The sequence below is a fragment of the Mus musculus genome, chromosome X (genome assembly GCF_000001635.26).
Source record: "Mus musculus strain C57BL/6J chromosome X, GRCm38.p6 C57BL/6J".
Classification (NCBI taxonomy): domain Eukaryota; kingdom Metazoa; phylum Chordata; class Mammalia; order Rodentia; family Muridae; genus Mus; species Mus musculus.
The window spans coordinates 161,783,426-162,360,141 of NC_000086.7; the positions used below are offsets into that span (position 1 = coordinate 161,783,426).

Genomic DNA, 576,716 nt, shown 5'->3' on the forward strand with positions numbered 1-576,716 from the left:
CAATTTAAAGGAGGCGAACCACGGAGGATTACCATATTAATTTAACTGGTAGGCTATTTCTCAGTCAATTCTATTCATTACATGCAGATAAAACTCCCTCTACTGACAAAGATTGTGAAAGTCACCTAAAAACCGTCCCTCCTGTGCGAAATACTTTTTAAAGCTAAGATTTACTAGCCCAGGCAATTAATAATGTAATATATCCTTATTATATTAATAACATCATGGGGGTTTCCTTATGGTCACTTCAAATACATTCCTTGATTTTCTCTAGGACAGATTTCAGGGCATATGAAAAAGTACCACAATGGGCAGACTGAAGATCTAGGGAGCAGGAACTGCCGTTATTAGATTTCTCGACTTCAGCACTGTTGACAGTCAGGACTTAAGGTCTCTCTGTTGTTGAGGAAACAGGAGGAATGAGGAGGGGCAGCTTACAGGATACCCAGCAGTGTTTTTGACCTCTTCCCACAAGATTACAAAAAAAAAAAAAAAACCTCTCCTCCAGACATTGCCAAATGTTCCCTGGAGGATAAAGTCACCCCCAATCTAGAACCTCTGCTTTTTCTCTAGAGCAGTGGTTCTCAGCCGTCCTAAAGCTGTGACCCTTTAATACAGTTCCTCATGTTGTGGTCACCCCCCACCATAAAATGATTTTTGTTGCTTCTTCATAACTGTAATTTTTTGACTTGTTATGAATCTTAATGTAAATCTCTGATACATAGGTTATCTGGTATGTGACCCCCGTGAAAAGGTTGTTAGACCCTCCTTATAGGGTTGTGACCTACAAGCTGAGAACCACTGCTCTGCAATCTGACAACTGACCCATAGAGGAAGCTCAAAACACCCTTACTGAATGAATGTATTCAACCAGTCAGGAGGCCGGGGATGAGCTATGGCCTCTAATGTCCCATTTCTTCTTTCTGGTTCCTACTATGAGGCTGATGTAAACAGGAAACTATCACTTGGTATAATTGTTTTCCTATCCAATGAATTGTTACTCACCCATCATAGCTTCTCTGCCACAAAGAAGGCTTAGCAGGAATACTCCACTTGGCAGAACAGACTGCCAATCCTCAAGGGAAACCTTATCATCTTACTCTCACCTTGGACCTAGACGGGCCCCCTTTTCAAAAACTCACCCTGTGTTTTCATCAGTCTTATTACTAATGATAGTGTGGTGCAAGAACTCACAAACATTGCCAGGAAGTTGTTTGTTTGTTTGTTTGCTTGCTTGCTTTAATTTCCCTAAGTCCTTTTTTTGCTGTAATGGAGCCCAGTGAGCTGTCTTTAACGGAAACAAAAACCAAATAACCCTTCTTTTTTGTAGACCTTTAAGCACCAGATAGTTTGTAGCCTTTTTTCTTAGATACAAGGGTCCCCACATTCTCTCCTTTCCTTGGAGTTTATACCTTATAACACCATCCAAATTGCCCTGACCCCAATTCCTCCAGCTACTATGTAGAGTCAAGTAGCCCAGGTAGGTGATGAAATGTTCTGAAGTTGATTGTAGTGATGGTTGTATAACTCAGTGAAAATACTTTTTAAATCTTTAAATTGTACACATTTAAATGGGTAAAATGTATGGGATGTAAAGTATATCTCAATAAAGTTATTATTTTAAAAATTAATAAAATAACCCCAGACAGAAATGGGGAACTAATTATGGATTTCAGCAAAGCCTCCTGGAACTGCATAGTTACTCTCTGTCTTTGGTCAGTTGAAAACATGCTAACAGCCCCTCATTTTCCATGGGGTTAATTAAAATAGTTACACATTTTTTCACTTCTCGGACTCCACACATATGAATTTGGCTTGGCATATCCTCCCCCCTTATCTTATTTCTTAGAATCTGGAATCATCTTGTTTAGGTGGTTTGCCCTAAACAGACCTTTATAGAATTTCAGCGTGGCCCCACCATGTGTCTCTTTGGATTAAAATTGCATGTGGCCACAGGTTTTCCAATTGAAACAAAACATCATGAAGAATACTGTATTCATTTGTGAAGCAGCAGACACTCTACTATAGAGTCTCCCCTGCCTGCTCCTCATTTTCTAAGTCCTGAACATATGTTTACAAAAAGTTACCGCATGATAGTGCCATTATACTTACCCTGACAATGAAGTTTTAAGCTACCTTCAAGGCAATGTCTCTTTTTACTAATTTGTCTCATCTTTTACCCAGTGATAAAAGAACCATTTGGAGCATGTGAGTCCTAATGACTTAAGACTCACAATTAGCAAAGAGGGTCCCTGCTTATCATTTCCTCTGCTTGAATGTATTTGGGGACCTGGAATAACAACCAAAGGTCAAGTACTGCCCCCCCCCCAAACAAAGAACCCTGTCTTTACCACATACTCGCCAATTACAGCTGTCAGTCTAAGTCTAGTAGGTAGTCACAATAGTAATGCAGGACGTTGTGCTCGGGAATTCAGTGCTTGGGTTGCCAGGGCCAGCATACAAGGTTAACAATTTCTTGTTAGCAAGTGATTTAAAAAAAAAAAAAAACAACCCACATCTTTATGATTTCAAGTACTGATGGAAACCAGCTAACAAGGTCTTGGCTGACCGAAGTCCTTGGGGATTTGTATTAACAGAGAGATACCATTATTTGGGAAGAAGGTATCCACTATTCTTGAAGACTACTCCTGAGGTACTTGACAGTGGGGTAAGAATAGTCTATTTTCTTTGTGTGGCTGGGAAATGGTACTCACTAAGCAGTGGGAAAGCTAGAGAAAACCGAGGGCTAATTCTTTAAGCTCCAAAACCTTTTATTGCAACTGCTTTCAATGGGAATCTTTTCAGAAATGCATTAAGTGTTTTGGCATGGGGAACCTTTCTTTGACTCAGCCATTATTATGGACATTGGAAACTGGCTTGGGCTGAGAGGCCATGATGCCCTCCAGGCTGCATGGAGGGGGGTGGTGTCTTCTCCAGGTGGTTCTGGCTCTTTGATCCCAGTGCCCACTCCTTGCTAGTGCTTCTCTTCTTATTTCTTTGCATTTGTGTGTGAGAGTGTGTGTGTGTGTGTGTGTGTGTGTGTGTGTGTGTGTGTGTGTGTCTGTGTGTCTGTGTGTGTCTGTGCTGTTTTTAAGCTCACAGCTTTATAGCTTACCCTTTCTCAGCTTCAATGACAGCCATCACTAAGCAACTGGCTCTTATCCAGAAATTGACCCACAGCATGAAATGGCCCTTGTTCCCTTGTTAGTACCTCCTCTTCACTCTGCATCTGGGAGGTCTGTTTAGGCTGAGGGTCTCTTCCCCCCAGGCTTCTCTGAGATGGGCACAGCAAATGGCAGCATCTCCCATTTTACTGAACCAGTGTCTGTCCCTTAGGTGGCAAGCTCCTGACAGTAAGACTGCGCTCTGTGTCTTCAACTTTTGATCCACAAGGCACAGTAGCTAGTTAAGCCTCCAGAATTGCTGACCACAGCCCCTTCTCTACTTTCAAAGATGTCACTTAGATGTATTGGCTCTGCCCCAGGCTCTGCCTGACCTTTCTAATTTGGGCTTCTTCTGAAACCAGGTCAAAAGTGTCTGTGCTTTGCTTTAGACGTTTCATTCATATCTCATCCATGGTATTTTCACTGCTGAGGACATGAAGATTAAGGAAGATTAAAAATCAATCCCTGAAATCCAAATTATTGTTTTCATTAGTGGATGATTGAATAAAATCTGTCTCTCTCTCTCTCTCTCTCTCTCTCTCTCTCTCCTTCCCTCCCTTTTCCCTTTTCTTTTCATTCTTTCCCCATTTATTGCTGGAATGCCCACTTGCAACACTCCTGCCACTTAATTTTAAAAATGACAATAGTTACCTAGGGAGCCATGAATGGCTCTCAGGCAGGTAGTACCTTTCTGACCACTTCTCTCATCTCATCCCTTTTGCCCTCCTCAAATGTGATGCTGATGTTGTAGCTCTTCCTCCATTTCCCTTTTATGTTTCCATTGTAGTCTCTATCCTAGATCCATAGTCATTGTCATGCCACGTGCTCCCTACGGGAACTCCCAGAGCTGCTCTCAACATCTTTATTGTGTTTGCTCATGTCTAGCTTCTGTCCCATCTGCCTTTCCACCTTTTATCTCCATAGGTGGAACATCATATGCATCATACCTAAAGCTACCTTCCCTCCCCTCCCACTCCCTCCCTTCCTCTTCCCTTCACTGATCCAACATTTATATACAGGTTTCCTGCGGACACCTTCTTCCTGGTTGCTCATGGGGAAACCTGGACCTGTTTGCCATGATTTCTCTTTCATCTACAGTACTCAGACTCTCAATTGCCTTACTCAGACTCTTCAATTTTTCTCAAATCTGTAATTTCTTTTTTTTTCATACTGTTCTTGACCCAGCCCATACCGTTCCTTGCCAAGACTGGTAAATTAACCTCAGAACTGAATGAAGGCAATGCCTCCAGTCTTCCTGCGTCGTTCCTCTATACTGACACCAGAACCATTGTGGTAATTGGTAATTCTATATACACAGAAAATAAAACAAGCATGTGGTTGCAGTTGACTCTTACCCATCCTCTGGCCTCACGTGTGGGCAGGCGTTCTGAGGTCTGCCCCAGCCCATCTTTGTGTTCACAAGTCACTTCTTCCGTCATGTGTAAACTCCAGGTATACAGAAGGGGCAGGTGCTCCCAGCACATGTCTCTCACTCAGGGGTGTCCTCTTCTCAACACTCTTTCCCACCTTCTTAATTTGGCCACTTCCTCAAGATGTAGTTCAAAATAATTCCTCCCCTAGAAAGCTTCCGTGAGTGTTCTGGCAGGAGCTATGAGTCCCCTCACCCATAGTAACGTGAACACAATGATATCACCCTTCCCAATTCATTCCATCAAAAGCACGGCACTCTTTAGGGTGAAAGTCACAATTGCTGTATCCTACACGTCTAGCAGAGTGCTGGGATTTAGGGGACCTTTGTCAAACGTGTATGTGCTCAACTGAATCCATGAAGAAGGGACAGATATGCCCTTTGTAGCCAAACAATACAGTACATGGAAATCTATCCATACAAAAGTGATCCATCACAGTACCTTCTAAACAAAAGACATTGTTCAAAAAGGTCTCCTGCATCTTTATTGACTTCTTGGAAAAGCCTCTCCTGCAGTCCAGGCTGACTTTGAGCACACTGTCGTAGCCATAGAAGGCTCCTTAAACTCTTGATCCTGCTATCTCCATTTCACATGGGCTGGAATTACAAGTGTGTATCACAATAGCCAGACTATTTTTTTTTACTCTTAGACAGGAATATAATGTAGAAAATAAAACAAGCAATAGTGCCAAATCTCGTCACTGGAATACAAAAAATATTTGAACATTTGCCTTTCTAGAGTTTGTGAAATTTTTTTGAAATAAATTACATGCATGGGCTCTTGAACAAATATGTACATTATAAAATATGTGCAAAACTCAAAAGGTTGAAAGGGTGGACCCAGTATTAAATTGGTTCAATGTTTTCCTTCTGTACTCCAGTTCATCATCATATGCATCCCATGGGGTAATAACAAAATGGGAGTATTCTAAATCCTTCAACCAGCTGAATGGAAATTTAAATCCTCATATAGAGGCAGGCATTCTTTTGTTTTGAAATACTGACAGTACTGAAGCACAAGACAGTTGTGCATCAAAACCCATTTTTTCCTGCTGCACCTGACAAAAGTTGTGGCTGGAAGACCCTAAGTAGGAATTAAGAGTACTGGTGTTACAGGAAACTGGAATTAATTGTCACCTTCGCTCCTTTCTAATTGGGTTACTTCATGCCAATCATATAACATCTCTGCATCCATTTCCTCATCTATATACAACAGAAGCAATAAAGTAACATTAAGATCATGGGTTAATTTATCTGGGGTACCAGAAACAGAAGATGCAGAATATAAGTACATGATGTATGTTCAACAAATTTGTCCATACTATATTATACTTTGTTTATAGAAAGTAATAGGGAGCAAGGCCAAGATAGGTCAGTCAAATCTATGATTTTCAAAAGGTTTTCATTCCAGCTTGTAGACTGTTGCATTGCTCTTGGCTCTACAGAGGTGAGTTTCCAGCCTGGCCCTTTCATACCTACCTTCAGACTACTAATAGTTGATCCCAAGGAAATGTCATTCTACTATTTTCCCGGTTGGCCTGACAGATGGGTTGATGATCACTGGGCCTTCAAAATGAAAAGGAGCTAATTAGACAAGAGGGGGGGAAAGCATGGTCTGGAAGAAAGAAGCTCCGAGACAATATTGGTCATGCATGGTATCAAAGCTCACCGTGATCTTCCTCACTGATCTTCCTCACTGTTGAGAGAACCATGTGGTCCAGGACTGGAAGTAGGTATGTTCCAGCCAGTGGCACTTCGTTCACAGTGGGTAGGCACCAATCAGGGATGGTGCTGCCCTCCAGCCTCCAAATCCAGGCACAAATCCTTGGCCACAGTCTGCTGAATACCTCAGGGCTTGTTTCAGGCTCCCACCCCTCTCTAAAGACAGCACTCTCGAGACATTGGGGTGCTCTGCATTCTCAGAAGCTTGGAGCCTAGTAAGTAAAGGTCCAGGAGCTTCCATGGAAGTTTATTACACAGAACTCACTCCCTTACATCTTACACCAAACTTTCCTTGGAAGGTCTGATAGCTTAACACATAAAAAGGTCTTTGAACTAGACATATAAAATTAGGTTTACAAGGGTGACGTTCTCCCCCACCCCAAGTGAGGGAGACTTTTCACATGTAGTCTTAATACAACTCTAGCCTAGAGCACATGTGCTCTGTAAAGGGGATGAGACTGTATTTGAAATAGTTACAAAAATGTTTGTGAAGTGAGCCTTGCTCATCCTGTTTAAGAGCTGCCAACCTTTCCACCACGGAAAGAGGAGGCCTCTTTGCAGCAAAGGAATCCTCCAAAAGTCAGAAGAACTCTTCCACACGGAAGTCAGGGAGAAACCATTCTGTCAGTTTCATCTATGCTGGCAGACACTGCCCCACTCTGGTTGAACTCAGCAACAACCACCGGAAACTTTTCAGTTCAGTGGTCCTGACACACGGATACCTGCCCAATGACTTTGATCGCCTGAAGGGAACTAATTTGTGTCTTAGGACAACCGGTCCAGACAGAAAATCCCAGAGTTCAGCAAAGAAGACCTTCATCCATTATTAAAGTAAAGCCAGGCTGACTACGCTTTGGAGGCAGGCTTGCTGGCTTATGACCGCAGTGTCTTCTCCCCTCTGCTTGAAATAAAAGCACACACACAGTGGTATGTAGTGTGCCTGGCAGGGCCTCTAGGTTTCTGAGTCCAGGGAAATAGGGCTGGGAATCTTGGAGTCTGCTGATGAATGGAGGGGCATGAGAGTCTTGGAGGAGCTGGAGGAGCAAGGGTAAAATGTGGGAGTACTAGCCCAGACTGGAATTATTGCCCTTGCATAGGGTAGTAGACTAGGGGCTCCTCTTACCACAATTGGCAGTAGTTATTGTCTGATAACTCCTTTTCCACACTGGCTGCACCGGGGCCACTGGGGCAGCAGTGAAAACCTGCTATGTCAGACTTGGGCCATGCTTCTCCTGCAGGCATGGGCATGGTAGCTAAGCATCAGCACTGAAAAGCTTCAGGGACACTCCCAGACAGAACAAGAGTTGTTGCTTTCTGCTCCATGCCCATAGTAGCCAGGCAAGTCCAGACTAACCAGGTTCCCTGATGCCGAGGTGTGCACAGGCCAGAAGAGGGTGCAGCGTCTTTGAAATGTGTGGGCAGCCTCACTAGCCACATTTTGCACCAGCACTGTGTGTCCATAGAGCCCTGTTCCTTCCAACCACAGGTTCAGGGCTACCACCACTTCTGTCCCCTAAGCCAAAAATATCATAGCAGACCTGAGCTATGGTAGCACAGACTTTTTAATACCAATTGTCAAGGCAAGAGGCAGGGTGATCTTGGAGGAGTTTGGGACCAACAATGGGCCACACAGAAAAACCATGGTGTAAAACCACCCAAACATACCAACTACAACACTGGGGGCCAAGGGTTGATTGTGCTAGGCACTAAGAGTCAACACTTGCAATGTAGTCCTAGACCTGACACTGTGAAGGCCACAGGTTCTCTGTATTTTGCTGCTAGTACAGTTTGAGGAGTTTGGGATTTAGGATTTTAGTTTTGTTTTTGTTGTTGAGATTTTTGTTTTATTTTGCTTTAGATTTGTTGTTGTTGTTTTGATGGTGGGTTTTGAGGATTTTTCTGGGTGTTTGAGGGAATGGGATGGATCAATGGGCCTACGGAGACCTCTATTTGAGATAGAGAGGGAATAGGGGACAGGGTAACCAGAGGGAACAACTTGAACAAGCTCACCTCTAGGGCTTCAAGGGAAAGGCCTAAAAGAGACCAAAGTACAGCATGAAGCTGTGTCCTAGGATTTCTGAAACTGAATCACATTGCTTCATAGAGATTAAGGGCGTGGGGGGCCTGAAGGAGCAATGGAGTTGTGATAAGGCTGGGTTCACACCTCCCTGTCTTTTGTAGCTTCTGTTAGAGAACAATTTGCCTGTAAGCTGCAATTTTTCTTGGGTTTAAAAAAAAAAGTACTGAACACACTATAGAGAAAGTACTACATGTGGCCCTAGGAGACAGGATCAGAGGAGATTTGAGGATCAAACGTGACTGTTATCACCTTCTGTATACTTTCAGACAATATTGATGGCTCCTAGGCACATATCTCCTAAACCAGCTTCTCACCTGCTCTCTTCCTGGAAGTGAAGCATATTATACTTGGCTTCCCAACTGTGTATACAACATCCTCAGGAGCCTAGGGGGCAGTCTTCACCATCCTCACACCCCAAATGCAAGCTTCATGGCACTCTGGCCTCTTGCCAGGCTAAGAATATTCTGATCCCTAACCAGGTATTCTGGAGCCCCCAATCCAGATAGCAGAAGTACCAATTTCTAGTGCCCTTGTAGGTCCTTAACCTTGATATTTCTGTCCTGAGAAAGAAAATAAGAAAGGTAGACATTAAGAAGCTCTGCCCAGGCATGGAAGAGGGGGTAGAGACTGAATGGCCAACCAATAACTGGCTCAACTTGAGACCCATACAATGGGCAAGCACCAATCACTAACACTGTTAATGATACTCTACTATGCTTGCAGACAGAAGCATGTTGTCCTCTAAGAGGTTCCACTCAGCAACTGACTCAGACATATACAGACAGCCACAGTCAAACACTGGATGGAGGTTGGGGACCCTTATGGACGAATAGGAGGAAGGATTTAGGGCCCGAGGGGAATAGGAACTCCTCAGAAAGACCAACAGAGTCAACATGGATCCTTGGGGGCTCTCAAAGGCTGAACCACCAGCCAAAGAGCATACATGGGCTGGACCTAGAGCCCCCAGCACCCCACCATATGTAGCAGATGTGCAGCTTGGCCTTCATGCAGGTCCAAACAAACTGGGGGCTATCTCAAAAGCTGTTGCCTGTCTATGGGATAGGTTCTTCTAGCTGGGCTGCCTTGTTTGGCCTCAGTGGGAGAAGAAGCACTAATATCAAATATATATAAAGAGCTCAAGAAGCTGAACTCCAGAAATTCAAATAACCCCATTAAAAATGGGGTACAGAGCTAAACAAAGAATTCTCAACTGAGGAATACTGAAGGGCTGAGAAGTACTTGAAAAAAATGCTCAACATCCTTAATCATCAGGAAAATGCAAATCAAAACAACCCTGAGATTCCACCTCACACCAGTCAGAATGGCTAGGATTAAAAATTCAGGTGACAGCAGATTCTGGCGAGGATGTGGAGAAAGAGGAACACTCCTCCATTGCTGGTGTGATTGCAAACTGGTACAACTACTCTGGAAATCAGTCTGGTGGTTCCTCAGAAAACTGAACATAGTAATATTGGTAGATCCAGAAATACCTCTCCTGGGCATATATCCAGAAGATGTTCCAACTGGTAATAAGGATACATGCTCCACTATGTTCACAGCAGCCTTATTTATAATAGCCAGAAGCTGGAAAGAACCCAGATGTCCCTCAACAGAGGAATGGATACAGAAAATGTGGTACATTTACACAATGGAGTACTACTTAGCTATTAAAAACAACGAATTTATGAAATTCTTGGGCAAATGGATGTATCTGGAGGATATCATCCTTAGTGAGGTAACCCAGTCACAAAAGAAGTCACTTGATATGCACTCACTGATAAGTGGATATTAGCCCAGAAACCTAGAATACCCAAGATACATTTTCCAAAACACAAGAAAATCATGAAGGAAGACCAATGAGTGGATACTTCATTCCTCCCTAGAATAGGGAATAAAATAGCCATGGAAGGAGTTGCAGAGACAAAGTTTGGAGGTAAGATGAAAGGATGGACAATCCAGAGACTGCCCCACACGGGGGTCCACCCCATAATCAGCCACCAAATGAAGACACTATTGCATATGCCAGCAAGATTTTGCTGAAAGGACCCTGATATAGCTGTCTCCTGTGAGGCTATGACAGTGCCTAAAAAATACAGAAGTGGATGCTCACAGTCATCTATAGGATGGAACACAGGGTCCCCAATGGAGGAGTTAGAGAAAGTACCCAAGGAGCTGAAGGGGTCTGCAACCCTATAGGTGGAACAACAAAAGAACTAATCAGTATTCCCAGAGCTTGTGTCTCTAGCTGCATATGTAGCAGAAGATGACCTAGTCAGCCATCATTGGGAAGAGAGGCCCCCTTGGTCTAGCAAACTTTATATGCACCAGTACAGGGGAATGCCAGGGCCAAGAAGTGGGAGTGAGTGGGTAGGGGAGCAGGGTGGGGGAGGGTATAGGGGACTTTTGGGATAGCATTTGAAATGTAAATGAAGAAAATATCTAATAATTTTTTTAAAAAAAGAACATGGCAGAAAAATCATAATTACCTTGTTTTAGTTATATATTACTATGTAGCATAAACACTTACATGTCATAAGTCTAATTCAGCCAGATTATTCTAGTTCAGGAACTCTCACAATTTTGCAGTGGATGATAGAGTGGGTATCAACTTCCAAGAATAATCTAGATGTTTTAGGATGATCAGTGGTCTTTCATAGGCTGCATTGACATGGCAGCTGGCTTCTCCCCAAGCAAACAACTTGAAAGAATGTTCAAGACAGATATAAAGCTTTTGAAGCTTAATGATAGAATTTCCCTCTCATTACATTGGTCATGAAAGAGAATCAGTAAGTTCAGCTCACACTCAATGGAGTGAATAATGCAAGAGTGTGGATATCAGGGAGAAGAGATCACTGGGAGAATCTTTTCAACGGGAGAAACGAGTTTTTGTATTTTTAATTGAGAGGAAGAGTTGAGTTCAGAAAATGGAACAATCTCTTGTTTTCAGTTGGGTAGCACAGACTACATGGACTGTCATAGCAGGAAATGGAGAGAAATCAGGGTCATCTTAGGAACTAAAATGTCATGTTAGAGTACCAAGTGTTGTGATTAAAGCTATGTGTTCAGATGACATAAAGGTTTTAAGCTTATAATGAATAATGTCTTAGAGAAGACTATAAACAATGAAGACAAATGGCTGCTTCCTGGAGAACAAAGTACCAGAACCTAACAACTCACAAGAAAGTGCTCACAAGAAGGGGCTTGGCATTTCTGAAATTTACCTGGTTTCAAGCTCCAGTAAGAACTAATCAAACGAGATGGAAGCCAGGAAGAATCCATGACAGGAGGGATGCCTATAACTTGGTAACTTTAGTACTATGGAATGGTAGCTGTCCATAGTACCTTTTGGTTGGGGAGACTGGATATATGAGTGGTTGAGGGTTCTGTGCTGTTAATTAACAGAGCTAGAACTGGTAAAAGGATGGGCTGGCAAAGTGAGGACAGGTAGGAACTGAATGATGATCTCTAAGAAGGCATTAGGAGTAGGTATGTGAGTCAGTGGGTAAATAAGTCTAAGACAGATTCAGGAAAGAATCTGAGGCTAGAAAGGTAATAGTGGTTACTTGCTATTAGAATTTTTAAAATTTACTTTTTACTTATTTACTTTACATCCTGATCATTGCTCCCATCCCAGTCACTCCCTCTACAATCCTTACCTCCTCTCCTTGTTCTCTGAGCATGTGGGGCTCCCTCTGGGTATACCCCCACTCTAGCACTTCAAGTCTCTTCCAGGCTAGGCAGCCTTTCTCTCCCACTGAGGCTAGACAGGGCAGCCTAGATAGAAGAACATATCCCACAGACGGGCAACAGCTTTTGGGATAGCCCTCCATTTCACCTCTTTGGGACCTGCATGAAGGCCAAGCTGCACATCTGCTACATATGTGTGAGAGCCTAGGTCCAGCCTGTGTATGCTCTTTGGTTGGTGGTTTAGTCTCTGAGAGCCCCCAAGGGTTCTCAGTTTAGTTGACTCTGTTGGTTTCTTGTGGAGTTCCTATCCCCCTTGGGGCCCTCAATCCTTCCTCCTATTCTTCCACACGAGTCCTCAACCTCCATCCAGTGTTTGGCTGTGGGTGTCTGCATCTGTCTGAGTCAGCTGCTGGGGCCTCTTTGAGGACAACATGCTTCTGTCTGCAAGCACAGCAGAGTATCATTAGTAGTGTTAAGGATTGGTGCTTGCCTATGGGATGGGTCTCAATTTTGGCTGGTTATTGATTGGCCTTTCCCTAAGTCTCTGCTTGTATTTCTTGTAGATAGGCTAAGTTTTGGGTCAAAATTTTTGTGGGTGGGTTGGTGTCCCTATCACATCACTGGGGTTCCTGCCTGGCCACAGGAGGCAGCCTCCCCAGGCTCCATATCCTCAATGTTGTGAGTCACAGCTAAGGACACCCTCATTGATTCTTGGGTGCCTCCCATCTCAGGTTTTTGTCCCTTCCTGGAGATGTCCCCTACCTCCCACTTTCATTTGCAGATTTCCATTCATTCTCATGGCCATCTGACCATCCCCTTGTCCCTCCCCACACCTGTCCCCAAAACTTTCCCACTCTTTTCCTGATTCTCCTCTCCCATCCAGTTCACTTCTTCCATCTGCCTTCCACAACAATTCCATTCCCCCTTCAAAGTAAGACTCAAGCATCTTTGCTTGTGCCCTCCTTCCTGTCAAGACTACTTTGGGTCTGGGAAGTACAGCATAGGCATCCTGTATTTTGTGGCTAATATCCACTTATAAGTGAATACATACCGTGCATGTCTTTTTGGGACTTGGTTACCTAATGCAGGATGGCATTCTCAAGTTCCATCCATTTCCCTGCAAAAATTCATGATGTCTTTACTTTTTATAGCTGAATAGTATTCCACTGTGTAGAAGTATAACATTTTCTTTATCCGTTCTTTAGTTGAGGGACATCCAGGTTGTTTCTGTTTTTTTTACTATTATGGATAAAGCTGCTATGAACATAGTTGAGCCAGTGTCTTTGTGGGATGTTGGACCATCTTTGGGGTATATGCCCAGGAGTATAGCTGGGTCTTGAGGTAGAAATATTCCAAGTTTTCTGAAAAGAATATGCCAAATTGATTTCCAAAGTGGTTGTAACAAGTTTGCACACTCATCAGCAGTGGAGGAGTGTTCCCCTTGATCCACATCTTGGCCAACATTTGCTATCTCTTGAGATTTTTATCTTGGCCATTCAGGTGGGTGTAAGATGACATCACAGAGTTGTTTTGATTTCCATTTCCCTGACAATTAAGGACTTTGAACATTTTAAAAGTGATTCTTGGTCATTTGGCATTCCTCTGTTGAGAAGTCTCTTTTTAGCTCTGTGCTCCACTTTTTAATAGATATTTTCTTTATTTACATTTCAAATTTTATCCCCTTTCCTCATTTCCCCACAGAAAACCCACTAACTCTTTCCCCTCCCACTGGCTCACTAACCCACCCACTCCTGCTTCCCTGTCCTGGCATTCTCCTACACTGGGGTATTGAGCCTTCATAAGACCAAGGGCCTCTCCTCTCATTGATGTCCCATAAGGCCATCCTCTGCTACATATGCAGCTAGAGCCTTGAGTCCCACCATGTGTACTCTTTGGATGGTAGGCCCTGCAAGCTCTGGTGGTACTGGTTATTTCATATTGTTGTTCCTTCTATGGGGCTGCAAACACCTTCAGCTCCTTGGGTCCTTTCTCTGGCTCCTCCATTGGAGACCCTGTGCTCAGTTCAGTGGATGGCTGTCAGTATCCACTTCTGTATTTGTCAGGCACTGGCAGAGCCTCTCAGGAGACAGCTATATCAGGCTCCTGTCAGCAAGCTCTTGTTGGCATCCACAATAATGTCTGGGTTTGATAACTGTATATGGGATGGATCCTAGGTAGGATAGTCATTGGATGGCCTTTCCTTTGGTCTCTGCTCCAAACTTGTCTCTGTATCTCCTCCCATGAGTATTTTGATTCTCCTTCTAAGAAGGACCAAAGTATCCACACTGTGGTCTTCCTTCTTCTTAGCTTCATGTTGTCTGTGGATTGTATGTTGGGTATTCTGAACTTCTGAACTAATATCCACTTATCAGTGAGTGTATACCATGTGTGTTCTTTTGTGATTGTGTTACCTCACTCATGATGATATCTTCTAGTTCCATCCATTTGCCAAAGAACTTCATGAATTCATTGTTTTTAAATAGCTGAGTAGGACTCTATTATGTAAATGTACCACACTTTCCATATCCATTCTTCTGTTGAAGGACATCTGGGTTCTTTCCAGCTTATGGTTATTAGGCCTCTATTAGATAAAGGATTGGTAAAGATCTTTCCCCAGTCTGTTGGTTGCCTTTTTGTTCTATTGATAGTGTCTGCATGACATCTGCCCAGGATCTTCTGACTTTCATAGTCTGTCGAGACGTCTGGTGTAATTCTGATAGGCCTGCCTTTATATGTTACTTGACCCTTTTCCCTTACTGCTTTTAATATTTTCTTTGTTTTGTGCATTTGATGTTTTGATTACTATGTGACAAGAGGAATTTTTTTTCTGGTCTAATGTATTTGGAATTCTGTAGGCTTCTTGTATGCTCATGGGAATAAGTTTTAGGTTGGGGAAGTTTTCTTCTATAATTTTGTTGAAGATATTTACTGGCCCTTTAAGTTGAAAATCTTCATTCTCATCTACTCCTATTATCCTTAGGTTTGGTCTTCTCATTGTGTCCTGGATTTCCTGGATGTTTTGGGTTAGGAGCTCTTTGCATTTTGCATTTTCTTTTACTGTTGTGTCTATGTTTTCTATCTTCTGCATCTGAGATTCTCTCTTCTATCTTGTATTCTGTTGTTGATGTTCGCATCTATAACTCCTGACTTCTTTCCTAGGTTTTCTTTCTCCAGAGTTGTCTCCCTTTGGGTTTTCTTTATTGTTTCTACTTCCATTTTTAGATCCTGGATGGTTTTGTTCAATTCTATCACCTGTTTGGTAGTGTTTTCCTGTAGCTCTCTAAGGGATTTTTGTGTTTCCTCTTTAAAGGTTTCTAGCTGTTTACCTGTGTTTTCTTGTATTTCCTTCTTAAAGTCCTCCATCATCATCATGAGAGGTGATTTTAGATCCATGTCTTGCTTTTCTGGTGTGATGGTGTATCCAGGTCTTGCTACAGTGGGAGAGCTTGGTTCTGATAATGCCAAGTAACCTTGGTTTCTGTTGCTTCTGTTCTTGTGCTTGCCTCCTGCCACTTGATTATCTCAAGTGCTTGCTGCCCTCAATATATCTGATTGGAGTCTGTCCTTCCTTTTTTCCCCATATTTTTTATTGGGTATTTATTTCAATTACATTTCCAATGCTATCCCAAAAGTCCCCCACACGCTCCCCGACCCACTCCCCTACCCACCCACTCCTACTTCTTGGCCCTGGCGTTCCCCTGTACTAAGGCATATAAAGTCTGCACGACCAATGGGCCTCTCTTTCCACTGATGGCCGACTAGGCCATCTTCTGATTCATATGCAGCTAGAGACACGAGCTCCAGCGGGGGTACTGGTTAGTTCATATTGTTGTTCCACCTATAGGATTGCAGATCCTTTCAGCTCCTTGAGTACTTTCCCTAGCTCCTCCATTGGGGGCCCTGTGATCCATCCAATAGCTGACTGTGAGCATCCACTTCTGTGTTTGCCAAGCCACAGCATAGTCTCACAAGAGACAGCCATATCTGGGTCCTTTTAGCAAAATCTTGCTAGTGTATGCAATGGTGTCAGCATTTGGAAGCTGATTATGGGATGGATCCCCGGATATGGCAGTTTCTAGATGGTCCATCTTTTCATCTCAGCTCCAAACTTTGTCTCTGTAACTTCTTCCATGGGTGTTTTGTTCCCAATTCTAAGAAGGGGCAAAGTGTCCACACTTTGGTCTTCATTTTTCTTGAGTTTCATGCGTTTAGCAAATTGTATCTTATATCTTGGGTATTCTAAATTTCTGGGCTATTATCCACTTATCAGTAAGTACATATTGTGTGAATTCTTTTGTGATTGGGTTACCTCACTCAGGACGGAGTCTGTCCTTCCTATAATCCCATTTGATTCAGGACTCCTCAGAGTCCAGCTTTCTCTGTGATCCTTTGATTGTGGGCTCCTGTGAACCTGAGATTCTAGATGTGTCAGAATTTTTGGCAGTCAAGCTTCCTCTGAGACCCTGAAATACTGATGTGACCCAGCTCCTGTTATCCTGTTGTCCTAAGATCCTGGGCGTGTTACAGTGCCTGGAAGTAGTGTCCCCTTTGAGGACCATAAAGCTGTCTGGTCAGTGATCCTAAGATCACATGGAAAGTCCTCTGGGAACTGTGGGGATGTCTGCTTACTCCTAGGTGACCCGGTGCTGGAGTGGACCGGAAGGGACTTGTGCCCCTGGTCAGGCCGGTTTTCTGCTTCCCTTCTGCTGTCTCAGGTCCCGCTCGATTAGATTGGAACAGATGTTGTGTTCCACTCGCCAGTGATCCTAAGATCGCTTGGAGAGTCCTCTGGGGACCGTGGAAGTGTACGCCGATTCTGGGCCCTAGGTGACTGGGTGCTGGGGCCGACTGGAAGGGCCTATTTTTCTTTTTTAATTAAGCCATGATTTTATCTTGTAGTCTAGACAGACTCAGAACTAATACCACCCCAACCTTGCTGCAGCCTTGTGGAGGCTATTTTGTTGACTTTTCAGTTTATTAATAATTCCCTTTCATTTATATCAACATCTATTGTTTTGCTACAACCAAATGCTGAAAGATAAAAATCTTCCATGTACTCTTATATTTCTATTCATTTCTCTATTTGTTCTCCTTGATTTTGCGTTTTTGCTTTCTGATTCTATGTGTTCACTCATGCACAACTTTACAATATGTACTTGAGCTTTTTACCATGGAATAAGTTCTGATATACTGAGTGGGTCTTTTTTGGCCTGAAGTTTTACCCTGCTTAGATCAATATTATTAGTATGGTCTAATTTTTGTTTGCTTGCTGACCAATTTTAATGGATTTTTTGGGTTCAGACAAATGACAAAATATATAAAAAATGATTGTTTTAAAAAATTGAACTTGAAATTGTTTTCATGTAGATAATATCTAATCATCACATTTATCTTCTGATATATGCTATATTGTTTTCCTCGTTTCTTCTCGTTCTGCTGCTTGCTAATTGGCCATGTAAATGATGTAGATTAAGCATAGGAAAATCAAGATATTTTTAATAAAGTAATAACTACATGTACTTATGATACCTTAAAAATAAACCCAAGTTTCTTGTAGAGAAGATTCAATGTGTACCAACAGAAACACACACTGTTGCTCACCACTGTTCAGCATACACACCTCCTTTACCTCTAGATCTTAGTGGAAACACTTCTGCAGGTAAGCCTAATGCAATTCTCTCTCCAGGCAAATACTTTGTAGTGTGTCTTTCAGGATCACTTCACTTTTGCCTTATTTTGTATGCTTACAAATGAATAGGTGTCTGTTTTTTATTGTTGTCTTCTCAGGCTGACTAGAAGCTTCCAAAACTAGGAGCTTCCATAACTTCTTTACTCCTGTGTGTTGACTGTATGTGACTGTTTTTATGAGACATTTTTTTTAGATCCTGCTGTAGTTCTTTGACATCAGTTAAAAAAAAAAAGTACACAGTGCAGCCACTACTTCTATTAGGGATTTCTTCCTTTAGCTTCTCATTGCCTGCCTATGGGGTAAATGCATATGCTCCATCACCAAGAACTGTCATGCATTCTGAAATTGGGCATTTGTTCTGTGTATCTAGTACTCCACAGTGTTCCTTGTTGCCTGTATCAACTTTGCAGGACATTGTAAGAAAGCAATAATATTGGGCTGTAGAAAGACACCCCCCAAAATTTAAACCTGTTTTATTTCCTCAGAAAGTCTTGCCCTTTTAAGAGCATGAAAATACAGTGGTTGTCTTCCAAAGAACACATCTATTAACCACAGTGGGAGCATTTTGTGGTTTGATTTTAATTTTGAATATTCCAGAAGATCATGATATTCTTATACTTACAAGGGGAGGCCTGAATTTAAAAGCTGCAAGTAAAAAAGACCAAGTAACATACAAAGGCAGACCCATTAGAATAACATCCAACTTCTCAATGTTGGGTGTCAATGAGACTCTAAAACTCAGAAGGGCCTGGGCAGATGTTCTATTGACTCTAAGAGAGCAAGGGTGTCATCCCAGAACACTATACTATACTACTATAGTGCAAAATGTAAATTACAATAGACAGAGAAAAAAATTCCAAAAAAAAATTTAAAGTGTCTATCTACAAATTCATATCTACAGAAAGTGCCAGAAGAGTAACTGGAATCTGAGGAGGTGAACCAAATCCAAGCAAACATAAGAAATAAATAATCCCAAACCAGTAAAGCAAAAGAAGGAGGAGATTCTATAGTATGAAAACAAAATTCCCTAGCCTACTCTTTGGCCATTATTGAGGCCATTGTTCTCTTTTTGCTTAATTTGTGTGGCTTTTGGCAATAGCATGCATCACTTCATTTGGAGGGCCTCAGCAAGATTCCCCATGCCTAGTGGGACTCAGCCTTGCTCTGGGCCTTCCAGCTAGGCAGAGGCTTCAGGGGAGGTACCCGCTGAGAAGTGGTCCAGGGCCCCAGTCCTCTTACTGAATCCAGAGAGGCCAGGTTCCTGGCCATCAAAACAGAATCCTTCTGATACTCATAAGGGGGGAAGTCTGTATACGCAATTCAGTTCTGGTTCTGCTTGAGAAAAGCTCCTAAAGTGTTCATTTTATTTACTTTTTTTAATTTTTAATTTTATGGGACATTTCTATTTACATTTCAAATGTTATTCCCTTTCCCAGTTTTCCCCCTCCCAGAACCCCTCCTATCCCATCCTCCCTCCCCCTGCTTCTATAGGGGTGTTCCTCCACCGAGCCACCCACTCCCACCTTTCTGCCCTCAATTCCCCTACACTGGGGCACCTATGGAGCCTTCATAGGACCAAGGACCTCCCCTTCCACTAATGCCTGACAAGGCCATCCTCTGCTACATATGCAGCTGGAGCCATGTGTTCTCCTTGGTTGATGGCTTAGTAGTCCCTGAGAGCTCTGGGGGGTCTGAATTGTTGATATTAGTTTAGTGGTTCCTCAGAAAACTGGACATAGTACTACCTGAGGACTCAGCTATACCTCTCCAGGGTATATATCCAGAAGATGCTCCAACATGTAATAAGGACACATGATCCACTGTGTTCATAGCAGCCTTATTTATGATAGCCAGAAGCTGGAAATAACCCAGATGTCCCTCAACAGAGGAATGGATATAGAAAATGTGATACATTTATACAATGGAGTACTACTCAGCTATTAAAAAACGATGAATTCATGAAGTTCTTAGGCAAATGAATGGAACTAGAAACTATCATCCTGAGTGAGGTAACCCAGTCACAAAAGAACACATATGGTATGCACTCCTAAAGCTTTCTAATTAAGATTGATAGACCCTTTCTGGAGAGCCTTATAAATAAGAGGGGTAAAACATTTATTTTGGGGGGAGCCATTTTCTGAATGAAGGATTTTCCAGGTGCAGATCTTTCCCCAATGTTTCCACTCAAAGTTGGGACTCCAATAGCAAAGGATCCAGTTTTCGGGTTCTTCCCACTTTGAGAGATCTGGTTTCAGTTTTGTTTGTATGAATGGCCAGCCAACTGTATGAGTGATTGAAAGCATATTGAACAAGTTTGGCCCAGGTGCTATTTAATTGAGTTTTTTTTTTAAATTGCTATTGGTGTTTCTATTTTGTCTTTTCTGTCACCCCTTTTCTTTTGTTGGTCCTGAGAAGAAGGGAGCTGGGATGCTCCCCGAATTCACTCTGATTTAATGAGAAAACTCTCCAAGGGGTTTCTGAAAGCTTCTCCATCTTCCCCCACTTGGCAGCACCCTTTGTATGCCTTTGTTTACTTGGTCTTTTTGTCTGAAAACTCCCCTAATTTTCCCCTTTCCCCTTCAGTCATATTAAACTGCTCCTGGAATTGCCCCCTGGACTAGGCTTCTTACTTGCTCCCACAACATGGGGCCTCTAGCAAGTCTTGCATGTGTTTGTCTTCTCTTTATTGCTTCTGGGTTGGTCCTGTGAAAATTTCTACTTCACTCATTTACTTAAATTTTCTGCTAACATGGGGAGTCTATCTAAACTCTCACCCCTTTGAAGTATCCTAAAGAATTTCTCCCAAGTATTTGGGGGAAGACCATAAGGGTTAACTGTCAAGAGAAAAGCACCATACTTTTTGTGATATTGACTGGCCTTCCTATGAAGTGAGATGGCCATTGATCAGTCCATAGACCCAGCCATTGTGAAATCAGTCTGACTCAAGGTCACAGGATCCCTAGGGTACCATGGTCTGTATTGATCAATGTTTGGCACTTGTTCAAAATCCACCCCCTTATCTTAAGGTTGCACTTTAGGGATTATCATATTATTTTGGTTTCTAAAATAGTCTCCCAACCTCAGGCTACTCTATTTTATCCCACCCTATTCTATCAATCTCTTCCCTCTACTCCATCCCTACTTCCTGCCCCCTTTTCCATCTGTACTCATCACAATGTCTCCTGATGGAGACATCCAGTTTTCCCACTCCCCTGCATGTACTTTGCTGCCTTCAGAATCTTGCTTGAGAGCCTTCCATGCTCCAGATTTGAATTAATTAAACCCATGTTTTTATCTTTCCCTTGCTAGAGGCCCACTCTCTCCTGGAGGTGGGGGCAGAAGCTTAGGGGAAGGGCAACATTCTTTCCCAGTCTGTGTCCCTTTCTCTACTTAAGATTTGTATGACTAGAAAATCTCTCCCCTCTTTTCTGACAAAATCCAAGCCCTAACTGCCTCCTGGAATCTGTCCTCCACAGCCATCACCCACTGTGGAATGATTGCCATCAATTTCTTATTCTGTTGACTTCAAAGGAAAAGGAACATATTGAGGTAAAGAAAGCCTTTTTCCCCCTCAGCTACTGGTAACACTTGCTGAGACAGCTTTGCCATGTAAGTGCCCTGCTTGGGACCCCAATTTGTTCCCCAGTTCCCAAGCCCGGGAAAATCTTTATCAGTACCTGGAATTCAGGGCACAGCTTGAAAACCCACTAATTTGTTTAAGACTACTGAAGTTCTCCAGGGCCCACAAGAGTCCCAAGGCATTTCTTGAGTGATTATATGATAGATGGATAAAAGAATTCCCCTTTATACTAGGCATCCATCCTGGTACCCACTAGCCATTTGTCTCTGACTCCAGTCCCTGGAAGATAAGTTCCCAGTAATGCTGACAGTGCGACCCTCACCCAAAAATGTACATCTGTGACTATCTACTCGTTATGATATGACTAACTGCTTTTTGGCTTCTGTAGCTTGTTTATGCAGACATTCAAGGACTATTTTGAGGTTGCCCTGACTAGCTAATTATGGCAGAGCAGAACAGCTCTTGACTTGCTTGTTCAGATACAAAGGTCTTCTTGTGGGTTTTGCCTTTTAAAATGTTGTCTACTCCCCTTGTTTTGCACAGCAATGTCAAGTTTGGCTCAGAGATTGTTGTCTTTCTAGCAGCTTTAATAAATGTAACTAATTATAATCTGAATTGTCTATGGTCTTTTTCCCAGGGGTCACAAACTCTATAAACAAAAATTTACCACTTTTGACCCACTGGCTCTGAAAAAGGCTAGGGCACTAAATTTGCTTTTTGTCACTAAATAAGATAAATAAAAGGTAGAGGCTTTTGCTTGGAATGGCTGCATTCCATATCACTCAAGTGGCTCAAAGGTTTTCAATAACATATACTGAAAAAGAAAGAAAGCTGAATTGACTGCTGATTGAGCTAGGGGAAGAAAATATTATGATGGCTGCTTTCTAGTCAACCAAGCCCAAGTTCTCTACTGCTTATGTCCAGAGGATAGGTGCCCCAAAACAAAAATGGAAAGGATGAAGAAGGCCCCACTGGAAAGGGATCAATGTACTTACTGTAAGGAAAAGGGACATAGAAAGAATGAGGGCCTGAGCCATCACAAACCCAAGACAGCAGTGGCATGACCCTCCTGACCACAAGGAAGTTGATAGTGAATCAGAATGAAGGACCCCAAGGCTCTATAGCCTTAGGCCTCCAATACTCCCTTGGTCACTGTGTTAATAGAACATCAAATTAAGACACTGTGACGTGTGTGTGTGTGTGTGTGTGTGTGTGTGTGTGTGTGTGTGTGTGTTTTAAACTCCAATGGGCTGGTTGCAAATAAAAAGAAGTCAGTACTGGAAGACATGGGCATGATTAAGGACAATCACCTTACATCTGAAAGGATGATTATCCTGGGCCATAGACAGATGACTTATTCCTTCAGGTCATTCAAGATTGCCCTTTTCCTCCTCCTAGACATGGACAATCTTTCAAAATAAAGCACCACCATGACCTTTACCCCTCAAAGGGCTAACATTCCCATTGCAGCTGCATACCAACTAAGCTTAGCTACCCCTCTATCTGAAGAATGTCTTCTAGCTCTTCCAGACTCTACAGAGGAAACAAATCCAGAACCAGGGATAGTGCTCATGAGCTGAAACAGGATCTTCAGCTTTGTAGCACACTGGTGACATACCAGTCCTGCTAAGTCTCTTGGCTGCAGCCACAAAGATAAGTGTCCAGCAATATCCTGTGAACCAAAAGACTGGACTTGGAATTGTTCTCATATTAAAAGGCTATTGGAAGCTAACATCCTTACCCCATGCTAGTTGGCTAGGAATATGTCTTTCTTGCTGTCTATAAACACAGACTTCAGATAATTGGCCAGTCTGGAATCGCTGTGAAGTTAATAAGCAGACAAATCATTCACTCTACTGTTCCAAATCCATATACTCTGTTCAGTTCTCCCTGGCTGACTATAGGTCTATATGATCCTAGACACTAAGGATGCTTTCTTTTTCATTCCCCTGGCACCAGCGAGACAGCACATATTTGACTGATCCAATGTCAAATGACATAAGTCAGCCAGCTGGGCAAGACTACCCTAAGGATTCAAAAATTCTCCTTACCCCCTGTTATGGAAGCATTATAAAAAGACTGACCAGGATTTTGGGTGCCATACCCTGACTCCATTTTGCTCCGATATGTAGACAATCTCTTACTGACAACATTTACACAGACACAAGGACTTTCTTCAGCCACTCCAGACAGATGTCTCCTCTCTGAGATAAAGGCTTGCTCAAGGTAGAACTCTTAATGTTGTCCAGAATGAAGCCATCCTCTGGATTCCCACTCCCCAAACTAAGAAGTAGGTATGTGACTTCCTAGAGGTGGCAAGATATTTCAGGCTCTGGATTCCTGAGCTTGATGACATAGCCCAAACCCTTTATTTGTCCACTGTGGGAGACCAACCTTTAAATTAGACTGAAACAGAAGAACAAGCTTTCTAAGAACTAAAGCAGGCTCTAATCAGAGCTCCAGCTTTAGCTCTACCAAGTGTTACCAAACTGTTCTACCTTTTCATCCATGAAATTTGGGGTATTGCAAAGGAAATTTTAACTTAGACTCTGGGATTTTGGCAGATAACTGTAGCATAGCTGTTCAAGTATGGACTCCTGTTTGTACACAATACCCACAATCCCTATACTAGACCAGGATCTGACTCTAATGGCTCTCACCTTCCTATGAAAGCAAGTGGCCAATGGATGTAAAATGTCCTTATTAGTTAATTTCAAGAGTCTGTTACTTTAGCAGTACTGTCTTAATTTTATACAGAATAGTCAGTCCCAGTTCTGTGACACTGATACCTGATGATGGTCCTAGGGTCCTGCTCATGACTATAAGACAAGCTGGACATTTCTCAGGCCAGACTTCCATGACACACTGCACTGCCTGAGGCAGACACTGAATTGTTTACCTATGTGTAGGGGGCGTTTTCCTAATTCTTTGATTGGCTAAATCAAGATGGCAGAAGCCAATTGCTGGGCAAAGATATGGAGGCAGGTTTTCCGGGTCTCAGAGAGGAAGAGGAGGACACAATAGAAAGGTGGCCTTTTGGGCCAGGCTGTGGAGCAGAGATGACAGACACTGTGTAGGCTTGGGGGCTATTACATCCTGTGGCAGCCTCAGACATTAGAAGAATTCCAATATAGAATAGCTGATGAGTATAGGACAATAGATTCTGAGCCAAGTGGTTGTGATATCTGGCTGATTTTAAATATTAAGAGTGTCTGGTGTTTTCTAATCACGATGATTCAGGTGGGCAAGAGAGAGGGTAGAGGCAAGTGGCAATCATTGGTGGTTGGCAGAGCCAGACATGAGGATGGATAGTCAGTGTAGAGTGATCGCAGCTCCCAGTGTTTATGGGAAAAATGTAAGCTAGCTAAGGGAGCTGGGTGAGACAGCTGTTGGAACAGAGTCAAGGAACAGAGAGCGGACCAGTTTGCTAAAGCTAGCTGTGGGAGCTGAGTGAGGTTGGGGCAGTCCTTAGAAGCTAGTGGAGCTAGCCATGAGAAGTTGAGAGAGCTCAGGCAGAGCTCTCTAGAAGGAGCAAGGAAGCCTTTATTAAAATTATTTGCAACAGATGACATCCAATGTGGTAGGAGAGAATGCACTAATAATTTGGGATTCTAGGATTGATTCAGACACAGAGAAGCAGGTCTGGAAGGAGGGGAGAGGGGTATCTCAGTGAGCAGATAGAAGTCAGGTGGCTCCAGTGGGGTTGGGGGAGAAACACAGGGGCAGCCTCAGATCACAGACTCTGAGGTCTCCTGCTGTGAAAAGAGATAAGTTGGCTGTTCGGAGACAGAGACCCAGATAGTAAAAGCCGCCTGCTTCCTACAGGCAGGTAATCATAGGGTAGAACTCTAAGTTTAGTTTAATTGTTTTTAAAGATAAAAGAGTATACAGATTTTTGCCTGAGCCATGTGGGGAATTCTTCCTGCAGTTTGGAACTAGTGCAAGGAGTTGGGCCTAGAGGTTCTGGGAGCCCCTACTGTGCAAGAACAAGCTGAGATAGAGGTAGGCAGAGAGAAAGGGCTGTTGCCTCCAACAAAAGATAGTGGGGAGATTATATGAAAACAGAAATGTTTTAGAAAAGTCTTGAAGTCTTGCAGGATAACTAATATTCTTCAAACTGGGACTCCACAGGAATTTTGGGTTAAATATCCTGATATGACTGGTTAGAAAAAGGCTAAAATAAGGCTCATATAGTATTTGCTTAGGTTGCTTCATTTGTTTTGAACTGTTTTAATTATCAAAATGGGTGTGGTTTTGAGTTTTGTGGTTATTTTATTATTCCTCTGGGAGAAAGGTCAAGCTAATGTTTTTCCTAGTTACTGTCTAAAGAACATGCTAATCTGGGAGAAAGACTTTGTGTATATAAAAAAGGTGCAGTTAGGCTCTGGACCCCTCCCAGAATTATATGGATCAGATAGGATAGATGGAGACCCCCCTGAAGAACTAGAAAAATTCAAAAGAACCAAACAGGAAAGGTAAAGATTCTTTGTGTCTTTCTTCACCTGGCATGAATGAAGACTAATGATCAGTTATTGTTAAAATTAGCTCATAAAAAATACTGTCTTTCACATGCTCAAACAAGGAGCAGAAATTCTTTCTTAACTAGTCTGTACACTACATAGACTAACATAATCCATGCAGATATCATGATGGTACATAAATTCTGTTTTGAGAATTGTATATTGCAAAGTATACAGCTTTGGAAAAATTCATCCTCAGTTTATGCTGAACTAACCTGTTTGGACTCCCAATGTCATGGATTCCAGGTCATGTTGCTTCATTCAACCTTTCAGACGGATCCAGTCAGAATTTAGGCATCAGAGACTGAATAGCAATTGTTGGCTTGGCTTTCTTAAGGCCCAACCAACTCTTCTATTTTCTCTACCCTTCCCCTCACCTTCAAAGATATTTCATCACCTCCATTCAACAGGAAGAAGTTGTGGAGATCTTCCTCCAAGTCCCTTATGTTGGGGTAAATGGTCCTGGTTACTTTATGAATTATAGTTAGGTTGTCATTTTAAGGGATGATTTGGAAATGGTCTTAATTTGAACAGTGAGGAAATAGGTAGAATTGGTTGTGTAGCCATTATCTTTCTTTTTTTCACTTTGAATTTTTTATTGGATATTTTCTTTATTTACATCCCCTTTCCTGTTTTCCCCTCTGAAAAACACCCTCCCCCATCTCCTCCCCCTTCCCCCTGCTCACCAACCTACCTACTCCCACTTCCTGGCCCTGGCATTCCTCCACACTGGGGCATACTGCCTTCAAAGGACAAAGGGCTTCTACCCCCATTGATGTCTAACTAGGCCATCCTCTGCTAAATATGTAGCTGGAGCCACGAGTCCCACTATGTGTGCTCTTTGGTTGGTGGTTTAGACCACAGTGTGGATACTTCGATCCATCTTAGAAGGGGGGAACAAAACACCCATGGAAGAAGTTATAGAGACAAAGTGTGGAGTAGAGACTGAAGAAATGACCATCCAGAGACTGACTCACCTGGGGATCCATCCCATATACAATCATCAAAACCAGACACTATTGTGGATGCCAATAAGTACTTGCTGATATAGCTCTCTCCTGAGAGGATCTGCCAGTGCCTGAAAAATACAGAAGTGGATGCTCACAGTCATCCATTGGACTGAGAACAGGGTTCCCAATGGAGCTAGAGAAAGTACCCAAGGAGCTGAAGGGGTTTGCAGCCTCATAGGCTGAACAACAATATGAACTAGCCAATAAACCCAGAGCTCCCAGGGTGCAGCCATTATCTTAATTGGTAGAAATCTTTATAAGTGATGCAAAGTTGCAGTTATAATTTCTTACATTGGTACAGAATTTATTTTTGATACAGAATAAGGTTTTCATTGGTATGAATATCTTATACTGATTCAAAAATTGAGATTAGTATTGTTACTCTTAGACAGGCATTGTGCCTATGCAACTCTTTCAAGAAAAACAAATTTAGGGTCTGATAGCAAATTCATGATTCTGAGTTTAATAAAAAGGTGTTTTTGAGGTATTTCAATTAGAAATAGCTGAAAATAGTTAAGGGACAACAGTTCTTATATACTTTACATAGATAGATGTCTTCAAAAGCATCAGAAGTCTACAGAATACAACATTTATGGTCATTCCATTATTAAAAATTATTTGTCTAGAGACAAGCCTGCTCCTGGTAGTACCCCCTTCACAGTTCAGAATGCTGAGCATTTTTACCTCCAGAAGTTGCTTTCATGTCAGGGCGCCACTGGGCAGAAGTTACCCCTTTCATCTACTGACAATTCATTCCAGAGAACACATGTTGCAGAATTCTGTCCAGAGAGGGACACATGTAGACTACTGGCTTTGTCAAAACAAGGACAGCAGCCCTTCAATTCTCTGCATAATAAGTCTGTCAGATAGATGATTCTTGGCCAGAAAGCAGGAAGGATGCTCTTGGATTCTAAAAAATTGGGGGATTGTCCAGATAGTCAGTTGTCTCTACATTGTCTTAGTTTTGGAAGCTATGTTAGTGCTTCCTATATTTTTCAGGTAATATTTAAGTCATTCTTGGATTTCTGGTGGGGTTGAACACTGGTCATGGTCTCATAGCCAACCCAAGCTCTTTAGCATTGAGAGAGATGATATAGATTTGAGAGGATGGTTTTCAGATCATATACAAACTAAAACCAAGACATAACTCAAGTGTAGAATTGAAAACCTTTAAGTTAAGACAGATGGTGGAGTACTTTATCTAAATTGATAAATTAATGGACTGGATACTGTTTGTGCCTCATACTATGTAATTTACTTGTCATGATTTTTTTTTCAATTTATGTCTGGGAGAAGAGGTTTGGTTTTTTGTTGTTGTCTTTTTTTTTTTTTTTAACAGAAAAGGTGAGATGTTGGGGGAGTTTCCCTGATTGTTTTATTAGCTAACTAAAGACGGCAGAAGCTAATCCTTGAGCAAAGGATATGGAGGCAGGTTTTCCGGGTCCCAGAGAGTTAGAGGAGATCACAATATAGCAAAGGCCTTTTGGGCCAGGCTGTGGAGCAGAGAAGACAGACACTGTGTAGGCCTCGGAGCTAGATCCTGTGGTGGCTTCAGGCACCAGAAGAATTCCAACACAGAACAGCTGATGAGTTTAAGACAATGGATTCTGAGCCCAGTGGTTGTGACATATGGCTGATTTTAAATATTAAGATTGTCTGCTGTTCTACATGTGTAAAGATTCAGGTGGGCAAGAGAGAGAGTGGAGCTGAGTGGCAGTCATTGATGGTTGGCAGAGCCAGCCACAGGGGTAGATGATTGGTGAGAGTGACCACAGCTCCCAGCATTTATGGGAAAAGTGTGAGCTAGCCATGGGAGCTGATTGAGACTGCAGTTGCACAAGGCAAGGATTGAACAGAGACCAGAGCGGCTTGGTGAAATGACCCATGTGGGCTTGGTGAGACAGGCATTTCTGGCATCTAGCTGGAGTAAGCATGATTTATAAAAAAAAAAATTATACACAACACCTATGGAAGCAGACTTTTCATCAACCAAGTCAGGAAAGCCAGGGCAACAGTAACTACCTAATGGGTTATCACGTAGGCACAAGCCTCACCACAGGGCACATGGGCCTAAAAGACTTATTATTGCTCTTATTCAAGCCCTATAATGGGGAAAGGACAAATGAATAAATACTGATACAGACACCAAGTATGTCTTTTCCACTTTTCATGTCCATGTCAGGATTCGTAAGGAAAGAGGTTTATTAACTGCTGAAGGAAAACTATTAAAAACAAAAAATGAAATTATTTCCTTGAAGTGGTCTGGTTCCCCAAGGAGGTAGATGTTATCTGTTGCAGGATTTTCCCTGTCCAATCACTGTAGGTCAGCAAGAGACCTGTGATTGCACAGGGGAAGTGGAAGCGGAGCGAAGAGTGGGGGAAATTGGGAGCATAGAGGAGAGAGGGAGAAAGGAAGATGGCAGCAGACATGAATCAGCATGGCTATGACCAGCCATAGGTTGTTATGATATCATAAAGGTTAGAATATTGCGATATTGGGATAATTTGTCTAATCTAGGTAGGCAGCTTTTAACATTATTAGTTGGTTCTGAAATTATTGTATTGGCATCTTGTATATTGAGAATTTATTGATATTATTGGAATGGGGGATGGGATAGAGCTGACAGGACCCTACCAGGACACAGTGTTGTTGACCTCTGGTGCCAGTATAAGCGTGGGAATGTGCCAGTTCTTCTTCTTTTTTTTTAATAGTTTCTGCAACAGTTATCCACCAAGGGATACCAAACAGCCAAAACACCTAAAGCCAAAGGAAACTGTATGGAAGATCAGGTGGCCTGACAAGCAGTAGAGTTATCTGGTGAACACTTTTCTTCCTTTCCTGATTCATATCTCCCTCCAACCCCTTGTCAATTTATCTACTCACAAGAAGAGGGTAAATCCCACTCTCAAGATGTGAAACAAGACGATAGTAGATAGTGGATGGTAGATCCTACCAGCCTCAAGAACTATCCTCCCTGCAGCCATAAGACAGTTTTGATATACCAGCTACACCAGATCTTAGTACCCATCTTAGTACCACTAGACCGACTGAGTTATTGTCTTTTCCATGTTCCAAATCTCTGATATGGCTACCTAGGCTGCCTTTCAATGTCTCTCTCACACACAGGTCAACACAAGGCAAGGAGCAAAAGTAGTCCCCATCATTCATCTGAGGGAACTAGGTCTTGAGGAGAAATGGGAAGCTGACTTGTTTTTTACTTAGTTTGTTCACTTTATTTGCCTGAATATTTTCAAAAGAGAGAAAAAAACCATGGATTTGGATGGGTGGGTAAAGGGAGGATCTGGAAGGAGATGGGGGGAATGATCAGAATATATTTTATAAATTCTTAATTAAAAATGAGAGATTGGTGTCAATTGTTACAGTTATTTGACTTTATTATATCTTGAAATCTGAAAAGAATGATGTTTTTCAAGCATCTGAATCATATTCAACTGTGCATAGCATCTTTATATGATTTGAAAAGTATGAAGTTAGAACATCTTATCACACATGCATTAATACAAATAAATCAATCCTTTCAACTACTATAACTAGTAGAGTTCTTTTTCAAAAGAGAGAACCTAAATTCTTATTCCTGGTGAACATTTCATTACTATTTTCAATAAGTAATCAATATTATTAGCACCAATTTTCACCTTATATTTTTACCTTATATCAAAAGTTATACAATGTGATTAGCAATTACAAAACAGTAATGATCCATGTTTCTACTAAAAGTTTTAAATTATAAAATAAAGTTCCAAATATGTCAGACTAGTGTATCTTTCAACAGTGAATGTCCTAGCTACTTGAAAACATGGTACAAGACAGAGAACTTCCATATGTAGAAACTAGCTTCTGTACTGTTTCTGACTCTGAAGGCTAAACTGAGAAGGGCTAGTAGGGGAAAGTGCAAGCAGAGTAAGAGCATCTTGTTTATAAACAACTTCTCATTGCCCTTGTATCAATGTAAAGTACCATTTTAAATTCAAAATAAAATATTTATTTCTGCATATTTTTGGTACAAAATATGTAATACCTCCAAAAACTATAAAGACAAAAATAATATATACTATGATATTATATATTTAAATTTTGAATATAGGTATCTTTGAAAAGACATTTGAATAATGAATTCTTAGCTAAATGTCCAAAGTTGATAAAAATATAAAGACTCTAAATATAGTAAGTATGAATCTTCAAAATATAGTCAGAATTCTTCCAAACTACTCATTAGGTACACTTTTTAGATAAAATGAATGATCACTCTATATATCCAAAAATTTATCTAAACACTTGTAAAAAATATTTAGTTGTCTGAAGCTCATTAGATATTTTATAAACTTCATTTTCTCTTTTAAATCTGAATAGAGGAAAATAAATTATATGGCTACTGCTTTTTTCCCCCTGAAAAGTGGTAGAACATGAAAAGTATACTCCAGTAATATACAGAAAACATATCCAATAAGGGTAACTATATATCCTTTAATTTCTCTTCTGTAAAAAATTTCACCACTTTAATTATGGGAGTTATTAGTTTCTTATATTTCCTCTTTAGTTGCTTTAAAAATATTCATAAAGATAAAGCCAAATCAAAGGTAGCTTTTTCTGTTTCTTTCATGAAGCATGTTTATAAACTATAAAATGAAAACATTTTAAAGACAGAATAAACTACCAGTCTGTATATGCTAATATTAATGTTAAATGTATCTTGAAACAGACTTTGACTATAATGTTAAAATTCTAGTTATAACATATGTTATAAGAATCTTCTTCAAAACAAAAACTAATGAGCATAGGGACTCATCTGTGCATTAAGGAAGAATTTATGAGAACATTTAAAGTTATACAAACATTTTTTTTTTACTGGCCACAGTTTACTTTTTCTTTAAGCGTTCTAATGTAGTTTTCGAACTTCATGGCTACTCCAACCTTTACCCCCATATATTTTATCATTGTATCACTACTGATCAGCAGCATAGCTTTCCCATCGATATCCTATAGAAAGAAGAATTTTGAAATGATTAACAGTAATGTTAGACGAGGAGTTGTTTTTTTGTATATAAGAACATGTAAAACTAAATCATCTCCTTACGGTTATAAAATCTTTGAATATGTATCTCCTATATAAAACTATCAAAAATATCATTGAATAGCAATAGATAATTTTGGAGCTTGTATATTCATATAAATTTTAAGAAAAAGCAAATTTAACTTAATTTAAATTAACTATAACAATTGATATAATTTTAAATACTGTATAAAGAATAAAATATTGTGTATCTATGACAAAAGTAAAAAGAAAAAAAATTGGCAGAAAATAATTTCATGGCTATGAACTTTCAGACACGGGCTGGGAATATATAAACATCAATGCAAACAGTAAATGCATTCAACACTGTTGTCTTTTTATGAAAGTGAGTTATTTGTCTGAAGCTAATTAGATTTGAAGAATAATTATTGGTATTCTTTTTATACTGAAAATAGTACATGCAGTATGTTGACAACTCTACTTGATAACTACAAGACACCTCTACAAAAATTTTTTGCCTTAATTTACTGTCACCTTATGCTACTAAAGCATATTATTTGTTCTTTTTAAGTTCCAACATAAAATAGAACTGTATTTAATTACATAGTCTTGTCTAAGAAGACCCAAAATCTTTTACAATAGTAAGTAAAATTGGAAAGGAAAGAAAATATAACTTATTAAAATCCAGCTCATGTCAACAAGAGAAAAGAAAGAACTAAAAAGGAATACAAATAGGAAAGGAGAGGTCAAATTATCTCTATTTTCTAGTCATATGACTATATTTAATAGACCCTGGAGATAGCAGAAGAAAATGCTTAGATATGATAAATAAATACTTCCAATAATCATAGTATACATAATAGGTATACAAAACCCAGAGGCTTTCTAACTGGGTCACTTCACCCTTTAGGTAACTGGTGATTCCCTGCTCCCAGGAGGTCATTATATTGATGACCAACTTACTGTAGACACCCAATGGGCGGAACACATCAGTCCAGAATTCCTGGAGTCAAGTGGTCCTCCTACCTCTTCCTCCCATATAAGTATGTTTGGCATAAATGTTATGGGAGTAGCCAACCACTTTCTGGTTGGATTTAATGCCTGGTCCAAAAGACAGAATAAATTCTGTGGCTAGATAGATCATATGCCCTAGGGGAGGCTTACTATTCTTCTTCTTCTAAATGAACATAGCAATAAACTACCCCCTAAGGTATTACTTTTATACATATTTTAGTGCATTTCTTGGCCCTCAACAGAAAACTTTCTTTTTCTAGGACATGGTGATTAATACAGAGACCCACAACTGGTTGTGTAGAGATTCCCCCATGCTGCCATCCTGCCACTCAAGGTTCAGAAATCATCTTGGAAGAAGTCAGAAAAAGATTCTTGGCCTAGTAGGCTATCAATGGGAGGAGAGGCCCTTAGTCATATGCCCCAGTACAGAGGAATGCCAGGGGCAGGAAGTGGGAGTGGGTGGGTTGGGGAGCAGGGTGGAGGGAGGGTATAAGGGACTTTCGGGATAGTATTTGAAATGTAAATGAAGAAAATATCTAATAAGAATGATTTTTTAAAAAAACCAAAATAACAGGAAAAAATCAGAAGTTGTGGGAATCTGTAGGGAAATTCTCAAATCAGAATAGAAATAGCCTGGATTCTCATTTTTAAAGAAGTTGTTGTTTTTCTCTACATACAAGAACAAAACAAAACAAACAAAAGCAAGCAAACAACAACAAAAAACTTGCCAAGAAAGGATTTAGAAGAAAAAAATATCTGGTTCCCAATAAGTTTTAAAGGTACCCGGGAATAAACAATGCCAAGTATGTCAAAGACCTCTACAATCAAAAATTTATGCCTTTAAATAAAGAAACTTAAGAGAATACTAGGAAAAAAGAAAATAAATAAAATTTAACCATGATGTTGCTTTGCTAATAGTCATCAGCATCACAAATCCTCCAGAGTCACATAAGGTAAGCAGAACTGACCGGCTAAAACATAACACGAGGGCTATTCTGTTATGTATTACGGGCAACCCTCACCTTGGTTATGGTCCTAGAGTGGAAAGGCTGGGTTAGTTTGGAGAGGGTTTGTATATTTGTCCTCGCAGGGAAGGAGGACTTCCTCAAACTTGTAATCCTGAACCACCATTTTCTGAGATTTGAGGATGCTTAGTTTATTAGATACTTAGATGCCCATGTGAATAACATACAGTCAGACAGTTAACCAACCATTTAAGCATATAATGATGAACAATCTAACCTTTTTCACAAACAAAAATCAAATCCCATAATAGGATTCCCCTGGCCTACATGTAACTCAGTATCCAAATGAAAGTGCACAAAGGTCACTCAATAGCATTAGGGTAAGCAGAGAAACTAGATTTAAAAAAATACATTACATGTTTTTTGATGGTAGGGTAGAGTTGGTCAGCCAAAGGAGGATCTAAACGGTTCAGAAATGTTATTACATCATTCACAGACCAGTTTACAGGGTAACCAAGGTGTCTCACAACAGTACGGGTACACTCGGAGGATGAACCTGCAGTTACAGTGAAACAAAGAAAAAAATTAAAACAAAACAAAGCAAAACCCGATTAGCATCTTGAAAATAAAGAGATGTTAGGTAGAAAGTAATAGTATCATTCCTGGAACCTTCTCTTAAACACCTAACTAGGGACTCAAGATTCCAACTATAAAAATTCTGGATAAAAATGATCTGAGGAGTGTGCGTGCAATATGAATATGCCAATGGACCTCCTCCAAAGAGGGGGAGCAACTTAAAGCTTCCTTGATGATCATGAAACAAATGTAGCAATCCAAGGGCTCTTTGGTCATGAGCAAGTGAAAGAAATGGTGCTACTTGGACTAAATTAGGACAATCTGAGTTAATTTAGTATCCTTTCTTACTTAAAAGCTTTCAATGAATTTCCTGAATAGCTCTCAAATGTCTCTTTCCCTAAATTAGGTTTATTGTACTAAATACAATAGAAATTCCTCAAGTTCACACTTTATACTTGCTTATTTTTTAGTTATATCAACAAATTTTAATAGCCACAATTATCTCAGGTAACACGATTAGTTCTTTGAAGCAAATCTCTCCATTATATTCAATATTGTTGTTTTTAGATTCACCTTTACTCTTTAAATTCACATCATTTGTGGTTTACATGTTAATCGGAATTAAAAAAATACTTTCTTATGAGTCTAATCAGTAGTTTTGACATTTAAAGCAATCATTCTTTTATGTTTAACTGAATAGCAATAAATGTTTTGGTTGAAAAATATTTAATAAAGAAATAATGGTACATAAAACATGAGTGCTCACATCTCAGCAAGTTTTAGCTCTACTATTCATTAAATTGTACAGAAACTTTTTTGTATTCAAGTATTACCTTAAGCAAAATGCCTGACTCCCTATGGCTAATGTATGATTACAAATGAAGAAGGCTTGGTAATTGACTAGGAAAATCTTTTTTCTAACCAAAGAAAGTCAATAGAAATTTGATTTTGTGTGTGTGTGTGTGAGTGTGAATTATTCAAAAGCATATCCTTTTTTTCCTATCACCTTATGATCACTCTGATTATTTACTATAGAGAACAGCAAAGAAAATAGATTTTAATATCACAATGGTGTCATTATGAAAATCACCAGAGATGAGACATTTTAGTTGATTAGAATGTCTTACCCATAATACCTACTCAATAACTAGTAGTAGCCATTGTGCATAGAACTACAAATAAACCATCAAATAGGAAACAAGAAGCTTCTACAAGCTTGTTTAGAGGATGTTAATCATTGATGCCATTGAAAACTCACCAAAAGTGTTAGGATCAATCACAGGTGTGAGCAGAGCCTCCAAGAAGGCCCTTCGCCTCATTTCAGGATTTCGTATGGGGATGAGTTCCCCTGGAGGGAGTGTACTTGCTTCCCTTGATGTTGAAGGGGCAGAAGTGATGGTGTCCATATTGGGAATTTCTATGTCACTGTAGAAGGGCATCGTAGAAGAGCCAGGTACATTTCTGAGTCTGTAATATTGCTCATAGCTTTCGGTAGTATATGTAGGACTTGGTGGAGTTTCTTGATAGTCCCTCTCTAGTGAAGATCTGACTAATACTGCTTCCTGGGAATTCTCTGAATGGAAAACATCATTGTTCTCAGTGTTTTGGATACCCACGGTGTTGTTGACAGTATTGGTGTACTGGAACGGCTGGGCATTATTGACAGTATCAGTGTTCTGGAGAGTCTGGCTGAGGTCGACTGTATCGGTGTTCTGGAGAGTCTGGCTGAGGTCGACTGTATCAGTGTTCTGGACAGTCTGGTTGAGGTCGACAGTATCGGTGTACTGGACAGTCTGGTTGAGGTCGACAGTATCGGTGTACTGGACAGTCTGGCTGAGGTCGACTGTATCGGTGTTCTGGAGAGTCTGGCTGAGGTCGACAGTATCGGTATACTGGACAGTCTGGTTGAGGTCGACAGTATCGGTGTACTGGACAGTCTGGTTGAGGTCGACAGTATCGGTGTACTGGACAGTCTGGCTGAGGTCGACAGTATCAGTGTACTGGAAAGTCTGGCTGTTGTCAATAGTATCGGTGTACTGGAAAGTCTGGCTGTTGTCAATAGTATCAGTGTACTGGAAAGGCAGAGTGCAGTCCATGGGCTCGATGTTTTCCATATCCTGGTTATATCCTTCCCTCCTGCGGACTGGTGAAGTTGGACTGTAACTTTGAGGATAGGCAAAGGGATCATCATCAACTACTTCTCTCACTTTCTGCACTTTACGTCTTTTTTTAGGCGTCAAGTAATTGTACTTTCTGGTTGCAGATTTCAAAGGCTTCATAATCAAAAGAGAAATAAAAATAATAATCAAGACATGGTTCCTATACATTATTTTACATTAGAAACATGGTGTTCTATTTTGATCATGTGATTTTGTTCCTCTTCTAACCTATATTTAATTTGTTGCATACTTTATAGGTACAAATATAAAAACACTCCTCAACAAAGCAAGCTCTACTGTGCTTCCCAGTTGAGAAGTATTGTGTGTGTGTGTGGGGGGGGGGTCTCTACTGAGAGCTGTAGCCTGAGGCATAGGGCCAGCTGTCCTGCTCACATGACCTTGTGGTTAGGCCAGCACTCCTGAGCTCACACACTTGGGGGCAACTCACCACTGCCCCTGCCACCAGGGACATGGGATAGGTGAGTCAGCCCTAAGGGCATGAGCACTAGAGACATGACATGATGGATGCAGCATTGGATGAGCTAGCTGGGGCAGTGCTGGAAAGCTTACTACAGGTAGTGTGGGTATGGGAAAGCTGACAGACTGACCAACCCAGGTCAAGATCCAGAGCTTTGAGTTGTCCCATGCCAAAATCTATGTCATCTATAAACTGCTGGAATGTGTGAAAGTGCTGGTCCAAATACACAAGATTTCCATGACACAGGGCAACAACAGAAAAACCAAAAGGAGTCTTGGTAAGGATACAAAATTGATGGCGTAGCAGAAGCTAGAGGCATTGAACCAGACCAGTGACTCATTGCAATGAACATTTGAACGTAGAGATGTATGGACAAAAGGGTATGCACTACACCTTCCAGGATGAGATATTTTTGTGCTTTGTTTTGGTTTCTTTTTGTTTGTTTGTTTGTTTGTTTTCTTTGTGAGGATAGTTGTAAGGGCAGAGAGTGGATATGAAGGGATGTGGAGATAAGTGGAACTGGGGTACATGATGCGAAACTCACAAAAAATAAATAAAAAGTAAAGAAAAAACCCTTATTGTCCTACATTCATTAATCCTAAACATAAGCATTCTTTACAAAAGAGATATGTCCTCATCCATTCTTCCAGCAAATATAGATAAGCCTTGCTAATTCCTCATTTACTAGTTTTCTATCACTTCTGAACTGATTGGCACCTTTAGACAGAAAACATTTATCAAAGATAATGTATTTGTATACTTACAGGATAATTCCAGAAGGATCTGGAACGAGCATAATAAACTTTTGTTAGTTTTTCATCAATTTCATTAAACCTTTTTTCCATTCGTTGAACAGTTTTAAATATAATCTGTTGTAATAAAAGGTATTAGTAGTTACTGTTTCAAAAGAAAAGTAACACATGTGAAAATACACGAAGCCAAGGTTAATTGCTAGGCACAATGGAAATTCTCCAGTAGTCAGAAACATCACATTTTCTATTTGAGGCCCAGTATTTAAGGGACAGAGGACAATGGCTGAGATGCTGAGCCTCAACCTGCCACTGCACTAGCCAACTCATGGACACACATGGAAGGGTGTTCAGTGCCAGAAGGAGGTGAGTGCATCACAGCTTCTGACAAACTCCCACCCATATGTGCTGCAGCCAGTTCCCATTGAAAAGGGTATTAACTTAGGAGAGAAGCATTCAGAAACTGTTAAGAAAAAGAGCTACCTTCCATACCACTGCTTGTAAAAAAAAAAAAAAGTAGAAAGTGTTCCACTTTCTACTATAAAGCCAAACAACATGTATGTGGTGTTGGACTCCAAACTATTCTAGATATTAAGCAGCTAGAAAGGATCACACAGTGCTATTGAATACATCTTACATGTTATATAAATGAGGAACATCATTGATAATATGATGAGACTTTTTTTGAAATACTCAGAAATTTCAGAGAGCATACTTATAAAAGAACAGAAACATTTTCTTATTCAATTATGAATGCCTTCCTCCTGTCAGAACTAATTTGCTAGGTGCTGGGACCATGAACCTTAAAAACCAGAAAAGAAGCAAACAAACGTGTGTGTGTGTTATTTTGTTTTGTTTTTTATAAAACCTACAAAAGAAAAACTTCTGTCCTGGAGAAATGCCTATCTCAGCCTGGAGAGAGCTACAAGCAGTGACCATTTTAAGAGGGCAAATAACAAGCATCCTGGGACAGTGGTTCTCAAAATGTGCCCTGTGGAGCCCAGTTCCAATGGAAACTGTACCTGTTCCTGTACCAAAGGCTCTCGGAACATTGTGAAAATTGAGGTAGAAAGAGTTTAAGAGCCAGAGAACCAGGGAGTTTACTGTGATACTGTGTCTCCTAGTAATGCTAGAAGCTACACCCACCATAAAGTCTCACCTACATAACTAAACATCAGCTGAATAAAAAGGACACCATAGACATACCAACGTGGATGAGAGAAAGCTTGTGATGGCTCAACCCTGCACAAAGTACTACAGACAACTAAAAAATGCTGAGAGTGAGAGAACTCATCTTCCTCAGGGAAGAGCACACCAATTGCTTGTCTAGTGCCAAATAGTCAGCACTGAAAACATGCATAGAAGTAACATTATGCAGGCTAAATAGTTTGTATTTAGGGATATGTGCGTGTGCTTGAATGTGTGTGTGTGTGTGTGTGTGTGTGTGTGTGTGTGTGTGTGTATGCATAAACATATCCATGCAATACCAACTGATGAAAAAGAGGCCATAAATGTATGTATGTATGTATGTGTATGTATGTATGTATATGTGTATGTGTATTTATGTACATATACATGCAATAGTAATTCATGAAAAAAAGGCAAAAAATTTGAAAGAGAGCAAGGAAAAGTATATGGGAGGGTTTAGAGGGAAGAAATGAAAGGGGGAAATATTCTAATTATATCATAATCCCATCCAAGAAAGTGAACAATATATACTTTCACAAAAGTATATATATTTTTACAATAGTAAGAGATTCCTTTGTTTCTCTGTTTTCATTTTTTAGACCAGCTCTCACTAACTATAACTAACTGGCCTTAAACTAACGATATAGATGGAGTTGGCTATGAACTTGTGGCAATATGTGGAACAGTGGCCCATGCCAGGAGACTTAGTAAGGTTGAGGAGGTTGGAAGCCCTGGAACCCAAAGAGGACCATAGGAGCTTTACCTGGTTTTGACCAGGCCCCTATCATGTAACCACACTCCCTACATTGGAACATGTAGATCACAACAGAGTTTTCTATGCTGATGAGGTATCTAGAGGTCATGAGGGTTTAGCCAATATGCTTCTCTTTGTGGACATTCCTTTCTGCAAAAGATATGTAATCTCTAGTCCAGCCTGAGGAAGTGATATGTATCCATTTTCCACATGAACAATCAATAAACAGTTTGGAACCAAGGACTCTGTCTTTCATCATAGGGAACATGGAGAAAGCCTTCATTTACAGAGCTGAGCCCTCTTAAGTCTCCAGCAGAAGGCCCCTCTGCACTCCCAGACAACTACCACTAACCTAAAAACAATTGCTGATGAGTTAAGCTGGAGTTCCTCTCCCCCACCGGCACCCTCATGCCCTGGGCTTGTCCTCAACCAGAGAGCCTCCTCCATTCTCAGCTCCTCCGTGAATTCCACAGCAGTGTCTGGACTTCCAAGAGTCTAAGAACCCTTGGCCCAGGGCTTCTCATCTCAGGCTGGTAGAACCCCAACCCTCCCTTCCTGACTACTCTGCGAGGTTTTCAGTGGCTACTGGAAGCCCAGGAGTCGGGGAACCCCAACTTTGACCTACCACATGGTGGGCTGTGTTTTCTCACCCCCCATCAGTGTATCAGTGTTTCCATCCAGCCCAGCACCCAAGGGCAGTGGAGGGTAAACGCAGTCTAGCATCTCTGTGCTTTGCCTGCCCAGCAGCATTCCCACACCACAGTCATCCTCCTGCCTCTGCCTTCAAAAGTATTAAGATTACATATTGTACTTTTATCATCTATCATATAGCATGTCAACAACACTCAGCAAAGTGAAGTGAGGAGATTCTCAAGGGCCCCTTAGGAATCTAGCTTGGGAACCTAGGCTCTGCTCATCTGCAATGCCATATCTCATTCAACTTGCATAATTCCTGGTCCCCTGGCTGAACACTATGTCCTAGGCTTCAGGGTTGCCAATATTTGGGCATTATAAGTCAGGCAGCTTTGTTAGTCAACCTTCCCCTGTTTCTGCACATTTTTAAAAATTAGATATTTTCTTTATATACATTTCAAATGCTATCCCGAAAGTCCCCTATACCCTCCCCCTGCCCTGCTCCCCTACCAACCCACTCCCACTTCTTGGCACTGGCATTCCCCTGTACTGGGGCATATAAAGTTTGCAATACCAAGGGGCCTCTCTTCTCAATGATGGCCGACTAGGCCATCTTCTGCTACATATGCAGCTAGAGACACGAGTTCTGGGGGTACTGGTTAATTCATATTGTTTGTTCCACCTATAGGGTTGCAGACCCCTTCAGCTCCTTGGGTGCTTTCTCTAGCTGTTTCTGCACAATTTTAAGACCAAGACTTATCAGAATGGCTTCTGTCCTCACTAGTGTTAGCCGAAAAGACCTTTCTCTCTCTTCTCTTCTCTTCTCTCTCTCTCTCTCTCTCTCTCTCTCGCACACACACACACACACACACACAAATTTACTTTTCAAACTATGTCAGTTCAGTCTATTCTGCAAACCTTATGAAATAAAAACCATTTTTATGAACTTCAATTGCCTCTGGAGTATACAGCTCATAAAACGACAATAATTATTGTCAGTTCCTAACCACAAGTTTATTTTTATGATTTTCCCTCAAAATTACATAAGATAAATTCCTTGTAAAATATGAGCAAGCTATCTTAGGTATAATTATATGTAATTAAGTAGGCACATACTAAAACTGTATTCAATTCTTCCAATTTCCTTTAAAAGTTTTATAGAAGAAGTTAATATTAGGCAATATAGATAGAAAATACATAAATACAGTACTTGTTAAGTATTATTTTAATATTCTCAAATACACCTATTTAGATTTCAAATTTTCACCTGAAAACACTATTCTAAGTAGAAATTGTCAAAACAATTGCAATGAGGCGAATAATCACAAGTAATATGATATGGAAAATCTTCAGTTAACTACGCAATTTCCCCTTACATATGAAATGTTTACAGTTTAATGTTCTAGGAAAACACTGAAAAAGAGAGAAATACCATACCTGACAATAGTTCAGGAGAGTTTCAATTGCTTGTGGTCCTTCAATTTCTTGAATTTCATGAATTTCAGGTGGATGAAGTATGTTCTAGAATAGTTTTCATACCACAAGTAGTTAATGCTTTATTTCAGTAAGAGTCACATTGATTAGTAAGCATACCTTATACTAGTTATCTATTTAAATTTTTATTTAAATCTTTCAAAAGTCTTAATTAAAACAGAATGAAATAAAAATTCGAGTTATAAAGAAAGGAAATAATTGCCAGTCAAGTAAAGGAGAAAGGAAAGACTTTACCAGAAGAGTTTAAGCTTAGAATTCCAGTAAAAAGTTGCTCAGAATGTCCTAGTACAAAAGAAAAGGGAAGCTGTAAAATGGCTAAGATCTGTCTAAAGAGATTCAGGATTAAGTATTTCCTTGAGTATAAGTTAAGAGGAATTCCATAAGGCATTAGGAATTTAAACTTTTCTCTTTAAAATGGTAAACAGTGATATACTGGGCAACTTGTTATTTTATATCACTTATATTACTGAAATGTGTCTTTGGTGAAGTCATAAAGCATCTTATCATTACTATCCTAAGGAGATATTCATATTTATGTAGGAGAAATATTTCTTAGGAAATTAAAAGAAAAGACAAAATAACACAAAGAAAAGCTGAGGACTTTAAATTCACTTCTCAGGAGTTTTGAAAACCTGTTCTATTATCAAAGGACCTTTCCCTGTTTTTAATAACATGCCTATGTGAAAAATTATATGTGATTCAGGCATGATAACACATTCCTGTGATATAAAAAACTCAAGAAGCTAAGGCAGGAGGCTGGTAAATTCAAGGACATCCTAGGTAGGGCAAAGACTGACTCAATAAACAAGAGAAAACATCTGGATTAGTGAGAACTATGGTTTCATGAATCCAGATATACCAGAAACTCCCCGCCCCTCTTTCCATCGAGCTTAACAGCTTCTGTACTTCAGGGCAGAGACATTAGTCTCCAATGTTGAAATTAATTTTAAAGCCAAAACAAACAAACAAACAAAAAACAACAGTAACACCAAAACTAACCATGACCAGAGCATCACACCAGTTTTGACCCTAAACAATCCAACAGTGCCACCATGTGGCCATATTATGAACTGAAAGAAAGATGAAATTTCAAGACCTATAAGTCATATAAAGTACTCAGAAATTGCTGGTTGGTTGTGAGCCTAGAGGCTGCCTGGGGCTGAGAATAAAGAAAAACAAACCTGGGTATGCCCCATAGTTAAAACATTCCTGGGAACATCTTGACCATAAGATAAAGGAGAATGTGAAGACATAACAGGGCTATCTGAACTGAGTCAACAACTCACAGAACTCTGACACCCTGCACGGACATGTAATTTTTCTGCTGATGTTTGAATAAGCCAATAGTGTGTCACTATGCTGAATTCCACACCCCTAAGCCCCTTACCCCAAAAAAACCCCTAGCTTTTGAGCCTCGTGGCCGACATCCGTTATCTCCTGTGTGGGATGCATGTCCTGAGCTCCGTCATTAAACGACCTCATGTAATTACATTAAGATGGTCCTTCATGATTTTTTGGGTGCACGCCGAATCGGGAATTGAGTGGGGGGTTCCCTGCTAGGTTCTATCAGAACCACCTTGGCACTTCTGATTCTTGATAAATTAATTTCTAAAACATCTTAAAACATTGTTGAAATAAGATGGTATTAATAAGTTACCGTAAACAGACTTGATAGCTTTGTATGTTTTTGCTTTAAAATACATGACACATTGCCTAAATTAGCCACCGCTGAATAGATTACTAAAATAACATGCAATTGGGCTATATAATATCCTTACAAAAATACAGTAGTTTACCTTCACATGGTAGTTTTTGTTTTTAAGTAAATATTCCCTAAAATGTCTTTAAATAATGGACAGTAACAGTAAGCATTATCTCCAATGGAAACATCACAGTTGATAGAAGTTGAAAGTTGTCTATATGTAAACTATATACATACTTTAATAATTTACATTTGTGTTCAACTTCAGATATTAAGAAACTCAGCAAAATACAACATAATTCTCAAAAAACAGTTTATCAGATTCTCATAAAATTGAATTTCATATCAACCCTACAAGTTTGCAATTTAATTTCAAAGTCCACGGGAGAAGTGTTAAGTGTGTGTTCTTAGATTTATACACAAATGCTCATAGAAACTTTATAGGGCATTATCAAAATTACACTTATTGCCTGTATCTTTCACTTTGAGTAATTTAACTCAGTTTACCAAACACTGTAGCATAACGAAAAGAACAGAGATGATCAATTTAAAATACAAACCCCATCCTCTTCACCAGTGGCAGACATAATTTTTGTGCAATAGGAGAGACTCCACTTCCTCTGAGTTGAGCCTATTACTGTTAGACTTGCTGGAAGGTTTACTGATTAGTCCTCCACGAGGCAAATCTTCTACTCCTGAAAAGAAGTGCATAAAAATATTACTTCATGAACCTAATCTCTAAATCAACTTAACATGGATGAATTTATGAGGCTGATATCAGAACCTAGGATCTTATCCATGCTAGGCAAGGGCCCTACCACTAGGCTACATTCCCAGCACTAGAAGAGCTATCATACCCATGACTGGGAACTCTACCTATGGTGCCTATATTACTGCTGCTGCTGCTGGTGATGCTGCTGCCGCTAGTGATGCTGCTGCTGGGCTCGTGATGCTGCTGGTGATGCTGCTGCCGCTAGTGATGCTGCTGCTGGGCTCGTGATGCTGCTGGTGATGCTGCTGCCGCTAGTGATGCTGCTGCTGGGCTCGTGATGCTGCTGGTGATGCTGCTGCCGCTGAGCTGTTGCTGCTGGTGGTGGGTATGCTGCCACTGGGCTGTTGCTGGGCTGCTGATGTCTGTGCAATATGGGCAGAGCAACCACAGAAACTCTGCCTCCTACCTGCCCTATAAATCCTTCTGAGGTCCTATCTCTAGGGTCCACTGAAGCCCCAAAATCATGATCGCCTTATTAGTTTCATTTAACATCAAACCTAAACAAACCGCCTGTGAAATATAAGCTGATAACTTGAGAATTCTCAAGGCTAGATTATGGTTCTGAGTCATTTAATATGGAACTAGAACCAGGTATGTCTGCAGTGCTACGATCCTCTAGAGTGTGTCAGAGGTCTGTCTTGAATTTCTGCCACAGAAGGGACTGAAGTGACTGTTACAAGGGACACTCTAGTGCAAAATTTAATTAATTGTATCCACCCTGAGACAGAGCAGCAGGGAGAGACACAATAAAGGGATCAGGGTTCTATCTCTTTCCTAATCTAGTGGAGAGACTAGTGAGCAGAGTCCCTAAGGACAAAATCCTAAGGGAGATTAAGAAGATGGGAGAGTTAACTCTCAAGTAAAACAAATGCAGACCAGTGTTGTATAAAATCTTCAAATTGTAATATACCTCGTATAAATTCCACCACTAACTACTTGGGGTTTCCTGACTATAATATTGACATGAATTGTGAATATTTAACCTGTAGGTGTGGCCATACAAAGGAAAATTGATAATGAAAATAAACTACTTACTTCGGTTACAAGGATGAACCTCACAATTGCAACCTTGGGTAAAAGAAGTCGGACATGAAAGAAAACATAGCATACAATTCAATTAAAAGACAGCTCAAAATCAGGCCTGAGAAACCTTTGGCAGGAGAGGTCTTTTTAACCTATGGTCACTTTAACAACCTTTTAGTGTCCTATCTTGTGAATATATCATGAAATTACTTCTAAAGTTTTACTCTTACAATGAACAATGTAGTACACTGTTACAAGTAGTTCCAGAAGAAAAGTTCCTTAAAAAGAAACTATGGGTACTTTTAAAGTAGGACTTACAAATTTGAAAATCTTTCACTACTTCTAAATAGATCAACTAAAAGGGCTGTTAGAATCAGTCAATTGTTTAACAACATAACACAAGTTGATTCTACCTATGTTCTTTATCAGAACAAAAAAGTATCAGATATTACCAAATGACTTTGACAGTAAGGCTGCTTAACAACACACAAGGTAAACCAGGATCACTTCAACTCCAATTCAAGCTATAAAACAAAAACAACGCAAACTAGGAGAGTCAACTGCCATCAGCATATCTCACAATGATTAACAAACATGGCTCAAAACAACCCTTTACATTAATGATTCATAAAGACACAAAAGCCAAATCACAGCGCCAGAATTTTCTACGATATGAAACTCCAAAAAAGGCCAAATTAGAATAGTAACCTGCATGAACATATCCCATAAAGTATAGCGGACAATTATAAGGATGGTTAGAGTCTACCTTTTACCTAAGACTTCTTAAAGACACCAAATCACAAAAGCAAGATCATCCTAAATAATAATAATAACAATAAATACCAAAATAATCCAAATCCATACAATTACCCGCCATCAACTTTTCCCATAAGGAAAACTCAAAGTGATTAGGATGGCTAAAAAATACTTTTTTACTCTAAGACTTCTTAAGAACCTACAAGCCAATCACAAAAGCCAAATCGGTCCATTTCAAGTTATAAAAGTTCCAAAGAGAGCAGAATGGAAAGGTAAAGGCCACCATTTTATCCCATAAGGCATAGATCACAATAGGAAGGATGGCTGAACACTACTCAGTGACTTCTTAAAGATACCCCAAGCAAGCCACAACAGTAACTCCAAGTATAAGACATCCAAACCAAGCAAACTCGGAGAGTCACCTACCATCAACTTATCCCCAAGTCACCTACCATCAACTTATCCCCAAGGCTACAGTGACTAGGATAGCTGAAAACTACCTTTTATGCTAAAACTTAAAAGTACAAAATACAATTCACAATAGTTATATCTTTCTAAGTTATAAAATCCTAAAGTAGGCCAAATCCAGAGTCACCTGCAAAACTTTTCTCATAAAAGATAGCTTTAGGATGGGCTGAAAATGATGTGTGACCTTATGAGTTTATAAAGAAACCTAGGGAAAATTATAATCGCCAGACTGATCCGCTTTGTGTAATAAAATATGCTAAATAACCCTATGTGTTATTAACTTATCCTATAAGGTCTAGCTCACAATTACTAGGATGACTAAAAAGTACATTTTACCCCAATAATTCTTAAAAACACAAAAGATAAATCAAGGTAGTGAGATCTTTCTAACTTATAAACCTCCACACAGCCCAACTAAAGAGTCACTTGCTATCCCCTTATGCCATAAGAATAGATCACAATGAATAAGATGGCTGAAAACTACCTTTTATCCTAAAGCTTCTTCAAAACACAAAATACAATTTACAAGATCTTGGCCTTTCAATGTTATAAAACTCCATAGCATCCTAGACTGAGAAAATCATGCCCCATCAATTTATTCCATTAAATATAGGTCATGCTGGCTGACAAAGGGCTGAAATCAGCCTTCCATTCTTCCTTAACAACATACATGACAAATTACAACAAGCAACCTGAATTCAGCGAAACTCGGGAGAGGACAGAGGATGCGCCAAAGGAGTCCTAAGAGATTAGAGCTTAGGTTTTTTGTTTGTTTTGTTTTTTTAATCAAGGAGCACAAAGCCTTCCCCACAAGCATATCCCTAAGCTGCCCAACCTTACAGGGATCCGGACAGTTTACAGTTGTTTGGGATGGCATATCTGCCCCCAGAAAGTAAACAAGACTCTGGAAGGCCTCATCAATATCTTTCTACATCTTTTTCTTCATCAGCATCAAGGCCAGTAACATTCACAATGATTCAGCAAGACTGTAATCTCTTCAACCAAAATATGGCTAATGACCAAGGCCTTCCAAACTCAAGCTCAGTCTCAAAATTTGGTCCCACAACTCTAGAGTTTTTAGGCCCTTTAAACTCAGAACTCAGAGTTCTTAATTTTGTTCACCTATCTCCATCAAGAAAGAGAGGATGAACTCCTTCCAGGAAGTCCAACAAACAATTACTAATTTATAACATTTTATATATAAGTAAAAACTTCAATTATAGATAAATATATTATGTTATTTATATATCTTATATTTATTTTAATATATTATTATATTATACATGTTTTTGATATGTTTAAATATATAAATACATATTTTACATATAAACAATATGTTAAAATATCCATATTTTAATATTTACATGTATTTGTTATATATATTTGTTTGGTTTGGTTTGGTTTTTTTGAGACAGGGTTTCTCTGTATAGCTCTGGGTGTCCTGGAACTTTGTAGACCAGACTGGCCTCGAACTCAGAAATCTGCCTGCCTCTGCCTCCTGAGTGCTGGGATTAAAGGCATGCGCCACTACCCCGGCAATATTATATATTTTAATACATGTATATTTCCCTAAATGTTATATATAAATAATACATAAAATACAAATAAATACATATATATTTATACATAATATATACATATAATGTACTTACATGTTATATATAAATATAAACATATCTAATTTATAACAATTTCAGTGGCCAAATCACAAAAGCTCACATGTGTTGGATGCTCTGAGACCTAAAAATTATTGGAGCCACCCAATTACAGAGCTTTTGAAATTCAAGGCCACAAGGCACAGATTCGCTGTTCCTGTCGAACGTCTTTACTCACCTCAACGGGCCCCAGCCAGTAGGCCAAATAACTTATGATGGCTATTTTCTATATTAATACACTCACATACCCTCAACTGTGACAAAAAAATTAAAAGGGGGGCTAAGATATCCATAACTTACGTATTTAGATGAAGAATCGACCACACAAGCTTCTGGAAGTTTCCGGAAATCTACCAGCTAGCGTCAGGCATCCATGTAGACGTTCTAGGTGACCGTTAGAGGCAAGAGAAGTTAGTCGACGCCTCTTAACGGTCCACTTGCTGGAAACCGTGCACTTCTGCCGCAATGAGTGTCGTAAAGCTCGGGCATGTGACGTGCCTGGCCGTAAAACGGTGGGCGCTTGTGGCCTACAAGACCGAGCAAGAGATTCTGCTAACTAATCAGTGTTCCCTTGTACACATAACCCGACCGTTGCCGGCCAATCCCATTGGGAGATCAAAAGCCTGTATAGAATGAGTTATTTTTCACACTTCAGATGTAGAAAGAGCATAGAAAAGGAAGACTTCCAGTAGAAAGGGCCTTCCTGTCTACTGTGAGGCAGGGCCACCGGCATCTAAGCAGACAGAAGTTTTTGTGGAGACACTGGAGCCCAGGCTGGCCCCAAAAGTGATTTAAAGGGCCAGCTTCCCAGGCATATGGCACGTGCTTTCATTTGGTTATTTAAAGCTTGCTACTATTTACATACAATCACATACTCTTTTCCTCTTCCTGTAATTCACTAGAGATGTCCATGATGACGGGGCTCCAGGGGTAGACTTCGGTAGTAAAACTTGAATGGGGAGTGGTGCAGGGTCTTAGAAATGTCTTTTCTTAGTAGTCTAGGAACACTAGTAACGTTATTTCCAGTCTCCAATAAGAGTACAAAACTAACATATTTCAGTGTCCTGATTTTTGGATTGGATCATGACCAACAGTTATGTATTCTAGAGTAATGCACAAGGTAAATCATAATCTTGTTCAGTTTTCTCCAGTTTAAAATGGGCATTCCTTGGGAAGTACACAGGTTAATTTGTGCAAAGCACTGCTTGAGACAGAAGCTTTGCTATGCAATAGAGCCGATGTAACATTACCTAGTGGCAATTTGGCATACATATATAAATTGTTTTCTCGGCAAGGATGTGCAAGTATAAGAAACTCTGAAACAAAGTAATCAATTGCTTCAAACTAAAGGCACAAATCTTAGCCTGATGTGGAAAAGAGCCATCAAGTAGCTTGAGAATTGAGAATATACCATTCCTTCTCAAAAATGAAACTAAATTAGTTTCCTTAATAGATACCATGCTTTCCAGCTAACAACCCTCGCCCCTTTATATCGGTTGCCGAGACAATACTCCCTCCTTGTGGAACCTCCAAACTCCAATTAAGTAACAATAAAGAGAAAAGCTTGGTCTTTAATTGCAGTCACGTTTATTTGCAGTCTCTATACACACTTTCTAGGTAATCAAACTTTTCTGATACATTTTTTTGAGAGGGGTTCACAATGAAACTGTCACCGTTTTTACTAAAAATAAATACAAGACTTAAAGTGTTGCACAGCTCTAAAATATACAAAGGCTTGGATTGAATGTAAACGTTGAAAACATCTTACAAAAGAAACCATCTTTGCAACAATTTAAAAAGTTTGTATTTACAAATGTTACAAAAATACAAAATGGATGCAAGTCCAAAAACCATTGTCTTTTTGGCCAGCATGAACTGGTTCTAGTACCAAAATAGTCACACCATAACCGTCATAGTTTAAGCTTTGTTTTCATCTCATCCTCTAATTACCACTACTACAGAGAATGTACTTACTGGTAAGAGCAAACAGGGTGTTTTGTTTGCTACAACTAGTCCATGTCCTCTACTTAGCCAAAAACAAAACAAGAAAATCAAACCAGGATCACCAGAAAAGCAAGAAAATAAAACAGAATTTCCCCCACACAATATAAACATGTTGGATAAACACAGAAGAAAAGATAGCATCAGTGCAAACAACAGAAGAAAAGTTTGGATTGGTTTTGGTTTTTTGGTTGTTTTTTTTTTTCTTTTTTTAAACAATACCTAATGTGTGTACTCTGCCTTGGGCTGACAACGATGTTAAAGACAGTCCCACATCTTAGTATATTCTAAAGCCGTGTAGACTATTCCAGATTATTAAGGATTAGCTTGCTTTTTAAACTTTCTTATTCAATATTCTTGTCCACAGTGAATCTAAAATCCATCTTTATTTGGGATTTCTTTAAATCTATGAAATACAAAATAGAGAAACTCTGCTATAGATTTTTAGAGTAAACAAAATAAGTAAAACTATAAGGGTTGGTTCTGTGATCATCACATATCTTATTGCCTCACAATTCAAGTCAGACATGTATTTTAAAAATATATGGTATGATTACTTAAATTAATGTCAATAATAAAAGGTGACATTTTTATTAAAGCCAATTTATGTGATTTTTCTATTCAAGATTTAAAATCACTTTTAAAGCCCACATACCTTTCTTCACACTAAAAAACCCCTAGCTACACAAAAGCCATACTGCAAACGAACTGCTTTTATGAAAATTACAAACGATCACCTATTGAGACTGGAAATGATGGTTCCTTATCACATTTGTCTAAAAACTTTTACTTTTAAAATTTTGCTGAGTGTACTTTTCAAAGCATGAGACAGATTTGTTCATGACCCCACATGATGTCAAACCATGCTGGTTTTTCTTTTTTTTTTTTCTTTTTTTCTTTTTTCTTGTAATGAGTTATGTGTTCCAATGAGGAATGATGGTCCATTTTTTCAAACCCCAACATTTTTCTTTTAATAAAATTATAACACTTTGTTTATGTTCAAACCCTTTACCAGGTAGTTTATCTATCCCCAGCATCCATCCTCTCTCTCTCTCTCTCTCTCTCTCTCTCTCTCTCTCTCATTCTTTCTCCCAGTTCTCAATCTCCTCCTCTACCCCTCCACCCCCAACACCCATGTTACATACAAGAATGACAAGAAATTAACTAACACAATTTGGTAATAAAAACAAATATTAGAAGTCAGACTTTCCCCCAAACAAACAAAACACCAAAAACAGATTTTTTAATTCTTAATCTGTAAATCTTACAACAAATTTCTATTGAAAGACGGTATCTTCTTAGACCAGACTTTCTCCTTCATTTAGCATGAGTTAATTCTTTCAAACATCTTACTTTCTCAAATACTATTTGCATAGGCGTAAAGCCAGCTGCTCATCGATTTCTTGGTGATCCTAGTGTGTTCTGTCATTGTCATCACGTTCTAGTCTTTCACAGGTCATACCCTTTCTTAGTTCTTTCTAATTTCTAGTGTTCCCATTCAAAAACCTATTCTAAGTACATAGGTGCTTATATTTCTCACATATGATTTCAAACTTTAGTCTCAGTTCACGTTAAAACCAGAGGTGTGAGAACCACTTGCAGATTTCAACTTGTTACACTTTTTTTTTCAGTTTTAAGACAAGAAAATTCAAGTAATTTCAAGTAATTCAGCTTGTTTCCCTGCCTTCATTTTATCAGAGCGCTTGCCCTGATATTTCCTTTCCCACCCACCACCCTCCCCTTTTACCATCAAGCAGATCTAGTAAAACCAGACAAAAATCCGCTGTGTGTAGCTATGTGAACCAGAGCTGCTCCCCATGCCCAATTGAAGAGTGAATATAAATAATGCATATACACATATCTACTTCCCAACTACATTGTTCACAGTGTCATTTCTGTTAAGTTTTAGGTAGCATGAATCTCATCAGCACAGAGAGGAAGCGTGGCTGAAAACTCATCACAGGTACTTGCTGAGAAGTCAATAGCTCTGTGGCATGCTTAGCTTTTATTTCTGTTAGTTTATGAACCTGGAGCTAATTAAGAAGCTTAAAGAGTATAGTCATTAGATTATGACTGTTTGTTCCCAGTAGCCTTATATAAAACATGGTCTAAAATTAACTACTGGTTTCTCTACTCATTCTCCTTAAAGCAATCCACTGAAAAATTAAATTCTAAAGGACACTGCTTAAAGCTATTGGGGGTGGGGGTGGGGTGGGAACTTTGCATTGAGAATGATGATTTCTTTCATTGGTTAAAAAAAAATCAAAAGCATGCTTTTCATTCTGTTCAAATTGTCACATGGCAAATCACAGCCACAAGTTGCTATTAGCTTGTTTCTGTTATAGTCACGACAATGATTAGGTCTAAATTCATTACTTTAAATTAATCACATTTCAGTACATGACCTCAATATTTCCATTATTTCACCAATTTTAAAATCATATTTGAGGTTTATCACTCAGAAATCATGTTGGTGGACATTTAAATATGGTATTTGATATGAAAATGGTATTCACAGAATACAGTTATTATAGTTTATTTGTGTGTGTCCTATAAATAGTTGGTGTGTGGTAGATAATTGGCCACTTGTCCACTCATCATTGATAAATCTATTTACACATTTTATCAAAAATATGGTATTTACATATGTGTAGTTCTTTCTTCTAAATTTTGCTTTAGTTCATTTTAATGTAAAAAAATACCAAACCTCCAGAGTAATTTCATCTTCTTATAGAATCATGACAGTGAGGGCTTTATTTTCGGAATAGGCAGCTCTGGGAAAACCTTGTCTAAGTTTCAAGAAAGTTATATACTTTTGTATTCTCTATTATCACAAGGAATGAGATCGAACAAATCAAACTGTGCTAAAGAAAACCACAAGAGACAGAACTGCTACTTAAAACATGAAAATTAATTTAAAAAATGACTCATTCACTTTCTGCTTCTTCAACACATATTTAGAAGCTCATTGCCAAGCAACAATGCAACCCCCACACCCTGTTGCCTTTTCTCCAGTTCCTCTATGATGTCTCAAAATCCTTTCATTAATAAGGGGCTGGACATCTGAGGTCAGCTTGGCTCAGGCAAACTAGGTGGAGCTCTGGGAGGATCGGTCATCATGTGGGCTCCCATCAGAGTTTTCAGTCTCTCCCTCAGAGATGGCCTGCATTGGAGTATTGTACAGCCGGCAGCGGACACTGTAGCGGCTGCTGCTGGCCACAGGTGGGACCCGGGAGCGTCCAACCCGTGCTGATGCTGAGGTTGCAAAGTTCTTCGAGGAGAACCCTTCCGCATTGACTCGTGGTGAGCACGGCGACAGAGGAGACAGTGCTTCAGTCCCAGGTGTGCCCTGATGGGTATCATCGGGGCTTTGTGGGGACTCTGCAGTAAACTCCCCAGGAGGCTTGGGCAGGACCGGGCTCTTCAGGATTTCAGTAGCAGACATGCGGTAACTAGAATCTGAACGACTGCCTTTCTTGAGGAGCAGCAGCTTAAACTCTTCATTGGATGTGTTGGACTTTTTGGCATTTCTGTAGATGAGACCAGGAGACCTCTGGCTAGTCCCAGCTGTCACATTGCTGCTGGGTGAAGTGACAGAATTGGCACTGCTGCTACTGCTACCAAGGGGAACTCTTGATTTGCTTCTGACAGACATATCCCCAGAATCTTTTCTTCCAAGTACTTTCCTCTTGGATCTTTTAAGAAAAGAGAAAATGGGGTAAAAAATCTGAGTCCACAGACAATTTTATGAATCAAGAAGTGTTCCATCTCATCCCCATATCTATCATATTTAAAGAGCATCTTATATGGTAGAATATAAGGAAGGTTGCGAGTCATTACTTTCCCTCCTAGATTTTAAGGCTGCTGACGGCTGTTTACAGCATGGGGAAACACTGCTGTTTTTTCTCAGGAAATCTGTCTGTGCAATACAAAGAAAAATACTCTCACAACAAGCAGAGAATGGCTTCAGTGGGTCAAGACTGACCTTAGTTTGATACCTGATGGGGCTTGGTGATAGAGAGACATACTAACCTACATTTTAATTTACTGCACATGAAAGTTACTAAGTGACTTTTAATAATAGCCTACTGTTTTAATACAAATACCATGAGTCTTAGGTATTCAGAGGCATCAACAACATGTCTAGCAGTAAACCAACTCTTTGTGAGGAACTGAAAATTTAAACCATCTCTGGAGCATTTAAAATATAAAATTTAAGCTCTCAAGACAGCAAAAATAACTCTTGTCACTGGGGTGTAAATAAACAGGCAAATGCTACACAAATACAGATCTAAGATTACCAAACTCCTTAAATCTATATAACCTCTATAGCCATGAAATTGCTGCTTTTTTTTTGAAAATTAAGTATTCATAAACTCAGTGACTCTTCAGCATTAACTCAGTCATTCCTGACTCTGGTGGCATGTTCTTTACTAATTTAAAAACATGTGTGGTGAAGAAAGTGTGAGCTTTGCCTTTCCACATTCCAGAAGAGAATGATTTTACTCAGAGAAACCTCTGTGTTTGCTATCTTTGCATATCAGTGCTTGGTACCACCAGAAGGCAGTATTCTAGACAGAAAATATTGGTTTATCATCAGAGTCAAATCTGTGAGGTGTACGTATTTCTACTTATATTAAGTTCGGATACTTAATTTATTCAAGACAAGCACAGAAAGTGGTATCCTATTCCAATCTGATTATCTTTTTGATTCTACAACTCATATACTGCCCACTATTCCAGATATACCATGTGGTTCTTTGAGGGTTCATTAACTTACATAGCAAATTAATAATCTGCACTGAGCTTGGAGATAAAATGTGAGGGTTAAAGAATATAATTGAATGTTAAACATCTGTGGTGAAGAATGTATTAGTGATTCTTGCGTTGTTTGTGAGGAAGCTTGCCTGCTAAGGTACACACAGAAGGTGCTACTAGTAGAATCCTTAGGAGAATGCAGTTGCTAAAGAGTAGTGTTCCTGCTTTAAGGAAAAACAAAAAACAAACAAACAAACAACACAGAACCAACAGAAAACAGAAACCCTTTAAAAAGCAGAAGTCCAAAGGATGAGAGGAGAGATTATAAACTGCTTGCAAAGAATTTGCTTCCAAAATCGTTAAGTCTGTGAAAAAGGAAAGATAATCTTTAGGTTCTTTCCTTTGGGAATTCAATCTAGGTCCCCAAGGCAAGGGTTAAAAAGGAGCTTATGTTTGTGGAGAGAACACGTAGCATCATTCCGTTCAATGGCTATGAGTTTGCTTTCAAGGATGGGTTTTTTTGGCTCTGCTTTCCTGGTCAGCAGCTGTAATGAATTGTTGCAAATATGGGCCAATGATAACAAGTTACACAGGTACAAAAGAGCTGTGTGCATGAGCAGCAAAGGCCCAACCATGTTCCAGGAAAGCAACCCAGATCTGACCTTTCAATTGAGAGAGATAAAAGTCAGTGCCATGAAAGAAATTTAACTTTTAAAAAGAAAAGAAAAGCTGAGATGATCTCAGATTGTTTTAGCAAATCAACATATGTTTAGGTCAGCTAGTGTGAGATTACAGATTTGACAATATTTTGTAGACTCAAGAGATGACTTAAAAGCCAGGATTTAAGAGTATAAGTCAATGGCAGTGTGTTTGTATAGCATGTGTGAGATATTGAGATATTGGAGTTGATGCCTAGTACTGCAAAAATAAAAATAAATACAAAACACAATATATACAACAGAGATTACACTTGAGTTTAACTCCAAGTAATTTAACTATAATTGTTTTCACATGTGAATTTCTTCCAGAATGTCTTTCCTCAGGAAATCATTCAGTCTCCCCTTCAAAGCTTCTCACAGAACTCTCTTAATTGAACTGTCTCTCTCTATCTAGACTAATATTTTTAAACATGCATACACAGCCTATGAATTTGATTGAGAAAGATAATTCTTTCCTTCTTGCTTTTTTGTTGTTGCTGTCATTGAGTGTAGTACAGGTTCAAAATGCTTCCCCATATTTACATTCAGTGAGAGGCACTTCAAAAGCAAACCCTTTTGTGTGCCTGTTTCTGGAGACATGGTCCCACTCTCTCACCTGTGAATGACTGCAAATAGGTCCTCAGTGGTTCGAGGTTTGTTTGGAGACACAAACACACCCTCAGCTCCAGCTTGAGAGTCCTCACTGAGTGGTGAAGTGATGGAGTCATCACTTGGTGAGGATTCTAAAAAACAAGAAGAGAAGTATCCTTAAAGGGCAGGAAAACCTCTCACTACCCCGTTCTCCTGACTCGGGGATCAAACAAACATAAGGTACCTTACCATGATTTTTGAAATGAAAGAGATAGCTGTCAAATCTTAGTTCCTAAATAACAGTAGCTTTTTTCTCAATTGTTTTAATAGGTGAAAAGAAATGGCGGAGGGAAACCAACACCCAGGGCTCCAGAGAAAGAACCTTCACCACAGGACACACTCCCACCCTAACATAGGTATCATTAACTGACCTTTCAATGAAGTCTCGTCCATACTTCCTTGGGTCTCCTCTGCTCTGCTGTTATCAGAGGCACTTTGGGGTGAAATACCTGAAGCAATATTTTCCTGTTCAGAACATTTTTCAGGGAATGAATTTACAGTTGACATCTCTGACTCATGGCGGATAGTCACAGGCACTTTGTCATGGTGGCGGCTTATAACACGCTGATGCTTATATTGACTGCTTATGTCTGTTACTCTAGTTGATGAATTGGCTTGAAGTGTGATTCCATCCACAGATTCTGGTTTTCCACCTTCTTCCCTGACTCCAGAGGGTGCCTTCTGTCCTTGCTGTACAGTGCCATCTGGACTAGCTCCATACTGTATCATTTTACTACCCAAATCACTGGGGCGGGAAGCAGACACCCTCTGAAATCCTGTTGAAAATCCACAGTTCTTACTTAGTATGTTTTCTGAGATAAGCTCGCTTTCCATCTGTATTTGTTCTTTCATCACATTTGAATCTGGAAGATTGCTGCTAGCTGAGGTTGCAGTTTCTGGATCACCATGACTCTTTCCATCAAAATTAGGGTTCTTTTCCAAATGCTTCTCTGGTCCCATCTCAGCTACAGAGGAATCTAAAAAGGGCAGGAGGGTATCTTCAGCAGAATACTGGCGTGATATTGATTTCTTTGCTGTGTGTGGCCTTGCCTTACTTGGAGATAAGGAGGCCACAGAAGCCGCTGTGGCAGCATTCTCTTCTAAGTAGGGGAGATCTGTATTATTGCCCTCCTTTTGCCTAACTTCTTCAGACTTACTGATGGACCTCAGGTTGACAGACTTGAGAACTGTTGGTGTAATTGCAAGAGACGGTGCAGGATTTGATCTCGGCATATCTCCGACTGTGTTTTGCTTATGAGTAAAAACATGCAGTGGGTGACGGTGGTGGAATGGTTTATTCAAAACATGAAGAGCACTTAGGTCAAGATGAGAAGGAGGTATAATTGGTAGTTCAAAATCTTTACTCAGTGATAGGGCACCATCTTTTAAAGATGGCTGCTGTAGTGAGGATTTCCTTTCTGGGACTTTAGGCTTTCTTTTGCTACCTCCAGGAGACAATGGTCCTGAAAAGAAAGCTGTAGGGAAAGAGGAGGTTGGCGTTTCTGACTGGCTTGAGTAGCCACTTGATGGAGATGCTAAGCCAGCCAGCTTTTCTGGTGAAGCCAGTTTATATTCATTGTCAACTGAAGGAAGAGATGGAGTGGTTGCTCTTGATTCTGATTGGGATGTTTGGGATTCAGAACTCTCTGGAGATTTGATGCATTCAATCACTGTGGTACCCGTAGCAGTGCTAGAATTAGATAAGGATCTGTAAGGATCATTCGTTTTCAAGTCATTCAGAAGCCAGAGGTCTGCATAGTGTGTTGATTCAGCACCTTCATCTTTGAATGGTGAAATGTCTGGAGTGTCCAACTGAGGTTCCTTAATAGCATGTTCACTCTGGTTTATCCAAGAAGAGTCCAGCTTTGCAGGCAGATTGGCATTTTCCACACGAGAAGGCGTGTTGGAGAAATCAAGAGGCAGCTTCATTTCCCTGGAACTGTGAGGCAGGTGCTGACCACTGCTTATCTTTGGTTCTTTCTTCTCAGAAATGTCTGCATTTCCATCAGATTTTCTCAATGATGAGCTACGTTTAGGTGGAGTTGGCTTTGCCTTTGGTTTCCTGAAAGAGATGCTTGGTCTCCCCTGCCTCCTGTGGTCTAAGTATTCTTGCCAGGCACAGTCCGGAAGAGCAGGAGGAACCCCGACACCCTGACCATTCTCTGGGCCTAGGCCTGCATAGTGACAGACATAGGTCTTATTACCTTTGAGACCACAGTCAAAGTGCATCGAGGTATAGTATCCTTCAGTGTCCACTGAGAAATGAGAGCTAGTATCTGCTTTGTCTGAAGGAGACTTTTCCAGAAAGCTGTCATAGGTGCCCATGCTTGTAAAACTTGGGCATCCCAAGCTATCTGCCTTCGGACGCTCAGGACTAAAATCTTGGCGGCAAGATGCATCATGATGGTGGTGTAGATAATTCCACTCACTGTCACTTGTATTGCTGTTGTTGGGGTCATCCAGCAGATCTGCAACAGTGGAAGTAAAGGAGTTTGTCCGGTGGCCTCTTACTTTATCCAAGTGGTCATTGTACTGTTCTGTCACAAAGACACTGGCATCTTCATTAGCATTAGGAGCAGTGTTCAGTGACAATTCTGAGTCACAGTGAGAAGAGCCCGTGAGGGGAGGAGAAGCTGCAGGAGGGATTGTCTCTGAGGTCTGTGACGGGCATGTAGAGCTGCTCCCACTCCAGTTACCACTGGATGACTGGTGGTCTTCTTTCTGGTCCATGTGGCTGCTAAGGAGGACACTAGCTGTGGAAATGCAATGGACGGGGCTTCCAAAGGTGTCCGAGTTGGAAGAGATGTCACAGCTTCCAGAGTCAGCCGCCATTCGGGACAGACGTGATCTCCCTCTCTCACTTAACTTTTGCTGAGGGCTGTGAAGATGTTGAGAACATGCTAGGCCCAAAGCAGGCTGGTGTTCCTGTGTACTTGGGCTGCTTGGAGCTTCGCTACAGTCATTAGGGGTTCTTTCATGGTCACCCACGAAACGTTCTCCTTCTTCAAATGCTGAGGGTTTAGCACCTACTTTGGGTTCAGCATCTCCACCTCTATTTCCCTCCCGAGGAAGGCTCCGAGATCTTGTACGGCTGCTCACGACAGGAGTAAACATGGTATCGCCTTTGTCTGCCAGGGCAGAGATGTTGCCAGCTGAATGAGAAAGGGAAGCTGCGATGCTTTGACCCCTTTGAGCTCTAATTCTCCTTCTGGATGGGGCAGCAATCAGAATATCTTCAGTTTGACATTCAGAGTCCCTGGTTCCGGACCTCCTATTGACAGTGTTGGAGGGGTCTGGGTTTGTGTGCACAATCACATTCCTTTCCCTGGCCACTGGTGATTCATCAGAATCTAGGGCACATGGAAAACATGGTAGGATATTACATCTCAACAGACTAACAGGCATTTTGAGGGTTATTTATAAATCTGTGTGCTACCATGTTAGAACTTTCTCTTACAGAAAAAAAATCATTATATAAAATTAGGAGAAAATGAAAATGCTTTATGTTCCTGAGTTTGTCTCTGTTTTCTTCTATTTGTATGTGTTGTACACTCACTCTCTCTCCCACACACACACACAGACACACGTCATGAATACTCATTGAGAGAAGATATGCTTTTTGTTTTTTATGAACCACGTCTCTTCACATTAATTTACCCTAATAACTGACTGCTTTCGTGAAAGAAAGATGATTTAAAAATATCAAAAACAAAACAAAACAAAAATCCCTTAAGTACAAAACCTAAAGTACTGGCCACTATTTTTCATTTGTGTTTTTGTAATACAAGCATAATAGAATACAATTCATAGATTTCATTATAAAAATTAAAGTCTTGTTTAAATATTTTGAAATTGGTACAAATATTATAAACACATTGAACAGAAAAAATCTTTAAATGTCCCCAAAGATTTTAAAGTTTTAAAATTTCCTATTTGAATATGTTTAAAATTTATTTTAAAAACAATCACATAAAAGCACAATTTCTCTTCAAATGAAGTTACAGTTTAAAAAAAACCAAACCTTCTTGCATTGAACGTTTATTCATATTTCCTATCTTAATGAAATGTTTAAGTAGGCAAAATATTATATATCACCTGGAAGGCTTGAATGTATATGCCTTGGTCTATAAGGTTAAGCCTTTGTGTTCAAAAACAAAGTTAAAAAAATAATGCCAAATGAATACAATACTCTGAATACAAATAAATATACAGTACTTTAAAAGTACTAAAATTAAAACATTCAATATTTCTAAGGAATGTTAGAGTTGAAAGTAGTACTCTATCTCATCTCCTTATAACCCCCACTAGACAGAAACCATGAACATTTTTATACCACACCTATTTCTTGTTGAACTCTTCTGGGAATCCCAGAGATTGTTTTCCTTCTCCTCAGTTTTCGTCTCCTCTGTAGCACAGATTGTGAATGAACAAGAGAACAGCGTATACTTGCTTCTCTGTCAAAACCAACACCTGCAACCCACAAATAATTCTCATTAGCCTTTAAGTGGCCGGCAAATTTTCAGTTGCCTGGAACACAGCGATAATTATCGATTGGAAGTCAGGGAAGGCTTTGCATTAAGCTTGTGAATGACTGTAAGGGAGCCCTTCTATAGTCCTTATTTAAATGCTGCAGTACATTAGACTTTACTTCTACATACAGCCTCCCACAGCAGCTTGCGCTGCCCAAAGCAACAAGCAAAAGAAGAAAACCAGAAGAAATAGGAAGAAGAGAAAAGGATGTCAGCAAAGCTCTCTCAGGCTGAACTGGTTATAACCTTTAGACACTATTATTTACTGGTCTATTTCTGGGCTCCCTGAAACTGATACTTTTGTATAGTAGATCTGTGCCCAAGATGTGAACCTAACATATCCTGACCCATTTCTTCACTAAAGGCGTCTTTGTGAGTTTTTCTCCTTCCATCTCCCATGTCCAAACTTCCTCTCCAAGTAATTATACACACACACACACACACACACACACACACACACACACACACACACACACACTGCTGTGAGGAAACATAATAGCTTCAGGCTTTCTTCTTTTCACTAATTATATAAATCAACTTTCTTCTTGCGACTAAATTGGATGCTTTTTGGTTTAGAAATAAACATACTAAGGAGTTCTTGTTCCTGTCCTTAAATGGAACTACCTTCTGTACAAACCAGCTAATAAGATAAACTCTCTAGTTTTTAAAGCATTGTTTGCTAGTATGCATGTAGGGGCCATCCATGATGCTTATTAGTTCTCTATGGTCACATAAGCTGCACTATTGCGGTTTTATTAAATTGTGCAGAAGAAGGTAAGGAATTCAAACTGTGTATGGCACAAGCATACACTGTAGACTTTTCAGTGAAAGCAGTGGTTCAGAAAGCTGAAATGCTGGGCTTTGAGATTTGATCACCTAATTATTTTTTTCTCCTGTTAAGCATGGGGCTGGATGGGTTGTTAAACCTTGGGTCAGCTGTATAACATCACAATGTCAACAGTTTCTAGGCTCATTTTGAATTATCTGTATCATGGGACGAATTATTACAATGCTCTCAGAGAATTCATATAAATGAGACTTTCCTTTCTTGGTTCCAATCAAAAACTAAAATCCTTCATTTGAATCCTAATGACTATTGAATACATGATATACAGACACTGTGTGTTATATGGACACCATTAACAATGTTCTCATTAAAGCTCTTGAAATCAACATCTAATCTGGGCTTTCATCTTGAGAGTTCCTGAAATAAAACTGAAAGAAAAATCTTCTCCTCTTCCTAATCACAAGATGATGGCCTATAATCACAGTACTACATTTAAAACAAGATTTTTACTTACAGTACCAGAAAAGAAGCAGTGACTGCTAATAGTCAGATGTTCCCAGACTGAAAATTAGTTTAAAAGGGTGCCAGAATGATCCATGGCACACGAACTCCTCAAACACATCTTATTTAGATTATAGAGGCCACACAAGTGCACATCCTTAGAATAATTTATCCTATAAGTCAAATAGGTCACCAGGAAAATTAAGTCCTAGCTCACGACACAACTGGCCAGTGCATTAGAGTACCTCTTATGCAAGAGGAAAAGAATATCTGTCCCAGATACCTGGTCCATCTGCTCCCCACTCTAGGTGAGAGAAATCTGAGTGGAGTTGATAATAGCAAAGTCCAAAATGCTTTCTCAGGGGACATGCAGTCTTTAGTTACAGGAAATCAATACTAAGGCAGTCAAAGTATGCTTTTTAAAATTTTTTCATTATATAAATAAGATAAAGGGAAACTAGAAGAGGTGTTTAAAAATACCAATGGGAGATCTTTTAATTTGAGGGAGAATGGTTGAGAATAAAGTATAGTTCTCTGATTTTCTCTCTCCCTCCTTCTCTCTGTCTCTGTCTCTCTCTGCCTCTCTCTGTCTACCTGTCTCTGTCTCTGTCTCTCTCTCTCTCTCACACACACACACACACACACACACACACACACACACACACACCCCACTATTAAATCTATCATGTTGTATACTAATCTATAGCTCCCTTTAAAAAGTAAAACATCATCTGATTTACAACTAAAATTCCCAGCTCCAGCTCCTGAATTCACTACTTCTGCTAATAGACTTTGAAGAAAAGTCCAGCCAGGCTATCATCCTATGTAGACAAATTATGCAGACTTTCAACAGATACAACAGCAGAAATGGAAAGGAAGCCAGGCTTGCCAATTTAAAAATACAGTTCACCTTTCATCTCTACATATTTTCAGGTCAAAAATGTCTGAAATCAATACACTAGTCTAATGGTCTTTTAGAAAAAGCCCACCTTCATCTAGGGAAGCATGAAAACAGATTTTCTATTTGGGAACCTTACTTGCAGTTTTAAAAACCTGGGTTTTGCTGCTTTCTTTAGCATGGTGCCACACACAATTATCATATGATTAATCACTGCCAAAGTGCTATTTGGTGATTTTTTTTCAGAAAGAAACTGTCATTTACATAACAAGCAGTCCAGCAGAATATATGCAAATTGGCGTTCAAAACCGGATAAAAGCTTACTGAATATCTCCTGGATTGGATGTTGACAGAAGATTTCTTGCTCACAACAAAATGGTATTCTTAGCTGATAAGGGAGGCTAACAGCACAGTTTTGGACAAGTTTAATACATAGACCCAACTGCCCCTAAAGGAAAAAAAGGAAACGATACCGGTGACATTGATGGGAATGATGCAAGAAGAAATCACTTGGGCATCTTGTTTCATCTTCTCCTCAGGAGTTGGGAGAGGTAGTGCTTTGTTCCAGTTGGTCTGCTTATCCAGTGTAGAGGGAACATTGTGGATTGGGTTTTTCGGCCTCTGCCCTAGCATGGCATCTGTGTCTTCATCCTCTGGAGAGTGGGACTGTGAACAAAATACATTCAGATTCAGCTCCCATGGCTTACATACGTAAGGGATTTTATAGTTCCATTAAAAAAATAAGGATAGAAATAAACATATAGGACAAAGAAAACAGTTCTAGAAAACAGTAAGTACAACTAATTAAAAGTTTTGTTTCAACAGTGAAGAGAGACAGAAGGGGGAAAAATGGGCTCACAAAGCATGGTTCTCAGTGAAATAGAGTTAAGAGATAGGACCTAGACCTTCAAACTGAAGAAAACTGCTTGTCCTTAAGCCAGTGGAAGGGAGATCTACTTTCTGTATCTTTATATTGCTGCCAGTTCCTGTCAAAAATCTTGAGACCTCTAGACCATGGTGATCAAGGAGTCAGATGAACCACATGGCTATAAAAATGCTCAGAAACTATGCAGGGAAATTCAAGACATGAAAAAGTCTGGCTCATACCACCTGGAAGATAAGCCAGCCTACTCCAAGAGGCCATCAAAACTCCAGGGGTTAATTTCACTGCAAGAAGACAGCTTTGGTGAATTACATTTTTAAAATTCAGTTTAACTGACATTAGATGGCCATGGAAAAGCCAAATAAAGCCCAGTACCCAACTACAGTGGAACAGACACATCTGGAGGGAGCAGACAATCTCTGGAGGGAAAGATTCGAGTGGTTTTTTCTTTCGAATTTGGATGGGTAGCAGAGTTCTAGTTTATTTTCTTTTGGCTTTGTGGTACAAAACTTTCCTTCCAGCTGTGTAAGTTAGAGGCTTTGAGTTCTATATGACATTTGAAAATTGTCTATCCAAGCCTTTGATAAATATTAATGTTGCCTAACTTTTATTTCAACCTTGGGCTCCAGGCCCAGATTATTCAAAAGGCTCCATTCCACTTTTGGTTGCAGGGTTGGGTTTCTAAACCAGTATAATAAAAGACCCAATTTCCACCACTGAACCTGGTTTTCTTTATACAGTTTAGAGAAAGATAGGTAACTGTATAAAATAAGTAATTTTTAAATTTCAATAAGGTTTTAATAATCCTCTGTGCTAAAACCAGGATCACTTAAAAAAAAAAAAACTATCTAGACTTCACATTGGAAACTGTCCTATTGGCTCAGGATTGCATATGTTGTCAAATGAACTGTCTTCAAGTCTCCTTAAAGTATAAAGTCCAGAGCCCCTTGCTTAAAGGAAAGTCCAGCATTTACTTACCTTATCAGAGGTTTCTGCAAAGCCCCCCAACACACCCAACGGTATATAATTTCCCCCCACCATGGGAAATTTGTGTTCACCACGAATGGTTTAAGTAAAATATTGCACCTTCTTTTCGCTCTTCAGCTTTTGTGCAGATTCCCAGGGAAGTGAAGAGCTCAAATAAAGTTGGAACACAAAAGACTTTGTTTCCTAGGTAACTTTCAAAAAGAAAAAAAAAGTTTGGTGCATGCAGAGAGGGAGAGAGTGGGGGGGGGATGGAGGTGGGAGGAGGGAGGAAGAGAGACAGAGACAGAGACAGAGACAGAGAGAGAGAGAGAGAGAGAGAGAGAGAGAGAGAGAGAGAGAGAGATCAGGGAACACAGGAAAGCAGAGCGCGGGAGAACCCAGCAGAAGAGAAAACCCCACCACCAGAGGCCTCATTTTGCTGCGATTCCTTCCTTGAATAACAATGGACTGGAAAGGGCTAAAGGATAGTGACCTGACTCCAGGCTCTGACTAGCAGCCAAAGGACTTTTTATTTAAAGGTGACAGGGACAATTGGCTGCCAGAGAATCCTCTTGTCTTGTTAGGCCTTTCTTTCTTTCTTTCTTTCTTTCTTTCTTTCTTTCTTTCTTTCTTTCTTTCTTTCTTTCTTTCTTTCTTTCTCTCTCTCTCTCTCTCTCTCTTTCTTTTTTCTTCTTTCTTTCTTTCTCTCTCTCTTTCTTTTTTCTTCTTTCTTTCTTTCTTTCTTTCTTTCTTTAAATTTGAGAAGGCAAAACTTTACAGTTCTGATAAATACAGGGAAAACTAATTTCTTTTCCTCAAACTACAAATTCCAGAAGTGGTGATAGAGGGTGCCTATGTTTAGTACAACTGCAAATTGCAACTCCAAGGGGGATGTTAATGGGGAACGAAACCATAACAGGGTTGTCTTTAATTCAAGTTAGGAGAATACCACTCTTCAACTTCATTCTAAAACTATTAGTTTAAAACAGGGTTGCAATAAAGCTAAAGAGAGAAGAAAGGGAGAGTGTCTGAAAAGAGCAGGATAAGGCTGCAAAGAAATGTTCTCAGAACCAATACCTTTCTACTCCATGGGGCCATGTGGCAACATTCAGTGGGGGAGGGCGAACGGGTGCTGTTAAACTATGAAGATGAAATGCAAAAAGAAAAAAAATTAAAAAAATGTACACAACAGTATGCCCAAGTTAGGCCAAATCTATGAGAGTAACAAACAACATTCTGGCAGGACTCCTCTCCTTCTAAGTGATTCTGTTTTGGTTAGGAGGACAGACCGACTCTGGACCTAGAGTTCTTCAATTCATATCCTGGCTACCTGGCTCCTACATGATCAGACACAATTCTTTATCATCTGTAGTAAGATAGGTGAATAACAACATCTCCCCTCCAGGGAAATTCTGAGAATTACATGTAGTGTGTTTAGAAAAAACTTGGCACTTAAAGTGTTCTATATGCTACTTTTACAACTGTGGCTAATTTTATCTTTACCTTAGCTGTGAAAATGTCTCTGAAACTCATAACTTTCCCAACTTTTGTGTGTGTGTGTGTGTGTGTATATATATATATATATATATATATATATATATATATATATATATATGCTTATGTGTATGTTTGAATGTATGCAGATGCGTGTGTTATTATGTATGCGTGTATGTGCACGTGTACCTGGAAGTCAGAGGCTAATCTCAGGTATCATAATTTCTCATGAGCCGTTTATCATGTGGTTTTTGTTTGCTTTTGTTTTCATATCTGTGAAGGTCTTTAATTGATCTAGAGCTTACCAAATAGGCTAGGATGTCTGGTCAGTGAGTCCCGGGGATCTGCCTGTCTCTGCCTCTCCAGCCCTGAGATTATTAGTGTGTACCATCATACATATTTTCAAATCTAGGTCTTCATGTGTTCAAGGTCAGCACTTTACCTACTGAGGCATCTCTTCAAATTCACAACTTACCCATCTTTCCCATACAAGTCTTGATAATTTGGAAAGACCAATTTATTTTCTTTCCTTAGAATGACTATTTTCCCATAAAAATGCCCAATCTGTATCACCTTCTCTAGACTGCTCAAATTTCTTTCTCTCTTATTAAGCTTATTTTAAGACCACTGGCTTCATGAGTGTTTCTCTTTCATACAGACCCCACATATGGTTTAATGGTTGACTGCCAACATCTTACAATACTTAAATTGAGGAAGAGGCCCTGTATTTTATTTTGTATTAGATGAAACAAGTCATATTGCCAATTTTGCTTGGATATTAATTTGGCAATCAGCATTCTCTCTTCAGGATCTATTAAGAAAAACATTGAAATTCCTCTTGCTTGCTTGCTTTGAGAAAGACTCACTATCCAGTTTGTGTTGATCTCTAACACACAGTGAGGAAAGTGCCTAAGCCCTTCAGGTACTTGGATTACAGGCATGTACTACCAGAAACTCTTTAGCTTCTAGCAAGTGAGAAGACACGCAGGCTGCATATAGCCCAGGATAGCTATGAATGTAGGGCAATATACAATTTTAAACTTACCCAAAACATTGTGATTTCTTAATTATGTTTTTTTTTCAGTAATATGATTTCTATGTAAGGGCTTTGTAGATAGCATTGTTGTTGCAATACAAAAGGCTAGAAATAGCTGTGAATCTAATCTATACCAGCTTTGGATTCAGTTGTGCATATATTATTGTACTTACCTTATAGCAGGGCCTTAATATAATACAAAGTATCCTAGAAAACACACACACACATACACACACACACACACACACACACACACACACACACACCACATTTACCTAGTAGATTGTAAATAAATTCCTGTATTTAACTTCTTCTTTTAGTCTTTCATAATACTAGTTGTGCGCCCTCATAAGAACCTACCAAAATATTTGCTCACTCAAATGATACCAGAGATCTGTGTGTTTTAGCAGTTATGAGAAAACCAAATAAAATTAGAGGCATAGCCAAGGTCTCAGGAGGGAATCTCTGTCTTACTAGAGTAAATGCATAAAACCAGACAGGAAACCACCTGAAATCTTGGTTCTGTAAGTGAATTGGTATGGGTGGATATTGAACCTAACTATTCTATAGGTTTTGAGAACCATTCAAGATCTAGTTCTAATTTAAGTTTGTGAGTTTTAACTGACAGGGTTGTTCATTAATTTTTATAGAGAGCAAATGTCATTTCCTCATGCCCAGTTTTTAAGATCTAGTCTAAGGCTCCTTCACTTAAAGAAATGTATTAGAACTCAGATTTGACTGCAGTTCTATACTGAGCCATAGATGATGTAGAATTCTCATATAAGAGAGTGGAATATGTAAACTAGAGGAACAATTCATAGAAGCAATTGAAAGGGAGCCTCAATATGTCAAGTTGATATGGGAAAGAAAATTGCTACAAAAATTCAAGGCTTTGTATCTCATAAAGAAATTTTCAAAAAAATAAGAGACTGCAGTTCAGGCAACATGAATGAAATTTATATTGACAAATGAATTTTGTAGTTCATCATAAATCTCTCAAGTCAGCTCTTCTGCTGAGTATTTTTTAGGAGTGAGAGATGAGGAGTGGGTTTTATTTTTTATTTTTTAGTCTGTTTGCAGAATCTACCTACATAACAAACAAGTAGGAGATAAAAGCCAGCAGTGACTGAGGGAGGCCTTGACTGAATCCAGACAATGCAGACCATTGGTTTAGGCCACTATAATCAAATCAAGGTCTCCTTGGATTATACTCCCTCTCTCATTTTTGGTAGCAGCTCCAACCTACAGCATACAAATGCTGAAACTGAATAGCCTTGAGCTTTGGAATGGAGAGATGGTGCTCTTTGACTTCTCCACCTACTTCTAGTTATGATACCTGTATATTTATAGTATCTGTGAATGTCATATTAAGTGAGTTATGGTTTTATATCTGTCATGAGTTATGAACTGTCTAAGTCTTATGTTTGAAAGTGTTCACTTGCCTGGGTGTTAGTCAAAGGAAACAAATGATTCTGATTGATTTGGATTATATTTTTATATGATGAATGTAAAAATCAGTTCATATATTTTTTCTCTAAATTATCTAAGAAACAAGATTGCAATCTACTGCTACCTCAGGGCATCTCTACTTGGATCAGAGTGCCACTCCTTAATAGGTACTGATGGATACGTTGAGGAAAAGCTGGGCATTGATCAAATTTATATAAACTAAATTATTCTTTAATAGCTTTATGTAAATGTACCCCATTGCTCATTCAAAGAAATGTTAGCCATTATTTATTCATAACTGTATTACAACTGATTCAATAGTATTCTATAAATATTTGTTGTGTTGCTAGAACCTCACTGTGCCCAATATAAAGAAACAAAAATTCCTGTTAAATAAAATTCCTTCTAAAGAAATGACATCAAATTATCCCCACCTACACATCATTTTTCAGTACAGCTCCTAATGCACGTTAAAAATGAGACAGCATAGGAGAAAATAAGACAACATCAGTAAGATGCATACAAAACAACAGGTAATGGACGACTACCCATAGGGATCCCTGCTTTTGGAAATATTACTTAGTGTAGAAATGTTTCTTTAGAATAACTGTGTGGGAAGAGTGTTCTGAGACCACCATTTCATTCATTCAAGGGCATTTCTTAGAGGAAGGTAAAAATCAGTTCCTATGCAAACTGTCAGACTCAAAATAAAAAAAAAGAGTTTCTCTCTCATCTACAGTGTACTCGCTATATAATTCCTTTTAACTTATCTATATTATTGATATTTTCATCAAACATGCTGAAGAAAAAATGAAAAATCCATTTCCTTCTCTTTTCCTAGGCTTTCATTTTGGCCCCTCTGCCATTGATTTTGAGAGGCCTCAGACAAAATTACTACATTGTTGACTAATCCAGGATCAATCATGCCCATCTTGCTGCTAACAATAGATTTTTTTTCTTTGATGTCTCCCCTCCATTTTGGTACCTGTGGGCCCCATTGTATTTTCAAGTCATTTCCCCTCACGTCTCATAAGATTGCCTCAACCAAACCCAGAGTTATGATCAGTGCTCAGAAGAAGAAATAACAAATATTATACTCAAAAGTAGCCAAGGAAATTTCTCTACTGAACCTTGAAAGGATATTTTCAAAACTCGGTCTTTTCTGTGGTGTGTGTGAGAGAGAGAAAAGTCCATCCCTTGACTTTTTTTGGCTGTGAGCTTGTTTTTCTCCAAAGAGTTCAAGATTTCCTCAAATCTATCTCTTAATGCCAGAAGAAGAGGAAAAAAAAATCACTCTCCTCCACATTTGACTTTCTGTTGGGCTTTATTTCATATGCTGATAGGGGATTATTTTGCTTCAAAACTTGCCAAAAGACATCTGTTAAAATGTTGTGGGTATTCCAGCAGGAAATGTTTTGAAAAATTGGCTCTGGTTTGTGATCTAACTGATACCACATGGCATTTATAGCTGTCGAATTTCAGAGCTGATTTACGACTATCATGCTGTCTTAAACCTGAGAAGTATTTACTGGCAAGGAAGTGTTACCATATATTAGAATACAGGAGTAAAACCTTAGAGTGAATATGTCCTTTACAATCCATACCAGATTTCTAGTGAGGCGATGTGGGCTTTTAATATCACTCTGCCACAGGGCTTGTTTGTCCTTAGACTAGTCTCAGCACTAATGTACATACTATGGCCATCTGTGAGATGGAGGAGCCCCATCTGCCTCAGATTCTTCTGTGCAGAAGTGTATGTGGATGTGTTGCACATAAATATGAACCACTTTGATCTTTCTCCAAAGCTTAAAGAAATTTGGCAATGCCTTCCTTACATGTCACTCTATTGCTGCCACCATAACAGAGCACAGTCTTTCCCTTGAGACTATCTCAAAGTCTCCCACTGGCTGGTGCTGTGATCGTCTTTCCAAACATGTTCAATAATATAATTTTTGATTCATCCTTTCTTTCAATGTCTTCAACTCCTACACTCACCAAGCTGACTAAGCAATGGCAAGCAAAATAATGAATGAGGAAGAGGCTTAGGAGATATCCTCTTCTTTTCATCGGTTGAGCCTCATCCTCAACCTTCAGGCTCCTCAAAGGCATTTATAGCTATCAAATTTCATTACCTCTACTTAGCTTGCCACCCTGAACTCCAAATTTCCAATCCTATCACTACATACTCCAACAAGCTTTGAAGCCCAAAGAAAACCAAACTGGCAAATATGCACTTATTAAGGTGCTAAGAACTCCCCATGAAAAATGCCAAGCGAATGGCACTGAAGCAGAATTCAGGACAGACACAATGGTCTGGGGTCAGGAAGGGAAATGTCTGGGAACAGATATTTATCAAGTTCTTCTTTAGCTACTTTATGCATTCAGATCTGCTTAACGTGCTAAACATTGTGATTACTCAAACCTGGGGAACATTCGCTTATCATTGATAAACCCGCCGTTCATACCTTTACTAGTTTACCCAAATGAACGTACTCTTTACTCCCTCCTCAATTCTCCTGCAGCATTTTGGCAAAAGAAAACATACAAAAGATAAACAAGTGTTTACAAATGGGCTTTCTATCATCATTCACTCGGCAGTTTAAATGTAAACCATAAGGAATTACATGCAACAGAGGGTCTGCACTGCAAATGATTTCCAAGTAACATCTACTGTTGGCAAAGATGTGGAGCAACCGGAATGCTTTGAAATTGATGAGAGTTGTTTAAAGGTACAACCCCATTTGAATATTAGTAAGGTTAAACATATATTTTAATTTCCTGATGGGTCTATGGAAGAAAGGAAAATAAGTATATCCACAAGAAACCTTGCATACATTTTTTTACAGAAGTTATATTTGTAAAAGCCAAATAAATATAACCATGCTATTAGAAACAGCTAACTCAAATGCCTGCCAACAGCAGAATGATAAACAGATTGTGGAGTCCTGCATTCATAAAACTGTAATACCACACTATAGTCTTAAAAGTACACATGGGCTAAAGAGATGGCTTAGCAGGTAAAGGCATCTGCTTCAAAGCCCGATGACTTTGGTTTAGTCCCCATTGTCCATCTGGTAGGAGGGGAAAACTGACTTCTGCAGGGTTAACCTGCATATGCATTCTATGGCATGTGTACCTATATATACATATAGGCAAAATAAATAAAATATAAAAGCACACGCTATTGATAATTCAAGTTTGGTTTTAGAAAATGTGTGAAACAAGCTAGGCCCATATCAATGACAGAGCAGTGGTCTTTCATATGCATAATACCCTGGGTTCAATCCTTAATGTTTCAGGGAAAAAAAATTAAGAATGTTGAGGAAAAGAAACCACACACACACACACACACACACACACACACACACACACACACACATACACCATGTAGTCACTCTGTTTTTAATTACATTCTGTTGGTAGTCATTTGGGATGTGAAATCTACCCACAGTGAGAAAAGTTTGAATGACAAGGGTAATGGTGCAAGTTTTATCCAAAAATTGGCTCTCTGAAAGCAACCATTCAACCATAAACATTTTGCCTTAGCTGAAACAGAACAGCAATTTCTGGGGTAACAGAGTACTAAAAATATTTTAAAGTTCGGGAACACTTTGTTTAATCACGGGTTATTAATGAAATATTTAAAACACACAGAGCTTAACAAAATCATATTTGGAAGCACTTGTGGAAAGTAGGCCCACATAATGGAAGAGAGGTCTGCAGGGAGAACAGAGTGGAGAACACTCTGTACCTACTGCTTAGCTCAGTCATTCACTCTCAGGAATTGCTCTGGACTGTCAAGGAGAACACAAAACAAGGCTCACTTGACACACTGACTGAGAGTTCTGTGCCAGTAAGTTTCTTATCCATTCCCTGTGGCCAATTCTGCCAGAGATGGGAATCCGTGCCAAGGGTCACTCAGCTCCATCAATCTTCAAGTGATGTTAACAGAAAATAAAAGATACAGGTGAGGAAAAGGCCGGTCCTGCTTTGAAGCACAAGGAGGAAAAAGTCTTTGAACTGCTACAAACACCACAACCCTTTCACTAGAATCAGAAGGGCCAGCAAGGGGAGTCAGCAGAAGAAGCCAGAAGTGGGAAGATGTTGCCCCATTTGGGTCCCATTCCCATTGAAGTTTTACACAGGTAATTTAGGGCAGATGGACAAAAGCTTAACAAGTCATCCTTAGCCTCACCACAGCGAAATCTGAAAGAGCATAAGCCCTTCTCTCACTCACACCATGTAGCTCCTGCCTATGCTCATTTGACTCCTTCATGGATATTGTCACATGTACATACTCCAGATGCACTGCCAGTATTGGGGCACAGATCTGCTCTATGACCTTCACAACTTTCCCTGTGCTATCACTTTATTGTCACAATGTCCCCCACTACTAACAACTGGCAACCACTAATCTGTTCTCCATCACCATGGTTTTGTCCTTTTGAGAATGTTACATGAATAAAATTGTAGAGTATCTAACCTTTGAAGGCTAGATTCTTTCACCCAGAATAATGCCTTTGACATCTTTCCAAGCTACTATGTATATCAATAATTCAAATTTTTATTGTGAAGACACAATATTCCATTGTTTGACTATATTTTGAATAGTATGAAAGTCTCAGGTCTGCAAGAGAATTCAACCTGATTCTAATTTGTAAAATGATGTATGCAGACAAGTAATTTTATTGACAGTTCCACAGCCAGGCTAATATTTTTAAAAGATTTTCAAAACTAAATTCTGAAACAAAGCATTTTCTTTCTTTTTCACAATATTTAATGTGAACCAGGCTCCCTGGTTAAAGCTTTCTTTCATCAGCTATTGTGCTGCTGATCAAGTGATTGTCTGTTGCTCTAAATCTGTTCTCCTGCATTCTGCTCTGTGATGCTGGGGTTCTACAAATACTTCTGTCTTCTTATCTGTTCTCCATTAGTTTCTGCCACTATAAAGAGACTAGAAAGCCAGAAAAGGAAGAAGAGGCTTTCTACTCAGTCTTGTAGCATCATCCTAGCTATGGTCCCTCACCCCAAGCTGGCAATTGGATTCAGCTATAGTCTGTATCTACATGCCAGGCACTATGCTGATTTCTTTCTAGTCAAACACTACATCAGAATAGACCCTAACAATGACAGTCACCAGCAAGATCCATCTAATGTCTGAGACAGCAGGACAGGCAAGCTAATGTGAAGTGTGCTAAGTATCTGGCTCTGAAGTGCTATATTGAACTAATAGCAAGCTCTTCTTTTCCAGTGTATCACCTTTTTATCACTGTGACAGTTAGCTGAGCAAACCAATGTAAAGGAAGAAAGATTCTGGCTCATAGTTTCATCCTTATGGGGCTGGCTTGACAGACCCATGAGTAGAATGTTCATGTTATATCATGACAAGAAGGAGAGAGAGAGAGACAGAGAGACACAGACAGACATATGTGAATATCCTCATGTATGCATGCTTTCCTAATAAAAGTATAAAAAATAAAAGAGAAAAATAGGTGGGGGAATTTTCCCTCTATTTTGTTAACATATAATATAACATCAATTGAAATAATATAGGTGGTTAAGTGTTGTGAATCTATATTATCATATAAAATTATGAGAGACTAAAAAAAATGAAGCATTCCTCCAGGTATTTTGCTAGGGATTCTAAAAAGAATATATAATGCATTATTGGTTGTATGTGGCATAGTTATATTGTGTTAAGCAGAATTATGTCTTTGTTATTGTTTTCACTTAGAAATTAAACATGATGTGAAGAGACATGATTGGGTATTAAGTTGATGAGGGATAGACTTATGATAGCAGATATTGGTTGTTGCCTTGATGGTATCTCAAATCAACTAAAAGACAAGCTGCTGGGCATTCTTTGGAGGGATTTTCTTGATCAGACTGCTTAAAGTGGTAAGACCCACACTATATATGGGTGGTATCTTGTGGTGTTGGTTCAGATAAAAGTACATGAGAGAAGGAAACTGGTTTTTTGCACGCTTGTTTCACACTTGCTGGCAAGTTCATCTATCTTGTTGCTTCCATGGCTACATTCCTTTGCTAATATTAAAGTCAGAGTCTTCAGGCTTCCAACATAGCCTGCTGAAGCCTAGCAGCTCTCCAAGAATCCTACATGTCTCTGAAGCCAGATTCAGATTGCAGAGACATATAGCATCATGGACTGAACAACTACTGCATTCTTTACCTCTCCAATGTGAGACAGCCATGGGTGAACTACCCAGAGCATATCATGCTAGCCAATCTAGCAAAATTTATTTTGGAGATATATACATACATATATACGTGTGTGTGTGTGTGTGTGTGTGTGTGTGTGTATTCATTCTATCAGTTCTGTTCTCCTAGAACAGTGGTTCTCAACCCATGGGTCGACACCCTCAACAGGGATCACATATCAGATGTCTTGCACATCAGATATTTACATTATGATTAATAACAGTAGCAAATTTATGGTTATGAAGTAGCAATGAAATAATGTTATGGTTTGGGGTCACCACAACATGAGGGGCTGAATTAAAAGGTTGCAGCATTGGGAAGGCCGAGAGCCACTCCGCTAAATAATCTTATCAAATCTGGCCAGTTTTCTCATTCATACCCACTCTCTCACTTGGGATCCAAATCCAGAATCGTACTTTGCATTTAGTTCTCAAATTTCCTTAATCCCCTTCAATTTGTAGTAGTTCCCTAGCCTTTTGTCTCTCATGGTCTTGACATGCTTGAACAATAGTAATCAATTATTTTATACAATTGACTTAAATTTAGATCAGTCCTCTGTTTTTGCTGAGGTGACTTTGTTTGGCAAGAGTCCCTTGTAACTGGACTCTCGATACATCTTATCAGGAGGTCATATACAGGTATGTCTCATTACTGGCCATATTGCCTTTCACCACTTGGTTAAAATTGTGTTTATCAGGCTTCTGAGTTAATATCACCATTTCTTTGTAACAAAAATCATGTGGGTGATAAATTTGCCACTACACAACTATCCTGTTTTTCAATGTTTTTCACCCAACTAACTTTCATCTATTGCCTCTTGACTATTGCCTGCAATTTTTTTTTTTTTGGTCACAGTATTTGTCTAATTGATGATCTTTTTTCAATATTACCTTTACACTCATTAATTAGAATTATTTTGTAAGAAAGAATGTCTATCCTTCATATGTTAACATATTTATCTTTTTAATCCATTCAGTAGGGCTTCTGGGGATATGACTTAGTGAGAAAATTGTCTGCTGTGGGAATATAGGGACCTGAGTTTGGAAATCCAGATCTCACATTAGAAAGCCTTGCATGGTGTACTTGCCTGTAACCCCAGTGGAAGCAGAGACAGATCTCAAGGGAACTAACTCACTGGCCATCCAGTTTATCTAAAACAGTGAGTTTCATATGCAATTGGAGAAACAATTTAGGAATCTATCTCAGTGTCAAATCTCTCACCTCTGAATGTGCTTGCATAGGCGAACACACACACACACGACTCATAGCGTTTATCTTTTTATATTATATGTAATTACTACCATTGCTTATTTTACTGCTCAAAGTATACCAAGTTGTCCAGTGACAGCTCCTTCAGGTTGTTTACTATGATCTCTTACATGCTTCCCTACTATTTTGTGAGCAATCTCATATTTTGTGATACTACAAGATAATCCAAACTTATCTTATATTTTCCTAACCCAGTCTCAGATAAACCTTTTCTTTAAGGAGTCCTTTTATTATATATTGCTATTTCAAAGACAAGATCTAGTCACTAGATATGCTCAGTGTCACCAGAGTTCTTTAATCCTACAAGGTTTCTGAGATAAGCTAGGCAATACATAGCTATATATTGATACAAGCATGCATATATTTACTTTCTGTCTACATATATACATAACTGCATAAATATGGATATATATTTATACTTCAGATTCCAATCCTATACTTCAGGGCTCATTCTTGACTTCTCACTTAGCTTATTTGTACCTCCTTTCTCCAGTGGTAGCACTGTATCAGAATCATTCAACAGGGTAATTAACAATCTCCACTCTGGACTGCAACTATACGATCTAGATAAAGATACAAACCTATCCCACAGTGAGCTATTTCAGGTGGTACACATGTTGAGATGAGCATCTCAGTGAGCAACTGGGCACCACTGCAAATTGGACCATCCAGAAGGCTGAGTGGATAGACAGTGCTAGATCCACAGAGTTTCAAGGTTTTCGAGAAGGTGGACCTAGAGCAGAATAGGACATCTAATTTATTTTGTTAAGATTTTATTTTTATTTTTAAATTACCTGTTTAGGAATGTATGAGTTTGCACATGTGAGTGCAGTGCTCAGTGTGGCCAGAAGAGAGTGCAGAATCCCCTGAAGCTGGAGTTAAAGGTGGTTGGGGACATCGAATATGTTGGATCCTGGGAAATGAGTTTGAGTCCTCCAGAAGAACAGCAAGTGTCCTCAACTGCTGAGCCATGCCTCAAGCCCCTGGGCATCTAACTGTTTGGCCAAAGGACTGAGACTAACTTGTTCTTTGGGAATAGTATTTAAGAAACAGAACATGAGAGTTGTCCTGTCCAACTATTATTCCCTTCCTCTTCATACTATTGCTGCTTGACGTTAGCTCCAGAAATGCTTTGTGAACACAAAGCCACTTTTTGTGTAAATAGAGTATAATGAAATGGTGTCCCTGGTCTTTTTTTTTTCCTCTTCTATATCTATTTCCTGGCTCTTTATTTACAAATGGTATCGTAAAGATTTATTTGTTTATTTTATGTATGTGAGTACACTGTAGCTGTCTTCAAACACCCAAGAAGAGGGCATCAGATCTTATTACAGATGGTTGTGAGCCACCATGTGGTTGCTGAAAATTGAACTCAGGACCTCTAGAAGAGCAGTCAGTGCTCTTAACCACTGAGCCCTCTCTCCAGCCCCTACAAATGGTATTTGAACTGTTCTGCTGATGAATGCCACTTATCAACCTGATTTGAGAAAAGAAAAAAAGAGGGAATCTTGCCAGGAACCATCCAGCTAAAGTCTGTCACTAGATAGATGTTATAATCATGCTGCCTTCCCTGTCCTGAGTAGTAGCTCCTTCAGACTTTTCCATACATCTTTTGCTTCCTGCTTCTCTGTTATCCACTCGACCCGTCTCCTTGGTCATTTAGACTGCCAGATGCATATTACTCCTTAAAATTCACCTGTTCTGTTTGGTACCCCAAACTATTCTGTAGTCTACAAGTTTATATTTTCCTTTCCCCTGTGATGTCTCCCCAGAAGCTTTTCAGGAACCAACACACCTCTGGGAAGAATGTGACTGTGTTTTGGTTCATTCTCCTTCTCCCCACCCTCTCCCTCCCCCCTCCCCTCCCCTTCCCCCTCTCTTCTCCTTCTCTCTCTTATCAAATGACTGCTGCTTTTTGGAGATGTTCTTCCTGGCAAGTGAGAGGTAGAGAGGCCCATGTTCAGGTGGCTTGTCCATTGTTCCATGTTCCCCAGGCCTCTGAGTTCCACCCACGCATCAGTGTGGCACACCTTAACATTGTACTGTTATCAGTAAGCAGCCATGTGCCTTCAGGTTTGCTAAGTTTTGGGGCACCACCACCACCAGAATGGCTGCTCTGACAATTTGCTTGGGGACCTTCAAATCCCCCTGAGCCCATTCCTCTGCTGCATCATTTATGCCTTAATGTTATGTTCATTACAATGCTTTTTCCTTCATGTTCCTAAATAAAAAGATTGCTGCTTAGGGAGTACTTAATTTCCCCTGGTCAAGATTTAAAGATGGCTTTCAGAGTTTTTAAGATTTTTATACTTGGCAAATGACTATGCTTCCTGTGGTCAGCTCCTAACAAAAATAGTACAATAGTAGCATTAGTTACCTAGTTACACTGGCTTTCTCCCTCCTATGTAGACCACTGCTAATCCCTTAGAAACATGGAGTCTGGCACTGATGACACAACCAGTGTTGGAATGAGCAGACGTTTGAGCAAGCCAAAATAGCTTCTTTGCCAAAGTCAGTTAGATTTAAACCTCACTGGATAAGGCTGTTGACATCCAAAAGTCTGTCTGCATAGTCTCTTCATTCATATATCTGTCTTCAGCTGTCATTCTCTGACTCACTGTTTACTTACTTCTTTCCTTGCTTATGAAGGAAAATATATATACAGTTCTTAAAGGAATGGCTGATAATACCACTACAAAAAGATAGAGAATGGATAGCAAGTGGGGAGCAGGCAGGATGACAGAAGTATCACTCCATGAGATATTCACTATGAATACAGGGGTTGCCTAAGAGTCATGTGTTAATCAACGGAGGCTTTTCAATGTGCGTAAAGTCCTAAGTTTATGGCTTTTCCTCTCTTAGGTGTATAATAATCCATTTTAATCTCTGCCTGGGCTTGATTGTTCCATTTCAAATTAGAATTATAGATGCACAAATAAATATGTTTAATTATAATGAAAGGAGGCCAAACCAAAATATTTTTTCCCCAAAGTTATCAAGGTTAAGCGTTTTCTTTCCCTTTCTCTAGGGTGGGTTTATCATTCATTTGTGATACAGTTAGGCTGGTTTATTATTGCTTGCTTTCCACTTGGGGTTCTCCTCACATTCTAGTTGATGTTATTTATTTATGAGTTGAGGATGCATGAAATATCACCTGGGTTCAAAGATGACAAGGTATGCATAAACAAAAGCAACAACAACAGCAGCAGCAGCAGCAACATAAGCTCTAAGAAATGCCGCTCTTCTCCAGCCCCACTGCTTCCATTCTATTCCTTCATTCTTATCTTCACCCACCCCACTGTAGGTAAACCAACCTCATTTGTTCTGATTTATCTTTCCCCTACAGCCAGTGCTGTTATGCTCATTCTGAAAACTTGCATTAGTTCCAAAGCAATTGGTATCTTAGGAGCATGATTTGAACATAATGTAAATGTTGTGTTTGCTTATGCACGATTTCATACATGAAAAACTCTTAAGTGAATGCAGGGATTGGCACCTAGCTGAACTGAGCTGTAGAAGAATGCAAAACATAATTCAGAAATCCAGCAGCTACCACGTTCACCTTGTGGATGGGAAGCCTATTCACACTGTGTTACAGCCTTGCCTCTAATTTTTTATCAGCCTCCTTCTATCCTTTCCCAGGAACTCACAAACTGCAAACCTTGTGATGCTCCTTTTCACAAGCAAACAACAAGGATTTTTGTTTTTCAGGATGGATATCAGTTTATTGTAGTATTTGTGTATTTCTCAACCATTTAATATGGCTCCTGGTCAGGCTTTGTGGGATAGGCCTATAATCACAACAATTTGGGGTACGGAGGCAAGACAATTTCAAGTTTAAGAATTCAAGACCATCTTGGACTACAGAGTAAGTTAAAGGTCAGAATGAGCAATTTAGAAAGACCATATCTCAGAATGAAAAGTAAACAGATGAATTGGGATGTAGTTCTGTGGTAGAGAACTTGACTGGGCTCACTCCCTAGTAACACACACACACACACACACACACACACACACCTACACCTATACACACACACACACACACACACACACACACACACACACACACACCTACTCACATACACTGTGGATTTCCTTCTTATGTGTGTCATAGGAATCTATGAATGCTAAGTTCCTAACCTCATTTTATCTATAATTTTCCCCAAATACAGGGAATATCTTTTAATTTCATAAGTCTTATATTTTTAGGAAGTTTACTGAAATTTTTCTCATACAGATATTATATATTTCTGGAGGATTAGTTCCTAGATATAATTACCCTCATTATTGCCACAGATGATAATCTAGCACTATTTGCTCTAATTGGCTGTCATTTGTATAAATAAAAGCACTGACCTTTGTGTGTTGACAGTCTGCTTCCTTCCCAAATGTGTTGATGGTTTGAATTATTTTCCCCCTTTAGTTATTAAGAAACTATCTACCATACTGTTCAGACAGACGCAGGGTTACTTCTTTTTCAACTCTTATCTGTTTATTTGATCTATCTTATTAAACTTCACTTCTTAATAATCTAATCCAATATTAATCAATAAAAGAGATGGTGAGCTTTTGTGTGTCCTCTTCCAGACTTTAGTGGAAATGCCTCTCATGATTTACCATTAAGTAAGGTACTAGCTTTTGAGCTAGAGCATATGTATATTTTGTCATGCCAATGAATTCAATTCTTATTTTCTTGAGATTTGAAAGCTTAGAATAAGTAGATTGTAAAAGATTTCAAGCATTTCCCAAGGATATATTCATATTGTGTTTTCCCTCTTAGATCTACCAATATAACATATGATGCTAATAAACATCTTATTATTGAATGAAGGACTTTTCTGGTTCTTTGCCGCTCAGTAATCTAAAGCTTTCCTGCACCATGACTATCAAATGTTGTTTATAATATTCTTACTTTAGGAAACATTGACATTTTGAATCTAAGTCATAATTTTTACAAGTGCTCTATAGGTATGTTTGATAATAATATCACCAGGGCTTGAAGCTTTATTGGTAATTTTTTTTAAGTTTTCTGTCTCCTATCTAATTTTTGTCTGTTTGCTCTATCTTGTACTGAGAGAAATGTATTAATGCTGTCTAGTGGTACAATCTACCTATCTCTATATAGAGATATATAGACAAATATCTACCCTATAGCTTTCGCACTTCATAAATGTAACTGTTTTGTTTATCAAATTAATATAATAAGTGTTATATTTTAAGTCACACTGTTTTCTTATTTTAATTATTTGTTATATCGTTGTTCTGTCCTTTATGGAATCTTCTAGAACATTTCATTTTAGGTGTGTTTCTTGTATACTGTGTATAGTATGATGTGGCTTGCATAAGACAAATTGAAAGGGCTTCTTTTAATGTGCACATTAAGCTCACATTAATCGACATGACATTCAGATATAATGTGAAATTGTGTGTAATTTGCTGTATTTGTTCATTTCTTTCTCTTTAAAAATGTGCCAACTTTATCAAACCATTTTTCAGAATTTGTCCCTTTTCTATCATTTGAACCAATAGTAAAACCTATTGCTTTTTCAGTTGTTGCTGGCATCCTTGGTGGACTATTCGTTGCCTAGACAAAAACCAATGAGGCAATTTTATTGCCTTATTTACTGCTCTATTGTCTCATGTTTTAGTTATATCATTTCTGTTATCACATTTAATACTGTACATTATTAGTTCAGCACCCTTATCTTCTCCATCTTCATAGTTCTGGATCTGTATTTCCATGTGTTAATATGCACAATAACCATCACTTTGTTGACCTTCTCTCATCTTTTCCCTAGTTGGATGACATTTGCCCGTTGGGGGATTCCTCACAGAGAGGAGTCTTTGTCCCATGAGATTCCTCATGAGTACAAACTTCTCTAAGTATCTCTGTTTGAAAACTCCTCTTTTAAGTCCCAGGAGTTAAAGAATGTTTGTTGGTTATTAAAATCCTTACCTCCTGTGTTCTTTCACTGATATTTCCAATTACTTACGTAACTTAGCTAATCTATTTTTTTTTGTTTGTATGACATCTGTGTGTTTCCCAAAATCTCTGCTTTGATGGCACCATCTTTTTTTTTTTTTTTTACTGTCAAAAATCCAGGTATTTTAGCATACTGGTTTCTGCTGTTAGCAGGGCAGCAGTTACATGTCTTGCTAATCTGAGGTTTTATTTTGGTTTCTTCGCCTCTAGCTGCTAAAGGACACATATGCCTTCCTTTCTGCCTTCTCAATTTCAAATCTCCACATATCTGTTTCCTGTAGATTTGTCTATTTGAACAAATTTTTAAAAGTATTTTCAGGCATAGGCTAGAACAACCTCGAGATGCACTCTAGTAACTTGCTTCCACCTAGTTGTTGATTTTTAAAATTTGCCCTCCATGCCCTTGTGACAAGAGGAGATATATAAAGACTTGGTTTTTTTTCCTCTATACCTCATATTAATTTGGTGTTTCAGACATTCTCTGGCCTCAAATAATTTTGATATTAGGTACATTTTTGGTGTTGCAGCTTCATTTTTCACCCTTGCTATTCTGTACCAGTTTTGAAGGAAATCCAGGGAGACAAGGACTACTTTATCACCACTGTCTTCAGCTGCATGCATTTGATACACACACTGGCACACAGGTACACAAACACAAAGACATGCATGCACTTTTCAGCTTTCTCAAACAAAAAGTTTTCCAATCCACAGCACTGGACCTTTAAAAATCTTGCTTCTTACCAAACACTTCTGCAAGGTCTATCTTGAATTTCTATCTCTGGAATGACTTTGACCAATATTGCCAGCCCACATTTGCACTTGCAGGCAAGAGGCTACCTGTTGTGGCTCTGACAAATGTTCCATGTTCTCATACCCACTTGATATTCCTAATTTGACTATAATCTAAGCAAAGAAAAAATTACTCAAGAATTCTACCTGAAGATAAATGAGTTTCAGTAACTGAGTTTTTGTTCTGTATGCAAACACACACTTTGATGACAACTTCTTTCCTTATGTCTCTTGCCCATAATAAATAGTCAGTATTCTGCCATCTATCAAATGCATCTGCAGATACCAGCCCAGTCATGTGGAGAAAAAGATGCTCTTAGGTCATCTCTCTGGCTCATGGCTCTCTCTATATCAATATCGATACAGATACAGATACAGATATATAAACTTCTAAAGCTGTATTTTCCATAATGGTGTAATCAGGGTCTTGAGATGCCATTTGAGGCTGGCTGTGCACTTAGAGAGGGTTATTTTTTTATTCTTGTCTTGAAGCTCAAGTCCACACTCACCTTAGATTCCAAAGAGATGTCCTAAAATTAATTTCCTAGATCCTGCTTTATTTTCATATCATATAAGTCTTTTGCCCTTTATTAAAACTGATATCCTAAAGTTGAACTCATCGATAGGGCTGCTGTCTCTTATAATAAGAAAGAAATACACAGTTACTAGTGGTAGAACTTCAGAATCCAAGAGCAGTTTGGAAAAGATAATCTTATTAGTGACTCTTTCACTGAAACCACTTCCTTTGTCACCCTGATGCCAGGAGATGCTTGTATTTAGGGGCACTCCTTAAATTCTCACCTAATAACAGGTTTTAAACTAAATTTAAACAGTTTTTCCCTGTGAATTCCTCATATAAAACCTTTTAGGTAAAGTATATTGATAAGAAACCATGCATCTCTTCTTACTTGTAGGAATTGTGGAGTTACTATGGAGTCCCTACCAGATGTCCCCGGGGTGATGATACTGTGTCCCTTGAACATTTTTAATATCCCACAGCCTCTGTATAAGCTCACAGCACTGTCATAGGACATCTCAACTAATGGTTTGGGAAACACAGCTATATAGATTTCCAGTCATTTATCCACAGATACTCGCTCCTGAACATATTTTGGGATGATACTCTGTATAAAATGTTATAGACTGTTTAAAAATCCTCAGTGATGAAATATATATTTTTTATGTTATGAAATATTCTTCTATAATACTATAATATTGTATTATATTCTATAGAATATGCTATAATAGATATCAAATCTTATTAAATTAAGCTCATTTTTTGGAGACTTGGAATATATATATAATTATTTTTTCCATTAAAAAGGTGCTTTGATGAACGTATTAGTGAATGAATTTTAACATAGACTGATCTATTACCTTGGAGTTAATTCCCAGATATATAATTGCTGGATGAAATGGCATGAATATTTAGAGTTTTTCTTCTCTTCTGGAAAGGGTGTAGTGATTTATACTTCCTCTAATTTTATGAGGGCATAAATATTTGAGGGCTTTCATCTGATAAGAGCTTTATTATAATTGATTATGAATACAAGTTCTGATATTTAAATATTTTGGGACTGTACTAGAGGCTTGCATACACATAATTTAATCCTATGTATATACTATATATAATAATCTTATATAGTATAGTATATTCATATAGTATCATATGAAATATACTTAATGACCTTGCAAAGTTGAAATGATTGGTCTTATCTTTCAAAGAAACTGGGATTCAATTATAAAAAAAGAAATAAATTAGGATTCAGAAAGATATACCAACATTTTCCAAATCATACCACTGAAAGAATTTGACAGCTGGAGTTTAAAGCCTCAGCCTTGTCATTATAAGGCAGACACATCAAGGACATGACAAACCACCACCACCACCACCACCACTACCACCACCACCATCATCATCATTAGGCCTAATATTTATGGAATGCTTACCATGTGTTAAGCACTATTCACAAACAAGTTCGACTTTTAGTGCCAAACATATGTGGTACTATCTATTCTTAAGACAACAATAATGACTGAAAGGATGTACTAGTTTAGAACTGCACAGGTTATATGGTAGAATTAGTATAGACCATGCTAGCGTTGAGCATATTATACTGGCCCATAGAGTAGTGAAAAAAACATATACCAGACTCTTATTATGAATGATTTTTAAAGGGAAGAAAAACAGTTTAACTAAGTCTTATAGATTAAAAGGAGAAAGTTAATGTCTAATAAAATATCGATCCAATTGTTCTCTAAGAAAATGTGTATCCAGGGTTTTGTCTGCAAAGTTCCTATCCTTATTTCTGTAACCTTTACTCTTTAAGCAACATATGGTCTCTTAAGCTGAATACACAGAACCATTTTCTAGCCAACTGTGTGAGGAATAACTTGAATGAAAAAATCTTCTAAAGAAATTGGTGACCCAAACTCAATTGAAAACTAAATCCCCCCCAAGTGACTTGGAAATGTCAAGATTTAAGAAATTCGAGATAGGCAAACTTGAAGACATTTACAGAGGTATAATCTAGGATCCTCTCCTTGCTATTTGAAGGGTTAATGAAGCACCTTCATTGCTAGTCACTACTTTAAGGCTTTCCCTAGCATCTTATTTAGGTATTTAGACATCATTAAAAATTATGCAGATTATAAAAAGGATTATATTTTCTTGTCACCTCTGTAAACACTCAAATTTTTTCTGTCTCACCTCCTCCCCGAGAAAAACCAACCTAATGAGCCACAAAACACATTACAGTGAATGGGAAAATATTTTCAGCATTTTTATGCAGAAAATACCTCATTAGAGCAAACGCTTTAGCAAGCAGATTTAAACTTAATAAGAACTTGTACTGAGTAGGGACTTTTATAACAAATCACTAGCATGTGTAAGCACTCTGTCTGATGAATCTGAGCGTCATAAGCTTCCTTTTCTTATCCTTGGGTTGCTTCACAACCATGAGCTGAATATGGCATAGTGTACTCAACCGAGGGACTTAGTGCTCACTAGATGGCTGCAAACCAGAGAACTACCTGCAGATCATCTCATCTCCCTCAAGCGTTTATCTGGATATGTTAGAATATGCAAGTTCATTTAGAACAGTGGTACTCAACCCTCCTGATGCTGTGACCCTCTAATACAGTTCCTCATGTTATGGTGACCCCCAACTACAAAATTATTTGTGCTGCTACTTTATAGCTATAATATTGCTACTGCTACAAATTGTGGCATGGATATCAAATATGCAGGATAGATGATATACAATCCCAAAGGGGGGGGGGTCATGGCCCACAGGTTGAGAACCATGTCTCTAGATCATCTAGTCTCACTCGGGGCCATTATCTGGATATGTTATAACATGTAGATTCATTTAGATGAAGTATGTTTCCACCTGAATGTTTCTCATCATAGAACCTAGACATTTTACACTATTTTGCATATTGCATGGGCCATATTGGTATAGGATTTAGTCATGAATTTAATTTCAAACAAAAATATGAATTCATGCACATACTGCTATAACTTTAGACTTTGGGCCTCAAGCCAGAATAAGAGAGTAGTAGTACTGGCAAGCTTCAGGACAATCTGGACTAGCTTTGCTGCGAAATCATATTTCTTAACTCGAATGATACAAGTCCACAGGAGCACAAATGGTTACTTATCCCCCACTGTCTTAGTCAGGGTTTCTATTCCTGCACAAACATCATGACCAAGAAACAAGTTGGGGAGGAAAGGGTTTATTCGGCTTACACTTCCATACTGCTGTTCATCACCAAGGAAGTCAGGACTGGAACTCAAGCAGGTCAGAAAGCAGGAGCTGATGCAGGGGCCATGGAGGAATGTTCTTTACTGGCTTGCTTCCCCTGGATTGCTCAGCCTGCTCTCTTATAGAACCAAGACTACCAGCCCAGAGATGGTCCAACCCACAAGAGGCCTTTCCCCCTTGATCACTAATTGAGAAAATGCCTTACAGTTGTATCTCATGGAGGCATTTCCTCAACTGAAGCTCCTTTTTCTGTGATAACTCCAGCTGTGTCAAGTTGACACAAAACTAGCCAGTACACCCCAGAAGGGACATGTGGAGCGAAGTGTTTGTAGCAGCTGCTGGCTGAGCTTGCAGCTGTTTCCACTCAAGTCCAACTCTTCATCATCTATGGTCCAAGAGTTGAGAACTTGGTCTCAGCTACAGCCACATCCACCCAAATTAGGTTGAAACCACCCACAGTGATGATGTCACTGAAGTAATAGGTTACCCTAGGGAAGTAGCCTCTTTCATTGAGTGGGAAAGTGCAAACTTATGATTGATTCTAGTGGTAAATTTTGCATCATGTAAGTTCTTTTCCAGCATCTCCCATGGAGTCACACTAGTAATAATGGTAGTAGTGATGGTGGTTAACATTGTCTTACTCTGGGTCTGTCAGTCCCTGCACTAAGCTTTGTGCATCCTCAAGGCCCTAAGTTAATACCATTAATATCTCTGTATTACAAAGACAAGAACGGAGAGAAAAGAAAAACGAATTCAATCCTAAACACATATGCAGAGCTGTGATTCAAAGGGAAATTGTCATCTGATTTTACAGTCCTCAACTATTGTTGGTTTACTGTATTCTCTCTCTCTCTCTCTCTCTCTCTCTCTCTCTCTCTCTCTCTCTCTCTCTCTCTCTCTGTCTCTCTGTCTCTCACTCTCTCTCTCTGTGTGTGTGTGTGTACTCCAAAAAGAAGAGAAAGGAGTTCCTACATGCCTATGACCTGCCCTCTGAGCCAGCCCAGTTTCCTTCACTTGATGCTCAAGAAGAGCAAACACAGATCAAACATCATCTGCCATGCTTACCGTTAGGAAGTGGCGGTCCTTGGCCTCGCGCCTCCTCTGGCTGTGAGCTGGAGGGTAGGCTGGTAGTGGTGGAGCAGCTATGGGGAGGGGAGCAGCAGCTCTTTGCTCTCTGCGATCACTCCGGCTCCGGTGTTCTGAGGGTGCAGAACAGACAAACATAATGAAAAAGACTTGGTATTTTCAATTGTTTTTCCCCTCTTGAGAATGTTAGCAAAAAGCTGTTAGAAAAAAAAAGAGCTCTCCTTAATCTAGCTAATCTATATACCATATTAACTCTTTAAAATGGTTCTTAACTGAATATTCACTTGCTGCAAATACAAGGACAGATGCATCCATCTCTATGGTCCCATCTTATAATGTTGGAACAAGGTAGGCTCACTAATAAGTACAACACACCTCATATCAAAGTATCAGAAGTTAAAAAAAGAAAGCAAATGTTGAGAATAATGGTGGAAGGCTTGCTGCCATAAGGACTCAAATATAGAATAGATGCAGACATAGCCCAGCTTCCTGGACTTAGATGTCACTAACTCCAGGAAAGAACTATGTGGAGTCAGAAATTATTTTGACAGGAATTATATATATCACAGAAAAAAAAAAGAAATTGGCAAATGTTATGCACTGTCTATTTTATTTATCTTCTATTTTCCTCCAGAGAACTGGGTAATGAGCATCCATCTAAAAGCCTTTCCTTCCTGATAGCCACAAAAACGTTGAGGGATTTACAATCTTGTGCTCCCACAGATACTAAAGGAATCCCTGTGACGACTGCTTTCTCATTCCAGTGTAAAGCTGTCTTTGGGGGAAGACTCAGAAATATCTGGGAGTAGGGGATAAGGTAGTCCTGACTTCATAATAAGAATCACTAAGCAGGAACCTCGGTGGAGTAATAGAAACAGCAACCCACCCACAAAACTTTCAACCCAAAATGTATCCTGGCAACAGGAAATGTAAGCACAGGAGATAGAGCAGAGACTGAGGGAATGGCCAACCAATAACAGGCCAAACCTGAGACCATCCCATGGGAAAGCACCAATCCCTGACACTGCCTTCCTTTGCTTGGGATTCTTAAAAACAAAACAAAACAAAACAAACAACAACAACAAAAAAAACCCAACATTCCATGCACAAGCAGAGAAAGGTCTTCTAAAGCACATCATATAGGTGGTCTTTGCTATACTGCTCCTAAAATCAATGCTTGTCAAGAAATTTTGAGCTAAATGCCCTTCTTGATCAAGTTCCCGACTCTAATGTCACCATCATTTTTCTCTAAAAGCAAACATTTAGGTTTTTTTCTAACAGATAGGCCAAAGAAAAGCTTTTACATTCTTAAATTCGCTAGGCATAGCAGATGTGTGCTACTGGGTGGAAAGAAGTGAAGAGAGAGTGGAATGAGATAGGGGATATTAGCCCAATTCTCCTTTCAACCATTTCTCTCCTGTCCTATCTTAAATACATCTTCTGCTCTACCCAGGCCAAGAGTAGGCAGCTTAAAGTAATCCCTCACTAATAAGACTTTTGCCAGTGGTGAGCTAGAGACAATATCAGTCCACCAGGGCCTGCAACTGCAGTCAAATCTTCATCCTTATTTCTTTAGACCAATGGAACATAGATACCAGCCAGAAACTTGAAAGGAAAGGAAATATAAAATATAATTCTCTCTTTATAGCCATGTATTACTCTCTCTGTGTGTTTTATGAACATAAAAGATGGCATAACTTAAAGTTATTACTGGCACTGAGCATTAAAGAATTGCTAAGAGAGGGAAAAAGCGATAATTGATAATTATATTCTAAACAACTTGAAATCCATTTAGATGTCACTTCCCTGAGGCTCCATGACATGACAGGCACATTTCTATTTACTCCCCATAGCACTGAACTGACCCTATCTGCTTACTTGGTCATCCTCCTCACTATACCATGTATTTTTAAAGACAGAGACTATACTTGATTGCTCTTTCAATGCTATGCTGTAGCATAATGCCTGACCTTCAGTACAGTTTGTTATGGGTAGGGGGATGATATTAAGGCAGCCAATTTCAAGTTTAATCTCAGTTCCCAAATGAGCACAAATCTGCAGGCACACAGTTTTACTTACCCATGTTTCATCATTCCCTCTCTCCCCATGAAAGCAAGGAGATTCCAGCTGTCCAGAGACTCCCCACAGAGAAGCTCACTGCCACATTTGGGGAGCCAAGCCCTTGGCTGCAAGTTTGGTATTAGTCCCAACCACCAGGTGGCAGATGTGGGTTATGCTGATGAATATATATATATATATATATATATATATATATATATATATATGGCTGTTTGCTAATTTTAATTTTACACCACTGCATGTTTGTAATTCTATGATGCCTGTAATTCCCATTTATGGCTCTCTGCCATGCTATTAAAACTACTACCCCCAAGATTTGCTGTTGAGCCAACCACAAAACAAGCCAGTCTGAATAGGGCAAAATGAGCCTCCATAGTCTTCCATGGAAAGCCCGGAAGGCTGTCTATCTATCTCTTATGCCCTAGGAGGAACTGCAGAGAAAATTGATATTGGCACTTGCTGTTCTTCAGTTCTGCTCTTAAGTCCAAACCTGATGAAGCAGTGAAATATGATAGCTTATGAGTAGCTCACTGTTATCTGGTTAGATCTGTAAAACTCTAATCAGGGAGGGCTGATTAATAATAATAAAATGATAAGAAAGAATGATGTCTACAGGGCTAATGTTACTCAAGCTCTCTAATGATGTGATGTGTGAAGGCATTTAGTGAGAATGATAAAATTCCTCAGTACTCATCTTGTGCTTTCAATGCTCAATCAGCTTTGTGCAGAATTTCATTCCCTTATACTTATTCATACTGAGGATGTGCCATATGCTGGTTTTGTGCTATATGCTTTGAATAGAATAAATTAATAAGACGCTATCCTTACCTGTGTGAAGGTAGACATAGTGGTCAGTTATGAGAGTGATATGTGGCATATTGGGAGGATGCATAGATTATAGAAAAGGTGCCTGTATGATCCTGAACAGTTTCCCCCACATTTCAGCCCTCCTTGCACCTCCGTGTAGAATGAAGGCATTGGATCAGCTCAGAGATTCTCAACAGAAACAGAAGTGCACTTGAGGGCCTTATTGAGGTTTTTAGAATGATTGGGCAGAAGCCAGGCATAACAGCCATCCTGTAATGCACTGAATGGTCAGTGAAAAGGTTCCAGGTCTCATACAAATTCCAAATGCCCCATCTAAATCTCCTATCAAAAGAATCATAGAATCTATTTCTGAGTCAAACCTAATTCCCTTTTAATTAAGCCAAAGTATTACTTTGCTTATATCAAATAACTGTTAACTATAACAATTTTCATGGCTCTTCTCCTGCCCCTACCTCTAGGGCTCCTTCATTTCCCCATACTTTTTGTTTGGAATGGCTTCTGTCTTTACGTAATTCAAATGTATTTTTGAGAGGTACAGACATCTAACTCCTCTTATTATGTCATCTAATATAATTGTGAATTGGCACTTGAACATTGAGACAGTGCTATTAATACCTTTCCTTTTGGAATTCTCTTTGTGATCATATTAAGGCCATAATGGTAACTTTAATCAGTATAGACCTGTAGCTCATATTATGCGTGGATTGCATTCAGGGTAGACATGGGAGTATTTCAAAGCACTTGCTTCAGCTAAGGAGGTAATAGGACTAATGGGACAGAAAATCCTTGATGGCACAACCTCTGATGTTCTCCCAGAAATCCCCCCTGCCTGGGATCAGTTACCTCTACGAAGGGCTTGCAGACTCTGTCTGGCATGGCGGTGCAGCTCTTCTACACAGGGTGGCCTGGTCGCTGGGAGGAAGATGTTTCGCTGTTGGTGCCATGGTGCACGGTAGTATACACTCAACTTGCTCTCGATGTCCAAGTTGGAGACAGCTGCAAGACAAAGAGCAAACAGTGCAATGTACATCAGGAGCTTGGATTGTGCATTTAGAGGGCACTGGGGCAGGGGAGGGGACAGGGAGCTAGGAAGGAATGTATAGGTAAAATCCAGACTACTAAATGAACTCAAGGCTGGAAAAACTTTGAAATTTATAATACAGATGGGGACGGCTATGCCCTTGGACCAAGACATGGGAGGCTACAGGATGCTTTTTCACATTGTTCCTGGGGTCTACATGAACTTTAGTCTTTATGATGTTTCTTGACCCTTGTGGCTTCTGGCTGCAGGTTCCTGATCCTGCCTTCCACCTCCCGATGCCATTCCTTGACGTTTATTCTGGTTTCACCAAAGGTTAGCACAAACACTAAAGGGCTTATGACAGGTGTGCTAAACGTGTAGATATCATAGTTCTTACAACTCATCTGAGAAAACAAGGAAGACTATCTTTCTGCTAAACATAGCATTTAATTCACTATTGTCGCCTTCATTACATTCATTACAAATACAGCCCAGAACAGAACAAACTCCTTAAGGATAGAGGATGCATATCTATAGGAACTAGGGGACTATGAATAAGAAATAGCCACCCAGAGAAACTCATGAGCACTTGGTAGCTTATTAGTCTCAAGATGGATGAGATCAGGTACAGTTGGCTTCATCCTTCAGACCCATGATCCAGAGCCAGGCTTTTGGCCCAGGAGCATTCTGCTCTTTTCAGTTTCAGCCTTTCTTTCTGCTGTTTGCTTGTTTCCCAGCACAAGGTTTGGAGACACTGGTTCATTGTTTATCCCTATGCCACACGCAAACTTTTGGTTTCAATCTGAGCATTTTCTCTTAGAAGATTGGTCTACCATTCCACTTTGAGAATTCTAACCTAGAACAAGAAAGTGTATAGGAAATGTAGAAAGAAAAGGAATAATTTGTGGAAAAGAATAGAAGAATGAAAACTGGGGGAAAATAGAGCCAGTATTTTTGATAGTTAATTTCTGTCCTCTATCACCATGAACTACAGTTAATGTAAATATAGTATTTAATAGCATTTAGGAGCATTTAAAGTACTTACTAGTCTAGAATAAAGTTTGCATCACTACAAGCATAGCTAACAGAGGGCTAAGGACATAGTTCAATGGCAGAACACTTGCCTAGCTCATGTTCAACACTGGGTTTGATCCTTAGCAGTATACAAAAATTAGAAGGAAACACATCAAATGATGTGTTGAAACATGAGAAGAATAAAGAGGAATATACCATGTCTCTAAATTATCTAATAGAATGTTCCATGATGAGAAAATTTCATATATCTGTACTACATAATATAGTATTCACTTTGCCCTTGGCTCAAGAGATGGGAGAGCATAGTGGTTATTAAATACTTCAAAAGTGAGTAGTTAGTAAGTGGACAACTAAATTTTTAATTTTTACTATTAATTAAAATAGCTATATGTGACTGACATATTTAACACTGTAATTCTAGGATGACCATAAATAGTTTAGCATATGTTCTCACCCTTGGCCACAGAGATGAGTCTCTTCTTCCTCTTTATTTTTCCTGGATGTTTAATCTTTAAGAATTTGAACCAGAGGACTATTTCGCTGAGTAGGGGCAGCACTCTTTTGGAGGGAGGAGGAGGACCAAAGGAACCATAAAAGAAAGGAGTTATTTTCTTTCTCAGGCCATCCTATAGCCTCAAGTTTGTCCTTATGGAAACAGGAGGATTCATGAAGGGACAAGCTGATTTTTTCAGGCCTGAGAGAATGTGAGAGAGGCCTTGGTATAGAAGGGAGGGAGGGCCAAGTCTCCATCAGGGCTCTCCTCTCCTGTGGGCAGTGGGCGGAGCTCTGAAGACAGAACTCTCATTCAGTTACCCTCAGGGGAAATACTCTGGTGCAGTGATGAGACTGCCTAGAAAACCAGCCTGTCTCTGGACACAGAGGTCAACTCCTGCTCAACAGGCTGAGGTCATTGCTAAACTCAACAAAGGTGGCTGTGACTCATGTGCTGGTGACAGCTGGAAGAAGGGAAAGAACAGAAAGTCTAATTGTGGAATTAAAAAAAAAGCAAACTCCATAGGCAATTCTGGAACTCTTTCTCTCTCTCTCTCTCTCTCTCTGTGGGTGGGTGGGTGGGTGGGTGTGAGTGACCCTCCATCAGGCTTGTCTCTTCAGGGAGGTTGGAGTCATAATTTGGGGTTGGGCCCAGGTGAGTAGAGGTAGGCCAGAAAACTTAATCTCCCTCATACCATCTTCACTGTTGACTAGACCTCTGCAGCCCCTCAATAAACAAACAAACAAATAGAACGTCAACTGTCAACTGTCTATGGCTTTTTAATCATTGCGCCAGAAGAAGCTGAGCTCCTGCTTTTCACCTTAGTCTTGGATTAAGGAAACAACTCATCAGATGTGCTTGAAAAACTGCAGCTCACTGAGCCTTTTTGACCAGGGTTTCCAACACTGAGTTGATAACCTGCATATATTAAGAGTGCTCCAACATTATTTATCATCAGGAAAGTTTGACGAATGAAAAATGTTTTCTGATGATGCCCTAACATCTTGTAGGAGGGAGAGGGACTGGGTGACATGGGAGAAGAGAGGAGAATGCTGATAATGGAAATACCTATTCACCCATGAACATTATACAACAGCTATTAGTGTCGGGCACAATGCTAGACAGAGCATCACACACAGGAATCCCTATCATCGTGAGGCACATGTTTTGTGGTTTTGTATGAATGTTGATGTGATTCTTTCCTAAAGCAACAGATTAAGAGAAATGCTGTCTGGTGCATCCTTCCTGCTGCAGAGTCCTAGGAGTGACCTAACACCATCAGATTCTAGGGGTCCTCCATACCCCCAAAAATACAGGTTAATTCCAATTTCAGAAATTGTCACATAACATAAAATATGAAGTAAATTGGCAATTTTCTTCATTGCTAAATATAAATTCCACATTATTTAAAAGGAAGTATTATTTGTAGTGACCCTCTTTTGCTAATGCCCTAAAAACATTCCTACTGTGGTCAGTGGACAAACCAGTCCTAAGGGTTTCGACTGCTAAACTGCATGATACTAAAGAACAGAGTCCAGCTTCAGTGACTAATTTCTGAATTCCAGTATGGGTGCCCTCCTCTTGGTTCCTTGGAAAAGTCAGCAGTCGGTAAAAGCAGTGCATGCTTTTACAGCCAAGGATGCACACTTCCCCTACCCTTTCTCGTCTGAGAAGCTAGAATGGGTGTATTCTACACATTAGCAGGTGACCATTTCACCTATTTGTTGCCATGGTGATGTCTATCACTGCTCTACTATGTCCTTTAGTCACAGAGTATTAGGTGGATGGTGCATCTACTTAAGGCAGAAAGAGGCACTAATGAAACACTCATGGAATTTAACCCATTTTCCTAACAAAAAGGACATTTCTGGGCCTGAGGAAGATAGCTCAGTTGGTAAAGATTTTTTTTTTTCTTTCTTTCCATTTTTTATTAGGTATTTAGCTCATTTACATTTCCAATGCTATACCAAAAGTCCCCCATACCCACCCACCCCCACTCCCCTACCCGCCCACTCCCCCTTTTTGGCCCTGGCGTTCCCCTGTTCTGGGGCATATAAAGTTTGTGTGTCCAATGGGCCTCTCTTTCCAGTGATGGCCGACTAGGCCATCTTTTGATACATATGCAGCTAGAGTCAAGAGCTCCGGGGTACTGGTTAGTTCATAATGTTGATCCACCTATAGGGTTGCAGATCCCTTTAGCTCCTTGGGTACTTTCTCTAGCTCCTCCATTGGGAGCCCTGTGATCCATCCATTAGTTGACTGTGGGCATCCACTTCTGTGTTTGCTAGGCCCCGGCATAGTCTCACAAGAGACAGCTACATCTGGGTCCTTTCGATAAAATCTTGCTAGTGTATGCAATGGTGTCAGCGTTTGGATGCTGATTATGGGGTGGATCCCTGGATAAGGCAGTCTCTACATGGTCCACCCTTTAATCTCAGCTCCAAACTTTGTCTCTGTAACTCCTTCCAAGGGTGTTTTGTTCCCACTTCTAAGGAGGGGCATAGTGTCCACACTTCAGTCTTCATTTTTCTTGAGTTTCATGTGTTTAGGAAATTGTATCTTATATCTTGGGTATCCTAGGTTTTGGGCTAATATCCACTTATCAGTGAGTACATATTGTGTGAGTTCCTTTGTGAATGTGTTACCTCACTCAGGATGATGCCCTCCAGGTCCATCCATTTGGCTAGGAATTTCGGATTGCAGGCTTGTACAACCACTCTGGAAATCCGTCTGGCGGTTCCTCAGAAAATTGGACATAGTACTACCGGAGGATCCAGCAATACCTCTCCTGGGCATATATCCAGAGGTAAAGATTTTTTAAAGCAAGCATGACGATTTGAGTTGAGATTCCCAGCCCATCATTGCACACCCATAGTCTCAGCACTGGGAAAACAGTAACAGTGGGATCCTCAGACTTTGCTAGCCATATCTGTGAACTCCAGATCCAGTGAGAAACTGTCCCCCTAAATAAGGTGGAAATTATTGAGGACACATGACATTGACCTCCAAATGCACCCCCATGTGTACATGCAAACATATGAACATGCACACTCATACACTAGACTAAAGTTAACTTGTTTGGAATGTTGCTATGCCACTACCTTGCAAAGCTGTCCTGCACCTTCAGATACTCTCTGTCTGATTTTCTTCCGTTATTAGCAATTTCATCTATGGCTGAATCATGAATGATAAGTCTAGTTACCTCTGTAATATATATTCTTATAGAAATAAAAAGTAGAAGTAATCTTAGTCTGACTATTTTATTTTAATAGAACTAAGGACTACCTCTGTCAGAATCCTAGGATGTCCTCCAAGATATCTGTGCTCCCAATAGATAACCTATGTGATCTTCTTGAGTATGCAAAGAACTTGTGCCTTATGCTACATCAGTTTTCAAAAGGAATTTTTATGGCCTCTGTGCATTTGACTTTTGAGTCTATCACAAGGGAACGTATTCCATTGGGTGGCTCATGGTCTTATCATGTAGGTCTCTAGGAGCCTGGCAGTAACACAGACATTTGCTTTTACACTTGAAGATGCAAAATGCCTCATTGAAGAGAAGACCTGATGATGGGAGATAATGGACAACCCGTAGATACTGAGAACCCCAGTTCTGTGTCCTCAAAAGCTGGATTCTGCCGAACACTAATAGGCTTGAAAGAGAAACCTGGGCCTCAGATGGCAGCACAGCCCTAGGCAACACCTTGATTTTAGCCTATTGGGACTCTTAACAAAGGACATGGATTCAGACTCTCAACTCAGAGTATTGCAAAATAATATTGGAGGGGTTCTTGGTTTTGTTTCTGTGGTATTGAACATCAAACATAGGGCTTTACACTTGCTAAACAAATTTTCTGTCACTGAAATGAATCACAAGTCCACTTTTCATTTTTTTATTTTGAGTTAGAGTCTTACTAAGTTGCCTAGGTTGGCCTCCAACTTGTGATCTTCCTGGTCCAACTTCCCAGGTCACTAATGTTACATACCTGCACCACTAGGTTTTCTTAACAACATTGATTTGAGTTGCTAAGTTTTTTGGTAGTTTATATGGAATAATAACATATTAATAGAAAAATAATATATCCCCCATTAATGTGTTTGCCTTCTTAAAATCATTCACTCACTTGCCTTGTCATAGTATCCCCTCTGTTGCTATTCTCTAAGGATGGGCAGAAGAGGGCAAGCAATAAAATTGGAGCTAGGGCTAGATACTTCATTTTTATCCTTTACAACAGAAAAAAAAATGTTTGTGTGCCTATAACTCCTATCTAAGACTGAAATGTCTTAAGAGGAACTCCAAGTCCATGCTATTTTCCAAGGCATATGCATTGTCTTCATAAATACCATGGCCTCATTACTCAACTCACAGAGGGTAGCATTGACCCATTTTATAGATAATCTCAGAAAAGGGACGTTTACAGTCATATACCTTGTAAGTAGAATATCTGGGGTCAGAGGCCACCTCTGGCTTCACAGCTGCTTCTTTTTATCAAATCAATAGAGAAATAAATTTGTAGAAGCTAAAGGTGATTTGAGTAGGGAGAGGGAAAGAGAGTTAGCTGCATATAAAATGTATCTAGCATAGGATTCAACACTTCTACCTTCTATATCTTCCACAGAATTATAACCAAGAACTGAGAGAATGTTCTAGAAAGTGACTACTAGAGGAAGTTGGGAGAAATTTCTTACATTCCAGAAAGACAAATAGCACTACAAACAGACAGTAGAAAACTGAACTGCTAAAAGAAAGAAAAAAATCATTATGTCTGTAGGGCAGTGGAGTCTTTATAGACTCATCTGAGCTCATTTCTCTCTCACACCCCAGAGGTAAGAAGATTGTCTACATATTGATTCATAGTGATGATTGCATGAATTGCACATGTGCATGTGTGTGCGTGTGCGTGTGTGTGTGTGTGTGTGTGTGTGTGTGTGTGTGTGTGTGTATGCAATACATCACATATATCATCACCCACTAGGCTGAGGCAGAAAGATTGCTGTGAGTTTTAGGCTAGCCTGCCTATATAATGAGTTCCAGGTGATCCTAGACTATCATATGAGAACCTTTCTCAAATACCAGAGGTGGTGAGAATAGATGAAGGGGTGCAAGGAGCTCTTAGACTTCTTCTTAGGTGGTTTGCTTTTAGGAACTATAGAAAGGAATGAAGGTGGAAGGCACACTTAACCTTGCCCAAATTCTCTGTAACTGCCAGTATCCAGTTTTCCTGGATGACCTTATGAGGTTCTTGTTACCTTAAATTATAGTCTATGGGCAGAGAATGAAACACTTATTCTTGGGGCTGGAGGAATGGATCGGCAGTTGAAAGCACTGAGTGTTCTTCCAGAGGACTAGGGTTTGATTTCCAGCACCCCCAATCATGGTGGCTTACAGTCATCTATAACTCCAGTGTTAGAAAATCTGATGCCCTTTTCTGACCTTCATGGGAACTAAACATGCAAATGGTGCTCAGATGAACATTTAGGAAAAGAACTCAATGCATTAAAAAAAACGTTCATGCTTTAACCTCCTGTGTTGAGATTTGGTCCTTTGCTATTTTTCTTAGTCAGGGTTTCTGTTGCTGCACAAACATCGTGACCAAGAAACAAGTTGGGGAGGAAAGGGTTTATTCAGCTTACACTTCCATACTGCTGTTCGTCACCAAGGAAGTCAGGACTGGAACTCAAGCAGGTCAGAAAGCAGGAGCTGATGCAGAGGCCATGGAGGGATGTTCTTTACTGGCTTGCTTCCCCTGGCTTGCTCAGCCTGCTCTCTTATAGAACCAAGACTACCAGCCCAGAGATAGCACCACCCACAAGGGGACCTCCCCCCCTTGATCACTAATTGAGAAAATGCCTTACAGTTATATCACATGGAGGCATTTCCCCAACTGAAGCTCCTTTCTCTGTGATAACTCCAGCCTGTGTCAAGTTGACACAAAACTAGCCAGTACACTATGTATTGTAATGCTAAATACTGGCTCCTAAGGTCTGGTTACTCCTGGAGACATGGAGGTCCTCATATACACCAAGTGATGCTATGTAATCTTGTTCCTTAATTGAAAACTATCAGTTGAATAAAGATGCCTACAGCCTCTAGCTGGGCAGAAGAGAGGTAGAGGCAGAGTTTTAGTTCCTGGGCTTGGGGTCTGAGGCAGGACCATGAGGGGGGAGGAGGAAGAAAAGGAGAGTGGAGAGAGAGGGAAAGATACAAAGGGGTAAGTGATCTTGAGAACTGGCCATGAGGGCAAGAGTGGCCCAGGTAGAACATGGCAAATCATATTTTAGGGTTATTGATAGAAAAGTAGATACTAATAGCTTAGAGGGTAGACATCTGCCCATCTCTAGTGCTGATTAAGGTTTATTACAAATATAAAAGTTTTCGGTCTTTTATCTGAGAACAAAATGATCCATGGTGGAGTAGAAACTCGATTAATATTAAATATTTATCACAACACTCCTGTCCTAGAAAGATTTTATACTCTACCACAGGCTAATCCCAGCTTTTCCCTCTTCCTCTGCCAGGTTCTTCAAAATTAAATGAGAAATGGGGGAAGAAGACCGCTGAAATTAAAGTTTGAATTCTGTGTGTGATTGAAAAAAAAAAAACAGCAAAATTTGCTAAGTTACTTGGAAAAGGAATTTTTACCCCTTCAAGATAGGGAGGGAAAAATTTTTAAGAACACATTCTTAGAGTGTCTACAGGAAACATTCACCTACAAACACCTTTGTTAATTTCCTTCCTGCCCCTCTGCTGACTATCCCTACCCCCACCACATAATAACTTTTCAGCCAGAAACTGGTGCCCACACAAACTGTTCATTCTGACAGCCTGTGATAGAAAGCAGTGAGGAGCATCACACATTAGTATATTAGGAAGCATCTGAAATAGTTGGTGTGGCAGATACACAGCCAGATTGCTCCTACTTCCCTGCTATGCTGAAGCCATTCGACAGCCGCCAACAGCTTGGTGAGCAAAATGGAAATGTAGTCAGTCTGGAGCTGCCTCTAGCTTCATCAGAGTGGCTGGGAAAACAGAGTGGGGAGTTCACCAAGAAATACCATTTATTCCCACCTGCTTTTCTTTCTTTGAAACCAACCGGTTGTCCATTCTGCTTGTCAACTTGGAAAAGAGAGGAGGGCAGCATACAGGAAAATCAAGAACTACAAGGGCCTGCCAACCAGAGTCAGGTTTCTTGAAACTGTCCTATTGGGATTTTTCCCCCTGTAGATCCATAGTGATTTAGACCTGCTCCCAATCTGGACAAATTATCTAATGTAGCCATCACAGCATCAGAATGATGGGTGGTTTTGTAACAAGTTCCAGCTCTTCAAAATACCCCAACTTCTACAGAATAGAACGCTGAAAGAACATAACATTTTTTTTCTCAATTTCTATATCAAAATGAAGCTTCATGGCAGAAAGACTAGTTAGTCATTACTGTAACTGCTGATTTTTTTTTTTGATGTGAGATATCCTTTGGAAAGACCACTAGGGCTCTGCATTGTGGTTGTAGTTCTGCAACTACATGGCTTTGTGGAAGTCATTGAGCATTCCTAATATCCAGATCCCTATCTTTCCATCTGAATGATTAAGGAGTTTCCATCTCTGGGCTTAGTCCTGCTCTGTCTGATACCTTTGTTTTCTACCTAACTTGACTAATTCTGTAGTAAGGTGATGGTAGAGGGGGCTGGTGGAGAGAACTTGGTTCCTCTGTGATAAAAATGGGGCTTGACCACACACGAGTGAGATCCAGAGAAAACCCTGGAACTATTTGATCTTGGTCCCATAATCCAGAAAAATGGGATCATAGAACACTCACAGCGTGGTTCTGAGGCTCCAACAAAATGTTGCTGCATTGACCTATCACTGGTTAATCAAAACTTTATTTCTTTTCCTATGATGGGAACAAAGACCAAAAGTCTAAGGTCTAAGTTTAAAAAAAAAGAAAGAATAGAGATGTCTAAGTTTCTTGAGAAGTCTCATATGTAAAAGCACTTCCATGGGAGTGTAAGAACCTGAGTTCAAATCACAGTGGAGAAAAATAGAGACATTGTCTCAAAGAAGTTGGAAGGTGAACAGTCACACCAGAAGTTATTCTCTGATTTCCAAACACACAACATGGCATGAAAGTGATCTTACTCACACACAGGAATGTGTACATGCACACACTTCCATACACATCATAAATTCACACACACACACACACACACACACACACACACACACACACACACACACATAAAAGAAAACCAACTTCTGTATTCTTAGTAGAGGAAATACAAATGAAGATGATGGCAATTCAGATCTTACATGCTAGGAACAGAAGTATGCCTATAACCAAGGAGTCTGGCACCTCTCTAACAGGTCTGACACCCCTATCTCTTATGTCTGTTGACCATGTCAGCACTTAGATATAACTTGGAGACCCTCTCATAGTTGTTCTGAGAGGTGCTGTACTCCATTATCCTCAGGAGTGGCTCATAATGACTTCAAGTTATTTGCCTGCCTTATTCCACACCATACACTTCCTCCAAGATATCAGCATATTGTCATCTTCCACAGACTGGCTATTGTTTTCAGAAATTTCCTGTAAGCATGGAACAGAGTCGTTGGATTCTACTTCTGGAAGGGGCATCGGAAATTACAGTGTTCTGGTTTTTTTTTTTTTCAAATTACAGGGCATGACCCATTAGTGGATTGCAAAACCCATTCAGCAGGTCAAGACTAGCATTTTTGAAAACAATGAAATAGAATGGAGTAGAATAGAATATGCCCAAGTGTACTGTATTGTTCTGTGGAGCTATTGTTTGTGTTTCTGCTGGGCATGCATGCACAGATTTGCTTGGTTGTGATCTAAAAACACATCTTAGCCTGAGCAGCAGTCAATACACTATAAAAACCATGCTTTAGGTCACTCCTTTCAAATGTTGATAAGGAAACCAAAGGCCAAATATATTACTCAAATTCATAGACCTGAGTTGGGGCAGAGGCAAAATAATAATAATGATGATGATACTAAAGTACAAATCTCCTGATCTTGGACTCATGGACTTTCCTAGCCAACTTCTATGTCCACTACTTTTAGTCATTATTTGCAAGCTGTCACTTTTCTTTGTCTCATAGAGAAAAATGCTCTATTGCCTCGCTTGTCTATGAAATTGGCTCTTTTTATTTTAGGGTTCCAGAAGCATTTCAACCTAGGCTGCATTCCCTGAGATAAACAGGCCCAGAAACCAAACTTCTACCCTGTTGCCTTATAGATCCTAGGGTAACCTCAAGGGTACCCATGCCAAGAACTCTAGAAGGATACCCAGGGTACCAGAGATAGCCCCGTGACCTTACCAGAAATAAGAGCTATGTTGAAGCTTAGAGTGTACATGCAACAATAGAGTGGTGATATTAGTGATAAACATTGGAACAGCAACAGAAAAATACAAACTCCTCTGGAAGGTACAAATCTGGATTCCATGCAAGTGCTCAGGGTGTGAACTATCTGAACACTTTTTATTTCTTGTTTTGTGCTCTTTCTGCATTCTGCTTTCATATCAAACAACCCAGAAGAGGATTATCCAGGGTAGCAGATGGACTTAGTTTGGTTACTCTGCTTTGTTTGTGGAGGTACAATGCTTTTCTCACATAGACTCTAGCCATCCTATAAGGCTCATCACCAAAAATAACCCCCTCACCCCAGGCTGCTTTGCTTCTAGCCATTCATTATTGTCTCCCTCCCTTCCATATTCCTCACAGACTTCCTTAGCCACCTAGCCACGTTCACATACCTTAAACAACACCTCTCAATATCGCTGGCAATGTCACATGTTATCCCAAGCAAATGTTTAGTGGAAATATGTGTGATTGTTGTTGTTGCTTGTTAATGACTCCCTGAGGAGTTTGGCAGTGAAATGAAACAGACACAAAAAGCTCAAATGGTGTTTTGTACCAGCTATGGGTTTTATTCATCTACAAAACTACAGTGGAAGAAATTTAGATAGATACAAAAGAGGAATTCACATCCGTGGGATTCTAGAGAAGGGACAGGCTACATGACAATAAGAGGTTTGATAAAATGGGTAGAGGGGGAGTTTCCCAGAAGGAAAGAAAGAAAATGAAGAGATGGGGTAAATTGACCTAAATGTGTTTTAGACTCTATAGATAGAACTAGCTCAGATGTAGTAGTATAACTAGGATTTCAAAGAGGAAAATTTGCCATACAAAATTGACATATCTAGTAACCTGAGGAGTCTAACCATTTATGCATACCCACATGTTTATATCTAGCAACTATTTTGCACATTTCTGGGTCAAGAACCAGGGAACACAGAGATGGTGCTTTGGTTACTGCTTTGCCCCTGTGCCCCAACTACCTGACAGCAGTGATTTTATGGAGGAAAGATTTATTTTAGCCCAGATTTCCAGAGATTCAAGTCTGACATGACATAGAAGGTCCAACAGCAGGAGCATGTGATGATGCAAGCTGCTCACATTATCCTAGGCTAGGAAGCAGAGCATCGCTAGAACTATAACCTTGGAGGAGACGCCCCTAATGCCCTGCTTCCTCTAGACACACACTACCTCCTAAAGGCTCCATAGCCTTCCAAAATCTACTGGGGAACAAGCATTCAAAGCAGGAGCCTGTGGGGGACATTTCAGATGTTCAACATAGGGTCCTTGTGGTCTTTTTTTTTTAAGATTTTTTATTAGGTATTTTCTTCATTTACATTTCCAATTCTATCCCAAAAGTCCCCCATATCCTCCCCTACCCACCCACTCCCACTTCTTGACCCTGGCATTCCCCTGTACTGGGGCTTATAAAGTTTGCAAGACCAATGGGCCTCTCTTCCCAATGATGGCCGACTAGGCCATCTTCTGATACATATGCAGCTAGAGACACAAGCTCCGGGGGGTACTGGTTAGTTCATATTGTTGTTCCACCTATAGGGTCAATCCTTCTACAAAAGGCTATACTCAACAAAACTGGAAAACCTGGATGAAATGGACAAATTTCTAGACAGATACCAGGTGCTAAAGTTAAATCAGGATCAGGTTAATGATCTAAACAGTCCGATATCCCCTAAAGAAATAGAAGCAGTCATTAATAGTCTCCCAACCAAAAAAAGCCCAGGACCAGATGGGTTTAGTGCAGAGTTCTATCAGACCTTCAAAGAAGATCTAATCCCAGTTCTTCACAAACTATTCCACAAAATAGAAGCAGAAGGTACTCTACCCAACTCATTCTATGAAGCCACAATTACTCTGATACCTTGTGGTCTTATATTCATTCTCTCAATCTGCATTCCCTTGCTTCAAGGATTTATTATTTAGCTATTATAAAGTAAGGAAATAGCTAAAGTTATATGTTTCTCTTACAAAATCACTCAATGAAATGAAATTTTAAAACACCCCCTACCTCATCCCACTAGAAAAGATAACACATACTGTGGTGGTTTGAATGACTACAGCCCCTATAGGCTCATAGACTTGAATGCTTAGTCATCAGGAAGTGGCACTGTTTCAAAGGATTAGAAAGATTGGGACGTGGTATATTGTTTGAGTAGGTGTGGCCTTGTTGGAGGAAGTGTGTCACTATAGGTAAGCTTTGAGTTTTCAAAAGCCCATGCTTGGCCTAGTCTGTCTGTCTGTCTGTCTGTCTGTCTGTCTGTCTGACTCTCTCTCTCTCTCTCTCTCTCTCTCTCTATCTATCTATCTCTCCCTATGAATCAGATGTAACTCTCAGCTATTGCTCCAATGCCATGCTTGCTGCCATGTTCCCTGCTGTGATGATAATGAACTAGCCTTCTGAAACTGTTTGTCTTTAAGAATTGCCTTAGTCATGGTTTCTCTTCACAATAACACAGTAACTAAAATATATACTTTATGGGAAGTTCAAAATATTAACAGACTATGAGGCAAAAAATCCACTCAAAATCGTATCACCCAAGGCCACTGTTATCTCACAAGTATGTTTCAAAGTAGTTTTATGCGTGCTTTTAATAATTGAAAAATAACATATATGCTTCCTCCAATACTTCTTGTAAGAAATTTCCCTTGTAATATGTAAGTCTTTACATATATATATATATACATATATATATATATATATACCCCAAACCAATATTTGTCAACAGCTACATTGTGTTCTGCCGTATGAATATACCATAGTTTGTGTTCTCAGCACTGAACACGAGATTAGTTCCAATACATAAAACATATTTCAATGAACACTTCTTAAAAAGTTTTATCTGGACCCTATTCTCCATTGATTGTTGAATGTGCCTTGCACTGGACTGGACATCTTATTGTCTTTAGTATGAACAATGTTCTCCTTTAACCACACAGACTGCAATGGAGGCTGTCAAAGTATAGTTTACTCTAGGGTTCAACTCCCTAATCATGGGGTAGAGAGAAGACAGGAACCTTAGAATTGCATATTAAAGAGAAGATGGATGGATAGATAGATAGATAGATAGATAGATAGATAGATAGATAGATAGATAGATAGATAGATAGAATAAAGCTGTATCCTTTTTTAAACATCAGAAACAGAAAACAGTTTAAACTATCATACACACAGACTGTATACAATAGGTGAGGATTCTTATTTGTTCTTGTCAACATGTACCATTTGGGGCTCAACAATACTAGTGGAAATAATTTGTTTTTCACAAGGCACCATCACTGTAAGAGAGGCCATTTGGATGTAAGCCATACTTTTAAGGAGCTGAAAATGTCAGAGTAATGGAATAAGATAGGCTGAAATGGGGGAAATTATGAAAATCATCTTCCTATTTAGAAAGTACTGTATACATGAAAAGGCCCCTGTTTTCCAATATGGTACATAGACAGTCCTTTTGGACAGTTTAGCTAGGCTGTGAAGCAGTAAGGTAGTTGGGACACAATTGAGTCTCATTTATATATTCTAATAAATCTCTTTTACTATATATAGGTTAGTTTATTAAAATTTAGAGATCATCATTGATGGTAGAAAAATTTAAATACAAAAGGCCTCATATGCCACATTCACTATACTTAATTAGAATTATTACTTACTAAGTGGTATCTTTATAGATAGAAAAGAATTAGCGCTTTTTGTTGGGGCAACAAAGAAACTATGACTACATGAGTGTGCAGGCCAAATGATAGATTTTCAGAGGAGCTTAGATGTTTGTAATAGTTCGGTCATGGCCTGATGAATGGGAATTACTGAATCCATGTTCAACCCAGTGTCAGAGAAGATGGGTTCTTTTGTGAATTGGTTTGTGTCTTGCTAAATCTGCAGAGATAGCAAGAGAGGAGTCCTCAATTCATCTTACACATTTGTTGCCCCAGACCTGCACTTAGACCTGGCTCCTCTGAGATGCACTCCACAGGTATTGTCTTTTGTGGTATTTCAAATTCCAGGCCTCTTTAGTAAAGCAGAATTGGAAAACACACATTTTCAGAAGGTGAAAGTAAGTCAAATTTAAACTGCCACTTCCAATTGAAATGTAAGATTATAGGTTTTAATTTAACTTCCTTGATTTTTATAATTGATCTCTTTTTCTCTTATGCTGAAAATCTTGATTCCTAATGACAATGCCATAATTACTTACTTCAAAGGCTACAAAATGACTGCAGTAAGAGAACTGAATTAGGTTTTACATTTCTTCCTCCACGGTTTGTCTTTGGGATGTTTTCTACTAGGATTACCGAGTAAAAGACACTCTATTTGAAAGACACAGGAAATGGCTGAAGGTGCTCAGTACAATAACACTAAGGTCTTCTGTATTTCTTTGGGTCATAAATGGGAAAATTCTGAGAGACTCCCAGCTACCCATTCAGGTGTATCTGGTTCATAAATAACTAAAAATACATTGAAAGTTCCTGCATTTTTAATTCACAATTCACTTGAGGGAAACCTACCAGGCTTTCCCCTTCATACTCATCTCCTCTACACGTTGGCAATTTAGGAGAGCTCCTGTGTCTCCGTTCTCATCTCCTGTGAACTCTGAATACTGGCCCTCAAAGGAGCTGGGCAGGCTTTGTTGAGAAACAGTACAGAGAAACCTCTGTGGTGGTGAGGAGAGCTTTTGATCTCCAGAAATTTGAAAACTCAAGCCTGGATGTCTTGGCATTTATCCCAGAGATCAAACACATATGTTGGCACCTGTAGGGAAAGGGGAAATGAACCAGCCTTCTTTGAATCCAGAGCTTCTGATGAAAACTCCACAAACTATTGCAGAATCTACCAAAGGCCACAGGCTCATCAGAAGCTACAAGGAGCATCCATGGGAACTGCATGACCATGGACTCAGTGAGTGGATCACACACAGGGATCAGACAACTTGTAACTGTGCATGAATCAAAATAGTAAGAGTCTCGTTTGAATGATGTGAAATTGCCCCTTCTATAGGTCAAAAGAGATAGATATTGGCAAATTCATGTTTCAACTTTATTGCTCTTGAGTAAGCAAATGAAGACTCCAAACTTCAGCAATCTTTCAAAATAAATAAATGATACCCTATATTTCCTTCTCAGGTTCAAGATATTTCAATTGTGTTTCTTTTATCGGATAATTTGCAATGGAGATGGGTCAAGATGAAGGAAGGAGAGAAATAAATTAGAGTTGAAAACTGACTGAAGCATCTACCATACTCGGATCTAGGAAAGAAAACACTTTACCCATTATAACATTCAAAGGACTACAGAAGTGCTTTGAAAGGAAAAGGACACCAGCAGTGCTCTTGAGGAGTTCATAGCCTGGTAGTCAGATTAGACAAATTAGATGATTATCCAAGGTAGGATCAAGTGTTCACATTGTAGAGACACTGAGTTCCACACTGGTTCAAGATAAATGCTTTCTGATTCCAGGAGTACAGGGAGGAAGTACCATTGTGGCTTGGGGAGAGGATGGTGGAGAGATAGGATCAGCAGAGTTGAGAACAAATGCTGAGAGAGAGCAGAATATGCTAAGGCATTAAGTTAAACTACATGAAATTTCTATTTTCAGGTAAAAAGAAGTATTTAAATATGGACAGTTTCTTGAGCTGAATTAATATGAAATGTAAGGAGAATCTGTTGGTAAGAGTACTGGGGCCATTCCACTGTAAATAGCCCAGTAGTCATACGAAGCACAGAGAGGATGATTACAATTCTGCTTAGAAGAGAGATAAATACCACTTGGTAAATAAATGAATAAACCCCACATTGTGTTAGGCTCTCACTGTCAGTTATCCTTCTGCCAGACTTTGATATACAATAAACAAATTCAGTAATGCAACAGGAATAAAACAAAACAAACAAACCCCCAGCATTTTAATATGCTAATAGTGAACCCACTAAAAAAGAAATCAGGAAATAGTCCCATTCACAATAGTTTCAAAATAGTAAAACACCTGAAAATACTCCCTACCCAAGCAGGTAAAACATCTCTGCAGTGAAATCTGTAAAACACTAAAGAAAGAAACCAAAGACATCAGAAGATGAAGAGATTTCCTGTTTTCATGAATCACAATGTTAATATTGTTAAACTAGCAGTAGTACAAAAATAATTGACAGATTGAGCAGTCTTTATCAAAATGACATCTTACATAGAACTAGAAAGGAACTTTAAAGTCCCCATGAAAGCAAAGAAGACCCTGAGTAACCAAAGAAATCCTGAACAAAAAGAACAATACTAGATGGATAAAAATCCCTGATTTCTAGCTACACTACAGTTTCAGATATTTGTACATAACAAACAGAAACATATTTGCACAAAACCAGAAACATACACCAGTAGACTAGAATACAGTAATAAGAAACAAACCTGTGCACCTCTAACTATCTGACTCTTGACAAAGGTGTCAAAAACATCCATTTGAGAGAAGACAACCTTTTTTTAACAAGGTGATTCTAGGGAAACTGGATCTCAATAAATAGAAGACTGAAACTAGATTTGCATCTCTCACCTTACACCAAATCAACATAAAATGTGCAAAAGACATTAATGTAAAACCTTAAGTTTGGAAACTACCACAGGGGGACATTTTCAACATATAGACATAAGCAATGATTTTTCTGAACAGGATTCTAGTAAGCTGAGAAGTAATAGCATGAACTGACTAATGTAGCTCAGTTGATAGAGTGCTCTCTTAGCATATAGTAAAGTCCTAGGTTCAATCTCCAGTATGGCATAAATCAGAACTTGTGAGGCAGGAAGATTAGATGTTCAAAGTTGTCTTATGGGCCACTAAAGAGGACCTACATGGGAACATGGGAGTGTATGTGGTCATGTTGAACAACTTGCCCAGAATTCTCAGAGCAAATTGCCCAAACCTTATCCACTAATGCCACCTCAATACCTTCTAGCTCTGGATACTGACTTTCTCTGCAGAGCTTCTCCAACTCAGAGACATCAAAGCCAGGCCAATGTGGGAAAATACCAGAATTAGAAAAGGAATGGATTACAGTTAGCCCTGGTGAAGAAGATAGTACTCTTTTGCTTATTTGTTTTTGTAGTCTCTGGCCCATGTATCATTAGTAATAAAGATTAGAAATAAAGGCAAAGTGGCCCAACAAGCAAAAATGCTTGCCACCAAGATAGATTTCCTGATGTCAGTCCTCAGGACCCAAATGAAGAAAGTAAATAAAGAATCGATAGCCAGAAGGTCCTCTCTGACCTACACATGTATATAGTGGCATGTTCACACACATGTTAAATAAATAGATAAACAATCAAACAAACAAGTCAAGATAGATACATATGCCAATCTGAAAACCAAATCAAATGAGTCAGGAATATGAACTCGAAACTCAGTTTTAAGATCATACAATGGTCCAAGACACCTGTAGGGTCATATTACTTGTTCTAACAACAGATCAACCTAAGCAATAAGCATTTTTGATAGAATTTCAATTTTTCGTGTTGAAAAACAGCTATGTAATATAGTAAGTCCAGTTAAAATTGAGAACCATTATTTCAACATTCACACAAACTATACAACACCACTCTAACTGTCCGTTTCGGATTGTTACCAGTGAATTACATTTAAGACAACAATTGAATCTTGTATAGACATGAGACAGACTGTTAGGGAGACTTCTGTTAATTCTTCAGGGAATTAAGTATCAGCTCAAGAATGTTTACACGGAGAGATAAGGATATTGGCAAGATGACATCTGGGACCTAATATAACTTGGAAATTTTATTTACTTAAGAATGAATTTTGACTATATTTCTGGATTTTTAAGCTTTCTTTTCAAGACTGTTAAGCCAGTAGATTTGGTGAGTAGAACTTTCCTTTTGTTCATTCAGAGGAAGGTCTGTGCTTTTTAGAACAAAAGTCACCCGCAACAAGTGGCACACAGATGTGTCCAGGTTCCCAATCCCTCACTATTGTGTCACCTTACCATAATATCCTCTCAAGTCTTGATGAGGTGAGATTTTTTTTTGAAAGCCTACACACCAGTGATTCTCAACCTTCCGAATGCTGTGACCCTATAATATAGTTCCTCATTTTGTGGAGAGCCCTAACCATAGTTATTTTTTGTTGCTACTTCATAGCTGTAGCTCTACTAGTTAGGAATTGTGATGTAAATAGCTGATAAGCAATGATATCTGATATGTGACCCCGTGGAGGTGGTGACCCACAGGTTGAGAACCACTGTTTGTAGAAAGTAGGCACCACTGAGGTGGTCTAAGGAAGTTTGCCTGTTTAGGGACTTCCTGAACTTCAGAACTTCCTTCCTCTTGGTTTAATTTCAAACCAGTGGCCTGGAGCACACATCTCAAGGCCTGAATCAGCAGAGCCTTATGATTTACAAGTAAAGCTCTAAGTCAGATACATTTAGTTGCTCAATCTCCAAAAGCTCATCTCAAAAAAAAAAATTAACACTTCAATGGCATATTCAATTCTTTGAGTCCGTGAGGCCTTCCCTTGGCATCTTGCCTCCTCGACCTGCATGCTGTCTCCCCTTCCTTTCTCTGTCCTTTGCACATTTCTTGCCTTCCAGTCTTTGGCTTTGCTATCACATTTCCCAATCTGTGAAGACACTCCTGCTGTGTTGTTGCTGTTTCCATTTGGTAGATGGAGCAAAAGTAATAGCTATTATGTCCACAGCAAAAAACAAAATCCCTGAGTCCCCAGAAAAATTAGAGCAAGAAACTGCAGTGACCTGCTATTCTCTTTATCTACTCACGTTCAAGCGGCAGCCATGCCCTCTCATTGTGCCACACTTATCTTTGTCCCTGCAACTTATTTATGTCCTCATCTCCTACTGCTACACATGCTTAGGATAAAAGTGATGGTAACACATCCCCATCTTTCTCTGAATATTAATTTGTAGATGTAATCCTTCCTGAACATTGACCACACTGTCTGAGGCGCTGAAGGGTATATGAGATTCTCTCTCCCTGGAGCTTTCCGTAGAGCACAAGAGACAGATGGTGACAAACATACAGATGTTGTCCATGGCAAAAGTTCTGTTGAGTGAGCGGAGAGTGGGAAGAGAGGAGCAAGGGTGACAGGGCTGCTATTTTGGAGAGGGTGGCATAGCAGATGTTCAGCATCTTGCTGACAACCCCTCCACATTCACTTCAATATTCCAAAGCCTTCTGTAACTTTGTGAAACATTCTACCTGAAAGTAATTTTATCCCTGCTGTGACAATGGAAGAATGCTTGGCCTCTAAGCAGAGTAAACCAGATACATCTACTGCCCCAGGAAGAATTCTTCCAGCAGATAGCAATGTCCTCAGAAGTTACAACTAACTCTGAAGCATGTGCTACACTGTCTCCTAAGATCTTTGGTATGCCTGAACACCAGTTGCCTACGTGGTGATTGCTGGAGAGCATGCCTCCCTATCAGATTCCTTTTCCCTCAGCCTTACTCCTCCTGCCCCTTACTTTGCTCCCCAGGTATACCTTGCAAAGGAACTACTGGATTTTGAGGAATTGTCTTGGAAGACTACATCTAAAGAACCCAATCTAGGTAGATGTATGATAAGGTGACACTTGAGCAGGTTTCTGACCTAGAGAAGGGCTGAGCTGGGGAGAATTAGATATAAGAAAATTATAATCTAAGAGACCTGACAGGCCATAGCCTCTAAGTAGGATCAAGCTTTGAAGAGCAGCAAAACCCTACTTCAGGAACAGGGTTAGAAGAGGCATTAGGAAGGGTTCCCCTCTCACTTCAGAGTGCTACTCTCTCCCTTTATTTTTCTTCTCACTGCTTCCTCTAGCCCATTCAATTTTCATTTCCTCCACAGCAAATTTTCTGAAAATTTGGCCACTTTATTTCTATTCTTGATTTTACTCTAACTGTACCTTTAGGATGCAGGGGCTTTGTTTGTTTGGAGGAGGAGGAGGAGGAGGAGGAGGAGGAGGAGGAGGAGGAGGAGGAGGAGGAAGAGGAGGAGGAAGGGTTGGCAAATATTCTTACTAAGTTTTCCATGCTAGCCTTAAACTTGTTTTATGGTCTGGGATGATACAGAACTCTCCTCTTGCCTTCCTCTCACAAGTGCTGAAATTATGAGTGTGTGCCACTACACCTGGCTTTAAGGGTGCATTTAAAGATTAAAAAATGGGAGAAATCTCAAACCTAACCACTGATTGATGCTAAGGAGCTAGAAGACTAGACTAGCCAACTCCTTGCTGGGGGAGGTAGCCTCCAAGGGAAAAAAGTAGGCTTTCTCTATTGTCTCCCCAAACTTAAAAATGATTAGAAGTACCATTTTGTCCAGTTCCATGGTCATTACATCTAACACCTCTGAGAACTCACTGTGTTTCCAGCTTCATCCCACAAGCTTGGCCTTCATTATCTTTAATCCTTACCCTGCTCTAAAATCCAGAATGTACCTATAGCCTGGCTGCTTTGCTTGCTTTGACACCCTGGGATATACATGAGATGCCCAGCAGCATTTTCTGAGGCCACTGAGCTCTCACTGTGCAGTTGTGGGCCCTGCAGAGGCAGCCACTTTGATCCTGAACAGGAGACTCCAGATCACAGAGACTGTGGAGCTGTCTTTCAGCAGCTGGCAGGAGCTTAGTGCAGATGCCTCCCAGAGCAGGGCTGCTTTGCTGACTCCTGGGAGGTTCATCATCAAAACTTCCTGCCCTGACCCACATTGTGCCTCTCTTCATTTGTGCTTCTGGCTGGAGCTAGCAGGGAACTGCTGGCAGAGTCTATTAGTGCTCTGTTATGCTCTCAGTTTCTTCTGGAGAAGATGGCTTCTAAGAGTTCATTAGCAAGAAGTGAACCTCAGAGGGATAGATAGCAAGGTCTGAAAGGCAAGCCAAAGAGATCAAGCTCTAGTGGCAAAGAGATCAGTAGTAGGAATAGGAGTGGGACAGCGTCATCTGTGACACCTCTAAGGTCTTCAAGGCTAAGGTTTGTTTCTCCCAGTAACAGTTTGGGGGGCTCCATTTACCCCTTTCTAATTGTCCATAGTTCTTACTAGATGCCCATGGGTTGATTGGTTTTGTGACTTCAGCTGGACCAGAACTGTGTTCTAGATTATGGTTTGAACATCAGAGATGTACACCACTTCTGGGCTTCACCATTCAAAACCTCCCAGGAGCGTTGGTCCTCTTTTCTACTATGCTTAGAGGCTGAGCATTTCAGGCTTACACCAAAGAAGAAACAGAATTTTTATTGTATTAAAACGTTCTTATTTATATATATGTTATCAACTCTAGTGTTGCCTAGTTTAATCCATGCCATTTTTCATTCTGCCTGCTCATTCATTCATTCATTCATTCATTCATGTATTTGCTTAATAAAATTTTTAGCTGTCTTTCATTCATGCCCTGTCTAGCACATGCTTAGCACTGAACTTCAGTATGAATGAATGTTGCGATCTTCCCCTGAAATAACTTGAAATCTAGGTCAAGTGATGGATATAAAACAGAGAAAATAATAAGTATGTGTCAGAAGTACATACTAGGTACATAAGACCATGTGGTCTACAGATAATCAAATGCTCAGAGGCCTTTCTCCTTAGAAAACTTGAAGTTCTGTTCTGTTTTAGTGCCAGTCTTTTTCAGACTTCTTTCAGGTAGTGTTTACCATTATTATACTTCACCATGGCTGAAAAAAGTATTAGTTTTACTCTCTCCCTTCAATCAGCCCATCACTCTAAATCATTTCCATCACAACCAGTTGTGCAGGAGAAACCACTTGCAAGCCTTTTCTTAATCTGTGCATCCCCCCATCCCCCACGCCCCGCCAACCAGGACTCCCTTCCTTATTTACCCAAGTCTCCTCTCAGCACTGCTCCTCTTCAAGTGATAACTTTGGTCTGTGTATACACTGATCTATAGCATTAATGCATTCAATAACTTTTATGAGAATCCTGTCAGAACTGAGCAAGGACACAGGAGAAATAGAAAATATAAATAGTCCTATATTTTATAAAGAGATTGGATTATTGATCAAAAGTCCTTCTATAAAGAAATTTCAAAGTCCAGATGGCAGGACACAGGAAACAGTATCCAAATATTTAAGGAAGCAATAATATCAACTCATAGTAACTCTTTTGGTGACTAGAAGAAGAACAAATGTTTCCCAACAAAATAAACAAAAGCTCTATAACTCTAATATCAAAACCCAATGAAGGTCATCTCCAAAATTACTGCAGTTAATATATTATACTTGATGGCAAAACACTGAGTGTTTTTTCTCTAAGCTGAAGAAGAATTCAAAACATCTACTCTCACCAGTGTAAGAAAACATGAAACAAAAACAGAAAAGAAAGGCATTATTATTTAGACACTACAAGTAAAAATCCCCATAAAATCTACAGAATATTGATACAATTAAATAATGAATTCAGAAATGTATCTCCTTGTATGAGGCATAAGATCAATAATATAAGAATTAAATAGATAGATGTAGAGGTGATGCATACCTAAAATAGCATTTGAAAGTAAAAGCAGGGAAATCACTGCAAATTCAAGGCCAATATGTTCTACATTGCAAGTTCTAGACCTGGTTTCCCAGCTAAAAGAATGTGTGTCTGTGTGTGTCTGTGTGTGTGTGTCTGTACGCATGCATAATTAAAAATTAGAAAATGACATGAAGGAGAATATAATTTATAATAACAGAATAATCAAATTTATAGAGATAAAGGTTAAAAATGTGTATGAGTTTTCTAAACTAAAAACTACCATCATTGATAAGAGAAACTAAAGAACTAATATAATAAAGACTATACCCTTTTTAAGTATTGAAAGGATAACATTGTTAAAGATATTCATCTATCCCAACTCAATGCATTTGAGTTACTCAGGACAGTGCCAGTCAAAAATTCCATCATGGTTTTTTAAGATATATTTTTATTAATTTTTTGAGAATTTCATAATCACCATTCCCTAACTGCTCCCAGGTCCCCACATCTACCTAATCACCCAACTTTGTGTACTCTTAAAAATTCAAGTCCAATTTGCACTATGTAAATACTTTTTAGTGTGAAGTCTACCCTGGAGCATAGTTGACCTACCAGGGACCATACCCTTAAAGAAAATTGAAGCTCCCTCTCCAAACAGCTATTAATTGCTAGTAGCTCCTTAGCTGGCAGTGGAACTTTCTTGACTGCCTCTCCTCCTGAGCCAGAATTTTGTCTAGCTTGAGTTTATGCAGGTCTTGTGCCAGCATGCTTTTAGTTATTTATTTTTAAAGAAGTTGACAAGCTGACTCTAAACAGCTTATGGAAATGCATAGGTTATAGAACAACTAGAATAATTTTGCAAGAAAACTAAATTGATGGATCTATACTATTTGATTTCAAGACCTATTATGAATCTTCACAAGTTAAGAGAATTTGGTTCTGGTGAAGGACAGACATATAGCTCAATTGAGAGTCCAGGTGCAGAGCCATACATAGGTGAATTTGGGGAAAAGGCAGTAAGTCAATTTAACAGAGGGAAAAACTTTTGGAACAAATACACAGAGATGTAAGGAAAAAAATTTCATGCCCCTTCCCCCACTCACTTCATATATAAGAATTAGAGGGCAATAGACCAAAGTATAAAAGCTAGAACCACAAAATCTCTAGAAAAAAATGCCTGAGAAAGCCTGTGTGAACGTAAAAGAAGCATATTTTTCTGATGGGGGTTAGTAGGATCTAGCCATAAAAATAAAATACTGGTGAACTGGACTCTGTCAGATTACAATTTTCTGTTCATCAAGAGATGATTAGGGTTCGGGATGTAGCAAAGCAGTTGAAAATGTGCCAATCCTGCCTCTTTTTTTTTTTTAACCTTACAGGTACTAAGCAATTTCACTCATAGGTATTGACACAAGAAAAATTAGAAATCAATAAAATAGATGTATGCAAGACTATTCTTATGAATTTTATGAATAGTCTCACATTTGAAACACCACAAATGAAAAGAAAAAATAAAGTGGGATATTCGTATTTTTGTTGCAGTCAGTGGATGGGGGAAGACAGGGAGACAGGTTTTACCTGTTGCCTAGGCTGGTCTGGTACTTTCTACATAGTCAAGACTGACCTCAAACTCTTTGACATTTTGCTTCAGCTTCTCAAGTGCTGGGATTGTAAGATTGGACCACTACACCTGGCAGAATGGTGTTATCAGCTTACAGTGAATTATTGCTTTGCAATGGAAAACCAAATTACTGCTATATTCTGTAATGTGGGTTAATTTTTAAAATACTATCATGAATCAAAGATGCCAGATCTTTCCTTAAAAATCATTCTAGTGATTCAACTTAGAAAACTTTGAAGAGGAAAATCTAATCTACATGACAAAAGTCTCAATAATGGGTTGGCAAAGGCAGTGAGAGACTGACTGAAAAGGAGTACTGAGATTTCAGAGTAATAGAAATGTGTACATCAAATTTCATGCAGCATATAAAACTTGTTTATGACTCAAATCATATTATCATCTTTTCCTTTAATAAATGTTATACTGAGAACTACAATACTGTATTTTCATTTATTATTTTCATAAACTGTCATCCATTTTAAACTTTCTCGGGCACCTCAAGTGCAAATTGAGGACCCTAATATTTGTTGATTGATTATCAGAGTATTACTTGTTCAGTAATACTCAGACAATAAAATGGAAAAGAAAATTATCATATAACATCAGAAAATGTCCACGGTTTCTAGTTTTCTGGGAGTCAATCCCATTACAAATATGGATCCCTATTCCCAATGAAAATCGAAGCCATCTGTTTTATTTACAATAAAGAAAGAGTCAAGAAAATAAGAATAAGCTTTCCCTCCTAGATTTTAAAGTAATGTCACATAATTATTACTGTATTTCTTAACTCCGGTGAGGCAGACCAAGAGACATTTGATGAATCATCTTTTCATTCATAAAACTCTGCTCATATCTTTTCATCACTTTTACCATCCTAGAATAATAGAAAAGAAATAGTACTTGATGGGCCTGCATTATCAGATGCTATTGGAAAGGTCTAGATAAGAGTGCCAAACCACCGATTAATATTCTGCATGCAAACCCCTCTCTATAACCCAGAGTCATCTGTATCCTGGCAACCCTCAAAATTTCATTCTCATTGAATTGATAGATCTTTATCAAAATATAATTATGGCCTTAATTTGAAAGATAAATTTCGATTGCCAGTGCCATGCCCAAAGGAAGAAATAATCAGGTGGAAGTGCTTAGGCACAATTGTTAACCATGCAATGGATGTCATGAATCATCCATTCCTTACACACCACCGCCACCATCATCATCATCACCACCACCACCACCACTACCAACAACAAGAACACAACTTTGGGAGAAGTTGTGAGGCACAGGGTAATTAGGAAGAAAACCCTTGAGGCACCAAACTTAACCTTCGCTCATCTTCTCATGTTGTCACCCAAGTGCCAGTCATCTGTCCCTACATGGAGGCATTTGGTGAAGTGCCAAGCCACATGCTTTCCTTCTATACATGACCACAGTGACCCAATCTTGATCAGGCAATGGTTTTAGCTTACACATTATAATAAGTCAAGTTCCCTGATGTAGACATTAGTATGAGGGAAATTTGCTAGGAAATGCTCTCTGGGTCAACACCTGTAAAGACACTTGACAGGATTGGACACAAAAAGAAATTGGGTTGTGATATAGCCATAATAAAATCTTGGACCAGTCAGTGTTCCAGGAAGCATGGAAGTGAGACAGCTCTGCAGAGTTGACCTGAACTGAGACAAAGTGACCAGGCCTCTATAGATTTGTACTGAGAAGTCATCATCGGGGAAAGGGCATGATCCTGACTGAGGTGACTTTCTTCAGCACAGGAAAATTCTTAGAAAAGGACTCAACTGTGACCCATCAGCTACGTGGATCCACACATGGTGAATGAGTGACCGGGGTGTAGGTGCTTGAGTCTTAGTGAAGAGAGGGTAACTGGATGGTAGGCCTTGCACCTCCACTGACTGTACTAACTCTGGATTCTGGGGAAAATAATCTGAATTGGATCACATGAATTAAACCACAAAAGCAGCTCTATGCCCTGAGGTAGCAGGGACTTCGAACATGCATTCTAAGTTCCCTCACACAATATGTGATTTGCTCTAAAAGATCAAAAATAGTCCTACCTTCTCACTCAACTGGTGTACTCTCAACTTTCAAAAACTGTAATTTACTGGAAAGTGGGTACTGTTATCTCTTTCACTACAAAAGTGGCTGATAACCTGAGACAAGATAGGTGATGGGTCTAGGAGAACACCTACAACTACTATTTTGTAAAGTAACGTAGCAATAAAATGACTCCTAATGACATATTGCTATGCCCACAGTTTAGAGCATCATTCAACCCTCATCAGAGATGCTTCTTCTTGCTGTATGTGGGAATTAGCATCAAACCTCTCCCATAGAGGCTCAGGGATGTATGAAGAAGAGGAGGTAGGAAAACTGAGAGCCAACGGTGTTTCCCAGACACAATAGGACTGATACACATATGAGCTCACAGAAACTGTAACAGCATGCAAATAACCTGTACAAGTTCAAAACAGACAAAAATCCCAGCATGAAGAAGGTGAAGTGTATAGAAAAATCCCATCCCAAACCAAGAAATTACTTGCAATCAGTACCTTTCAGGAAAAGGAAAATCAGTTTTCTTCAATAGAGTGTCACCACATATATCAACCACAGTCTAGGGCAGGGCCCATGCCTAGGAGTAGTTGTTCAACACAAAATTGACTCCATGCTTTTAGTTTTTTGGTTTGGTTTTTTAAATTTATTTATTTATTTATTTATTTATTTATTTATTTATTTATTTATTTATTTTTGTGTGCACTTTTTGTTTTGTCTTACTGTTTTTTTTGCTTGTTTTAATTTCATTTATTTTTGTTTTTGTTTCTTGCTTTTGAAAGAAAATTAACAAAAATGAAATTGGGTGTGTAGAGAGGTGTGGAAGATCTGGGAAGAGATGGGAGAAGGGAAAAGAATATGATCAAAATACACTGAAAAAAAGGAATAAAAATTTCTGAGTGTATATGTGTGCACTCTGTTTGTGCAGGTGCCTGAAAAGCCAGAGGAGGGCATTGGGCCCTCTGGAGCTGAAGGTACTGTTGGCTATGAGTCTTTCTATATATGAGTGCTGGGAACTGAACCTAGGTCCTCTACAAGATCAGCAAGTGCTCTTAATCTCCAAGCCACCTCTCTAGGCTCCTGCTGTGTCTTTTAAGATAGATACCTTTGAGACACTATAAGAGAGGAGGCAAGAGAGCAGAAGTCACACACCAGTTCCTTACTTCAGGCTTCTGTGTTCCTTTAGGGTATAAATGGTTCATTAGTTTGGGACTGGAGAAAGAACCAAGCATGTATAATAGTCTTGCTTCATTGAGTAGAAGGGATGGATTTTATTTTACATATTTTGCAATATAGAGTAAACTCTTCCTGAGACCTTTGGGAAGCCTTGCATTTGTAAATTCAAGTTTCACCCCTGTGGCAATCTGTTTCCATGTTCCTGGTATTTATGATCTCAGTTAATTTCTTCTCCTAGATCTGGGACTTGCTTCTTTCTGATGGCAAAACTAAGCTTGGGCTTAATCAGATGGCCTGGCAGCTTCTACTACTATGTTCTCAGGGACCCTGAGCTGCCAAGGAAGTCATCCAACTACCCTGAAGGAGAGGAAAAAAAATCCCTAAAAATGTATAGAAAAAGGGACAGAAGCACAGTCAACTGGGCAAATCTCATGTGAATCTAGTCCTCAGGTGACATGATAGCTGACCTACCATAAGAAAGTCTAGCCAGAACAGCTAGCTAAGTTTATCCCAGACTACAGAATTCAACAAAAAATGAACAACTAGCGCTTAAACCAGTAAAGCTTGGGGTGGTTTCTCACGCAATGGTGGAAAGAAGAATCCCAAATAGTAGCAGTCTCAAGATCAAGTGCTCACCCCACCACGTCCACTCATTACCTTCCAACCTCACAGCAGTCTTTCTCATCCAATAGCCCTTCTCACATATAAACAAACTTTGAGTTCTTTCACAAGTTACATCCTACACAATAATGACGAAAACGGGTGAAAAGGAAAGGAGGGAGATAGGGACCAAGGAAGGGAGGGAGGGAGGGAGGGAGGGAGGGAGGGAGGGAGGAAGGCCTCATGGGGTTGTGCTTCTTCCATAGCTCAGTAGCTCAATACTTAGTATTAATTTCATAGGCTTGGAGCCCGAAGCCCCGGTTCAGCAAGTTTACAAATGACTCCCTGCCACCCACGTTCAATGTCTGTCAACTAAAAGATGAGACAAGGAATGTTAAATCTTGAGTATCATGGTCTGTGACAATTATATACCCCCAGAATGGAGTGGACAACAAATCCAACAGATTAGAGAAGACACAGTAAAATAAGCCAGAGCTGTCCTGCTCAGAATCAAGCTTCCAGTCTGTCACTTATTAACCAGGAAACCTCTGGCAAGTCGCTCTTTAATGCCTCCATTTCCTCACCTGTAAATGGGAGTGATAACATTTCCTGATTCTAAGATTATTGTGAGGATTGAATGAACTAATATATGTGTAGAGCATATATTAATGCCTGGTTATTCTTTGCCTGACTGTAAATGATTATACTGTAGGAACTGGGAAGAATTGTACATGGATTTTAAATCATATAAATAGCTCTTTTAGTGACTACACACTAGGAAAGGATGCCAGCTTTCAGAGACTATATCCTATATAATTGCTCTCTTAAGAGGGCAGGGTCAGTATGGCATGGTGGAAGGAATGTGAGCCAAGAAATGTGGATCTAGATTCATACTCCAGCCCTGTTTTAAATCAGCTGTGCAGTGCAGGAAAAGTTATCTAGAAGATGGGACTAATGATACGGACTTTGCCTAGAGAGGCTGAACCAGATCATCCTTCTGAGAGCCTTATGCTTCTGCACCTTTCCAAATCTCTTTGAGGTGGGGAGGGGAGAATGGAATTGCCATCAATTTTAAGATGGAGATCTGCATTGAATTTGGTCAAACTCAACACTCCAAAGGAGAGGTAGAGGGGGTGAGGGGGTTCCTTAAAGCAAGAGAATACATTAGTCATACACAGACTGCACCCAGACTAGAGGCCCTTGGCAGTTAGATGTGGCCATGTGATTGAGTTCTAGCCACGGATGTGGATAAGGAGTGCTCATTCAAGGGCAATCTTCTACAATCTCAATTTCTTCTGTTGCCCCCTTGGGCAGAGGACCAAGCAGGGTGTCCAAGTCTCCAAAGAAAGGGAAAGCCACAAGAATGGATGAGATCAGGCTGCTTATCACAGCGAAACCAACAGCTGATTAGACTTTATTTACACAAGGATGCTGGGTTATCTGTCTGAGATTTGGGGTTTGTATGTTGCGTTCCTTGAATGAGATGCTCTTTATAGGCTCCTAGTTAATTGCTAATTCAGGTCTTGATTTCAAGAGGAAACTGACCTTCAACCTAAGACCAAGAGATCATTGACATCTTATTTGTTACAGGTTGAGCCAATCCAATGGGATGGACTTGGGAAATCTGAATTCCAACTCTTGGTCTTCTGAGCTTCTACATGTAAACCTTTACTTTTCTAAGCTGGCCAAAGAAGGCTGCCCATCCTCTGAGCCACTGGGCTGCATTTAATCATTCATCCATCCTATGTGTTCCTTCAGAGACTTGAAAACATGAGAGTAGTGTTTAAGAAGTACCAGTGGTTATTTGCAAGGCTCTACCAGGAGACCAGAAGGATGCATTTCTTGGGTGTTCTGTTGTCTGGTCTCATTCTCTAGATCAAGATTGATATCTTAATATTTCCCAAGGATTACAGGTATGACCTACAGAAAATAAAGGTAAAGTTTCAAAATCAACATTCACTTTAAAAGAAAAGAGAGAAATCACCCGGAGGGGTTCAGCCTCCAAGCCAGAGACAGTGCTGGGAATTCACACCTTTGCTCTTTCATTTGTTTCTTTTGCTGTACATAAACTGATATTTAAAAAAATTTTCAGCAACCACCAGCAAATTCTTGCAAAATAATCCCCATTATTCAACCAAACTGGGAATACAGAGTCCATTTTATTTAAAGCTAGAATCTGTCATCCTTGCACCAAAGATAATTGAAAATGGGAGAAATGGAGCCTTTGAAAATAAATAATGGGAGAGGCCCAGCAGGGTCACAAGATCTAGGAATCCTAGAAGAGGGGCTGGACTTCCTATTATCTGCTGCCATTACTGAAAATTCTTCAGCCCTTTCCTGAATCCATTCCATGTGGCCCCTGCCCTATTAGCTAAAGGCAGCCACCCTCAGAAAGGCCAACTACCTCTGGAACACCAGAAAAGAAAGGAGTGGTACCCTGGCTACACTAAGAAGCTGGCAAGATTTAAGTGTTGCCTGTACCCGTTGGTCCCCCTGCATTCAAAGCCCAACTCCTTTAAGGTGGGGGGAGTGGCCTGCTGGCTCCTGAAACACAGAGTAGGAAGCCCCATGTATAGTTCTGGGTGTTACTCAGAGGGAATCTAAAGCCCAAATGTCCACGATGGGGGCAGGGAAGGGATCCCTTTCCAGGTTCCCATCCTCCAATCCTGCAGCCAAGTTGCTCTGGGTCTCCCACGGGAAGAGATGAGGCTCGGCAGATATCCTGCCTTTTCACACAGACCAGCACTCCAGTCACCCAGCCTTGACCTCAGCCTGGAGCCTGCGTGGCTCCACTCTCAGGTTATCTGGCAGTTCAAGTTTGGCTCCCACCAGGTAACTAGGAAGGGAGACCCCAGCCCTGAAATGGTGGGGTCAAAGCAAGCCTGCATCTCCAGCCGCAGGGCTATTTTTAGATGCTGTTATCTTTGCCTTGCTCACATGCAGCTGTGAAAAACAAACTGGTGACCGAGGGGCACACAACTGCAAAACAAAAAACCCATAAAACAAGAGCTTCCAAACTCAAGAGCATACCATGCTATGACAGAACACTATTTCACAATGGCCAGGTCTGCCCAGCCTTCCCCTGAGGGAAGCCAGTAGGGCTTTGCTCTTTTACTGCAAACACATTCCTGTCTTGGTCCAGCTTTGGCTCACCAGTCAGCAAAGCTAATCAGCCAGGCAGCCATATATGTATGGTCACGGATGGTGACCTCCTGGAACAGGTATGCCAAGGGAACAGAATCGATGGGGTTAACACTGCCACAAACTGAAAAGCTCTAGCTCCCTCAATTCTGTTCTCCAGCCCATCCTAACAGTTCCTCTGCCTCCCAGCGTCACAGCTCCATGACAGTGAAACCCCTGCACAGGCAAAATGTCACCCAATATTAAGTAGCAAGGCAGGAAAACAGGAGTGAACCCCAAGCGGGATCCCCGACTTCTCACAACGGTTAGAGCACCCTCACCCAAGGCCAGACCTCGGGGCACTCTTCCGCTCACAGAGCCCTCAAGTCCCCATGTCCGTTTCAGGCAGCCCAACACCAAACAAGGCAGCCTTTGCAGACCCCTCCACCCAGCTGCTAAGGGTCTGGACAGCAGCTTGGAAAAGTGGCGCCCCGCCCCAAAACCTGAGAAGGGGGTAGGGGGTGGGGAGGAGGCGGCAAACTTCAAAGCTGCAGCTGCAATATGCTTTTTAAATAATAATAATAATAATAATAAATGTCCCTGAACACCAACACTGTTCCATTTGTCCCTCCAAGCTATGCGCGGTCCACCTTGACCGCCTGCTCACCCTCACTCAGCTTTGCCAAGGGGATCAGGCTCTCTCAGACCTCAGCCACGGGGATTTCCTCTCCGCTAGCGCACGGCTGGGCTGCGGTCCATGCTTCCTCCACCCCCAAGTTCACCCACAACCCAGAGGTGCGGAAAAATTAGTTTAAAATTATGTCAATTGCCCATACCCCTTCCCCCCCAAGCTGGTCCCCTCTCACACACACCCGCGTGGCCTGGACTGCGAGTCGTGGAGCATCCCGTGGGGTTGCGGTGGGGTGCAGCGCCGAGGCTAGCCTCCCCGGGTGTCCGTTCGGGTTCAGGCTCGGCCCTGGGCAAGCAGCCCGTGCTTCTTTCGCCAGGTGCAGAAATCCTACCGCCCGTGCGCCCTGGGCGCGCCGCCGGGCCCCGTACCGGCTCCCCGGGAATGCGGCCGTCAGGTGAGGTAGGCATGCGTGCCGGCTCCGCAGCAGCTGGCTGGGGCGCTGGGCTGGGGATCTGCCTCTTCTCTCCCCGCAAAGGAGAGGCCTCTCGGGTAGGGAGGGGGCTTTCCAGAGCCTCGGTGCGTTATGACCGCATTCCCCCTTCCCTTTTTCTTTTATCTTAGTTTCTCCTTCAGATGCAAGAAGGGAGATCACAGGAATCCATGCCCGACTCCAGTCTAACTCCGTCCACAGGCAGAGAGAGAATTATGAATGGATGCTGCCTTCTGATGAGGAAGTCGACTGGGGAGGTCTCTGCGCACGGCGCGCTCCATCAAAGCAGGGGCATTGGCCCCTCCACTGCTTCAATGCTGCAGGCTGAGCCACCTAATTGACCACTGGGAAATCAGGTGCCCGGAGACCTGGGCGGGACGTAGCCCCGGGGCCACGCTGGGATCGAGTGCCTGGCCCGCGTAGACAGCTTCGATTTACAGCCCAGTGAATGGGACAGACTGCGGCAGCCAAACCTCCCGGGCAGCAGGCAAGGCTGCACCAACGCTCCGCAGACAGCCGCCTGGCTCCGCGAACATCTCCGGTTTCCGCTGGGGTAGAGAGAACCAGGATAGAAAGAATCTGTCCCCTGCTGCCAGCCGCAGTGATCTGCAGGTCTCAGCCCCCAGCCCGAAACTCGGCGGCGCGCGGGAGCCGGCCTGTGCGCTTCCACGAGCTGGGGGTTGCGGAGGATCCCGGATCCGGATTTCTTGTACCTGTGCGATAGCGCGACCGCTGGGTCTGCGCGATACCCATACCCAGAGTGGTGGCAGACTCTGCACATCACCAACAGGCTGGACCCATCGCGGCTGCTCAGCACCGCACCCCCGTGGCTCCCCTCTCACATTCCATTCCCCAGCCTCTGGACATAGCAGAAGAATTGGAGAAGCCAACCATGGCAAGCCTTCCTTCTGGCGCAAAAGGACTGAGATAAGCTATGGCACATGCTGGCATGTAATAGGGGTAGAGGGGCAGAAAAAAAAATGTGACATTGCATCCCCTCCCCCCATTCATCTCTGAACTCTGAAGCCTCACATTTAGACATAAGTCACTCTTCTCTGGCTTAAACACACTGCAAGGACAATGCTTTTGCAGCCGTGTATTAATCTCCAGGGAAGGATGACTTACTAGACCAGCTCCGAGGTTGAATCAGGATTAAAAACCATGACACTGTGTGCCTATGCCTTAGGCAGGCAGGTTCTATATATAACAAGCCAGTGCAGAAGGCAGAGTCATTTAGGGCCACTTAAAACAACGCTTATGAGATGCAATCTAATATATAGCAAGGAGGAAACCAGTGAATGAAATTATCCAAAGATGCCTTGTGGAATCCCCAGTTTTGCTCATTTGTCTTGAGGCTTTTGAAACTCATTTAGGGGAAACTTGGCTATTTTCTGACTGGGCATCTATCTGTAAATGGGGAACTTGGTGCCCTGGGCAGATTTGCATATAAGAGCAAGCTTCTGTCCATGAGACCTTTAACTCCTGCATAAATCACAGTTGTGGTGAGGCAAGGTCACAAGAAATCACGGGGTATGCAGGAGCACTGAGTTAAAAAATATTTCCTAATTGGCATTACTATGAATTAATGATTGTGGTCACATGAAGAATCATATTGAACCTAAGTTAGTCTGCACTGGCAGCATTCCTCCTGTTCATGCCAACCGACTTGGAGGGCCTCCAGCAGCCAGCAAGGACAGGGGATCTGGCTGGAGTTCCCACGGGAGACAGTGTGTCCAGGCCCAGAAAGATGGGCAGAGAAAATGTGTAGCTGTTTTCCCAGTGAGCCAGGAACCCCAAATTTTAAATAAGTAGGCAAAGGGAGAGGCGGTTAGAGAGGAAGAGATAGATGAGTCATAGAAGCAGGTCAGGATGGGGATGGGTCCCACATCAGAAGCTAGGGAATGACAGAATTGCAGGATCACAGTGTGGTGAAAAATGCCAATGGCACATGCCACAGAGGTATTAGTGTTTGTCTGGGTAGACCTGGATCTGGGAAGCTTTGGGAAAGTCTGGGGGATTAGCCACTCATGGGAGGGTTACGATGGCTAGAAGAAAGGTGAGGATAATTATTTTCATTGGTTGGTGCTAACCAACCTTCTACTTGAAGGACTTTCAACATTAGCAGAATCAATGAGGAGGGCATCATATATAAAAGCCCCCATCCAAACTTGCTGCATCACACTGAGGGCTAGGTTCAGTGGCCATTTGTCTTAATGGTAGCTAGCTCTCAGACCTTCAATGGCAGGGAGGCTCTATCATGTGTGAGTTCCAACTTCCTGGGTGTTGAGATGAAAATTTATATGAGGGTGAACAAAATGGCTGCCTTCCATAGCAATCCTGGGCAAGACTGCAGGTAGCTGATAGCCCAAAGTCACTTATCACACCGTGCAAGCAGATGAACTAATTGCTCTAGGTTTTTGGAAGAATCTTGACAATGAAGAGAGCAGAACTGCAACTGGTGATGAAAACAGCCAATTCGTTGTTCCTTCATATTGAAATGTCCAATACTTGGGTGGTTTCTTAATAGTGGTAGTGGAATCAATATGAGTAGATTATTTAAATTTGAACAGGGTTTTAGCAAGTCCTACAGAGTAAAGAAATCAAATATGAGCTTTGAACTCAGAAAGACCTGTGCCTGAATCCTAGCTTCTATATCTATTAGCAAGTGTGACTTTGGGAACATTCTTTGACTTTTTCAACACTTGGCTTATTTACTTGTGAAGTGAATGTAAGAATAATTGAGAGATGCTAAGAGATTAAATAATACAACCATAACAAAATATGATATTGGTGCCTGACATGATAAAAGCTCAGTTGAGGTGGGTCCTTCCTACCTGTTTCAGGTCATCACACAGAGTTCATACTGTATAGTTTTCCCTGGGGCTTCTCTACCATGTCCTACAGCTAGGATACCTGAAGTTTCCAATCCTACAAAGGTTCAAATAGAAGCATTTACTAAGTATTGCTAGTAGACACAGAACATAGACTGATCCCCTTTGGAGCTAACATTCTAAGAACTTAGTTTATATACAAGTCCATGTGGGTACCACACTTATTTTTATTGGAAGCCAAGGACACTAGGTCTCAGAAGTAAGAACTGTAAATGTTTCTTCTCTTAGGCCAATGAAGATCTACAGCAAGGACCCACAATTGCATTGCAAGTCATGTGGTCTATGCTAAAACCACTCTTTTCTGCCATGGTAGCTCAAAGGCAGCCATAAAATGCATATGTGTCCAATAGATGTTTGTGCTATTCACAAAAACAAGGGAGTAGGTGGGACTTTAGCCATGGGCCCTAGTGTGCAAATCTCTGACGAACACAGTGGCTCAAACACAATTCTTCCTTTTCACTAGTCTGATACTGCTAATCCCAGGTGAGGTTATAATTCTTTTTCCAGCATAAAACTCCTACCCATTCCCAACTATATTCTTCTCTGACGGCTGAATAGAGGCTGCAGGGAGAGGGTCAATGGAGCCCCAAGATGGATACACAAATGGCTATACAATGACCTGCATTAGACTTAGCTAAGTAAGAAATAAGCCACTAAAATGTTAGAGATTTCATTGCAGAATTTGCCTACCTTGAGTAATTCATTTTCCTATCTCTTTAATCAGGCGATAGAAAACACAATTTAATGCTTTCCTGATTACTTAGGGTCTTTATTAAGAAGGCTTATTATTGGTCTCTATGGTAACACACTTCTAAGACACTTTTTGGATTTCTGAGCTCATTCTTTGATATTTAGTTCTCAGCTGTCGCTCCTCTCAGCCTCCTTCTAGCTCTTTCCCTATAGTTGGAATCCATAGTTGGGCCCAGTTCATGTCTCTTACCATCAAACATACTCCCTCCTTATATTTACCTGGAGCTACTTTCTGGCTTCAATCTCTTTGGCTCCAAAACATACCCATAGCTGGATGACATCTGTCCACTAAAAAACTAATCATCTGAGCAAGAGCCTTCAGGATGAAATGCATGGGCTCGCTGACAACTATTTACAGCCTTGAAAAAACATCCTTGCAAGTAAGTGTTCACTTATTTCCAGGCTTAGGGCTGTGTTCCAGAAAGCTAGAGTCATTGGAAGCTCAGAGGAGAACAGGCAATTGTATTGTCTAACCTATGCATTTTCAAAGCTTTATTTCTTCTACCAGCCATGCTGGGGGATTGCATAGTGCAGGTTCTCCTTCTATTCCTTGACATTCATGGACTCTTTGATTTCTAAAATAACTGCCTTTCCCTACATGCTGAAATATCAATCTTTTAAAAATCTACCTTTTCTGCTTAATTGAATATTTCATTGCTGCCAACAGACCTTATTTGGCACCTATTTTGTAGGAACTGGGAAAATGGATTGTAAAATGCTACATAATTTCATCTCCTTTCAGAGGTGGTATTTTATCCTTGTATTGACAGAGAATTTACCAAGAAAACTCAGCCATGTGTTAGACCTGGAGTCTGAATTATACTAAATGTCAAGAATATGGTCTTCTCCCTGCATGTAATGGATAGCTAAAGAGAAACCGGTGAGGCCAGACCAAAGAGAGGGAAAGTAGAGGGGGTCTACAAGGAAGTCTAAGTACCTGGGTAGTCTAATGTTCAGGGTAAGGTTGTTGTTAAAAGACAAAATATGAGTCAACTTAGCCATCCTCTGCTTTTTCCCCTAAAGAGGGGGTGGGGATAAGCAAGTATCTACAAGATTTTCTCTAGGAAGGTCTTTCATTTAGTTTATTATTCTATGATACCTGGAACCCAAAGGACCTTCCAAAGGAATTTCCACTTGCCAATATTTACTTCTCCCCATGTCTTGTGTGTGTTTATAACTGACAACTATATAGCCATAAACATCAATATCTCTAAGGGCAGAAATATGGTCAGATCTAGGTAAACATTTTATCCCAAGCTGATCTTGTTGGTGACCATGGGGATCCCAATTCCAGCTCTGCTCCTTTCCCACCATATCCACCCACTCTTTGTGTTTGCCTCGAGCTATTTCCTAGCCTTATTCTCTTTGTCTAAAATGTACTAAGACCCAATGATGGCTACTCAGTTTTGCCTCCAAGGCTCACTTTCCTGAAGCTACTGGATGTCTCCACCATGGATAGATGTCAATGTGGCTACACTTTACTTCTCATCTCTTCTAGTAGCAGCCATTAAAATGACTGCAACCCTACCTCTGCACATGAGAGATCACCAAAATAGAAAAACAGATCACTCATTCATGAAGAATTGTTTATTCATACATGGTTTATACAACAACAAATGTTTTGTTTTGTTTTGCAGAGCTGGGGATTGAACCTCAGGCTGTACACATGCTAGTCAAGTGCTCTACCACTGATCTCTCTCCTCAGCTCTTATCACAACAAATGCAAACTAATTTCAGAGCATGAATACCTAAGTTAATATCTATATGGCTGCCTGAATAAATTTTTTCTCTCCAAATTCTCCAAACCATCTGGCATAAACTACTGTACTGTGACCTGTTAAAATAAGTAACAGCTGTGATAATCCCTTTGGATTTATAGCAAGCTATAAAAGTTTGCATATACTGGCAATGCATATAAAATAATAAATAAAACCATTATCATTCTGTGCTGTTTTGGTGGGAATTATGATGATTTAGCCAAAATGGAGCCCTATAGACTGCATCAGAGCAGAAGTATAAAATAGAGGTTTTGTCTGACCTGGCTTCCTCTAGCCCCAAAAGACTTAAACTTGCTTGCTACTTGGAACTCCTGGTTATTTTCAAAAACTTTCTCCAGCTCAAATGCAATACACCCTTTCTGAAAGAACATGACTTCCAGAGGCTTTCCTCCAAATACTATTATTTCAAAGGTTTTTTTTTATAATGACAGTGGGTTCCCCAAATATTCCACAGTATATCCATTCAGAGCATGTAGAAAAAAAAAGCTATGCACAACTCAAAAATATAATATAATTTATAGCACAAAATCTAAGGGTTTTTTTTTTTTTGGTAATTGCTAACTGTTACTTATATTTGCAAACACTGCCAAGATTCCAGGTTAAAAATATTTTATCAAAGTCACCTCTCAAAGATACATAATACATGGGTAAAAGGACAGGCTGGTATCTGGCCAAGCTGCTTTGATTCTAAGCAAAGGATCGTCACCATGCCCACTGCACTTGGATTCACAAATCTAAGGAGACAAGGAAAGAAACCAGCATGAAATGGCATGGCTACTGTGAGATGACTTTTATTAGGTTCTGGACAGGAGTACACCAGCATCTCAGTTAGCCCTCCCAGCAGCCCTATGCCTTAAGAATTATCATTCTTGTTTTATGGTTTTGGCTACTGATGCTCAAAGATATTAAGTAATTTCTCCCAAAGGCATCCAGAAAAGGTGGCAATGTAGCATCTGAATTCAGTTCTATTTGATTCCTCAGTTCATATTCTTTCCTCTTTACTCCAAGTTTTTGGATTGCTGTCCATTCTGCTATGACTCGTGGAAATTTCATTGGCAGTAGTCCATTGTCATGGCCATGAGAAATTTCTACATCTTTCTTCCCCCATTTGAATGCAAGCAGGGGATGTTATTATTGGAAGTCATTTTGATGTACATGTATAAAAACATGCAGACAAATTACTTGGTTCTTACGGTAGATTTCAGAAACAGTCACAGTTCTTTTTTAGCTCTTCCCATCAATATGTGGGGTCTATTTCTGAGTAAATGAAGCTTCTGGCTTCATTTCACCAGTAGAGTACAGTAGAGATGATGCTGCACACATTCTGAGCCTAGATCACACACATCTTAGAATTTCTGCGAACTATAGTTGCTAACCATGATTGCTGCATCTCTACAAAGAGGAGTCAGGACAAGTCTGCTGGATGATGAGACACTTAGAGCCCAGCACCTCCCCACCCATTTGTCTTGGCTCACAGCCTGCTAGCCACCAGGCATATGCAGGAGTCGATCCTATGTTCCAAACCTTAACTGACCAACTCCAGTTGCATAGGCTTGTATTATAGACCTTAAATTGAGCCAAGTCATCCCTAAAGGGAAAACCTACCTGACAAGTCCCAAAGAAACTCAAGACAAATGGCTAACTGTGGTGCCTATTAACACACCAAAGTGTTTGCTTGATCTCTAGGCTCACTCATTACCTGAAACCCCTCTGAGCACTTCTCACCCTTCTCAAACCCCTACCCTAAATCTCTCTGGCCCTGGGGCTTCCTTCTCTTCCCCCAGTTTCTCTTTTTGGTATAACCCAACCAAAAAGGCCATGCACTCCCTTGGTTCTTCTCTTCTCTTGGCTCCTATCTTGGTTTCCTTGGTTCTCTCTTGGTCTTCTCTCCTGTCTCTTCTCTTCCTTTCCCACTCTCCCCACCTCTCTCTCCTCTCATGTCCTGGTTCAAGTCTACTGGCTATGTACAGTCCACTACTTTCTCTCTCTGCTCTGGCCCCTTCCAGATGCCTCTGGCTGCACTTTCCCTTTATAGCCACAACAAAAACATTCTTCTCACCCATACCCTGAAGCAGTCATGTCCTTTACTACCTATTGTCCTTTACTACCTAGTAAGTATTGGGGTGATAAAGCTATGTAGAAAAAAAAAGCTAACTGGTACAATTTTTCAAAAATAAATTTCTGGTCATATGTTTAAACAGACACTAATGTTGAAATTATTGGTTTGAATATGACAATGATAAAGAAATACCTTTTAAAGCAAAAAGCAAATCTCTCTGAAGACTAGAACATAGACTAGTCATAGCTCAAAACCTTCACCACACCTCCAAGTGACACAGTAACGTGTGAGTTCAGACACGGTTCTAGAAGTTGACCTCCCTCCTCTGATTCTGGGCTTGTCAGCATGATGTGGAATTACGTAGTTTGAGGTAAAGAATCAGCAAGATGAGGGTCCAGAACCATTCTCAAGAAATAATTGGGGAATGGTAGGAGGGGGAAGAGATGATATGTTTAAAGGACACAAATATCGAAGCATAACCCAGAGAACTACAAGAAAAACTATGATTTTTTTTCAACAATTTGAAGGAGCTAAAGGGGTTTGCAACCCCATAGGAAGAGCAACAATATTATCTAGGCAGACCCTCCAGAGTTCCCAGGGATTAAACCACCAACCAAAGAGTACACAAGGGGGGAAGTCCATGGCTCCAGCTGTATATATAGTGGAAGATTGTTTTATCTGGAATTATTGGGGGTGGGAAGGGCCTTGGTTCTGTGAAGGCTAGATGTCCCAGTGTAGGGGAATGCTAGGGCGCTGAGGCAGGAGTCCCTTGAGTAGGTGAAGGAGCACCCTCATAGAAGCTGGGGGAAAGGGGGAGGGGGTGGGGGTTATAGAGGGGAATCTGGGAAGGAGGATAACATTTGAAATGTAAATAAATTAAATAACCAATAAAAAAAGAACTTGATGTCAGCTTTGTATTCAGCAACCATAGCCCCAGCTGTCTTTTTAAAGAGATAAGGTACCCAGAAACACAGGTGAGAGAGAGGGAAAGAGATGTCCACCCTCCCCTTTCACACACACTTTGGAAACTTACAGATGGAGATGCTTGAAAGGAAGAAAAGAATAATTACAAACTAAATTAGGGCCAAATTGAATTATCTCAGAAAGGGAGAAATAATGGCTACAACTAAGTCCCTCAAGCCGCGATCCTCAGCCTTAGTCGCATGCTAGAATTTCAACATAGTGAAAGCAACTCCCAAGTCTAAACTCTTAATCATGATGTTAATTACCAACTTTATTTAAGAGGAAAAATGTTCAGCATTTGAAGCTCCCATCAGTTTCAGGAAAAGCTATTTCTTCTGAAGAAAATGCTAGTAGGTAATGTATTAGTTCACTACTCGATTATCTCAACATGTGGGTGGTTGGGCTTCTTTTTTTTTTTTTTTTACCAAATATGGGAGCCTTTGAACTTTGAATGATTTCATTTGTCTCTATCTAAGTGCCCTCTAGTTAAACAAACACACAAATAATTATTCAGGCGGTATTTTCATCTGTACATCGAAGGCGGTTTTCATTTGGCATTTACAATACTGCAGGAATTAATTAATTTAGTTCATTTTTCTTCTTGGGGAAAGGGTAAAAAAATGAAAAGGGAGAGTCTCAGTTAGCTCTGGCATAGTTTTATAAGGAGTGCAAAAAAGAAAATCAGAGAAAAGGCTTTTGAGTTGTACCCCCACAAACAGTTTTTCTGCATCTGCAACTAAATGAGTATTCTGTTTCCCCCAAAAGAAGGCATTTTACCAAGAGACTTCCTGAATTTTCAAAAGCCTGACTCCAGCAGCATTTGCAGCCTTTCTTAGTTCGAGCCCTAAGCTTGCTCCCTGACTGTCAAGGAGCTAGCTAGATGGATTGTGTCTTAAAATATTCTGGAGTGGAAACAGAGTCGTGGATAGAAAGGTGTTGAAGAGGGCATGACATGTTTGGGAAATGCAAGCAAAGTTACCTGGCTGAAAAATATAGAGGATGCATAGAGCTTCCATGGTGCATGCATTAACATTCTGCAATGCAAAAAAAAAGAAGAAGAAAGAAAAAAGAAAAAAAGAAAAAAGAAAGAAAGAGAGAGAGAAAGAGATGTTAAGGGGAAAAATATTGAGTCCAAGATTTCTTCCAGCCAGCAACAACGGGTGCTGTTAGTTCAGGACAGCTTCACGGCTACCCAGACACAGAAGGCTCCTGTTTAATTTTAGGAGGCAGGTGGTGGTATAAAGAGGACTGATTGCAGAAAGGAGATACAATTTTTTGTAGTTGTAAGAACTGCGAGAATAGCTGCAATCATGCCATCTACTTTTTTTTCCCTTTTGCTCAGAGACATTATAGTCCCTCCCAGCATCTTCCCCAGAGTGCTGAAGTTAAAATATGAGAGAACAAGCTGTCTTCCTTCTTATCACTGAAAACACCATTTCTTTATGCTAACCTGCCAGCCTGTCCAAGGAACTGTGTGGGAAACCCTGCATTGTAACTTCTTGACCTGCCACAACCTCCAGTGCTTGTTAATCTATCACCTTTTATGATTCTGCAAGACATTTACAACCTTCTCCTAGGAAATGAATATTTGAACAATATGTCATTGATAAACAATGCTGAGTCACAAATATATCAGTTGCATTTAGTCAAGTTTATTAGCAAAAAGTTCTGGAGTTGTTAAAGAAATTGAAGAATGTAACGGGCCTTACCTAGCCTCTTTGCTTTTTCCAATACACAGGGACACTACGCCACATTGGTTCTGTCTTTATCCAAGAGATCCCCTTTTTAGCGCACAGTCTGACATTGAGTAGAGGCCATCTCTCCTGCCCAGTTTGTAATTCTTACAAATGAGTCTAAGGTTTTTCTACTTGAGATGCTCTTCATGGATATTACATAGTATAGACCACAGCACATCTCTGAACTCTTAATTGTATTGAGTATTTTCACTTATGTGCCACTGCCCCCACATTTAGTTTGGGGCTGTTATTTTCAGATCTCTACTTGGCAGTATGTGAAAAGCAAAGTTTTGGGGGGGTGGTTCTACATTCTGGCTCTGCAACATCTTAACCATATTCTTGAGTGAGTTATGTAAACACTCTGAACTTCCTTTTCTGACCTATGGAACAACAATAGTAATTGCACCTGCATTAGAGGGCTGTGATGAAGATCACCTAAGGTGGCAATTAGAGTAATCCTGCTGAGTACATAGTAAATGGTCACTAAATGACTTTTAATACTAATGTCCTAGTTTTTTCCCAACCATTGGATCCCCCAAAAGTTCAGCCCCTAACATCGTTGAACAACTCTGGGCCACAGTGCCTAATCACTTCTGTTGCAAAACAAAATGAAAGGAACCTTAGCCTCTATTTTAACTAGGGTTTCGATCACTATGATAAAAGCAACTTGGGGAGGAGAGAGCTTATTTTATTTTACAGTTTGTATCCAGGGAAGTCAGGGCAGGGACTCAAAGCATGAATCTGGAGGCAAGAACTGACACAGAGGCCATGAAGCGGTGCTGCTGACTGCTTTCTTAGAGTAGCACCCAGGACCATCATCAGCCCAGGGGTGGTCCCAGCCATAGTGACTTGAGTGCTTCCATATCAGTCTTTAATTTTTAAAATGCCCTACAGGTCTGCCTATAGGCCAACCCTATGGAAGAAGCATTTTTTCAATTAAGATTCCTTCTTCCCAGATGACCCTAGCTGGTGCCCAGCCTCCCACCTTAGCAGACAAACACACAGACAAACAAAAAGTTTCATTGTTTCTTCCCCAAAACACTTCTCCTTTGTGACTTAAATCAAATCATTAGAGGATACACAGATTAAAAGAAACTAATAACTGGAGTGAATGTGGTTTTAAATTGCTGAAATAAATTGTGAAAAGAAAAACCTGGGAGAAATGATAGCACACGTTATGTTATTGGCTTCATAGCTGCACCTTAATCCCATACCCATCCACAAGTGACATTGCAAGCCAGTATATGAGATGTTGCATTGAGAAATAGAGTGAATTTTAAAAAAAAATCGTCTGATATGTGGTTAGGTCTGCTTTCATTTTGCCAGAGGTATGCTGATAATAACCAAAGTGTGCCAAGATGTAAAACATGAGAAAGAGCCTCAGAAAAGAATAGGATAATATTAGAGGCAAGGAAATCAGAGGAAAATAAAGCTTTAATTACCCATAATGATAACACCATTTCTCCATGAAGGACCCTGAAGGCTTTGTTCTTATGCTTCTAACAGCACCTCCCCGTTTTACAAAAGCCAACCATCCCAACCATGACCATTCACTCAATCTTTATCATGTTCCAGCACTGTGCTATATGTTTTATTTTCATTACTTCACTCTATGTTCACAACTCTGTAAAAAAAAAAAATTGGAAGAAAGCAAAGCCTAGGGGTAATAATAGTGGATGATCTTTCCTGCCTACAAAGTCCTACTAATATATACTAGTTAAAATCTCACATCCTTCTGGAAGTTTCTTTTTCTTTTTACCTCCTCTATTCTATATTGACATTTTTCTTTCCCCAATTGATTTGAAATATAGACATTGATTTTTGTCTACTTCGTTTTTAGAAGTAGATATTCCTGATGTTACATACCAGTTTGGTCCTACTATTTCTTCATACAGTTTTGGATGAGTTGGGTTCTTCAGCTTTACCTGCAATACTGGGTAAGATGTTGGGAAAATTCTGTACCCAGAGAACATTATTTAGGCTTAGACATCTATTAAATTACAATGAATTAGATACTTTGTCCCTCACCAAGTTTCAAATTTTATAGCTACTTTTTGCTTTATATGTTGGACCAAGGGCAAATATCATTGCCCTAAAGAGCGCTGCAGCCACGAGAATGTTGTACAATAGAAAAGGAAGTCAGTGGGGTTTTGTTGTTATTGTCTTATTTTTTATTATTGAATTCAAACACTTCCTCTTGTATATGAATCAAGGCTGTACCTTATCTACCAGATATTTCTTCTGAGTCCATCAGCAGCTGGGCCTGCCACCCTCCTATAAAAGCAGAATAGACAAAGAGTGGCAGAAGGCAATTTGGCAGCAAAGAACATTTTTCCCAGGCAGAAAATGGAGTGACTTTTAGCTTATCTGCTGTCACCTTGTTAATGTGATCATTGTTCTTCAAAATAAAATCTCTTCTTCTTACCCATGATGTCTTTCGTGTGAAAAAAAAGGAAAAGAAAAGAAAAGGAGCAACTAAAAACCCAGAGAGAAGGTACCAAAAACGGGAAAAAAAAAAATAAAGCCTTAATCAATCAACACTGCAAATCAACATATTTCCAAGGAAATAAACACTCAGCACACAATTATCTTAATTCTCCCTAGTGGCCATTTTGCTTGCTTTCTGAGATAGGCATGAAAAGCACTAGAAACTCATGGCCCCTGTCATCACCCTTGACTTTCAGAACAGGAGCCACAAAGCAGCATTAGTTGTGATGCAGAATTCTTCAACCATTCAAGCTAAGGACGTTGTGGCTACTGATGTGTGCTCCTGGCCTATTTTCAAGTACTTCTTTATTTCAAAATTAGTCATTCAAGTCTAATTCAACACTGACTGTTTCCAGAAAGGGAAAAAATCCATGTAGATAAGGAGGTAGACATATCATAGCTCTTAATGGTTAGATTCCATTCATGGCAAACACAAGAGAGACAAGGTGGTGAGAGGAGTGATTTACTACAGTTTGAGGAATAAATCAAAACTTCCTTCTAGCTCAATTATAGGGAGAAAGCCAAAAAGCAAAGATAACATTCCTGGGAGGCCTAAGTTCCCCAAAACTGAGGCAACACATGTAGCTCTGCCCTGCTTGGAGTCATCTGGCTTTCAACATCTGACTTTCAGCATCTGGCTACTGGAGCACTAGCATCTGACTCAGACTGATTGGCTTCTGCATCTCTGGCCTGTACTTTTGGGAGCCTGAGGCTTTAGACACACATAAAATCTAATAATCAAGCTCACTAGCAAGGACACCAGAATCAGCACCCATCAGAAAAGTGGACCTCTTGGTATGCCCACTGAACACGAGAGAGAGAGAGAGAGAGAGAGAGAGAGAGAGAGAGAGAGAGAGAGAGAGAGAGAGAGAGAGAGGCTATCGGGAATATAAGCACTTCTACCTTGACTAGAGGTGGGAAATTCTTCCACTTCAGTTTGTATTTATGCACAGAGAACTGCAATAGCACAAAAAGGTGTGGCCAGAAGATTAGAGCTGTCTTTAGCATCCTGGAGCTTTATCCTTCTCCCCTAAATCTTATTATTATGGCCTCTACAATCCACCCTCCAACAAGTGCAGAGAGTAAGCAAGGAACAACTAAAATCAAACATGCAAAAGTCAAAAACAACTCATCATACCTTAAAACCCATCCAAAACTTGATGAACCATAACCCATTTATCCCAAGAGTCAGTTCAGAAGTTCCCTCCTCCATCAGCTGCACTTGGTTTCTCGTGCCACTTCATAAGGGGCAGGTGATCCCTCTACTCTGAGGATAGACTGCAGGATACTATATATGGTCTTTTGACTACTCATGGGTCAGTATCTTCTTGACTTTGAAGTCCTCAAGTGCAGAAGCATACCTTAACCATGCCTGATGCCCAGACTCAAGCCCAGTACCCAGGAAGGAAATGTTGCTACTCCATAAAGTTTTGCTCCCCTAACGATCTCTTCCTTTGAGGTGCTGACCATGGGATACCCTCATTATAGAGCTAAGAAAGGCAACGACTAGGACTCAGCAGCTCAAATATTTTATCAAGTAACAATAGCAGGTGGAGGAGGCAGGATTTCTCAATGGTGAATGCTTATACTGAGTTTTCTAGTTCATCTGGACATTCCCAATCCAATGTAACATTTGGCTTCATTCTCTCCTCTAGGCATACTGTTGTTGTTTTCATGTCCCATCTGCCAATGCCTCCGGTAGACATTAGGCTAAGAGGGTTGATCCAGAAAGGACACCTACTGTCCTGGCCTTCTGCCTAAGACATGCAAATGGAGAACAGCTTTCCAGACACAAAGTTCTTGTTTGGGCCAATGATACATTATGTTAAATATTCTTATTTTCTATATTTACCATGTGTTGAGCATCTACAGGTGCATCATGTTTTCCTTTAGCTATATTCTTTCTTTTAATTCTCCTTTAAGGATACACAAGGCAAATAATAAGATGGCCATTTGAGAATTAAGGCAACTGTGGGCCTGTATCTTGCCCTACACCTACAACTAGTAAATAGCAGGGTAAGGATTCAGACCCAGATCTGTCACATATCAAAGCTCAGTTTCCCTTACACCACATCATCTCTGCAAAATCTACAGAGGATAGAAACAACAATTGGCATCATGATAGAAATATAGAAGCTACCAAAGCTGCACTCTAAGAAGAATTTATAGCTTTCAATATCTATTTAGTTTGTTTGTTTATTTATTTACTTATTTATTTATGGACAGTGCCTCACTCTGTAGCTTTGGGTGACCCTGAATGTTGTTTATAGCCCATGCTGGCCTTGAACTCATGATCCATCTGCCTCTGCCTCCTGACCTCTGGAAGTTTCATGCTTACTTTTTAAAAACCAAGCATCCCCTTTAATAAGCATTTTGTAGTTTAAAAACTCCCGATAATGAATACAAAAATCAGATAAACCAACTCGAGAATCAGAACTGTCAATACAAAATGATCTTTGCCACAAGACGGTAACAATCAATGTATGAGTGCAGAGTTCTCAGGAATAAACTAAGGGCTGAGCTGACATCGGGGCTGATTTAAAAGCCTTGCTTCTGGAAAATATGAATGACTAGGTATCTTGGTATAACTAGTTACAGTGACTATGGTTTGCACAAGTGTCAGTCCTTGCCTGACATTTGCCTAAGTGGTTATCATACACATGTTCAAAGCCCTAAAACACCCTTCTAAGCCAGAAGCAATAGGAGTCTGGAACTTCAGTCACGTGTCCCACTTTTCCTGAAGCCCATCCTTCTATCCCCTGCAAGTCTTGCCCAAATACAGTTTATCAGTTCCAAGATCTGGCATTGTTCTAGGTGGCTGTACCACTCTTCAGATTGGGGAAATTCAGCAGGGGTTAAAGAGGAAAGAAAACAGAGAGTTGATTTTCCTTGAATTATCCCTGTGCTTATAAGGCAATCATACAAAACAATTGTTCCACAGCTTTAAATCTAGTAAATAAAACTCCCTTTGAGACTCCAGTTTGAAAGATGTTGAAGATCACTATAACTACATTGTTTCTGTAATAAACACACTCCCCAAACCTCTAACATTTTTATAATGAAATCTGGTATAATAAAATTTGGGTTGATACAAAAAGCAGTCATTTTCCCTTCAGCTGTTTACTGTGCTGAGTACAGTATCTGCCAAAGGTTGGAGTCACCTTTGAGTTAAGGGTCTGGTCTTCCTCCATATGAGCCATCCAGTGTCAGCTGAGGTGCCCTGTTTTTGCTGAGACTAATGCTCAAAGACAATCAAAATAATAGCATGCTAAAAGCCACAAGGTATTGAACCCTCTGCCCAGTAGTCCTATAGTGGGTCTCCTTTCCACCCTAGCTTGTCAGCCACTTTCACATGTGCACCACCATGCCCAATTTCTTAACCTCTTGCCAGTATGCTGGGTCAAGTCGCTCAGATGGACCTTCTCCTCATCTTTCTACTTGGTCTTAAGCCAGTACCATCTAGCCGGGACCTTGAAGAACATTCTTGCTTTTGTACTCTCTTCTGTCTCTTAGCCCTTCTAGCTCAATGAATAAAGGCTGCCTGGCTATTGAGCACTCCTCCTGGATCTGCTGATCTGTATGAAAATGTATGAACTTAGGTTTTTAATGGTCTTACTTGGTTTTGGGAGGGAAACTGAAGATTGTGGTGATAGCGGGGTCGATCTTTCTTTTTCTGATCAGTGATTCTTTAACCCAGCTACATACTGATAACACCTGCAGAGAGTTTCAACAAGAAAACATACTGATACCTGGACCCATTCCTGGAAACTTCTGATTTAATTGGTCTGGAGCGGGCCCATGAAATTACGATTGGTTACTATACATGTGTATGACATCAGAGATTTGAAAATCCACTACAAAGTCTGCAATATCTTGGCACATTGCCCCAACCTCAGTGGCACCCATCAGACTCTGTCTTCCTTTCTCCTCTTTAGTAATAAAGATGCACAAACCAGTGCTTTCCCATCCCCATCCCTGCAAATGCAAGTCAGAGGGAATCTTCTTGGGTGGCAGGGTGGTACACACACTGAGGAGAGCACACTCAGCACCACTGGTTAGACTAATGGGAGACTCATCAGGGAGTGGGCCTGCATCAGTCTCCATAGAGGCAGTCAATGGTGGCAAACATTCAATACAGTGCTTTCATCCAGGCAGAGAGAATAGGCAGCTTCGACTCTCAAGCTGCCTAGCTCCAGTGGACAACCTAAGCAAGTATCTGGGGTTATAAGGATGAACACTGTTCAATACTTCCCAAAAAGGGTTCTGTGTGTGGCCAATCCTATGAAATCAAGAAAGAAAGTAAAGAACAATACAAAAGTAAAACTATGAATTAAGATAAAATAGATGAAAGAAAAAGAAAAAATGAAGAAGAAGTAATTCCAAGTATCTGAAGAACAACTGGTTAAGTGAATGGATTGCTTTCTTTTCAAAGTGGTCGAAAACACTTAGCAGGAGGCCATTGAAGATGGGGGAAAAAAGAATAGAGGAGTGAACTTGAACTCAGTTCAAGGTTGCTTAAGGAGCCACACACAGGGCCATACATCTCTACGTTCAATCTTAGAGTGGGAGAGTGATCCCGGAATTCCTAGAAGATGGGGGTTTGAAGTGGGGTGTGGGGTGTGGAGTGGAAATGATGAAGGAGAAGGGGTGAGGAGGCCTAGGATGATCCCATGCAAGGTGAAGTCACTTTCCCCAAAACCCTGAGCCAGAGCCCTAGGACCCTACCCAGGAAGAATCTTCCTTAGACCATCCCTGCTCCCTCCTTCAAACAGGGAAAAGACTGAACTCCCTCTCGGGCTGTGGAAGTCCCACCGTCTCAGAAAGAGCACAAAATGTAGGGCATGCAGCATGAACAGCACAAGGAACCAACCGGAAGCTTAGGAGGCAGACTGTAAATGTCAAAGTCAGTTCTGAATGAGGGCCAGGCGCGCTTTCCTTCCTCACATCTGTCCCTGTGAAAGGGCTCACTTTTTTTTCCCTCAGGAAACACAGTGCTGTTTCACCCAAGAATAGGAAGCAGTTACAGACAGAAGGGCAAGTTCCTCTCCAGGGGCCCGGCCTCCCCAGCACCCCTCCCTCTTTGTCTTGCCAGGAAATGCTGCAAACCCCAAATACCTTCATTCTTGGGCATGCAGCAGGCAAGAGCCATGCTTGGATTCCAGCTCTGCTTCTTAAGGAAGGGCCTTTTCTTTTCTGCAAAGCTTCTCGGAATGCCAGAGAACTGAAAGCTGATCTGCTTAAGTCAGCACACAGGGTAGGGGGGTGGGGAGGGTGAGAAGGGGCAACCTTCAGCAAGGAGGATTGCAGATTTTCACACAACCTCTGCATTGCCTCTGGGACACCCCCCTGGAGGGGTAGATGGTCTCACCCAATTGCTGGGCCAGCTGCTAATCCCTTTGGGGTTCACTTGAATGGCAAATCAGGACTGGGACAGCCTCAGACACACCCTGTCTCCAAAGGAGGGGCTTAGCACTATTCCATTCCCAGTTCTGCACAGCTCGGAACACAGTGGTACTTCTTTACAGCCTTGGAATTCCAAGTGCAGTTGGCTAAGGTATCCTTAGCATCAGCATCACCTGGGAGCCTGTTAGAACTGCAGAACCTCAGGCCTGACCCATTTAAGAACCTCTGCCAGGTGCCCTGTGGCTATGGAAACCATTAGCACACTGAGAGAGACAGGAAGCTGAACAAATACTAAAAGCCAGAGAGCCACAGGAGCTGGGCCCCTATGTCTGCTGCCCAATCACAAGAAGGGATTCTTTCCATCCCATCACTCCACAACTGCCCCAGCATACTCCCATTTTTCTCATCAGGATGGCAATGGTATGCTTGGCTGTGAAATTTGTGCTTGCTGTGAGGGCTGAGCAGCAGGTCTGCAAATATTTGCAAACCTATCCAAGTGACAAAGAGAGTGACAGGGGCAGATATGATTAGAATTTGCTCTTTGCAGGTTGCAAATGATTTTCTGATCCCCTCCCACTCTTCACACACACACACGACCACCACCACCACCACCACCACCACCACCACACCACCATCACCATCACCACCTCCACCTGTATCAACATGCTCAACAACTGAATACAGATTAACAGTAATAGGACAAGACAAAGCTCATGAAGTCACTTCACAAACATGGACTCTAGTCAAGCTTTCTCCATTTTTAGTCATAAAGGGAATCCTTTCTCTAGTAGCTATATATTGTCATGGCATCTGCTTCACCTCCCATTTTAGCCCAGCAAGTAAAACTATGAATTAAGATAAAATAGATGAAAGAAAAAGAAAAAAATGAAGAAGTAATTCCAAGTATCTGAAGAACAACTGGTTAAGTGAATGGATTGCTTTCTTCTCAGAGAGTCATCAGAGCTTTGCACGGTCATAACTCCCCGCCCCCCCAAGGTACCTTACTGCCATGCAGGAAGAAACTGAATGGTGATGATGTCCTGGGATGTCCCAAAACAGCCCAAATCAGATCTGAGATGGTGCATACCTGCAATCTGTGTACCATGAAGGCTGAGGCAGGGATTTCTGGGAGTTTGAGGACAACTTGGTCTACACATTAAATTTCTGACCAGTCAGCCCTCCATGGTAAGACTCTGTCTCAGAGCAACAAACCTTCCTCGAGGAAAAGCACACCAATAAGTTATTTAACACTAGTCAGCCCTGAAAACATGTGTACAAAGTAATATTATACATACTGAGCAGGTTCTAGTTAGGCATACATGTGTACATATACATGGGCATGTGATAACAATTGATTTCAAAAAAGAAGCTATAAATTTGAAAGAGAGCAATGAGGAGTATATGGGAGGGTTTGGAGGGAGAAAGGAAGAGGAAAATGATAGACGCATTATAATCCTTAAAAAATATTTAAAACAACAACAACAAGCTTAAGTCAAAAGCAAGTTTGGCCTAAACCTTGTATAAGTGACCCAGACTAAATCTTCAGCCTTCTCAGTGACACCAGTGGATAGAAGAGCTGTTGCCAAAAATTCTGCTAATTGCACTGTGCCCCACCCATTAGTAAAGTGTCTGGGTATTACAGAAAGGAAGAAAGGCAAAGGCAGGAGTAAATCGAGAGGAAAAGTCAGTGAGAGGCGAAACAGAGAGGATAACCTTTTGGGTTCTTGAAAGCCATTGTGTGCCACGGACCGGGCCTAGTCGCCCCCCCCCCCCCAATCCATGGGAATCAGTGGTTCTGGCAGATGGGCATAGAGTTGGCAGGAATTGACAGACAGACACAGTCATGTGGGGTGGGTTTTTGCAAGGAAAGGTGAATGAAAGTGGTATTTCAAACTCTTCTGCAGAGCCACAGTCTTGCCTTGAACAACACTCATTCAGAAATGGGCCCTCACAAATGAAAGAACATGCTGCCATCGTTTTATTTTCTCTGGGTTAATCTCTCTCAGCTCCGTTTTTTCCCCCTTCCAGTGACCCCAAGCTGAAAAGGGAAAATATTTGCAGTTGGTGTTTTAAAAACCACAGTGAATTAGCTTTTGTTATTCATTGCAAAGACATTATTTAGCTGCCCAGAATCAAACCAGATGTCAAGGGGAAAAGAGTGCCCTGTATCCTGTGAACTTGCCTTTCACCTTAACAGAAGGACCAAGAGGAAAGCTCTGATGAGATGACAGAATGTGTGTGTGTGTGTGTGGGTGGGTGGTCATCTAAAGGCATGCAAGTCTGATGCAAAGTTCTGATATAAGTACTGCTTACTTCTGGGTAGGCTATTATCTGTGATACCAGAATGGACCACTTATTGAACCCAAGTTGCATAATGTCCATGAATTCCCAGGCTTCTTTCTGTGTACTCTAGGCCAGAAGCACTATTCCCAAGGGTGATAAAGACCGAGGACAATGCTACAGAAAGATGGAGAAGAGAATTAATAGACAGAAGGAAAGTCAAAAAGAGTTCAGCTGGACTTGGTAGAACACTCTGCTTATCAAAATAGGGAGCTCTGCTGCTCCCCTGGATTCAAGAGTGTTGGTGGTACAATTCTCTAGAGAAGGAGGAGCTCTAGACTTTAGCAGCTCACACTTGCAGCAGCTAAGAGAGAAGTACACCTGAAGAAAACATAGTTGGAACATCAATGATTTGGGCTACCAATGATCATTTAGTTTATGATGGAACCAGCCTTAGTATTTTGTGGCTTTGGGATCTTAGTGTCTCTGTATTATTTGGTTCAAACTTCCCTCTTACAGAATGAATGTAGAAGAGTTTAAATGTGGTTTCAGGTATATATCTGAATCTGATATAGCCATTTAAGTGATCAGGACCACAAGTTAGCATCTGCTGGGGTTATCATTTGCATGATAAGTTGTGCCAGCAGTTGGCTCAAAATCAATTTCCCAGAGTTCTTCTCGTGAGTTCCAGCCATATCCACTCATATGATCTACAACCTGTGACTTGGGGATTACAGCTGTCCAACTGACTGCTCTCTCTCATCCCCCTTGAGAAATCTAGATGTAGGCCACTGAACTTCCTTTGCCTTATTCTGGATGACTCCAAAACAAGTCAAATTCTTTTGGGGCTGTAGCCATAAGGGTATTTTGTATTCACCACTGACCCATTTTTAAGTTTTCTGGCATTTCAGGAAAAAGCTAGGTAAATACCTTTTCTGCCTGTACACCTAAGTCCCTGATCCCTGAAGGCAAACTTGCTATCCAGATCAATGTGATTTATTCAGAGTTCCTGCTCCTTGTCAGTAGATTGCTGCCTACCTTCTTGCAGCCCATCTGCTGGATTCCCATGCATACATAAACATGCACACAAAATTAAAGAGCCAGCTAGCCACAGCCTTGAGTTATGTTGCCCTGCAACTGCCCCAATCTCCACCAGGCCCGAGGCCAGGATCCATTAAAGCAGATATATCACATGGTAAAGGGATAGGAAGTGGGCTGCGCATGTGGTTCAGTGGTAGAGTATCTAGCATATGCAAGGCCCTGGGTTCAGTCTCCACGAATATTAAAATATGAGATGTGATAATGCGTGTCACAGCCCCCAAGTCTGCCAGTTGGTTGCCATCAGATTCGCCAAATAGAGTTTAGGCAACACTCTATGTCCCTATAAAGAACCCACACCAGGATACTCTGTTTCTGCTCTCACCAAGGAAGTGCTGCCATTTTGGTTTCTTATGTCAGAGCAGAGGTCCAGACAGAAAACTAAGAAGGGAGCAAAGACTGTGAAGTGCTGGAAAAAAGTCAACCAGCTTCACTTTTATGCTTCATTCAAACCTAGAAGGGAGCTCCATACTTCTAACCAAAGCCTAGAGCTAGAAATACACACACACACACACACACACACACACACACACACACACACACACACACACATCAAGATGTAAGTTGACTATCTCTCCAAGAGAAGTTCTGTAGCAAGGCCTGTATTTCATCACAAGAAATCTATCCTCTCTGCTTCGCATCCCAGATTTCATCATTTGTTTGGTTTTGAGGCATTCAGCTGTTGGGTTCTTTTTCCTCCTTCTTCATACATGAAAAGAGAGATGTAGATGAGCCTGCAAAGCTTATTATAAGAACAGAAGTCAAAATTCTCACTTTCCTCACTAAATCTAAAGCCACCATGCAACCAGTTTCCTTGCCGTAATAATATAATAATGACAGTATTTAGGAAATACCTATTGCATATGAGACAATGATTTAAGAATTTGTATGTGCTATATCAATCAATTCTCACAGAAAATTATGCATTAAATACAAGTATTATCTCCATTTTGCAAGTTTTTTAAACAGATGTGGAGTGACTAAATAATTTGCTAAAGACATTGAAAGTATTGCTGGCAGAACTTGCTGCACTGCTGGCCGCTATGCTGGGTTATCCCAGTGACAGATATTAGGGAACAAATTTTCCTATTTGAAAAAGTGCAGATTTATTATCACTCATCACTCATATCTCAACCTAAGGCCAACAGACAACAAGCAATACCAAACCTGAACTCCTGTTACTTGCTTTGCTGAGTAGTATTTCAGGAAGAACATTTATATGCACTGTGTGTGTGTGTGTGTGTGCGCGCGAGCGCGCGCGCGTGTGTGCGCATGTGTGCTCACGTGTATGCTCATGCATACTCACATGTGTACCTACACATGTGCACCATTGTTTGGGGGAGGTTATGATGTGGAAAATATCTATAAAAGTAGGTAGGCTGTTGGTGGACTTCAAGCATTATCCTCTTTGGTTCTTGCCTGAGGTCTCACTTTTTCCTGGTTGGCACCATGTAACAAGTCACACTGACAGCTCTAGCTGTGATACCATTCCCATCCAATGGATGGAAAAGCCGTGAGCCAAAATAAATTCCTCCCTTAAGTTGCTTCTATCTTAAGTTGTATTCTGTCATAATAACAAGAAAAGTAACAAATCGACATACCCTTTATACAATACATTCTCATGACCCTGAGTATGAAGTTCCTATTATACGTGAAGTTGAAAATACAACCTTTGTCACCACTACCTTACCTTGATCTCCACTGATGTTCATATAAACTCTTTAAAAAAGACTGGGAACTCTTTTTGGCTCTTAGCTGCCCCTCAGTATTGGAGTTATTTACATGCCGAGGCTTTAGTTTGTTAGGAACAATTATAGAGTAGCTACATCACGCAGGAGGACAAAGATAAACACATCCAAATTAAGACATTTAGAGAGGAGTGGGTGTCTTTTGAGGGACCAAATGAGCTTTTTACCTTCTTCTTTTAGAGCTTTCTGTTCTTCAGGCTGTAACTCCTCCTTCCTCTCTCTCTGGCCTCTGGTCTGACCAATACAGAAATTGCATTCTACCACACATTAACCTTTCCATTCAAGGATATTCACAGTTTAGTGTAACTGTCCTAATGCTAGAAGAATAAACCAGGAATGGTAGAAATAGAGGCATCAATTCACCAATGGAAAAGGGTTTCAGCATAAAGAGAACTATAGGCTTTTCTATGGTTCTAGAGCCAGTAAATACTTGGATTTCATGAGGATCTTAGGAAAAGAAAAACACTGTTTTACACAGAAAGAGAAAGAACAATTTACTCATCTTCAGAGCAAGCCCATTTGTGGACAGAGATATAACATTAGGTATTATCCAAGATACTCCATCATTCTACTGCACTGTCTAACTTTGGTTCATTTTTGGATGGCATTGATACTATGAGCATGAGTATGAGTACTAAAGAGAAAGCTCCACTTGCTCATACCCGATGGTTTTATTGTGTACCACTGCTGTAAGTCTTAGATGTAATTCCTGACTCTAAGAGGTGAATGTACTATATATAAAATAATAAATAACAATTTATTATTTTATATATAATAAAATAATAAATAACAATTTATTATTTTATATATAATAAAATAATATTATATTATTTTATATACCAGGGAAGGGTATGTGAGATAGTTTCAAAGGAGGGAAGGAATAGAGAAATGTAATTATATTATAATGTCAAAGGTAAAAGAAAAAAACCTTACAGCTTAAAAAATAGAGTTGAATACATTAATAGAAAGACATTTGGGGTTGTCTTAGGTTTTTCATTGCTGTGAAGAGACATCATGACCAAGGCAACTTTTATAAAGTAATGTGGTGGCTTGAATATGCCTGGCCCATAGGGAGTGGTACTGTTAGGAGGTGTAGCCTTGTTGGAGGAAGTGTGTCACTGTAGGGGTTGGCTTTGAAGCTCCACCCAGGGTGTAAAAGTGAGTCTGCTCTTGGCTTCCTTTGGATGAAGACATAGAGCTCTCAGCAACAAAGACTTACATATCTCTACTAAGATTGCCCATTAAGCCCAACGTAAAGCATTCTACTGCTTTCCAAATCCAAAGTCCCCAAATCCATATTTTTCCAAACAAAAGCATGGTCAGGCCTGTCACAACAATACCCCAGGCCCTATTACCAGCTTCTGTTTTAGGGTTTCCATTGCTGTAAAGACCAAGGCAACCATGAAAAAGGATAGCATTTAACTGGGGCTGGATTATAGGTTCTGAGGTTCAGTCCAGTATCATAATGGTGGGAAGCATGGTAGTGTTCAGGCAGGCATGGCGCTAGAGGAGCTGAAAGTTCTATGTCTTCATCTAAAGGAAGCCAGGAGCAGATTTACTCTTCTGCACTGGGCAGAACTTCAAAGCACACCCCCACAGTGACACACTTCCTCCAACAAGGCCACACCTCCTAACAGTACCACTCTCTGTGGGCCAAGCATGTTCAAAACACCACTGGGGCCTAGTCATCATATCGTCATGGGTCCTCTGACATGTTGTACCACAGGGTAGACACAGAAAAGTTAAAATATCTGCTTTAACAAAACCCCCAAGAAAACTTCAGTCTTGGCATGTCATTTAGCAAGAAATTATTTCAGCTATAATAGCACTAGCATTCACAGAGCTCCTGGTGGATACAAATTAAGTTTACTTACTTTGGCTTCTTCAAATAAAGAAATTCCAGAAACTTCCCAGTTTCTTTTAGATTCATTTGAAATGACATCATACATTCATGTGCAGTATCCTGACAGAAGTCCAACACTAAGAGAATGGATGGAAGCAAGTGATAAGATCATATGAAAACGTAAGCAGTCAATTTGGAGAAAGCAGAATATTGGAAGGAGATAAAACATTTTTCCCCACTTGTCCACCCAATGACAAATGATTGGTCAGCTACAAAAACTAGCATCAAGGGGATCAAATAGAGGAATGCAGAATTTCAGTCTGTTTATGCAGAATATAAGAAAGAGATTCCCCCGAAGTATAAAACAGGGAAGCCTTTTTATTTGGCTCTATTTGAAATGATTGATTGGGAGATGATGCGATTCACAAAGAAAATGGAATCTTTAATGCTGTACAGGCTTTCTCTGGCTTTCTCTTTTAAAACTTGTTAAATTACTTTTGCTGCCTGTGAGTTACAAGATGCTAAACTCAGTACTGTGTTTTTGCCCTGAGTATTTTTAGCCTGGAATTTCATTCCCCTGTTTGCCTTTTCCTTTGGGGGAACACACCATTAAATGGAAGCAGGGCAACAAAAAGCAAGAAAAACTGTCTCATCTTTCTGTCAGTGGTGTGGATGAAGTTCATTTATAAGAGTTTAGCAAACTACCCACAGTCATAGCAGCCTACTCAGTGTCACCCCACTGAAGTTCTTACCATTTCTATCCAGTCAGGGGCACCCATCCTAGGGTTAACTGGGGACAGCAGTACATTTTACAGATATATATATATAAATAAAACAGGCAAAATTATGGTAGGTATGTGAAAATATCAATTGAGAAAGTCTAAGCTGAAAGTCAATCTGCTAATATTAAGTGTGACTTCAGAGTGATCCTACCTTCCCACAAATTAGTTTTTTTTTTTAACATCCTAACTTGCCTGGGAAGCTATGAAGAAATTGACCATGGGGTACTGGTGTCTTATGAAAATAAGGAAAAATAACAAGTCTTCCTAACCAGGCTTCTAAGCACTAAAGGTCCTGGTCTGGAAGTGAGAGGATTTCTGTTCTACAGAGATTTGGTAGCAGCTGCTCTTGATACCTACCTCTTCCCAAAGCTCCTCACTCTACCTGTGTATCTAAACATTACTGGAGGGGCAGTTGTATATGCACTGACTACGTCCCATGTCAGACACCAAGTCTTTCTCTTCTGCCAAAAGACAATTCATTGCAATCTAAAATTAGAAACCCCTAAATGTTAATTAACAGTAGAACAGATACATAAATCCTGGCATTTTCACACCATGCCAGAATCCACTGCTGCACCCAACAACATCTGGGATGAATCTCCCAGATACAACATTGAGTAAAAGAAGCCAGACACAGAACGAGTGCATGTTTTATGATTCTATTTTCTTATAAATCTAACATGTGGTGTTAAAAATAAAAATAGTAGCTTCCTCTGGTGAGGAAGAAGAGCCTTTGAAGGTCTCCGAGGTGGCAGTAATATTTTAGGTCTTGACTTGGCAGGTCAGTGCTAGGGTGTATTCTTCTGTTTATCCACTGAGCTGTATGATTTGGACTGTTTTCTGTATGTATGTTAAGAAATCACTCAGCATAAAAAACATCCTAATTATTGTTTTTGTTAATCAGGCTGTGTAGGAACAGAAGAGGCTAGAAAAGAATTTTCAGACATGGCTTGTGGTTTTTGCCCTTTCCTGCATCCCTGTGAGAAATGAATAATAGCAAAAGGCTTTATTTGGGGGTGGCACTTTGGTGTGGGTTGTCTTTGCTTAAATGGCACAATGACTTTTTCAGTGCTGGAGACGGAACCCAGGGTCTCGTGCATGCTACATGCTAGCCAAGTGCTCTTCAGCTGAGCTCTCTAAGTGGCTCTTCAAGCCAACCCCACAATGACTTATTTTTAAATGGACCTTCAATGCTTTCATTTTCTTAGACTGCACAGTTTCCAGGTCCCCACCATTTCTTCTTATGCTATGCCAGCGCTGAACCACATTTAATCTACCTGCCTGGCTTTGAAGGCACTTGTGTGTTAAGACCAGCAACTCAAGTATCCTTTCAGAGGTGACATGAAGAGCTATTGTGCCAGGATACCAGCACACAACAGTGTCAGTGATGGCCAAGCATGCAGCTGGAGAGGAGCAAAAAATAGCATGGAGAGCCAGGATAAGCTAGGTTGTGTTTTGTGTTCCTATGCTGCCCTCTGAGAGACTGCCTTAGCTCAGCCTGTATTTCTATTCTAGAATGCTTGAGACTGTATAATTTATAAGAAAAAAATGGCTCAAGGGTCTGGGTGAGAGGAAATATAAATGAGTGGTATTGCATCTGTTTGGTTTCTGGTGAGGAGCTTGCACTACTTCAGTTCATGACAGGCAGACAAGCCAATATATTTGAAAGAGAAGAGATGGGCCAAACTCTTGCAATAATTAACTCATTCCTATTAGAAAAGCATTCATTTGTCCATGAGGGATCTTGCTCCTGGGTTAAACACTTTTCTCCCAGTCTTACCTTTTCAATGCTGTATATTGGGAAATTAAATTAATACAACATATGCTTTCTGGAGAAATCCTCAAAGCATACCAAGAATACAGGAGACAGATGGAGAGGCAAGCATTTGAGATGAGCATATCCATGTCTAGGAAACATGAATATGATAGTGGAACAGTTTTGCAGTCAGGAAGTCACAATTTGCCTTCCCTACCAGTTCTAATACTCTACTCTTCTATTAATCGGGACTCATATCTGAATGCAGACGTTTACAGCCATCTCTGGGGAGATTGTGAATACCAGTCAGAAGATTCAGTATCCTAGCCCTGACCTTAATCAAAACTATGCTTCAACTTCTAGCTTAGCCACAGCTCTCCCTCCTCCACAGATGAACAAAAACCTGTGCACATGAAAGAAGAAAAGCAAAAACAAAACAAAACAAAGAAAGCCCAGGCTTCATATTCCAGCAAGACTCCACCACAGGGAAGGTTTTGAAATGTAAGCAGGCCATGTAATAAGGTGAAGAGGATAGCATGATATTGGTGATGGAGTGGCTGTTTCTTCTCCATTTTAATGGTCTCTTCCTTGCCTGGAGGGCCAACAGCAATGCTTGTCAGGAAGCATAAAAGAAGCCACTGAGAAACTCCCACTTTGCTCTAGCAATACACATTGCCTCTCATGGTACTACTTGACCTCTCAAAGCACCCATGGGTGCAGAATTGAAAATGCTTGGCCATCTGGTTTTCAGCATCGCCTTCCTCTGGGCCCTGTTCACTATGTAGTGCAATCGCAGTCCAGCTCCGGTTATGATTGCCTAGATATTATAATTTCATTTCTTCCCTGGGAAGTGATTGATGGAGGCTGTCTTGGAACAATGACTTGTGTACATACCCAGCCTTGAGTGAAAGAGCATCTTTTTCAAAGTTGCAGAACGTAAATTTGTTCAGAGGTCTAGAACCTGCCTCTTCTGGAGGAAGGGACACTGCTTCAGGGTCACTGTGTCTCCATAACTGACAGACCCATTTCTTCTCTTAAGGCACTCAGCAATTCCTCCCCAAGCAGGCCTTCCCAGCACATGTTAGGATTTAGATAACTGATGAAGGAATGTTTAGTAGAACATTGGGACCTGCCTGTCAATGCTTTGATAGCCACTGTTCTCTAGTTTTATGTCCCAGGTATAGGTCTCTCTAATCTTCAAGAAATAAAATTTGGGAAGCAAGAAGCTTCTAGAGCAGTACATCGGCAGACCTCCACTATGAATTCAGATATGTTCTTTCACATGGTCAAGGTTGGTAACCAAGGTAAAGCAAGAGATTTAAGTGTGTTTCTTTCTTTGAAGGTGAACAGCTGCAGCCCACCCACCATACATAGAGCTTTATAGAAAAAAATCATTAAATTAAAAGGGAGATATAGATATAGATATAGATATAGATATAGATATAGATATAGATATAGATATAGATATAGATATAGATAGATATAGATATAGATATAATCTTTATAGGTCCAACTAACAATTCAACAAAAGGCCACTCATTTTACCCTGAAAGCTGAAAAAACTCAGGATCAAAAAACACCAAAACCCAAAGAACTCTTCAGGTCAAGCCTCTAGTTTTATGGATGAACCCTCTTCTACTCAGGGATCCATATGGGGCTTAAGTTAAGCCAATTGCTCAAAAGAGCAAAACAAACATTAGGTCATCTCTTTACTCTTCTTAAACTCTTCCTCATGGCTCTCCACTGCTCTCAGACAGTTTCATACCACCATCCTTCTGTTTCATACCACCATCCTTCCCAGAGTCCTCCCTACTACTACCCTCAATACTCTCTGCTCCTACCATGTAAGGCACCTTCTCATTCTTTGGTACACCACCTTCTCTCATCTCTACACTAGATAAATCCTTAGCTGCTGTTTTGACCAGGATCCAGGATCCTTCCAATTTTCATATGATTGATGACTTCCTGTCCTTCAAGCTTCAGTTTACATGTTATAGAAATACCCTTCTCTAGAGACTATTTTAACAATGGAATTTTCCTGGACCAGACAATTTCCATCACATTACTTCTCTTAAAAAATTTTCCTGGAGCTTCATTCTCACTAGCTATCTCTTGGCTTATGTTTTATCATCATTTGTTGTAATATCCTCAAAAGCAGGAACATTTTATGTCTTATGCTCCACCGTGTCCCAGGATGGTGGAACAAGATTCTACCATAGAGGAGGCTTGATAAACATTGAACAAGTGAATATGCAATTCAAAATAAAGCATCAATAACTATACTGGGCCATCATAAAGGCAATTGGCTTTAACTTCTCATATTGTTGCAATCAAATGTCTTCATGAAATGACTGGAATCACTAATTAGTTGAGCTCTAACTCTTAAAGACTCACAGCAGCTAGTAAATCAGAGCCTGAAAATGGATCCTGCCTTTGTTTTAAATTCTGGTTTGTGATTTATCTGTTGAGAAAGCCAAAGGCAAGGAACTGCCTTGGGTTTCTTACTTTTAGCAGGAAATTAAAATCCAGCCTGCTTCATTTAAGTGCTCTAAAGATTTGTTTCATTATTTAAAAAAATATTTACTCTATTTTATGTGTCTGAGTATTTTGTTCATGTATGTATGTATGTTTGTGTGTATATTATGTGCATGTCTAGTGCCCAAGGAGGTCAGAAGAAAGTATCAGATCTTCTGTAATTGGAATTGCAGATGCTTGCAGGCTACCACGTGGGTGCTAGAAACTGAATTCAGATTCTCTGCAAAAGCAGGAAGTGCTCTTACCTGCTGAGCCTTCTTTATGTACCCTATTGTTCATTCATGATTATCAAAATACAATTATCATTCCTGTCATTCATATTCACTCAACAACATGTCCATGTGTATATGTGCATATGTCTGACACATCAGACACTGAATGGGATGCTGGGGATAAAATGAGTCAAATCAAAATAATTCTTGTTATCTAAAATATATAGTCTATAAGAGAAGCCTGTCTGGACCAAGAGCTAGAAATTACCTGCCAGTAAGGTGGGAAGTTAGTTTAGGCCTATGAGCAATGACAAGAATCTACAATGGGAAACAAATGATGCAGACATGGATGCAGGGTAAGAAGGATGCAGATAAGAAGAAGACAGCTACAGTGTCTTACATATAACAATAAATAAATCTTAAAAAAAGTAGGATGCAGAAAGGAAAAAAAAACAATGAATCTATAGCCTGAAATCCTCAATAACTCATATGGATATTTGCATATTCTCCTCCTTCCTCCAGGGAAGCCACTTACTGATATGATCAGTTTTTACTACACGGAAGTGTTCTTGGTTGCATCTGCCCCAGATAAAAGGCCGACTAAAACCAGAAAATCACATAACCATGTGGCTTAATTGGACATGGTGATCAAAGAACCACATGGCTCATTGGACACACATTTCCACGACCTACTGTTCAACACCAGTAATGTGCTCTGTGTACCCCCCGCCCCGAAACTTGTAGAATGTGTGTGGAAATGTGGACTGATTCTCTAAAAGAATATTAGGGTAGGCTAACTGGCGTTACAGACAACTCCCAAATCTCATTGGCTTCAGACAGACAACAGAGATCAATTTCTTGCTGTGTCACACTCAAGGCAGCTCAATTGAGGTGTTCTGCCACATGGAGTCATCCAGGGAACCAGCATCCTTTCCATCTAATAGTCGTGCTATTCCTCAGAATTAACTGCATCTAGATATAAAGGAAAGGAGGCTAGAAAGGAAGATTTTAATGTCAAAGTTGAAAGTGGAGTCTACTGCCCACTGGAATTATAATTCAGTTCACAATTCTCCTAACTCCAAAGGGTGCTGGGAAGTGTAGTCAGTGCAATCAGAAAGAAAAGAAAACAAACCCAGTTGAATATTTACTGTTTCCTATCCCACAAATGCATGAAATCATGTAACAAAGTCCAGAATGTGTCAATTTAGTGAAAAAAGATTGGTAGTAACATATAAAAACAACCAACCATCAGACCACCTAACCTGACTGCAATTAAATCATAAGCTAAGTCTTAAATAACTGTGCTTTTTCAATTGGTGAATTAATCTGCTTACTTAATCAAAACACTTCCTCTTCCAGGTGACAATCAGGATCAGTTAATAATTAATAAAAACAAATTTTCCGTCAAATGCACCAGACATAATTCTGAAAATGTTAAGTACACAAAATCAGTAGAAGAAAACAATGCTTGTCCACAGTCTTCAAAGCCTTTAGGACTCTGTATCTAATCACTTACTCAAAGAATACTTACTAAATAATGTCAGGAAAAATTAAGCTGGCACATTACATGTCTATATTGCAAAGTGGATACATAGAAATTCAGCCATATGTTTTTTGCCCATGGGGGTGGGAGGAAGTCCCTGGACAAATAAAAATATTTAAATATGCATGTCCCTCCAGAGACATTTATTTGTACTAAAGGAATAAAAGTTTGTAGAGGACCATGGAATTTTCTGACGAAAGTTACCCTATAAGCACAGAGTATCATTTGATTTGTCTGAATAAAATAATGGAGCAAGGTGAAATACTGGGAACTCTGGGAAGAAGCCAAGAATTAATGATGTGGATTTGGCTGTAACCGTGCCCAAGAATGTTTCATAATGGTGGGACTGTGCTCACTTCAAAAGTAATAATGATTAAATATCCTGAGTCCTTATATATCATCAACCTCTAAACAAAGCCAAAAAACAGTGAGCTCCAAGGGCCAGAAATATGTCAGCACCACACTGTCACAGATCACAAATCCAGACCACCCTCAGGATGGTTATTTGGATATGTAATGAAATAATTGACAAAAGCCATTCTGAGGGCTCCGACCCAAATGTGTCAGCAGATCTGAATGTCTAAAGTTCATGTAGCTTGGTAGCACAGAGGCCTGCACACATTTTTCACATTAGGGAACAGATGGAAGCTGTAATTCCCGCCATAGCTGAGGGATGCCTTGCACCCAACTGCAGCAGATAATCAGCTCATTTGGGGAGGAAATTTGCCATTTTCATCCAAGAGCTCAGAGAACTGCTGCTGAAGCACTCATCCAACTGCGGACAGCATGCTTCCCAGAGGGACAGAAGAGAGACTGCACCTGTTTGAAAACCCTTAAGGCTCTAGAGCCATTTCAGTTTCCCTTTAGGTCTCCATCCTCACATCCCAGCTAGCCCTGGGGCCAAGAATCCCCCTCTCTGCCTTTTGGGGAAACAGATTGCTCACGCAAGTTTCCTATTCTAACTCAGCAAATAGTGAATGCTTTAGCAATCTTACATGAGACATACAGGCCAGACCCTGGCCTAGGTGACACACTTAATTTTCATTTGTTCCAGAATATATTTTGCCTAAACCTTTTAAGCTTTAAATTGCTCTGAGGGGTACCATAGGATGGGAAACTTGGAGAAAAAAGAAGTGTGTGTGTGTGTGTGTGTGTGTGTGTGTGCGCTATATATAACTATTTTGGATTCAGAAATGGTGTTCTTTTTGCTGTGAAAGATGTTTTCTATGTATTTGGTCACTCCAAAGTAGTTGAGTGCTGAAATTTCAACTAACTTCTAATCTGATCAAAGATGTGAGCATCTGAACACAGGGCACCCTGGTGCTGAAGATGATAAAACCTACAGTTGACTTATATGGTGTGAGATAGGACTGTAGGTCTCTTGGTTTTAGAAGGGAAGTGCAGATTAATGCGAGTTTGTAGGGGAAGCTGTAAGCACCCCAACCTAGCAAAGATTTTGAAGTGCTTTGTCAACAGAATGTTATATTTGGGGTACATCCAGGAAGCCAACAGCAAGCCACACATTCATGAAGTTGGTGGCAAGGCTGGGAATACGGATAGACCCAGTCAACTTACAAAAATAACAAATTGCCACCAACAACCCAGTGCAGGATCTCTGAGGAAGTGGCATCATCCAGCCAACCAAGAACAGTGACAGAAGCAATAGTGACCACAACTTGACTTGCTCTTCAATGGATCTTAGACAAATGAATCTGTCCTTACAGCAGCAAGTGCTTACCTGTCTTTACCTCCAACCTAGGTATATCATTCACTTACTTACCTCATTTATTAGCTTAACTGTTAGGGCCAGGATGCTTGTTAGGTGCCGCAGTGTGAGGCAGAAACAAATTAGAGCATCCCTTAGCTCAAAGGAACTTACAGTCCAGTGGTTCCAAGCATACCACTAATGTACAAATGGAAATAAAGGCTTAAAATTGTCCCTCAATAAATTGTTATAGGAACACAGGATGAAGAGTGAAGAATGCTTTCTGGTGAGATCAGAAGGGATTCCCACGCAGTAGTATAAGGGTGAACCTTGATAGACCAGTGGGATATTGACAGTGGGACAGCAAACAAATGGATAGGTGCCATTGGGCAGATAGAATATGCAGAGAGTGAGAAGGTGGTAAGGACCAGGCACACCAAGTAAATCAGTCAAAATCAGTGTGGTTATAGAAGTTGGAGCAAGAGATTTTTGAAGGCCATGGCAACATTCTAAGCAGGACATGATGAGAGTCTATCATGGGACACAGAGAAAATGGAGAAAAAAAAAGAGCAAACAATAAAACAAAACAAAAGACAGTGAACAAATAGTAGGCCTTTAGAGCCGGAAGGAAAGAGGGTCAAAAGGTAATCATGTCATGATTATGTGCTGAGGGGAACACAGAAAGGAAAACACCCAATATGATGATATAACGTTGGGGAAAAAGCAACACTGACAACTCTTTGGAACAAAGCCTGGATTAACACAAGATTCTTGAAGACCCACAGAGCCATAGATCCACTGTGTACCTACCTGTTGCTAAACCTGGCTGTTGTCCCAAACCTTTGTTACCCACCAAGGAAGGTGGAAAATTGCCAAGTATGTGTGTGCAGTGGATGGGTGTGGGTGGATCTCCATTTGGGAATTTCCTGAGTGAATTGAAACATGAGGTAGCATAGTTATAGATATTACATAAAATATTGAAAATGGAGCAAGCACATATTAAGTATGGGTGCTAGAATCTTAACAGTACACTTATAGCTAGCAGAAAATCAAAGCTATGCCCATGGAAAGAAACCTCCTGCAATGAAAGGGTTATATAATCTTTCCTTTTTCTTCCCAAGGTCAAGATTATGCAAGGGTTTGCTTGTACAAGTGGAACATACATCAACATCCCATCCCCACCCCCCATCATCATAGCAACACAAGCTCGGATTTCAAAAACAAGCTCTCTGCCTAGCCCTAGCCCTCAGGCTGAAGTTCTGTGGTCTCAGATTGGTTTTAACTTCAAGGGAAGGCAAGGTATCCCTTCTGCTCTCTGAACAAACTCCAGCATTTATGGCTAAGTCTTGTGGCCCCTTGTCTGCTGACCATGTGGGGAGCTTCAAAGTCTTTTCGATGTGATTATTTGTTCTGTCAACAGCTCCATGCCTCTGGAGGGAGAGGATCACTGCTTATAGCTATCATTCATCCACCCCCTCTCGCCCCCCGCCCCCCATCACTTCTCAACAATGCAGACCTTCTTTTGGAGGCTCTCAGCATTTTAAAGCTGCCTCCCCAACCCAATCAGTACTAAGTGATACCAGGTGTCTCTTTTAATCCTGCAAGAACAGACCAAACACTATGCTCTTGTTCCCACCTCCAAAAGCAAGCACAGACAGGGCAAAACAGAAGCATCACTAGACAAGTAACCATAAACCCATTCATTCATTCATTCATTCATTCATTCATTCATTCGATTTCATGGCAAATGTAGCTTCTTTATATTTTTTATCCATCAATTGTAGTGGTCTTTAGGAGAGCCATCTGTCAAAAATGGTCTGGCTAGTGATTATCCAAAGTGCAAGTTCCTTCATATTTACCTGTTCTCTTCAGTATATGTCCTAGTGATGTAGATAATAAAAGATAATGAAAAGATAGTCTTAAGTGGAATGGAAGGGAAGGGATGTAGTGAGGAGGAGAACAGCATTTATAAAATCAGAAGTGAGGCGCATGTTCTAAACACTGACCTGGGTTGAAGTCAGATGCAAGGAGTCAAAACCTTTAAACTGAGTCGCTTTCATCATGGATAAAGTAGAACAAAAGAGCTCTTGTTCAAAATGTTATGACAGTGAGATCAAGGGGGACTAAAGGAAATGAAGCCAGTCCCTTACACACACACACACACACCTAAATAAAATGGGGATATTATTGCCTTTAGTACAAATGATTATTTGGATCTTGACCCCTAAATTTGGGAGCTACTAGATGGGCAGACAGTCCTCACTTTCTGTTTAGCAGCATTCCTATTTGTTCGCTATCATTACTATCAGATGTGATGAAGTCTGATGGAAATGGAAATAGCGCTGGCTAACAGAAAGCAATTGACACAGCATAGGCCTATTGTACACAAGCATATAAGGGGATGAAGTCTACTTTAAGAGGATAAGGCAAGCACTTGAGCTGGTACCTGATGAGGCTATATGTAATGATAACCTAGGAAGTGGAACAAGCCATGAGAGAAGCAACTTTAAAAAAAGGCTTTGGTAGCAAGAGTGAGACCAGAAAAGCTGAGAAGAATTTGCGCAAGTAGAAAGATGAAAGTACAGAAAGCATAAATGGTAGCCCGGAAACGTGAAGATCCAAGGCATTTCCAGAGTGGAGTGGAGTGTGGAGCAGAATTTGGAGAAAAACTATCTTTCTATTTTTCCATCTGTGGAATGGGCATGATAATTGCTTTCTTCAAAGAATCACTATGAGAACCAAGTGTGATTAAAGTGGAGACAATGCTTTGCATGCTGTCTGGCATGAAAGAAAATACTTGTCAAATTTGGTGCTCAATACTGCTGTAGCAACTAAAAGGAACTAGGAAAGGAACACAGAGCTACTGCTAAGGGGAACCCCTCAGGGCGAGAAGCAAAAGACAAAGAGAAAGGATACCATGAGATTTAGAGTCAAAAACTGGGGGCAGAATGGGGAAGACAGGGGGGTATGGTTGATGAACTCATGGGAAGGAGACAGGGAAGAAGACATGCATAGTTTCAAATGTGTGCTACTCAAAGTCCACAGGGCAATGCTTCCCTATTTTAAAAAGATGGACACTTATTTTTCTACAATAATAAAATGCATGCAGAAGCAATGGGGGAATGTGACTGAATGTACCTGATTAATATTCCTACTACTTATACCAGTTAAAGGAGTTTTTAAATTAATATTATTATGAAAAGCTACATTGTTTGAAAATGTTTATAATAAAATGCTGGGGGAAATCTGAGGAGAACCGGTTGTTGTACTAGAGTGGGTAATGAATTTTATTAGTGACTCTCATTGACCTACTACGTATGCATCTATACTTAACTACAGTTGAATGCTAGCTAACTTCAAATGAGGTTTCCATCCTTGGCTTCCCTGGCAGTTCCCTTACAACCTGCATCTGTCTTCTCATAAGACTCCACTCATTCCTGCTTGATGATAGTTGATTGAAGCCCAGGCTTTTAGTCCCAATGATACACAGTTTATTTTTTTTTCATTACATCATATTGATTCTTAAAGGTCATTAAGTGTCATTGTAACTATTGCATTTATGCATATTTCGTCCATCTATCCCCCAATCGTCTGTCTCTTCTCCCATTCTACTTTGAGTCCACTTTTCCCTTTCTCTTTAGGTTGCACACGTAAGAACAAACATGTGACACTTAACTTTATGAGTCTGCCCTATTTTGATTAACATAGTATTTTCCAGTTCATCTATCTTCCTGAAAATGGCATAATTTTGTTTGCCTTGATAGCTGAGTGAAATGTTACTGTGTATGTATGCACCATCTTATCTTGCTCTGTTAATCGATACCTAGGCTGACTCTAAATCTTATCAGTGATGAATAGCATAATAATCTACAGTCATTCAGGTATTTTCATAGTATTTTGGTTTAGAATCCTTCCAGTATAAAGAGAAGTATAGCTGTATCATATGGTAGTTCCAGTCTTAGATTTTTTAAAAGAACTTCCACACTTCAGTCAGAGATGATGCACCTAACCCTCAAGAGACTGGAGGTCCCAGGGAGTTTAGAGGTCAGGTGGGGTGGGGGTGGGGGCATCCACGTGGAGATGGAGTGGGGTGGGGAGAAGGTGTGGAATGTGGAACAGTCGAAGGGTGGATGGAGGAGGAATAAAATATGGGGTGTAAATAAAAACATAAATAAATAAATTTATATATTAAAAAGAAAAGAGCTTCCACACTGATTCCCATACCAAATAGTTAAACAGATAGCCCATTTGTTAACTGGATTGCTTTTTCTCTGTTTAATGTTTTGAGTTCTTTATACATTCTAGACATGTATCCTCTGCTGGAAGAGTAGCTAGCAAAGATTTTCTTCCATACTGTAGGAAAAAAAAAGATCGTTTTTACAGTCAGATGGAAGCAAGAAGTGCTTTCTGCTGGTAGAAACAAGAGTTAATAGACACTCATCTCTTTAAGTACCTGGGTATGGTTAATTCGGCCTTAAATTGTTGGTGAAAACACTGAAGTCTAAAGATTTTGCCCTATAGTCTTTCCTAAACTCCAAGTGGATGAGAATTTAAATGTAAAAAACATTTCTAGAACAAGTTTATTATGAAAAAGCTAGGGCCATGAAACAGTTCAGCAGGTAAAAGGACTTGCCATATAAAGGACAGGAGTTAAAGCTGATTACTGCAAATTGTCTATCCTCTGACTACCAGACCAGCACCATGTCACACATCACACACACACACACACACACACACACACACACACACCACACACACACACACACACACACACACACACACACACCACACACACACACACACACACACACACACACACACACACACACACACACACACCAATGTTAAAGGGCCAGGCAAGTATTTTGTGGGTTTTTGTTTTTTGTTTGTTTGTTTGCTTGCTTGCTTGCTTGTTTAAGATGGAGGTGGGTGGGTACTATATAGTCTAGTCTGGCTTGGAATTTGAACACTTCCTGCCTTAGTTCTCTTAATTCAGACATGTGCCACTCTGCCCAAGTTTCTATTTAAAAAGAAAAACCTTTTTGACAACTTTCCTCTCCTTTTGTTAATTCTTCTCAATGCTGTTTATATTTTCAGAGCCTGCATCAGTGTTACAGCACATTTGTCCACTGACATAGGCCTGAATATGTTGGCATAGCCTTGGGCCAAAATATAGGAAAAGGTGCCCTTAAATCTAGAGATAAAATGAAGGATAGACTCAATTGCAAGGAAGTGGATAGGATTTTCTCCTTGCCTATGATTTCATTCTCTGCCTCACCACCCCCCACCCCATATAAATGGAAGTCTGGAATTAGCTCTTAAATCTGACAATGTGCCTAATGACAGGATATGGGTCAAGATCAAATAACCAACCAAAACAAGGGGTCTGTTTCACCTCAGCCACTCCACAGTTTGTTTTTATCTGCCTATTTATTTCATGATAACTTTCAAAGGAGTTGGTTGATTCTGATCAAATGTGGGGCATGGCTGAAAGGTTTCAGGATACATCTTAAGCTTAATTTGTGGTCCTGCCAGCCATCCTGAAACAAAACAGTAGCCAGTAAAACTTTTTGAAATGGGCACGTCTGCTCTAATCTTTAGCAAACTTCACCCAAGTTCATACATGAGTAGTGGCCACAGATCTATGAGATTACATGGAGTGAAGTTTGCAGAGCACAGACCCATGAAGGTATCCAAATTCACTGTATACAATTGCTTCTCACAGCCTTCAGAGGCAGGAATTATCTCTAATTGGGCAAGGGGGAATAAAAGCTTTAGTGGGGGGGGGGGCAAAGCTACACTGCTTTAGCCATATCTTGTGAAGGATTCATGAGAGAACCAGTTTGATAGATGTAGAATCCAATCCAATAAGAACAACCAAAATTTACATAGTTAAATCTTTGGTTGAACCTGTATTTTTCAAGAATAAATCTGGTTACAAGGTGATAGATACAGATGCTAGAAGAGAAACTACTCTGTATCATATACTGGAATTCAGTCTTAATGACAGTAGCATCAAAGCATTGCTTTGGAGGAGTAAGCTCGCTCAGTCTCCATTTTAACCACCTAAGACCAACTCAAACGCATAAATAATTAGTCTGCCTCAAAAAACACACTGAAACTAGAGCAGGGTATGAGGTAGCTAGTATGGGTAACTATTGGTAAAGAGTACACTTATCATAGACAACTCCCAGAGTTTTATTCCTTGCACTAAAAACCAAACATATAAATCAATCAATCAATAAATGTATTCTCTTTTTTTTCCATTTTTTATTAGGTATTTAGCTCATTTACATTTCCAATGCTATACCAAAAGTCCCCCTTACCCACCCACCCCCACTCCCCTACCCACCCACTCCCCCCCTTTGGCCCTGGCGTTCCCCTGTACCGGGGCACACAAAGTCTGCGTGTCCAATGGGCCTCTCTTTCCAGTGATGGCCGACTAGGCCATCTTTTGATACATATGCAGCTAGAGTCAAGAGCTCAGGGGTACTGGTTAGTTCATAATGTTGTTCCACCTATAGGGTTGAAGATCCCTTTAGCTCCTTGGGTACTTTCTCTAGCTCCTCCATTGGGAGCCCTGTGATCCATCCATTAGCTGACTGTGAGCATCCACTTCTGTGTTTGCTAGGCCCCGGCATAGTCTCACAAGAGACAGCTACTGGAGAGCATCATCCTGAGTGAGGTAACACAATCACAAAGGAACTCACACAATATGTACTCACTGATAAGTGGATACTAGCCCAAAACCTAGGATACCCACGATATAAGATACAATTTCCTAAACACATGAAACTCAAGAAAAATGAAGACTGAAGTGTGGACACTATGCCCCTCCTTAGAAGTGGGAACAAAACACCCATGGAAGGAGTTACAGAAACAAAGTATGGAGCTGAGATGAAAGGATGGACCATGTAGAGACTGCCATATCCAGGGATCCACCCCATAATCAGCTTCCAAATGCTGACACCATTGCATACACTAGCAAGATTTTACTGAAAGGACCCAATAAATGTATTCTTAAAGCCTATTTTTTTCCAGGGCTGTGGGCTTCAACCTTTAAAATCATCTCTTTTCTATCTTCCAAATCCAATAACCAAGTGCTGTTGATTTTGTCTCGGTGGCTCTCAATTCCATTCGTATCATTCTTCCCAGCCCTTCAGTTACTGCCGTAGACCAATGGTCTCCTGAACTCTCGTGCAAGCTGCCATTTTCTTGACAGTTCCACTAACAGTAGTCCATTTCTCCCTTCTGGTCACAACACCACATGCCTGCAATAGTTATCTTTCTCCAAATCAAGCACCATTGTCTGTGAAACAAATGTATCGATGCCCAGTCCTTTACAGAATTAAATACATTTCTACCATGGAATTTGAAGCACTTCAGAATAGGGCAGTAACAAAGATTCCCCCACTTTAGCTCCTGTCTTCACAATGACTATTATCACTCAAATTCTATTTTCCAAAGCACATGGTACTTGTTCCCTCTGCTTCATGTCCTGGTGAGCTCCTACTTCAAGACCATTAAGACCCAGATCAAGTGTCACTTTTCCCTTCAAACCTCCCTGGCATCCCAGTGTCAAAGGACTGTCTTCCTCTTTTGGCCTTTCATGGCTTTAAAAAAAAAAAAACACTTACTTCCACTTTAACCTTGCCTCAAGTTTTACCATAAGGTGGTTATTTATTTATTTGCATACCTGTCTCCTTCAGTGTCTGTCTTAACTTGTTATTAAATAAATCACTGACAGGGTGACTAGGTTTCTTCTCACCGAAGTAAGTTTATACCTTGGAAGTTGGACATAGTCTTCATATTCAGAAGTGATATTCAAAGTATTTGACAGTCATATGGCATGGCATTGACTATTAAATGGATACATGCCTACACTTATAAGTCCCAACTAAAATTCAACTTTGGCCTTAGCCCAACAGTCAGGGTTTCAGTGAAGGGTGGTGTTCCATATCTGATTCAGTCTAAAAGACTGTCCATGTTTCAAGTTCATCAGATCAGCCAGGGTCTGGGGCTTTAAAGGTTGTTTGTTAAATCTTTCAGGATCCACACAATTGCCCTCAGTATAGATAGCAGGTGGGTGGGTTTTTTTTAAAAGTCACTATCGTAATTATTTTTAGAAGACTGAAGCCAAGGTGAACAGCAGTTAATTGTGAGGTTGTTTTGTAGCAACAAGGGCTTCAACACCCCCCCACCGACACACACACACACACACACACACACACACACACACACACACTTAAAAGAATAAACTCTAGGTCATTATCTCTGAAGTCATATAGCCACACAAAGCAGGCTTTCATTGATGGCTCCCTCTCTCTGGGAAGTCAGACCTGAGAGTAAAGGATATCTTAATGTTCCCTTTCAAGGTTGCTGAGAATCAGAAGCAGATTGGTAGATGATACCCCCTGTCAGTCACCACCCCTCCGGTCCTGCATTTTCTCTTAGCTCCTACTTGCCTTTTTGGAGATGATCTTTAAGTAGCTCCTGTTTTACTTAGTTACCTGGAAATGTGTTTTTCAAGTGGGCAGCAATGAGAAGAAGTTCAACTCTGACAAGGAGGGCTAGCGCTAGCTACAGCTCAGGTTTGCAAATATGAAGGATTTACTCCAATGATGTCAATGTGAAAGCTGCATCTCTGTTCACCTACTCAACTTTTTTCCAATGAAATGGAGCAATATAGTTAATATCATCTGGGTTAGTAGGTTCAGTCCCTGAAACCGAACAAAATCATGTTTTCATTATGAGACCCAGAGGTCTAAGATACCCTTCTAGCTACAACACTCCAGTTCTGAAATGGGACTCTATGGAGATGGTCTCTGTTACTTGCAAAGCAATGTGGCCTTGGGTAAGTCACGACTTGCTGTGTACCTTGGTTATCTCGTGCTTTGGATGAGGATGGTATGTAGTAGTTTCTACTATGTATGGTTATTTACATCTTTACACACATGGAGTACTTAGTGCAGTTTTTGGTAAATAGAAAGTACCCCGCAAGTGGTAGCTCTGGAATCCCACCCCTGACTCCACTCAGATCAGCCTGTGAAGGGAGTCTCAGTATAATTATTACTAATAAGCACACAAATAGCAACAGAACTTAACATGCTTAATAAAATACAACACTAAAAACATGCTCCAGTCATCTGAAACATGCTGGGAGAGTCAGCTATATGAGAAATTAAAAGAGTCTGAACTACCCCATAAATAGGAGATGGAAAAACTTTTTAAAAAAATCTTTGAGTGGGAATGCATTTCAGACCTTCCAACTCTCCACTCCTCTTCAACAATAAATTAACAAGGTCATTTCTCATGGAAATGGGCTCTGAAAAAACCTTAAAATGACAGAGAGACATCTCCTTGCAAACTGTTATTGAAAGGATTATACCAGCATGAGCTAGAAAGCAGGAAGACCACACCCCATGTCAACCCCAGTGAATACAGAGAACATAGCCATTCTCTCGTGATTCTTGTCCACTAAGACTCATGGATTCAGCAAAATTTTGCAACTCACAGGCTATCATTTGTGTGAATCTGCCCAGCAGAAAAAAGAGTCAGAAACCACCCTGATCAGCAGGGCAGCTCCAGGCATGTGTCCTCTAAGAGGGTCTTTCTAGGAGACCACATCCATCCATGGATTCATCTCTGGATCCCCAGGTAGCAGCTCAGAAGAGAACAACAACAACAACAAAGTAGAAGGTCTATCTTGGCTTAGAATTCCCAGATCCCACAGGATGGTATATTTTGTAAACAACTGCAGTTTCCTGGGGTCATGTATTCCACAGTCAGGGAAGCCCAAAGCTATGGCTCCCTGACAGGTATTTAGATTCATTTACAATCCAGCAGCACCAGAAGCAATTTAACAATTGGGTCATTTTTACTATAAGCAATATTGCCTGGTAACACAGTTGACATTCCACCTTCACCACGTTTCCAGGGCAACAGAGCTGGTAAGTTAACACAAGGACAGATTTCCATGAGAAGGGGAAAAGGCTGTATTAACCCTTTGCCCACAGTGATAAACTCTTTCGTTGACAGAAGTTTGTTGCTTCCTGCTAATGGGAATGGATTGGAATGCAGAGAAACTGGACCTCAATCTAGACCTGAGGGCAGAGAGCAGTCATGGAAACTCCTAGGCAGGATACTGTTTCCCAGATAAAGGATGCTTAGGATTAGTCATAGGACTGGCTATTCCTGTGAGATAAAGACCCCAAGAAATGGCCTGAGGGGGCTGACCTATTATGTGGAAACATCATGATTCTACCTAGGAAAACATTCTCTGCTTCAAAGGAGAAGAGAATGTAAGTTAACTACAGGACTCACTGACCTCCAGTGAAGGCTCATAGGAGTTGTTTGATTTGGTTTGGTTTACCTAGTTTCTGGCTTAGAATTTGCATAGGAACTGCACTTTCTTAGCTTTTCTTACAACACCCTCATCATTTCTGTTCCAATAAGATACATATGTCTGATGGTGCTAGCATGTGTGATTCCTGGCAAGCAAGCTGTTTTCTCTCTCACTTATGAAAGCCTATCAAACTGGGAGTCAAAGTGAAGTTAGCTGCAGTTTTAAATGTGCTCTCATTTATATTTGGAAGTAAAACATTCCCAAGTGCCTGCCATTAATAACACAGTACTTGAGGCTCAGCTTCCAGGTGACACACTGCTATATCAAAACATGTGCCTGAAGATGATGGCCCTTTGTAGCAGTACAAGAGCATAGTTTATCCCATGTGCTCAAGGGAAAGCGCACATCAGGCCATAGCCAGATGTGTCTTTGCTTCTTTTCATATCAAACAGGGAAGCTACCAGGTACCTCATATCCTAAGCTGATTGTTCTGGAGTATTTTGTTTTCTGGGACACGGGGTACATCAGATCCTTCTTCACAGATTTGATTAGTTTTTTACTATGAGGGGCCCCAAATAATCAGGGAAATGTATTTTACATTATTGAAAAAAACATTGGTCAAAGGATAATTAGGATCAACTGGTTCTGGATCACTCAAGCTTAGAGAAAGCATTTATTTGTTCATTCGTTCATTCACTCACTCGTTCAGCAATCAAGTATGGAATACTAATGCTACACACTGATGACAGTGACCTTAAAGATTCAAAATCTTGATTATTCAGGTAAATGATCACTCGCCGTCATTAGCTCTTTTCTTCCCTTCTCTCACTGAACCTTCCCAGAAGTCCTTTCTTCCTTGAGGCATGACTTGCCCATCAGGTAAAGGACCATCCTTGAAGAGTTGTTGTCTAAAACCAGCATCTCTCAAAATGTGCTCTTTGGTCCAGCTTCTTACACTATGGATCTCAAACCCATACAAAGGAACCAAACAAAAGAGGCTGTGACATTTTTTGAAATAATGAAAGGTTTCTGAGTGCATAGCCACCAACAATTAGTATATCAAAGCTTAATGGATCTAAAGTGTTCCCGGTGGCACCTGCCCTTGCTACATCCCAGAGTTGCAGCATGGCCTCAGTACTGCATATACAACAACGTGCACTTTGCACTGCACATGTCATCATGACATGCAACACCAGGGGATATTACTAAAAACACCTTGGCTCAGATTTGAGATTATTCTATGTCAAACTGCTGTGTTTACTATATGTCCAAAGATTTTTGCTCTCATAGAAATGTAGTTGTTTAATTACAGAATGAGAAGACCATCAGCGTTTTTTTCTACTGTCATTCATGGAAGTATTGCATTGCTCTATCTCGCAATGTATTCATTTTGGATATTTGATGTAAAATCTTCTAGGTTACTGATTTGAATCTCATTTTTTTTAAAAAAAAAAGCCATTTGGTGAATTTCAGTTTGGCTTTAGGACAGAATTTCTAGCAACTTCTGAAATGGTCCCAAACACACTTCTGCCATTTTGTACTATGTATTTTTGCAAAGCTTCATTCTCAGCATTGATGATTGATTTTTAAATCAAAATATTAGTCAATTCTGAAAGATGTTGATAACACTCTATCAACCATTCAGCCAAGATTTAATTCTTTATGTAAAGTAAGTATGTCTGTCCATTAATATGTGAATTTATTTTCACTTTTAGAAAATTATAAGTATACCAAAGAATGGTTTTAAAATATATTTCCCCAGAGACAAAGTATGGAGCTGAGACAAAAGGATGGACCATGTAGAGACTGCCATATCTGGGGATCCATCCCATAATCAGCCTCCAAACACTGACACCATTGCATACACTAGCAAGATTTTGCTGAAAGGACCCTGATATAGCTGTCTCTTGTGAGACTATGCCAGGGCCTAGCAAACACTTAAGTGGATGCTCACAGTCAGCTATTGGATGGATCACAGGGCTCCCAATGGAGGAGCTAGAGAAAGTACCCAAGGAGCTAAAGGGATCTGCAACCCTATAGGTGGAACAACATTATGAACTAACCAGTACCCTGGAGCTCTTGACTCTAGCTGCATATGTATCAAAAGATGGCCTACTAGGCCATCACTGAAAAGAGAGGCCCATTGGACATGCAAATTTTATATGCCCCAGTACAGGGGAATGCCAGGGCCAAAAAGTAGGAGTGGGTGGGTAGGGGAGTGGGGGGGGAGAGTATGGGGGACTTTTGGGATAGCATTGGAAATGTAAATGAGGAAAATACCTAATAAAAATATAAAAATAAAATAAAATATATTTCCCTATAATTCATTATCCCTAAAACTTTAATTTTTGTACCACCTTTATATGCCTATATACCCAAAGTTGCATTAAAACCTCATCAGGCAGGCTGGTGAGATGGCTCAGCGGGTAAGAGCACTGACTGCTCTTCCAAAGGTCCTGAGTTCAAATCCCAGCAACCACATGGTGGCTCACAACCACCCGTAATGAGACCTGATGCCCTCTTCTGGTGTCTGAAGACAGAAACAGTGTACTTATTTATAATAATAAAATAAACCTTAAAAAAAATAAACCTCATCAGACAAAAAGGGGTTGGGGCTGGAAAGTTTAAGAAATCTAGCTGTGTGGAACCTGGGTCCTAAATGTGATAATAGAGAGCTCTGATCTAATAAGTTTAGGATACTCCTCACTTTTAGAGAGGTGTTTATGTACTTCAGGATACAACAAACCTTGACATCTCTTAACCCATCCAATTTTATCACTCTTGACTATAGAAATGTGTGTGGAGACTGTGCAACCTAATAATATGCTAAGGAATGCACATACTTGAAGAGTTTTATTAGAACTGCACACCCTTTAGCTTATCTCCTACTTGATAGAGCTATTGCATTCCTACAGATATATAATATATATATTATATATATGGATATATTATTTATACTATATAAACATATTTATGAACTATTGACTATTTTAACACCACTATTAAAAAATAAGAGCAATAAGGGTCAGAGTGGTGCTCAGCAGGTAAATATACTCGCTGCCCAAGCATGACAATATGAATTTGACCCTCCGAAACTCTCTAAAGGTTCACAAAGCTAGTCCCTGTCCTTGGCAGATGAGTGTGTGTGCGTGCGCGCGCGCACACACACACACACACACACACACTCACACAGCGACATTCTTAAGTTTCTGAAGTAGAACCATTTGCAGGAAAGATAAGATGCCATTTGAGGCTCTCAAGCAGATCACAGCCTTCCATTCAACAGTTCTGAGAGATCACTAGAATCAAGTTGATCTCCTTTGCTTGGCTTATGCCAGAGACCACGCCCAGGTGCTTATTGCAATAGATGTTCTTCTTTCCTTGTCCCTCTGGTTTGGGGTGCCAATCAAAGTTAAAGCTCAAGAGGTTTCATGACTTTGGCCTGGGAAAGAGTGACATTGTGTTGTACTATGATATGAAGCCACGGGAATATCCCTTAGTACTTAGGTTTTATCATGCTGTTTGTTGGAATCATTAGTGTGGGGAATGGGAAAGAGTAGATAAATGTCCAAACTGTATAGTAGGCTTGGCAGGAGTGGATGAGAAACTGTAGACTCTGGAAAGATAGAAAAGAATGTAACTTCCTTTTGTTGTGTTTTCCAGGCTCTGAGATATCATAGAGAGAAGTTTGATATGGTTACAAGTATCAATTCACTGTCTCTAAATGAAATCAGTATGTTTTGTCCAGGACTGTTCTGGCTCTTGGCCTGTAGATTTCTTGAATTTTACTCTTCAGAAGGAAAGAGAGCAGTTTATCTTCATTTAAATGTCCAACCCTGCAATCACTGTTGGTAAATTCCAAAGGGAAGAAATGCAAACGTATGTTTAAATGTATATGAAAATGGAAATGAAAAGCTTTACAGATTTATCATGCTGACTGCAGCTGGGCTGTTGCCAGGTAGTCTCATGCCCTAAGGCTTCCCCCACCCACCACACAGGGAGAAGAGACTCCATTTGAAGAAATGAAAAAGATACGGTGCCATCCTTGGACTTTTTATCTTTCTGAAACAGTGTTCTCAGAGACAGCAAGGTCAAAGTTCAAGATGTAGGGAACTTCTTGATATAGAAGTATCCAGGCTAGGCTGCTCCACACTGGTTTCCATACAAGGTAATCTATATGCCAGAAAGATGTGTCCTCTGAAATGTACATCAAGCCACCACCTTTCTCCACTGCTGTCTCAGTGGCACCTGCCTTCTTGTGAATGTACTGGGCTATCTCCAGTTGAGCAATCTCCCCTGTCTTCCTCAGAAACTCCTGTCATACTTCATTTTGAGACAGAATAGGAGGCACCTTCATGGTCTACCATAGACCAGAGCCCCATATGAAAGCGAAGTCTGACCCTACATCCCTTTAGTACCTCTTTACAAATCCTAAATCTCCCACTAAGGAATGTCCTAAAGTCATAAACTTGGGCATTCTTTCCTCTCCTTTCTCCTACCCTCCCCCTACCTTCCCCTCCCCCCTTTTCTCACCCCTGCCCCAGGCATGCACATACACTCACAAGCAAGTTAAGTTCTTACCAATCCTCTCTTCTTCCTAGCATGTGCTCAAACATCATATTTATGCATTCACGTCCAGTTTATAAGAGAACATGGTGGAAGGCCACTCTCAAAGTCAAAGAACAGTAGTTGGGAGCTTGATCTGGGTTTTTAATAAGCTTTGTGACTTTAGAGGGTGACTCAACACCTCTGAGTTTAAATATCCTTTTATGTAAAAGAGGCTGATCTCTCTCATAGCACTTCCCAGAAAACTGACAGTGAGATCAAAGGAAGCGGCAGCTAAGAGAAAATGCTTAAAAAATAACTACTAGTTCAGTTCCTCCCTGACCAAAAGATTTGTATAAATCATTGTTTGGGGACTATGTTCCTTAAGCCACTTGAATTTTTTTTCCTGAGATGGCAGTTATTCAAGACAATTTGAGTAAATTTTCAAGCAAAATTTCCTAAGATACCAGAAAAACAGTTTTTTAAGCTCCTGACATAATGTTCTTCTTCATCATCTAATAATTATGTAATCTTGGAGGACAACTGCTCCTTTCCATCAAGTGCATTAGCTTGATTTAAGATGTGGAAGCTGCCCATCATAATCAATTCTCCCATGCCCAAATCTTTGAGCACTTTTCTTCTGTGTTTACTTCTGTATTTTGATAATGAAATAATATCCATTGTCTGTTCCGGGATTGGCTAGACAGTGCTTCCCTCCCAATGGACACTCTTGCAATTGTCGTTCCACTGGAAAGCCATCCTGCTACTCTGACATTTCAGAATGTGATCTACCTCACCAAGAGACTCACCTATAGATCTGTTAAGTTCACATGTTTGAGTTTTCCAAACAGCTGCAAAAATAATAATGAATCTCATACTTGTCTTCTCTTTGGTGACCTGTCTCCACCCACAACCCCCTCCCGGGGGGCCACCTTCATCTATGGCTTAACCACGTTTTAATTAGTCTCAACACTAGCACCCATAATGGCTTCCCAGCTGTTTCCATGAGAATTTGTCAGTGACCTACTTTCTCTCTGATTTCTTTATGCTTCCTTGTACCCTGAACACAGTTTGACAAATTGCTTGTTTTAGAGTCCTCTTCTATTTGTTGCTGGAAATTTGATCTTGGCATTTATTACTATGGCACTGACACCTTGCCTTGGGATCCATTGTGCCGGTTAATATTACCAGAGTGAAAAAACTTGTAACTTCCTACTCACATCCCACTTGCTCTTCCCTCATCTGCCTCCTTCCTCCCTCTTTTCCTCCCCCATCCCCTTTCCTTCCATTAATACCAGCTCCCTTCCCCATCCATTGAATTAACTCACTCTAAATTCCCCCTCTCCATGAATAGAACCTGACAATACCAGACAGCTGAGATCTACTGGAAAATACTAAAAATAATTGCCTTTTGTTATTAAAGTCCCATTTGGGGCTGCCATTATTCCCTCCCAGGAGTCTGTAGTTTCCGGCATGGATTCAGAAGTCTGTACCCCCATGCTTTTTTTAGAATGGAAAGGGTTATTTCAACAAACATGCTGCTAAATTGACGGTCTTAAATTAATGTGTATTGTCTATTGTCCCCTTTAGCCCTGACTGCCACTTCTCTGGAATTTGCCTTTGGAATATTTTACTCATTGATTTCTTCCTGCTGTCCTCCACGCCCTATTTAACATTAGAGTTCCTATGGAGATCTCAAGGTAGCTAAAGACTCCCAGCTCCCAGTGTCTGCTTCCGTACTCACCGAGGGCCAGCTGCATCACTGAAGATTTCCATTGTAACCTTTCCCCACCAAGGTCTTGGGAAAGCTAACACTAGAGACCTTAGAAGTATGGTTTTGACAGGCTTCCTTTTTATGCACATATCCTTTTATTATTCAAACAAGAACCAAGATACTTTGTTAGCTCACAGTAGGTAATACATTGGTCTCATTCAAAAAAGAAAAGAAAAGAAAAATAAACCAAAACAAACAAACAAACAAACAAAAACAAAAAAAGCCAAAGAATGAAATGAATGAACTGAATGTGTTTGTCTTAACCACCAACCCACTCTCCTAAATGACACACCCACTGTACTTTATATGCCTTGGGTATTGTTTCCTAATCTGGCCTTTTAATGTCTAAGAAAACACAGCTTATCAGTTTACGGGGTATATTAGATTCACCTGAGGTTATTTTTTTTTTCCAAAGGGTACGTTCATGGCCTGCATCCCAAGAGGAAATCCAAACATTGACATTTTACAGGAATCCCATATTCTTCTAAGGTTTACCTTTGGAGACTCTCTGACCCACAATGATCATCATAAAGTTTATGCTGCAGCCATCTGCTTACATCAGCTGAGTTCCTTAGACAGATAATTGTACTGAAAGTATCAATCTACCTTGGACCGCTTGAATAATGAAAGGGAGACATCCCTAGTAGTCTTTCACTTGGCAAAGGTAGAAGACATTATTAACACTATCATTCAGCTCATGTCTTTGACATTTAAAAATACGAATGATAGCATATTAATATTGCTTCGTGGATTGTATAGGATGTACCATTCTAACATAAGATACCTGTCTTAGGGTTTTCCTGCTGTGAACAGACACCGTGACCAAGGCAACTCTTACAAGGAAAACATTCAATTGGGTCTGGCTTACAGGTTCAAAGGCTCTGTCCATTATCATCAAGGCAGGAGCATGGCAGCGTCCAAGAAGGCATGGTGCAGGAGGAGCTGAGACTTCTACATTGTGATTAGAAGGCAAACAGGAGAAGACTGTCTTCTAGGCAGCTAGGAGAAGGGTCTCAAAGACCACCCTGACAGTGACACACTTCCTCTAACAAGGCCATGCCACCAAAGAGTGCCACTCTCTGAGCCAGACATATTTAAATCACCACAATGATATAATAAGAAAAAAAATGGATCAGGGCACATGGAGCTCTTTGTAGTATCTGTTCAATGGTTGTGTAAATCTAAGACTCTTCTAAAAACTTACTTATCTTTTAGAACTATAAAACATGCCCACCAGAATGGATGAAAATAAAAGACAAGAAATGTTAAGTGTTAGCAAGAGTGTGGGACAACTGGAAATTATAGACATCACAGAGTAGTTGTTAACTACTGTACCCACATTGGAAAACTGTACAGTAGTATCAACTAAAGATGAATATTTGAATACCCTACAGTATATACTCAATTTAAATATATCAATTTGGTCACCAAAATACATATAAACTAGCATTTCTAGTCTCAAACTAGAAAATTAGGAAATTGTCTATCACGACTAGAATTGATAAACCAATTATTATATAATCCAAAATGAAATACTATACAATAACAAAATCCAATCAATTTGAACTCGACACAAAACAATATGATGAAAGGAAAGAAAGTAGACACAAAAGAAGGATAGATATATAGATATAGATATAGATATAGATATAGATATAGTGTGTGTGTGTGTGTGTGTGTGTGTGTGTGTGTGTGTGTGTGTATTTTAACTAGTTCAAACTAACCCATGATGGGAAAGTCAGAATAAGGACTTTGCCTTAAATGTGGAGGTGAAGGTGCGCCTCTGAGGGGCTGATATTCTGACTTCTCTCAGAAGCATAATATCAGGTACCCAACTGTTCAACTTGTGAAAATCCACTGGACTATATACATTTAGGATTTGTGCAGTTTTCTATTTGTATTTATGCCAATTTACAAAGAAAATCCACACTTTCTTTAGGGAAAGAATAAATATCCAAATTTTCTTGAGGTAGAGAACACAGAGTCAGCACAGCAAATAGACTGAAGTTGGATGGCTTTGGTTCAAAGCCCAGCTTTAGTCCTAAACTCTTTGGCCCTGGGTTACATAAACCTTTAAGGCTCTCTCACCCTATGTCCTTATCTCTAAAGTATGGATAAAAGCTGTACTATGTCTCTGGGTTTTTTGTTTTTTGGGTTTTTTTTTTTGGCAAGGATTGAATGAGCTAATATTTGTTCAACACAGAATATTATAAAGATTGATGGTGTATAGGCACTATACACACATTTGTTAAAAAAAAATAAAACCATTTTCTAAGGAGGGGAGGATCCGCTTAAGTGTCTTTTGACAGGGTTTCTTTGTGTAGCCCTGGCTGTCTTGGAGCTCACTTTGTAGACCAGGCTGGCCTCGAACTCAGAAATCCGCCTGCCTCTGCCTCCCAAGTGCTGGGATTAAAGGCGTGCGCCACCACGCCCAGCACTTAAGTGTCTTTTAACAGTCACTTCTTTTAAGGAGACTGGTGATGAGATAAGAGAGTAAGGGACTTAAACTTATTTCCTAGGCAGCGTTCTCACTCGGGAAGGAAAATATCATCTTGGCAGCTGGCCAGTTAATTCTGCTCTTCTTGACTTGGAGTCTGGACTTCCAACAGGCTCCTGGGCACTGATCCAGAACCATATTTGGGACTGCCAGAAATTGCCACAAAAGACTCTGCCCCAGAGGGCCTGTCAGAATCACTGGGGCAGGAGAGTGTGATCCAGCAGGATTCTGGCCAGGCCAGATGCCCCTGACGCTACCTGCTGGGTAGGGCAGGCCCCAAAGCCCTGCCTTCCTCTGGCTCCCTGCCACAACCTTTCCTTCCATCTCTGATCTCTTCCAAAGAGAGCTAGACACGATTGGGCTCACAAGCAGAAGGGAGAAAAAAAAAAAACAGGTAATAAAAGACAGAGATTTACTAGGAGGTAGTATCTTTCCCTCTCAGAATGCAGCCTGGGGGCATCCTGGCACCCTTTGTTAGGTGGCTTTGTTATTTTCAGCACACCCGGAGTGAAGGAAGAGTCTGAGGAGAAATGTTCGGTTCACCGCCAACCTCCAGAGGCCACCACAATCAGGTACCTGTGGCGGAGCCTGACCTCTTCCACTTCTCCCTGTTCCTTTTGGACACAGCTGGCTTCCTCAGTCAAAGCCGAGTAGCCTCTTATCTACTCTTTTGCTTTAGCAACTTTCAGTCAACCCTCTAAAGCCTTTGCCCCGGGAGGGGGTGTGTGTGGGGAGGGCGAAATACAGCTGAATGAGAACAATTTTGCTCTCCCTTTAGGAGTGCAAGTGAATCTACTGTAACTTGGCAGTGCTCCAGGAGCCATCAGCTAACTTTGGAGGCCAGTGCTTGCCTGCCCTCTCTTCCTTTCCTCTTTCTTTTCCAAACACTAGGAAAGAAACTCCATTTCTTCTCCATCCCCTTCCCCTGCCACCAGCTTTGCCCATCTCTCTGGTCTTCTGTTCCTTGGAAGAAATAGTCTCGTGTTCTTGAAGCCACGTGTGGCAGTGACTGGCTAGTTCTATGCCCAGCCATTTCTTTTTCTGTCTGGGACACACTGATGACACTATTCACCCAGTCTCTCTCATGTATAATAGGTGATCGTCTGCAAGTGTAGCTAGTGGCTATGCGGGCCCACAAAACCCCCATTCCTTCCTTCACTTTTCCTCATCTGTTGTCTAAACGTGGTAGCTCAAGTGGGAAATTGCAAGGATCTAGGCACAAAAGTGAAGGGGTTTGGGTTTCCTGATGCCTACATTCCCCATATGAAGAAAACACAAAAACAAAACAACAAACAACAAACAGCTTCCTTTGTATGAAGCACCTGGAATTTAAAGGTCAGGCAGTTACCCTGGCTTGATCAATCTAGTTTAAATTCTCCAACTTATTTCTACAAGCCAAGGCCACCCTGGCCTTTCTTTCACTAGTGGCTTATGCAGGGCATCTTTGACCTCAGTAGGGGAGGCCACACCTGGAGTATTAGCACTCAACTTTCAAGGCCCAGCCCTTAGCCTCTGACCTTGGTGCATGTTTCAATGTTTAAATTCGTTTCCTGCCTGTTGATTAAAATTGACTTCTTGAAAGTAAACTGAAAGTCTGGGAAATGGTACCCTATAGTCCCCTGACTTCCTAGGCCATTTGTTCAGTGTGTCCATATGGACACATCAGGGATATTTGAACTCAGTGTAGGCAAACAAGAAATGAGATTGGAAGCTGCTAATTCCTTCCAGGCTAGACAAGTTCACCCAAGTTAGCCTCCGACTCTAAGGAAGAATAATTATAAGCACATTACAAAGGACAAGTTGGTCAACATCATGGCCTTGCTTCTGCCCTGACTTGAATCCATAATGGCATAATGGTAAATAGTGTCTGACACAAGACTGCAGACTGAGAAATGGAGTTGTTTGTTACTATTGACTTTGTGAGTGTTCCAGTTACCAAATTCCAAATCTAGAGAAGTGAATACAACAAATATTAGCTTTTTTGTTAAAGGAAGGAGTAGTATCTTTAATTTAAGCCTAATTTAGGGCTCTGAAAAGCTCATCTACATATGTTTTGGATCAAAATTGGAAATATCACTTTTCCATTATTAAAGAATGAACACAAATAGTTATTTGACTCAGGCTGACATTCACTCTTTGGAATAGATGAATAAATATTTACCCTCTGGCATGACTGTTGAGTAATTGTCCATTAAAAAGTTAAATGTTAATCACTTGTTTTTTAGGATTGAATAATTTGAACATGATCCTATGACTAATCCTTCAGGTCTAAAGGCAAGGAGGGTGGGAGTAAAAGAAGCCTCCATCCATTGGTTTACTTTTGTCCTCACCATACAGGAAAGGTGTACTCTTAGGAACTTCTCAAATTCAACAGGCAATCAGTCCTCACTTCCTCTGGACTCACAGCTAGCTAGTTAATGGCCTTTTCATTGTTCTTTACCCAAATAAATCCTGAGGCTCTCTCCACCCAGTTAAATAGTAACAGGATTTGAAAAGGAAAGGTTAGATAGAAGCTTAGAGGGAACATGGGGGGGGGGGCATCTAAATTAAGAGGAGAAATAAAACCGGGCAAAGTCATAGCCTAGATGTCATGAAAGAGGCTGTCCTACATTAAAGGGAATTATGTATGCTAAATGCCATTGAAGTTAGATTTCACCACAAGTATTTAGTTTCAGCTAGCACAGACAGGTACCCCAGAAGGGCCAGAAAATGGGGACAGCTCATGGGAAGAGTCCTGCTTAGTACCCTTCCCTTTTAGGCCCAAAGAATGAACTTCTGCATGAACTATCTATACTTGGTAAGGTGTTCTACATCTGAAAAGTCAAAACGTCTGAAGAAGTTGTATATACATCCCATGCTAACAAGAAACTATGTGTCAACATGATGGGTGTAGGAGATTCTGTTGATGCTCCAACCCAATTCTTTATAAACTGGGCTGGCATCCTTTTCTTCAACAGCTATGAAGGTTGGTTGCCAATGGCAGCTTACAGCTTAACCTATCTCAAGATAACTGACCCTGCCAATGAGAATCACCTAGCCCAAAAGGTATGCCTCCTTCTCCATGGGCAGCCCATTAGCTAATGAATGCCAAAAAAGTCAGTCACCTTTCCTCAATGTGGAGCCACCTCTAAGGTAGTTCCTGCTCCAGCGAGATTATGCCAAAAAACTAGTTTCTAGCTGAGAGTATCAACTTGCCTAGATCTTCTTTCCTTGCTCCAGTCTGCTTCATTTTTGTCCCATTGTCCTGAGAGCTCTCTGTTAATGAAGCATACAAGAAAGTATCCACATCTCTAGTTCTCCTGCTTTGCTTCCAACTCGAGACCCTGGACAAGCCAGTGGTGCAGGCTTGACTGTGTCCCACCCCCACACCGCCCCTGCTGCCTCCAAGGTTACCTGAGTCTTTGCCGATGAACCTTGCTCCTTCCTGCCTGTAAAGCAACCCGATCCCGGAGGTATTCCAGGAGGGAAAAGAAAAGAGTAGCCCACCTTAGTGATGTCTCAAATCAGACACCAGTTTTCAGCCCCTCAGTACTCACAGTTCTCTAGATAAATCGAATTTTCATTGGTCTTGAGCCAGTGCCTGAATTCCACTGGAAGGAAGCTAAGGAGCATAGTACTACCAGGCATTTCTTTACTCCTTCATTGGCCCATGGCTTCCTTTCACTTGTTGCTCTCTCTCATAACATCTAGTAAACTTCCCTTATATTCCATTGTTTTTTTTTTCTTTCTAGTAACCACATGTCTCTTAGAAATGTCTTTGAGGTAGTAAGCCTTTTCCTCATTTCTACACTGGAATGAGCATTTTTGCTATGGGTGTTTCCACACAGCATAGTACTCAAGAAGATTTACAGAATGTCTGCACATGGGCTAGCTCTTCAACCTTTTTAAGCTTGGATGTCTTCATCCGTGTAGTGGTACTAGCAAATAAGACCTACAGCTAGAGGTGTTGACAGGATTGAATGGCATAAACTTGATGCCACTGTCACCCTACCGGCTACACAATACGTTCTTAGTGGTGTGTTAACTGTCAGACAGGAAACTCTTTTTAATAGGTTTTTCTCTGTTTTTTTCTTTTCTTTTCTTTTTTTGGGGGGTGGGGGTGGTTACTTTCTGAGACAGGGCTTTTCTGTGTAGACCTTGCTGTCCTGGAACTCACTGTGTAGACCAGGCAGGCTATCTGCTTCTGCCTTCCAAGTTCTGGGATTAAAGGTGTGTACCACCACCACCACCATAAATAAATAAATAAATAAATAAATAAATAAATAAAATAAAAAAGAGGCCTGGCAGTTTCTTCTTAAAAAAATGAGTATGCAAATAGAAACTGAAAAAGAATACTCTATTTGGATACAGAGACACATATGCATTCTTTCTTAAGTTAATTTCCTCCCTCCATCAGTATGTCCAACCACGAATCTATTTAAACAAAACTCCTGTCTCCCTTGTGAACCATGAGTTGTATATACAGAAGCAAATTAGATTGAGTCTCCATGTAAGAGGGTTACAGCTCATTGCTAATAGAAGTTGCACACATCTTCCACTGGGAATCCAGGAGCACTTGGATACAGAAGAAAGCAGAGAACTTGGGATTCAGTTCTATATTTAAAAAATTATTTAGAGAGCTGGAGAAATGGCTCAGCACTTAAGAGTGCTTGCTACTTTTTCAGAGGACCTGTGACTCAAAACTACCTATAACTACAGCTTTATAGGTTATCATTCTCCTCTCACCTTCTTGACATTCACATATACATGCACGCATACACATACATACACAACAGGCATAAATAATTAATAACTTAAACAATTTTTTGAAAAGTCATTTTGCTAGGTGTGGTGATACCCACTTGTGATCTCTGCACTTGGGAAGTAGAAGCAGTAGGATTAGGAGTTTGAGCTCATCCTTGGCTATACAGTGAGTTCAAGGTCAACCGTGAAATAGGTGATACCCTCTTTCAAGAAAGCCAAAGTCAAAAATAAAGAAGCCACTTAATTTTGAATTCTTATGTGAGTATTAAACTTCCTAAGGCTATTTTAATTGATATCTTGTGAATGTTTTCTTTTTCAAAGCTTACTGTCAGGGCTATAAGGATGGGTCAGCATTTAAGAGCACTGACTGCTCTGGCAGAAGACCCAGGTTTGGTTCCCAGTACCTGTAATGTGGCTGACAATCATCTGTAACTCCAGTTTTAGGGGATCCTATGTCCCTTTGGACACCTGGTTGGTATTCACATGATGCACAGACATATGTGCAGGCAAAAACACTCATACACAGAAAAATAAATCTAAGAAAAGGCATTTTAAGACATCATCAACATGAATAAATTTGATAGAATATGCAAATTTGGCTTTGGAGAACATTTCAGAGCGTGAGTGTATCCTCAGAACCCTATTTACTAGTTCTCTGATGCCATAAAGTACCTTTGCAACTGGTGAAACATGGCAGAAGGAATACATTTCTAAGTACATTAGTTCCAACAAAAGTAAAAATAACCAAACCACTGGCATTTCTTCTGGGGAGTGTAATTTAGTTCTTTTCTTCCCCTTAATTACCTCTAAATGGGACACTCTGCAATATCCACAGGGTAAATTTCCACTAATCCTCAGGCCTCTTCAAATGTCAGTGCGTCCACAAAGGTTAAAAGTAGAGCAATATTCTATAAACAAAGCCCTGAGTCTAGGGCCCCCAAATAATTCTGGTATTATTTGCTTTTGTGGATGACCAACAAAACAACAAACAAACAAACAAAAAGGTCATTTGAATAGTGCCTATGTTTACAACACCTCTAGGTAGGTAGCATTTTCTCAAGACTTCAAAAGCCATGCAAGATTATTTTCAAGGAATTTAGAATATGGTTGTGGGTAGGGACTATACCTAAATGAAAAGTTAGAGATTCCCGTATAGCCAGGTGGGTGATTGCATACTATTACAAACACATGACATACATGTCCCCCACACACATACTGGCTGAGCACCCTATCAGATGTGCTAAAGCCACAGTGTGATGCAAACATAGAAACATAGGCGATTACCCAGAGGCAATGAGAGTCTGAAACTTAGGTTGGATTTCAAGTTGTCTATCCCCGAAAAAGACAGCCCAAGGGAAATGGAAGGGGCCTTCTGCACTAAATTCTGAAGACTGGGGTGCTTTTCCCTGTTGGTTCAGCAAATAATCATTTCTTTCAGCAAGCAGCTATCTGAAAGCTTCCCTGGAGCTTATGCTCCTTGTTACTAGGGCTTTTGTATTTTATTTTTAATTCTATGGGGCTATGACAACCCACTGGGTATAAACCTAAAGGCGTCTTGCATCCATGGTGGTGGACTTGTGGAACAGGTGTGTGATTGGGAGTTCCATGTTAGTTGGCAGACATCAAGAAATTTATTGCCGTGTCATTACAAAACCAAGCACAGACTGGTGACTTTGACACGGCATGATGTCTGAGAGAGTGCCTATTCTATCAGTAATTTAAAGGGTAGAGTGGAGGATTCTGTCTCACACAAACTACTTATACGGATAATGGAGACAGATGTTTACCTACCAGTTATGAGGTAGAAATGTAATCTATAAGTAAGTAGTGGTCTTTGAATGTGCTGGTTTGGCTCCTGGATCTTGGGTTTAGTTTGGGAAGTGCAGAAATTACTGCGTTGACATCTCTTGGCCACCAGAGAGCTCCATGCATCCAACCAGAGGAGCCTATTGGATCAGCAGTTTACAAAAGAAGAGTCTGCCCTCCTGCAACCCAGAGCACAGGTTCCACTGCAGATTTTCTGTACTGCTGAAATTCACTCATTTGCCCCATTAACAGCAACTCCGACTGTGTCCCTATGTCTTTCAGGGGAGCAAGGAATAACTTCGAGCATCAATATCCATACAGGTCAAATGATTCCCCAGCTAAGGCACAAAAATCTGAGGCCCTCAGACTTAATGTTTTGTTGACATCTATGAGAGCCAGGGATCATGTGTGGCACATATTCAAGAATTTTTTTTCTATGGGTTTTAGTTGATGGTCATTTTCTTTTTGTGCTCATAAAAAATAATATAAGCTAGTCATAGCAAAGTTGAAAAATACAACGTAGTATAAAGAAGAAAATGACAGTAATCTATCATGTCGCCATCCAGAGAAAATTACTGACACGATTTGGAAGAGCTGAAGAATTGGCTCAGTGGTAGAGCACTTGCCTAGCATGCATAATGTGCTGGGTTCCATTTCAAGTTCTGCAAAAAGAATGTTTTGTAAAAAAAGATTTGGAAAGAATTCCTTTCAGCCTCTTTTTTTTTTTTCCTCTTGGGATGCATGTGTATTCTTACACAGTTGAAACCAATTTGTATTCTGTTTTGGTAATTTTTCTCACCTGATATTGTCTCTTAATTTTATAAGCATCTTCCATGTCATTACATGTGCAGCACAGACAGCTGGGAAAATTCAGAGCAGCACAGAGGAAAATAAAAACTGCTTTTCTTGTATGATAATACAAGAGATAATAACTGTCTCATTTTATTGTTTTACTTTCCAGGCTCTTTTTTAAGTATGATATTTATTTTTGCACAAAACTAGACCTATGCTGTGCATATTGCCTTATAGATTATATAATGTCATACAACAAACATCAGTGAACATATTTCAGACACTTTTTCATGTTTAAACACATGGACTTAATAAATACTCTATTATTGGCCATTTGTGCTGATTCCAACAATTTTTTTCGTAATGGCATCACAATAAACAACCTTATACTAATTATAGTCTATGTAATCATCAGCCATTAACAACCTAGCACACCTAGTACAAAATGCATTCTTGGATTTTGAATTACCGAATTAAGGGTTTTTTAAAGAGGACATTGTTACACTGTGCACAATTAATATTGTATCAGTTTATATTCTCATTAACCGCCTGTGAGCACACCCACATCAAGGATCATTAATTTTAAAATATGATTTTGCGTATTTGATACACATTTATACACACAAGACTATTTCTCTGTTGTGACTAGAAAAACAGATTCCTTGGAGTCACCTCTGATTCACCTCTGATTCTTACAATCGCTTCATCTTCTTTTCCAAGAAGGTCCCTGAGCCTTGGGAGGGCTGAGTACCTCCCAGTCTCTGATTCTCTACACACTGAACATCAGAATGTCTCCATGTTAACTGCAGTCTAAGTGCAAGAAGAAGCTTCTCTGATAAAGGTTTCGAGATCCACTAAACTATGGATATAGCACTAAATCATTGGAGTCATTTTAATATTATGCCTACTTAACAGAGTAGGAGGTTCCCCTCTAGAGCCCATTACCCATACAGTCACAGGTTCATGGACCCCATTAACAATGGGTTCCATCTCACGGAGTTGGTCTACGATAAGGAAGTGGTTAGTTACTTTCATAACATCTATGTCAATACTGTACCAGTAAACATATCTTGACTGGCCAAGTGATAGTTGTAACTCTTGGAGGTCAAAGCTGGATGATTATTCTTCTCCCCCAGTAGTATTCATAGCAACTATTAACACTGAAAATCTGGAAATCCTGAAGAGTTAAATGACTCACTATTTACAGAGGCTTGACCAAAAGATGAGAAAAGCTAAGAAAAGAGAGAACACCATACTCTGACATAGTGGGTTTCCTGTTTGCATTTTCTCCTCTGTCCACTTGGTTGATGCAGCTAAAAACTCAGGTCCTCTTCAAAATTTTCCATCATTTTTCAAGAACTAATGTACAGTCTCTGCCTTCTGAATGCACCTGTAACAAAACACTTACATGTATCCCATATGTATACTATATGGCACAGACACCTAACTCACACATTTGTTTTTTAAAAAAGTTACTTGCATAGTGTTAAGTGATGATGGAAAAATGGCTGCCAAGACAGATTGGATTTTCAGTCATGACAGACTGGCACTCTCGTCACCTATGTGTGCTTGTTTGGATGAAGGTGATCTTCTACCATACTGCCCCACTTGCTTCCTTTCTCACTCACTGCTTTTGGGGTCTGCCATCTGAAAACATGCTTAGAGCAAGGCAGCTATATTGTAATTGGAGGCAAGAAGCCTAAGGACAAAAAGCCAAGACTCTAAGAATGACAACATAAAACAACAGGAAGAGTAGATCTTAGAATTGTCTGCTTTCAGGCATGTTATTTGGTAACACAATTAGATATATTTACCATTTAAGCTACTATGACTAGGACATCTGCCCTTGTAGTCAAAAGGCACTTGTTGACTTTGATTACCTGGCATGGACTTTTGTGACATTATTAACTTTCAACATTATCCCTTGGACTGGATAGCCAGCTCAGCAGTTAAGAACACCCGTACTTGCAGAAGACAGGAGTTTCATTCCTAGCACGCACATGGCATGTCACAGGTGCCAGTGACTCCAATTTTAAAGGATCTGACACCCTCTTCTGACCTCTGCTGGTACTGCATGCACATGGTGCACAACCATACATGCAGGCAAAACATTCATACACATAAAATAAACATAGATTAATCTTCAAAACGATCCTTTAGTCTAAATTTATCTTTGTATTCCTTGTATCCTCAGGCCTGCCATGGTGCCACTCAAGATTTCAAACAATGTTCTGCTTAATCAAGTACACTAATAGTCAGCAATTTGGGTACAAAATGACCAAATAATTCTTGATTTTTTTATTTTTATTTTTTGGTTTGGCCAGTTGCTATAGGTAAGGCAACTATTTATTTAAAGCCAAACTCTTCCAACTGTGGCTCCAGGAAGCATTCAACCTGCTATTCACACAGCCTGGTACAGAACTTGCTAAGCAAGGATCCATTTACTGCTTGTTAATTAGTCAAGTACTGAGCACACCACAGGATTCATTTTTACATTATTCGCACAATCGCACAATTAGCATTTTAAAAGGTTTTCTAGGAGACTGGCTCAAGTAAGTTTATCTTGAAAAATGTCACAAAAGGAAAGGAATAATTAACAAATCAGTCCCCAAGCAGAGTTAGTGGACCCTTGGCTTCAGCCTGAAAAGCCTTGAGTACAGAAGTTGCTTCTAGTACCTCCTAGTGTATGCTCTGAAAACTGATTTTTGTTGGACTGAATCCTTGGGAGCCCTCCCTTGTAGGGCAGCAATCCTCTCTGGATGGAAGGGAAAGGACTGCACTCTGCTGGCCAGGGTGACATATGGGGTGGGTTTAGACTGCTCAGTTCAACAAAGAACTGAGGGCACTGTTCAGTTTGCTTCAAGTCCAGTTAATTAGCCCCCGCCCTGGGTTTAAAGCTAAAGAAGCATATGAGAGGCATTTCATCCTTATTAAACAACTATATTCTTAAGCATCTTTTATATGTTCACAGGGCTGGGAGTTTTATATTTGAGGGATTGGGAACTGAATGGAGGACCTTGCAGATGCTAGATGCATGTTCTGCCATTGAGCTATAACTCCAACCTCCAAACTACATGCTAGTTGCTTCACATATTAATAAATAAGCTAATATATATCAGTATACTTGTATTTTCTAAAAACTTCAACTTATGAAATCAACAATATTTGGGACATTGGAAAAATCCAGTGTTTAGGTCCCTTGTCTGCCCCTAGAATCTAGTAACAACCAATGAGGTGACTATAGGCAGGTTATCTGAGAGCTATTTAATTGTTTATTTATTTATATAGCATCTCGTGTATCCTAGACTAGTCTTGAACTTATTATATAGCCAATAATCTTTAACTTCTGATGCTTCTGCCTCTACCTCTCAGTTGCACTGATGAAGCCTGGTAGGCCCAGGTTAAAGTAGTCACATATTTCTGAGAGTGTTTAGCAATACTATCAACCCGGAGACCAAATATCAGTTTTTGCTCACTCACAAATGGTAAATAGTACAAGGTGTAGGTGGGGGTGTGGCTAAACTGGAGAACCTGATCTTTTTTACTGAAAAAGCATCTGACTTGGTGTCCTATCATCTTGTCAACTTAGTGTAAACTCCAAGTGCACCCTTCTCTGGTACCTTATTATCAAATGCTGTCAGTGAATTTGTTTATCTTTCTCTATACAAAGTCAAGCACCTCTTGGATACATGTTTCGGGTTCTTTATCTTCTGATGCTTTTTGTAGCTGCTCTCACTCGGTGCCTTCAGAAAAGGGAGTCTGTGGCACCAAATGGAGAGATATGCTCACACTCTCTGAACCAACAGCACCCTGTTGTCTCTTCACTCCCTGAAGTGGTTTTAGAGGGCAGGAGCTTTTCAGTTCATTTTCCAAGTAGATGAGGTGTGTCTGGGGTCCAGGGAGTTTAAGTAACTTGTTGTAAGCCACACATTGTTTGGTTGCAAAAGCACAGCAGGCAGACAAGTACTCTGACTCCTTCAATGAGCTATTTAAATTTATCTGATAATAAATGTCCTTGTTTTTTGTTTTGTTTTGTTTTCAAGACAGGGTTTCTCTGTACAGCCCTGGCTGTCCTGGAACTCACTCTGTAGGCCAGGCTGGCCTCAAATTCAGAAATCCACCTGCCTCTGCCTCCCAAGTGCTGGGATTAAAGATGTGTGCCACCACCACCTGACTCATGCCCTAGGTTTTTAAAAGAGTTCCAATTTGTGTCTCCTTTGGCCAGGTGGCTTGAAGGTTCTTATTTCTTCCCTGTTTAGTGTAAAAACAACCACAGAAAAATGTGTGCCTACACACTCATATATGTAAGAAAAAAGTGTGTTAACTGACAATAAGAATGAGTCATTATCATTGCTCAAGCTGTATGCCCCATAGGCAGGTCTCCTAATCTCTCTGCCTGTTTCCTCCTCTATGGGGTGGGGGTGGGGTGGTAATCTTAACACTTAGTTCATGTATATAATTTACTTTGGGGTCTGGAAGGAAGAGAGGCTAGTTTCTAGTTCTTAAAAATTGCATAAGTTACTGGTGATCTTAATTGTATCTTGTTGCAAGTTAATAATTTTACTATTTTTATAATTACAAAGATTATAGACAAGCTATCAAATAAACCTAATTGAGACATAATTTAAAATAAGTAATAAATTCCTGTATTAATGATAAATGCATACTATCCAAGATTATTTTTTAGGTATATCTTCCCATCTTTAAACCTTTGAGCCAAGGCAACCAAGAACCACCAGGAGTAAATCTCCCAAGGGCATTGGGGCTGAGGTTTGTTTGTGAGAAGTATATAGAAAGCACACACTCCAAGTGAAAGACAAGTCAAGCCTTCCCTTGCTTACTCTTTTTCTTATTTTTGAAGAATCAACATCTCCAATTCCCCACTAGTGGCCTCTGGTCTAAAAAGTTTTGTTCATGTTACAAGGACAGAGTGGGTGAATAAAATTGACAAAAGACTGCCTGCCAAACCTAACATTTGTGGCTAGTGCCACCTCCTTTGCTAAACAGAACGTTGTGTGGCAGCTGCCTTGTAGAAATTGATGGGGAACCAAGACCAATGAGGGGCCCACAGAAGCATCTGGTAAGAGGAAAAGGAGAAACAAGATACCTGGCTGCTCTGGCCAGGAAGCCAGAGTCACAGGCCCTGAGCAGAGCTCTCTGCAGGCTGGGGCTGGGGCGGCTGCCCCAGGCTGCACACTTGCTTCCTCCCTCCCCAGGGGAGGGATGGCTTTAGTCTTTGTCTCCCCTCCTCAGAGCCTCTGAGGAGTGAAAGTCGAAACCCAGAGGAAGTTCAAGGGTGTCAGGATGCAATTACTCAGGAAGGATAGACTTCCTTTGAGTCTGTAGTTTCCCAATCAGAGAATCTAGAAAAGTCAGCAGCTCCACCAGTCCTCAGTGCCCATCGGACCCCCAAAGGAAGGCTTCCTGTCTTCTTACAGAGAGACAGTGCTGCCTGTCTCAGGGACAAACTTATCTGTTTTATCAGGGCTTCCTGTATGCTAACTTCCAACCCTCTGGGTTGGTGGGGGTGGGGAGAAGGAGAGATGAGGGGAAAACACACAGGGAGGGAGGGAGAGAAGGAGGAGAGGGAGAAGAGGGAGAGGGAGGCACATATGTGGGGATATTTTATTATCACATACATGCCTATAGCTACATAGTTGCATCAATGATTACTATTTTGGAAATGGCCTTAATATACTTTTGTTTTGAGACACTGTCTGACTATGGCAGACCAGGCTGATCTTGAACTCCTGAGTTCAAGGGATTAAAGGCATACACTCCCATACCTAAATATATTTGACATAAATATTGTTCTGAAAACTCATTAGAATTCAATTTATAGTCCATCAAATAGGAGAAAAATCATCATTAGAGATCTATTAACCTCAATCAAATACAACAAAGGAAAGTATTCAGGAAAATCCTACACTAATTTGTGGCTCTCTCGGGCTTGAAATGGGACGTGATGGGACACAATGGGGCCATGTAAAGACTATGGACCCCTCGTTTCCTTTACAAATCCTTTATTTGCTAGAAATTCTTCCCCTTTAGCCATCAGATCAGCTCCCATAAAATTCATCCCTGTAAATCTTTGCTAGACATTGTTTGGGTGGGCCTCTCTAGCAGACATGGAAACACTGTATGATCTGGAGAACAAAATGAACTAGCTCAAAACATTCCTTACACACAAAGTGCCTTCTTCTTATAGGAAGGGGCCAATTCACATAAAGACCTGGAGATCAGAAAGCTCTTTACAACATCACAAGCTCCATCAGTGACCGCCACGTAAATGGACAGATAGATTTGGAGGCATTACCTATTGAGAGATAGGTTTGTCATTTCTATTCCATAGCACATATCACCACTCTTCACTGTCTCTCTTGCTTCCTAGAATAGAAGATCTACGAGGCCCCGGGGTTTTATCAGATCTGCATTTTACTCCTGTTTCTAGCACCCAGAATTGTGTAGTCTTACCCAATATATATTTGCTGTCTATTAATTATGAATGACTTATTTAAGGTCTATCATTGGAGGATGGCACTTCAAACAACATGTAGAAAGAACCTGGTAAAATAATCTACTTCAAGCACAGTGAGATTCTTTGTAGCTCAATCAGGTCTGACTCAGTCAGTACATTGCCATGGGATACCAATGAGAGCCAAGTTACTGGCCCCAAATTCATAAGATCTTGATCATGCCATGGTTGGCTATAGCCTCTCCTAACCTGGCAGCCAGTACATATGCAGCCATGTACAGAATTCATTTCTATCCATAGGCACATACTTTAATAACCCGATTTTATTATCTTCATTTACTATGGAAGAAACTAAAGCACATGGAAACTAACTTGACCTGGGCCATACAAAAAACTACAGAGTCCTGATTTGCCTCTGAGCACTTAGCCATCTGGACAGAGGCAAAATACACAGTGCTCCCAAGAGGCCTTAGTGTAAAGCTCTATTGTGTACCAGTAAACCAAAGACTATGATGTGATCCATGTCTAAACAGCCCTGGCACATCCAGGAAGTGGGTGAAGATCTTTCTGTTCTTCAAGTTACCATCAGCCTTTCCCCTACCCCTCAGCTGGACATCCCACCAGGCTTGGATAGTCCTGAACGAACATAACCACAGAACTGCATTTTCATACTCTATAGTATTTTGGCTTCTCTTAAAAAAGAAATGTACCAATTCTTTTCTTCTCTTCTAACAGAAAAGACACAAGGACAGGCCCAGACTTGTTGGAAACCCCTCTTTTTGCACCAAATAGTTCTTCTGGAAATAGCCCCAAGCAGCCCAAGAAATGGAAGACACACATTTCTCTCTTTTTTCCCCTTCCTTTGTGTGTGTGTGTGTGTGTGTGTGTGTGTGCATGAATGTTTGTGTGTGGAGGGGTAATTTCATTTTTTTTTTACCTCATTACTGCCATGGTACGTTTAAGAAGTGGTGAATGGCTTAAAGAGCAAGCAATGGAAGAAAAGGGGGAGGTAAAGGTGAGAACAGAACGAAAGTGAGGCCTGTCAGATCCTCTCTGCTTTCTACCATAAGAAATTCAGTGTCCACAAAGCAGAAAGTGAGACCTCACCAGACACTGGATCTGCTACCATCTTGATTTGGACTTCCCCGCCTGAAGGAGGATGAGAAATAAAAGCTTATTTTTAAAACAAGTTTCTTACTGCCATTCCTGAAATCCCAACTGAATTATTGATCTTCACATGTGTGGGCCTCACTGAGCCAGCTCAGTAGCCACATCAAGAAAGGGAGTGTGAAGGCAGGGCCCTTGACAAGCTTCCAGCAGGGAATGCAATTCGGTCTCCTCACTCTGTAGTTCTGGAATCTTTCCTTGTCTTTTTGGGAAATAAGATTAATGCCACTAAATAATAGAAGGCCTACATTCTTGAAAATTTAATGACTGTCCCACATCAAGCAGCTGTCAAATGTATTTGCTTGTTGTCTTGACAAAGTGTTTCATTCCCAGCATCCACAGGGGGTCCTGCCTTCATCGCTTATGAGGGGAAAGTGAGAGGCAACCCTAGATGGCAGAAATCCCAACTTCCCAATTAATCTGTGAATCCCCAAGGTCTGAATCAGCCTGCGTTTTCCTAAACAAGTCCACAGAAAGCAGAGAGCAAAGGATAAACCACCTACAGGCATCTCATTTCAATGTGTTGGACTTATTCACCAATTCCAAGGAGATGTGTGTGTAGCTTTGAGTTGTATACCTTTATAGGGTTTGTTTTATGGTTGGCTGTCCCAATGCCCAGAAAACCTTTCAAAGTGGATTCCCATCTTTTTCAGTTGCCTTTTAAAGACCCTCTCTCCCACATTGAGTCTCTCTTCCGGTCTCCAGGAATGCCTGTTGTCCATTTAGTGCTAGAGTTTAATTCCTTCTCTAAGAACCAGTTCCCTACCTTCCTCACTGACATTTAACTAGATCCAGGTCTCTTCCTAGGCTTTTACTCTTCCTCAGGAAGAATGCCACGTGTAAGTACTGCCAAGGATATCCTGAACTCTGCCCTTAAATACTCTAAAGAGGTTGTGTGGATCGAGATATCATAATTGTACCCTGCTTCCTATCTCCCTGGAAACTTCAGCCACAGTTGCACCCTAGGGACCTATCCTTTGTTCTAGTATCACATCTGCACAGTCCTGGGAGGAAAGAGAAGGTGAATCTCAAATTTCCTATGCCCTTGAAATTAATTACTAGCCTTATTTTTAATTACAGGGGGATTTGAACAAGGCATGCCTTCCAATTTCCTCACTGCTTTCTCCACTCCAGTGGTCCTGGCTACAAGGTTGTCCATTAAAATTCAACTGAATCTCTAAGAGAGTGGTAGTCCTGCCATGCGTGCTTCTTTCATTGAACATTTATGTCTCAAAGTCCACTGTGAGCCAAGCCCCAGTCATGAGTAAAGAAGTCAATGGGAACAAAGAATTCTGTCTGGAGAGAAGACAGACATTTGTTTCCTGCCCTGGTGACTATTTATAGCAATGGCTTCTCTCAGGAGACCAACTGGGGCGATGAGGCAGACAGCTCTCTGGCAGGAGCAGTATATCTACACTCTGTCCCCTACAAAGAAAGCTGGTGACAACTTTAGCTAAAATGGCAGCTGGCTTCCCACACCACCCACCAGTGAGCTCTCTTGCTCGGGTGGATTTCCTCAGTCCTCAGCACTGAGCAACTTCAGACCCACTATCTATGTATAAATTTATTACACGTACTGTTTGATGTTTGTCCACTCCCACTAGACTGCCATGACCCACAAGGGCATGGGTTTGTCTGCTTTGTTCACTGACACAATTCCACCACCTAGAATATTATGCATAGGTGCTCAATAAGTATCCGGGGGTAGCAGGACTTCCCTGAAATTGTGGCATGTTTGAAGCTGAGAGAGTATGATTGTGAATTCAAAGCCAAGCTGGGCTCCAGAGTGAAAGCCTGTCACAAGCAGAATAAAACAACAATAAAAACACAGCTAGGTGGCACATGCTTATAATTCTGTATTAGCACTATGTAGGCAAAGGCAAAGGCAAAGGGCTAATGGGTTCAAGACCAGCCTAAGCTACATAGAAAACTCGTGTCTCCCTCTCCAAAAATTTGTCATTGTTGTTGAATTATCTAATAAAAGCTACCAGCTGAAGAAATCTTATCATCAAGAACCTAAAAACAAAAACTAGACACATCAAGTTAGGGTATGGCATTAAAAATGCTCAACTGAAGGTTTTCATCATAGCTGTACAAATCATTTTTCCCTTCTGCTTGCTGACATCAACAGAGAATAAGGCAGAGGCAGGGATAATGACCAAAATTCAGGAAATATTTTGAGGTGCCTGCCTTATTTGAGGTCCTTTCAAATAGCAGAATCTGAAAGGCTAATTTGGATGTAAGAGCTTTTTCTTTGAAAAGCCAGTAAAAGGGAGGTGAGACAGAGTAGGTTTAAAATAACAGCAATTTCCCTGGGCAACAGGCAGGGCTCAGTGCTGCTGGATACCCTCCGAGGGAGTGTGCAGAACACATGTCACCAAGGGAGGGAGATGTAGTTTATCCTTTCACCAAATCTCCACCCTCAGTTGAGTTGCAGGGGTGGGGAGAGGGTTGACAGAAAGCCTCAAAGATTGCAGTGATGGAGGCATGAAGCTGGAAGTGCTTGACCGATTGCTAACTGACCTACAGGTGACCTGTTGGGCTAAGGGCAGGAACACTGAGAGCACCTGCTACAGATCTCCGCTGTTTCCTATAGACCTCTACACCTGTGTTAGGAACAGTAATTGGATTTGCTCTTTGTTAGTTGTCACGTCAGCCTGTCTCTCATTAGTCTGGTTGCCTAGGGTTTAGATTTTTTTCCCTCTCTCCATCAATAAAAGCAAGAACTGCTTCCCCTGGGAGAAAGAGGGAGCAGGAGCAGGAGTGGGAGAGGAAAAGGAGGGAGAGACAGAAGACTGTTGAATAGAATCCTATAGTGTTTAAAAACGACAGAAGCAAGACTGCTTTCAAATCAAAACAGCATAAAGGAAAAAAAAACAACAACAACAGGAAAATGCCTACAGGAAAGTTCTCATTCATTGTTAACAGTCTAAAATAAAGCATTTGAGAAATACAAGGCACTGGGATGCTCTCCAAACATCAACCTACTCAAGTTTAAAACATGACACACATTTCTTAGGAGCTAACTGTAACTGTTGTCGCATAGTAAGGGTTATTTTTTTTCTCACTTTTTGCATGCTCTTAAAATGCAAGACTTCCAGGCCCAACGAATCTGATCAGGGGAAATGTTTCTTACCTAGAAGTGGCAGTACATGTTTATAAAGGGGATTTGAAGTTCACCCTGCTTCCATGGCTGAATTTGACTTCCCGCAACTGAACTTTCTGCTGAGATAACATACTGAGTGAGGTATTTGCTTTTCCTCCCAAACACACCATTTCCCTGGCTTGTGTGCACATGCATGTACACACAAGTGCACACATATATATGCATATACAGAGTAAGGGGAGAAGCATCACCTCCAGGTTATAACACAGCTGTTATAGCCTGTGGATGTGGCTCGGTGGCAGAGCATTTGCCTACTATGTGCAGAGCCTTGGGTCCCATCCCTCCATCAAAAAGTGCTGCTAAAACAAGATCTCCAATGTTGCAGGAAATGGAGGAAGTTCAGTCAAATAACAACCTGCATTTACTGAACCCTTCCTATATGCCAAGAACAATTAATTGTAAATAGCTTTAAAAAATTCATGGAAATACAATCTACTTAAGAAATATCCTAAACAGCCAGATCTATTGTTGATTACATCCGAGTGTCAGTGGATTTTCTGGTATGAGAAAACATTGCACATGTTATTGACTTCTATTATATATGAGGCTATATTGTTTATGTTCTGCATATGTTGATGTGTGGGAACTCACTTAATCCAGACACTCCATACAACCTGTTATTGTTCCAGTCCCATTTTTGCAGAGGCAAAAAAACTAAGACAGAGTTAATGACTTGCTCAAGGTCATTTAACTTGTTAATATCAGAAACTGACTTTGGACCTAGACAACTTGGGCTCTGAGCATACTTTCTTAACTATTAACTAACCCAAACCTGGCATGCAAAATGCCCCCAGGCTCTACCTTTGTCCACATGGAACCTTAACAAAGTCTATACCCTTCAGGGACTTAGAGACCTGAACTAAAATCCCATAGTATTTTTTCTTATTATGGACTGCATATACTTTTTCTGATCCTTTCTGACAGCTGAAAAATGCTGAGTCTTTAGCATGAGATATTGAATGTTGGCATAATTAAATAAATCATTCACTACAGAACTGTTCAGGAAAGTTATTCTAGCCATTGGTTTGTATATCCTTTGACAGCATTTAAAAAGTGCCTATTGCCTAAGTTAGCAGATATATTTTGTATTATTTTAGGTTATATCTCTCATGGTTGGCACAATAGCAGAATAGCTAGCACAGAAGGTTTGTTGAATGAATAAATGATCAAAAGCTTTAGAAGAGAACGTACCATGCTTTACTTTGCAGAGCTGTAGTAGTGGGAGAGTCCTTAGGAAGACTGTAGTCTCCAATCCCTTTCTGAAGATGATGATAACGTTCAGGAAGTGGGGCAGTGAGGGAAAGAGATGGAATGAGGAAACCAGGCAGGTTTCTAGCTCTACTTGAGTCTGTTTTCATCTTTCTCCACTACTGTATTTTGACTATAATTTAAAACCAATTTTAACATGTTAACTAATAAACCAGGAACATGTTCCAAAGTCAACTGTCAAGGACTTCTAAGTTGCTAATAATTGGGGGGGGGGGGGCACACTCTGCTAGCAAGAAAAAAAGATGAGCTTGAGATTTAATTTAGCAAAGAACAAGTTATGAAATTCAGGTGCCTGGGGGTGTGTAGATGTTCAAATTTCAATCTGGTTTAATATATTCATCACATTTCATTCTTTGGTTTAGACAATAATGTCAGGAACATTTGGTCTAATGAAAATGGAGATGATATGAGATTTAAATAGTCATTTACTGGCAACCCCAAGAATATGTGTGGAGGTTCCAAATGCTTGCCATCTCCTTAGAAAATCATCTTTATTTTTTTGTGTATCTGAACCTTTCCTCAAATTAAGTCTACCAAGATTTCAACAGATACATGCTATTCCCCAAGTTCCTACATATCTTTGGTGAATTCTAATTGTGGCTTATAGAATTTATACAGTTACTCGTTGAACACCCAGGAAGTTGATAACCCTAGGAATTTGGGGTATGGTAGGAGGGGCTAAAACACTGGCCATGCATTAACAGCTAGAAGATTCATGTCAGTTCAATTTGACCTCATTGCCTGGGGAATTTTTTTTTTAAAAGAGGCAAACTCAAGCAAGATGTCAAGCTCCAATACCCAATCTCGAGCAACTGGGGTCCACCAAGTAACATCGAAGGCATCTGTTCTCTTTCCATGTTCACTCTCCTGTCTGTTAGCATAGATGAGAACGAATCTACTGTTTGTTTTCTTTGAAGATTGCGTCTGATGAGAGATTTGAGGAATGAATCAAGGCTGGCTGAATGCCCATCCCTCAACTTTAAGATGCTCTCAGTGGAATAGACCTGGATAAGGTCCATGAAGTTGCCTCTCCCCACCACTGTTCTTTGGGAAAGGGAAGCAAAAACAGTCATCTGTTTATCTTCCTCACTGACAGTGTACAGATGTGTTTTCTTAATGGCACTTGCGACACGTTTGTATTTTTTTTTCCTTTGGTGTTTAGAGCCAGAGCTTTTCCCATCGTTCCCAAATGCACAGGGCAAGACTGATGGTAACCTCTTGTTTTTTCAAACTAATTCTATCACTCTGGTTGTTTGTTTTGTTATTTAAGTAATCTAAACCACACACATAGCCCATGGGAGAAATAAATAAAGGGTTATTTAATCAAGGGAAAGTTATTGAACCAGGGGAAGATCTTCCTATAGTTCATCCTCTGGCTGAGACAAAGGTACAGGAATGAGGAAAAGATGGAGTTGGTATTATAGCAACCCTTCTGAGAAAAATTCAAGGAATCTGAGAAAGATAGCCACCTCTTTACCTTTGTTGGAAAATGTTTCTGGTAACATAAAGAAGAAGCTACTTTCAATGGTCCAAAGACACATTCTTAAATGCACACTGAATTGACTTATTGGTTCACATTCCACAATATTAAATTATTTAAAGGTGAACATTTACATTGATTATGCTGTGAGTCACAGATCCAACTATGGATGGCTGAGGGTAGCAAAGGAATTACATGCTAGGTACTTTCAAATGCTGTTTAAGGAATGACATTTTCCAGATACTCTGGATAACAAGAGAACTACTGAACTAATTGTCCTCCACCTTTCATTTTGTGCCCTGACTCAAGGCCTAGAAAACAAATTGTAATAGATACCATCTTCTTTCTTATGCACTGGATCTGTAGCCATATTGTGTTGTGTTGTGTTGACATTCTAATGGAGATTTGACTGGAGTAAGAGACAAACCCTACTTAAATCATGAGATATCAGGCAGTGAAGTATGAGTAAGACTTTGAGATGCATACAATACAGCCTGGCCATAGTTTCCCATCCACAACTTTTTAGGACCCCCAGCCTCTCCTCCCTCCCTGATTCACATCATCAGTTTTTAACGTATTTGTTGGAAATTTGACCTGGGGTCCTCATGTTTGCACAGTTAATACTGTTACCAATGAGTCACTGCCCTTCATCAGCAAATCATTTTTCACTTAGATTATTGTATGCTTATTAATATTTTCTGCACATGCATGTTTGTGCACCATACATGCTCACATGGAGGGTGCTGGGATTCTGACTTAGGTCCTCTGCAAAAAAAAAAAAAAAAAAAAAAAAAAAAAAAAGACTTTGAGATGGATGTGGTGGCACATGTCTTTAATGCCAGCACTCAGGAGGCAGAGGCGAGCAAATATCTGTGAGTTCAAGACCAGTCTGATCTAAATAGTGAGTTCCAGGACAACCAGAGCTACATAGTGAGAGCTTGCCAAAAAAAAAGAGAAAGAAAGAAAGAAAGAAAGAAAGAAAGAAAGAAAGAAAGAAAGGAAGAAAGAAAGGAAGGAAGGAAGGAAGGAGAAAGAAAGGAAAAGAAACAAAGAAGGAAAAGAAAAGAGAAGAAGAGAAAAGAAAAGAAAAAAGAAGAGAAGAGAAGAGACAAGACTTTGAGGAGTGAGAAATGTTATATGATCTGACCTATAATCATATCTTGTCATGCTTCCAAAAACATATCCCAGATGTTGAAGATACAACAACCTTGTATACCAACAAATATTTACCATCCCTGTGCCATGTGCTAGAAATACATAGGGTCCTTGCGCTCCCAGGACTTATAGGTTGGGGCGGAGGGTGGAGGGAGTAAAGGGAAATGGTCCAGGCAAAGAACTGAAAATGTTCCTTAAGTGCTGAGAAGATAGGTCACAAACAGTATCTGGGGTACAATACAATGGGAGCGAGAACTCAAATATGCAAAAGGCAATGTTAAGTTCAGAGGGCTAAAGAAATGGAGGAAAGAGCAGAGGAAACAGTGTACATGTACTCTGTGAGGAAAGGAAAGATCATGTTTACAGAAACACAACAACAACAAAACCTTGTGGTGAGCCACTATGGTGAGGGAATGTTGAGCTGATGTGTGTGATGTGTTGTGGGGGGCGGGGGGATATTGCCACAGCATGAACCTGGAGAGGTGGGGAGACCTATCTGGGTGTTCAGGGCCCTGAATTTAATGAAGACAAAGTTTTATCCATGAGGTAAAAGATTATTTAAGCTCCCTGACTACCTGGAGAATGGACTGTCAGAAACAGGGCTAACAGGAAGGAGAAAGATGCAGTGCTTCAGGCAAAAGGAAGTGGTGTTACTGGAGACTGGGGGGACTTCATAAATGCCACATCCCTGCCCCTTCTCTGCTCCATGCTCACTCTCTGAAAGACAGACACCATATTAAAACAGACTTTCAAATAATTTGTCTGGTTATCAGGGCCAGTCTATTCATCAGTCCTACCAACTGTGAATGGTGAATGAAAACAGTACCTAACTCTTAAAGCCATTTTAAGATCTGCTTAGAATTGCATGCTAAAAGTGCTAACAAAAACAAAGATTGCGGGGTACTATTGTTGCATCACATGAAAGCAACTGATATTTTTCTGATAGTTTACCATGCTTCATATGCTAGATATCACTTAGTTTTTACGTTAAAACGAAGGTAATACATATTGGCAAACCATGTGGTTTTTCTCTGTCACATGCTAATAGGAACACTGCATCCAGTTCTCATGGAAGATGAAAGGCCTCTCTAGGGCTGTTTTCTAAGTGGGATAGCGCACCTAGATGCTACCATGGAGTTGAGAGAACTGGGCTATGCACTGTTTGCACTGACATGTCCACGGTTTTCTTGGGAACTGAAGCAAGCAAGACATTTAGGAAGGTAAGGACTGGTCTTTGTGTTGTTCCTATCAGCATGCTTAAATGACTGATGCTGGGGATCAGTTACCACAGACTATGGAGTTGGGTGAAGGGACTAAGGGAGGAGAGTAGTTACCCCTGTATTTGGAAAGAGAAGGGAAATTTGGCAAGGAAAGGATATTCCACATAGCTTTATTCTGATTACTCTTTAATCTAGTCCCTTTTGTTTTCTCTTTTTTCTTATCTTTCTATCACCTTCTTTCCTCCCTCTTCTTCCTTTTTCCATACAATTTTTTCTCCTTGCTTTTCTTTCATCCTGTATTTCTCCCTTCCTCCCTCCCTCCCTCCCTCCCTCCCCTTTCCTTTCACCTTTCCTTTCCCTCCTAGAAAACAGCTTCTTTTCTTCACTTCTGGATGCTTTTCTCCAGGACTATGGGGCATGGGTACCGTGTACAGGAGGTAAAAGCCACAGGAAACCATCTATCTCCTTCTAGACAAAGAGTAGGGGTCGACATTGCTTGTTTATTTATTTATTTTTCTTTCCAAGTTATAGATCATTCTCCAGTGAAGGAGACAGCACATAAACTCAGTACAAGCTAGCAGGGATGCAGCCTGTGTATCTGCACGGGGGACTGGACTGAGGGGCAAAGGAAACCAACTGTCATTTTCATTTAGGTCATCATAGAAAATGGACTAAGCGGGTAGCAGGCAGTGGGCTTAACTAACTACGTCTAACCACAGTGACTGTAGAGTGTGCCCATCCCAGCTTCCCCTCCTGTCCGGGGCTTCAAATGCATTTGCCACACACTCACTCTTTCAAGCACCCAGCACACAGCTGGTTACTAAGAAACACAGGATCGGACCACTTTGGGCCCTGGTTGAGATGAATCATTTACAGTTCTGTAATTATTTTTAAAATAAATGAATTAACTATGAGCCTCACCCTAGAGGCCAAATCTTCAGTTCAGTGTTAAGTAGAATCAAGATGAGAAGTGTTATTAGCTTTACATGGGAAAAGGAGGGTTTACATTTTGCTTTCACATTCTGAAGCACAGAAAAGGGTCCAGTTTCACAGGCAGAACAACAACAACAACTACTACAAGAATAAATAATGTAACTCAGAGACAAGCTTGGTACCCACTCAGGGTCCATGTTGGTTTAGAAGCCCCACAGGGCTAAGCAGGGTGGGCAGAAGCCTGATCTCAGTAGCGTGAGCCCAATGTGCAGAGTATTTATGGCACCATGTCCAGAGTATTCCATAGACACTGAGAGGGAAAAAATTTCGTTCATGTTTCCTCTCTTTCATAGTCACAAGCTATAAAAGATCAAATAATGAGGTATGTCAATTAGCTTTTTAAAAGGGAAAATTGCGTAAATAAAAATGTGCTAATATAATTAGAATCTCAGTGTCCTAGGTCATCAAGCAGGGCAGAAGATGGAAGATAAAGAATTTTTAAGGTCTCTTTTAACTCGTTGCTTCCACGAATCATTCACTGACCCAGTTAATTCATTCTACAACAGATTTGTTGAGGAACTAAACCCAGAGCTTTATGCTGTGAGCTGTTGTGGGCAAAGAAACAGATAAGATTTCTCTTCTCATAAGTGTGAGGATGTGAACTGCAACTCAGCCTTCATGCCCCTCCCGCAAAGGACCCCTGGGGCATCTGCTGTAGGTCAGAAGAAGTGGTCAGTGAAAACTAAGGTAGAAAGTCAATTATTTTTGAGGAGATGCTTGGCTTTCTTCCAAACTACTAATGTAGGAAACGTAGGGTAATGATGCCTAGGAATTCTGTCACAGTTGCTCTGAGTGTAAAATGGATGCACATGTGTATGTACATGAGGTGAACATAGGCGGTACCCACTGCATACAACTGCTCTATAGGTAATGAAAACGTTATGTGGCTGCCCTGACCTTTGTAACTTTTACTCCTAAGTTGTCTTCATTTTTCATGCTCTCCAAATGTAGAAATCAGCAGTTTTCCTGAAGATATGACTTGCTAGCACCCACTTCAAGGCTGGTATAAGGAATATGAGAGTCAGCTAGTGAGAGATGTTAACCCACAGTTCAGCATCACAAGAGAGCTTGGCTTCACTGTTCTTTATTTGAAGTTGTACCATATAGTAAATAACTGATACCTGGAAAGCTGCCACAGGGTGTGTACACTGCTATCCAGTACAGATACCAAACAATCTTCAAACCCAGGGACTTTAGGCAATACTGATGTTATTTCTCATGATTATGTGGATATGCTGGATGGCTCCTCTGTTGATGCTGCCTGGATCACTCTGATGGGCTGTAGCTGTAGGGTCAGCAGACATGAAGGTCTAAGATGAACCTGCTTAAGTTTTAGTTGGTGGTGCTGGCTGTGAATGGGCCGCTTGGACTCCCTTCTACACAGCCACTCATTGGTCAGAAAGCAAGAGCAGCTTCCTTCCAAGGCAGTATCTGGAGAGTGTTTAGGGCACACAAAGAAGACACTGCAAGTCCTCTTAAAGATTCAAATTGTGGACCATGAACAGCACTTCATCTGTCAACTTTTGTTTGGATTCAATGTGGTAGAGATACAGATTCCATCTCTTAGTGGGAGTTACTGTGGAAAAAAATCATGGCTGCATTTAATTTGCCACGGGGATGAGAAAAAAATCTTAAGGGGAATTTTGCAATTTGGTTAGCTTGAGGCACCAGGCTCTGCATGGAAAACATTGGCCTTACTTTACCGTTGTGGCTGAGAAGAGTTATGAGCCTAAATAAACATTTCCACACTCAAGAATCTGGGGGGCGGAGGGGTGTTGGAAGGTGCACAGGATCTCTCTCTCTCTCTTAACATCTGTGTGTTTAGGTTAGACCTATGAGATTGCTGATATTCAACCATTTGGGCTAAGAAGAGAAGTAATTTCACAGATTCTAATGTGACACATGCTGAAAAAGAGACCTCTGGCTTACAGCTGTTAGAGGAAGGAGGGTCCCAGGAAGACAAACATGCTGGCTGACCGTCGCCAGTTCTACCACACATACCACACACATTTAAATGTTTGTACAAAATTCTGAAGCCATAGAAGGTTTGCATTTGAAATCTTCAAATAGCACAGGATGATGTAGCAAGTTCAGGATTCTGGGGCCCAACGGTCCTCTATCTGAGCCAATGGTTTCCAATCAGACATGATTGTGCCTCTTCTGGATACTTGGCAACATCTGAAAAATATTTTTGGTTGCCACAAGTGGAGGTAGACATGACTGGCATCTACTAAGGCAATATGATGAAGTTGCACATTCTTAAGCATCCTACAATATGCATTGCCAAAGTGTCCGGCCCTGAGTGTAATGAATGCAAAGATTCTGAAAACAGGTCTAAGGGGACAAGAGGTCATTCTACCTCCAAGCCTGCACTGTCTCGACTTCTGCATGAAATGGCACTATTGCTTTTCACAGCTCTATGGAGCTATGGTATGACTTCTCTGATTTTTCTGATTATTTTAATTTTACATGAGTGTGCATCTAAATGACCAAATAGTACCTAGCAATATACATAAATTAGAGTATAGAAACACACTGAGTCTGGAAGAACATAACCTTTTGGGAGACACAGTCATGAAGAGTGAATTCTGACTCCCATCTATATACCACCAGCCCTGCTTGTATAGATTTCCTCTTTTGCTACCTTCTCCATCCCATTGTACATGCTTGCCACCCACAGAAACCACACATAGCCCTTTCTTCTTGGCTTTCCTTTCAACCTCTCATCATACACCAATCCCATAGAACGACAAAAATCTCCTTTCGTGACTGTTTGGCCCCTTGTGGCTTTTGTGGTTATGATATAAAGTTCCCTCCCAAATTTGAACGGGAATGAAGTGATACCAACCCTTTTCATTCCCACTGCCTTTCATCTGTTTTCAACTTCTGGCACTCTCTCCAGCAGTATCAAGATAATCAAGAGTCATTAGAAAGCCTTTCTGCTACAAATGTCAGTTCATAAACGTCAGACTGTGTGAGGCAACAGGACTATCAACAGGGTTTACTATATGTCAGGCGCTAAGGTCAATCCTGACCTAACATCTACCTTAAGACACCACCTTATTCTCCTTTCCCTAGTCAGCTATGGCAGGTGAATCTGGCTATTTTGACCAAACAGGCTGTGAGAGGGAAGCTTTTTCTCTCTCAGTCCCTTCTGCATCACAAATGCTTATCTTATGGTAGCGGACATAAAGTCCCTAGTCATTTCTCACAGAAAACAACGTACATGCCACAGTCATAAGGAGAACCTAACAAGAGCACAAACCAATTATGGCGCTCAAGGTGAGGGAGATTGCTTTCTTTCTTGGGAAGTCATTACCTAGACTGTAATGGCTTGACCTGCCAGTGGACTAAGTCAACAGGTTTTGCCTAAAGATCTACAAGAAAAGTTTCAATTGTGGGTCCACGACACAGACAGAATTATAGGTATTCAGCCAAGTACATCTTAAATATATTGGAATGTCAGATTCTACCAAAAACTACTACAATCTGAAATGTCATACCTGCTTGTTCTAAAAATTTAAGTGTGACTTTCATTCAGTAAAATAAACAGATTTTTAAAAAATGAATAAAAATGGTTAAGTTTGATAAACGCATGTACCATGGGCTTCATACCACTATCTTCTGGGTTTTGTAAAACCATTTACAAAAATTCACCATTCTTTTAAATGTCCCATTTGGTTTTCTTAACAGGTTAAAATATTTAGGGACTATAACAATTCCCTGCTTTAGCAATCTATGTACATATATACTCATTTTTGTTGCCTTTTTAAGGATCCACCATGATCACCCTCCCTGTTGATAGTCCTGTTGCCTCACGCAGTCTTTTTGTTTATTTTGTTGTTTTTTTGTTTTGTTTTGTTTTTTGTTTTTGATATTTTGAGACAGGGTTTCTCTGTATAGTCCTGGCTGTCCTGGAACTCACTTTGTAGACCAGGTTGGCCTCAAAATCAAAAATCCGCCTGCCTCTGCTTCCAGAGTGCTGGGATTAAAGGCGTGTGCCACCACCTGGCGCCTCGTACAGTCTTGATTCACGACGGCACATTCCTTCCAAAGGCCACAAGCTGCATCTTTATGTCTGGCTTTTCCCCATAACTGAGGATATCTCCTCCACCTACAGGCTTGGCTAACCATGCTCTGGAATTAGAACTCCCCAGGAGCCTCTGTCCACAAACAGCTCTTGGGAGTTGGAGTGCAAGTACGTCAGCACTCTGCCACCTCAGGTAGGACCCTGAGTAATCTATCTACACCATGTTCACGAAGCTTCCATGGGCACCCAGCTCCAGTTGCTCACAGTGGCGGTCTGTGCCTTCATTGCCATTTCCAGCTCTGTTCTCTATTTTTCCAACCAGTCTTGCTTTTGCCTTATGGACTGCTTGCACTTGGCCCTGCCTTAGGGTTTGCTTCCAAGAAACTCAAGCTAAAAGGGCCAACACTGTCCCTGAAGATGTCACCTCTAGATGGTTTTTTTTTGGGGGGGGTGCTATTCAACCATGTGTACATATGAAGGATAAAATCAGGTATCAAGAAAAAAATAGAAGCCAGAAACTCCAAACTCTAGTTCATCCAGACTAAGAATCTGCTCTTGACCAAGCTACACATTTAGAGCACTCATATCATCTAAGATGAGACGAATGTGCCCTGATGCCTTAATCTTCTTTCTCACAACCCTTTAAGACCTTTCCCTATTTTTATTGCCCTATTTGGGAAGATTAGCATCATACTTTCTGTTCCCAGAGAAAGAGTATCTTCCCTGAACTGCTTCAGTGACTCTTAATTATTAGAACTTTGCCCATGCGCCAGCTTAGATCTTTTTTTTTTTCCTTTTTTTTTTTTTCCTAAAAGTGGTCACTAGGCAGTGGGCAGCTCTCCAAACCCAATCCAGCAGCCCTGCCAAGACAAGCTAGTGCTTTTTGGAGGGCAAGGTGGTGTGTGTGTGTGTGTGTGTGTGTGTGTGTGTGTGTGTGTGTGTGTGAGTGAGTGAGTGTGCTTTCTTGCTTGCTTGCAAACTCACACCCATTTGCATACCTGTAGTCTTCAGAGTGACTCTGCCCACCAACTTGAGAAGTCAGAGATGGGAACACAGGAAAGAAAACAGTTCTTTCCGTTCCTCCCTTGGAGTTCTTAAAGGAGGGACATTTGTTTCTATACAAATTGGATACTTGTGTGCATCCTAGTCTCCTTCTTAGACAATGAAGTAGAGATAGCACCTTGTAAGTAGCCTGCCTTCCACATGGAGACTTTCTGATCCAGCCTCCCCTCATTTCCTCCCACAGGCTGCTCTGGCCTTCAATCCTAGGAGAAACATTCTGGCCTCAGATAAGACTCCTTAATCATTCTGCTATAGATTAGACAAGAAAAACCTCAACACCCCAGGAATAGCCTTTCCTGCAGTCCAGATGTTTTTATCATTCCCAGTCCAAATCTAGAAAGTATTTTCAAAAGCAAGGAAAAATTAAAAATAAAACCTAGACTTGATTCTTCTCCATGGGTTAACCCCAAACCCCTTCAAATGCAAGTCTGGAAATGGAGGCCAGGTTCAACAGAACGTGTATTTCCTCCAAATTTGTCTGCTCTTCTCTCTTGCCAGCAACACATTTTTAAAAATCTAATCTCTGTTTTCTTTACATGAATCTAGACCAAATGTGATTTCTCCCCTGCATGTGAAAATAAATGATTTCAAATGTAATTTTCTCCTCCTGTTTGTTCCTGCTGTTCCAGAGACCATTGAAGGGTGTAACTCCGGATGCAAACTGCCTGCTACTGCAGAACTAGCAGAGGATTTCCCAAGCCCTCCATGTCTTCTGGGCTATAGGTGGAGGAAAGAATGTTGGGGTGGCCAAGGTAATCATGTGACACCTAGGATTCTTGCTTCACACTCCAAGATGTTATCTTCACACTCCCCATGAACCAGAGTTGAGGGAGTGGACATTAGAAGCTAAGTTCAAAGGGGAAAATATGAATCACATCGAGTTCCTCTGATCTGAACCCCTGCTACTCAAAGTGTGGACCCCAGACCAGCAGTCACACTGTACTTGTGTACTTACCAAAAATGACAATTATTGGGCCCCATTCCAAACCTGTTGAATTTGAATGTCTAAGGAAGGCATGAAGTAACTTAGCTATGCTTTCCATGTGATTTTAAGCATGTCCCAGTATAAAAAGTTCTTGGTTTCCTACACACACACACACACACACACACACACACACACACTCACACACACACAGTCTTGGAACTTCAAGTTTCATGGTAGTCTAATTAGGGAACAGATGTCATCTTCAGTATGATACATATATAAACTAAGGTTTGGAAAATTACCATCCACTGTTAAATCTCACCAAGCTCCTTCAGTTATCTTCTAGCCCCACAAAACATCATCTCAAAAAAAAAAAAAAAAAAGTCCCTAAGAGAAAGGATCTTCTGATTATAAAACAATTAAGCATCACAGCAGTTGTCAATATAGCCACTGTCTGTTAGGCAAAAGACACTCACTAGAGTACCACAAATATAAACATGACTCTTCTAGTTGGGTCTCATATTCTTGGCTACAAATACAAGGAAGACATTTGGTCTAGACAGCTGTGCATCTCAGCATACATAGGTTGGCAAGCAGTGGCTTCTGCAAGAATGGTTTTGTTGGGTCAACCATGCTGTGGTTCATCAACATCCACATGATTTTGTTGAAAACCACAGCTGTGGGAGGGATTGTCTCTAATATACTTGGCTCAGAAAGCTTTCACTGTAAGAGAAACCAGAAAGATGCTGTTTTGATTTTTCTATTCAGAGTAGATGATGATGGTTCCATTAGGACCACTCAAGATGATCCCAACAGGTCATTTTCCATTCAGCCTGTCATTCCTGCCATCTCTTCCTCACTGCCTATGCCCCCAGACACCTCTGCTTATGTGGATTCTTTAAAAGGGATCTGTGGAAAGGCACTGGGAAAAAACCCAATAACTAAAGATGGAGATGAGGCTCTCCTTATAGATTTCGAAAATGTCTAAATTAGCTCAGAAAAAAAAAATCTATGGCATGGTTCCTAGGTTGACCATATCTTCAAACACACAACATCTCTCATACAAAAGAACAGTGGTTAGGGGGAACGATATGGATACATTGGGCTACAGAGAGTTGCCAAAAGGCCTTTGGGGAAGGTCTTATCTCCCCATGGGCAAGTTTTCTGAAACACTCAAGAGCTACCTGACTCACAATCAAAGAAGCCAAACTGAAGGACTAAATGGAATATTTATATCTCAATATAGTATTTGCTGCAGCTGCTCAATATCTTCCTCCCTTGCTTATAGGGAGCATAAAGCAATTTCAGCCTGCTGGACTTTTCTATTTGTCACGTGACTTGAGTGACTGGGGTCTGTCTGTCTTTTCTTTCCCACTCCAGGGAGCTCATAGCAAGCATTTGTTACTGGAACATGAGGCCTAAGAAATCAATTGTCTCACAGCCTCTGCACACAAGGATTTCAGGACAGCCATGTGGGCGGTCCAGGACATGAAGAAGAATAAAAGGGACTCGGGAGGCTGGGGAGAGTCTGGGAGCAGATTACAGGTTAGGAAAAGAGTATCTTCTCATTATTGTTGTTTTCACTAATAAATCAGATCACTCCAGCTCTTTCCTGCTTCAGGCTGGCAGGGCTAAAACATAGCTCTGAGTCATCAAGGCTACACAAGGCAATTGCTTCTTCCTGTGTGGGATTTGGGCATTTTTTCCTCTACTTTCTTGGCACAAAGAAGAAAGCAACATGCAGGTATGAAAGAAAGAAATGAGAGAAGAGTTAATCTGCTTTGTTATCAGATTCCTAATCCAAAGCCCATTCATGTTGTCTGTTAATATATTATTAAGGCCAGGAATGATGCTTCAGAGGCACCTGGACAAAAAGCCCCCAGGGGCTTTTAACTATCTCCTTACTCACTTTCTACACCCCCCACTGGGAGCAGGGAGGAGCTGGCCATGTTCTTGTTTGGTGAGCCCTGGCTCAGCTCTTGTATCATGGATACTGTATCTCTGGGGAAAGAGGCTGTTAATGTACCTGGTTCTGTGGGTAGCAGAAGTAGTATTATTGCAGACCCTCCAGACCCAGAGCTCTCTTCCCACACTCTGTGCCTTATCAACTTCCAGTTTAAAGCTTTTAAATGTAACATTTAAAAGGTCTATGAGAAAATGCTGGCAAGTTTTAGCTTTTTTGATTTAAAAAAGGAGGTAGAGGAAGCTGATATGATAAATGTCTAGTTTTCCCACCTTTTTTTCTTCTCAAACACAGACATAATGTTTTGAGTTATGGCAGCTACCTTGGGCCACAAGGAAAGGACACACAAGTTTCTGACACACAAAACTCAGCATTGTTGACCTACACCAGTCCCTATAGCCACGTACTTTCAGACTTTTCTTTTGTCCTAAAAGAAAACTGGAACCTCATTTCATTTAATTTCCTGACCTGGAGTTCAGATTATCTATTCTCTGCAGTGGAATTCATCCCTAACTGAGACCATTGCTCTCCCTAAGGAAAATACTATTCCCAGCAGATGGCCTGAGTGGCTATGGGTAGCCATGTAGATCAGAGGCATCAGTCACAATATGTTTGGATATGTGCAGTACAAAACCTGCATTTCCAGGCACAGCATCCATGACAGTAGTTTGGTACATGTTCACTGGACACCAACTTGGTAATACCTAGTTCTACTGCTGACCTTGGCCCTAGATCAGTCATGTGACTTCTTTGAGTCTCAATTTCCCCCTCTTCACAGAGGAACAACAATATTTCTCTGGTGGGAGTCTCATAAAGCTTCAAGATACATATAAAACATCTGGCACACAGAATATAATCTATAAATAGTGGCCAAATACTATAACAGAAACTACTCTTTGAATTTGGCTGGCAGCTGTTTGGAGCATCCTACAGGGAAGGACTTCAGTGATCCTGAGAGTCCCCTTCTCCCACAGCTGCAGGGAATCTCAGAGTGGAGGAATGACAAGAAGAGGAGCAACATGAAAGAGCAATGACTATCCTGAAGAGTCACTCTCTCTCCTTTTGGGACTTGATCCTCTGTATCTGCTGTATGGTACCATTATGGGATAAGTGGTTTCAGCATGAACTTTACCAAGGTGAAACTACAAATACAGGCAGTACTAGACCAGAAGTCTCCCATTCCCTGGAAACAGGTTACTCTCTTTGCCTCAAGCCGTGTGTCCCTGAAGGAACATCAGACTAGGTGCAAGTGTTGACATTGAGCAATCTGGGCAAAGGGGCAGTCTCCAGAGACCTTAACACACTCCTTCTGTTTGTCAAGGCAGAAAAAGGCTGTGCCTCTATAGATCAGTTTGAGGCACTAAGATTTAAATGATGGTTTGGGTGTCACACTGAAAGCATTCTGTAGTCAGGATCCATTTGTTCTTTTCATGGATAACAATTGAGCGTTTACTGTGTGCCAGTGGCTGACTGTTTTGGTACACTATTGAAAAACAACAAGTTTCTGTGTCCTTAAAAAGGCTATAATCTCCTGAGTGGGTAGGGTGGGCATATAATAAATAAAACAGAGAGGAAACCAGCATAGAGCGGTAGATGGTGACAAATATGGAGAAAGTACAGATGGAGGATTCCAAGACCCTACAAGGTAGCCATTTTAGATGGGCTGTTTGAGAACAATGAATTTTAAAGGTGATGGGGAAAGAGCCAGGTATGTATCTGGAGGGAGTGCTCCAAGCAGAGGAAAGGTGGGAGTAAACAAGGAGACAGCTGGATGGGTGTTGTGCCTGGAGCAGAGGAGTGGGATGGGTCAGGTCATGCAGGCCCTTAAGGGCTACTCTAAGACCAGGGCTTTGCCTTTTACCCAGAGTAAGGGAGATGACCTTTAGATGGATTTGATAGAAGAGAGACATGAATTGGCCTCTTTTCAAAGGCCTTTCCTAATAGTTGTATGTGGAACAGACCAGAAAAGGATTTTAGTAGAAGCATGGAGACTATGAAGAGGCGGTTAGAGTGGATAGATAATTGTGGCTTGAGTGATTTCTTTTTTCTAATAACCAGATACTCAATGTGAGTCTGGAAAAGAAATGAGACCTTGGGGGCAGCCAGCCAGATTGCCTCCATACCTTTAGGCTGCACCTATGTGGATCAGGCACAGGCCAGAAGGACACCAGACCCAGACTTCAGTGTCCAAAGGCTGCCTGACAGCTAAGTGGTGACAAAATGTATGTGCTTGCCACCACATCTTGCCTGACTATTCATAGTGGTGCTACCCAAGACCAGTATCTTCCTGCCTCATCTTTACCTCTGCAATTTTGATTGGTACGAAAACTACACCTCATTCATTTCCCCAGGATGTGTCTCTGACAAGCCATACCATGTCCATGAGGGCTGAAAATGTTCAAAAAGGAAGGGTTAAGTGTGTGGTCAGAAATAATCTCAGATTGTCCTATGATGTGTGTGTGTGTGTGTATAATGTACAATGTTTGGAGTATCAAGAAATTAGTGCCCTATCTTTTTCATTATTTTTTTCTTTTTTAAAACCTTTTGTTGTTCTTGTTGTTTGAGAATCTCAAGCATGTATATAATGTTCTGACCAAATCCATTTCCCATCCCCTTCCTTCCTATTCATTCCCTATTCTCCCATCACCCCCCCCCTCCAGTTCCCTGTGTTTTAAACCCACTGGGTCCACTTAATGCTACTAGTATGTGCATGGGTAGAGAAGCATCTACTAGAGCATGGGTGGTCTTTCCAAACACCCCTGAAGAATAGTTCTCCTCCCTCCTCCAGCAGCCATAATTGCCATGACTCACCCTCTCTCCATGCTGGAATTTTGTCTGGCTTGACCTTGTGTGTGCAGTCACATCCACGGTGAGTTTATGTGTGCCACAGCCCTGTCATGTCCAGCAAACACTATTTTGATGTACTTATCCACTACTTCTTGCTCTTACAATGTTTCCACCCCTTCTTCTGCAGTGGCCACTGAGACTTAGTGTGAGGAGATGAGGTATAGATACTACATTGCAAGATGGGATCTCCAGGCTCTTGGTCTCTACATGTTGAACAGTTGTGTGTTGTGATAGTAATCACCGTCTACTGCAAAAACAAATCTCACTGATGAGGGTTAGGAGATGCACTAATCAATGGATATAAAGATAAGGATTTAGGGGACAGTTTAATAATATATTCATTAAGCAGAATAATAGTACTAGGCTCTCTCCTGGGGCCTATGACTTGGTCAGTCCTGGGTTTGGTGATCGAGTGATGGTACCAGGCACGAGTTCTGTCTTGTGGAGCAGGCTTTAAATCCAATCAGAAAGTGGTTGGTTGCTCCCATATTATGCCACTATTTCACTATTTCATAACATGGAAGTGAACAAGCACTGTCCTCCCCTTGCTGTTTGGGGGCGGGGGAGGGTTGAAGTTTTCCTGTAAGTCCTGTTTTGGTCCTGGCCACCCATTGTTACCAACTCTCTCTATCATATCCATGATATGAGCATGTCTTGCTAGGCCAGTTATTACTGAAGCTTGCAAGGGTCACAGTGTCAGCTACATGAGACCTTTTCAAGAAAGAAAAAACAAGGAATGGAAGGAAGACTGGAAGAAAGAAAGGAAAGAAGGGGAAAATGAAAGAAGCAGAAGTAAAATTAATAGCCATCACTACGGTTGGTTAGCAGTGCAAATAATCTGCATTTGAACTTAATTCCCTATCAGAAATAATGAATTCAGTCTTTCTTCCTAATCTTTTGTGGTTTTCAAAAAGACATCCTTTTCTGACCCAGGGATCCTGTTCAAGTCTGATTCTCTAGACCAAACATGTGGCTGCATTCAAAGACATTTGTTCTTTTGCAGGGGTTAGAGACCTTGTAAGGTCTTGCCCTATCCCTCCTCCTGTTCTCTGGCCTCCCATGCCCTAGCTGTTTTCTTGGAGCTACTATCAGCTGTCCTTTCACCTTAGAGAAAAATCACTCCGGCTTCTTGTTGTAGAATACAAAAGCAATGCTTGCTTCTGGGAAGGCCAGGGAAGCAGCTGCCACCCTTCCCCCTCCGGCTTCTGCCCAACTTGAAGGGTTTTTTTTTCCCCCTGCCTTACACATTCTCACACTCACTGCTGTAAAAAGCTGCCTGTAATGCCATTGAGAGCTGGGATGGAAGCTGCCACTCCCATCAACTGAAAACCTCTAAACATAAACAAGAGGAAAGCTGAGCTGTGGGGAGGGGCTGCCAGCCTGGGTTGCTTGCTCATTCACTCAGAGGAGGCCCACATTTTTGCAAAAGCTGAGTGCCAGGGATAGAGAGAGCTGCTAACAATGGGTGGTCAGGACCAAAACAGGGCTTACAGGAAAAATTCAAACCTCCAAACAGCAAAGCAAGGACAGTGCTCGTTCGTTCACTTCCATGTTATCCAAAAGACGCTATTAATTCACAGCCACTACAGGAACTGGCCTCTAATGTGGCAGGCCCCAAGCCTTGCTGAAATGGGCTGCTTTTCTGATGCTAATGTACAGCCTCTCTTTTTTATTGTATTTCTTTTAATGAGGGGCCTACTCATCTTGCAATTTTCAAAAATAGATCTCCCCTTTTTCCAGCCTTACCACTCCCCACTCAATTCTGATTTTAGCAGGAAACCGGATTTCCCCAAATGCGTCCACAGAGATGAAAAAATAATTCAAATAACCATGTGTCAACCTTGTTTTTATTTTTTAAACAGGACAAATATGATTTCTGAACTTGCATTTCAGAAATCATGTAGAACAGCACAGTGGCATCTTGCATCAATGGTCATCTTAGATGGACCGAGGGAAGCATTCTTCCACCCAAAGCCTCTAATCAGCTTTTTACTCTTGCTGCTTGTCAAGACTAGTTAACATTCTGTAATCCTCAGCCCTTGAGGCAGGCTTCTTGGAGTCCTCTGAGATTGTTTGTAAGATCACACGTGCAGTATGTGCAAGCATGTGGTTGTATGAACACGTGTGTTGGCATGAGTGGATGCAAACAGGCACACATGGGGGCATACTGCATGTACCTACACGTGTAGGTGTATGTAAGATCTATGTGCATGGAGGAAATGTTCATCCATGGGGTCTCTCAACTCCACCCCTTTCAGGAGGCTCATCTTTTCTCTGATCATGTCCATGTCAAGAACTCCTCCATTTTTCTTATGTGCTTAGCACACCATCACCCTAGCTTCTGTGTCCTCTGGGGACTTGCAGAATTGGCCAATAGATGGAGTTCAGAAAACCGAGTTAAATGACTTCCAAGAGGTTTTGTAAGACAGCACTGAGGTGTGACATCTCAGCACCCAAATCCACACAGGGATAAAAATATTTATTTATATTTATATATTTATTTACATCCTGAACTCTGCTCCCACTCCCAGTTCCCTCCACACAGATAACCTCCTCCCCCCCATTTCTCTTCTGAAAGAGTGCTCCCCCAGGTATCCCCTCCACCCTGGCACATCAAGTTTTGGTTAGAGTAGGTGCAAGGGACAAAAATCTTAATCATCAAATCTGGTCTTTCTTCATACTTCCTGGTTCTCAGTGGCCTCTCCGTTCCTCTCACCAGTCTCTAACCTCCAGCCTCACAGCTGACCTCCCTCCAGCTGCTCGACACGTGAGGAAGACATTTCTGCCAATGTCACCTTGGGCCATCCCCACCTTTGCTGATTCTGGCTGATCTCTGTAACTCTCTTTGGCCTTCTGGAGCTTGGAAAATAACAACCAAAATGAAGGCCTCAGAAATTAAAACAAAATTCCTCCCTGACCTTCCCTTCTGTCTTGCATTCCTCTTTCTTGCCCCAGGTGAATGATAGAAATATCAATTTATTCCCTGCCACCTCCCCCCAAGGCAGGCCATAGCAACCAGAACCCACATCCCCAAAGCAAACCATAAAGCCTAAAAATATTGCTCTAATCTCCTTTCTGCCTTGGAGCCAGCCTTTGAGAAAGTATCTGACTTTCCTTGTCCGATAGTAGATTATAAGACTCTGTCCATTGGGAAAAGGATCCCATTCCAGGCCCCAGGAGGAAAGGACAGAGCACAGAGAAGACGAAGGACAGAAGAATCTGAACAGACAGGACTGCCAGGTTTCCTCCTTCAGTCTGGTTTTAGCAGTTTAGACTCGTAGCACCTTGTCATCTTTCCACATGGCGTTGTATGTTTTGTTGAATGCAAATATGAAAATAGGCTAATTTCCCTTCTACTCTATCTCTATTCTGAAGGCTCCTGCACATATAAAACTGGTGAAAGAAGTTTTTTCTTGTTGACCCATCTTTTGTTGTGAGGGTTTCCACATGTGACCCTTGATGTTGGTCAGGAAAGAGATTTCTCCCCATTTAACCCCTACAGTTAAGTTTAACTCAAGCAGAGACAAGAAGCATCAATACTTCCCTGATTCATCTTTCAGGCTACTAGGGTCCACCCACCTTCACATGAACAAGCCCAGGCTAGCCTACTGGACAATGAGAGGCCTCACAAGTAGAGGATATAGACAACACAGCTGCTGGAGCTGAGACCCCCCTCCCAATCCCAGCCATGAAAGTGAGGCCACCTAGACCTTTCACCCTGATGGATTTCAATCAGACCAGATGGTCTGCCCAACTGACCAACAAGATTACGACAAAGAATAATTGTATGCGGCTGTAAGCCACTAAATTACAACAAAAGATAACGGATACACCTCCATTACACTCCCACAGCCGCTACCTTTAACACTTGACCTCATTTTCCTGACTCAGATAAAAAGCCTAAAGAAAGAAGACGTTGAATTAAACTTGGTTATATAATTGAGAAGGATCAAACTGCAGGCAGTCCTCAACAATGGTTTGACTTAAGTTTTCAACTTTACGATGGTGGGAAAGCAAGATGCATTCAATAGAAACTTCCCTTTGAATTGTGAATTTGGATCTTTTCCCAGGCTAAGGCTGTGTGGTATAATATTCTCTCATGAGACTGGACAACTCATAGTCAGCCACGTAATCACAAGGGGAAACTACCAGTAAACAGTTTGTCAAGCAAAGATGCTGGGTAGGTTAGTTGCACTAAAGGGTTTCTTAAGACATAAAAACACCATAAGTGCATATAAAACCAGGAATGACCAGGAAGCTAAGTTAAAAGGACAACCATTGTGTCCTTTAAAATCTTAGAGAGCCTAGAACTTGGGACCAAGAAAGATCTTGGGAAATATTAGCTAGATTGCTAACCTAATACAATCTGACTTTCCATTTTACAGATAAGAAAACAGAGACCCATGGGGCTTCCCTCAGGCATATAACTAGTTGTAGGCCTACCCTGGGACATGATTGCTCACTGTGTGAAAAGGAGGGTGTCAGGATGACTCACAACCTCCTGCACTGTTGTGTCCGGCCAGCAGATCACAACCTGGGTTCTAGCCTGGAAACCTGGAAGAGAAGAGGGGCTAGGCGGTGAGAGAAAGAAATGCAGCTAAGACAGGCTTTCTGATCAAAGCTCAATTAGGGGAAGGGGCCCGATTCCCGCCAATTAATCTTGGGGTCCAATAGCAGGGTGACCACGTGCACGGCTCCGAACAGCAAAGCGGCAGGTTCTAGCAGTGGGCATGGCAGAACGATTGAGCCGGCAAGCTCTCTCTCTCTCTCTCTCTCTCTCTCTCTCTCTCTCTCTCTCTCTCTCTCTCTCTCTCTCTCACACACACACACACACACACACACACACACCACAAGCCTTAGGGGAGAAATTTGGGACTCTCCAAGAAACCACTGGACAGGAACTATGCTTTTATTTTATACTTTTCTCATCTCATTCAGTTAAGGTGAACCTCTCCTGGATCCCAGTGGAGAAGGCTGCTTGCTGGCAGAGCAAATCCAGATAGCAAAACAATCAATGATCTCACCATGCCTTGCCAAGAACCTGCAAAATGCCAGTGTCTACTTCTTTCGTTTTGTCCATCAAGAAGAACTAAAGTCATTTCCATCCAGAAAGAAACAGCTCCCTGCCCTTACACGCAGATGCTAGGCCATGTATCCCTGTTCCTTTTGAGGCAATGTTCATGTGCACACCTGCATGTTGTCTGTGCACGTCAATGGTGCAAGCCCCTTGTAGACAAGAACTACTTTCTTCAAAGTTCTGCCTCCAATATTTACCAAGCACATGTCCGGACATCTAAGATGTGTGTGTCAGTGAACATATCTTATTCAGAGTTCTCTGATCAACTCCTTGCCTTAGGACTTCAATGTGGCTGTGCCAAATAACCAAAACTCTATAAACTCTTTTCTTCTTTACCAGTGATACCCTGGCATCTCTGCCAATTAGATGAAGTTGAAGAGAGAATAACAGGCGGCAGAAGAAGGTCGCTTCCTATTCTTCTGAGAATCCCTTAGTAATAGCCATTCTTTAGCTGTGCCAGTCAGTCCTTGCTTTTAGCCCTACCTACCTCATCTCTTCTTTCTTCAAAGATACAAGGTTCTCTGGCTTATTATAGCCAAACTTGTAATGCTTCGAAACCCCAACCCCTTCCCTTTGCTACCTCAGTCTTAACAGTGTTCACTTCCTTCTTTAATTCCTGTCTCTTTTCCCATTCTGCTTTTTCAGTCTTCTACTCTCTGCATAACCAGTGTCTTCTGTTAAATACTCGGGGAAAATAGTATTTCTCTTCTGCTGACTGAACTCTGGCTAGTATAGAAACTATGGCATTTGGAGAGACAGCAGGGCCTTGTCTGTTCTCTCTTAGTCAAACAAGCATAGGGACAACTTAACAACTCTGGACCCCATTTGTCTTGAATTATACACACTCCCTTTTCCCAACAAAGCATTTAGTAAAGTAGGACCTTCAACCAGCAGCTGCAAACACACCCATCTTCAAACAAAGCAGTTCATCACTCCAACCTATAGCACATAAGTCAACCCTCATTTCCTGTATTTTTGTAGCTAAACACATCTTGAGGCACATCCTGAAGCTAAAGGCAAGTGGCCAATCCAGCCTGGACTAGTTTGGGGTTCATGCATAGTCAGACAAACTGTGTCCTCTATGTGAACCTTTAGGAAAAAAAAATCCCTATTTACCACCCTATGCAAATGCTTGATAGAGCATGCATATAATTAAAATCAGAGGTATTATGAGAAATGACATGTGCAGTGAACCAAGCCTTACATAACCCAAGCCTATCAATCAAAACAAAAAAAAACACCCACACTCCATCTCTAACAACTCTAACAACTTCTCCTCCTTTTCCTGGACCTACAAAAAGAAAGCCCAGAACATTTTCCTTGGCTCTACTACTCTCTTCCATTGTATCTGCTCTGTACCCCCACTTTACTTTTGTTGGAATTCTTTGCTTCTTTGCTATTTGTATGTGCTTCTTTACATTAATTCTTTGAATAAGATGCTCTCTTAGTGTTTCTTCTATTGCTGCCATGAAACACTACAATAAGAAAGCAAATTGGGGAGAAAAGGGTTTAATTAACTTATACTTCCATGTCATAGTTCATCATTGAAGGAAGTCAGGACAGAAACTCAAGCAGGGCAGGAACCTGGAGGCAGGGGCTGATTCAGACACCAGGGGAGAGTGGTGCTTACTGGGTTATTTCTCATGGTTTGCTCAATTTGCTTTCCTCTAGAACCCAGGACCAGCAGCTCAGGGGTGACACCACCCACAATGGGCTGCGCCCTCCTTCATAAATCACTAATTAAGAAAACGCCCTACAGGCTTGCCTACAGCCCCATTATATGGGAGCATTTTCTTAATTGGGGTTCCCTGCTCTCAGATGACTTTAGCTTGTGTCAAGTTGACATAAAACTATCCAGCACAGATGCTAAGAACTGGAAAATACTCAACACAGACAGAGATGGCCAGTAATACTCCTAAGGGTTATGGATCAACCTCTATTTAGTCTTTGAGCAGGACCCTTCCAAATATTGTTTTGTCCTAGAGAAAGGACAAATGCCTCTTACTCATAGCAAATAGGATACAAACAATGTCTATGGGCCTAGCGCACAAAAGATAATCCAAAACTATGCATTGAGTAAACGAATGAACCTGTGCCAAGGACAGTTTCCTGGGCAGGACCTCTTTACTTTTCTGTAGCAAAATGTTGTTAAAAACATTGGCCAGTCTGCTTTTCAGATAAATTCCACCATGAGATTGCATTCTAGTTAATGAAATGTTCTACTGTGATGTGTGCAACCTCCAAACCTAGCCCATAGACATTTTCCAAGTACAACACTCCTCTGTAGGGTGGGTAGATTTAGAAGATAAAATTCAATACTATAGCAGGACCGCAAGGTAAGGGAACTTGGTTTATGAACAACTACATAGAAGACTTCCTGCCAAATGATAAAATAGAAAATGTTGAAACAGAACTGTTAGCTGAGCAAACAAATAATGCCTATTGTGTTACTCTGCTGAGATTTGAGGGCTACTTGCTTCAAAGTTTTCCACCACTGATCAACAAAGAGGCCAAGGGCAAAAACTCTATCTCTAGTCCACCCAATCAAATTCTCCAAGGTAGTCTTTGGGTCATGGATGTGGCTGTGCAGGAATGTGGATGATCAGCACAAGCTCATTCCAACTAGAGAAACAGTTCAAAGGGCAAAGCCTCCTGATCTTCACAACAAGTCTCTGTCCACAGAGAGCTCATGACTACAAGGAGTCCTTTGGTCCAGATAATGGCATCAGCCACTTTAGGGGGCCTCCTGCAGGCAACTATACAATAATGATTAACTAAATTGAGAAGCTCATGCAGAGTTTGTGCCCATGGAACGATTCACAGAAAAACAAACAGCAGAAGAACATCTGCCTAGGATGACTTTAGACATTGTACTTGGAAGACAGATCCTGAGCCAAGCGATTTCTGTAGTCAACAAAGTATTTTTGTGAGTGCACATATGTGTGTTTGTGTGTGCATGTATGTGTGTTTGTGTGTATATTAGTGTATGTGAATATTCATGTATGTGCTGGTGCTAAGGACAACCTCTAATGTCACTCCTGAGGCAGAGTTGATTTTTTATTTATTTTTGAGGTGGAGTCTCTCATTGGCCCACAACTCTCCAAGTTGACCAGCATCAGGAATTTGCCTGTCTCTTCTTCATGAGACCTAGGATTACAAATGTGGGTCACAACACTTGGATTTCCTAAAGGAAGTTTGGGTCCACATGCTTGCCAGACAAGTACTTTACTGAGTTATCTTCTCAGCCCCAAAGTATCTTGTTGTAAAATTGACATAGAGTTATTAGGCATGTAATTAGAACAGAATAAAATATCTAAGGTTTTTTGTTTGTTTGTTTACTCTTTGCTTTTTGAGACAGGGTCTCTCTCCATAGCCCCATGGTTGGCCTGGAACTTACTATGTAGAGCAGGGCAGCCTCACAGAAATCCACCTGTCTATGCCATCCAACTGCTGGTATTGAGGGAGAAAAATCTGGAACTCTGAAAAAAGACACTGACATATGAAGATAGAAGAGGAACTTGAAAGGTTTCACAGAAAACAATAAAGCTCCTTATTTTAATATCAGTCACATTTGATGTCATGCCTTATACCTATGAAAATATCAAGGACTGCCTAGGGAGTCTTCTTAGGCACCCTTATTTTCTTCTTTGTAGAAGCTTCATTCTATGGAAGAACAACACAATCAGTACAGTTCTCTTCCACCAGCTCCAGCTGCTTCCTGGCAAAAAAGGAACCTCCACTTTTCTGTGTCTGGAAGATGCTCTGACTCCTAAGGAGCATTCAGGGTACTTAAACTTCAAGTCCTATGCACGTCTGCGGCATGTTTGTATTTCTAGACAATAGCGTCTCCATTCTTGTCATATCCATGATTAGGCTGATATCGCGCATTAATTCTGAAATGAATGGAGCAGTGCTGCAGGCAGGTAAAAGTCACATGACTTTCCATGGAACCTATGGCATGAGCTAAAATGAACTGCCATGGACTCATCCCTCAAAATATATCCGAAGAGCTGCTGCAGAAAAACGTTGTTGGCCTATAGCTTATAGCACCACTACCAAAAGAGGGAGCCATGAACAACATCATCAGGGTGTTTATTAGAAATAAAGACCTTCTGAATTGGTTGTGTCATGTAGGTGGGTGGATACCTGTAATTCTAGGCAGAAGCATGCAAATCTCTGTGAGTTCAAGGACAGCCTGCTCTACACAATGAGTTAGCAGCAAGCTACTAAGACCCTGTCTCAAAAGAAGAGAGAAAGGTAGACTTTATGAATCAGAAATGCTAAGGGTGAAACTCAGAAAATTAGTTTGACCAGCTCCCTGATAATTGTTATATACACTAAAGTTTGAGAAACACTGATTTATACTACTTTTTCAGAGTGTCCAAGGACACATGATAATGTTGCTCAAGACACTGCAAAGAACATCTAACGTTAATTGGATATATACTACATGCCTGAAAAATGCTTATATTCCTATGTCCTTTATTCATAACCATCAAACAACTGTGTTATATTTCATAGCAAGGAAACTGAGGTTTAGAATAATTACAGAACTTATCTAAGATTACCTAGCCTGGAAAGGATGTAACCCGACTTTGAACACAGGTTTGAAGCAAAATATATACATGTCCAGTCCCCACCCCATCCCTCTTCTCTATAGTAACTCTCCCTCTCTAGATTCAGACATGTGAATAATGAATACTTCTGAGGCAGATCCAGCAAGCCACAACTGCTCAGAGGAAGGAAACTGTAAGGAAATGGCCAACATCCTCCAGCATCTTAGGCATTACTAGTAATGATACACAGGCAGGTTCAAACATCCTCAGGCCAGCACTGCAGGGGAACTAGTTGGCACAGCCACAGCAGCATGTTTGGAACTCTCATTGTCCCTGCTGGCAGGGGTCATTGCCAGGGAGCAGTGAACACCAGAGTCTGGCAATGTTGCCCATCTAGGCTAGTGGGATGCTTTGCCACAATAGAGCAGAGGAATAGAAAAGAACATTTAAAACCATTTCTCATGACCTAGGATCAGGTATGTAAGCACATAGAATCCTGTCTACTGGATGCTTTGGAAAGGAATATTAGCAGAAGTTGTGGTACAGGCAATTTGCAGGAAGCTCAACTTCATAACGGACATCAAGAATCTCAGACAATGCCTGTTCCAGCCGCTAAGACGAAGTCCTCTTTGCCAGGCCTCTTTAAAGGCTTTAGGTGCCCCTACATGTTTGCTTTGAAATGCTTCCTCTTCTCCACCTTTCCAAATGAAGCTGGGATTAGAAGCTATGGGGTAGAGGTTTTGCAATTCTTGCTATTTAGTGAAGAGAGTTATGAAAAAGAGATCCATCTGGAAGAGAGAGTAAGCAAAGCTAGGAAAGGCTCAGGGTGGGATCTCAGGCAAATTAGCCTGTGGTTATAGGGGAGCTCTACATGGTGAGTGACAATCTCAGAGTTGCCTCAGTTTGAAGTAAGGGAGTTGGCTCTTCTATCTACTCATTAATCTTTGAATAAAGAGAGGGAGGGAAAGGAGGAGGGAGGGAAGACAGGAGAGAGGGAAGGATCAGGGTGGGAAGGGAGGGAGAGAGGGAAAGATTCATTCTTGCATATGCAGTCCAGCTATTTGGACTCCTGCAGAGCATGAACAGAGCAAATCCAACAGCACAAAGGCAGTTCTGAAAAGATGAGCTTCAAGCTCTGGTCACTGAACATCCATAAAGATGGAATAGGGAAGAGATCATAAAAGAATTCTAAGGGCTCTGAGCAAAACACTTACTTTCTTTATACCACACAGTCCCTACTTTATATTCTATTAATTTGCAATAAATGCTATCTGTGATTGGGTCATCATTACCATTATCAGTATCTCTGGCCATGAGCATCCAACTGTGTAACGGACAATATGCCACTTCTCCTATTCTCACTAAACTGGGCATCTTCACAGAATATCTCTGAGGAATGTGAAAGATGCAATTAACCCTCCTAGAGAAGGAGGACTGGAGTCATGTCACTAAATCATTTCGTACTTCTAGAAAATCTTACAACAGGAACTAGTTATTTTTCAAATCTAGTTCTGAAGTCTGATTTCTGGCTATGAATCCCAGTACTGCCACTTGACTCCTCATAAGTCATTTAACATCCCTGTGCCTCCATTCCCTCATCGATGAAGTAGGAATAATAGCAGTCACCATCTCGCATGCAGCAATGTGGAGAAGGTTATCTGCATCCTAAGGGCACAAAGTCAACATCAATCAGTGTAAGCTCTTAGAACAGGGGTGATGATCATTATCTATGGCTTTTTGGAAAATGCCTAACCAGGGTTCAGAGAAATGACATTAATTTTCCAAAGCTCTTCAGAAAGCCACAGGCAAGGATCTGGATTTCAACATTGTCATTTTCCTGTGCCAACTCTCTTGCCACCTGAAAATCTGGTGCCCGACAGTTCTGGTCTGATTGGGTTTTCTTCTCCTTCAGCCAGGCATGCCACCTTCTGAAGTACTGAAGTCACTTGCTATTCAGACTCAGAGTTCACATCTAATTCTCCTGACCCTACCTATTAAGCTGTACTTCCATGATCGCCCACAATTCTGTCTGCCCTTTCCAGGTGGTAAATGTCTTCATTCAAAAAGCATGAATCTAAGGCCTGAACTTGCCAAGAACCCCTTAAGAATCCTTGTTGCAGAATTAACTTCCCTACCTGACTGTAACAGCAGCATTCTGTGTCTAGCTGACTGAGGTATTGCATCTGAGAGAGACTGGGTTATGAGCGACTCTTCATAAGGCTTGTATGGAAGTCAGAAGTGGGAATAATCATGTACATGTGAGCACATGTATACTCTACATTGAACATATGCCCTATGATACAAATACTGTTAATGAATGATAGAACAATGGGCTCAAGGAAGGGGTTACGCATATCAGTATGTCTAGTCCTTCATTGTATTAATTAGGATAGACAGCTCTGCTGCAGTAACAAAAATCCTTAAATCAGGAGCTTATCAAATGTCCAAAGCAGAACAGAAAGAAAGTCAGGGTGAGGTAATGATAATGGTAATGATGACTCTATATCACAAAAGAAGAGTCTGCTGTGATCTAAGGCCTCTGTACTATCTATAGAACAAGGAGAAACCTTCCTGGGATGTTTCACTTTTACAGCAGAAAGGTCTTACTAATCTTCCAGAGGTTGTTCCAGGAACTAGAGAAGGGAGAAAAAATAAACACTGTCTTAATGCAGATGATCTCCACTAATTAGTTAATTGAGTTGTTCATTCAACAGCATATGCCAGACACAGTTCTAGGACTGGGGTATGACAGTGAATGAACGAGACACAGGTTCCTTTCCTCGTGAAGCTTACATTCTAGAGAAGCCAAGCAGACATGCAGGTATGTGGCATTCAAGTAAGCAAATGTGATGTTCCCCAGATCATTTAGGATTACAGAGTATCACCAGACAGGGAAAGGGGATTGTGATGTTTTAGAGTTCCAGGAAGAGTCTAGTTGATAAATACGTTAAAATGGGAGTAGAGACCTAAAGCATAGAAAATCAGAGCCCTTTGAATACCCGGGAGAAATATTGCAGGCAGCTGAAACAAGAAGAGCAAAGGCATACAGATCTTCCAGCATGGCCCTGAAAATGGTATGTTTAAAGACCAAGGAGGCAGTGGAGATGGGGTACGAAGAGAAAGAGAGGGGTTAGAAAAGGTGTGATAAGAAAAAGGGGCTTTCAGTTCGAGGACATGTGACCAATCGGAGGTCCCTGGAAGCTGGTTTTTACTTGGAATGAAGTGTGAGGGTGCACATTTTGGCTGAAAGAGAAGGGCCTTAGCTGGACAGGGTGAGCAGGGGAGAGGGAAGGTCGGTGTCTCTACCATTTGTGTATCTCATGCTCCCTGGACAGAGAGCATATAGAGCCAAAAATGGGGGGGGGTTATCCTTGTTATGGAGCACCAGGAGAAATACTTGCCTGGTGTCTGAACCATCAGCCTTCCCACAAAGACAGAGAGTTGACAAGATTTTAAACAGAAATTCCTGGCTAAGCCCGTCCTATTCTGCACATGCCCTTGACTTTCAACTCCATGCACCTGTGAGCCTCCACCTGCAGGGGAATTTTCGAGCCTACTTGGGGCACAGACGCTGCAAACTTCACATTTCTAGATGCATTCCTCAACCAGCAAGATACAGATTATGAATGAGCACACATCTTCTAGACTCTCTGGGAAAGAAATCACAAATGTGTGTTCTACTCAGCAGGGACCTCAGCAAGACTGTGAGGCCCAGGTGCCCATGCTGGGAATGTACTCAGTTTTTTCTGAAACCTTGAAAAGAGGGTGTCAGAGTAGATGGCTCTAGGAAGCTTCCCTGGCCTGCAAACGAGGTAATAACACAAATCTCCTGAAATCGGAGCTTGAGGGACAAGTTCATGATCTTAACCTGCCTCCAGCTCTATCTTTCCTTCCTTGTTGTGAAATGGGCTAAGCCCCAGATGGCCCAGGGATGGCTGGTCTTCTACAGGAGTCAGGCACCAGAGGCCTCAGGAGCCAGGCTGAGCAAGAAGCCCTCCCAACTGCAGCTGGCTCTGCAGTTCTCCCTTCCTGTGGATGTGCTGGGAACAGCTTCCCTTTTGTTTTCCCCTCTGATCCCCATCTGCTCAGCAACTGCCCAAATTCAATTCAGGCGTTGGGTGCCCCCAGCCTCTTGTCAGGCATTGTCTCTTAGGAATCACTCCAATCCCCCAAAACAAAGGCTCTCCGATCTGAATAAACCCTCTGACATCAGCCTGGCAGGTCAGGAAGCTGAGCAGGGCAGTCCCCTAGCCGCCTCTTTTAAACCCTTTGCTTTGCTTTTGCTGGCCTTTGTTGAACTCTCCTATGCAGCACCCCTCCCAACCCCCATCTTCATCACCACACAAGTTGGTTCAGCAGAGTGGCTGAAGCTACCTCCATTTCCAAGGTCCCTGTAACCTTTCTTTCTTAAAGTTCATCTGCATCCTTTGAAAGAAATTACTGCGTCAAAGGGGTCTGGCTTTTGCTAAGTGAATCCCATCAAGGGGAACATCAGACAAGACTCTTTTTGTTATTTGTCTGAAATAGACTGGGAAGGGTGGTACTGAGTATTCTTCAGCCGTATTATTTCTAATTCACTTAGTTTTTTCTTCACGCAAGGAGATCTTGTCTTCTTCTAGGTGTAGATTTGCCCTTGTTAAAGCCTGTAATTACAGCCATTGCGCTGTTCTTTGTTCATAGAATCAAATGTAAAGATAAAGGCCCCCTCTCCTTATGCTGTATCTCATGGTGGTAAACTAGCCAGTTTTTTTTTTTTTTTTTTTTTTTTTTGGTTCCAAAGCTTGAAGAGAACAGGCAAAATGGCTCCTGAAAACTCCACTTCAAAGTCAATGCCACAAGCATGCTTGAGAGAAGAGACAAACACATCCCGTTTCTTCTTGTTGTGGGTCTTTCTTGGACATGACAAATTCTCTGCTTTGCTTTCTACCTGGCAAGTCCTCGATGCTATTTCAAGAAATTTATGACTCACAATTAGGTTTGTCTTATCATTTGATCACCTTCTGGAAAACCAGGCTCAAAGGTCACGTAAACTTTCCTTCCTGGAAAACATAAGCTCATCAAGCACCAAAGAAGCTACCATGATCTCCAAGTATCTTTTGGTAATAATAAGAAAAACAGTTTACAAAGGAACATTGTGCAAGGTTTTCTGCATTGAGTGTGTTGCTTGGAGCACACACTCACGTGAAGTTTGCTACTTGCAAGACAGCCATTCAGTGGGTGGCAAGAATGAGACAAACCTTTCTCACATGGAAACATACTTCCTAGTCTCCTTTTCCTCTTCAAGAGAGAGAGAGAGAGAGAGAGAGAGAGAGAGAGAGAGAGAGAGAAGCAAATTATCAAATTCTTTGAACCTTACCACAAGAAACAGAAGGAAAATTGTGGTTGCCCCAAGTTAGCCCATTATCGGAACAATATAAAGAGCTCAGAAATAACTCACAAATCTGATGCTGTTTAAGACAAAACAAATCTTCCAGAACTTTTCCTTTCACTGTATATACAATGCTGACATAGTGAAGATGACCAGGAACATTATTACTGAGGAATAAGCTTGCTCAAGGAAAGAATACTTTCAAAGCATACATATATCTGAATGCAAACTTCTAAACCTCATTATTAGATGCAGAGGAGCCCTGCCAAAAGAATGAAGGGCAAACTTGACCAAGTAAAGTAGAAGAATGACGTTAAATGTACTTTCCCCCTATGTTTTAGAAAAAGGAAACAAGTCAGTAGTTGCTTCTGACATTATACAATCAAGAGTCACCACTCAACAGTGTCCCTAAAACTAAATAAGTGTTGCTCCACATCTGAAGCTCTCGATCAATAAACTAATCTTGAAATGTCAAGATTAGAATGGACCTCACAAGCACCTTGTTAGGAATTATCAATCAAGGAGGGTTGCCTCTTGAATATATTGGAGATAATCAATAATCTCTGGTATGGAGATTTTTCTAGTCATTACCATTATGAGGGAAGGGCATCTTCAACTGGTGTAGTGGGTATATCTACAAGTGCCATATGGCCTGGACCAAATCCCATGGACCAAATCACTGTCCAACCCATAGTATTCATAATATTCTACCAGAAAGAGATCATGAGCCTTGCTTTTATAGGAAAAGGGAGATCACAAGGAATCAATAGAATTTCCCAAGATCAAAGACAATGGTAACTCAACCTTTATCCTGTATTTCTATGAATCACATTATTGATTCTTTAAGGTACACTGGAATGTTGTCTTAGGAGGAATTTGCTTCAAAGTTAATCCTGGTGTGAAGAGTCAATGCAACTAGTTTCCAGCATGGGCATCTGAGGCTCAATCCTACCAGGGAATCCAGTAAGACAATAACACAAGACAAAGCCATTCTACCTGAGGACCAAGGAATCTAAGGTACTGATATTCTAACTTAGGTCCTTCAGTGTGTAAAAATGGTTCCTAAAAACACTAACTTCAAATGCTTTTAGCCTACTCTGCTTGCAGACTAGGATAAAGCCTTTAGACAGAAAACTTGGCTACTTGAAGTATTGAGCACTGTCTAAGTATGTTCTGGGAGGTCCAACAAGGTAGATAAACACCCCTTGCTTTTTTTTCTCCTCAAGCTCCAAAGCTCTCAAAATGAATCGTGTCTAGGTAGTTATTTAGTTCACGAATCAAAACAAAAACAAAAAACTGGAGCTTGTGGAAATTGTTGGAAATAATTTTCTAAACAGTTGCCTTTATGTTTATAATGTTCATTCAACTGAATTCTAGGCCTCCAAACAGCTTTGGCCAACTGTCTCTCATGAAGCCACTGGTCCTGGAGAGTTGCCCATTATGGAGCTGCTAGCACCATATCTATGCTTAGTATTTCTCCCTTTGAAGTGATTGTTGATTTACCAGATCTGGTCCTTCTCCAAAAAGGGCAGATGGAGCGTCTCAAAAAATCCACCAAAGTCCTCTATTTATGCTGGATATTGAGGTGCAGGGCGAATAAGAATTACCACGGGATTCCCAGAAGAGAAAGACAATGTCACCTTCTAGAAGTTGATATCTCAAGAACAACTAGGTATTTTGTCTCATTGGCTAGAAAATCTCATGGAGAGGCATTCTTTCATGTTCTGTCATAAGAACAATTTTGTGCTCAGGAAGTCAACTGATGGTCCCAGTTCTGGGAATTCCATCCAAAGCCCCATCAGCTACTAATGCAGGGATTCTCAACCTGTCAGTCTTGACCCCTTTGGGGGGTCACATATCAGACATTTACATTATGATCTATAACAGTAGCAAAATTATAGTTCCAAAGTAGCAAAGAAACACTTTTATGGTTGGGGGGGTCACCACAACATGAGGAACTATATTAAAAGGTCTCAGCATTAGGAAGGTTAAGAACCACTGTGCTAAGGCATTATTAATCCACTCTGAAAAAAGTGTATCAACATAAGGGTACACACACACACACACACACACAGAGAGAGAGAGAGAGAGAGAGAGAGAGAGAGAGAGAGAGAGAGAGAGAGCTTTTAGGTTATACAGTCTAAAGAAGGCCCTTACGTCCTTCAGTAGGTACAAGAACTCACCATCAAAGTGAGAAAACAGTAAAATATTACTCACAGACTCTTAATTGGTTTTGTAATTAATTCTGATAAGTTCTGACAAGACTTTTGCCAGAAAAATGCAAGTTACTGGGAAAGGAATGGAGAAAGGAAAGCAGCATTGTATTGTCTACACTATTGGGCATTTTGTATTTATGTCATGTTCTCTTTGAAACAGCCTTCGGCGTGGACATCACGCTACAGTGTATGCTACAATAAGGAGAGTGAAGAAACCATAGGGACTGCTGAAGGTCACAGCACTCAAGAGGTTGCACCAGGATGCAAACCCAGTTCACTAGACCCAAAGTAGTGCCTGCGACTACCAAGCTGGTTCATCTACTAAGCAATCAGTCTGTACCATGTGCTCAGTATTTGAGGTGAAGACCCATGCCTTTAAATAACAGCAAGGTACCTTACAAAAAATATAATTGCTGCTGTTAAGAACTGCACACACTGACGAAGACTCTGCATGAAACTGATGTAAATGGCCTTCACTTTCCAGTGAGCTCTTGCCTTTCCCTATGTCTCTGGTAACCCTTGCATTCTGCTTCTGGGCATGAGTAACCTGACAGAAACTTCATGCATCTTTTTTAATTAAATGATAGTTGCTACACATGGGCTTGACCTAGGCTTCCCCACACATATGTAGGAGATGTGCAGCTTGGTCTTCATGTGGGTCCTGAACAACTGGAGCAGGGGCTATCCCAAAAGCTCTAGCCTGTCTGTAGGATATGTTCCCCTAACTGGGCAGCTTTGTTTGGCCTCAGTGGAAGAGGATGTGCTTAACCCCGCAGAGACTTGATGTGCCATGGTTGGGGGGATACCCAGAGGGGCCCCCACTCACTCAGAGGAGAAGGGGAGGGGAAATGGGAGAAGGATTGTGGGAAGGGGTGACTGGGGGGCACGTAAAGTGAATAAGTAAAAATAACAATAATAAAAAATTTAATAAGTGATAGTTGTTCATTATGGAAAATTACATGTATGTCATTGGTAGGTACCACTCTGCAAGCTCAATGCACACCATAATGATGAATCTGGTATTTCCACATTAAAGGTGCCATGTGGAGTGTACTGTGTGCCATTTATGTTATTCTTCCTCATGCAGTCTAGGTGAGTGTTGTTGTTATCATTTCATGGATGAAGAAACAGAGGCTCAGGGAACCTACAGAGCCCAAGTTGCTGTTCATTGAGAAACAAAGTTAGGATTTGAACTCAGGTTAGCAATTCATTTTCCCCAGACCCATTCTCTGGCCTAAGCTCTCCTACCACAATGTGGGCATCTCATGGAAGATGCAAGTTTTCACCCTCAGCTCAAAGATCTTTTGTATAGGAAGTATCAGGGTTCTGTCTCAAGTTTAGAACCCACTCTGTCTTCAAAAAGGAGGAAGGCTTCAAAATACATAGTGAGGGGAGGTTTCTGTTGAATCCAGAGCAAACTTTTGGTGCCATTGTCTGCACTGCTACTGAATTCTGTTATTAAGCTTTCTGGGGGTCTGCCACCTGCCTCCCACTCTTTTCTTCAAGGGCAGGTGCTACATCATGCATCTATGTTTTCTAGAGCTCAGCTCTGGTGCTGCCTGCCATATTTTCAAGACTGAAGAAATGTGGGTCAGTGGATTGATTCATTTACATAGAAATTGCTTCCTTCTTCCTCTCCTAATTGAACCCAGAGCAAAGCAGCCTTCCCAAATTCCAGAGCCAATTCATGCTACCAATTATCAAGACACTTGGAGTTAAATTCTTAAATATTTAGGACTTTTTGCTTTAAAGCAGCTGCTAAATCTTTGGAAGGCAGTCATTTTCTCGTATCACATTCTCAGAGACTTTTAGCTCTCCACACTCTCCCTGCCTAGGTCTTGCTGGTTTGTGCATCACAGCACAGATGTTCAAGGGAGCCCACTGGTTTCATCAACAAATATGTATTATGTAAATTATAGATTCCAGCTCCTGGAGATTCAGAGATGTAAGGAAATGAATCAGGGGCTGAAGAGATGGCTCAATTGCTAAGAAGACTTGGTGCTCTGCCAGCACAGCAGAGTTTACTACACAGAACCTATGTCAGGTAACTCACAACCACCTGTATCTAGTCCCAGGAGGTATTAAGTCCCCTTCTGACCTTCTTTGGCAGCTGCACTCATGTGCACATTACTGCTCCCCCATGCATACAGACAAACACACACATACTTCCTATTAAAATGTTAAATGAATCAGGTCCCTGAAAAATGTACAGTTCAGAAAGATGGACAGACACTGATGTAAGTGTCACACTTTGAATGTGTAATGACAAAGGACTAGAGGACTGTGAGAATAAGAAATTTCACTGCCTGGGGAGGGTCAGGGCAATGCTCTCTAGGGAAGCTCAGTGAGCAATTAGAAGGATGTTGAGGTACTAAGGAAGTGAGGTGGCCCTGAGAGTGTCTAAGCTCAAGCAGATACTTGAAAGGAGATAGGAGTAGCTGGGACCCAAAACTATGGGAGGGCAGTAGAAAGGCTACTAGAGGCATAGGCAGGATAGCCAAGATGCCTTCAGAAGCATGCCTGGGATCCTCTGTGAATGTGACTGGGTGATGGGGAGAAGGAAGGAAGGAGGAAGTAGCCTGAAAAGGTCACTCAGCCTGGATGGTGTATGAGTCTGAATGAAGTTGAGAGAGGGGACAGTGAGACAACCCAGCAAATAAAGGACTATGCCTTACAAATCTAATAATCCTCAGAACCCACAAAAAGGTGGATGGAGAGAGCCCATTCCACAAAGTTATCTTCTGTCTGACCTCTGCTCATAAACCATGGCATATGCACACCCATATACACACATAATATATACAACGAACACACAACACCAATAATAATTACTAAAATAATCACGTCAAGAGAGGAAAGGAAGCCATTTTGAGTATACCTATAGAAGAAGATGGAGGCTTGGACCACAGAGATTGTAGTCAGGGCACAGGGAAGGAGACGATTGAAGGATGCCTGCCAAGTAATAGGTTAGATGTGGGTGTGAGGGAGAGAGAGCGAGAGGGCTGGGGTTAGGTTCCTATGATCTACCTGTGAATGCCAGGAGCAGTGGTTACAGAAGGTGCTAAGCTGCTGAATAAAATAGGAATGTCAAAGAAAGTAAGTATGGGTTTGAAATCACAGTGAGGGGAGTGGAGAGACTCTTAAGGGAGGAGAACTGGTCTCCCTAAGGAGAAGAGGTGTAAATGATGAGCATATGGGAGCAAAGGAGTTAAAGGAGCTTAGGCAGTGTGGACGCTGTACACAGAGAGCACTGCTAGCAGGAAGAAGGATATTCTAAAGCATTTGTTTTCACTGCGTGACAATTGACCCACACAGCACCAGTGAACGGAGTTCACTCCTGATCTGGGTTGGAAAAACAGAGGAAGCCAACATGAATCCAGACAGCCCTGCAGGTGCTAGCCTTGCACTTACCTGAGAGCTAGTCTATTAATGAAATAATTAGCTCCACTCAGGGGGAGCTTATGAGCTTGAGTGGAGAGTCCGCAGCAAGTGAAGCATCTTAGGGTTTTTTTACTCTCTGTGGCTCAAAAGCAGAGGAAGGGGAAAATAAGTCCTCTTGGCTGTCACAGAAGGGCCAAACACCAGGCAGCAACAAGTCCATGCAAACAGAGTCAAAGCGAAGTGAAAGACATACATCAACAGAGGCACCAAAGTGAAAAACAAACAGCCAATGAAAGAGAACAGGCTGCAGCAGGGTTTAGTTGACTTCTCTGCCAAGGACGCCACGGCTTCATTGCAAACATGAGGCCTCCTAAGAACAAAACTTCAAATCCCTCTCCAGGGATCAGCTGAACCCTGAATGTCCCTTCATGCTTTTTAAGAGCTACAGAAAACTGATTTCCCTGGATTTTTTTTTTTTTTTTTTTGGTTTGGTTTGGTTTGGTTTTTATGTTTTGAAAATGTGCAAAATGGCGAGAGTTGAATAAACAAGTCCCTGTGGACTCTGGACGCCTCAGTCTCGTTCCTGTTTTGTGCTGTTGTCTGTACTGCGAGTGTAGAAGGAGAGCAAATTTCCCCCCGAGAAAAACAACATGTCAGCTCTCTCTGCCAGTTTCAGTGACACTAAAGGCATTGCAGCGTGAGCCAATGGGAGGCAACTGAAGCGTGCGTACTCCTGAGCATCCTGAGCAGGAACCAAATCATTTGCTGCACCTGCCATCCCCTTGTTTCGTGTTTGATCACTCTTTGTATACGTGCATGTGCCTTCCTCTTTTCATATACATGTGCACACACTGACATCTTACTAGCAATTTTTTTTTAGCTCTTTGACACATAATAAAGGCATCTGTTCCCAGATAAATCAGGCCTGCTGTTCAAAGTGTTTTCCCTAGAAACTATGACGGCTTCTAATTAAATAACTCAACAAGCAGCAGGAAAGGATAATGTGAAAATTGGAGCAGCATTTCAGCTTACATTGCACCCTTTCCGACAAACAGCCTGCAGTAGCTGATGGACTTCAGAAAAAGCATGCTTTGATACTTTCCCACTGTTGATGTGCTTGGAAAGAAAGTGAGCGAAGGAAGCATGGGTGGAGAGAGGAAGGAAGGAAGGAAGAGAGGAAGGAAGGAAGGAAGGGAGGGAGGGAGGGAGGAAGGAAGGAAGGAAGGAAGGAAGGAAGGAAGGAAGGAAGGAAGGAGGAAGTCCCAACTACTGAAGTGTGAATTCCAGATGAAAGTTGATCAGGGATGAGGTGAGGCTATATGTTGGGTAGCAAAATTGTTACTATGGAAGTGGCAGGGAGTGATACCGTGACATGCTCACAGGGTGGGCAAGGAAGCAGTGGGAGAGAGGAGAGTGGGGCTGGATACCAGAGCCCTTTAGGTGCCTTTATTCAGCCCTAGCTGTTCTTCAGAGAGCAGAGACACTGCTGAAGTTCTTGCTCTTCCAACTCTACAACACTGCTAGGTTAGCTCTAATGATTTTGTCACTCTACCTATGATGACATTTTGCAGATGGACAGAACTGAAGATAGTGAAGATAGGAAAGAAAAGCTCTTATCTCCCTCACTCCCTTTCCCTGGAGGGAGCCACCAATAAGTGATTAAACTGGAGATTGATTGCAAGGGTGGGCAAGTTCAAGCCTCACCCTCATGAGCTATAGATGATCTAGCTGACTCCTGCATTAGCCCTGGCTTCCTACAATCTTCCCATGGTTCCAGAGTGGTCTGGTAAAGATGCATGCATGGCACACATTTGTCTTCTTCCTGGCCTACCACGGGTCAATTTTACAGTCAACACCCATGTTCCCGCCATGATGTGATGGGTACCCCCGGCTCCTCACCTCTACTCCATCGCCTCCGGCAGCTTGCCCCTGGCTTACCGCTCTTCATCTTCCTTTGCTGTTCCTATAACTCACCAAGCACTTTTTGCCTCAAGACCTTTGCCCTTGCTCTTCTGTATGTCTGGAATGCTCTCTCCCAGACAGCCTCACAGGACTGGCTTCTGAGTCATTTGGTCTCTGTCACTTAGAAAATGTCACTTAGGCCGTATTTAGCACCTCCCCATGACATTGTATTGTTTATCTTCCAAACACCCGTCCTTCTCTTAGCTTTCCTAAATCTTTCATAGGCTTTATTTTGCATTGTCTCACTCCCAGAATGGCATGTCAAGTTCAGATGGACTGAGCCCCTGTCCGCTGTGCTTCCTGCCACTTCTTTAACATCTAGAACAACAGCAGCCACACAAAAAGATACTCAACAGACAGTACTCATGCTGAGTCAAACAATCCAGAGAGGAGGGCTGGGAAGAGCACAAGGAGATGCCTTAAAGTGGGCACCTTGTAAGTGACATTACTGAAGCTCTCCGTCTCAGGCCTACCACTTCCCAGTTATATAGAAAGCAAGCAGTCACCATTCCCTGGACGTTGCTTAGCTAGCACTCTGGTGTTAGTGACAGAGTACTTTGCTTAGAAAGAACGATAATGGAAAATGACAAAGCTGGAACATTCTAAGGAGACCATGTATTTATAAATATCTGAAAGATGAAGCATTCTCAGAGGAATATGTATTTATAGGGGTTTATTTGAAGTATGCATGTTTTAATTTTTTTCACTTCCTTTGAACCCAGACGTTCTACCTAGAAGCCACATAATCAAAATCTATGCAGAAGAATAAACACTCTCAGAGATAGCTGGTTTCTTAGAGAAGAGTTATGAGCTACCAGGAAGTCTCTCCATGAGTAAGCTCTGAATAGCTGTCACCAAAACCAAACCAGACTAGGGAGCTCTACGACTATTTCTCATGTGAACCCAGCCCACTTCTTCATGCATACTTGTGCATCTGAGGATCAGAAGCATGCTAAGAAAAAAAACCTCCCTCCTTCTGTGGCTTTAGTTGCTTAAAGGCCGGGTTATATAACAATGCTAGTCAAGAAGGGAGAAGCCATGTAAGAAGCTGGAGCACCTCACCAGAAGGCAATTTGTGAGTCCAAAGGCTTGTCACAGTGGCACTGGCTAGTCACACTTAGTATTGTCCTGGACAGTATGGGATATTTAGCAACATCCCTGGCTTCTCTCTCCTAGATGGCCTCTGTCTGCAATGGTGTCCATCAAAAAATGTCTCTAGACAGTCCTGCATGTCCCCTGCTGGTGGAAGCAGGGCCACCCCTTCCCAAGCCTGCCATAGAGAAAGCCACCAGAAACAAGAGGAAACAGAACAAGTCACCAAGCTCCAGTTAGTTAATCGGCGGCTCAGATGGAGAGTGGAAAGGAAGAACTCAAGAGCAGAAGCTCAGAGAGGAAGAACAAGTCCCAAGCCCCTACCAGCAATATCAAGCTCAGCTTGCAGATAAGCTAGCTCAGTGGGTGGAGTGGACTACACCAAGAATCTCTCATAATTATGGGTCTCTTTGAAGGACTCAGGGCATTTATAAGCAGGCCAAAGGGGCAGTAAAGCCTATTAAAAAGGGAGTGTCTTGTGGTTTCTCAGATATCTTATCAAACTGACTTTATAATAAAGTCAAAGGGGGGGGGGTCGGTAATGCCTCAGTGTTCTTTTCCTTAAATATAAAGACTAACAAAACTTCCTGTCAGCATACAAGCAGCTTGGGATCAATTCATCCCAACCCCAGAGTAGTTTTGCACAAAAAGGAAAAGGGGGGTTTGTCATACAGATGACAACTCAAAGTGAAAGAAGAGCCAGCACTATAGATCGAAAGAAGCGAAGAAAGTTTCCAGCCAGCAGGTTTGACACAGTTCTTGGCACTGACCAGCTCTCTTGAGATGCCAAGAAGGGGCTGACCTAGGGCCGCTGGCAGGGCCCTTTCTTCATTTATTCTGGAGGAGCCCAGTCACTCTGAGAAAAGTTAAGTGCTGTGTTCATCGCACAACAGAAACCACAGCAGAGCCTCCTCCATTGATGTGCTTAATAAAGCCTAAGTAAATAAACCAAGATGTCTTGAGAAAATAAAAGTCTTCACACCTCTGTACCTTCTTTATTAGAGACTCCACCTTAGCAGTAACCCACCAAGCTCTGATCTAACCTCAGAAACAAGCCCAGCAGGGTGAGCTGGTCAGAGAAGGCCAACTTGGAAACATCTTCCAACTTTTGGCTCCTAAAAGGAAAACGGATGATCGCTGTGCTCCGGATGGGTTTGGTCCAGGACAGCTTATGGAAAAAGCTGTATTTCATGCGCTGTTTTCTGTGACCTTTCTTCATTTTCCTGTCCCATTCATCCTCAGCTTCACTTTATGTTCTTTATTTTACTTCATGTGCGTTGATGTTTTGCCTGCATGTATGTCTGTGTGAAGGTGTCCCATATTGGAATGACAGACAGTTGTGAGCTGCTGAGTGGCTGCTGGGCATTGAACCCAGGTCCTCTGGAAGAACAGTCAGTGCTCTTAACCACTGAGCCATCTCTTCAGCTCCTCTCCCCTTCACTATTAAGTAAGGTTGGAGACCTCATGTGACATACTCACATATTTTTGAACAACAACATCAACTTCATAGGACATGTACTGTATGCAGGCTCAAAGTACTTTACATAGATTAGCTCACTGAATCCAGGCTGGACTCTTGTTGGAACTTCTGCAATTATGAATTATCTGTGCCAATTTTCTTCTCCTCTACTCATTTTTCCATACTCAAAATGTTGGTAGAGACAGTAGTGTAGCCAGATACATATTGACTTAGTTTCTATGCTAAGTTATAAAAATGGTCCCAATCAAAATTCCCCTCTTGGTATTTCTATGCCTCTGAAATAAGACCATACAAGTCCTCCTATCAAAATAGAGTCTGTTCATCAAGTCCTTTAACTTGGGCTTGCTTTGGCCACTGTGATGCAGCAGAAGTGTCGCCTGCCAGAGTTTTAAACCTGAGTGCCTTTCAGGTCTTGCAATGCTCTCTTCACATACTTGGAATCTCGTGACCACCACAGGACATAGGTCAGACTAGCCTGCTGAAAAATAAGACATCCCCAGGAGCAACATACCATCTAGATCAGTTAATCCTTGACTGCTCTGGCTGGTTGGCTCTGGACATATGAGCAAGAGGTCAAGAGGGACCTTGCCTCACCCAGACTCCCTCAGCCACGCAGTTCAACCAGAGATTAGATATATCTGTGCTGCTTCCTGGCTCTCAGTTTTGTGCTACACTGTTTCCCAGAAAAGATGTAACATCCAGAGCATGAGTTCTGCCTTTTCTTTTCCATATCTTTGGATTTTCTAAGAGTTCCAGTGTGTACTTCCTGAGTCTTCAACCACATACTTCATCTCTCTTTCCCTTTTCTCTTCTGTGCTATAGACCCAGGCACATCCAAGGAAGGGAGTGGCACATTGCTCTAACTCATTCATCACAGAAGGACTGGTACTTGCCTATTTGAAGGCTTCATGGGGGAAAAAAGGCTCTCCCCTTTCATGACCACTTGCAGTTTTTGCTAAAAAACAACTTTGATAAAAACAGTTACCTTAATGAGAACCTTATCAACCAGGGAAAGGACAATGTATAACAGCTGAGAAATCTCCAAACATCCTTTGTTTCTCCTTTGTTCCTACTGTGGGCTGTAAGGAATTCCAAATAATAATCATAAATCCCACCCCACCCCTGCAAAATCCCTTTCCAGAAGAAACAAATGGCATTAAATCTTTATAAGTAGACAAGAAGGAACAAGCTAGGTAAGGGGTCCATTTTTTACTTCCTTTTAAATCTCTCTCTTTCTTGTGTGTGTTTGTGTGTGTGTGTGTCTGTCTGTCTGTCCATTGGAGGGTATACGCATGTGTGTATGTGTGCTGAGGGATATGTGCATGTGTGTGTGTGTGTGTGTGTGTGTGTGTGTGTGTGTGTGTGTGTATGTGTGTGTGTGTGCATGTGTATGTGCTGGGGGTATGTGCCTGCATACATTTGGGGGTGCATACATGCCAGGGTGTACTTTTGGAGCTCAGATGACCATGTTTAGGAGTCATTTCTCTCCTCCCACCTTGAGGTCCTGGAAGACTGAACTTCGATCATCAGGCTTGCTGGGCAAGAACTTTTATCCACCCAAGCATCTTGCCTGTAGAAGCATTCATTTGAATTAAAATCATTTTTTTTAAGTTCCAATGAATTTACTACTTCAACTTTCCAAAAAGAACTCCCACACAAGCATTTTGGAACATTCCTGGAAATTCACATTTTACTTAACTTGGCTGCTTCCCCACAGTTAGTTGTTCCTTTTGGTCCAACCATTCTTCTCAGAGTCTCTTCCCTCTCTCCAACTTCCTCCCCTTCCTTGGAGCAAGGCTTAGGTGGTAGGAAGGTATTATTATTATCATTATTATTATTATCATTATGAGCAAGTTTCTGTTGAGCAACACCGTGTAAAAGATCCAGGTGCAATTTTCCAGAAGATGCCACAAAAGTAAATTATAACATATGCAACCTAAATTCCCCCTTTGTTGTCAAATCTCTAAAAGGTTGGTCAAAAGTCATCTGGTAAACAAAAAGTGCTCAAATAAAGTATGAACACACATCCCCCAACAAACCAAGACTTCTTCCAAAGAGTAGCAGTCAGGATTCAAGAATGAAATCAAGACCTTCCCTCCCCCCCCCCCCCGTGAGCTTACCTACTACCCTTGGCAAAGATTATCTTGGACTAACAAATATAGAAGGGATAAAGATGAAGCCATTATAACAAGTCATTGTTCAGACAAGAATCATTAATGAATGCTCAAACTAGGTGGAGAGAATTGGATGAGGAATCAGATATTTACATAATGTCAAAAGTATATGTGTTCATTATTAACAAATAATATATATATGTATATATATATATATATTAGTTACAGATGGAATAAATGACTGCACAGACAATATATCAACTAAGTGCTCAAATTTGGTCTCAACAAGATAGACAAATAAGCTTGTATTCCTGCTAATATGGTTTCTGACAAGCTGCAAGTTGAATCATTTACATAGTGTTTCAGTAAAAATAAAAAAAAATGTGTAGACTTAAGGAAAGCACAAGGACACATGAGAGAAATTAAAATTAAGAGATACTCTATACAACGATTCATCAGCATTTTCCAAAAATGGCAGCCCCAGAAGGAAAGTATAGCCTTGTGCACTGCTCTGAATTAAAAGAGACAAAAGAGACAGGAAAACTAAAAGAAATGTGGAATCCAGAACTAGCTTGTGAGTTGTGCAAAGCTTATTAGTAAGGACATTATCGGGACACAACTAGAGTATGGGCTATGGATCAGAGAAACATATTAAGCCAGTATTCCATTTTCTACAATTAACAGCTGCTTGTAGCTCTGTAAAGGTAAAGAAAGTTTGAACTCATGGACTACTCTAAAACAGAAACAATTACACACATATAAGGATATCTTGTGAATACACCTGTGTGAAAGACTATGTGTGGAGAGAGTGGGGAAAGGGTGTGGAATGGGGAAGGTAAGGTGGAATAGAAGAGAAGACAGAAAGGTAGGGAGCTGAGGGGATCAGAGAATAAAAAAATTAACATAAAGGTATAAAATGGAACTTGTATTATTCTCACACCTCCCCTATAAAATGGATTATTTAAAAACTAAAAGTAAAACAGATAAACAATGATATCACAGAACATGAAGGTTAGTTTTTGGTGGATAAGGGTATGACAAGTCTGGGCACACAGGATAGTCAATTTACAGGAGGGAGAAGTCTCCCTTCCTAGCCATCTTCCGATGGTTTTAGGTGATGCCTGTGAAATGATCTTTCTACCCCCAAGAGGGGTTGCAATCGACATGTTGAGATCTGTTACTCTAGAGAAACTGGACCCATTACTAGTTCTATCACAGGCTTCTCAAAGGCCTTGGAAGGTGTTTCATAGCTACTTGGACATCTGCTCACTGTAGATGAGCAGTCCTCCTCTGTGAGCTTTGTCATGCTTAGAAAGCAGCAGACATCAACTTCTGGGTTGGGCCCTGGAAGCCTATTCCTGGCTGGGACTGGATCTCAATCTCTCAAGTGGCATGTGTTGCTAAGTCAATTGTTGCTGTATCTACCAAGAGTGCAAATCTTAGGCCTGGCTAAACTCCAAAGAGTTTCCTGTCCAGCACTACCCTGTTCTCTCAGAGCTGTGACTCCTTGCTGCTACCTCTGTGTTCCAGATTTACCTCTGTGAGTAGAGTACACTTATAGATTCAGAACTGGATGACTGGTCCATACTTCCCCAAATGAACTCTTGGGTAAGTTTGAAAAAAAAAAATACTCTTTTTTTTAAGGATCTTACAATTTGAGGACAACATCACAATTTTTTTCATAGATCAACCACTAATTTCAGAAGTTAACATCGTGAGTCCCTGAATCAATTCCTCACAAAGGGTTTCTACTACAGACAAGCCCAGTTTTCCCTAAGCCGGATCTAAGGTAGAAATCCAGTCCGGGTTTTGCAGGTGGCAGCACCGGCAACTACAGAAGAACTGCCACACCCAGGCAGCTGCAGAGCCAGAAACGTGGACCACAGAGCGCTGGCTGTAGGCAGTTTCTCAGAGGCTTCCTGCTACTATCTGAGCAAATGTGTCTGAGCTGGTGCAGGGAGAAACTGTCAGCCTGATATAGCCTCACCTTGAAAACGGGTTACTTTCAGAGACCATGGCACCCACTAGGCGAAGCCACTGTGTTCCAGTCAAGGTCACAATATATCCAAGTCAAGCTTCCCGCTGTTTACCTGTCTACTGTGATAAGTGGCTGGCTCTCAACAACTGTATTCTATGAGAGGTCAGGATTTATACATAAGTGTCATAGCTTGGACTGGGGGCATGGCTCAGTGATAGAGTGTTCACCTAGTATGCAGGAGGCCCCGTGTTCCATCCGTAATACCGAAGGGGTGTGGCAGAGGGCTCTAAATGTGACATAGAAGCAGTACAAAGCCAGGATAAAAAAAGAATGGCTTTAAAATGCCACAGAGAACAGTGGGCTCCATCTTTCAAGAGACCCATAAGCCAGTCGTGTTGTGATCCAGGTCTTAGATGCCACTGTTGTCCAATCACTGAACTTCACCGAGCAACCCTCAGGAGAGCAGAGATGGAGGTGTCCTGACCTTGGTAAAACCCAGTTATGGACTGAGTGTGCATGCTGCTTCCTCTGCCAAACCCAAATGCAGGGATGGGGAATTATCCAGAGAATCGGAGCCAGCCCCTGATTTGTCAAGGTTATGGTTTTCCACTTTGCTTTAGCTATGGCAACCTGGCCTTGGGCCATTTAATAATTAAAGTGAGACACTAATAAAAATAGATTTTGTTTTGTAAAATAGATGAACAAGTGAATAGATGCACATAATTAGAAAATATACTCAACAAAATACCATCTCTTCCAAAGAAACACTTCTAGAAATAGATCACGAATCAGACATAATAAATATTTGCAGAACAAGAATTAGGGGATTCTTATTTTGAATTTTAAAACATCAATGTAATCTAATGAGATAAATTTAGGGTTGCATACAATTTATTTTCCATTGTAAATGTGTCTTGACATTTTAAATATCATTTGATAAGGCAGAGGATGTAGCTCCGTTGTTAGAATGTTTGCTAGCATGCACAAAAACCCTAGGTTCAATCCTTAGTACCACAAAACCAGGCGTGGTGGTACAAGCGTACAATCCGATGGCTCCAAAGGTGAATGTAGGAGGATCAGAAGTTCAAGATCATGCTTCCATATGCAGCAAATTTGAAGCCAGTCTGGAATACACAAGACTTTACTAAAATATTAAAAGTGTGATTAAGCCAGGCGTGGTAGCACTTGGGAGCTGACACAGAAGGATCTCTGTGAGTTTAAAGTCAGCCTAGGCTACACATTGAGTTCCAGGATAGCCAGGACTACACAGTAAGACCATGCATCAATATGTATATGATTAAATAGTTCAAATAAAAAGCAAATTTTAATAACTGAGTATTCATATTATAAACCTATTATAGAATAAAACAATTGCACAGAGATTTTTCCAAAATATTTGTATTAATTCTTTGAGAACCTTATAAATTTATTTTAATCATATCCCTTCAGCCCTCCAGTGGGCAGGGCACCAAAGTGGAACATCCTGGATATTTTCTCAGTGGCAAAAACAGAGAAATGAAAGAGCCTGGTTTAAATCTTCAAGGTGACAAAGAGAGTACTCAGTTCTTGAAATTTTGTTTTATTGCTGTAACAAGGGCAGCTAACAGGTACCAGGATTAGACTTGTATTCAGGCCTGGCTTAGGACAATTGTGGACTTGCTTGTGACACAAAGAGGAGAATCTTTGCCCAGGGCCTCTATTGTCCCTCCAACAAATCTCTCTGGAACTCAGCACTTCTGTTTTGATCTTGAATGTGAGATTTCATTACACAGCCAACTGCTAGCTTTGTGTTCCAGAGAAGGCCCAAATTGAGCTTCAGTATGTGTCCAGCCAAAGTTACAGAGTCAACGGGACAAGGGAAATGTCTACAGCTTCATACACTTCCGAAGAGTAATGGTTTTCCTGGGTTCTGGGGAAAATGCAGATTCTGATTCGGTTTCTTTGGGATTGAAGAAGAGTCCCTGCATCTAAATAGCTCCCTGAGGATGTCAATGCCCCTGGCCTTCACTTTCAGAAACCAGGCTTTAAAATACAAGGCACACGAAGAACATGGAGCAAGCTATATATCCCAGTTAAAAGAAGTCAAAGTACCTCAATTTCCAGGCTCTTTTATCGTGAAATCATATTTTCTTTTGTGTTGTTATTTTCATCTGTTTGTTTTGAGACATGTGCTCATCTAGCCCAAATGGATCTGGAGCTTGGAATATTGCCTAGGATGGCCTTGAAGTCCTAATTCTCTAGTCTCCATCTTTCTAGGACTGGGATTACAAGTGTTTACTACCAAGACAGGCTTGAAATCCTATTTTTAATTAAGTAAAAGTGGTTAGGACTCAAATGGCTTGTCCATCTGTGATGGCAATATTGAGGATCGATGGAAATGTGGTTTTACTTTGCAGTAATTTTCAGGAAAATTTCATTTACAAATTGCGAATCTCATTTCTTCCACCCTCTCTGTCTCTTCCCCTAGGACTCCTCTCCCGTGACAATAAACATGGTGCCCAGAGGGAGGGCCAGACTTCTAGAAGCAATTCCTAAAAGGGGTGAAATATATCAGATGCAGCAATTTTCCTTCTCTGTCAAAACAGAATGTGAACAATCCATGCTATCCTAAGAGCCAGCCCCAAATCCCCACAGCGTCTGCTTTCCCGGCAATCAGCAGGACTATCGCTGTGCATGCTCTTATTATCCACTCTGAGATCTTCATTACACAGAGACATTCCTACTTTCCATGTTTTCAGGAGAAAGAAAACAGAAACGAAAAAATACTTTCCTCATCCAAATCCCACAGAAATTGGAATGCATACAAATGGCATCCGACTGGTCATCTGGCCTCATCCTTTGGGGACTCTTGCAAAATTGTTCCCTAGGGTAGATTCATTGGGTGCAGCCAAGTTTTAAATGTCGGCAACAATGAGGCTTCCCATAAATTCACAAATGTCAAATGGAACTAACACTGATGTCTGTGTCATATGCAAGGAATTAGGAAGTAGAAATGTAAGTTTTGACATTTTTCTCATTAATTTCATTTTTAAAAACTCCATAACAGAAATGGGGGTAGAGGCAGAGAAGGCTGCATCTCAGGATTTGAGAGACAGAGCAGAGCACTTGCCAAATGAGCCTTAAAAGGCTGAACAGCCAGCCCTGTGTACTTCTTGGAAGCAAAATGAGTGAGGATAATGGAGTGCTCCAGTGCTCATCCCTGTAGGATAAGGGATCCCAGTGGGTTACCCCAAACCACAAAGGAACATGATTAATATGTAGAAGAAAAGGTCAGAGTTCTTTCAGGATGGTAGCAGCCCTACCTCTTCCTGGCATTTTAGAAGCAATGTTTTGTTTGACATCAAAATGAAACCTACATACACTCAGGCACATGTTGGAGTCAGGGTGGATGTATGTGTGCGAATGGTTCTTAGTTTCAGTCCAGCTGGGAAGACAGACAAACTCTGTCCTTTTGCTTCCAAACAGTCTGCTTGTTCATATTTAAAAAAAAAAAAGACACATTTTGAAACGATCGCTTGTTGCTTGCTTTCTACCTTTTTCTTTTCTGATTTTTGTTGCAAGGAGACCATAATAAAAGCTTCCTCCAAAGTACTCCCTCTATTCTAGCTACAGGAGAGGGGGCTCAAGGGGTAGAGAAGGCTTTCCTGATGTGAGTCCCTGGAATATCATGGAAAGCAAAGAACATCTTTTAGTCCCATACCCCAGACAATTGCTAAATGGAATCATGTCTAATAGCATAGTGTAGCTTTTACAGCTATTTTTTTTTCTGCCAGCCAACCTATTAGAGCAGTATGTCTTTCTAGGCAGCACTGCTGTATACTAGGAGGCTGCAGCACAGCAGCCATAGCAATAATGAAAATACTTCCACTTACTGAGCACTTACTGGGACCAAGGTACAATTTGGTACTTTATCTACCTCTCCTGTAACCATCGCAGAAAAAGTGGAAAAACTAAGTAATGCAGACATAAAGTGACTTAGGCAAAAGCCATAAACCTGAGAAATAGAGAGGTCACCCCCCCCCCTCTCTCTCTCTCTCTCTCTCTCTCTCTCTCTCTCTCTCTCTCTCTGTGTGTGTGTGTGTGTGTGTGTGTGTGTGTGTGTGTGTGTGCATATACACACAAGGCAGGGGCATGTATGTCTGTGCACATGCCAAGTAGAAGTCAGAGGATAATCTCAAGTATCATTCTACTGAGATAGATACCTCTCTCTCACTCCCATCCTCTCCCTCACCCTTTCCCCATGTCTCTATGTTTAGGATAGGGTCTCTCATTAGCCCAGAAATGGCTAAGTAAGCAAAGATGGCTGGCTAGTGAGCGGTCCATCTGTCTGTCTCTGCCTGACTTCATTACATAGGTTTTGGGGACTCTATCTCAAGTCCTTCTGCTTGTGAGGTAAACATTTTACTGACTAAGCTAGATCCCCAGACCCAGATAAAAGTAGTAGTAATGGTGGTAGTGGTAGTAGTCATTCCTCTTGCTCTTGAATTTCATTAGATAGACAGACTGAAGACCCCTACATACTTCTCATGTAGCTCACGCTGATCACAAATTTGTTATATAGCTGAAGCTGGCTTTAAACTTCTGATCCTCCTATCCTGCCTCCCAAGTGCTGGGTGAACAAGTGTGCACCACCACACTGGAATCAAAAAGTTCTAAATGCACCTCTCGGTTGCTTTAGAAGCTACTGCTTTTAACAAGGGTTCTCAGTTTGCATTAGGACCAGCCAATCCCTAGCTACCCGCAAGACTGACTAAAATCAGAAATCCTAGCATGAAGGTAGGACTGCAACATGAGTACTTATAAAAGCTTTCAAGTGACTCTTGTGTACGGACAAATTTGAGAGCCAGCAGTCTCAACCACTACTCCTCATTGCATCTTATCAGATGGAGAACTGAGTGCCTCCTAGTTTTTGTTGAAGTCATCAGTAAATCCATGAGGAGAGCAAATAAGCGTCTTTTAACAGGTGGAAGGATTTGGAAAAGTCAAAGTTCAACTAAGGCTTGGTGTGTTCACAGTGAAAGTAAACTTCTGTATACTACTGGAGGAGTGGGGTGGGGCAGGTCATGACAAAGATGTGATAACCATGTAGCCACATTGTTAGGAATATAGGAATTTGTGATAGCATCCCTTGTGGCTAGAGTTGATTGTATTTTTGTAGTGTTTTTCATTTAGATTGTATTATATTATTATTCCCATCCTCATGACAGCAAAAGGCTGGCACATGCCCATTTCTGCTGTGTTCAGTTCAATGTTGTCTTAGCCTCACCATTTGCTTTGGGCAACTAAGTCTATTTTTGCAAATAAGCATGAAGATCAAAACCATGATTCATCGATTTCTCTTCTCCTCCCTACCACTTAGACTATGTGTGTTCTAAGTAGAGACAGGTCTCACCAACCTCAGTTATAGATGGAAGATGAACAAGGATAGAGCTATAGCTGACCTATGAAAGACATTTTTTTCACGAGCAAGAAACCAACTGTCAATTATACTTTTTGTGCTGCTGCTGTACATTACTGAAATTTGAAATCCATGTGTTACCACGTTGGTCCTAAGTGACACTATCACCTCCTTTCACAATACTTTTATTTCATCTGTACTCTAAAGTCGAAGGGTGAGGCACACCAGAACATTTCATTCTCAATTGAATTCTTGGAAGAGAGTGCAGGAGACACGCGGTATTAGTTTTCTTGCCTTCATACTTTACATCCTTTCTAAGTCTAGAGAGAGCCTAAGTAATTGAAATTAAATTAAAATAAATGGGCTTTCCCTTTTTCTCTTACAAGTGAATTATAAGCAAATGGCATTTGAAATTAGACACCTAAATGGTCCATTTCTCTCTCCCTGGCCCTCTAATTTTCCACCAAATAAAGAATGTTCATTTATAACACCATCCCTGACATTCACTTAACAATACTAGCTCAGTGTAAATGAAGAGTTTTGAAGAACATAGCATCTTGCTTGTACTTGCAATGCTGAACCCAGAACCCTGATCAATGCAAACAGAGTAGGAAAGACACACTACAACTGGCACTTCCTTTCCCAGTGTTTGGAAACAGAGATCACTCTACCACACATACATACATACATACATACATACATACACACACACACACACACACACACACACACACACACACACACACACACACAGCTTTGCAATGATACTAGATTATCCATAATGGCCTTGAGGATTTAGAGACAAATTACAGGCCACGTAGTCATGTGGTCTCAACTTGGCCCTACCCTATAAATTCTTTTAATCTTACTGCAATTCAGCCTGGACATCAGCATCTAAACACTCAAAAACAACCTCCAGTGAGTCTTCTAGTCATTCTGACTTGAAATCTAGGCTTACTTCCCTTCTATACCTCAAAGACCCAGAAAGATAAGACCCATACCATTAATTAGTGGTAGAGGCTGGGACTCAAAATCCTTTTCAACCATGATCTTTTCTGTGTAGTATGCTACTGCTTCTTTTCTGTGCACCCATTTCACAGTTCTCAATCCAATGAAACAAGTTTCTCTCTTCTCTCTCTCTCTCTCTCTCTCTCTCTCTCTCTCTCTCTCTCTCTCTCATACACACACACACACACACCCCACAGAGAGATGGACTGGTATCACCAAATCCCCCTTGAGCCTGGACTGAATTAAAATTGAAACGGGGAAGTAAAAGAAGAAAGAGAGCATCCATATCTTTCTGATTTCTGACTATGGTTCAACATGATCAGGGGCTTCACAGTCCTTCTGCCATGTTTTCTCTGCCAGGGTCCACAAGAAATGAGACAAAATAAATCTTTCTTTCTAAAGTTGTTCTGATGAGTTATGTTGCTGCAGCAACAAAAGAAAGTAACTGATGCAGATGGAAATGAAAATGGGGATAGAAATTCTTGGGTCCATTTTCAGAAGCCTACATCTGAACAGGCATAGTGCTGTCAAAATGTAGAGAACCACTTGAGGCTTCTCTCTGATATCAGCTAAGAAGACTGAAAAGTACCATTTCCCTTTCAAAATCCACCCAGACCCAGTCCTAAAAGTCTGAGAGTTCTCACTAAGTCTCAATATGGTGTCCAGTTGCCACATCCACATCTTGAAATGTGGGTAAACTGGATTGCAATGTTCTGTAAATGTAAGATACACACGAGATTTCAGCCAGGACATGGTAGAAAATGCACTCAGGAGACAGAGGCAGGCAGATCTCTTGAGTCTGAAGTCAGCTTGGTCTACAGAGAAAATTCCAGTATAGCCAGGGCTACACAGAGAAAGCCTATCTTGAAAAGTCCTCCCCACCCAAAGATAAACACTAGATTTCAAAGGCATAAAACAAAAGGTGTAAAATGTTTCATTAATACAGTTTTATAGTGAACTCACATAGAAATTCTATTTTGGATATGTTGGGTTAACAAAAAAATAATATTAAAATTAATTTTATCTGTAGAAATTATAATACTTTAGTGATTCTATTTGTTTGGGTTAACAAAAACTACAGTTAAAACCATTTCATCTGTTTTTCTGCATTTTTAAAAATTGTCTCCTTCAAAATTTAATATTGCATATGCAGATAATGCTAGGCTAATAAAATTATCATATTATATGTTAACTATACTCTCCCGAAGTGCTGGGGATTGAACCTAGGACTTTGCAGATGCTAGGCAAGCATTCTGCTACTCAGCTACAGCCTAGTCCTATGAAGGTAATTATCATGATGCTTATTTCATTTGATTCAAGTTAGAAGTGATAGTAGTTGACTACTAAAAACTGAGGTAAAATAATACTTTTTCCATTTTATTTGTTTAGTTAGGGGAGCAAAGAAGGCCATACAGTGGTCAAAAGAAAAGAGTAGGTTTTTTCTTTCTACCCTGAGGGTCCAGAGGTGGAAATCATGTAGTCAGCCTTGGAAGCAACTGTCTTTAGGCACAGAGTCATCTTGCAGGCCCAATAATAATGCCCTTGTTAAGAATCCAGACTTCCTGAGTCCCAGGGATAGAATAGCCATCGACATTCTGTGTGCTTGGAATTGAACCTCACCTGTAAAATGATAACCCTATCCTAATAGGTTTCTGTGAGGAGTCATTGAACAAAATAAGTATATAATGCTTTGAATAGTATCAGGCAGTACATCTACAATAGCTATTATGTATTTGAATACTGCTCATATTTCAATAATTTTAAAAGGTCTGAAAGGGTTTTCAAAACTTCAGCAGGCTACAGATCAAAGAGGTTCACCATTTAAGCTATAATATATACAAAACTGTGTTTTAAAATATACATGAATTTGAAAAATATCTCTCATCAGGTCTTGAAAGATCTTTTCTTGTACATTATCTGGTCAGAAGTTATCACTGAATACTACTTACAATGCAGATACACATTCCTTGTGCTATAATATAGACTCAAAGCATTCTCAGAAGTGGAAATTGAATCACCACCATTTATGCTACTTATGAATTAGCAGTTTTCAAAGATACATGGCACAGTGGAATGCTCCCAAGCTTGAAGTGATACGAAATACTCTAACCCTGCTTTCATGATTTAGGGGATAAGTTCAGACTTTTCAGTAAGCAAGGGTCAGTAAGAAATGAAGCATGGAAATACCAGTTGAGGCCCTGTCCTAGGTGATGAATGAGACTTGCTTTTACTATATCGTATACAGGTCAGTTATGTAATAAAACCAGAGGATGTTTGACAAAGAATTTATGCACACTGACAGGAGGACTCATTTATCCAACTCCAAATTTGTATGATTTGCTCTAACTCTGCAAGAGCCTCTAATCTTTAGGATGACTTGTGTAGACCTGATTTACAGTTCAACTCAGGGATGCTGGAGAAAGCATTCTTCCAAGAGTCAGCTATTGTCCTACCTACATTTATTCCACCTATGTGAAGCTGGCAGTGTGTCCCACGTGTGTGTGTGTGTGTGTGTGTGTGTGTGTGTGTGTGCGTGTGTGTGTGTGTCTGTCTATTCTGAGAACTTTGCCACTTGACAATGAGCCAGATGTGGAGATAATGAGAAAGCACAGCTCTGTAAACACAGCAGATCCCATCAGGTTGAACTCAGGTTCCTCTTCTTCAGCACTCCTTGACAATTGGAACGGTACTATTCTTTGTTGCATGGTGCTGTCTATGCACTGTAGGATGTTTACCACTGCTTCTGCCCTATAATCATTAGATGCCAGTAACAGCAGATGTGACAATCCAAAATGTCTCCAGACATTGACAGAGCCTGACCTAACTGTCCCCATATGAGACCTATTGGTTTGAACCAGTGAGTGCCTACACTAAGTACATATAAGCATCAGTTGGTCACTTCTAGAAGTAGATCCCTGAGTATAACTCAGGATATTTGATTCAGGAGGTATGGGGTGGAGCCCAAGCAGCAATGCTTATACCAAAGTCCCTGTGTGTGTGTGTGTGGGGGGGATTCTGATGTGGGTGGTCTGGCGTCCACATTCTGAAAAACATGGATCATGTAGCCTGCATGCACACCCAGGTCAAAATCAAGGCTGCAGAATAACATAAACTTGAAATCAAAGCAGAACCAGTAAAACAAATGAGCCATGTTGCGAATAAGGTGTCTAAGTGTGCAGAGTTGCACATAGGAGAAAGCAGGTACTAAGACTAAAGAAGCTCTAGAAGAGAAAAGAACCCGTCTGCAATCTACCATGGGAAATTAAGAATGAGCTGAGCCCCGGCTGTAATTTTACCTCCTGGGAAGCATTGAATACAAATGAATAATAATCTATCAAAGTTCCATGTTCATCTTTTTCCTTCTAATGAAGGTGCTGAGCTTTTACAGAACTCTGCTTCAGCTTGAAATAATCTGACATTTGATTTTAGCTTTAAAACCAGTTGCAAGAAATTGCAAATAGGCAAGTAAGATTCTAGAAACATGATGGACAGATTCACATTCACAATGCCTAAATGAGTTCAGTTGTAAGAGAATGCATGAGAAGTGAGCGAGACCAGGCAGCTTAGGGGTGGAGAGACTCCTGCAGAGAGAGAGTTTTAGCTAAAAATATTACTTCCTTCAGCCAGTCACAGTGTCTGCTGAATTCGCTTGGGCATGAAGTAGCTTGGGTTGTGTGATGTTAGCCGTGTTCGCCAGAAGAATGTTTCAGTAAGAACTGAAATCTCTGTCAAGCTACCACTGTTTAGCTTCCCAATTAATGTTTAAAAGGAAGTCCTGTGACAAGGAGGCTAGTGAAAGTACCGACAGCTCTACTGTTAACATCTATTTTTAAGACACAAATTTGTCCCAGTGTGATCAATAAGTTAGGAAATGATTTGGCCATCACACAATGTTCACCTTTGCTTCAGCACAGTTTTGTCTGCAAGAAATGCTAGGTGAACGAAGAAAGTTTCATTTGTAAAATGCAGGAATGCACACACACACACACACACACACACACACACACAGAGAGAGAGAGAGAGAGAGAGAGAGAGAGAGAGAGAGAGAGAGAGAGAGAGAGAGAGACTCAAGCATACACATTTCAGACAACTCTTAGTTACTACAGTCTACCTTTAAGAGCCGCAAGTATCTACATTTGGGGTTCCGATCCTCTGCCTGGTTTCTGATGACCTCTTTCCACCCATGCATGGTAAGTCCCAAGCTATGTCTCTTTCAATGGCCTCTTTCAGGAACAAGCTCCCTCTTGGGCTTTTTTTTCCCCTAGGCAAAGTACTGTATTTGGTGTCATATTTGTGTAATTTAGCTTTATAACACATGTAAATTTGTACTAACATTTTATTAGGCTCCCATGTTTTATGTCTTACTAAGTTTTAAGAAATTGTGCCCCTAATCCCATTTGTCCCACAGCCCTGTGGTTTTTATTGCATACATTTTGCATAGCAAGGTGATTTTCTAGGGACTCACTTGTCATGCTATAGCAAAACTGGCTGTAGTTTAGTGAGGGGTGAGGAAATGCTGGTGAGTTAGGAGACAAATAAAGAAATGAGACAGTGAAGAAAAGTAGGAATAAGGATTACGGTCCTAAGTAGATTCCTATTGTGAGTGGTGGGTGTTTATCACCAGGAAGTTCTGAGAAATAGGGCAAGATGTGACAGAGAGTTATCTCAGCAGAGAGGCAATGCAGCTGGGGCATTAGACAACAGGACCTCTTGGGCCCCAGTTGCAGGCTGCTTCTGGGAGTGTTAATTTCTGAACACTACATCTCGAGGAAGGCAAGGAGATAATGTTATTGATAGCTATGAATCCTACTGGAGTATACTAAAATGGTAGGTCTGGGAGCTATGAGCCATAACCCTACAAGCATCTGCCATGAAGGCAAAGGGGGAAAATATTGCAGTGAGCAAAGAAGAGTGTGGGATGATCATTACAGAGCCTCTTACTATAAACCAGTGCTTCCCGAGTTTGCCTGGGAATAGAAATCACCAAGCTTTGCTTCAATAAAAATTCTTGGCACACACTCCACATCTGCTGAATCAAACTGAGCAGGGGAAGAACCAGAGAAACAACTGTATGGTGAAGAAAACTCCCTGCACTTTGCTACGATTGTCCAAGGGAGACCATCTCAGCCTACAAGCTTGGAAACCGTCAAATGCACATTCTGCCGGTTCTGCAAGATTCTAACGGGCCTTGGGTAAAGCTCCTCTACTGATCCCCAGGGGCAGAAAAATAACCAGAAATCACTGTGGCAGGAGCTCAGACATTCTACCCCGCAAGTATACCTACTCTCAGAAAAAGAAGAGGCAGTAGCCAAGCTGTGGTCATTTGTCTCTTTGCTTAATCTTCAACCTAAGTGGCTTATGGAGAGATCAAGAGGACAGGAGTGAAGGACTCTCATCCAAGGTCACATCCAGCCTACCCATAAGTAAGGCTACTTAAGGCCCCGGAATAGCTTCTCTTCCCTTAGAGATAACTAAGCTTTAGGAAATTGCTGTGCATTTAATCTCATAGAGTTTCAAGCCAAGGAAGCCCACCTCACTGCCCATGGCTGCACACAACTGGAATTCTGCAGAGTAGTCCTATTGACAGCAGGTTGGCTCTCTAAGTGCAATAGCCTCAATTCCTTAGTTTTTTTTCTCGGCCTCAAATAATAGCCTATTTCTAAGCCTGGCCAATGAAATAAACCGCTTATCTACAAAATAGAATGAAATAACTTAATGTAGAATGTTGCTCAAAAGTCAATGGCTAAACAAACCCCATATCTTCAGTTAAATGATCCATTAAAGCCTCGTGGCTGCATCAAGAAGTCCAAAAATACAATGTCAGAGAGATGAAGCTGGAGTTGCTTTCTATATGCAGCAATATCTGAATCCGAAGACAGACTCATATCTCATGGTAAAAAGGGTAATGGAGAGCCTAGCCATTCAAGCTCCTCTGGGAAAATCTAAACAGCTTCAGCACTCAATTTATAATCTCACTACTTAAGTACCACCTCAGCTGCTGCTATAGAAACAATGCTAACCTCTGACAGGGGTTTGGTTCAGCCATCTGGGAAAGCAATGTTTTGTTTTTTTTTTTCCCCATCATTCGTCAACGGTGATTTATATTGAAGCCACCTCCTCAGAGGTAAATAATCACCTCTGAGCAAATATTCCACCAAGAAAGAGGCAGGTATCCACAGATCAGAAAACTAGGATGAGTAATGAGACTCAGGTCAGGAGGCTATGTAACACTCAAAGAGAAATGTGCTGGCATCTGCCCTCTAAGGGAAGGAAAAGTAGATTGGTAAATTCCAGAAAGGCATTCAGAATTTTGAATCTGCTCCTACTGATGATGTAGTACTTCTCAGATTCAGTATCTTCAACTAAAAAACAATAGATAGTTCCTATTACTCAAGATGATGGGAAATTTTGGAGAAGAATCTAAAAAGAGAAGGAAATGACACTTCCTAAATAGAGTCAGGAACATGTAACCAAGGGCGTAGAATTACTGAAGACAAACCGTGAGGTAGGCTCTGGGGTACAGGAGGCCATCTACTAGTGTTGAGAGCTTTCATAATGTTCATCTAGGTACTAAAGCATACTGATTTAGAGATGTTGGTAAAATGCTACTGTGTGGGGTTATACAAAAATACGGACCTTGTCAGCTACCACTATTACTGTAATTTCCGCAGCTATAATTCTTACAGCAAGGTTGTGTTAAGCTCACACTCCTACATTACAATTGACCTTCACTTTAAAGGAGGCAATTTGTGTGTATCTGTTTTCTACGGAATTTTTTTCTTATTTACTGGAAAGGTAGCATGATAGCATTGAAGATCATAGAAAACCTGGGCTCATGGACCTTTAAGCTTGGTGACATGAGCAAGTTTCTTTACCAAGTCCTAGGTTCTTCAGTTCTGAAGTGGAGATGTAAATTCTTAAACTGACCCCTCCCAACTCAGATGACTGTGAGGACCATCAAATATAACCCTCATGTAAAAGAACTATAGGCAGCTGAGGGAAGGGAGGATCGGGAAAGGTATGTGCCTGGGAATGGCCCTGATTGATTGTCCAACAACCAACTGATTGTCCAGTGCCAAATGGTCAGCCCTGGAAACATGAATACAAATAACATTATATTTAGGGAGTAAATATATTTGCATAAAAGAGAGGATGAATTGGAAGGAGAGTGGGGAGGGGCATATGGGAAGGTTTGGAGGGGGAAGGGAAGGGAGAAATGTAATTATATTATAATCTCAAAAAAATAAAAATTTCAAAAAACAAAACTTCATGTAAAAATCTTTTGGGAGGGAAATGGGGTGAAGAACTCTGGGAGGGGATACCAGGAGGGAGGCAACATTTGGAATGTAAATAAATAAAATAATTAATTTAAAAAATTCCGTAGTGACTCAAATCAGTTATACTTATTTTCTGAAAATTCGGATTAAAGATACATCCTAATGACACCATTTGCTAGACTACAGTTGATCGATGAAAGGGATTCTACCTGAATCCTATCAAGACCATGTGAGACATAATAAAGATAGTCTGTCATCAACTAGTTTTTCAAGACGGAGTCCAGGGAAGCACTGTAGTGTGGATACTGGAAGCCACATCATGTATTAGTTACATGAAGACTCTGGGCTTTAATCTTATCTCCAGCTCTTATTACTATATTTAACCTTAACTATTCAAATTTGCACATACCAAGTTCTCTTACATATGCCAAAAAGAAATAAAAGCTGGTGCACCTGTACATATGTTAGTCAAGTACAACACCACTCACAGTAGTCAAAGGAAGCCAGCCTAAAGTTACTTCAGTGAGTATGTAAAGAGAAAGTGGTATACCTATATATCAGAATTGTTTTTAAGAATATATTTTTATTTGTGTGTGTGTGCATGCACTCTCATGTGTGCAGGTACCTGTTCAGATTCCCTGAATCTAGAGTTACAGGTAGTTGTGCGCCCCCTGATATGAGCACTGGGAACCAAACCCCAGTCTGCTGCAAGTGCAGTACCTACTCTTAACTTCTGAGTTTCTCTTTAACCTTAAATTGGAATTGTATCAAATCATAAAAAGGAATAAAGTACTACCACAAATTGTAATATAAGTGAACCTTAAAAACGTGCTAGGTGAGTGAAGCCAAATAGAACTAACATTGTATGATTCTAGTTATGTGTCATATCTAGAATAGGAAATTACATAGAAACAAAAAGCAGGCTGGTGGTTACAGAATGAGAAGGGAATACTTAAGAGTGATCATTTAAAGGGTAGTGTGTGTGTGTGTGTGTGTGTGTGTGTGTGTGTGTGTGTGTGTGTGTTGGGGGTGATGTTAATATGTTAATGGAATTAGAAGTGATAGTTGTACATTATTGTAAATGTACGAAATGCTGTTGATTTGTTCATTTTCTACTGTTGCATTCTAGAGGCAACTAAGGAAGCTAATAGGAAAGGAAGGAGAAAGGGAAGGAAAATGGATATGACTGGAATATTGTCAAAGCACACTATATACTTGTATGGAAATGTCCTCATGAAACCCAAGAGTATGTACAACGAACATATGCCAACAAAGTGTTCAATTTTTGTTTGCAAATTTAAGCTACTACTTTAAAATAGTATCAGTGCCAACATCACACTAAGGAGGAGGTGTAAAAGAGATAATATGTACAGAACAGATAGCAATATAGCTAGCATAGAGTAAATACTCAGAGTTAAGCCCTGATTATTCTTGGCCTTTTTTTTTCACAGTAAGAAGGTGAAACATCAAATTCATACTTTGAGAGATGAGATAGATTGATTGTAGATGCCTTTCATGGCTCGTAACAAATAGGGCTGATCTGTCTTATGTCCTAAGACAAAGGAACACATTGTTTCCCATCACCTAATAAATGCCACCAAATCTCCAGGTTTTTTCTCTATATCTTGGGTAATGTAACAATAACAAAAGTGACCAGAATCTCTGTAAAAAACACAGTGAGATCAGGTCAGGTCTCTACTAGAAGCCCATATACAGGTGAAAAAGAAAAAAAAATGTTACTATGTTTCATAATCTAAAGGGGAGAGTCCTTTTTAGCAATAAGCATAGAGAATTCCCAGAGGCAAAATTTTTCTGGGATTTAAAAACACACCTGGGATGTCTTGTCATTCTTCATGTAAAAAAAAAAAAAAAAAAACTTTGATCTTCATCACTCTGTGGTGAGGCGTGGCTTCAGGTATTTGTGTCTTTCTAGCTCAAAGCAAAAATCTGACACGAGTGATGGCTGGAAAATAACGATAGTTCACAGGAGCACACAAGTCACAGTAGAAAAGATCTCATTGCTTAAATACTCTACATATCTAAATAGCAACAATATTATCTCTTATTTACTTGCAAATGATAAACTTGTGAAGCCCAGGAAATACTGTATCTGAAGATCTCACCTTTTGATAATAGAGAGATTAGAAGTTTTTGCCTGTTTTTGTCTCTCAGCTATTTTAGGGTTGTTTAGTTTACCAAAGAATATAATAAAAATGGACAGATGGATTTTTAAAAACATATACAGGTTTGGGGAAAAGTTATAAAAGATTACAAGAAATCTCAAATTTGGACAATTTAAACTAAACTCCAGTATGATAAACTTGTTCATTTAATCCAACTAATGTATTTTCCAGTCTTAAGTATGGCCATGGAAAGGTATATCACTGCTCTTTGGCCTAGAAACTAAGGAATCTGAAAATCCCTAAGAGCAGATTCAAGAAAATACAGCTACACTTCTTTGACAAAATCTATTTTTTCAACTAGGATATAGCTGCAAGGAAGCCTGGGAGATAGTTTTTCTAGCTTTTCAGTCTCTCTAGTGTAGAAAGGTTTGCTAAAAGAAAGAAATATTATATATTTGGTACCAAGCCATCATTTGTCAACAACTAATAATACAGAATGATCTTATTTCCATATTCTCCAGTTGTGTTTCAGTAGGGTCCATAACATGATTTTGCTCTGAGTTAAACGAAGAATGACAATGTTAGATATGCGGATTAAAATGGATAATAGATGGACCATCTAGAAACTGCCATATCCGGGGATCCATCCCATAATCAGCTTCCAAACGCTGACACCATTGCATACACTAGCAAGATTTTGCTGAAAGGACCCAGATATAGCTGTCTCTTGTGAGGCTATGCTAGGGCCTAGCAAACACAGAAGTGGATGCTCACAGTCAGCTATTGGATGGATCCCAGGGCCCCCAATGGAGGAGCTAGAGAAAGTACCCAAGGAGCTAAAGGGATCCGAAATCTTATAGGTGGAACAACAATATGAACTAACCAGTACCCCAGAGCTCATGTCTTTAGCTGCATATGTATCAGAAGATGGCCTAATCGGCCATCAGTGGAAAGAGAGGCCCATTGGTCTTGCAAACTGTATATGCCTCAGTACAGGGGAATGCCAGGGCCAAGAGGTGGGAGTGGGAGAGTGGGGGAGTGGGTGGGGGAGTGTGTGTGGGACTTTTGGGATAGCATTGGAAATGTAAATGAAATAAATACCTAATTAAAAAAAAGACTTAGTGCTATAAAAAAATGGATAATATAGAAGAAAGTTCCTGGGGCTCACACATCCCCCCCCCCCCCAGTGGAAGAGTAGCACAGAATGATTAGAAGAAACACTCCTTCTCTGGGCTTCAGTTTCCTCATGTGAACAACATCGATTCTCTAATGTCTCTGCCATGCAAATTAAGCAAAAGAATGAAGTCTATACTCTGCAAAGTAAACCATGATAAAAATGATAGCTGTCATTTCAAATCAGTAGCTATGTCCTGTGTAACCTATATTTTAGGGGATCAAAACGTGAAAGTATGGTAATATCTAGACATCACTGGAAGTTGGAAGAAAAGGCTCTCATACAACAATGTGATGGAGACACAAATGGTACAACCTCACCATAAGGGCAATGTGTATGCTTCGTTGCAGCTAGTAAACACAGAGCTTTTTGAACTAGCAACTCTTGTGGGTAAAAGGATATACAAGGTATATTGTTGGTACATACTGGTAGCAGAAAGTGGAAAAAATGTATTCCTGTAATGAACTGGTTCAATACATTGTATCAATTTAAATACTATGTGTCTAATAAAAGAGAAGGGGTAGCAGCTCATTTGCCGGGCATGGTGGCACACGCCTTTAATCCCAGCACTTGGGAGGCAGAGGCAGGCAGATTTCTGAGTTCAAGGCCAGCCTGGTCTGCAGAGTGAGTTCCAGGACAGCCAGGGCTACACAGAGAAACTGTCTCAAAAAACAAAAAACAAACCAACCAACCAACAAACAAAAAAACCAAAAACTAAAAAACAAAAACAAAAAGCAGCTCATTTGGAACTGAAAATGTTTCTGACACTTAGAAAATCAAGTGTGTAGTCTGAGGCAGAGGGAGAAATATTCTTTCAAGAGAGAGAGGGAGAGAGAAAGAGAAAGAGAAAAAACACACCTCTTCCCATGCATAGTAAATAAATTTACATAAATGTACGTTTTTTAAAATACTTGTCTCTACTTCCTGAGGCTGTACAACAGATCAGGTGAGTTCATAGTTGTCAGACATGCAGGATTGTGCCTAGAATGCAACACTTTAAGCCAAATGAAGGCACTGGGACGATAAATGATGTTCTAAGCTACAGCGTGCTCGCCCCAACATCCCCACTCTTATGCAACATTTTATCTCCAATCAAATAGAGATTTAACAAGTGAAACCAAAGGCATAATGACATGACTACCTTTAAAAAGCCAATATTAATGGGAGGTTAATAGGCCTACCATTGTGAGTGCAAATCCCAAGAATTAAAATGGCACTTTCGCCTCCAGAAACACACAGTGCTGTGTCCGGTTTTTAAATATATGGGCTACAAAGGCAAGAAATACATTGATTTTTTTCTTTACAGCATTAAGGTTCTAGAAAGATTAGGTCTTTTTTTAAAGAACTTTTTCACAACCTGTGTTAGAAGCAAGAGGGGAAAGGCTGTAAACTCAGAATCATAGAGGAATTGAGAGGAAAGAGTCAAAAATAGGGTGTCTTGGGATACAAAGGTAAGTGGGGTGTCTTTCTGGAAGGTCAATGGATAAAGTTAGTATGTAGAAGTGGACTGAAGGACCCTTTTAATTTGCTGTAAACCAGGTAGATTGGACAGGCTAGAGAGCTCTGACTTCTTAAACACAGGTTGTTCTTAAGTCAGATGTCATTAGTCTATTGCTGGCACTTGAGTTTCAGCCTGACTGCTAAAATGCACATTTGCTAACTGGAGCATAGTGAGGGTTCCAGACAGAAAAGGGGCAGGAAAGGAGGGGCAGTCAGAGAGAAGGTTGAAAGGCAGTCAGTAGTCCTCTATCCTCCACTCTCCCTCCCCAGTAGCAAAGGGCAAAGCTATGAGGCTCAGTGAGAGTCTTTCCACCTTCCTCAGGAACCTGCCCCTTCCAAGCTGTGCAGCTAAACTGTTAAAATATTTGGTAAGGAGAATGAGGCATTAATCATTGTAGGAAGGAAGAGGAGAAGGAGGAGGAGGAGGAGGAGGAGGAGGAGGAGGAGGAGGAGGAGACCCTAAAAGATGAATTAGCTTCCTTCTTCCCTCAACTTGACACAAACATCAATTTTAAAAATGGTGTTTAAAAGGTTGGTGTGGGATATTGAACAGGGCAGTTTAAAAAAAAGAAAAAAAGAACATAGTTCAATGACCTCCCCACCAAACAGTTGAGTGTGGTGTCATAAATACCAGAAGCAGCTCCATAGGGAAACTGTTTTCTTTGAAGGTGTGCCAAAGACTCCCAGTATTCCCAAGCAGGTCACTCCAGTGCTGCATTTTCTCGTAAGAACAGAGGTTACATTTTACAAATCCCAAACCGGCACATTTGGTTGCTTACCAAGATGAGAAACTGAAATTACAATTGTCTTGGAACATTCAAGACCAGTTTTTATCACACCCACTCATCTCAGTGCTCCCGTTCCCACCTTGGTTGTGTCTTAGAAAATTGAGTTCCACGAAATAGCACTGTTCCCCCATTTTGGTATACTCAAGGAGGGCTCTTCTATATTTTCTGCATCTCCGTAAGCCAGGCGTGCAACAGAACTTCCTTAGAAAGTGATTAACAGCTTCCAGGTAATGGGTATTTATAATATACCATTAAATTTTATCATGCTATCTCATGGAATTTTCTAAATAATCCTTCAGGGCAGTAAATAATATCCCCACTTTGAGAGAGTACCATGAGAGTATTTAGGATTGCCCATTAAAGAAGCTCTCCCAACTTCTAAGTGGTGGAGCCAAGATTCAAACCTCAGTCTGCCTAACACAAAGGCATCATGGGCCTGTTCCTGTGTACACTTCATCCAACCTTCGTTATTCCCTGCTGAAGGCTGAGGGAGGAGTTTACAATATTTGCAGAGACAAAGTCCCAATGAGACACTGAGAAAAACTTTAGGACTCCTTTCCTCACCAAAAGGCACTACAGTCCTGTTTATTCCTACTGCTGCATCTTCAGTGTGAAGGTTCGGAGCAGATTCTTCTGTCGAAAATACGGAGAGGCACTACAGCAAGCAACAATGGTCTCACAGTTGGGGCTGTTTTATGAATTCGTTTCTCCTCCTGCCCATCCTCCCCCCTCTTCTTCCTCCTCCTCTACAAGCCCTAGATGTCCAGCATATAATAAGATGCAATCATAATCAAGGAAAGCTCCCAAAACAAAACCTGACCTCAGCCTAGTAAACATGCAATTCAGTCATCTGAGTGCCCCAGGTTTATTATGACTTCAAGGAGGCAATTGCTTCCAATGTTCTTATGTCTGCTGTTTGCTTTCCATGCCTCAGAGCCTCTCTTGTGAATCATCGCTGAAAGGCCAGACTGGGAAAGGCTCTGGCTTCTCTTTCCCATCTACTAGTGAATAAATTCCACCATGCCACTTTTCCAGGTTATCAGTTCACAGAGGAGCTTTGGACTTCTCAACACTAGGCCAGAGAGATGGCTCATCGTTGGGCAAAAGGACTTTCTGTGTAAGCCCGGACAGCACAGGTTCAGTCCCTGGAATCCACAGAAAGGTAGAGGGAGAGAACTACCCTCAAAATGTCTTTCTCTGACCTCTATGCATCTGTTGTGGCACCTGCACACACTTGTTGTGTACACAAGTGCATGAGCGCGCACGCACACACACACACACACACACACACACACACAAATATAATAACATTTTAAAAAAAGAATTATTTCAATATAAAGTCAATGTGCTTCCAGGCATAGCATAAATTATAGACTCAATTCCATATTATGCCCACAAGAGTATAGACAGCTTGTAGTCAAAAGAAGGGTGCAGTGTTAAACAGTACTTTCACTGTACTCTGATCATGCTGAGCCATGTACCCATCCACATGGAGCCCTGCTCTTTCTAAACCCTGGATGGCACTGTGTGACAGTCAGTAGTATTATCTATTTCCAATCCACTGAGCATCAAAGAAGATAGTAGGGACAGGATACCCAACCCATATACTCTGCCTGTGTATCAACTCTCTAGGATCTGAGAGATGGCTCTCAACTTCCCTCTTTTCAGAAGAGTTACCCCTTGGCTGATGAGAGCCATTTTTTTCTGGAAGGTCAGCTGCTCAGTTCCCTAAGGGAACTTCTGGCCTTTGAATGATGCAGCTACAAATGCCCTCTTTATATCCAACAGAGCAAAGTTAGGCTATCTTTGAGATCACACTTCATCTCAACCATGTCTTTTTCCCCACTCAGCTTCTTTCAACCCTTTTGAGCACTCTTTCAATAAAGTAAATCAGGTGCACTAGAATCCCCGGCTCTGATGCTGCCTCAATGCAAAATTAGAAACAAGATATATAGGAGAATAAGGGACCCCAGGATAGGAGATTTTGTATGTAATGCAATTGTTGATTTTGCCTTCAGTGAGTAAAAATGACATCTTTGTTTGAGGGACAGAGGATGGAAGTAATAAGGTGATGTTAGACATGGAGATAGCAGGCAGGCATGCACTAGCAAGCAATGCAGGAAAGAGGAGCTAGGTGGATTCCTGACTCCCCAGGATTCTCTTAGTCCAGGATGTTCCAATAAGCTATTTCAAAGTGTCAACTCATCAGTAGTTATCTCAAGTGTTATGTAGCCAGCCATGGGACCTGGAACCATATCATCAATATTGAAGACCCAGAAGGTTACTCCCATTAAAAAGAACTATAGCCAGTGTTAAGACAGATATGGATCGTACTATATCCAAGAGCTCTTGGCCAAGTACCTATGTAAACCTTGTCCAATAGTTCTTAATGCATGCCTTGAAAGGGGTTTACAATGTTCTAGGTACAACTTCTAAAATCCAAAGTGAGCGACAATTACTACCTCACCAGAAAGTCTTCTAAATCTATGCAAATATGGGGAATGAAAGCTACTATGAGAATTAAGTGTGAGAGTAGGCTAGTGAGTCTTAACAGCCCGGAATGTCCAAAGAAAGCAGACATCACATCACAGCTAAAAGATGCTTCTATACAGCTGTAGTTAGAGCAAGTTAAGACTGGGATAGCTGATGTGTCTCCACAGTCATGATGATCTATCATGGAGGTCTGGGTTTGGCTGAACATCTTGTTTTTTTGGCTGCTCAGGAGACCATCACATTGGCCTTGTGGTTCAAAGGAAAGTATAGCCACATCACAGCAATATAGCCTTTGTCCTTTGGTACCTCCAAAGCTACACTTCACAGATAAACACTGAATCATGCCACATTAGATGATACTAAGTAGAGTGTGTGGCAAGGATCTCATGACTGCAAATACTGAGTTGCAAAATACTGTGGTATTGGGTGGCCCCAAGCTTTGAACTACACTTTGTGAGAGCAGTTGCTACAACTCCACCACCTTGGGGAGAGGCAAGATTTTCTCAGGGGATAAATCAGATGGTAGCATGTGTGGGAGGCCATCAAAAGGCTATCTCTGTCTCCTTTGTAGTCTCTCTAGGGCAGTGGTGCTCAACCTGTGGTCAGTGACCCCTTTTGGGGTCAAATGACCTTTCCACATGGGTCGCCTAAGACCATTGGAAAACACAGATATTTACATTACCATTCATAACAGTAGCAAAATTGCAGTTATGAAGTAACAACAAAAATAATGTACCAGTTGGGGGTTACAACAAGAGGAACTGTAAAAGTGTCACAGCATTAGGAAGGTTGAGAACCACGGCTCTAGGGACAAACTCAATAAAGATCTATGAAAAGATCATGCTCTAGGTACAGGACATTTTCTTATCCCCTGCTGGTTGAGTGCCCACGAGAAACACCACTTTGGAGGATAATTCAACAAGATCTACAAAGCTGAAAAGTAACCTAGAAACTTCCTTTCTAGTTTTATGTCCTGGAACAATGGTGATCAAACATGACTGCACATTGAAATTATCTGTGGAGCTTTAAAAAAAAAACTGCAAGTGCCTGGGTTCCATCCCCCCACCCCCACCCCCCCAGTGATGCTTATCTAATTGGGCTGGAGGCAGCCTAGCAGTTAGAGTTTTGAAAGGCCTCAAGGCAATTCTGATGTGTAGAAGAGATTGAGATCTACTGCCTTAGAGACCTTTCCCCCATGTGCCATAAAGGCACTTGACATAATTGTTTGTGGCAGTATTGTTTGCAGGAGCAAAAGATCCAAAGTAACCTAAATACTCATGAATAGGAGAGTGCATAAATAAATTGTACTGTGTTCTTTTAACAGCATTCCTCGGGGCAGTTAAAGATGAATGCAGTAGAGCCATGTGTATCAATATCTTTAAAACACAAAGTGAGTTACAGTAGTAGGTGATTTATGAAAAGTTTTAAAACATGCCAGCATTGTTTTTTAATATATTCAGTAATGATACTAAGACATATTGAGGTGAAGACTGATAAATACAAAAAAATAGGATGATAGTTAACCTTGGGGAAACAGAGCATAACCAGATTATATAGGAAACATAGGGGTTTTTTATTCTAACTGTAACATTTCATTTCTTTAAATAGACATAAAGCAAGCATTGGAGAAATGTTAACTTTGATAGCATTGCAGGGTGGATATGTGGCTGTTGTGATGATTTCTGTTAGAAGACTTATACAATAAATATTTAAGGCTATAGGACATTAAAGTGATCAAGCAGAGAAAATGGCTCTACATAGGCATGAGCCCCTGATCCATCATTAGCTCAGCAGTACAGATCAGAGGGAGGAAGTAGTAAGAGAAACTAAATAAAACCTTGAAGACCTTTTGACTATTTAGGCTTTACTAGTTCCAAGAAAAACTCCAAAGCATTAGCTGCATCGTATCAAATGCTGCTGTGTGTATTTAAAACAAAAAAGCACCTGTCAGGGGAGATGAACAAGGCACTGTACAATTTTTATGTTCCTGTCCGCTCAGCAAGCACGTCTTTCTTTGAGAACCTATTGTTCGCCCAGCCCTGAATGTGGTGTACAATTTCCCTTTTATCTCTTCCCAATCATGAACCCAAATGACCATGAGTGTCCTTTTACATTGGTACGAGACTACAGAAATGATTTTTTTTTGTGTGCCAGCCTTTCCTAACTTTGGAAGAAGGGCATCAGATGGCTCCAATTATCTACACACAGGCTGGGAAATAAACAGGAAAAAATGTCAGGCAAACAAATTTATCTTAGAGAGAAATATATATATATAATACAAAATCATTGAAAAGGACAAATAAGGAGAGGGGATCACAAAGCCACAGAGATTGAACAGAGCTTTTGGTTTTTGTTTGTTTGTTTGTTTGTTTGTTTGTTTTGTTTTGTTTTGTTTTAATCAGTGCTGATTAACTAATATTCAAAAGAAGAACAGGTGGTGGATGCCAGGCCTTTGGGTCTATCAGATTGTTGCCAAACCAGTTCTTCTGGCAAAGCATTTGGCTTCACTTTCTGACATTGGCGTGCCAAGATATTCATTGACACTGTCTTTTATTGAGTCATTGGAACTTTGGTCTCTCCATTCCCAAAGCAACTGTAGTTTTTGTCTGGGACTCAAATGTGTAACGGGACAAATCTGAATGACTTTCTCCCATTTTGCAAACTTTCAGGCTGCTCCCTTTTGACCAGAAAACTGATTTCAAATGGATTACTCACAAACATGCTTGGGAGAGAGGGAGGCAAAATGAGACTAGGCTGTCATAACCAAGTTAAACCAGGTATCCCTTGAGGATAAAACTTGGAGTGTAAATACATAGTTCTGGGATTGTAGGCACTCTCAGAAGTAAAAGATGCTGGGTTGGTCCTGGGCCATTGCTTCCATCAATTCTTTACTGTGCTTTGTCTCTTTCATCCCTACAGGCCATACCTCTAACATTCACTTGGGATCAGCTGATGGAGGGTACCAAGAGGAGAATGAGTGAAAGATGGGAGGTAGCGTTTGGATACCTTGTCCCTTCACTAAGCCTATGACTATGTTCCCTCCAGTATACCACTTCCCACAAGGCTGGCTCACCACTACCCCATCCTTTGCAGAGCATCTCTAGCTGCCAGGTGATTAATACCTGACAGCTGCTCCTTTCCTCTGTTCCTCCAGCTCACGAGTGGAAGCTAGCAGTTCCTTGTCATCACTAAACTCTACTTTCCCACATCTTTCTGTTTGGCCAATTGACTCATGCATCCTTTGTGTAAATAATTCTCTGAGCTACTTTCTTTGAGAGATAGCTTGGTTGTTTCCATTTTCTTAGTTACATGCTGAATGCTACAGACGCGCTGAGGTAACCATGTGCCCCTAGATTTACAACTGGCTTATATATTAGTTTGGACTCTTGCATGACAATAAACATTTGGTTTTGAGTCTGAAGATTTAGGCTCATATCTTTCTCCTAATACTACCTACATAACTTTTCTAAATGCTCATTTTCTCAATTTTAAGATGGAATTACTGATCTCTATCAGAATGCTAAGAAATTTTGATAAATTTTAAATGCAAAAGTACCCTAAGTTCCCAGAATGCTGGATAAATCGCATCAACTTTTACTATATCATCCATTGCACTCTCAACTTTTGGCCCCATAGATAACTTTTTAAATAAGATGATCCATTTGATAACTATAAAATGTTTACTCTTGTCTATTCACGTATTTGTAAGTGACATTTCGGTGATATAATTTTAGGCAAATATCTCCCTTTCTTTTATAGACTGTTTACCATGGAAATATACAAGTAGACTAAGATAAGATTGCTAAATTCTGGGCAAGGTGGGCATGCTCGGAAGTAGCCAGGATGAGGGGGATGTTACCTAGCTACCAATTTTTCTGTAGGGTCCTTTGTTTGTTTGTTTGTTTGTTTTTAAGAATCTTAATTTCTACTTTCTTGCTTCAACCAGTCGTGTAAAATTTTATCAGTTTAGAATAAGGAGATGTGAGTTTAGAAATAAGAATTGTCCTAAGCTACCCAACTGCTCTTGAGCTGAATGGACTTGAATTTCTTGGTCCATAATGCAAAAAAATAAAAAAAAAATGACCATAATCTTCAGGACCCAAGACCCAGAGCAAAAAAAAGGCAAGTGATTTCAGAGGCTGGATGTCCCTTCCTCAGTGGCACACTCATACAAAAAGTTTGATTTTCAACTTTAACCATAAGACTTCTGACATGTACATGAGGGGGATTTTCTTTATTATTATTATTCTATAAGCATGGACTCTAATTTCTCAGAAATGGACTACTTTGTGGTTGTTGATACTGATTGCTTTGCCTGGAGAAAGGCCTTAGCAACAGAATCTGTGTTCTATGTGAGAAAGGGGGTACTCTAGACAAGAGGCAAGGATGCCAAAACAAGAGAGTAGGTGCACCAAAGCTAAGGCCATGCCTCACAACGGTGCCAAGAGCTCTCTGAAGCTTTGATTAAACAACAGGGGCAATCAGAGCTCTTGAAAGATGGCTACATTTTATCATCATATATTTTGGAAAGATGGCCTTTGTGGAATTAACCACAGTCACTCGTCAGTGATTCTGTACTTTGAATATGAACCAATACCTCATTTCATCTTCCTGTACAAAATGGCTGATACTGGGGTTCAGAGGATACCTTCAAAGGAGTTCTAGGCTCTTGTGTCCCCAAACAAGAAACTGATCAGAGATACATAGTTATAGAAGTGTGTGTGTGTGTGTGTGTTTGTACCTGTTCCCACCGTGCTGAGGGGGACAGAGATAGGTAGATCCCAGAGCCTCACTGGCTATCCACCACAGCCAAAATGTCAAAGCCCAAGTTCTAAGTTCAGAGACAGACTTTGTCTGAAGGGAATAAGATGGAAAAATGATAGAAGATAGAAAAAAAATACTTGTCATCCTTCTTTTGACCCCCTCATGGTCACATGCAGGCATGTGTACTCACCCATACATGTGCAGTCACCACACACACACACACACACACACACAGAGAGAGAGAGAGAGAGAGAGAGAGGGAGAGGGAGAGAGAGAGAGAGAGAGAGAGAGAGAGAGAGAGAGAGAGAGAGAGCGAAGAATGAATACTTCTAGGGTAGGTAACCAAACTGGAGGACCAAAGAAAGAGTTCACTAGGTCAAACAGCACAGCTATACAAAGAGTCAGGATTTGGGGTCACATAACTAAGAGTTTTGGGATGCAAAGCATAGGCATTTTTATGCAGATTCTATTACATATGGTTCTATGTATAAATTTATGTGTCCTATGTATGATACATCTTAAGTGCCCACTCTGGAGGTATGTCTTGTAGCATTACTGAGAACCATTGACCACCATCAGACACTCTGGAGTGCCTCTGCACCTACAGCAGCCTTATCCTTGTGACTGTGGGTGGGTGGGTGAGGGGAAGAGGAATTTCCAACCTTGCTCTCTGCCCAATTGGTTTTTTCATGTGCTAATTTTGTAAGGTTTTCCAGCATTTCCTGTCCTCCTCTGCCCTAGTCTTTGGCCTCACTGTGACCCCTGCAAAGGTCTCATTTACCTCACTTTTCAGATGAGGATTCAGAGACTCACATAACCAATAAAGGAGCAAACACGCTCCAAACCTAAGGCACCTAACTCAGGAGTGACTGCTTCTCTGCCATGCCTGGCCCTCTTGATCGATGAGGTCTTTGCGACCATTGGGAAGCTCTTCCAATTTAGTATTTGTCTGCACCTAATCAGTGCCCAATCAGTTCTCCCAAAACTGTGATGTACCTAGAGAACTGCCTGAAAATTCGGTTAAATGCATGTTCTGCTGCAGTTGTCCAGGGTGGAGCCTGAAGTTGCATTTCTAAAAAAGTTCCAGGAGATGCCAGAAGGGCTCCCCTTTAAACACACTGCTGCATTTTCTTCACCTACAAATGATGGCACATTCATGGTGAGCAGAACCCGTTCCACTGTCACCAACCAACAGAAACCACCGATACTTTCATCTCGATGAAGTTGTCACAAGCTTCTGGAAATATAACTAACCTTTCATGCAGATCTTCTTGATGATTAGTGGGCTATTTTGAAGCATATGCTTTCCTATACTGAAGATTCACTTTTTTTTCACAACTGTATGCCGTCTGCAATTGGATATGTATTATGTACATTGTCGCCCCTGAATGTGCAGAGGTTAGATTTCACCAGGCTGTCCCAGCAAGGCTCACAGCAGGGAAAGGGTTAAGAATGCAAATTCTAACTCCTAAACTCTAAGCTGAGTTTCATGATACAGACTGATAGCTCACTTGGCACCATGGCCCCACATACTCCACAGGGACTTCCCTGCCTGAAGTGGCAGAAAGGAATCAGTCCCTTTCCCCTTCAAAAAATGGACATCTTTTCAGTCTCCAGGCCCAAATGTCATTCTGGTTGAAACACTCAGACTTGGCGGAGGGCAGAAGGGGTAAGCATCTGTAAGTTTGCAGACTCTCGCTCTGACTCTGGTGTGAAGGAGAAGTCACGAAATGGGTTAAGAAATGTTGGGCAGTAGGCCAAATAAAATGTAACTTTCTGCTCGGCCTGTCCTTTTTGGACCATTTGGGCTTTATCTGCCGGGAATCTCTGCCTGTAGTGGAAACTCTTGAATGACAGTTGTGTAGGCAAGAGGTGCTGACAGAAGAGGAGCTCAGACTGGGGAAGGATGTGGTAATGGCAGGTGGGGTGCTGGCAGAAGACAGGTGAGGAGAGGCATATATGGACTGAATTTGTGCTGGCTTGGAAATTTCTTCAAACAGGTTGCGAGGACAGCAGTTTCTATTGGTCAAACACCCTCACTGGAAGGCAGCAGGAAGCAAATATGAGGTCAGGTTCAGAGCTGTGGATGTGCACATTATTGGGGGATTGAGACCTGTTTTCCTGAAGCTCCCAAAACTGATTGATGGCTTGGAGCCTTCTTATACACAGGCACTGTTATAATCAGGATTTGTAGCTCAAGCTCTACTGTCTGCCCACAGTCCAAAAGCCCTGAGCCCATGCTTTCTTCCAGGGTTCAAAAGACAGCCCTGTGTCCTGGGGACACCTGTTTACATGGCCTAATGTGCCCGATTCACTTCCTCTTGCCTTTCAGCAAGGACTAAAATTACGGCTTCTGAGCTGGCCTCACCCTTCTGAGCTTGTAACCAAACACCACAGGACAGCCAAGATTGTTCCAGCTTTCAGCAGAGAAAGAAAGCCAGGGTGGCTGGTGTGCCGGGGATGGAAGGGGACACTCAGGGACATGCCATTTCATGAGAAACTAGGGACTCAGAGATCGTGAGAACAAGAATGCAGTTCTCTGATCATGGCATCAGTCCAGTACCCAGGAACCAGGAAAGTAAAAAATAAGTATAGTAAGAGCTGCCCTGGAAGCTTGGGACCCTATATTAGAATTCTTCCTCCCAAAGCCTGGAGTCAGAATACACACACACACACACACACACACACACACACACACACACACTAAGGGAAAAATATCAACTTGGTAATTTCTGACTCAGCTCCTCCTTTAATGACCAGACATTCATACTGGGAGCAAGACCCAGGACTCCAGGCTGGTTCAACCACTTCTCAGCCTTGTGACTCGACATTCTCTTAACTTCTCTGAGCCTTGATATCTTCACATATAATAAACGGGCAATGCAGAACTGAGCTTACCTAGGCTTCCAGGAAAATTAAATGGCACACCTGGTTTATGTGATGCTGAGGATTAAACCTAGGATCTAGTGTAGGCTAGGCAAGCGCTCTACCAACCAAGCCATTTCCCAGGCCTAAGCTTCATTTTACAGATTTAAAAAAAAATGAGGCACAAAATTACTGAACTTACACAGTCATTCGGGAGGCTGCAGAGCTAAATATCTCATTCAGCTCATCTGATCCTATTGTTTGTTTTTTTTTTCTCCAAAATGCTCTGTTCCTACTCTTCAGACAGTAGGACACATGCTGGATGGCTTCGGAGCACTGGGAAGTTGGCAAAATGGCAGGCCAAATATCTCATGTGAGCCAAATCTTAAAAGGTGCTTATGTTTATAGGGCTTGCCTTCTTGGGCTCCTACCATTGCAAGGAGCAGGACACACTCTGGGGAGGCCACTGAGCCATACAGAGAAAACTAGATGTCACCCCAAAGATGGGAGCCAAGCCCTCAATAGATTGGCTGGCATGAAAATAGTGGATGGATGCCACTGAATTTGGAAGTGTTTGTTATGAAGCAATGCCTTACTGGCAGTTGTCATTATCAATCAGTTTTAGCTTTTATACTTTAGGGATTGATGTTTAACTTTAAAATAGTCTTCATTCTGGCTTCAAAGAAATTTCATTATTAAGCAAAGAAACAAGGGAAATGAGTTGCCATTTCATGACACTTCAAGCATGTGTTCTATAGTCTTCACTTACTGAGCAAACACTATATGCAGATAGGTACTGGGAACAGCATGTTTTTCTAAAGCATCTGTATTTAATTCCTGTGGTGAACTCATTCTGCTGCCCAATGAGCTGATTCTTAAAAGGTTGAGTCATGCCCTGTGATGTATTAATCCCAGCCAGGAACGGAAGGCTTGCATGCCATGATCACCACCAGAATCCATCAAAGTCTTTAGGTAGGCATGTGTCTGTACAGCAGGAATGTTATCAGTGTCCGGGATCCATTGAGGCCCACAGAAGGCTCTAGAGCCTCTGAATTGCCACTGAGTTCAGAATCAAAAGCACTGCCATCTTTTTGCTGGCTACAACTCGGTACACAGCTAGGACTGAAAAAGTAGGTAGCCTCTCCTGGCTAAAGCAGTCCTAGTCTTTAGCAGATGATTGCTTTTCTGGGGCCCTGGAAAAACTGAAAAGCCATCTACCTGGAAACCCCTTTGGTACCTGATGCTGTTTAGAACTTGGCAGGAACAGGGATTGTGGGCCAGGCTACTATTTTATCTATTTTATCATCTCTTCTATGTGGGTCATGTAAGAGGCTATTATCTAACCTTGGTCAACCAGCAAAACTCCAGGGCAGCATATTTCAGGATTGGAGGACATCTCAGAAGCTGTTTTACCTCCACTGCCCTCCATGACCTTAAACTCAGCTCTAAAGATAATGAAAGACTTTAGTCTGCAGATTATTTCATCTAGCTACCACTGTAAGTTCTGAAATAATGGATTTTGAGTACAGAATTTGCCCGAGTCCCTAGAAGACATTTCTTTTTGTATACAGGACACAGTGGCGACATAAAAATTCTGGTAAGGGTTTATTTCTTCTAAGTGTTCATCTGGTTTCCGAAAGTGTGAAATGTGTGTCCCCTGAAGTTTGAATGAAAGCACATAGAGTTCTATAGCAGTGACCCAGGTCACTGTGGATCTACCATCACAGAGCTGTCTCAAGCTTTAAGTTGTTCATAAATCTCATCTTTTATTTCTGTTGTGCTTCTATAGTCAGTGGCTACTGATAAGTGTGGTGGGAGACATTCTCACAGTTACAGCTAAAATGTAGCCAGGGAATGGGAGAAGCACCGCATACCACTGATGGGGGAACTACTGTTGTGCATCACTGTCCTCTATACACAACAGCCATTACCAGAAAATCAGAAAAGCTGATTATCAACAAAAGACACATAGGCAGAGACTTATGGCCATTTCCTCAGAGAAAGGGAGGGGTCATCACCCATGTTTCAGCCACTCCTTCCTATGTCTCGTTCCAGCTTTGTGTAATTCTGTCCAAATACTCATGGTCTCTGGAGGAGCTAAACTAGTATATAGAAGATGGAAGGAATATTAACTGGAGTGAGAGTCCGTCTATAGAACTATAGAAATGGCATTATCTATGTTGGCATGCTGGCTTAAGAGTTTTTTGTGCCTGTTTGGTAGTCATTCATACTCCCATTAAGTAAGTCATCACTCATATTCTTGTAAGTAAAACCAATAATTGCACTGGTTTATCAAGCTAGACTTGGGTGGAATTGTTAATTTGGTCTGTTGATGGTGTCCTAACTGGGATGAGTAGACATTTGTTCAGGTCTCCCCAGGAAAAATGCATAAAATACACTCTAATAATCATCTCCTTCTCCTTTTCTTTCTCCTTCTTTTTCATTTCTACTGTATTTTTTATTATATTGTGTGTGATATGTATGTGTCGTATATGTTGCATGCGTGGAGATTAGAGCACCATTTTGAGAGTCAGTTCTCTCCCTCTACAATGAATCTTCAGGATTCAAGCTCAGATCCTAAAGCTTTCGTGGTAAAACTGTATCCACTAAACCATCTGACCAATCCTCCCTGTCCTGCCTCCTCCTCCTGCTGCTGCTGCTGCTGCTGTTCCTCCTCCTCCTCCTCCTCCTCCCTCTTTATGACAGTATAGCTTCTATCTTAATGGTGCCTGCCACTGACATCTTGAAATCTTGCATACCCTTTCCAGGGCTAGTTAATTCCTAGAGATAGCAAATTAGTCTAGCAGCATGCCTTCCATTTTCAATGAACCAGTCCAGAGTATGTCCCATAAGCACCTTGCTTAGGGAGCCTTTACATTCCAGACCACACTCACCTCCACTGCACTCACCACCAAGAGCCAGATAGTAGACTGAGGATGGACCCTATGCCCCAGAGCAGGCAGAAACTTCACACAAGCCAATCCTAAGGTGCTCACTCTACCTCATCAGAAAACCACAATCAAGGTTCTTATTTCCAACCTACCCCTCTCCTGTTCATTGTCCTCATGCTTCTCTGTGGAGCTCCTTCATAGCTTTGCCTTGCCTGGCTTGTCTTAGGACCTGTGAATAACCAATCATCTTTTCAATGAAACCATCTCTTAACCTGTTGGCCTCAGCAAACATGGACCATAAGGCAGCTTATACCTATATTTTAAAACAGCATCAGTACCCAAGAGTGCTACAGTAAAGTAGTAAGCCAGGCTGTGGTACAAGCAAGCTGGTTCTAGTTGTAAGGTGCTTATTCAAATCCTTTCTTTTAGAGTAGTGAAGACTAGGGATGTCTGAGGGACAAGGGAACACACATAAGGATAAATGTGGAACACTTGACTCTCTAAATTAAAATGCCCAAATTTACATCATGTTCAGAGATTTCATGATGTCAAACATCCTACCACAGATGATTCCATGCTATAAGTAAGAGAAGAAATATACATAATCAGCTCTCACAAGCCTGTGTGTGTTGGCTATGACACACCAAAGGAACAGGAGAGAATCAAGGGAATCCAAAATATATGGCCCTGGAAGTTCAATCGCCTTTTTTGTTTGGTTGGTTTGGGATTTTTGAAGCAGGGTCTCACTTATCCCAGGGTGGCCTTAAATTCATTATGAATCTGAAAGTGACTTTGAACTACTGATATTTCTGCCTTTGGCCTCCTGAGTGTTGAGGTTACAGTTGTACACAATCACATCAAGCTAAAGAACTTGTATTTTTTTAAAGCTATTTAATATTCTCTTAGGTCAAGCTGTCAGAAGAAAAATTAAGTTTCCTTTGGCTTTGGAAAATTATTCAAGGTCCAGGTAACAGCACTGTTGCTAAGGTCCATACAAGCCTTTGGCCATCCTTTATGCCAGCATCCTTTAAGGGAAAACACAACCCAGGAACATGCAGTGGGAAAGAGAACCGACTCTCTTGCGTCACAAAACTCTGGTTTAGATCTAGAATGCCACTGCTGTGATGTTGGATTAATTATGTCCAAATGGTTGAGTCCTCATCTAAAAACTGAGGCTAATGCTCCTGTATTTATGGGCTGTGGTAAAGTCTAGGAATAATGGATGTTCAGGGTTCAGCACAAGAGTGGATACACATAGTAGTTCTAAACCTAGTTCAAAGCACCTTGGGTAGATTGTTTTCATTAATTTATGACTGAAACTTGATGTTTGCTTTTATTATATGAAAAAAAGAGCACAGTGACATTAGCAGTGTTTGTGAATTTGATATGAATAAAATTCGATGTTTTCTTAACATGTTACAGTTGATACCTTCAAATCGTATTTATCTAACCCTTACTCCCAGTGATGATGGTTGATGAACTTCCCCATTAACGCTTGTTATTTAATGCAGTAATTAAGATTCCTATGTCTATGATGAGAATCTTTAAGACACACTGACAACCATACTTCTTTGCGTTTGTTTTCCTTTGTACTCCCCTTGTAATTTGGATATTAGGGTGGTAGCAAGCTTACTATTGTTCTCAGAGCCTCTGGGGTAGGTGTGAACAGCCTTGCTTGAGACAAAGCCAGTGTGTTAGTGGCTTTCTTACTTTCAGCCCCTGTGATCCCTCAGAGCATTAAGAAAGACACTGACCACAGTCTCCTTCATCCCATCCCAGCCTCTGAAAATTATCATTCTACTCTCCACTTTAAAGTGTTATATATGCAATTGTTATTTCTAAAGTAAAAATAATTGATGTCTAAAAAACATTTAATAGAAAAGAAAACCATTGAGTATGAGGGTCATGGTCACTTACTAACTTGGAAACCCCAGCTACAATTTCTCCCTATCCTAGAATACCTCTGCAATCCACAATGGCACCAGGTAAGGGGTCTCAGTCCCATACCCACTAGCTGGATATTTCCTGAATTAATTGCAGGTTCCAACTCTACAGAAACCTGACACCGTTGCCCCTGGCACGCTGGCAAAATGGCTACCAGATATCAACAAGTACCAAATGTTAATATTCTGCTATTTTCTATGGTTCAGAAAACTGGGAAATGATCCTCATCCCTACAAGACCTCATGAGAGGCAGATCAAACATCCTTGAGGCCAGAGCATCTGCCCCTGTGATATGTTTGACACACTGAAAAAAAGATTGAAAGTAAACAGCTATGTTGGTTAGGTTCAAGTACTGTAGAGGAAATAAAGCTTACTTTGTAAAAAACTGTTAATTGATTCTTAATCATTAATACATTGTCACATAGCTGAGATATTTCAAGAGTTACTTATAAAAACCCACATATAGTCTTTTGTTCTTCTCACTGTGAAGAAGTGGGCATCAAAAAGTTGGTAACAGAAAACTTCTTTGCAGGAGATCCACTCCAGGTACTCCAAACTCAGCTCTCGCTCATTTGCGCAAACAGAACATGCGAGAAAAATTCAAATACAATGGAAAACTCTTCCCCTCAACAGAAACATCTTCAACATCAGATGTCTAAAGGAGAAGCTCATCTGGGCCTATGTACTTTTCTTTAAAAAGAATTTTATTGCTTTCAAAACTCAGAGGATACCCATCTTTCAAAGATTCTATGGCTGCAAGGCCAGAGTCGAGAGGTGAAGAGAAAAGTCGCATCAGGAGCAGTGAACTTTGTCTTTCCCTCCTCAAATGTCAGTGCCCTCTGATCACTAAATCACTCCCACAACTTATTAAAGTAAATGGCATACAAAGTTATAGACAACATCTCCTTCATTACATGCGCTTGAAGACCTTTCTCGGGGAGAATTTTCTTTCAACTCAAGTAGGCCTTTAGTGGTGCAAGGGGAGGATTATTACCCACTGCATCCAAAATGGTTCATGTCACCGAATGGGTGTTTGCTTAGATGTTTTCATTCTCAGGCTGCACTAAAAAGAGGAAGAATGAAAAGTTTGAACTTCGAGACACCTTGCTTGGGATGCACTCTGCTCTCTGTAAATGTCACCCATGATCCCAAGGAAGCACACAGCATTCATAAGGTCATAGGTTCAGCTTTCTGGACCATTCATTTTGTTCCACAGCACAGTATGCATAGAGTAGAACATGCCAAATTATCCTTCATTTTACAGCTAAGACTTCAAAGTCACTTTTGGACCTGGAAAAATTGTATCTGTAAACTATCAAAATACTCTTTTTCTTTCCTACCTTATAAGAAACACTTTAGAGAAAAAAATGAGCTACCCAGAAGTCTATTGGGGGCTAGGGGGCATTGCACATACATACACTATGGTACATATGATGCTTGTAGTCTGAAGTGCATATAGTACACCTTCTTGGACTCTACTTCCATTGTACGACATAGAAAAAGGTACCCCACATTTATAAAAATAAGGATGTTAGAAATTCAATTTGATGTCTTTGTCATGGTAGACTTTGAAAAAGTGGCTGCACTAATTTTCCTTTCTGTATCCATACCCCTTCACAAAGTGATTTCTCAGCATCTCCTATCACAAAGTAAGTATGATTCCCCTTCCCTCACATCTTTTCTTGCTTTACCACTTGTTTCAGCCCAACAGAATAGAACACAGCAGAAACAGTGATGTGGCCATGCCCATATAGGCTTTGATATATCTGATTCCACTCATATTTATTTACTTTTATTATGGAGTAAACTAGAATACTCTGGAAGATATGCTTTAACCGGTCTGTAGGCGTCCACTCATCTCTGCCAGACCTTAGAATGTTCTCAATGTTGCAAGATGAGTTGTCATTTTTTAAGTAGAACCCTCCTCACATCCCATTGATGATAAGAGGCAAATGCCTGTACATCATCCTCCAAGTCCTGTCTGACCTGCACTGTTGTTCCTACCTTCGGATTTCTCTTAGCTCAACTCCTAGAGTCCTTATCTCACTCTATTCACACCAACCACTTTTCTCTTCCTTGGGTATGGTGGGCACATATTTCGGCTATGGAACTTTTGGGTGGGCAGTGTTTGTTCTGGTTAGAAATATCTTTCTCACATAGCCATGTAACAATGTTCCTCTCTGGCTTTTGAGTCAGCTCTCTACTTCTCAGTATGGCTTCCCTAGATTGGACCTGTCAATAAGTTGCCCTTGGGAAGGCATAATTAGCCTCCATCTTTGTTTTATTTTGTCACCACCAGCTGATGCACTGTATGATAGACTTCTTAGTCTCCACTAAACAGAAGTTTCTCTGAGAGCAGAGATTGGCATGTTTTGTTCATTATTGCAGCAGTACAATGCCAAGGATATAGGAATAGCTGGAAAACTATCTGTTCAACGAATATACAGTTACAAGAAACTTTACTACCAATAAGAAACACTATCAGGACTAGAGAGAGATGTCTCAGTGGCTAAGAACACAGGAGACCTGAGCTCAGTTCCCAGCACCTGCATCAGGTGCTGCACCCACTTCTGGCCTCCTTGGGCACCTGCATGCATATGCATTCCTCCCTGCCAAGCACAGACATAATTTTTAAAAAATATAAACATATAAAAATAATTTTAAAATAAGAGATATCCTCTCAGTAGCCAATACGTAGCCCTCAAACTTAACCTAGTGAGTTCTAGTAGGTCACCACTGGCTGATGCCTGTGCCTGAGCCTGAGAGCTATTTTTTGCCTAGCCAGGATTGTGGAAGGCTAAATTGGCCCCTGCACAAAGTCATCTGAAAATGCCAGAAAAACACCATTCCTAGGAGCTCAACACTACCAATGTCTCTTTGGAAGCTGTGTATAAACATCCAGTCCCCTGCCTCTGGCTAAGATTATCCTTCTGTAAGATTAAGCTTAGGAACCTCCCTTAATTGACTGCCCTTCTTCCCTACACCATATCCTCACTATCTACCAGTGGTTTTTGTATAAACTCCTTCCCAGAAGCTATCTACGGTTTGATAATTTTGTCCGGGTCTGTTTCTTTGAGAGCCAAAGCCAAAAGAGCTGGGAAACTTCACTGATGTTTGCACCACACATTACTAAACATTGTCTGAGCCCCTACTATTTGCCAAACCTGCATGTTAAGGGAAACAAAGGGTACCTAATTCCTGCCCGTTGGACCAATGAATACAACGAAGGTTATCTATGAAAGCTGTTCAATTGTAAGCTTCCTGAGCATGATCTGAACATTTGCTACATTTCAGGAGGAAAGGAGGAGGATGGGCTTAACAAGTCCATTGTAGCTTTCCTCTATAGCTGCCCGCAAGCTTCAGTGACATGTCTTTGGCTCTGCTAGTTTTTAGACGTCTGATAAAAACACACTGTATTTATCATGTGGCTGGACCCAACTAATCTAAACGTCCCGAGGCTCACAACTCTGAAAATTACAATCCTTTCCTAACCCCTCCCTTCTTTCACTTCCTTTCTTGGTCTCTATTCTTTCTAACCCTCATTCCTCTAGAGAGCCATTACCTCTGTCAGATAAACCAGGCTCCAAATTCTCTTGTGATGCTGTAACAAGCTGGCAATGGGCATGACATGTATTAGGGGAGGGCATTAAGACCCCCTAAATCAGAAATAATGAGGTTTTTTTCCTCTCAGAGGCAGCATGAAATGAGAGGCAAAGACTAGGTGGCTGGAGATAGGAAAGGACTAAAGGAAAGAGCTGGAAGGGAAATGAAGTAGCTTGGGGCAGCTTTAACCTTGTTTGCACTAATGTAGTTTTAGAGACGTGTGAGTGATGGAGCATGCGCATCCCTGTATGAGCACGTACATGTACAATAGGCACAGCTGTTAAAGTGCAGATAACAGGCAGGAGAAGCAGAAGAGGCTTTGGAGAATGTTGTCCTATCCAATGATCATAGGCTATTGTGCATCTCTCATTAATCGTTGTTTGTAAACATAGGATGGTACCAAAAGAAAATTGGCAGAAAGAGCAAGTAGAAAGCAGGGAATTGTGGGAGTGGTGACCAGGAGGGGGCAGTGAGTGAGATGTAAAGTGAATAAGTAGAAGAGTAAAATTAAATTAATTTTTAAAAAATTTGAAAAAAAAGAAAGTAGGAAATAAAACAGCCAGCTAGATTAGCAGGAAGGCACACTAAGTAGAATTACAATCATGTTTTCAGACTAAGTGGCTTTAGAGCTCTGAAGCAGCTAATTGCAGATCAAACTGGAAGGGACTGGGAGTCTTTCTGCTCTCTGCTCTCTTCCTTAGCTTGTTGTCGGCATGTATGAAAAGTCTGTAGAATGCCAGTCTAAGAAGACAGTCTTGACTTTTTTTTATAACCTGATCTACACAGAGTATCTAGTTTGGGATAAATCTTCCTTCTCATCCTTTCTCAGAAGGTAGAGAAAAGTTAAATAGCTCTTGAGTATGGCATCAAAGAATTCATTAATGATGTCATCATATCGAGTCTCCCCTTTCATTCTGATGTCATTATATCGAGTCTCCCCTTTCATTCTCTGTTCATTTCTACCACCACCACCTGCAATTCTCTTATTTTTACGTGCATCTCTTATTTGTCTGTGTTCTAACATCAAGAGTGAAACTCTTTAGAAGGCTTTGTATCTCTAGGTTCAGCTAAATGGTGATTACAGCAAGATTGATATAGCATGCTGTATAATAGTTTCCTCCAAGATTAAAACATTTGACCCTTCAGGGAAGCTCCTTAAATAGGAAGGTAAACAATTTAAAAGAGTTTCAGGAAGTCCCTAAAACTGAGCAGATTCACTAGGCCCCTCCCTCTCAGAATAAGCAATTAAAGTTGAGAGTCCCTCCTCGGACTTCCTGAACTCAGACTCTCAGAGGAGAAAAGCAGCAAAGACAACTGGGAGCCCAGCCTGGCTGCCTGAAAGAAGCAGAAACTAGATGAGCTGCCTAGAAGAGATTTAGACCACCCGAGACATCTAAAAAGGACACTATCCAACTGATTGAGCTGCTTGCAGACTATGCAGCGTGCTCCAGATTCCCAGCTTTGTAAGCTGTCACCTGTGCTGGAATGGGCTTTGGTGATGCAGTTCTCTTTGAGACATTTCTGCGCCTGTAAGTAACCCCTCACCCATATTCTTGTAGAAATTCATTAGTTCACTAAATTGGATTTGGAGAATGTCTGTACTTTGGTCTGTCATGAGTTCCCTACCTGGGATGAGTAGAGATGCATGTTGCACTACCTCAGGAAAAGTTTTGTCACACACACGGTAGATGCTGTAGTGTGTCACTAATATCACTTTCCCTCTCATTCTGTAATGATGCACCCCCAACTCCAGTTGCTGGGACAGTTAGGTTGTAAGAGCTTACATCTGTTTATGGCCCTTGAAATTGCCTTGTTTAGAAGAAAGTTGTATCAGTCAAGGTTCTGCCTTCTATCTAGAGACAACACCCAAAGAGTGGTAAGTTGGAGGATACAAAAGCTAGAACATCTTCCTTAACTTTGGAAAACTGTTAGAGGCCAACTCAATTCCAGAGCTGATGTCTCTGTTGAAATGCATGGTTCTTCAGCTTATCTGCATGGGCAGCCCTGCTCCTAACCTCTTCCATCTGTAGATCCTACAGGCACTCTCCAGGAGCCTACATGTATAAAAACCCCTGGATCAGAGTGTGTTTCTGGAGCTCAACCTAAGACAGACAGGTTAGCAGGAAAACACACTGTCCTGGACTCCTTTTCCAACTACATTCTTCATTGACCTAAGGCTTCAACAGCATGCAGGCAAGTTAAATAGAAATAGAACGTGATCCCCAACTTTCCCAGCACTCAGAAATTTGCATTATGCACATCAATTGATGATTGAGTTCTTGGAACAGCAGGAAAGAGCAGGAAGAACTTTGCATTCCTGTGAGACTAGAGGTTCTCACCATTTGTCTTACATCCCAGTTCATTTCAATCGGAACTTGCAAAGTGAGCCTTAACAACCAAATGCAGACCCAAATTACTCCTCTCCTGAAATACAATGCAACCCACGCATGGATCTGAATTTTTGCAGTAGCCATGTTTTTAAAAGAAAAAGGGGAAAGAGGTGAAATGAAATGATATATTTAATTTATCTAAAATATACTTTTAATATATGTGATCCCTGTACACAATTACTAAGGAAACATTTCATATTCTCTTTTTTCACTTGGTCTTTGAAATCACATGTGTTTGTTACAGTGCCTCTCAAGTGTGAGTAGAAAATTTCCATCAAGAGTACTTGATCTGTACTCAGGACTTAGGAAATAAACAACTGAATTAAACACACACACACACACACACACACACACACACACTAGATTCACATATGGACATTATTTCAAAGATACTAATATGTTTCTACTAATCAAATACCACTTTTAAATTTTAAATTAATTAAGATAAAGTAAAAATTTAAATCCAGATGCTCAATCATAGCCACTGTGTTTCTATACTTACAGTATTGAAGCTAGAGATGGCTATATTGGACAGCACAAGCTTAGAGGTTTTGACAACTATATATTATAGGTTGACAATAAACTGGTTATCTAGTTGAGGAAAAATTGTTCTTCTTATGGGAGGAGGCATCCTGGCTCTCCATGATCTGGCAAGCTCATACAAACGAGGGACAATGCCTGCTGTATAAATCGGCCACAGCTCAAGAACGCTGCACTCATTTCTATAAGGGGTCTTCAGAAAGAATTCCATAATCCCACCACTTATTCTTTCCCACCACTTAATAAGCTGGGTTCTCATTTTTCTTCTGGTATCTGTTAAGAGTTTACTGGCAACCCCTGCTTCCTGGCTTGGCTCAACAGTCTTAATATTATGTGGTAAATAAATCATGTGTGTTTATGTTGAAACGTTTTTCACTTTCTGCATATCATTGGAAAATGCGACTCTTCTCTATTAAAACATGTACATAATGTACCCAACTCAAACTCATGCTTAAATGCATGGTTGTTGCTCCTCTGGCATCTTTGCAAAGAAAGATAGAACCCTTCCTCCTGCTGCCACTATGGTTTTGCATTTGAACTTCACTGGCTTAAAGAATCCCTGCTTTGGGGATCAGAGGTGGAAAGAATTGGCAGTGCTAACTGCTCAGCATGTGGCTGCAGCATTCCTGTAGATGAGGGTCTTTTCATTCCGAAGATCCAGATTGATTCCCACTATACTCTAAAGTGCTCTATCTGAGCCTATGATGATCTAGATGATGGAACCACATGCAGACCATGCAGACCATGGGATCTGTAGGAAAGACAGTTCTGTCCTCAGGGTTAGATGACAGCACTTGGGGATAACTCCTGATCTTTAGTCACCTAGGCATGTGAGAAACGTCTCTGTCTCCTGCCTGTTGTTTACAAGCAAAGAGAGATCAAGCTGGAAGGAGTATGAAGACTCAGCTCACTTCTCACAACGGACTTCAATGATAGAGGCCTAAAACATCTGGGTTGGAGGGAAATTCTCATATTTAAAAGGATACTATAGATGACGTTTGAAATAATTCTAAACCACCTTATAGTATCCATCTCCCTTTCACTCTCTTCTTCCTCTCTCTCTTTAACTCTTTCTCCCTTTTATTTTCCCTGCCTTTAATTTCCCCTAAGATCAGAGATGATACCTCAACAACCTTGCTATTTACTCTGATCATATTTCACATACTAACTAAATGTCTTAATCTTAACACAGTAGACATGATGTCAGGAGACTCACTAGGAAATCAAGTCTACCATATTGCAAAACAGAGCCAGAAGGAGACACAAAAATCACCAAACAGATTTATGACCATTTGTCTGCCATTTTATACAGCAGGATTCATCAGATGACGTTTTGCTGTGAAACCTCTCTGTGTTCTCTGGACTAAGATTTCACCCCAGAGATTAAATGCTTCACCTAGACATTAAGCCCCCAGGCATACCCATCCCTAAGGTCCACACAACTTATTTCTCACTGTTTTAGATATGCAAATATAATATGTATCCCTCAGCATTGATCCTTCTTATTTTACAGTTTGATTCTGATACTGGTAACTCCCTAATGATGGCAATGGATATGGTGTGTGTGTGTGTGTGTGTGTGTGTGTGTGTGTGTGTGTGTGAGAGAGAGAGAGAGAGAGAGAGAGAGAGAGAAAGAGAGAGAGAGAGAGAAAGAGAAAGAGAGTTCTTTCTGGGTATCAAACCCAGGCTCTTATACATGCCTTGCTACATGAGCATTCAACCACAGAACTATGGTCTTGGCTCTATTTCCTAAATTTTAGCACAAGTTTCATTGAGACTGGAGAAAAGGAGCCAAAAAATGTGATCTGAGTGTCTTCATTCTAGTGTAACCCTCATCTCCCCATGACTTAAACTGTAGCAAAAAAATCATATAAGTAAAAGCATAAACAAGCGATGACATTTGTAATAAGGGAATTAACAAATGGTACTATAATGGCAATCACATTCATAAGACAGAAACCGACCTTCAGCAGTTGAAATATTATTTTTAAATAGCTTTGTTTTAAATAAGCACATTTCAAAAACCCTTATTTTTAAAACTTAAGAGTGTCCATTTTGAATGTTTATATTCAATACAATACTCAAAGTCTTAGCTAGAGCATAAAAGAAATAAAAAGGATACAAACATGAAAAGTGGTCAAATAATCCTAATATGCTGATGTCATGAACCTATACTTAGAGCTAGTAAACACTTTGAACAAAGTCTCAAGATACAAACTTATAATACAAAAATCAATAGCTTTTCTGCATACTAATAATGATCTTGGTTAAAAGACAAGAAAGGAAGAAAGGAAAGAAAGGAAAGGAAAAAAGAAAGAAGAAAGAAAATAAAGGAAATCTGGAGGGCAGGGGATTTAATTCCTAGGATAAAAGAAACAATAAACTCCCTGTGATATACCTAAGCAGATGAAAGGCTCCCTAATAAAATGTTTAAGTCACAGAAGATGGAAACTAAAGAAGACACTGGAAGATAAAATGTCTCTTATGCTCTTGGATTGGTATAATGAATATGGTGGGAGAAAAAGCAATGTACTGATTTAATGAAACCCCACCAAAATTCCAATGGCATTCTTTACAGTGCTAGAAAAAAAAAAAAACAAGTCTAAAATTCCTATGGAAGCATGAGTGGCCCAAAATAGTCAAACAATCCTAGGAAGAAATGGAGGTAGTCAAAATAGTTGATCCCAAATTACACTACAGAGTCATAGTAACAAAAACAGCATGCAACCATCACAAAAATGAATACAGAGACCAACAGAATAGAGGAGAAGACCCCGACATAAACCTATACAGGTATATCCACCTCATGGCACCAAATGTGTTAGAAACCAATATTGGAAAAAATAAGTCTTTTAACATACCTCTCTTTCTTCGTAGAAACTGATTTAAAATGGATCAAAAACAATACTATAAGACTTGAAACTGCTAGCAGAAAACAGAAAACACATTTCAAAATGCAGGCATAGCCAAAGACTTTCTATAAAGAACTCTAATTGCATAAGGAATAATCCCAAAAATAGACAAATGGGATTGCAGGAAATTAAAAGCTTCTGCACACCAATGAAAAACAATCAGCAGAATGAAGAGAATAGCTAATAAAAAAGTGGGGGGAGGATATCTTGTCACCTATACATTAGATGGATGTTCTATAAAGAACTCCCGTGCTCGCTTCGGCAGCACATATACTAAAATTGGAACGATACAGAGAAGATTAGCATGGCCCCTGCGCAAGGATGACACGCAAATTCGTGAAGCGTTCCATATTTTTAAAGCAATCATCCATCCTGACCAAGTAGGTTTTATTCCAGGAATGCAGGGATGGTTTAATATATGAAAATCCATCAATGTAATCCATTATATAAACAAACTCAAAGACAAAAACCACATGATCATCTCGTTAGATGCAGAAAAAGCATTTGACAAGATTCAACACCCATTCATGATAAAAGTTTTGGAAAGATCAGGAATTCAAGGCCCATACCTAAACATGATAAAAGCAATCTACAGCAAACCAGTAGCCAACATCAAAGTAAATGGAGAAAAGCTGGAAGCAATCCCACTAAAATCAGGGACTAGACAAGGCTGCCCACTTTCTCCCTACCTTTTCAACATAGTACTTGAAGTATTAGCCAGAGCAATTCGACAACAAAAGGAGATCAAGGGGATACAAATTGGAAAAGAGGAAGTCAAAATATCACTTTTTGCAGATGATATGATAGTATATATAAGTGACCCTAAAAATTCTACCAGAGAACTCCTAAACCTGATAAGCAGCTTCAGTGAAGTAGCTGGATATAAAATAAACTCAAACAAGTCAATGGCCTTTCTCTATACAAAGAATAAACAGGCTGAGAAAGAAATTAGGGAAACAACACCCTTCTCAATAGTCACAAATAGTATAAAATATCTTGGCGTAACTCTAACTAAGGAGGTGAAAGATCTGTATGATAAAAACTTCAAATCTCTGAAGAAAGAAATTAAAGAAGATCCCAGAAGATGGAAAGATCTCCCATGCTCATGGATTGGCAGGATCAACATTGTAAAAATGGCTATCTTGCCTAAAGCAATCTACATATTCAATGCAATCCCCATCAAAATTCCAACTCAATTCTTCAACGAATTAGAAGGAGCAATTTGCAAATTCATCTGGAATAACAAAAAACCTAGGATAGCAAAAAGGCTTCTCAAGGATAAAAGAACCTCTGGTGGAATCACCATGCCTGACCTAAAGCTTTACTACAGAGCAATTGTGATAAAAACTGCATGGTACTGGTATAGAAACAGACAAGTAGACCAATGGAATAGAATTGAAGACCCAGAAATGAACCCACACACCTATGGTCACTTGATCTTCGACAAGGGAGCTAAAACCATCCAGTGGAAGAAAGACAGCATTTTCAACAATTGGTGCTGGCACAACTGGTTGTTATCATGTAGAAGAATGCGAATCGATCCATACTTATCTCCTTGTACTAAGGTCAAATCTAAGTGGATCAAAGAACTTCACATAAAACCAGAGACACTGAAACTTATAGAGGAGAAAGTGGGGAAAAGCCTTGAAGATATGGGCACAGGGGAAAAATTCCTGAACAGAACAGCAATGGCATGTGCTGTAAGATCGAGAATTGACAAATGGGACCTAATGAAACTCCAAAGTTTCTGCAAGGCAAAAGACACCGTCAATAAGACAAAAAGACCACCAACAGATTGGAAAAGGATCTTTACCTATCCTAAATCAGATAGGGGGCTAATATCCAACATATATAAAGAACTCAAGAAGGTGGACTTCAGAAAATCAAATAACCCCATTAAAAAATGGGGCTCAGAGCTGAACAAAGAATTCTCACCTGAGGAATACCCGAATGGCAGAGAAGCACCTGAAAAAATGTTCAACATCCTTAATCATCAGGGAAATGCAAATCAAAACAACCCTGAGATTCCACCTCACACCAGTCAGAATGGCTAAGATCAAAAATTCAGGTGACAGCAGATGCTGGCGTGGATGTGGAGAAAGAGGAACACTCCTCCATTGTTGGTGGGATTGCAGGCTTGTACAACCACTCTGGAAATCAGTCTGGCGGTTCCTCAGAAAATTGGACATAGTACTACCGGAGGATCCAGCAATACCTCTCCTGGGCATATATCCAGAAGATGCCCCAACTGGTAAGAAGGACACATGCTCCACTATGTTCATAGCAGCCCTATTTATAATAGCCAGAAGCTGGAAAGAACCCAGATGCCCCTCAACAGAGGAATGGATACAGAAAATGTGGTACATCTACACAATGGAGTACTACTCAGCTATTAAAAAGAATGAATTTATGAAATTCCTAGCCAAATGGATGGACCTGGAGGGCATCATCCTGAGTGAGGTAACACATTCACAAAGGAACTCACATAATATGTACTCACTGATAAGTGGATATTAGCCCCAAACCTAGGATTCCCAAGATATAAGGTACAATTTCCTAAACACATGAAACTCAAGAAGAATGAAGACTGAAGTGTGGACACTATGCCCCTCCTTAGAATTGGGAACAAAACACCCACGGAAGGAGTTACAGAGACAAAGTTTGGAGCTGAGATGAAAGGATGGACCATGTAGAGACTGCCATATCCAGGGATCCACCCCATAATCAGCATCCAAACGCTGACACCACTGCATACACTAGCAAGATTTTATTGAATGGACCCAGATGTAGCTGTCTCTTGTGAGACTATGCCGGGACCTAGCAAACACAGAAGTGGATGCTCACAGTCAGCTAATGGATGGATCACAGGGCTCCCAATGGAGGAGCTAGAGAAAGTATCCAAGGAGCTAAAGGGAACTGCAACCCTATAGGTGGAACAACACTATGAACTAACCAGTACCCCAGAGCTCTTGACTCTAGCTGCATATGTATCAAAAGATGGCCTAGTCGGCCATCACTGGAAAGAGAGGCCCATTGGACACACAAACTTTATATGCCCCAGTACAGGGGAACGCCAGGGCCAAAAAGGGGGAGTGGGTGGGCAGGGGAGTGGGGGTGGGTGGGTATGGGGGACTTTTGGTATAGCATTGGAAATGTAAATGAGCTAAATACCTAATAAAAATGGAAAAAAAAAGATTGACATCTGGCAGAAATACAAAAAAAAAAAAAAAAAGAAATGTAAATAAGTAAAATAAAAAATAAAAAACGGGAGGTGGGGAGCCTTGTTTTCTTGGGCTTCCTCCTAAAATCATGGCAAAAAAAAAAAAAAAAAAAAAACTCCCAAATTAAACACTAAGAATAAGTCATCCAATCAATAAGTAGCTAATAAGTTGAATAGACAGTTTTCAAAAGAAGAAATAAAACTGGCAAATACTCTTGTCTCTAGCTGCATATGTAGCAGAAGATGGCCTAGTCGGCCATCATTGGGAAGAGAGGCCCCTTGGTCTTTATATGCTCCAGTACAGGGGAACACCAGGGCCAAGAAGTGGGAGTGGGTAGAGGAGGGGGGGGAGGGTATAGAGAACTTTTGGGATAGCATTTGAAATGTAAATGAAGAAAATACCTAATAAAAATTGGGAAAAATTAATTAATTAAAAAATATTTGGAAAAGTGTTTAACATCTGTAGCCATCAAGGAAGTGTGATTGTAAACTGCACGGAGTCTCCATCTCAGCCTAGTCAGAAGACAGATGACAACAGATGGCACCAAGGATGTGGGAAAAGAAGAACCGTTATTCACGTCTGTTGGGAAAGTAAACTTGTACTGCACTATGGAAAGTAGTATGGAATTTTCGAAGGAAAAAAAACCCTAAAAATAGAAGTGCCATAGGATGTAGCAGTACCACCCATAGATATATATTCATGGGATTTTACATCAGCATACCACAGACGTGAGTACCTGCATATCCATGTTTATTTCTTCAATTTTCATCATAGCTAAGATATGGAACCAGAATAGATGACATCAAGAATGAATGGATAGAGGAACATGTAGTACACACAATGGAATTTTATTCAGCCACACAGAAAAATGAAATTATGGCTTTTGTAGGCAAATAGATGAGACTAGATATCATGTTAAGAAAAAAAGGTAGCGTCAGAATGACAAATATGGGTTGTCTCTTCTCATATGAAACTCTAGATTATTTAGTACAAGAAAATGGAAAAGGATCATGAGAGGGAGCAAGAGTTCTAAAGGGATGAGGAGGGAGAACAAACAAAGGGAATAAATATATGTGGCAAGAAAGTAGAAAGAGAAACTAATTAGGGGAAGGAAAAGGACCAGTGAAAGGTGGGTAGAAAAAGAAGGAGGAAGAGGAGGAAGAGAAGGAGGAGGAGAAGAAGAAGGCAGTGGGATAGACAAATAAGAACAAAATATAATGATCAGTATGTATAATTATGAAAATATAGCCTTCACAATGAAGCCTATGGCTTTGTATGCTGAGACTAATGTTAATTTAGAAAGTCTTTTGTTGCCCTTTTCCACCCTATTGGCTCATTCAAAATGGGAAAGTTTGAGCTGGGGATAAAGTTCAGAAGCAGAACACTTGAATAGCATGCATGAAGCCCTAGATTCGATTCCAAGTACCACAAAAAAGAGCCAAAATAAACGAGAAGGCTTGATGAAGAGAGGTCCAACCCGCAGACACCCCTGCTCCCAGACATGGTGGCTCTAAGGTCTAACCTAGTCAGCTGGCCTCCTCAGAGCTGTGGTTGACTATAGTCTCTGCACACAGTCTCCAATGCACAGACATACAATAGACATATACAAACCAAAGTAAACAAATACAGAGCTGAACAAGAAGAAAGGCAGGAAATAAAAATGCTCAACCAAACCAAAAGTCAACCAAAAAAGCTAAATAAAAAGATAAACTTCTAGGAGAGTCATCAGAGGAGGGAGGGGGAAAGAAAGGGAGGGAGGGAAGGAGGGAGGGAGGGAGGTGAGGAAGAGACTAAACTCCACTGAAAATGTGAAGCGCTTCAGTGCCTCAGAGTTTCATCCATTCAGTGTGGGTTGCAGGATCCTCCTTGGGTGCCTGAAATTCAAAAAGGTAGGGATCTGGCAAAATAAGAGTATATTTCACAACTCTGTCTTTGTTCCTTCCTTTTTCCTTCCTTCCTTCCCTCTTCCTCCTCCTGCCCTTTTTTGAGATAGGGTCTCATTGGCACATGCTGGCCTCAATCTATCTATGTATCTGAGAAGAGCCTTAAGCTCCTGATTCTCCTGCTTCTGGCCCCTGAGTGTTGGATTACAGGGATACACTACCATGCCCAATTCATGCAGTGCTAGATGATTGAACCTGAGCCTTTTGAGTGATAGACACACACTCTCCTAACTGGCTCTCACCCCCAGCTTGTATCTTGTAGGTTGCCAGCAGCAATCACATAGGATTGAACACATGAAAGGGGAACTACAAATGGCCAAAATGTGATCTGAAATGGAAGTGCAAGAGAGGCTGTCTCCATATTATACCTTGACTTCTTGGACAATAGTTTTACCAGAGAAGCAAAGACTTGGGCCCAAAAAGGTAAACCACTGTCTCCATAGTGGCTTATGTGAAAGATTGTGAAACAGAAAGTGTGGGATCAGGATGTTCTAACTTGGATAATTATAGAGGAAAAGGTGGAAGGGAAGCCCTAGCACACACTGTTCGATTCCACTCTGAATCTTTACATGTATGTCCCAAGGAGTGTCACTCAACTGCCTTACATCTCTAGCTCAAACATAGGAATAAGAAGATGGCTACCTCATGAGTTCATGTGAGGACTGAGTGAAATAACACCCATAAAATGCCAATTTCATGTGCACCCATCAGCCCTCCCAAGCACAGCGGTATAGACCAGGTTTTTGCATCTCTCAAGTGAGCACAAGGAACCTTAGATCACCTGTGTGCAAATTCTTTTTAAAAACCCAGAGAACTCATTCTTAATACAAAACTCTTGGGTGTGATTCCAGCACTGCCAAGGGATCAGATGAAAGGGGTGGTTTTCTGGTTAAAGGAAAAGATTCCTCCCAAGCTCCTCCCTCACTTTAATGAAGACGCCAGAACACCTAGAACAGGTGAGGCCAAATTGGAAAAAAAATGCCTGCCAGATGCATATTCTGTCACTGCTTCCCTGGTCCAAAAATACTACTAGTAATTGTCTTCATCCAACCCCTCTGAAATGATCCAAATTTGCCTCTCAGAGTCATGTACTTGTATTCTCAAGAGAAATGCAAACCACCTACACTTCTACAAAACTCATCTCTGAGAAAGCTCAGAGAAGACTGACCATGTAGCTCATTGGACAGAGTGACTGGCTAGCATGTATGAAGCCCAGGTTCATATTTCCAGCCTTGTTTAAATCAGGCAGTGTTTGGGAGGAAGAGGCAAGAAGTTCAGAAGTTCACAAACTTTAAGGCTATCCTTGCTTAGGTAGAGATATTCAGGCTAGCACAATGAGATTCTGTGTTGGATAAGAGGAGGAGGAGGAGGAAGAAGAGGAGGAGGAGGAAAAGGAGGAAGAGGAAGAGAAAGAAGAAGAAGAAGAAGAAGAAGAAGAAGAAGAAGAAGAAGAAGAAGAAGAAGAAGAAGAAGAAGAAGAAGAAGAATCACCAGCAAACAAACTAATGTCCACAGAAGCCCTACTAACATTATAGTAACCCTGAACCAGAAAATTTCCAAATGCCCAAGGACAGCAGACAGGATGGCCTGTGTTCTTATGCACCGCAACAACAATGACTCTGACAAAGAGAACTCTGAACTAAGTCCAAAAGGGCACGTGCTGTGCCGTCGTATGATGTGTTTGAAAATAAGAAAATGAATCTATGGGTTTAAAAGTTAAGAGAATGACCTTTGTTATATGCTGGGGGTAAACAAAATCCGCCAAGTTGTCCTTTCATTTTGCTGCACTTTTTGCATGGATCCTAAGCTTGAATTTTTAGGTGTGAGCTGGGCCTTTCATGGCTGAGCCATCTCTCCAGCCATTAAGCTAGCATTTTAAAAGTGCATTACAAAAGAATTTTTGGTGAGGCATGGCTATGACAGTAACTGGGACCTCAGGTGGCAATCCTTGATTTGAAAGTTTTCAGTAACCAGTGTCCCCCAGAGAGAGAATGTCACTCTCTCATAACACATTTCTGGGACCAGCTAAGACTGGGTGGAAAGTCTTCCTTTCAGGTCTTCCCATCTATGGCTAAAACTGCTAGAGACACCTCAAACGGCAAGAGAAAAGCTTGAATGTATCTGTTATTGATAGCAAGCAGCTTTTTATTTTGAATGACATGATGAGTTCATTCCTTGTCCTTTTTTCAAAAACCACTAGCAACAGTTATATGGAGAAAAGCAGCAGTGCGTACGGCAGACAGAAGAACTCCACACTGTGCTTGCAGAGCTCACTGCTTTGGCTTCTTCTCCTTATTATGGGAGATCACTGAGTATACTTCAAACACACCTAACCTAAGCAGAAACACACCATCCCCAAATCTCCCTGGGTGGCAGGGGGTAGGCAGAGGGATCTAAATCAACACAGTGATGTATTAATGTGTTCAAATCCACAAACTGGTTCTTTTTCACCAAGAGTCTGTAAGTATATTGTACATGCATTGAATTGACTACAGTTTTAAATAGCACATTAATCAAGTCAAAGACTTTGGCTCCTACTAATTATATGATATTTCTTTTTCCAACCCCCCCCCCCCATTTCACCTGTATATTGCAAATCTGATTATCTGATTCTTTCTGATTAAGGAAAGAAATCCCCATTTGACTTTTTGTTCCTTCTTTTTTTTTCTTTCTAGGTTACTCTATTATCGGTTAAGGGCTGATTAAAAAATAGTGAAATGGTAATTAATTTAGTTTTTAAAACTTATACCTAGGGAAATACCTTTAAGTGAGAAAATGTAGGTTCTAAAAACATGTTCAGTTATAACTGATGAGATTATAATTTGGAAGATTGGAAAACTAAACTGCTATTAAAAATCCAATTTTGAGCACTAGAAAGGCTGATGACACTCATCAACAGCTCCCTACCTACAATAAAAACTCCAGAGATAATATGAAGCACAGCAACCTTGAGATCATGTGACATTCATTTGTTCCTCTTGAGGGCACACCAAGAGAAAATATGGTTGGAGAAGTCATCTCCTGCACACAGTAAGTAAAATATGCACTTGCCCATCTTCTTTTGTGATGTAAAGGAAAGAAAAGGCCATCTCAGTGCAGTCCTCTTCACTAATTAGGAACACGAAATTAACAGGGAAGACAAGACAAATTAGGAAAACAAATAGTAAGCAGAAAGCACAACAAAATAGGAGTCCAGTTGAAGATGCAGGACCATTCTTGCTGCATCTGAGGACCAGGAACCTGAAGCTTTTAAAGGGTCTGCTAAGTGCTAATATCCTATGATAAACACCCGAACACAACAGTTGACAAAATGAGATCCTTTCCTCCTTGGGGACCACAGTACACTAACAGGAGCCTAACATGGACATCTAAAGCATATGTCCGAGTACAAATCTAGTTCTCATTAGATAACTATGTATGGAATTCAGGGGTCAGAACATAGAGGGGTTTTTTAAATCAATAAATCAAACACATGAAACAGGCTTCCATCACCTCTAAAGGTATAGCCATTAGCATAAAGGTTGGATGTATGTGTTGGCCAGGGCAGGAAGGTCTGTGTTTCTGGACTGTAGCAAGATCTCACTTTGAAGCTGGCCTCTGTCTTTAATACTAACTCTGGGGTTGGGAGGCCGAGGCAGGCAGGTCTCGGAGGTTTAGAGGGGAGCCTGGTTTATATAATGAGCTCCAAACCAACCACAGCAAAAGCATGAGACCCTGTGCCAAAAATTAAAACAAAAGCAAGCAAAATAAAACAGAAAACCAATTCAAACACAGAAACCTTGAGGTAATAACAAAGAAAGGGAGGTTAGTGGTCTGGCAATAGGTAAGAGATCTCTTGCCAGTGCCTGTTGCTCCATGATGCAACTGGGCTAGTCAACCATCTAGCAAGGAACTTTCTGTTCCCCCTTTCCATTTCCTTGCTGACAGGATTACAATAAGATTATTTTCAGGCTTTTTCTTTCCACTAAGAGGTACTTGACTGCCCCAACTCTGGCCAACTCCTTCCACTCAGACCCTGCCTAATACACACAGATATCTAACTTTTGCATCCAATGATCAGGTACTAATGCAATTTCATTACTTAAAGCTTACCTGGGACGTTGCCTCGTTCATCATCTCATTCTTATACTGTGTGCACCAATATCCTTTCTAACACCCTCATATGGAGACATTCCTTAAAACACCTGAGAACAACAAATTGGATTTTTCCAGACTTCCCCATCTGTTTTCCAACCATTTCCATATGGCATCTCTATCTCCCACACTCTAGTTTCTCCTTTCTGCCCCATGCCTGCTTTTCTCTCTCTCTCTGTCTCTCTGTCTCTCTGTCTCTCTGTCTCTCTCTCCCTGCTTCTCTCTCTCTCTCCCCCCCCCACCTCTCTCTCTCTCCCTCTCCCTCCCCCACTCTCCTCTTTCTCCTCTCTTGCCTCCACCCAGGTCAAGGAGGTAAATATTATGCCTGCTAAGGCAGGAGGATAAAACTTTATTTAGTTTCCTAGCAAATATATGATTACCCACACAATAACCACATCTGTGCTCTGCTTGCATTTGGAGGGAGGCACGTACACATGGATGTATATCAATCTGCAGGGCAAGCTTAAACACCCAGTGTAGGAGCTAATCACCATATGCTAGACATTCAAATGTAGTCAGCTAATGAGGACAGTCCATAGAGGAGAGAAAAGACCTGCAGAATGTCGATCTCCAGAGGGCCAGAAGGATGAAGCCAGGGAAGCATACAGCACAGTTGAAAGTCTCTCAGGAAACCTGTATGAAGCAGCCTAGGCATGGTGAGTATTATACATGATAAAGGAGACTCACACAGTGATGAATCTGATGATTTAAAAATCAGACAAGGCAAACAGCAGTTGCTGCACATAAAAAAAATGTAAAAATGCAGAAAACAAAACCAAAACAGTCTGTTCCAAGAGAAAGAAAACACTCTCCATTTGGGGCATGGGGAATTTGTGTTTTCCCAGCAGAGCAGCTTCTGCTGAGGCGCATGCAACCTCCTCTTCCACCTTCTCCTCCAGCAATCTGAAAAATTAGCCAAGTACAATTTTATGTTTTCTTTCTCTTTACAAATACCATTGCAAGTATTGACAAAGACCAACCCCAGTCCTATCTCAGCCCTGATCCAAGGGCACAAAGAGGCAGTCCTTTCCCTTTATATAGTCTGCTGTCATCTTGCCCATATATGACACACATACAAAAGAAAAGAAAAGAAAAGAAAAGAAAAGAAAAGAAAAGAAAAGAAAAGAAAAGGAAAGGAAAGGAAAGGAAAGGAAAAGGAAAAGGAAAAGGAAAAGGAAAAGGAAAAGGAAAAGGAAAAGGAAAGGAAAGGAAAGGAAAAGAAAAGAAAAGAAAAGAAAAGAAAAGAAAAAGAAAAGAAATCACAATCCAGACCTCGAAAGTGTGCCTTTAATTCTTTTCATGTCTGTTGCTTGGGAACATTTGCAAGGAGTTTTATGAGCCAAGCAGCCAAACTCATCAAGTATTTACCCCACAGCACCAACCATACTTTCTCTCAAATCATCCAAAAGTCTCTTAATCTCTAGTCAAGCTCAGCAACCTCAAAGCACTACAGTCCACAAGTAGAGCCATTTAATGAATGGAGTCAATGAACTGCAGTCATCCAACTGACATAGGAGTCCCTTTTGACCCCTTAACAGCTTTCCCCACCCCAAGGAAGATGCACATGTGTGTCACTGACCTCCTAGCACATTCTGCTTGAGAACTCTCATTTTCTGTTCTACATCTTTTCTCCCAGGAATTGAAGGCATTTTGCAGATAATACAAGTGGGCAGCAGTGGTACATGCCCTTAATCCCAGCCCTTGGGAAGCAGAGGCAGGAAGACCTCTGTGATTTTGAGGCCAGCCTGGTCTACAGACTGAGTTCCAGGATAGCTACACACCAAGAAAACCTGTCACAAACAAAACAAAACAAAACAAAACAAACAAAATAACCAACAATACAAGTGTTCATGTATTGCTAGCTGGATCATAAGAGACGTCGGCATTTTCCTGCTGTGGGCTCTCCCCTTCTGTAGCATTTGCCACAGAACACTACTACCATAACCTGGCTTGCTCTCATCTCAAAGTAGACTCTGCTCTATATGGGAGCCAGAGATACGGTGCTCTAGTATTTTTTTTCTATAATTTCTCATAAAGGATGACAATAGGAAGAGACAGGCAAGATGATGGTTCTAGCTGTGCACAACAGTGCGCTATTTCCCGTGAAACACTTAGCTGGCATCTTCCAAGGTATTCTTTGCCTGCGGCTGCTGGCACTAACCCTAGAAATCAACAGAAACATCTCTTCTCATCATCTTCATTTTCCTTCTTTGGCCTCAATGCAAGAGTACTTCAGAAATGGGAGCCTCTGTCTTCACTTAGTATAGACGGAAGGTTGTGTTAGATGGAGCCTCTTCTTAGGGCCTGCCATTCTAGGACAGGCTCACTCGTGGTGGCTTCTCATGTCCAGCACTGGCTTCTCCCCTAAACCACCCTGAACGCCACATGCAAATCACTCACCTGTGTACTAGCTGCTCTCTTAAGTCAACAAGCAGCGTCAACTGTGCTCATGCACAGGTCTAAAGTGGCCACTGAGCCATCATCTTAATTCCTGAGAGCTCTCAGTGTTCTTTGGAACTACATCCTTGCTTCAGGAAAGCAAGAGGTAAAAATCTGAAAAGTCGGAGACCTCAAAAGGTCCCTGTAACCCTAAGAGTGCCCATTTCAATGGGCTCTTTTTATCTGTCCCTTCTCAAATGTGAGCCACCTAAGAAATATCAATGTCCTATGGTAATATTTCTAATTAGATCACCAAACTACTTTCATCTCTGAAAGGTAATGACTGAGGGCTAGTAGGATGTCTAAGTGAGAATAGGTGCTTGTCGTCAAGTCTGAAATCCTGAGTTTGATCCCCAGCATCCACATGATGGAAGGAGAGAGCCAATTCCTGCAAGGTGTCCTCTGACCTCCACACGCATGCCATGTCTACATGCCTTCATGCACCTGCATGTGTACACAACACACAAACAAACATTTAATTAAAAATCAACTCTTGTAGAAGTATTAAGATAATAACATACTTTGCAGTTCTGGAGCTTTTTACAGGCCCGTTTCCCCACACCAACATTCTTCAATCCTCTTAACTTTTAGTTCTTTGAAATCAGCAGTTCTCAATCTGTAGGTCATGAACCCTTGGTTTGGGGGTTCAAGGGATCTTTTCATAGGTGTTGCATATCATTATGATTCATGACAGTAGCAAAATTACAGTTATGAAGTAACAACAAAAATAATTTTATAGTTGAGGCTCACCACAACAGGAGGAACTGTAGTAAAGGGTCACAGCCTTAGGAAAGCTGAGAAACGCTGGTCTAAATGGTCATCACTCAGTGAGCATGACTTTATAAGCTGTTGTCTAACATTTAATTTCTGCCAGTCTAATTTGTTAAATGAATCTATATAATCGATATAAGGCTAAGATGCTAACGGGCAAGAAGCAAATACAGGAGCACTGTAAAGTTACTGCATTGCAAACTCCACTATGCCATGTGTATTGGGCAGTCCATATGATTCCTGCTTCATGTGCAGCAGCCCAAGTTGTTCATAACACATGGTGAGCCTCCCGCTTTAGCCTCCCATGGGCTGGGATTACTGGCATGAGCCACCACATCTAGCACTTTTTCTTCTTCATTTATGTTTATTCATCTTCTTTATTTAAGTTCTGGTAAGATCTAAGAGCTCCTTCTCCCACGCCTATAAATTGAGACTGAAACAAAGTCTAAACAAATGAAAGGATACTATGAATTACACAAGCGCTTACTCATCTACTAGCTGTGAGACTGCACATACAACTTACTTCCTGGAGCTTTGGATTCCTCAATGGTAAGCTGGAGATAAAACGTAGGTTTTTAATCTATCAGACTGTGGTGAGAATGAAACACCACTATATACTCACATGTCTGAAACTGAGCCAGTCGTGTATTTCCTAAGTCTTCTGTTGATGTTAGTACACATTAGCTGTTAGCCATACGGTAGCATAGCAAGCAAGTTTCACCAAGCTCATAATGGACAGAACAGCAGAGTGCCACACTGCCTAGATAAGAACCCTGAGTTCCCCTGGCTCCACATTTACTAGCTATATGACTGTTTTAGATGAATTCTTCAGAGACTCAAGACATTCCTCTGAAAATAAGGAAACTATTACTCGGGTGTCAGCGCTGTTGTGGGAAACATACATGTAAAACTCAGAGCTATACATGAACATTGTAAGCATGCAATACATGTTGGCCGACTTTTAATTATGGTATGAACTGAGTTTGTAAATGATGATTAAATGACCACAGATTTGTTCTCTGTATTCACATCCTTAGCTTCACTGCAGATCTACCATCAACGGTGGAGTCTATCCCTCCACTCCTTGAATCTGAGCTGGCCATGTGGCCTATTGGGAATAAATAGCAAACATGACACATGCCAAGGTATGGAAAATGCTTGAAAACTGGAGCTGTCTTGTGTTTCTGTTCTCGGGAACATGTCTGCATTGTGGGTGTTCCCAAGTTATTCTGTTAGAGCCTCACAAGCCATATGGAAGAAAATTAAGGCACATAATAAGCCAACAGTCCTAACCTGACAAAAATTTTACCAACAGTTAGTACATGAACCAGGAGCAAGCCAAATTCTCTGCTGACCACAGATTCATGAGCCAAATAGAAATTTAATAAACCAATGAACCAATCCAGAGAAAAGCTGCCCAGGTGACTACAGAATTATGATGCAAGTCCTCGGTTATTGTTTTAAGCCACTGAGTTTGGGGTAATCTTCTGATCCTAACTGCCAGGTATATATGGCCAAAAATGGATGCTGTGAGCCATTTAAAATTAACTCCTCTATTGTCCTACCCTCTCCTCCCTTCTCCTCTCCACTCCTCTCTCTCCCTCTCCCCTGCTCTGGATGACAAGTTTCCAAAGAGAGCAATCTTTCCTTAAGCAATTTGTATTGAAAACAGCTTAACAGGAAAAGCTTCTTGGTATGATTATAGCCAAACAGATGGAATCGAAAAGTTGGAACTTACTACAGAGAAAAATTTGTGGGTGGAAGGGACAATACAGTATGAAAGAGAAAGCTGTCATGGTGGCTCAGTGAGTAACAGCAACTGCCTCACAAGCCTGACGATCTGACTGTAATCCCAGGAATCCATGGTAGAGAAACTCTGCTTCTGAATGCTGTACTTTAACCTCCATATATAAGCCACTATTGCACACAGACACACACACACACACAGAGGGGGGGGGAGGGGGAGAGGGGGAGGGGGAGAGGAGGGATGGTGAAATAATCGCAAGCCTAGAATTTGTTGTTGATTAGGACAAGAAGCTGGAACTACCTCAAAGCCACTTCCCATCAAAAGTTCTCCATTTTTCTCACTGACATCATTCGCTTGACTTTTGATACCGGTATTGTGTATTTAGGCATTGGGCTATTATGATCTAACACATCCACATTATCATATCCATGTGAATCTTCTCTACCAAATAAAACCACTACATTCTTTGAAGGTAAGAACGTCTTTCAGTCCCTCTCAGTGCCTACTTAAGTGTTCAGCACATAGGCATTGATGAGAAACACTATTAGGAGCTGGGGTAACGGTAGACGGTAGCATGATAGCCTGAGTTCAGATCTCCAATACTGACATAAAGCCAAATGTAGTAGTATAGATTTGCAATCCCAGCACTCCTAATATCAAGATGGGAACCAGAGACCTGGAAGCTCCCAGACCATCTAGTCTGATGTATCCAGCAGCAAACAGCAAGAGGCTGCCCCAAACAAGATGGAAGTCAAGGACTTTGACCTCCATGTGCATGTCATGGTACATGTGTGCCTTCATTTGCACATATGAACACATACACACATACACACCAAGGTGGGGAGAACATTACCAAAGTGCATAAATTAAGTCATGAGTTCTTTAGAAATGCAGTGGCCGTTTTATGAAAGAACCCCCCAAGTGTGGGTGAATACATATCAAACTCCCCAAAATGGGCATAAATATATATTTTGTGCTCATTGTGCTCATTGAGAGGCAGCAGAGCAAAAGCTCTGAGAGCATAAATTCTAAGGTCACACCCCCTAGGTGTGACCTCCCAAACTATGAATTGTGTTGCAGCTTCCTCATCTGTAGCTCCAAATCACGGAAGTAGCTTCCTTGGGTGCTATGAGTATGAACTGATACAAGAAATGTAGCTCACTAGGGCCATAGACTAAAACACAAGTCGGCAATAAGAAGAAACAAATTGTGCTCAGTGAAAGAAGCCACTCACAAAAGAATGTACGAATATTCTCTACCACTTGTATGAGACTCCAAAACAGGCATACTCAGAGGGACAAAAGGAAATCAATGTTTGCCTGGGGCTCGTAGTAGGAGTGGAGATTAGTTGTAGGTGGATGTGAGCAATGGTCTAACAGCTTTGGAAATTTACTTTCAAACTCATTGAACGCTCGCTTGCAGCAGATAAGCATCATGGGATGCAAATTATTACACGTTAATACAACTGTTTTTTTTTTTTTGAAATCTGTGAAGGGCTTAGAGAATGGTGTCTAGCCCAGAATCAGCACTGGGTAAATGCTTATTTAAAATATCTAAGCACTTTCCTTGAAATATCTGGGCATAGCAGTGGACTCGGGATGCTGAGCCACCCCTCTCTTTATCCCACCTCCTCTCCTACCCTAGGGATTAAAAGCAGGAATCTTCTTCCTATGAGTCCAGGATGCTGCTAAGCCAGCCATATGTGTCTCCTTGGCTGCTACTGTTCCTCCCACTGCCAGAACTCTCCACAGTCTATTAAATGCCTCTTGTTTATGTAGTTCATGATGCCAATCTGTATTTTATTATATGAAGCCAACTGCTCTTATGCAAGTTTCTTGGGGGAGGAGGAGGGATGGGAAGGGGATGTTCAGAGGAGGAGGAGATCCCACTACTGAGGGAGGGAGATTCCTTCCAACCATGACTCCAAAAAAAAAAAAAAAAAAAAAAAACACAGCTGTGATTACTCATAAAGGCCCACACACCCTGTCCTTGACAAATGTCATGCCACAGGGTAGCTCCGGCTCTCCTCAAAGTCTGGACACCAACACTCTTGGCACGAAAGAAGGGAAAGACTAGAGAGGGAGAAAGAGGAAGGAAAGTAAGGTGAGAAAGCCAAACAATTAGTTTGAAATAGACAGATAGCAAGGCCGTAGCACCTATGATCTATGATGCAGGAAGAGGGAGGAAGGATTTAAATTGCAAGAAGTCCCTGGAACCAGAGTGTCAAGCACAAGCACACAGGCTTGTAAACTTGTGGCTTTCACATCTTGCCCCAAGCCATCTGCAAGGAGTTCTCAGACCTTCAGTGAACTCATCACCCCGCCCTGTTTTATCTCCTGGCCTTCATTAAGATTTGGCTCATGCATTCAGTTCCCATCAGGTCATGTGCTCAGTTGCTCACCATCTCCCACATTAATGTGATGGAGTCTATCCTTCCAGTCATTTAAATGCATCCCACCACTTTTTTTTTGGAGAGCAAAAGAAACATGACTCCACCTCCTCGAAGTCTCCTCAGACTTGGCAAAATGAAGATCTGGAGTCCTGCCCAGACCTAGTAAAAGCAGCCCACTTCTCCCATTCAGTGTCAGTAATTTATGCATGCAATCATTTGAAGGTTATTTGTTGAGCATTCACACATAACAGAGCCTGGGTTCCATACTTTAGCAGTGCTTTTCAAACTTAAGCATGTGTGAGGGTCACCTGGAGAAACACTAAAATGCAAAATCCTGGTGGAGACAGCCTCAGGTGGCTGATAATCAATTACTGGACCTACACAAACACAAAGAACACCAGGATGAAATCCTGTGAAATGTGTTAAGTCCTAGCCCCAGGAGGTACCCAGACAGTAAGGATGGTAACTGGGAGGAAATGCTGGACTAAAGTGAACTGTGTGGATATATGTACACATTTATAGCTATAGCCACTATGTCCTAGGCATTCTGGCATTCACTGAAGTGAGGGAGGAAGAACCACACTCATTTATTTTTAAGACCTAATTCAGTGCTTGATACAGTAGATGCTCATTCTGAATGAATGAATGAATGAATGAATACAAGTACAAGCATTTGTCTATTAAATCATTTATAATAAAGTTTCGTATCTAGTTTACACATTTATCTGCCTCTTCGAAACTCAATGAGCTGGCTGGGTGTGGCGGCACATACCTATAATCTCAGGATCTCAAGTTGTAGAGGCAAAAGGATCATGAATTCAAAGGCAACCTTGACTAAGTAGTGAGTTCAATGTCAGCCTAGTCTACATGAGACCCTGTCTCAAAACAATAGAATTCCTCAGTGAGTCACCAAGTCCTGAAGAGCACAAAGACTACTCCAGACCTAACATGGATTTGTGCTAGAGCCTACAATGGATATGATGTGTGTCTCCTGCCCTTAGAAAGTAGAAAGTCTGAGGCTTCTCTATGCAGGATGGCCTCCCAACGTTCAGTGAGTAACTTGGCAGAGAGTCATTGTCTTGAATGTCTCAGTCTTTGGCTCTGAATTCTAATTTCCTGACTTGTTAGAGGTAAGCTACTTCTCTGTGATACTGTTTCTTTACCTCTGACATGAGGCTAATAGAGCAGCCCATATTAGAGGGTTAGAGAGAAGGCTAAGTGACCTCACCTATGTGATACACCTCCAGCTGCACATTTTCTAGACAATAAATGAACTAGAAGCTTTCCTTCTTTTTATTGCCATCATCATCATCATCACTGTCTTCATTATCAACTGACTCCCTGGCATGAGCTGCATCAGCTTATAAAGCATTGAGCTGGTAAATGAGATTAGGAAAACAGGCCTCTTGGGCCTCCCTCCACGGGCTCAGCCAGGCCTTCTTGCTGCCTTCCTCCATGTTTGTTTGGGTTTTTTCCTTTCTCCCCTAGTCTGTTCCCGTAATAACTTCTTGAAACTTGCAGCCCGTTTACAAATCAAGGCCATTGCTGTGATGGCTGTGGTCCAGGCCAAAGCTGGCAGAACCGGGAAAGACAGGCCCCTCTCATTCAGCCATACACAGCCTACTTGTCACCCTTTTGGAAACCAGTGACTCAGATGTAACTCTCCTGCAAGGTAGCAGCTGGTGGGCTTTGGCACAGCACATAAAAGGAACACATTCTCTCACCCAGTGACCCAGAGCGCCAAGGAGAAGTCTTAATGGAGCTCTCATTCATGCTTTAGCCTAATTAAAATGGCATTATCAGTTTCAATAGCAGGTTGCTTCTGCCAGCTGCAACGGCTTCACTTCTCTGGGGCATTCATTTCTTGTCTCAGTCAACAGATCCTCAATATGGAGCCGAGGAGCACTGGAGGATTTCAGTTCTGCTTCCTCTCTTCCCTGTCCCAATTGAGATTTCAGGTTGGAAGAATGCTTGGCCATCTTTGTTTATCTAAGCAGGTTCAGACTACTCGACATAGGCACAATCTCTATACACTCACAGTGCAAATCCCCATGGGTCCACACATGGACTTCATTTTCACATTGACCATGATCGTCCCAAGGCCAGGAGCCCATTTTCTGTACAAATGGAGAGATCCTCAGCCTGCCCAACTCAAAACTAAAAAGAGTTCCAGTCTCTGGCAGGCTGAGACCAGAGGTAACAAAATGTAACTCACATCTTCTCTACAAGTGCTACATTCTTAACTTCTCAGGAAGTAGCTCTCTGTTTGCCTCTCCCAGGAATTCTGGGACTAGCTCAGATTCGTCTGCTCTGGCTACCAGCTGAACATGACTGTATAGTCTGTGATACGAGAACCCTTGAATTATACTGGGTTTGTGCGCATGTGTATAGTCCTGGGCCTTGGGAGGCGGAAGCAAAAGGATCACGGTGAGTTCAAGGTCAGCTTGTTCTACATAGAGAGATCTGGGTCAACCAGGGTTACATAGACAGACTGTCTCAAAAGGTCAAAAACGAAACAAACAAACAAAGAACCCCTTTGTAGAAACATGGTATCACTTAAGGAAGTGTTCCTCTCCTACAGCAAGGAAAGCAGCTAAATTCCCAGTCCATGCTTTACAAAAACACAGCAACAGTGCTTTCAAACGATTTGTGAAGGGCAGTAAAAGACAACAGAAGAATAAATTATACCTCAGATAATCTATCACAGTGACCTCTAATCTTTTTCTGTCACACTGTGACATTTATTTATTTAATTTATTTGCTAATATGTTTATCACACCTCTCAAATAGTAAAGCTCTCACATATGGCATCCTGGACGTGGGGATGAGCTTTGGGACCACAAGTCCCTTCCTTTGTCTGAGTGCCCATTGTCTAAGTGTGACTGAAGGTCTCCAACACAGGATGAGCTGGGAAACACGTGGTAGTAGAGATTATGATGGTGGGCTTGGAAAGCTGTTGCTCTGACAATTAGTCTTTAGAAACTCCTTCCTGGCTTCAGTATTCCAAGCCTTTTCATATATATATGTGTGTGTGTGTGTGTGTGTGTGTGTGTGTGTGTGTGTGTATGTATATATTTAAGCCTTCCAAAACCTTTGGTTCCCTGCTCACTGTAGCTGTAAGATGTGGTAAATCTTCATTTCCAACTTTATGAGAATCACCAGAAGACCACAACACTGGTTGTGCACATGAGGGCATTTTCAAAATGAGGTAACCGAGATGGGAATTAGCTTCCCTGAACATCCGTGATAGCACATTTATCTTTTGCTGCTTTCTGACTACAGAAAAAATGTGATCATCTGCTTCCTGCCACAGTGTTGTCCCCATCACAAAGGACTATACCCTCAAATTGTGAACCAAAAAACTCATCTCTTCTCTCAGCTGCTTTTGTTAGGTATTTTGGTCACACAATGAGAAAAAAATTAGCTAATACACTGGGGAAGCCATCTGTGGTGGTTTGAATAGCTGTAGACCCAGAGATTCATGTGTTTGAATGCTTGGCCACAGAGAATGGCTCCATTAGGAGGTGTGGCCTTGTTGAAGGAAGTATGTCACTGTGAGGGTAGGCTTTAAGGTCTTTTCCTATACTCAAGGTCTACCCAGTTTGGATGATATTCATCTCTTGCTGCCTGCAGAAGACAGTCTCCTCCTTGCCACCTTTGAATCAAGATGTAGAACTCTAGCTGGGCATGGTGTCGCACGCCTTTAATCCCAGCACTCAGGAGGCAGAGGCAGGTGGATCTCTGAGTTCAAGGCCAGCCTGGTCTACAGAGTGAGTGCCAGGACAGCCAGGACTACACAGAGAAACCCTGTCTCGAAAAACCAAAAAAAAAAAAAAAAGATGTAGAACTCTTTAGCTCCTTCACCATGTCTGCCTGGATGGTGCCATACTTGCTGCCATGACAATAATAGACTAAACATCTGAAATTGTAAGCCAGCTCCAGTTAAATGTTTTCTTTTATAAGACTTGCCTTGGTCATAGTGTCTGTTCACGGCAATAAAACTCAAACTAAGTCATGGTGGAGAGAAGACTCAAAGAGGGAAATTCTTCATTTTTATGGTTGTTTTTCCCATTGCACACCAGATACACTGAGATGGCTAAATTCGTCCCATGAATAGAAGGAAACTACCAATCTTCCTCATCTCAGTGCCTGGAGTTTGACATGGATAGAAACCAACACAGAGCCTGTTCTGTAAACACTAATTTTGTGTTTAAAGTCTTTCCATTGCACCTTGGCAGATAATCACTATCATTATTCCAGACATGGAAACAACTTCAGCCCCTCTGATTCTTCTCTTTTATGAACACCCAATAGAATGATTACAAGCTGAAATTACCATGAAGCTCAAGTGATGGAGCCCATGGGTACCTTATGAGAGTCTCTTGTTGCTTTCATAAACTTTTGCTCATCTCCGAGTATTCATTCATATTCATGAGAAGTCTAAACAGGAAACTTTACATCAGATTAACATAATAGATGATGAAAGTGATGTGGTCAGAGGTAATATGGTCCATACAAGATTACCCAGCTGCCATTAGAATTGCACAAATTGGAGGCACAGTCTCCTTGCTCCAAATATTTGTTCTTCATTCAACAGCCTTCAAAACAACTTCCGTCTTCTGAACTGTTGGTGAACTCCAAAGCAGCAGAATAGGTGTTTGATTATAATAGTGAGAAGTTCATTGTCCTGATTACAGGTACTGAGAACACCTCATAAATGTCCATCTGGAATAGGCAGTGACTGGGAACCCTGACAAAATGATATCCATGATGGCTTCCCAACTTCCTCAGGTCCATGATCTCTGTGACCACTTCCACCCTAACCTTATTCCTTCATCCCAACTATCCAGAAGCTTCCTTTACTTGGATGTCCAGTGGGGAATGTTTCTTGCTAACTCAGCATAAATACACTCCAGTGATATCAAATGCCCTATAAATCAACAGGAATCACTCAGACTTGGCTCCTACATAAAATCTGCCCACTCCACTTCCTTTTAGGTAAGGAAAGAGAAGCATCAAACTAAGGTCACATATTATTCCATAATGTAAAACATGTGTAGCTTACTAATACCAGACAAGATCTGTACTGTGTGGAGTACATTCCTATACATACCATGGGGTGTACATAAAAGGGTGGCTTTAATTAAAGGCTCCCTAACCCCTTCTTTAAGCTCCCCCTCCTCATCTTGAACAGCTATTTCCTTAGACTAGAAATCACCTAATTTACCCACTCCAGGGACACTGTACAATTTCAGCTGCATGCTTTTCTTTTTCTAGACTAATCTCCGGCAGAATTGCAAATGAACTGGTGATTCTGGAGTATCCAGCTAGTTCCATGATGGCTAGTGTACCAGAGGATGATGTCTATGAGTAAGTGGTGACACTTTCTGTGTGGTGATCCCTTTAGGGGGAGTATGATACCTATGGATATCTTCCAAAAATCACTCTTTGAAATGCATAAAATAAAATACAGGATTATGAAGTAAACTGATTGTGTTAAAATACAGTTATCCAAATACTGAAAAGCAAAATTTTATTAAGGTAACAGATATTCTTGTTTACAAATACTTTATATATTAAGGGCTAATACTGAGTCTTGTACCACCACAATTTCGAAGCAGTAATGAGCATATTTTGAGGTTTTCCAGAAACTGTAATGTTATACAAAAATATGTGTTATTTATAGTAATGACAACTAATCATAGGGATAGCCAAAACTACAGATTTTGTGTCTTTATTTACAATTGAACAAAAGGGTAAATTTCAGTTCAACTTAGTTGAAACTAAAGACAGATCACTTTTTCATAAATCCTGATGACAGACTCTTTAAGTAAGGAACAAGTTGATTCTTGTTTAAGATCAACCCTTATACAAGAGAGAGGAACAAGACTATGTCTTAAGGTTTTCATTGCTATGATAATGACCATGATCAAAAAACAGCTGGGGGGGGGGAGCTTATGCCATTTTCCAGCTCATAGTCCATCATCAGGAGAGTCAGGGCAAGAACTCAAGCAGGGCAGCATCCTAGAATAAGGAACTGAAGCAGAGGCCATGGAAGAGTGCTGCTTACTGGCTTGTTCCTCATTTGCTCATCTTGCTTTGTTATAGCACCCTGGACCACCAGTGCAGGAGTGGCATGGACCACATCCATCACTAATTAAGAAAATGCACCATAGGCTTGCCTACAGTCCAATTTTGTGTGAACGTTTTTCTCAATTGATGTTCCCTACTCCCACTTAACTGTAGCTTGTGGCAAATTGACTTAAAACTAGCAGTCATAGGGTGGACTGAAGAGGAATGAAGTTAGTTATTAATACCAATGAGAGTATTTGCTAACGACCAATTTTTGCTGGGGAGAAAAGACAGATGACCCCTAAATACCGAAGTCATACTTTGAACTGGTGACAATGAGGGAAAGATGACGCTCTAGAGCATGACAAACATAATGAAACACACGAAAACAACCTCAATTTTCTAAATTTTCTCACTTATTATCCATTACATTATTTCTCTAGACATTAAAATAATTTTCTAGGTCAGGCCTACCATGCTATATCCCTGGATCAAATATCCAAACTACTACCATCCCAGGAAAGACACCAGTGCAGGAGCGTGACCTTTTGCAGTCATGTTTTGGGACAATGTGTTACTGCTTCTCTTGTGTGATAGTTTATTGGACTGAGGGTGAATTTCTGATTCAAAAGTATCCTAAGTACCGGCTAGCAGGAAGCCAGTGGCGCCGCTTGGCAATGATAATGAGCAATCTGGATTATATGGCCACCCTCGTACACTTTCTTGGAGAGTGTAAAATGGGCTACACTGCAAGAAGAAGGCAGTTACAGGTAGAAATCAAGGCTGAAAAAAAAAATACAGGCGAAATTCCAGAATTTAACTCAGGCTCCTATGAGCAAAAACCTAATGCTGAACTAGAGTACCCATGATGCAATAAAGACCTTAGGCTTCACTACAAGGTCCCTAGGGTACCCTCAGATCGAAGTTTCTTCTTAAAATGTCTTAAATTTCTATTAAGATTCCATTTCATTTCTTCCTCATGAAGCCTTTTTTATCCTTATCCTCGAAATACCTCCACTTCTTTTCTTCTTAGAGCCTCCACTTCCCGCCCACACAAAGCCTCCAGGCTCCATCACTATGGAACGTGCACTTTTTATCTCGAGAAAGTTTCCAGTACCTGTGACCATAGTAAAATTTTGTGAATGAAGTTTAGACTATGGAGGAGATAATATTTTTATTTTTAGTAATTTAAAACTGGAAGTTCCTCATTTCATTCCTCTCCTTTGGGACAGCCTTTCACTATCCTGTAAGATTGGGGAAAGTTGGGAAAAGGGTCCCCCACAAACCTTTTCACAATCCCAGAAATCATCTGTATATGTGGCTTTACCTCAAGTTATAGGATAAGTTTCTTAAACCCATAACCTCTGCTCTGCACACTTTGTCCTGCTCTCCCCTCTTTTCCAAGGGCTTGCCATGGTAAATGTTCCATAATATATACTTAACAAATATTTGTTGAATCAATCAAGGAATGAAATTTCTACAAGAAGCCATGGGGCATAAAATAGCAATTTAATGATGCAATTTAATGATCTAGTCATAGCTGTTAAGAGGAAAATAATGAAGCAGACTCAAAACCTCATAGGAAACGATTAAATTAAAGCTTTTCATACAACAATTGTTAAAAAGTCATTCAGTTCACTGAGTATTTACTGTGAACTACTGTGGTTCATAGTATCTTCTCATGAGGATTAAACTAACATGAGAAGCAGAACAGGTAGAACCTTCAAAGACAACAAGGATGTGATGCATACTACATGAGACAGATCATCTGGGATGTGCCATAGAACTGGAGTTAGAGGACCTACACCCAAACTCTAGCACCATCTCTTATTAATAACAGAAGTCTAGACAAGTTGCTAGGTCAGGCCTCAATTTCTGTGTCTTGTAATATGGAGGTAATGCTATGAATTTCACAGAGAATTCCAAAGATGGAATGAACACCTGTATGAAAGGACTCAGAATTATAACTGGTATATAACAGACATCCATTAAAGGTTTGGAGTTTTGCAGTTCATATATGAGTGTTTTTAGGGTCTGGGGATGTAGCTCACTGGAGTGTGTACTTGCTTAGCATGTACTGTTTTCCAAGTATGCACTGGTTGCCAGCCAGCACTGCGTAAGCCATGCACTGCGCCACCCACTTATGATCCTAGCATTAAGAAGGCAGGCAAAAAGATTCAGGAACAAGAAGTTCAAGGTCATTCTTGGCTGTACAACAAGTTCAAGACAAGCTTTAGCTATAGAGAATTCAAGATCAGTCTGGGTTACATTTAGACAACCCCATCTCAAAAACAAAAAGGTTTTAATTGTGCTTGCCCAGAAAGGTGGAGGTAGTGGTGGTAGAAAATAGGAATTAGATAAGGAACTTTAGACAATCACCTCCCTGGAAAATCAATTTTATTTAGATAGTGGATAGATAAGAGCTCAGACTCTGGAATCAGCATTTTGATGCTGGCCAAGTGACTTCTTTGTCCCTGTGCCAGATAATTTGTCTATAAAAGGCAATAGCAATGCTAGCTTTCAGAGTTAGTAAGGATTAAATGAACTAATGCATGGAAAAGGCTTAGAGTGGCATCCGACACACAGGAAAGTGTCAATCAGTGTTAGCCACAGCTGGGAGGAAGCAGAGGGAAAGTAATGAAAAGTGCAAAACTTATAAAAGACTTGAGGTCTGCTACTACTCTTTCAGTGTTATCCCCACTGGTTCTGGAGCTCTGCTATTCTCACTTACAGAAAGTAAGAATCCTGGTACACCACGTCCCAGCGTAAAATGGCTCTTGCAGGGTGGCAGAGCCTGAAGTTCACAATCCAAAGGCAATCCAAGGAGCTATGGTTCCAATTATGAAAGCAAAGCTGTCCCAAATACTATTCCCTGCAGCTTGGCAGGAAAAATATGTTTGCAACAAACCAGACCATGCCCCCATTTTCTGTCTTTGTTTCTCAGTCCAAACATTTGTAAATCGTTCTGAACTTGGGAGAGGCGGTGATGGCAGCAGCAATAGCGGTAGCGGCGGCAGCAGCATTGGTTTTAAAAGGCAGAGCCAGGATCAAATGAAGGCAAAGCAAACACACACATTATTTCAAAGATACTAAGGGCCAAAATGCAAAGTCAGAGAGATAAAATTAATGTTTACCCAATACAAGCAATTATGTTCTCCTAGAAGTACATCTGATTCTTACCAATTAAAAGCTATCTAGATCTCTAAATTCCCAATTGAGTTAAATCTGACCTGAGGGTTTCTATTCCTCTCCCCTGGTCAACTTGGGACAGCTTCTACAACATAGCTATAAAACAATTTAGATGATTGCAGTTTTTATCATTTTGTATTATTTTATTTTGCATCATCTCCACAGAGTTAAGTGTAAATATGAAGTAGGCAGTTCAAGGCATTTTTACACATATCTACACTCAGGATAATACTATTAGACCAGACTCTGTAAATATCATATGGAATTAAGGATGCCAGAGATTCCTTGGGGGTCACTCATAAAACAAGTCCGTCCTAAAATAAGCACACTTTTGACCTGTATGGTCAAAGATGAGCTTTGGAGGTTTTGAAAATCATGTAATGGATACACCTCCTTTTTCTTTCTTGAATCCTCAGGTATGTATGTTATAGCAAAGACCTAGGAAATAAAAGGGAAAGATGGGAAATAATAAAGGATACTAGATCCTTCCCATATATATGTAGCTCAATATAAAACAGTAAACAGCAGAAAAGAGACCCTAGATAAGATGGCAGGTCTCCAAAGATGCCAACATGCCACACTTGGCTCCTCTGATATAAGGCATGAGCACTATTGCCCTAGGTTCCCAATTATCTAAATCCACATGTGGTACTCCTCTGTAAGTACTCTATTAGGCCCACCACTACTGTGAGATGACCTGCCTCATCAAGAGTCAGCTTTATCTCATGCAAAATGAAGTCTTATTTCCTGTAGATTATGCCTTCTCAATTCAAGTTAAGAGGTGATAGACAGCAAGCCTACATCTGAATTTATCTCTGACCTTCTCTGGCTGGATAACTTCAGAAAATCTCTTTGTCTCAGTAGCTTCATTTGAAAAATGAGGATAGTGAAGGTTATAGATGCACACCACTGGGCTTGGCTTTTACACAAGCTGGGGCTGGGGTTTCAGACTCAGGTTCCCAAGCTTACACAGCAAGCACTTTACATACTAAGACATCTCTCCAGCCCCTGGCAATAACTCCTTTTATAGAATAAGAAAAGACCCTTCTAAGGAAAAACATTTAAACTTCTTTAGGGCACATAAGCAAGGACCAAGAAGGATTTCAAGTACCTGCTTCTTTAGGTGTTGTAAGGATGAAATGCTTAGAAAAACACGACCTCCTAATATTAGCTTTTATTCTTATCATTACCATCACTACTATTTAGACAGCATTTTTAGAACCTTCAGAATTATCTGAAGCACACAACATAGAACAACAATGCACAGAGTACATGTGCAAACACAATACAAACACAAACAAACACATGTCATATCACTGCAAATATAGGTGTACTTGTGTGTACATACTACACACAAGTGTACTTTTATACTACCATGCATACAAATACCTATGTGACTTTGGTTCCCCTCTTCTCAGGATATAGGTAAGAATGAGTACCTCATAGAAAGCTCTCGCTTGTTAAAAACCAGTGGAAACGATCAAAGTAAAGGAAGTGTAAACCAGAGAACCTCATTCATAAGAAACACATTGGCCATAAATATGTCTGGAGAACACAAATTCTCTTTCTCTGTCTCTCTGTCTCTGTCTCTGTCTCTATCTCTGTCTCTCTCTCTCTCTCTCTCTCTCTCTCTCTCTCTCACACACACACACACACACACACACACACACACACACGTGCAATCTAGGTTCACTCACTGTGAAATAATATTGTGCAAGCTGAATGGCCATAAAATACTATTTGGATATTTAACTCACATGCGCCAAGACATGGTGGGTCTTCATGAAAGAAGGAGGGGAATTCAATTAGTCTCTATCCTAAAATTTTTTTGATAGTCTCTATCAAAAAAAAAATGCCAGGTATAAAATCAAGTCATACCTGGTCGGTTAGCTCAGTTGGTTAGAGCATGTTAATAAAATCAAGTCATTCAGAATATCACCTTAGAAATTCTGTCCATTTCTCGAATTCCATGGCATTTCTGCCCAAGTTTATAAGACTGAAGAGAAATAAGGACACAGTACTGGGAAGTTTCAAGGTATCCTTGCCTCTAAAAGTAATATGTCTGGCAAATCTAAATATTCAGACAGCAATGAAAATTGTCAGGAATGATATGATTATGAGTAGGAAATAATATTCATACTAAAGTGGAGTTTAGCATAATTACAAATATTCTCTGATAGGTTTATCTCCACCATCTCATCCACATGGTTACCATGGGATGAAAATTCACTGTTCTACACTAGAGACTCAGGAGATAACTCAAGCTCTGTTCTTAAAGCTCCGTTCAACACTGGTGACATGGACCTGGCAATGGAACAGTCATGAACCTAAAAGACCCCTGAGGTTATGGCCAGTACTCTCTCTATGTGTGTGTGCACGTCTGTGTAATGTATATAGGCACATGAACAGGGAAGTGGTAAGAAAAGAAAGAGCCAAGTGATCCAGTTCTAAGCTTTTTTTTTTTTAAATAAAGTCAATATGAATCAAATGTTAGAGTCAGGAACATGAATATCATCTAATCTCTTTGGGGGCAAAATAAAGAATTTTACCAGTTAGTAAAAGTGTGATATGATTTCCGAATCCTTTGGCCCCAATGAATAACTAATATAGTTTGACTTTGGGGCTTGCAGGCCAGAGAAAACAATGCCAACTTAAAGGTGAATTGTTGACAAAATCACCCCTTCAGGTCAGTGAGATGTAAAGACACATGCCACAATGCCAAATTACCTGAGTTGGATCTCCAAGAGCCCAAATGGCATTCGGAGAGAAACAAGCTTCACAAGTTGGTCTCTTACCCGCACACTAGCACCAAGGCAAGAATGCATATAAACATGTACACACAGAGACACACAGACACACAGACTCACAGATGCACACACACACACACACACGTGCATACATTAAATGTAAAATACATTTTAATTCGAAGAAAAATTCCTTACCGAAAATAAGCAGAGGACAGGCTGAAGATGATTAATATTAACATTCTAGCATTTCAGAACTTCATGGAGGCCTTCCCAGCGTCACAGCAACTATCCCTAGTTCACCTCTCCCTCCTAGCAGACACAAACTGATGTCTAGAGGCTCAAGGCAGTCAGCTACAGGAATGACTGCCACCAAACTCAACAGTGTGAAGCTCAAAAGCCCCAGACTGAGCAGGTCAGGCACTTCTGAAAAAGAATGAGAACAAGTGGCTATACTTGATTAAAATACAAAAAGAGACAGAACAACACTGTGAGACCAGGAGATCTGGCTGCACTCTGGGGGTAAGTAGATACTCAGTATTATTTTGCTTTCTGTGCTATTATATCGGGGTTCCCAGCTATACTTAATGGGAAAGAAATGTGAGAAACGATTCTCTGCCATCTAGTGTGGGCTGTCTGGCATAAGGGTCCAGTCTCAAAACACTTTCCTTCCCGTTATAAAAGATAATCACCAGGGCCAAGGGAAACGTTTGATGTGCTCTTGGGGTTCTGCCAATGACACACAGCTGAAATTTCATAGACACAATACAAGCCTGGAAATCAGCCCAAGACACAGGAAGCATTTCCCAGGAAGGAAACATTTTCCAGGAACTCATACTTCCCCCACACATAAGCTCCTACTAGCAGGCAGTACCCCAAAATAATTAATAGTATTAAATGGGTACCACATGATGCTCTTGGCTGTGATGTGACAAAGGCACAAGGGCCACCAGCAAAGGAGTTCTTCACGCAAACAATGAATAAGCACCTCCAAACCCTTCTTAGCACCACAGGCCCCCATTCTCATCCTCACGAAGGCTGAAAACTAGGAAGTCAAGAAGAGCAGAAAGAAATTCAGGGAAGGTCAATGAGGAGGAATGTCTGGGTGTCTGTGGCTCTGAAAGCTGCTTCTTTAAATTCTCCCAATCACTTAGAGATCAAGCATTGCAATCTACTGAAGGGGGGGGGGGACTGAGGTCACAACTATCGTAGTGCTTTCCAGCATTGGCTGCAAATTAAAATCAACTTGGGAGCTATTTAAAAACCTGATGTGATACCTAGGCACTCTTTATACCATTTCCTTCTGAATATTTAGGAGTGGAAGGGCAGGCATCAGCATTTTTTCATCCCTCCAGCTTGGGAACTAGCAGTGCAGCTCAAGAGTAGAGTGTATATTTAGCATGTGAAAAGCTCAGAGTTCAATCCCCAGCAGTAAACATAAAGCAAAATCTAAACTCCCAGCTATATCCAATGTGCTGCTAGTGTTCGCAACGAATGGTTTAGGCCAGCATTTGATGAACTGTAACATGCATACATTTCACTGAAGAATCCATTTGGAAACAGTAGGGCTAGGGTGAGACCTAGCTAGGTGCTCTTGGCATTTGACCTGCTTAGGCTAGTACCTAAGGCTGCAAGAAATCGAATGCGTACATTTTGATAAGGGACAGGGATGTTCCAAAATACATGGTTTCTCTAGCCCTTTATGCCCACTTAGACACAATGGGATTCCAAGTCTGTGTCCTTTTTGATACTAAAGCATATATAAAGGCTCTGATTTTTCTTTTCCCTCCTTTACTTTAGAGAGATGCCAATGGAAGTGCATGACACCAAGTTTCAGGAACATCAAGTCACAGAAAGCCAACCAGCTCTCCAGTCCCACCCCATTAACGGCTAGTGAGGCTTATTTCACTGGGATGGGGGAGTAATGGCTCCCTGCAGCTTGGTGGTTTTCACGGGCTTTCTATGAGCTCCCTTATTTGACAAGATATTAGGCACAAGCTATGCCAGAGTGTGTGCATTAACGAGACCCACATGTAACTGCTTAAGAGTAAACACTCACATAATCCTATGGAGCTGAACAGTCTACCAAATGAATTAGCTGGGGCATCCACTCAGGATATATGATCCAATTTATGTTATGATTTCTTCCTAAGAGTTGAGTTGATTTTGACACATATTAAAATGTGGTTTCAATTATTTACAATTACTCCATTTGAATGAGGGAGAAAAAAAAGGCTTTTGAGGGGGCCTAGACAAGAGGAAACAAGCATCAAGGTAGAATGAAGGGAATTTCTGCAGGGTTAGGATGTTGCAATTGTTACTGCCATGATAATGCTAGGGAGACTTTCACCTCTACTGCTGGATTCAGTCAGCAGTGGCTCACCAGTCAAACTTGTAGGCAAAGCCTTGAAAATGAGTTCAGAGGACTCCTTGCCACCTCTTCCCTCACATTATTGTTGTACCCATCAACAGTTTGGGGCCCTAGCATCAATAATGGACTATGGAGAGAAGTCAGAGTTCTGGTAGGCCCAGGCTGGCCATCCTCAAACCAAATAACATAGTTCTATATGCTCAAAACTCTCCCACACATATCAGTATCAAGTAATGACACTAAGAGGAAGAAGATGATGCCATATACGACTAGAAAAACTCTCCAATAGCACCTGACTTCTAATTCCATTGTCATAATACCCAGTGGCACCAATACTATTCCCCATTTTACACATAAGGAGACTGAGACAACACATACATGAAAGTTACCTAGTTGAGGAACTGTGTTGATTGCAGGCAGAACACAAACCAAGTACTTAATGGATCCTATGTTCTAGGAACCATATCCCTTGCTGGCTTGGTCTGGTTTCCTATGGTCAGTCTGAGGCATAACACACAGGCTTCAGAAATGTTAACAACAAAGTTGTGCTCTCATACTTTGAAAACTGAACCTCATAGCCATCTACACACAGAGATTCACTGTTCCAAAACAGTTTGGTTTTTCCTGTCCACATGTGTGCAGAGAACACAGAAGTGACTGTTGTCATATGTTTATCACTAGACCAGTAATTTTTTTTCTATAATGTTAACCCAATTTTTACACGGAAAAAAAAAAGGTGCTGGGAAGTTATAACATTACAGCCAATTTTCTGCTTTTGGATGAAGGATATCTAAGCCTTAATTTTCCCCAACTCTACAACTACTCTATAATGACATTAATTGATGACCTGAAGAATATGCTCAGTATAGTCTACTTGTCATCTGCACTCATCCTTGCAGTAGCCCTTTCTACAGATGAAGAAACAGGGTTCAGAGACTTGGGAAATGTAAGAATATTTTTTCAGGAGAGCATGAAACATTTATTTTCTCAACAGGAATATTCTTGTCCAACCAAACCATATCCTAAGTGGATCTTCAAATAAGACTTGAGACATATTCACTTGGTTTCCTTTTCTCCCCAAGCACATATCTGAAACACTTTGCCCAGATTTATTTGCAACTAAATCCATCTATATAATAGAGTTCTGGCCAATTGCAAGTATGCAGAAATTATATTTCTCCATTAAGCTTAAATTATAACAACAGCACAATCTTCCCTTATCTGTTGCTATATTAAGATGTCCCCAGTGAAGAAATGCAAATTTAAGGCCTGGGGAAGAGCTACAAGGTGGAAGAAGTCCAGGATCTAGAATGACAGTGGAGCAGAGTACTCCCCTATCAATCAACAATGAACTGTACTGTGAGCAGGGAAGAAATGCATTTTGCTGTGTCACCAAAACATTAGCATTTGTCTGTTAACTGTCATCAACCTGGCAGTTAACACAGATCACTCATTTCTCTTTGTTCTTGGTACTAGATTTTTTAAAAACTCTTACCCAATGTTTAGGTCAGTGATTTTCAAGGTTTGGCTCCTCAAACCTTTACAGGTGGAGCTTATCAGTAAAACAGAGTCTCAGATCTCATTCTAGACTCACTGGTATCTCAAACTCGGGTGCAGAGTCAAGAAATCTGTGCTAGAAACAGTTCTCTCCATGCTTTCTTTAGCTCAGTGCTAGAAATTGAACTAAGGATCTTGCAGCTTTCTAGGCGAGAAGAATTCATCTACCTCTGAGTGATTCTGAAACACATTCAAGGTGGAGACCCACTGGATTCAGTAAGCTGAAAGTCACTGAAAAAAATCTATAATGTGTTCTCCAAGCCTCATCCAACTCCTCCTTAACTAACCTCTTAGTGACACTCACTTTGACACCCAACTGCACGTATCCATTACCATTGTGATCATGTTCTTCTCCCATGCTGTATATGCTTGTCTCAAGTTTTCATGCAACCATCTTCCATACCTACTGAAAAATGGTAGAAAGAAAGAAAGATGGAAAGAAGGGAAGCAGGGGCATATACAACACAAGAAAAAGCAGCCAGGTCACTGGTCACCTGCATTCAGGAGGTTGGAGGCTATTATGTGTCAAAAGGTGAGGTAACTGCTTAGGCTATAGCTTGAAAAACATCCCCACCTTCCCCATGTCTCACTTTCCTCATCTGCTACATTGAGATGATGATGGATACCTAGTACTATTAGGATGCGGTGAAGATTTGAAAAGATCTTTGTGACAGATGCTTCGGATAATCCCTGGCATGCAGAAAGTGTTTCACAAAGATGAGGAATTCATGTCCTACCGGATGGCTGACCTGGAGAAATTGCCCAAGTCTCTGAACCCTGTTTCCTCATCTGTAGAAAGGACTACTTCAAGGATGAGTGCAGATGACAGGTAGACGCTACTGAGCATAGAGGAAGGATCAGATCAAGGGTTTCCAGACTGTGGCTCTCATTCTTCAAATACTGTGATGTTTTAGTACAGTTTTTCTTATGGTAACCCCCCAACCTCTTAACAAAATTCTCATAAAAGTACTTTGTTGCTACTAAATAACTGTAATTTTGCTACTGTTATGAATTGTACTGTAATGTATCTGCCATACAGGATATTGAATATGTATCCTCCAAGGAGGTTACAACCCACAGGTTGAGAACCACTGGTTTGGGAGCCCATTGCCTTCCAAAGTCTGCCTGCTTTATATCTCCAAGTCTTCTTGTGCAATATAGAGTGAGAGAGAATACACATTTCCAGGAGAGCAGGGTATGAGTCAGAGAGCAAACAGTTCACAATTGAAAGTGGCTGCATGAGGAGCAACTGAAGCTGCAGCCTTCTTAGAGTGGCTCAGGATCGGATCCAGAACCAACTCAGCACACAGAGAGATGGCCTAGCCAGGCTAGTTACTTAAGGCCTCCAAATCTTTGCTGCCTTTTCTAAACAAATATCTGCAACAGACTCATTGACTTTGATCCTGGAAAATCTCGGTCCAACTCTGAAAAACTGCTCACAGCAGCAGCTAGAGAGCAAAGGTTAGGTACAGCTCTCCTCATACTGGTAATTAATGGAGTCCAAAAAAGAAAGGGGTGGCTCATTTATTACCTCCTTCCAGATCACCCCTCCGGAACTGAGGTGAGACAGACAGGAAGACAAGTAACTTCCTTCCAAACTTTTTTTTTTAATTTCATCTTAAAAGCCAATTTAGAAAGTCAAGAAAACCCACAGTGCTTACACGGGGTAAAAGGGCATGCAAAAGGATGGAAACTCTTAAACTTCTGCTTTTCCTACCCGCTCTCTTGCTTCCATCTGTCCAGGAGGTCTACTTTTCTTGGAATTTTCTATGTAGCTTCTCATAAAGTGTGAGTTTGGAAGAACTACTTAGCTATAAAAAGCGAAGATACATAAGTCCTCCCCTACACCCCCTGCCCCCTGCAAGTCTGCCTCTACTTGTATGTTCCATCTTTCAGGTTTGCTACCTATGATGTAAACAGGAAGAGGAGTCCCAGTTGGCAGTAAATCCAAACTCTAACTGCCTTCAAGCAGGGCCTGAATTTTGGTCCTTCTCTGCTCAGAAAGTCAGAGGAAAAGACCTGTTTTCACAGGTCGCTAGCCTTGCACTTATCTATGCTTCCACCAAATAATCAAACATAGGTAGAGTGGGCAGTTAGGATCTGTGGGAGAAGTCTCATCGTTGGGGAACCTCCACCAGGCTAAGAGCTCTGGAGAGAAATGAGTCCTTCATTTCACTGTGGGATCTCCTTGGTACCCATGCTTCTAAGAGGCCTTCCAGTCTTTCACACTCTTCTCCCCTTGGTCTAGGTTTGAATTATAATGACTTTTGACCCAGCTGCACAACAGAATCACCAAGGATACTTCTTCAAAAATTAAGACAAAACCAATGCCTGGGTCTGCTCCACTGTCCCCATCCCACCCAGGTTATAATTAATCAAGTTGACTCTAGACTTCTCCAAAGTAGAATCAAGGCTGAGAACCACTGAGCTAGGGTGTGTGACACACATTGGTCTGCTTCCCTTTAACTGGCCAACTCTGTAGGTTTCCTCTGAAAGTTTCAACACATATGCTAATTATTTCTGGAAGATTCCTGGACTTCCAGACTGGCCTAATCCCTTGTCTTCACATAGTCCTCACAGCATAAGGAATTTGTTCATTCAGTTCTCAGTCTTCTTACAGATACTGGTTGCAAGAGGACAGGGACTGCTCCAGTACTTTCTCTCTCTGTCTCTCTGTCTCTGTCTCTGTCTCTTTCTGTGTGTGTGTGTGTCCCTCTCTGTCTCTCTGACTCTCTCTGTCTCTGTCTCTCTGTCTCTCGCTGTCTCTCTGTCTCTCTCTCTCTGTGTATGTGTGTGTGTCTCTCTCTGTCTCTCCCTGTCTCTGTCTCTGTCTCTGTCTCTGTCTCTCTCTCTCTCTCTGTGTGTGTGTGTGTGTGTGTGTGATAGTGGTCTCCATTCCCCCATCTCATGCCTGACTTAGAGTAGATGCTCAATACAAAACTATTTGGTACATTTCATGCTGGGTACTTCTTGGGTACATACTGATAGTAGTTAGGAAAGCAAGCATTTTCCAAATGACAGCAAAATACCCTAGTCTTTCTTATGGCCACTGAGTGGGAAAGTTTCCAATTTGCTTTTTATGTGGCAGATATTAACTAGTTTTTCACTAAACCATTTCCCTTTCCTTTGTGTACATAAATAGACCACATCCCCCAGCTTCTTTGTGACTCTGAGCAGGCTTATGAACTGAGGTTGGCCAGTGTTGAATGGAGTTAGAAAGCAATGAATACCATTTCCTATCCTGGCCCACAAAATCTTGCCTTCACATTCCCTTACACCCAACTTGGACAACTAGCTAGATTCAAGGGCTAGTAGAGGACTCCGAGACCTGGAGGGAGAGTAGCAACAAGGTGGAGGGAGTTTGGAGCCTTAAGTGAACTTTCACAGTAGAGAATCCATGCCTCCTTTTGCCAGCCCATATTGGACAGCCATGCAAATGATAAACATTCATTGACTTAATGTCTGGGGGTGTGAAAGTACTTAACTTACCATGGGAATATATGTTTCATAAATTGTAGCAACTTACTAAAACTTCAGAGTACATGGAACCCACAAATTCAAAGGTTAAAGTGATTTTTACTCCCCTGGACATACTCTATAGCTCTGATTTGAGGCATGTGGCTTTTCCTCCTGACCATGCATAAATGGCTGCAATATCATTCACCTCTCTACCTCCCACCTCATCCAAGTATCACCTAATTGTAGAAGAAGTAAATGGATCATCTTGGGTATTAGTCAGCCTGCATCTCCTTTTAACCTGACACCTTTCTTTTGAACATCCAGAAATGAGCCCAACCTTTACTGTGGACTAATCTTATTCTCATATGTTGGGCCACTACCCAAATGACTCCTCATTCACTTTGACCAGCCATGCTCAACAAAAGACAGGTTCCAGTTCCCCACAAGACTGTCACAGCATTTCCACCCATTAGCCACACTAGTGACTGAAACAGTGAGTGCCTTCCTGACTGGCTTACAAGCCTAGAACCCAATTGAAGTAACCCATGACTTTCTAGAAAATACCAAGAGGGAGAGAGTGTTTTTATTTTTTTATCTTGTTTAATAAAGCATTAACTATACTTGGAGGAATACTAAACAGAATGAAGCCTGTGTATTTTAAGAGATTACTGAACTCCAGTAAAACTTTAACACCAACCTGTTCTTTGAACTGAACTCATATTCTTATTTATTACTAGACTCTAGCTCCTACTGTTGCCTACCTCCTCGACTTTTACCTTTATCACTCCCTTTGTAAGAAAAATAAAGAAAGCAACATGGCATGCATATGCCTCTGTGTTTATATCTGGTTAAAAATATAACAGTAATTTAATGGTTTAAGACCATAGTTTCCAAAGGGGATTAATTATTTACCAAATATTTATTGCCCTGCATTCAAGATTTCACAGGAAACACAAAACAATCGGTCCAGGTGCTACTCTCCAAGGGCTGACCATCTGGATAAGAGAATTGTGTTTAAAGCACAATTAGTTCTAATGAAAGTTAAATGTGGGAAATGCCATAAAGGAAGTTAGAGGCCAAGTGATCTAAAAGCATAGAGGAACAGTGGATTGCTCCTAAATGGGAAAATGCACTCCTTTGCTTACTCATTCAACAAACATTTATTGAGCATCCATTGTAGACAAATACTATGTTTAGTGTTGTGCACACAGTAGCAACCAAAACATACAGACTCAACTTCATAGAGGAGTTGGTATATGAATTTGGCCAATAGCCATGGTAGGACAGTAATAATGAATACAGCAAGGCACTGACAGAGAGACTGTGCAGTGTATTACATCTGCCTACTTACTGAGCCCTCCCAACAACCACACACAGCAGGTACTATTCTTATTCCCATTTTACAATTGTAATTATACAATTATACCCTGGGTAGGATATCTCCCTGGCTCTCATCTTTATCTATAACACCCTAAAATCAGAAATGGGCTTTAATTCCAGAGAAAAGGAATTCCAAGCCCAGGTTTTCCCATGATGTTATAGAAAGCCTCCTAGAGGCTTAGGGATCAAGATGAAAATGCTGAAAGCAAACTCGGGGCAGCCTAAGATTGCTTGTGATATAAGTCAGGACAGACACTCTGCATGGCAAGTTCATGGGAAGCCATCAAAGTGCCATTTATCAGTGCCATTGTACCTAAAGAGCCTTTTGTCATTTTTGTAGTTAAGAGCCACAAAAAGAAGAGGTCCATGTGGAAAGTAGAGGGTTTGTTTTGTTTTGTTTTGTTTTGTTTTGTTTCATTGAGGGTTTTTGTTTGTTTTTGTTTTTTGTTTTCAGCCTGATCAACTCAGGGTTCTATTTTAAAGGCAATTTCCTCTCAGTGTGCCATGCCTCTCTGTGACATTACACACATACACACACACACACACACACACACACACACACACACACCTTCCTCTGATTATTCCTGGGACAGATGAATTGTTGGATTCTGTAAAACATCTTACTAAATTGTTGAGTTTTGGAAGAAAAAAACCATAGCTCTCCAATGATGACCAGACATCATGCTAATAACAGACTATAAAATGAAGGACGCAATTAAAAGGAGCTGGCAACCACAAGGCTATAACTTGGACCATTGTTTGGGGGAAAGAAAGCCTATAAGAGAGTTCCAGATGAGCCAGCTGCTAACCGAGCTGAAAAGCTGGTTTGTGTTCCCCACAGATACAGGGCTGATAGTCCCCCAAACCTCCTAGGATGTCATGTTTCATAGTAATCCCCGAAGAGAGGGCAAATATTAAAAAATCTAGTTGTGCCAGATCCAGGAAGGCCACTAGTTTTGGAAATAAGGTTACAAAGAGCCACAGATGAACTTATTACACCTAAAATAAATGACATCGACAAAGCTGGGTATTGCTGAGATCCACCAACACCCCCATTGGAATGTACTCTTCCTGCTCTTTCTACTTTCAAGACTCACAAGACAATAGCAAAACAGAGGTATATGGCCCCCAAATCTGCATACAAATGTTTATGGTATCGTTATTTAAAATAAACAAAAAAGGGGAAGGGGCAGCTCACTGTCTGATGAATGAAACAGATCCTTTCCTCTAGTAAAATATTAGTCTACTATTCTGATGATGTCTTCATACATGGTGCAACATGAATGAACCTGTCAAATAACAAACAGTAAGGGAAATAACTCAGATACACACACACACACACACACACACACACACACACACACAATTACACATTGTGACCTCAAAATAGATAAATAGAATATATCAGTGGTTACTGTGCCAGAGCCTTTGGGAAAAGGAAGAAATAAGGAATGACTGCCAATGAACATAAGAGTTCTTTTGGGAGGGGGATAATGAAAATTTTCTAAGTCGATTACAGATGGCTGCATACCTCTGTGAATATATTAAAAGCTGCTGAACTGCATACTTTAAGTGGGTGATCTATGTCTCAATAGAGCTGTCATATTTCAGTGGTTAGGAGGTAAACTCTTAATTCAATAAATGATTCACACTCAGTAAACAAATGGAAGATAAGTAAAAGGAAATTATATACATATATATACATATATATTCATATATTCATGAGAAATAATTAGGCATATTCAAAAGAAAAAGGATTCTATAAAAGAGACCTGACCCCTTCAAAATTGCCAGCAATATAAAGGGTAATGTCAATGTCATGAAAGGACTCTGTATTATTCCTGTGACTTTATTGGAAGTTTGAAATGATAGCACAATTAAACATTAGCAAATTTAGCTAAGCATAATGGCTCATGCCTGTCATACTAGCACTGAAGAGGCTAAGGCAGAATGAGCATAATGAATTCAAGGACAGTCTAAGCTACATAAGTCCTCTGGGTACTCAATGGTACCTAAATCCCCATCCTCATAGCCTTGAATCCTTCAGTCAAGTTAAGTAAATTAAGGAAGAGGGAATGAGAAGACTAGAGTGGTGTAGGCCAAGCTGCAGGGATGGGAAGGGAGAGAGGAACTGGCACGGAAGTTCCCTCAGACAACAACGGTAAGTTCTCTGATGGCACCTGAAGAACATTCTCACAAGAAACACTCAAAAGAGCACCTCAGGCAGGAAATGGGAGAGGCCACTCTATAATTACTAGGGTAGTAGTAACTCACCAGAAGCCTAACCTCTGGATCAGTGTCAACAATCCAGCCAGGGCCATAGTGCAAAGAGGACAACCTTTTCCTAACCTATTTGAAGCTTGTTCCCCAGTACAGGGTGGCCATGGTATTCCAATGGCTCTGATTTCTTTTCCAGCAAGCCTTTGCTTATTTCTCTCCTCTGTATCAGGATACATGTTTAATGGGCAATTTAAAAAAAAAGTGTATGTTCATGTGACTTAAGCAAAAAGAAAGACAAAGGTAGAGGAAGAAAAACAGAAATACAGAGAAAGGTGGGGAGGGAGATTGTAAGACTGGCTTCCGTAAATTTCCCCTTATCCAACCTTTCTGAAAGTCTTGCTAGAGTTTGACTCTTGGCAAAGATCTCCACATTCCTGGGAGTTTCCCACAGAAATACTTGATGTTACTGTTGACCCAATCAAAGGGACTTAAACATTAAAGCACACTACAGGTTTACAATGGTTTGATATGCAAGTTGTACACACACACACACACACACACACACACACCAGTACATACAAGCAGACATATTTTTAGCAGATTTCATTGTCTTTTCCATAAGAACTTTCTCTCTAAGGGAATGAGGATCAACTTATAACTTTGGGATTTGCCTGCTACACTTGAAATGCTCTATAGCATTCTACAAATGTGTGCAATTGGGAATAGTATCTCTTGCCCTGTGTCTACAATGGTCACCTCTATATACCCAGTGCCTAGTTTAGGGCCTGATGTGTTGTAGGCATTAAATAAATAATTGGTAAACTCAATTAAAGTTAGAATTAAAGAGTAGATAAGAAGTTTTGGTTATAATGAATTAGGGAGTTAAAGCATTTTTCTGCAAAACACACCACACACACACATTCAAAGGGTAGCAGGGAGATTAAAAAAGGACCTAAATCCAGGAAGTCCCCAGATGGCATTAACTATTTTCTAATTTAGCATCCTTTAACTGTGGCTTGTCTATCACTGGGGTACCCTAACACTTTCTAGCATTGTGTGGACATATAGGTCACTTTAAGAGATTAAATTTCTAGATCTACTGCTTCCATGTTCAGAGGAGGAAGATGAGCTGCTGGCTTCAGGGTCTGCTTCTTTGTAACCCCACCTCCATCCACAAAACTCCCTTCCACTTTGGTAAACAAAGGAGTATCAGTCATTCAACTATCCTTACTCTTACCAATGTGGTTTTTTCTAGTGAGAAAAACTTTCTTGGATCCCCAAAAAAGGGATCATTTGAGACAGCATCAGTTCCAAGTGTCTCAATGGTAACACAAAGAACATTTCAATATGAAATATTCAAGTCTATTGTATTCTATTTCATTCTGGTAACAAATTCATAGCACAGCTTTGTGCCTTAACTGTGGATTTGCTCAGCCAGCTATTTACCACTTTTAGACTAAGAATGCAGAAAGGAGATTGGCCGGGTGTAGACATAAACACATTCACTTGAATCAACATAGAAAGCTGGCTCCTCGAACTGACTAAAAACAAATCCATTTTGTTTGATGACTTGACAATAAGAAATGTCTCCTTCACTTAGGTCACCTGCCTCTCCTTAGTAATTGTTTCATAAATTTAAAGGGTTTAATGGAGATAGACTCAAAGTACATATATACAATATATATTAGTGCTCCTTGGGCTGTAATGTACATATAAATCACCTGAGAGCTTATTAAAATACTGACTCTGATTGATTTAGTATGAAATGAGAGGGATCTAAGATTCTCCAATTTTAACAAGCTCCCAGAGTGATGCTGGTGCTGCTGCTGGTCCTTATATCATACTTAGACTAAGGACAATACACAGTATGCTGGAAAATATATGCATGTAATGAGTTAAACTTGTGGCTTAAAAATTTAGATATCAAGGGGCTGAACAGATGGATCAGCAGTTAAGAGCACTTGCTCTGCCACAGGACTGGGGTTCAATTTCTAGCACTCACAAACATGGTGGCTCACAACCATACAACTTCAGGCCCAGATAATCTGTCCTCTTCTAGCCTCTGTGAGCACCAGACATGCACATGGTACACATACAAACGAGCAGTCAAAACACTGCCACACATAAAATAAAATAAAATATTTTAAAATCTTTACAATGCAGACTCTAAATGAAAATTATATAATCAAGTATTTAGATTAAAAATATTTTATGAATATTCCAAGAAAAAAGAATGGTAGAGCTGATTGAATTTCTTATTGACAGTCTGAAGCCAAGAGGTTTTTCAGCCCATGTCTGCTGTCCATGTAAGAAAGAAAGAAATATATTTTCACTTTGAATCTGAATTCCAGAATAAATGACTTATTTTCTAGCCATTTATATAGCTTGTACTTTTGGTGGTAGACTTAACAGCCCCAACCTTATAGCTGCAGCCACTGAATGCACACAGCCCAGATGGCTGGCAGGGGTGGGTAATCAACCCTGAAAACAGTCAGTAAAGTACTTGAATTTTTGATTCAAAAGTTAAATGAACTCATAAACGCAATCATAATAACAATTTGCATGGGTTTCCACATGTTAATGTGCACATTTTTGGAAGGGGGCTGTCCCATGGACCGATATTTCTGCAGGTGCTATAAAATATGGGTCTATGTATCTTGGCAAGACTCTAAACACCATCAGAAATTTGCTCACCTCTATAATCAGTCCCACTCCCTATTAGCATGCCTTCCCTTTCAGGTACCTCATGAAAGTGAATTTAGCCCCTTCTACGTTCCACAAAGTCTACACTCAACCCTCAGAACAAACTAACACTATCCATCTTTTACAGGAATTTAAAGAGAAAATGTTGTTTAGACATGTATCACCAAATCATTGGAACTAGCAACAACAAAAAAAATCCATTCAGACTAGTTTCTGCTTCAGATAGATGAAAAAATATACAAAGCTGTGTTAGTGGGATAGTTAAGCAGAACACGCCATGCAATCTGGGATTCAGAAAATAAAACAGTTGCATCTCAGAGCTGGAGTTCCTTTAAGACCAAGAGGTAATTTCTTTCTGATCAAGAGATAAGTCACTAAGTCAATAATGCTGGATCCTCAGCCCATTACTATGATGGCTGCTTGTAAAACATGTACACTCAGGCAGCCTTCCTTGGAGAATAACCCTGATGTATACTGATTGTTGCCTTTTAAGTGTGTTGGCACCTCCAGATGAAAGGATCTAATTAATTATGCTTGCCATAGTTGCTTAGTTGCTTGCTTAGTTGGAGATACCCCACTCATCTATGTTGGAGGTACAAGCCCAGAGAAAGGGAGAATTACTAAGAGCCCAGAATCTAGTGAGGAAATTGAGAGATGAGTTGGTCACTGTAACTGATGTGCTTAGACACTTTGAAGGGTCCCAAGTTTTTGAAATGCATGGTATTTCCTTGCAGCTAAGCACTCATCAAATTGCAGAAATGTCAGAGCTAGAAGGAAACTTAGCAATTACCTAATGATCTAAATTACTTTTATTATAGCGAAGAGGAAACTGAGTGCTGGAGAGGTAAAATGACCTGTCATATATCTGAGCAGCAATGAGAGAAGTATCATCACCCTGCTGCCAGTCTACTTCATGATGCTTTCGCTTGGGTTGAGTTCAGTAGATGAGATAACAAAAAGCAGTCTGCCTATGTACTATACTATTGCACAGGCTCACCTTGCACAAAATGCAAAAGGGTTTTCTTTCCTTTAAGCTGAACAGCTTCCCTCGGTGAGTATAGAGGTGTTAGGAGAGAATTTTCTGTGCAGACCAGTAGATGTTTAACAGCTGGATCAGCCCAATTGTAGCATTTGCCCATTTCCATGGTATAAATACTGTCATGGTAGATGTCTAACTTACTAACTGATATCACTGAACTTGTGTTGAGATGAGATAATACACAGACAGTTCTTGTGAGCTGATTCTTAACTTTGAAATACCGTGAAAATTTCTGAGAAGTTCAAATCTCTTGGATTGGAGGATGAAATAGCTCCTCCTCCCACACACACTCGTAAAACCTTCCAAGTTTGTAAGGAAACTTCTGGCTCCACACATCTTCACACACTGAATTATAAAATGTTCTCAGTTACTATGTCCATGAGATCCAAAGAGAACCAAGGTTAGAAGCAATCATTTGGTCTAATGTCCATCTTTTACCTAGAGCTCTGAACAGAGTCCTTCCTAATTGATCACAAACAGGAATATTGAGAGGCAGAATATTTGCCTTCTATTAGTGCCAGAGACAAACCATACATTTCTTTTCCAGCAGCAATGTACTCCATTTGGGAGCTGAAAAGAGCTCCCAAAGTGGGAGCTGCAGCTCACTAGGAAAGGTTCTTGGTCTTTCTTTTTTACTAAACATTGATTGGGTAACGGAGGGAAAACTTGGCATATAAACAAAGGTGGCTGATGACAACTGAGGGTCTGGAGCAATTCTTCTCCATCGTTCTGACAGCTAACAAATGGAGCTAGCTCTTGGGGAGCATGTTTAAAGAACAGCTGGAATATGTAACCGACATTTCTCTGTGATTTTGACAGGTTGAGCTCCATTCTGGTTGAGCTCCACTCACCGGACATCGGTCAGAATGAACTCTGCCATTCCTTGGAAGGTTGCCAAGAGGCCTTTGGAGAAAAGGGAATCCAGAGAACTGTGTTTCAGAAACTGAGAGCAATGGATGCCAGACAGATCACAAGCAGACCCAGTTTAAAGAGGAAAACCTACAAATACTCATCTCTTGGCTTTCTTTCTGGTTTCCTGACCCTCTGATAAGCTCCACGGAAATGGTACAAACAGTGATTTCCAGAAGATCACTTGGAGAAAGATCCTACTACATCTCCTGTTTGGATTTAGCTTTACCTCTACCGCACATATACACTTGACAAATTCAACAGATACATGTTTCTGTAAGTTCAGATGAGATACTTTGCTTTATATAAGGATTCTCTTTAAGATTTATGAAAAAAAATTTGTGTGACTTAATTTACCAAAATATGGTTTGGTACATGGATTTCAGGAGTCCATCTATTCTCTAGGGCAAGATTTTGAAAATCAACCACCAGAGAAAGTTCTCAAAACAGATGGAATCATAGATCATCTTGTTAAATGAAAAAAGCCAGACTGGGAAAACAACTGTACCTTGTTTTCCTTCATACGTGGACTCTAGCCTTAACTGTACATATATATGTCACATGAAAGCATAAGGAAGACTATCTAAGGGAGGGAAGGAAACCATCAAAAGGGGAAAAGGAGGGATGGGAAAGAAGAGTGGGGGTCAAAAATGAACAAAATAATATAACGATACATAATGTACTGAAATGTCATATTAAAACTATTTTTCATACTAAATTTTAATTAAAAATTTAGATAAGTGCTCACTTCAGCAGCACATATACTAAAATTAGAATGATACAGAGATTAGCATGACCCCAGAACAAGGATGCTATGCAGATTCATAAAGCGTTCCATAATTTTAAAAAATTAGACAAGAGAATTAAAAAGAATTTCAAAAATCATAAGCTGACCAACAAACTATTGAGCATACTTGATAGCATTGGTTTTTTGTTTGTTTGTTTTTGTTTTTGTTTTTGTTTTTGTTTTCATTGAGGGTCAAGGTGGTTATTACGAACAACACCCCTTTAAAGGATTCTAAGAAAATTAAAAGATTAAAAATGCTAGTGGGTCAAGAGTAGTAGACATGCCTCCCAAGCCAGCCCTGCATCCAGCCCCTTTCTCTAGACTCCATCTTAGTCACACTGCTAGGACCACAAAGGATGAACTGAATGACTAGGGAGGAAGACAGTGTGTTGAAAAAGACATAGACGGCTCTATTGCTAACATGCTTCCCTTGCAAGTGAGAGGGCAGGAGTTCAAATCCCAGAACCCACATTTTAAAAAGCCAGGTATAATGATGTGTTCTTACAGCCCTACCATTGAAAAGGCAGAGACCGGAGGATTTCTGAGGCTCACTGGCAAGCCAGTCCAGCCTAGTGGTAAGTTCCAGGTAAATGAAAAAATCTTATCTTGAAAAGAGAGGTGGACAGGCCTGAGGAATGATACTCTTGGTATCTCTTTCAATTGGGTCTGCTTATGACCTGTCTGGAAACACACACACACACACACACACACACACACACACACACACACACAGAGAGAGAGAGAGAGAGAGAGAGAGAGAGGTATGTACATACATGTGCACAATTAGCACCATTGTAATGTAAGAAATGCTTCTCTTTGGGGACTTCCAATTCAAAACCACCTGACTTGATTGCTCCTAACCCCACTTACTTCTCCCAAAGTAGCTGAAGCTCACCTTAGACAATCACCCAAACTTGGTGATTAAAACATTTGTGAACCAAAGACTTTCAGAAGTCATGCCAACTGGGAAGCTAAAGTACTGCCAAGGCATAAAATGAGGAGGTGCGCTCTTTGTTTTCTGCTGGCTGAGACATTGTCCTGCTCACATTGCTCCATGACACACACACACATTAAAGTGAAGAGCAGCACACTGCTGACAAGAACAAGAGGAGAATCAAAGCACCTCCAGCAGGCACTCACTGCCTGTCCTTAATACTATTTAGCATGTCCACAGCCTTTTCATCTTCAAAGCACTTGAGGAACATTAGCTAATTAATCCTCCCAACAGCACGGCAAGGTGAGGATGGATTATCTCCATTTTACAGATGGAGAAATGGACTGTTTTGAACACAAGCATTAAACCCAGTGACAGACAGAATTACCAGAAACTGGGATGGGATCCTTCTCCCTGTCTTTGATGCCCACACAAACCTGCCAAGGTATCTCATCCCCAACTTGGGAGCTGCCAAGAGCTCCTAACCAGGAGGTAGCCAGGCAGACAGAGGGCCAGAGGCAAGACAGACAAGGCTCTCATGCTAACGCTGCCAAGTCTTTAATTAACTCATGAGTTCACTGGACTACCTGGCTAGGGGAGGATCTTTTGGGAGCTTAGGTGGAGAAGGAAGAGTTCTTGTGAGCAGTCTTCTGATTATGGTTTCCCTCCTTCACCTCTCCACTCTGGTCAGAATTTTAAACCAGTACTGAAGATAGTGCATGTCATGATAGAAATCTACCTTAAAGCCTTCCTGAGACCAAGGCAAATTCTAAACAAATCAATGAAGAGCCATGAGCACTGTGCTTTCATTATTGAAGGTTCTGACAATTTGGGGGGTGGGATGGGACTGGGTTTTGGGGGCTTGGCTCCCCCCCCATATTTTGGAGGCAGAATCTTCTCTGATAAAACCCCAGCTGCAAATGGCAGTTGGAACCCTGATGGAAAAAGCTCATAATTAAATGTAGCATATGGACTTTGTGTGTCTGTAGGCAGAATTCCAAACCCTGGTGGTCTCAGTTCTTGAATTTTCAAGCAATTGAAAAACCACTATAAGGTCTTCAAAGCTGGTACATTCTATTTTAATTCTATTGTTAAGCCTGGGACTCACCATGCTACCAAGGCTATCCCTTACACTTTCAGTCTCAAGGGACCTTGCTCTGTCTCAGTCTTCCAAGCAACCAAGACCAAAGGCAAACAAAGGTCAATGTCTCTAGCTAGAATTGTTAAGGCTGATGCATCTGTCTCGTCAGGAGCTACCAGCAAACCTTACCCATTTCTACCTAAAGTCTGTGTGTTCCATGAAGCCAAGTAGAGAAGAAAGCCATATGTAAGTTTGGATCGAGTTTTCCTCACCACTTCAAATATCTTGTAGATTCTGCCTATGAAGAGTGCACAGGAAGTTGCCCCCAAAGGTTTATAGACTTTAACATAGGAAATAGTAGTGGCTTTAGAACAGTGATTCTCAGCTAGAGATGATTTGGCCCTTCAGAGAACACCTAGCAACACCTAAAGGCATTTTTGTCACAGTTGAGGAGAAGGGTTGTGAGTGGGCTATTGGTACTCAGCAAGTAGAGCCCAGGATGCTGCTAAATTTCCTACAGTGCAGACAACAGCCCCCACGATGGGAAAGGAATGGTTCAGCTCTGGGTGTCAGTAGTGCCAAGAGTGAAAACCCCTGGCTTAGAATAAAACCTTTGAGAGGAGGCACGTGCTGAATATGGTTGTTAATGTCAATAGGTTTTGAATGAAAACTTTAAATTGACAGACTGAATCATTAACTGAGTCTATCACTGGAACCAATTCCTGTTGCTAACACAAAACAAAGTAGACAAACATAACGAAGAACTGGGGTAGGCTATTCAATTTTCATAGAACTTAAGCAAGATCCTGATAATTTTGTCAGACAAGACTCTGAATAAGTGCATACAGCTCATAGATATTTATTTGTTGCAACTGTCTTATACATATTTTATCCCCAGTTTTGCTAAGAACATAAAGGTTTTAAAATGTTAACTTGATTTGTTAGCAAGAGAATCTATTAAATATGGGCGACAGAAACAAACTATTAGATATAAATGAAAAGAAATAGAACATTTTAGTTCATTTTCATTCTGGTTTAAGATTCAGTTAATTTTCATTATGTTTTAAGATAATCCATCAGGAAAGTAGTCAAACTCAGTCACTGGATAAAACACAGCACTGCAATTCTAAAAAGATTAATAACATAGATGTGATTTATGGGATCTGAAAAAGTTAATCTCAGAAACTGACAGTAAAATGGTGGGTTATTGGGCTACAGACAGAAGAGAGAAGTGTGGGAAAAGACTGATCAATGGAAACTAAGTTACAATCATATGCATGAACCACTAAGTTATGGTCAGATAAACCAGTATTGCACGCTATTATGATCACAGATAACAGTGATATGCTAGAAGAAAGGCTTTAGAGAACTTAAACCACAAAGAAATGATAAACATTTGAGTAGGTGGATATATGCATAACATTATACAATGAATATATATATATATATTGAGCATTATATAGTACCTAATTAACATACATAATGAAAATTTTGTATATAAGTTAAAAATGAGAAAAAACATTGGTGAATCTCACAGGTAAGAAATCAACAAAAAATACATATTGTATGACTACATTTATCTGGCATTTCAAATTAGGTGAAGGAAATCCATGCAGCAATCAAAGCAGTAGCTACTGTTGCTGAAGGCACAGGCATGGTATGGATATTGACGACGAAGGAGCATGAGGAACTTTCTGAAACACGGCCAGTGTTCTATATCTGGAGCTGATTGGTAATTAGATAGGTGGATACAAACATGAGCTTATCAAACATTATACTATTTTTTCATATTAATGTATGTCCGTTGTGTCTTATTATTCAACAAGAAAAAAAATATGCACAGGGTAGGAGAGATGGCTCAACAGTTAAAAGCTCTTGCTGTTCTTACAGAGGACGCAGGCTTGGTTCCTAGCACAAACATGGCCATTCACAACTGCCTGTAACTCCAGTTCCAGAAGATCTGATGTCCTCTTCTGGCCTCTACAGGGACCAGGCATGGTACATAGACATACATTCAAGCAAACATTCATTCACATAAAAATAAAAATAAATATAAAAAAATCTTTTTAAAATACAGCAAGTACTGAAATAAAAGCTTAAAAGTATATTCAGCAGGTAGGCTCACATTAACACCAGTCTTTCAAACAGCAAATAGTCACAGTTTACATTCAAATTTCATCACCAACACTTGTCTTCTTTCTCAATTAAAATGCAAATAAAGACTTGATGTTTAATAAACAAAGCAGGAAAAAATGACTCGTTCAGCTAGAAAGAAAGAACACACTAACTTATTTCTATTCAGACAATTAAGTTAAATTTAGACCTGAGAGGTCAGTCTGACTCGGCAATCCAAACTACCCTACACAAACATATGTGGTACACAGACACACACACACACACACACAGACACTCACATGCATACACAGGAGACAGAGACTGAGACAGAGAGACGGAGAGCACCCTTTGATGTGGCTGTCTAAAGCAGCTCCTAACAGAACTAATGCTATTTAAAAATATAAACAATAGCACTTCATAGCTTAAAAAAAAAAAACCACACCCGACCTTCCTCTCTCAAGAAACAAATCATTTAGTGTCCTACTACTAACAAAAAGATAGCACGTATTTTTAAAAACAGCATATTCTGACATATATGCCCCAACTGAATTCTTACACTCCAGTAGCTCCTTAACTTTATGTTAAAACCTGCCTCTACATTTCTTACTTCCGTTTTTAAAGCATATCATTATAAATCATTATAAGTTAGAAGAATACAGGAAGAGGATATTCTGTTGCCAAAGGAAAAATTGGCATTGTCATTAAGGGTGAGTATTTAAATACGGAAATACACATTCATTATGATTACACCACTGGGAGGGTGAGAACGTATTTCTATCAGGAAGTCTATAATATTTTTAAAAGATTCTATTTAGTCTGTTTCCCTACTTAGAGATGGCACTTCAAGAAGACAGAAACTATTTTCACAGCTTTATAATACCGAGATGAGTGCAAGACTATCATATGCCTTCACCATCTGTCTGGTGAATAGTAGGTGGTTTGGGTAGATGAATGGATGAATACAGAAAAGAATGCCTAAGTAATGGATTGATGGATAGATAATGAATGGATGAATGAACTGATCGGCGGATAGAGGAGTAGATAGGGTTTACAGATAATGAATGGATGTGTGAACACATGCATGAATGGATGGACAGATGGATTGGTGAATGAGCGAATAGGCGAATGAGTGCATATGTGGATGGATATGGGTAAGTGGGTAGATGAATGGATAGGTAGATTAAATAGGTGAATAGGTGGGCGGATGGACAGAGGTCTAATTATAAGGATTAGTAGGGAGATATAGGTGGATGGATAAATGAATGATCATTGTACTAGCACATGAATTGTTTGGGGAAAGTAATTTTTTCTTAATTGTTTCCATTAAATAGTTAGTATTTAATAATACTGATACTAACTTTAAAAACAAAGATATAATCCAGGCTGGTGGCAGACACACTTAATGAATTTGCTCCCAACATCTACAAATATGTGGGAAGAGTTATAAAATTAATTACTTCAAGAATATTTATGAGCAGAACAATAGAATTGGGTGGCAGCAGAATCTTGAGGTGCATGGTTCATGGACAGAAGTAATAGTTTCTCGCCTTCTTAGAACATCTAACCTATTATTTTTTTAAAAATTCTGAATCTAGATATATTATCCCCTTCTTAAAGCAGCAAAGTCGAAACATTATGTAAATGTAAGCACACCACAGAAAATACCACCCACACTTTCCCCACCATTAGCAACAACAGTTACTTTCTTTTTCATGTTTTCTACATGTGCATCTGCATACATTTTCATTTTTGCTTTAAGCCAAATGACAGTTGCCCAAAACATTGCATTTTAATATTCTGAGAAACACACCACATCATGGAAGTTTATACCCAAGATTAGAAGGTACACTTGAAAAGAAAAGTTGCAATAAAAAGAAATTAATGACAAACATGGTAATGGTTGAGAATCCAACTTAAAAGTATCCCTGGTTCTGATGGCAAACCACTGAAGATTTTAAAGGAAAGATCTCTACATTAATAGAATCTTTTAGATTTCCTGACTCCACACTAAAATTTGTTTGCAAAAGTCTATGGCATCGCTTGCTGGTTTGAGACACATTTAATCAAAGGAAATGATATATACTAAGTCATAAAAATGCTATAATAAAACTGCAATGCAAATAGTTACAGCAGAATAGTCCCATTTGATTTTGGTCTCATGTATATATATATATATACACACACACACACATACATACAAGAATTGGGAGATGTCTCTGTTCTGAGAGCCTTGGTTGTGGAAAAGAGTTCTTAGCCTTCTGTCTCACAAGAGTATCAATTTGCTCTTCCATTTCCCTCTTGTTCCTTCTCCACCTCATCTTTTTCCTCTCCCCTTCCCTATTATTATTCTTAGCTTTCCTTATTTAATCTTTATACAAAGAGATATATGTCTGTTTCTATTTCCCCTCTTGCCTTCTCTTCGAGGTCAGATGGGCTGAAGGAACATCATCATGAAAGCATGCCTTGAGGAAAAACACCAGAGAGAAGCCTGGCTAGGCTGTCATGGAAAGTTAGTAGATTCCCAATGCCATGTAGAGATTGGTGTCAGTCTGAACCTGGAAGAAGTTGACGAAATGGACAGTCTCCTTATTCCTTGATTAGAGGCAGCAAAGTGAAGAGAGAGAAGCCACACCATCCCGATAGACTGGATTTGAGGGTTTGAAGGCCTCATTGGAGAAACCATTGTTCTGAAGTCTCTTCCAAGAACAAGAAAGACACTGCCCAGACATGAGGTGCTTAAGTCATGTATAGAGGACTAACTAACCATTTTCAGTTGTTTAATGAAGAATAAGAATGAAAAAAAAACGACTCTAGTATTCAGAGAATGCATCAAAATGATGCTCTCTGGTAATACTGAGGCATTCCCACATATGTTTAAAATTCATCTCACAGTTTATGTTTTCTTTTTGCACTGATTTCTAATGGTTTATTTCTGCTAGAAGGAGTCTTTGTCAGGCAAGGACAGGATACAATGTTCCAAATATTGTGCTTAGGAGACCATGTGAGCAGCTCTATAGCAAAAAAGGAAAGGAAAGCCTTTGCCTTTGTAGGATTTTGTACTTTTCAAACTGATTTTACAAATATGCTTTCCAGGGACAAATATTACTATGACCTACGTGATTTAAAAAGAGACCTTTGCAAATGGCTACAAATAGAAGCTATTGTTGACAAAATGGAAAATTGCAAAATTAATCAAAGGCGTGAGATTGACACACAAAACCTATGGTTTATTTTTCCTCATCCCAATGTAAATCACTACAATGGTTTTGCAGACTATTTTTCAGCCCTATTACAGGATATGCAAATAGCTTGACCATGCTGTAGCTTCAACAAATATGCCCAATTATAACTGCTCTGATAAACAGAATGTCAAAAAAGAACAATGATTCGAACCTAATTAGTTTATTCACTGAAGTTGATAAAATGCACCATGAAGATAAGAAGGTAGTACATTTAGTGCTAAAAATCTGAATATTCGTATTGCAGCTTAATTGCATTTGAGGCAGCTCAAAGAGTCTCACCATAAATATTTGTGGTTGACGTGAAACCAAATGTTTCCAATGCAATTGCCTAATCTTACCACATTTGTTCCTGCTGTTGTGCCCATATCTCTTGACATTGTGAATGCAATTCCAAAGTGTAGGAAAATATTTTAAACTAAAATTAAGTAGTGAAAAGTGTTCACTACTTAAAAGTTTTATGCTCTTGCACAGGTAATAGATGACTCCAAGGAAACCATGTCTTTCAGATACAATAGGACTGATGCACTAATGAATTCACAGAGGCTGTAACAGCAGACAGAGCCTGGACAGGTTCAAGCCAGATGGGATCCCAGCAATGTGAGAGAGAAGTGCACATGGGCTCCTTCCTTCTCCTAACCAAGAAGCTATCTGAAATTGATACCATCTGGCAAAGGAAAAAATCAGCTTTCTTCAATGGAGCCTCACTGGGCATATTAACCACACTTCAAGGCAGGCCTCATGCCCAGGAATAGTTGACCAACACAAAAGGACCCAATATTTTTGTAGAATTTTGTGTCATATTGTTTTATTTGGGCCTATTGTTTTTTCTTATTGGTCTTTGGCTTGTTTGTTTTAATTTCTGATTTTGTGTGGGATGTGTTTCTTGGTTTTTGTTTGTCTTTTAAAGAGAGAGGAAAAAAAGAACACAGTGCAGTGTGGGTAGCAAGGTGGGGAGGATCTGAGAGAAATTAGGGGAGAGGAAAACATGGTCAAAATACATTGGATGGAAAAAAAAAAAAGGCCGGGCGTGATGCACACCTTTAATCCCAGCACTCGGGAGGCAGAGGCAGGCAGATTTCTGAGTTCGAGGCCAGCCTGGTCTACAAAGTGAGTTCCAGGACAGCCAGGGCTCTACAGAGAAACCCTGTCTCAAAAAACCAAAAAACAAAAACAAAACAAAACATTGGATGAAAACACTTTTTCTTTTGAGACAGAGTTTTACTATGGAGCTCTGGTTGTCCTGGAACTCACTATTGTACATCAGGCTGGTCTTGATCTTACAGAGATCCAACTGCCTCTATGTCTCAAGTATTAGGATGAAAGGCTTGTGCTACCACACCCAGCAAAAGCATTTTTGTCCGTAAGCACTTTTGAAAAGTTTTATGCTCTTATAAATTGCCTACTGTCTATCTCTACAATTGTACAGTTGAATAGTTGTAACATGAATTACATGTCCCTTGAAAGCTAAAATATTTACAATCTGACCCTCTATAGAAAACATTTGCTGACTCTTCATATGTCATAGCTCATATTTAAAATGCTGCATGTTCTTGATACTTGGAGTTCCTGTCTGTGTGTGTATGAGTATTCTATGTTCCTAAACTCAGGTAGACTCTATTATGATTTGGACATGAAATGTCCCCAAAAGTGATCACATATTGAAGGCTTCATCCCTAGTTGATGTCACTATTAAGAGGTGGCTGGATCATGGAACCTCTAACTTCATCAGTGACTGCATAGCTAAATGGGTCACTAGGAAGTGGGGACTAGTTGAAGTCACTGGGGGCATTCTATTGAAGAGTCTCTCTCTGTCTCTCTCTGTCACTCTCTGTCGCTCTGCCTCTATTTGTCTCTGTCTGTCTCTCTCTCACACACATACACACACACACACATACACACACTGAAATTCTGTTTTTGATAGACCCAGACATTGAGAAAATAATTATTGACTGTCCAATAAATGTCAGTCACTGTTGTGTCCTGAGAGTCTGAAACAGACTAACACATGGCATATTCCTTCATAGGTTTGCAGTGGACTTTGGCAGACACATAATAAGTACATACAATAAGTACTAAGAAGAGGATTATCTGTAAACTGTGAAACATTTTGGTAGCAAAATAGTTAAGATAGTTTGAGAAGGTTTCACTGGAGAAGTTACAATGGATTTGGCCTCTGTGTAGGAGATGTTTGCAGATAATAATAGTAGAAAAGAATTTGGAAGCTGCAAGAACAACAATCATGTGAAATAAATAACAAGTTCAGAGATGTGTTTGTGCCTGAGCTTAGTATAGGGGAGTAGGGTAACAAAACAAACAAACAAACAAAAAACAACATCAACAAAAAAAGATGAGCTATGGAAAGCAGGCTACCTACAAACTTGTGCCTTGCTAAGGGGAGACAGACAGACAGACAGACAGACTGACAGACTGACAGAGTGAGTGAGTTCATTTGCTTATTGGAATAGGATTTAACTATATAGCTCAGGTGGACCTTGGATTCATTGTATAGCCCAGCCTGACACCCAGTCTAGGAGTTTGGGTTTTATATTTTAAACATGGTGGTTGGGTATTTCTTAAATACAGAAAACAACATACTCAGATTTCTGGTTTAAGACTGTAATGTGAGGGGAGAGGTGATAAGTGACCAGGACATAGGCAGACTAGAAGCAACAACTTCCCAGTTTACCAGAATATGTCTGTACACCCACGCAAGAGACCTCCTGGCACCCTGAGAGACATTCATAAATGGCCATTCATAAATGGAAGACATCCCAGTGCCTGAGTGAACTAAAGGAGTTCAAGGAATCTATTGGTTAGAAAATACAGAAAGTTGTTACATGTCAATTTTACTTCCTAAGAGGTAAAAATCCTTTGTTTTGTTACTTATGTGCCTGAAACCCTCTTGTGCCAAGAGCAAGCTCATGCAAACAGCAACAAAAGGCAGAAATGCTACACTTATCAGCTTTTCCACTTGTGGAGAGAGGAAAGAACGAAGACTCTGTTTCAAAGTCTAGAAAAACTGATTATTACAATATCCTGATCATAACCCAAACATCTCCAGCTTGTGGAATATTTGTTCCTTACTCTCTCTTCAGAAATGCCTCTCCATTAATAGAATTCTTGCAAAAGTGAAATAATCCCAGCTACTGTTTTTCCCATAAAAGGGACCACTGTTTTTCTGCTACTTTGACTAGTGTGCTTCTGTAGGTGGTCATTTCAACAATAAAGGAAGTTCAAGGGTTCAAACAGATTTCCACTGTTACAGCCCAAAAATTTGAGGTTTTTTTTTCAAGGAAGTCCCCCCTGCTGAGCAATTATGCTTGAATTCGAGGCTGGCTCTTAGCAAAGCTGTGAGGAGAGTAAGGCAGAGGAGAGAGAGGGGTAAGGAATCCAGGCAGGGAAGAGGATAGGAGACTAAAGAAATCAAGACACTCAGTCAGAAGCAAATGACTATAACTGGCTGGCTGATAGCATGGAGATTAGGAAGCAAAGGGAAAAATGGAGTCTGGGGGTTGATTCATTCCTCAATTTTATTTTTAGCTAGGATGGCCCTGTTGAATCGATGTACTCAGAAAGAAAATACCTATAAGGATATTACGTGGACTATAGCATGCCTCTGGCAACATATTCAGAAGGTTCTTGAAAAAGCCAAGCAGACTCACAGTCCTTTGACAGGGAATATTTACTTGTCATTGGGGGCAGTGTTGTGGCCAACATGTTATTTGGTCATTTCCAGAAAGGTCACCAACCCTATATGATGTCTCATGAGCTCCCCAGGGCATAGCAAAGTAGAGTAGATCCAATCTCATGATGCCCCACCTCACAGCCTTGCCAAGGGCAATGGGGCACTGCTGCTTCATCATTTTGCCTCCTGTCTTTTTGTTTCCTCTTCCTGGAGCTGCAAGGAAGGATGGCTCCAAAGACCAATGGTGGGGAATCTTGTCATAAGGCCCCTAATCTATCTTCCATTTCTGTGTCTGTGTCTGTGTCTGTGTCCGTGTGTGTGTGTGTGTGTGTGTGTGTGTGTGTGTGTGTGTGTGTGTGTATGTGTGTGTGTGTGTGTGTGTGCATGCGTGCTTGTGTGTGTATACTGAAGAGAATGGTTCTGTCTGATTGCATTACTTATCCCTAAAAGAAATTTGTCATTCTCATCACTTCCAAGCAGATGCATAAAAACATCATAAAGTCAGAGTTCTCTGGAACTGTGAAAGCCCCCGCCACCCAGTGAGTAGCTTGTTTCCCCGGAGACCTGCTTAGATGCCTTTTTGTCTTTTTTCTTTTTTGCTAATGTCAATAAGGAAACTGCTAGTAATCTCACCAAGAAAACAGCTTCCAGCTAAGAAGAAGCATTATGAAAAACACATCACCTAGTGATTGCACTGAGAGGGAAAAATACTCTGAAATAAAAAACCTTGAAAGCAAATTGCATAGGAAGGTTAATAGTGGTTGAGGATTGAAATGTCAAACTCCCATCCTCAAAGGTAGAAGCTAAAGGGCTTCATGAATAAAGTGTCCCTGGAGCTATGGAGAGGCTTGGTGTCATCCCTGCTCAGGTGGGGCATGCCTTTGCACCATGCTGCCTCATCCCCAGAAAGTCAATCATTTCACAAAGACGTGGGGGAGAAGAGAGATGGTTGTGTGTTATCCAACTGCACAGAAGGCACTAAGAAAAAAAAAAAACTCTCAACAGTGCCTAAGCCATTCATCCTCATCAATGAACTGCAGGGAATCAGCATCTTGGGTCAAGGTCTACCATCACTTGCTCTGCCTTTCTGTACCCATAGTTAGAATATGGGGTGTATAAAAAATGAGTACATTGCTTTAAAAAAATTAAAGACAGTTATTTTATATATGTCAGTACACTGTCTTCAGACACATCAGAAGAGGGCATCAGATCCTATTACAGATGGTTATGAGCCACCATGCAATGGCTTGGGATTGAACTCAGGACCCTTGGAAGAACAGTCAGTGCTCTTAGCTGCTGAGCCATCTCTCCAGTCCATTAAAAAATTTTTTTTTCAAGAAAATCCTTGCTCAAGTTTTCTCCTGCTAAGTTGTGTCAAATTATGCTATTTATTAAAAGTTCACCAAGATGAGCTCTTTCCTACAGTGAAGTGGTTTTTCTACTTCTATGTGGTTTTAAAGGGTTTCAGAGAGAGACCTAAGAAGGATCAGTAATAACATTTTGTTGACAAGTTTGGTAAGCCTTCTTTTATCTTGGAAAGCTAAGATGCTCTTGAAGTAGTGGTTCTTAGCCTTCCTAATGCTTTTGCTATTGTTATGAATCGTAATGTAAATATCTGGTATGCAGGATATCTGATATATGATCTACAAAGAGGACCTGACACACAGGTTGAGAGCCACTGGCTTAAGGAGAGGGAAAGGTAGAATACCTCTTCTTGTAAATAGATGAATTCAAGAAAAGGGAAGGCAGGTGTAATCCCAGAACTGGGGAGACTGAGGCAGGGGATCATGAGCTTGAAGCAAGCCTTTGGCTATGTGATGAAATCTTGTCTCAAAACAAGATCCCACAAATAGTAATAAGAGTATCATTTTCTAGAAATGATATGTCAACCATTTTCCTCATTTTTCCATTTGACTTTCTAGACTCATATGGCCTGCTATGATTTAGATACTTGACTATTAAAGTTTTTAATTCAAAGTCTGATCTACTATTTTCTTTGAAAATATGATAAGTTGACATCTACTAATTTTAAGACTCCAAAGGCACAGCTGCAGCTTAAGTGATAGCAAGATGGTGTCCCAAATATTAATCAGAGTTCAGCTATAAAAATCCAGGGCTCTTGTCTTTCTCTTATAAGCAAGTGCCCCAATATAAGTGCTCCAATATAATTACTTTAGCATATATCCAATGTGTAAAAGTAAAATTTGTCCTATGCTTATCAGCTTTTGTTGGTCCAACTTTTGAAACTGTCTATCATTTGACCTTTCTTTCCAGTGTAAAAGGATTAATCAGGTGAGCTCCCCTCACGACAAACAGGTGAACAGATAGTACATGCCAGATCTATCACTCCATAAACCCACTTTTCAAAGCATGAGTCTCTCCCATTTCTGGGGAAACACTGACCATTTTTCTTCTGGGAAAAAAAGAAAAGAATAGAATTGAAAAAGATTAATCAATCTAACAAAGCCTGTGATTTCATTTCAATTAATGCTTAGTTTAAAACTATCTAATGACATCAGGAGAGAATGATTCATGACAAAAGCAACTGGCACAGCCCACATTAAAAAGGGTCCATGTGATGAGCATCATCATGATGAAAGAGTATTAATTAAGCGACCCAGATGCTGCTGCTGCTGCTGCTGCAATGAATTTGAGAGGAGAAAAGAAAATAATGACAACACTGCAGAGACTTTAGTTGGATAGGGTAGTTACAAACTGAAACAATTAAAATATTTATTTCAGAAATAGAGCATACTTATTGCTGTAGGACAAAATTACATATGCAAGACTTTTTTCCAGAATGATTTGAAAATGACATATAAACACTCACTTTTTACACTTGAGCATAAGCATACAAGCATATGTGTTCATCTGTGCATGTCCATGCATAGATGTTCAAGTAGCTGTCATATGGAAATTTGTTTCTAATTAGGCTGTAGGTTGACAAACTTCATCTCATAAGACTAACTAGCTCATTACCTATTTGTATAAATATTTTTTTTACTTTTTTATTAGATATTTTCTTTATTTACATTTCAAATGCTATCCCCTTTCCTGGTTTCCCCTCCAAAAACCCCCTATCCCCTCTCCCTCCCCCTGCTCCCCAACCCACCCACTCCTGCTTCCTGGTCCTGGCTTTCCCCTATCCTGGGGCATAGAACCTTCACAGGACCAAGGGCCTCTATTCCCATTGATAACCGACTAGGTCATCCAGAGACTGCCCCACCTGAGGATCCATCCCATATACAACTACCAAACCCAGACACTATTGTGGATGCCAAGAAGTGCTTGCTGACAGGAGCTTGATTTAGCTGTCTCCTGAGAGGCTCTACCAGTACCTGACAAATACAGAGGTAGTATAAATAAATCTTTATTAGGACATAGCAAAGTAACCCAGCTACACATTGTCAATTGGCTGCTTTCCCAATCAATGACAGGTTTGAATAAAAGTGCAAGAGAACATATGACTTGCAAAGCCTAAAAAAGTTTTTTATCTGGGTCTATACAGAACAAAAATGGTGCCATTTTCTGATTAAGGTAATGGACATCATATAACTAACACATACGTTAGCATAAACGTACTGTGGGGTTTGACTCAACAAGTTCTAAACTTTCCCCAAACCATTGGAAAGGACTGTTAAATATTATAAACACGACGAACTTTGCAGACTTAGTATAATTGCTACCTTTGTTTTAGACCATAGTTTCTCTGGAAACATTTTTGAACTTTGATCTTGATATAACGTATTATTTTAATATATGCATATCAAAACAAGTAATTTCCGTATTAAAATGCCACTGAAATAGAGCCACAGAAATGTTACCCACATTTGAAGAATTTCATATGTACACAATATTTGTCTTACTAGTTCAATATGAACAGGTACACTTGACACTATCATTATGTTTCCCATGACCGGGATTTCAATCTTTGTCACTGCAAACTACAGGAAAATGAGTAACAGTGAGCAGTAGGTGACCATCTAACCAAATTCTTCTAGTCCAGAAGTATGAAGCTATCTATGGTTCCAATACCACTGTAGGGAATGTGTTTTCTATGTATAGCTACCATTTACCCCTTACAAAGTACCTTCTTCTACCTCCAAAACAATGACTTGTTTTCATTTCTCACATGGGGAAAGAAAGGTACACGTCAAAGAGCATTTGAGTCAAATGCAAAACACAGGGTAGAATACCAGGGAGAGACAAATGTAGTAGAATATGGTCCTCAGGCTTTCTGGATATTTTTCTTCTTTAAAATTTCAATTTTTATTCTTTTTGTTTTGTTTTGCTTGGTTTGGTTTTTCGAGACAGGGTTTCTCTGTATAGCCCTGGCTGTCCTGGAACTCACTCTGTAAATCAGGCTGGCCTCGAACTCAGAAATCCATGTGCCTCTGCCTCCCGAGTGCTGGGATTAAAGGTGGCATGTGCCACCACGGCTCAGCTAATTTTTATTCTTTACATACATTATATCCCAACTGAAGTTTTCCCTACCTCTAGTCCTCACACACACACACACACACACACACACACACACACACTTGCGTGCACCTGCCCACTCTTCTAGATCCACGCTTCTCACATTTTCCTTTTAAAAAGAAGAAGGAGGAGGAGGAGCAGGCCTCCCAGGGATATCAACCAAACATGGCATAACAAATTGCAATAAGACTAGGCACAAACCCTCATGTCAAGGCTGGATGAGGCGACCCAATAGGAAGAAAAGGGTCCCATGTACAGGTAAGAGTCAGAGACACCCTCCACTCCTGCTGTTAGAGGAGTCCTGCCTCTATGCTTCCTGCTCAGTTGATTCTGTGAGTCTTAAGGTTGTTTCAACTCTCTGTCTCCTACAATCCTTCTTCCAGTGGTCTGTAGGATTCCCCTGGCTCTACCTACTGTTTGGCTGTGGATCTCTGTATTTACTCCCATCAGTTGCTGGATAAAGTCTCTCTGATGAGGATTCTGGTAGGCTCCAGTCTACAAGTATAGCAGAATATCATTAGAAATCATCTCATTGATTTTTTTTTGCCAGTCATATTTGATTCTAACCTGGATTTATTTCAAGAAACATTTCATCCTCCTTCTCTGTATTTCTAAGTTCAACAATTCTGATTTTATTTCTCACACAGAACTTGTTAATTAACCCCTTTGTGAGATGAAAATTGCTTTCTTTAAAAGGAAATCCAAATCTAAGGCCTTTTACTGTTTGAGGCTAAGGACTGAGCATTATCCATATCATTACTGTCATCTTCTGCCAAATCCCATGCCCTGAAGGTGACACAGATGATGATGAAATGCTGTAGGGTGGCAACGATTCTACTATATTGTATGTAGATGAGGGCTGTCACATTCATGATTTGGATCAAGGGTACATGACCTCATTCCTGGCTAGTCAACCTAGAGCAAATGTAATTTATTGGAGCCAGGGGGGCCTCATTATGATCTTGCATCCAATGCATTTCCTCACAAATAAAAATGATAGCCATATAAGAAAGGTACAAAACTACTCTTCATTTTATTGACGAGATTTTTTAATACAGCAGAAAGAAAATATATTGCTGAAGTTTTGCCAACCCAGGAGGGAACTAGTTTGCCATATTTAAATGGTAACAGAAAATGAATACGAGGAAAAGTATTCCCCATGAAATCTCATTTGAAACTTTGCCATTGGGATAACATTTTAGTGGTACTTACCTAAAATCACCATGCCCTGGGGAAAGTTTAACCTATCATCGTGTAAGTTAGCATTCAAAACTGCTCCTTAGTTCTAAAGAAAGTTGCTTGTAAAATGGATATCATCCCACTCACACCACATTGCTTTTTAAGTTTCACACCAAAACAATACTGTGAGCTGGCTCTTTTTATTGTGGGCTCTTTAAGAAAAATTGCAAGATGCAGCCCAAGAAGCAGAAATTGCCTTGAACTAAATGGTAGCATTTCTGCCTTTCAATGCAAAAGAAGAATTAGGAACAAGAAGGGTGTGAAATGATGTGTAAAGTGGGGGCGGGAGCATGTTAGAAACATGTATACATTTGGGTCTCTGGAACATTCCATCACAATTTTTAAACTAACAACCACCTTTTTCAAACCACTGTTAGTAACGGCCTATGTATCAGAAAAGCTGGAGCAGGGATGGATTGGTGTCAAGAGGTGCACACATTCCCTTGCTCACTGATGTTCCAGAATCTGTTTTAAGAAGGGAGGCAAGAGTGGCTGGCAGAAAGGTCACGCTAGTCTCCTTTCTGTGATGTTGCTAAAAGCCTGCTCGGCCTTTATCTGAGCAGATAATGAAGTAGTTATTATCACAAGGTAAGGTTGAGCCCCATCATCAACTCACCACGCTTAATTCAATCTGTGTTTATGTAGCTCAGATGTAATCCCACCAGATTCAGCCATTTGGCCCTAACAGAGATACTGTTGCTAACATCACACTAGTATCACTTTCAGGAAGGATGGGGAGAGAACTTTATCATTACAGGGAGACCACCCTCAGACACAGCCATTTGTAAAAATGTTGAGGCATGTTTAGGGGGGGTTTCATTTCATGGTGGCTCTGAGATAAGCCTTTTGGAAAGCTTTTAATTATTTCTTTGAGGCTATTGTTATTTGTACTGTGTGGACAACTGAAAAGCAAACCCCAGAACGTCCGTTGAAAACGGCTTTGTTCCAAAGTTTGCTCTAAGAGCAGCATGGTTCAAGTAGACAACACAACCTGGATGTTCCAGCTGCTTCGAAAGCAACCTTTGGAAAGTAAGCATTAAGGAAATAAAGCTTACTGGGGCCACAACTTTTGCTCAAGTCCTGTCCATGTTTGCCTAGACCTCATTATCACCTCATTATAATAATAATCAGTGCTGTTGAGCTGGATTGTGTCACCTACCGCTTTGATGCTAGGTGTGGCCATGTGAGTAGCTTTAGCCCATGAAGGATGAGCAGAAAACTGTTATGTGGCTATAGTGATATGTGACAGGTAAAAGCTTTAAGAACCAGCATGCTGCTTACTATACTCTGCTTTACAGCAGTTTCCCATCTATCAAGAGACAAGCAGTGTGTACTTCAGAAGACGTCCAATTGGCAGTGTTTCCAATTACAGCCCTTACACATGCAGTGTGGGCGAGAAAGGAACATTTATAGGAAGAAGCCACTGGACCATGCAAATATTTATTAGCATAGCAAAAGCCATGTTCTCCTTGCTTTCCTAGTCCACCTTTCTTGTATTGCTCCTACCCTTTCTTCAAACCATGAGCTCTGTTCTTGAGTAGACACATGCAAGAGAATGTCCACCTAATCCTGATCACCCTAATAAAACCAAGAATGCAAGGAAAGGACAAGGGCACGGTTTGATCAAGCACAGATTTCTCATGTAATGCTGACACCTTGATGACTTGTCACTCACACTTAGGACTGTGCTTACCTGTCCCGTGTTTGGGAAATGGAACATGTTATGGTAAGCAACAAATACACTGTCCTGGGGACTGAATGTTTCTACTTCCCCAAACTTCAAACTGTTTTTCCCTAACCCCCACTATTGTGGCTATATTTGGAGATGGAGTGCCTAAGAAAGTAATGATGTTTAAATGAGGTCAGGACCAAAGACTCCTGGCCCAACTGGATTACTGAGCTTAAAAGAAGACATATCAGAAATGTCTCCCTGCACACTGACGCTCTTTCTCTCTCCACCGTGCGAGGATCAACGATGAATGCAACCACGTACAAAACAAGCAAAAAACCCTGTCCAGACACCAAACTGCTCAAAACCTCCATACTGGACTTCTTAGCCTCCAGAACAGTGAGAAATAAATTTCTGTTCTTTAAGCCACCCACTCTATGCTATTTCATTACAGCCTAAACTGCCTAGCTAGCTGAGACTGAGTCAGAAGAGCCTAAGATGTGATGAGTTGATGATTACTTGAAAGAAACTACTCTCACAACCAAGACCCTAGGGAAAGGAAAAGACCTAGTAAGGGATCTGGGTAACCTTTGACACCTGGGTAGCTGCTCTGTGAGAGCTCAGCAAATATGCATTGTGTAGCAGGCATAGAACATGAGGTTCGTGACATAAAGTCAATGGATATGAGGGCTCTATCTCCAGCAAACTTAGGACTTAACACACATTGCTTCACTGCCACCACATTTGCTGTGTACCCACCATGCAATTAAGCATATTGCTGAGAGTTGAACCAGGTGCTCCATCTTTATTGATCACCTGAGTCTTCTTCATAGAGATGCGTATGCTACTCAGTCATGAGCAGAATCAGTAACCAGGGGAAGCCTGGAGAGACAAATGTGCCATGGTCTCTTTGCCCATGACAGCACTATTGGATGCAGATTATAGTCGTCTTCTCATCCCCACGTCACTAAGCTGTTCTCTGTCTGGCTAATTTATCCTGGAAGATCTTGGGAGGAGTCTGAAAACTATGGAGCCTTGTAAGCAGGAAGCATGCATTAAATAGAGTCCGATAATTGCAGAATCTGCAGCTCCTCTACATAAATGCCTTTGGCTTGTATAAAAAGTTATATGGTCACATTTGAATGTACATCTCAAAGCATATGGTCATTGGCCCAGGACTAGAATCCATATCCAATTTAGCTATCATGAATAGTGACTGAAGCAGGATTGAATTTTTACCTGAGCATTGGGAAAAGAATCTGTTCAAAAGAAACATCAATATGCTTCACAAAGAGCTTGCTTTTCATAGCCTTTCCCATACTTTTATAGGCAAGTATCATTTCCTCGTGTCAACCTCACTCAAGGAGCCTCAAGCCAGAGCAGAAAAGATCCACAACAGCTCTGTTGAAGAAAAACTGGGTTATCTTCCCCCAAAGCACTAACTAGTGCAGATTCTATCCCAATTGTCTGGGCTTTTTGTAATGATTAGAGAAAGTGAGAAATTGGACAAAGGCCCTAGAATGGAGTTCATAGGGATAAGAGGAGAGAACAAAAGAGGAAATCAGAAAACAATGCGAACCAAACAACACTCTTAACACCCAAAGAGGAAATACCACATTCTCCCCATGCTTTGGTATTTACTATAGTAATCGTTAAACTCAGAAAGGGATTTGTTTGCTGAGGCAGATGCAAACACAGATACGACTAGGTGTAAGTCATGCTCTGCTGCCGCAGGAACAATGCTCGGGAGATGCTGCCAGCCGATGTAGGTTTCGTCCGCTATCTGAGTGGCTAAGAGGGAGATGGGGAGGAAGGATTAGGCATCTTTCCTCTACAATGCTTCTTTCTTTGTCCTGGTAGAGTTTGATGCTAGAAATTCTGTTTCGGGTTCTACAGAGTAAGGAATTCATCCTGCACCTCTTTGGTTCTTGCTGCATCCTCCCCATACCACCAGTAACATCTCAGTCAGCGTTTAGCTTCTCACAAGCAGAGCATGATAGACTGAGGAACGTATAGCTCAGGATTTTAATTAGGTGGGAGGTAAGTTAGTATCAGCTCTCTAGCTGAGTGAGGTCAGGATAGAATGTAAAGGAATCCTGAGAAGGCAACAGCAGTGCCTCGTAGCAACAGAGAGCACACAGAGAGACATCTGTTAGGACATCCTAGCCCTGTGGGCTTTTTTGTTTGTTTGTTTTGCTTAGTTTTAATGAAAAGGAGCCCTATGGTATAACCCCACATGTAAGACTCCACAATTTGGAGAACATTTTAGCTGCCTTTAGTTTTCTCTACCAACACTCAGAGGGGACACTGGAAGGACACAGAACCACAGTGTGCAGAGACATAAACACTAGGAAGGATTTTGTGGTGGCTTCTTCCAGACCTGCTTGTTTAGCTAGGAAGAGAAATGGCCAGCATTTAAAAAGCGAGGTCACTCAAGAGACACATTCACCAGCCTTACTGATCATAAACTAAGAACAAATGCTTTGGGAAAGAGATTTCTGAGGCTAGGGGATTGAGGAGTGAGACTGGCAAGGGGAGGAACCAGCCACATGGTCTTGGGAAAGTCGTCTGCGCTACTTTGAGTCTTGGTTTGCTCATCTGTAAAGCTGACATAATAAGCTCTGGCTTTCTTACCTCACCATCTTCCTATGAGAATGAACTGAGATAAGGTGTGGGAAAGTGCCTCTGAAAATTCTAAAGAGCCACCCACGGGTAAGGTGTTATTATGCCGTGCCTCATCCAGAATTCGAGTCCTCTGGGAGACATAGTTTCAAACTAAATTGCTTGTCGGTGGTAGCTCTCACTTGTGTGCTTCTCTGGCTTCTGACTACACACGTGAGAACTGAGTTTTCTACCACCTACAGCGAATGGATAGTGAAAGAAGCCTGGGATGGGGGTTGGGGAATACTTCAAATGGAGGGATAATGACCTCAAGGATGCTCTAACCGTGAAATGGAGTGGCAATGTCATGGGCACTACACACACCTGCTCCCTCGGGGGCAGGAGAGTAACAAGCAGCCAGGTGTGTGCGTGCACCAGCGTGCTACCCTACAATCATCAACCTAGAAGCAGTGTCTGAAGAAACGCTGACACCATCTCATTCTATAGAGGCAAAGTAGCAATTCCCACTTCCTCTTCTCTCTTACATCATTCTTTTCTTCCCACAAAGAAAAGAAAGAGATGTATAAGTCTCTTTCCCAAGAGAACCTGAGAGGCAGCACTTCATCATCTGCTGGTCAAAGTCCTGGATGGCACTGCTCTTCTCTCTCCCACTGTCTGTAATCTTTACATGGTCCCCAGGTTCCTGGAGTCCACTGAACTTTCTCTTAAGATCTGTAATCATATGTCCTTTCTGGTGATTCCACTTATTTATCTCAGAATCAAGATGGAGCCTAAAATTCAATGGCCATTCATTTAATATATATTTACTCAGTCCTACCTTGTGCTGGGTAAGCATTAGTATAGAGATTAGCTACTTGCCCATCAAGCCTGCTTGCTGCTGAATGAGACTTCCCAGCATCCCCTGTAATTATATGTTGTCAAACAATTGAGTTCTGGCTAATGGATTATGGATGGAAATTAACTAGTCAACTTCTAGACATAGTTTATTCAAAACCAGCCTATATAAGTCTTCTTTCTTCCCTACTCTACATGCCTTTCAGATGCAGCCCTAGAAAGAGAAAACATCCCTGGTGGATGGCAGAAGTGCGTAATGAAAAAGATCTGCATTTTAAAATAACTATGTGAAAGGTTATCCACTGAACACTACACTGAATTCCAATGTGGGAAAGAAGGAAAACTACTGCATTGCTCCACTGACATGTTAGTAGTTTTCGTTATGGAAATAAGCATAGCCCAACCCCAAGAGTTGGGAACACATAGGGGTTAAGACACGGCCCTGGTACCTCTTAGAGGAGAAACACATAAACTAACAGGTAGTTACAGTACTCTGAGGTAATGGCTATGGAGAGGGAGAGAGAGAAAGCAAACTGTTGGCAACTAGTGTCACAAGGAGAGGAAATCCAGGACAGGACTGGAGGAAGAACTAGCAAGATCGACATAGAAGCAGAAGCAGTGGAATCCTAAAACTGGGGCCAGTACAGTGAGTTTAGGCAGAAGGTTCCAGAGAGGCTAGGACCAGGCTCTTAGGTCTTGAAAACCAGTCTGTTTGGTTGCCAGAAGAGTAATAGAGATCCACGAAAGAATATAAACTAGGACTTGTGCCTTCCAAGATTCAGTATACTGGAGTAAAATGAGTAGATTGGAGGATAGCAAGATGAGGCAGACAGAATTACCTAGTGAGAACCACTTCTAGGTACCAAGATAATGCCTTAGACTCTTGGCAACAGACACCAATTAGATCCTATCCACCTTTTCCTGACATGGTGGATTGGTACTTGGACTGCTGGCTGCCTTTACTGAAGGCTCACGCTCAACAGAATTCATTCTCCCTGGCCCCAGTGCTCCTTTCTTCCTCATTTATACTTTTCTGTCCCCCTTCCAGCTTGTCCTTTGAGGTCTCAATGAGAGCCTTTCAGCATGCCCACAGGGAATTATGATACAAAGAAAGAGGCTGCACTGTTCATCTCACATTCTCCATAAACAAAGCCCGTTAAACATCCAGCATTATAGCAAGAGACAAGTGCCTCTAAAAATCAGAACAAGCCAGCGAGGTGAGTTTTACTATGACATTAGCAGTCAGACACAAACAAACAGCCTGTCAGAAAGACAAGCAGCCGTTGTCTGGAAGAGCAGCCACAGCCACCTCAGAAATGTCACAAAATCACCACACCTGTCAAGGCAGCCCTGAAAACTTATGAAAAAGGTAAGTGGGGGAAGGGAGAGAAGCTTCTTTCGGAATGATCTACCAAGCTATCTGGTTCCTGAACTGAACAGAGCTTTCCCTGCTCCAGCCAGGAGTGAAGGATACTTGGAGAGAATACGCGAAGGAGCAAAACATCAAGAAGAGCCAGGGGCAGATTTCTATTTAAAGCACAACCTTAAAGGGGGAGCAGTTACTTATTTCTATCCAATCTGTGTCCAAGTAAAAAGAAAGAGCAGTTTATTTCCCACATGCATCATGCTTACTCCCCTTCGAATGCCAATATAGACAAGAGGGAGGGCTGCATTTCTACAGGCAAGAAGCTAATGTGTTACACTTAACCCTCATCTTTATTTCCATCCCCCAGGAGTTACTGATGGAGACTGGGCTACACTCACCAGCAGGAATGTGCCTCGTTGCAGTGTTTCCAACCTGGTAATGTTTTACCAAGAACAATGGAAGAAAACAACCCAGTCCTGCTCTCAGACTGACCACAAAGGCATACTCCCTTAAGCTGTGCTTGCAGTCTGCAATTCTCCTCCTTATGCTTGGTCAGCCCTGGTGACAGAGACTGGCTACTTGTTCAGCAAACTTGTTTCCCTTGGTTTTTTTTTGTGACTGAATTCTGGCCAATGGACTGTGACTGAAAAGTACAGTAAGTCACCTCTAGGCCAGTATAATAAAACTCTTCTGTGCTCAACCTTCCACTCCCTTTCCCTAACCATGCAGAAGCAGAATGCAGAAGATCCAAGGACCTAACACATGACATCAGTTTTTCAATTTTTGTCAATTTATGCAAAACATGTAACGATGGATGATATTAATTCTCTGTTAATTTAGGGAGTACCACCTATTACTAATATAAAGTCTTCCAACACAGGCATAGGAATTTCCTTCCAATTACCTACATTGATACATTTTTGTATGAATCTTATCTTTCTTTTGTTAAATTTATTGGTGTCTTCTGGTTTCTGATGCTACTATAAATAGAATTGTTTCCCTAATAATCTCCTTAATTTCTTTGCCTGAATGTTCATGTAGATTATGACTTGTGCACTTCATATTGATCTTGTTTTCTAGATGATCAACTAAACTCATTTTGTGAGTTTACTCATTTAATTGAGACTTCCTTTGGATTTTCAATATAAGAAATATCAACTACGAATAGAAATCCATTTACTTCTATTTTTCCAATCTGGATGCAATTATTTCTTTTTCTTGCCTAATTGCTCTAGCTAAACTATCTAGTACAACCCTGAATATAAATGACCAGAATGGGCAGTCTATCTTGTTTTTTCATCTTAGAGGGAAAGCATTCATCTGTGAATTTCTACCTGATGTCCATTATCAAGTTGGATAGATCCCTTTTATCCCTAGTTGTTATGTGCTTTTGTCATAAAAGAGTATGAATTTTGTCTAACTTTTTTTCTGATTCACTTGGGTAATCATGTAGCCACATCTTCTTATTCCAAAGAAAATAATCATCATTGAAAAAAGTACAATTTCCAGTCACCTTCCCTACCATAGTTCATCATAGTAATCTATATACATTTTCTTCCTTCCCTTCCAGACTATAAGTTGCCTAAAGACAGGTGCCTATTTTAGACTTATTTATATTTTCAGTATCTACACAAATGGCTGATACATACAAATGTTTATGGAAATGTAAACTTATCCCTTGAAGCATCAGTTCTCAATCTGTGGGTCATAGCCTCCACAAGGTCACATATCAGATATCCTGTAAATCCAATATTTATATTATGATTTATAACAGTAGCAAAATTACAGTTATGAAGTAGCAATGAAAATAACTTTATGATTGGAGTCGCCACCACATAAGGAACTATATTAAAGGGTCACAGCATTAGGAAGGGTGAGAACCATTGCAGAGGTAGCAAATATTATCAGGGTGACTAACAACTGAAAGGACCTTTTCCAGGAAAAAGCTGTTGATCGAACTCCTGTAGAAGGAAAAGCGAGAATATTCTCTTTATAATTAGAATACAAAGTAATGGGTTTTAATGAAGCATAGGCATTCATGCATATTATGTACTTTGCTTATATTAACACCTCTGATTATCCTCTCCCCTCTCCCAAAATATTCTTAAGTTGCAGTGGCCTTGACCACAATAAAAAATATCATCTGTCTCAAACACAAACAATTTGAAAACTAAGGAGGCAAAAGGCTTCATGGTGTATAAAAAAAATTCTATCATCTCCTCCTAAAGATGGCTCTAGAATTAGTCTAAAACATCTATTTCTCGTGTACCAAAATTAAGAAAAAGAGATACATCAATAAGTCAATATTCTTGTAGGTAGCAAAATGACAACAAATATCCCTTCTTAATCTATATAACCTGATATTTTCTAATCTAGAAGCCATGTATTGCTTCATACACTGACTGTGAACTGGTCATGTGGTTGCTATGAGCAGTGCCAAGCATGAACCTTAAAAGGCTTTACAGAATTCCATGTTCTACTGGAATACTTCAGTGGGGAGAGACTGTAGAGTTTGTAATCCATTTACCCTAGCCAATATCCATCACTGCTTATATGGAAGAACACTTCAGGACTGTCAGTGCTAGGGTAACCTTCCAGTCATCATTAACTATTTATAGATATGAGGGAGCCCATCTGAGTCCAGCTCAAACTTACAACTCATAGAACTATAGGCTAAATAAGTGATAGTTATTTGAAGCCACCAAGTTTTGAGGTTATTTGTTACACAGCAAAACCTAACTGACAAGGTGATGTCCACTTAAGTTAAGAGAACATATCTTACTCCTGGGTTTTTTGTCTACCAAATTTACAATGTTGGGTTAATTACTTTGTTTTTCCAAACTTCATAAAGAAGAGAAACAAGGAAAGATAGTAGAGTGGCCCAGGATTTTTGCAAATTTCATTATGTAATCAAGCTACTTCCTCAAATAATAACATATAAGGAATCTCAATATAGGAAAGAGATGGCAATTAAATCTCAAGTTCTAAGGGAGCCCCATCTACCCAACTTTCCTCCACCCCCCTATTTTCACTCCTGTGTCTACTTCCATTCCCCAATGGCACTCCTGGGATTTATAAATAAAATCTGGTAAACATTGTGCCATTCAGTTTTCCTAAGGACTCTCTTAGGACATTTCATGATGAATATATGGATAGCCATAAAATAATTTGCATATAATTTCATAGCAAGTCTACTTTTATTTTGTTGTGTTTTGTTTCTTTGGCATGGGAGCTTCCTGTGTAGTCCAAGCTAGTCTGAAACTCGTGACCCTGCTGCCTCAACTCAACCTTGTGACAGCTGAGGTTACAGGTGCAAGCTACCATGCCAATCATGGAAGAAGTCATTTATTATAAACATATCTCAGGCTGATGAGTATGTTTACATCTATTTATACCATCATTTTAGTGCTGGTAGTTGATTTCCCTGTATCGATGTATATCAGTGTTGTCTGTAATAATATTGTTTGTTCAATCAATTTTTCTGTTTTGAATATATATTTTTTCAGTATATTTCTAATATTTCTTATAAGCAACACTGAGATACAACAGATCCTTTTCTAACTATGTTCTTAGTTTAAGTTCTAAAGTTAAAACTTGAGCATATAATTTTTATGTATTATTTTCATGATGTCTATGTATTAAAAAAGAATATTCCAAATTTATATGTCCATGACTGGTGTATGAAATTACCTTATGGGCAATCCACCCATATTTCTATGACAAACCTCACCAATATAAATTTTTAACCTTGGATAGCTGAATTTTTTTATTTTTATTTATTTATTTATTTATTTATTTATTTATTTTGGTTTTTCAAGACAGGGTTTCTCTGTAAAGCCCTAGGTGTCCTGGAATTCACTTTGTAGATCACGTTGGCCTCGAACTCAGAAATCTGCCTGCCTCTGCCTTCCAAGTGCTGGGATTAAAGGCGTGCGCCACCATGCCCGGCTTTGAAATATTTTTTAAAAGGGTCATTTGTTATACAGTGGGTTCATTTGTTTCTGAATTGAGGTCTTCCACAGTTCATTTATACCAAACTTCAAACAAAATCATAGGATGCAGAAAGATGAACACTGAGCTAAAAAAGAAATCCATGTATCCATGAGGTGAATCTTTGAGTTTAAATAGACAGACAGGTAGATAGATAGATGGACAGATGAATGGATGGATGTTCCAGCTATGGGAGATGGTTTACTTTAAGCATTTGGTGTAGTCCTAGAAACAATTGGGATTATTTTTTCAGGAAGCATATAAAAGCTAACTAGCTACAGCTAGACACATAGAGCTATCATCACTTTCTCCAGCAACTGGCCTTAACCTTACCCACAGTCTTGTGCACATATTTGTGTGTGACTCAAGGGTCTTTTTTCTAAGAAGACATCCTAGCATCAGACGTTGTTAGCATGAAAAGTCAATCCTGGATATTGCCTTCGTGTTTGATTGGACTTTTGGATTTTGTTTGTGCTTGTTCGTGCTTCCCCTATGACAAATTAGGAAGTAGAATGCTATTTCAGTGACCATATATTGGAAATATGGAAAAAAGAATGCTTTGCATAGATGAATAAGGAGCTGGGTGAATAGGGGGGGTACATAAATAGGAAACAGAGCCACATTTGAATGGGTACTTTTCAGCAGTATGTTTTTAAAGCCATTTAGCAGAACTTCCATTTCCTCATAGACTATAAAATATTGTATTTGCTTCTTGGGTACTTGAGAGACTTATAACATAATGAGCTTGTACTAGCAGAATGCAGTCATCTAGTAAGTCTTTTTGGTGTGTGTGTGTGTGTGTGTGTGTGTGTATGTGTATGTGCATGTGCACATGAGTCTTCCTGAGTGTGTTTAGAAGAATCCCATTAATAACATTTATCCATCCAAAGCAAGAATTTAGTGATCTTCCAAAAACAAAACAAAACAAAACAAAAAACTAGAGACAGAATTGGCTATAGGGGAAAGACAGGGGGTTGAAGAACAAAGTGCACGTCACAGTCTTAGTTGTACTTTACAGTCAAGAAATACAACCTGAGAGAACCTGAGAGAAGCACTGGCTTTAAGAGTTTCCCAGGTCCCCATGCTATATCCAGATTTTCAAAGGTCCCTAACTCAGCATAAAGCTCTTCTGCATTGCACACCTGACAACTGAAGAAAAGCACCCAGCATCCTCCTGTCTAACTTTTGACTTCACAGGTGCCCTCACTTGGTCCCATCAGTTTGCAAAAGGCAAAGGCCAATTACATAGTCACCTCCAGATTTGAAGAAAATTTGGGTTAAGGATCCAAAGCAGTTCTCTTATGGAAAAAAAAATCAGCTCACCTACCCTCTAGTTAGGAAAAGGAATGGAGCACTTAGAGGAACGTTTAATGCTATGTTCAAGTTTATCACAAAAGCCCACTTGCAAAGACCCAGCTGTGCGTCACTCAGCAACAAGGTCCCCTGGCAGCCTCTCACAACCATTTCTCAGGCTCAACTGTAGAAAAACAAGTCCAGCGGGGAGATTTGAGAATTTCCTTGAGACTTTCTAAGTGTGCCCAACCCATCCAGCCACATCTAAGGTGGGATTGCTACCTTTGGATCAGAAACTCAAGGTCCTGAAGGCAACCGCTCATGCCTGAAATTGGATTACAGAGGAGAAAGGACAGGGCATTATGGGAGAAGATTCAGGCAAAAAACACATGAATATCACACCCCATACTGTATCAAAGATGTTACACATATACATCCCAACCTCCTTGTGGCCATCACTAAAAATACACTCGTTGAGAATGAGTGAGTGCATAATGGCAGCCAGAAAAGTTATTCTTCCAAGTGCCACAAAAAGGCGACAAGAGTTAGACTAGCCAAATCAGACAAGAGAATAGCAATTTTCTTGTCCCAGTTTTCTCCACATATCTATTTTACCAGAATCAGAATATATGCACTAGCTGAGGAGATACGGGAGCTAGGCTTTATCAATTTTTATGTCTACTTCCTTTTCACAAGTCCCTTGATAAGAATAATAATAAATCCATAAAAGTCAGGCCACCAGTAACATAAATACATTAACCCCTTCCATGTATAAAATGTGTATACCACAAGTGTTAGCACTACTCGTGAGTTAATTTATTACAGTTTCACACTATATGAGATCAATATTATTACTGCCCCCATTTCACCAATTAGGAAATTGAAGCACACAGATTAAGTCCAAGATCATACAGCTAATAAGTGCTAATACTACTATAATCAAAGATGACCCAGAATAGGAATGCAAGCATGCAATCGTGATAAAAATCCCAGTCCCTCAAGAAACCTATACATGTGTAATTGTGTGTGTGTGTGTGTGTGTGTGTGTGCACCTAAGTATATATAGGAGCATCACGTGCATGCAAGAGCCCATAGAAGTAAGAGAGGGTGTCAGATCCTCTTGAGCTACAAGAAATTGTGCTGGACATCCAACTGGAATGCCTAGCTTATAGCAGCAAACACATGCTACATGTCCTGAAAACTAATCTTGAACCTAAACTTCACAGATTGTAAGGTTTGATTCACTGAGGCTAATCAGGACACATAGCACACAAACATACACACACACAAACACCTCTCTCTCTCTCTCTCTCTCTCTCTCTCTCTCTCTCACACACACACACACACACACACACACACACAGCAACTTGGGAAGAAAAGCAAGCCCATGTTGAGAAGTAAATAAAGATACTTTATATAGATTTTTGTTTTGTTTTTAAAGTTTTCATTTCTATTAAAACTCCATTAAAACCACTGTCTTACCAGATTAATTAAGAAAACCTCAAAGTACTTCAAATTTACATTTACAGGACAATAATATAAATAACCTGATCCCCTTATTGCTTCTCATGAAATGTCTTTGTCACCTTCCACAGTATAAGCAGCTTAAGAGCTACAGGCTATAGAGCATAAAACAAAGGGTTAAATTAAAGCCACACAAGAGACAAACTTATGCAATATATTTTTCTTTATACAATTGGATTAGTTTTAATTAGCAAAAACTAAACTTTTGCCAGATGAATACTAGGTAATATCTGATACCTGATAGGGCTCCAACACTTCTCTGCTCACACCAAAGGTATTTAACTCAAATAGTCGTCTTTGGAAGCACTCCAGCTCCCCCTCTCCCCCTCTCTCCAAATCCCTTCTTAGTTTGCCACCTGCCCCCTCAACACACAAACACATTGTCACAAACTTCAAAACCCATTTTCTCATGTTGGTAAAACAAAACAAAACAAAATCCCTTGACGTCATCTCAATGGGTTTTCCGTGTTATTTATTCCCACAGCCCTTCCTCCTCTCGCTTAATCTCCCGACTCAAATGCTCAATAAACATGCGCCATCTTGCAAAGGGGAGGGCAGGGGGTGGGCTGAAATGGCAGAATTCAGGTGCCAAATTAAAAGTAGAAATACAGCTTTAGTTGCATTACTAAAATATAAATACAGGCTCGAGGAACAGAGTCCGCATGCAGGCTGGAGAGAAAGGTAAAGATTGAGACCAGATTCTTGTGGAGAGTATGTCTCAGTGGCTGTCATCTGCTCTCATAGTGACTTGCTCTTCTCTCTCAGACATCTGGTATCATCATCACCATCATAATCATCATCATGATCAACAACAACAACAAAGAGTAGCTGAACTCTAGAATAAATTCAACTGTGTTTAAACAGAGTCATCATATTCTAAACACCTTTTCTCACCCTCCATAAGAGTTGTGAGCATTGGAATAAGCTTAAAGTGCAGTTACAAAACAGTAACTTTTTTGCACCTTAAAAAACTGCGTCAAAGGCAAGAGATCTTTTTAATGTCTTCTGAAATGTTTTTTTAGCTTTATCTTTAAAACAATCCCAGTTCTAAGTTAATCCTTAGGCCCCCAAAGCCAGGTTCTTACCTTTGTGTAAGCAAGCCCTGCTTCCCCATACAATCCAGCAGCAAGATATCATAAAAAGCTTCAGACCAAAAAGCAAGGGAAGACCACTGCTGCTTTTTATCTTGGAAGTCTGAACCTTCTTGAAACCACAGAAGATTCTATGGAGTCATTTTTTTTCCACCTGTGGCCAAATTCACATGGCAGCCCCAGTTAGAAGTATATGCCAGGCCAGCCAACTTCCAGCCCTGCTTTTCTATATCATAGAAATATTAAGAATCTGTAGTGAGGAGAATGATCTCTATCTAATTATGATACAAAAGTAGACTTATTAATAACTGTTAAAAGTCATCATGACACACTTGAGATAAGTACATATTACTGCTTATAACTTATACCAAGTGGTCTCACCCTAGACAAATAACTACAGGCAATTAATGACAATTTGGAGGAGGATTAGCCTCTCCCATGGATAAGCCACCATATTGGTTGTCCAGTGCAGAATGGTCAGTCTTGAAACCATAAGAACATAAACAAGAAAAACAGACTCAGCAGGGCATATGTGTGTGTATGTATATATATATACACATATATACATACAAACATATATAACAATAATAATCATAGACAAAGACTATCAACATGGGAGTGGAAGTCATGGAAGGGGTTTGAGAAAGTATAGTTTGGAGGGGCTGGAGGAAGGAAAAGGAGGGGTGGAAGTAATGGAATTTAATTTCAGTGAAAAGCATGTTTTAAAGGAAGTATTAATTAAAACAATTCCCTTTTCAAGACAACAAGAGCAGGGAGTGGTTTGGTGAGAGCGCTGAAAAGTGTTTGCAGCCAGCCACCGTAGAGCTGCTGACACTTTTGCTCTTCCCAGGATTACTGCTGTCACCCACCTATTTGGTGTCCTTGCTGCTACTCTCCTTGTCTTTAACCCACATGATTCTTTTCAAGTCTAAGTTAGTCACATTACTCCTGCCTTAAAAGCCTTGCAGGAGTGCCTCTATACTCAGAGCAAAAGGCTTATGAACAAAAAACAAACAAACAAACAAAGACATATCTGTCAGACTCTATGCCAGACCAGTCTCCTCTTACTCCCCTTCTCATCTCCTCTATATGCACCACTAGGACCTTCTTGCCTCCCTGTCATCACTGGCTCAGGCATGACATGTGTTTACTTCAGGGCCTCTGTGCATGCTATGGTTTTCCTCTGCCAACAGACTCTTTCTCCATCAATGCGCATGATTAACCCCTGTACCTCCTTCCAATATTTGCCCAGATGAGGCTTCTTCAGTGAGGTCCAACAGAATTCCCTACTGAACATGATTGATCATCCTAGCCCCACACAGTTGACCGTCTTCCTTCGATACCCACTAAAAGGCTTTGGAATTCCCTCACATACACTGCTCTTTTGTGTTTATCACTTTCCTTTGGAACACAGGCTTATAGTTTTTGTTGTTGTTGTTTGTTTGCTTGCTTATCAGACATAAGTGTATAAAATAGCATCTGATGTATACTAAATGAATGAAGCTGGATGATAAGATAATCATGCTTTTTAGTATTATACAAATAACAAAAAATGGCCATTAAAAATGTAAATGTTACCTGGTCAAACTGAGAATCAGAATCATTTGATCAGCCAGTGACATCCTTCTCCTGATCTTGTATTTCACAGATTCAGGCAAAGGCTTCCACCTACTTGGGAAGAGCGATATACACCTTCTACTCTGTCTGATACAGTTTTAGTATCAACAAAAGAGCTGATACACCAGGCACAGTTATCAATACCCAATTTAACATCTCTCAATAACATGATGCAGTCAGTACTATTATCTCCACTCCATAGCAGATGGAAAGTCTACCTTCTACTCTACTACACTGAGACAGTGGAGACAGTATCAGAACCCACAAAGTCCAACTACAGAATCCAGCCATACTCCTCATCACAAACGTTCCCACTTTCCCGGCTCACCAGACACTCACCAACCTCCCTCAAACTGAGCTTAAGGACACTCCAAAGGTCCTGAAGTCTCACTATTGTCTTAGGGAAAAAGAACAGGGACATAAGATCCTCATCAAGTGCGCTCAATAAAGGAAGAGACCAAATTGCAATGCTTGGCTTTTCACAAACAAGGTGCTCTTGAGCCTGAGAAATGAGCTGCAGTTCCCCAAGAGTCCCCTTGCAATCTTACAATGCTGTCATTTCTAGCCAAGACGACAAATCTGGTTTGTCAAAACAAAGTATTTATTTATTATACACAAAAATGAAAATGGCCCTTCTGATTGCTATTAATAAGTCCAATTTCAGCCATATTAACCTTATTTCCTTTTTGAATAGGGCTATTAGACCAAGAGATCAAAAGAATGCTACAGACATATGGTATTTTGATTTCAGCAAACCATTTGACAATCTCTCATAATGATAGATCTTGTAGGCAGGGTGGAGAAATGTGGTTAGAATAAAAAAAGGAGGGTACATTTGTGGCTTCTGCAACAATGGGACCCAAGGAATGTTGATTAATAGATGTCAACTTAGAAGGACATTGCTAGTACTGCCTGCCAGTGAGCTCTGGTCTTGAGTCCATCTGAGCAATAATTTTATCAGAGATGTGGGTGATGTCATAGAATCATGTTTATAGTGTCTACAAAGAATAAAATGCTGTGGGCAGTAGCTGACACATTGAATCAAGATATTAAACCATCACCACTGATTGAAAATGAAAGAGCAAGGCAAGCAAGATTGAATTTAACAAAGACAACAGAACAGTCTCACAAAATTTAAGTTCAAAATATCAACTATATATAGAACCAAGGAGATCTCAAGTTTAAAATCTACCACCATAAAGAAGGGAATTTAGTGGGGCATAATAGCAATAATTCATCAACAGCACCAAGTGATGGTGGAAATAAAGGCCATCTTAGTCCTAATTTTACAGTCATAGAAATAGAAGAAATGAGTTTTGTGCCTGTGACAGATGACAACCAGGAAAATGGGACTAGAAAACTTCACTGGGAGATCCAACTAAGTCACTGAAGTTATCTAACCTGAAATGAAGAACATTTAGGATAAACCACAGCAATAAACCTCCTGCTACTTCAAGAGACCGGAAAAGAGATTACAAGTAGATGCTACACAACTTCAGTACCAGAACTAGAACAAAAGGCTCTCATTACAAAAAAAAAATGTGATACCAGTATAGATAAGGACCTTATGAGCATGAGAAGCTTTGGACAATAAAATCAAGAAGAGGTTGGCCACTCCCTAATGCCAGGGGTCTTACCATTTGGGACATCTTTAAGAGTCCTACTGTGGATGGGAGTTGATTTTTTTTCCCAAATGTAAAATCCCCAAATTCCATGACTCTTATTAAATTAACACTAAGTGTGTGTGTGTGTGTGTGTGTGTGTGTGTGTGTGTGTGTGTACATGTGTGTGACAGAGACAGAGAGAGAGAAGAGAGAGGAGAGAGGAAAGAAGAGAGAGGAGAGAGGAAAGGAGAGAGAGAGAGAGAGAGAGAGAGAGAGAGAGAGAGAGAGAGTCACCACACAGTCCAAGCTGGCTTCAAAGTCAAATCTTCCAGTCCCAGCCTCCTGAAAGCTGGATTATAGACATGTTCCGCCATGTCTGGCAAGTTGTTTACTCTTGGCTTATCTCTCTTTGAAGACCTTAAACACTTAACAATTAAGTAATCTTTCAGAATTTAGGTGCCCACATCCACAGATAATTTGCTTACTAAACTTCAACCTCCTCATTCTCATTAATGGCTGAGAAATGAACACTAAAGGAGAGACAGAAACTGACCGTGTCTGTTTAGTTGTTCATAAAGATGAGCTACACAGGGTCTCTGTTCTCTGGATTTATAGTCCAGTAATAATTGAAACATTGTTTCAATAAATTTCAAACCTAGAATGAAGTTATTACATTCAGAACTCATGTCAACTTCATTAATTTTATTTTGATATAGTTCATAAAGAATTACTGATGCAAAATCATGTTCAATAAGTTTTCTAATTGTTGCTTTGTGCTAGTCACATCCTTGCTATAGTAAGTAGAATGGTACACAAAATGTTCAGTTCCATGATTTTGTGTGTGTTTATCATGTGCATGTTTATTTGTGTGGGTACCAAGGAGAGAGAGAGAGAGAGAGAGAGAGAGAGAGAGAGAGAGAGAGAGAGAGAGAGAGAGAGAGAGTTTGTGTGTGTAAACACAAGTATAAGCATGTATGTGGAGGCCAGAAGTCAAGCTCAGGCATGGTTCTTCAAGAGGCATCGACTTGTTTTATTCTATTGAGATAGTTTCTCTCATAGGCCTGAAACTCAAATAATAAGCTAGGCTGGTCGGCTCCAGCCTCTAACTTGCCAATGCTAAACTCAAAATCATATGCCACCATACCCAGACTTTTATATGTGTTCTAGGGATTGAACTCAGGTCCTCTGGCTTGCATGGTAAGCACTCTACCTACTGAGATCTCTTTCCAGGCTTGCCCCATGATTTTTTTTAATGGAATAAGAGGAAATTAAAGCAAAATTAAGAAGCAAACCAAAATTCTAACTCTTGTTTAAAATTCTCACTGATTCTAGACCTCCAAAGGGTCAGTCCTCATGACTGATGGGATAATGGAAGACAACAGAGTGACTTCATATGTCACCAAGGGTTAAGGTAAATTAAAAGCTCTAAGACTGAAGACATTTTAGACAGCCTGCATGGATGTTTCACTTCTGTAATGACATACTCAGAAAAGACCTCTTCAATTTTTTTCTACATATCAGTCCATCAGAATCCCAAATGTTTCTTAAATAAAATAGTTCAGCAATTTTGATTTGAAAACTGAGCCCAGGGTCTGGTATGCTGATACACACCTGTCACAGCAGCACTCCAGAGGCAGATTCAAGATGATTAGGAATTCAAGGTCATTCTCCTTTGATTCATAGAAAATTTGAAACCAAACTAAACTACATAAAACTGTATCTCAGAGCCGGGCAGTGGTGGCTCATGCCTTTAATCCCAGTACTTGGGAGGCAGAGGCAGGCAGATTTCTGAGTTTAAGGCCAGCCTGGTCTACAGAGTGAGTTCCAGGATAGCCATGGCTACACAGAGAAACTCTGTCTAGAAAAACCAAAAAATAGATAGATAGATAGATAGATAGATAGATAGATAGATAGATAGATAGATAGACCTCTATCTCAATAAACAAACAATACAAGATACAGGTATGGTGGTGGCACACATCTTTAATCCCAGCACAGGATATAAAGACAGGCAGATTCTGAGTTCAAGGCCAGCCTTGTCTACTTAGTGAATTAATTCTAGAACAGCCAAGGCTATGTAGAGAGACATTGTCTCAAAAGCAAACAAAAATGCCCAACCCAGTACAATGGAAAAAGTCTGGGGAAAATGTGTTGTTATGTTGTTAGTGGTTATTAGGAAATTACAACCATGAATTTTTAACCTTTGAGAAATTGTTTTCTTCTCCATCATTCTGTGACAGGTTTAAAAGCAGCTTTGAATGAAACAGTTTGGAACCTTTATTGCCTCAGAGAAACTTATTTGGCAGAGACAGGAAGAAAGGAAACTTAACCATAGCTACAAAAACATCCAAGAAGACATAGTAGACTGGCTAAAGAGGATTGTAATGAGCTGTAGGTAGAATAGATAGAATGAGGAGAAAAGCATTATCTTCCAAACACATAAAAAACTCATGATTAGTGCTACCACACCAACTTCAAATAATTCCTCCCCAAGTGTACTAACTTCTGTAGCTCTTTCGGGATTTAGTAGTTTCCATATCTTCTCTGGCTTAAACCATGCTTCTTAAATAAGGAGTCTGGATACCCTAGGACAGTGGTTCTCAACCTCCCTAATGCTGAGACCCTTTAATACAGCCCCAGATGTTGTGGTAGCTCCTAACCATATTTTTTTTGCTACTTTGTAACTGTAATTTTGTTACTGTTATGAATCTTAATGTACAGATTTGATATTCAGGCTATCTGATATGTGACCCTCAAAGGGGTCTTGAGCTCCAGGTTTAGAACCACGGTCCTAGGAGCATCACTGGCCTATTCCACGTGGCCATAACCAACATATTCAGAGGCTGGCTGGTTGAGGAACCATTGGGATATGCTTTGTCCACAGTGACTTGAGTTTCTTCTCTGCCCCTTCTCATCACCAAAGCACTGCAGAACTCCCATTCCAAGAGCTTCCAACTGTGGTGCAGTCACTAGTACTAGCAGCTATTTCCAGACCCACTGCAGACCATTCTATCAAAGGTCAGGGGTGTATCTAATCTATAATTCTGTAGAAAATATTTCAAGAAAAGGGATGAAAATGCACCACCTCTACCGCAGCCCTAGAGTTTTCCCTCATCACTTAAAGATCCAACAGACTTAGCCTAGTATGATGCACCGTGTACATGGGTGGGGCCTTGAGTTCAGTCTCTAGCATTACAAAGGAAAAAGGATCCAGCCGATTGGCCTGGTCTCAGCTGCCTGAGACACTTCTCAACCAAGTAGTTTTAATTGAAGATAAGAAAGTGAGAAAGTGAAAAAGTGGGGAGAAAGAGCAGCGAATACAGGCTGTGTCATCATCAGCTACAGCATAACTAAGGGCAACTATTGCTCAGGTTTACTGGTGAACAGTGTGGAATGTGCTGGAGGCTTCTCCCATTCTAAGAGCAAGGAAGCTAGAGCTGGAGATTATTTATTTATTTATTTATTTATTTATTTATTTATTTATTTATTGTGCTGCCCCGGGGACATTAACTGGATGGCCCTTCTGGCTTCCTTTCCCTATATGGAAGGGAAAACCCGTTCTACTTGCTAAGCAAAAAAAAAAAAGTCTCAGGCAGAGTGTGCAGTAAGAAGCCTTTAGTAGGAGAGGTCTGGAAATTAAATAAGATAATGCATGCAGAGTGCTTAGAGCAGAGGCTGAAGAATAGCAAGACTCAGAACTAATAGCTAAAAAATAAACTGAGAGCCAGTGAGATGATAGCTTAGAAGGTAAAGGTGCTTGCTGCCAAGCCTGAGTTTCATGCAAGCATCTCACATGGTGGAAGAAGAGGGGTGCTTCACGTGTATTCTAAGGCATCCATGCACACATGGACACACACAAATAAACGGTAAGTTTAGGATAATAACTATGCATCTATGTGCAGGAAATAATCTTGTCTCCTGCCTCATACCATTTATAAAAATATATTCCAAGCCAGGTGTGGTGTCACATGCCTTTAATCCCAGCACTCCGGAGGTAGAAGCAGGGAGAACTCTCTGTGAGTTTGAGCAAGTTCCAGTATAGCAAGGACTACCAATATAGAGAGACCCTGTATCAAAAAACAAACAAACAAACAAACAAACAAACAAAAAACCATACTGTATGAATAATACATCTAAACTGCAAAAGCAAAATAAACTTTAGAACTCAGGAGATCTCTTCATGGTCCAAGGGTCAATGAAGAATTTGTTTAAGAATAAACAAAAGAGAAACAAGAAACTTGCTACAAAGAAAAAAATCTTGATAAACTGGACAAAAAAAAACCCCATAAACTTCTGCTCATCAAATTATAACACTAAGAACATCAAAATGCAAGCCCCTGGAAGAGATAACATTTTGCAATACCTAGAAATGACCAATGACTTGTTCACAAAATATATTTAAATATATTCAAAAAAGACAATAAGGAAGACTTTATTTAAAGTGGAGTAAAAGGATAATAGGAGTGGAGGGTAAGAAAAGGCCTTGAACTAGTAGTTCAGAAAAAGGGATGCCCAAATGGGATTTTAAACACACGCAAAGAAGCTATTCAAAATCCAGCTAAGAATTACTATGCAGTTTTATCACACTTATTGTCAGTGTAGCTGTTATTTAAAAAAAGAAAATCAATGCTCGTGAAGATGCAGAGAAACTGAAACTCCTGAGAGTGTAAAGTGATACAACCATCTAGAAAACTCTCAAGTGGTATAGGTTAAAAGGCAAACGTGCCCCCCCCCTTGAACCAGCAATTCCACTTTGCGATGCATACCAACCAGTGGGGTATAAATATGTTCCCCGAAAGGCATGTAAAGTGCCTGAAGAAGTAATTCAGTTGGTAGAGTGCTTGACTAGCAGGAACTAAACCCTGGGATTGATCCCAGGCATTGCAAAAAGCCAGGTGTAGTAGCTTTAATCCCAGCTGCAGAGGTGGAGTGGTAAAAGGATCAGGAAATTCAAGTCATCCTTAGCTGCACAGAGAGTTCCAGGCTAGCCTAGGATACATGATCCCTTGTTTCAAAAACTAAAAATACAGAAGGCATATCGAAAAAAAATTCATGATGATAGTGTTAGAATAGAAGCAAAGATCCCTCATCAGAATAGATTGTCAAATTATGGTAGATATCCACAATGTCACTCAGTGATAACAGTGAGCAATCTATTATGTATGCAAACAACATGGAAGACCTTTAGCAGTGGAATGTGGAATGAATAATGTAGACATTAAAAACTGTAGATATATACAGTTACATAGAGTGCCCTGGCAAGGTAAATAGTGTCTTAGAGACAGCACAACAATGCTTTTGTCTCTCCATCTGAGTAGTTTTTCCTTGAGTTATCTATTTTGTGAAAATTCACCAACATGAACAATTTAGAAGCTGCCTACCTCTTTTTAAACTCAGGAATGTCAGGCATCAATGCAAATTTTACTTTAAAACTCACTTACTAAATGTAATTAGCAATATCCAATAGGCCAACAACAAGAAATGTCTAAGGCTGAAACAGCTTGGCATTGAGTCCCATGAAGTAATTCCAAAGCCTCAGGTGTTAGTGACTGAAAAGCTGGACTTGCTTCAAGTTTAGGACCATAAATCTCCGCAGGCTCTCCACACAGCCAGCTAATCCCACTACACTTCCTTACTGCATCCACGTTCCCCTGAGACAGCTTATTAACACCTTACCTCCTCTCCTCGGGTTGCCAACACCCTCTCAGCTCATGATCTCACCACTTACTTCATAGAGAAAATAGAGATCATTTTTTTTTTAATGGCAAGGGGAAACACCCGGCTCCGCCTCCACCTCTGTCAGTCCACCAGCTCACCTGCCTCTCTGCCCGGATCTGTCACTTTCCCTTCAGATGGTGTTTTTAATCTTACCCCATCTCTGCTTCTCAGACTTCATAACTGTTCAGATCTCTTTCCCAGCACTGATTTCCTCCTCTCCTTGGAAACCAAGCATGCACAACATGCTGATACCTTTGAAGACATTTTCCTTCCATACTGCACTGTCACAGAGCTTCTGCTCCAGTTCTCTATTTCCCTTCAAAGCAAAACTCCTTACAAGAATCATCAGTCACTGCCATTTCTTCTTCCACCCATCCTGTTCTCTCCCTACCCCTTCATATACACATGTTAAGCTTGTACTTTGCCCCGCCACCCCACATACACACACTGTTGTAATACCTTCTTCTTGCTTCCACCATATCATCCTGGCCTGATTTTTAGTCTAAGTTTTTAATCCCTCAGTACTGGCATGAAACCCAGTGCTTTGCACATGCTAAACATGCGCCCTACCACTGACTTATAGCACTTAGTGATGTTTTGTTTGTTTTTGGAAGCAGAATCTCTGTGTGTTTCTGTCTCTCTCTGCTTCTATCTCTGTATCTCTCTGTCTCTCCTCTCTATCTCTCTGTCTGTCTCTGTCTCTCTCTATGTATGTGTGTGTGTGTGTGTGTGTGTGTGTGTGTGTGTGTGTGTGTAGTGCAGTGTAGTGTAGTCCTTACTCAAGGTTTCCTGCCTCTGCTTCCTAAGGGCTGCAATTTACACTACAGTGAACTCCCACATCTTCTAGACTAATTGTTCGTTTTAATTCTTCCTCTTTTCCTATGAAACTGAAAGTTGGGCTCCCCTGGGCTCTATACTATTTTCCTCCCTTCTGTGAAATTCCAGTATGCCTAACAACTAGTGCCTTCCTGCAAGTACCACTCTCCTTTTCCATAGCATCTCCGTTGTTCCTAGTCCCACGGCTTTGCATGCCTTCTTTATCTTCCTGTCTCACATCTTCATCTTCAACTTGGACCTTTCTCTTATGCTCTCAACTCACACATCTAACTCAGCACTTTCAACACTCACCAGACACCTCAAACTTAACAGGCTTCAAATAGAAAACTATGGATCACATTCCCTTTAGAATAAAATGTCCACTGTCCCAGTAGCCTTCTGTTTCTGTAAATGTCATCAACTTCGATGACTTATCTAAGCAAAGGAAACTACAAGTCGGACATCTAAATGACTTTTTCTCATACCCTGTACCTAATCTACTTAGTAAGTCCTATCAGCTATATTTCCAAAATGAATTTAGATCTGACCATTTCTTTGTTTCTCGTCCTCAAGATTAGTTGCACTATCTAACTGCCTTACCAGCCCAAACTTGCCTCAAAAGTGACTTCTATGAAGTGTATATCAGATTAGGCCATTCACCAAAATGTCCCCTACCATGACTCAGGGCAACAGGAAGCAGCTCCCTTAGGAGAGAGCAGGAAGCGTGTGAGGCACTCATGTGTAGGAAAGCAAAGAGCAGGTATAGAGGCACAGACAACCAAGGGGAAGAAGTCTCCTCCCTTCCAAACTACTCCCAGGCTGGAACAATCTTAAAGGGAGATTCATAATGTAGTTGATAACAGTAGTCTAATCAGCCCTTCTGCCCTCTCAAGAGAACCCCTGCAGACACGCATGTGTACGCCACAGACTTCTCCTATCTCTGTGACTCCCAGATGCATGCTAAAATTGTAGATGGGGCTGACTCTAGAAGGCAGATAAGTCTTGCTCAGGTGCTCCTTTCCACCTATCAAGGGAGAATCAGTACAGAGATTCCAATCTCTTCACCCTCCCCTCCCCCAAGCGAAGCAGATCTGAGATGGTATGTCTTCGGCTAGCTTGACTCAAAAGGGTCTGCGGTAATCTCTGTCTCATGACTATCAGCCTCTACCCTCCTGTTTGATTTTCCCACTCACTCCATGTGACTCCTGGGACCCGCTCTCAAACTACTAGCATGGAAATCCTTGTCTGGAGCTCTGAATTCTGGGAAAGTCAAACTAAGATGCAAAATGGTATGCCTTTACTCCTGAAGGTTATGATACCAAGCAAGGACAGTACAGTACCATCCTACATCTAAATGGATGAGAGGAGGGAGAAATCAGGGTAGCAAACATTGAGACATTTTAGAAAAAAAAAATTTTAGAGGACAACTTGCGAGATGGTTTAGTGGGTAAAAGCACTCGAGGAGCAAGCCTAGGTGACCCGAGTTCCATTCCTGGGACCTACACATAGTGTTAGAAGAGAGATGAGTCCACAAAGTTGTCTTCTGACTTCCATGTGCCCTACCCACATCATGCACATCCACAATGATAATAATAATAATTAATAAAAACATTTTAGAAGTGTTTGAAACGATCTATTTTAAGACCTTTCCTGTGGCCCCATCTTTTTTTATTCACATATACGTTAATAGAGTATTAATATTGAGTATTATTCATCAACTACACCAACACACAAACAATCCACCTATCTCCATCTTCCATTCATTTATACTCTGATGGTGAAAATGACTGGAAGGGGCTATTAAATTCAAGATTCGGAACCACTTACTGGAGCCACTAATAGGAAGGGTAGTGAGGAGAATACATTCTACTTTGGCAGTGTAAATTTTGTTTAAGAAGAAGTATGCCTGTGTCAGATGTGCACGTGGAAAATGTATGCACCATTCAACTGTCTGCAGAACTTCCCTCCAGTTCTTTTGAAGTCACCACTCTCCCGCTAACTCCCCCCCCCAATAGAACTACCCAAATATCAGCGCTGCTGAAAGTGAAGGGCCTGCCCCTGTTGGGTGGTTTGGGGGGAAAATGGCAGAATTAAAGTGCTCATTTCCAGTCCCAAAAGTAAAATACGACTTGGCCTAGGGCAATCCTAATTCTTTCCAGAACTCATCCCCGGAATTGCCCTTTTAAACAACTAGTCATTAACCCAACTCCAGGTCTTTTATAGCTGCGAAAACTGATCTGGCACATCATTTATTCATTATGCTTATTATTATTGTTATTGTAGAAAAGCGGTGAATTCCTGGGGCGGGGTTCAAAGGGTTCTTCTAGGGAGGAAGGGGTAAGGGAAAGGAATGCCCAAGCCCGCAGGCTAGGCCAAAAAGCTGGGCTGAGCTGCCCGACAGAGGTACAGGGAAATGCCCCTAAGATGCTGTTGAAGCTCCTCTGGCTCATTCGGTGACCACCTCACACCAGAGCAGCTGCTGCAGCAACAGAAAAGACTTCTTATGTAAGGCAGAGCCGCTGACATCACCTTCCCCATAGCATCTCAGCTGAACTAGGAGCCAAAGGACCTGCACTCTGCTCCACAAGTCATTTTCCTAAATGAGTCTGTCACTGCCAGGTTTGGGGGTGCCAGGTATGGGAGGCCATGCACCAGTGGGGGAGGACTGCATGCCCCTGGGAGAGTACTTAGCAGAGACTACTTCTCAGGACGTCTACTGTGGTTCAAGAGTAAAGTCAATGTGCAGTAAAGATGTCCAGACGTCTCCTAGCTCACCGTCCTTGCTCTCTCGCTGTAACCTGCCTGGCTGGACTGGCTCACACCTGAGTCTGGATTTGTGCAACAAGGCACTAAGACGGAGGAAGAAGAGTTTGTGGGATGCTCAGAAGACAGATAGTCCAAAGGAGCATTCATTAAGAGCCCTAGGTAACTAACCCAGGGCAGAAAAGACACTCGGGGATCCCCTTATCTTCCCCAAGGTCCAGGCATTCCTTCCAGGCCCTCATCAAGGCCTTTCCTGTTCCCAGGGTTCTCCATAGAGCACAGTGGAGTTCATTCTAGGCAGCCAGCCAATGATGCTGGACTAGGTCACACACCTTCCAAAGGCACGAGACCCGGGCACCCGAGGCCACAGCAAGTGTGACAAAGCACCTTGTCTCCCACAGACATCTTAAAAGGACACCTACTACTTTTAAGACCCCCCCAAAAGTGCAACCCGGTAGTGGGCTCCTGGAAGCTACAGGAGTTGCACCCCCTCCTTCTTCCCAAGGACATGAAAGGCATGTCTGTCCCAGTGGTAAATGACAGACCTTCTTTCTCTACCTCCTGTCTGGCTCCCTAAATGCTCCCCACCTGCCCATTCTGAACGCCAAGGGTGTCTATGAGTTCAGAAGCCGTCCTTTTAACTTTCTGCCCTCCATGCCTGCATGCCTGCATCGGTCAGGGGCCACCCCAGCTACTCAACCCGGAGTACTGGGGTGGATCTCAGGGCAGAAGGGAAGAAAGGCAAGAGTAAGGTGCAAGTTGCAGCAGGCTAGGCGCCTCGGGCCTGGGATTGTGGTGAGTGGAGACAGTAAAAGGGTGAGGCGCTGAGCCTAGCACCCTAGAGGATGGACGGCGCTGGTACTCACGCACTGCCTCCTGCTTGGGGTCCAACGTGCTGAGGACGCGCTGCACGCTACCGAGCTTGCCCTGCAGCGCCCAGACACGGCGGTGAGTAAGCTGGATGTCGCTCTCGAGCTCCTGGAAGAGGCTGCACGCGTGCCGGGCTACGTCTGAGAGCTGCCGGAGGACCCTGGCCAGCGCAGCGTTGCTGACCGCGCACAGGTCTAACATGAGCAGCACAGCCTCGGCTGAAGCCTCGGACGTCTCGCCTGGGGCCGATGCTGCCTCCGAGACCCCCGCCACGCTCTCCTCCCCGGCCTCCCGCGCTTCGCTGGGTGGCTGCTGATCCTGCTCGGCCGGCGCCGGCAAAGACGGCGGCAGAGGTGGCAGTGGGAGAGGCGCAGGGGGCACACGAGGAGGCTCTTCTGGCTCCGGTGCCTCGGCCTCTTCCCGCCGGCCAGGCGGCTGCAGGGGCGGCGGCGGCTCAACGCTGCCTCCACTCGTGTCCTCATCTGGGCCGGGCGCCGGGCGCCGCTGCCGGCAAAGCCACTGCGGCTCCACGATCCGCTTGGCGAAAGGCATCCCGCGCAGCCGGGCCGCGACTTTCCCTTCTCCTCTGAGCGACCCTTGTGAGCTAGAGACCTGGCGCGCCCACCTGAGCGAGGAGAGGGCAGGAGTCCGGCAAGGAGCGATCCGGGCAGTCCAGAGACGCTGAGGGCTCCTCTGCTCACCTGGCCTCCTCCTCTTGCCCACCCTCTCCTTCACAGCTTAGTCTGACCTGTCCTCCTCCGGGAGCACGGCTGTCTAGGAAAGATGACAAGCGCTGAGCACGGAAATCTCGGAGTGTGCTTGGGTCCTCCTCACTTGCTTTCAACCGGGGTCAGCCGGCTCAGCTCCATCGCTCCTGAGCCCGTTGCCGCCGCCCTGGCCACTGCCGCCGCCTATATAAATGGGCGTGTGTGTATGTGTGTGTGAGTGAGTGAGTGTGTATGTGTGTGTGATCGCGTGTGTGTGTGTTTGTCCGCGTGTGTGTCTAGGTGGGTGGGTGGGTGGGTGGGTGTGAGTGTGTGCGCGCGCCTCAGTTTGAAAGTACCCCGGCGCAGGCCTCTCCCCGCGCGCCCCTCGGCCGCTCCGGGGAGCGATTGCGCCTGGGATCTCTCTCTCTTTCTGGGCGGGGAGGAGATTTCGGAAAGGCGCTCTGAAAACCCGGACAGAGGAATCCGCCTCCAGCCCTGGCTCAGGAGGCGGCGCGGGGGCGGCAGGGCGGACGCCGGGCGGGGGAGGCCAGGGCGAGAGGGGCGCAGCGCCCTGTGCGGCCGCTGGGAGTCACTGGTGGCTGGACCGCGCCTGGTGCGTTCCACCGCGGGCACTTTCTCAAACCCGTCTCAGAGGTTAGAATTGAGACTATGAGCGTGGTGGGGGCGGGGTGTCCTCAAGTTGAGAGTGGAGATGCTGGTAGCCAGCTAAGAGGAAGGAAAGTATTGGGGATGCTGTCGATTCGTGTTGGAGCAAGTTGTCTCAGAATTCTAGCTCTGTCAAGTCTTTGGGTTCTTAGAGGGGAAATCTGGGCTGCTCCTTAAAGTGCCCCAGGCGCCGCGTTCACAGAGACAGCTGGGAAGGGTGACGCAGCATGGGTGCATTCCCACATGGCCAGAGTGGCCAGACGACTGTTTATACCATTTTTCTGGCATCCTGTTTTGGTCTGCCTTGAGAGCTGCCTTCTACAGAACATCATGACTGAGACCCAAATTACTAGTGAGCAACCTCCCACCCCAGAAAGTCACTTGCAAAATTCATTGCACATTGAGTGAAGTGAATCGGATTACCTCCTTGTCGCCCTACTGTGCTAATCCAACACTGGGTTTTTAAAGTTTCCCATGGGAGAGAGGATGACTCACAGAAGAATGGAAAGTTTTCCCCTTGGTTAACTAAAAGGTATAATTTCTTAAAAGGCCTACATTTTTCAAATGCAGTAGTGTGCAGGCTACATGGTGGCAGCCGAAAATCTAAAAAGACTTTGGGGACTGTTAGTAAAATACAAGTTTTCATCCTTCCACAATGTGTACTATGTGTACTGTGAAATAAATATATAACATAAATAAAATTCAAGGTCACAAGCAAATCTTGGGAATGTTGTCTTCATTTCATGTATTTAAAACGAACGTGGAAAAATATAGTTTATGGAAGCAATAAAGTCCTCGAGACATGCAATGGGCTGTCCTCTGTGCTCCCAGCTTTGAAAAGGAATCCATACAAGACAGACTTTGAATCAGCCTACACTTTGGTCACAAAGACTTCAACAGAGCCCCTCTTATTCTACCTAAAATAAATAAATAAATAACCCAAACAAAACTCATTTTTGGTGAAGGACTATCTCTATTCAACAAAGAAGATCCAAGCTGGGGTTCTGGAGGTAGAGAATCATGATGTATGTAAGGTCCTCATGAATGATTTAGTAACAAGAATGAAGGTGGTGACAGTGGTGGTGACAGTAATAATGAAATGAGTATAACAAAGAGAAAAATAACCAAAATAATGTGCCCAAGCAAAGGATAGATTGCAGTTCACTGCATAATTCTTACAACCTTACTTTAAATTTGGTTTGGTTTCCTAGTAGAAAGTAAAAGAACGCTTTGGAACTACTTACTCCTCAGCCTGTGTGTTTGACATCACAAATCCAGAGAGCTGGTTAATTTCAAATGTAGCTAGACACTTTTTATTTAACATGTTCAAAATTCTGGACGGAGGGTCTGCTAGGTGGGCAAAACAGGACCTACTTCTCTGACCACAGTGAAGAGTAAATACTAGACGAGTGTGTAAGGCATCCACTTGCCAAGGCTGATGGCAGCAGTCTGCTATCAGCTAGTTCCCCACACCTAGAACTCCTGTTGACCCTGGAGCCCGGGGAGCCACCCACCTGTGTGTCCTGTGAATGAGCAATGTAAAGCTTTCACTCCTGACTGGAGTTTGAGATTATTGGTTGGTTCCTTTCATAGGTCAGGAGAGATGATCTTAAGGAGCTGGGGGACAAGGTAGGGAAGAAAGAAGAATCCAAGGGCTATTTAAGCTGAACTTTTTTTTTCTAGTTATCTGACTATCTAGCCTAAAGTGACTAGCACAGGCGAAATGAATCAAAGCACCATTCAAGTATACAACAGGAAAGACTTTCTCCTCTCCTGGACTCCTCCTACTCATGGGCTAATAATGCCATTGAATTAAAAAATAAAAGACTTCGGTGTTGGTTTTTGATCTCCTTGATTCTCAGTGTTCCTCTTTTTCCTTTCTCTTTTTTCCAGTGACCTTTCCAAGAAAGCTTCTTTCAGTGTCACCAAAGATAAAATCAATACAAACGATCGTGTGCATTCATATGTTATCTATCAGAGAGCAACTTCAAGAGAGTTTCTTAGTAGCAACCTTTCCCTCCCTTCCCACCTCAAGCCCTTCCTGTGTGGTTCATTCTTCCCCCACCCCCAACACACACATACACAGTTTGGGTTTGGGCTCCTGGCCTTTTGCTTTGTTTTTGTTTTGTTTTGTTTTTCGTTTGGTTGGTTTGGCTTGATTTTGGTTTTTGTTTGTTTTTTGTTTTGTTTTTTTTTTTTTGGTTTTTTAATTTGTTTTGTTTTGTTTTGTTTTGTTTTGCTTTTCAAGACAAGGTTTCTCTGCGTGGCCCTGGCCTTTCTAGAATGAACTCTAGTCTGGCCTCAAACTCAGATCTGCCTTCTTCTACCTCCCAAGTTCCCAAGTTCTGGGACTAAAGGCATGTGCCACCCACTCCAGTTTTATAGAATAAGAATATTGAAAAATTTTAAATGTAGCAACTACATTTAAATATATAATTCCTGATTGGGTATATAGTCAATGACTGCATTTTCCACATATCCAGGCTGCATATTATTCAATCCTGGATTGCATTTACTCTGAACTTTCCCCCAAAAAGTTTTCCTCTAACAATGTCAAGGCTGTTAGAGCTGGTGAAATGATTCATTGAGTAAAGATACCACCAAGTCTAAAGAGCTAAATTTGATCCCACATAATAGAAGGCAAGAAATGACTCCACACAAAATAAAGTTTTAAAAGTTGTTTTTAATCCAAGTGAAGGTGGCTATCTGAATGTAGACTCATGCCTAGTTATAGTCTTGCCTGCTCTCTCTGTCTCTCTATCTCTCTCTCTCTGTCTCTCTCTCTGTCTGTCTGTCTGCCTGTCTCTCTCTCTCTCTCTCTTACACACACACACACACACACACACACACACACACACTATCTATATGCACAAATGCCCTTTCTTATGAGTTATAGCCAAAATGAAAAGGAAAAAAAAAAGCATTTAAAAAAGAAAAGCCTAATCCCAGGCATTCATTCACACAACTCAAAAACTAGCACAATTTCCCCATAAACTCAAATGTGTGATCAGTATAAGTCATAAAGAAATGAAATATCCTGTGTGCGTCAGCATGTCCTACCACTTCATTCAGCCGTCCACAGCCCAGTAAGGCTTTCTAAAGCACCAAGTTTCCTCTGGAGCAAGCACCAAAGTAGAGATGCCCAAATCTTCTTTACCAAAATGCCCTGATTCGCTACTCCATCATCTATGCCACAACAGCATTATTATTGATGAAAATATTTCTTTTAAGACATGTCAGAAGATGCATGGACCATGTTTGCCTAATCACTGAAGTCTCCCTTCATTCACCCATTTGAACCTATTCCTCACTTAGTCACTATAACTTACTCCTAAAAGCACTAAGTAAAAAGCTGATAAATATTTTTAAAATTCCATTAACTTTATTAAGAAAAATTATAAGCATTCCATCCCAACCTACGTTACCTCAGCTGTTTCATGAATAGGAAATATATATTCTGGTTATATAACCTTATCATAACTTGGTTATATTCTGGTTATATAACCATATCATAACTTGGTTATATTCTGGTTATATAACCGTATCACAACTTGGTTATATTCTGGTTATATAACCATATCACAACTTGGTTATATTCTGGTTATATAACCATATCACAACTTGGAAGCAAAAGAAGGGCATGCTTTGGACATAAAATGTGATGCTGGCAGCATTTGGGGGAGAAAAACAGATTTGACAATGGTGTGAGGAAAGGCAGGAGAGGTGGCCATTTTTGGAAAATGGTTAGAAAGTCATGTTGTTCATATTGAAGCAGAGAAGTTCTGAGAGTTCACAGTTAACCCATACTTATACTACTCTTACAAATAAACGTTCAGTATAAAAGTCACTGTACGTGGAAATAAAAGCTAAAGATGAGAGAGCCTTTTGTTGTGGAAAATATTAAAAAATGAACCTGCCAACCCTCAGTGGGGCCAGGCCACACTCCTGCACTCCTGTGGCTACTGCCAACTCTCTGGAGCTAGCCCCCGTGCCAGGTGATCTCACTCGCTTGGTCTCTCAGCGCACCAATTCTCCAGTCCTACCAGGCCACAGGGCTCCAGCCAGGCCATCTTTAGGATGGGGGCCCGAGTTCCTCTTGCTTCCACACAACACCCCACGCATCCCTGGTTAGCCATCTCATCATGTAATTACCCAGTAGAAACATGACTCTTAAAGCTTAATTATCCAATCAGATTTATATAACAATAGGATCACAATTTACAAGATGTCAATACAATAATTTCAGAACCAATTGATAATGATAAAAGCTTTACCCATTATTCTAACCTTGTGAAAATTTTAGCTACTCGTGGCTGTTTAAAAACCACCCAGGATCAGGATCTTCTTCCTGTCTGCCTCCATGTTGGCTTCTCCCCCTCCTTTCCTCCTGTGACCTCTCTATTTGTCTCCCCAACTCCTAGCTCCACCTCCCTTCTCCTGTCCAATCACAGTCCTCCCACTGCCCTAAGGTGATTGGGCAGGGAAAATCCTGAAACATTTCACCCTTTCTGTTTAATTAAAAAAAAAAGACTTTTTCTCAAAATATAAATTGAGTATAACTATTATCACTTTGCAAATTATATGGTATAAGATAGAGTTTACACCTAGTCTAATACTTTTGTCAATAAAATTGAACACTGTCCTTTATCTTAATTTAAAAGACTACAGTTTTGTATTTGGCTATGTCTTGGCTTTAGATCGAATGTCATCTGAAAACCATCTTTTCAAATCTGGTTTTCTCAAAGTAAAATGTCTGGGTTGGCTAGGAGACTATGTAGGTTTTTTTTTTTTTTTAACTTTGTCAGGAATCTAAGAATGACTGATATTAACTGAAAATATATAGGAAGCCTAATATAGCTTTTAAAACTTAGCCAATTGATAAAGACCACTGATCACCTGGACAGTCCCTTACTTCAAAACATTGGGAGAATCTGTCTTCAGCCTATTGGCCAGGGTCATCTGACAGACTTAGAGAAATGGGAATTAAGGACTAGCTTAATCTGTCTCGATAGAATGGAAAGGGATCATACACAAAGTAAACATAAGGGATGTGGAAGATGGTCCTCACTTCTCTCCTCCCTGCATGAGGAGGCATCACCATGGGCTTCCTAAGAAATTTCCCCACATTAAATGTCAGTTAGCTGTTGATTCTGAGATCTACTAACTCCTTTTCCCCTTAGCTTTACTGGGTGGTAGAAGAAAGCCAGAAGGCCAAGTTATAAGCCATCTTGCCTGAGGAAGCCTGCATGCTTCGATAGGTGTGGTTTATAGCATAAATATTTTCCTCAAAGATTTCACAGCATTATTTTTCTAGTTCGGCAACCTTGAGCTTGACTTTGTATAACATTCATCATGAATCACCAGGAAGAAATGTCATTAGTACATCACGATATTGATCTCCTGTAAGCATACGTAAATGTATGTATAGATAGACAGATATATAGATGTATAGATAGACAGACAGACAGATAGATAATAGGTAGATAGATAGGTAGACAGACAGACAGACAGACAGATAATCATGAGTATAATTTGAAAGGGAGATAAAGACAATATACTGCTATTGAAAGTTTCCGTTATTTTAATTGATGATTTTCTTCCTCAAAGAGATTCATTTAGTCTATCACATTTGAAATATAGGAGTATCTCTCAGCATTTTACTGACAGTAGAACATTGTCAGAGGGAAAAAAAAAAGAAATGACATCAAATGGTTTCCCTCAAATGCTGAAGACTGTGAATCCACATACTCTTCCAAGCAGCCTTTTTATCTTCCCATACAGAATCACTGATTACTCGTTGTTTCCACTGGTAGTTCTTATCTTCAAAACTCCTAGCCTCACATTTTACAACTAAATATAATTTTAAGCATGCCAAGTCTGGATTTAGTCAGAATGGTGAATACATAATTCAAACTAATTGAGAGAGTTCAAGCAAATGCTGATAGTGAACAACAATGGAGTTTCACATAGTCTTTCTTCCGCTTTTATAATTGACTTGTGCCGGACGCTTCCATTGACTGGGTGCAAACATTTATTGTGGTTGGGAACCTCTGTGAGGTTCTAGGGATATAAAAAGAAGGAAAGCACAAACATTGCTTGAAAAGGTGCAGTCTAGTAGTGTAGGCAGATATGTAAACAAAGAATTGTAGGGACAAGCCAGACAAGCCATAATAGAGATAGAAATTAAGTAGTATCCAGAATCCCAGAGCAATTACCATTGTCTGGGATACAGACTGGAGCAGGGAGTCTAAAAGTCACCAGGACTTTAGTGCTGGATTTCCCAATCCCAATGCCCAAAGACAAAAGCAGAGTGCAAGCATCACCACGTGGTGAAATGAGGAGACCCTCAAAGCAGCTGCAAGAGAAGATCTATTCCTGACAGAATTATTAAATGGCATTTCAACGTGTCTTTAAAAGAATATCTGCAAACCAGACAGTACAGAAGGAATGTGGGAAAATAGGTTGCTTTGTTTTGAAAGCTGACTTGTAAGTTTGACTCTTTGGGGGGCTGAGTTTATGAGGAGGAAGTGGGAGATTTTCAATACATTTGCTATAAGGAAAGTCTTCAATTGGGTAAGATGAACCACAGTCTCTAGGGCACATGGCACTAATAAAACTAAACAACCATTCTCCAGGGGTTCATAAGTCTCTTGTGCCCCTCCTTTTTAACTGTTTAGAACTTGCTCTTCTCTGATGAAAACACTCAGCTCTGGCCTTAACCCAGAAGAAGTGCTTGTGTAAATGGTGGTCCTTAAATCAATCTGTTTTTTTGGAGAGGAACTTGAATGTGTAAAATATGCCACTCACATTATCAGTCTGGGATAGAGTCCTTGTGAACAGCAGAGGCAGCAAACTTCAAACTTTATCAAGATTGTGGTACTCATTAAGGAAGTGAAATTGAGCCAGATTTGAAGGAAAGGACTGTAGTAATTATAGAGTTATGAAGATTTAAAAGCTATGCGCCTGGGCATGCAGAGCCCAACGTGTCTCCTTTGGATTCAGAGACACCACAATTACAGGGCGTAAGGGTAGCAAAGCATCGAATTAGAACTCCCCATTAGTTTGATTAATCACTGATGTAAGTGCAGGCACTGGAAATGACTTTGCTTGATTTGTATGTCTTTCTGGTCCACTTGCCCCTCTTTACTCCTATTCCTTTTACATCATCAAATAGAATAGAAAGCTTACATTAAGAATAAGAAATAGGATGAAAGAAAGTGAAAACTTCCTGAAACATAATGACTTTTCTACACCAGGGCTGGTCTTGCCAAGAGTTGAATAATAACATGTTCTTCTTCCTGGGCTGTTAAATGTTAATGGTACAACAATGGACTGTTAGTAAATCTAATAAGAAAACCAGAGGATAAAGTATGTTATGTGGGTGTAGAAGAAGTTAACTTCACCACAGGAAAGTCACAGTGATATTATGATATTCCATTCAATGGGTTCTAACAAACAAACAAATAACAACAAACAAGTATCTAGCCAATCAGCAGCAAGGAAGGAGTCTTAATCTTTGTGAGGAAATTACTATACCCTATTAATTAATATGACTCAAAATCTACTTGCAATGTCCAAATAGCCCAGCTGGTAAAGGTAGTCACTGCCACGCCCGGCAATCTGGGTTTCCTCTCCAAGATCAACGTGGCAGAGATAATTGATGGTAGAAAGAAAGTTGTCTTCTGGCCACTATTTGTGTACACACACACACACACACACACACACACACAGGGTAGGAAGGGGATACAAAATTTAAAACATAATTGCAGAAATGTCTTGTCCTTGAAAGCTGATATCACTGGTGTTAGGTATGCATTTTTTTGGGTCAGGATATTTGAGTTGGTGTGAAAACTACCAAAATGTTCAGCCAATTTTATGAATGGAGGACACAAAAACACAAAAAGGTCAACACATCAATTCAAAGCCAGCATGAGTAACCACTCCGAGAAAGAATGCTGTAAATGGAAATTCAGAACTCATGGCAAAGATACTTTCCCAGAGGGACAGCTTTTCGATTGTACAACAAGATCACCTTTGATGGAAAAGGTGATTCTATCAGCAGGAGATTTTTAACTAAAAATATTAATGACATTTATGTGGCCCTTTTTATATTTATGCATGAACTCCAAGACTTCTGGGATCAAATGTGAGACAATCCACCAGCCATGCCTCTTAAATTATTTTTTTTGAATGTTGTTAAATTATTTTCTTTCTCCACTTCAAAATTATAAAGATTTAGGAATAACAGCCAGTGCAAAAAGTAGTCATTATTATTTCCCATCCTGTCTCAATGGTCTCATAATGGGTTCAATAAGAGTCTGAAAATAATGGCAGTTTCTCCATAAAGAAACATAAGACTCTCCATGAGGCACAACAGCACCTGGGAGTCTCTTATACTAACAAAGACACTGAGAGAAACACTGCAAGAGGAAAGAAGTTAAGATTAAGAAGTTAAGATTATCTGATGCCCTTACCAGTACACAGAAGAAACACCAGGCAGCCAGAAGGACAGGAAACCATCACCTGAATTCTGTTGAAAAACAGAAATGGCAAGCACGGGACTCCATCACAACCTGATCTGTTCTGAACCATGTTGAAAGTATTCTCTTCCTGTTGATATTGGAAAGAATCACACCGCTCTGAAAGTCACAATTCAAAACAAGGGAAGAAAGAAAGAAAGAAAGAAAGAAAGAAAGAAAGAAAGAAAGAAAGAAAGAAAGAAAGAAAGAAAGAAAGGAAGGAAGGAAGGAAGGAAGGAAGGAAGGAAGGAAGAAGGGAGGGAGGGAGGAAGAAGGGAGGGAGGGAGGGAGGGAGGGAAGGAAGGAAGGAAGGAAGGAAGGAAGGAAGGAAGGAAGGAAGGAAGGAAGGAAGGAGGGAGGGAAGGAAGGATGGAAGGAAGGAAGGAAGGAAGGACAAGGAAGAAAGAAGAATGAACCTAAGTTTTAAACAATACATTTTTTTTATCATTCTCTTAGTCTTGCCTTATTCATTGTGGAAAGAAGAAATATTGATTTTATTTTTCAACAGCCACAGACTTCATGTAATTTTGTTACAATGACAGATAACTATCCACACCACCTCCATCTTTTTTTTCCCAGTAGAATACCAAGTTTGTTCCATATGGCAGTGGCACAAACCATCCTGTTTTCCATGCAGATGACATAATTCTGGACACTGACATCTACATAGAAATTTGCTAGAGACCTCTGGACATAATTTTGTTTTCCCAACACAAGTGTATCCTTTCTGCTGCTTCACGCTTTTTTTGACCTTGGAGAATAGACTTCAGACTGAGGTGGAAAGGCCAGTCTGTGACCATACATGAGGTTGAATGGCATTAGCAAAGTAGGATCAAATGCGAGGAGAGGTGGTTCCTGATCTATAAATTATAAAGCAAGTAATGTGCCTGTATCCAGGCTCTTCTCTGTCTACATTTCTTGTATGGTGTAGAAAACAATTCCCTTACTTTTTAAAGTTTCTTTAAAAATTACTTCCAGCCGGGTGTGGTGGCACATGCCTTTAATTCCAGCACTCAGGAGGCAGAGGCAGGCGGATTTCTGAGTTCGAGGCCAGACTGGTCTACAAAGTGAGTTCCAGGACAGCCAGGGCTACACAGAGAAACCCTGTCTCGAAAAACAAAACAACAACAACAACAAAAAAAACAACAAAAAATTACTTCCAAATTGTGTGTGTGTGTGTGTGTGTGTGTGTGTGTGTATCTGTCTGTCTGTCTGCCTATGTCTGTGTGTGAGTATACGCACTTGAGTGCCAAAATGTAGATGAACCTCCCTTTAGGTCTGTGAACAAGATTGGGCAAGGACTTAACCTTGTAAAGCTTGTCTTCCAAGTAGGGAGCAAAAATAAAATTTTTGTTTGGTCAGGGCGTGGTGGCACACACCTTTAATCCAAGCACTCAGGAGGCAGAGGCAGGTGGATCAGCCTGGTCAACAGAGTGAGTTCCAGGACAACCAGGCTACACACAGAGAGATCCTGTCTCAGAAAGAAGAAAAAGAAAAAGAAAAAAGAAAAAGAAAAAAGAAAAAAAAGATAAAAGAAAAACATTGTTCAGAATCTCTACCTTTGCTTAGCTCCTTCTCCTTTCACCCTTTCTTTCTTCACATCTCATTGATTGCTTTGAGAGAAATCCCTCATGAAATGTTTTGTACCCCACCCCCAAGTCTCCCTCACACATTAGGCTCTATTTATCGGGAGCCTCATCCAAGACATTACCCACCATCACATTTCATTCTGAATTAAAAAAAAAAGGTAACTTCCATTTCCTCATTGAACAAACCATCAGAAGGCCTCCTTGCTCAGGCTAAAGTTAACAGAAATTTGAGAAATTTGCACGGCCATCACTCAATTATTAATAAATGTAGATATCTTGTCTCTGACAACCATAGCATCCTAATAGTTCTAATTGCTAATCCTAAAGCATTTTGCTTGACTCTCAATTACCTACTGGCTAAGGAAAGACACAGAAAGATTTTTAATACTGCATTACAACTTAAGGTGCCACACAAACATGAATAATAATAATAATCTCCACTGGATATTATGTCCATATCAGGGTGCTTTTGGTACCTCAAGAGCAATCTGAAATTTAAAACATGTCATAAGGTTTTATCCATTTCATATTTACATTTATTGTCAGCAAAGACTATTTATGCTATGATTTGTTAGACTCCCAGACTAAAATTGCATCAAATATTTCTTCTACTATTGTCATTTAATTTTATTTAAATTATTTTTTTCAATGACAGAGTACCCTCGTAGCAAGGCCCTAGGTTCAATCTCAAGTACTGCTAAATAAGTAAATAAATTTTTCTTTATAATGTACTGGCCTCAGATATTTCATTTATAATAGTAGAAAAAATCTAAAGCAGGTGTGAAATAAACAAGCCATACAAGTCTCTTACCTGTAAAATCTCCCAGCTTTATTTATAGACTCTCTAATCAAAAATCAATTATAATAATCTGTCTCCAAACTTAACACCTTGATATTTAAATCTTCAAAATCTTAGAAAGAAGAAATTGAACTAGATAACCCTTTGACTTTTAAAAGTACATTTATAACTAATGGTATTGAATATTAATCCAAGCTAAATTCTTCTATATTCCTTTGTCTTTAATGTTTAAAATGCATGAAATTCATACTGCTGATTAGGTCTATGCTACTAGGAGAAAACAATGTATAAAATGAAGGTGGCCTGGGAGAACTGTGTGTTAAGAAAGCTGGTCCCATTTGTACCAACTCCAGGAGCTTTTTAATATTTGACCTGTTCTCCTCCTGTAAAACATAGCATTCCATCCTAGTGAAGTTCTGAAATCAGTAGGAACCTTCAGTTTTGTCCTCCCATATATGTTAACTAACCAAGTAACCAAAGCCTAGAAGTGGTTGACAGATCTGTCTACGAATTTTCATACCTCTGCAAAGCCCCTCTGGATCTTTCTCTGAAAATAGAAGTATGACCACATAAAGATAGCACATGACTTCAGTTAAGTGCTACATTTATTGATAACACCTAAATATTTTACACTGCAATACCAATATCTATTTGCTATACAGAGTGCAAGCAGACTAAAGAAAATCCAATTCTGGACTACTAGGTGGCAGTTTACTTTGGTGTTTCCTTATAGTCTAAGAAATCATCCATTGGTTGTTATTGTAAAGGGTTCTAATTATATGAACTTAGTATGCTGTGGTTAGAGTACTATCCAAAGGGTAGAGCCTGAGACTTAAAATTGGGAACCCTAAGCTGAACATTTCTTCTAGAGATTTCCCTTGACTACTTAAAGCTTTCCTTGGACAAGCCAGTCATCCTTTCTTTCCTCACTTCTCTTGCAAGCCCTATTCCCCAGCATCACAATCATCAGTTCCAAAAACCAGAACTTGACCAAAGGGCTTGGTGATTCTAGAATGAAATGAACCAAAAAATATGGCTGCTCTCTGCCACGCTGGTTTTTTTGTTTGTTTGTTTGTTTTTTGGTTTTTTTTAATAAAGAAAAGGGACTCCTACAGCTTTTTATTCTTCAACATCCAAAAAAGTCTCCATTCATAAACACAGCTGGAATTTTGCCTATTATAAATGAAGTATATAAAGAACCCTTCTTCAATCCCTGGGACCAGCTTCCTGAGGTCCTAGCAGATTATTGAGCAATAGTTTCTTAGTAACTAGTCTCAAATACATTCCCATTATTTATTTTATTCTAATACCTACACCCACCTTATAAAACCATTTCTCTGACTTTGGAGCTCACTTTTGGAGATTAACACATGCTAGTTCTTACAGTAGTGTGGTCCTAACCCATGGCATGTTCCTTTTCTTTCATTGCTGTTTCCAAACATGCCTTTAATTTTTCCCAAATGTCTTTTGTCTATTAGATGTAGAATGAGAGGACTGTGTTGTTACCTTGACCCTATTGCATGATTTAATATGGTTCCCAATCTTGGCTACATATCAGAATCACTTAGGAGACTTAGAAAACAATTTTATCTAGACCCTCTGGCATTCCTACAAGTTCTATTTTAATTGGTCTAGGGTGCAGCCTGGACTTATAAGATAAAAAATCAACTGAAGCAAGCCGACTTAAGTATGGACACTAATTAGCTGTATGGCCTTGAGCAAAAGAAATAGTCATTTCTCCAACTAGTATTCCATGATAACTTTGTTATGTGGAAGACAGTGTTAGAGACCTTATCTCCCAGCCTCCAATGTATGTGAATTAGGTTCAACCATTGAATTATTCTTTCAGAAAATAAGCCTTGAGAGCCCACCACCCCTTGAGTAGTGTGCTGTATGCAAGAGATACAACAACGAAACAGACAAAATTCCTGCCCTCCTGAAGCTTGTGTTTTTGTTGGAGGAGGCATGATCACTTATAAGTAAGGAAAAAAGTAAATAGCAGTGGCAGAAAGTGGCCAAGAAGGTTGATGGGATGGACAGCAGCTGGTGTGGAGGCAATGGTGCAGCTGATAGAGAAAGAAAAGGTTCTAGAAATAGAGAAAGTGATAGTATCACTCGGAATTAATGATAAATGTGATGGGGGTGTGGTCAGTTTCTTGGATTTAACACGATTGATGGTCTGTCTGGTAGGACAAAGAATGTGGGGAAAGAATTTCAGCCCCCAAAACACTGAAAGCCTAGCGTTAAGATATATAGAACAGAAGAAATGAAATCATCTCTTCCCCCAGTCAGAAGTTAGGTAGATAAAGAAGCCCAGCTAAGCAATCCAAAGCCACCTATAAGAGCCATTTCTATACCCAACCAGAGACTTTGTATAGGTCACTAAAGAGTCTATTCCTATAGACTGAGTAACCTGAAGGGGAGCAACTTGTGTAACATGGCATGAGGTGATGTAGGCCTCAGGGAAGGGAGGCTTTATTGTCTGTCTTCTAGATATAGGCTATGCTTGTATCCTTAGAAGGATAGATAGATAGATAGATAGATAGATAGATAGATAGATAGATAGATAAGAGACAGAGAGAGAGACAGAGAGAGAAATGGGATGTTCCCCCAGTATGCCTGGGCATGCTGAAGATAAGCATCTTCCCCTTTCTAGAATGTAGGTCTTTAGAGAAAGTGGACAAAATAGCACCCAGGAGGATGTGTTAGAGGTGCCCTAGTCTTTGAATATACTCCATTCTGTTGGGAAAAGAAAGACACTTCCTGGACTGAGAATAACCCCTAAATGGGTGATACTCCCAAAGCACGGGGAATGGGATGATAAAAATTGACTAAGGCAGGATTCCCAAAGAGGGAAGCAAAGTTGAAGAAGAAGGGGAACCAGGATGGAACTAAGAATACCCCACAACAGCTAAATTCAAGTCTTCAGGTGTTTCAGTGGTTTGACATCTTTCCTTTCATGTGTGGTGGTTTTTTTCTTTTGATGTACCTTTAGCCTTCAATATTGTCTGGATATGGTATGGGTGAAAGTAACAGTTGTGGTACTCAATCACTGCCTCAAATTGCTGCCCAATCTCCTAGAGATCCTTGAGAAGAGAGCAGCAATTTACTGATGAGGAGACCCTCCAGGAGATCCAGACCTCCACACAAAATGAAGCCCATGGTCCTTTGTGTGAAGTAGAAAGTAACACATGAGTCAGAAGTGGAGTCACGCTGGTGACAGCCTTGGGATGAATTGGGATTTGATATGTCCTTTTCTCCACTATTGTGGAGTGGCAATTATTAAGAATGAGATGGAAACTTCCATTTCGTTTAGTGAGGCTAAACACTAGGCACAGTGCCTGGCTCAGAGTTGGCACTCGAGAGTTGACAGCCATTATAACGATTATAATTATGATCATTGTGATTATTGAGATTCTGCTGCTGTTGAGATGACTGTGGCCTTAGATGATCTAAGGATTGTTTACAAAGAAGTTATGCAGGCTTAGGATTTACACAGAGAACATGGATGCCTTGGGCCACAGTTACTAGTCTAACTCCAAATGAGTCATTCTTTCTCTCAACTATGTTCTACCCAGCTGAAGTTCATGGACATCACATTTAGACCATAAGTCTGAAGACTTCTGGGAGTAGTTATGTGGGAGTTTGCTTCTTGCTCCACAAAAGTTCATTGCTGCCACTGTGATCCCTTTGGTCTTGTTTCCCAAAGAGTTATCAGGTACTCTAGAAGGCTCATTGTACATCATCTTAGAGATCTGACGGGGGCAGAAGATGTGCAGAAGGTAAGAAGAAAAAAACGACAAAATAGGTAAAGCCACTGGAGGCAGATAAGCTAGAGAGGACAGAGCTAGTTAGGATCTGAACAAGAAATTGATTACATATTTAAACAAGGATGATTGAAGAGTCTTTTTTATTGAGACTAATTACTCTCGGGGCCCAGGAGATGGCTAAAGGTGCTTGATGCCAAGTCTAATGCCCTGAGTTCAATCCCTAGAACATACCTGGTGGAAGGAACGAACAGGCTTCTTCAACGTTATTCTCTGATCTATACACGAATAAATAATAGATAGATATGTAGATAGATAGATAGATAGATAGATAGATAGATAGATAGATAGATAGATAGATAGATAGATAGATATGATTGCACAGTGCTGGCAAATGGAAACAATGCAGGACAGGACAAAGGCAGGAGAGAGCTATTACCACCCCATATCCAAAGGAAATAAGAGACTGTCTGGGTACAGAGATAAGAAGAAAGGCTTCCTGGAAAGAATCCGTGACTTTGAGATCAAGGACAGAGTCAGCCAGGAAAAGGAAAAGGAATTGAGCATAGTAAATGTCTACACATAGGTGTCCTCTCAGCTCTCCCTTCCCACCTTCCATCTCCTCCTAAGATTGAAGCTTAAATGGAAGCTTCTGGATAAGTAGTCCTGGTGCTATACCCCACAAAGATGATGCTTCTAGGTCACAATATAAGGTAAATCAGGGTAGAGATAGATAAGCAAGACATCTGACAGTCTGACAGGGACAAGCTAACGACTGATATTAGGATTTTTGTCACGATAGACTCAGCAGCCACAGGATAGGTGTGGTGGTGGTGTTCCAGAAATGGCTGAGTTTGTCATTCCAACTCTCTTTTCTTTGCCCGTGGGCAAAAGGCAAGCTTGAGTCAGGAAATAACTATGTCCAGCAGAATGAGTAAGGAGAATGAGACCTATTACAGGAGTTTTCTTTCAGGTTGTCACAAAGGACCACAGGGAATGAGAAAACTTACTGAAAAGGGAGTATAAATGGGTGCCTGGCATAGGAGTGGAGAAAGCTATAAACACTTATAAAGGAAATAAAGTATTTGGCAGTAAAATAATAGCATAAGTTAGAAAGTGACTATGGAAAGTGTCAGCAGGGTCCTTAAAAAAGGGTTTTAATCATAAAAATCCAGGTATGATGGGAGATAATGGGATCCAGTTGAGGTACCATAGTTTTCCTACTCCAAGGTTCTACCTTCTTTTCTTTTCACCCATCCTTTCCTGGAATTGCTATAGATGTTTCTCCAACACAGTCTCTGTCTCTGTTTCTGTCTTTCTGTCTCTGTCTCTCTCTTTGTGTGTGTGTGTGTGTGTGTGTGTGTGTGTGTGTGCACTCTCGCGCGTTTGTTTCACTGTCATGACATAATCAGTATTCAATGAAATACTTCTATTTTGGGGACATTACCATCTCAAAAACAAGGCACAGACAAGCAGAGGGAGGCAGCGAGGGACTGCATTTAATCTTCTCTAATATTGCACTGTGAAGGAAACTGGGGGATAAAAACATAGTCATTTAGAAACTGGTTGATGAGTCACTGATTGGCACAGGGTAGAGAAAAAGAGCAGTCATTATTCCTCTGGAGTATGCCTGATCTTTAAAAATAGAATCATCACTCTACTGGCTGGGGGCTTCCAGGGTTTAGAGAGTGGAAATGTGGGCAGAGGTTAAAAGCCAGGACAGAAACTGTGGACACCAAGGACCCTCCACCTCCTTGACGCAACCTAGCCCTTGAAATCCCTCAAGCTTTGAGAGGTAGGACAGCTTAATGCACCTCATTCTTTTTGTACCTTTTTGCATGAGACCTTAATAATGCTTTTAGGGAAAGTTTCATCTTCAAGGGAATCCAGCCAAGTAGAAAAAAAAATGGCACTCTTTGTGGCCATAATTTTGCCAAAAGGCCCAACACTCTATTACACACAGAATTTCTTTCCAAGTCCTGGATTACATGGGTCTCCATGCTCTTGACCTCTTTGTTGCTTACTAGCTGTTCTGTAATGGCCAGTGGAGGTGGACAGGAACATGGTGGAAGGTGTACCAGAGAAGAAATTCAAGTCCTGGCTGCATACAGAAGCTTGAAAGCTTTTCTTTTCCTCTGCATGTGTCATAGGCAAGCAAAAATAAGATTAAAATTTAAAAATCTATACTAAGGATGTTGTCCTTTTCCTGATTTTAAACTTCATTGGACAGATCTGGGAAATGGGTGAGAGAAAGAAGTACACGACCCTTGATCCCTAGGCAGGTGGAAGGATGGTGAGCCATCAATGCCAAGGAAGAAGGGATATAGAATTGAAATGAGGCAAAGCCAACTTGGCTAGACTGCAAGCCTGGGAACTTTTAGAGAGAAGGACGACTGTTAAGTTTTGATCAAATAGGGCTTTAAGGAGAAAAATGGAGGACAATACATTTTATAGAAACTACAGCCTGATCTGGGGCACAAGTCCCTTCCGCTCGACTCGAGACTCGAGCCCCGGGCTACCTTGCCAGCAGAGTCTTGCCCAACACCCGCAAGGGTCCACACGGGACTCCCCACGGGACCCTAAGACCTCTGGTGAGTGGATCACAGTGCCTGCCCCAATCCAATCGCGCGGAACTTGAGACTGCGGTACATAGGGAAGCAGGCTACCCGGGCCTGATCTGGGGCACAAGTCCCTTCCGCTCGACTCGAGACTCGAGCCCCGGGCTACCTTGCCAGCAGAGTCTTGCCCAACACCCGCAAGGGTCCACACGGGACTCCCCACGGGACCCTAAGACCTCTGGTGAGTGGACCACAGTGCCTGCCCCAATCCAATCGCGCGGAACTCGAGACTGCGGTACATAGGGAAGCAGGCTACCCGGGCCTGATCTGGGGCACAAGTCCCTTCCGCTCGACTCGTGACTCGAGCCCCGGGCTACCTTGCCAGCAGTCTTGCCCAACACCCGCAAGGGTCCACACAGGACTCCCCACGGAACCCTAAGACCTCTGGTGAGTGGATCACAGTGTCTGCCCCAATCCAATCGCGCGGAACTCGAGACTGCGGTACATAGGGAAGCAGGCTACCCGGGCCTGATCTGGGGCACAAGTCCCTTCCGCTCGACTCGAGACTCGAGCCCCGGGCTACCTTGCCAGCAGAGTCTTGCCCAACACCCGCAAGGGTCCACACGGGACTCCCACGGGACCCTAAGACCTCTGGTGAGTGGAACACAGCGCCTACCCCAATCCAATCGCGTGGAACTTGAGACTGCGGTACATAGGGAAGCAGGCTACCCGGGCTTGATCTGGGGCACAAACCCCTTCCACTCCACTCGAGCCCCGGGCTACCTTGCCAGCTGAGTCGCCTGACACCAGCAAGGGCCCACACAGGATTCCACACGTGATCCTAAGACCTCTAGTGAGTGGAACACAACTTCTGCCAGGAGTCTGGTTCGAACACCAGATATCTGGGTACCTGCCTTGCAAGAAGAGAGCTTGCCTGCAGAGAATACTCTGCCCACTGAAACTAAGGAGAGTGCTACCCTCCAGGTCTGCTCATAGAGGCTAACAGAGTCACCTGAAGAACAAGCTCTTAACAGTGACAACTAAAACAGCTAGCTTCAGAGATTACCAGATGGCGAAAGGCAAACGTAAGAATCCTACTAACAGAAATCAAGACCACTCACCATCATCAGAACGCAGCACTCCCACCCCACCTAGTCCTGGGCACCCCAACACAACCGAAAATCTAGACCCAGATTTAAAAACATTTCTCATGATGATGATAGAGGACATCAAGAAGGACTTTCATAAGTCACTTAAAGATTTACAGGAGAGCACTGCTAAAGAGTTACAGGCTCTTAAAGAAAAGCAGGAAAACACAGCCAAACAGGTGATGGAAATGAACAAAACCATACTAGAACTAAAAGGGGAAGTAGACACAATAAAGAAAACCCAAAGCGAGGCAACGCTGGAGATAGAAACCCTAGGAAAGAGATCTGGAACCATAGATGCGAGCATCAGCAACAGAATACAAGAAATGGAAGAGAGAATCTCAGGTGCAGAAGATTCCATAGAGAACATCGACACAACAGTCAAAGAAAATACAAAATGCAAAAGGATCCTAACTCAAAACATCCAGGTAATCCAGGACACAATGAGAAGACCAAACCTACGGATAATAGGAATTGATGAGAATGAAGATTTTCAACTTAAAGGGCCAGCTAATTGTTGGGAGCCGCGCCCACATTCGCCGTTACAAGATGGCGCTGACAGCTGTGTTCTAAGTGGTAAACAAATAATCTGCGCATGTGCCGAGGGTGGTTCTCCACTCCATGTGCTCTGCCTTCCCCGTGACGTCAACTCGGCCGATGGGCTGCAGCCAATCAGGGAGTGACACGTCCTAGGCGAAGGATAATTCTCCTTAATAGGGACGGGGTTTCGTTTTCTCTCTCTCTTGCTTCTTACACTCTTGCTCCTGAAGATGTAAGCAATAAAGTTTTGCCGCAGAAGATTCTGGTTTGCTGCGTCTTTCCTGGCCGGTCGCGTGAGAACGCGTCTAATAACAATTGGTGCCGAATTCCGGGACGAGAAATTCCGGGACGAGAAAAAACTCGGGACGAGAGTTTACCATCACCGGTACAAGGAAGATCCCTCATTCCAGAACCAGAACTGCGGGTCGCGGTAATAAAGGTTCCCGTAAAGCAGACTGTTAAGAAGGATTCAACTGTATGAATTCAGAACTTTTCAGCTGGGGAACGGCGGTAACCCGTAAGTATAGCTTTACGAGGTAAGCCTGGCCTTGAACTTTCTAAGGAAATTCAAGACAGTCTATCAGAAGTAAAGTGGAAAATGGCTTTGCAAGGTATATTTGGCCTTGAATTTTTTCTAGTGTTAGAAGCCCTTTTGTTCCTTTTCACATGTTATCAAGTGGTTAAGGCAGGGAGGATTCTAGATGAAATTCAGGACAATCTATCAGAAGTAAAGCGGGGAGAGAGAGTAGGAGCAAAGAGAAAATATGGTACACAAAATAAGTATACAGGCCTTTCCAAGGGTCTTGAACCCGAGGAAAAGTTAAGGTTAGGTAGGAATACCTGGAGAGAGATTAGAAGAAAAAGAGGAAAAAGGGAAAAGAAGAAAGATCAATTAGCGGAGGTCTCTAGGAAAAGGAGCCTGTGCTCATCGCTGGATGGGCTCGGGGAGCCAGCTCTTGGTAGCTCTGAATCAGATGATGAATTCTCCTCTGAAGAAACAGACTGGGAGGAAGAAGCAGCTCATTATGAGAAAAAAGGGTACCAGCCAGGTAAAGTGCTAGCTAATCAGTTAAGGAAGCCAAAAGCGGCTGGCGAAGGCCAGTTTGCTGATTGGCCTCAGGGCAGTCGGCTTCAAGGTCCGCCCTATGCGGAGCCCCCGCCCTGCGTAGTGCGTCAGCAATGCGCAGAGAGATGCGCAGAGAGGCAATGCGCAGAGATATGCGCAGAGAGGCAATGCGCAGAGAGATGCGCAGAGAGGCAGTGCGCAGAGAGGCAGTGCGCAGAGAGACAATGCGCAGAGAGGCAGTGCGCAGACTCATTCATTCCCAGAGAGGAACAAAGAAAAATACAACAGGCATTTCCGGTCTTTGAAGGAGCCGAGGGTGGGCGTGTCCACGCTCCGGTAGAATACTTACAAATTAAAGAGCTTGCCGAGTCGGTCCGTAAATACGGAACCAATGCTAATTTTACCTTGGTGCAGTTAGACAGGCTTGCCGGCATGGCACTAACTCCTGCCGACTGGCAAACGGTTGTAAAAGCCGCTCTCCCTAGTATGGGCAAATATATGGAATGGAGAGCTCTTTGGCATGAAACTGCACAAGCGCAGGCCCGAGCAAACGCAGCTGCTTTGACTCCAGAGCAGAGAGATTGGACTTTTGACTTGTTAACGGGTCAGGGAGCTTATTCTGCTGATCAAACAAACTACCATTGGGGAGCTTATGCCCAAGTTTCCTCCACGGCTATTAGGGCCTGGAAGGCGCTCTCCCGAGCAGGTGAAACCACTGGTCAATTAACAAAAGTTGTCCAGGGACCTCAGGAATCCTTCTCAGATTTTGTGGCCAGAATGACAGAGGCAGCAGAGCGTATTTTTGGAGATTCAGAGCAAGCCGCGCCTCTGGTAGAACAGCTAATCTATGAGCAAGCCACAAAGGAGTGCCGAGCGGCCATAGCCCCAAGAAAGAACAAAGGCTTACAAGACTGGCTCAGGGTCTGTCGAGAGCTTGGGGGACCTCTCACCAATGCAGGCTTAGCGGCCGCCATCCTCCAATCTCAGAACCGCTCCATGAGCAGAAATAATCAGAGGACATGTTTTAACTGCGGAAAGCCTGGGCATTTTAAGAAAGATTGCAGAGCTCCAGATAAACAGGGAGGGACTCTCACTCTTTGCTCTAAGTGTGGCAAGGGTTATCATAGAGCCGACCAGTGTCGCTCTGTGAGGGATATAAAGGGCAGAATTCTTCCCCCACCTGATAGTCAATCAGCTTATGTGCCAAAAAACGGGTCATCGGGCCCTCGGTCCCAGGGCCCTCAAAGATATGGGAACCGGTTTGTCAGGACCCAGGAAGCAGTCAGAGAGGCGACCCAGGAAGACCCACAAGGGTGGACCTGCGTGCCGCCTCCGACTTCCTATTAATGCCTCAAATGAGTATTCAGCCGGTGCCAGTGGAGCCTATACCATCCTTGCCCCCGGGAACCATGGGCCTTATTCTCGGCCGGGGTTCACTCACCTTGCAGGGCTTAGTAGTCCACCCTGGAGTTATGGATTGTCAACATTCCCCTGAAATACAGGTCCTGTGCTCAAGCCCTAAGGGCGTTTTTTCTATTAGTAAAGGAGATAGGATAGCTCAGCTGCTGCTCCTCCCTGATAATACCAGGGAAAAATCTGCAGGACCTGAGATAAAGAAGATGGGCTCCTCAGGAAATGATTCTGCCTATTTGGTTGTATCTTTGAATAATAGACCTAAGCTCTGCCTTAAGATTAACGGAAAAGAGTTTGAAGGCATCCTTGATACCGGAGCAGATAAAAGTATAATCTCTACACATTGGTGGCCCAAAGCGTGGCCCACCACAGAGTCATCTCATTCATTACAGGGCCTAGGATATCAATCATGTCCCACTATAAGCTCCGTTGCCTTGACGTGGGAATCCTCTGAAGGACAGCAAGGGAAATTCATACCTTATGTGCTCCCACTCCCGGTTAACCTCTGGGGAAGGGATATTATGCAGCATTTGGGCCTTATTTTGTCCAATGAAAACGCCCCATCGGGAGGGTATTCAACTAAAGCAAAAAATATCATGGCAAAGATGGGTTATAAAGAAGGAAAAGGGTTAGGACATCAAGAACAGGGAATGTCCAATAGTCCTACAATGTGCCAACTTTATGTGCAAGAAGCTCTTTTGCCAGTGAGGGAACAATTCCCCTCTTTAATTTTGCTCCTTTACATGGATGACATCCTCCTGTGCCATAAAGACCTTACCATGCTACAAAAGGCATATCCTTTTCTACTTAAAACTTTAAGTCAGTGGGGTTTACAGATAGCCACAGAAAAGGTCCAAATTTCTGATACAGGACAATTCTTGGGCTCTGTGGTGTCCCCAGATAAGATTGTGCCCCAAAAGGTAGAGATAAGAAGAGATCACCTCCATACCTTAAATGATTTTCAAAAGCTGTTGGGAGATATTAATTGGCTCAGACCTTTTTTAAAGATTCCTTCCGCTGAGTTAAGGCCTTTGTTTAGTATTTTAGAAGGAGATCCTCATATCTCCTCCCCTAGGACTTTTACTCTAGCTGCTAACCAGGCCTTACAAAAGGTGGAAAATGCCTTACAAAATGCACAATTACAACGTATTGAGGATTCGCAGCCTTTCAGTTTGTGTGTCTTTAAGACAGCACAATTGCCAACCGCAGTTTTGTGGCAGAATGGGCCATTGTTGTGGATCCATCCAAACATATCCTCAGCTAAAATAATAGATTGGTATCCTGATGCAATTGCACAGCTTGCCCTTAAAGGTCTAAAAGCAGCAATCACCCACTTTGGGCGAAGTCCATATCTTTTAATTGTACCTTATACCGCTGCACAGGTTCAAACCTTGGCAGCCACATCTAATGATTGGGCAGTTTTAGTTACCTCCTTTTCAGGAAAAATAGATAACCATTATCCAAAGCATCCAATCTTACAGTTTGCCCAAAATCAATCTGTTGTGTTTCCACAAATAACAGTAAGAAACCCACTTAAAAATGGGATTGTGGTATATACTGATGGATCAAAAACTGGCATAGGTGCCTATGTGGCTAATGGTAAAGTGGTATCCAAACAATATAATGAAAATTCACCTCAAGTGGTAGAATGTTTAGTGGTCTTAGAAGTTTTAAAAACCTTTTTAGAACCCCTTAATATTGTGTCAGATTCCTGTTATGTGGTTAATGCAGTAAATCTTTTAGAAGTGGCTGGAGTGATTAAGCCTTCCAGTAGAGTTGCCAATATTTTTCAGCAGATACAATTAGTTTTGTTATCTAGAAGATTTCCTGTTTATATTACTCATGTTAGAGCCCATTCAGGCCTACCTGGCCCCATGGCTCTGGGAAATGATTTGGCAGATAAGGCCACTAAAGTGGTGGCTGCTGCCCTATCATCCCCGGTAGAGGCTGCAAGAAATTTTCATAACAATTTTCATGTGACGGCTGAAACATTACGCAGTCGTTTCTCCCTGACAAGAAAAGAAGCCCGTGACATTGTTACTCAATGTCAAAGCTGCTGTGAGTTCTTGCCAGTTCCTCATGTGGGAATTAACCCACGCGGTATTCGACCTCTACAGGTCTGGCAAATGGATGTTACACATGTTTCTTCCTTTGGAAAACTTCAATATCTCCATGTGTCCATTGACACATGTTCTGGCATCATGTTTGCCTCTCCGTTAACCGGAGAAAAAGCCTCACATGTGATTCAACATTGTCTTGAGGCATGGAGTGCTTGGGGGAAACCCAGACTCCTTAAGACTGATAATGGACCAGCTTATACGTCTCAAAAATTCCAGCAGTTCTGCCGTCAGATGGATGTAACCCACCTGACTGGACTTCCATACAACCCTCAAGGACAGGGTATTGTTGAGCGTGCGCATCGCACCCTCAAAACCTATCTTATAAAACAGAAGAGGGGAACTTTTGAAGAGATTTTACCCCGAGCACCAAGAGTGTCTGTGTCTATGGCACTCTTTACACTCAATTTTTTAAATATTGATGCTCATGGCCATACTGCGGCTGAACGTCATTGTACAGAGCCAGATAGGCCCAATGAGATGGTTAAATGGAAAAATGTCCTTGATAATAAATGGTATGGCCCGGATCCTATTTTGATAAGATCCAGGGGAGCTATCTGTGTTTTCCCACAGAATGAAGACAACCCATTTTGGATACCAGAAAGACTCACCCGAAAAATCCAGACTGACCAAGGGAATACTAATGTCCCTCGTCTTGGTGATGTCCAGGGCGTCAATAATAAAAAGAGAGCAGCGTTGGGGGATAATGTCGACATTTCCACTCCCAATGACGGTGATGTATAATGCTCAAGTATTCCCTTGCTTTTTACCACTAACTGGGAACTGGGTTTGGCCTTAATTCAGACAGCCTTGGCTCTGTCTGGACAGGTCCAGACGACTGACACCATTAACACTTTGTCAGCCTCAGTGACTACAGTCATAGATGAACAGGCCTCAGCTAATGTCAAGATACAGAGAGGTCTCATGCTGGTTAATCAACTCATAGATCTTGTCTAGATACAACTAGATGTATTATGACAAATAACTCAGCAGGGATGTGAACAAAAGTTTCCGGGATTGTGTGTTATTTCCATTCAGTATATTAACTTTACTAGGACAGCTAATTTGTCAAAAAGTCTTTTTCAGTATATGTTACAGAATTGGATGGCTGAATTTGAACAGATCCCTTCGGGAATTGAGACTTCAGGTCAATTCCACGCGCTTGGACCTGTCGCTGACCAAAGGATTACCCAATTGGATCTCCTCAGCATTTTCCTTCTTTAAAAAATGGGTGGGATTAATATTATTTGGAGATACACTTTGCTGTGGATTAGTGTTGCTTCTTTGATTGGTCTGTAAGCTTAAGGCCCAAACTAGGAGAGACAAGGTGGTTATTGCCCAGGCGCTTGCAGGACTAGAACATGGAGCTTCCCCTGATATATCTATGCTTAGGCAATAGGTCGCTGGCCACTCAGCTCTTATATCCCATGAGGCTAGTCTCATTGCACGGGATAGAGTGAGTGTGCTTCAGCAGCCCGAGAGAGTTGCACGGCTAAGCACTGCAGTAGAAAGGCTCTGCGGCATATATGAGCCTATTCTAGGGAGACATGTCATCTTTCAAGAAGGTTGAGTGTCCAAGTGTCCTTCTCTCCAGGCAAAACGACACGGGAGCAGGTCAGGGTTGCTCTGGGTAAAAGCCTGTGAGCCTAAGAGCTAATCCTGTACATGGCTCCTTTACCTACACACTGGGGATTTGACCTCTATCTCCACTCTCATTAATATGGGTGGCCTATTTGCTCTTATTAAAAGGAAAGGGGGAGATGTTGGGAGCCGCGCCCACATTCGCCGTTACAAGATGGCGCTGACAGCTGTGTTCTAAGTGGTAAACAAATAATCTGCGCATGTGCCGAGGGTGGTTCTCCACTCCATGTGCTCTGCCTTCCCCGTGACGTCAACTCGGCCGATGGGCTGCAGCCAATCAGGGAGTGACACGTCCTAGGCGAAGGATAATTCTCCTTAATAGGGACGGGGTTTCGTTTTCTCTCTCTCTTGCTTCTTACACTCTTGCTCCTGAAGATGTAAGCAATAAAGTTTTGCCGCAGAAGATTCTGGTTTGCTGCGTCTTTCCTGGCCGGTCGCGTGAGAACGCGTCTAATAACAGCTAATATCTTCAACAAAATAATAGAAGAAAACTTCCCAAACATAAAAAAAGAGATGCCCATGATCATACAAGAAGCATACAGAACTCCAAATAGACTGGACCAGAAAAGAAATTCCTCCCGACACATAATAATCAGAACAACAAATGCACTAAATAAAGATAGAATATTAAAAGCAGTAAGGGAGAAAGGTCAAGTAACATATAAAGGAAGGCCTATCAGAATTACACCAGACTTTTCACCAGAGACTATGAAAGCCAGAAGAGCCTGGACAGATGTTATACAGACACTAAGAGAACACAAATGCCAGCCCAGGCTACTATACCCGGCCAAACTCTCAATTACCATAGATGGAGAAACCAAAGTATTCCACGACAAAACCAAGTTCACACAATATCTTTCCACGAATCCAGCCCTTCAAAGGATAATAACAGAAAAGAAGCAATACAAGGACGGAAATCACGCCCTAGAACAACCAAGAAAGTAATCATTCAACAAACCAAAAAGAAGACAGCCACAAGAACAGAATGCCAACTCTAACAACAAAAATAAAAGGGAGCAACAATTACTTTTCCTTAATATCTCTTAATATCAATGGACTCAATTCCCCAATAAAAAGACATAGACTAACAGACTGGCTACACAAACAGGACCCAACATTCTGCTGCTTACAGGAAACCCATCTCAGGGAAAAAGACAGACACTACCTCAGAGTGAAAGGCTGGAAAACAATTTTCCAAGCAAATGGACTGAAGAAACAAGCTGGAGTAGCCATTTTAATATCGGATAAAATCGACTTCCTACCCAAAGTTATCAAAAAAGACAAGGAGGGACACTTCATACTCATCAAAGGTAAAATCCTCCAAGAGGAACTCTCAATTCTGAATATCTACGCACCAAATGCAAGGGCAGCCACATTCATTAGAGACACTTTAGTAAAGCTCAAAGCATACATTGCACCTCACACAATAATAGTGGGAGACTTCAACACACCACTTTCTTCAAAGGACAGATCGTGGAAACAGAAACTAAACAGGGACACAGTGAAACTAACAGAAGTTATGAAACAAATGGACCTGACAGATATCTACAGAACATTTTATCCTAAAACAAAAGGATATACCTTCTTCTCAGCACCTCACGGGACCTTCTCCAAAATTGACCATATAATTGGTCACAAAACAGGCCTCAATAGATACAAAAATATTGAAATTGTCCCATGTATCCTATCAGACCACCATGGCCTAAGACTGATCTTCAATAACAACATAAATAATGGAAAGCCAACATTCACGTGGAAACTGAATAACACTCTTCTCAATGATACCTTGGTCAAGGAAGGAATAAAGAAAGAAATTAAAGACTTTTTAGAGTTTAATGAAAATGAAGCCACAACGTACCCAAACCTATGGGACACAATGAAAGCATTTCTAAGAGGGAAACTCATAGCGCTGAGTGCCTCCAAGAAGAAACGGGAGACAGCACATACTAGCAGCTTGACAACACATCTAAAAGCCCTAGAAAAAAAGGAAGCAAATTCACCCAAGAGGAGTAGACGGCAGGAAATAATCAAACTCAGGGGTGAAATCAACCAAGTGGAAACAAGAAGAACTATTCAAAGAATTAACCAAACGAGGAGTTGGTTCTTTGAGAAAATCAACAAGATAGATAAACCCTTAGCTAGACTCACTAAAGGGCACAGGGACAAAATCCTAATTAACAAAATCAGAAATGAAAAGGGAGACATAACAACAGATCCTGAAGAAATCCAAAACACCATCAGATCCTTCTACAAAAGGCTATACTCAACAAAACTGGAAAACCTGGACGAAATGGACAAATTTCTGGACAGATACCAGGTACCAAAGTTGAATCAGGATCAAGTTGACCATCTAAACAGTCCCATATCACCTAAAGAAATAGAAGCAGTTATTAATAGTCTCCCAACCAAAAAAAGCCCAGGACCAGATGGGTTTAGTGCAGAGTTCTATCAGACCTTCAAAGAAGATCTAATTCCAATTCTGCACAAACTATTTCACAAAATAGAAGTAGAAGGTACTCTACCCAACTCATTTTATGAAGCCACTATTACTCTGATACCTAAACCACAGAAAGATCCAACAAAGATAGAGAACTTCAGACCAATTTCTCTTATGAATATCGATGCAAAAATCCTCAATAAAATTCTCGCTAACCGAATCCAAGAACACATTAAAGCAATCATCCATCCTGACCAAGTAGGTTTTATTCCAGGGATGCAGGGATGGTTTAATATACGAAAATCCATCAATGTAATCCATTATATAAACAAACTCAAAGACAAAAACCACATGATCATCTCGTTAGATGCAGAAAAAGCATTTGACAAGATCCAACACCCATTCATGATAAAAGTTTTGGAAAGATCAGGAATTCAAGGCCCATACCTAAACATGATAAAAGCAATCTACAGCAAACCAGTAGCCAACATCAAAGTAAATGGAGAGAAGCTGGAAGCAATCCCACTAAAATCAGGGACTAGACAAGGCTGCCCACTTTCTCCCTACCTTTTCAACATAGTACTTGAAGTATTAGCCAGAGCAATTCGACAACAAAAGGAGATCAAGGGGATACAAATTGGAAAAGAGGAAGTCAAAATATCACTTTTTGCAGATGATATGATAGTATATATAAGTGACCCTAAAAATTCTACCAGAGAACTCCTAAACCTGATAAACAGCTTCGGTGAAGTAGCTGGATATAAAATAAACTCAAACAAGTCAATGGCCTTTCTCTATACAAAGAATAAACAGGCTGAGAAAGAAATTAGGGAAACAACACCCTTCTCAATAGTCACAAATAATATAAAATATCTTGGCGTGACTCTAACTAAGGAGGTGAAAGATCTGTATGATAAAAACTTCAAATCTCTGAAGAAAGAAATTAAAGAAGATCTCAGAAGATGGAAAGATCTCCCATGCTCATGGATTGGCAGGATCAACATTGTAAAAATGGCTATCTTGCCAAAAGCAATCTACAGATTCAATGCAATCCCCATCAAAATTCCAACTCAATTCTTCAACGAATTGGAAGGAGCAATTTGCAAATTTGTCTGGAATAACAAAAAACCTAGGATAGCAAAAAGTCTTCTCAAGGATAAAAGAACTTCTGGCGGAATCACCATGCCAGACCTAAAGCTTTACTACAGAGCAATTGTGATAAAAACTGCATGGTACTGGTATAGAGACAGACAAGTAGACCAATGGAATAGAATTGAAGATCCAGAAATGAACCCACACACCTATGGTCACTTGATCTTCGACAAGGGAGCTAAAACCATCCAGTGGAAGAAAGACAGCATTTTCAACAATTGGTGCTGGCACAACTGGTTGTTATCGTGTAGAAGAATGCGAATCGATCCATACTTATCTCCTTGTACTAAGGTCAAATCTAAGTGGATCAAGGAACTTCACATAAAACCAGAGACACTGAAACTTATAGAGGAGAAAGTGGGGAAAAGCCTTGAAGATATGGGCACAGGGGAAAAATTCCTGAACAGAACAGCAATGGCTTGTGCTGTAAGATCGAGAATCGACAAATGGGACCTAATGAAACTCCAAAGTTTCTGCAAGGCAAAAGACACCGTCAATAAGACAAAAAGACCACCAACAGATTGGGAAAGGATCTTTACCTATCCTAAATCAGATAGGGGACTAATATCCAACATATATAAAGAACTCAAGAAGGTGGACTTCAGAAAATCAAATAACCCCATTAAAAAATGGGGCTCAGAACTGAACAAAGAATTCTCACCTGAGGAATACCGAATGGCAGAGAAGCACTTGAAAAAATGTTCAACATCCTTAATCATCAGGGAAATGCAAATCAAAACAACCCTGAGATTCCACCTCACACCAGTCAGAATGGCTAAGATCAAAAATTCAGGTGACAGCAGATGCTGGCGAGGATGTGGAGAAAGAGGAACACTCCTCCATTGTTGGTGGGAGTGCAGGCTTGTACAACCACTCTGGAAATCAGTCTGGCGGTTCCTCAGAAAACTGGACATAGTACTACCGGAGGATCCAGCAATACCTCTCCTGGGCATATATCCAGAAGATGCCCCAACAGGTAAGAAGGACACATGCTCCACTATGTTCATAGCAGCCTTATTTATAATAGCCAGAAGCTAGAAAGAACCTAGATGCCCCTCAACAGAGGAATGGATACAGAAAATGTGGTACATCTACACAATGGAGTACTACTCAGCTATTAAAAAGAATGAATTTATGAAATTCCTAGCCAAATGGATGGACCTGGAGGGCATCATCCTGAGTGAGGTAACACATTCACAAAGAAACTCACACAATATGTATTCACTCATAAGTGGATATTAGCCCCAAACCTAGGATTCCCAAGATATAAGATATAATTTGCTAAACACATGAAACTCAAGGAGAATGAAGACTGAAGTGTGGACACTATGCCCCTCCTTAGATTTGGGAACAAAACACCCATGGAAGGAGTTACAGAGACGGAGTTTGGAGCTGAGATGAAAGGATGGACCATGTAGAGACTTCCATAGCCAGGGATCCACCCCATAATCAGCATCCAAACGCTGACACCATTGCATACACTAGCAAGATTTTATTGAAAGGACGCAGATGTAGCTGTCTCTTGTGAGACTATGCCGGGGCCCAGCAAACACAGAAGTGGATGCTCACAGTCAGCTAATGGATGGATCATAGGGCTCCCAATGGAGGAGCTAGAGAAAGTAGCCAAGGAGCTAAAGGGATCTGCAACCCTATAGGTGGAACAACATTATGAGCTAACCAGTACCCCGGAGCTCTTGACTCTAGCTGCATATATATCAAAAGATGGCCTAGTCGGCCATCACTGGAAAGAGAGGCCCATTGGACTTGCAAACTTTATATGCCCCAGTACAGGGGAATACCAGGGCCAAAAAGGGGGAGTGGGTGGGCAGGGGAGTGGGGGTGGGTGGATATGGGGGACTTTTGGTATAGCATTGGAAATGTAAATGAGTTAAATACCTAATAAAAAATGGAAAAAAAAAAAAAGAAACTACAAGAAAACTCTAAACAGCTTTTCAATGATTTTAGATGACTGAGATGGTGTGTGGGGGGAGGGGGTTCCTGAATGTGCACTGAGAGGAGATAGGCAAGAAAGTGACCTTGATTTATGGAGATCACAAACACAGACACATCACAGAGCACATCCCGTTTGTGTGTACGCCCTTTTCCTCACTCTGAGGCATGCAAATAACTCTTAGGTTATCTTTGGGGTTATCTTTTGGATCTGTCACTTGCTTAGTCAGCTGTTCTTGCTCATACTGAGCTAAACTTACTCGGCTCCAAGTGGAGACAAAAATGAGAAGTCTGATGGTAGTCTAACTTTCAGCAAAGTGAGAACTGCAGGGCCAGAACTAATCCTTCCCTGGAATTCTATTCTCAGAGAGCACAGGGTCAGGCAAGAGCAGAATGTTCCGCCCTTGAGTCCTGTTCTTCTGAAGGTAAAAATCAGGCACAGTAACCTGCAGACCATTGAAATATGTTTCCATTTTAATTAATAACCTTCAAATTAAATAACATGTACTTTGACTTTATGTACTTTCCTAGTCCCTCAAAATCCTTAACACGACTTTCTGTCATATACCCTCTCCTTTTATTCAACCAAGATGACATTCTTCTAGAAGAAAACTATGCTTAAAAATCCATCATAATTGAGCTGTATGTACTCCAGAAATGTAAGGCTTCAATAAATGTTTAAAAGGCATTTGACAAGAGCTATTGACTATTCTGATAATAATTCTTAACCAAGATAAAGAATATCTTTCATAAACCAAGAGAGAGGGGGACACAGAGGCAGAGAGACAGAGAAATAGAGACAGACAGAGACAGAAAGACAGAAACAGAGAGAGCACAAGCAAACTAGGGCATGGAGAGATGGCTCAACAGTTAACTGCTACTCTTATAGAGGCATCGATGTGATTCCAAGCACCCACATGGCATCTGACAATTATCTGCATCTCCAGTTCTGGAGAACTCAACACTTTTCTGACCCCTGTGGGCATGCATATGGTGTGCAGACATAAACATGGGCATTCACACATCCACTAAAAATCAGTAAATAATTCTTTTTACAAAATAAAAACAACAACAAGCTAGAAGCACTTCTATTAAAACAAAAAGGAAGATTGAAAGATTCCTAATGTCACCGCTGTTGTTCAACACTGCCCTTCAGGTTCTGCCCAATCTAACTTGTTAAACAGCAACATAGAGAAAGTCTCATCACCATTCCCAGATGATGTGCTTGCTTGCCTGGAGAAACCAAAAGAATCTAATGAAAAATCAATGGGGCAAATAATCAAATTCATTAAAATGGGCCGGTTATGAAAAAATACATTTGTTTATATAATCTTTCTCATAAGCTAGAAATGCCTAGTTTAAAATCACGTGGGGGAAAAGATCATATTTATGACAGTGGCATATATTTTAAGTGCTCCTTTGAATTTGCATAATAATAATTCCACTGTACATTCATCTGCAATGTCCAGCAACAGAACTTAACCTTTCATTGAGTATTTACTATGATCCAAGCCCTAGTATTACACACACACACACACACACACACACACATTTTCTATGTTCATGTTAAGTATGTGTAGTATAAAGGAAATGCTAACATATTCAATCTGTGGTTACGCAGATGCCATTTTTTCGGGTGAGGTTTAAGAAGTCTTCTTTTGAGGGATTCTGCTGATGTCTCAGATGTTAAAATACTTGCCATGCAGGTGCTCAAGCACAAGGACTTGAGTTCAATCCCCAGCATCCCCTATGTAGAAAGCTGAGTATGACTATTTGTATGTGCTTATAATTCCAGTGCTGGAGAATCAGAGACAGGCAGCTCTCTCTGGACGCACTGGACAACCATCCCAGCATACTTGATAAATGAGCTCTAAGCCAGGAAGAGAGCCTATTTTAAAAAGCAACATGGCTCAGAGGTTAAGAGCTTGTATTGCTCTTGCAGAGGACCCGAGGTCAGTTTCCAACACCCACGGTCAGATGAGTAACAGCAGTCTGTAACTCCAGCTCAAAGGGATCTAATGTCTTTGACCAGTGTGAATTTATACAATTCAAAATAATAAGATAAATATATTTTAAAGAATTTCAAAAATACAAAAAAGAAAGAAAGAGAGAGAGAGAGAGAGAGAGAAGGAAAGAAAGAAAGAAAGAAAGAAAGAAAGAAAGAAAGAAAGAAAGAAAGAAAGAAAGAAAGAAAGAAAGGGCCAAAGCTCTTGAGAAATGACATTTGAGATTGAGTTTTGACTTGCAAAACACACACACACACACACACACACACACACACACACACACAGAGAGAGAGAGAGAGAGAGAGAGAGAGAGAGAGAGTCAAATATATATGCCCTCCCTACTTCCCACATATAACTCCCTACTTCCTACATATAAAAGAAGTCTTCTTTTGAAAGTAAATTTATTTGGTTAGTACAACAGTTTTGTTTTAAGGAGGAAGTTGGCCAGCATTAATCAATGAGATTTGAGAGTTCTTTCTGGCTCCACTCAGCCCCTCATCCTTCCTCGAGTGCCAAGAAAGACACTGGCCAGGTGAACCACACCATAGACCCCTCTTGCATCTGACTCTTCTTGGCTGCTGGGGAGCACCAACAGGAAACTGAGGATAGAAGGATAATAGTGGGACATTTCTTCAATCTGCTCAACCTCTCTAGCAGTGGCTTCACAGGCTGTCTGGTCCCTTTTCTGATGGTCATGGACCCAGCTCCTTTGCTAAACTGTACCCTAGTTCTGTACATACTTTCTCCTCGTACTCCCTTCAGTCATAACCAGATGACAGTTGCTCACAGCCGCTAGACTTGGGTCCTGTGATTTCCCTTAGCTGGCTTTCTTGAGCCCTGCCCACACTTGTGTAACAGATCCCTTTTCTAAGCTTTCTTCAGAACTACCCTGAGTGATACAATGATAATGTGCATGACTCAGGTTTGGGAAGCTGAGGTATGCTATTAAGCCATCATAATAATCTTTTCAGAAGAGTATCATTATCTCTGGTTGACAAGGGAGGAAAACACAACTTAGAGTCTAGGTGACTTAGCTAATGTCACCTAGCTAATACAAGGTGGGCTAGATGGACTGTTTGGTTTTAATTTGAGGCTATAGCTTTGTTAGGCACAGTACATCACTACAGTGCTCCAAGAGTAGACTGGAAGCTATGTCTGATCTTGCTGCTCTCCATCACTTATTTGTCACTGCTCCAAGTCAAATACAGTGGTACCTCTGGCCAACTGTGATCTAACTCCTCAGGTTTCTTTTCTTTAGACCAAATGTTCTGAGGAGTGATTTGTTATGCACCCTTACACTCAAAAATTTCCGCAAATATCCAATGTCTGGAGGACCTAGGAAGGAAACAGAATCCTGTCCTAATCTTTAGGGTCCTACAGAATCACTGTCTCCAATGATAGTCACGTCCTTCTCTTTGTGGGAATAATCCTAAAGCAGAAGGCTTCCACACTGACCCAAAATGACAGACTCCATGATAATTCCAACCCTTAGGAACCCACAGGGTTCTTACAACCTTTCAGCCAATTAGCAATGACTTGTGCTTTTCTCTTACCTTGCACGGATTTCAAAAGTCTCATATGCCACAGTGAACTTCATACAGTCATCTGTCAGGGGGAAATTTATACTTGACTCTTTATATAAAGAGAGCAGATCAAAGGGTTTTAATAATTTGATGAAGCTCAATTAAATTTTTACTGAGAAATATCTGTGTGTTCAACCTTTTATTTGGTGTTTCTCTTTCTGCTTCCTTTCTCGGAGGCCAGCAGATTTCACAAATTCAAATCTTTAATTGCTATTTAAATAAAAACTAAAAAAAATATTAACAGTTCCATTCATTTGCCTGCAAAGCTCATGATGTCCTTATTCTTAATAGCTGAAGAGTATTCCATTGTGCAAATGAACCATGCTTTCTGTATCCATTCTTCTGTTGTAGAGCATCTGGGTTGTTTCCAATAAGGCCCAACAAGCAGCTAAACAAGTCAAACTCAGATACTTACACCCAACCAATGGACAGAAGCTTCTGTGGTTGAATTAGGGAAAGGCTAGAAGAAGATGAGGAGGAGGGTGACTCCATAGGAAGACCAGCAGTCTCAACTAACCTGGACCCTTGAGATCTCTCAGGTACTGGATCACCAGCCAGGCAGCATACACCAGCTGATATGAGGCCCCCAACACATATACAGCAGAGGACCACCTGGTCTGGCCTCAGTGAGAGAAGATGAACCTAACCCTCGAGAGACTTGAGGTCTCAGGGGTGGGGAGGCCTGTTGGGGTGGAGGTGGGAGTAGGGACATCCTCTTAGAGGAGCGGTAGGGAGGAGGAATGGGATGAGGAACTGTAGAAGGGCATACCAGGAGGGGATTAATGACTGGACTATAAAAAAATAAACATAATTAAAATATTTAACAACATTGTATTAAGTTCAAGTCCTTGGATAGCCCTTAGAAGAAAGTGCCCTGTTATGGATGAGAAGTAGAACTTTCATGTCAGAAATATCTGAGCCTCATGAATGACCCATCAACTGTGTCATCTTAGAAAAGTTTCTTTTGCTTGCTTTTTTATTGAAAATAGATTTTTTTCTCCCAATAAATTCTGAGTATAGTTTTCCTTTCCCAATTCCTCCAGGATCCTCTCCACCTCCTCATGCCATCCAAATCCACCCTGTTCTGTCTCTCTTTAGCAAACAAACTGGTTTTCTCATGTAGAAAACAGGGATAACAACAATAATAAGTCCTTCATAGGGCTATTGAGAGAAATAAATGAGCCAACCCCTGTAAAAAGCTTTAAAATTCAGTAGAATGGACAGTAAACATGTAATAGCTTCTAATTATTGTTGTTGTGTTCAAGTTCCTATAATAGACAATGAGAAGGATGGGACAACAATCCTTGAATGCAGGTGGGATGATGATACACAATAAACACTTTGCTATAAGTAGCGGATGGATGCCTTCTGTACTTCTAGTACAAAAGATGAAGAGCAACACAATAGATGAAGAAGTTATTTCCATGTTTATGTTCTGGAAAATGTGGCATAATCACAGTCCCACTAAGTTCATCTTGAAGATAAGGTGGGTTTTGATAAGTTTGGGGAGAAGAAACCTGGATAGAAGAAACAGTGGCAATAAAGAGTGCCAGGGAAACAGGGTCAATGTTGTGCTAGGAGAAGAGTAGATTGTAGTACTCAGCTGGAACAAAATATACATTGAGGATGTAGGAAGACTAAGGGAGTGGAAGAGTTGATATGAGGAAACAAATAAGAAAATAGGCTTGAGATCGGTGGACACATCATTTCAAGAAATGAAAGCCTGGTATGAATGAAGAAATGCAGTGGAGTCAGGAAGTCTGTGCCCTACTCCCAGTTTCTCTTCATTAGGCTACAGGACCCCAAAATTCATTTTCTTTACTTAGGAATGATTGCACTAGACAATGACCAAGACCCTCTTTGTATATTTCACCATGAGTTGGCAGAATTTTAGTGGGCCATTTGCAGCCTCAGTCAAAATCTATAATGAGGTAGCAGAGACAGAGACACTAGTGCAAATGGTGTCTGGGATTAAGCCATCCTGTTAAAATGCTTTCCAGGAACCCTCAAACTGCAGGCTACACTACTTTTTTTTCTTATCTAGTTTGGAAGGGGCACACCCTCTTGTGAAACCAGAAGTGTATGTTTTTTCTTAACATCATAGAAACATTCCATCCCCCCCCACCCAAGAAATAGGATTATGATACATTTTAATGTATCAAAGAAAGAAGGCCTCCACATTATTCATCTTGGAGCAAAAGCAAAGACTGCTAGTTTAGCTTTTGCAATGATGCAGTGGATTCATGAATCCGTTGTTTGCATAACAATAAAAACATATTGGGGAGCTTCCAATTTGGGTAACAAGAAAATAGTAATTTAGACCAACATTCACACAAAAGACAGATTTCCAAAAAATGGGATGAAATATGAGTCAACTGAAATCCAGTCAGGAAACAAAAATCATTAACTTAAGTAAAATAATTAATGTGAAAAATTATTAACTAGGTATAAGATATAAGATAATTAAAAGGGTAAAAAAGACAGTTCTAATGTATTGGTAGTAGCACCTGCTAAAGAGTAACGGGTTACAGAACAAATGAAACAGGCTAGAATTATTAAAACTTAGAAGCTTGGGGTAACATCTCATTGAGCTGGAATCCAAACCTCTTAGGAAGCAGCATCAGTGGTGTGGGAGTTTGGTTGGGAAGAGGATGAGGGCTGTAGGGGAGGGGTTGATCTGAAGTGTTGGCAAAAGTGAAAATTAGATTTTAACAGCTATAGAAAAGAACTACCACACATGGCAGTCAATTTTTGGTGTAATGTTTCCAGGAACAGAAAAGAGAGCATCCTTCCTTCTTCCTCTTGCTTTATAGTGGCCCCTATTGCTAGACTCTACTAGGTAGAGAGCTTGAAAAATAGAACTGAGTTGGTACAGTCTCAGCCAGGCAAGAGAGAATTTAGTATTAGTGGTCTAGTTGGAGAACCAGATATAACACATAATAGCTTGAATAACACAAATATATCTCTAACAGTCCTGAAGGCTAGAGCTCAAGACCAACAGTATTGGCAAGATTCATTCTTTTGGCCTGGGAAGGTGGTTTAGTGGATAAAAAAATGGCTTGCCTTGAATCCCAACAACATGAGTTCCATCCCCCAAACCTATATGTGTAAAAAGGAAAACTAACTCTCACAGGTTCTTCTCTGATCTCCACAGGTGTGCTCTGGCTCATGTAAGCCCACTCATGTACATCCACAGACACACCCAAAGTAAAGGATAGAATTGAAGGTTTAATGAGGGCCCTCCTTTTGGCTTGTAGCTCAATATTTCCTTACTGTGTCCTTGGATGGTATTTGTTTGTTGTCTGTGCATATACATACTCTTTTTATATCGAGTTATAGACTCCACCCTTATGACCTCATTTAATTTCAACTCATTTTTGCAGGACCTATCTCCGAATCCAGTCACATGGGGGAGTTAGAGCTTCTGTCCATTAAACTGAGGAAGACACAGCTCAGTTCACAAGAAATGGGTTTTAGAAAAGAAGTAGATTGCTAATTTTTAGGAAACAGATGAAACATCTTAAAAATTATCAAGGAACTGGACAGATCTCAGGTTGAGATCTAGAATAAAGCAGATATCTTAGAAGTTTATCAAAAAAACTCAAAGAGCTCTGACCATAGCTTTTATCCTGTCAACTAGCCCTTACTTAGATTACACACCAAGATGCACCTTTAATAGATTCATGAGATTAGAAAGTAAAAAGCTAAATGTGGGGGCCCAGATAAAACAACACTCTTTTTTTCCATATGCTTCTAACAGTTGTCCCCTTAGAAATACCACAAAGGGTGTAAAAGAGCCCTTAGCAAGGTCTCCAACCTGGTTTCTCCATCATCTGAGAGTACTGAAAATCCCAAGTACTGACCTTGGATAAAAGTGGTCCTAGAGTGTATAGGGTCTATAGGGCCCAGAAAGTTGCAACAGCAACCTTACCCAAAAGAAATCAGCAGTATATCATGTAAATATAACGAATCCAAATCATTTCCCAAGGACAGTCACATTACACAACCAGACATAACCAGAGACATGAGGAAGCAAGATAGTACAGCTGAGGACATTTATACAGCAGGCAATAGGGAAAAAGTCACAGATCAACAATAAATGTAGAATTGTTAGGAAAAAATATAAAAGTACTGTTTATTGTACCAAAGGTTGTTAAAAACAAGACACAGAAGTGTTGTGGATGGGCTTAGTACTGTTTGTATTTTGATGCTAATTCTGCTCTCCTGAGAGGGGTTGTGGACAAGGAGTGAGTCATGTACCCAGGTGACTTCTTGTGAACCAATCCCCTAATAAATAAAGGAGCCAATCACTGGGCAAGTAGATGGAACGTCTAGGTTGGACTGAGGAAGAGAAGGAGGAGGAGAGAGTTAGAGTTGGAATGGGGATAGTAGAAGGGCAAGATGTAGCTGCTAACCCTATAGATGGAACAACAATATGCACTACCCAGTGCCCCCAGAGCTCGTGTCTCTAGCTGCATATGTATCAGAAGATGGCCTAGTCAGCCATCAGTGGAAAGAGAGGCCCCTTGGTCTTGCAAACTTTATACGCCTCAGTACAGGGGAACACCAGGGCCAAGAAGTGGGAGTGGGTAGGTAGGGGAGTGGGGGGGTATGGGGGACTTTTGGGATAGCATTGGAAATGTAAATGAGGAAAATACCTAATTAAAAAAATACAAAAAAAAATGTAGCTGCTAAAGTTTCCCAGTATCATGGCAGATTTGTCAGAATTCACCACCAGAGGAATCAGATTTAATAAGGCTTACAAGAATGGGGTTTAGTTGTTGCTCCCAGAGACTGAGTTACCATTGTTTCTGAGCTAAGTTTATGTGGTGTTTTTCTTCTCTTGATGATTCAACTGGGTTCCAGAGAGAAAGGTACGGAGGCAAAGCCTGGGTTTGCCTGGTGTGCACCACAAAGGCTGCGGGGGCTTTGAAGCTTGGAGATGACATGGAAGCAACCTGCCAGTGGGAACCTAGCAAGCTGGGTAGAATGTAGAGTTCTGAGTCAGAGTCTCCATGAGATAAAAACAGGTCGGCCATTCATTGCCTGCTAGTGTATGGCAGGCCAGGCCACCGGGGCAGAGTGTTGCCAGCACAAGTGCGGGAATGTGTTGGTCCATTTTTAATATTTCCTGCAAAATGTGGCAAACTGAACAGAAAAAAAATATAAAATTCTGGAACTGAATAATGAAACGATCAATATTAAACATGCAATTGGTTGGAATATCAGCAGCTGAAGAGAGAATTAGTAAATGGAAAATAAGATCATACGAAAGTATTAAGACTAGGTTATGAAGAGATGACCAATACACAGACAAATGAACTGATCATTTTTCAAATGAATAAACACACAAAATAAACACATAAAAATAAGTGTTCAACCTCTTTATCCTTCAGGGAAATGCACTATGAAAATCAATATGGAAGTTCCTGAAAAAACAAAAAATATAACTGCCACCTGATCCATCTATACTCTTCCTAAAATATACACACAAATCAAAATCGCTATACTTATCTCTGCACTATTCACAGTAGCCGAGTTATGCACAAAACAGTAAAGTTTTAAAATCAACCTATATGCCCATCAACAGAGAAATAAATGGTTATAAAAATGTGGTATCTATGTACCAGTACTATTCCACCACTAATCATGTCATCTGTAGAAAACGGAAATCATCATGTTAAGCAAAATAAGCCAGACCCAGAAAGATAAGTATGGAATGCTTTCTCTCCTATGTGGAACCTATGAGAAAAAGAATATGAAAGTAAACTAAAGAGTGCGAGGGAAGAAGAAAAGGACTGGCAAGCAGGGGAAAGGATGTAAGTGTGGATAATAGGTAAATAAGTATAACCAAAGAACCTTACACTTAGATGGTAAAATGGCATAACAAAATCCACTAGACTGTAAAATTAATATACACTAATAAAAATGAAACCCAAGGAAATTTTGTTTACAAGGAACACACTGAAAACATAAGAATGCCAAGCAAATGAAAGTAAAATAAGATACACACTGCCAAATATAAGCAAAATCTATAAAAGCTATGTTTGTATCAGACTTCCAAGGAACACATCTCCACAATAGGAATGTGGAAATTTACCAGGATGATATAACAATTTGATGATGTGCAAATAGCATGACCTCAAAATATATTAATAAAAGATAACAACACTACAAAAAGAAATTGATAATTTTAGTAATCATATGAGGAGATTATATGACTCTCCTAATGATTGGTAGAACCACTAGTCAAGAAAAAGCAATACAAATATAAAAGAATTTGCCAAAACAGCTAGCAAATACAGCACTATTGTATCTAACACTTCCAGAATACACTTTTATTTGCTACTACTAAATTGATAGTATTCATAGATGTAATTATGTAATTATACTCTTAAAATTTAAAATAGTTTAAAATGCTAATTATGCTGAATTATAAAACAACACAGCAAATTTGATAAGATTCAAGTCTTGAAATCAAATTTTCTAATAAAGGAAAAATAATGTAAAGTCAATAACAACATGATTATTAAAACTATCTTATAATTGAAAGTTAAAAGGCTTTTCTCTCTCTCTTTTGACTTTTTTTACATCCCACTCATAGCCCCCCTCCTGGTGACCCTCTCCCATAATTCTTCCTCCATCCCCCTCTCCCCTTCTCCTCTGAGCAGGTGGAGGCCCCTGTGTATCCCCCACCCGGCACTTCAAGTCTCCATGAGGCTAGGCACTTCCTCTCTCACTAAGGCCAGGCAAGGCAGCCCAGCTAGAAGAACATACCCTGCACACATGCAACAGCTTTTGGGATAGCCCCTGCTCCAGTTGTTCGGGACATACATGAAGACCAAGCTGCACATCTGTTACATATGTGCAGGAAGGCCTAGGTCCAGCTTGTGTATGTTCTTTGGTTGGTGGTTCAGTCTCAGAGAGCCAATAAGTGTCCAGGTTAGTTGACTCTGTTGATCTTCCTGTGAAGTTACTATCACCTTAGGGGCTGCAATCCTTTCTCTTATTCTTCCATAAGAGTCCTCAAGCTCCATCCACTGTTTAACTATAGGTGTCTACATCTGTTTGAGTCAGATGATGGGTAAAGCCTCTCAGAGGACAGCCATGCTAGACTACAGTCTGCAAGCATAACAGAGTAGCAGTGTCAGAGATTGGTGCTTGCCCATGGGATGAGTCTCATGGACTGATTATTGGTTGGCCATTCCCCCGGTCTCTGCTCTATCCCCAATCCCTGCATTTCTTGTAGACAGGATAGATTTTGGGTTAAAAGTTTTATGGGTGAGTTGGTGTTCCTATTGCCCTACCAGGGTTCCTGCCTGGCCAAAGGAGGCAGCCTCCCCAGGCTCCATATCCCCAATGCTGTGAGTCACAGCTAAGGACACCCCCATTGACTGCTGAGCACCTCCCCTATCCCAGGTCTCTGGAGATACCCCCTACCTCCCCACTTGAGTCAGTTGCAGATTTCCATTCATGTTTTTTCTAATCTGCAAGTTCTTTATAATTATGCTTTAAATAAAATTAACAAAAGAAAATCTAGAATTTGGGTGTATTCTCTGATTACCATAATCAAACGATTAAGAAAGAAATTGCTTTAACTCTTAAGCTTCTCCAGAGTGAAAAAAAAAAAAAAACAGAATCCAACCCCAACTTGTGATCTGATCCTATACATGGCTAGAAGGCCTTGATGTGATGTTAGCAAACAAACCCGAGTACTGCAGAATGGAGTTGGCATGCAAGGCTGGTTTATTATTAACAAACATATAGACTGATTAATTTGCTACAATGACAGTTTAAAGGGGGAAATGATGCTTTCATTTTAATAGATGAAGGTAAGGATTTTATTTGTACCATTAGTAATCATGATTTAAGATTTTTAGCATTTCAATACATATAGATAAGAGCCTTATTTGTACAGCTTCTAATGATAATTTGAGACTTTTAACAAATTAAAAGGAGATGAAAACTTTCTTAATCCAATACAAAGTGTCTCCCCAAACCCTACAGCAAACAGCATCTGTAATGATGAAGTGTTGAAAGCTTTACTGTAACCTAACTTTTTTTTTTTTGCTACTATGGAAGTTCTCAAGCATACACAAAGCATAGAAATTGCTCTAATGAATACTCATGTACCTGTCACCTTCAAAACATTCCCTCCGGTATTATATTATAAAGAAGACATGTGGGATGGGGAAATACATAGGCAGGTAAAAGTACTTTGTTTTCAAGGTTGAAAACATCTCTAAACATCTCTCTGTCTCTCTCTCTGTCTCTGTCTCTGTCTCTCTCTCTCTCTCTCTCTCTCTCTCTCTCTCTCTCTCTCTCTCTCACACACACACAAGCACTAATGATGATGATAAAGAAGATGATAACAACAAAATTTAATATTAAAAAAATACTAAGATGAGTGCTTTTGAGAATATTTTCTGCTCAGTGTTGTCCTGGAGACATTGGCTAATGCACAAGCCAAGAGTAGCAGAAAGCTTTTAAATGAAAGAAAAACACGAGAAAAATAGTCCATTTTCAGATTATGTCATTGTATGCATAAAAAGTCCAAAATCAACTTGACATCCTGGAGCCTGGAGTGTACCTAGAATCTCAGCCCTTGGAGGGTGGAAGCAGGAGAATCTGGAGCTCAAGATCCACATCAGCCCTGCAGGGAGGTGGATGCTAACCTGAGCTACGTCAGGCCTGTTTCAAAATTATATTCACAGTGGGCAAAAAACAAAATAAGAAAAATTAACTGTATTTCTATATGCTAACAACAAACAAAATGAAATTGTTTTTGTTGTTGTTGTTGTTTGTTTGTTTGTTGTTTTTTCTCGAGACAGGGTTTCTCTGTATAGCCCTGGCTGTCCTGGAACTCACTCTGTAGACCAGGCTGGTCTCGAACTCAGAAATCCGCCTGCCTCTGCCATGAAATTGTTTTTAATACACAATTTTAATAGCATCAAAAAATACTAACTACCCAGCAATTCTTTTTTTTCCATTTTTTATTAGGTATTTAACTCATTTACATTTCCAATGCTATACCAAAAGTCCCCCATACCCACCCACCCCCACTCCCCTACCCACCCACTCCCCCTTTTTGGCCCTGGTGTTCCCCTGTACTGGGGCATATAAAATTTGCGTGTCCAATGGGCCTCTCTTTCCAGTGATGGCCGACTAGGCCATCTTTTGATACATATGCAGCTAGAGTCAAGAGCTCCGGGGTACTGGTTAGTTCATAATGTTGTTCCACCTATAGGGTTGCAGATCCCTTTAGCTCCTTGGGTTCTTTCTCTAGCTCCTCCATTGGGAGCCCTGTGATCCATCCATTAGCTGACTGTGAGCATCCACTTCTGTGTTTGCTAGGCCCCGGCATAGTCTCACAAGAGACAGCTACATCTGGGTCCTTTCGATAAAATCTTGCTAGTGTATGCAATGGTGTCAGCGTTTGGATGCTGATTATGGGGTGGATCCCTGGATATGGCAGTCTCTACATGGTCCATCCTTTCATCTCAGCTCCAAACTTTGTCTCTGTAACTCCTTCCATGGGTGTTTTGTTCCCAATTCTAAGGAGGGGCATAGTGTCCACACTTCAGTCTTCATTTTTCTTGAGTTTCATGTGTTTAGCAAATTGTATCTTATATCTTGGGAATCCTAGGTTTGGGGCTAATATCCACTTATCAGTGAGTACATATCGTGTGAGTTCCTTTGTGAATGTGTTACCTCACTCAGGATGATGCCCTCCAGGTCCATCCATTTGGCTAGGAATTTCATAAATTCATTCTTTTTAATAGCTGAGTAGTACTCCATTGTGTAGATGTACCACATTTTCTGTATCCATTCCTCTGTTGAGGGGCATCTGGGTTCTTTCCAGCTTCTGGCTATTATAAATAAGGCTGCTATGAAGATACTGGAGCATGTATCCTTCTTACTACCCAGCAATTCTTAACAAAATACATCTAAGCTCTTCATTAGAAGATCCACAAAATGTCATTGAGGAAGTTAAGGAAGGCTATGGTAGTTTGCTCTCAGCTGCAGTGATAAAATACTATAACCAAAGCAACATGGCAGGAAAGGGTTTCTTTGACTTGCACATTGCATGTCGCAATCTATCACTGAGGGAAGGCAGAGAGGGAACTCCAAGTAGGAACCTGGAGGCAAGGACTGAGGCATAGACTATGGAGGAATGCTGCTTATTGGCTTGCTCCCCCTGGCTCTCTCAGCTTGCTTTGTTTATATAACCCAGGACCACCAGCCCACAGGTGGCACAACCCACAGTAGACTAGGCCCCACCACATAAATCAATTAAGAAAATACCCTCATAGTCTGCACATAGGCCTAGCCCATAGCGATTAATCCTCAACTAAGGCTTTTGAGATACCTCCAGCTTGTATCAAGTTGACAAAAACAAAAGAAAACTGACCAACACAAAGGTTTACAGAAATGCAGATATTATTTATGAAAACAAATCAGAAGCAAAACATGGTTGCATGTGGTTTTAATTCCAAACTTCCGGAAGCTGAAGTGGGGACATTGATAGTTCTAGGTCAGTCTGAGATATATAGGGAGATCCTGTCTAAAAAATGTAAACAACAGAGCTCAAGAGATGGTTGAGTTGTTGAGAACACTCACTGCTCTTCTGGAAGACCTGTAGTTCCCAACACTCAGACAGCTTACGTCACCGGGTGACTCCAGTTCTAGGGCATTTGCTGTCTCTGGCTGCCGCAGGTGCCTTTACAAACATTCACATACTAACACACAGACACACACTCACCTACACCAAAAAATAATCATTTTAAAAGTAGGTAACAAAATAAAAATTAGAAAACATCATTATGATGATACCTGGCCCCCAAGCCTACAGATCCTGTGAAGCCTCAGTAAAAGTCAGATTATCTCTCACTTGCTTGTTTTGTAGGAGTTACAGAGACAAAGTTTGGAGCTAAGACAAAAGGATGGACCATCCAGAGACTACCCCATCCGGGGACCAATCCCATAATCAGCCACCAAACCTAGACACTATTGCATATGCCAGTAAGATTTTGCTGAAAGGACCCTGATATAGCTGTCTCGAGTGAGGCTATGCCAGTGCCTGGCAAATACAGAAGTGGATGCTCACAGTCATCTATAGGATGGAACAAAGGGCCCCCAATGGAGGAGCTAGAGAAAGCACACAAGGAGCTGAAGGGGTCTGCAACCCTATAGGTGGAACAATATGAACTCACCAGTACCCCCAGAGCTCATGTCTCTAGCTGCATATGTATCAGAAGATGGCCTAGTCGGCCATCATTGGGAAGAGAGGCCCCTTGGTCTTGCAAACTTTATATGCCCCAGTACAAGGGAATGCCAGGGTCAAGAAGTGGGAGTGGGTGGGTAGGGGATCAGGGGTGGGTATAGGGGGCTTTAGGGATAGCATTTGAAATGTAAATGAAGAAAATATCTAATAAAAAATGAAAAAAACCTCATCAGGTGGATTTCAATATGCATGTAAAGTAGTAAGGAGCCCGAGACTAAAAAATCTTCTGCTCTGGAAGCCTCAGGGAACTCAAGATTTGTGCCCTGAAAGTGATCCTACCTGGTCTGCTGCATTCTTATGACTTCCTCAGTCCCTCTTAGCTTCCTTCTAAATAAAGACAAGGATTGGCCCCAACCTGTCATAGACAGTGATCCAGAGAAAGCGAAGAGTCTTCCTAGCTTTAAACAGCCCCTCCCAAAGCATTAATTCAGCTGGCAAGTGCCATACAAATGTGTGTTGGAGATAAGGTTCTAAGCACGTTGTGTGTGCTCTTTTCAAACTCGGGACATTACAAACATTTATGTCCCTGGCGCAACTGTAGACACTGGAGATTAAAGGTGAGTAAGGCAGACCCATGTTTAAGTGGTTCAGCATCTACCCAAAGTTGCAGGGTTTCTTTTCTCTCTGGATTCTTTCCCTTTCATTCTCTTTCTTGTTACTCAGCTCATCTTTCTCTGTGATCTTCAGCATAGCTCAACATATGTCAGTCTGTCAACATATGGCATGTTTTGCAAACAGTTAAACAGTGGCACATATGCAACTGTATATTCTCAGCCCACAGATGCCCCAGCTTGGCTTCATCAGCCTAAGCAGAAAGCATTTCGTAATTCTCAATAAAAAATTCCATGAATGCACAAGCAGCCTGAACACCCTCCTCTGATGAGCGGTTAAAATAAATTGTTCCATGCTTTCCTTTGTGCCAAAGCCAGAATTTTGTTGATTCCCCACCCTTCCAATACAGAGGCATTTAATACCAAAAACTCCTTCTTCACTCTCCATTATTTGGGATGATCTGACTAGAGGTCAAGTTGCCTATTAAAGAGTTTTTTTTTTTTTTCCTTTTTCCATTTGGCAGTGACTTACTAACTCCTCTAAGCCAGTGAGTGGATCAGCCGTACTGGAACATAGATGGGCCACACTTTAGAAAACTTAGGTCTAATTGACTGCCTAGAAGTAAAAATAAATTGATATAGCAGACTATAAGGGCCCCACCCATCTCATCACTTGCCACTTCCCTGAATTCCGGCCTAATTGTTCAAATATGCTTTTGTGTGTGTGTTTGTGGACTTTGTCTGCTTATGGATTCAATAGGCCCAAGAAGCTCCTGAATCCTCATCCAGCATCCCTCAGAGGGTGACTATGAAAAAATGATGAGTAAGTGTCCCAGCTCTCTTGCCCTTGGTAGGATAATTTGGATCACAAGAATGCAGAGCTCTCATGTGCAAACAAGCTACTCTATTTTTTATTGACTGCTTACCCCTTCCTCATTCTCTTCTATCTCTCCCTGACAGTGTTTCCTGAAATTACCCATCAATTTGACCTGGAAACCATGCGCCAGGGTCTTTGAGTATCCAAATTATGATAATCTGTATTTCAATGGACAATAGCTAATTCTCACCATTTAAAAGTTTTGCTACAACTAAAGCAGTAGCAGACCTCAAGATTTTGGAAATGCCATACCCAAATTCTACTTAGTTACAACTTGGTCTGGTTAAAAAATGTGTCCCAGCAGCAATATCCTGTGGCCAGCCTGTAGAAATGTTCATGGTGGAGAGGGTAAGAAAGCTGGATATTGTCCTTGTTTTCTGTTACTTTGTAGTTTGTTGCCTCCTGCTTAGTAAGATCATGTTTTGTTCTGCTTTGTATAAAGATTAAATTGTAGACAAAAATAGCTAATGGAAAGTAGTAATAAAAAAGTGAAGATGACTCTGATTACCAGAACAGAACATCTGAAGATCCATGTTTACGATTTCCAAATTAACATTTACTTTCACCAAACTCAAGTTAGATCTAAGGAATCAAAGGTTATTTATGAAAAGTAGCCACTGACAGTTTAAAACGTGTACTATTGTGCTGTTAACTCGGTGCTCCAAGAATTTCAGGGAAATCCCAGTGGTAAAATGGAACTTGTTTTAAGTTTGAATATAAAGAGGAAGGAAATGAGAGTTTTGAACGGAAAGTGAAGCCCATTGCATCCCAGCCCTTGATCTCAGCATGCCCTGTACCAAAGCTCCCAGACCTTCTGTAATGTATGGTTTTCTGGAGTTGCACTGTACCTCAGCTTCACAGGACTACTGAATATGTGGCAGAATATGTTCTAAGGTCATTCAAATAATTCGCATTCTGTATCAATAGGTGTGTTGTTCAATATTATTTACTTTCTAACTTTATTATAATAACAGCCACGGAAGTTCCTGGTTCTGTCTCTCCATTTCTTCTCCTTCTGAGTAAATCCACTGGTCTGGTCTGGGACCCCTTCAGGAATGATTTCCTGTGGTTTCTCTCCATACCTGATCACACCCAAGTCCAGTGTGACTCCTTTGTAATTAACTCAATCAAGGGACAGGAATGTTAAAGAAAATGTGGTGGTTTGTGTTATCTTTCTTACGTGACCGACATTGTCCCTCCAATCAGGGCTTGCTCTTTTCTGTGAAGAAGACTGATAAATTAGCCATTGTGGAGCCAGTAGGCAGGTGCCGCCATTTGCACAGATTGCCTGAGGTTTTTACCATCTTCCTCCATATCTCTTTCCCATTTCGCCATTTACAGCACACACCTGCCTCTTTTCGCTGGAGGAAAGTCCTGGGGCTGCTTGAATACACTTTAGCTGCACAAGGGGAGCCAGAGCACCTGGAAACCTGTTGCACAATAAGTCTATCTAATAGTTACCATGGTGATAGAAAGAGATTTATCAATAGACCATCTTCTTTCCTCCAAATGAGAACCCTGGCTATGCCCAGAGCAAGATTCCGATCATGTTACTCAGTTCAAAACTATGTTTACTCGTCTCCCCATTCTGGTAATTCTTTTGTTTCCAAACTCATTCCTTTACTGTTCTTTTTTTTTTTTAATTCTTATCTCAGAGTCCATTACTAAAAAAGTAAAACAAGCATTTCTTTAAATAATTTTTTTAATCCTGTAATACACTGGGGGAAGAGGAGAGAAATATCTTCTTTCATATTTTCTTTTAAAGGAACCAGTGGGTAGAAACATTTTGCAATTAAACATCTTAAAAATATTTCAAGACTAGCAGAACAGATCAAATTTACCTTATAGTCACAAAAAATAGTTTTATCTGTTCAATGGGTACGTTTCTGATGGGTTCTATCCAAACATTTAAGTCATTGGCATAATATGAGATCTTCCAAACATAAAGGGATAGAAAGGGTTGCTTTTCTGGCATCTGTTTGCTCTGTGTGCTCTCTATGTTTGAGGTGTTTGTATCAAATGAGAGACTAAAGTACCAGCATACTCTAAATTGCTCTCAACTTAACACAAAGGCAGATAAAGAATCTGCTAGTCACGTGACTCCTTCACCTTGCTTTCTTGACAACAGGGACTTTTTACAGATGGCCCTGGGACCAGGCATTGTAAATGGGACCTGGAATTTCAACCTTGAGAAGCGTATGCAGAAGGATCAGGAGTGCACAGACAGCCTTGGCTACATGAACCCCGGCTTCAAAAAAATTCATGACAAAACACTGAAGAAGGAACTGGGCTCATCAAAAAAAAAAAAAAAGCTTCAATTTTTACCGGAGAGCTCAATGGGTAAGAGTGTTTGTTGTCCATGCATAAGGATCTGAATTCAAATCCCCAACAACCACACAAAAAGCTGGTCATGCTCTCTCATGCTGTAACTGTAGTACTGGAAAAGACAGGAAGATTTCTGGGTCTTGCCTACTGTCAGCCGAACTCCAGGTTCAGAAAAACTCGGGAGGCAGAGGCAGGCAGATTTCTGAGTTCGAGGCCAGCCTGGTCTACAAAGTGAGTTCCAGGACAGCCAGGGCTATACAGAGAAACCCTGCATCGAAAACAAAACAAAACAAAACAAAAAAAAAAAAAAAAAAAAACAAAAGAAGAAGAAGAAGGAGGAGGAGGAGGAGGAGGAGGAGGAGGAGGAGGAAGAAAGAAACTACATCTCAAGAGAGTAAAGCTAAGAGTGATAGACCAGAATACCCCATGTTGTCCTCTGGCCTCTATGCATGCGCACATATACATACACACCTTGCACTCACATATACACACATGCACACACATACACACACATATACACTGACATCAATGGCTATTTCATGACCTCCTTGCTTTATTACATAAAATCCTATGAAACTCCTTGCTTTCAGTCCCCAGCAGCCTCCAAAACCTGAAGGAATCAAGTCTAAGATATCAAGCTATTGGAAAGAGCTATTAATAGAAAGATCATTCTCAAGTCTGTTATACTGAGGAGAGTTTTGTTTTATGGTTAGGCGCATAATGTGTTCCATATCATGTCTGGCAAGTTGTGTTTTGAGGTTACATTAAACAAAAAATCTAAATCAGGCTTGTTTTAAATTAGGGCAACAATAAATCAACCCTTGTTCAGCATTTTGGCTTAGTATATTGTTGTATCACAGCTAATATCTAGGTTGAGGGAGACCTAAATTAAAACACATTTGTCTCTTTTATGTTCTGTACTGTGTTTCTTAGTGTTTATCATGAATCACAGAAGTTAAAAAAGAAATCTACGTCTCTGGCAAGGAAATGAGATTTAGTGCTTCCCATGGAGCGTCCTGTCCAAAATGGATTCTGATGGACCCAGGAATATTCCAGATGAGGAAAACCATCCATGAGAAGAAAATATGCACCTGTTTCTTCTTCACATTTTGAACTAAGTCCTTTAGTGTGTGTCTCTCCCTGTAAGTGTGCATTCTTGTTTAATGAACCCTTCCAGGGTCGAAGCACATTTCAAATGTGAATTTTATGCGTAAATTTGTCTGGCCCACGGTGTTCAGTTGTGTGATCACACTTGAGTTTAGATGTTGCCGTAAAGATATTTTTGGGATACAATTGATATCCATATCATAGACTTGCTCAGTTCTGGGGTTCCAATTCAGGGCCTTTGAACGCTGGGAAAGCTGCATTAATAATGACCATTCTCCACAATGGGAGTAGGTTTCATACAAGAAGTTAAAGGCTTTAAGAGGAAAAAGGCTGATTCCTCAAAAAGAAATCAGTTCTGCCTCCAGACTGCTTTCCTACTCAAAACTGCAACATCAGCTCTTGCCAGAATCCCCAGTCTGTCTCGAGGATCTGAGGATTTCACAGTTGCCAGCCCCCACAATTTTATGAGCCAATTTGCCAATTCCTTAAAATAAACTCTCTTTCTCTCTCTCTCTCTCTCTCTCTCTCTCTCTCTCTCTCTCTCTCTCTCTCTCTCCCTCTCTCCAACAACCAATCCTATTTTTCTAGAGAATTTTGACCAATACAAATATTCTCCTTTGAAATCTTCTAAAAGTTAAGTTTTGGACTTTCAGAACTGTGTTTTAAATCCACCTGGAATTTATTTTGTAGTAGTTGTATTCTCAATTTATTATTCTACAATATACTTCCATGTGCCTTGGGAATAATAAGAGGTGAGTGTGTGTACTTACCAGACCTCCTGGACTGAGAGTTTGAGTATTTTAAAAACATATGCATATAGTCCTCACTGTAGAGACTCTGATTTCGAATATGTTGCACCTAAAACCAAGTATTTTGTTATTTCAGATAAATTTTAAGTTCACTATCTTCAAAGCAAATGTGAATATTTTATATGTTTTATATAAGAAATATCTTTGAATGATATTGAAGACAGAATCTACCTCAAAGAAAGGCTCAAGATATTTGATAATGTTAAATTGTTTTGTAAATTTCACATACTGACATTTAAAAATTCACATGTAAAGTACATCTATAAAAAATTGAAATTCCTATAAGGGAGGAACAGCACGAGGAAAGTTAAAAGTATAAGGAATAACATATATAACAAAGGAGGACTATTTACATGTCAAAAACATTCTAGTAAGAGTTGCAGAAGCAGGCTAATCAGATGATGAACTTGAACTACAAAACCTCACTGACCTAGTTGGACCCCTGGCCCCAGTACTTTCAAACAAGACCCTGGTGGTATATTCCAGAAGTAACTGCATTGTAGCAGGAATGGCAGGGCCACCTTTATATAAACGCCAGGGGCTGCACAGTCGCAAAAGCATCTCCTGCAGGAGGACTTAATTAAGGACTGAGACCAAGGATTGCTGGTGCAGACAATGCCAGCCAATCAGGAATTGCTGTTTAGAAGAGATGATTTCTTGGGCCAATGGGGCTTTGGTGGAGGGTATTAAAGGAGCTTGCAGCAGAGTCCAGATGAGCCTGCTCCCAAAGTCTGTGTTGTTGACTCTGGGCCACCTCACCTCAAACCTCCAAGGGGAGGTAGGGACCAGAGGTTAGTAGTCCAAGGCACAGACGACACTGCATATCTACATTTATTGTGGCACTCTTTACAACAGCCATGATGAACTCAGTCTACGTGTCCATCAACAAATGACTGAATAAAGTATGGCATATATACAATGGAGAATTTTCTTTATAAGATTCACTTATTAATTTGTGCGTGTAAGTGTGTGTGCCTGTATACACGTGCTATCCAGAATCGAGCATCCGGTACTGTTTTCTGTCACTCTCAGCATATTCCTTTGCACTACAATCTCCCTCAGAACTTGGGACTTATGCCTTCTCAGCTAGGCTGGAACCCAGCAGACCCCAGCAATCCTCCTGTCTCTGACTCTTCAGAGATGGCGATTCAGCTGATGTTCAGAATGGCCAGTTTGCTGTGTGGGTACTGGGATCCTCATGCTGGTCCTCTAGGTTGTGAAGTAAGTTGTTAACCACTGAGCCATCTTCCCATCCTCGCACAATGGAGTTTCAATCTTTTATAAACAAGAACAAAATTGGATCATCTGCAGGAGAATGGGTGGAACTGGAAATTAGCATGTTAAATGAAGCATGAGTCTCTTAAGTATCGCATAGTTACTGTCATATGTCATGTGTCATATATATGACATGAAAGAAGAAGGGATGTTTCTGAGAGTAGAAGGGAAGCAGTGGAGATGGGGAAAAGGAAAATCTGGCAGGGAAGAAATACAAGAAAAGTGAATAATATACATATATGAAAATAACATAGTTAAATCTACATAAGGCACTAATACATATTACCTGTTTAATTAAAATATTACTATTACAGGAAAAATTGGACAGAGGGAGAAGCAGGAAATATATTAACAATAATAATAATAATAACAACCCAATATAAATGTCAATGAATCAGCTATACTGGCACAGGCCTGTAATCCCAACTACTGGAGAGGAAGAGGCAGGGGAATTGCAAGGTCAAGGCCTGTCTGATTTACGTGTTGAGTTCAAGGCCAGCCTGGGCAATTTAGCAAGACTCTGCCTCAAAATGTAATTGTACAAATGAATAGAACTTTTGGTCCATATGTGAAAGGCTCTAGCTAGGTTCAATCTGCAGTACTAGAAAGTACTATAAAAACTATGGCAATGGAAGATGAAAAAGTGCCTCACAGCGGATTGAGAAATTACAAGGTAAAAGAATGGTGTCATTACAGTTCATATTGGCAAAGAGGAGAAAGAAAGCTAGACCATATTTGTGCTTGGAGAATCAATTGGAGATATATCCCCACAACATTATTCATCGTTGTAAAGGTTAATCTACAACTACTTTCCATTTTAGCTGCACCTCACCTAGGACCTGAACTCCACTGCAACCCAGCAATGAGAGAGAAAGAGAGAGAGAGAGAGAGAGAGAGAGAGAGAGAGAGAGAGAGAGAGAGAGAGAGTTTGCTCAATGCTCTGGACAAACACTTTGAATAGTATCCATGGATTATAAGCTTTTGATATTCAGGAAACATGTCAGAGGTTGAAATATGTACAGCAGGGAACCAATGAGAAACTTGAACAGAACTGTATATAGAGAGGAATGTAGAGGCATGTATCGTAAAATTAACAACAACTGAGATAAAATCATACAAGGGATATCGGTTAGGGCTGCTTAGCACTCATAAGGCCTGAAATTCAGTCCTTAGTACCACACAAGCCATGAGACACTGGCTACATTTGTCATGTTGAGTCCCTTTCATGGGATTGTTCTAATGTTCCTAGAACTGTTTTTTATTCTAATGTGTCTTACATTTTTCTTATTGGAAAAAGTTGTAAGATTTCTTTTGTTTGAATGTAAAGGTTTTCATATATTTGTATATTAAATAAATAGACAAACATATGCATAATTATTAAGAGTATTCACCTGTAGGTGAATAGGAAAAATAGCCTCAGATTATTTTTATTGTCCATGGCTTCCAAATGTGACCTTAGCACTCCTCCAATCCAGAGGGGAATTATCTTGACCTCTTTTACCTAAGCCCTGTAACCAAATGGCTAATGGGATGTTATAAGGATACTTTGACCCTCCAAAATATTTGGAACTAGAAATGCTTCAGATTCAGGCATTTTAAGTTTTTTTTTAATTGCATAGATTTTACTGCTTGAACATCCCTAATCCTCAAGAGTAGACTCTCACTTCCTCTCACATTAATCAGGAAGTGGATGCTTATAATCCAGATAATGAAGTATCAAACTCTTTGTGTCTTAAGGATTTACTGCTGTGAACAGACACCATGACCAATGCAACTCTTATAAGGACAACATTTAATTGGAACTGTCATGCAGTTTCAGAGGTTCAGTCCATTATCATCAAGGCAGGAACATGGCAGTGTCCAGGCAGGCATGGTGCAGGCAGAGCTGGGAGTTCTACATCTTCATCTGAAGGCTGCTAGCAGAATACTGGCTTCCAGGCAGCTAGGATGAGTGTTTTAAGCCCACGCCCACAGTGACACACCCACTCCAATAGGGCCACACCTTCTAATAGTGGCACTCCCTGGGCGGAGCCTATACAAACCATCATACTTGTATCTGGTTTAGGGAATACTTAACATGCACACACTAGGCATTCCAACCTTTACCTGTTATCTCTGTCCTCATTCCGAGACAATTACACACAATGCCCATGCTGTTATCTCCATTTTCTGCTTGAGAAAAGTGAGGCCTAGAGAGTTCAAGGTTACTTGTAAAAAAAATAAAAGGTCACAATCTAGTTGCAGGCAGATTCGTGGTTGATTTCACTATGTAAATGGGAAATATCTTCTCTCAATGATCTAACAACTAGGAGTTACAACTCAGATACCCAGAGTGCTCTTTTGTCTGTCCTGAGTTTCCTAACTTTATACAATTGCACTGCACAATAAGATGTTGGTATGCATGTGGCTGGGAAGAACTCCCATGATCCCATTTTTTCTGTTTCTTACAAATGGCCTTACAGACATTTGTTGAAGAGACTGGAGATTGTTAAACATCTAACTAAAAGCAGGTTTGTCAATTGACAAGGGATTTATAGTGTATGATTTTCCTCTCCACCAAGACCACCAGCAAGAGAGAGCTATTTATAATATTCATTGTCTCACATTCCAGTGTTCAAGAGACATTTTTAGACTATATTGACAGCACAGTCCTGCACACTCTATACCATGCCCAACTGAAGTCTGTAAGTGATGATGGTAGTGGTATCGTTTAATTATATCCCCAGACTTCTCAACAGAAAAAAATATATAGCTAAGAAAGTAAAATCAAGCATTTAGAATTAGATTAGACCTTGGTTGACATCCTGAGATCACTATTCCTAAGTCATGACTCCTGAAATAGGTCATTTTTGGTGCCCTGGTCTTTCCTGTGTCAAATAGAGGGAACAGGTTTGTTAGGAAGGGTTTTTTTTTAAAAGATTTATTTATTATATGTAAGTACACAGTAGCTGTCTTCAGACACTTTTTCTTCTCTCTCCAGCCCCTCTTGCTCTGGCCCCAAGATTTATTTATTTATTTATTTATTTATTTATTTACTTATTTACTTATTTATTTATTTATTTTATGTAAGTACACTGTAGCTGTCTTCAGACAAACCAGAAGAAGGAATCAGATCCCAATACAGATGGTTGTGAGCCATCATGTGGTTGCTGGAATTTGAACTCAGGATCTTCAGAAGAGCAGTCAGTGCTCTTAACCACTGAGCCATTTCTCCAGCCCTGTTAGGAAGTTTTTGTTCATTCTGTTTTAAATAGGATCTCACTATACAGCCCGGGTTGGTCTTGAAATCAAAGCAATCCTCCTGCCTCAGCTTCCCAAGTGCTGCCACACCCAGCTTTAATGTAAAGATTAAATGATAACTACTCTGGTCAAAAACTTGTTAGGAAAGGCTACTCTCCATCTTCCTTTTTTAAAAGTTTAGATGCTATGACCTCACCAAGTTCTAAATTATCTATGGTCAATGACAAAGGAAAGGAATATGAGATATTTTCCATGGGAAATAAGGCTGGGGATATAAAATTGTTGGTGAAAACCCTTTCTTGTGTCTTCTTTAGTATAAACACAGCACAAGACAGTGTCCCCAGGGAGTAGGTAGACTCAAAACCAGTGACCGCATCTGGAGTCAATGGAGGATCCTTATAATTTCCTGAGGGAAATTACCCCCAAATACGCTAAGCCTCCTTCCAACCCAGCGTGGCCACAGTCACCGACTGTCAACGCCTGAGGACAATAGAAAGCAGGCCTGGGCCTGCTCTGCCTTTCATGACTGCCTCCCATGGTCAAAATTAGCCAGTGTAACAGACTTCTAACAGAGTCAATATGTCCAGTCCTGGATAATAATTTTAAGTTTGCAATAAGTTAAGTTGTAAACAGGACAGAGTTGTGTTTAAAACAAAACAAAACAAAACAAAAACAGGGATCATATTTTTGCTAAGGGAAGAATGAAACTAGCAGAGAGGTTATAACATCCGTATTTCTGAAACAAATGAAATCTAACAAATGGTGTCTGCAAGAATCCTCCTGGGTTTTGTTTTTGTTTTTGTTTGTTGTTTGTTTGTTTGTTTTGTTTTTTATATTATAATTAAAAAGTTCCATAACTAACATCTTCTACACTTTTCTTGAGAGAAACTGTTTAGTAGGCCTCTATTCATACCATTCATTTAAAAGATGAACAGATTTTTAAAAAATATTTTCTTTGTTTGTTTCTTTCTTTCTTTGCTGCTTTTTCTTTCTTTCTATCAAGTTGTCCCAGCCTCCTAGTCCCTCTTACAGAGTTTGTCCCCCCTCTCCCCTCCCCTTCACCTCTGAGTGGGCACTTCCCCCAATCTCCCCACACTGATGCATCAAGTCTCTACAGGATTAGGTACATCCTTTTCAACTGAGACCAGACTTGGCAGTCCTCTGCTACGTAAGTGTTGGAGGCCTTGGACCAGCCTGAGTATTCACTTGATTGGTGGCCCAGTCTCTGGGAATTCCAGGTTAGTTGACACTGTTGGTCTTCCTATGGGGGTTGCCATCCTCTTCAGTTCCTTCAATCCTTACTGTAACTCTTCCATAGGGGTTCTGGACCTCTGTCCGATGTTTGTCTTTGGGTATCCGCATCTGTCTCCAGATTTTTTTTTTAAATTTAACTTGGCAGTGACTGGTTTTCCAGGCACTGTAAGTCAGCTCAGTTTTAGAGAAAGATTCAATAATAAATGGTTATGATGTCATAAATACCTCTGGCAGACAGCAGGAGTAATGGCTGCCAGTTTTACTCAAGTCTCCTTGTATCTATGACTTTGCATAGTCTCTTTTTAGATGAACTCTAGCCTTGGCCATATGACTTATTTTTGCCAATAGAGCAATGGTGTGATGTAAACAACATTTTCAAGGTATTTGCACACTGAATTTACCCTCTTGTCCTGTCATGCTTGGAATTTTCAATATAAGCTGTCACATGAAAACTTTTATCGAGTTATGTCTGGCAAATAATGAGAGAGATACAGAGCAAGAAGTCTAATGGCTACTTCAGCCAATATCCTAGCAGTTCCAGCAGCTGCTTGAAAGTATGCACGTATCACCCAGCAGAGAAACAGAAGACTCAGTTATCTGAGCCCAGCTTCAATTGCCAGACCACAGAAACATGCTTCTTCTTTTAAGCCACTAGATTTAGGTGATTTGTTACAGAACAGCTAATCAAAACAGTGTCCTAGTGAAGGGAATAGTATAACAGCAATACCAAAGCAAATGTTGGATCCCATCAGGATAATTTTGTCTACAAACAATGGAGCTGACATCAAATAGGAAGTTATCACCAAGGTCCTTATAAAAAAAAAAAAAAACAGAAAAAGCATAGCCAGAAAGATCAACCTTAGAATGTGGCCTTATTCTCCAGGAGTGTGGTGTGGGCTCACCTGTTGCTACTCAACTGAAGCCAATTGCAGAGACACTTGAAATGATGGGGATTTTTAAGAATAGTGAGAGCCTCTGGATCAACACCACCCCGGGCTTCATTTGCTCCTTTTCATTTTATATTTTACATTCAGATTCTGAAGTCCTTGGTTAGACAAAATCAACAAACTTGGTGAAAATGCTACTTGCTTTATGATATTTTCCCATCTACTTTTCCTAAGGTATTGTCTTAGTTAGGGTTCTGCTGCTGTGAACAGACACCATGACCAAGGCAAGTCTTATAAAAAAACAACATTTAATTGGGGCTGGCTTACAGGCTCAGAGGTTCAGTCTATTATCATCAAGGTGAGAGCATGGCAGTGTCTAGGCAGGCATGGCACAGGCAAAACTGAGAGTTCTATGTCTTCATCCAAAGGCTGCTAGTGGAAGACTGACTTCCAGGCAACTAGGGTGAGGATCTTAAGCCCACACCCACAGTGGAACACCTACTCCAACCAAGTCACACCTATTCCAACAGGGCCACACCTCCAAATGGTGCCACTCCCTGGTACAAGAATATACAAACCATCACAGGTATCCTCTATAAAGTGTCACACAAGTCACTATTTACTTTTGTCCTCTCTGAGAATGTTACAATATTTCTCTCTCGGCCATATTAAAGACCTTTCACTTCCACTTATTCTACTGATTCCAAAATGGGTTTGACCATGGAATCCTTTTATTGCAAGCAATGCATAGTACAATTTTAGTGTTCCTAGGAAAAGACTTTGAGAAATCTTAGAACTTTGTTATAGTTAAATATAATAAGTGTGTCCACACACATATAGAAAAGCACCAAAAGTACAAACATGAAGGATTGTGAATGGTTGTGTACCACAATTGCCTCTCTCTTCCAATAATGAACTATGCCCTTGATCTTATTAAAATAATTACAATAATAATAGCAAGTGCTTTTTTCCCACATAAGTATGCATCCCTAAGCTATAGATTTAGGCATGATTTAGTTACCTTTTTTCTTTTTCTTTCTTTTTTGGTTTTTCGAGACAGGGTTTCTCTGTATAGCCCTGGTTGTCCTGGAACTCACTTTGAAGACCAGACTGTCCTCGAACTCAGAAATCCGCTTGCCTCTGCATCCCGAGTGCTGGGATTAAAGGCGTGCACCACCACCACACCCGGTTTCGTTACTTTCCTAATCACTGGGATAAAACACTTGAAGGAGACAAAGGGAGAAGTTTTATTTTGGCTCACTGTTTGAGAGGGTACAGTCCATTGTGGTGTCAATAGGAGCAGGAAGCTGCTCATTTACATCTCAGCTGACCAGAAAACAGAAGAGTCAAATAAAATCCAGGCCACAGAAGACCTGTTCCCAGGAACCCACTTTCTCCAAAAAGTCCCAACTTCGTAAAAGTCATATAAACTTCTCAAGGCAGTGTCACCAGCTGGGAACCAGGTATCCAACAACATAATCCAATGGGTAACATTTCACATTCAAATTCTTTCAAATTCTTTTTTTTTTTTTTTTTTTTTTTTTTTTGGTTTTTCGAGACAGGGTTTCTCTGTGTAGCCCTGGCTGTCCTGGCACTCACTTTGTAGACCAGGCTGGTCTCGAACTCAGAAATCCACCTGCCTCTGCCTCCCAAGTGCTGGGATTAAAGGCGTGCGCCACCACACCCGGCTCACATTCAAATTCTAACACTGGGTTTGTCCCTTTTTAAACAAAACAAAACTATACAGATGGAAACTTATATTAAGTATCGCAGGGGCATAGAATGTACCTGCACCTTTAACCCATAATATCAGATTGGCTCCCAACAATCGTACCAGCTGATATTCCTATCAGCATTGTATGAGTTCCAGTTGTCCCACATCCTTAGTTCTAATTGGTATTGTCTGATGTTTTAATTCTTGTTAATGTGTTCAGAAAGCAGCAGGGATTTTTTTTTTTACCTTGTACCTTTTCTTATTAGTAATGATATTGAGCATGTGTTTATCAGTCATTTGAGTACTCTTTTCTGTATGATTCATACTCAAAAAATGTGCTCATTTTTTGAGTTTTCCCTTAACCTATAGGAGTTTTTAAAATATTTTCTACATAAATACCCTTTGTTGTGAGAGTTGTAGAAAAGTCTTCCTCCTCTCTACAGCTTATATGTTTCCCTGTTTTAATGTATTTTGATAACCTAGCTTCCTCTTTTAAGTGTAATCAAATATATCAGTTGATTTCTTTTCTCCTTTGGTACCCTGTACGCCTTTCAGTCTCATGGTTACCACGTTCAGTGGCGTTCTAGGAAACTTAGCTTTGGGCATCACTACTGATTCCACCGCAAACTGAAAGCTCATAACAACTGAGGAGACAGGAAATAGGGTGGAGGGAGAGGAATGCCGGGAAAGTGAGAATAGGAATGTTACACACCCGCAGGGAGGTAGCAAGGCCCCAGCTACCATCCAATCTCTATGTGTACAAAGGAAGTAGCTAGTATTACCAGAAAGGAGAGTCAGTTAGGCTACATGAACAGTGAGGCCTGTATCAGTATCTCAGAAGGTAACTGTACTGAGAAAATCACCACTTCAGCAGACCCACTAGTTTCATCTTGAAAGACTTGGCTGTGATTATTAATAAATCGACATTAGTACAACAGGTGACCCTGATCAGCCTGGACCAGGAAGCCTCTGCTGGTCAATGTGACTCCCTTATTGGGAATTGTGGTTATGAACCCAAGGAAATATGATGAGAAAACAGAAGGGTTCCAGCACAGTAGCAGGGACTAATCTATCCAACTCCAGTAAGAAGTTTGTCACAAGGGCTAACATTTCACAAGACATAATTTAGAGTGTCAAGTAGGCCTCTGTATGGTAATGCTGGAAGTTTTCCAACCCAAAGGCTATTCAGCTCTCCAGTTATCTTTGAAAATGATCAAGACAGACACAGGAAGCTACTTCGCAAGCTTTTCTCACTCCCTTATCCATGTGTCCCATCGATGACCTGAAGGGATCCTGTCCTAGTTTGCTTTCTGTTGCCGTGACAAACACCATGACTAAAAGAAAGTTGGGGAGGCCAAAGTTTGTTTTAGCTTACAAGTTATAGTTCGTCACCATGGGGAAGGCAAGGCAGGAAAGTCATGATAGGAGCTTTAAGCAGAAACCATGGAGAAACACTGCTTAGTAACTTGCTACCAACTACGTTTTTTAGCCAGTCCCAAGCCCACATGACTGGGGTTGGCACTATCCACAGTGGGCTTGGCATCCTACACCCATTAGCAATCAAGAAAATACCTCGTAGACATACCTACGACAATTGTGATGGAAGCAATTCCTTACATGAGTTTTCCTCTTGTCAAGCATGTCAAGTTTGACAACTAAGTTTAGCCACCCCTTCTAGAAAGCCCTATGCAATTCAAAGAGAGCATGCTATTTTTTGGCCTCAGTTGACCAAGTTGCTCCAGGTTCCATACAAGTTTTGGCTTCCTATATACGGCATCATCTAGTTCCAGTCCCTGGAGAATGAAAGGCTAATTAGTAGGTTTGCATGCATCCTTTAGGCCAACTAGTGAACTCATCATTCCACTCATTTTAAGTGGTTGCATAATGTGCCAGCAGGGTGCTCAAATCATCAAGGTCCACTAGATTTCAGAGAGCAGATGAAAACTAAAAGCCCAGTGTAAAGAACTCATGAGAGGCAGGCTACAGACCTAGGATCTGCTGTCAGCCCGAGACATTGGTGCAATGTCCTTTAAGCTTTCGTCTGAGACAAGGAACATGAGGAGCAAATACAACAGTTAGATTATCAGGAATTCTTTTAGCTGTCCAACACCCTTGATCCAGCTGCAGGTTTTAAACAGTCAGAAATTCCAGGTTTTAAATAGTCTGTAAATTTTAGTTTCTGTCCATTTTATCATTCTCTCATGATTTTTAAACTATTTTCATTCTTTCCTTTATTCAGTTGTTAGTGCTGAGCTCCACATTTAGTGTTATAGGCTTCTTCTCCCTGTTTTATTTTGGGTGTTTAGGGTTGTGATTTTGTTGTTGTTGTTGTTTATTATGGAACTACAAAAGCAGACTATCAATACAACTAAGTTTAGCTTTGTAACTTTAGAGCTTATCTTTAAGCTTTATCTTTCCATTAGAAATGCCGTAAGAACAAAAACATTACATTCTACTTATACAAACCAAAAGTAACTTCCTGGGGTCAAGGATCTGATATTTATTGGGACATTACCATATTTTAAGCTGTTGACATATATTATGTAGTTAATTCTCTTAACAATTCTGAAGGGAACTTTTAGGTCTCTATCCTTCACCTGGAGAAACTAAGGCTTGCTGAGGCAATATAATTTGAGTAAGGTCCCACAGGTCAGACAGCCAGTCAATAACAAAATCAAGATCTGAACTTATGATTGAATCTAACCCCACAAAAATCTACGGCTTCCCCAATATAACATGGATCTTTCTTGTAGGAGTAAGAGATATGGAATATGCTATGAATTGAATGTTTGCGTCACTTAAAATTCGTATGTTGTAATCTTAACTTCTAGGGTGATAGCATTAAGAAAGTGAGTTGGATAGTAGATTAGGTTATGTATAGACAGTTGTGATAGGTGCCCTGGATAACTCCCTCATTCTTTTCTTGACCATATAAGGACTCATGAAAGTAGGCTATTTACTAGCCAAGAAGCAAACCCTTCATCAGACACAAATAAGCCAGCACCTTTCTTATTAATGCCGGGGATTAAAGCCAGGCCCTCATGCATAGCTAAGCATGCACTCTACCGCTGAACCTTAATCTTGGACTTTCCAGGCTCCAAGATTGTGAGAAATAAACATTCATGGTTTACATCATCCAGTTACCGTATTCTGTTACAGCATCCCAAACTGAATGAGACTGCAAGGTTGTTCTATAAAAAAGAATGATCTAGGGGGTTTCCTTTGCTGAATGACAATTAATGAAGTGTCTTTATAGTCTCCCTCTGTCTTGATGTGAATTGCCCTAGAAGCAGAATCCAAGAGAAGGATTTCAGTGGGAGTTGGATGGTGATTCCAGGAAACACCAGTAAAGGAGAGACAGGAAGGGCAGGCAGCCAACACCCGAAACGTTATCGAACACTGGAGACAACTGGAGACCAGTCCTGCTGGGGATTTCTAGAGCTCTTTGTTTGTCCATAGCCTAGTTTCTCTACTCCCATCTATGCCAATCAAAGAGAAGAGAAGCAGAGAATTTATTTGCCAACTCAACATCCATCATTAGATGAGGGTGGCTTTTGCAGGGATTAGCATTTTAGCACTCTGGGTTTGATTACAAACAGGGCTAGATGCTCCTAGGGTTATAGAAGCTCTGCTGGCAAAGCATGGCAGGTGTTTGCAATAAAAAGCTTTTGGCACAGAGGTGGACACTGAGGGGCTATGACAGAAAACTGATACGCTCTGCTACACCCTCCACTAATGAAAGCCCATGAAAACAGAAATAAACATGAGCTTTGTTAAAGGAGAGAAGGCTATAGAAAGGTCTAAAATCCCCACAAATGGCTGTGCAATGTAATATTCCTGAGACATTCAAATCTAATTTGCCACACTAAGGAAGTGACACCCCCCACTACACTTTAATAATTTAGCTATTATTCAACAGTGATTCTATTAACAGTCCATTCATTTTCTCCACAGCAGTTCAGCCATTGAAATTCACCCACTGTGCCTTGTGACTATTAGTGATACTCAGGGAACTATTATTTATGAACATGTTCAAAAAAAGATTTGACAGATTTCCCATGCAACCTGATACTAAAGATATGATTTCCAAATCTGGCTGCTTAAATGGCTGGCCTGGGTTTGATCTCAGAAATTCACTTACCACTGGACTGTTCCTTCACACTTTTCCATTCAAAAAGTGGGGAAAAGGAAGAAAGGGATTTTATTTAGACATTTTAAATACTGATGGAAGGAAGAAGCTTTTTAATGCCTATTAACTTACATAATTCCTTTTCAGAGATTCTTTAAATTCTCTTAATATAAAAAATGTAATTGACAGGGAAAAGGGAAGGGTTGCCTATGTAAGAAAGCAACAATTGAAGTTAGCTTACACTTAATTATTGAATAGGTACTAAAGAACAAATATTCACAAGAAAAGTGCTACAAAATGAAATCATTTTCTCTTTCTGCCTAAGTTCCTTGTTTGAGGATGTACAACTATAGTCCTGTCTTGTACAAATGTACTATAATTTAACTCAGTTACTTTTATAAAGTTAGTTTGAGATCAAGCAATGCAGGTAAAATTGGCCTCCTTGAGTTATCAAAGCATTTGTCTTTCCTAATCCTGAACCTTCATGCATGAACCCACAGGTCATCTATTGAGCTACAACACTTTCTTCTTTAATGATGGAGATAATTTTGAAAGAGATGCCATGCTCAGTGTGGACTGTAGTTCCAGAGTTTTGTTTTTGTTTCATTGTTTTTGTTTCTAGGAGAAGCTAAACCGAATCCTGATCACCACACTAATAATTGGATCAGATTAACCTGTGTTAGAGCTTTAGCCCTACCACTTACTGGTTTCCTTCTTTTACTTGTAACAGCAGTATACACCTCATTAGAAGCAGGAAAAGTGTTATTCGGTGGAAAACTATGCAGTGCCTGGAGCATGGAGGTTGAGAAACATTTTCTGTGAAAGACCAGACAGGAAATATTTTAGGCTCCACAACCTTTATGTTCAGTGTTGTTCAACTTAACTCAGGGAAAATAGACACCGACAATTCATAAATGAATGGGTTCCAATAAAACTTTTATAAAATCAGCAACAGTTTGGTACCCATCTCTCTGAATTATATAACTCTAGCTTTCTATCGCCATTGATTATTCCAAGTGGATTTGCAAATAAATCTGATTAATAATGAAGACATGGGAATTCTGACCAGTTGACTTCCCTTTCCTATCATGTAAGAGCAGGCCACTGTTGCTTCTACTTTCCTATTTATCTCAACATTCCCAGTCTATACATGTGTCTGTTTTTTGAATTCTCCCTCTAACTGGTTATAACATTCACTCCTAAATGATTTAAAAATTTAACCATGTTAATAACATTGTAAAGACAACTCAGGAGTATCATGACAGATGTCAAGACTTAATGGGAGAGAAGGTTAGACTCAACTCCAAACTAGTCAAAGACAATATTGACTTACAAGTGATGAATAGAGTGACTCGAAAATTACTAAATTCTTACTAAATCTACTTATCAGGTTGTTTTGTTTTATTGTTGTTGTTGATGATTATGATTTTTTTCCTAAAGGCAAGCAAGAATGATCAGATATCAAAATGCGAGAATTCTAGATAAACTATCCAAGCAAGGCTCTTACTCAAATTGGAGTAGGCAGGCTGACAAGGCCCAAGAGTGAGGCTTAGTCACAAAGAATGCTCAAAGGGGACCGTCTAAAGTTATCAGGACAGAACGCTTTGGCAATGTCTCATCTTCCTTCTGTTGAAGCATCAGAGCTTGTTTCTCACTTGCTTGCTTTTTTGCTAAGCAGTGGACCCATCTTCTAACTTTATTAGTAGAGCAGCCAGTTGAGACGTTGCCTTCATGATTGAACACAGAGATGTCTAAACAGCCCTCTCAGTATCAGTTCCCAGTAGAAAGGTCACCCATTGGCCAGCTTCAGCTTGCTAGGTTGCTTTAGATCCTAGATGAGGGACTGGGGAGGTTAGCTACAGAGAATCTGACGTACCAGAAAGGATGCAAACAGTAAGATTTCGACGCTTAGTGCTCCCATTCAGAACACTGGGAGAAAGTCAGAAATATTAAACTGGAGAGTTGCAACCAGATTATTAGAGGAAATCAGAAGAATTGAGAATTTGGTAAGGGCTGACAAAGTGTGAAGAATGGGCTACAGTTTTTCTTTGAAACAAAATTTCTATCATTCCCTATCCTCTTTGATTTTTTGCTAACCAAATAAGGTTATTCTTGTTTCAAGTCCTTTACATTTGGACTTCTTGTTTATAGAAGAGCAGCAGGAAAGAGAACAGATGCATGATCCTGTGGAAGTCTGCTGTACTCGAAATTTTCAAAGGGTATCTCTGCTAATAGTCCAAATGTTCTATGAGGCTAGGAAGTCAAAAGCATTCACCATCACACTTGACTGATACTGCCCCTCTAAATTTGAGACAATTCCTCTCTTCTACGGTCCCTAAACTGTACCAATGTTCTCGGGTCATCCAGGATGAATGAAAGTGTCCTTTCTTATGTGTAAGTCTAGGAAACTTGTGCTCAAGGTACTGGGCTGGCTTTTTCTAAAGGCTCAGGAAGTATTAGTTTCTTTAAGTCAGCCTTTGCCCCTTCAAACTGACTGGTCGCATCTGATTTTTTGCAATGTTCTCAAATGTGACATCCCACTAAAAGCCTTAAGAGTATAACTAATTTTTGAATTGTGTTATGGTATAAGAAAGACACTTCTTATTGCATTCAGGTAGATAATAGTGTTACTGTAGAAATGAGAATACTTAAGAATTTCCAGATTCTAGAGCATCTAGGCAGAAAAGAAAAGATGTCTAATTTTAATTTACAAAAGCATATTATACTATAATTTGAGTTTTAAGTATCTTAAGAAAAATGTAGGTGTTTCTTACATTTAGAAAATAGGATGTGAACAAACTAGCAAAATTCTACATGAAGTGCATAAAGATTATAAGCATTCATCATCGGTTCAGTTAGTCTCATGTAGTTAGTTCCTACACTACTTGATCTTGGGTTTGTTTTGTGAACCAGCAGGCCTCTAGTAGAGTTCTGGAATGTCTTAGTCTAGTGAATAGTCACAAAGTTATTTAAGAAATTACTCCAGAAGTCTGTACAGTGATATACCTGTCATACTTCATTACCATAGGTCTCTTTTTTCGATCACTTTTTGTTAAAGAGGAAGTACTTAAGCTTCTAACTTGTTACAAATGCTTTAAAGATGAAAAAGACTAAGGAAAATGCTATGAATGACAAATGAATTAAACTATCAGTGATTAAAAGTTTCCACAGAGTTTATTTACCAAGCAGTTGATTCTGTGGTATCCATTTAAAAAATAAGAACCAGGATGGGTCTAACTCAGTGACAGGATACTTGCCTTGAGTTCTATCATCAACACTGAAAAAAAGAACACTAAAAGATCTTATATGGATTGAGTCTACTCGGTTGGCATACTGCTTCTCTGGCATGCATAAAGTCCTGGATTACAGCTTCAGCACCTCATGAATTGAACATGGTAGTAATCTGTAATCTCAGCAGTGCGGGCAAAGTGATCAGTAGTTCAAGGTCAAGCTCATCTACACTGTAAATTAGAAGCAAGCCTGTAACACAACATCCTGAGTCAAAGAAAAAGAATCAAATTATAGTAATTTTTAAAAGACAGGGGTAGAAAGTATAGGAAAAAGACAAAAACAAAAACAAACAAACAAAATGTGGGAATCACAACTGCTAACATTATACTAGGATAGACCAAAGATGGCCAGAATGTTGACAAATTTCTAGAAAGTTTATATACAATCTATGGAAGACTAAGAATTTTTTTCCTCAACTGATAATTATTTTCATTTAATTAAACATATCAAGTAATGCTAATTGTATCTTAAGTTTTTCACAAAGGAAAAAATCCTTTCACATGTGTATTAAGAACATTTCAAGCTTAGTTTGAGATCATTAAATTTTATCTGTAATTGGATTTGACAAAGAAAAAAGTGTTAGAAATGTCATAAGATTTAGAGTATTAGACCAAATAACATCCTATGTCACTATAAAATAATATCTATTTAACACAAGTAACAATGACAATTTCAAAAATCACTGTATAAAGTAACATGATTATTAAAAACCTAAAGTTTTAAACAGTGAAATGACTCACATTTCTCTTAGCTATAAATCAAAAAAAGGTTATCATAAGAATCAATATCTGTTCTCTTTCTCTACACACACACACACATACACACACAGAGGTCTATTGGTGATCTTCATTGCTTTTGATAGCATTTCTCTTTTGTCACTTTTTTATTTTTGTGGGCTACTTTTTCTGAGTGGTACATTTTCAGTTGTTTTCTTTCAACATTTTTATGATATAATTTCACTTCCTCTTGGTTCAAAGGGCTACTGTTGGAAATTATGAAAGTTGTTCTAGTTCCATTCTGTTACTATCACAAATACCATGACCAAAAGTAACTTAGGAGAAAAAAAGAAAAAAAGGGTTAGCTTACATGTCCAGGTCATAGTCCATCACTGAGGTAAGTCAGGGCAGTGAATCAATTCACACATACTCTCAGCCCAATCTGAAATAGGCAGTTCATTAATCAAACATTTCCTTTTAGAGAACTCTAGGGCATGTTGACAATTAAAGCTAATTAAGATAATAATCATATGGAGTGTCTTAGTGTTCTATTGCTGTGAAGAGACCCTGACCATGTCAACTCTTATTTTAAAAAGCATTAAATTGCAGCTTTCTCACAGTTTCAAATGTTTAGTCCACTATAGTCATGGTGGGAAGCTTGGTGGCACACAGGCAGACATGGTGCTGGAGAAGCAGCTGAGAATTCTACATCCAGATCTGCAGGCAGCAGAGAGAAATCACAAAGCACATTCCCAGTGACATATCAACAAGTAGCCACCAACAAGGCCACACCTCCTAATTCCTCTCAAGTAGAGACACTCCCTGATAACCAAGAATTCAAATCTATGAGCCTAATAGAATCACTATTAATGACCTCCCTGCCCCCACCCATTACTAGTTTCAAAGCTTAGTTTCTTTGCCTTTGCCCTTTAACAATTTAGCCAGTATGTGCGATAGCATAGAACTTTCAAAGTTCAATATTGTTGATCATTTGGGCTTCATGAATCTAATGGTCCATGTTTCCAAATTTTAGATAGATTTTTGTCTGTTATTTTAAAAAATATGTTTCCTACCCCTTTTGTTTTCTTCTTTCTTTCTTTCTCTTCTTTCCTTCATCTGCAAGTTCATAGGCTGGCATATAACAATAATAATAAGGCCACCCTTTCCATATTCACCAAAGACACCTAAATTATGAACTTAAAAATATTTAAGTGTGTTTTGGCATTTCATGGACTTTTAGAAATATTTAATTTATATGAGCAATTATTTATACCAAACCAATTTAAATAGCACTTCCTCGTAAAATTTTAGGCAATGATTTGAAAATGTAATCTGGAGGTAGGGATGGTCATAGAAGCATAGTACATTTGCATACACGTGTAAATATACAAACAAACACAACATAGCTTCCTTGTAGGGGATATATACCTTCTGCTCTCAAATTTTTATCGCATATCGGGTAAATGTTCAAACTCAAAACTCACTGGTTTGAATAAAATAGTTGGCTCTTGTCTTTGCTCCACTTTATACTCTTATCTGAATTTTATTTATGGCAGATGGAAAATGTTAAGGTTATCTGCTGAACATGAAGGCTAACGCTTTTAGCCAATATTTGCACAAAGAGATTTTTCAGATTTTCTTTTGTCCTGATATGTAATATTGTAGAGGCTGTGAACTAAATTTTGAAGGACCTTTTGTAAATATCAGGCAGGTAGCTAGCTGTTTCAGTATACTTTTGATGGATAAAAGATCTAGTCTGTCTTCAATTAGCTTGTTTCCCTTTTTAGCCTTAAATAGTTCCCATTGGGAGGCTGTTCTGAGCCCTTTGAAAGTACCAATTTCCTTAAGCTCAATGATAACAAGAAGTTGAGGGGCTGGAATGGGAAAGGAAATGTCTGACAGGAGCTGAATAGAGACATAGAAGAGATAAGGATTGGAAGGGGGCCATATTAAAAGACCCACAGGAACTGAATTAAAGGTCAAAGGTTTTGAGGTTCTGGAACAGGAAAGGCTTTTGAAGAGCTAGTGTGCCAACAAGTATATAGACTTAGTCCCATAGAAGCAGAGTGTATAGTCAGCAGTGATCTGGGAAGAGGGATTTCAGTCCATTGATAAGTTCCTGTGGAAGACACAGGATTCAACAAAGACATCAAGAGGACACACACACACACATACATATGCACGTGCACACATGTGTATGCATGTGCAGGACAAAAACTTCCAGAACAAGAATTGGGAAACGCACCTGTACTTGAAACAAAGAGGTGGAAAGAGAAACTTGCAGTCCTATGAGTCAGGGAATGAATGAATCCTCACTAGAAACAAAGAGTCAGGGGAAACTTCCAGCTAAGAGGTACCTTTCAAAGAAAGAAAGCTGAGGTAGCCTTGTCATTATATTTAGAATCTTAAAAATCAAAATTTGTCCTTTCCAAGTTTCAACACCCTGTCACCCAGAGCAGCAGTTGAAGAGTCAGATATGCCAATGGATTCTAATCAATCAGGAGTGTAATAAAAGGTTTAGGTGTTCACTCAAGGTCTTCATGTGTCTAGGGGTGTAATGATGAACATAATCATGTCCAAACCAAGCCAACATAATTACACAAGAAAAAGAATTCTGACAATTATGAAAATAGCAAGAAAACATTAGCCAAGTGTCTTGTGAGAAGTGACACTACTCTCATCCTGGGGAAGAGAGATCAGGCTCAGTTCTCAGTACGACAAGGACAGCTGAGGACTTGCAGCCAATGGGCACAGTGATTAGAAAAGTATTCAGAGGCATTGAGAGTTAATAGGACTTTGCCACACATAGGCCAGAATGATCAGCTACTGGTGATAGAGGACAAGGAATCTGATTACATATGGAGAGTAATCAGGTATGTGAGGAAGGCTTCACTAAACTGACTTCACTGGATTCTTGATAAAGTTTGGTTCAGTGGGTTAAAACCAAGCCGTAGTCAAAAATAGGACTCAGAAAAACCTGTCTAAAGCTTGGTCAAAGAAAGGCTCTTTCAACATGCAGGTGTTTGTGTTAACGTCTGTATGAAAGTTGTGAACACTCAACTAACTTGTTGTGTTATTGCAGGTGCTATTGGTTTGCTCATATGAATCAATATTCCAACAGAAAATAAAAGTTAACCCCGAAGGTTCGAATGAAGAGGCTCTAGTTAAAATGACTTTTTGAGCAAATTAAGGGCACCATCAAGGGATGTTAAAGTACCAAGAGACTGTGATTGGGAATTGCTGCAAACCTGTGCTGAAGGAGATGGGGATGGTGAAGATAGTGAGTGGGACAGTGGACTGTGCCAGGAAACCTGGTAAGGTTGAGCTGGGTTGGAAGCCCTGGAACCCACAGACCTGCAGTAGTGGATGGTAATGTTGATGGCGGTGATAAGGGTGATGAGGATGTATTGGGGGCAGGGCCTGTCTCTAGGAAAAATAGCTTCATGTATGTACTTATTCTACAGAGCTTCTCCCAGAATTCTTGTGTGTTTTTATACCTTTAGAGACCTTCCTTATATTTTAAGCCCCCACCCCTCTTCATATGACTGCTTTGGCTGGTTGCAATGAGTAGTTTAAAAAGATTCTGATTCAAGCTATGTCCAAAACTCAAGGATAAAGTACCAGCTTCAGAACCTTGCTGTAAGTCTGTCCCATTTACCTGAAAACTCCTCCCTCACCTCCTCCTCTGCTTAACTCATCCCCGTCTTTAAGGCCTCAATGTAAAGTTTACTTTCTGAGTAGCTACCTTCTCTCACCTCTCACCCCCGATATAAATTAGATATTCCCATTCTTCAATTCCCTATGCAAGTTTTTCTTCAGAGGACTTACCTCAATGTGTTTTAATTAAAATCTATCCCAACCTATATAATGCTGGCGTACCTCTTTATAGATAATATGGTTCACGACCAGATCAACATCATTTTTCACCAGGACTAGAGACCGCAGCACAGTTCCTGATGAAAAGATTACTAAGTGTCTGTTGACTGAATTAACACATGAGTAAACTAGTTTAAATGAACTGAAGGAAGTTGGTCATTTGATGTAGCAGCCTTATACTGTAATATAGAAGTAAAGGATTTTGCAATCATAATAGTTCTTTTTAATGGTTATAAGAACTCGGCTTCTATTGTGAATAAGGAAAGATCTAGAGAGTTTAAAGCAGCATTTATCTTACCTTGTACTCCACTTAGTACCCCTTCCGTATCTAGTGACTCATGGCAGACACTCAGTAAAAGCATTAAGCGTACAAATGACTGAGTAAAGACAAGTATGACCTCTAACTCCAGAGAACACATGGTGTTAGCATGTAATACAATGCACACTAATGGAATTATTAGAGATGGGACAGAGTCCCTATGTGCTAGGTCTCTACTAAGAACTTGGGGAAAGTTGATAATTATTTTCACATCCTTTGAATCAGACTACTTACTGCCTTTCCTGCCTTTACTATTTCAGTTAGAAACAGCTTTAGGGCCACAACTGATTTATATATCTGGGAAGCCAGTACAAAGTTAAAATATACTTTTCTGTTTCTCATGTTGTTTCAGCAATTGGCTTAATTTTTAATGCGGTGTATGTTGCATGCCAGCCCTTGAGCTAATGCCTGGGTAAGCCTCCTGAAGTAGCTACCAAATGTGGGTTCCAATCATCTAGCACAGCCAAGAATCATCTCTGAGGGTGTCTACCCACGATTTCCTTGTTTATCTTGACTCTCCTTGGTGATAGGTCTGGAAGTGATGGTTCTTACATTGGCTCTTATGGAAAAAAAATGCTAGAGATGATGCTTCAGGCTTATGGGTAAAGAAAACCAGAAGAGTGGTTTTGTATTCAGGTCATTGTCTGTGTGTCTGTGATCTCCTCACTTCACCCCTATGGGTTTCAGGTTTTCTCATTCATAGTTATAGAGAGTGGATAAGGAAATTCTTAAGAAACTTCAGATCTCGCTACAATTCTCATTCCTCATATAACACTAAAAAATGATTTTTGCCAATTATAGTCATCCATCTTCTACCTTACAGAACATTGCTAAACCATGCTTTTGCTAAATTTCTGGACCATTTCTAAATATTTCACACATTTTTTTCTGCCTGAAGCTTTTCTCTTGATATGAAATTCCAGACCATGATCAATTTAGTAACTGGAGTTTATTTTTATTTTTTTGGCACTAGATTTCTGACATCTGGAACAACATCCTGTCAGACTCTAGAAAGTTCCCTCCCAGGGTGTATTCAACAACAGCAAACAATTTACACCTACCCAGGACTCATCATGCCTAAAATGTCTTAGGGCATCTTTTTGTAATTAGCAGAAAATGAAACCAGAAGTTCAGCCGGATGAAAACTGGGATTGGACACTAGTATTAAAATAGAAACATTAATGCATAGCAAAATGCATTCATGGAAGTGACAATTCATGTGACATAGTGTATTTGGAAGGGCAAAGAGAGAATGCCAAGTGCTTAAATGTGCAGTTTTGTGAGACCGCACAAGTTCAAAAATACTATTAAGCATCTCCAAGATGGTTAATATAGCAGATCCAGGTAAGAACAGAAGCCATTCAAACACTCTTAGGACCGTTCCCTGAAACATGGTCAGCTTACATTACTAACTTAAAAAAAAAATAACCCAGTTAAAAATGGGGTACAGAGCTAAACAAAGAATTATCAACTGAGAAATATGGAATGGCCAAGAAGCACCTAAATAAATGTTCAACATCCTTAATCATCAGGGAAATGCAGATCAAAACAACCTTGAGATTCCATCTCACACCAGTCAGAATGGCTAAGATCAAAAACTCAGGTGATAGCAGATGCTGGCAAGGATGTGGTACTGCAAGGAGAACACTTCCTTATTGCTGGTAGGAGTGCAAACTTGGAGAAAGAGGAACAGTCCTCCATTGTTGGTGGGATTGCAAGCTGGTACAACCACTTTGGAAATGAATTTGGCAGTTTCTCAGAAAACTGAATAGTTCTACCTCAAGACCCAGATTTACCACTCTTGGACATATACCCTAAAGATGCCCTACAATCTCACAAAGATACTCGCTCAACTATATTCATAGCAGACTTATTCATAATAGCCATAAACTGGAAACAACCTAGATAACCCTCAACTGAAGAAGGGACAAAGAAAATGTGGTACATCTACAGAACAGAATACTATTCCGTGATTAAAAATCAAGACATCATACATTTTGCAGACAAATGGGTGGAACTTGAGAATATCATTCTGAATGAGGCAACCTAGACCCAAAAGGACATGCGTGAATATTAGCCATAAAATACAGGATACCCATGCTACACTCCACAGATCCAAAGAAGCTAAACAAGAAGGAAGGCCCAAGATAGGATGGATGCTTGAATCTCACTTAGATGGAGGAATAAAAATGGCCTTAGGAGGCAGATGAAGAGGGGGAAACTGGGCAAGAGAGGGGCTGGGGAGGGGAATGGGGATAGGCTCAGCATCAGGTATGGGAAGAAACAGGAAAGATGTCCAGATGGCCATGAGAATGAATGGGGAAGAAGGAGGGATTTCAAGAGCACCTCAGAGACCTGGGATAGGGAGACTCCCAAGATGGAGTGACCTTAGTTAAGACTCATAGTAGTTGGTATATGGAATTTGAAGAGGCCACCTCCTATAGCCAGGCAGGAACTTCAATGAAGCAACAGTGACACCAACTCACTCACAAAACATTTGACCCAAAATGCATTCTGTCTACAAGAAATGCAAGGACAGGAGATAGAGCAGGGACTGGGGTGATGACCAATCAATAACCAGCCCATCTAGAGAACCCATTCCGTGGGCAAGCACCAATCCCTAACACTATTAATGACACTCTGTTATCCTTGCAGACAGAAGCCTAGCATGACTGTCCTCTGAGAGACTCCACCTAGCAGCTGAGTCAGACAGATGCAGACACCCACAGCCAAACAGTAGATGGAGTTTGGGGACTCTTATGTAAGAGTTTGGGGAAACATTGAGGGCCCTAAAGGGGATAATAACTCCACAGGAACAGAGTCAATTAACCTGGACACTTAATGGCTCTCATGGTCTGAAGCACCCCAATCAAAGAGCATACACAGGCTGGACCTAGCCCTCTCCACCCCTATGTAGTAGATGTGCAGCTCGGTCTTCATATGGGTCCTGAACAACTGGAACGGAGGCTATCCCCTAAACTGTTGCCTGTACGTGGAATATGTTCTCCTAGCTGGACTGCCTTGTCTGACCTCAGCAGGAGAGGACACACCTAGCCTCGCAGAGTCTTGATGCGCCAGGATAGGGGGAGGCCTCTACCTCTCAGAGGAGAAGGGGAGGGGGGAAGCATTGTGAGAAGGGTTAATTGGGAAGGGGGGGGCAGTGGTTAGGATATAAAGAGAATTTTTTTTAAAAGCCCCTAACAAAGTACTGTTTAATAGTGGTGAGAAGCAAGTGATAGTTACAGAGCAGTTGTGATATGAGTCATAAGTATCATTGCCGCCTCAGGGAAGGGGGGAGTCCCTCAAGTGAACAAATCCTAAATAACTCGTCAAAAGGACAGTGAAACCACGGAGTCTAAGGGAGCACGAAGCTTCATCCCTTTCACGGATCTTTTCTTAACAGAGCCACTTAATATATTAGCCTACAACAACCAAAATAAAGGTACAAACAATTAAAGGAATTTTTTTTTTCAGAAAGACCATTGTGCTCTCCTGGACTGAACTTCTCTAAGAATGGACCCAACACCCACATTTAACAAGAGGCAATTTACGCAGGGTTTTATTCCCACCATAAATCTTATCATCTTCTACTCCTTAAATGTTGTCTGCTCTGCATTACACTTGCAGGCTCGCTTTCCCAGCAGCAGTGGCAATAAACAGCGTGCTCCCCATGTAGGAGTTAAGGTTTCAAGGTGAAGCCGTTGGAAGCGAGTCTTTTGTGATTTCATTTATGGCCATGCTCTATTTTATGGTATAGTTCACTAATGCTGTGGGTGGCTTTGTATATGAAGTAGAGAAAAGGAAAGTGAGATGCACCCTCCCCTTCAACTTTTACAATTCCTCCCTCCCAGTGGAATTTAGCAGTTAAAACACCTTCTGGGTTTTTTGTTGGTTTATTTTGTTTTGAAGCAGGACTTTCCTGGTGTTCATGTTTGCTGGATACCTGGCCATGACAAGAGATATCGGAGATGTCACTGGTTCTGGAAAGCATCTCCCAGTCCCTTCCGGTCACTGTGAGTTACCTTCCCTAGAGAGCCCACTTGACCCACTAGTCAGTGAATGACCTGTACATACTACCCACATCTAGTTGTTGAAAGTGGCATCGCCACTTTCTTTGCCACTCTTTACACATAATCCAGTTCCATTGTAAACTGACTCAATGAATAACTGGCAACCCTCATATTAGGAGATCAGTGTCATCTGATTAGGGGACAAACATTGCACCAGGATTGGTCCACATCCTCCAAGACGGGGGTGGGGGGGGGCAAAGAATCTTACAAGGAAGGAGGAAAGGTCTAGATCAGTTTTAAATTTCATATAAAGTCAAAATAGTGCTGTTAGCGAACACAGACTTTGCCCCCCAACTACCACTCCTCCACATCACATCCTAGAGTTGTTTTAATGATGCCATGAGACGGTGTCACTAAAAGTACCAAGCACCTTATTGGAACCCGGAAAGCATCAGTAGTTTTCCATGTACTTATAATGTCCCCAGCTGACTCTCAGTTACTTAGTATGGCTCACTTTGACTATAAGAAGCCAGGGAAAAGGTGATCTCTCCTCTGCAGTGCTTTCTCTGGATCTCCTCAGGCAGCTACTACTGAATTCTCACACCCAAACAAAATGATAGAGTCACTGCTCTCCATTTTTTGAGCTAGAGCCCAAGCTTCTACTATTTTGTGTCCTCTGTACCAGTTGCATGACTGGCACTGAACAAACAAACAAAACAACAACAAAATAAAACAAAACAAAACAAAACAACAACAAACCCTTTCTTTCCTGTGTAGGAAAAAAAAAAGAAAAAAACACAGAAATCCCACACTAGTTTGTGGGTGTTTTTCTCTTTTTAGAGCAATTCATCTGTACTGAAACAAAAACACAACAAAACACCTTTTTTTTCTTGCAAAGACCACGTTTGGAGTCCCAACAGGGGTTTATAAGAATATGTGAATACACAGATATACCTCCTGGATCATACCACCCAATCGCATCCAATCTGGGAAGTTAGGCAGGACTGGGCCGGGTTAGTCCTTGGATGAGAGAAGGAGTGAGTGAGTCCAGTTGGGAGTAAGTGGATGCATATACAGATAGCAGGACAGGGACAGCCAATCTATTCAGGTGGCTTTCACTCCCTAAGAATCGCAGTCTCTGGATCTGGACCTGAGTGCGTTGCAAGGTGAGAAAAGCTATTTTCTCTCCATACAAGCTTGCTCCCTCTCTCCTCACAAATGGCCCATACCTTCTGTTCCAATTCACACTCTCTGAAAACCGACTGCAGCAAAGAAAAATCATTTCCACCTCTACCAGGGCCTCTGGCAGAATTCGGCAAATCTTTTAGATATTCGTAAATATTTCAGTGTCTGGAGACTGTTTTGGTTCACGATCTATTGCTGTGATAAAGCTACCATGACCAAAAGCAACTTGGGGGAGGAAAGGGTTTATTTCAGCTTACATCTCATAAGACCATCATGAAAGAAACTCAGGCAGGAACTCCAGGAGGGAGGCAACCTGAAAGTGGGAGCTGAAAGTGTAGACTATGGAGGGATGCTGTCTCCTTAACCACTCCTCATGGCCTGTTCAACCAAAGACCAACAAACCTGGGGTGGTACCATCCACAGTGGGCTGGACCATCTCATATCAATTAATCATCACACTCTTTTACAGACTTGCCTATAGGCTAATCCAATGCAAGTGTTTTTTCAACTGAGGTGTCCCCTTCCCAGATGACCCTAGCTTGTATCCAGTTGACATTAAAACTAAGCAGCAAAAGGATCATAAAATCTCTGACACTATACTGTTGTATCAGGAAAGCAGTCATAGGGAATACATGCATGGGAGCCAGGCATGTTGGTCTGTATCCATTATCCCAGCACTTGACAGGCTGAGGCAGGAGGACCACCATGAGTTCAAAGTCAGCCTGGGCTATATAATATATAGCTCGGGCTGTATACAGGACAGCCTAAGATACAGAGTGAGACCACATCTCAGAACAAAGTACATAAGTGAATGAATACTAATAACTATGTACCAATGGAATTTATTACAAAGTCATGCCAGATTGATTGGAACCTGTGCCCTAGTTTTCAATGCCCTGGTCTATCTCTTCACCTTTGGGCAGCTCCATCTTTCTCCAGCCTGTACACCTATCCTTCACCTTGCAACTATAGTGCTACTACTCAGTCTACCCAATGATACGTATTCTAACGGGTGCTGGGTAAATAAATCTCAGGGAGTCGTCTGAGAAGTTTGCTACTTTCCTGGAGACATTTTAAAAAGGCTATGCTTTGGAGTTATGCTTGGAAAGGCCTGGCAGAAGAGATTGCAAACAGTAAATGTTATCCTAACAGTGGGCAGGCCATTCATCTTGTGATGATATGGGCATCTGAGTGATCCCATCTCACACGAAAAAGAAAAAATCAGGAAGACAACAAAAAGGAACGGAACTGTTCGATAAAAACCTTCTGGCAAAGAAGCTAGAAAGAACCCAGATGCCCCTCAACAGAGGAATGGATACAGAAAATGTGGTACATCTACACAATGGAGTACTACACAGCTATTAAAAAGAATGAATTTATGAAATTCCTAGGCAAATGGATGGACCTGGAGGGCATCATCCTGAGTGAGGTAACACATTCACAAAGGAACTCACACAATATGCACTCACTGATAAGTGGATATTAGCCCAAAACCTAGGATACCCAAGATATAAGATACAATTTCCTTAAACACATGAAACTCAAGAAAAATGAAGACTGAAGTGTGGACACTATGCCCCTCCTTAGAAGTGGGAACAAAACACCCTTGGAAGGAGTTACAGAGACAAAGTTTGGAGCTGAGATGAAAGGATGGACCATGTAGAGACTGCCATATCCAGGGATCCACCCCATAATCAGCATCCAAACGCTGACACCATTGCATACACTAGCAAGATTTTATCGAAAGGACCCAGATGTAGCTGTCTCTTGTGAGACTATGCCGGGGCCTAGCAAACACAGAAGTGGATGCTCACAGTCAGCTAATGGATGGATCACAGGGCTCCCAATGGAGGAGCTAGAGAAAGTACCCAAGGAGCTAAAGGGATCTGCAACCCTATAGGTGGAACAACATTATGAACTAACCAGTACCCCGGAGCTCTTGACTCTAGCTGCATATGTATCAAAAGATGGCCTAGTAGGCCATCACTGGAAAGAGAGGCCCATTGGACTTGCAAACTTTATATGCTCCAGTACAGAGGAATGCCAGGGCCAAAAAGGGGGAGTGGGTGGGTAGGGGAGTGGGGGTGGGTGGATATGGGGGACTTTTGGTATAGCATTGGAAATGTAAATGAGCTAAATACCTAATAAAAAAATTAAAAAAAAAAAGAAAGCAAGATGTACAAACAACAAGCAAACCATGAGCAAGCCAGTAAGCAGTGTTCTTTCCATGGCCTCTGCATCAATTCCCGCTTCTAGGTTCCTGCCTTGAGTTTCTGCCCTCAAGAAACTTCCCTGGACTACAGGGTATAACCCTTCCCTCTCCATATTGCTTTTGAATGTGGTTTTTATCACAGCAAGAGAAACTCTTGGCTGATATGTAAAGTAGATAATGTATACAATAAAGTTATGATTTAAGTACAAAAAAAAAACAACAACAAAAAAAAAAACCTTCTGGCAAAACAAGAAAGAACAACCAAGCCCTATGATGCAATGTCCCTTTCCTTAGGAAGTGGCCTCGCTCAATTTCCAAAAGCCCCAAGAAAGAGATGAATAGTGACTTATGTTGAGGAATGAAGGTCCAAACATTTTGGATGATTTTTTTTTATGTTTTTGGACAAGTTAGGGATGATAAATCAAACTCCGCCACTGGAGGTGCTGATGCTTCCCTCCTAAATTAGCCACTATTTAGCAGTTTCAGCAGAGTTTTGGCTGCAGCTTTTATCCTTCAGCCCCAACCCCTGGTTTCCCGTATATGATCTCCATGTTCTTGGCTCTGTATGACGGACTATGGTTTCTGCTTAGAATCACATGACAGCCCCAGAGGCTCTCAGCAAATGTGACCATAAATAGCCCATGTTTGATGGCAAAAGTGCTTGGCTCGCTCTCCCTAAAAAGGAAATAATACCAAAAAAATAATTTGCATTAATGGTTACCCTGCCACTGATAACACTGTTTTCTGACTTTTGGAATCGCTGACAGACAGAGCAAATGCCTGGAGAGCAGAGATGCAATGTTTCTTGCTTCATACCCAAGGCTTTGCTGTACATCTCCCAACCTTGAACTTTTCACAAGCAACACCTCTGCTTCTGAATTCATACCTTCTAGTCCCAGAGCCAACTGGTACCCAATAAAGGAGCAGGTTTGAATACACCATTGATTGACCTGGGGCTTTCAAACCTGCCTCCTGGGAATCTGTAGGAAGAAGAGGTCTAGAAGAGTGGCACATGGATAAGAAGAGGTAGTCTGAGGGTAATAGGACTGGAACATATGTTCTCTCTCTCTCTCTCTCTCTCTCTCTCTCTCTCTCTCTCTCTCTCTGTGTGTGTGTGTGTGTGTGTGTGTGTATGTTTGAAACTGTCAAAGAATAAGTGCTTAAATTCATTAAAATAAATAAATAAAACAGGCCTCCAGTGACTATCCTTGGAATCTCAGTCCTAATGACCTTCCTCTTTGTTCCCTTCCATTTAAATCTTGCCACACCTTTTAAAATAGTGACTGTATTTATTCATCAATTCAATCACCATTCATTCAATAATAAAGTCTATATGGAACACATCACAAGTGCCGATACTTCAGGCAGAGTAGGGTGAAAGGATAGGGGTGGTCTCTATTCTCCCACAAATGGCAGTTGAGCAAACAAAACAGGCATTCAATGTTTTGCAGTTGATTATAAAGGAAAGTTATGATCAGGAGAGTACAGGGTGCCATGGGAAGGATGGATATATAATGACTTACCCAAATCTGGATGCTTTTGAGAGTTAAAAAAAACTCTTAATAACTATTGTATAACAATAATAGGTTAAATCAGTATTTCCACGGGCCACCCAGGATGTATGGTCTCTCCAGCTTCAGCTCCTCAGCAAAGATTTATTTCTTTTCCTCCTTGGTCACTCTGCTACTCCTGCCTACCCATCTCCTCCTACTTTTGCTCCTTTGTCTGGCAGCAGAATTAGGTCACATGAGTGACTGAGCCCATTGATGTTCCGTCCGTGCTTTAAATCCAGGGCTAGGCAATGCTGCCAACAGACATCTGTCATCATTTCCTCCTCCTTGGGCTTAGCTTGAGGAGAACCTTACCATACTGAGGCTCTAAATCTTGAATCCTGCCTTGGATTCCAGCTCCCTTCCCATGTTTCAGGAATGTAGCTGGACCTTTGCCCAGGGCCGGTTTGTGATTCTATTCTCTAGGAACATGAGGAGCAGGCTGGCTCTGGTGTTCTGGGTGCTCCCTCTTCAGTGATGAGGGGCTTCTAAAACCCAAACCTCAGCCTAGTACAGATGTCACCAGAGGGCTTTCCCCAATGCATAAATACTTGGTCAGCAACCTATCATTTTGTTCCACCTGTAACCATGCTAATGTCACAGATTTTTCTTTTTCATTATCACCTGTGAACCTGAAAACCTGCTTCCTTAATGACAGCCTTGGAGCACGTAGCAAATGCTGGTGAGGTTCCATCTCAAAGCCTCCAGGCCACTGCAGGATTCACCTGAAGTTAACAGGGGTTAATTCCCAGGCCGCTCTCACCTCTACCTAAGGCTTTCTTCTGTGTCTCTTGAAGCTTGCTCAAGCTACATAGGGCATCTTAGCTACTGAGGGATAAAAGACAAAAAGTAGTGTTGTATCCATGCTCCAAGCTGACACGGTTATGTATGCCTCCTGGTATTCAGATCCTTGGATAAGGCTAAACTTTACAACCCGTATGAGCTAGAAATAGTAGTAGGTAACTTTTTGAAGGCTATAACAGAAGTCTTGTTGCTTTTACCTTGCTTTCTGTTTTGACACCTGATCTTGGCTGTTGTCATGATGTAAAGCACACACAAGTGGTCTTGGAAGAGAGTTCTGTGGTTAGGAATCGAGATCCCTTGGCATCAGGCTGGCACTGAACTGTCCGTCAAGTCAGTGCATCATTCTGGAAGCAGATTCTTGTGGCCAGTCAAATCTTCCAATGATGCAAGATTGATGCAGCAACTTTACACCTACATTATATGATTCTGCTTATATGAAGTATTTGAACAGGCAAACTTAGAGAGGTAAGAAGTAGATTTATGATTGCCTTGGACTGATAATTGGAATAAGGACTGATTGGAATGGGGCAGAGAGGATCTTTGGATATCCTAAAACTGGTTTTTATTGGGGGTTGCACAATTTTATACAATTGTCAAGTAATGTTATATACACTAAGCAGGTGACTTTTATAGTTTATAGAGTGGAGCATATCAATAATGCCTAATGAAGCTGTTTTAAAGAAAAAGACTGATTTTTCACAGCTAAACTACATAACAATGAGAGAAAGAAGTGGGGTGTAGGAAACAATAAAGGGAAAGATTTCTATTGCCAGGCACTTTTGATTTAAAAAAAAAAAAAAAAGAAGAAGAAGAAAAGAAAAGAAAAAAAAAAAACCTAGATCTGCTATTTTCCTAAAACATAAGTCTCCATATTTGACAGCAGCCAAGAAATAGGTATCAAATATGGCAAACTAATACTAAAAGCAGATTCCCATGTAAGTTTTATCTGACCAAAGGTACCTAGCTCCCCTTAACCCCACTTCCCCTGCCTGGAAATGCCTCCTCTGTGGTTTTATGAATCAATAGTCACAACTGATATATAATAACACTCTTAGGGGATTTGTCTTAAGAAAGCCATCACCAACTGCAAGTCCTTATAGGGCACTGAAGTGCAGTGGAGTAGGTTGTACTATACTAACACATAACTCCCCATGCTGGTGAAAAATTAAGTATGATAAGGCAAACTTCATGATAAGAAGGAAAAAATACCAATATTTATCCATCTCCCTGCATTTGGAGGGATGTGGGATTCACGCATATCTTCCATCATCCCTGATGCTGAGGTAATGTGCCCAAGGATCTGGGTGCTCTGGCATGTTCTAGGTACTGCCTTCCTTCAAATTGGCCAGATTTCTGCCTGGCTGGAATTCCAGTTCAGGGGCTTGGAGCAAGAGAGGAATGGAGGGAAGGAGACTAAATCCCTTATCTTTGTCTATGTTTTTATTTGCTTATGTTTATATTAGAGCTTGGTGTTCCTACAGTGTATTCACATAAAGAGCTCACCTAAGAACACTGATCTCAGGGCATATTGGGAATAATTTGTATAGACATGGATAAAGATGTGAGAGGCACATTTACATATGAACATATACCACATACTTGCACTAGTTGCTGAGTTGTATTAGCTTGGGCTACATAACAAATCACTTCAAAACATAGCAACTTAAAACAAAACTTCCTTGTATTTAGATCATAGCCTGAAGTCTTTACATGTAGCTCTTTTAGTGTGGGTTGAGATTTTTCATTTGTCTACAAGACAGCACATGAGTTATCCAGATGCTGGGAGACTAAGAAGACCTCACTCATGTATCTGGCATTGTCAAGCTATTATCTAGGTTATTGGGTGAAGTTATTTGCTACCATCTAAAGGGCTAGTTTAGGTCTCATGGTTCCAGTGCCACAAGAGAGAAAACTAAAAATGCATAAGCATATTTGAAGCCTCTGCTTTCTTCATATTCTCTAGTATCTCTTTGCCCAAAACAAGTCATATGACCAGCCTAGATTCAAGAAGTGGAGAAACATCTGCTATGTCACTAGAAGCATAAGTGTGTGAGCTCTGTCATTCATAAAATCGTGCACACCTGTTTGTTTTTGTATTTTAATTTGAGATCTGCAGGTCGTCCTGCTTCTCACTTGCCAGAGAATGTGTTTTGTTCAGCAGCTGTTCTAGCATCTAGAGAATATCATTTATTTTGAGATGAATAATTTTGCTCTGAGATTCATTAAACTCTAGCTCTTTCTCTTCAGGGGATTTTTTTTCTCTCTCTGACCGGCTATGATTGCCATGGAGATAGTCCCAGAATCTGGTTACAAGCCAAATATAGGATGCCATTTCAAGGAACCTGTTGACAACATAAGCTTAGCTCGTAGACTGTGATAGGCCTGACGTAAAGAAAATGGTAGTGCTAAGGTCATGAGAGAAGAGGGAGTAAAAGTAGAGTAGAGAAAGCACTCGGCTAATAGAATTGGCATTAGTGTCATCATAGAGGAACAGCCAAGCACTTGCCACTCAGCACCTCTGGAGGAATTTGTAGCCTGGAGACGTTAGCTTCATCTTAAAGATGATTCAACTGCATATGGATGAAGTTTGACTAATCACAGTGTAGGGAAGATACCCTGCATTCAATTATATACTGTCATAGACAGTCAAAACTATTGGGATCTGTGAAGGCAGAGAGGAGGGGAAAATTGTTGGATAATAGTGGTGAATGGGAAAGGGCACATCTGGTTTGAGAGCATTTTTCAAGAAAGGACAGAGACTAGAGACTTTAATCTCAGCTCCCCACTGGGAGGTAAATACACGGGGGAAGGAACAACATCCCTCGGCTTGCTCCCCTCTTGCCAGACCCTGCTTCTGAAACACATTCAACCCTTGCCTATTATAATAACATCAGACAAGAATTCAGAAATAGTAAATAATCTTCTTGCCCAAATCCAATCACATCACTGTATGAGAATACATATACAAGTCAGTGGAGAATCAAATGTCAGTGACATCCGAAGAACATTGTGCATCCCTCAGAGTATGAAGAGAGCAGTGGTGCACAAGCAACTTCTTAGGTGATTTAAAGACTTGCTCGTAAGGGCAAATACCATGACTTACTCATTGTGATCTCTTGGCACATTTGCTTTACTGTTTTATTAGGTTCTTATAAGCCTACCTCCCTTCCAACACTTATTCCACCCTAATCCCTTCTGACCGCCCAACAATAGGTAGGAGAGAAAGAGGGTTAGAAGGAAAGGGGCATAGACCTCTTTCAGCCAACAAAATAGACTACTTCCTGCTGATTAGGGTTAGTATCTAGCAGTCCAGCAAATACTGTTTTACTGTTTGCAACAGTAAATCAGCAAACCAGCAAACCATCAACCCAGTAATACAGCAATCTAGCAATAGCAAACGCAACAGCAGCGAGGTGGGAGGCAGGGAAGCAACAGCCACTATAAGCTTTCTTGGGGCTCTACCATTCATTTATTCCCTCTCCAGGGTTCCCAGAATTAAACTATCTGAAGCCATCAAAAATAAAGACAATGGCTGTGGGAGAATTCAAGCATCCCCATATCCCATATCTTGGACTAAAACAAAAACATATTCATAATAACATAGCTGGTTTTTTTAAAAGAAATCCAAACTCTCACTATTGTGACCCACTTTCCTTTCTTCCTGAAACACAACTGAACTACTTTTTCATAGTCTGCTTTGAGATGAGGTTTGGTCAGATAGTTGAGTGGAATGCAAAAAGAAATGGCTAGACCACTACTAGAACCAACATTTAGGAGAGTAGACATGCTTCATACATGGCACCATGTACAACCCACAGCAACCCGCCTAGAGAAGGCCAGAGCCACACAGCAGAAGGAACTTGGGTTTATGATTAGCTATGGAGCAGAGCTGCTTCTCCAGTCTGGACCACACTCCTGAAAAACAAACCTCCTCATTTCCTAGTGGACTGCACCGTTCCATGTCTTTATTACAGTAACTGGTTGTTGTTGTTGTTGTTGTCTACCTGTCTAATGTTTTCATTCATCCATTAATTCATTCATAATCTACTTAGTGTCTATTATGAACCCACAAGACAGACACATACCATCTAAAGGAATCTTGGGGAAAAAATGAAAAAAAATTCATAAAACTATCTTCTTCAGAATTATTAAAAGAAAAGCTAAGACTATACTCTGTTCATTTACTCATTGTACTAGTCAGGGTTCTCTACAGTCACAGAACTTACGGAATGTCTCTCTATATTAAGGGAAATTGTTGGACTTACAGCCTGCAATCCAAATAACCCAACAAAGGGCAGCTGTGAATGGGAAATCAAAAAATCTAGTAGTTGCTTGGTCTCACAAGGCTAAGTGTTTCAGCTGGTCTTCTGTATACACTGGAATCTTGACATAGGTTCCAACAGATGCGCTGGCAAGTAAGTGCAAGCAGGCAAAGAAGAAGGAAGCCTTCCTTCTTCCATTGTCCTATGTAGGCCTCCAGCAGAAGGTATGGCCCAGATTAAAGATGTGTAATATCACACCTGGATCTAAGCTGTTCTTTACTTGGAACTTACTTTGTCCCAGGCTGGCCTTGAACTTAGAGATCAGCTTACTTCTCTTTCCTGGCATTAAAGGTATGTACAACCTTGCCTGGGTCTAAGTCACGGACACTTAAAGTGGTGCATCAATTTCTTCCCAGACCTTATTCCCACTCCCTCTCTAAAACTTATAGGAAAATAAATGAAGACCATCTGTACAATTTCTTCTGAAATCTCAATACATTAGATTCAGCAGGGAGGCAGCCAGGCAAAGAGCTGGGGGGACTGAATAATCCAGAGGCAAAGCTTCCCAACTGTTCTGTGATCCCATAACTTCATTCCTAAGTATGTACTGGGTAGAAATGAAAACATGTGTCCATAAGAAGATGTATACATGCATGTTCACAGTAGCTTTCTCCAGAATAGACAAAAACAGGAAATGACATAAATGTTTAACTTTATGACAACTTATAGAATGTGTTATAGTTATATAATAGAACACAATACAACAATAAAATGAAGTGAGCTGCCAACATACACAACATAACCTTGAAAACGCTTCTGTTGGGTGAAGAAGAAAGAATACATGTACATTTTCATTCTCGTGAAATTCTAGGCCTTCCAAGTCTGATTCATGATGACAGAAATCATAGCAATGATTGCCTCAGCGGAGGTGAGAATTGACTTTAGAGGGGTCTAAGAAATTTGTATGTTATTTGTGAAAATTTTATTTTACCGCATGTAAATTGTATCTCCAATAAATACATAACCCAAATACAATAATTTGAAGAAACAGTCTACTGCTACTATTATGAGAAAAATAAACACATTAACTCGAAGCTTTCATTTCCTTGTCTCCTTTCTTGTCTTTCCTTTCTCTTGTCTCTCACCTCCATCTCATGCTTGACCTTCATTCCATCACTGGTGACTACAGCAAAGCCTTTCTTCTGTCCCCATCCACATTTTTTTCGACAATATCTATGGATGCAAATGTCCTCTGACAAAGACTAAATGAGAGGCCTAGATTCTTCCCTAAGCTATGTGTCTCCCTCAGGGAGCAGACAGGAGAGACAGGAATTTTAAATGGTGTTTTCCTGATGGCTAAGAATGTTGAACATATTTTAAGTGTTTCTCAGCCATTTGTATTTCATTGTTTTAAGAAGCGGGAGAGGGTAGGTAGGGGAGCAGGGCGTGGGGAGGGTATAGGGAACTTTCGGGATAGCATTTGAAATGTATATAAAGAAACTATCTAATAAAAAACATAAATAAAAATCTATGCTTAGTTCTATACCACATATTCAATTGGGTTCCTTATGTTCTTGATGTACAGAGTTTATTGTTTTTCTTTCTTTCCTTCTTTCTTTGTTTAGTTCTTTATATATTTCAGATTCTAACTCTCTCTCAGATGTATAATTGATAAAGACTTTTTCCATTCTGTAGGCTGCTTCTTTGCTCAAACGATGGTGTCCTTTTCCTTACAGATGCTTTTTAGCTTCATGTGGTCCTGTTTATTAATTATTGATCTCAATACTTGTTCTATTAGGGTGCAGTATATAAACTTCTTTCCTGTACCAATGAGTTCAAGGTTATTCCTTATTATCCCATTTAACAGATTCAGGGTGTCAGACCCCATGTTGAGATCCTTGATCCATTTGGAGATGAGTGTTGTGCAGAGTGATAAATATGGATCTATTTACATTCCTCTACAAGCTAACCATCTACTTTGAATGAACCAAAGATGCTGTCTTTTTTTCCAATGTGTATTTTTTTTCATTTTTGTCAAAAATCAGGTGTCCATGGATGTGTGGACTTATGGCTGGGACTTTAATTTGATTCCATTGATCACTATGTCTGTTTTTATGCTAATACCATACTGTTTTTTTTTTTTATTACTAAAGCTCTGTTATACAATGTGAAATCTGGGATAGTGATACTTCTAACAGTCCTTTTATTATTCAGGATACTCTAGCCATCCTGAGTTGTTTGTTTGTTTATTTATTTGTGTCTGGTTTTGGTTTTGGCCTGTGTGTGTGTGTGTTTCCATATAAAGTTGAAAACCATATTTTCCAGCTTCTGTGATGGACTGCATTGTAATAATAATCCCCCTGAGTCAGTCATGAGCACGGGAGGTCTTTCTACCTTCTTTTTCATTTTCTTTCTTCAAGATCTTAAAGTATGCATTACACAAATATTTCACTTGCTTGGTTAGAATTAATCCAAGGTATTTTTGAGGCTGTTGTGAAAGGTAGTTTCCCTGATTTCTTTCTCAGTATGTTTGTTATCTGTATGTAGAAAGGTTACTATTTTTGTGTGCTCATGAGATTTCATCTTACCCCAGTGAGAGTGCCCAAGAGTAATAAAACAAATGACAGCAGATGCTGAAGATGATGGGGGGTGGATGGGAACACTTATTCATTGCTAATGGGAGTACAAACTGATACAGCAGCCAGTGTGAAAATCAGTGTGGAAGTGTCTCAAAAAGCTAAATATTAATGTACAACAAGATCCATCTGTACCACTGTTGGCCATATACTTAAAAGATTATATCTTACTAGAGAGATACTTGCTCATCCATGTTCACTGATGCTCTGTTCATAATAGCCAGAAATTGGAAACAGACTAGATGTCTACAAATTGATGAATGGATAATGAAAATGTAATATATATTATTCAGCTGCCAAGAAAAATGAAATTTGCAGGTAAATGGGTAGAACTAGAAACAATCATCCTGAATGAAGTAACCAAGACCCAGAAAGATAAATGTTGTCTTATATGTGTTAGCTTTTATGCTTTTGATACGTGTGTTTCATTTAGAATATTCTTAGAGGAGGAAGAGAGGATATTCCAAGACAGGGGATATAGAATATAGTATTATAAAAGAATAAAAGGAAAATTAGAACAGAGGGATGAAAGGGGTGGGAGGGCAGAGTAGAGAAGGGACTGTGGAGAGGCTAACTAAGACTAAATGTCTTGAAAAGCCATATAGAAAACTAATATAGGAACTTCCTAAATATATATACAAGCACAAAAAGGAGTTTAAATGGAGTTGTCATATAATGGAGGAGACAGTGCCCCAATTAGATATCTTATGCTACCAAATAAAATTCTAAATACCAGAAATGGGTTATATATTTTTGAGATGTGTACGAAGAAGTATTTATCCTTAAATGGGATGTCTTTCTCAAATCCCCTCAAGGCTCAGGGCTCTATGCAGAAAAGGAGGCAGAAGGGGTGTAGGAGCCAGATGTGATGGATGACTCCAAGGAAACAGAGTCTTCCAGACACAACAGGACTGACAAACATATGAACTCATAGAGACTGTGACAGCGCACACAAGATCTGCACAGGTTCAAGGTAGATAATATCTGAGCACTGACAGGGGAAATAGACACAAAGCTTCCCCTAGCCAAGAAGCTACTTGCAATTGGCAATTGCTGGATAATTGCTGGGTATATTCACCACACTCTGGAGAAGGCCCCACGACTAGGTGTAGTTGGCCAATACATAATGGACTACATGGTTTATGTGCACTTTTCATTTGGATAATTTTTTGTCTTGTTAGGTTTTCTTCTCTTTTTTTTTTAAAGATAGTTTGTTTTTATTTTCAACTTTGTTTGAGAGAGAGAGGAAGAAGTGACATGAATTTGGATGGGTATGGAGATGGGAAGTATCTAGAAGCAGTTGGGGCAGGGGAAGAATTTAATCAATATATCGTATGAAAAAAATTTAAAAATAATTTTTTTAAATGCCAAACAGATTACTATGGTTTGGATCTGACATGTTTGAGGCTCACATTTTGAATACTTATTCTCAGTGGGTAGTGACATTTGGGGGAGCTTTAGGACCTTTCAGGGTAAGGACTAGCTGGCAGGAATGGGTCACTAGGGATGGAACTTTAAAGGTTCTAGCTTGGAACCTCACTTTCAGCTTCCTGATCCACCGCAATGTGAAAAGCCTCTACCACATGACCCCACCACCACAGACTGAGCTGCTTTGCCAGTTTTTGCAACAATCTTGAATTGAAACCCTCTAAAGGAGTGAGGCAGAATAAATTTGGTTAATTACTGTAGTCGCGGGGCCTTCTCCAGAGTGTGGTGAATATACCCAGCAATTATCCAGCAATTGCCAATTGCAAGTAGCTTCTTAGGTAGGGGAAGGACTTTGTGTCTATCTCCCCTGTCAGTGCTCAGATGTTATCTACCTTGAACCTGTGCAGATCTTGTGTGCACTGTCACAGTCTCTATGAGTTCATATGTTTGTCAGTCCTGTTGTGTCTGGAAGACTCTGTTTCCTTGGAGTCATCCATCACCTCTGGTTCCCTGAAGTTGTTCCCACCAACAACCCCAAAGGCTGATGCTGAGAGGGGCGGACATCTAAAGCATCAGAGAAGAGCAAATGAGAATGAAAAGGTTTTGATGTTTTGAAGGATTTGAGATATGCTAAAGAAGAAATGTTGCCAGAATGGAGGGAAAGTGAAAAAAAGAGAAATTGAAAGCTGTAAGCAAAATATTTTTATACTCTCGAATCATAAGAGGAATGGAGTTTTAGCACATACCCTCTCCTAGTATCCTTCATTAATGGGGTCCTATTCAAAACTACATTCTGAATATCCACACATCATTTTGTTATATTATAATAGACATATTGTTAATAAAAGTTATTCATATTTATATAATCTTTTTGTGTTCTTTATTCTCCCCAGATTCAACTGTAGTGACAAGGAACTAGGGCAAAGGCAAATTCAATATTCCTTAAAAATGAAAACCCATCAAGCGAACAAAAGGATTCACAAAGGCAAAATTGTGCCGTGCGGTAGTCATTCAGCAAATTGACCATTTTGCATATTGGATTCTAGAAAATTGCTTTGCAGTTCTGTAAACTGAAATATTCTAACTCTGACTCTCTTTAACTTAGTGTCCCTCAAAAGACAGATGTGGCGAAGCCTAACTTCACTCTAGCTCTAGTAAATAGTGTTTATAGGAATCACAAGTTTTGTGAATTTGAAAGTCTGGGTTATTTATATGAGTAAGCAAAACTTAATAAATCTCAAATTCCTGAAAAACATTAAAATAGAAAAGGACCAAGAATATTAAATAAATGAGTGAAATATAAAATGTAATCTACTATTCTGTATAATATATGCAAATATTTTTATTTTCAATTGCCGATAATATTATCTTATACCCAATGTTCCCAAAATTTGACTAGAAAATTGTAGAAATTATCAATAATTTCAACAAAGTGTTATGATACATAATTGACTTACAAAATTTACCAGTCTTACTACATATGAGTAACAAGCATGCTGAGAAAGAGATCATGGACACGCTCCTCTTCCCAGTTTCTCAAATAAAATAAAATATTTAGAATATACATAACAAAAGAGGTAATAAACCTCTACAATGAAAACTTTAAATGTGTAAAGAAAGAGATTAAGAAACATACTCGAATTGGAAGATCTCCCAAGCGTATACCTTGGTAGAACTAACATTGTGAAAAAAGACCTTCCTACCAAAAACAATTTACTGATTCAATGAAATCACAATCAACATCCTCATCTCATTCTGCACATAAATAGAAAGAAAATCCTCAATTCTATATGGAAAAACAAAGGACCAAGAATAGCCAATTAGTCCTAGATGAGTGTTTGTTTCTATGCATTCTGCTCATTTTAAGTGCTAAGTGCATCTGTCTAAGACCCCAACTTTTATACATCTGTTTCTATTGTATTACTGATTTTTAAGTCAGTCGTACTTTCAATCCTCCACTGTACCCATTTGTCCTCTTCTTCCACAGTTAGGAATCTCAGAACTCACTCTTAAATTCTTTGAGTCTTAATGTATTCAAACATAGGATGGGTATTGGTTGTATATGATTATCTTAGAAAGGGTGAAGGAGTTGGAGGAGAAACAAATGCAATCCTTATGAGTGCTTTGAAAATTTGGTGTAATTTGATAGCTATAAATTGTTATATGATGTTGCTATTTGGTTTTCTTCTCTAGATTTTCAGCATCTGATGAAGAAGCTCTGTGTTTACTTCAGTAAATTCCAGGGTAGATGCCATAGATATTCCAAATTAGTTTGGGAAGCATGGATAACTTGAAGACTGCCCTCATTCCATCCCAGGACTACAAAAGTCTTGGAGTACATTATATACTCAGGTTTCCAAAAATACTTGAGACCTGGAATGTTTTGACTAGAATCTGCTGCACCTAAATGCAGATTGATATCATGTCTTTTCCACTTGAACACCATTTTGTGGAGGGGTCATTTGATATATTGAGGTGGATACTCTGGAGTATTTGGTTCTGTTTTCACTTCTTCAGGCTGTCTGTTACTGGTACTGTGTTCATATGGATCCCATCCTTCATGGCTTCTTCTTAATCATATTTATTTATTATAACCATGCATCTCTTGCTAAATCCCCTAGCTCTTGTATTCTGTTGGTGATGCTTACATCTATGACTCATGATCTCTTTCCTAGGCTTTCTAACTCCAGGGTTGTCTCCTTTTGTGATTTCCTTATTGTTTCAATTTCCATTTTTAGATTTTGGATAGTTTAGTTCATTTCCTTAGCCTGTTTGATTGTGTTTTCCTGTAATTCTTTAAAGGATTTTTGTGTTTTGGCTTTAAGGGCTTCTACCTATTTACCTGTGTCATCTTGTATTTCTTTAAGGGAGTTATGTATGTCCTTTTTTGTTTGTTTGTTTGTTTGTTTGTTTTTTTGTTTGTTTGTTTTTCGAGACAGGGTTTCTCTGTATAGCCCTGGCTGTCCTGGAACTCACTTTGTAGACCATGCTGGCCTCGAACTCAGAAATCCACCTGCCTCTGCCTCCCGAGTGCTGGGATTAAAGGAGTGTGCCACCATGCCCTGCAGGATGTATGTCCTTCTTAAAGTCCTCTATCATCATCATAAGTGATTTTAGATCCAAATCTTGCTTTTCCAGTGTGATGGTATCCAGAACTTGCTATGGTGGGGGAATTGGGTTCTGATGATGCCAAGTAACCTTGGTTTCTGTTGCTTATGTTCTTAAGCTTGCCACCCACCATTTAATTGTCACTAGTGCTACCTGTCCTTGCTATATCTGACTGGAGCCTGCCCTTCCTGTGATCCTCGTTGTGTCAGAACTCCTCAGAGTCCAGCTGTCTCTGTGATCCTGTGATCCTGAGATCCTGGGTGTGTCAGAGTTCCTGGGAGTAAAGCTGCCTCTGGGACCCTGAGATCCTAGTGTGAGCAAGCTCCTGGAATCCTGGGATCCTGGGCGTGTTGGAGCACCTGGGAATGGAGCTTCCTCTGGGTGTTGTGGGACTGGCTGTAGAGTTCAGGCCCAAGGTCTGCTCAGGGCTCTGGCCCAGACCGGAAGGAACCAAGCCACTGACTGGTTAGGCAGGGTTCCTGCGTTTCTGGATCCCACTGGTCCCAGTTACTCCCAGTAGAGTTGGGACAGATGTTGTGTCCTCCTCACCTCAGATCCTATGATCCTGGGTGTGTTAGAGCACCTGGGAGTGGAGCTTCCTGTGGGTGCTGTGGGACTGGCTGCAGAGTTCAGGCCCAAGCTACATATGCAAATATAATTAATGAATAAAATGACCAAGGAGCCTTAGAGGTTGGGGAAGGAAAGAATAAGAAAAGAAGGCTTTTAACTGGTTTTGAATTATACCAGGGCTTTACTTCAACAGGGAAGTATTCCTCTAATTTCAAAGTCTGGTGTTTGGGCACTGATATACTGTAATAAGAGAGTGGACATAGAAGTAGAGCAAAATTGAGATGCTTATCTCAATAGCTAATTAAATTTTGCAGGAAAATCCAAAAATAAGCTTTGTTTAATTTTGGTTTCTTAAAGAAGGAAACCGAAGTGTGTTGGACAAACACAGAAGCAGATTTCCAGAAGAAAAAAAAAGCAGGAGCAAATTTGAAAGAAAATTGAAGAGTGTATCATGCTTGGATATAAATGGTAAGATAAATTTTCATAATCGGGTTAGTGTCATGGAAAACACATTATCGGGAGCTCAGGGATGGAGATCTGTTCTTGCCATTAACTAAGAGTGGAGCAGAGAGAATGCATATGATCTTTCACATCCTCTTAAAAACATGTCACTGGGTTGGAGATGGCAGAGACTTAGCACACATGCTCTAACGCTCTAGAAAGTCTAACTCTTGCCTCTCTAAACTTTAACCTCATCAGAAGATAGATGGAGTGAGGATTAAGCTCAGTCTAGCTCTAGTGAACACAGATTGTTTTGTTCCTTATTTTATTTATTTAGATCCCAAATGTTTCCCCTCCAATCCCCTCTCACAGAGTTCTTCTCTCCAGCCCCCTCCCCTTTGCCTCTGAGAGGGTGCGCCCCCAATCCTTCTTCCCTGGGACATCAAGTCTCTATAGGATTAGGCTCATTCTTTCCCACTGAGGCCAAACAAGGCAGTCCTCTGATACATATGTACTGGAGGCTTCAGACCATCAAGTGTATGTTCTTTGGTTGGTATTTTTTTTAAGTAATTAAACTTATTCTACTGGCAACTTCATAAACAAAATATAATAAAATGGCATTTTAAAATATTATTTAATTTTCCTTACATATATCAATTTTGAATGGTATTATGCAACATAAGGACATTTTCATACAAGTATATCTTGTATAGTGAACATATTCCCTACCATATACTCTTGCCTCTCCTTTCTATTTCCTCTCCCCTGCTCCACCTATACTCTTAGAACAGAGGTTTTTCTATAAACCACAAGTCTCATGGGTTTGCAGGTGGTGGGGTCTGCATATGAGTATGCAGAACCTCAACTCAGATGCTAAAAAACATTCAAAGTGTCTTTCCAGACCAATGTATGCTATCAACATCACCCACAGCAATCTTTGCTGTAACAGCTAGTCATATCCTGAGAATCTATATCAATATGGGCTTCTAGCATGCCCACCACTGTCAAATTAATAGAGTTTCCTTTCCAAATTAAACCTACCCATGCTTCTGCTAGTGGTTTCCAACCTATGAGCCACAGACTGCGGAGAGCTTGTGTGATTGCTGGAAAATGTTGGTAGAGTTATGTGTTTGACAAGCCTTATCTGTGGGCTCAGTAAAGTGCTATCTTATCTGGACCCTCATTCCTGAGAAAGGCTGGAAATATCTGGCTAGGGGATTTCAAAAGACTTTTCTGCTCTGGTATTTTCTACTGCTGGGATGCATGTTTCTATCCTCTGCTCACTTCCCTTCTACCTCCTTCCTCTTAGCCAGGATCCTCTAACACTAACAAGGACTCTTTGATCAAAAACAGGAATTCCCCCTCCCAGCCCCGTGAAGAGGGCAAGAAGCAAAACAGCACATTCCATGAGCTGGGTCACTGTTCATAACTACTTTGTCTTTGAGATGGTCTGGGCCAATGATGGTCATCTGCCAAAACTGACTGCAGTCTTCATCCTCATCTTTCAGGTCAGAAGGTTAGAGTCACTTTCTAAATCATTTCTCAGACATTCCTACATTCTTAATACTATCCTAGAAACAAATTTGGTTTTTCCCTTTTCCTTAGGCAGTTCAAGCTTAAACTACATCCTAGAAGGTGCCTTGACACTATTGCTTACTAGGTAAATGACTGTGTACTTTTTTTCAGCTCCTTGACCCTGCTTCTTTTATCTGTTCAGTAGGTGAGTTGTGGTTAAATAAGATAAATTATCTGGTATGGAGTCTGCTACATAACAAATGCTCAACAAAGTATGATTTATCAAAACAGACATGTACATTAGAGCCTGAGAGAAGGGGGATGGAGAAGAAAGGAGGGAGGGTGGAAGAGAGGAAGAGAGAGAGAAATAGAGAGAGGGAGGGAGAGAGAAAAAGAAAGAGCACATTTTCCTTCTTGAGATTGGTTCTAAAAATACCCATAACTCTGCATCTTCTATTTATCCATGCTGTTTCATCCCTGTTGAACATAGTCCCCAAACTCTTCCCCACACAACTATGAGCTAAACAAATGGCAATTGCTTGAAATCAACAACCAGCTTTTTGTGTTGGCTTTTAATAATATAATAAGAGAACATTATAAGAGAGTACATGTTCTCTTGCATGTGAATAAACAACATAGTGTGAGTGGAAAGTGTCATTTATATGCCACAGGGCTTCAGCAATTGGTATTTTGTCCCACTTCCCCTTCCTTGAATGTAGAGGTTCTACAAGAGACTTTTCCAATATGGAAAAACTCAAATTCCCGAATCACCACGTGGAGGAGAGCCACTCCCCAAACAGTTTCTTAGAGCTTTATGTAACCTAGTAGTAAATGTTTCCTGCCAGCAGCCACCAACATTTGATGATGGCTTTGTTATGGTAGTTGGTATTACCTTAACCAGCACACAGGAACTGTATGAATTATCCTCATTTACAACTTAGATAGGCATTGATATAGGCTAGTGTCTATTTAGATGCATAGGAATATTCGGAACAGGGTAATAATGATGTATTTGGTGATTATCTTGCCAAAGTCTAGGTTTGTACACTTTATCTTGTAAAAAGGATCACCCAAAGAGGCCATTTAAAATGTATAGCATGTAGTTTGGTGGACTGAAAAAGCAGAAGGTGGACTATTTGGGGGATGAAAGGGGAGCAGCTATAGGGGGAGGAAGACAGAGAGAGAGAGAGAGAGACAGTGAGGAAGGGGGTGACTAAGCACAAATGATAACCACATAGATCTATAACAATGGCATAAGTAGAGTCACTGCTGTGCAAGCCACTTAAAGCATTTCATATTAAAAAGCCTTTTAAAAGAAATAAATACATTGAACAGGGGTCTTATTCTCAGATGCTCAATTCTGAACAATCAGGTATAGAAGTCCAAGACTATGTATTTTCAACAAACTCCCTGGGAAATTCTCATGCCCATAATTTTTTTAAAATAGAAAGTCTAGTCTATAGTGAAGTTTAACATTTCCAGAGAACTATGTATAAATGATGCCAGAACTCAGAACTCTGGGGCAGATGGCATCCAAGTCTGAGGCTAGGGCTAGGAGTTGTGGCACAGCTGCACTCTGAGCAGCTAGCAAGCGAGTCCTGTGGAGCATCTAGCACAGACCTCAGAGGATGCAGTTAAACCCACTGAGTCTGCATGAAAAGGTTAACTGGCATCGCCATGCAACAAATGTGCTGAATGTGACTAGTTTGTTTGCATGATGGTAGCAGACTGTTTTCAGGGAAACAGATTGTGGGAACACAGCACAACAGCAGACTAGACTGAGACACTTCAGGGGGTGCTCCGGCTGTTCTTGCTTTTTTGCCTCCTTACTTTTCCTATTTCCAAATACTCAGAGAAAAGAAGAGTCTGTGCCCACCCTCCAAAAATCACTGAACTGTTTCAAGACAAGCTGCATCCTTTGCCAAAGTCCAGCTCATCAAGCAGAGCTCTTTTCTAATGGACTTCTTTCCTGAGGATGGAACAAGGAGAAGTGGACAGAAATTATAAGAAGTCAGAAATCAGCCCTGCCAGGAGAAAGAATGTTTGAAAATGGAGAAAATGAAATAGGCTGCTTTTGAGAGATTCAAGACTATTTGAAGAATTTAAGCCAAGCCTGGATATACTTCTGTATATTTACCAAGCTCTGTACCTACGAAGACAAATAATAAGATGAAGACAGAGTCCTTGGCCTAATCATTTTTGCTTAGATGCTTTTGATGAGATAGATAAATATATCTACAGTTATATTATGGTACAATAAGCCCATGAATATCATGTACCTGGGTACTATAAGAACCAAGAAGAAGTTCTGACTTGGACAGAAGCATGGATTAAGTCTTCCTAGAGGATTGCAGATGCAAAAGCACAAACGAGGTCCTGGAGGCATGGTCCAGGACAGTGGGAGAAGACAGGTCATAAGTTACTTAGGAGGCAGTGCAAGATGCTGGAGGAAGAAGGAGGCAGAGAGAAGCAGGCAGGACAAAGGAGAGGCAGGCATGTTTTTTGGTCATGAAGAGATTTTTCCACTAAGCAGAGAAAGCTTAGTTTTATTTTGAAAATAGAGAGATGCTGTTGGAGGTTGAGTTCTCAAGTCTTTTACAATGATAAATTACTTAATTCTAGAAAACAATTTGCTTGTTCCCAAATTAATTTCTAAATTAATCCTGCATAAATAAAATCAGGGCAGTTTTTGCCACAATCAAGCATTTATAGGATTGTGGTATTTGAGTGAGATGCTAACTAACTGGGGTTCCAAGAGAACTATATTAATCCCTTCCAAAAGTAGCAGCCCCAAATGACTAAACTCTACCTCATAAACATCCCATCACATCTTAACACTGTTACACCGGGGACCAAATTTCCAATACATGAGCTTTTTGGAGACACATTCAAATACACACAACCATTGCCATGGTTATCAGGAGGCTTCATTTAATCTGCTGCAGAGAAGATATTTCAATAAGAGTATTCTAGTTAGCCGGGCGTGGTGGCATACGCCTTTAATCCCAGCACTCAGGAGGCAGAGGCAGGCGGATTTCTGAGTTCGAGGCCAGCCTGGTCTACAAAGTGAGTTCCAGGACAGCCAGGGCTATACAGAGAAACCCTGTCTTGGAAAAAAAAAGAGTATTCTAATTAAAGTAAGGAAAGATGTTTGATGTGTGCATGTCTGTGGGGTAAAGGATATAAGCAGTATTAGGGGAACAATCTCTGGATAGAATGTGAAAAATATAAATCCTGATCCCATCTCTACAGATGTGGCTATCACAGGTTTTAGCTTCATTCCTTTCCTATTATCAGCAAATTCCAAATTTTCATATTGCAATCAAAATTTATTTATACAAAAGGGAATCCAAGTATATTTTTAAAAATATACTTATGTTTATGTGTATGAATGCTTTGCCTGCATGTATGTGCACCACATGTATGCAATGCCTGTGGAGACCAATAGGGGGCACTAGATATCCTTATAGATGGTTGTAAGCTGCCATGTGGCTGCTGGAAAATGAATCCAGGGCTTTGTAAGAACAACAAATGGTCTTAACTGATGAATTATCTCTCCAGTCCCCAAAGCGCAAGAAATATTTTTTAGAATTAATTTAGTTACGTGATACTACAAACAATTGCATAGTCAAGAAAAAGAAATTTTAAATGAGACAGAATACTTCCCCACAACAAATGGTTTTAAAAGGCGAATTTCAGTAAATGGAATTCTATAAGACAAAGAATCAATAGATTAAGGCTGCATGAAACTGGGAAGCTCACACATTAAGCTGGCAGGCTCCTCTGTATTCCATTCTACCTGTTCAATGCTCCTATAATCACGTTGGTTCCTGAAGAACCTGTCTTTCTTTTGTTTTAATTATCTGTGTATCTCCAATGCCAAGATAACAGTAAGCATTCAACTGTTTTTGAATTGGCTAGATTTGATATTACAAACAAGTATATTAGTATGTTATCTGTCAATGGGTGTCTTCTGCAGAAAATTATTTGTCTTTCTTTCAAGCTCAACAAGGCATTTCCAACTGGCAAGCCACAGGCCAAATGCATTCGAGAACAGCTACAGATGTGGACTAATGCTTCTGTAGCTGACAATGTCATATCTTGAAGTCAACAGGCTGGATAGCCCTGAATGGATGCTGTAATATGGCACTCTGCTCCTCTCATCAGGACTAAAGGATTCCTTTGCTTTCAGCTGCCTGGAATGTTGGCAGCTGAACATCTTCATGATAGGGGAAGAGCTCTGCCACCCAAAGTCCAGGCCCTTTCCTGGGTGTGCACAGGTGACTGCTCCAGAATCCTCAATAGGAACAACAAAGGCCTTTGTTGCCAAGGCACTGCAGTCAACCCCACCCTCCACCCAAGCAACACCTGCATGTACCTAACCCTATGCACCGAAACCTACCTTCTTCCACAGGTGTTGATCCTAAGACCCTAATAACGTCTGCTCAAGAATCTCTCTACCAGAGTGTTCTTTCTGGGCAACCTGGTGCTTAACACTCTCTTACCTCCATTTCTTCTGTGCCCTTAGACTTGAGCCATAAAACATCAGCATCTACCAGAGCGTAGATCCATTGTGGAGCTGAGGTTTCACTTATGAAGCTCAAAGGGTAAGAAGGTAGGGCCACAGTCTCACTCATAGGACATGTTTCTACTGCTGTCCTTCTTTCCCACACCTCTCCAAATGTTTATGCATCCCTGCTCAAATCCCCTTACATCCCAGGCTGAGAAGAATTCTCACTTTGGGTCCAAAGGAACTGTAAACTGAACACCATTTTGGTAAAACCAATCCAATTGTCCTGCCTCACACAGAAGTCTCTCAACTCAGCAGAAATCTTGTAGACCCTCACAGAATAGTTTCTCCTGAGAGCTTCATGGGCTAAGCTGCTTTCGGCCTGGTAGTGGCTCCTGTGCTCTTGTGACGCTGTCTCACCCTGTCCCTCAGTGGAGCACAAGTTGGAGTCTTGCAGTCAACCAGAAGTGAACAAGCATGCAGATAAAGCCAACCCACAGACCACAGGCCATATGTACCCCAGAATAGCTAGGAATGGGTCCCCCACAAAACATTTAAACTTACTTAAAATATTATAGCAATTTTTGTGTAACTCTATTGTGTGTCAGATATCCACAGAAGACACCAGACTTCAGCCACATCATTTTCTGGCCATCATTTGCTTCCTTACAGGATAGGCCTTTTCATCTCCTTCTCCATCTGCCTGTGGGACATTCCCTCATGCCCACAAAAAAGAAAGCTTCTGGAAGCCTTAGCATTCCTTTCCACCACCCCCTCCCCAGCAAGACAGGTTTTCCTTTGTGTTTGATGGAATCAAAATCAGATGTGTTGTCATCAAGAATATAGTCTACACTGCACTCCCTGTGTGTTATCATAACAGTAGGTTTGGGACCAAAGCCAAAGCAGTGGCAATTTCTTCCCTTCAAAGAAAACTCACTTTTCAGAATTAAATAAAATCCTCCCTCCTTTCACTATCCCCAACACACCTTTCCTAGACCTACAGTACACTATTTTGAGGAAGATTTTTTTTGTAGAATATTTGGAATACTTACATGCTTCAAAGCAATTTATTTAATGCCTTCAGCAAAAATAAGTAAGGGAAGTAAAAGCTTCATCAAATGTGAAATGAGTCATAGGCCAGACAAAATGAAGGTGAAATCTGGCCTTAAAGAATAAAGATTCTTAACTCCCCATGCCACCCCCACCTCCACACACAAAGTCGAGCTGGGGGAAGACTTTATTGCCTTTCTGTATAAGCAAAGAGAGTAATTGTTCTGGAGTGCAGATTTCATGGAGCACCCACGTATTTTTGTCAGCCAGTGTTTACAAAGAACTGGAAAAGAGGCAGCAAATCAGGACAAGCCTTTGTTTCAGGATGCAGAAAGATCAAGGGCATGGTCCATTATTATTCAATAAGAAATGGATCTTTAATGGCAAAGAAATGACTCAGTAAAAGACTTCACTTTTCCTTCCAAAGGATAAAGGAGGAAGAAACAATTTCAGTGCCACCTGGGAGGTGGAATTGGAGGACTGAAGATCTCTGCATAATTGTTATAAATTTACTCTGGAGAGCTTAAGATAAATGGTTTTATTGGTTTGGTTTTGATTTTGGTTTTGGTTTTGGTTTTGGTTTTGGTTTTTTTAAATTGAAGTTAGTCCACTGGGACAGAAATTTCCTTCCTTTTGCTTCCTGTGCTGCCATTAGTTCGCTGATTGCTGTGTGAAATCAGTTCCTCTGTCAGTCATGACTATCTAATGGAGACACTGATAATAGTGATTGTTATAGCAATGTGAGAGCAATGAGGGTGACAGTGGGAGGCATGGGATGGCAATGGTCATGGTGATGGTGATATGGCAGAGCTAGATGTTCTAATAATAGCATTGTCAGTGGTGGTGGTAGAAGCATACCAATAAATAGTTGTGTGGATGATGATGATGTAGTTAGTAGACATGGCCATGGTAGTAGCTGTGGTGATGCTGGTGGTGATGTGGTGGTATTGATATTGATAATGCTGACAGTAGTGGTACTGATGATGATGATGATAACTACAAAGAATATGATGATAGTAACTACGACAATGATGATGGAGTGTTGCTGTTGATGTTATGATGATCATAACATGATAGTAGTGGTAGAGATGATATAGGTAGAAAATTTGGTACTAATGATGTGATCTTGCTAATAGTGATGAAGATAGTGATGGTTATGTTGATGACAGTTGTAACAGTGGTAACCAGATCAATGTCTTGCAAATCATAAGTTTGCAAGATGCTAGAACCCATTTTTGCCTAGGAATCTAATGCATATAACATATTTTGATCAAATCCACTCCCTATTCTAGCCATTCAAATTCCATCTTTATCTTCCCACTCCACTACTTTTCTCTCCCCACTTCATGAGCTCTTTTTAAAAACCTGAGGAGTCCATGTAATACTGCCAGTATCTGCACGGGTCTAGACACATCTGGGTGTCCTCTCAGGGACCACATCTTGAATTCTCCCTCTCCCAGCAGCCAAAAATTGCCAATAGCTCCACAGCTAGACATGGGACTTCAATGCTTGGATTTTCGTCTAGTTTGATCTTGTGAAGATCTTGTACATGTATTCACAGTCATTGGTCATGGCCAGAAAACAGTTTCCCTGCAGGCATCCATTACAACTGGCTCTTTAAATCTTCTTTCATCCATTCATGACTAGCCCTAAGCCTTGTGGGGAGAGGAAAGAGTAGTTTGTGATATAGATATACCATCTAGTGCTAAGAATTCCACAGTGTCTTATTCTCAGCGTATTGACTAGTTCTGGGTCTCAGTATTAATAGCCATCAAAAAGAAGCTTTTCTTATGAGGGTTGAGAGATACACTGATCTATGAGTATAAACGTAAGAACTTAAGATTCAGTTTAACATTATGTCCATTAAAAAATAATAGTATTAGATTTTTCCATAGGGCTTATGACCTAGACAAGCTCCAGCTGGGGGCCAGCTCTCAGTACTGGGCTTTAAATCCAACCAGAATATGATTGATAACTCCTATAATATTCATGCCATTGTTGTATCCGTAGGCATAGCTTGCCAAACCAGTCATTATCATAGCTTGCAGAGTTCAGGTGGGTAAGGTCAGTGATTACTTTTGTCCTGTGGAAGTGTGCATAGCACATTTCAGCACCATGAAATCTAGTCAGTATAAAATTGAAACTTCCAGTTTAGCACTAGATTCATGTCTCCATATAATATGACTCAAGTATTGTCCTCAACAATAGAATCTCTTGCCATCAAGCCATAAAACCCATTTCTGAACTTCCTTTAGTGAGTAGTCAGTGAAAATAGGCACACTTACTTTCTCACTGTTCAGTGTACCAATTATTAATAGAGTACTATGCAAAACAAATAAAACTCCCTGCTCTTAGCAAAACTCTATTTAACTAGTGAGACAGATAATGAGCCAAATAAGTAAGTAAAATATATCACAGTTAAGGTAAAAATAACCACCTCTCCAGGAGAAAGGAGAAATTTAAAATGGAGAAAAAACAGGCAAGTAGGTAATGTGTGTGTGTGTGTGTGTGTGTGTGTGTGAGAGAGAGAGAGAGAGAGAGAGAGAGAGAGAGAGAGAGAGAGAGAGAGAGAGACCTCAGCTGTAATTCCTCAGAAGCCATTGTGGTAGTTTGATGGGATGTCCCCCATAGTCTTGAAATTTTAAATATTGGATTCCTGGTTGGTGGTACTCACTGTTTTAAAAGGCTTTGTTAAAGTAGGTATGTCACTGGAGATAGGCTCTGAGCATTTAAAGATAAACATCACTTTGAGTTCTCTCTCTGCTTTGTGCTTACAGTTGAAGATGTGCGCCCCCAGCTTCTGCTCCATTTGCCATGCCTGCCACCTGCTGCCTTCTCTCTGCCATCAAGGATTCTAACCCTCTGGAATCATAAGCTCAAATAAACTTTATTCTAGAAGTTGCCTTAGTCATGATGAGTTATCACAATAGAAAAGTCATTAATAGAGCCATTTACCTTGTTTCCTTGAGCTTTTCATTGATCTGAAATATGTCAAGTAGGTTATACTGGCTGGATGGCCAGCAAACACCAGCAGCCTGGCTGTCTCTGCCTGTATAGTCTTGCAATTAAAAGTATGTACCTCCAAACCTGGAAATTATACATGGATTACAGGGGTCAAGCTCAAGTCCAGCAAACATTTCACAAACTGATCCATCACTCAAGTCTCCTCATTATTGTTTGACTACCACATTCTATGTGGATCCAGGGATTGGACCTGACTGAGCAGCAAGGGAATTTAAAAAAACAAAACAAAAAAAAACCCAACCAACCAAACAAACAAACAAAAAAAACCAAAAACACAGACAAAGAAAAGCTGTGATTAGGTAGACCAGGCTCTCTAATGGGAAAGCAATAGCACCTCAGAAGCCCACTGTGTTTATTATAGAGTTGAACAGAGAGATGGGATTATTGCATAGAGCTAAACAAGGAGGCAGAGGTTATGGTACACGGCTCAACTAGAAGACAGGCTTAAGCTAATCTTATAAGAGGAGTCTCTGTATGGGAGCAGCCCTCGGGCCATAAATATCCAGGGGTAGGGAGGGGAAACTATGGTGGAAATTTTCTTCAAATACTACCAAATTCTTGCCTGGAGCAGAAGGGAGGGCTTGGCAATTTTCCTGTGGCTGGAGGGTCTTGGACATGGTCGTTGCCATGTCAACAACACCCATTCTCTCGGGATTTCACTGAGTCATGGCTTCCTATGCTCCCCAGTTTCCTCTAACAAATAGAATGACAGCGAGATGTGAAGGGAGCAGAGATCTCAAATTGCTGATATTCCTTGGCTTTTCTTTAGTATGCTGATGATAGACCACTAGAATACGCTTTGAATATCTACTACCCTTCATTCCAGGCCTCAATACTGAAGACTGTTCTGCAACACACAGCCTAAAAAGCAGCAAAAACCAAGCTAAGCTTACCTTAGGTCAGTAAAATCTCAGCTAAACTCACACATTTGGAAATCAATGCTTATCATTGGTCACTTTGAGGGGGTGGTTTGTTACACAGCCAGGTTCTTGTAGTTAACAAACACAGAGGGCTGAGAGAATGAGTGAGTGATTTTGGCAACAGTCTCATTATCTATATTCTAGACTAGCCTGAAACTCATAAAGTAGCCCAGGTTGGTCTCAAAATTCACTGCCCTTCTGCCTTAGCTTCCGGAGAACTGAGATTACAGGTGTGTCCACCATGTCAAGCACCAATAAGCCCTGAGGGCCAGCAGAAAGAATGGAAACAGGCAACATAAGGAGATAAGAAGTTGGGAGGACCCTCCAGAATGCACCAGAGACCTGGGAAGTGTGAGACTCTCAGGACTCAAAAGGAGGGACCTTTGATAAAATGTCAGACAGTAGGGACAGGTAACTTATAGAGCCTACCTCCAGGAGGAAGACAGGGCATCAAGTGAGGGATGGGGTTGCCATCCCACAGTCACATCTCTGACCCATAATTCTTCCAGTCTGAAAGAGTTACAAGGATGAAAATGGAGAGGAGCCTGAGGAAAAGAAGGTCCAGTGACAGGCCCAAAGTGGGATCTAGCTCAAGGCGGGGTCCAAGGCTTGACACTATTACTGGGGCTATGGAGCGCTCACAAAAAGGGACCTATCATGGCTGCCCTCTGAAAGACCCAAGAAGCAGCTGAAAGAGTCAGATGCAGATATTTGCACCCAACCAATGGACAGAAGCAGCTGACCCCTGTTGTTGAATTAGGGAAGGCTGAAAGAAGCTGAGGAGAAGGGTGACCCTGTAGGAGGAGGAGCAGTCTCAATTAATCTGGACCCCCGAGATCTCTCAAACACTGGACCAGCAAACAGGCAGCATACACCAGCTGATATGAGGCCACCAACACACATACAGTAGAGTACTGCCAGGTCTGTGTTCAATCAGAGATGACGCACCTAACCCTCAAGAGACTGGAGGCCGCAGGGAGTTTAGAGGTAAGGTAGGGTGGAGGGTGGGGGCATCCACATGGAGACAGGGGATGGGGAGGAGGTGGGAGATGTGGAACAATTAGAGGGTAGATGGGGGAATAAAATATGGAGTGTAAAAAATGAAAAATAATAAAGACAGAGTGATGATGGATAAAGTTAGAGAAGTAAAGGGGTATGAGGCAGATGGGTTAGCACCTCTGCAGGTCATAATGACCTTATTGGGACATCATTAGAGGGTTTGAAAGAGATCTATGTTCAAAAATTTGACTTGTATTTTGGAAAGCTCCATTTGGCCTTGATGTAGATAGGCAGTAGACTTTAAAAAAGAATAGAAAGAGACCTAGCCTGAAAGGTATGTGGAAGGAGGTTTCATCAATGACTTATTGTCTTGGACCATCTCCACCATGGGATGGCCAGGCTCTTCATCATAATCACCTAGTAACAGAGGAAGCAGAGGAAACAGCAGTGCTGCTCTAGCTATTAGTAGCAACTGAGATGAAGGTTTCCAGTCCCACATCTGCAGTCTGTTGCTCAGCACAGAGAGGGAGTGCTGCCTCTCCATCCTGCTATTGTCTGGGGTGGGAGTGATTCCAGAGAAGAGGATCTTTTCAGAGCAGCTCAGGCAGACACAAATACAGCCTGACAGCCCAGACAGTCTCTTGTGTGTGTGGATACTTCTTTCTTTGTCTTAGTTGGCAACACAGCTTTTATTCCCAAGCCTCACATGAAGCGTTTGCCTGTATGGGGAGGGGGAAGCTGCTCTTAATAGTAGGACCTAAAGGCCTGGGATTCCCACATTGTAAGCCTTCTTATTTTCACTTATTGTGGGCCCCACTTGAAAAGATTTGGCCCAGCTCGGGTGTTCAATAGTGATCTCCTTCCTCATAAAATCACACTCTCCTTAATCTACTGCTTCTCTACTGGGCCTTGGACTTCAATGGAGGAATTTTTTTAAAAAGTTAAATTTAGTCTAGAATTTTCTATTTTTTTTAGAAAACATTACTGTTTTTCTTCAAGCTTCATTTGGCTCTTAGAAAACCCCTATAAAGCGGGGGTGTGTAGGAGCATATACACTCTCAGAGCAGAGACTCCTGCTCTGCGTATTTATTTATTGCTATCAAAGAATATCAATGATTATTGTTTCAATATTATTAGCCATCTAAGCTTGTGTTCCTTGCCTTTTTTTTTTCATCTTGGCTCAAGTTCAAGGACTCAAAGAACATGTTTTAGAAGAGATGATAATATTTTCAAAGTCAAAAGATGGTCTAAGAAAAACGGATCTATCTGTAAAAATATTAGAAAAGATTAGCAAACTGAACAAAATTGCCAGTAGTTCTCTCTTTACTCCTTAGAGTGGCTCATAAGGAAAAGAGGGAACATTATGAGAAGCTATCAGAACAACAAAATACTTTGTTTCCTATTAGCAAATAGCCAGGTTTAGAGAGATACTCTGTCCTGACCTTCTGTGGCCACCCATGTGAGTGGATTTGGCTGGCTTCAGTGCTGACCTCAGAGTCTTTAATGGGAGGTTTCTATGACAACAAGCTCCACCCCAGCAGAGGGAGCCTGAGAAGGCTTTCAGCAAAAGAACTTCAGACAGAAGTGTTCTTCTGTGGTATCGGGGAAGGAAAGGGAAAGGACAAAAATATACCTGAGGAAGCTGAGGAGAAAGAACTGTGAGAAGACAAAAAAAAAAAAATGGTCTAGACAGTGATAACAAAAAGGCATGGCTTCCTGGGAGCTCATGAAGAAGCTTCCATGTGTGGCCAAGTTGTTGAAACCGTTTACCTAAGATACTGAAAATCACCATATAATGCTTATTAGTCAAAATAGTAGGCAGAAAAGATGACACTAACTCCATCAAAAATCTAATCAGACACTCAGAAGTCATAAAATCACTTTGGGATATAATGACAGGCTGAGAACTGGGAGAGGACTCTGAGGGAATCCGCTAAGTCATCTTATTTTACAGATAAGGAAACTGAGACCCAGTGTTGGAAGCTGTCGAATCTACCCACCAGTACAGACTTTGAGAGGTACAATTGAGTTCCGAAAGCAGTGTAGAGCCAAATCCAAGTGACTAATAAGAAGTGTTATAGAAGCCTTCTCTAGAAATTCTCTAGAAATTGAGTCATGTAAAAGGTCGCTGTGGCATCTCCAATGTCTTGTGTACACAGTACGTGAAGGGTGGATAAAAGACTGAAGCCAGGCATTGCTGTTAGGATTTATTTCAAGAGTGGTATTTGAGGATAAATGAAAAGTATAAAGCTGTTTGGCTGGACCTGGTGGCTCATGCCTATAATCCCAGCCCTTGAGGCAGAAACAGGCAGGAAGATTGCTACAGGTTCAAGGTCAGCCTGATCCACATAGCAAAAATGTGTCTTTTTTTTTTAAGTATAAACTAGAGAGAAACTGAACTGTATAATTATCATCATCTATTAGAAGACTGTGAACTCACAGTTCAATTTCCAGGACAGGCCATGCATTTTAATTGAGAATTTTTTATTTCTTTCTTGAGAATCTCATGCAATGTATTTCACTCATATTTACTCCAACTCCCCCAAATCCATCCCCACCTCCACATTCCCTCCCAACTTCATATAGTCTTTTTAAAGTAGAAATTAACCCACCAAGTCTAATTTGTGCTTCCCATAAACTTTTGGGTGTATGGCCATCTACTGGAGCATTGTAGACCTATCAGGGGCCATAGCAGGAAAGAAAACTAACCTCCCCTCTTCCCAGAAGCTATCAGCTGTCAACAGTTCCTCTGATAGGAGTGAAGGCTCCTAAGCCCCTCCCTCCTCCATGCTAGAATGCTGATTGGCTTGATCTTGTGCAGGTTACCACAGTTGCTGTGACTTTGTGATTTCATCAGTCTTGTTATATTCGGAAAAATACTGTCTTACTCCAGTCCTCCCTAACCTCTAGTTCCTAGACTATTTTACCCCTTCTTCTTCAATGCTCCCTGGGCCTTGTGGGGTGGTGATATAGTGTTTAACTAGGACTATCTACATAATCGAAGAAACTAGAAAGAGACCATTGGTGGGAAGGGGAAAGAACGATCTTAAGGAAGAGGGATAGTCCAATACAGATGATATGAATGGGAACAATGGAAAGGAGGTTTAGGTGGGGAGAAAGACAGAAGAATACAGTAGAAGGGACATGGGGAAGAGAGATAATTAACACCAAGGATGCTTGAAAATGCCATATGGAAAAACTACTTTTTTATAAGCTTTATATAGATAGATAGATGATAGATAGATAGATAGATAGATAGATAGTTAGATAGTTAGATAGATAGATGATAGACAGACAGATACAGATAGATAGATAGATAGATAGATAGATAGATAGATAGATAGATAGATAAGTAGATAGATAGATAGATAGATAGATAGATAGATAGATAGATAGATAGATAGATAGAATATAAGTGAAATTACCTTACAAAGGAGATAATGTTCCTTTCAGAAGCTGTGCTTTGCCAAGTGAAAAGTCCAATACCAGGGAATACCAGTACTGTCTTTGAGTTTCTTGTCAAAGGTATCCCAGAAAACCCCTAAAGCAATATATCCTATTGCCAATGTTCTTGTCTGCCCAACATAAGTTGATATTAAGACACTATTGATAAAGGCACCACACATTTTGGTCACAGGACATGGACAAGCCAAGTTGGCATCAACCAGGAAGCTTCCTCCTTGGTGGCCAGCTTTCACGGTACCAGAAGGTACTGTGTAAGCTACTGGAAGAAACAGCCATGAACCCTGTGAATCACAATAATGACCAGCATGGCAGTATATGTCCATGGGTAAAATAGGGCCACAATATTTTGGGGGGCAACCAACCACTTTCTGATTGGCTTTAAGGGCCACTCCACAAGAGCAAGTGTACTCCTGCTACTGTAAATCTGGCCAAGAACCCATAATTGGAAAGTTCATAGACCCCCAGAGGTTAATGTACTACTACTATTCTGCTAAATGGACTTAGTGTCAAATTGCTTCACAAACTGATCATATCTATACTGATTGGTTAATACAGCTCTAACACCTCACCAGAGAAGTTTCTCTTTGAGGTCGACAGTGGTAAATGCAGAAACCAACAAATGATCAAAGCACAGAGAATAAGTGTTAATGGGGTGCTCAGCCATGGGGCTCTTTAGGTAGCAGCTGCCCATTGTGATTGACTCTGAAATTTTTGTTTTGTTTTGTTTTGTTTTGTTTTTTCATTCTAATCCCTTTGCAAAACAATTCTTGGGCAAATTAATCATCAGTCCAAGGTTACATAACAAAAGTAGGTCTCTGGGGCAATGAGTCCCATGCTCTTCTCAAATCAGAAGTTACAGATTAATAATTAGGTGGCACAAACCAATAATAGAAATGATTAGCAAGTATAAATATCACAAAAATAGCATGAGTGAGGACAACTGGTAAGTAAAACGAGATGAAAATGACTGCAGACAACCAGGAGAGAGCAAAAGAGAACACAAGGAAAAATTTATTAAGTACTTGATTATCTGAACAGGAAGTCAATACGAAGAGGAAATTGAGTGGCTCCCACTTCAAATGCTGTTAGATCATAAAACTAAGATAATAGGACAGAATCAAAGATAAATACAGAACTGCATAAGAGAAAGTTCACTTTTATTAAACAAAATGAGTTCAAGAAGAATCTCTTTTGTGAAAAGCATTAAAACACCACCGAAGGTAAGAGGGGAATAGTGTTGATTGTCTTAGGCAAAGGACGAATGAATGAGCAAGCTATCAGAGGCTAATAGTGTTTAATAGAAGCTGGAGAACAAGACTTGGACATCAGCAGAACCCAGATGCTCCTGAAACAGCAGAAATCACAACCCCAAGTTTTACCATAGATTTCCCCTCATTTCTGTTACTACTACTTCTATATCTGTCTCCATATACCCTCATTTAAGATTCAGCATCCCACCATGAGTGTCTAGCTGCTTATCCTAATCATGGCTGTACCAACTTTCGGGTGTGAAAGTCTAGATAAAAATTCATATAGATGCGTGTGTGTGTGTGTGTGTGTGTGTGTGTGTGTGTGTGTGTGTGTGTGTGAAAGATAAGAAAGTAAAAAGGAGACTGTGAGATGGGAGGAAAAGTATGGGAGGTGAACAAGGTGAACAAGAGATGATATGATATACATGCTATGAAGGCAGAATGGGGTTCTATTTTGGGAGAAAGAAGGAGATCAATGTGGAGAAAGGAAGTGGGGGAACAAATATGAACAAAACACAATGATGTATTATGTAGACATTGGCATGATAAAACTCATTATTTAGTGTGCTAAATAAATAATATAAAAAGATGTCTTGGGTATTTGTGAGAGCAGATAGAAGTAGGGAATTTGACCCTTTTGGAGGACTATTAGCAGGCAGCAGCGATGGTTATTGCTCTCTTCCCAAGACAATTTATAATGGTTTTCTATTAGTACAATACTACCTACAATAACATCCAAGTCCAGGGTTTAAGGAAGTAACATAATAGAAGTGTATTTTTCAGTCACACAACCATGCAGTCTGGCATTCCCAGTTGATGGTCGACTTTCCTCAAGATATTTTGCATCCCAGACTTGTTCCATGTTGGAGCTCTGCTGTCTCCTTGGGCCTTGTAATCCTTTGCATCCAGCTGGAAGATGAACAAAACTGTTGAAGGTACAACTAATACTTAAGCTCCTTGGCCCAGACATGACATTATATCACGATTGCTCCCATGCTATGGACAGTAACAAACCATAGACACTGCTGTTTGTAAGGAGGGAAATGTAATTCCCAGGAGGCAGCTGCTTCAGTCAATAATCCTGTAGTCTGCAAGAACCTAAATATTCAGTGAACAATGAATTGTTTCTGTTACAGGAGACTTCTTACAAACAGAAATGGGAGCAGGTCAGCTGTGTGACAGCCAAAAAGTAACATATGCTCACTACAAAACGCATTCCCAGACACTTGTAATGAAGCCAATATTTTAAATGAAATGAACTTAGATATCCCTTCTTTAATTCCATGTGCTAAATGGTTCAGAGTAACCAGTATCTAACCATAGAGCTGAGCATGGGGTTCTCTTTCCCCTAATCACATGAGGATGAAATATCAGTTAATTCGAGATCTTATAGTCAGAGGAAAAGAGAAAATGAATCTTGAATGGTCAATCAACAGCAGCCACTGAAGATGGAGATTTTAAGAAAGCTCCTTCTATTTCTAGGAAGTGCTAATTACTATTAGAACTTTCCCTGAGTGGGAGATAGAACTAAGTTGGTAGAGTGTTTACCCACAATTCACAAGGCCATCTCCAGTACTATAGAAGCTGCTGTGGTCCCACACACCTGTCATCCTAGCCACAGAGAGAAGGAAGCAAGATGATCGGATGTTCAAAGTCATCTTCAGCCATATAGTGATTTCAAGGCAATCTTGTGATACATAAGATCCCATCTCAGGAATAAAACATGCTTTCCTTAATCCTAAGGCTAAATCTTATGCCTAGGTCTGGACCCATGAGTGCTATACCATACACCTAAACTTTATTCCTTGTCATATACTGTGATGGGTAGTGCTGTATAGCTCTTAGTATCTATAATCACCTGAAGATTAGTCTATGGACTTAACTGTGGTAGAATTATTTTGAATAATTGAGATGTGAAGAACTGCCCACTGTGGGTAGCATTATTTTTTGGCTAAAATCCTGGACTATATAAATTTAGAATGGGAACTGACAGTAGCATACATTCATAGTCCTCTACTTCCTGGTTGTAGATGTGAGGTAGCCAGCTGCTTCAATCTCCTGTTGCCTTGACGTCCTTGCTGAGAACTGTGGTCCAAAATAAACCCTTTTGTCATTTAATTTGCTTTTGTTAGGATATTCCATCATAGAAGAAGGAAGGGAAAATAAGACATATTTTTACAAGCGTTGTGTGTTTTTCTTTTAACCCTAAATTTTCGCTCTCCTTCACTTACAGCTTCTCTTGTGAAGTGCTTTTCACTTCCTTAGCACTCTTATCTTTCAGGTTTGTTTATGTTCCAATTTGAACCCTTTCTACAGGGTAATACCCCAAACAGAAAAATAGCACTTTTTTTCTTCCTACAGTACCCCTATTATTATAGCCAGTGACTATATACCTAGCCAATGAAAGTTTCTATGACAGATTAACCCCAATATCTTTCTACCTTTACACAAGAAAGGTTTATTTCTTAGTCACATTAATTCCTGATTGGCAAAGGGCTCTCCTCTGTGATATCAGTCAGTTACACAGCTTTCTTCCATCTTGTGGCTCTGCTGCCTTTAATACAAAGCACTCAAAGCCACTCTTTTTTGTGTCAGTCCAGAATAGCGGGAGGCAGAAGCAGGCCGATTTCTGAGTTCGAGGCCAGCCTGGTCTACAAAGTGAGTTCCAGGACAGCCAGGGCTATACAGAGAAACCCTGTCTCAAAACAAAACAAAACAAAACAAAACAAAACAAAAAAACAAAAAACAAACAAACAAAAAAACCATAATAGTGGGAACTGTGGATAATCATGCATGTGTGGGTGGCACTTACGGGACAGACCTGGAAACAGCATTTCACTTCTGCTCACATTCTCTTGGCTAGTACTCAGTCATGTGGCCCTTCCAAACTGCAAGGGTGGCTGGAAAAGTAGTCCAAGTGTTCTATGAGTGCTGTTTAGCTATTGGACACCTGCATCCCACTGCTGCTATCTCTTGAGCCTGACAGAATTCTGGTAGATTTTAATCTTAATGGAGTGCTGCTAAGCTGACCTTCCCTTCCTGTAATTATGGAATAATGAATTTTAGAATTCATCTTTTGAACCTTAGTACAGAGTTCCTCTTTGATCTTATACATTTGGGCCTCTCACTGTCCCTGCTGAGTCTACCTATTTCTTGTCTTTTAGGAAAGTATCTTTGAGTGACATGGACCTGGAAAAGAGTATTTTTAACTAAGTACAACCTAATTTGTGCACAGTCAAGCAATGGTGGTGACCTATAACAAGGATGCCTCAAACTCAAGGGAATTACTAATTAATACCTCAAATAAATTCTATGTGTTAGTATGGACATTTTCTATATATTTCCCATTGGTTTTTCTTTCCCCTGAATTTGCAAGTTGACTTCCAGATACTCCATTTATTTGTGGGTTTTGTGTTTTAAGTACCATGTGGAGAAAAAAGGGGTGAAGAATTGAATTATATAACTATATCTGCATTGCAACACTGGGAATTCTGAAAATGAACTTAGGTCTATGTTGCTTTCATTATATTTGGGCGCTTCATGGGCCAGACCATTTACTCTGTGTATCAATTTCCAAGCTATAATACGAGATATGTAATTAGCGACTCTCCCTGGCAAGCTCAACCAGGCAGAGCCCATCCAAGTGTGTTCCACAGACTCTCCTTCCATGGAAAACCAAGGCAGATGTTTCTTACACAAAAGCACCACTTTCAACCATTTCCTCTGCCAAACAACTGTCACTGGAACATGAGTAAACGCTATCTGCTCAGTAGCATCTCTTGTTAAATACTGGACATGGAGTTGTGAGTGGCTAGAATCTGCTACAAGAAAACGTCAAAAGTGCTTATACCATCTAAGCAGAATAAATCCTTGAAAGATTCTTTCTGAGGAGCCAACATATTTAAAATGGTTATTACTAATAAACTGATATAACACAAAACAGCCAGCATGTAATTCCACCTCATAGTGTCATAATATTTTTAGAGCTGCAAAAAATCCCTAGGCTTATTACACATTCGAGGAGTCACTAAGCATGTACTGTGTGCAATGTACTGTAGTAATCGAGTCAAAGACAAATTCTAACCTTATAAAGTGCTCCTAGGCCAGGAGGAAAGATGAGTACACAGACATTCTCATGTAATACTCTAATAATAGATCTATAAAATGCAGTGGTAAGATAGATCTGCACAAGGTCTTATAGATTGTCCCCTTTCCTCAACCTTTTAGGAGCAGCATGTTTCTCTATGTAAAAATGATCATCTTGGGATGGGGATATGGCTCAGTGAGTAAAGTACTTGATGTATAAGCCTGGGAATCTGAGTTCATACCATCAGCACCCATGTAAATGCCAAGTGTGGGGCTTGGGAGATGGCTCAATGGGGAAAATGTTCCCTATGCAAGCCTGGGAACCTGGGTTCAGATCTTCAATATCCACACACACACACACACACACACACACAAAATGGACATAATGGTATGTGCCTTTAGTCCCAGTGCTGAAGAACAAAGACAGGCTACTTCTGGGGGTTCCCTGGAGAGCCAATGTAGCCAATATGATGAGCTTCAAATTCAGTATATAAATAAGGTAATGGACAATAGAGAAAAATACTCAAACTCAGTCTCTGGCATTCAGGCATGCAAGCACACAAACAACCTCAGCACACATATACATGTGTGCACACGCCTACACACATATACATGCCAAGCCCCCCCCCACACACACACACACATCTCTAGGCCACCCGTCTGGAAACTCTAATACTATTCGCGACTCCTAAGAGATGTGACTCTTTTAGCAGCTAGAGTGGCTTTCAGTGAATCATTGCCAGCTGAGAAGGTTGGTTCATACTTTGTATTTTAATGGTTTTCTTTTTAAATTTATTTTTGGGATTATAATTTAATTACAACACTTCTCCTCCAAGCCTTCCACATAGTTTTCCCCTCTCTATACTTCAAATTCAGACTCTTTGTTTTGTTTTACTAATTGTTATTGCATGCATATATGTATTTTTACACATTCATGTATATAGATATATGTATATATATACACATATTTTTTTTCAAATAAAAAACTGTTGAGTCCACATACTGTACCTTGTATATATGTTTTCAGGGATGACTGTTTGGCACTGAACAACTGATAACCTTATTTCACTAGCACCTATCAGTTAGCAAGGTTTCCAGTACCAGGCACAGTATTCCTCTTATTAAGCAGATCTTACCCCTAATTAGAGAACTGTTGTTTACCACCAAGGTATGCATGCTACCACTGAAACCTCAGGGTTATCATGCCATGTTGGTATGTGTTCATAGGCAACTACTGGCTGCCTTCCTCTTTTGGAAGCCTTCTGGTGCCTTTAGGCAGGAAGAATTCAAATTAATTCCAGATCAGGGGTCTCTGGGTCCTGTTTCTGAAGGGCATGCTGTCTTTAGAAATAGGGACTTACCTTCCATCTTTGGGGAGTAACCAAGGACAACAGCACTAGACTGTATTCTTGGGGAGTCTCTTGTACAACCCTGAACAACAACTCTAAAGAGGGGTTCTCATATCTGGTAGTGGAGTTTTTAAGATGGTCTTTGGCTCTCAAAGGGAACACCATCAGCTCAAATGAGAAAAGTTCTTTAAAACTATATATGTATATTTATACACTGAATTACATACATTATGGGGTTTTAGGTAAATAGTTAATAGCATGATTCCTTGTGGCTTTTCAGACATCCTTATTATTATTTACCCACTTCCTTCCTTCTCCTGTATTTACCTCCTTCTCCCTTCCCAAAGGAGCATTTCCTTTCCCATTCCCCCGTTGGATCTCTCATATACTGCTATTCCCCTCTACCCTCCTCCCACTATCTTCTGTATTTACCTCCCTCCCCCTGCTTAAGAAGTCCCCCCTTTCCCAGAAGATTACTTGTACCCTGCTATTTCCCTCTCAATTGCTTTCCAGACTTGGGCACTGGCCCTATTTTGTTTTCCTGGCTTTTGTATTACTATAGACTGTGTATTCACATCTGAAGTTTTGGAACTAGGAGCCTCCAATAAGAGAGAATATGTAACATTTGGCTTTCTGGATCTGGGTTACCTCACTGAATGTGATCTTTTCTAGTTCCATCCACTTACCTATAAAGTTCGTGATTTCATATTCCTTACAGCTGAATAGTATTCCGTAGTGTAAATATACCACATTTCTGCTATCCATTCATCAGTTGAAGGATAATTAGATTGTTTCCATTTCCTAGCTTTTGTGAGCAGAGCAACAATGAACATAGCTGAGCAAGTGTATGTGCAGTAAGATGTCAGATCCTTTGGGCTCAGGCCAAGGAGTGGTATAGCTGGGTAGTATAATAGATTTATTTAATTCTTGGTATTTTCTAAACATTGAAATGTTGTGTTTTAAAAAATCTGTCCATAGAGTCTGGAGATATATAGCTCAACGGTTAAGAGTACATATGACCTTTCTAGAGGACCATTGTATTGCTCCCATAACCTACATCAAGGGGTTCACAACCACCTGTACCTTCAACTCAGGGGGACCTGGCATGTCTTCTGGACAATATGGGTACCTCCACATACATGAGCACACACACACACACAAAGATAAAGTAAGTCTTTTTAAAAAGTTCCTCCTACATTCTCCCCATCTACCACTTAGTAACATCAAGAACCAGAGAAGGGAACATCAAAAATTCAAAAACCCCCAGTGACTGCAGTGTTGTTTAGGTTGATAATGGTATGGAATGATTAAAAACAAACAAACAAACAAACAAACAAACAAACCCGGGAATCCATCCCATAATCAGCTTCCAAATGCTGACACCATTGCATACACTAGCAAGATTTTGCTGAAAGGACCCAGATAGAGCTCTCTCTTGTGAGACTATGCCGGGGCCTAGCAAACACAGAAGTGGATGCTCACAGTCAGCTATTGGATGGATCACAGGGCTCCCAATGGAGGAGCTAGAGAAAGTACCCAAGGAGCTGAAGGGGTCTGCAACCCTATAGGAGGAACAACATTATGAACTACCCAGTATCCCCCAGAGCTCTTGACTCTAGCTGCATATGTATCAGAAGATGGCCTAGTCGGCCATCACTGGAAAGAGAGGCCCATTGGACATGCAAACTTTATATGCCCCAGTACAGGGGAACGCCAGGGCCAAAAAGTGGGAGTGGGTGGGTAGGGGAGTGGGGGGGAGGGTATGTGGGACTTTTGGGATAGCAGTGGAAATGTAAATGAAATAAATACCTAATTAAAAAAACTAATAGCAGGGCAGATGCAAAGTAAGTGTGACCCTTACTTCCTATAAAATGTAATCCATGGATCCAACTCCTTTGAGTGCTCATTCAAAATTCTCAATCTCAGTCACCACCTGAGATTTAAATAAGGATTATCTGTATTTTAATCAGATCCACAGGAGTTATGTATATAGCCTGCAGTCTCTGAAGCACTTCTGTAGCATCCATTGTGGGTTTTCTCATCCCTTACTTCATCTACCCATCTGAGCTCATCAGTAATTGCGAAAATTTCTCAAAAGCTTTCTACCCGAGTCATCTGCATCTCACTTCTGTACATGTTGTGGGGTTAATACCCCAGGCAAATGCTCAAGTAGTTAATGACAGAAGCAGTCGCTAAATACCCCCATTTCTCCTCATCTTTTAACCATGAAGCTCATACATACTTAGCTGGTATTGTTTGTCCAGTGTTGCAAACAAGAACTACCAAACAATCCTGGAAGATTTCCAGAGCTGCCTGCCAGATCTCATGGCTCTTATCAAGTTCTACTTTGCTCAGATGATCGTTTAGATTTTCACTGGCACATTGCCATTTCTCTACCCTCTAGTCATCTCCTATGACTTAGTATTCACCCCACCATGGGAAAATGGCGCCCACTAATTTCTTGCAAATAGACAGACTCCTGCTTCTCCCATATAGGTTCCCGTGTTGCTTTGGGAATTCATCCAACAATCTCTACCTTTCAAGGCCTCGAATCAGGCACCGATCTGACTGAGGCTAAAATTTCAGGGCACCACTTTCTTTATTTGGGTTAGTTTTTAATCATAGGCTCGCCCTTCTCGCGTCTCACTGACCATAGTCCCTCAGGGTCTCTAACTTACTTATTTTTCTTACTCTCAGAGACACGCGGTCCACAAATGATGACTGTTGATACTCTGCCACCTAGTGGAGGAATTGGAACTGCAGGATGGAGTTTAAAGGCCAAAAACAAAAGGCTTGCCGCAGTAACCACCATATTCTCATGTGAACACTCATTAGCTGCAGACCACTCTATACTCAGGGGTTCTTTTAACCATCATGTCAAACTGTATGCTCAAATTATAATATGAATTTTAGACATTAGGCAACTAGGAAATAATGACACAGGGATGAGGCAATAACCAATACATGCGTGTGTGAATCAGTCATTACAGCTCTGTGCGATCAAGGCTCAGTTGGGCTACATGTCCTTCGGGATAGCATGTGTGATAGGCTTCAGAATCATTCTCCTGTTGAATGAAGAAGCTGCAGCATTTAATCTACCCATTCCCATTCTCAAATGGCAAGATGGTTCCCCAGGGGTGCTAACTCACACAAGGATTTTTACCCAGGTGTGACTAAGCAGGCTCCAGTGGTATGAGAAGATGCTCTCAGGAAAAAAAATAGAAGTGTTCAGGCTTCTGAGAAGGGAAATGACAAGTGCAGTATCAGAATATGTCTCTGGTCTTGTTATATTTAACTCTAAGATTCATCTCCAAAGCCATCCATCATGCTCTCTCAGCAGCTCAGCCATGTACAGAAGAGATCACTTGCTTAGTTCTTGCCAAGGAAATTCATTCATCCATGTAGAGAGCATCTTAAACAGTGGTCAGCCAGACTCTGAGTTCTCATAGCAGTTCGGGTTCAAAGTGGAATTTGAATTCAGAGTCATCTGGTTGTTGTAGGATTTCCACCCATTAACTGCCAAAGCTCAAGAAACTTATGCGATAGATCTGCTTGTGGACATGGTGACATGAAGCCAACCAAAAGCCATGGCCACTTATGGTAAATCAGATGATGCTTAGGATAAATTATGGGCATGTGGTAGAGCAATCACACAGATCTTGGCTTTGTTTCGGTCCTCCAGTATTAGCATTAGTGTGTTGTTCAATATGACTAAGCTACAAAGTGTTATTAGAGGGAGAGCATAGACGAGACCCAGATGTCAACTTAAGCTTTCCTATTCACCAGTTGAATGAGCTTGAGACGGTTCACCCAATCTGTGAATCATAGTCTTTTTTGTTTAAAACATGTTTATTTATCTCACAGTTTTGAAGGTTGGAAATCTAAAGACCATGGCCCTAGCTCTTCTGTCATGGTAAGTGGCATCATGATTAGAGTCCATGTGAGAGAGACAGAGATTGGGCAAGAGCCAGTATTATACTTTTATAGCTACCCACTCTCATGAGAAGTAACTGGGGTGCCATTAAACTATGCTAATCACAGTGGGCAGTACTCCCAACGACCCAATCACATCTCATTACACCTTACTTAAGGTTCCATAACCACTCAGCAGAGTCACAAGTAAGACCAAGATGCCGACACATCAACCATTGGAGGACACCCTCAACATAGCACAACCATAGCACTTTGCCTTCATCTGTTGCTTTATTCATCAGTTGGACCTCTCAATACCTAGTATATTAGGGACCTACCTAACTAGGTGGTGAGATAAAATGATGTGTTTTATGTTCATCCAGTTTAGTTAGGAGATGTGGACAAGACTGGTGGGCAAGGAGCAAAGGTCAGGTATAGTTCGCTGGCTACCATGGTGAGCAACTGATTTTACCCTGCAGGAAAATCCCCGAGAAACAGTATGGAATGCCTAACTTGGAATTAGCCCAAACAAAAGTTAAGCACTGAGGCTTCCATTGTTTTTGTTTGCTTTGGGGTTTTCTCGGTTTTGTTTTATTTTGATGCAGTGCTACCCTGTAGCCCAGACTGGCATCAAACCCATGATCATCCAGTCTTAGCCTTCTGAGTGTTAAGATTACAGGCACGCACTACTACCACGTCTACCAAGATGCATTTATGTACCAGATCTTAAGCATCCTTAATTGAGAGATACCCCAGAAGAATCATAATTCTTTTATCATTACACAGCCAAGTAGGTGGGAAGAGTCAGGAAATGAGTCCATTGGCACAAAGTTACCAACAATGTCAGTTGAACATGTGCCATGTAAAAGGTGGGCACCACTCTTCTGCTCTAAGAATCCAGCTTGTGCCAATCAAAGAGCAGCTCAATATGATGGGCTCACTTTCTTGCCCTCCCTACCCACATCCCTTCACGATCCTCTCTTCTGTCATTTTTTCTTAGCACAATGTGTGAGTCACTCACCATTCTCCTGTGGAATGATGTTCTTATTCAGTTCTCTTGCCTTGGCCCTACTCCTCCCGACACCATATTGCCCTTCATTCCCAGCCTACACTGTTACCCTCGGACACACTGTCCTTCACTCAATTCCATACCCTTTGAGCCATTGTTTTTCACTTTCCTATTTGTGTTGACCATCAACTTCACTGCCAGATGTTGGAAGCCAGCCTTTGAGAAGTCAGTTCTCCTATGACTTATGTTTGCAAAAGCTTTTCTTCTCTCTTTCTCCATAAAAGGTCAAGCAAACCATTCAAAATGCGAATAAGGTTGAAGAACACTATGATAGACACTAGATGGCCCAGCCAAGGCAATTCTCCCTTTTTTGCTAAGTGTGCACTTAAGTTTTTTCCACACTGGATTTTTTTGTTTGTTTGTTTGTTGAGACAGGGTTTCTCTGTATAGTCCGGGCTGTCCTGGAACTCACTTTGTAGACCAGGCTGGCCTCTAACTCAGAAATCCGCCTGCCTCTGCCTCCCAAGTGCTGGGATTAAAGGCGTGCACCACCACGCCTGGCTCACACTGGATTTTTTTTAACCCCCTCAAGGAAAAAGCAGAGCCTTCAAAGAAGATGAAATCACTCCCCAGAATGAAGAGGGATGGTGTTTAAACTGAACGAGGATGCAAGCCTCTTCCTTTCAAAGGCCTTGTTTAAATGTCAGGTTAAGCATAGGTAATTATGACCAATGGAACTTAGGAAACAAAGGTCCAATGGAGATCTCTGGAAAGATCTGCACATGAAAAAAGTGTTTTTGTTTTTTTCTTTCTGCCTCTAAATATTGTCATCTACATATAACCCTTATTTTATACTTATTTCTCAGACATGGTCTTGCTATATAGCACAGGGTGGTCTTGAACTCGTGATCCTCCTGCCCAGCCTACTAAGCATTGGAATTACCATCATGTACCATCATGCCCAAGTTAAAGCCCATTTAAATGGGATCATCATTATTTACAGCCAAAGACATTCTTAAATGTTATAACAAAGCCTGTAGATGTTGTTGCTCAGTATATTTATTTAATTTTTATTCGATAATTTCTTCATTTGCATTTCAAATGTTATCCCGTTTCCTGGTTTCCCCTCAGAAAACCCCCTATCCCATCCCCCTCACCCTGCTCACCAACCCACCCACCCCTACTTCCCTGTCCTGGCATTCCCCTATACTGGGGCATCCAGCCTTCTCAGGACCAAGGGCCTCTCCTCCCATTGATGTCCAACAAGGCCATCCTCTGCTACAAATGCAGAACTTAGTATATTTAAACACCTGAAAGAAAGCTTTGAATGCACACAAGTGTTCTTAATCGATCATATATTTTCACTGGCGTTGGCCACATTCTCTAGTGTTCACATCATTATGTATATGATTCTGGATGAATCAGCCTAAAGAGACACAGGCCCACACCTAAATGAGCCCATCTGGCCTCTGATTAATGAGATACAGGAAAGCTGGGTGGAAACTGAAGTTTTCTTATGTAGAAGAGCAAGCTGGCCAAACTAAATGCTCTTGGACATGTTCCGGATAAACCTGGAAAAGTGGTAGTTTATATGTCTCTTCAAACAAGATTCCCTCTCAATGAGCAAGCCTATGGCAAACACATTTAGGTTCAAAGGAATTCTTTTATAAAAGCATATATTTTAGCTCTGATGGAAGGAAGAGTCATTAAATTGGTATTTGCCCTCGTGTATAATTCTCATGCAGTTTTAAGCAACATACTGTGAATTGCTTTGATGAAAAGTCACTAAACTTCCTTTAGATTCTGAAAGAAATTTGGGACCAACCTTCCATTTCCAAAAGTGAACCACCACTGGCTGGTGGGATGACTAAATAGGTGAAGACACCTGCCACCAAGCCTAATGGCCTGAGTTTGAGCCCAAGAACCCATATGATAGAGAAAACCAAATTCCACAAGTTGTCCTTTGACCTCCACACACAGGCCATAGCACTGCCCATCCATAGAAATGTGCATGTGTACACACACACAAACACACACAGGGACACCAAATAAAATGTAAAAGGAAAACAAAGAGGCATTACTAACGTAGTCATTTTTAGAGCCTGGATTTTCTTAAAGCAACCTGACAAAAGACAAATGTACCTTTTTTTTAAAGCTTTTAAAAATTATCATATAAAGTAACTGGTTTCACTGTGAATTTTCATCCATAGCCTGTGCCTGTTCATCTTCCTCCTCCACTTCCCCCATCCTCCCTCCTGCCTTGCCAATGGATCTTTCCTTTCCCCTATAGTTCCTCTGACCTTTGATGACATGTGGAGTCTATTTCTCTTCTCCCACCTTCAAGTCCTTTCCTCTTCTCACAATCCCCTTTCTAGTTTATATCCTAGAGTGCATATATAGACAGATATATCAACATTAAAATATAGAGGAACTAATGTTCATATCTAGTTTCTGAATTCTGTTTTTTTCTTTGGGGAGGGGGGTTGTTTCATTTTCGAGACAGGGTTTCTCTGTGTAGCCCTGGCTGTCCTGGAACTCACTTTGTAGACCAGGCTGGCCTCTAACTCAGAAATCTGCCTGCCTCTGCCTCCCAAGTGCTGGGATTAAAGGCGTGCGCCACCACTGCCCGGCTCTAGTTTATGAATTCTGAAATGTTACACCAGATGTCCCATGTATAATAACAGTCAGGTGTTTTTTGTTGGTAGTGGCATTTTTGATTTGGGGGGGGTGTTGGTCTTGTTTTTAGTTGTTTCTTGTTTGTTTTGTTATTTGATTTGTTTTGTTTTGTTTTTCACCTCACCTTATCCATCCCTGGACAGCCCTCTCCTTTACTGACACTGAGGTTGGTCATATGGTTTGCCCCGACCAAAGGAACAAATAATGCCTGTAACAAGACAGAGACAAGAATGTATTTGTGGCTTTCCCTTAATTACTGTTCCTGTAGTGCTCGCCCTCACCCCTCCACCCCACCCCCGCAGAAGCCTGGGCTAGCCTGATGAGTGATAAGAAGCAGAACACCCAATTGCCTCCACCATCCCAGCCTACAGCCTGCTAATCTGTAGCAACAGAGTTACATTATCTAAGTGGCAGCAAACTGCAGGCACATGTACCACTCAGCTGAGCCCATTCCAAACTGCCAACTCTGAAAAGCAAAGAAACTAGCCTGTTTTAAGCTACTGGGTTTTGAAATGTTTTGTGTGTGTGTGTGTGTGTGTGTGTGTGTGTGTGTGTTATGAATGTTAACTGGAGGAATAGAAAAGCTATGTCTCTCAAGAACCAGTGTCAGCTATGGCTAAACATGATGGGGACAGTGGACCATGGGGACAGTGACAGTGGTCAGCAAACCAGGGTGAAAGGATGAGAGGCCAATGAATAGAAGTGAAAAAATAGATACCCTTAAATCTGCATGAGCTCTGCCCTAGCTGTCCCCTCAAAGGCAAAATCTGCAAGATTCCTCCTTATAGCCTCTCTCTCTCTCTCTCTCTCTCTCTCTCTCTCTCTCTCTCTCTCTCCCTCTCCCTCTCCCTCTCCCTCTCCCTCTCCCTCTCCCTCTCTCTCTCCATCCCCTTCTTCCTCCCCCTTCCCCTCCCCCTTCCCCTCCCCCTCTCTCTCACCCTAGGAAATAGAAGCTAAAGAAAGTTTAAAGAGTTACTCAGACCCTTACTTTTCCCCATACTTAGTGTAATTTGGTAAAAATCAGAGCTTTAAGAATTTAAGCGGGCTGGCGAGATGGCTCAGTGGGTAAGGGCACCGACTGCTCCTCCAAAGGTCCTAAATTCAAAACCCAGCAACCACTTGGTGGCTCACAACCATCTGTAATGAGATCTGACGCCCTTGTCCGGCGCTTCTGAAGTCAGCTACAGTGTACTTATGTATAATCATCTATGTATAAGTCTTTGGGCCTGAGCGAGCAGGGCTGACTTGAGCGAATGAGCAGAGGTCCTAAAAATTCAATTTCCAACAACCACATGAAGGCTCACAACCATCTGTACAGCTACTGTACTCACATACATAAAATAAATAAGTCTTTAACAAAAAGAATTTAAACATGCTCCACTATGTTCATAGAAGCCTTATTTATAATAGCCAGAAGCTGGAAACAACCCAGATGTCCCTCAACAGAGGAATGGATACAGAAAATGTGGTGCATTTACACAATGGAGTACTACTCAACCATTATAAAACAATGACTTCATGAAATTCACAGGCAAATGGATGGATCTAGAAAATATCATCCTGAGTGAGGTAACCAAATCACAAAAGAACACACATGGTATGTACTCACTGGTAAGTGGATATTAAGAAAAAAGCTCAGAATACCCATGATACAATTCACAGACCATATGAAGGTCAAGAAGGAAGACCAAAGTGTGGATGCCCCAGTCCTACTTAGAAGGGGGAACAAAATAATCATGGGAGGTAGAGAATGGGTGTGACTTGGGAGGAAGAAAGGAGGGGAGGAGGGAAAAGAAAGGAAAAGGGGAGCAGGATTGGGTATGGGAGGAGATGGGGGGAAGTGCAGAGGGTCAGGAAATTGAACAGAGGTGTGTAGTAGTTGAATGAGCGATGGGAAACTGGGGGTAGCCAACAGAAAGTCCCAGATGCCAGGAAAGCAAGAGCCTCCCAGGACTCAACAGGGATGACATTAGCTGAAATACCCAACAAAGGGGAGAGAGAACCTGTAGAGACCATATCCAGAGGTTAGGCACAGCCCCCAGTTGAGTGATGGGGCCACCAACACTTTTCAAATTTTTAACCCAGAATTGCTCCTGTCTAAAGGAAATACAGGGACAAAATGTGGAGCAGAGACTGAAGGAAAGGCCACCCAGAGACTGCCCCACCTGGGGAATCCATCCCACATGCAGAGACTAAATCCAGACACTGTTGCTGATGCCAAGAAGTGTTTGCTGACAGGAGCCTGATATAGCTGACCCTGAGAGGTTCTGCCAGAGCCTGACAAATACAGAGGTGGATGCTCACAGCCAACCATTGGACTGAACACAGGTTACCCAATGGAGGAGCTAGAGAAAGTGTGGGAAGATAATTGTAATTCACCTAAAGAGCTGAAGGGGTTTGCAGCCCCATAGGAGGAACATCAATATGAACCAACCAGTATCTCCAGAGCTCCCAGGGACTAAACCACCAACCAAAGAGTATACATGGTGGGACTCATGGCTCCAGCTGCATATGTAGCAGAAGATGGCCTAGCCGGTCATCAATTGGAGGAGAGGCCTTTGGTCCTGTGAAGGCTCTATGCCCCAGTGGAGGGGAATAGCGGCGGGGAGGCAGGAGTGGGCAAGTGGGTGTGGGCACCTTGTTGAGGCAGGGTGAGGGAGGGTGGGATGGAGGTTTCTTGTAGAGGAAACCGGGAAGGGGATAACATTTGAAATGTAAATAAACAAAATATCTAATAAAATAAGTAAATAAATAAATACCAATTTAAAAAAAAAAGAATTTAAGCATCAGTAATAGTGTCTCCTCATGTGAGCCGGTCACTGGACCTCCTTTTCCTCAGTCTCTTCTACAATTTTTGTCCCTGCAGTTCTTTTAAACAGTAACACTTCTGGGTCACAGATTTTGACTATGGGATGGCAAGTCCACCTCTCCACTTGATGCTCTGTCTTTCTACTGGAAGTGGACTCTTGGAATTCCCTCTCACCAATGTTGGGCATTTCATCTAAGATCCCTCCCTTTGAGTCCTGAAAGTCTCTCCCTCTCAGGTCTCTGGTACATTCTAGAGAATCTCCCCACCTCTCATCCCCAGGCGCTGCATATTTCCATTCATTCCACCTCATGGGAGGACACCAAGGCCTGCCACTATTACTGATGCTATGATGTGCTTACAGGCAGGAGACTAGTATGGTCATGCTCTTAGAGGCCCAACCAGCAGCTGACTGAGACATGTGTAGATACTTACACCCAACCATTGGACTGAAGTCAGGAACCCCTATGCTTGAATTAGGAGAAGGACTGAAGAAGCTGAAAGGGAAAGGGGTCCCATAGGAAGACCAGCAGACTCAACTAACCCAGACCCCAGAGAGCTCCCAGAGACAGAGCCACCAACCAGACAGCATACACCAACTGGTCTGAGGCCCCTGACACATATACAGCCAAGGACTGCCTAGTCTGGACTCAGTGAGAGAAGATGTGCCTAATCCTGGAGAGACCCGAGGCCCCAGGGAGTGAGAAGCCCTGGTTGAGGGGAGCATTCTCTCAGAGACAGGGGAAGGAGGAATGGGATGAGGAACTGTGGGAGGGGAACCAGGAACGGGCAATGGCTGGAACGTAAATATTTTTTTAAAAAAAGAATTTAAGCAAACACTAAATTGAGCCTCAAAGGGAGAGGGGACTCAAGGAAGGAATAAAGAAAAAAATGAGGTGATAAATATCACCCAAACTTAGTCATGGAGAACAAAAAGAAAACATATCATTGTTCATTTTTATACCCACATGTGCACTGTCACATTTACCCCCCTTTTTTTACTAGCCTAGAGACTGATGTCTGGCTTTGGTTGTGTGTATACAAGCCGAGAAGCTGTAATGTGTGGGTTACTCTAAGAGTATATGACTTAGGCTAGTACTTGTCCCAGTAGGAGAAGACGCTTTAATGTTGACAATATTAGACAATACTTGGGGGCTCCTTTGGGGATCCTGCCACACACTGGTCTAAGCATTTCACAGGGTTAATTTGTACTAACAGCCAAGCATGATTGCTATAATCACCCCCAATTTATGGAGGTGTAACAAAAACAGAGAGAGGCTAAACACCTTGCCCAAGAAAACTTAGCTAAGAAGGAAGAAGAAAGGACATAACCCCATGATCTCTAAAGTCTGGCTCCAGCATCTGCACTTGTAGTGACTAAATAAATAAATAAATAATAATAATAATAATAATAATAATAATCCCTACCAACATGGAAATGGATGTCAACCTTACCACTGCTGCCACCTCTGTGAGGTCTTCCAAGTGGTCTCGGCATAGGCTTAGCCTATCAGGCCAGTCCTTAAATGAGGAATGACCACAATCTTTAAAAAAATTTAAGGAAATCCACAAAAGAGATTTAAAGGAATCTCTGGGATTTTATGCTGAAGCAGTGTGTTCAGTGGCAAGGTCTGTCTGCCTTATGTGTCTTGAGGGGGTGTGTCAAGTGCACCTCTGGTGCACTGGGTCTAAAGAACAACCTGAACTCTGGGGTGGGGGGACAAACCAAGCACGGCTTTTCAAAGGGACTTTTAGAAGTTAGGGAAAGACTTTGTTTTAAAAAAAATTGGTTAGGGAAATGAAGGTGCAGAGAAAAGACTGGATATGCAGACAGGATAGGGTCATAAAGGAACAGGTACTCCCCTAGAGGCACTTCTGTATTACTGGATGCATGACTTGTATAATCTACTTTCAGTCCATTGGGAACCCTGAGTGTATCTGAGAGGTACCTAACCTGAGTCTGAGAGTTGATTCTCAGTTCTCTGGAAGTTTCTCAGTGTTGGTAACTATTAGCTAATAACACCAAAAGTTCTATCCTTGTCACTGGGCTATCCAGCCTCTGGGTCTTGGCCTTTCAGACAGTGTCAGGCATGAGTTCCCTCTGATGGTTCACTCTGATGGCTCTCAGGCTGGACCAGCCATTGCTTGGATACTCCCACAAGTTCTTGGACCAGTCATTGGTTGGCTACTCTCACAAGTTCTGTGCTGCCTTTATCTCAGCACATCTTGCAGGTTTGGACAAATTGTAGGTTGAAGGTTTTGTGAGTGAGTTGGTGTCCCTCCTCTGGAAGCCTTGCCTGGTTACAGTAGATGGGCAGCTTAGGCTCCCCACTGCCCATTACTAGAAGTCTTCACCAGGGTCACCCTCATAAATTTTGGAGAGTTTCCATTGCACTAGGTTTCTACCTTGCCCCTGAAATGCCCACAAATTCTAGTTGTCTCTCCCAGTACTCCAGTACTCTCTCCCTCCATCCTCCCCATACCTGATGCCTCTTGCCTCCTGTCACCACCAGCTCCCAGAATACCCATGACATCTATTCTACTTTCCCTTCTCAGAGAGATTCATGCATCCCCATACCCCCTTTAAGCCCTCCTTGTTAACTTAGCCTCCCTGGCTCTGTGGATTGTAGCATGATTATTCTTTACAGCTAATATCCACTTATAAGTGAATATATACCGTGTCTGGGTCTGGGTTACCTCACTCAGGATGATTTTTTTCTTGTCCCATCCAAAACATACCTGGAAAAAAAGCCAATGAAATGATTCCTAATGATATTCTGCTATGCTTGTAGATAGGAGCCTAGCATAATCATCAGAGAGGCAATGATAGTAGCAAATGCAGAGAGTCACAGGCAAACATTGGATGGAGCTCAGAGAATCTCTCAGAAGAGGGTGGAGAATTGTAGGAGCCAGAGGGGTCAAGGACACCAGGAGAACATGACCAACAGAACAGCCAACCTGGTATCATAGGTGTTCACAGAGATTGAAGCAACAATCAGGGAGCATGTTTGGATCTATGCTAGGTCCTCTGCACACATGTTATGGTTGTGTATCTTGGTGCTCTTGTGAGACTCCTAACAGTGTGACTAGGGGGTGTCTCTGACTCTTTTGTCTGCTCTTAGGACCCTTTTCCTCTTGGAACTCTGGGTTGCCTTATCCAGCCTAGTCTTATTGGAACTTGATATATGCCATGTTTGGTTGATATACCTAGGAGGTCTGCCCTTTTCTAAAGGGAAAAGAGGAAGAGTGGATCTGGTGGGGAGGGGGAACTGGGAGAGGTAGAGGGAGGGGCAGAGGGAGGGACAACTGTGGTCAAGATGTAATATGAGAGGATGGGTAGATGATAGATAGATAGATAGATAGATAGATAGATAGATAGATAGATAGATAGTGGTGTTAAAAATAACATCAGAAGAGAAAGAGTGGAGGATCTCAGAAGGTCATCTGACTCAGGAGTTAGTTCAGTTTTGAAGTTCCTCTAAAAACAATGGCTTCTCCACCTTCCAATTTTCTCTAGCTTCACTCTTTCCTGATCTACTAGCTACTCACTTACTTAAGAGGCTTCAAGGCAAGACACATCAGTAAAATTAGCATGAGGATTGGATGGAAATAAAATATGAATAAAGAAAAGGCTTTAAATTGGTCTCAGTGCCCAGTTTTGTCATATGAATGCACCTGGAATAGGAAAAGCAGCTTTTGGTAATCTAAAGAGACTGCTGGGCAGGGGAGGGGGCACTCTGGCTCTTATTCTCCCTCAGAGGGTTTCAGTATCACATCATCTGTTCCCACTCTGCACATAGCAGAAGAAACGGAATATCAAGTCCTTGATTTCCCTTCTCCATGATTTGAAGTGCTCCTGGGGAATGCTAACACACACTCTCTCTTCAAGACCCCTAAGGTGTGCATTTAAATATCTGAAATAGAAGTTAAAGGAAGGGAAAGAACACAAGATTTCCAAAGGGATAATTCCATAAGATGTAACCATGGAAACCATTCCAAGGTCTTCTGAGTAGTGTCACATTGAGCAGAGAGACAGTGCACCCCAGTATTGGTAAATGAAGTCCAAAAGCAGGGAAGTTGAGCAAAAACCTAAAATGAATTGGAAAATAGATGAAGCATTCCGATCACATGCATAACTATAGGCTCTTCAAGACAATTAGCACCAGATTTCAAGACTCCATTCTCATGCATTTATTCATCAGTTTGCTCTTTGAAGGTATCTGATGTCCCATTTATTCACTCATTCATTCAATATTTATTGAGTACTTACCATGTGCCAGATAGTCTCCAAGGTACTAGAGAGAGTACGGTAAAAAAAAAAAAGATGGAATATTATGTGTCATCGCACAGCTGTTGTCTAGTTTATGTAGTGCTAACCAATATGGAAGATTCAGGAAAGCAAAAAACTTGGGTTTCCTATTTTCAAGAAACCACAGCTTCTACAATAGGATAAGATACATGCATAGTAAGAATTAATTACTTATTCAAGACCTGTGTCAGAATGCCAAGCAAGATAAGATAAGTAATACCACAAAGCAACATAGTTCCATGTTCCAATTTTATCTCTTCAAGATCATTCCCATCTTGCTAACCTTGTACCTCATTGCCAAGTTCCTTTGTAAGGGTAAGCCTTAAAGAAATGAGTACCTTGAAATAAATTCACCCATTTAACTCATTTCCTAACCCATCCTTCCAAGGGCAAATTTGATTTTAGTTTCATTTCAGACTGTACTCAAAGGGCTGGTATGGTGAGAAGAAAAATATTTTTAAGTCTAGTTATTTAGAGGTCACCATGAAGAAGTGGTTTACCTTGAAACATGTCTGTGAGCCAACTCGAGGTGTCTAAAAGCATCTTAACTCTCACATTCAGGGTTGAACCAGTACTAAGCAGCTCTGTAGAACTTAGACTAAACCTTAAATTCTTGTCTTCCAGGAGACCAGGAAAATATATGGGCAGTAAAAAGACAAACAATGAAACGTGAATATCACCTTTGACAATAGATTTTACCCTGCTAATCACTGGAAATGGCAAAGTAGAATTAGGCCCAGGTCAGAAACAATAATGCAACCCATCACTTTGAACGCTAACTTTAAAAATTAATTCAAAGTACTTTGAAAAGAGTTGAGCGAGTATAAACGCCATATGAAAGTTGAGGTACAGATTATGGGTAGGGGATGGATATGTGGTCTATAGCTTGATTTACCACAAACAAACACCCTCACAATGTAATGAACAGACCATGAAGCCAACACTGGCTGACCTTGAGGAAAGCAGGATGGGTGACCTTGGGAAGACTTCTTAGACGTGAGCATGAACTTCAGGAAGTCTGGGACCAGACCTGTGGACAAAGCTGGGGCAGTCCTAAGGAGGAGAGAGTGCAGATTCTAGTCCATTTCAATTTTCTTAAATTTCTCAGTGAATCAAATTCATTTTCACTTCATTGAGTTTTGATGAAAATTGGGTGATGAGCTACTCATTTGACAGAATTTTCTAATTAGTAAGGAAAGAAAATGAGTCTTCAACATTGCTTTTTTTTTGGTTTGTTTGTATTCCTCTGAGGCACAGATTATATATTGTAATTAACTAACTTTGACATCATTTTGGGGGCTATTTCTTTTTTTAATTGAAAGGCAGAGAACGTAGTCTCCATTTCTGGTCCAAGCTCACACCTTTATAGCCAGTCTAATTTTTATCACTGTAAAGCTCAGTGACTTAAAACAATTACTTACTAGTCTATGGCAGAACTACTAGGTCCAACTACTGACTACAGACTACAGACTACTGACAACTGACTACTAACTTCTAGGTCAGAATGTTCTGGGAACAGTTGGGTGGCTCCTCTTGTGGTCTTATCTGGAATTATATGTATAGGTACAAACCAATAGAAATGTTTGTTTAGTCTAGGTTCCCCTTGCTGACATGCTCAGAGGTGGGTGTTGGCTGTCATGTTATGTTGGACAACAGTGTTTGGAAAAATTGGGTAATTAGGTCACATGTCACCTTGGGTAGGTTCAAGGTTATTAATGTGAAAGGTTTCTCAAGCTTACTAAAAAGACAAGCGCCTTCCTCTTGAGGCCAGTTCAAAAAAGTTCTTCTCAAATTTCCACTCCCATGATTTTATCTAATCTCCATTGGTTAAAACAAGTTGCATGGTCAAGCCCAGTCTCAAAAAAGTTGTGGAATAGAGTCCATATCTTTGTGAGAAATATGGCAGAAGGGCATTGCAAAGGACTGCCCATAAAGAAAAGGCATTTATAAACAAAGAGCCCATGGAAAGATTCTGACTGTCATTGGGCCCAGAGTCCCTGCTTTTCCTCCAATAAAATGAAATGCTTTGGTGGAAACAAAGGAGGTGGTGTGATGTCCTTCAAGTTGCTGAAGGATACTTTTCAGTTACATTTCTATATTGCCACAGGAACAAAACAATATCGCAAACATATGGACCATCAATATATACATTGTTCCTCTAGTAACTAGGCATACTAACACAGAAACTAGGCTTTCTTTCCAAAATAACATAGATTATGTCTAAACAAATGTATAGACCCACTTTTGGTTTACTCATGTAATAGTGTTTTCATACCAATTTGTAAGCTGTCCCCTGTGGACCCCCCACTTTAGTACATACATGCTATGTTCAAGCTAAATGAGTACTTAGAACTATGTCTACTGACTTACTCCATGGATCCTTTACGATAAGGAGCATATGCTAGAGATTACAAAGAGAATTGGTGATGGCTGGTAAACTATCAGACATATATTCTAGGTAGGAATACTGAACATGCCATATAATTTTTAATATATTTAATTCACAAGGACATAAAACAATGGTAGTTGATTGTATGTTTCATCTATTTAATCAGTTTATAATGTAAAGTAAATATAATGATAGCAAAGATACTATATCATTAACAGTTTGGTCAGAAACTTAGAAATTGCTCTAGGTAGATGAAAAATATTTTAATTCAGAGAATGAAATGCGTACAATGCCATTAGAAGCCTAGGAAACAGAGGTTAAGGGAAGCTGTGCTTAGCTTTTCCATTAATGGTCTGCAGCACTTAAATAGGTGACTTGCAAGTAGCTAAATAAAAAGGGGTGAAATTTTTCATATCTACTGTCTGACAAAGCCCACTTCCCTTCTCTGCTATTATAATAGTTTCAGCTTCTCTTCTGCCTTCCAAATGTTAAGAGGGAGCCTTTGGCTGGTAGACTCAAAGCTGACTAGCAAGGGTTTCTGAGAACAATAGCTCTTTGCTCTCTAGCTCTTTGGATGTAGGGACATCATATAGAGAAATGATACTGAATGGTTTTTTTTTCCAAAATAAAACTACTCAGCTCAAATACCCCCACTCCCAAGTCCTTTTAATGTTCTAGTATCCACTATTCTTTAGACTGACCCACAGTATTGTACAAATGAATCATCAATGAAATACAAAAATCATTAATGTTTTGCTTTTCTCCTAACACAATTTTATTGTTTTATCCATATAACTATTAAACTTATAAATTAATACTTTTCATAGCAATAATGTATTCTTTTCTTTTGGTATATTTAAATATATCAGAGTTCTCATGCAAGTTGGTTTCCTCTGTTATATATATTTTTCCTCTGTTATAAAAATAGTTTGTATAAATAGCTACTTTTTCTCTTTTTAAGTGAATTTCTTAAGTGTTATTTCCCAAATGAATTAATGGGTCAAAAATGCATAATTAGTTCCTTAAAAATTACTGTCTTGTTAAAGCTAATACAGAATAGTAAAATGTTCTAATAAACATTATGCAGTGTAATCTTACACCATATGGCATTAATCAATCTGTTACTAGCTTTTGCTTTCCTCCAGATATATAAGGGATTAAGATCTACCGTTTCACACCAAGACATCTGGCTGCCAAACAACTTGAGTCGCAAAGCAATACATAACAGGCTTCTTATTTTATTTTATCTTTTTAATTTTTTTTTTTTTTGCTTTCTCATCTTTCTTTCCCAAGTCTTATAATCCTACACTCTGAATTTTTGGCTAATCTCTCCCCCTAAAAGTCCACCTGTCTAAGATGTGACTGCTCCATTCTTGCCTAACACATCCAGTGTAACTTCATGTTGAACTCCCTATCGCAGAAAAGGAAAGAGCATTATACTATGCGGGCCACAACACAGGAGTTTCCAAGAGGCTTTGAGAGTTGACCTATACTCCTATATTGCTGTTTCCTTGAAAGAGGCCCAGATCTCTCTGTACCAAGACATCTGGGAGTAGTAATCCCATCTCAGTTTCTACATGATGCTCTCCCCTTAAATTCTAACATTCCCCCCCCCCCCCCCCGCATTACCTTTTCTGAGTTCCCTCAAAAGGTCAAGGATTTGGCTGTGATTTGACATTATGCTAAAAACCCACCTCCTCTAAGAAGCTATTCTATTTTTTTTAATGCATTGTATGGGCCTGCAGATGTAGTTCAGTTGGAAGAGTGTTTGCCTAACACACATAAGGCCCTGGACCAGTACAACGCAAACCAGGCATGGTGGTACATGGCTATAGTGTCAGCACTTAGGAAGAGAAGCAGGAGGCATTATCTCTCATAAGCTACACAATAAGTTTTAGGGCAGCCTGAGACCCTGTCTTAAGTAAAACAAAAATTTAAATGAAGTATCCCACTACAAGTTATCAAATTTCCACTAGTTCTCACACAACATTAACAATTTTCCAATTTTGAAGTGACCCATGCTCACTGAAGAAACGTTGAGAAGCATCGAAAAAAATTTAAAGATCATTCTTAATCCCACAACACACCAAGATAATCATTGTCAAGAATTTTTTTGTGTTATTCCCTTGGACTTTTCAATGATGTTGTAATTGAGTGCAAACCATGCATACAGTTGTAATACACATTTATCGCGAGCATATTTTCATGTCGCTAACTTTTTGATGTCTCATTTCAATAGGAGTATAAATCCCATTGTGCAGATGTACTACAATTAACTAATACTCAGTTGTTTGATGTCTGAGTTCTTTCTAGTTTATACTATTATGCATGATGCTACAATAAACATCCTTAATAAATCTTTGTCTACATTTCTGATCATTAGCTAAAGATAGGTTTCCAAAAAATAAAAAAGACACATTTTCTGGAGGGGGATTGTTGTAGTGAATTAAACAATGCTTTCATTTAAGAATCACAAAAGTATTAACGATTTAGAAATAAAGTAATCAAATGTATAAATGCAGTTTTGCATATACTTTATGGTGGTTCACCTGAAATCAATATGTGAAATTTCTAAAGGCTCAAGGATCCTTAGAATGAGTATTTTAAGTTGCTAGCTTAAAGGAGATATTAACACATATTTTCCTGAAATAGTCATCTGTCACATTTTAATGGTACAAATACTAAATTTTATCTTTCAAAATGATTTCATATGTTCTATTACCTGTTAGGCTGTGGGCTCCTTGGAAATGTCACTTTTGACTTGACTCAAATTTCCACAAAATTAAGCAAAGTATTTAACATATAATCAGTGCCTGACAAAGGACAATGAATCAATAACTCGTGGGGCAAAGTACTAAGTTAAATTCTCTAAAAAGAAACTTGAGATATGTTTCATACTAATGATGGATGAGTCAATGGATGGCGCCAAGAGATGGTCACACGAGTGTTTACAAGGTTGGTGAGAAAAAGGAGGCATGCCAGTTTGGACAATTATATGAATGCATCTTTAGCTTCAATGCAACTGTTCCATTTTCTGTGATGTGGAAGGCTGTCTATCTCTTAGATACTAAAGGATCTTTGCTTCAGCAGCTAACCATCAATTACTTGCAGTACAGTACTTATAAGAAGCACAATGACTTATTAATTCTCTGAATAAAACTATATATACATCCTATTAACATCCCCCCCAACACACACACACATTAGCACCTTGCATTTTTTCCAAGAAATTCGAAAGAGAACAGATACCTCATGGCAGACCTGTGTAGTAGCCTAGAGGATAGCTATCTCCTCGTCTCTATGACAATACACTCATTTGGCCAGGGTTGGCAATGTGACTATCCTCAATGGGTGACTGTAGTTAATGAAAACCCAATCAAGAGCACTCAATCCCCTGCTTCCTGCTTCCAGGTACAGATATATGCCATCTAACAAGTGCTCAATTAATGACTTTTTGTCATAATGACTCTGGAGAAATTGCATCACTCAGAACTGACTCCCTCTTCTGCCCAATCTATTGATTTTCTCATTCCCCAAACACAGCAAACAAATATTCTACAAGAAGTGAGATGGCTTCAGCAATTGCACTCAACATTCATTTCCTTGTGAGAGCATGTCATATGGAACAAATTTTTGAATTGAGTATCATGTTTGAATGAGCCCCAAATGTTCTGCTCTGCATGTAGAGCCAAGTGATGGGGGGCGAGGGCTACAATTTGAATTCCTTTAGCTTTTACACACTGCACATACAACTTCACTTGTTTCAAAGCACTCTTGGGTCTATCTTTTTTTCCTTCTGTTTGTTTGTCTTCTCTAAAATTAATGTAATAGTTTTTATTTTTAGGGTTAGGGTAGGGAAGGGGAAGATCTGGAAGGAGGTGGAGGAGGGAAAGAATATGATCAAAATATATTTAATTTTTTAATTTTTTAAAATAATAAAAATATAACAAAAAAACCATTATTGAGCAACTTCCAGGCCAGCTTGGACTACATAACAAGACACTGTATCAAAGATCAAACAGTCTGGGAATAGTGGCCCATAGCAAATGGAAAAATAAGGTATTTCAGGCTAGCCTCAGATACAGAAAGTTTAAAGTCTGCCTGACATGAAATAATAATAATAATAAATAATAATAATAATAATAATAATAATAGGAGGAGGAGGAGGAAAAGAAAAGAAGCAGGAGAAGCAGGAGGAGGAGGAGGAAGAGGAGGAGGAGGCAGAGGAGGAGGAGGAGCAGGAGAAGAAGAAGAAGAAGAAGAAGAAGAAGAAGAAGAAGAAGAAGAAGAAGAAGAAGAAGAAGAAGAAGAAGAAGAAGAAGAAGAAGAAGAAGAACGGGAAGAAGGGGAAGAAGAGGGCTAAAGTGAGAGATTTGTGTCCATGAGGACACAAATTTGCATCCCTAGCGTCTGAGTAAAAGCTGAATGGGTATAGCAGCTTGATTTTTATCCTGGCACTCAGGACACAAATACAAGAAATCCCCAGGGAGAACTGGCTAGCTAGACTAGTTAAATTCTCAATCTGTGGTGTCAGCAACAAAGTCTACCTCAGTAAATCAAGTGGAAAATGATAGAAGAAGACATCCAACATCAAACTCCGGTTTCCACATGCATGCATGGACTCAAGTGTGCATGAATTTATACCTCACACATTAGCATATATGTATACACACATACATGTACAAAAAGAGGAAGAGAAAGACACACATGTATTTGTCTACTCTCACACCTCATATATTACTGATGGAAAGAGAAACATATCTGGACATAGGTAAAGTCTCCTAGCTTATCCTGGGAATATTTCTCCCAACACAAGAATACCTTTCTCCCTTGTTTCCCTAGATTGTACTTTATAGACTTGTTTGCTCAGACTGTTAAAGCCATTCTTATACACACAAGGGAGAAAATGTCAGAGAATCACACTATGTTAACAAAGTGCCCTCACTTGGGAAAACTGAAGAATTAATCCCATAATTTCTGCTCTAACATCTTGATGATAAACTTTTTGTCTAATACAGTGTTAGTTATGTTTCCTACCATATGAACATTCCTAAATGACCCCCACTATTGTTACCAACTCATTAGCTGCAGAAAGACATTAAATAGCAGTAACAATGCCCTTTACATCGCTCTGGAAAGTTTAGGATCTGTGTACTATTACATCTGATAGAAGGCTTCATTTCACCCTGCTCAACTCTGGCTTCAAGGTTCTGGTCTCCTAAGTCTTGGCTCTTATGCTCCTTTGCCTCACTTCCATCCTCTCTCCCAATCATATGTACATAGATGAAGCTGATTTCACCTAAGGCCAGAATGTGAGTCTCAGCCATTTTATCTTTATAAAACATATAGGGTACCCCTTTGTGTTTATCTTCAGAGACAGTCTCTAACATAGCTCCTTACTTGCTCTGTAACCAGAAATCACCTTCAACTTATCTTCCTGCCTTCACCTCCCAAGTACTGAGATTACATGTACGTACCATACCTAGTTTGAATAGTGACTGGAGATTGAACCCAGGGCCTCATCGGTGTTAGGCAAGTACCCTGACAACTGAGACATACCCCTAACCTTGTTTTAAAACTAAGTAGTTTTAAAGCTTCTTGAATGTTCAGTTTTCTGTCTCAGAGTTCTGCTGAATATCTTATCCCTCTCACAATATTATCCAATCTCTGCCTTAGAGATCAGCCACCAGCACGATCATTAGTTTATGTTTTGTTAAAGGGTAAGCCAAATATTTCCTTGGCTAAGTTTAAAAAAATATCCATCTCTGCCTTTCCTTTATTCTGCAATCCCTATAATAGAAATAGAACACAAATTCAGTTTCTTCATTGCTTGGAATTATTCCACCAACTTAGAAGGCAGAGCTGAGTACCATAAGTTTGGATTTTAAATAAAATTTTTATTATGTTATAATATTATATGTTATTATTTTATTGTATCTGTGTCTGTGTGGGTTTATTTACACCACATGCATAGAGTTGCCTCAGGCTCCAAAAGAGGGTGTCAAATCCCCTAGAACTAGAGTTATAGACAATTGTGAGCCACTTGATATGGGTGCAGGGAATTGAACCTGAGTCCCCTGTCAGAGCAGTAAGTTGTCCTAACTGCTGACCCATCTCTTCAACCCCACAGTAGATAATCTCAGTCTGAGATCTACTGTTTACAGACATCTCAGGATTCTAACCCCTTCATGTGTGAAACACAGAGAGGGGATCTGTCCTTTTTCAATGGGAAATCTGAGATCTAGAAAGTCACATGGCACGATACCTAACTTTTGACCATTGTTTCTATTTTTCTCCTGAGTTGATTGTATACTTGAAATTTTGTTCTGATGTTCTTCTATTCCTTTATCTTCCTCCCAAACTATACTGGGTTTTGGTACTGACCGTGCAACACAAAAGAGAATACAAATTGCAATTCAGATTGGATAAACAGATATACTTGAGGATGTAGAAGAAATGCGTGTACAAGACTGCTTATTGAAGCTTTGTCTGTAACAGCAACCGGGTAGAAACCGTCTACATGTCTATCACTACAAGATCAGCTTCCCAACTTACACCACAATCCAACTATGAAATGTTAGGTAGTCATTAAAAACAACAACAACAGATCTTAGTCAGGCCTGTAATCCCAGCACTTGGGAGGCTAAGGTTGGGGGATCACAACTTCAAAGCAAACCTGGACACATGATTCTGACCTAAGAAATAAATTTTCATGTCCTGATTAAAATATATATATTTAGTCTCAGAACACTTTTTATTATATCTATACAAACACATATATTTGTATGTATATAAAAAGATATATTTGTAGACCCATGTACATTTAGCTCTATGTAGTTATGATATTCAACAGTATATACTATTTTACTATTGAAGGAAAAGGTATATTCATCAGTTGACTATATATAGAAAATCTCCAGAGAAATACAATGAACAGCAATAGTTGTTATCTGAGATAGGAAGTAAAAATCTGGAAAGTTAAAAGGGACATGAAACCTTTACTGTTCGTTTTTTTATATCTCTAAATACACATGGATTACCTATGGGGAATTGTTTATTTGTCTTTGAGGTATGAGAAACCAAACCAGGGTCTTCTGCATATCAAATAAGCACTCTACCAACTAAACTACATCTGCAGACCATGTCTCAGTTTTCTGTTCAAATTTTAAAAATAAACATTTTAGGCTTGAAAATATTTTTAATTGTAATTTTTCATTTTATGTATATGAGTACTTTGCCTGCATGTATGTCAGTGTACCATGTGTGCCTAGTGCCTGCAGAGGCTAGAAGTGTCAGAGCCCAGGAAACGGGAGTAATAGATAGTTGTGAGCTGCCATGTGGGTGCTGGGAATTAAACCCAGGTCCCTTGAAAGAACAGCCAGTACTTGTAAGCACTGAGCCATTTTTCTAGCCCCTTAAAAAGGCATTTTTTTTAAAAAAAATCCTATTGCTGAAGGAGTCAACTTAGCACACACTCTGTTCAAAAGACATCAAGCTGGAACTTGGATGGGCACTTTCTCTTTGTTAGGTAGCTCTCACAGTTTTGGACTGCTAAAGGAGACTTGCCTTCAATGGTTTAACTCAGCTGTGTGTCCTGCATACAAAATATACCAGTCAAACAATATATGCCCCTAGTACATTAGTGCTAAGTCTACTATGGTAGTAACCAGATACTCTCTTTTTATTTTAATTATTTGTTATTTAATTTTGTGTACATATGTGTAAGTCATACATGTACACATGTATATGCAGGGCACCCATACATGGAGGCCAAAGGAGGACATTGAGTATCCTGCTCTATAATTCTCCATTTTATTACCTTGAAGCAGAATCTCTTGCTGAACCTGGGACTAGGCTAGAAGCCAACAGGCTTCAATGACTCTCCCATTTCAGCTCCCCACAGCACTGGGGTTCCAGGCATGCAGTGCCATTCTCAGGTTTTCCCATGGCTTCCAGGGATTCAAATTCAGTTCTTCATGACAGTACATCAAATCTTACCCACTGAGTCTTTTTCTACAACCCCACCAATCACTATCTGATTGGATTTGGGGACCACTTCCCAAGAGGGAATTCATATCTGATACTGTAAACCCAGTCAGTGGTCTCATGGTTGAACAGGCCATGGGTCCTAGGGTGGAAGGCATTGCTGTTGTTTTGATAAATGAACATGGTGTGTCTGTCAAGCTGTCCTCCAAATAACTGTGTTTATGCCTGTACTTTAGTGCTGCTGTCAGATTTTGCCAGAGAAGCTTGTTTTTGCAGTGGACAGCAATAACTGCAGAGGCTCATAATGGTCAAAGTGATAAGAGTATGTGATGCTTGAATGTTCAGCCACAAATGAGACATCTACATCACCCCCTTCAAGTCTCAGAGAATATTTCAGAAGATGGGCAGAATGAATACAAGAGCCAGAAGCAGCTTTCTATCAGTTATCTGTTGTTAGATATCCCTGAATATCTTGTGACTGCTCGTTATACTTAGGAATACTTAATTATACTCTGCTGGTCTGGAAAAAGAGCAGCTATTTGTGGTTATGATGAATCAATAGAACCACTCAGCTAAACCTAGGCTACTTGATGGTCCACAGAAGCATGAATTATTGCTTGGGAGTCATTTGTTATACAGCATTAGCTAACTGATACAATAAGTGATTGGGCCTCTCATTTCAGTTTTGGGCTTTTTACAAGAGAGTTGCTATAAACTTTCTTAAACATAACTTCTCCATATGTATATGCAGTTTTGTTGACAATAGGTGCAATTGGGCAGGTCTTTCTACTTCTCGATTTACCAGATAAGTCACATTGAAGTCATAACTTCGCTTTGTTGCCTTTGCTTGCAGCAAGTGTTATGATACTTGCCTCCCCCCCACACACACACACTTTTAAAAAAAAAATGAAAAAGCTAGAGGCAGGAAACTGTCTTGTAATAATTTTCCAGAAACAAGTTAGGAGCTCAAACTTCTGGTGTAAATCCAGACATCTGTCCCACAACAACATCCTCTTCCCCTTTAAAAATAATACTTTTTGATTTGTCTACACAAATATCTCTTCTTAAACACTTTCACACCCAAGAAAGAAATTACAAAGAACACACAATGGGAATGTAATCTCTCAGACATGTGAAAAGACATGAGCTACTGTGAGGGTTTTTTTTTTCTTTTTTTAATTTGAAGCACACTTCAATGAATAGGACAAAGTCTTGTTGGATTATGAATCAGGACCTTAGGGTAGTATGTGAGTAAGAACTAATAATTCCTGTGGGTTAGATTAAGCCATGTCAGAAAGAAATAAAGGGGTTATTTATGTTACCAGTTGGCCAATGTTTGAACTCAGTTGTTTATACAGTGCTTAAGCCTCCCTCTTCTCTGTAGTCCATACTGAAGTGGAGCTCACTGTGACTCACTGTGGAGCTCAGACTAGCTTCAAACTCACAGCAACACCCTGCCTTAGACTGCCTGGACACCAGCAAGATTTTGCTGAAAGGACCCAGATAGAGCAGTCTCTTGGGAGGCTATGCCAGTGCCTGGAAAACACAGAAGTGGATGTTCACAGTCATCTATTGGATGGAACACAGGGCCCCCAATGGAGGAGCTAGAGAAAGTACCCAAGGAGCTGAAGGGGTCTGCAACCCTATAGGTGGAACATCAATATGAACTAACCAGTACCCCCCAGAGCTGTGTCTCTAGCTGCATATGTAGCAGAAGATGGCCTAGTCGGCCATCATTGGAAAGAGAGGCCCCTTGGTCTTGTGAAGATTATATGCCTCAGTACAGGGGAACACCAGGGCCAAGAAGTGGGAGTGAGTGGGTAGGGGAGCAGGAAGGGGGAGGGTATAGGGAACTTTTGGGATAGCATTTGAAATGTAAATGAAGTAAATACCTAATAAAAATTGGAAAAAAAGAAATGTAAATGAAGAAAATATCTAATTAAAAAAAAAAGACTCCTAAGTGCAGGATTACAGCCATGAGCTACCTTACCCAGTTGAGTGCTACACTTCTCTCTTCTGGGCTCTGATGAAAAGAGGGGGCTACGAACTTAGCCTGTTGCTGTAGGTTAAGGACTAAGGTTCCTCACAGTAGAAAGTGCCTCCACACAGTTTATGCTCATGTGAGTTCACACCATGGTTGTTTCCCTTTAGTATGACTCAGTTACTTTAGCAGATAAAAGCAGAAATATTCTGGCATAGGTCACCCTGCACTTAAGAATTTCCTTGATAATGTCATTCATACACTTCTTTTTTCTGTTCTCCTCTTTCTTGAATGGTTTGGACAGTGATGGCCACTCACTACTTTTTAAAATAGTCCCTCCCTTTAGCTTTCAGGAAATAATCTTTGGATTTCCCCCTGCCTCTCTGAGCTATCTGTTTCCTGATTGGTCCATGCCCTTTTCCAAGCTATTAGTTTGTGCTTCCTCAATTCTTTGTCCTCAACTTATCTCCTCTACCTACTCTCCCTAGCACAGTCTCATCATACTGTGCTGCATACATTTACAGGAAAATGACACAAACATTTCTGTCTCCACTATCCATGGCTAGTTTGCAACTTCCTTAAGGATGGCTCAAGTGTACCAAAACAAACAATCTTAAACCAAACTCACCAGTTTCTGAAGCAAAACTGGTCCTTTTTTATAGTTTATTTTAATGAGTAATACTGCCATTCATTCCAAGTATGCAGGACTTTAAGCCAAATAGTAGCTCTTGGCATCCTTCACTTCTTTTCACTGAAGCTTAGTGACCAGGAGCTATTCATGTCCTACTGCATTTCTTCCCATGCCTCTTCTCCACCCTCAGTCTTCTCTCCATGCCAACCCCATTCATCATTACTCACCTCAATTCCTAGCTCCCTCAGCCATCTTTCACACCCAATAACAAAACTATCTCCTTAGGTACAAATATAAACATACAAATCCCATCTTTCAAGCCTATAGATGTTTTCTCATGGCTTCAGGAACCAATACAGAATCCTTTGACACATCCTGAAAGATCCTTATGATCTAGTCCCAGCCCATTTACCTTCTACTCTCCAAATTTCTGGCTCATATCACACAGACCTGCTTTCAGTCTTTTCATTTTGAGGTATTCTATTGAATCTCATAATTTGATTTAGCACATGTTGTCTTTTAAAGAGATTTCTTTTTATTTACAAATATGTGTATGTGTATTGGTGCAAAGGTATGACTCATGTCTGCAGGTATCCATGGAGACCAGGGACAAGAAGTCAAGTCCTCTGGAGCTGGACTTACAGGTAGGTGTAAGTTCCCCAACATAGGTGCTGGGAACCAAACTAGGGTCTTCTGAAAGAACAATAATCATCTTAACAGCTGCGTCATCTCTCCAGTCCCTGGCACATGACTTATCACCTAAAGTGCCATTTCTTTTTGTGAGAGACAGAATCACAGCCTTCCATCAAAGTTATTCACATCTAAGTGATGTGAATATTACCAATAATACATTATCTCAAGAGCTTGTTTGGGTGTTCTAGCAGGAAAATGAAGCTACTCGTGTGCTGTGATTAAAAGACTGATCCGCCTCTATTTAGGAAAGATTATCCTCTTCAACTGAGCACGAAGCTTCATGGAGTGGTGAAGGAGGAAGGGCACATCTGCCTAGCCAGACAGATCAGCCAATCAACCCTGGTGATTAATGAATGACAGATGTCACAGCCAGATCATCCCCACATCCATAATACACTATTTTGTGTGGTAAAAAAAGAAACTTTGGTAGATGTGGTTCTATTGAAATGTGAATATTCTAGATTGTCTAGTAGGCTTAACTATAATCATGAGTATCCTTACACAGGATAGAGAGAGACAGAACAGTCAGAGTCAGAAAGGGGCATGTGATGATGTCATCAGAGGTGAGAGGTCAGAGAAATTTCAAGATGCTATGCTGCTGACTTTGAAAATGAAGAAATGAGCCATGACTGAAATATGGCCTTTGACTCTTCCAGCTCTGGAGACCATATTCTTCCACAGAACCTCGAGAAGCAGTGCAGTTCTGTCGATATCATGATTTGAGAGTTTCTGATCTCTGGGACTAAGATCTTAAACCAATGTGGTTTTAAGTTATTAAAATGTGTTACAATTTGTTATGGAGCAGTGAGAAACACCCATCTCACTTCTCCATCTAATTGAGGGCCACCTTCTTCCCACTCTCAGCTCCCCAGGATGCTCTTCTCTATAGACTAACCAAGTCAGATCTACCTATGGCAGGCCCTCCAAGACTGTGTCTTATTGCCAGCTCTTTCACAGTCATGTGTTGATGAGTAGCCTAAACCAGCTAAAAACACCATGATATTAAAAACTATATCCATTTTTGCCAATAACTTTAGCACAGTATCTGGTATGTAATAATCCTTTTTATCACTGTTACAGATTTCAGAAGCCAAAGTGGCAGAACTGGAGACTAGGAACCGGTGTGAACATGCAGCTGTACGCAACAGCAACTTCCTGTCCAAACTTTCAAGTATACCTTCATTTCTTCTAAAACGAAGAACATTTTTTGTTAAAACTGTGGGTTGATTTTTTTTCCTATGACATTGTTCAGACCAAAAGCAGGCACTTATTTATTATTTTATTTAAACCTCAAAGAATCCTATAATAATGACACATACATATGGAAATGTTAGCATGAATCCCATTGCTTTGTATGCAAACTCAATAAAAAAAGATGAAATACAATTCAAAAATGAAAATAAATCCAATGAGACTGACTCAACTAAATGTCTTCATTGTTCTATTCAAGTAAACTAATGGTCAGAAAAGCCGTGTGAATATCCCCACAAACTACACTGGCCAACACATAAACTAAATCTCAAACTGAGCCCTGTGGGCTCTAAAGGCAGCATGAGTCCTCAGTATTGTGTTCCACACTATGTTGAACCTCAGTAGCTGGCAGGAAGCTTGCCTGCGCCTGTTAAGCAGCACTTCAAAACAACTGGCTAAAACCAACCTGTTTTTAATCCAGAAGGCATTAGAAATATTCTGGGAAACTTCATCATCCCTCAGCTCTCCCTTTTACAAAAGCATAACAAGTACTTAGATTTGATGTCCCCGATGAACAGAGATTTTGAAAGGAGCAAGGAAACTAGAAATAATTCCAGAGTGGCCATGTGGGTGTGCAAATGATGTGCAGACAAAGTGACTAGAGGGACTGCAGCAGAGAAGCATTGGATGGGAATCCCCAAGGATCCTGACAGGAGTGGTATTAAGGCGACAGTGAGAGAGACAATCTTAGAGAAGGAGGGAGAGTGACACATAATTAGCAGATGACTAATTCAGAGGTGGAGGTGAGTGTCATGGCCCAATGGCCCAAGATTTAAGGTTGAAAAGATATGTGGTATACATAGGATAAAGAAAGAATAGAATGGGAAATTGGAAATGGATAGTACTGAAGGTATTCTTTCATCTACCAGTCAAGGGATATGAGGAGCAAGGGAGAAAAGGTAGCCAGCACCTGAGACAGTAATAGGAAAAGCTGTGTCCTCTGGGCAAAGTCCAGCTTCCTAGAGCAGATAGATTTTTGCTTCCTTAGTCCATCTAACAATAGATAAACCAATGGAGTAAGTCTTTTCTACATCATGCATGTACTCTATTGGTCCTACTTGCTGTATAGGTTCTTTGAATCAGTACTTGCTCTTGACTGATACATTAGGCCTTACCTAGGACTGTTCCCACTTGAAACTGAGCCATAATGCTGAGAGAGACAAAATTTCTGCAGAGAGGCCACAGGGAGAAAGAATCTAAAAGTTCTGGTCAACTTCCCACTCAAGATTCCTACCAAATACCTGCATCAATCACTATCCATGCAAATATGTCATCTTGGTTAGTCTAGTGTATTCAGGCATCTAGGGTAACTTGCCCCAGCAGACATGATAAGCAGAAGACTCATTCCACTAAATTCATTCACTCATTGTGAACTGTGACCAATAAAATGGTACTTGGAGCCATTATGTTCTCAAGTTCATGTACTATAGGTGATTGAATAAGAATGCACAGTCATATGCGAATGAGGTAGGTAACCAAGAAATGTGCAAAGACCTTTGCATTTCTTCTATAACTTACATCATCAGAGACAAAGACTTAATGAGTAGACTTCTTCCCAGGATCTGCTGGAAGAACATAATTGCCTTGGAGGAATATGCTTTTTCCCTATAGTCTCTGCACAGAGAGAGTCTGCCAGAGCCTCTGCGTTTCACATTACAATAATGACTTGCTTTCTGCCTCAAAACACATTTGCTACCACTGGGACATGCCTGTACTCAAGATGCACAGCTCCCCCACCTCAGGATCTGAGGAGGAGGTCGCCTGATGAATTGTGATTTCAGGCTGAACCTTAAAATCATTTCTACTTTAGAGGTGCCTTCATCTAAAAACCATCACCCTTATGCTTGGGAATTAGAATTCTCCCCACCCTTCATGAATGCATGATATTTTTCCTCCTTCAAGGAGATGCTGTGCATGGCTTTCAGGTTAGTGGGAAAGAAGCTTCAAGATGCAAATGAATTGAGTAACCATGACAACAAAGAAAGGAAGAAAACAAAACAATTATGTGTATGCAAATTGCTTCCCGAACTAGCAAGGTGAGTGAGAGCATAGCTGTCAGCAATAATACCTAGTGGCTAAAGTTAAATGCATAATGATTTAAAGCCCATGGAGTCTGTTAGGGTAGCTATGATGGCAGAGGGTCTAGGCCTACACAGGTTACATAAACTCTGTCCCTGATCACGACTCGTGTGTGTGTGTGTGTGTGTGTGTGTGTGTGTGTGTTCCAGAGTTTATTGGGCATTTACATACCAGTTTCTCAGATATAATCCATTATATTTTACTTAATTCTCTTTGGCCCAGGCTTTCTGAGACCTCAGAAAATAGCTGTATTAAAGCCCTAACTCAGAGAGGGACAGCTTTTGGGATGGAAAGAAGGAAGGGAGGAAGGAAGGAAGGAAGGAAGGAAGGAAGGAAGGAAGGAAGGAAGGAAGGAAGAGAGGGAGGGAGGGAGGGAGAGAGGGAGGGAGAGAGGGAGGAAAGAAGGAAGGAAGGAAGGAAGCAAGGAAGGAAGGAAGGAAGGAAGGAAGGAAGGAAGGAAGGAAGGAAGGAAGGAAGGAAGGAAAAGAACCTACAGTGCAGGAGGGGGGAAGGAGCCCTAGTTCATCAAAATTCTGTGATGTGAAAGTGATTCCCTTGGCCAGCTCACTGAAATGCAGATTCTGATTCAGAAGGTTTAGAGTGGGCCCACTAGGGCCCAACATGGACCATGCCTTAAAAAGGCCAATTATAATGCCAAGACCATGAAGTTCTTCATTCATACCACCTGGGTTCACATCCTAACTCTATATCAACCTTGTGACCTTTGTCAAGTTATCTGGCCTTTCTGTACTCTTTATTCTTAAAACAAAGATGATGAAAATAGCAAGGAATAGTGACTACATCTAGGCATTCTCAGGTGGCCTAAATAAGCTTATGCATTTAAAACGTTTTAAGCAGTATCCGACATGTCATAAAGGGCTCAGTAGTCAGTGTTAACCACTGTAATCTTCTTATATCTCACCTGCTACTTGACCATTTTCTGTGTAGTTGCAACTGTGTCATTATGTGCTTAACCTTGATCAGAGATATGAGTTCTCACGTATGGGTCCCCTCTTAGAGTGAGAAGAAAGCATTGAGATTGAGTATTGTCCCGGACCTAGTGAAAGGAGGTATCTGATTCCATAGCCCACATCTATGCTGTGAAGGACAAAGGGGGAGAAAATGCACCAAATCAGGACTGTATTCCCAAGAGGCTGGCACATAAACATTACATAGTAGGTGTTAATATTTCGTTTTCACTGAATGACCTATCTAATCAGCATTTTGCCCAGAATTTACAGACAAATGAACTGAACTTCAAAAGAATTTTCAGGCTGCCTCAATTATACCAAAAATGGAAAAGTTGAAATGGAAACCTGGATGCCTCTTGTGAAAAAGCTGCTTTCATTACAAAACTGGTCTTAACTTTATTTACTAAGAGATGAGAGTAGGTAGGGTGACTGCTAAGCAAACATTTGAAAAATCCACACCAGGGGCTGCTTGGGTTTGTGGAGGACAAAAGACAAAAGAGAAACCAAAACTACTGCATTTTCTCACTTGAAACTTGAGGTGACAAACTCTCTCCTCTGTCTGGGGCTTTAAAGGGTTTCCCAATCAGCTCCATGCTTCTTTGTACGTTCAGCCAGTGGGCTAGTGGAAACTTCATCAGTCCTATTGGGCCTTTGATAGATATTGTAGCTTGGGGTTCTTGCCAAAGTTAATGCAAGTAGAATATTTGGGATAACAAATAGGATAACAAATAAAAATAGGAAAAAGGACATGTGATTTCGAAAGAGGAAAGCATCTAATAGGCCATCCACCTATTATTGAGCCATCTGCCTACAATAGGCCATTGGGAATTAATCTCATGAAAAAAACCAAGGTGTGGTGAGAAACACTGAGATGGTCCAGTTCCACAGATATGACACAGAATTAGTAGAGTCTATTAAAAAGTCTCAACTCTGTTTTCTTGGTTCCCATGATACCAGCTGACTGCGTACAATGTCAATTACACAGATAATGGAAATGGAGAGTTGGTTCAGTGATTAAGAGCAATTCTTGCTCTTGCAGAGGAGCCAGGTTCTATTCCTAGCAGTCACATGGCAGCTAACATCCAACTGTAATTCCAGTCCCAGGGGATCTGACTCCCTCTTCTGACCTCTGTAGGCACCAGGCACACACATGATGCACATATATACATGCAGAAAAAGCACTCATACACAGAAAATAAAAATAAAGAAGTCTAAATTTTTAAAAACTATTTCCTACGTGTTCAACTGAGGTTGTTAGGAGAAGTCTATGAAAATACTATGCATTTGACATTAGGCACTATGTGGTCATTTCCAAAAGGGATCTAGGAGGAAATGAAGCACATCTATTGACTTAGAGTGTAGACGAATGATTGTATATGTTGGTCCTGAATTCATTGAAATGGATTAGTGAATTTGGTGCTGGGCAAAGAGATAAGAGAATCTACATTTGGAGGATGGAGAGGTAGTAGGAAGCAAAGGCTCAGGGGAGGCAGCCGAGATGTGTGATTAGATTTGTACTTAAATCCCAGAATGAAAAAAAAAAAATACGTGTATTTTTCTGTAATTTCAGTGTGTTTTCCAGAAATCAGTGAGGTCATGGAAACCATAATCTTTGCCATGTGCTTTTGCAGCCACAGTTATGATAATTAAACCAGGGTGGAGGCTCTGCTGAACATCGTGAAATCATACTTGAGCCTGAGAATGGGGAGGTGTGCACATGAAGGCTTTGGAGGTTAGTTTTGCATTCAAGGCTTAGGTCTAAAGCAAACAGGCCCCTGGAGACCCTGTTAGTTTTCATTGCACCTGGGTCTTAAAAGCCACAGCCCAAACTGTGAGGTTCCAGTAGACTGTGAGATACGTTCCCACTATTAATCTGCTCTATCATCCTCAATGCCTAGAGGAAAGTCATTTTTAAAAGGTTTTAAAATGAGACTTGCTATCTATAGAACTTCTGGTATTACTGTGGTTGTCAAATTCTTAAACTAAGGGGCACTGATGCTGTCACGGAATTACATTACCATAATTCCTCAAGAAGCCATAACAGACTTTCATTAGCATTTGGGGCTCTACCTCTACAGGTGAAATTAAAATATGGAATATGCTTTCAAGTCATAATACAACTTTTATTTCAAAGATATTTAAAGAATTTTGACCCAGAGTAGTCTTGTCTAATCTTTGGCCTCCAAACCACATGTGTCCAAGATAGCAATGAAGGCAAGCCAGCACAAAACCATAAACTTACTTAAAGCATTGAGATATTTTTGGTGATTTCTTTTGTAACATGATTGTGGAGTTCTTGAGTGTAACCACCTCATGTTGTAATGTCAAAAGGCTGGAAACACCTGGTAGAAAAAGTTGATTTGTCCTGTGTTTATGAACTCCTTGGTTGCTGCTTTCTCTGTGTCCTCTTCCTTCCATTCCTGGTTCTCCATAGAGAATATGTCTTTAAAACATTAGTGGCTCTGTGTATATTTGCATAACAGCAGTTCTTGCTATAAAAATAAATCCTGAATAGATTGCTCTATTTTATATACATGTGGGCACACATGTCACATACACTGATTTATTTTTCCAAGAACAAATGTTTTAATGTTTCTTTTCCTTGAGAAAAATCACTGACTGCCAAAATCTCAAATTCCATGTAGAGCTTTGCAATAACAGAGAAATGAAATATAGTAGGAGTCAGATATTTGTTTCAAATAGCCCCGAGTCTCCAAAGACTTCATAAGCCAACTAGAAGGCTATTCTTGGAATGGTTTTGTCCTCTACAGGAGGAGAAAGCTCTTCAGGACATCAAACAGTGATTAAGCAACCTACGCTTATCCTTTAAATGAACCAAAAAAGGGCTATGGCCACAGGGTTACTACAGGACTGTGGAGATCCCATTGTCATGAGTTCAAATCCAAACTGTGCTCCTTACTTGAGTACTCTCTAAATATCTCAGAGTCTTGTTTCCGCATCTGTAACATGGAGCATTCAGCCCTTTCATCCTATCATTGTGAAGGTGGAATATACTATGTGTGAAGGTGCTTCATCCAAATAGGTGTCAAGAATTGAAAAGGTTCTAAGATTATGCCATATCTTAGCTTATGCATATGCCATATATTAGATATGCATATCATATGCAAACAAACAAGTCAGGTTCTGAGTTTTATATATAGCCCATAGAATACTGAGACCCCAGATAATAAATGGATGCTAGTTTAATATTCACACAAAATTGTCACAGCCATGTTCTTAGCATTTTTTGTATACTTTATGGGTCCTAATTTCCACAGTGTGATCCAGACAGGGTCAGGAAGAATCCCTGATCTTAAGACAATAAACAGAAATGTTCCAGAAAACTGTTGCTTTTATAAGAGCAAAGAGTTTAGCCAGCTAGCCTTTTGCTCTGGAGACAGGTACTAATGCCTATCCTATCCTTGGAAATGCAGTCTAGAATAAAGGCAGTTATATGTTTCTGGTTGTAAGGGCCAAGAAATATGAAAGGCCTCTGGAGAATAACTTTTAATAGTATTATAGTGGTTTGAATGGAAATGTCCCCCAGAGGCTCCTTTAAACATTTAGTTCTCAATTGATGGACTGTTTAGGAAGGATTAGGAGGTGTGTCCTTGTTGGAAGAGGTGGGGCGCTCTCTCTCTCTCACTCTCTCTCTCTCTCTCCCTCTGTGTGTGTGTGTGTCTGTCTGTCTGTCTTTCTCTGTCTGTCTTTCTGTCTCTCTCTCTTGTCTAAAGATCAAGATGTAAGCTTTCAGCTACTGCTGCAACACCATGCTTCACTGATTGCTACTATACTCCCTTCCATAACACTGAGGAACTCACCCTGTGAAATTGTAAACAAGCCCTAAATTAAATGTTTCTTATATATGTTGTCTTGGTAATGGCATCTTTCAACAGCAAACTGACTAAAACACTGACTAAGAACACTAAGGCAAGAAGATTCACAATGAATGGTAGGTAGTTGGCAACAGAGATGGAGGAAAAGAAGTCCAAAAAAAATGATAGCCATCTTCCTGGCTTCTGCACTGGCTCCAATTTTTTCAGGGCCTCAAGAAATAAAGCTATATAAATACTCCTCATAAATGAGAAGACAAAATGATGCTGGGGAGGAAAAAGTCCTTAGAGTAAATGGGTTCAGATACCAACTTAGCCATTCACGATCTGGGCAAATTTAGTTTTATGTTTTGTTTTGTTTTGTTTTGTTTTGTTTTGTTTTGTTTTGGGTTTGGTTTTTCGAGGCAGGGTTTCTCTATATAGTCCTGGCTGTCCTGGTATTCACTCTATAGACCAGGCTGGCCACGAACTCGGAAATCCACCTGCCTCTGCCTCCCAAGTGCTGGGATTAAAGGCGTGCGCCACCACTGACCGGCACTTTAGTTGTTTCTTAACTCTTACAATTCTCTGTTCCACACCTATGAAAAGGTTATCATAGTGCAAGCTACTAAGAACTGTATTAGGAGCTAACAGGTATAAATGTACATAGCACACAGAAAACCCAATACATGATAACTGCTGGCATTCATAGATAAAAATATGCATTTATTGAATATCTACTATATGCCCACCACTTATACATTGGGCAAATTATGACTACACACACGTGCCAGCACTGTGAAAGGCAGTGATGATACAAAGATAAAGTTATAGTTAGCATTGACATTTAGTACACCACCATTCAGGAGTGGAAGCAACTCAGTTCTTGCAATAGGAGGCAAGTGACAAGGTAGAAGTCAGAACTAACTACTTTGACAAACTCAGAAAAGTGAAAACTAGCTCCAAAGACAGCTTCATTTTAACCACTTCAACTTCAGCCCCAACTGAAAGAGATGAAGAGAGATCTTGAGATTATTTGATGTTCTTATAGTCCTAGAAATGCAGTGCGACCACTCCCATCTGTCAGCTTTTGGGAAAAAAGGAAGGGGGTTATCATAGACAAGCTTCATTGCCAACCTGGAGTCACATCTGTGAGTGGGTCTATGAGGGTATTGCTAGAAAACATTAACCAAGAGGAAAAAGTCCTTCTTTAGAGTAGGCAAATACTTTTTAAGGGGTGGTTGTTCTAGTTTGTTTTCTGCTGTTGTGATAACTGCTGTGATCAAAAGCAGCCTGGAGAGGAAAGAGTTTATTTCATCAAACAGGTTATAGTCCATAATGTAGAGAAGTGAGGGTAGTAATTTGAATCAGAAATCACTAAGGTATGTTGTTGACTGGCATTTACTTTCTCTCTCTCTCTCTTTCTCCCTCCTCCCCCTTTCACCTTTCACCCTCTGCCCCTTTCCCCTCTCTTTCCTGATCAGAGAGCTTTCTTATGCAGCTCCCAGGACTAGCTGCCTAGGAATTATACCACCTCTAATGGGCTGGTCCCTTCTATATCAATTAGAAACTAAGCAAACACCTCACACATACAACTGCAGGCCACTTTGATGGCACATCTTCTTCAGTTGAGGTTCCTTCTCCTCAGATGATTCTGGGTTTGTGGCAAGTTGACAGCTGAAGCTAACTATGACTGGTTTAGAAATAAGGTGTAACTTTAATTTTTTTCAAACCCTATTTTTTTGTTTTTTGTTTTTTTAATTAGGTATTTATTTCATTTACATTTCCAATACTATCCCAAAAGTCCCCCACCTGCTCCACCACCCACTCCCCCACACACCCACTCCCACTTCTTGGCCCTGGCATTCCCCTGTACTGACGCAGATAAAGTTTGAACGACCAATGGGCCTCTCTTTCCACTGATGGCCAACTAGGCCATCTTCTGATACATATGCAGCTAGAGACACAAGCTCTGGGGGGTACTGGGTAGTTCATATTGTTGTTCCACCTATAGGGTTGCAGATCCCTTTAGCTTCTTGGTTACTTTCTCTAGCTCCTCCATTGGGGGCCCTGTGATCTATCCAATAGCTGACTGTGAGCATCCACTTCTGTGTTTGCTAGGCCGCGGCCTAGTCTCACAAGAGACAGCTCTATCTGGGTCCTTTCAGCAAAATCTTGCTAGTGTATGCAATGGTGTCAGCGTTTGGAGGCTGATTATGGGATGGATCTCCAGATATGGCAGTCTCTAGATGGTCCATCCTTTTGTCTCAGCTCCAAACTGTGTCTCTGTAACTCCTTCCATGGGTGTGTTGTTCCCAATTCTAAGAAGGGGCAAAGTGTCCACACTTTGGTCTTCATTCTTCTTGAGTTTCATGCGTTTAGCAAATTGTATCTTATATCTTGGGTATTCTAAGTTTCTGGGCTAATATCCACTTATCAGTGAGTACATATTGTGTGAGTTCTTTTGTGATTGGGTTATCTCACTCAGGATGATGCTCTCTAAGTCCAACCATTTTCCTAGGAATTTCATAAATTCATTCCTTTTAATAGCTGAGTAGCACTCCATTGTGTAAATGTATCACATTTTCTGTATCCATTCCTCTGTTGAGGGGCATCTGGGTTCTTTCCAGCTTCTGGCTATTATAAATAAGGCTGCTATGAACATAGTGGAGCATGTGTCCTTCTTACTGGTTGGAACATCTTCTGGATATATGCCCAGGAGAGGTATTGCAGGATCCTCCAGTAGTACTATGTCCAATTTTCTGAGGAACTGCCAGACTGATTTCCAGAGTGGTTGTACCAGCTTGCAATCCCACCAACAATGGAGGAGTGTTCCTCTTTCTCCACATCCTTGCCAGCATCTGCTGTTACCTGAACCCTATTTTTTAATGATGGTTCTTAAAGGCTTTCGTCTCCCTTCTAGCCCATCACCCACCAGATACATGAAGGAATGTTTCGTTGAAGCAGACACAGGTGAAAGGCTAAGGCAAACTTGTGAAGGAACATTTTGCTGAAACAGACACAAGAAGTTACAAGGAAAAAGGAAGTGACATCTGCCCACCTTCACATCTTGATGGTGAGTGCATCCATCCTTACTGCTACCACCATCTTCCACTGCCATGAGACTCTTTTCAGAACTCCAATGGGGACTAAAAACCAGCAAATTCCAGAATCTTCCAGGCCTTTAGTGTCTGACTGGAACTTCTGAGGTATTCAGTTTTGAGGACAGAGACTCTCTAGTATGTAGATGGCCATTGTTGAACAACCAATCTATCAGGTAGGCCAATGTAATAAATCCCCTTTTATTGTATATGTTATCATATGTTAAACATTATATGGTATATAATACACACATATACATTCTTTTAGTTCTGTTCTCCTAGAGAACTCTGCTTACCTAGCACAAGAAGTGAGAAGGAAAGTAGAGGAAATGGGGGAAGGAAAGATACCAGTTGGAGTGATTTGCAGCATGTCAGTGGAGGGGGCAATCAATAATATCCTTTCCTCTCTCTTGAGATCTGAAGCAAATCAGACAAAATAGGCAGCATACAGACACCACAACATCATCCATATTACTTGTTACTGATAAAACTGATGTTAGCCATCATTGGGTACCCAAGTTCCTTCAGTTTGTCATTCTTTTAGGGTTTTTGTCTTATCTGTATGACTTTAAGAAGAAAAGAAGGTCCCAGGGCTGGAGGAGATTGTCTTTAAGGAGATGACTCAGAAGATTGAAGGTTTACTCCAATCATATTCCATTGAACCAGACATAATTACGTAAACCTACTTAGCTGCTAGATGGTTGCAAAGTCAGGCTGCTGAATAAACATGCAAAACTATTAGTGGTCTTCATGGTGGACTCTGAAAGAAAGTAAGGAAAGGAAGTTTTGGATACATTGTTTAGCATATAGTTGACAATAAACAAAGGTTGAAGGGACTGGGGTAAAAACTGAATGCCTGCCTCACAAAGGGGAGCTGGTTGGTTGCTCTGAAGCTAAGAGAATATGGAGGCCAGTCAACAGGTGCCTCAAAAATGAACAAGAGAAACTATCACTGAGGGCACCTTCCTTAAAGTATTGGAAGAAAAAGAAGAGGAGAGAACCGATAGAAAAGCAGTAGAGTGATTTGGTAGATTTTATTTCATAGTATCCAATGAAAGTGAAAGAACAACTTTTAAGAAGGGAAGCTTCACCATTGATTGATGTGCAGAGTTAAGGTGGTATTCATGAAGGTGCCATGAGTCTTAGTTCAAAGATGACACTGGTGACTTTTCAAAAAAATTGTTACTTCTTTTATTTTTGCGATTATAATTACATAATTACTGCCCTTTCCTTTCCTCCCTCTAAGCTATCCCATATGCTCCTCCTTGTTTTCTTTTGAATTCTTGGCCTCTTTTATTATTACTTGATGTTACATGAATATAAGTACATGCACATACATATATATTCATTCATAAATACAACCTGCTGAGAGTGGGAGAAATAGTCTTACCTAGGGATGAGCACACTAATTTATTATTCAATATAAAATGGTCAGACATTGATAACATTTAAGTGCACTAAGTCTATATATTTAAGAAGAAGGGCCATATTTCACAGGAGTAACGATTGTGGGTAGTGAATATATAAAGGATGCCAAAGTAGGCACATTTTAAACTAATTAGATGTTAAACAAAAAAGAATAGTCCAGGAATATTTTTGAAGGCAGGAGATTGCCAGGAAGATGCTTCAGTGGAGGGAAAATAAAGGAGAAAATTTCTGAGGAAAGGTATGTTTCCAGAGTACTGAGTAAGGAGGGAGATTCAAGAAAGCCAAGATTTCCTTGGAGCTTGCAGCAGTGGATCTAATTGGGGAGCCTGGGGAAGCAGAACACTGAAACAATAAAGAAAAGGAATAGAGGATGACTAAGACCCCATAAAATGAGACTGGGGTGGAAATAGATAGCAGGCTGTTTGTGCTGGTTAATCTTGATTGTTAAATTGTCAGGGTTCAGTGTGTGCCTCTGAGAGTGTTTCCACAAAGGTTTAGCTGAAGAGAGAAGAGATATACTGCATGTGGGTGGCACTGCCTGGTAGGCTAGGATTCCAGGCTGAATAAAAAGGAGAAAGTGAGCTGAGTGCCAGCTTTCATCTCTCTGTGCTTCCTGAACTCAGATACAATGTAAGCAATGGCCTCAAACTCCTGCCCCTACGCCTTTCTCACCACTACAAAGTAGGGCCTCAAAAGATGAGCCAAAATAACTGGTTTCTTTAAGTGGCTTTTGTCCAGCAGTGCAAAAACACACCAAAAAAAAAAAAAACCCAAAACAACAAAAAAAAAGGAGCTTGGTGGCTTCTAGTGTTCAACTAGCAGACAGACAGTATTTTTCACAAAAGGCCTTGCCAGTATTTCCACTCCCACATGCCTTTTCCCAGGGCCTTTACACTTTCCCACAAACAGGTAGTCTATTTTCCTTTCTGTTGAAACTTAGTGGGGTTTCATGAATGCCTCAAGCAACCTGGAGCATATTAAAGTCCACCCCCTCTCTTGCTCTCTCTCTCTCTCTCTCTCTCTCTCTGTGTGTGTGTGTGTGTGTGTGTGTGTGTGTGTGTGTATCACACGTGCACATGTGTATACACACACACATGTATGCAGAGGTCAAGACCAAAGGACAGACTCATCAGGAGTTATACCTCAAGAGCAATCCACCTTGGATTTTGAGACAAGTTCTCTTACTGCAACCTGGAAGGCTTGATGACTAGGCTATGCTGGCTGGTCAGTGCACCTCAGGAATCCTCCTCTCTCTGTGTCCCCAGTGTTGGGATTGTAAACACATGTTATTACCTACTGAACTATCATCCCAGCCACAATAAAGCTTTCTTAAATAGAGCCTTGGTAAATTGACAGGGTACCTTTTATAGAAAAGAGAACAACTGCTTTCAGTGTAGTGGGCCCACCTGAGGAATATGTGGCACATTGTTAGGGGGAATGGACCCACTGTGTTAATAATGTTGATCTGGGCTCAAGACTGTAAGAAGCAAATGGGCATATCCTTGTGGCAGAAGGAAACATGATCGCAGCTTCCTCCAAATCTTAAACTCACTATCTCAGTAGCATCAGCAACACTTTCTCCTCCTATCAATCCATCTCTTTCTTCTCTATTTCCTGTCTCAGATTGGCAGTGTAAGAAACCTCCCCCCCCCAAAGCTGGGCTTCCGCTCAAGTCCCAAGGTCAGCACCCCAATGACTCAAGAGAAAACCACACCTGATGCAAACTGCAAGAGGTTTTATTATTAGCTAGCTGAGGACGAACTCTTTCCACTGTGCAGGGCAGGGGAGTTCGACCCTGAGTGGTGACAGTAGGGGGCTTTTGACAGCTAGCTGAGGAATTGGGAGGAGTTGGGAGGAGGGTTGGGAGGAGTTGGGAGGAGTTAGGCGGAGTTATTCTCTTCCGGGTGTCCTTGGTGAAATTTACAAGGCAGAAGGAGTGGGGAGTGAGTTCTTTCTGAATTTTTATCTCTGTGTCCTCCGCACAGGAAGCCAGGCAAGTGCCTGGCTGGGTCTTTTACAATTATCGCACCTCTGGTTGTAAAGTATAGAAACAAAAAGGCTCTTTGCTGGCTATAGAGAACAAAGAGCTTCTTTCTGGCTGTATTTTTAAAGATCAGGGAAAACAAGCTTGGGGAACATCCAGGAGCTTTACCTTCCAGGGAGAAACGCTCTAAGTCAGGGTCTCACAGCAGCACCAACTAGCTACCCAAGCTGAAAATTTGGAAAGCATTCTTTTAAACTGGAACATTGCTCCATCCTCTTCTGTATGCCTTAAGCATCTTCTATAGGCTGCCTTATGAAATTGGGCACAATTATTTGCCTATCTATAGCCACAGCTTTTGCAAGGTGACTTTATAATTACTTCATTAACAGATCAAATCCATGTTCTTTACCTTGAATCAGAGCTGGGTCTGTGACTCCTGTTAGTGAAAGAATAAGGTTATGTCAGTTCTGGGTAGATGTCTTAAGAGCCTTGGTGCATTTCTACCTACGCCTTGCAACCCTAATTAGCTGCCATGTGAGCAAATCCAAACCAGCCTTCTAGAGGATAAGAAACCAAGTGGAACACAAAAAGCTGTGGGGAGCCGCCCTCACATTCGCCGTTGCAAGATGGCGCTGACATCCTGTGTTCTAAGTGGTAAACAAATAATCTGCGCATGTGCCAAGGGTAGTTCTCCACTCCATGTGCTCTGCCTTCCCCGTGACGACAACTCGGCCGATGGGCTGCAGCCAATCAGGGAGTGACACGTCCTAGGCGGAGGATAATTCTCCTTAAAAGGGACGGGGTTTCGCCATTCTCTCTCTTGCTCTCTTTCTCTCTTGCTCCTGAAGATGTAAGCAATAAAGCTTTTGCCGCAGAAGATTCCAGTTTGTTGTGTTCTTCCTGGCCGGTCGCGAGAACGCGTGTAAGAGTTGATGCTGAGACCCGGGACAAGAAGACCTGGAACGAGAAAACCCGGGACGAGAAAACCCGGGACAGTTACCATCACCGGCGCAAGGAAGATCCCTCATTCCGGAACCAGAACTGCGGGTCACGGTCATAAAGGTTCCCGTAAAACAGACTGTTGAGAAGGATCCAGCCTGGATTCAGAACTCTTCAGCTGGGGAACAGTGGTAATTAAGTGTTCCCGCAACACAGACTGTTGAGAAGGATTCAACTGCGTGAATTCAGAACTCTTCAGCTGGGGAACAGGGTACCCATGAGTACAGCTTTACAAGGTAAGTCTGGTTTGAACTTTCTAACGAAATTCAAGACAGTCTATCAGAAGTAAAGTGGGAAATAGCTTTACAAGGTAAGTCTGGTCTTGAACTTTCTAACGAAATTCAAGACAGTCTATCAGAAGTAAAGTGGGAAATAGCTTTACAAGGTATGTTTGGCCTTGAACTTTCTCTAGTGTTAGGAGCCTTTTTGTTCCTTTTCACATGTTATCAAGTGGTTAAGGCAGGGCTGAAAATTCTGGATGAAATTCAGGACAATCTATCAGAAGTAAAGCGGGGAGAGAGAGTAGGAGCAAAGAGGAAATATGGTGCACAAAATAAGTATACAGGCCTTTCCAAGGGTCTTGAACCCGAGGAAAAGTTTAGGTCAGGTAAGAATACCTGGGGAGAGATTGGAAGGAAGGAGAAGGAAAAAGAAAAGAAAAAAGATCAATCAGCGGAGGTTTCTAGGAGAAGGAGCCTATACTCATCACTAGATGAGCTCGAGGAGCCAGCTCTTAGTAGCTCTGAATCAGATGAAGAATTCTCCTCTGAAGAAACAGACTTGGAGGAGGAAGCAGCTCGTTATGAGAGAAAAAAGTACCAGCCAGATAAAATGCTAGCTAATCAGTTAAGGAAAAAGCCAAAAGCGGCTGGTGAAGGCCAGCATGCTGTTCAGCCTCCAGGCAGTCGGCTTCAAGGTCATAGTGCACTTCCGCCCTATGTGGAGCCCCCGCCCTGCATAAGGCATCAGCCCTGTGCAGAGAGGCAATGGACAGAGAGGCAATGCACAGACTCGTTCATTCCTAGAGAGGAACAAAGGAAAATGCAACAGGCATTTCCGGTCTTTGAAGGAGCCGAGGGTGGGCGTGTCCACGCTCCGGTAGAATATGTGCAGATTAAAGAGCTTGCCGAGTCGGTCCGTAAATATGGAACCAATGCTAATTTTACCTTGGTGCAGTTAGACAGGCTTGCCGGCATGGCACTAACTCCTGCCGACTGGCAAGTGATTGCAAAAGCCGCTCTCCCTAGTATGGGCAAATATATGGAATGGAGAGCTCTATGACAAGAGGCTGCTCAAGCGTAGGCCCGAGCAAACACTGCTGCTTTGACTCCAGAGCAGAGAGATTGGACTTTTGACTTGTTAACGGGTCAGGGAGCTTATACCGCTGCACAGGTTCAAACCTTGGCAGCCACATCCAATGATTGGGCAGTTTTAGTTACCTCCTTTTCAGGACAAATAGATAACCATTATCCAAAACATCCAATTTTACAGTTTGCCCAAAATCAATCTGTTGTGTTTCCACAAATAACGGTAAGAAACCCACTTAAAAATGGGATTGTGGTATATACTGATGGATCAAAAACTGGCATAGGTGCCTATGTGGCTAATGGTAAAGTGGTATCCAAACAATATAATGAAAATTCACCTCAAGTGGTAGAATGTTTAGTGGTTTTAGAAGTTTTAAAAACCTTTTTAGAACCCCTTAATATTGTGTCAGATTCCTGTTATGTGGTTAATGCAGTAAGTCTTTTAGAAGTGGCTGGAGTGATTAAGCCTTCCAGTAAAGTTGCCAATATTGTTCAGCAGATACAATTAGTTTTGTTATCTAGAAGATTTCCTGTTTATATTACTCATGTTAGAGCCCATTCAGGCCTACCTGGCCCCATGGCTCTGGGAAATGATTTGGCAGATAAGGCCACTAAAGTGGTGGCTGCTGCCCTATCATCCCCGGTAGAGGCTGCAAGAAATTTTCATAACAATTTTCATGTGACGGCTGAAACATTACGCAGTCGTTTCTCCTTGACAAGAAAAGAAGCCCGTGACATTGTTACTCAATGTCAAAGCTGCTGTGAGTTCTTGCCAGTTCCTCATGTGGGAATTAACCCACGCGGTATTCGACCTCTACAGGTCTGGCAAATGGATGTTACACATGTTTCTTCCTTTGGAAAACTTCAATATCTCCATGTGTCCATTGACACATGTTCTGGCATCATGTTTGCTTCTCCGTTAACCGGAGAAAAAGCCTCACATGTGATTCAACATTGCCTTGAGGCATGGAGTGCTTGGGGGAAACCCAAACTCCTTAAGACTGATAATGGACCAGCTTATACATCTCAAAAATTCCAGCAGTTCTGCCATCAGATGGACGTGACCCACCTGACTGGACTTCCATACAACCCTCAAGGACAGGGTATTGTTGAGCGTGCGCATCGCACCCTCAAATCCTATCTATTAAAACAGAAAGGGGGAGGAGGCTCTACCCCGAGTACCAAGAGTGTCTGTGTCTATGGCACTTTTTACACTCAATTTTTTAAATCTTGATGCTCATGGCCATACTGCAGCTGAACGTCATTGTTCAGAGCCAGACAGGCCCAATGAGATGGTTAAATGGAAAAATGTCTTTGATAATAAATGGTATGGCCCGGATCCTATCTTAATCAAATCTCGGGGAGCTGTTTGTGTTTTTCCACAGAATGAAGACAACCCATTTTGGATACCAGAAAGACTCACCCAAAAAAATCCAGACTGACCAAGGGAATACTGATGTCCCTCGTCTTGGTGATGTCCAGGGCGACAATAACAAAGAGAGAGCAGCATTGGGGGATAATGTCGACATTTCCACTCCCAATGCCGGTGATGTATAATGCTCAAGTATTCCCCTGCTTTTTTACCAGTAACAAGGAACTGGGTTTGGCCTTGATTCAGACAGTCTTGGCTCTGTCTGGACAGGTCCAGACGACTGACACCATTAACACATTGTCAGCCTCGGTGACCAGTCATAGATAAACAGGCCTCAGCTAATGTCAAGATACAGGGAGGTCTCATGCTGGTTAATCAACGCATAGATCTTGTCCAGGAACAACTAGATGTATTATGGCAAATAGCTCAGCTGGGATGTGAACAAAAGTTTCCGGGATTGTGCGTTACTTCCATTCAGTATGAGAAATTTACTAGGGCAGCTAATTTGTCAAAAAGTCTTTCTCAGTATATGTTACAGAATTGGACGGCTGAATTTGAACAGACCCTTCGGGAATTGAGACTTCAGGTCAACTCCACGCGCTTGGACCTGTTCCTGACCAAAGGATTACCCAATTGGATCTCCTCAGCATTTTCCTTCTTTAAAGAATGGGTGGGATTGATATTATTTGGAGATACACTTTGCTGTGGATTAGTGTTGCTTCTTTGGTTGGTCTGTAAGCTTAAGGCCCAAACTAGGAGAGACAAGGTGGTTATTGCCCAGGCGCTTGCAGCTCTAGAACATGGTGCTTCCCCTGATATATGGTTATCTATGCTTAAGCAATAGGTCGCTGGCCACTCAGCTCTTGCACCCCACGAGGCTAGTCTCATTGCACGGGATAGAGTGAGTGTGCTTCAGCAGCCCGAGAGAGTTGCACGGCTAAGCACTGCAGTAGAAGGGCTCTGCGGCATATATGAGCCTATTCTAGGGAGACATGTCATCTTTCAAGAAGGTTGAGTGTTCAAGTGTCCTTCTCCCCAGGAAAAACGACACGGGACCAGACCAGGACCCCTCTGGGTGATGAGCCTGGGAGGAGGTTATGTGTACGGCTCCTTTACCTGCACACTGGGGATTTGACCTCTATCTCCACTCTCATTAAAATGGGTGGCCTATTGCTCTTATTAAAAGAAAAGGGGGATCTGTGGGGAGCCGCCCTCACATTCGCCGTTGCAAGATGGCGCTGACATCCTGTGTTCTAAGTGGTAAACAAATAATCTGCGCATGTGCCAAGGGTAGTTCTCCACTCCATGTGCTCTGCCTTCCCCGTGACGACAACTCGGCCGATGGGCTGCAGCCAATCAGGGAGTGACACGTCCTAGGCGGAGGATAATTCTCCTTAAAAGGGACGGGGTTTCACCATTCTCTCTCTTGCTCTCTTTCTCTCTTGCTCTCTTGCTCCTGAAGATGTAAGCAATAAAGCTTTTGCCGCAGAAGATTCCGGTTTGTTGTGTTCTTCCTGGCTGGTCGCGAGAATGCGTGTAAGAAAAAGCCATCATGCTAGACATCATCATGGCTGGAGAATCGAGCTTAGTGCCAAGAGTGCTTACCTAATAGGCCCAAGACCCTGGGTTCAATCTCCATCATAGAAAAAAAAAAAAGAGGTCTATGTTGGACATGATCAGAGACCAGACAGCTCCTGAAGAATATAGCTATCAGCTACAAATGTATGAGAGGAAGAAATTCTAGCAGATGTTAGAAGAGACACACAACTGAGCCTGCTCAGACTGTCAAAACAGAATTGTAAGCTGAACAAATGGTTGTTACTTGAAGCATTAAGTTTTGAGTTTGTTTGCTATGCAGCAAAGCTAACTGATATATATGACAAAAGCTTCCTAAGCAATTTCTCCATTTCCAAGGTCACCTGTGTCCCTGGAGAGCAGCCAATACAACATCCATACTGCTAGACACATGCAAATTGAATTTGATTTTTTTTACCTCCGTACTTATATTCAGCTGGTGACTTTCTATCAAGCACAAGATAAACTCACTCTTACTAGACTTTGAAATAATTAGTTCTTTAAACTTTAGTCCCAAGTTTATGCCCCATAATTCCTTACCTCCTAACTTTCCCAACTAACACGTGTCATATTCTAATTCTGTCAATTCAATGAAAATGCCCCGTGCTTATATTTCTCCAGGGTTTTTCTCTTACATATTTTTCTTCTAAAAAGATCCCTTCTCCATATTCTCCAAACTCACGTACCCTTGAACCAAGCATATTTCCTGTTATATGATAGATGTTAAGAATATGCTGAAACCAGAGACTAAATTACATTCAATGATGATGCTGTGATCCAATTATAACTGCCATTTAAGATGTTCATACTATGTGTAGGCAAGTGTCACAGTGACACATTGACCCATATATATATATATATATATATATATATATATATATATATATATATATATATATAATTTCCTGCAATATATAGATTGCAGGAAATAATAAAAAATGAACCTGTACCTTCCTTTTTTTTCTATTTGGAGTGTTTATTTCCTTATGACAAATAATAAAAGCCAATAACACGGGTGGCTTCACACACGAATGACCAGCATGTAATAACATTCTCTTCCTGTAGATAAATGTCATTTGCATACAGTAAGTTTGCCTCTCCCTCTAGTGAACTCTTTTTTTAATATTTTTTATTACGTATTTTCCTCAATTACATTTCCAATGCTATCCCAAAAGTCCCCCATACCCTCCCCCCACTTCCCTAACCACCCATTCCCATTTTTGGCCCTGGCGTTCCCCTGTACTGGGGCATATAAAGTTTGCATGTCCAATGGGCCTCTCATTCCACTGATGGCCGACTAGGCCATCTTTTGATACATATGCAGCTAGAGTCAAGAGCTCCGGGGTACTGGTTAGTTCATAATGTTGTTGCACCTACAGGGTTGCAGATCTCTTTAGCTCCTTGGAAACTTCCTCTAGCTCCTCCATTGGGGGCGATGTGCTCCATCCAATAGCTGACTGTGAGCATCCACTTCTGTGTTTGCTAGGCCCCGGCCTAGTCTCACAAGAGACAGCTATATCAGGGTCCTTTCAGCTAACACTTGCTAGTGTATGCAATGGTGTCATCGTTTGGAGGCTAATTATGGGATGGATCCCTGGATATGGCAGTCTCTAGATGGTCCATCCTTTTGTCTCAGCTCCAAACTGTGTCTCTGTAACTCCTTCCATGGGTGATTGTTTCCAATTCTTAAAAGGAGCAAGGTGTCCACACTTTGGTCTTCCTTCTTCTTGAGTTTCATGTGTTTTGCATATTGTACCTTATATCTCGCTATACTAAGTTTCTGGGCTAATATCCACTTATCAGTGAGTACATTTCATTGGATTTCTTTTGTGATTGTGTTACCTCACTCAGGATGATGCCCTCCAGGTCCAACCATTTTCCTAGGAATTTCATAAATTCATTCTTTTTAATAGCTGAGTAGTATTCCATTGTGTAAATGTACCACATTTTCTGTATCCATTCCTCTGTTGAGGGGCATCTGGGTTCTTTCCAGCTTCTGGCTATTATAAATAAGGCTGCTATGAACATAGTGGAGCATGTGTCCTTCTTACCGGTTGGGACATCTTCTGGATATATGCCCAGGAGAGGTATTGCGGGATCCTTCGGTAGTACTTGTCCAATTTTCTGAGGAACCCCCAGACTGATTTCCTGAGTGGTTGTACAAGCTTGCAATCCCACCAAAAATGGAGGAGTGTTCCTCTTTCTCCACATCCTTGCCAGCATCTGCTGTCACCTGAATTTTTCATCTTAGCCATTCTGACTGGTGTGAGATGGAATCTCAGGGTTGTTTTGATTTGCATTTCTCTGATGATTAAGGATGTTGAACATTTTTCAGGTGTTTCTCAGCCATTCGGTATTCCTCAGGTGAGAAATCTTTGTTTAGCTCTGAGCCCCATTTTTAAATGGGGTTATCTGATTTTCTGGAGTCCACCCTCTTGAGTTCTTCACATATATTGGATATTAGTCCCCTAACTGATTTAGGATAGGTAAAGATCCTTTCCCAATCTGTTGGTGGCCTTTTTGTCTTATTGACAGTGTCTTTTGCCTTACAGAAGCTTTGCAGTTTCATGAGGTCCCATTTGTCAATCCTCGATCTTACAGCACAAGCCATTGCTGTTCTGTTCAGGAATTTTTCCCCTGTGCCCATATCTTTGAGGCTTTTCCCCACTTTCTCCTCTATAAGTTTCAGTGTCTCTGGTTTTATGTGAAGTTCCTTGATCCACTTAGATTTGACCTTAGTACAAGGAGATAGGAATGGATTGATTCGCATTCTTCTGCATGATAACCGCCAGTTGTGCCAGCACCATTTGTTGAAAATGCTGTCTTTCTTCCACTTGATGGTTTTAGCTCCCTTATCGAAGATCAAGTGACCATAGGTGTGTGGGTTCATTTCTGGGTCTTCAATTCTATTCCATTGGTCTACTTGTCTGTCTCTATACCAGTACCATGCAGTTTTTATCACAATTGCTCTGTAGTAAAGCTTTAGGTCAGGCAAGGTGATTCCACTAGAGGTTCTTTTATCCTTGAGAAGAGTTTTTGCTATCCTAGGTTTTTTGTTATTCCAGATGAATTTGCAGATTGCTCTTTCTAATTCGTTGAAGAATTGAGTTGGAATTTTGATGGGGATTGCATTGAATCTGTAGATTGCTTTTGGCAAGATAGCCATTTTTACAATGTTGATCCTGCCAATCCATGAGCATGGGAGATCTTTCCATCTTCTGAGATCTTCTTTAATTTCTTTCTTCAGAGACTTGAAGTTCTTATCATACAGATCTTTCACTTCCTTAGTTAGAATCATGCCAAGATATTTTATATTATTTGTGACTATTGAGAAGGGTGTTGTTTCCCTAATTTCTTTCTCAGCCTGTTTATTCTTTGTGTAGAGAAAGGCCATTGACTTGTTTGAGTTAATTTTATATCCAGCTACTTCACTGAAGGTGTTTATCAGGTTTAGGAGTTCTCTGGTGGAATTTTTAGGGTCACTTATATATACTATCATATTATCTGCAAAAAGTGATATTTTGACTTCATCTTTTCCAATTTGTATCCCCTTGATCTCCTTTTGTTGTCGAATTGCTCTGGCTAGGACTTCAAGTACTATGTTGAATAGGTAGGGAGAAAGTAGGCAGCCTTGTCTAGTCCCTGATTTTAGTGGGATTGCTTCAAGCTTCTCACTGTTTACTTTGATGTTGGCTACTGGTTTGCTGTAGATTGCTTTTATCATGTTTAGGTATGGGCCTTGAATTCCTGATCTTTCCAAGACTTTTATCATGAATGGGTGTTGGATCTTGTCAAATGCTTTTTCTGCATCTAACGAGATGATCATGTGGTTTCTGTCTTTGAGTTTGTTTATATAATGGATTACATAGATGGATTTTCGTATATTAAACCATCCCTGCATCCCTGGAATAAAACCTACTTGTCAGGATGGATGATTACTGTAATGTGTTCTTAGATTCAGTTAGCGAGAATTTTATTGAGTATTTTTGCAGCGATATTCATAAGGGAAATTGGTCTGAAGTTCTCTATCTTTGTTGGATCTTTCTGTGGTTTAGGTATCAGAGTAATTTTGGCTTCATAGAATGAGTTGGGTAGAGTTCCTTCTACTTCTATTTTGTGGAATAGTTTGTGCAGAACTGGGATTAGATCTTCTTTGAAGGTCTGTTAGAACTCTGCACTAAACCCATTTGGTCCTGGGCTTTTTTTGGCTGGGAGACTATTAATAACTGCTTCTATTTCTTTAGGTGATATGGGACTGTTTAGATGGTCAACTTGATCCTGATTTAACTTTGGTACCTGGTATCTGTCTAGAAATTTGTCCATTTCGTCCAGGTTTTCCAGTTTTGTTGAGTATAGCCTTTTGTAGAAGGATCTGATGGTGTTTTGGATTTCGTCAGGATCTGTTGTCATGTCTCCCTTTTCATTTCTGATTTTGTTAATTAGGATGTTGCCCTGTGCCCTATAGTGAGTCTAGCTCAGGGTTTATCTATCTTGTTGATTTTCTCAAAGAACCAACTCCTCATTTGGTTAGTTCTTTGAATAGTCCTTCTTGTTTCCACTTGGTCGATTTCACCCTGCTGTCTACTTCTCTTGGGTGAATTTTCTTTCTTTTTTTCTAGAGCTTTTAGATGTGTTGTCAAGCTGCTAGTGTGTGCTCTCTCTAGTTTCTTTTTGGAGGCACTCAGAGCTATTTGTTTCCCTCTTAGAAATGCTTTCATTGTGTCCCATAGGTTTGGGTATGTTGTGGCTTCATTTTCATTAAACTCTAAATAGTCTTTCATTTCTTTCTTTATTCCTTCCTTGACCGAGGTATCATTGAGAAGTGTGTTGTTCAGTTTCCACGTGAATGTTGGCTTTCCATTATTTATGTTGTTATTGAAGATCAGCCTTAGTCCATGGTGGTCTGATAGGATACATGGGACAATTTCAATATTTTTGTATCTGTTGAGGCCTGTTTTGTGACCAATTATATGGTCAATTTTGGAGAAGGTCCTGTGAGGTGCTGAGAAGAAGGTACATCCTTTTGTTTTAGGATAAAATGTTCTAGATATCTGTTAAGTCCATTTGTTTCATAACTTCTGTTAGTTTCACTGTGTCCCTGCTTAGTTTCTGTTTCCACGATCTGTCCATTGATGAAAGTGGTGTGTTGAAGTCTCCCACTATTATTGTGTGAGGTGCAATGTGTGCTTTGAGCTTTACTAAAGTGTCTTTAATGAATGTGGCTGCCCTTGCATTTGGGGCATAGATATTCAGAATTGAGAGTTCCTCTTGGAGGATTTTACCTTTGATGAGTATGAAGTGTCCCTCCTTGTCTTTTTTGATAACTTTGGGTTGGAAGTCGATTTTATCCGATATTAGAATGGCTACTCCAGCTTGTTTCTTTATACCATTTGCTTGGAAAATTGTTTTCCAGCCTTTCTCTCTGAGGTAGTGTCTGTCTTTTTCCCTGAGATGGGTTTCCTCTAAGCAGCAGAATGTTGGGTCCAGTTTCTGTAGCCAGTCTGTTAGTCTATGTCTTTTTATTGGAGAATTGATTCCATTGATATTAAGAGATATTAAGGAAAAGTAATTGTTGCTTCCTCTTATTTTTGTTGTTAGAGTTGGCATTCTGTTCTTGTGGCTGTTTTCTTTTTGGTTTGTTGAGGGATTACTTTCTTGCTTTTTTTAGGCGTGATTTCCGTCCTTGTATTGTTTTTTTTTTTTTTCTGTTATTATCCTTTGAAGGGCTGGATTCATGGAAAGATAATGTGTGAGTTTGGTTTTGTCGTGGAATACTTTGGTTTCTCCATCTATGGTAATTGAGAGTTTGGCCGGGTATAGTTGCCTGGGCTGGCATTTGTGTTCTCTTAGTGTCTGTATAACATCTGTCTAGGATCTTCTGGCTTTCTTAGTCTCTGGTGAAAAGTCTGGTGTAATTCTGATAGGCCTGCCTTTATATGTTACTTGACCTTTTTCCCTTACTGCTTTTAATATTCTATCTTTATTTAGTGCATTTGTTGTTCTGATTATTATGTGTCGGGAGAAATTTCTTTTCTGGTCCAGTCTATTTGGAGTTCTGTAGGCTTCTTGTATGATCATGGGCATCTCTTTCTTTATGTTTGGGAAGTTTTCTTCTATTATTTTGTTGAAGATATTTGCTGGCCCTTTAAGTTGAAAATCTTCATTCTCATCAACTCCTATTATCCGTAGGTTTGGTCTTCTCATTGTGTCCTGGATTTCCTGGATGTTTTGAGTTAGGATCCTTTTGCATTTTGTATTTTCTTTGATTGTTGTGCCGATGTTCTCTATGGAATCTTCTGCACTTGAGATTCTCTCTTCCATCTCTTGTATTCTGTTGCTGATGCTCGCATCTATGGTTCCAGATCTCTTTCCTAGGGTTTCTATCTCCAGCGTTGCCTCGCTTTGGGTTTTCTTTATTGTGTCTACTTCCCTTTTTAGTTCTAGTATTTTTTTTTCAATTCCATCACCTGTTTGGTCCTGTTTTCCTGCAATTCCTTAAGGAATTTTTGTGTTTCCTCTTTAAGGTCTTCTACCTGTTTAGCTGTGTTCTCCTGTATTTCTTTAAGTGAGTTATTAAGGTCCTTCTTGATGTCCTCTACCATCATCATGAGATATGCTTTTAAATCCAGGTCTTGCTTTTCGGGTGTTTTGGGGTGCCCAGGACTAGGTGGGTTGGGAGTGCTGCGTTCTGATGATGGTGGGTGGTCTTGATTTCTGTTAGTAGGATTCTTACCTTTGCCTTTCACCATCTGGTAATCTGTGAAGCTAGTTCTTATAGTTGTCTCTGGTTAGAGCTTGTTCCTCAAGTGACTCTGTTAGCCTCTATCAGCAGACCTGGGAGACGAGCTCTCTCCTTAGTTTCAGTGGTCAGAGTATTCTCTGCAGGCAAGCTCTCTTCTTGAAGGGAAGGTGCCCAGATATCTGGTGTTTGAATCTGCCTCCTGGCAGAAGTTGTGTTCCACTCACCAGAGGTCTTAAGATCCAATGGAGGGTCCTGTGAGGACCTTGGGGGTGTCTGGAAACTCCGCACGCAAGGAATCCCGGTGCTGGAGTGGACTGGAAGGGACTTGTGCCCCTGATCAGGCCGGGTTGTCTGCTTCCTTAATTAATGCAGTGTCAGGTCCTTCGCAATTGGATTGGAGCAGACGCTGTGTTCCACTCACCAGGGGTCTTGGGATCCCGTGGTGGATCCTGTGTGGGTCCTTTCGGGTGTCCAGAGACTCAGTGGGCCAAGAACCCCAGTGCTGTAGTGGACTGGAAGGGACTTGTGCCCCTGCTCAGGCCGGGTTATCTGCTTCCTTAATTAATGCAGTGTCAGGTCCCTTGAGATTGGATTGGAGCAAACGCTGTGTTCTACTCACCAGAGGTCTTGGGATCCTGTGGTGGATCCTGTGTGGGTCCTTTCGGGTGTCCAGAGACTCAGCAGGCCAGGAACCCCCGAACCTATACATTCCTGAGCTATGCTTCCTCACATGAGGAAGTTGAGGTTTAGATATGTCAGATAACTTACCAAAAGTTATCATGTTGTACAAAGGAGCAGAGCTAGTGCCAAGATCTGGAGAGAATTTGATAATCTACTAGTGTCAGTATTATGAGATCATACTTACAAACATCTCTGTACCTCACTGTTTTCTTTGCTAGTTTTTCTTCCCGGGCCATCCAATCTTAAACTCACAGTTAAATATTCTTTGGTTGGTTCCTTTCATCTCGGTTGAATGGGTGTCTTCCAAAGGAAATTTGAAAATAAATCCATGTGTATGTTGAGAAGCAGAATGTTAAGCATTGGAATTGAAAAGATGTTTTTTTAAAGACAAAATTCTTATCCATCATAGGTTCATAGATGGTCAACTATCATATGACCCATGGTCTATTTTCTATGCCCTCCCCTAAAATAAGAATAATTTTAAAGAGTTTTTTTTTAAATAAAAGTATCATCAAAAGCCATATGTGTCTCATAAGGCCTAAGCTATTCACTGTGGTTCCTTATAGGAAAAGTTTGCTGACCTAATCCCAAACCATTTTTCTCTTGGTGTTTTTTTTTTTTTTTTTTTTGGTTTTTTTTTTTTTGGTTTTGGTTTTTTTTTTTTTTTCATTTTTTTTATTAGGGATTTAGCTCATTTACATTTCCAATGCTATACCAAAAGTCCCCCTTACCCACCCACCCCCACTCCCCTACCCACCCACTCCCCCCCTTTGGCCCTGGCGTTCCCCTGTACCGGGGCACACAAAGTCTGCGTGTCCAATGGGCCTCTCTTTCCAGTGATGGCCGACTAGGCCATCTTTTGATACATATGCAGCTAGAGTCAAGAGCTCAGGGGTACTGGTTAGTTCATAATGTTGTTCTCTCTTGGTGTTTTTGAGACAGGCAGTGACTTAGAATTTGTAACCTACTGCCTCCATTTCCTAAATGTTAGTAATGTTAAAATCCACCTCCATGCCTGGCTCATCCTGGACCATTCTTCCATTCATTTTCTTCCCTGACTTAGGACCTCCTCCCCCCTGCTGTGCACCCAAGGACTAGCCTCTCAGGAAAATATTTTAATACAAGGTATTTGTTTAAGTAGTGATTCCCCAAACCACCCAGAATGGAGAGGGGAGCTGAGCCAGAGAAGGGATGGAAAGGTAGGTAATAAGAGCACTATCCAATATATTATCACCGTGGGCAACTAGAGTTCACAGACCCCAGGGAAATGTGAAAGATAGTGTAGAACATACACATCAGCATCTACTCACCAGAGGGGGGGGGGTTGGAGCTCGCATATTTATACACCAGTGCTATCAGCCAGTGGCTAAGTAGTCAGCATTTCCTGGGACCTCCTGCTTAACCAGAGCAAGGACAGAATAGGTTCTAATTGCTAGAGAAACCCCCTCAGACCTCAGACAAGGAGGAGTGGGTGATGGCACTTGGGTGTCAGACTAGCAAACACAAACATGCTAAGTGCCAGGAGGCTCGACATGGGGTGGCAATAGTATTTTTCACGAGGCTTTTGTCCTATTTTTCTTTGAATAAACTAAGTTTTAAAAAAATATACCAGTGTCAAAATTTAACACTCACAAAGTGGTATGAGCAGAAATATAATTATCTCTTCCTCTCTATTTCACATCCCTATGGGTGATATAACTAGATGCCTGAGATTCCCAGCTTTACGTTAAGACGTAACTAAGTTTTTCAGAATTACATGCTTCCCCATCGCACCTCACTCAGGGACTCTTCCTCCCCTTCCTCCCAATATGGTGACTATGTGCATCTCTTATGGTTATGGAGAAGATGATGTAGTCTTCCTGCTAACCTCTGGGGGTATCCCACCATACCTGATCACTTAGCACCACTTTCAGGTCTTCACTAGCTTGCAGCTGGTCTCTCTAGTATGTTGTTGATGGACCTCTGTTATTGATCATGGACCGTATCACTGCTAGGTCTCCAAATTCTTCACCACCCCCCTTGTCCTCAAGTTGCTCAAATTTGCCTGCCCTCTCGAGGTTTCCATGCCTACATTAGGGAACCACACTCTCTGCTGCTTCCTGGAGCATGCACACTGACAAGGCTGATGAGATGATTCTCTTCACAGCTGTGACCACTTTTCCCTCATTAAGGAGGAAGCAGTCTGGTATTGTGGGAGGTTTCTCTGAAATGGGCTTGTATTAATCCTGGATATATCTCTTGAGGTAGTCACTTCATTTCTCCTAACTTATCAGTGTTTCTACTACACCTCCCTTCTTCACCAGTACTGTTTATAGGGTGAGAAGGAGGAAATAAGACAATATTTGCATTTCTTCCTCTCTCTGTCCAGCTTCAGCTTTCAGAACTGGATGGCTGATCTCTGTTTATCAGGAAGGGGATTCCCTTGCTTTTGCTGTAGTCTTGTGCTTCCTACATGTTCTTGTCCTTCCTATTTTCATGGCTTCTTCTCAATCAAGCACCCTCGTTTTGACTGTACTGCTATACAAATTACTACATACTGGGATATTTATGAGCAATATATTTCTCCTGTTTCTAAAGACTTGGAAGTCCAAGACCAAGGCATGGAAGAATCTGTACCTGGAAAGGGTCCACTTCCTGGTCCATAGGGAGCACCATCTCATTGGGTCCTTGCAAAGTGGAAGAGGTACGGAAGGGTATTACTGATCTGGTCTCATGTCTTAAGCCAAAATGAACGTGTGTGTGTGTGTGTGTGTGTGTGTGTGTGTGTGTGTGTGTGTTTATGAACAAGAAGTCAACGTCAAGTGTCTTCCTCAGTCTCTAACTTATTTGAGATATGGTCTGTCACCAAATCTGGAGCTTAGTTAAGTTCACTGAGTCTGCTAGAGTGGCTAACCAGCAAGCCCCAGGGACACCTCCTGTATCTACCTTCCAAGTACTGGAATTACAGGCATGTGGCACCCTGATGGAGTACAAATTCAGATCCTTTTATGTGTTTGCATAACAAGTACACTTACCACCTACCTAAGCCATCTTCCTGGCCCTGTTATTGTTAATCTTAATTGCCAACTTAACAAATATTTACACCACAGAAATTCCCTAAACTTTGCTTTCCAATATGAAAGAGTCCAACTTGGGCAATCCTATGGAAAATATAAAGCTTATATGTTCCTACTTACTGGCTGGCCTAACTAGCAATACTATTGTAAAGGAGATTTTGAAACCAGTTTAAACTCAAGGCTGAGCAATGAGTATTTTATCCTATGTAATATTTCTGCTTCATCCAAGACAAGATTTTTTTCAAGATTTTGACATCTCACAGTAAAATCTTAATAGAAAAATTAGGTAATCCTCTTCTTCTCTATCCTCCTCTTCCACTTCCTCTCTGTCTTTTCCTTTAATAAAATTACTTATCAAAAAGGGAAGCCATATTTGGATAATATTTTGAAACATTACCCCAATATTTAATCTAAACTGAACAATAAAGTCATAGGAAGTGGAACATTGACCTCTCTTTTTAATCCTATGCACTCAAAGTAATGAAAATTGGTTTGCCTATAATTAAAATATAGAGTTAACTTTATTGCATTTTACATAAAACTGAATTCAATATAATTATTGATATTCAGAGGGCCATTTGAAGTCAGACAAAGAAATCTTTAAATATTACCACAGCCAGGTAAAATATTTTAAAGGGATTTTCCAGGATAGAAGAGAGAAGATCATAACCTTAGAAGACAAAATTTCTCATCACTAGCCCAAAGCTGAGGTCACATTTATGTTTGTAACAATTTCACCTTCCATTATGTATATACACTTAGAATGGTAGGCTCCATTTTGTAAATTTTGTAACATACACTTGGGAAAGGATGAGCTGAGTATGTGGATTTGATTAGAGTGGGTGGGGGTGGGGCTCTGTTGAGCTATTTAAACAGGACCAAGGAAGATTCCCTATCTCTAATCACCAAGGTGCTGGATATTTCACTATTAGAGAGTCATTATCCTAACCAGCAATTTTCTTTTAAATTTTTTTCATTAGCTTTGATGTGCATGTTTACTGTAGAGCAGTGCTTCTCAACCTTCCTAATGCTGACCCTTTAATACAGTTCCTCATGTTGTGGTGAGCCACAACCATAAAAGTATTTTCATTTGCTACTTCACAACTGTAATTTTGCTACTGTTGTAAATCATAATGTAAATATTTGATATGCAGGACATCTGATAAGCAGCCCTCAAAGGAGATTGGGAACTGCTGCTCTACACACAAATCACTATGCTAGGGCTCAAATATAAGTGAGAAACAGGAGGTAGGCAGAGAGGACAGAGAAGCAGTTAAGTAAGTGCATAAATTAATCGAGACAGAAACAATTGAGTATGACTTAGTTTCTCCCTAAGTTTCCTTTCCTTGGACATTAGGGTTCCTAAGAGTACCCAGCATCTAAAGAGAGCAAAAAGCTAGAGAGATGATAGAAGAACAAGGGCAAGAAAGACAACTGCTACAAACTATCATATTTCCTTCATTTAACCTGCAATTTTCTCTTCCCTCATACACACATTTTAATATTTCTCAATTCAAGATTGATCCAGAACTCTATAAATAGATTTAATAAGACAGTACATTTCTTTTTTTCAATTATTAAACTGAACTCGTTATTAAAAAACACTTTTTTACAACTTTTCATAATATGTGATACGGGAATACTTTTAATTGAAAAATTTTAGATAATTGTACATTTATTTGAAGTCAGAGAGAGAGATTGATTGCATGTACCTTTCATCCAGATTTTCCCCAAAGGTAACATTTTACAAAAAATATAATGCAATCACAACCAGACTATTAGCAACCCAGAGATCTCAATGGGACTTCACTAATTTTCTTTGTACCCTCATGTGTGTTGTTTATTTCTATGCAATTATACCACTGTCTATCCAGCATTAGAGTCACAACACCAAACATTTTAGTCACTGCAGAATCCTTCATATTGTCCTTTTATAATCGTACCCATCTGTACTGTCTGGTTTTGTGTGTCAACTTGACACAGGCTGGAATTATCACAGAGAAAGGAGCCTCCCTTGAGGAAATGCCTCCATAAGATCCAGCTGTAAGGCATTTTCTCAATTAGTGATCAAGAGGGGAGGGCCCCTTGTGGGTGGTACCATCCCTGGGCTCTATAAAAAATCCTGGGTTCTATAAAAAAGCAAGCTGAGCAAGCCAAGGGAAGCAAGTCAGTAAAGAACATCCCTCCATGGCTTCTGCATCAGCTCCTGATTCCTGGCCTGCTTGAGTTCCAGTTCTGACTTCCTTTGGTGATAAACAGAAATGTGGAAGTATAAGCTGAATAAACCCTTATCCTCTCCAACTTGCTTCTTGGTCATGATGTTTTGTGCAGGAATAGAAACCCTGACTAAGACACCATCCTTTCCTCACCCATCTTTCTATCCCAAAACCTTGGCAACCTCCAAACAATTCTTCATTCCTAAAATTTTGACATGACTAAGATGTTACTTAAATGTTCTTTTAGGATTTCTCATTTGCCATATTTCTCCTCAGACTAATCAAATTTATGTGTACATCCCTCCATGGCCTCTGCATCAGCTCCTGCTTCCTGACCTGTTTGAGTTCCAGTCCTGACTTCCTTGGTGATAAACAGCAGTATGGAATCATAAGCTGAATAAACCCTTTCCTCTCCAACTTGCTTCTCGGTCATGACGTGTGTGCAGAAATAGAAACCCTGACTAAGACACCTGGTAAACTCAGTCCTTCCTTCCTTTATATTTTGGGTAGTTATTCATAGAGTAGATGCAACATATTTTTCTGAAAAGGTTCTAGCTGCTCCTCCTATTTTGAATATTAAATCCACAATAGTCACTGAGTATCCATTACCTATTATGTGCTTTGATATTTCCTGTATCAACTAATTTTTACCCTAGCAAATCTTTTGGAGATACATATTAGGTTATACAGTTCACTGATGATATGAACTTGACCATCCAAAATACCTATTTACATGCAAGAATTGTACAATTGTCATGTGGCACAGTCCCCATTCACACTGCAATATTCAGTTTTCAAGTCCCTGAGGGCTACCAGTCATGACTTTTCTCTTGGGTTATCATGGGTTTCAGATGTAGGTAGGGCTGTTCAGAATGAACCCAGAGAGTAAGACTTCAATCAGGACCTAAACTCGGGATTCTCTATTATTTTCCCAGCACAAATCAGGACAGAACTGAAAATGACACAGTAAAATGCTTGGTAGCTCCTCCTTAATGAATTGGCTTTTCTTGGGGGTACCTGTGCTTAAAGAGTTGCAAGAATACATTCCCTGGGGATACATAAACAATGCCTACTCCTTCCTCCTAAGGACCCAGTGATAAACAAAAGTCCAGTTCCACCACAGTTTCTCCAGGGAAATCAATGAGTTTACCAAGTGTCTTAGTCAGGGTTTCTATTCCTGCACAAACGTCATGACCAAGAAGCAAGTTGGAGAGGAAAGGGTTTATTCAGCTTACAATTCCATACTGCTGTTTATCACCAAGGAAGTCAGGACTGGAACTCAAACAGGTCAGGAAGCAGGAGCTGATGCAGAGGCCATGGAGAGATGTTCTTTACTGGCTTGCTTCCCCTGGCTTGTTCATCCTGATCTCTTATAGAACCGAGACTATCAGCCCAGAGATGGTCCCACCCACAAGGGGCCTTTCCCCCTTGATCACTAATTGAGAAAATGCCTTACAATTGGATCTCATGGAGGCATTTCCTCAACTGAAGCTCCTTTCTCTGTGATAACTCCAGTTGTGTCAAGTTGATACAAAAAAACAGCCACTACACCAGGCTTACTTACAGAGTATGAGTGTTGAGTGACCAATGAGTGTGGGTGACCCCACAGCCACTGCACTAGAATGTCCTCACCCTGCAGAGACAATGGCTTCTGTATAGCCTCTTACATAGACTGTCCTTCATTTAACCTTCCCCAGCCTTGATATTTCAGCAGCAATTGCAATTAGGGCAGAGTTGTATACTTACAACTGGGAGGAGACACCAGAATCTCAGGTGAACATCCAATGGCCCTCCCCACCCCTCCCTCTATGAGAGATTGCCAAGAGTCAATCAGCAAGCTCTTGGTCATCTGCAAGTGGCATAATTGATTCCCTGGGGATGGAGGCTATTGGGCTAGTAGACCAGGCTCTTTAAACAGGGTCATCCACAAGCCAAAGAAAAGTCAACCATCTAATTTGGGTTCCTTCAGCTTAATAAACAAAGCATTTTTGTCCTTATTTCCAACTTTCTCTTTCAACTGGCAAGCACATCATGGGAACAGTAGTTACACTGACAGGTTGTCACTTGGAAATAAAATTATTGGAAATGTCTGAGCAACTCAGACCCAGAAAAGGCATCAGAGTAACCTATATGTCCCAAGAGAGGGACACATTTTGTCTATAGCTCAAGTACAGTCTGCTAGGGGAATGAGTATGCTGGCCAATGGAAAGCAACCTCCGTGGAACTAGCCTTCAGGGAAACACATAATGGATGCTCCCTCTTTGGTATTATAGTACTGGGACAATTGCTAAGCCCTCTCCCCTAATGAAAAAGGTTTTTCCATCAGCCCACCACACATGGTTGCAACTCTTAGCCACACCTCTCAGACCAACAAGAAATTCTCCTCCTTGGAGCATAAGAGATATGTAAATCTGAAGGCAGGAATTAAAAACATGCTGTGATACAACCATATAGCTAGCACAATGTCAGAACTAAAGCATTGATTATACCTAGTACTGACTAGTATAGAGCCACAGGAACTCCCATACATTGATGATAGGAACATAGAAGGACGTGATCTCTTTAGAAAGATGGTTGGCAATCTCTACAAAAGCCAGAGACACATCTCCTATAACCCACCAATCTACCCCTGGAAAATATACTCCAAAGAAAGGAATGCTTTTGTTTACTAAAAGATGCATATATAGCAGCTTTGTTTATAGCAGCCAAAAGATATAAAAATGCATGGTTCACAGCTGGACAGTGGAAGTGCATATCTTTATTTTTTTTCCATTTTTTAAATTAGGTATTTACTTCATTTACATTTCAAATGCTATCCTGAAAGTCCCCTATACCCTCCGCCCACCCCCACCCCCCGCAGCCCCCCCCCCTAGTGCATATCTTTAATCCCAGCTCTTGGGAGACAGAGACAGGTGGATCTCTGAGTTTGGGTCCAGCCTGATCTGCAGATTGGAAGGAAAGAAAGAAAGAAAGAAAGAAAAAAAGAAAGAAACAGAGAGAGAGAGAGAGAGAGAGAGAGAGAGAGAGAGAGAGAGAGAGAGAACACATGGATCAGACCACCCACTTTTCCCATCCTCCCCCTCATCTGTGGAGTTGTGGACACCAGGACATATGACAGAGCCAATTGACTGCTTCACACAAGAGATTATCTGGGAGAGTTAGACTGATGCCGTAGTAGTTATAATTAGTTGAGAAACAGATGTGAGATTGGCACTGCAGTCTGAGGCAGGATAAGCATTTCATGCTAAAAGGCCTTCTGAGTCGTTTCCTGTCTCCTGTTAACAAAAGGGTGACTCATGCTGAGGTAGAGATGGAGAAATTATTTGAAAATGGATGATTTCCCCTTCTTTAGAAACTTGAGTTCAGTAGATAGACAGAAACACACACGTGCATGTGTGAGTGCATCCAAGTGCATGAGTACATGAGTACACACCACACACAGACACATACACCCACACCACATACACATACCACACACACACATACATACGGGGAGGGGACAGGGTGGGGGATGGGGAGGGGTGAGGAAGAGAGAAAGAGAAACAGAACACTATCTCTGAGAAGCACTGATTCCTAGGGGATTAAGTCAAAATTGGGGGAGCGGGGAGAGAGACAGAGAGAGAGAGAGAGAGAGAGAGAGAGAGAGAGAGAGAGAGAGATTTAAGAAAAATTAGAAGGTATACCAAGCTCACAAAATAAACACATTATTTTTACCCAACTACTGTCTAATTCACATATAGTAGAACCCACCCTTCATAATATACAATCTCATAAGCTTGAATAAATGCACATAGCTATGTAGCCACCACCACAATCAAGACACAGGACAGTTTCTTTGAGGGGAATCCCTGTAGTCAGCTCCTTGTCCCACCCATGACCCCTGCAACTGCCGATCTGTTCTCCATCAGTGCAGGATACCCTTTACTATAATCTCACATCAGTGGCATGTATAACATGCAGCTTTGGGGGCTGACTCCTTTCACTTAGCATGAAGCCTATGATAATAATCCCCGTTATTGTGTGTATCAGTATTCAATTTCTTTCTATTGCTGAGTAGCATGCTCTGGTGTTATAAATATTACTATTTTTAAACTTCAATTCCAGTCATTTGATGCTGGTATTTAGAAATACAGCTTATAAGACTTTGTATATTTGCCTTGTGCAAAATTGTAAAACTGGCTTACAGTTCTAAAAATTGTAAAACTGACTAACAACTTCTAGTCATCTTAGAGATTCTTTGGGATTTATCCCATAGATAATTATGTCTCTTACAAACAAAAATATTTCTTTTACCAATCTGGACGCCTTTAACATAGTGGCTGGCCTGTCTGCTTATTGTGGTCTCTCAATAGCAAAGACAGTAGACCAGCCATGGCTTAAATATTACCTATGGTTATCCCATATCAAAGAATTATAGAAATTTTTCACAGAAAAACTCAGTGGTCAGAACCAGAAGTAATTCACAGACATTATCCTTACAAATCAGTAAATGGGATAAATCACACCACGATGGGACTGGGGTGCCTAATACGTGACTGGAAGTGGCAAGGCAGAAATATTTGGTAAATAGTATTTATTATCAAGAAATACACACCCCACAAACAAACAGTAAGAAGAATAAGATGAACAACATCATGCTAACACCAGCTAATAAGTTGAATGTGCCTATAGAAAGACATAAAGCACAATTGAATTTCAGGGGTTTCCTTTGGGAGATCTCAGAGAAGGACTCAGGAGGCAAGAACTCTTGACACTAGCACTTGGAAGGTCGTGTCACCTGGACAGCCAACATATTTTATTTCAATACATCATACAGTAAAGACTAAGGGTCTTGGAGCCATATTATCTGGGTTCAAATTCCACCTCAACTCAGAAGTAGCTGTGTGACTTTCAACAAGTCTGTTTTCCTTCTGTTGGTGTTCATAAAACTCAACCACTTAGTAGGTCAGAAGATTAAATTTGTCAATGTTGGTGTCTTAATGTTGGTGTCTTATGGTTTTACTGCTGTGAACCAGGGCAACTTTTGAACCAAGGTCATTGTCATGATCAAGGCAACTCTTATAAGGACATTTAATTGGGGCTGCCTTACAGGTTTAGAGGTTCAGTCCATTTTCATCATGGCAGGAGCATGGCAGGATCCAGGCAAGCACAGTGCAAGAGGAGCTGAGAGTTCTACATCTTCATCTGAAGGCCAATAGGAGAAGACTGACTTCCAGGCAACTAGGATGAGGTCTTAAAGCCCATGCCCACAGTGACACAGCTACTCCAACAAGGCCATACCTCCTAGAATTGCCACTCCCTAGGCCAAGCATATTCAAACCACCACATTTAGATACAATTCTTAAATTGTATTTGGCACATGAGTACTCTGAATGACACCACATATCAAATGTGTGCACACACACATGCACACACAACCACAAGCACACACGTGCACACAGATATGCAGGAGTATACTTGTCATCAATTGATTACAAGTCCAAACATTTCCTTGACCATTTTAAAGATGTATTTTTAGTTATTGAGTTATATGTATATGTGTGTCTGCAGGTGAGTGTGTGTAGGAAGGAGGAATGTAAGTACAGGTTCCTGTAGAAGCCAGAAGAAGGTTGGGGTCCCCTGGACCTAGAGTTATATTTATTTGTGAGCCACCTATCCATTCTAGGAATCCAATTAATATCCTTTGAAAGAGGAGTATGTATTCTTTTCTTTTGTTGTTTTGTTTTATTGATTATTTTATTTATTTACATTTCAAATGTTGTTCCCCTTCCCAGTTTCTCCTCCACAAACCCCCATTCCAACCCTCCCCCTGCTTCTATGAGGGAACTCCTCCACCCACCCACCCACTACTGCCTTACTGCCCTAGCATTCCCTTACACTGGGGCATTGATTCTCTACAGGACCAAGAGCCTCCCATCCCATTGATGCCAGATGCCAACCTCTGCCACACATGCAGCTGGAGCCATGAGTCCCTCCATGTGTACTCTTTGGTTGGTGGTTTAGTCACTGGGAGCTCTGAGGGTGGGGGGGTCTGGTTGGTTGATATTGTTGTTCTTCCTATGGGGTTGCAATTCCCTTCAGCTCCTTCTGTATTTTCTCTAACTCCTGTACTGGGCTACCCATGCTCAGTCAGGTTGGCTGTGAGCATCCACATCTGTATCGGTCAGGTTCTGGCAGAGCCTCTCAGGGAACAGCCATACCATGCTCCTGTCAGCAAGCACTTCTTGGCATCAGCAATAGTATCTGGATTTGGTGTCTGCAGATGGGATGGATCCCCAGGTGAAGCAGTCTCTAGATGGCCTTTCCTTAAGTCTCTGCTCCACTCTTTATCCCTGCATTTCCTTTAGACAGGAATAATTCTCTTGTTAATATTTTTGAGATGGTGGGTGGCCCCATCCCTCAAATGGGGGCCATGCCAAACCTCTGGATATGGTCTCTACAGGTTCTCTCTCAGGCAAATGGATGGAACTAGAAAGTATCATCCTGAGTGATGTAACCTAGTCACAAAAGAACACACATGGTATGTATGCACCAATAGGTGGATATTAGGAAAAAAGCTCAGAATACCCAAGATACAACTCACAGACCATGTGAAGCTCAAGAAGTAGGAAGGGCAAAGTGTGGATGCTTTAGTCCTATCTAGAAGAGGGAACAAAATAATCACAGTAGGTAGAGGGAGGGAGGGGCCTGGGAGGGAAAGAGAGGAGGAGGGTAATAGGGGGCAGGTTCAGATTCAGGAGGAGATGGGAATGGGGTGGGGAGAAGTACAGAGAGTCAGAAAACTGAATGGAGGTGTGTAGCAGTGGGTGATGGGGAATTGGGGGTAGCCACTAGAAAGTCCCAGACACAAGGAAAGCAAGAGGCTCCTAGGACCCAACGGAGATAAGTATGTATTCAGTGATGGGCTATCATCTCTCCAGCCCCTCCTTGAGATGTTTAAATGCAGAGACTGGATAAAGGGGAGAAAAAAACTGAAAAGGAGTACTGAGTTATTGATGGCAAAAATGCAAAAATGTACTCCTGATTCATGTGAGAAAGGTCCATAATCTCACGAAGCCATCCATTCAATGCTTCCTTGGTCCTAAAGACAAGTGTGGGAAAGAGGGGATCTGCTCAGAGACAGCCCATCAAGAAAGGAATTGGACCAGCACCCAGGAGACCTCTATATCTCTCAGGAGAAGAGCAACTGAAGAAATATTTTCTCTGAGCGTGGTAATATGATAATACTCCTAAGGGAGCAATAATGAATGCAGCTTGGTTTAGCTTGTTTGAATGACTAATGTGTATCCCTCTCTTTGGTTCTGACAACCCTGTAAAGAATGCCGAGGCATAGGGTTCACCTCCATTTCTAGCCAAGAAAGGTGGAGGAACTCACACATGATGTCACAGTTGGTACGTATCGCAGGAGAAACTTGAACTCAGGTTTCTTCCACCTCTATGTTGTTGACAAAAGCAGCCAAGGAAAGAAGGGTTGGTTTGGGCTCAGTTTGAGAGTGCAGTCTAACATGCCGAGCAACGGAAGCATGGCAGCAGGACTTGGAGACATTTGGTGGCATTGCATCTAGGGTCAGGAAGCAGGGAGAGCAATGAATAGTTGCTCAGCTCACTTCTCCTTTCTATTCAGTTCAGGACCCCAGCCTGTGGAATGCTTCCACCCACATTTAAGGTGGGTCTTCCCACTTGAATTAACTCAGTGTAGAAACTCCTTCGCAGACCCGCCCAGAGGTGTGTCTCCTAGGTAATTTTAGATCCTGTCAAGTTTACATTAACCACCACAGACACCCATTGTGGTTCACCTTACATCTTTGTTTCCAAGAAACCTGAAGGCATTCTGACTGTGGAGTGTAAAATGATATAAGCTTACCTTTTTTTGTCTTTATTAGAAAAAAAATAATGGAAAACCGAGGTGAACTGGCAATTTACAAGATGTCCTTTGTCAATCAGTTTTGTCCCTAATACGTGTCCATTTCAAGAAAATCTTAAGCAATTAATGACACAGATAGCACAAAGGTGTGACAAGTATGTAAAAGATGCCCCCCCCCTGAGGGTCTGAAGATGGGGAACTTTGCTGTATATTGGTTGAAAAGGACTGTTACTTGTGTATGACTGTAGCAGGCCTGGACCTGCTACTAAAGAACAAATGACCTTGTAGCAGTTGCTGGCCTGTTGGACTTCAGCTTTATCCTAGGTAGAGCAAGACTGGAAGCTGAGGTCATCCATGGAGCTGCTCCAGCTGGAAGCTGCTCAGATAGATACTGAGTGAAATGTCCAAAATAGCATTAGGGTGGGGCTTTTTTTTGGTCCCCCTTTCCCTCTTCTGCAGTCAGCTTTAATTTGTCCGAAATAAAGCTGATTTGCGGCTGCTGGATTCAGGGCACATTCCTATGTGTAAGTTGCCCAGGGTCTCTTTTCTCAGGAGCCTTTAATGAAGGTTCCTAAGGCAGCTTGGATTCTGGAGTCTCCTTCCCTCTCCTTGGCTCTGTGCCCTGGCCCCAGGCAGCCCACTTAAAGGGGAAGATCATGACAGACAAAAAGGCAAGGAAGGGTTACTGTAGGCTGTCCTTATCTAAAGGCAGGACAAAAGAGATGACTTGTCAGGATTCCAGCAAGGGGGAGATTTAGGACAGTAAGAGGGATGGAATTCTTGACAGGTCGACTCCGCATGGGGTCAGGGTCAGTGCAGAAAGGTTTGTGGAAACAGCGTGGCTCCCATTTGAATGTGTCTTGGATGCACTTGTAGTTGGATGTGTCAGGAGCAGTCCTCCTTCCTCTGAAGCAGGTCAGCAACCCAGAACAAAAAGGTACAAGGTACACTGGCAGCTACTGAAATTATGAGGGACACTCTGACCTGCTCCTGCATAACAATTTACTGTCCTTGTGCCTCAGTTTCCCGGTATATGAATATAGACATAACTATTGGTACCTCCTAAGTTTGTAATGACTGAATGAAATAAGACATGTAAACAAACTATGGCATGGAATAAGAGCACTTAGACAAACATTTGTCAGAATCCTGCTGTGATCATGAATGAGTCCTTTAATGTTAAGCTTCAGTAATACTAAAAGTACATATTTCAAGAGAGGACTGATATAAAGATCCTATTGCATAATAACACAAACAGGGTGTAGTGATGCATGCCGGCAATTCCAGCATTCAGAAGACAGAGGCAGGAGGATTATGGAAAGTTGCAGGTCAGCTTGACTCATTAAATAAAACTGCATCTTAAGGAGGAGGAGGTGGTGGAAGAGGAGGAAGAAGAAGAGGAGAAGGAGGTGGAAGAGGAGGAGGAGGAGGTGGTGGAAGAGGAGGTGGAAGAGGAGGAGGAGGAGGTGGTGGAAGAGGAGGAGGAGGTGGAAGAAGAGGAGGAGGTGGTGGAAGAGGAGGAGGAGGAAGAGGAGGAGGAGGGGGTAGAAGAGGAGTTGGAGAAGGAGGAGGAGGAGGAGGAGGAGGAGGAGAAGGAGAAGGAGAAGGAGAAGGAGAAGGAGAAGGAGAAGGAGAAGGAGAAGGGGAAGGGGAAGGGGAAGGGGAAGGAGAAGGAGAGGGGAAGGGGAAGGGGAAGGGGAAGGGGAAGGAGAAGGAGAAGGAGAAGGAGAAGGAGAAGGAGAAGGAGAAGGAGAAGGAGAAGGAGAAGGAGAAGGAGAAGGAGAAGGAGAAGGAGAAGGAGAAGGAGAAGGAGAAGGAGAAGAAGAAGAAAAGCTCCAAACTGGAGGGCTGTGAAGATGGCTCAGTGGGTAAACTGCTGTACATGAATACAAACCTGACTTTGGATTCTCAGCACCCATGCAAAAGCTGAATGAAATAGCTTGAATGTGCTGGGGTGGGGGTGGGATTGTGATAGGTGGGTTCCCAGAGTTCTCTGGCCAGTCAGTCTAGTTCATTTTGGGTTCAATGAGAGACCCTGTTTTGTGAAAAAGGTGGACATGAAATAAGATAGACATCTATCTTCCTCTCACCTCCATATACTTGCATACAAATGTGCATGCAATCACATATACAAACATACAAACATATGTATACACATATACACACATGTAAACACATGTATACACATACACACATATGCACATATATACATATATACACACATATACATATACACACATACACACATGCACACAGAAACATACACACATACATATACATATATACACATATACACACATACATACACATATATACATATATACACATACACACATACATACACATACACATACACATACTCACATACATGTACACATACACACACACATAAACACAACAAAAGAAAACAAAACAAAGCCCTGAGCAGAATACCTCTGAGTTTGACTTCCTCAATAAAGGATTAGTTGTGACAGGCATGGAGTGGTACTCTTTAAATTCTCTCTCAAGAAAAGACGCATGGCTAGGGCTGTGAAAAACATTGCCAGCAGACAGCATTTGCTGTTGGCCCCCTTGGGTACAGTATGTCCCTTAGAAGCTCTCTGAAACAGAGCCTACTTTTTTTGTTTTGTCCCTAAGCTGTCTAGCACCACACTGAAAAAAACAGCAGACTGACTCTAAATGCTTGTTGAAGGACTGGCTAAATTAGTAACTTACTTCTGGAACATAGAGCAAAGCTCAGTGGAGTGGACTTTGAAGTAGTCAAGGTTAGAGGGGAGGAAGCACTTCTTAGAGCCTAATCCAAGCCCACAGAGGGATGAGGCTGCTCTTGCCAAAATCACTCGCCATCTTAACAGAGTTCTTTTCCTTATCTTCTTTTAAAGATAGGATGTAGAGACCCAGCTTTTTGGGATCCAATTTAGTTTAGTTCTCGTCAAAATCCCTCCTCTGTCTCCCCAGGCTTGGATGGGGGAAAGACAGGAGTGCTGTGCTGACCTCATTTCCAGTCAGGACTGCCTATGAAAATGTAGTCTTGGCAGATGTGCCCTTTCGAGGAGATTTTTATCTTACAGAGCTTGACAGATTTTCGGCTTCACTCTTTAATTTGAAGTGTCTCATATTACCCCTTCCCCTGCTGCCATTCCAGCTTGGGTAATTTTTTCTCTAAAGCGACAGTTTCTCAGTTGGTGGTTGCATTCCAGAGGAGGTTAATGGGAAAGGCAGAATTGCCACATCTTGAATAACTTAAACCAAAGTGAGAATTGGATATGGGATTGACCAGAATATAGCCCAGTCCCCAGCTTTGAAGGAGTATTTTCCAAACACCAGTTCATGGAGCAGGAGCAAGGCCCTGTTCCCACGGAGTTATGATCTGGTGAGAGAGTGCTAACATGCAATGGTGGCCACCAACATTCTGTAACCCCTCCAGTGGTGGGGTAGAGTCTATTTCTGTACCCTTGAACTTAGGCTGGTCTTTGACTTGTTAGACCAAAGGTTTGCAGCATAAGTGATGCTTCAATTCCTTACTTAGAGTCCAAGCTCTTGGAATACAATAGCTACTGTGTGACTATGTCTCAGTGAATCTACTAGAGGGTGGGGGAACATGCAGAAAAGGCCCCTGTGACACAGTCGTCTCTGGGGAGGCCATTATAAGCCAACCAGTCTCAACTGGCCCAGACTGACAGCACATGTATGCATGAGCCCAGATCAAATGGCCAACTCACAAAATCGTGACTAATTACATAAGTGATGCTGAGACCTATAGGTTTTAGAGCAGATCGTTATATACTAAAAAACAAATCGCAGGGGAAACTATGTGATATAGGAAGGGACACAAAGTAAAGAGGATACCAAACAAATGACCAAGATAAGTTACACTGCGACATGCTCCATTTGAGAAACAAACAGGGTCAAGGACAGGTGATAAACAAAGACTATGGGTGGCAAACTGAGAAAACAGGGAGACCATCTTGGAAGTAGTGACGTATTTGCTGGGATCCAAAGGAAGGGAAGGAATCAGTTAGGTGAAGATTTGAGAGACTAGAAGTGATAGGCTGGAAAAGTAGACATGTTTTTAAAAGACATGGAATAAAGGCCAGAACTCAGTGACACAGGACCACAGGGAGACAGAGGACCACAGGAAGACAGAGGGTGGGTCAGGTACAGTATGAAACCCTTAGAGGATTTCACATGAAGCCCAGGACCTATGTAATATCTACCTTTTAAGCTCACTCCAGATGCAGGAAGGAGAATAGAGGGCCGAATTCTGGAATTATTTTAGTGGAAAGCTTTTTTACAAAGCATATGCTGGCCTGAAACCAAATTTTGTTATTTCATCCATGTGTCTAATGAACTTTAGGTCATTGGCATTGCTTTCCTGTTTAAGTGCTTGCTGACTCTAAAATGTTCATTGAGGACTTTTTAAAGTTTTGTTGTATTTTTAATTATAATTGTATCTATTTATGGGGTATAGCTGGATGGATGGGGCATAATTGCCTCACATTTTACAGAGGTTTTATTGGTTACTAATAGGTGGACAAGGTTTTTCTCATACTTTTAAAGGCAGCTAAAGCATCAGATTTCATGTAGAATAGAGTATTTGAGTCACAATTATTTTTTAAAAAAAAATTTTTATTGATTCTTTGAGTTTCACATCACGTACCACAGTCCCATTCATCACCCTGTTTCTCCATATCTACCCTCTACCCTTGCAACCTCTCCCCCTAAAGAAACCAAACACAAACAACAAACAAAACAAAGCATCAAAAACATCTCATTGTTGTAACAGTGTGTCCCCCAGTATATCCCTCTGTCCACACACCTTCACTTGCAAATGTTCAAGATAATGAGTTCAAGATCTCTGGCTTCTGTGACACCAGCAATATTGGATCCTTATAAGGACTTCTCCCAGTTATCCTATGTCATGGAAATCCTGCAGCTTTGGATCAGGAGGGCTGGCCCTTTCATGTACCCCGATTATTTGCAGATGATATGGATTTGGGGTGGGCCAATTCAGAGACCTGGATCTAGGTCTGAGAGGTAGCTGAGCTAGTCAGCTCTCCCTTATGTGTACTTTCAAGGTGAACTGGGGCAGGGCCAGTTCTGACAGTCCCCGAACAACCACATGATCCCCAGCAGCCATCCTCACCAGGGACATCCCAATGTTCTCTAGGGGTAATATGAGGGGACATCAACACCAACTCCTGCTACTGCATAGCCACAGATTCACATATAGCCCTCAGTGAGAGCTCTGGCTGGGATCTCACAATGGCCCCAGATGGTGGGGCTGGCCATTCACAGCAGGCTACTCCTCTCAACCCTCAAGTCTCCAGCTCCATCTCTTCATACTGCTTAAGTTGTTCCACTTCTCTTTCTTTCCTATCTGTCCACGACATACTTGCACATTGTGATGAGTCCAGCTGCAGGCTGGCCACAAGGCTGGAGGGCCCCTGCATGATATCCTCTATCCATGCTACGTGGCATGGCAGCAAATGGGTGTCTCTATAGGTTCACCTGTACTGTACATTTTAGGGCAGGTCTGTGGGTGGCATGCTGGTCTGCTGATCTCTGTCTTCCTCTCCCCATGCTAGATTTGATTGGATTTTTATGAGTCCTAGATATAAGACATCTTTGGCCACCAAACCAGGCAACCAGCTAGGATGAACAAAGGACTTCCATCTGCTCTGCCTCTGACTGCTATAAGAACACTAACAACAAAGTGTGTTTTGTCCATTGCCAGGGTGGGGGTATGAGCCACAATTCTTAATCTCACAATTTTGTGAAATTTTCCATGGTACATTTTCTAAGTACATTTTCTAAAAGCAGACTCTACTTTGAATATCTTTAACTCAAATTTTCATAATAGTGTCCCCAGACATCTACATTTGCTTATAAATCATCTACTACTTGATGTGATTTTTCTTAGACATTTACTTGAAAATATTTGTTTGGAAATGATTATCAAGGAGCAGCACAGGGCTGAAATTCCTGCTCAGTGGTAAAGTATTTCTCTTGCATGCATAAAGCCCAGGGCTCTATCCCCAACACCACAAAGGGAAGAGGGAGAAAGAAAAGAAAGAAGGAAGGTAGAAATAGAGGGAAGGGGGGAAGGAAGAGGGAAGAAAAAGTTGCCACAAGTTCAAGGTCAGTCTGGGTTGGTGAGATCTTGGCATTAAAAACAAAAAAACAAAAAAAAAAAACAAAAAACAATCGGCTTGGGCCGGCCAAGGTGTAAACTCTTCCAAGATGTCAAAAACAAACAAACCAAGTCTGGGTCTCGCTCTTCTCGCTCAAGATCTGCATCCAGATCTCGGTCTCGTTTGCTTTCAAAGTCTCGGTCCCAAAGCTGATCTGTCTCTCGTTCAAGGAAGCGCGGGCTGAATTCTAGGTCTCATTCCAGATCATATTCTCCAGCTCATAACAGAGAAAGGAATCACCCCAGAGTGTATCAGAATCGAGATTTCTGAGGTCACAACAGAGGCTACAGGAGGCCCTATTACTTCCGTGGGCGAAACCGAGGCTTTTATCCATGGGGCCAGTATAACCGAGGTGGCTATGGAAACTACCGTTCCAATTGGCAGAACTACTGGCAAGCATACAGCCCTCATCAGGGCCATTCTCAACCCCGGTCCCCAAAGAGAAGGTCCCCTTCACCACGGTCCAGGAGCCATTCTAGGAACTCTGACAAATCATCCTCTGACAGGTCAAGATGCTCCTCATCCTCCCGGTCGTCCTCCAACCACAGCAGAGTTGAGTCATCTAAGCGAAAGTCTACAAAAGAGAAAAAGTCCTTTTCCAAGGATAGCCCGCCATCTCAGGCAGCTGGTGATAACCAGGGAGATGAGGCTAAGGAGCAGACATTCTCGGAGGCACCTCTCAAGATATAAAAGGGTCTGAGAGCCCAAAGCCATGGCCAGATGCCACCACCTATGGCTCTGGTTCTGCATCACGGGCCTCGGTTTCTGATCTGAGTCCCTGGGAGAGAAGCCCAGCTCTCAAAAGCCCCCTTTGAGAGTCTGTGGTGGTTAGGCAAAGTTCACCACGCCCTAGCCCTGTGCCAAAACCCAGTCCTCCACTTTCTAATGCATCCCAGTTGGGCTCCTCTATGTCAGGGGGTGCTGGGTATCAGTCTGGAGCACACCAAGGCCAGTTCGACCATGGCTTTGAGTCTTTGAGTCCATCCAAAAAGAGCCCTGTGGGTAAGAGTCCACCAGCTACTGGCTCTGCATATGGCTCATCTCAGAAAGAGGAGAGTGCTGCTTCGGGAGGGGCAGCATATTCAAAAAGGTATCTGGAGGAGCAGAAGACAGAGAATGGGAAGGATAAGGAGCAGAAACAAACAAGTGCTGATAAGGAGAAGCTGAAGGAGAAAGGGGGCTTCTCTGATGCTGATGTCAAAATGAAATCCGATCCATTTGCTCCCAAGACGGACTCTGAGAAGCCCTTCCGAGGCAACCAGTCGCCCAAAAGGGACTTCGGGATGACTTTGAGAAAAAGATGGCTGACTTCCACAAGGAGATGGATGAGCATGATAAGGACAAAAGTAAGGGAAGGAAGGAACCCGAGTTTGATGATGAGCCCAAATTTATGTCGAAAGTCATAGCCGGTGCAAGCAAAAACCAGGAGGAAGAGAAGACAGGCAAGTGGGAGAGCCTGCACACAGGGAAGGAAAAGCAGAGGACGGCAGAGAAACTGGAGGAGGAGCCTTTCACGGAGAGATCCCGAAAGGAGGAGCGTGGAGGGTCCAAGGGGAGCAAAAGTGGGCACAGGGGCTTTGTGCCAGAAAAGAATTTCTGGGTGACTGCATACAAGATGGTCCAGGAGAAAAGTTCATCCCCGCCCCCAAGGAAGACCTCTGAGAGCCGCGACGAGCTGGGAAACAAAGGAGACTTTTCCTCAGAGAAGTCTTCCTTTTCCATTACTCGGGAGGCCCAGGTCAATGTCCGGATGGACTCCTTTGATGAGGACCTTGCATAGCCCAGTGGCTTTATTGGCTCAGGAATGAAAGATTTGTCCGGATCTAGTCCACAGCAACAAAAAGGAGCAGGAATTCCGTTCCATTTTCCAGCACCTACAGTCAGCTCAGTCTCAGCATAGCCCCTCAGAATTGTTTGCCCAGCACATAGTGACCATTGTTCATCATGTTAAAGAGCATCACTTTGGATCCTTGGGAATGACATTGCATGAACGCTTTACTAGATACCTAAAGAGAGGAAATGAACAGGAAGCAGCTAAAAATAAGAAAAGCCCAGAGATACACAGGAGGATAGGCATTTCCCCCAGTACATTCAGAAAGCGTGGTTTGACTCATGAGGAATTGAAAAGTCCACGGGAACCTGGCTACAGGGCTGAGGGAAAATACAAAGATGATCCTGTTGATCTTCGCCTTGATATTGAATGTCGTAAAAAACATAAGGAGAGAGCTCTTAAGCGAGGTAAATCAAGAGAGTCAGTGGATTCCAGAGACTCTAGCCACTCAAGAGAAAGATCGACTGAAAAGACAGAGAAAACCCACAAAGGATCATAGATAGATAGATAGATAGATAAATAGATCCAGTTTAATATAGAGTTTGTGACTGCAAGGCAAGGGAAAGAAGAAGAGAGAAACTCACATATGCCAGGCACCAATTATGCCCCATATACTTTATACAGAGCTACCTTCTGATCAGCAACTATTGGGCACCTGATTCATGGGGATGGAATCTGTCTTGGATTCAGCTCTCTGATCTTGGATTCAGTCTTTTCTGATGTTCATCTAGTTCAACTGATTGGTGGATTTGCTCCTACATCCATAGTAGCCAGTCAATCAGAGAAAGGCTGGGTTGCAGTCCTTGGAGGCACCTCCATTTTCTTCCACTTCTTTCCCCATCTGCCAGCCTATTATCCCAAGCTGCATAGAATGAGGGGTACTAGAGCACCAAGCCTCCTCTATTGAACGTACTTTTCATTTCTTATTTTATTCATGATTGCCATTGTCTCACTGGTTGAGTTAAGTCACATACATGGCCAGATCAGATACACAAACATTGCAAGAGTGTAAATAGAAGGAACAGAGGGTAACTTTGACTGTATAGTTCAACCCACCATAGTGTAAGCTGTCAATTTTTCACTAATCAACCATCCACAAGAACATTTTAGAATCCTAATAGGAGACGACCATACTGAAGACTGAAGACTCCTGATTTCCCCCAGAGCAAGACACAGGAGTGGTGGGGTCTTGGTGTCTTCTAATCATACCAGGGCAGGCCGTATGGTACAAAAACAGTAAGAGAGGCCTAGGAATCACAGCCAGCCTTAAATGAGGACAGGAGAGTTTGAGGCAAGAAAAGTCAAATGGGAGTTCGATAGTTCAACTAAGTAGTACGCGGCAGACCTAGCATTCAAATCTTCGTCTGTCAAATTCCAAGTTCCATGCCCTTTCTGTAGGGAGATGGTTCATGAAACAAACAAACAAACAAACAAACAGGAGATTTGGTTTAACTTGTAGCTTTTCCAAATGTGTGTGTGTGTGTGTCCATTATAGATAGATAGATAGATAGATAGATAGATAGATAGATAGATAGATGATAGATAGATAGATAGATAGATAGATAGATAGATAGATAGAATGTGATAGTGTGAATGTGTATTGTTGACAAGGGCATGGCCACGGTCATGTTAAGAAACCCCAATGACTTAGCCCCATGAGAGTGGCAAAGCCTTCCCTGAGTGAGGCTCAGAGGAAAGCCTTCCTAGGCACACTGACAGTGTGGGCAAAAAATGTTCACCAAAGTTTGCCCCACCCCAACCCCCACTATGCTTATGGGCTGAAGCCTTCCTCTCAGTAGAAACTACTCTTGATGACATCAGCTCATACTGCCTCCTTGTTCAGCTTGTGTGTTATGGCCTCCCTTTCTTGTTTATCTGTCTACAATAGCCTGCCTCCCTGTTCAGCCTTATATAATAAACACGATGAGCTTCCAGATTGCTGGGACTTCTCCATATGAGAGCCCAACTTGCTCACCCCAGCTTTTGTCCATGTGTTTGTCCTTTCTTCATTTCTTCAACAGCCCAATCAGGTCGGTCCCTGGGGCCGTAAGGACACAGAACCATTCTTTCTTTAATTTAGTAAGATACTTTCCTTTCCTCTATGCATTGCTTTTATTTCCAAGATTACTCTCACTGAACCAAAGTGAAATCACCTAAATATGTTCAAACTTGCTATTTTCACCCAAGAGCCTCCTTTATGTGACAACGGTGAGCTTGACCCCTATCTATCCCACCACCATCTTGCTACGTTATCCAGTGTCACCAGCATAAAGTCTATCTTCCCACATAATTCCCCTAGCTCCTATAAACATGCGTACACAACTGTAGAGAGAGCTGATTAATGTTCTTTGTTTTTAAAAAATGGCTCATATTATAAATTATTTGGCAACTCATTTTTTTCTACTTTAACAGTAAATCATAAACCTCTTTTATACTAATTAATATACTTCTAGTTGACACAGCAAAAGGCACAAAGTCATCTTGTAATATACTTACATATACACCAGTGGTTTTATTTCTATAGAGAAATGATTCTCAACCTGTGGGTTGCAACTCCTTTGGGGCTTGAATGACCTTTTCACAGGGGTCACCTAAGACTATTGGAAAACACAGGTGTTTACAATTCAGTGTGAAGTAGAAAAATTACACTTATGAAATAGCAACAAAAATCATTTTCTGGTTGCAGGTCACCACAACCTAAGGAACTGTATTAAAGGGCTGCGGCATTAGGAAGGGTGAGAACCAGTGCTCTAGACTATTCTGGAACGTGGGACTTCTGGGTCTTATTGTTATACACTAAAACAAAACTTAGTGACTTTAACAATAGCTTATTGTTGTTCCCAAGTCCCCAATTTAAGGACTCAGCTCAGATGAACAAACCCCTATTCTTAGTAGGGTCATTTATTGCAGCTCCAGTCGGGGCTGAACATTTTATCTCCAAGATGCTCTACTCATGTGGTTATTGTCAGCTAATGCCCGAGAGCTCAGCAAGTCTCGCACTCCAGTAGACTTGGTTCTTCTTTGCTTGGTCTAAAGGGCTACTGGAGCTTCCTCACGGCATGCAGCTGGAACCTCTTAGTAAATATTGCAAAAGAAACCAGCAGAATTTGCCTGGTCTCATTATCAGCTAACTTCAGAAGCCGTGTAGTATTACTTTCTCCCCCATTCTACTTCTAGAAATAGTCACAAATACACCCAGCCAGGTCCAAGAAGAGGAGATGGATATTCTACCTTCTGAGAGTAGAGGGAAGGTTCTAGAAGGATATGTAAAATGGAAGATACTATTGTAACTACCTTTGGAAAATATAGTCTTGCTATGTAAATGTCATGTAAGTAGTAAGCAAAAAATCTACATCTCATTTTTTTTTGTCTGTTGTTCATTTCATAATGAGATGTGGTGTCGTTGGTGTGTGCGTGGAGTTGTTTTCAGAGGGTATTTGGTTTTGGAGTATCCAAAACAACTCAAAGAAACGCTGAACAGGAAGTAAACTGTGTACTAAACCATATGGAAATCAACATATTGGGCAGGGAATTGTCTCTCTGGCCTTAAGGACAAAGGGGACTGGGCAGTCACTGGAACTTTTTGATGGCCTTGGCCATCCCCTTCCAGATAAAGTCCATGTGACTCTTCTGCTCCCCTTCATACCCTACCCCCCAAAATAGCCATTATTTAGCATCATCCCAGTTACAGCATCATGGTGGAGAGTGATGACATTTCAGTTCTGCCTTTCCTTCCATGCTTTTCTTCCTTTTGTCCTTTTGTTTTGACAGAATGGAACAGTTCAGGCAGCAACCTGGAAGAATGAAAGGTTATCTGAGAAGGAAAGCCATCTATCATATAAATGAACAAGGGCTGTATGGTCAGACAAAGCCTCAGAGTTAAATATATAACTGTGCAAAATGGACCCATTCACCATTTCAGAATATTATGTTTTTAGAATTTGTCCTTGGGTTTTTTCCTTGTCTTTTTTATCCACTTAGAGCAGTGGTTCTCAACCTTCCTCATGCTCTGACCTTTAATACCTGTCCTCATATTGTGATGAGCCCCAACCATAAAAGTTATTTTTGTTACTACATCATAACTAATTTTGCTACTCTTATGAGTTGTAATGTAAATATTTTTGGAGATAGCAGTTTGCCAAAGGGGTCCTGACCCACAGTCTGAGAATTGCTTATTTAGATGCTTAGTGTATCTACCAACACAAGCCACGATACTTCTCTGTAGATGTATCTACTTTAAGGGGTTTAGTCCTTATCTAAGGTGTGCACAACCTGTCTCTGAAGAATAATTCCCATCTCCAACTTCTATCCTGAAATCCTCCTATCCCTCACAGCTGGCAGTGCACTCCTGGGTGGAAATCAAACACCCATTCCTCATCATCCAACAAAATTATGCTCCTGGAGCCAGGGAGAAGGAATTATTTCTAAGGAGAATAAGAAAAGCCCAGCCCCTTTTGCCTGAGGATTTATGGATGGGAGAAGAAGAGGATGGGCTAAAGAAGCAATAGTATTCATGTGTCCCATCTCCCCTTTCTAGGCTGAATGCAAGCCACATGGAGGAACAAGGAACTCCAACAAACCTGAACCAATCAGCTTGGCCTCAATTGGGTAGTGCAGTGGCACCAAGCAGAGCAGTCTCTACCCTTTCCATGCTGCCTTTAGTCCCTGCAGGGACATATGTGTTTAAGGGCCAGAGGACCTACTACAAGCCCACCTCAGGATGACAGACCACAACAAATGCTACAAGGTTTCAGACACTTCAGGAGCCCAAGAAAGATATGAGCATACTGAGATGATCACAAAGACCTTATCCAGAGGCAGATAATGAGCTTATTCCCAGTGACACCAGCCAAAGATATGAGCATTGCATCCACAGAAGGTTAGGGAACATAAATCCTTTTAAGGAATCCAAGAAGTGCTGAAATAAAGTGCTCATCAAATGAGAGTCTGGATATCTTCTAAGAGATCCCTTTGCACCATCACAAATGATTCCATTTTTAAATCAGAATACATATTTCATTTTACTCCAGCAATAATCAGGAAGGGGCTTAGCAGGCTCATTAGCAGCACTGGAGGGGTGAAAACTCTCAATGTCCATCACTGTAAGACCCATCTCCCTGGGACCTGAACCAGAGCTGATGAAACAGAAAATGTACTGGGGGGTGGGGGTGGGGGGCAGACTGCAAACAAAACAGCCTGGTCTTTCCGCAAGACACAGGAATTTGTCACCATTAGCCAAATGAATTGCCGAGCTAAACGTCAGTCCCCTTTCCATTACCAACTCGCTGTTTGGAAGGGCTGGCACAAGAGAAGACAGATACCTTTTAAGACGCCCAGGATGTCTGACTCCGGTGCCGCTAGAGTGGAAGATGGCTCTGTGAGAATGCCCAGGTGTGCCAGATTCTCCTGTCACAGCCATGACACCATGAATGGAAATTAGGTAGATCACTGCCAATCAGAGAACAGGAACAAAGCACAAAGTAGCTTTCTGGAAAGGACATGGGGTAGGGTCAAGAAGGTGAGGCCTCAGAAATGAAGACATTTCATGGGCATGTGTGGTTGTGGGCACAACTAATATATGCTCACCAAAATCCATTGTCTTCCTTTGCCCATAGTTTCCAGCCTACCTTATCATAGGTGTTTGTATCACTGAGATGTGCTTACGGAGGTCTGGATAAAAGGGAGGGTATAGTCTATGACACTTCCTCTGAAATCCTAGGAGGTGGCACTGGGTAGAAAGAACCCAGGCCCCTGCACAAAAAGCCTTCATCCCATATGGGACTTTATGTGACTAAGACAAAATAAATGTCTGTTTTGTTAGGCTTCTGAAAGTCGAGGGGAGGGGGTCTGTTATAGCCTTAATATTTCTGAATTAATTCAGTGGGAAGAATAGGGGCCATTACAAAAAGCAACCTTCAGTGTTTCACAATTGTGTCAAAGACAGGCCATGATGGTAACAATCCTCATGAGAAGAAAGGGAACTAACACAAAATTAGTTACTGGGATCAAACTTTCCCTTCCCCAGTTAAGAAGCAGGGATGGTGTGCAAAGACCAAGTACTTTGCATGCTGAATGGCCAAGTTGGGCATTCTGTTTGTTGCTGTTTGCTGGCTGGGTATGTGACCCTGTCTCAAAGTCTTCATCTGTAAAAAGTTTATGACCACACGTAATTCCTATGCTGGTGTCATGCTCACATTCAGTGAGATTATATACGTACACATGGAGCATGAAGTCAACATTTGGTGCATTTCTTCCTTGGCTTTGCTAGGATCTTTCTCTACATCACCATTTCCTCATAATCACTTGGCAGTGTCTGCCTGACCTATAGGTAGTGTCTGAGCTCAGGAAAATGGCAAGCACACATACTTTTCCCAGTTTACCAGATGCAGTGGAAAGACTGAAGCTGGTGTTGGCTTTTTCAGTTATGCTGGGGGAACTTGACTGACACTTTCATTCCACTGATTGATTGCATTCATTTTGAGCCGCGTTTAGCTGCCTAGAAAACTTCATCCCCAGCCGTCATGGTGAACTGGAAGGCTGGACTGGCCCCAAAGACACCTCAGCAAATCTGCTATCCAGCTCCAGTGGCAGGCAGCCAGGCAGGCGTCTGGTCCCTCGGCCTCAGTGGTGAAGTTGACCCGACAGGCAGCAGGATGCTGAAGTTCTGATGTGAGGTAAACCAGCAGCAGCAGCAGCAGCAGCAGCAGCAGCAGCAGAGCTTTCCAAAGACCCAGTGCTGCTGCTGCTACTGCTGCTGCCCAGGG

General features: G+C 40.9%; 2 protein-coding genes, 2 non-coding genes and 1 pseudogene across 13 annotated transcripts; 3 read left to right on the plus strand and 2 right to left on the minus strand.

Annotated features, from left to right (window-relative positions):
- Nucleotides 1-31,267: 31,267 nt before the first annotated feature.
- Nucleotides 31,268-48,697, minus strand: Scml1 (Scm polycomb group protein like 1). Of its 3 annotated transcripts, NM_001374204.1 has the most exons (8): nucleotides 48,601-48,697; nucleotides 45,434-45,466; nucleotides 44,187-44,321; nucleotides 41,868-41,951; nucleotides 37,871-37,975; nucleotides 35,728-36,742; nucleotides 34,310-34,449; nucleotides 31,268-31,880 (listed from the first exon to the last, which is right to left on the minus strand). In NM_001374204.1, the coding sequence occupies exons 3-8, from the start codon at nucleotides 44,211-44,213 to the stop codon at nucleotides 31,746-31,748; spliced, it is 1,506 nt and encodes a 501-aa protein (NP_001361133.1). In that variant the 5' UTR covers nucleotides 44,214-44,321; nucleotides 45,434-45,466; nucleotides 48,601-48,697; the 3' UTR covers nucleotides 31,268-31,745. The 3 variants fall into 3 exon arrangements, with proteins under 3 accessions (NP_001361133.1, NP_001361134.1, NP_001361135.1); NM_001374205.1 differs by lacking the exon at nucleotides 45,434-45,466; NM_001374206.1 differs by lacking the exon at nucleotides 31,268-31,880 and having other exon boundaries at nucleotides 34,064-34,449.
- A 1,167-nt stretch (nucleotides 48,698-49,864) lies between these two features.
- Nhs (NHS actin remodeling regulator) lies at nucleotides 49,865-376,016 on the minus strand. 8 transcript variants are annotated; one of them, XM_011247800.1, is made up of 9 exons: nucleotides 235,386-237,894; nucleotides 91,815-91,967; nucleotides 88,044-88,177; nucleotides 66,050-66,112; nucleotides 63,597-63,789; nucleotides 60,747-60,878; nucleotides 56,780-59,758; nucleotides 56,374-56,500; nucleotides 49,865-53,996 (listed from the first exon to the last, which is right to left on the minus strand). In XM_011247800.1, exons 1-9 carry the CDS (start codon nucleotides 235,432-235,434, stop codon nucleotides 53,390-53,392), a joined length of 4,437 nt encoding a protein of 1,478 aa, XP_011246102.1. In that variant the 5' UTR covers nucleotides 235,435-237,894; the 3' UTR covers nucleotides 49,865-53,389. The 8 variants fall into 8 exon arrangements, with proteins under 8 accessions (XP_011246102.1, XP_006528829.1, XP_030107128.1 ...); XM_006528766.3 differs by lacking the exon at nucleotides 235,386-237,894 and adding an exon at nucleotides 142,845-148,951; XM_030251268.1 differs by lacking the exon at nucleotides 235,386-237,894 and adding an exon at nucleotides 137,463-137,486.
- Gm26317 lies at nucleotides 286,032-286,138 on the plus strand. The gene has a single exon (XR_003953240.1). It is a non-coding gene; the product is annotated as a U6 spliceosomal RNA (small nuclear RNA).
- On the plus strand, nucleotides 330,813-330,916 carry Gm23794. The gene has a single exon (XR_003953148.1). It is a non-coding gene; the product is annotated as a U6 spliceosomal RNA (small nuclear RNA).
- On the plus strand, nucleotides 568,138-570,452 carry Gm15204 (predicted gene 15204; annotated as a pseudogene).

What these genes read in the sequence shown, in the direction of transcription:
- Scml1 (NM_001374205.1), bottom strand. Translation starts at nt 44,213, where the DNA reads ATGTCTGCCACTGGTGAAGAGGATGGG. An exon ending in CTCTCCTGAACTATTGTCAG is followed by an intron (nt 37,976 to 41,867) that starts GTATGGTATTTC and finishes TTATTACAACAG; the next exon opens with ATTATATTTAAAACTGTTCA. An exon ending in GATTGATCCTAACACTTTTG is followed by an intron (nt 34,450 to 35,727) that starts GTGAGTTTTCAA and finishes CTGTAACTGCAG; the next exon opens with GTTCATCCTCCGAGTGTACC.
- Nhs (NM_001290526.1), bottom strand. Translation starts at nt 375,963, where the DNA reads ATGCCTTTCGCCAAGCGGATCGTGGAGCCGCAGTGGCTTTGCCGGCAG. An exon ending in TGGCCCCATGGAGTAGAAAG is followed by an intron (nt 63,790 to 66,049) that starts GTATTGGTTCTG and finishes TTTTGTTCACAG; the next exon opens with TCCCACTCTCCAGAGGATGA. An exon ending in CATTCCCATCAATGTCACCG is followed by an intron (nt 60,879 to 63,596) that starts GTATCGTTTCCT and finishes TGTGGGTTGCAG; the next exon opens with GTGTTGGTTTTGACAGAGAA.